This window comes from Sminthopsis crassicaudata, chromosome 4 (genome assembly GCF_048593235.1).
Source record: "Sminthopsis crassicaudata isolate SCR6 chromosome 4, ASM4859323v1, whole genome shotgun sequence".
Classification (NCBI taxonomy): Eukaryota; Metazoa; Chordata; class Mammalia; order Dasyuromorphia; family Dasyuridae; genus Sminthopsis; species Sminthopsis crassicaudata.
In genome coordinates, this window is record NC_133620.1 from 167,271,696 (window position 1) to 167,848,411 (window position 576,716).

Genomic DNA, 576,716 nt, shown 5'->3' on the forward strand with positions numbered 1-576,716 from the left:
ACATTCCACTTAGAGGTTCAAATAAAAGGAAAAAGTTAACTAGCCGGGAATAAGCCTGAGACAACCAACCCAACTTCCTAGTGGTAAAATCATTGATTTAGTTCTCTTTGAGGTTAAATAAACATTCACTCCAGGAAGAAGCGTCCGAACTTTTTTTTTTTTTTTTGGGTAATTCCCAAAGTGACAATTATATTATTGATTTAGTTATGTCTGCAAAAATAAAGAAGACTAGGTAGGTCCTTCGACTACTTCAGCTATCATGTTTAAAACTACTACAATATTGAATACTGATACAATTTCATTAGCTCTATCCATAGCTTACAATCAGAAAACATATTCAAGGTATTGCAACATTTCCCTCACGTTCATTTATTTAACAATAAAGCATTTCCCAAAAGTCTTGTTAAAGTTTTAAGCTTTAACGGCTTAAATACACCTCGTATTTCTTGTGCACCTCTTACCTGCCTATAGAAGTATGTTTTTAAAAATGACCTATGTTTTGTTTTGTTTTGGACCCTATTTATTCTTAAGAAACCTACAATCCAACCAATTAGAGTAAGAAGTTGGGTCCCAAGAGCTCTAAATCTTGTTACTTTCATGTTTACATTTCTGTGAAATAGACAAATCACGTGAAACTGATAGGAGGCAGAACGCCAAAAAGATACAAAGTAATATGGGAGTTTACACTACACTTATCTTCAAATGTTGAATCCATTATCATTTGAACCAGACATTTATTCTCATTTAGTACAGAGATAGGAATTGGACTTTTGATTTCATTGATGAAGGGAATTCCTGAAGGACAGACCGCTAAGAATCAGCTGAAGTAATAACAGGTTTAGAACTGGAGGTGTTCTTAGGAGCCTCGGAATCTAGATGCCTTATTTTTCGTAAAGAAGGAAGGAACACAAAAAAACCGGGCCCAGAGAAATCAAGGAACTAAGCTCAATCAAGTCACACAATCTTAACTTAGAGGGAGGATCTCTGGTCCTCCTGGTTCTATAGATGCAGTTCTCCCACCATTTTACCATGCTGTTTTTCTAAAGAGTTTCTTTCAATTGGGCCTTATTAAAGAATGGGTAGAACCCAATGACAGTAGCTCGATGGAGCTGTACAGCTAGCTATCTCTTTAAGATTTACAAAGCAATTTACATGCCTCACTAAATTTGATCATTACAAAAACCCAATGAGCTTGGTACTAGGAGTACCCATTTTACGGATGAGGAAGCCAGTGCCCCAGAGGCTGGACACAAAATTTGCTCAGAATCACAGAGATAGTAAATGTAAGAAGTAGATCTCAAACCCAGATTTTTCTCGATCCCATGATTAGCATTCTTTGGTCAATAAAAAGTAGAAAGCAAGAAATATGTGAAAGTTGTTGGTTCAATAGGACTGTTGAATAAAGTGCATAATCTGCCTTTTTGTAGATCTTGTTTTTATTCCACAAAATATATTCTTAATAAATGTTAAGTAAATGAAAACCAGAGTATGGAGGATCCAAATTGTCATTAAATTTCAAGGACTTAATTCTACAGGCAAAACAGAACCACTGAAGTTTTTTTGAGCAAAGGTTTGTCATGATCAGAGGTATATCTAAGGAAGAGAAATTTCAGGTGGATTAAAGATGAGATAACTGAAATTGTGGGTTAATGTCTGACTCTTGTAACTCGTTTTGGATTTTCTTGGCAAAGGTATTAGAGTGGTTTGCCCTTTATTTCTAACACTCATTTTACAGATGAGGAAACTGAGGCAAAACAGGGTTAAGTGAATTGCTCAGGGCCCTGAAATTCAGAAGCATCTAAGGTTGAATTTGAACTCAGGTCTTCCAGACTCCAGGGCTGGCACTGTATCTACTTAGTATTCCAGCTGCCAAGAATAAAATAGAGAACTCTACACATCAGTTAACAATTAAAAATGTTCACTTAAAGTTATGAAAATCTGAATTAAGGAATAGAAAGAACTTAGAAGAATGTTTTAAGGGGACAAATCAACATGCTATATGTGTTATCTCACTTGATTCTCATGACAACTCTGTAAAAAAGAGTAAAAAACTCTGTAAAAAATCCCATTTTACAGATAAAGAAACTAAGGCTGTGAAATATTTAATGACTTTCTTAGCAAGTGAGAGGCAGTATATAAACCCAGGTCTTAGTGATTCCAACTTGTTGATGATATCCACTGTATCATGCTATCTTCTTTTCAGGGCACAATAGGAAGGAAAACTTTTGATTGAAATTTAGAAAAAAAATCTATATTTCTGTTTTCATGGAATCACAGAATCATCTACTTCATCCCATATCTAAAACATGAATCTACTATTTCTACAACTGTTAGGATTACTAGGTGAGAACTGAGGTTGTCTGGATAGTGACAAGGTGAGAATTCAGGTTGGACAGTTACAAGGTGAGAACTCAGGTTGACTTGATAGAGGGGGCAAGCTCATTGGCTGGGGTGGTTCCTCCCAGAAGCCCTTGCATTATCCCATGGCTATTCTCTGGGAGGATAAAAGAGACAGCATTGGGCCCAGAGAGCAGATCGGCCTGGAGAAGGACAAGAGCTGGAGGAGATTCAGAGCCAGGATTCAAGAAGAGGACTCTGCATTACATCTTGCTTGACGCAGCTCTCTGCAGGAAGGGAAGTCGGCTCTCTGCAGGAAGGGAAGTCACTTCTCTGGACAAGAGTTAACAGCAACTGCCTGGAGACAACGGTTCGCTACAGGAAGAAGAATCTGTTGGAGAGAGTTGAGTAGAAGACACAGCAGATCTCTTCCCAGAGAGCGATCCGGCAGCTTATAGAGACGACAGCTCACTACATTTGGCGCCCAACGTGGGGCAAGGACTTTTGCTTATCCTGACAAGAGGAGCTAGACCAGACCTTCGCAATTTGGCGCCCGAACAGGGACAGACACGGTCCTGATTCCAGTGGAAAAGCTTCCGATCTAGATCTCAGTCTCTCTGACCCAGAACCGTGAGTAACGAGGAAACTTTGTTAAAGATTAAGTGAGCGTGCTAATAGATAAATAAGGAACTTAACTTGTTAAGGGCTAAACCAGGAATCTCTTATAGCTGAAATGGGGCACATGTTAGCTAAATTCAATCCCTGGACCTCAGCCGACTCAACCCCAGCCCCAGAAGCAACCTCAGCTCCACCCCCATTCAGGAGTGGTACTATAGAGAGTATAATCAAGATAATTGAGGAGCAGAGTTTACTTGTAACCTGGGTACAGATTGCTAAACTCTTGGCTGCATTAAGACGCACATCCCCTTGGTTCTTAGAGGAAGAAAAGATAAATGGAGATAAATGGAAGCTAGTGGGATATGAAATGAAAGAATTTCAAGCAAAAAATGGGCCTCGTTCAATTTCTGCAGAAGTATTTTATATCTACAACATAGTTCAATTAGCCTTAAACTATCAAGCAAGTTGTAGGAGAAGGAAAAGTTCTAAAAATGAACAGAGGAGGAAGTGTGAGGAAAAAAGGAAAGATCAAGATCTTTCCCTAGACCAAGAGGATTTAAATGAGGAATTATGGTATGATTCTCTTGAAGAAGCTTCAACCCTGCCTAGAGAACAGATTATTGACAGGCCCACATCAACCCCACCTTCAGAGATGGAGGAAGAAGGAGGGGAAGAGGCAGAAACACAAACAGAATTGCCTGTGAAGCAGCCTAAGCCTATGACAAGATTAGAAAAAGCATTGGTTAAAGCTAAGAGAGAAGGACAGGATATAAGTGATTTTATACATGCATATCCTGTGATTGAAGAGATTGACTCTGTAGGTAAAAAAAGGAGAAGATATACACCTTTAGATTTGAATAAAATTAAGGATTTGAAAAAAGGTTGTACCCTTTATGGGGCTACATCAGCTTATGTCAAAATGTTACTAGATGGTTTGTCTTATGAAGTCCTAATCCCGAATGATTGGAAATCCATAGCAAGGACATGTCTGGAACCTGGAGAAAATTTATTATGGCTTGCGGAATTTCATGAATTATGTAAAATTCAAGTCAGATGCAATTTGGAAATAGGAGTTAACACACAATCCACTTTTGAGCACTTAGCTGGTGAAGGTCAGTATGGAGAGAATTCGGAACAGATTAATTATACCATGACAATATATGAACAAATTGCTAAGGCTGCAATAAAAGCTTGGGGTGTCCTCCCTGGACAGAAAGATCGGGGAGAGGCTTTCACTAAAATACAGCAAGGTCCCAATGAACCTTTTGCAGATTTTGTGGGATGTTTGCAAACTGCTGTCAAAAGAACTATTGGAGAAAATTCAGCTACAGAAATAATGACCAGACATCTGGCTAAGGAAAATGCCAATGAGATTTGCAAAAGAATTATATGGGGATTAGACAAAGATGCTCCTTTAGAGGAGATCATAAGACGCTGTGCTACAGTGGGAACAAATGCTTTTTATACCCGGACAATGATGAATGTGGAAAGGCAGGGTCCCTCCTGGCAAGGGACTTCTAGAGAAACTCGGCGATGTTTTCAATGTGGAAAAATTGGGCATCTAAGAGCTCAGTGTAGATTTGGAGATACAGTGAAAAGACAGGGTGAGAGAAGACCTAAAACCCCATGTCCAAAATGCAACAGAGGATTCCATTGGGCATCAGAGTGTAGAATAATTCAGGGAAATGGGATGAGGGGCCCAGGTCCAGGGCCCCAGGCAAAAAAGACTTGGGGCATGATGGCAGCTGATGTTACACCCAAAGAACCTTTAGAAGGTCAGGACTCTGATTTGATCAACCAGCAGGAATCATTGGACTTCCTCACACAAGATGAGACTAATGGACAATGGACTTATGGACATTTATAAATTTTCAATTTATGATTATTTGATTATGTTATTTGTCATATACTTCTAGCATGTATTATGTTACTATGTTATTATGTGCTTATGTAATTTATGTAATTATGTGTAATACTTCCCATATTGATGGATTTATGTTTCAAGATCATGACTGTCCTATGTTCTAAATCAAAAGAAAGGGGGAGATGTTAGGATTACTAGGTGAGAACTGAGGTTGTCTGGATAGTGACAAGGTGAGAATTCAGGTTGGACAGTTACAAGGTGAGAGCTCAGGTTGACTTGATAGAGGGGGCAAGCTCATTGGCTGGGGTGGTTCCTCCCAGAAGCCCTTGCATTATCCCATGGCCATTCTCTGGGAGGATAAAAGAGACAGCATTGGGCCCAGAGAGCAGATCGGCCTGGAGAAGGACAAGAGCTGGAGGAGATTCAGAGCCAGGATTCAAGAAGAGGACTCTGCATTACATCTTGCTTGACGCAGCTCTCTGCAGGAAGGGAAGTCACTTCTCTGGACAAGAGTTAACAGCAACTGCCTGTTATTTTTTGAAGTAGATTTGAGTAGAAGACACAGCAGATCTCTTCCCAGAGAGCGATCCGGCAGCTTATAGAGACGACAGCTCGCTACATACAACCTGTTCCAGAGATGGTCATTATAACTTCACTTGAAGGAAACCTGTAACGTGCTCTCCTGGCAGTTACAATTACTAGTCTGTGCTAGACCCACCAGAGCACCTTTGACCACTGTCCTTTGCAGTGTGAGCTCTACCCGGCTCGCCTCCTCTGAGGCCTTCTAAGGTCTCTGGCCACAATCTCTTGAATCTATAGCTTAATAACCGGTAGCGCACTCAAGAACAACCACGTGTAATCTTAAAAGCCTTTATTATACCTACTCACATAATGCCCTGACTGATGCCCTGACTTGTTGGTTCCCGAGTGAACACCTGGTCAGAAGACCCACGTGTTCACTACCAAAACCCTTACCTCTTTTGGCTACCCATCTTGGCTTGGCCACCCAGGCTGGGGAGCCAGGGTGAATAGCACGAGGTTAAAGAGGGCGGTTGCTGCCTGCAGTGGGCTTACATAGGGCCTGTGAGGTCACACACACAGCCAATCAGCGAGAGAGTCACCCATTACGAAACTATCTCAATATGGCCAGGATCCCGCCCAAGGGCAGTCCTAATATCCACAGAAATTACTTCCGGGCCTCAATCTCCCGATGCACTGTGTCTGCCCATTTAAAGGCCCCTTACAGAAACCTATTTTATTTTTAGACAATTCTATTTGTTAGGAAGTTTTTCTTCAAATTAAATTGAAACTCCCCTCTCTGCATCTTCTATAAATGCAGAAATTCTGTCTTTGTGACTAAGTATAATAAATTCAATCCTTTTTCTTCAACACCTCAACTAATTGAAGACACTTGCCATAGAGCTATAGCTTTATCTAAGTTATAGATACAAATGTTGGATTTTCATAACAATTAGATTTTTTTTTTCAAATAAGGATTCATGGCTAATGGTAATCTATTCTATATTTTTATTTTGGTTTTTCTAATAGATAATAGGATCATAGTTTAGAGGTGGAAAAATAAGATTTTTTAATAAGAGATCACTGAGTCCAATCATGATAGATGATCCACAGGATCACAAAAGATTTATAAACAAAATAATTAATTTAGTTGGCCTCTATGACTTAAAAAGTCAGAACATTTAAGTTTAAGGAATATAATTAATAATCTATTTACTTTGAAAACTTTCTTTGAAAATCAGATGGTGAAATTTTTAACACTACTCCCTTATTTATATAAGCTTTTTTCTAATGATAATATCACTTGATTCTGTTTGACAATAAATAATAAATCATATTTGTATAGTTCTTTCTAAAGTACTTTCTTCACCCATGTGAAATAAGTAGCTCCAAGTAAGCATTATCACTGTGTTAAGCTAAAATCCTCAAGTGGATTTGTGATCTGATACTATTCCCTGACAAAGTAACAGATTTCAATCCATCCATTTCTATTCATCCCATGTGACCCCTGTACTTATCTTTTCCTGAGAATCCACAAGGTGTCCCAAGGATTTTCTTTTTTTTTCTTTTGGCAACATGAGGACACCCATTAAACCCAATGACAGACTGCTAGTCAGTGATCTCTCACTCTCATACTTTAACCAACTCATCTTTTTTGTTTATACATTTCTTCAATGATATCCTTTCTTATATTACAAGTGAGAAAAAATAAGGCACAAATTAATTAAATGACTTCATCAAGATCACATAGTGTTATAGCTTTGGGTTTTCTGACTCCAAGACCATATTCCACTCTCCCATTGTGACTATACTATCATCTAACAATAAGAAGCAGATTATTCAATTCAACTTGAAGCTAGACTTTGGACTGTTTAGGAAGAGGACCAGAACCTTTTAGCAAAATATAGTTTCCCTAATTATGTCTTTTAATTAGATTAATTTTTGCTTTTGTTTTGTCTAAGATCATGATTGCCACCCCAACCCTCTTCAGCCCAGATGAAACATAAGAGACTTGCTCCAGGCCTTCATTTCAATTCTCGATGTCTCTTTCTATCCCAAGTATGTCTCTTGTATTAACAAATTATTGAATTCTGGTTTCTAATCCATTGTTATCCACTTCCATTTTATGAGTAAGCTTCCCATTCATAATTATGATCACTAATCAAATTTCCCACCATCTCATTTTCCTCCATTTATCTTTCTTTTACTCTTTTTATCCTGTCCCTCAAAAAAAAAAATCCTCAAAAAAAAAATAAATCAGTGCTTCTAACTAATGCCTTCCCCAACCCATTCTCCCCTTATCATCCTCCCACTCCATTTCTCTTATTACCTTTCTTTCCTATTTTCCTATTAGATAAGACAGAAATTGTCAACCAGATCAAATATATGGATGAACAGAGACAAAAAGAGCAGGTTAGAGACAGGAGAGTCAGGAATCAAACAGAAGTTTAATTTTAAAGTTAGGGAAATGGCTTGCAAGCAAGAAGGAAGATTAGACATGTGCCAGGACCCCACCCCCAATGGGGTAATGAGGGATAACAGCAAACGAGACAAGTTTGATTCATAGCAGTGCTTCATGATCAGAATATGGGTACTTGTCCAAGTTTGTCCAGCGCTTGTCTGAACTCGGAGAACACCTGGTGCTGGTCAAAGCAATAAAACAATTATGTGATTTTGCCAGAGGGTGATATCCAAAGGGTGAGTGTAAAGGACTGTTGCTATGCTAAGCTCAGGACAAAGCTTGCTTGCTGGGGCTTAGCTCTGGAAAAGTGTCTCCTAATAGCTTGACAATGTCTACATACAACTGAATATGTACCTACAGTCTTCCCTCTTTGAACCAATTCCAATGAGAGTGAGATTCATACATTGGCTCCCCACACTTTCCCCTACATTCTAAAAGTTTTTCCTTGCACACATCCTCTTTGTGAGGAAATTTGCCCCATTTTACCTTTCTCCCCTTCTCTCAATGTATCCCTCTTTCTCATCTCTACATTTATTTTTTGAAGATCATTCCAATATAAGAGACCTACATCCATGCCCTCTACCTATGTATACTCCTTCTAACTATCCTAATAAACTTCTTAAGAATTATATATCATCTTCCATTGTAGGAATGTAAATAGTTTAACTCCATTGAGTCTCTTATGATTATTCTTTTATACTTATCTTTTTTTATAGTTTTCTTTAGTCTTAACTGTTTAAATGTCACATTTCTATTCAGCTCTGGTCTTTTCATCAGGAATGATTGGAAATCCTTATTTCATTAAATATCCATTTTTCACCCTAAAAGATCATACTCAGTTTTGCTAGGTAAATTACTTTTTTTTTTTTTTTTTTAATTGTAACTCTAGATCCTTTGATCTACAGGATATTCTATTCTGAATCCTTTGCTCCTTTAATATAGAAGCTGCTATATCTTATGTGATTCTTCCTATGGCTCCATACTACATGAATTATTTCTTTCTGATTGTAATATGTTTTTCTTGAACTGAGAGCTCTGAAATTTAGCTATAATATTTTGGGATGTCTTTTGGGAAGTGGTTGTTAAATCTTTTCATTTCTGTTTTACCCTTTAGATCTAAGATATCAAGGCAGTTTTCCTTTATAATTTCTTGGAATATTATGTCTGGGCTCTTTAAAAAAAAAAAAAAAAACCATGGCTTTTAGCTAGTCCAATAATTCTTAAATTATCTCTCTTTGATCTATTTTCTCTAATTGTTTTTCCAATGAGATATTTCACATTTTCTCTTTTTTTTTTCATTTTTTAACTTTGTTTCCTAAAGTAAAGATTCTTAAACTATAGCTTGCAACCCTGTATATAAGGCCACACAACTGAATGTGGGGGTCATGAAATTATGATTCATTGTCAAATGTTTGATTTGTATACCTGTTGACTATGCCTATATTTTGGGATTGAGTAAAAATTTCTTGCGTGAAAAGAGTTATGAGTAGAAAAAGTTTAAGCTCTGTATTAAAGTATCATGAAATCATTAACCTCTACTTATCCAGTTATAATTTTTTTAGGAATTATTTTCTTCAGTGACTTTTTGTTCCTCCTTTTCCATTTGACCTTTTCTGTTTTTAAAGGAAGTAGTTCTTTTTCTTTAGGGAATTTTTGTGCCACTTTTACTAATAGGCCAATTCTATTTTCTTTAAGGTATTATTTTCTTTAGTATTTTTTGTGTTTCTTTTATAAAGCCGGTAATTCTTTTTTTTTTTTTTTTTTCCCGGTTTTTGTTTTTGTTTTTTGGCATCACTTTCATTTCTTTCCCAATTTTTCCTCCAGCTCTCATCTCTTTCTTTAACTCTTCCAGGAGTTCTTGCTGGCCTTGGATCCAATTAGCATTATTCTTTGTAGCTTTGCTTATAGCTCTCTTCATACTGTTGTGTTCGTCTAAGTTTATATCTTGGTCTTCCCTATACCATTGTAATAGCTTTTTATGGTCACATTCTCTTTTTTGTTGTTGTTGTTTGCTCATTTTTCCTGCCTATTTCTTTACTTTGAACTTTATGTTAAAGTTAGATTCTCCTTTCCTAGGGGTGGGGAGTTGCCCTGACAAGCTTCAAGTGTTTTATGCTTCTGCTTTTAGAGCTAATTCTCCAGTTCTGCTAGTTTTCAATGCTTTCACAAGATGATGTTATCTTAGGAGAGGTGTAGTCACTCTCTCCTGTCTTTACTAGGAAAGGCTTCATGTTTTTCTGCAGCCAGAAATAATTGTACTCCTCTTGTCCCTGAAACTGTGACCAGAGCCCTTATTTTTTTACCCCTGATCACAAGCCCTCTTTTATACCCTGGCACTGTAAATGGGCAATAGACTTTCCAATCAATGCCAGCTGTTATAGGGCCAGAAAAGGGTCCCCCATAATCTCTTTCTGACCAGTTGTCTATCTCACTGCCATCTCTAGACTGAGAGTCTACTCATAAAGTGGCTGCTTTCAAGGCCTACTGTTGATGCTCTTACCATGCCTTGGGTCCACAACTACCCCACTGTTATAGATCCCTCTAGTAAACCTCCTAAGTTGTCTTAGATTGGAAAAAATGTCTTTCTTGCTGATCTTTTGTTGGCTTTACCATTCCAAAATGTGATTTGAGGTATTATTTTAAAGTTGTTTGGAGAGGAATGTTGGATGAGTTCACTTGGGTCCTACCCTGTTATGGGCCAGAACTTGAAACAAGGTACTAAGGAGACAATGGTTAAATCTAGTTTAGCAATGACTTACTCCTACAACAAATATCCTTAGTGATATAATGATTGGTGTGTACTCAGTGTAGGGCATATAAGGAGAAGTCTCAGGGCCAGAAAAGGATAATCACACTAGAAGCTCTCGGAGGCTGAGACAGATTCATTTCATCGTCTACCTTTGTTGTGGCTGCAAACCTTTGGATTCAGAGACATTTGGAGAGATTCAGAGGGCAGAGAAGGAGGCAGAAGCTCAAGCCCCCGGAACCAAGAAGAGGGATAGTCCTCAAAGAAAGCTAACCCCCAGGAAAGGAAACAAGACTTTGAAAGAGATAATAAAGGATTTGGACTTTAACCCGTGGCTACTCTTGTGGTGATTACTGATCTGAAATCAAGGCAGCTCCCAGAGACCCCAAGGAAACGCAACAAGAGAACATTACATTTTAGAGAGACTATTACACTAGCCTGTACTCTATCATCTTGACTCAGCCTAGGGAATTAGTTTTTCAATGAGAACTCATGTGAAAACAATTTAAATTTTCTGAATAAGATCTATTTCCATTTATTTGTTTATTTATTTCAGAGAATAGCCTACACTAACTTTATCAGTGTGAGAAATTCTCTAACAAGGACATTTCCCCTATCAATGCAGATCTTTATTTATAGTCTTAGAACACTGAGAGGTTAAGTGCCTTTCTTATGGTCAATCACATAGTCAGTATTGTGGCAGATAAAGAATCTGAGACTTCAAGATTAGTTCTCTATCCACTAGGCTATTCGCCACTACAATTAAGAATTTTTTAAATAAAATATCTCAGAAGGAAATAGCTAAAAATGCCTTTAAAAAACCTCACCAAGATATTAACTTAGGAGGAAGGAAAGAGGGGGCAGCTAGGTGGCGCAGTGGATAGAGCACCAGCCCTGAATTCAGGAGGACCTGAGTTCAAATCTAATCTCAGACACTTAACACTTCCTAGCTGTGTGACCCTGAGCAAGTCACTTAACCCCAGCCTCAGGGGGGAAAAAAAAAAGGAGGAAGGAAAGAAGGAAGGTAGGAAGGAAGGAAGAAGAGAGGGAAGAAAGGAAGAAAAGAAAGAAAAACATGGAATAGCAGAAGGATTACTGAGTTGGTAGTTAGAAGACTTGGGTTTTGAATGACAACTCTGATACTTGGAAGGAAAGGAGGGAGGGAAAAAGGGAAAGGAGAGAGGAAAGGAGGGAAGAAAAGGGAAGGAAGAAAAGAAAGAAACAAAGAAGAGGAAAAAAGGCAACATGGAATAGTAGAAATATAGTAGAAGAAAAATAGTAGAAAGATCACTGGATTTGGAGTCAGAAGACCTGGGTTTTGAATGTCAACTCTGACACTAGCAGCCTAGTCTCTCTTAAGATTCAATTTTCTAATCTGTAAAGTGGGAATAATACTAATAATTATTCTACCCAACTCAGATAAATTAGAAACACCAATCTTAAGGTATTCTATAAATACCAGTCATTATTAAAGCAGAGAAACATCTATTCATGGTTATGTTAATGCTGTAGTAGTATCTAGCTTACCTCTGGTCCTTTGCAGTAATATCATATACCCTTAGAAACACAACAAAATAAAACAAATCTATGCCTTTGATTGAGAATAGCCTTGAATCTTATAGATCAGAAATTAAATTTTCATCTTCCACTGATCTTTATTCTCTGGTTGCTGAGTGTTGTTTCCCACAACACAGCGGTATATTAAATGTCAGGTCTAGAATAGTTCTTACAGTTATGATATCCCTTTTGCCACAGCTTCACCTTCAAATTCTTTATGGAACTTATCTATGTTAACTCCAGTGCTGTAGGATCATTTCCTTTGACACAAGTTTTATATTGGGACACAAAACCTTGAGAGATGAGAAATAGCATATTATGTTAGGAATAACCAAAGTTAGTCACCTTATCATGAAAAATGAGAGAAATAAATATGTCTATGATAGCTACTCTACAATATTGAATGACATGATGTATGTAAAACACTTTATAAAGATTAATGTTATACTGATGCTGATGATAATGATGATGATCTAATACCTAGATAAAGATTATATTGATATGGAGACATCAAAGCACTTACAAATGGCAGCACATCTACAGACACATGTTTAAATTAGATTTCTAGGGGAGGCAAATTAGAAAGCAATTTCCTAAGGAGCAGCTTGATAAACAATATAGTCAAGTGATTTTGGAATATGTAATAGAACATGATGTTTTTGTTATTTGCATTCAGAGATCAATAGTGTGCCCAGGGTTACTTCATTTATTCTTTTTATTCAATCAGAAAGTCTAGGGTGTTAATAGTATTGTAGATTTTAGTGGAAAATTACATTTGATCCCCTCAGTTTGTTGGAAGCTAACAAGTAAGAGGGTAATAAAGCACCTTATTTGTGATTTCTAAATTTCAAGGGGGAGTCTTTGTGTGAACACTAAAAAGCTTCTGAGGTGAAAGACAAATTTCTATGGAATCCAGTTGAAGTAGGAATAAGCCATGTGTTATTCGGAGGATGATCTTTTTCTTTTTCTTCTAATACCATGCCATGACCAAGAGAAGCAGCACTCAGTTACTTTCTTGGCTAGCAGCAACTAGGGGAAAACCAGCTTTACTTATTTAGATTTCTGGAAGCTAGAGGAAGGAATTAAGAAATATAATAAATCAGTTAGCAAGCATGTTTAAAGCATCTACTCTGGGCAAACACTGTGATAATACAAAGAAAAAAAATTAAACAGTGGTTTTCTTGAAGAAGTTTATATTTTATTGAGAACATACACCCTGATACTCTTTCTAAATAGTCTTATTCCCAAAGTCTAGCATTAAGGGGAATTGAATTTTTTTAAAAAAATCCTAAATTTAAAAAAAATTGTGGCCCCAAAAGGGATCTAGTTCTGCCCTCTCATTTAACAGAGTAGGAAACTGAGGGCAAAAGAAGTTGTGACTTGCCTAAGCTTCTCTACCCAGTTAGTGGCCAAGTTGGCACCTGAGCTCACCTCTTCTGACTATACCATGATGCATATTCAAGGTATGGTTTACTACTTATGATCCTAACATCCTGCCAGAACAGTCTAGAAACTGTGTTGTCCAATTCTGAATGAACTCAGTTGTTAATGGCAAATGATGAAGGAGGTCATGGGGTAATCTCCCCAGATGAAGAAATTTCATCAGAAACTGGAGGATGGAGTTGAAGTTAGACACACATGGCTAAACATAAAAAAGGCACACTTGGCCAAAGACAGTGTGACAGATTGAGATAATTCTTTATCCAGCTCAACATCCTGTTCCTTGCCCAGTGCCAAATGATTACAGACTGAACTAAGAACTTGATAACCTCACCTTTCAACCTTCTTGTGACTCTGGTTTTCGCCTACACTTTTTTGATATTTGACTCTATTTTTCAGCTCCATGATTCATCTGCTTTCCATATGATAGTGGTTTGTTGTACTGCATCTCTAACCCCTACCTGCATGAGACTCTCTTGGCTGCCCTGTTTTCCTCCCTCTCTTACATTTTCCAAACCAAGGAGATAACAGAGGATACTATTTACTTTTTCAGGCTACTAGATTGCATAGTGGACAGAATCAGGAAGATTTAATTCAAATCTAGTCTCAAATATTTATTATCTATGTAATACTGGCTGAGTCATTTAAGTACTACTTGCCTCTGTTTTCTCACTTATAAAATAGGAATAAAATAATAGCATCTACCTTATAGTTATTGTAGAGATCAAATGAGGTAATACTTGTAAATCTCTTTGCAGACATCAAAATATTCTATGACTACTGGACATTATTATTATTTCTTCTTTATTGGTATAGAGTCACCAGGCTTTCATTTGTTTTGTTATCATTTCTTCTTTTGAGAACTGATATAAATTAATTACATGGTCTATGAATTTCACTCTTAGCTTCTTTTCTCCCTCGAGGAAGAATTAATTTTCTGGCAAAGCTAAACTTTCTGGTTATTTTCTTCCATCAGTGAGCTCTATTCTCTGAATAATCCATCTCCTCCTCTCTTTTGGCTTCCTTCTTTTAGTCTCCAAACAAATTCAGCTCTTTCCTTTTGCCTGACCCTGTTTTTCCACTTCAACTCTTGTCCTATCTATTTTCCTGCCCTTCACCACTAAAATTAAACAAAACTTAGTTTGCACTTACTGATTCCCTGTGCTCATAATTTCTCAGGCCAATGCAATCTGGCTTCAAACCTGATTGCTCTCAAAACTTCTTTATCCAAGGTCACTCTTCATTATCAAATCCACTGGTCTTTCTTCCGTCCTTATCCTCTTTCACTTTTTTCTGTGGTATTAGATATTTTTTATCCACCCCTCCTTTCTGATATCTTCTCCTTCCTTTTCATGATACTACAGTCCCATGTTTCCTACTTACGTGACCTTGGAAAAAATATTTAACCTCCCTGGGACTTAGTTTTCTTATCTGCAAAATGACAGAGTTGCAAAAGATGGACTCAGAGATATATCAGCTGATATGTGATTCTATATATTATCTTATCTGACTATCCTTCCACTGTTTCATTTGCTAACTCTTCACCCTCCTTCCACACTTTAAAGGGGATATTTTTCATACTAATTTGCTGTTGGCAGACCTGTGAATTAATCTAAACATTCTAGAAAGCAACTTGGAATTATATTAAGGAAGTGACAAAAATGTCCATATCTTTTGACCTAGATATCCCATTGCCAGGCCTGTATTCTAAGAAAGTCAATGATAAAAAGAAAAGTTCCATTATGAACCAAATTATTTGTAGCAACATAGAAGAAAGATGGGGCAAAAAGGTGATAAGGGTGCCCGAAATAGTTATATTTGTATTTTTTATATTGCAAAATGGAAATAAACAATTCCTTCTAAATGGGAAATAGTTCTACAAATTATAGTACATGAGTGTAATGGAATGTTATTGTTATAGGAGTTATTAATATGGAGAAGGCAGAGAAACATGGGAAGATTTATATATCAAAATATATTAGCACTGAGAAAAAATCCAGGGGGCAGCTAGGTAGCGCAGTAGATAGAGAGCACCAGCCCTGAATTCAGGAGGACCCAAGTTCAAATCTGGTCTCTGACACTTAACACTTCCTAGCTGTGTGACCCTGGGCAAGTCACTTAACCCCAGCCTCAGAAAAAAGAAAAAAAAAAAGAAAAAATCCAAACTAAAAATTGTGATATTATAATGAAAAACTTTGCCCCAAAATAATTGATGAAAAGTACTTCTTCTTTGAAAGTGGGGGAGACATTGCATATTAATGTCAGAGTTTTATAGTATGCATTGGGTAATTTTAATGAACTTTCCCCCCCTTTATTTTACTCTTTGATATAAGAGATACCTCTCTGGAAGGTGAGAGAGAAAAACATTAGGAAAAATAGATGATTATAAACTAGTAGAAGGCCCCCAAGTTTTCTTTTTGCCCCCTTTTCTCTATTCTCTGTCCTTTGATGATACAATTTATTTCCAAGGCTTCAATTTTCATATGACTACTAAATTCACAACTCCAATCCAACATCTCTTTGAAGATGTACGCCCCCATTTTCAGCTTCATGATGGATATTTCCACATAAGAGCTCTGCTAACACTTTAAACTAAACAGACTCATTATCCTTCCCCCATTCCAAAAATCATACCTCTCTCCCTAACTTCGCTGTCTCTATAGATGGAATGCTTATCTTCCCAGTTAACCAGTCTCCCAGGAACCCATCAATTTTCCAGCTTCAGAACTAATCAGTTGCCAAGGCCTTTCCTTTGTTCTTTATTCTCTCTCATACTCATCTGCTACTTTCCATTCCAGCTATAATTGCTACAATTTAGGCCCTAATCTCTTCAAAACTAAACCAGTTAGTAGCCTCTTAACTATTGTTTTTGTTTTCCTTCTATCTGCTCTTCAATTCATCCTTCATAGCACTGCCTGAGTAATCTTCCTTATGAACCAGTCTGATAATTCTCCTAATCAAAAATCTTTAGAAGTTCATCACTCCCCATAAACTTTTTCCCAAACCATCTGTTCAACCTTATCCCATACTTCCTTTCACAGGCAAATTGAATGACTTCATCTTCCACTCTCATTTTGCCTTTTCTTGTTTATATGCTTTTGTTCATAATAATTCTTCACTTCAATGTTTTTCCTTACATTGTAGTCAGAAGCATACATCTTCTATCAAACTTTCACCTGAAAGCAAGGTCATGTTGGATCCATTTCTAAATCTTCAGCATCATTCAACATCTGGTATGCATAAATGTTTGTTGAATTGAATTGAATATGAAAATAAAGTTTAAAATTAAAATAAAACAACTAATTCTAAAAAGCAATGACTGAAAACTTTTTCAGCAAATTATTTTCTTGTTGTATGTTCTTTTATACTTGTATTTTTGTCATTTTTATTTCATAATTCTTTTTTAGTATTGTCAAGTTTTTATTATATACTGAAACCAAAATTTAATTATCTCCTTTTTATTTTATTTTAATAAAGTCACACATTTTTAAAAAATTCTTGATTTTCTTTTTCTTTTCTTTTTTTTTTTTTAAGCATGTTAGAGGGATTATTATGTCATTATATGGTCACTCTTTCCTGTCTACCAAATGGGCAGGTCTACCACCTTTTTCTCTTATTCCACAGCTGAAGTCTATCCCCAGCAGAGACATAAATTTTCACCATCCACAAAATTCACTTTCATAGTTTCCCATTTTTTAATATATTTATTTCCATTATGAGTAAAAATTTGTGTTCTAACCATTTGTGTTCTGTTTTCAAAACAAAACACAACATTAACTATTTTAAAAGACCCAAAATGATATTGCTATCTTGCTGGGATAGGATTACAATATGTTCAGCAAAATAATGTATGTATGCTGACCACATCTGTTTAAGGAATTGAATTTTGTGGTAATAGCATTATTCCAGCCACATCTAGATAAAGATCTTGAATCAATTTAAGAAATAGGATACAAAATTAAAGTATAAAAATTAAAAAAAGAAAATATCAATTATACCAACTTACACTGCATAAAATAAGCTATTTATTCTAGCAAATCTAAATCAGTAGAGATCCATAATTTGTTTGAATTATTTAATTAAGTTCAGACCACAAGTGTTCTCATAATAAACTTGTTTGATTATGGACAAGAGAGAATTTTCTTTCTGAAGGGAAATTTTAATCATATAATTTTCCTTTTCATAATCTTTCAGTTGTTTCAAGTGCCTCTTATATAGCAAATTAAAATTTTCACTTGAGCTTTCTCCCCTTATGTCTTCTTCATTTATGCTTTCCAGGCAAAAAAAAAAAAAAAACACTATTTGCAACTTTGGATTGCTTCATCCTGTGACCTGGATCTAGATGTCCTCCCTCTGCCTTTCCAACCAACCAACTTCCCAAAATTCACTATTCCCATAAAAAATCTCTTAATATTGATGGAGCTAGTACTGTAGCCTTGGTTTTAGATAGCTCAATCTATCTTATGACTGTCCCTTGATTCAAATGTATTCCAACACTCTAATGTGTTTGTGATCCATCAATGGAGCACTCCCTCCAATAATGAAGATAGTAACCCATTCATATCTGCCCATTTCATATGACACTTATACTTGTCTATATCAGAATGAGGAAAAAAGTAAGAAACAATAACAACTACTATGCTTCCAAGAGCATGTCTCAATTTCTCCTAGTCAGAGCTGTGATTTCCTAAAATATTCCATTTCCTTATTATATCCAAACAACTTTATTAGATTTTAAGTTTCAGAGCAGTTGCTGATCTGCAGTGGGAGAGGGAATTTCCTACTGAGAAGTTTCCAGTACTAAAGAAATTCCAGGCCCAATCTAAATATCATTTTTCTTATATTCCATTTTGTATACAATTTTATCTGCATATATATATGTATATAATTTTGTATGTTAATTTGCATGTAATTGTACATGGAGTCCTCTTAGTCCATAGAACATAAGATAATTTAAAGGAACTATTTTGTAATCTCAGCACTTAGTACCAAGCCTTGTACATAGTAGAAGATTAATGTTGTTTGTCCTTCATTTTTGAAGATCAGTGACATCATGGAGCAATGTCTCAACATGCACATGAACTCAATTTAACTGAGGCAAAACTATCCAAAGTAGTCAGCTTCCTTCTCATTTCATGAATCTACAGAGTTCAGTGGCAAGGTAAAAATTAGGATAACTAATGATGGCCCTAGATTTGATATCTGACCAAATCCTAAGCATTCCACAGCACCTGCTTCAGCCAACTGCATGTCAGTTGAAGCAAATAATTCTCATTTGCCCAAGCTGCTGGGGAAAATCTTCACATTTTCCTAACTGATGGATGGATTTGAGACCTGTTAGTTACCTCAACCTGATTTAGCCTGTCTGCCAATGGTGTGTGACCATTGTGCATGCTGCAACTTCTTAGAGCCATGAATGAGAGTTGAGTGTCAGGTGGACTCCCAAGGGTAGATGAACACTTTTTAAAAGGGCTCAGCAAGCCTTCTACCTAGAGGTATTAGTCCTCCCTGAACATGTTTGCTGATTGATTGATGCTGGTCTAAAGATGGTGAAAGAACATTGAATCATGAATCAGGACATATGAGTTTCATGCAACTACCACTACTACTGCAATATCACTATTACCACTGATACCTACATGGTGCTTTAAAGTTTGAAAAGCATTTAACATGCATTGTCTAATTTAAGGCTGAGAACAGCACCATGACATAAGTATTAATGGTTTTATTATCCCCATCTTATTGGGCTTGGGGTCAGAGATATTCAATTTATGGTCATAAAGATAATCATTATTAGAAGGAAGATTTGAATCTATAAATTTCTAGTATCAATTGTTCTATTTTCTAGTCATAATGGAGTGGTATCATGAATAAAATTTTACAAAAAGGTAAACTGAGGCAGTTTTCCATGCAAGATAACAGTTTATTAATAGATCAACAAACAAACTAATAAAGAATTCTCTTGTCTGCCTCTATTTGTGCCAAAACACCCAGAGTGAGAAATGATAATAGTTTTTAAACCTAACCGTATTTTCCTTCCGATTAGCTTGACAGTATATCATTTGTACCACAACTAGCAAAGAGAAGGCAATCCTGATTGGTGTATGTTTTAATTAGTAAATGCCTTGTGGTCTAAAAGTGATCATATTGCTTGATAAGGCCCTTCAGAAACTGTCTATCCTTTAGATATCTATCAAAAATGAAGAAAAAGATGGATCGCAAGGTCATATTGATTTTTAAATAATAAAGTATATTTTCCTCATTGTCCACTTTGATTCACTGATGCTATCTCCTCAGTGAATCACTAATATGACAATTATAAATCTCAGGATTGACTCTCTAAGATACAAAAAGATCTAAAGTTAAATACTTCGTAGAGGGTTTTTAGCTATAAGGCTTAAGTATTTTACAACGATGAGAATTGTAGGAGAGGAAGAGGCAGAGAAATTGATTTATTAATAGTGATCATTAGGACAAATCCCCTTGGGTCAGGAAGTCTTAAATGAAAAATGGTGCAGATAACAATATTATACAACAATCAATTCTGATGGATGTGACTCTTTCAAACAATGACATGATTGAGGCCAGTTTCAATGATCTTGTGATGATGAGAGCCATCTACACACAGAGAGAGGACTGTAGGAACTGAGTGGGAATCATAACAACATTCTCACTCTTTTTATTGTGTTCGTTTGCTTTTTGTTTTCTTTTTCATTTTCTTGCCTTTTTGATCTAATCTTTCTTGTGCAGCAAGATAATTGTATAAAATGTTTATATATATGGGATTTAACATATACTGTAACATGTATAACATATTGGATTGCTTGCCATCTAGGGGAGAGGATGGGGGAAGGAGGGGGAAATCTGAAACACAAGGCTATGAAAGGATCAATGTTGAAAAATTATCCATGCATATGTTTTGAAAAAAAATTAATTTAAAAATGGTGCAAGATTAGGAGTAAGATGGAAGAGTGGACATTTGGTCTCTTTCTTTGCAACCCAATCCTATTGGTCCATTTCGTCTGTTCATCATATCTTAGGGTCACACTTCTCATGCAGCTTTTTGGTTTCTGAGACTATATCCTTAATGCAGTCATCTTATCTGTAAGGGTCTATTAGAAAGGTCAGTTAAGCACAATTGAGATATAAGTAGGCCAATGGTCTCTGAGTGCTCAGTCCTCAGAAGTGATTGGAGTTGAGTACATAGGGACTTCCTTCGTGGGTGGGACCTCAAGTCATGACGGGAATCCTAAAATCTCACTCTGAAATTGTGTCAGGTTCAGGATGTAATCTCCATCATTTATTGGCTTGTGTCTGTGACCTCATAGACCCGATAAAAGCTCCGAGGAGAAAGGACTCCACCTCTTTTCCATCTGTTTAATCCCATCACCCCTTCTCTCTAGTTGAGCTAGCTGTACTTAAGGGGTGTGGCAGGTAGTTTTCTTTATTACCTTGACCACCTGGAGGCACATATCCTGATAAGCCTTCTAATGAAGGATAAATACTTTTTGGCACTGGGGAGCACTCCTGCTTTTTTTTTTCCCTTCGGGTGTGTTTTTTGTTAAAAAATCACCATTCTACCAGAAACTGGAAACTAAGTGGATGCCCATCAGTTGGAGAATGGCCGAATAAATTATGGCATATGAATGTTATGGAATATTATTGTTCTGTAAGAAATGAACGGCAGGATGATTTCAGAAAGGCCTGGAGAGACTTACATGAACTGATGCTGAGTGAAATGAGCAGAACTAGGAAATCATTATATTCTTCAACAATGATACTGTATGATGATCAATTCTGATGGATGTGGCTCTCTTCAACAATGAGATGAACCAAATCAATTCTAACAGAGCAGTAATGAACTGAACCAGCTACACCCAGAGAAAGAACTCTGGGAGATGACTATGAACCACTACATAGAATTCCCAATCCCTCTATTTTTGTCCATCTGCATTTTGGATTTCCTTCACAGGCTAATTGTACACTGTTTCAAAGTCTGATTCTTCTTGTGCAGCAAAATAACTGTATGGACATGTATACATATATTGTATTTAACATATACTTTAACATATTTAACATATATTGGTCAACCCGCCATCTGGGGGGGAGGAGGGGAAAAATTGGAACAAAAGGTTTGGCAATTGTCAATGCTGTAAAATTACCCATGCATATATCTGGTAAATAAAAACTATAATTAAAAAAAAAAAAAGAATCACCCATTCTAGTTTCTAACTCATAAGCTTGCTCTGCATTTACAACTCTACTCTAGGGCCTGGTCACAGTTTAACCCATAATGTATCTCTACCTTCTCTTCCAGATGAGGAACTGTTATGTCTTCTTGAATATCAATTTTAATAATTAATAATTAATATTTCAATATTATGGAAATTATTATTGGAATTATTAGTCTATCCTAATTCCCAGGTCTAATCAGAGAAACTCTGGTAAATATAATATCAATCTTACCTCTGTTTTGAGGTCCTCAGAAGTCTTCTTGCTATCTCATCGGAATGCAGTTTGAGCACAACAGAACACCTGAGAATTTTGGCAGACAAGGTTAGACTTTATTCACGTGGTTTACACCTTACTCTATGACCTCCTGCACTATCTTGGTATCGCTCCCCAGAGTCAAGCTCCAGGGGGAAAAAGAGATCAAAAGAGATTGAGTCCTTCCTCCTCTGAGCTTATATAGGGTCTATGAGGTCACAGACACAAGCCAATAAATGATGGAGATTACATCCCGAACCTGACTCAATTTCAGAGTGAGATTTTAGGATTCCCGTCATGGCTGGAGGTCCCACCCACGAAGGAAGTCCCTATGTACTCAACTCCAATCACTTCTGGGAACCTCAGAGATCCTTGGCCTACTTACATCTCAATTATGCTTGCCTGACCTTTCTAATGGACCCTTACACTGATCCTTTGGAAACTTCTTTTAGGCATTCTGAAATAGACTTGTTCTAGCAGATCTACTTATTTCTCCATTTCATGTCACTTGTAAAAATGCCTAGATGCTTTTATTAAAATCTTTTGCAAAATAGATCACAACACAATTTAGTATAATCTCTTTAATTTTGCTTTACCAACATCTAGATCTTGTAAAACTAGCTTAAATCATATGGTTCTAATATTATTAATAGTGTTATATGAAGAGCATCAAATTAAGAATCACTATATTAAATAATTTGCATTTTTTCCATACTCCTTGCTACTTCTACTTTTATTTAAAATAGGTATTTGATTTAGACACTGCCAACAATAGCAGGAAGGGAGAATCTAAAAGAATCTATGAGGATCTGACTTTTAGAATTAGTCCTTCTGATTACAGTTGGACATATACTAATATAGATATATAAGCTAAGGTTAAATTGGCATTGATCCACCATCGTTTAACTTCTTTAGACTGATATTTACCTTATTCTTCACTTCAGTTTCAAGAAGGGAAGAAATTTCAGTTTATTACTTATAACTGTTTTGTGATATGTTACTAAATAGTTATGTTGATGTGTTTAGGAAATTTATATAACAACTAGCCCCCTCAAATTGCCTGATCTATGTAGAGATGAAAAATACAATTGCATATATAAAATTCTGAAACTAGCTTTTAGAATATAATCAAGATCTCTGGATACCATTAGAATCATTTGATCTCATTGCTTCCCCTCCCCCCCATTTTTTTTTTTCTATATTATAGCTATTCATTTCAATTGCCCATTTCCCTTTTAGGAGAATGAGATGCTGCTAAGGATCTAATCTTAGATTACAATACTCTTTGTAAGTAGATACTTATATGTCTAAGTTTAATGGCCACACAAATGAATTTACCTAAGAGATGCTTATTTTAATTTGATTGTAATCAAAGACCTGGGGTGGAACGTATAAACAGACTAAGTAATTAATTCCAGATTATATCAAGTGAGTTGTCTATAGTAATACATGTTCAGTTATTAATTATGTTCATATAAAATAGTTATTATAGCCATATAGAGCCTTGCTCTTAAACACTCTCTAAACATGAGGATGTCTTTAAAGTAATTATATAATTTACTTGCATTTCAGAGCATGATCTACATACAAGGACTTAACCTTGAACATGAACGCATGACTACCAGCTAGCGGATGACAAGCCCAAATACTCATCTAGTGTTTAGAATATGGAAAGAATTATAACTTCAGACTGAATAAGTTAGATCTTACATGCTTGCATCTTGTTATAGTAATTTATATGTCTTCCTGCCTTAGAATATTAGGTAAAGATTTAGTATATGTTCATATTTTCTACTGACTATTTGCCATGATTATAGAAATATGTAGCATTAGACTTAGAGTAGTATGATATAAGGCTTGTAAGTTAGTCTGGAGTTATATAGTAGAAAACTTAGAGTGTCCAGTTAAATAATCTGCATTTTATCCTACAGATACTGGGAAGATTTTTGAACAGGGGAGCAAAATGATGAAAAAAATTGCATAAGGAAGAGATATCTGGCCATAGTATGCAGTATGGACTAGAAGGGAGAGTGAATTAGAGATAATTGCAGTACAATAGTTTGGATAAGAAGAGATAAGATCATGACAGAGCAATAGTGGTATGAATAAGAAAAGGCTAGAGGAATATGAGAGATATTGTGAAAGAAAAGATAGCAGGATTTGGTGATTGCATGCTGTGGGTGGGAAAAAAGAATCAAACATAATTCAAAAATTTGTCTTAGATATCTAAAAGAATGGAAAATGTCACTAAAAGAGTAGGAAAATCATAAGGAGGAGCTTATTTGAAGAGGGTAAATAGTCTAGTATTGTTTCTGCTGATAAAGGAAAAATGGCAAGATTTGTATGAACTTATATAGAATAAAATGAGCAGAACTAGGAAAACAATTTCTACAATGACAGTAACATTAAAAAATAAGCTATTTTGAAAAAGTAAATAATATTGATTGTTAATTCAATCATTTTTTTTCAGTCATGTTTGACTCTTTTTGACCCATTTGGGATTTCTTTGGCAAAAATACTGGAATGGTTTGCCATTTCCTTCTCTAGCTCATTTTTACAGACAAGGAAACTGAGGTAAACATCATTAAGCCAGATTTGAACTCAGGAAAAGGAGGCCCAGTATTCCATCCACTAAACCACCTACCTACCCCTAACATCAAATACAATAACTAACAGATTCCAGAGAACTGGAATATAAGGAAAGCTACCCATCTTGTCTTTCTGAATGTCACAGGACTTAATCATTGGAATGATCTATAATGGAACTTAGTAAATGCTAACTAAAGGACTAATAAAATAATATTATATTATAAAATATAAATATTTTAATATTAAATATAATTCATATAATATATAATATTATATATGTTTATTACATAAATATATAACAAAATAATAAAGGATTAACAAAAATTTGGCTTATTGTTTCAGTATCATCAGAAGAAAAATATTAGAAATTATTAAATGTCTAATAAATTTAAAAGGTAGAACCTAAAAGAGAAAACAACATATAAAACAATGAAATGTCATATTTGGGAAGATAATCCTAAAAATCACTACACTATGCAAATCAATAAAAACCTTAGGGTTTATGGGGAAAATGAAGGTGGAGCACAATACCTAAAAATATTTATTGACATAAAAAGATAGCCACCTAAAAAAATGGTAGCACAGTTTTATACATGTTAAGTGGTTTAAAAATACATAAATACAATATATAGTGGCAATGTCTCTAGTCTCAGCCTGCTACTCACAGCCTTGAGCTTCAGTGATTCAGTTCCCACAGGCTCAGGTTGACAAAATCAATCAACAAGAGGGTAAACTCAGGCTATAATTTTAGGACGGGGGATTGATGTGTGGAGGCTATTATTAAAGATGGAGAGAATAGAGTTCATGGATACAAACCAACCTTCTTCCCACAAATTTTACTGTATCAGATAATATTCAATACATACTGTAACTCAATGGTGCAGTGGATGGAGCATTTGGGCTTGGAATCAGGAAGACTTATCTCCCTTAGACACTTATAGCTGTGTGACTGAACAAGTCACTTAATCCTGTTTGTTTCAGGTTCTTCATCTGTAAAAATGAGTTGATGAAGGAAATAGCAAACCACTCTAGTATCTATGCCAAGAAAATCCAAAATGGCATCATAAAAAGTCAGACAAGTTTGCATTAGAAGAATTGTACTCTGTGAACTACTGCTAAGTGGTAAAAAGAAGGTTATTTGAAATTAGATGAAAAGTTGTAACATTAGATGTGGATAGACATGGCTCCTTGTCCTTTTATTTTTTTCTACAACTGGAAGCAGTTTTCTATGTTCCATACCTGTTTCTCCCAGACAAAATTGCTCATAAGTAAACTGTTTGTATTATCCCCAAATTATTCCTTTATATAAGAATCATATTGCAACAAATTCATGTTTTCAAAAGTAGTGTTACAGCAGACCTGATGATGTTCATCTCCATAGTTTTCAAGTTTCTTTATAATAATTTTTATTTGTTATATGAAAAAAATAAACCAACCCTGAGGAGATATGCTATAACATAGATGATTAAATCATAGAACAGAGTTGTATATTAATTATATCTTTGTGTTCTTCATTCTTTTTAAAATTTGTTTCCCTTTCTCCCCATTCTCCCATTAACAGGATGCAAAGGGAAGATTTCCCCCCCCCCCCCCCCAGGGATTAAGATCCTTTTTTTTTTTTTTTTTTTAAACCACAAAATAAAGGGGAAAAATTGAAATCAAATTCCTTTTATACATAATAAAAATTTCTGGCATTTCCCCCACTTCACAAAATGGTTTTTACAAGAATATTATTTGAGACTTAAAACAATATTGTGAAGTAAGCCTGGTTGTCAACATTTTACAGATAAGGAAACAAGGCCAAAAAAATTTAAATAATAAGCCCAAAGTCATCTTGCTATTATTGATGGCAGAGTTGGGACTAGAACCAATGTCTTCTGGCCCTAATTCTGGGTTTTCTTTACTACACTATCTCAATCTCTGTTCTACTCTTCTGAATCTTTTGTGCAAAGCTCATTAGCAGTCTGCCTTGTACTATGTTTTAAAAAATAAGCAATAACCCCTAGCAAAAAGTATTCATTGAGAAAGCTAATGTTTTCTGGTTTTTATTTAATTGAATCAAATTATGATTAACAATAATGCATTTTACTAGGATGGATTAAGTTTAGCATTTGAATATACTATTATTTTCTAAAATAATATGTTCTTGTTTTATTGAACATAGGAAGAAAATAACCTGTTATGCTTTTGCTAATACCTCTATTTATTTGGGCTGAGAATGTCTCTGTTTTTTTATGCACTGAGACAATTACTGCCCCAAGCTTGGGAAAGTGTCCAGATTGGGGATTGGTTTCAAAGACTTTTAATAGGTCTTCCTCAATGTGAGCACTGTCTTTCATTTGGTATTTCATCAAAGTCACAAAATTTCCTGTTTGTTTATTTTTCTTATGTTTTTTGCAAGGTTTTAAAAATTATTGCAAAATTCTGAATTTTCACAGATAATAAAACTCACTGAAATTAAAAAATTAGAAATTGCAATCTTGCCAATAGATTAATTATAATGCTTTTTCATATTATTTTTTGTTCTTAGGCAAGATGTTTTTGGACACCAAAAATAAAGTATTCGGTTCACATTCAGGATTGAAAAAAATTTCCCTTGATATTCATTAAATTTGTATTTTTCTAACGTGGCAGATAGAGACCTCATGTATTTAATCTGTCATAGTTCATTTTCTACATTGTCTGCTGTAGTCTAAATCTGCAATTCTGTCCTTCAAAGTGGATATGTGTCATAGATATATATATAATCAGTAGATTTAGGTATTTGAGATATGGTATTTTCTCATCTCACAGAATCCTTGCTTTTTGTTGTTATTTTTAAAGCAAATGCCATATAGGACTTCAAAAGCAAGATGTACATTCTGTTTACATTCTGAACATTGTGATTATATAAGAATAATCTTTTTTGGGGGGGAGGGTAAGGTGAGGAAAAAGTTCCAGAACTTTAGATAGGACATGTAATTGGAAAATTGCCTCGTCTCTCCTTGTCCGATCTATCCTTGATTCAGTTACTAAAATGGTTTTTCTAAAGTACATGTCTGATCATGTCATCAATGCCCCATCTACCCACCCCAATCATTAAACTCCAGTAGCTTTCTATTGCCTCTAAGATCAAATACAAAATCTTCTGTTTGCCATTCAAAGCTGTTCACACTATTAGCTCCCTCCTACTTTTCCAGTATTCTCCCCAGTGACACTGACCTGACTGTTCAACAGACAAGACACTCAATCTCTTTTCTCCAGACATTTTCTGATTGTCCCCATGATTGGATTGGAACACTATCCCTCCTCCATTTCATCTATGGTTGACTCCATGCTTGGAACACTCTCTTCTCCACTTTATCTACTGGCTTTCTTTAAGTCCATTTTCTTCCTTCTGTCCTCCCTCCCTCCCTCCCTTCCCTCCCTCCCTTCTTTCCTTCCCTCCCTCCCTTCCTCCCTCCCTTCCTTCCTCCCTCCCTCCCTTCTTTCCTTCCTTCCTTCCTTCCTTCCTTCCTTCCTTCCTTCCTTCCTTCCTTCCTTCCTTCCTTCCTTCCTTCCTTCCTTCCTTCCTTCCTTCCTTCCTTCCATCCTTCCTTCCATCCTTCCTTCCTCTTTTCCTCCCTCCCTTCCTTCCTTCCTTCCTTCCTTCCTTCCTTCCTTCCTTCCTTCCTTCCTTCCTTCCTTCCTTCCTTCCTTCCTTCCTTCCTTCCTTCCTTCCTTCCTTCCTTCCTTCCTTCCTTCCTTTCCTCCTTGTATCCACAAAAATATCATACCCTATGCTCTTACCTACAAATGCTTTTAAAAACTTTTTTTTCTTTTGAATGCTGAACTCTCTCGAGATATCTTGGGGTTACTAGCTAGATTTCTTTCTTAAGGATTATTCCTTAAATCAAAGTCCTAAAATGAAGGACAAACAACAATTCTCATCTAAAAATTGCACTTTCCCCAATCCTTCTTCATTCCAGTGCCTTACCACAGTTAATTATTTTCCATTTATTCTTATAAAGCTTACTTTGTACATGCAACCTATATCATTAGGTTTTAAGCTCCTTAAAGGAAATGGACTGTCTTTTGCCTCTTTTTGAATTCCCCATAGCTTGACATAGTGCTTGACACATAGTAGGCATATAATAAATATTTGTTGATGTGTAAATATTTTAGCTTGTATTGGATCCATCCTGGCACTGAAGCTTTGGGGACATTTCTCCTTTTGGAGATAAGTACATCCCAGCAGAATGTGGGAATAGGGGAGCTATTTCAGCCCTAGCTATTGGTAAAGAAGACACTGAGTATCATTTGAGAATTTAGTAGTGAATGTTTTTTTTTATGCCAGCTTTTCTAGAGCAGAAGTGGATACTTGGCATCCCTAAACTTTATGTCTGTAAGTCACATTTTTATAGTAAAACCAAAGAGAGGAGAGGAAGATGATATAACTGATGTAATTCAAAGTTTCTGCCTGTCATTACTGTCTGAGATGTTAGTTAATATCATGGTAATTTACAATTGCATGACAATAATTTAATACATCACCTGCTGTCTTGATGTCCCAAAATAAAGAATTAATTTTAGCAACTTGGTGCTGTGGCTCAAAACCCTATATCCAGGGCTCTATCAATTATATGAAAGTGCTCCTACCCTGAGAACTTGAAGAGTTCTCATAATACCAATCAAAAAGAAAATTTTTGCTTTAATAATTTAATAAATTAAGGTTTAAATCAAGTCTAAAATTACACAGACAATTGCCTCAATTCTATATTTTACTTAATTAATGTACTACAAAACACAAAGAACAATGGATTTAGAGACAGAAGGGAACCCTAGATTTAGACCCTGACTCTTAATAGTTACCAGCTGTGTATCCTTGGCAAGTCCCCAAGCTGAAGCTTCATCATCTATAAGAAGATAATAATTTTCACACCGTACCTACTCAAACAGGGCTCTTGTTAGAAATGTATTATGAGGGAAGGTCATTAGGAATGAATTGTAAAAGCACTAGAGAAATGTGAGTTTTGTTGAAATTAGTCCCATTTTAAAAATTTTCCAAATAATTAACACCCTTTATGATTTAGAATAATCAAAAATGATTTCAAAACCTTTGCTACATCAAAAAACAATTTACGTCATCTTAAAGACTAATAGCTTCAACCTAAAGGTTGAGGCAAAATGAGGCCCCCAAATAGTCTCAAGTGTTACTATTAAAATTATTTTTTAAATATTTGTTGATATCTTTTGTTTTTATATCATCTTCATATATTCCTCCCCAGTCCTGCCCCTTTCTCTCTGATTCCACAAAAAAAGAAGGAAAAAGATCAGGGAAAGTAGTTCAAGACTAGTCAACACAGTATATACATCGATGTGGGAATTTATTTTGTTTTATTGAATATACTGATTTTCTTTTTTTTTCCCTTGAGTATTGGCAGAAGAAGGGCGGGCACTGGAAAGTGGGAGAATGGCTGGGGAATCATGACAGGTAAGAAAAGAAAAAGGAATGGAAGGGAAATAAAAAAAATCATTGATGCATTCTTTTTAAAAACATAGAGAAAAGAATAGAAGAGCCCGAAAGAAAGCTAGACAAACAGGACAGCTTTAAAATCTATATGTCAACCCAATTATATATATAAAAAAGAAAAACAAATTATATCTCTATATATTATATATAACATACAAATATATAATATATATACACATACATACATATGTATAGTAGAGAAACATACAATTTCATGTACAGTCCCCCCTTTTATATTCTACATATAGTCAACATTTCCATTCTATTTGGCATTTATTACTTAGAATAAAATTTTTTTAAAAATATTTTTTAAAAAGAGATTTAAGATAACAAAACTTACCAACCCAATAATCAATTCTTATATGATATGCACTTCATTCTCATAATTTACCCACCTCTACAAATAAGGCAGTTATATTCCTATATTTTTCCTATGGGGCCAAGTTAATCAATATAATTGATTATGCAACATTTAATTACTAATTGTTCTCAATTACATTGTATATATTGAGTATTCACTTCTCCCTATTTTATTGTGATTTATATAATGTCTTCCCATGATTCTCTGCACTGTCCATATTATTTCTAATAATACAGAAATATTCTATTACTCTTATGAACTACAATTGTGCCTTCCCAATTTATCAACAACAACTTTATTTCCACTACTTTGTAAAAAACATCAATATAAATATGTTGGTGTATATAAAATATACCAAGAAATATTTGAATTCTTTAAATTGTGGGACTAATAGGGAAATCCATGGATAGACATATTGTCTTAGCATACTTATAAATTGTTTTCTAGAATGGTTGGACTTGGTTGGACCAATTCAGAGTTCCACCAAGAGTTTACATATTCATATAACATATGTCTAAGAAATCCTACTTCTAAAGGGGTTCCCTGTAGCCATAACTGGCAGTAGAAACATTTTTTTATTGGAATAGGTTTAAAAAAAACCCTAGATACCCTAGTTGATACCTTAGGTAAATCAGAGTTTATACCTACCCAACCAGTATTTCCAATATCTGGGGTGCCTATAGTGGACTTACTTGAGTAGGGTGTCAAGGGTAGAGATCCCGAATGGAAAAGGTATTCCCTAGAAGGGCATTTCCCCCAGACCAAATCTTTACATTTCTACAGTAAAACAACAAAAACAACAACTGGAAATGACCAGAACAATTCAAATCAGTTATTTTCTTTAGAATGTCTTTATTTTCTTTAGAATGTCTCTCTGTCAGACAGCCAGATGGCAGTGAGGGATAATACTTTGTACTAATCACTTAGGAAGACTAGTAGTGCTTTAAGAATTAGACTCAAACAACAATGATCCTTTCCATTGTAAAATGTGGCATCAAAATTTCCATAACAGACAAAATAAACTTCAGTTCTGTGAACACCAAATATGAACTATTTTAATTTTTGTTACTGATAATTTTTAATCTTCAGCTCTCTGCTAGCTGTTTCCATTTATATATTTTGTACATCATTTAAATTCAGCATGATCAAAACCACCCTTATCTTCCTTCTTAAATTTTCTCTTTTCTCTATTTTTCAGTTTTCCAACCACCTTGGCTTGAAATACCAGATATCCTTTTTTTTTTTTTTTTTAATCACATTTACCAATTTGATAGCTATGAGGTCAGAATTGCTTTAGTTTTAATTTCTCTAATTAATTGTGATTTTAGCATTTCTTCATATGACTATAGATAGGTTTGATTTCTTCCTCTGAAACCTGCCTGTTCATGTTCTTTGACCATTTATCATTTGGGGAATAACTTGCATTTTTATAAATTTAATTCAGTTCTCTTTATGAGACCTTTATCAGAGATACTTGCCAGAAAGATCATTTCCCAACTTTTTACTTTCCTTCCCAATTGTGGTTGTATTGGTTTTGTTTGTACAAAAATTTTTAAATTTAACATAATCAAAACTATCCATTTCACATTCCATAATGTTCTCTATATCTTGGTTGCTTATATTTGTTCCCATTCTTCATAGATCTTCATAGACAGATAAACTATATTTGCTCTCTTAATTTGCTTATGATATCCCCTTTTTTGTATACCTCTTGTATCCATTTTGACCTTATCTTGTTATATGATGTAAGATGTTGGTGTATACAAAGGTAATTCAAGAATGACTTTCATGTAAAAATGGATCATTTCTTTTGAATTATAATATAATCACTTTTATTTTTATATTATTCGGTGCTTCCCATGTCTATTGACTCACAATTCTTTTCTTGAAGAAAGTATTTGTAATTTATGAACATAAAACTCTGCGTGACATGTCTTTGTCCTTTCTCTCTTGAGTCCTGACTCATAGTTTCCAATGTATTTTCACTATTTTTAGCTTTATCCCTTCATTATTTTGACAGACTTTAGTTAAATGCCTGAAATTGCCAGGCACTGTATAAGATACTAGAGGTACAAAGAAAAAACAAAACAGTCCTTGACCCACAAAAGCATGGACACAGATAAATACAAACCAAATACAAAGTAAGTTTAAAAAAAAAAAATCAAGAGACATCAGCAACAGTGGAAATTAGGACAAACTTAATAAAGGAAATGGCACTTGAGCTGAATCTTGAAGTTAGCCATTTTAAGAAGTGAATGTGAGATAAAAATGCATTCTAGATGTGAAGACAGCCTGGGAAATGGAGATGGAATATCATGTACCAGGAACAACAAGTTAGCCACTTTGGTTATTGGTTCACCAGAGTAATTGAAGGGGTATTAAGCAGTGTAATCCTGGAAAGGTAAGTTATATATCATAAGGTTTTAAATATCATAGAGAGGAAGAAATTATTTTATTTGATCCTCAGAAAGATGGTTTGTTCTATCCTAGAGAATCCTTGATAATCTTGAGCAGGAGAATGATAGGGTCAGAATTATTCTTTCAGAATATCGACTCAGCTGTGTGAAGGATAAATTGTAAATGGAAGATACTTCAGAGAGAGAAACTCATTAGGAAGCTATTACAATAGAGCAAGAGAGAAGGGATAAATTAGTCTGAATTAGTGGTGGCTGTGTGAATGGAGAGAGTGGAATACATATAAGAAGTGTTAGGAAGATAGAATCAACAAGCCTTCCCCACTGACTGGATATAAAGGAAGGGAAAGGAGAGAGTTGAAGAAGAGTACAAATGTTTGAATAATTGAGTGACTAGAAGTATGGTGGTTTTACATAATAAATATATATGTGTGTGTATATATACAGAATGAGAGATGAAGAGAGACAGAAACAGAAAAAAAAAAGAAAAAGGAGAGACAGAAAGAGAGAGAGAGAGAGGGAAAGAGACAGAAATACAGAGACAGAGGGGTGATGAAAGTGAGAGTAACAAGGTTTCTCAAATCAAATCAATATATTCCAAGAAAGGCAAACTGGTGTAGTAAATAGAGACCAGAGCTCTTAGTCCAAAAATCATCAGTTCAAATCTTCCCTCTGATTCATATTGATTATGTGTTCCTAGGCAGATAGGCAGAACAAGGTATAGCATGCAAGAAGTGAAATCAAAAAGACTTGAATTTGAATTTTACCTCAGATACTTACTAGCTATGAGACTCTGGGTAGGTGATTAACCTCTTTAAAAGAGAACCTTGGTTTCCTCTTCTATTAAATAAAAATATAATAGTACTTACTTTCCTGGGGTTTTTTTGTTTGGTTTTTTATTTTTGGTGAAGATCAACTAAGATAACATATATACGATGATTTGCAAACTTTAAGTGTTATATAAATGTTAGTAGTTATTATTGTTGTTATTGTTTAACTTCTCAGTGCCCCAAGCAATTCTCTAAACTCAGAGATTTTTAGTGTTACCCATGATCACATAGCTATGAGTATGAGAGGCAATTTAGACCCACTTCTCTCTTAAATCTAGAATTTTTTGTATCCTCAGTGATTAGCACAATGCTGAGCACATGATATGTTCTTAATAAATGGTTATTACCTGATAGGTTCTGCTTATTTTGAGCTGCTGAAAGAGCTTCAAATTCACATTTGTTCATATTTATCCTGACTTTTCAAAGTATTATATTCCTTCTAATACTATCCAACGTGCACAGCCTACTATAGATTGGGAGTTTCTTAAAACATATAATGAGACTTTGTGAGCTAGGGAACAGTGAAAGGCTCCATCTAGAAACCATTCCTCCAGCAGGAAAGGACTGGAAATTCTAGAGTCATAGTATGGAGCTGGAGTCCAGCTACCAAAGATATAAAGAAGAGAGGACAGAAGTGGGAGGTTAGGTCCAGATTAGAAATGTAAATTAGTTCCAGAAAATCACAAAAGTATGAGGAGATACAGTATAGAGTGAAGCAGAAGACTCAGATCCAGGAAGAACATGGAGGACCTAAGTTTAATCAAGGTTTTGGTTCAATTTACCACCTTTGTCATCTTGAAATTGCATATGTATTTTTTATGCCCCTGTCTTCAAGCCTCCCTTAAATGAGTTTTAGCCAGGCTGCTCCCCATTGCAACTAGTTTTACCTCCAGTGCTCGATACCGAGTCCAGTATTGTTAGTACTATTAGCACAATATGCTTTACTTCAGTGAAATATTCATATATTAATAAATATTGAATTAGTTAAATTGATGTTAATAAATGTTGAGCAAAAATGTCAGTATAAAAAAATCTCAGCTGTCGTACAATTGGCCACAGTGAGAGCAAAGATGAGTAGTTCCAAATTGGGCAGCCTATCTGAAGCTACAAAGTATCTTGCTTCTTCCTGGAGATGGTTTCTATAGCAGTGGGTCTTCACTAGAAAAAATTCCAATGAGGAAACTTTCATAATACTCCATTGAAATCACAAGAATACTAGAGAAGATTTAAAATTTTCAGTCCACCCATGTAATAAGCAGAACTATTGAATATTTCATTTGGCCTAGCTTATCAGGGCACTATGAACATAGAAAATTTGGGAACCTCTGAAATAGACAATTTATAGCCTCAGCAAATTGTCTCTGAGACTTGTGCAACGTCACACAATCAGTATGTATCACAGATAAAACCTGAATCCAATTCTTCTCAATTCTAAGACCAAAGTTCAATCTAATTTGCCAAACTACCTTCTCCCTCCCCACCACCAAGATTATGAGAATTACACTTTGGCATTTCTAAAGTTTTTATATTTGGTTAAGAAGTTTACTGAAAATTAGACATAAAAACTGAGTAACAACAATCTCAACTTTAAAGAATATGCTCTATTATTGTTGTGATCAGTTATTGAATATATGGAGATAAATAGTCAACTATTTTGTTTTCAGAGAAAACATTCTAAAAGCAGACGTTAGTTACATCAGGAAGTATAGGTTAGAAAATAAGAGGAACTTTCAGTGTATCAAAAATTATGATACTATGAAACATTTAAACATAATGATGCTCTGAAGTTTTTTTTTGTTTGTTTGTTTTTTATTTTTGCTTTTATAAAGCAAGCAATTATCTTTCAGGGATGATTCAAGTACAATCCTGCCTAGAGCCTGAGGCAGGATGAGATGAACACCCTCCTAGCCCTATTAGTTTATGATATGATCTCTAATAAGGGGGTGTTTTTTTAAACATCCTGTCAACTTGTTATGATAACATAAATGACCTTAAGTATGGAGATGATGATATTCTAAGTTAATGTGTCTCTTGAAGTGGGTTTCATCAGGGGTGAAAAACTGCTTCTTTGCAAGACTTAAGCAGGTACAACAGGTATTCTTCCACCTGGTCTCCAAGTGGAGACACTATCAGATCTGCCAAAGTTGTTAATCCATTTATCCACTAGACCAGTATTTAGTAAATAATAATTTCATGTATTTCTGTTGAAGAAAAGTAAAAAAGATAAAATTACAACTTGGGGCATTAAGAATCTCCATAAACCTATTCAACTATTGAACTAATTTCTAAGGTGCCTACTACAAAATCAGTGTTGATGACACAGATGATGTTGGTATTGATCTCTTGTGTGTGTTATTGCTAATTCCTACACAGAAAAAACTTAAATAGATTCTGCCTTCTCAGAATTTATAGTTTAATATGTATTAATGATATATACAAATAATTTAAGGACAGAATAGCATAAAACATGACTCCAAAACAAAATGTAGTATGGAGATCCATGAGGAGATCTATGGGAATTAAGTGTATACATTGATTAAAACCCAGTTTAATAAAGTTTATGCCCTGTAGATGGATTAGAATAAGTTAGAGGATCTACTCAGAACTGCTTGGACAAGACTCTGGATAAATCAAATGTACAGGAAAGTTTGCTCCTTTAGTCTGGTTTCTATAAGATAAAAAAGGATAAAGGGAGCCCTATTAGATTTCCTTAATTCTCTACACCTGATGTACAATTATGTGTGGGCTACTACCTTATCCCCAAAATACTCTAGGTTGATCCAGAGAGAGAGTACAAGGATTTAGTAAGGTGTCCATTTACTATCAAAATTCATGAGAACAATTTAGATGGCATTATTTATTTATTTATTGCTGAGACAATTGGGGTTAAGTGACTTGCCCAGGGTCACACAGATAAGAAGTGTTAAGTGTCTGAGGTCAGATTTGCACTCAGGTTTTCCTGACCAGGGCTGGTGCTCTATCCATAGATGGCATTATTTACTTATCTTTGCTCTCCACACTTTAGGGAAGTTTGGGTAAAGTAGACAAATGACATGGCCAATCTAAGCTAGCTCTGGAACTTATTAGTCATTAGTGTTTAATCCTAGTGTTTGAGAGATAGGGGAAGATGGGATAGTCCTTTTCTAAAAATGATGGGATCCAAGTTATAAGGAGAGTACATGTAAAAGAGTTAGGTCTGGTCACAGTATAACAACCTCAGGGTTGGAAAAGACTTAGGAAATCATCTAGTCTTACTCCTACTGATCAGCAAGGTGTTCTGCAAGCATTCTCTCTGCAGTGCTCATCTAGCTGTTGTTTGAAGACCTATAGTTATGATAAAAGTACCACCTTTCCTAACAAGTGCCTGATATGCAGTAGGTATTTCATATATGTTTGTTGAGTTGAATTTATTTCAACATGATATCTTCAAATACTTGAAGACATTTTTCATGTTTCCCCTAAATCTTCTGTCTTTCGGAAGAATAAATGTGTCCAATTTCAAAAAATCTTCATATGGCATGGGTTCAAATCCCTTATCATTTTTGATTGTATTATTCTACATAGTCCTAGCTTTTCTCTACTTCCCTATTTCCTTGAGAATTTCCTAAACTCAAGACAATATGACTATACAGTGAGGCACAGAAATCTCTAGCAGCCAGGAATGTATGCAGAAACCTAATTTAATATGCTTTGTGACTAGAAAAAAATAGATTTTGACTAACATTTTCTTTCAGAACATTGTAATAGATTTATTTTGTCAATAAGAATTCAAAGCCCAGGGAGTACATAGAGATTAAGAAAAAATATATATAGGGAACAGCTGCTGCTGATGCTTTATCTAACTCAATTTGATTCTTTAAAGGTACCTGGAATCAAATCACCCTGATGTGTGACCATGTGGTCAGGAACAAATAGGCTGTATTTGAGAGGCTGATTCATGAGACTGAAAAGGTGATAGGTCTTTTCAATCCATTCTTCTACATTTAGCAGCAAATGGTCTACAAATGGATAGTTTTATGGTAAGCATTATTACTGTACTACTAGAAGATGAAAGTAACATCTAAAACATGAAACCTATACATTCCCAAGGGGTTCAATAAAGAATGTCCACATTCACAAAAAACACAAGGTCACCTTGTGACCATGTAAAAGATGAGCTTGTCCAGGCCTATACCTTATACCAGCTTGGTCTTATACCAGCTATTGGCCTGCCAAAACATGCATATGTATATGATTTGGAAAGAAAATTATTTGACAGTAGTGTAATTTGAAATTGGGTTGTTCTTGCGTCATTTTAGATCAGTATGTTCTTACTGTATGATCTGACTTTAAGTGTTTGGAGAATACTGATTATTGGCAGCATGTAGTGTAGTTGATCTTGCGGATAGTTTTTCTAAACTCATGATTGGTCTTTTGCACAACCCAAACTTGGTACTTTTTCAACATTTTTAGAAAGCTTAGACATTAGCAGTTGTTATGTGGATGAGAGACCTGTTTCTGGGGACAGAAGGGACTTAAATCTTGATTGATTGATCATATATATGAAACTAAAGGGACCTCAACATTTTTAGAAGAATAGGAAATAGGCACAAAGAGGTTTAATGCTCCAAGATTCCACAAATAATAAGGATCAAAGGTGGGGATTTAGATCTGTATCTCCTACTCCAAAACTAGGGCTCTTTCCACTAAGAGTCCTTCATACATGTAACTTCATACAAATGTTTGGTTCATCATGTAGTCTTATTCCTGAGGTACAAGTTCTGGCAGTCGTGTGGATGTGTTGGAGATGAAAAGCTTAAAGTCCAATTAAAGGTTTCTGCATCTAGATAAGATGTGAGAGTCTGAAATAGCATGTTGACCATGTGAGTGAAGAAAATTTTTATGATGATGAAAATTCCCTTAAAGGAAGCATTCTAAGACATAGGTCAATCCATGAACTATCTTTCTTTAAATGAATGATATCTGAGAAAAATGCATGAAAAGAGCCATTAGAACCCTTATTTCCCAATCTGAGTCTATCTCCAGGAAGGCACCCTACCACTATCATCTTTCAGGCATCCATCCAAGCTTTTATAATCATCTGAAAAAAAAGAAACTGAGACATATTTTTCTTCCCCCAAAAAAAGTATATCCAACTCTGTTGAACCTTAATAAATTAAAAATGTCAATGATGATAGCAACACTGAGAGGTATCGATTTGGGGTTCATTAAGTAGCTCAGTTATCCTCAAGGTTTTTGCTTAATTGGCCAACAAAACCTTTAATCACAAGAATCAAGCTGACATAATATGTGCTATACAGACCCACAACTTGACCTGAATGTCTAAAAAATCAAAAGAAAGTTGAGTATGTCCAAGAGTGTTGGGAAATTCAAATGAGAAAATGACCATAAATTAGCACTCTGTAAATCTTAGAGTGCTATAGAAAAGTCAATTGTTATTATTGTTGTTATTATCCTATAGTCACCAGACTTGCTTCCCTCTGCTGAGCTCAAGCGATGTTTATAGAACAATACAGGAGTATAACTAGTAAGTCTTTCAATAAACAAGCTTTATTAAAAATATGTGCACATATTTTTAAGTTTAATCTGCATTATTAATACTTTTTAAAGACTAGATAATTCACAAAGCAATAGATCAAATCCTGATGTTCAGTGATGGCTAGTTTTTAAGTAAGCCCTCTTACTTAAAATCCTGTATCATTTCTATTACTTCATAATTGATGGTAAGAAAACAACAACCAGAACATTAAAATAAAATATATTTTTCTACTAGTTAGTAATTATCAAGGTGGGGGGCTTTATTATTGATCCTATTCTTTATGTTGTTTCCCAGTTTCTTTAGTTGATTTATAAATTCAAATGATACTCTGCTTTTCTGAATCTGAATACCATTTTTGTGAGTGAGAGAAAAATTACAAATAATCAAGCTGTCAAATATTTATTTTTTAAAACAGATACAATACACACTGAAGAGATCCTGAAATTTTCAAAATATACATTAAATTTGTTACAGATTGTGCCCAATTCCCAAAGTTCTTCATCTGCAATACTATACAATAATTGAAGCTCAGACTAATGGTCTAAAATATTTTAAGATCTTGAATCATCTTCAGGATCATTTAATATTTTTAGCTTAGTGTTAGTGTTATGTTTCTAATTTTTTGAAAATCAGCAATCTGTGAAGGACAATATGTGGGAATTATAAATTAACTAGGACTTTCACATAATTGGAACATGCTATCCCCCAACCATTTTAAGTAAACGAGAGTTCATTGTATACTAACTTGCTAAGCTATATTGACTAAATATGAGTTGCTGACAAACAACTATTTGTTTCTGCAATCAATTTTAGTGAATGTATTGTGAGAATCATAAAGGAAAATTAGTTACAATGAGAAGTAAAATTGGTTCCTACAATTTTAACTCACAAAATGAAAATAGTTATATACTCTCTGCTTCTTTGAAATGAACAGTTTCCTTGAATGGAAAGCATCCATCCATGGGGAACTATCTATTGGTAGTTAATTTATACCCAGGAACATTGGTCCAGAATGCATGAGAATATACATGGGTCTGCAAATAGCTAGCTGAATGCTGAAAATTATGTTGAACTCTGCAGAGCTCAAACCCTGCTGCTGCTGTTTTCTGTGCATATGATCCAAAATCTGCCTCTTTGCATCTGGCCCCACAGCTCAGAATTTCATCTCTAAAACCAGTCTTTGATTCTGAATAAGCAACTCAATGTTTCTGTCTCTTCCCTAGGCAAGAACTTTATTGGCTCTAATTTTCTCATGTCCCCTAATCATAGATGTTCTATCAGATTTTGTCCTGGACTTTCTTCTTTTCTCCCTCAATACTACTTTACTTCATGCTCTCATCAGTTCTCGTGGATTTAATTATTATCTCTAGGCTAACAATTCTCAAATATACCTTTCCTACTCTAACCTCTTTGTGGCTCTCCAACCTTACATTTCTGATGTCTTTCAGATATCTGGAACTAGATGTGCATTAGACATAATAAACTCAACGTGTTCATTATCTTTTCCCCTTGACTTTCTCCTTCCTCCAAATTTCCCTGTTATTGTCAAGAGTACTACTATCTTTCCAGTTTTACAGGCTCAAGACCTAGATGTCATCTTAATCTTGTTACTATTTCTCTCACACCTGCCTCCATATTCGATCTCTTGCTAAAACTTGTCAATCTCACCTTTGCAAGATTTCTCAATTATGTCCCCTTCTCTCCTATCCTGTTCAGACCATTGTTTGCTCACACTTGAACTATTACAATAGCTTGTTGGTAAGTCTGCTAGCCTAAAGTTTTTCCCTACCTACTCCATCCTCTATTCAATTATTAAAGTGATTTTAATAAAGTACAGGCCTATCTAACCATGCTCAAAAGAGCATGACTTCCTTGAATTATCAACTAAAATCCTATCTTATACAGGAAGCATTTCTTAATTCTAGTACCACCCTTCTATTAAATATTTTTTAATTATTCTGTATATAGCTTATTTGTTGTATGCATAATAATATTGTGAACTCCTTTATAGAAGGAACTGTCTTTTACCTTTTTTGTATGTAAAGTGTATAAGCACTTTATATATATATATATAAGCTTAATAAATATTTACTGACTGGCTTAGTGTGTCCTCCAAATAACTTACCAACACTATAAATTATAGAACTGTATTGGTAAAAGTGGTTTCTTCATTGAAACTTCCCTTCACAGATGAAATCATGAATTACCTGGATATATCTATCTGGGAAATCATAGCTCTTCAAAAAAAATAAGAAATCTCTCTCTCTCTCTCTCTCTCTCTCTCTCTCTCTCTCTCTCTCTCTCTCTCTCTCTTTCCCTCTCTCTCTCTCTCTTTCTCTCTCTCTCTCTCTCTCTCTCTCTCTCTCTCTCTCTCTCTCTCTCTCTCTCTCTCTCCTCTCTCTCTCTCTCTCTCTCTCTCTCTCTCTCTCTCTCTCTCCTCTCTCTCTCTCTCTCTCCTCTCTCTCTCTCTCTCTCTCTCTCTCTCTCTCTCTCTCTCTCTCTCTCTCTCTCTCTCTCTCTCTCTCTCTCTCTCTCTCTCTCTCATTTCCTCTGAGATGCAAGCTGATCTATTAGATAGAGAGCTGGCCTTGGAGCCCAGAAATCCTTTCTTTGACACATACTGGTTGTATGATCTTGGGAAAATGACAACTTCTCAGTAATCAAGACAATTCTCTTCTGTGTATAAGTTGTGGAGAAAGAAAACAGCCTGAATTGGTAGAGAGAGTTTCCTCACTCAAAAGTTTTTTTTTTATTGGTGAAATCTCAGGTCCAATGAAATTCTACATCTAATAATATAATGCTTAGATTCCATAGTCTTGCTTTCAATTAATTATTTTTGTTGTTAATCGTTCTGAGTTCTATGTTGGAAGTTAATAACATCATTCCATTATCTGATATAAAAGGTTAGCCCAAAGCAGAATTAAAGTTCCTGTCCAAATTGGCTTTTTTTTCACACATGTTTCTTAAAGTTCACAATTATTTTCTTAATTAAAAAAACAAAAAACTTTTCTAGCTTCTACTGGGATAAGACAAAATAAATTCATATTGACAACCAACCATAAGACATAATAAAGCTATGTTTCATTAATTTGAAGGTCAGACTTCTGGCAATTTCAACTATTTAAACAATAAGGGAGAATTCATAATTAGATGGGGAATGATTTTTAAGTAGCAGCTTAAAACTATGCAGTGCCATTAGAGATAGGGACAAGCTATTTATTTTCCATATTTGAAGAAAACTAACAATATCACTAGGTGATGTCTTGTGCATTATTGGAATGAAGTGAGACAGTCTTATTCTATCTTTCCTGAGTTATCAAAGTCTAGTGATAGCCTGGGATACAATGGATGACATTGGTATTTTTCATGTCTGACCAAGCTATATGCACTCCACAGTGCCTGTTTTTGCTGCCTTCATGGCTGTTGGAGCAAATTTCTCATCCACTCATTCTATCATTGGAGTATAAATATCCCCCTAACTACAGGGGTCAGTTACCTTCAACCTGGTTTGGTCTAACTACCAAGATGGTTTTATCAAGGTGTGGCTGCTACACATGCTACAACTTCTTGAAGTCACAGGTGAGAATCAGGTGACAGCTAGACCTTAAGTGGATGAGCAACCCTGAAAAAGGCTTGGCAAACCCTCATACCAGAGCAGCTAGTCCTCTCAACATCTCATCTACCCCAACAAGTGACTTAATTCCTTAAGTCCCTGTGGATATTTACTAATTCATCTATGGATTCTCTCATTCAAGTAAATTCATGTTATATTCAAGTACTTATTATATGCAAAGTATTATGCTAATAATCAATTGCCAAACATTTATTAAGTATATACTATGTGTTTGGCACTATCTCTTAATTAATGGAAAAAGTGCATGACTAGGAGGCAGGAATACCTGGCTTCACATACCATTCTAAAATAGCTTTATGTTACATCAATGAACACTCCTAATCCAGGTGAACAATAAAGAAATCTAATGGGCCAAAAAAGGAAATGATAATTAAAAAATTTCCCCCCATGACTGTTTATCATGGACATATAGTTTAGACTCTTAAAAGCCTCAACTATCCTATCCAGTTATACAATGCCTACCTTATTCCTCCTCTGCATGATGCTTTAAAAATACATGAGATAAACATGTATTATATCATATGAGTTCTTGAAAAGGTCAATGGGGAAAAGATTATAACTAGTCAAGAATGAAAATAAAGAAAGGTTTCATATAAGAGGTAATTGTATGAGCTGGGCATGAATCATGGGCAGAATTTCAATAGTCCCAATGCAGAGAGGGTTCCTGAGGCAGAAGAAATATCATGAGCAAAGGCACAGAGGTAAAGAATTAAAGAATAATCTAATTTGACTAAAAATATAGAAAATAAGAAAATATTAGGGCATAAAGCTGGAAAAGATAGGTTTGATTTATGCAGTTTTAGGACAAAGAATTTGGACTTAATTATGGGAAACAACCTGTCCTAGTGGAAAGAGTACTGAATTTGGAATCAAGGGACCTTTGTTTGAATTATATTTCTACTACTTGCTACCTTTGTGAACTTGAACCCACTTCTCTCATCTTCAATTTCTTTTTCTATAAAATAAAGGAATTGGGTTAAATCACATATAGGATCCTTTCCATGCGTAAATCTATCATTTGATATGCAGGCATAGAATATTTTTGAGCAAAGACCACAACAATAGCTATACATCAGAAAGTTTAATCAAATAGTAATATACAAGATAGTCTAGAGGGATATGAGACTAGAGGTAGAAGGATCAATTATGATGGTGAGAAGTAATAGAAATGGAAAGGGGAATGATTCAATAGACATTGAAAAGGTGGAATTCATGGAACTTGGGAAATGATTGGATGTGGGGAGATGGAGTAGCTACAAATCATGAAGTTTTTAAGACTGGGTAACTCAGAAAGAATAAATAGCTATAGGGAAGTCTGGAAAGTGTATTGGTTTGGTGGAATGGAATAAGGGAAAGATATTGGGTTATGTTTGGGCAATATTGAGTATGAGATATTAACTAGATACCTTAGTGAATCGAACTAGAAAGCAATTAGAAATGGAGAACTAAAGTTCATTCTAGATATCTTGGGTTTAGGAATACGAATTTGGTCTATGAAATGATAGACATTGTGGAGATGATAATATCATCTAAGGGAGAGGTCTTTACCTTTTTTGTGCCATGGACAACTTTGGCAGTCTAAGAACATAGGAATTTTTCCTCAGAGATGTATTTTTAAGTTTATAAAAAAGATTAAAAAGGAAATCAATCCTAGGTGTGTGACCCCATGGGAAGCACTCATGACTTGGGACATGAGGACTGAGGAGAAGCAGTCCCAACACAGAGTCATGAAGAATATGTTCATTTAGAGAACAGGAAGGAGAAGAATCCTCAAAAGAGATGTAAGAGTCATAAAGAAGGAAGGTGAAATTCCATTAGATTGTAATCTCTGTGACAACAGGGAGTTTGCCCTTTTTTCCATCTTTAGGGCTTTGCATAGTGCCTGGTACATAGTAAACTTAGTATATATTATTTGATTAATTGACTAACTGATCCTTGAAACTTTAGGGAAGTCGGTCAAGACAGGCTAGTAGGTTAATAGAACCAAAAACTGCAGAGAAATCAAAGAGGATAAAAACTGAAACTGTATTGTCTATTCAAGAAACAATTGTTTGTTTACAGGTATTTGAGCTATAATTTTTATTTTCTATCCCTCTGCTTATGCAACTTTCTTTTGTAGTTGAAAGTCACCATAATGAGATTCAGAAGACGGGTTCCAGTTTTAGCTCCACCGTGAACTTGGTGATCTTAAAAATTTCATTTAATTTCTCTGGACCTTGATTTCATTAAATATTTTAAAAGGCTAAGTGGACTGGATGAGCCTTTAAAATCCTTTCTAAATCAAGATTCTATCACTATAAGTCCTAGCAATGACCCATTGCTCAACTATGAAGAAATCCAGGCTTCTCCCTTAATAACTTTTGGACAAGATTGCATATTTGGGACACAGTTCTTCTGGGGATTATGTTGCCTCACATTCCACTTCTCTGACTGCACCTGGCTTCCAGTCTTTTAAAATCAGCTTCCTAGTAACATGTGGCATTTATCAATTATGGCCAGAGCAGATAAATTAAGGAAGAAATAGAATGATAATCTGTTGTTTAATTGATACTCATTGGGCCCTATGTAAAATAAAATAGGTGATCATATAAAGGTGTTATCAGGGGCCAACTTTTCTTGACTTGGGGAAGCCTCTCTCTGAAAACCTTTTTTGGCTCTGAGATCTAATGAAAGATAATGAATTAGGTGTTAGGTTATACCTTGTAATAATCTATTGTGTGAAGCTGGACAAAACCTCTCTCTAACTTCTGTGAATTTTTCCCATCTGCTCTGCAGGAATTTTTAAAAATCCAGCTAGTAAATAACTTGGACTTTAGGATTGTTATGAACCTGAATTAATGAAGGATCTGGGCAGAGGTTCATAAATCTGGGCCTGGAGTCTGTCATAAAGAAGTGAAAATCATCAGAATGAGGCCATAAAATATGCAGAAAAAGCTTTCCTCCTTTACGAATAGGAGAATCATACTCTGTATGAAGAGCCAATCTGCCCTTTCTCATTAAGTTCAACCACAGTATCAATGGAAACTATTGTGTAGGTAAAAGCAGAACAATGAATAGAAGAGAGAGAGTGAATCTTCTATAACAGAGATAGCGTCCGTGAGGTTTTTTAAAAAGAGTTTTCTCCCTTATATAAATGTGTACTATGTGAAATAGTAGTAAGACTTGAAGAGAGGAAGATATGAATTCAGATTCTGCCTGTATGAGTCATTTGACTTCTTAATAATTTAGACAACTCTGGGTAGTGTAACAGATAAAACATTGGACTTGGAGTTAGGAACAAGATCAAGGTGGAGTAGCAAGTTAACAGAACCAAAAATTGCAGAGACATCAAGGAGGATAAAAACTGAAACTGTATTGTCTATCGGGTAACAATTATTTGTTTATAGATATTTGATCTATACTTTTTAATTTTATATCCCTCTGCCTATGCAACTTGTCTTTTGTAGTTGAAAATCACTATAATGAGATTCAGAAGATGTGTTCCAGTTTCAGTTCCACCATGATCTGTGTGACCTTGAAAAATTCATCTAATTTCTCTGGACCATGATTTCATTAAATATTTTAAAAGCCTAAGTGGACTAGATGAGCCATTAAAATCATTTTAAAATCCAAGATTCTACTACTATAAGTCCTAGCAATGACCCATTGTTCAAGTATAAAGAAATCCAGACTTCTCCTTTAATAACTTAACTTCTCTTTGCTTCAATTTCTTTATTTGTAAAATGAGGATAATGTCACATACTTCCCACAGCTGTTGTAAAGATGTAATGAAATTACATATGTAAAGTGCTTTAAAAAGCACTTAAAATAAGATATAAATTCAAGATACTATTATTATCAATTGCAGAGATAATATAGACTTTCACTGGTAAAAGGGGTTGCCCCACTTGACAGTTCCCTATACTAGTGAAATCACAGGTCTAGTCCAAATCCCTATAAATATATTTATGCTCTCCTCTTCCAATTCAAAACTCAGTTCACTCACTATCCATTTGCAGTATCTGTTTGGAATTATGCTATGGCATGAGTCACAAATACCAGGAATATGATAACTTCTATGCTTTATAGTACTTGCCAGCAACATTATACTAATCACAGGATAATGACTTTCAAAACGGGAACTACACACCCTCTTCTTTTGTATCTAAGAATCTATGAACTAACTTATACTGATAAGAAGCATACCATTATTCTTTTAAAACATTCATTTAGTTTTCAAAATATTTGGGGAAGCAAATTCTAAACAGAGATAAATTCACTTTCTACCTTCAAAGAGCTTATGATCTAATAATATGTAGCTTAGAAAAAATGCATATACGTATATATGTTATATATACATGTATAAATATATTTATAGGGATTTGAACTGGACCTGTGATTTCACTAGTATAGGGAACTGTCAAGTGGGGCAACCCCTTTTACCAGTGAAAGTCTATTCTATCACGTCATTGCTAGGACTTATAGTAGTAGAATCTTGGATTTTAAAATGATTTTAATGGCTCATCTAGTCCACTTAGCCTTTTAAAATATTTAATGAAATCATGGTCCAGAGAAATTAAATGAATTTTTCAAGGTCACACAGATCATGGTGGAACTGAAACTGGAACACGTCTTCTGAATCTCATTATAGTGATTTTCAACTACAAAAGACAAGTTGCATAGGCAGAGGGATATAAAATAAAAAGTATAGTCTTGGAAGTTTTGAGGAGGGATGAGAAAGTTTAGAAAAGCTACTGTGGTGAGTGAAATAACCAAATGAGGAGTTATAAAATGATATTGAATTATACAGAAGGGAGCTGAAGGTTTCCATTTCCCTCAACTTATCCTCTCCAAGATGTCACTCTGAAGCTACCTGCCCTACCTGCCCCTACCTGCCCCCTAACAAATTAGGGAGAAGAGTCATGGAAGTTTTAAAAAAGGATGAAAAAATTTAGAAAAGCTACTGTAGTGAATGAGATAGCCAATTAAGGAGATATAAAATGATTGTTTTTTGATAGAGACGAGTTGAAATTATGTACCATAAATTTATACAGTCAGCATGATTTTGTGGTTTTCTCCAGCTAAGTACATGAGTAGGAGCAAAGGCAGAGAATGGTGAGAGTAATCCAAGATTGAGGTTTAGGAGAACAAGTTTATTTTTAGGATAAGTGATTAAGAGACTTGAAAGAATTAGACGGTGTAGAACTGAACTGGTTCTTCAAGGAGTAAAGATGGGGAAGGGAAGAGAGTGTACAGAGCATAAGAGTAATGACCTGGAAAAGAACAAAGAAGTAGAGTGATTGGAAGTCACAGTAAGGATGAAGAACAGGGTTAGACAGGGTAAAGAGAGAGAGAAATGGAATTATATTAGATTATAAACAGACAAAGGAATTTCAGAGTTTATAAACGTGGGAGTGGAACATTTTTATGTGATGACAAAGACAGCATGATATCTGTGTGAGACTGAGAGGGTTGAAAAAGTTGAAAAAGATGAGAAATTAGTAAGTTTAGGAATTAGGAATTTAGAGTTTTTAAAGAAGTATGAATATATATAAATTCCCTAGTAGGAGAATAATTGAGAAAGAGAGAATGACTATGAATCAAGCACCGAATTCATTTAGGAAGGAAGGAGACCTAGATATATGTAGAGAATAGCTATCAAAATCTTGACGAGTGATATAATGAACCTAAAAGTAGTTTAGTGAGTGATGGGAGCATAGGGAAAAACTAGCAGTAGCAAATTGAGGAGCAAATATGATCAAACTTTCCCACTATGATTAATGAGTTGGAAGATATGAGTGAAAGTATATCAAATGCTGGGAAGAATAATCAGGGGTCCTGTACACTAGGAGGGAGCTATGTCTCAGTATAAGAATATGTAGGAAGTGGAAATGGAAAAAGTTTAAGATGAAAGCTAATTTGTTACCTATGGGGCAGGTATTCTAGAAAGTAGCTTTAGGGTAGGATCTTGGAAGGGATAAATTGAGGGAAATGGAAACCTTCATCTCCCTTCTGTGTGATGTGATCTAATATCTAAATCCTGCTGTATGGACCTAATCCATAGCCTCCAATTAGAAGAGGAAAAATAAGTCTCAACTTTGCATCTGATCAAGTGCCTTCTATCTCCCTCTACAGGTGTCTCTTGAAGGAAGATGAAGTCAGCAGGGAGCTGACTTCTATTTTCTAATATGGGAATTTGATTTTTATTTCTTGTTATACCATCTTCTGTCTGATCTCCAGACTCCTTTGGGACAAGGAGAGGTGCTTTCTACTTACTGATTAATATACTCACACTTGTTCTTATCTCACCTATTTTAGAAAGTCTGAACTCCTGTAAGTTATTATCTAAACTCTATTCCCCATACCTTCCTTTTGTTTCCTTATTCCTATTCCCTTCAACCCTCCTACCTCAATGTACCAAATTGCAACCCATCCCTTTCACTGTGTCTTTCTGGAATGCCTGTTCCATGGGAAATAAACTTCTCTTTGTTTAATCATTTCTTTTCCCATTCCTTCCACCTTCTGGGATTCACTGAATCCTGGCTCCCTGGGACACTGCTTCCTTGACTATCTTCTCTAGTGATGTCTACATTTTAACTCACTCTTCTCAGCTCCCTATTCTAGTTAGGAGAGTTGGAATACTTCTTGCTTCCTTTTGCCACTTCCAGGTCCTCCCCCTACTTCCAGCACTCAGTATCTTCTCTCTCTTTGAGGTCCATAGTGCCCTAATCAAAATTCTAGTGACTGTTGTTTTCTGTTCTCCAGAGCATTCCCTTTCCCTCCTCAATGACTTTAGTACTAGACATACAATCTTTATTTCCTTTGTAACCCTGACCTCAAAATAGGAGACTTCAACTTTTATACTGATGTTCTTCAAAAAAATTCTAACTGCTCTCAGTTCCTCAGCCTACTTACTTTTTATGACCTACTTCATTCACCCTTTTTCAGTCACCCACAAAGAATTCTTTATCTTGCCATCACTCACAAATGTACCACTTCCATATTTAAGAAGTCTGAAATCCTCTTATCTCATCATTATTTAAACAGTAGCAGCTAAGGTTTAGATTTATTGGGATGGAGAGTGTATGATGGTCACAAACACTGTAAATGTACAATGAGCTGGTCCCAAAATTGAAGAGGAGGAGAACAGGCTAGATTTCTGTATAGCAGAGTTCTTTTTAATGATTACAAGTTTCTTGAAATAAAGATTCATATTTTTAATATGTGGAATGACTGTTAATCATGAAACATTACAAACTCTAAAAGAATAGAATGGATGATCCAATGAAACATGGAGAGATATATAGTGAGTGTGGCCTGGCCACAAATGAGGGATTACACTAGAGAATGTTATCATCAAATAAATATATGAGTGAAAAAGATAAGTTAATCATATCATTGGAATGAGAGGTAAATATTGGAAAAATTCATAAATACCCATTGATATTCTTTCATTGATATCTTTCAAAAGAATGCAAGAAAAATATGAATCAAGTTTAGTGAACTCTGGTTGTGAAACTTATAGGAGGACATGGACAAGACTGGATAGACAAAGATGGATTACAATTGGAATCTTTGAAGGGAAAACCTACCTTGATGAGAATATGCATTTATTGTAGTCTTTGGATTGTTTTAGCTAATAGTTTTCTGAGGTTTTCATTACATCTGAAAAAAAAATGATTTTTCTGGCAAATCTAAACTCAAGTCATGTCAACAAATATTTATTAAGCACCTCCTATATGTTAGGCACTGTGTTAAGATATAAAGACAGACCAAAAACTGATCATTTCATGAAGGAGTTCACAATCTAATGGGAGATACAACAGAAAAATGTCAAGAAATATACATACATGTATATTTATTATATATTTAATGTATATTTATTATATATTGAATGCATATTTATTATATATTTAATGGTATGGGTATGTATATACATACATACCCATACTATTTACATGTATAAACACATACATGTGTATGTATATATATATATATGTGATAAACTGTGAATAATTTCAGAGGAAAGGTACTAAAATTAAGGAAGACTTTAATTGAAACTAGAAAGAGTACAAAAGTGTCTTAAAAGTTTTCAAGTTCAAATCCATTTGAGAAAAAAATGCCATCCTGGCCATGATCTAGCATTTAATAGCTATTGTTTATTATATTATTTCCTTTCTCAAGGACTTACATAGGCTCTCCAGTGCCTGTTGAATGAAGTCTAAGCTTCTGACCTTAACATATTTGATCTTCAATGACCTATTTATAATACTTATTCACTAAAATGTATTTCTGTTTTTATATCTTGATTCATGCTATTTCCTCTGCTTAGCATCCCTTTCCTTCCTTTCCATAGCCAGATCCATAGTTCTTCAAGGCCCAACTCAAAACTCTTCTCATAAATGATACACTCAGCAATTCTGGCCAACATTAATTCCCTTCCTGGATCTAGACAACACTCATCTTTCAGGGCTTACTTAAGTATATCACTTAACTAAGAATTGTCTTGTAGTATTTTTTTATAGTTCGTGTGTATTTGATAGTTTTATATATAGATCTTATATCCTCATAAAAGATTATAAACTTTTTCAGTCAGAGATCATGTCATTCCCCTATTCAAATATCTAACTGTGTTGCTTATGGGATAAAATGCAAATTCCTCAGAGGTCTGGTATTTAAGGTCCTTCCCATTCTGTCTTCAAGCTACCTTTCAAAGAGATTCAAATGATTCCTGTGGAGCAACCCAAATGGATATTTCCTTTTCTTTCTGTACTAACCTGTAGGGTATCTCCTGCTACCAATCATAGGTACTGCTTTCCAGACATTATTAAGTCCTAAAAGGAAAGTAGTTTGTAAACTATTTCACACTAAAGTGTGGGTGGTACTTTCTAGCTGGACACGTTTCTGAATGTATTTACAATAAAAAACACCTTATTAATCAAAATACATCGCTAAATAATATACTTTTGATGTAAGTGAAATGAAGAATTGAAGGTAGAGTGAAGAAAATTTGGAGACAGTTGAGTGGGGTCAAAGAAATATTATGCTATCCTATAGGCAACAGAGTAAGGTTACTTTTCCTTTCCCCCATCTCACTGGTCTGATATGGAATGATATTGTAGTAAGTCCATTAATACAATATTACAATATATAATATTCCACTGTATATCAAAAAAAAACTTTGGGGAGAATAGGAAATACATGACAAATGAGCAAAGAATAATGAATAAACAATGGGTCTGGGAGCTCAGGAACATATAAGTTAGGTCCTACTTTTGACAATTTCTGGCTAAGTTATTCTCAGTAAATTCCTTAACCCAAGCTAGTTTCCACATATGTAAAGACAGTAATACCTGTAGCATATACCACACAGTATTGTTGTGAGGCATACTATTATTTTAGATAAGATAAAATTATTTTAAATGAAATATTATTTGGAATAATAAGCAAAGAAAAAGTCCTACCAAACTCCTTTTATGAAACAGATATGGTGCTGACACCTAACTCAGGAAGAGCAAAAGCAGAGAAAGAATATTATAGATTAATTTCACTAATGAATATTGATGCCAAAATTCCAAACAAAAAACTAGCTAGGACATAATTAATTGATCTTTAAATGTTTGATTGAATTTACTTTTAAATTCAATTGGTCCTGATCCCTTTTTTGTATGAAACTCATTTATAGTCTGTTCAATTTTTTTTTTCTAGAATAGGTTTATTTAGATATTTTATTTCCTCGTTTGTCAGTCTAAACAGTTAATGTTTTCTAGGTATTCTTCCATTTCACTTAAATTAAGTTAAATTCTTTGGTATGTATTTGGGCAAAATGATTCCTAATGATTGCTTTGATTTCATTTTCATTAGAGATATATTAGCCCTTTTCATTTTTTATGCTACTGATTTGCTTTTCTTCTCTCTTTTTATAAAATTATATTAAACAATGACTTATCAGTTTTGTGGTATTCTTCCCCCCACCCAAAAAAAAAACAACAACTATTGGTTGTTTTTTTTTTTTTTTTTATTAATTCAATGGTTTTCCTATATTCAATGTTTTACTAATCTTATCTTTAATTTTCAGGATTTCCTATTCAGTGTATAATTGGGAATTTTAAATTTGTTCTTTTTCTATTTTTAAAATTACATACTTAATTCATTGATATGTTCTTTCACTGTTTTGTTGATATTTAGAGATATAAATTTTTCTCTATAATTTTTGCTATATTTCATAAGTTTTAACATGTTGTCTTTTTGCTGTTGTTCTCTTTAACAAAATTATTTTTTCTTTGATTTGTTCTTTGACTACTCATTGTTTAAGATTATGTTATTTAGTCTCCAATTAATTTTTTATCTGTTTACATAGTCCTTTTATATATATAATTTTTATTGCATTATAATCTAAAAAGGATACATTTAATTTTTTCTGTATTTTACTATAAGATTTTTATGCCTTAATATAAGATGAATTTTTGTGAGGATGCTATATAGTGCTGAAAAAAAGGTATATTCTTTTCTATTCTCACTCAATTTTCTGCAGATAGCTATCATATCCAGATTATTTAAGATTCAATTCATTCCTTTGACTTCTTTGGTTAGATTTATCTAGTTCTGAAAATGGAAGGTTAAAGTCCCCCACAATTTAAAATTTGCTATTAATTTCCACTGTAATTCATTCATCTTTTCCTTTATAAGCATGGATATCCCAGCATAGCATTTGGTATGTATTGGTTACTGTTATTTATGAAAATTTTTACCATAATATAGTTTATTTACTTATCTTAATAATTATAATTTAGGTTTAATTTTGTCTGAGATCATGATTACTACTCTTGGTTGTTTTTTTTTTTTTAAACAACAAATTCTACTCCAGCCCTTACTTTTATTCTCTGTAAGTCTCTTACTTTTAAACGTGTCTCTTGTAAAGTATATACTAGTGGGTTCTGGTTTTTGATTCATCCTGCTATCATTTACATCTGTAGGTGAGTTCATTCCATTCATATCCAAAATTATAATTACTAGTTGTGTATTTCCTTCCATCTTTTATTTCCCTCATTGTTTATCCTTCTCTCTCTTTTTACTCTATTTCTTTTCATAACTCTAATTTACTTCTGATTACTGTCTCCATAATTTACCACTCTTGTAAGAATCCCTCCCTTATCTTATTCCTGTGCCCTCTTTCTTCTTTCTAAGTTAAGGAGACTTTTATACCCAACTAGATGTATATGTTATTTTCTCTTTAACCTAGTTCTGATGAGAATAAGATTCCTGTTTTGCTTGCCTACTACTTCAACTTCCCCTCCTTCACTGTAAATGTTTTTCTATTCATATCTCTTTCATAGAAGATAATTTATTCCATTTTACCTCTCCCTAATCAATTTTATTTTTTAGGATAATTTCATCATGATCAACTCAAACCCAAATTCTCTATATATGAAAGAATATATTCTTTCAAACTAGTAATGATAACATATTTTAAGAGTTACAACTATCATTTTTCATGTAACATGCCAACCTCATTAAAACCCTTATGGTTAGTCCTTCATTTTTGTATCTAAAAATCTAATTTTCCACTGAATTCTGTTTTTTCCTCAAAAGTGTCTGAAAGTTCTTTAATTAATCAAATATTCATTTTTTTCCTTTGCAGAATTATATTCATCTGTGTTGCTAAGTTATTGTTGAAAATTTAGCTCCTTTGCTTTTCACAATACATTCTACTCCTTTTAATCTTCTAAGGTAGACGCTATTAAATTTTGCATTATTTTGACTAACTCCACAATATTTGAAGTTTTTTTTTTAGTTACTATTTTCTCTTTGGTCAGGGAGATTTGGAAATTTAACTGTAATTTTCCTGTGAGTTTTCATTTTGAATTCTCTTTCAAGTATTGAATAGTAGATTTTTTCTAATTCCTATATTATTCTCTGGTTCAAAAACTTCAGGGCACTTTTCCTTAAAAATTTCTTGAAGTATAGTATCAAGACTCTTTTTTTTTGATCAAGATGTCCTCCCAGATCTGTTTATCCACATCAGTTGTTTTTCTGAGATATTCCATGTTCCCTTCTATTTTTTATTCTTTTGATTTTGTTTTATTCTTGATATTTTATGAAGTCATTAGCTTTTCCTTGCCTAATTCTAATCATGAAGTTATTTTCTTCAGTAAGTTTTTGTGCAGTTTTCTAATTGGTTGACTTTCTTTTAAAAATTATTTGTATTATTCATTTTTGTTTTCATTTTTTCCCTCTGTCTCTCTTATTTGATTTTTAAAGTCCTTTGTTAAGCTCTTTTAAAAACTCTTTTTGGATTTGTGACTACTTTACATTTTTCTTTGAAGCTTTATAAGTAGCTATTTTGGCTTCAATGTCTTCTGAGTTTGAACCCTAATTTTCTCTGTCACTATAGTGAGATATATGGTCAGCCTATTTCTTGGCTGTTAACTTCTTCCTGTTATTTTTCAGTCTTGTCCAACTCTTCATTTGGTGTTTGTTTGTTTGTTTTTTTAAATTTTGGGTTTCTGTCTCTTTTTGTCTCTGTCTCTCCCTCTGTCTGTCTGTCTGTCTCTTTTGGCAGACATCCTAGAATGCTTTACCATTGTCTAAGTGCTGAGCCTGGAGTTAAAAAGATGAACTTTCAAGTAAGTTTAAATCAAGTTTCAGACACTTAGTAGCTGTGTGACCATCTATAAAATGAATTGAAGAAAAAAATGGCAAACTTCTTCAATATTCTTGCTAAGAAAATCCCAAATGGGTCATGGAAAATCAGGCTGAACAAAAAACTTTATGTTAGAGTTGGGTGATTTTTAATGAGAATGTCTCAGGCTTCAGGTTTTTCCTATTGTTTTCAGAGCTCTATCTAGGAGTCTTTTTGGTTCTTCCAGTGCACTATGATCCAAGGCCAGGTGTGGTCACTGTTCGTCTATCTTACACTTTGGTTTATGAGCAACCTCAATATCTCCTTTCTATTCTTGAGCTGGGACCAAAACCTCTCACTGCTGCTGTCACAAATGATCTCATTCCACAAGGGCTGGGAAATACACTAAAATCAGGAACTCCATTCTCCTGCAAGTGACCACAGCTAGTTTTCAGTGTCAGAGAACTGAAAGCAGATTGCACTCAAGGTGTGTGCTTACACCTGGGTCCTGCATCTAGTACCAGCAGAACACCCCTCCCTGACACCTCCAGTCTTTCCCTACTTAGTCTCTTAGCCCTACCACCCTCGCTAAAGCAAAAGTTCCAGACACCTGGGTTGCAGCTGTCATAGCTGCTCCTAAGGCTTGTTGTTTGTTGATACAAAGGTATCTCCACTTTGCTCCTATCCAGAACACACTGGACAACTGCTTTACCCCAACTTTTTATTATGTCTGCTATTACTCTAAAATTCAATTTGAGGTATTATTTTAAATTATTTGTGGGGAAATTCATCAGAGCCAGATAATTTTCTGCCTTATTCTGCCATCTTTCCATAATCCTCCTAACCTTTGTAAATCTTTAAGGATTTCATAAAGTCTAGCTATTATAGGTCTTGAGAGTTTCAGGGAAAATAAAAATGTTTTCATTTTTTAATTTCACTACACTTGGAATATTGCACAAACACCTTAGAAGCACAAATTCATGTAAATATTTAACTGCTTATTTGGAAACATATCTTCATTTCCACCCACCCCATAATTTTTTTCTAAGGATAGAATAGAAAATATGACATTTTAAAAACTTATCTCTCACCTCACCAGGAACCAGTGTGAAATCAAACAAACTGAATTCTGTGGTATATTCTTTCTGAGGGATTCAAATATTATTTGTGGTACTCTATTTTCCCCCCTGTACACTATGTGTATTATTCTTAACATATTCAGAAACAGCCATGAAAATCATGCATTAGACTATGGAATGGAGAGATCTGTGTTCTAATCAAAGGAACAAAGATTTTGATATATCCCATAATCTTAATTAAGTTAACAATCAACAAACATTTAAGTACCTATATGCTAAGCATTGTGTTATCTTAAGCATACATTTTATATACTACAAATACATCTTTAGATATGCATTAGATTTTATTTCTCCTGAAATGATTTCATATTCATAGAATATTTTTTAAAAGCTCCAGGATCAACCTGAGAACTTTTAACCCTATGGGAAATGATGTATTTTCACAGCCATGCCTTTTAAGGTTCAGGCAATGAAAGTAGTGTTTCTAATGAACGTGTTTTCTTAGATGTAAACAACAGGATAACTTCTACCTAGAACTTTAATAGTTTACAGGTGTTTTGCTATTTTGCCTTCAACTTTTTCATAATTATTAAAGTATTTTGTTGGTGAAACAAAATTTCCCTCTGGTTAAATCTGATATTGGAAGTCCATAAGTTGTTACATAAAAGTATTTTATGAAGCTATAAAAGGGTTGTTTAAATATAGGACTTTGACTTTTCTATGACATTAAGAAAAAAACAAAATTGGTGAATTTTTAAGCACAAAAAATGGAAAACACTGGCAAAATTATATTTCATAGGCGTATCTTTCTCTAAATACTTAGAAATTGACCAGTGAACTTTATTTGCTGAAAACTCCTACTGACTTCAAAGAAGAATTTCCCTATGAAGAAGGGCAAAAGTTAGTCTCATTTAACTGTCAAATCCAAGTCTATTTGTGACAAACAGAATTAAACAATTCAATTGGATTTGAAGGAAGGTCAAGGTCAAGGATAGTCTTCAATCTTTTGAGAGAAGAAAAAAGATTAGATTTGTAGGTCAGAGAAATGAGGGATAAGCCTTTCCTTTGGTTAATTTTAAAAATCCAATTAAATGCAACAGGCCCTTCTTAGTTGGAAGAGGGGTCAGCAAAAAGTGAATAATAAGTGATGGAGGTAATGGAATATCCTAAACAATGAGAGAATCCATGGATAAGAGCAATGAGAAATGGAGAAGATAAAATAAGGAACTAGAGAAAAGAAGTGGTTGAAGGGAGATGTCTTTTGTTTGTTTTAGACTGGACAATATATGAGTTCTGAAGACATGGAAAGAAAGGACTCAGAATACTGAGAATAAATAATAGGGAAGAGTTTTGAAAATGGGCACTTTTCAGTGCTAAATCTTTGATTCTCTAATTTTTTTTTCTGCCAAAGGACTCTTCCTTTATAGCTTCAGTTTTCTCTCTACTAACCATGGGGTCTCATCTTTAATTGTGGGGGTGTCACAAACTATGATTTATTATCAGTCAGTGCTTGATTTGTATACCTATTTTATATATCTATATTCCTGGGGTGACATAAAAATTTCTTCTGTGAAAAGGAATCACAAGTGGGAAAAGTTTATGGAGCTTTGGTATAAATAACAAAACCTTGTTTGGTTTTTACAGAATTTTGTTCATGAGGGAACTAGTTGGTATAGTGGATAGGACATCTGGCCTTATTAACTGTGTGTTTCTGGGAGTCACTTAACCTTATTGACTTCAGTTTCCTCATCTGTAAAATGGACTGGAAAAGAAAATGGCAAACCACTCAAATATTTTTGCAAAGAAAAACCCCAAAAGGGGGTCACAAAGAATTAGATTGAACAAGAGCAACAACTATAGACTCATAGAGACATTGCTTCTGTCTATGACAGTGAATGTCTAATTTGGAGTCTAGTAAATGGGCTTTTAGTATGGTGAAGAAGTAGACCATGAGAGGAAGCGAGACTATGACATTATCTTAATAAAAAATTCTAGGGGCAGCTAGGTGGCGCAGTGGTTAGAGCATCCGCCCTGAAGTCAGGAGGATCTGAGTTCAAATATGACTTAGATACTTAACACTTCATACTTGTGTGACCCTGGGCAAGTCATTTGACCGCAATTGCCTCAGGAGAGAGGAACCAACTACCTCTTTAGGGATATCTCTATTATTCAAACACTTAAATATTTTATTCTGAAAAATTTTAGAGTTCATTTACTATATTTTTATTTAGAATTAATTTCTCATCCTATGCTATGGGAATTCTCTTTGTTATAAAAAAAGAAAAAGAAAGGAAAAAGAAAAAAAAAAACAACAACCCATTGAGTTAAAAAAAATGGAAAAAAGGAAATTCTTTACTTTTCCAAATCTCTAATAATCATGTATCCCGGGCTCCTCTGGAAGGATAATGAGGATCCTGTGGCAGATGAGATAAGAAATCTTTCTTTTTCTTGCTGGGGTAGGCATGTTTTAAATATCAGACTTTTGAAATGACTATTGCTAATTTCTTTGATCAGAGGTTCTGAGGTTTTTTGTTTTTTTTTTTTCTTTTTTCCTGAGACTGGGATTAAGTGACTTGCCCAGGGTCACACAGCTAGGAAGTGTTAAGTGTCTGAGACCAAATTTGAACTCGGGTCCTCCTGAATTCAAGGCTGATGCTCTATCCACTGCGCCACCTAGCTGCCCCAGTTCTGAGACTTTTCAAAATTGTTTTCCTTCATAATATTTCCTAATTCATATTGGCAAATTTTTTCTTCTTCCTTTCTTCTATGTATATGAATTTTATTTTAGTGATTAAGCTCTGGTCATATGTAAACTTTTAAGCCAAGAGTTACTAGTATTATTATAATCGATGATACATTATAGTAAATAGACTAGAGTCTGACATTCTTTCTGAGGTTTGATCTCAAAGGGCAAGACTGATTTACTTCTGTTGTGTGATTCAAAGATTTAAAAAATAATATAAAAAAGTGGTCAAGTGACTAAAATAATATAATTAATGATATAATACACATGCATAAATATAATACATGGGTATTTTCCCAGCATGCCTTTCTTTTAAAATTGAATGTATAAACAGTAATAGATTATTCATTCCCTGAATTAGAGTGCTCTCAGATACTGTCATTGCCAATTATGAAATATAGGATTTTGTACAGGAAACTTGAGAGAACACATATTTTTGAAAGATAAAAATTGCTTTGCTTTTAACACATTTGTTTTTCTTTTTAAAAATGTTTACAATTGTTTTCTAAAGATGGTATTCATTTGGATAATAATTATAAATAGGTTGGAAACACAGAATGAAAAACCCTAAATACTAGGTAAGCTAGCCCTAATGAACTCCTCATTAAATACAATTGACATGCTTCTCATTTTTGTCATTTTGAAGCTAACACCTTTGAAATGATAAAGATTTTTGCATATGTTTTGAGCACATAATATGTCTATGAGTCTTCATAAGAGTTTATTTGGATACAATTGGCAAAGGAAATATTTTAATGAAAGTCTTACAGTTGGAGCATAGGGATAGGAGCTAAACTTGTGATTTCATTGTTGGTGAAAACTTCCTCTAGTACTATAAGTTGATACCTTCTCTGCAATTTAGCAAGCATCAAGGAACACAAACATTTCAGTATACAAAAAGACCAAGACTGAACTCTTGTCATGTATGGATATCTTTGTGTATACATATGTATATATTTCCATGTGATAAATTATACATATAAATAACATTGAAATTTAGTATTTATGCTGTTTGTAATTTCATATACTTTTCCCCTTGTACTTACTTTAAAATGCTTTGTTAATGTTCTATTTGTATATCTAATATTATTCACTAATCTATGACCCGTTTATACAAACTCTCCTTATTGTCCATCACAGAGAAATCCTTGTTTTTGTAGAAAATATATATAATCCAACAAAATAAATTAACATATTGGCCATGTCTGAGATTGATTATTTCATTCTGGAATTAGTTCTCTGTCAAGAACTAGGAGGCATATTTTAATACTTTCACTAATTTCTTTGATCAGAGGTTCTAAGGTTTTTCAAAATTGTCTTCCTTCATAATATTTCATAATTCATATTAGTAATTTCTTTTCTTCTTCCTTTCAGGCAGAGGTTAAATGAGCAGGCCAGGTTCACACATTGACTTCATGGTAGGTGCCCTATCCACTGTACCACCTAGCTGCTCCATGGTTATAATTTCTTATGGTGCAATAATATCCCATTATACTCACATACCACTATTTGTTCTGTCATTGCCCAAATGTTGGTGGAAAAAGTAATTTATTTTTTCTTTTTCTTTTTCTTTATTTATTTTTCTTTTTTTACCTCTCAAAACAGTCCAGAGATTTGATATGATTAAAACCCATCAATATTACCATTCTCTCTCAGGTGAAAACAGGAACATATAAGAAAGTTGCAGTTAAACTGAAGAATGGTCACTCTTAAGTTAAACTTGGAAAAGAAAATAGTGATGGGAGAACCGATTTTATTATGAGCCTTTGGGTAACAAGAAAACATTACTTCGTAGGATTCTTGCTTATCTCACATTGCATTGTGCTGAGCTTTTGAAAAAAAAAGACCACCATGAAGAAAATTGTATATTACCTATCAACATCTCTTTTAAAGGAATAGTAGGTAGAGAAATTTTATAAACAATTCAGTAAGATGACATATATATATGTATATATATGATATACAGATAGAAAGATATACTTACATATATATCAATATTCAATAACTCATGCCAAGGATGGTGCAAAAGACATTTGAAAATATGTCTCAGGATTAAGTAACAAAAGACACCAAAATTGTATAAAGAAGAGAAGGGAAGGGAATTAGTATTTATTAAATGCTGACTATGTACCAGATACCATGCTAAGTACTTTAGTAGTATATCATTTGATCTTTAGCACACTATAAATTTGCAATTATCTTCCTTTAAAAACTGAGAAAACTAAGGCAGACAAAGATTGAGTGCCTTGCTCAAAGCCAAACTATTGCTCTGCTTATTGAACTTCCTTCTTCCCTTCCTCTCTTCTTCCCTCTCTCCCTCCTTCCCTCCTTCCTTCTCTTCCTCCCTTTCTGTGTCTTCCTCCTTCCCTCTTTCCCTCCCTTCCTCTCATTCTCCCTCTTTCCCTCCCTTTTTCCTTCTCTCTCTCTCTCTCTCTCTCTCTCTCTCTCTCTCTCTCTCTCTCTCTCTCTCTCTCTCTCTCTCTCTCTCTCTCTCTCTCTCTCTCCTTTTTTCCTCTCTCTCTCTCTGTGTCTCTCTGTCTGTCTGTCTCTGACTCTCTCTGTGTCTGTCTCTCTCTCTCTCTTTATGTCTCTCTTTGTCTCTCTTTCTCCCTCTGCTCCTCCCTCCCTCCTTCCCTCTTTTTCTCCGTCTCTCTCTCTGCATACAATATATATGTGGTGCATAATATACATATCACACAACATTGTTTACATATGTATATATATATGCATTCATCTGCATCCACATATATGCACACATATGATCAAATATCACACTCATCAAATTGTGTTACATACAAATATGTCTCTGTGCATATATACAACATACACACAAATAAGTATACCCATATATGTTTCATGCCAATATATTAAGTCTACTTTCTTTAAGAAGCGTTTCAGGAGGTTATTACTCTAGAGCTGGAAGGAATATTTCAGAGTTGAGAAACCTGAGGCTCAGGACCCTAAATTACTTGCCTAGGTCACACAGTGGTAATCTTGATCAGTAGCAGCTGGACAGCTGCAGTGCCACCATTCCCTTCCTCTAATGTCGAGAACTCCTTCATGACAGTTACTTTCTCCAAAGTTTCCTGTCACTGCTTTCATATCATCAAACATTTCTCCTACTTTGGTCTGATTCTGTGGCAGGAGAAGTAAAGAGCAAAAACTGTAGCTGAAGAGTTGTTTCCAACTGTGGCTAAGAGAGGGAAACTCATTAGAGAAAAATCTTACATGGAACCAATGCCTAAAGGACAATATATTGTTATTTTCCTTGGCTCACAGCTTATGAAGGAATGGAAGGAAAAAAAAACTCATGGGAAATCCACATGGCAAGAAGCATGGGATTCCAGGAAAAATACATAATTTCTAGGAAAAAGATAAACATTTTACCACATAGTCAAAATATTGACATTTGCAATAAACATATTGCTAAATTCTTGATTTTTAAAAAAATACCAATTACATATAAAAGTAATAGCTCATATTAACATAACAGATGACATTTTGCAAGGCAATTTTACAACAATCCATTGAAATAGGTGATGTTAGTATTTATTATTCTATTGTGCATATGAAGGGACAGTTAGCTGACAGTAGATAGAACACCAGGCCTGGAGTCAGTAGGAACTGGATTCAAATTTAGTCTTAGTTACTCTGTGGCCCTGGCCAAGTCATTTAACCCTGTCTGCCTCAGTTTCCCTATCTGTAAAATGAGTTGAAGAAGGAAATGGCAAACCACTCCAGTGTTTTTTGCCAAGAAAACCCCAAAGAGAGTCGTGAAGAGTTAGGTGAAAGTACAACTTCAATCATGTAAATGAAGAAACTGAGGTCCAAGTTTATAAATGATAGAGCCAGGTCACATGATCCCAAGTCTTTCTATATTTCATAAGCTATAGTGGAACTGTTGACATATATAGAAAAGTCTTATGTTGTCATGACAAAGAGTTAGTGTGACCTTTTTTGTGGCTTTGTCTCTTCCTTTCTCTGAAAGCTCTATTTCCTTATAGATCTATCGCATCTATGGTTACTACATCTTGGTTCTTTTCATTATCATTTTACCAAACTCTGCAGCTGCACCCTTCATAAGGTCATCACAGCAAAAATCTAGGGCTGAAGGGGTCTTCGTAGATCATTTAGTTCAACCCTTTCATTTTATAAATGAGAAGACTAAGGTGATGATTGGCCCATGGTCAGACCGGTGGTAAACATCAGCAGAAGCATTTGACCACTGACCCTCTGAGTTCAGAGATGCTGCTCTGTAAACTGTGCCACATTCTCCGCTTTCATTTCAATTTTGTGGAAGTATTCCCCCTTTGTCACACTACTTCATCCAGCCAATGTTTAGATGTCCTGCTAAGTCAACAAAGCAGGCTAGGCAAATTTCTATAAGGCTTGGATGCTAAGCCTTTAAAGCACAGCTTTCTTTAGTTAAAAAATGATTTTATTTTTAATTTTTTTTATTTTTATTCCTTTTATTTTTTATATATTTTTTTATTTTTATTCCTTTTATTTTTTATATATTTTTTAGGCCACTATGACTTCTCAATGATAATCCCCAGCCCTGCAATGGAATAAGAATAATCAAGCAAAACAAATAAACACATTAGTTTGGAATTAAAAATATAAGTTTTAGGAAGGAGACATGCCAGATGTCCTCTCTCAGTTCCTCTGATACATAGAAAAGTTAGAACTTGGAGGCAGTCATGGCTAAATGAGTCATACAAATCAATAATTTCCAAATCTTTTTGGTAGTGCATTGTATCAATAAAAAGTGCATAAGCACAGATAACCCAGGTTCCTTTAAAACTCAGCTTAAGCTTCACTTGTATGAAGTCTTTCTTACTCTCTCCAGCTCCAAGTGCATTAACTGTATTAACTATGAAGACAACTTCGAAGCCTCTTAATGTTGTTTTTCTTTACAGTACTATAATTATGACAATTATTTTCCTGCTACCGTTTGCTTTCTTTTTAAGGCAGAGTTTCCAGGGGTATAGGTCACTGACCAACTTGTTTTCTCCTTCAACTTACACACATCAACTACATATACATGTGCAGTCAGATTACCAGACATATATCCTTTGGCCTACTTGAACCTTACTGTCATCCAGACTTTGGAAATCTCTGCTCCTTGGAATTAAGTGGCAGCAGGTCATATTTAAAATGAAATTGACTGTTGATTCTGCTTTGGAGTTTGTTGCTAATTATGGGTTGAAGAAAAAAAATTTGTAAAAACAAAACAAAGCAAAATAATATTTGTACATTATTTATTCACACTAATAACACAATGCATTCTAACATATGCCATTAGTTTAATAAAGAGTTTAAGATTGAATCGATACTAATAATGTTTTCCTAACTTTCTAAAGAGCAACCTGTCTTTTGGGATGTAACTTTATACATCTTTGTTATTTGGTGAATTGTTTTATAATGTTCCATATGGAGAATTAGTGTCCAATTATGGGTGCAACTACAGTGGAGGTTGGGCACAGCATTACAGAGTGGGAAAATTATTAGTAACAGAATTCTTCCATTCCCATACCAGGAGTCAGGAGATTTGAGTTGAGTCTCAGCTCTGCCACAGATTAGCTGATTGGCTTTGGGAAACTCACTTTACTTCAGTTTTTACATCTGTAAAATTACAGAGTTGGAGGTAGTGGAGTAGAATGGTAAAAACAGAAAACTTAGGTTCAAATGACAGTTCTACCGCTTACTCTTTGAATGTGTTTATTTCTCTAAGGTTAGATTTCCTATGTCAGTTTGGTATCACTGATTATAATTTTAGAGATCAATAGGACTTAGGTACAGATTAATATGATTAGAATATTTTACCTCAATATCAGCTTTCATATCAATCAGTAAATAGATTAAAATGATTTATTGAATATTCACTATATGATACACTATAGGGCATAGAGAGATAAACACATATAGGCATTTTCTCCTTCTCCTCCCCTTTCTGTCTCTGTCTTTCTGCCTCTCTCTGTCTCTCTCTCTGTCTCTGTCTCTCTCTGTCTCTCTCTGTGTCTCTCTCTCTGTCTCTGTCTCTCTCTGTGTCTCTGTCTCTGTCTCTCTCTCTGTCATATTCTCTCTGTGTCTCTGTCTCTGTCTCTCTCTGTCTCTCTGTCTCTCTCTCTGTCTCTCCTCAAAGATACTTACAATATAATCCTAATCCAGGCATATGAAAAGTCAGAAATTGGAGACAGTATAATGAATGATATCAACCAATGATTTCCAAATCTTTTTGATGGTACACCCTATCAATAAAAAAGTATATGAACATACAAATCCCAGGTTCCTTTGAGCCTCATCTTAAGCTTCACCTCCATAAAGTCTTTCTTGTTCCCTCTAGCTTCTAGTGCCTTCCCCACAAAAATATATGTAATTTTGTATATATACATATGTGTATATATATCAATGTGCTTGTATATTTATTAATGTATATGTATAACTATATGTATAAATATGCTACATATGTCTACATGTATTTATCTCCATCTATCTATCGATCTATCTAACTAGACTATAAGTTTTTCTAGGTAAGGATCTATTTTACTTCCATTTTTGTTTCCCCAGATCCTAACACTATGCTTGGTATATAGTAGGTATGTAATAAATGCTTGTTGACTACCACCTTCTACTGGCTGCCTGACTCCTTCCAACCTAAAAAAACTTACTTGGTGCTCTTGCCCCCTCTATCATTAAGCATCTTGCAGGATGTCACCCTCTGCCTAGCTGCCTTGAATTCCATCTCTCCTTCTACCACCAATTTCTTCCCAACCTTTGGAGGGAGAGAAAACCAGGATCCACAATGCTGCCACAACAGTGCCAAACAGATCAAGCATCTGTATCTGAAACCAGCTCTGTCAGAGGCAGGACCCCTTACTGTCTTCAGGCACTCTAACTGGTTTCTTTCTCATCTTTTGGTTTGGTGTGTACTACCCATCTTAGGGTAGTAGATAATATTAATGTAGATAATAAATGCTACAGGTATTAAGAGAAGAAAGAAAACACTGTTTTTTAAACATCCATTATAATGTGTGACATTTTTTAGCTTACAATAACTAGCCAACCCACTATCCTACCAAATTAATAGAAGAATTATTTCATTTCTCCTAAGGGCTCATAGTATAACTACTTCTTTTACAAGCTAAGAATTGCTGCTCCAAATTTGGCAACTTTTTTCAGTGTTCCAGTAAGGTTTCTCAAGATATATGTGGACCATTCAAGATCTTACACACTTTACAAGATGTAATAGTGACAACTGTCTGTCTGAAAGGGGTAAATCTTTATCACCTCATTTTCTGTGACCTTTCCTTTACATCCTGTCATATAACCATAGTGGGTTGAAGAGACTCAGTGTATCAGGGGTTTCCTGACTAATCCTTCAGTATTCCTCCTTTTTCCAGATGAGTGAACTCAAGGACCAGATTCACTGATTTACTCAAGTCACAAAGGTGGTAAAATGGTGAGATAGGAGCTGAATCTTGTTTTTCTAACTCCTAGTCTCACACTAGATCATGCTCCTAATGGATCAACTAACATCTTAAACAGATGACTCCTATTTTGCTCCTAAATTCTGCCTCTGCATCACCAATTATCTATTGGATCTGTCATCCTGGATCTCTCACCAGGATCTCAAATTCAACATTTCTAAACTAGTTTTTGATCTTTCCTCTTGAAACCCTTTTCTAAGTTTTCCTTTTTTATTGTGGAGGACACCACGATCCTTCTAGATCATCAGGTTCCTATTCTTAACTCCTTCAGTCTCTCCCCTCCTCCTTCTAGCTGGACAACATTTTCACATTCACTGTTTCCTTTCCACATACATAATCACCTCCTGATTCAGGCTCTTCTTACCTAGCAATAAACTATTACAATTGGCCCCTAATTAGCCTCTCTGCTTCTACTCTAATCTCCTCCCTAATCCATCTTCTTTTTAAATCTTTGTTATCTCTCACAGCTAGCGGGTGGTTCAAATTCAGAAGTGTTTACTACATGTATATTGGATGGAATTTAATTAAAAGATATGAGATGGGGCAATTAGAAAGAAAAAGAGAGACAGGAGATAAATCAAGAGTCACGGTATCCAAGAGAATTTCTAGGAGATGGTAGGCAATAGTGTCAAATACTGTAGAAAAATTAAGGCAATGTTTTTGGCAATTAGAAGGTTGCTGGTGACCTTTTAAGAACTCAGTTTCAGTAAAATAGGGGCAGAAGAAAACAAATTATTGGAGGTTAAATTGTAAATAAATGGTGAGGAAATGAACTTTGTCCATGGAGGTAGACCTCATTTGGTGCTAGGTAATGAAGAGAGAAATCAGATGTTAAATCAAACAGCAGTTCTAAATGAAAGCTTTTTTTTTTTTTTTTTCCTATGAGAGGATTGAAGATAAGGATATAGTAGAGAAGAGATGAAGTTACTAGATAGATTGTTTATTGTCCTAAAAATAATTAATAAACTAGATCATCTTCCACTAAATTTTTTAAAAATAGAGGTCATCTGTTGTAAGCCTCTTCTTTATCCCTATTGTACTCTTTTAAACACCTTGATATCATTTCCCTTTCTTTCCTCTTTTGTTCAGATCTCTGATGAAGTGGTCACTCTTCTCAACACAAACATCTTTATTTTTACCCTCCTGCAATTTGTCTTTTCTTTAATTCTTTTTCTCTCAAATCTCTCCTATCAACTAGCTCAAAGATTCCATCACCTCAAATTACTGTTTTCCAAACAGAGACAAAGAGAAACTGAGACAGAAAAACAGAGAAAGACTGAGAGATACATAGAGACAGAGATAGACAGAAAGAGACAAAGAAATCAAGAAATACACATAGATAGACAAAGAAAGAGAGACAGAGAGACAAAGAAATAGGGACACACACGTATATACACACACAGAATAGACATATCAACATTCATTGTCTCTATTCCTGTTATCTCCTCAAGTCCTAATAGAATGAGGGTTGGACCAGATAGTTTCTAAGGTTTCTTTCTACTTTAAATGATTTTTTTTTTGCTTTAGACCTTTTTAATAATAATTCAACTTAAACTATTCTCTCCAAGATTACTAATCTTTTTTCAGCTGTCATTTTTTAAACCTTTTTGTAGAATTTAATATTATTGGCAATCTATTAGTTACTCTCTGTTTGCTCTGTTTGTATTTGTGAAATAGCTTTCTCCTGCTTCTATTTCTACCTCTAGGAACATTTCATAGGCTCTTTTAAAACATTTTTGTTTTTTCTGATCCCCTACTTTTGAGTATTTCTTAAATATAGTTCCTGTGTCCTTTTCTTTTCTCTATAAGCTTTCTCTTGGTGATCTCATCAGTTCCTTTGAATTCAATTTTCTCTATGCAGATGATTCTCAAGTCCCAAATCCAATCATAATCTTTCTCTGACTGTTGGATGCCTCCAATCTCACATGCATCCTCAAATCCAATTGAAATATAATTTGTTTTCTTCACTTTTAAACCCAACCTTCCTTCTACCTTTCTAATACCTTTTGAGAATATGACCAGTCATCTAGTGAACAATATTTTCTATGCTATAAGTCATTCTTTCTCATTTCCCATATCTCTATAACATCTCTTCTATACATTGCCTTCTTTCCATTCACATGAACACTGGAGGTGTCATGACCTCTTGCAAAAACTAATGAAACAGCTTGCTGATTGCATTCCTGGCATCCAAGTCTCTCTGCTTTCCAATACCTCTTTCACACTGTTGCCAAAATAATATTCCTAAAACAAAATAGTCTGGTTATGTCACAATCTAACTCAGAGGTTTGTAATCTCTAAGATAAAATATAAACTGCTCAATTTGGCATTTAAAGCCCTTCACAATCTGGTTCCAGTTTATATTCCCAGATCTCTTACACATCATATCCATTTTTGTACTCTACATTCTCTGAGGTCGGCATTACATTTCTTGCTAGTATTCTACAAGAAGCCTTTTCCAATTGTTTTTCTTGATGGTGAAAAGAACTCCAATAATGGAATTTCCTTTACCAATGCATATCAACAACAGTTCTGCAACTTAATAGTCTTAGAGAGCTGCCAGGGCAAGGAGAAGTTAATTGATTTGTTCAAGGTCCCACAACTAATATATATCAAAGTAGTCTTCTTTGACTTCATATCCAGCATGGTGCACGATTTCTTGTGTTATACAAAGAGGTATTTAATAAATATTTGCTGGTTTATACTGGATTGAATTGAATTGGACTTATACCATTTTATAGCTAAAAGGGACTTGAATCATCATCTCATTCAACTCTCATTTTACCAGTGAGGGAACTAAAACCTAGAGGAGTTAACTGACTGCTAATCATACTGCTAATAGTTTTAGAAGCTGGAATTTGAATTCAGTTTTTCTGACTCCAAATTTAATGATCTTTCTACTTGGCAATAACTAATGCAATGGATGACACATCAGATCCTCCAAACCTAGCACAATGCCTGGGACAGAGTAGGTATTTAGTAAACTTTTTGATTGACTGATTATGATAGAAAGACAGAATAATGGAATGAAAAGGGCATTACACTCATACACAGATCACGTGACTTTTAATCCCAGATTGTAGAGGGCGGCAGATAGTGGGGGAACTCTGGGTAAGGTATAAGATCCTTCAGCCCAGAAGGAACCTGCGGACAATGTCTGGTTTGGCTCCCCACCCTCAACCTGTGTTCTACTTTAAGCAAGGGATACTTACTGTAAAGAGAGGGATTTACATAAAATAGCAGAGTGCTTATAGTTAGCACTTGCTCAGTGTGCTGTGGTGATATAATGGTTCTCTAGTTCACACATACTTAGTGTGCTGTAATGATATAATCATACCAAGGTATTTAAGAGCTGAAAGGACTTGAAATAAAGACTCCATCTTTGACTATCCTGATGGCTCTCCTGCCTCCTTCACTCCTCCACTAAGACCAAGGCTGGTCCCAAGATCATCCAGAGAGCTAGTCCAGATACAACATATGGCACCCAAACGTGGGACACAAGAATCACAAGAAGCATAAGAAATAAAGAAGCAGCAGCACTTGAGAGGTGTTTGTGAGTAGGATCCTCCAGAGTTCTTTCGGTAACCTGTAGGGAAGGAAAGGGAGAAGAGACTCGGTAAAACTTTTTTAGTCAGGAGAATTAAATCAAAGGACCAAGCCAGGAGACTGATGAAAGACTTAAATGCCTATTATGACTACAATCTTCTTCTCCATTTGAAAGTTTGCCTCCATGACATCTCACAAAATTCAACATCTGCTATAGTGCTGTTTGCACTCCCTAGCATGTGGACTCAGATATTTTAGCACATGGACTTAGATAACAGCTAATGCATAAACTTACTGATCATGCGGTGGAGGAAAATAATAGCATTTTCATAAAACAAAAAATGGGGAATCGTTAAGGACTATGCCTAAGTGAAGGGGCAGGTCAATTCTGAGAGTCTCCACAACTGTGGATCATAACATTTGAAGGAGTTGCAGGGCAGCCTTTGCTGATGCAGTGTTCCTTGTGGATTGGGAATGAAATAAATTGGAGGGAAGAGGAGAGAGGTCAGAGACTGTAACTGCCTCTCAGTCTTCTTGTATCCTCCTCCTCCTCTCACATAAAGAGATCCATTCTACAGGTCTGAGTTAGACCTCCAGCAGCCACTGGTGGGTAGCTCCCATATCACACCACCAGATCTTCCAGGAAGACCCACTATGTAACACTGATTATGATTTTTCAAAAACTCACTTATCTTTTGTGAGCTTCAATGCTCTCATCTACAAATAGAGGATAAAATTTAGCCTTATTTTGGTATTGCCTCAGAAATTGTTAAAATTGGGAAAGAATTTAGAGATTTTTTAAAAGCCCATCCCTACCTGCTACCCCCATTTTATAGATGAAAATATTTAGATCCTTAGGTGATTAAATGATGTTCTCAGAGCAAGCAGGAAAAGACAAGCTAGACTAGACTCCAGTTTTCCTCGGTCACAGATTAATATTCTTGTTTCTACACTATACTGCATTTTTATGTTTTGGAGGGGAGTTTAGAGGAAAGTAATATGTAAATATGATATATTAACTTCTTAGTGTTGAATTAAAGCAGTCGAATCTGCTTAATGGCTGATTTAAGTAATGGCACATGGGAGATATCAGTTTCTTTCATAAGGTCAGTGAGTAATTGTACAAACTATTAGGCTGGGTACTCTATGGGAGCTGACAGATTGGAGATGGATGTGTGGTGGACAGAAGGAGGGTGGGATAGTCTACAAAGATTGGAGGAATAGGTGAGTGAAGATAAAGTATTTCAGTGTATACATAGATGGAGATATGAGTTTAAGGGTATTACTTTTCTAGTAAGTTTCTTGGGCAGATGTTCTCCATGTGGGAGTAGCCTCTGGCTTTTTTTATGAACCTAACTCTTTTTGGGGACTTTGGTCTGGGTGTGACATAAGAGAAAAGATAATAAAACCAGTTGCTCAGAGGGCCTTGGAACTCTTCAAATAGATTTATTGGGAGACAGAAACAAAGAGGGAAAACTCCAAAAGAGAGGGGAAAAGAATTAGAAAGGAAAACACCATTATGTTTAGAAATAAACAGAGTAATTCCTCAGGAATTCTCTGAATTCGTGAAATAGAGTTCAATCTAATGACCTTGCTTCTATGGTCCTAAGAACTTAGGGGGTAACTTCACAGGGAAAGTTGATGCTTTAAGAGGGAAGACACGAGAACCTAATCTCTCCCACAACTCCTGGGATTTTTGGGGAAAATAAAAAATTGTGGGTTTTTCTTTTTGTTCCTTGGTTCTAGAGTTTTGGTACTTTTAACATTTCATACACACACACACACACACACACACACACACACACACACACACACTATTTTGCTTCTGGATGGGTTTAACCTTCATTGTTCTTTCATTCAAGATTCATGGTCAGGCCAAGTGGCCTTTGATAAAGTGAGTAGAGGGAAGAAATTGGATATAACCAATTAATTGAATGGGAGAGAATATCACAGAAGGAAGATTGAAATAGGACCATTACAGTCAGAGTTGTAAAGGAGGTATGTTTGGTAGAGGGGGTTAAAATAATGTTTACTATTCCCATTACCCTGGATAGGAACAAGCTGAGCTATACAGCTTGGGATGGAATTCCTCCTTCTTTCTCTTTCATCTTGCTAGGCAGGGAGAAGCAGAAACATTTTGATTGGGAACCCAAAGACCTAGGTTTGAATGTTGATTCTGCCACTGATTCTGCCATCGTGGGCAAATTTTGATCCTTAGTCACTTTACCTGTGAAATGTAAATAACACTTGTAACTACTTAACTCACCAGATTATTTTGAGGAAAGTGATTTGAAAAGCTAAAAATAATGAGCTATTATTTTAACCTTTCCCCCCTTTCTTCCCTATCAAAGTCACTAAACTTAGTCAAAGTCAGAAAGATTGGGTTATGTTCAGTGGTTAGTGAATAGATATATAAGAATTAGATTTTGGAAGGCCTTGTAGATAATAGGACTTGATTTGAGCCTAGAAAAATTGGCAGGATTTGGATAAAAAGAGGAAACTTTCCAGGCCGAAGAAGAAAAGGTAAGAAGATCTGTGGAGGCAAGAAAATATAATAGTATAGAAAGAATAAGGCTCTTAGTAGGGGATGTTGTGAAATAAAGCTGAAATTAGATTGCAACTATATTTTGAAGGGTGCTTTTCAAGTCAAGCTAGAGATTATAGCTTTTTCCTGCCAATAATAGGGAGTCATTAAAGGTTGATAAAAAGGATTGATTATGAAAGTGATATGTTAGGAAAATTATGGTGGTAGTTTATAGGAGAGATTTGAGGGGAGAGAATCCGGAAGCAGGAAGTCTGGTGAGGAGGGTATTGCAATATTCCAGGTATGAGGTGCTAAGGTGGAAATGATGAAGAAAATAACTCCAATTATGAGATCAGACTGAAATAGAGAATGGAAGAAACATGAACAGCTTTGAAAGCTTTCCCTATTTTCCCAGTGAAAGTAAGGAACGAATGAAAGTTTAGTCTGAATTCTTAACAAAGAGGAAAGTAAAAGAATAAAAGGGTAGACAACTAGTTACAAAGTAAAAAATGAAAAGCAGTTGAAAAGGTCAGAGGACAAAAAATTATTAAAATTATTGGCCAAATTAGGAGGAAATCAAGGAGAAAAGTGCCCATGTAGGATATTGATTTGGTTTTTAAAAAATATATATTGTATTTATTTTATTGAATATTTCCCAATTACTTGTAAAATTTTTAACCATATTTTTTAAAATTAAAGTTCCAAATTATTTCCCTCCCTACTCTCCTCTCCTCTTGAAAAAAAACCCAAGAAATTCAATATTTTTTATTTATATTACTTACATATGTTAAGTCATGTAAAACATATATCCATATTAGCCGTGTTGCAAAAGAAAACAGACAAAAATAAAGCAAGAAAAATAAAAATAAAGAAAAAAAGTTTGCTTCAATCTGCATTCAGAATTCAAGTTTTCTGGAGGTGAACAGCATTTTTCATCATGGATCCTTTGGAACTGTCTTGGATCATTGTCTTGATCAGAGTAGCTAACTCTCTTACAGTTGATCATCCTTACAATATTGCTGTTACTATGTGTAATTTTTTTTTTTTTTGCCTCTACTGTCTTTACTTCACATGATTTCATGTTTTCCCAGGTTTTTCTGAGATTATGCTGCTTATCATTTCTTATAATTCTTTATAGAATGATAGTAATATGCCACATCTTGTTCAACTATTCCTCAATTGATTTCCAAATCTTAGCCACTAGAAAAGAGCTGCTATCAATATTTTTGTACAAATAGGTCCTTTTCCTTTTGCTTTGCTCTCTTTGGGATACCAACATAGTAATAATTTGGAGAAAGATCAACATTAGTTAAAAAAAAATCTTTGACTGAGGAAAACTTCATAAAATTTTTAGTTAAAGGAAGTCCTTATCAGAGGTAAGTTTTTGTTAGATTAACTCTAACAAAGAAACTATACTGAAAAAGGAAAAGAGAAGAACTGGATAAGGAATAGGAAAGGAAAGAATAGGTATAAGATAGTAAAATTTGTTATTGAAAATGAAGGTTCAGAAGATTTCATTCAGATAATTTAAATCTTTGAGGATGACTCTTATTTCACAAATTAAAAAAACTGAGAACAAGACACTTCGGCAGGGTCACTGTATAAATAGTTTAAAAAAATACTTTATGGGACAGTTAGGTGGCGAAGTGGATAGAGCACCAGCCTGAAGTCAGGTGGACCTGAGTTCAAATTTGATCTCAGATACTTAACTCCTAGCTATGTGACCGTGGGCAAGTCACTTAACCACAATTTCCTCAGCAAAAAAAAAAAAAAAAAAAAAAATAATAATAATAATAAATTAATTAAATTAAATTTTAAAAAAATCACTTTAAAATTTGTAAAGCAGATACTATTATTATCTCTAGTTTTTCTTATCTAGGTTATGTTACAGAGCATGTAAGGTAGTATTTGAACAAAATGTCTTTGTGATTTTAAAGCTCTTGTTCATTTCTAGATCCACATTTTTCCCCAATATACTGAGATGAACTAGGAACCTGGAGGAAGCAGTCAGTCCCAAAACATTTATTAAATGACTACTATGTTTTGTTCAGCATTGAGGACCAAAATGAAAAGAAAAGCAATATTTCCTTTCTTCCATGAGTTCCTTTTAACTGGGACAGATATAAATAACCAGGAAAATTCAAGACATATACAAAGCAGATTGAAGGCAAATTCAGAGGAAGGTACTAGCAGATGTGGGATATAGCAGGTGAGCTGAGTCTTGAAAGAAGCCTGGAGTACTTCAAGAAGTAGAAGTGAAGAGAAGAGCATTTCAGGTATGAAGAACAACCAGTGAGAGCCAATGCATGGAGGCAGGAGATGGGAGTATCAGGTGAGAACTGAAAATAGGCCTGATGTGGTTGTAAGCTAAATATAGCTAAATCCATAGAGCTGTATGGGTATGGGGAGGCGACAAAGTGGTTAACGTGCAAAGCCTGGAGTCAGTAAGATTCCTCTGCTTGTGTTCAAATCTGGTTTCAGATACTTAGTAGCTGTATGACCCTGGGTACATTACTTACCCTGTTTGCCTCAGTTTCCTCATCTGTAAAATGAGCTGGAGAAGGAATTGTCAAATCACAGCAGTATCTTTGCCAAGAAAACCACAAATGAGGTCACAAAGTGTGACACTTATAACAAAAGTATAAGAAGACTAGAAAAATAGGAAGAGCAGAAAATTTAAATGTTAAACAGAGGACATCATATTTGATCCTAGAAGAAATAGGGATACAGCTGGAGTCTATTGTGGAGGAAATAATTTGGAAAAGTCACTTTGGTAACTAAAGGGAGGATGCTTGGAGACCAAGTGAGAGAGAGCTTTTGCCATAGTCAGGCACGAGGGAATGAGGAGCAGAATTAGAGAGATGGTGACAAACAGGAGGAATATCTTGAAGGTAGTACAGGTAAGAAACCTGAGATACACGGGGTGAGAGGGAGGAATCAAGGATGCTACATACCGCGGTTTGCCTTGCAGCCTGAGTGATGGGCGGTAGTGGTACCTTCCCAAATTTAGAAAAGGGGACATGATCATGAATTCTGGTTTGGATATCCTGTTTAGGATGGGAAACTGCGGCTCGGGAGGCTGAGTAGTATCTGCATGGCGATAACTGGTCCTCTGAGAACTCCAGCTTTGGAAGGATGAAGAAATAAAGGGAAATTAAAAAGGCCAGAAGGGTGTATCCTATAAAAAAGAGCATCCCAGGGAGCTGTGGTTCAGTGGGTACCCTGAGACTTGGATTCAAATTGTGAGCATCTCAGGTCCCTCCCCCGAGGCTCCTTTTACTCCTCTGTAAAGGGAGGAGGCTGGCTGATTCTAAGTCCCTTTCAGCTCTGAAACCTGCGGTTTTTGAAACAGACAAATAAAAAAGTTTGTGTCCGGGTGTCCCGGAGACTTGAACCGAGATGAGCGCGCGGGGGAGCGGGGCTGGGGAGGGGGATGGAGCCCGTCCCCGCTCAGCCTTTCTCTGGGTTTCCGTGCCAGTGGCGTGTCCCGGAGGGGCTGGCGGTGGGGGAGCGGGAGGGGTTTCCGCTGCAGGGGGCGGGACTGTTGTGAGGGCGGGGCCGGAGCGCGGACTCTTCTGACGGCTCCAGCCAGGGAATTTCAATTTGAAACCTGCGGGAGGGAGGACGGAGAGGAGGAGGAGGAGGAGGAAGAAGACGAAGGGGCCGCGGGCGCGGAGACGGGCGGCTCGGGGCGCAGGGACTGAGCCAGCTCCCGGCAGGCATCGTGCGGGGTGAGCGGCCGGGGAGGGAGGGAAGGAGCCGGCGCCGGGCCGACTCGTGGCTCGGCTCGCTGGGGCGGCTCTGATTTCTCCTCGGGCTGCCGCTGGGAAGGGGATCGCGGGCGGGAAGCTGCGGCGGCGGAGCGAGGGACGGGAGGCTAATGGGGGACGTTCTTCGAGCCCTGTTGCTCCAGGCCGGAGCCGCCCCCCGCTTCCCTTCCCCGCTGCGGCTCCTCTGCCTCCCTCCCTCTTTGCCTGCTCCTCCGGAGCCTCCAGAGGGGGCTGGAGCCGCGCGCCTTTCCGAAGCTCGGGGGCGGCCGGCGCGCGCGGCGGGCCCCGGGCCGGGGCACCGAAGGGGGCCGCGGGCGGCCGGACTCCTGCAGGGGACAGGGAGGAGGAGGGAGGGGAGGACGTGCGCTGCGCCCCAGCCCCGCGGGTCCGGGGCGGGCCCCCCGCTTGCTGCGCTCCAGCCTCCGGGCTCGGAAGCCAGCAACTTGATCTCTCGTGTGTGTGTGTGTGTGTGTGTGTGTGTGTGTGTGTGTGTGTGTGTGTGCGCATTTTTGTCCCTTCTCTCTCTCTCCCCTTTTGGAGGGGAAACTTACCTCCTTTCCCTCCGCTTTGGCAAAGAATAACATCTGTATCTTCTCTCCCCCCCAAAAAAATCTCCCCGCACGGTGCGGTCCCTACACGTAAGAGCCCCCTCTCGGACCCTTGCACAGGCACACAGGAACTTCCCCCTTGCACACACACAAGAGCCACCCTTTCCTTGCACACCCGCAAATACGCGAGAGCCCCTCTCTAGATGCACCGTGTGCAGTGTGGTCATCTCTGCGCGTGCAAGGAGATTGGGGGTTCACGTTTGCAAGGAGAAAGGGGGCTCTGTGTGTGTACATGTGTGTGTGCAAGAGAGGAGGTCTTGTATGTGTGTGCCAGGAGAGGGGGCTCTCTGTGTGTGCGTATTCAAGGAAAGGGCTTTTCTGTGTGTGCACAAAGTGAAGGGGGGCTTCTGAGGCATGGGCCCAGGGGAATCCCAGGGAAGAAAGAGCAGAGATACTGCAGAGATAGCAGCAGTAGCTGCAGCTGTCCGCCACCCTTCCATGCCTTCCCCTAGCTTACCAGGCTGGGGACAGACCCTGACTCCCTGGCTGTGACCCAACTCGCCTAAGACATAGCCAGGGGCTTCTTGCCCTTCCTCAGTCCTTGGATGGAGAGTAGAAGCAGCCTGGGGGAAAGAAGTTGAAGAAAAGGACACATTTAAAAAGAAAAAAAAAAAGTTTTGCTTTTTAGGCATTCCCGTGCTAGGAAAAGAGTGATAAAAGAAGACTGACTTATTTGAGGAGGGGGGATAGCAAAAGGATTAATAATTGCAAGCTTTTTAAAGTTAAGGGCTGGACTTGGGGAGTAGTCCAGTAGGAATTCTGAAATTGAAGCCATTAGTGCTTACTTCGTTTGGGGTAAAAAGAGTGGAGTTCAAATTCTCATTCTGCCATAGAACCATAGGCAAGTAAAGCTGTCTGTGGGATTCAGTTTCTTAAAGAGGTGCTTTCCTATCTAATTCTACATTATTTTCAATAATCTAAATTTTAATAAAGTTAGTTACATTTATGCTCTTCAGTCTTTATGTACTTAAGGGCAGTTTTACTCCAGTCTGAGCCCTCTTGGGTTATTTTCAGTCCAATAATCCTAAGATGCCAAATTGGAAAAATGTTGTCCCCAGTTCTACTTGCTTTCCCAATAGCAGGGATGTTTGAATGTGGTGGGGCATAAATCATTATGCTTCCCAAGGCTCCTGACCTCCTCTTGAGGTCAGAATTTTTTATATCTTTTATAAAAGTTCTTGCACAGAATAGTGACATTATTTTGGGGACTATCATGAATGTGAAACCTTAATGATTTCATCATTTGCATTTGCAACAATCATAGCTTCCTTTCCTAGTTTTCAGCAGTTCTTCCATTGGAAAAGGGAGTGTTTAGGTCTTCCTTCATCCCCCCTCCCCCACCCCATCTGTTGATTTTCTCATTGCACCAGCTTCTCTTTATTGGGAAACCTGAGTTCTAGTCCTAGATTTGTCATAAAGCTGCTGTGTGACCTTGGGCAGTTATTAAACCTCATGTGTGAAATAAGCTGATTGGGCTGCCTGATCTCCAAAGTTCCAAGCCAACTTTTTTTTTTATTTTTATTTTTACTCTCTCTCTCTCTCTCTCTCTCTCTCTCTCTCTCTCTCTCTCTCTCTCTCTCTCTCTCTCTCTCTCTCTCTCTCTCTCTCCCCTCTTCTAACCTTTTTTCTTCCTTACCTAAATATTTTCTTTTATTTTTCTTTCTTGTTTTTGTCTTTTTTTTTTCCAGTCCCTTCTTCCCATTTTGCTTTCTGAGTCTTCCATTTTATTCTAAGAATTAGCAACAAACAATACTTATGTTCTACAGCAGCCTTCATGAATTTGACATATGAGGGGATACTGAGTCAATCTCTGTACATTAGAGTTTTAATTCTTTAAACATTGTCCAGAGAAACTAATACTGCTTGATCCTATTCAGTTTCCCTTTTCAGCTTATTCTCCGGGTAAAATCACTAGACTGCTGTTTGGGCTACTGGTGGGGCTGAATTACAATGCAATCTTGAATTGTGATAAGGGCCAACCAAGCACATCAATCAGACTCTTAAGTCTGACACCAACTTGAATAGCTAGACTGTCACCTTTCTTTGCTTTGCTCCTATATTCCAACTTGAGACCCCACCCTTGCAAACCTCTGATATCTATTCTCAGTCACTCTTTTGGCCTGATTAGAGAGCTGTGTATGTTGTAATACCTTGGAACAATGGAATGGATTTAGGACTAATTTAATCCTACCCAGGCTCACAGTCACTTCTTGGGCAGATTTCCCACTGAAGTCAGTAGTGGTCTTGTGTGCAGAAGGACTGCAGAGAACAAGAGACTGCTCATTTAGAGTAATGGGGAAGACAGTTTCTTTCCTTTCTAAAACATCCCCTTTTTAAGAATGACCTAGACATAATGGCCCTTTAATCTTTACCTCTAGTCCTGGTAGTTAGAGCACTGTGTGCAAAGATTTTCAATGGAAAATGTCCTGGTGGGTAACCAGCTTAGAAAACTTCTGAGATATATATTAGATTTGAGGCTAGTTTAAAAAAATTAAATGAACCAAATGGGAAAGTGGGAACATAGTCTCTTAAAGAGAGAATTTCAGCAAAGAAAAAGCTTGTTCATATAAAATCTATTGCTGATTTTAAGCTAAAGATGTACTGTTGTATCTGTTTGCATATGAAGAGAGAGGTATGTTTATATATGTGTGCATATGCATATATGTGTGCATATTTATGTAGGTATATGTATATACATTGTGTATATATACATGCACAAATCCCTTCAATGATATTATCCATAGAACTTCATTCCCATGAATAGTTGCTGCTTTTAGATTAGGGGTTGGAGAAGAATATTGAATGATCTTCTCAAAGAAATATTCTAGTTGCAAAACTAGAATATTAGCTAGTAGCAAAACTAGCTACTCCTTTCCTTCCTGACTTCAGTCAGCATTTACTCCTTTTACTCGTATGAGACTGATTAAGTATGGACCCCACTATTTATTACCCACAAAACATGGTTAGATAGACAAGGTTTTCAGGGTAGCCTTGACCTAGCTTCCGGACATGAGGGTGGCTTTGGGTTTTTGCATTTTCACATTCTTGTGGTTTGCTGTTTCCAAATTACCAGCTTTCAAGAAAGAGAGTTCAGAGAACTACCAAATTACCAGAATATAAAAATAGATTTTTAAAAACCAGAATCATGTCTACGTGTACTGCCCAACTACTTGCTTTCAACTAAAAATACTTGCTTGCAGTGATGACAAAGCAGTCCCTAACCAAAATATTTATTGGTAAAATCACTCTGTAATTAGTAATATTGTGTGTCCTTATGGGTAACACCAGGTTCCCCTTTAAATCACTGCTGTCCTGTTACTGGGGCTTGAAAGCTACGGAGTGTGTATCTGTGACATTCTGTTCAGTGGGCTGAATGAAATTGGTCTACAAAGCTTAAGGAATGCAGGTTTTTGTCTTTTCATACAGCCAAGAACTGTGTATTTTTTAATTGTTTGACTTGGGCTCTGTCACCACAGTGGGAAAACAGGAGCAGATTTTCTTTACCCTAGAACTAAAGCAGCTTGTTTAAAAGCAGTGTTTGTGAAACTTTGTGAAAGTGTGAATGAATTTCCAGTTTTTTAAGAGGCGAGAAAATAGATAGTTTGTAGTTGTCCTTTACAGCATAGACACTGCATTTGGCATTACTTAAAAAGACATGTTATTATTTATTTCAAGATAATGAAATGTGTCTTCCATCCTTTCATTTGGAAACTTATTTTTAGTGACCTTGTTTATTTTTTAGATTTAGATTTTTAGATTTAGGCATAGCCACTGGTTATCCTTACTGATGAAAACAACAACAACCAATCAAACAAACAAACCTCAAATATTTATGCTAGAGTCTATAGTCAGCAGATATTAAATGAGTTTTGTTTTTACTGTCCTTTCTCAACTTTAAATCAAAAATTTCAACCTGGAAATTGTGAGTAAGCAAGAGAGCCTTACATGGTACCCCTCAAAGTTCATGCCAAAGTTTAGTCAAAAACCATCATTTTAGAGCTAATCAATAAGGTTTCTGGTAATTTAAATGTATGGAATAGTTTTTAGTTCTTTCCTTCACCTACACTAAAATTTATTCAAGTTTTCTTACCCTCTCATATTTACTTATTCTGCCTATTAATTCTTCCTTTCATCAGATATTAGCCCTGGTCCTGATTTTTCCTCATGGAAGTGATTTCAGTCTCCTTTAATTTTCATTCAAGGTTTGTTTAGCCCTTCTTTCCTTTGCATATAAATATTTCCTCCCTCCCTCCTTCCCTCCCTCCCTCCCTCCCTCCCTCCCTCCCTCCCTCCCTTCCTCCCTCCCTCCCTCCCTCCCTCCCTCCCTCCCTCCCTCCCTCCCTCCCTTCCTTCCTTCCTTCCTTCCTTCCTTCCTTCCTTCCTTCCTTCCTTCCTTCCTTCCTTCCTTCCTTCCTTCCTTCCTTCCTTCCTTCCTTCCTTCCTTCCTTCCTTCCTTCCTTCCTTCCTTCCTTTCTCCCTCCCTCTCTCCCTCCCTCCCTCCCTCCCTTCCTTCCTTCCTTCCTCCCTCTCTCCCTCCCTCTCTCCCTTCCTTCCTTCCTTCCTTCCTCCCTCCCTCCCTCCCTCTCTCCCTTCCTTCCTTCCTTCCTTCCTCCCTCCCTCCCTCCCTCCCTCTCTCCCTTCCTTCCTTCCTCCCTCCCTCCCTCTCTCCCTTCCTTCCTTCCTTCCTTCCTTCCTTCCTTCCTTCCTTCCTTCCTTCCTTCCTTCCTTCCTTCCTTCCTTCCTTCCTTCCTTCCTTCCTTCCTTCCTTCCTTCCTTCCTTCCTTCCTTCCTTCCTTCCTTCCTCTCTACCCCTCTCTTCTTCCCCCTTCCCTCCTTTCCTTCTGTCCTTCTTCCCTTCTTTTCTTTCAATAGGTATTATATTCCTGTTTTATCTCTCTTTTTAGATTATAAACTCTGCTAAGTCTGGAATTCCATTTAAAATATCTTGTTTCACTGTTTTGTCTCTATTAAGAATATATTAATAATAGTTAGTATTGTAGTTTTATGTTTTAAGATTTGCAAAACACTTATATGAATTCATTTGATCCTTACTACAACCCTGGGAGGTAGCTGTTAACATCCCTATTTTACAGATGAAGAATCTGAGTTTGTGAAAGATTAAGTGACTAGCTCAGGGTCATTAAACTAGTAAGACTCTAAGGGTGGATTTGAACTGTGATCTCCCTAATGCCTAGTCCAACTCTACACATGCATATCTGCCTTTTGAATGCTTCAGTAAAGCAAGCATGTTGAATTGGTTAAATTTGGACTTGATATATTTAGTGAAGTGTCCACATTTCAACTATGCTGATATCCTATGTCAGATATGTTATCTTGATTTTACTCTTGTATCTTAACCTCTTCCAGAAGGATATTCTATAGTTGATTATATCTTTATTGTTTTTCAGTCATTTTAGTCATCTCCCAATACGCCACGATCCCATTTGGGGTTTTCTGGCCATTTCCTTCTCCATTTCATTTTACAGATGAGGAAACTGAGGCAAATATCGTTAAGTGACCTGTTCAGGGTCATCCAACCAATAAGCATCTGAGGACAGATTTGAACTCAGGGAAATGATTTTTCATAATTCCAGACTCAGTATCTATCTACTGTACCACTTAGCTACCCCCAAATTAATTTAGTTTTAAATTTCACTAATATCCTTAGGTCTTCTTCCAGATGGAGACAGTTGTTTTTAAAGTTTCAAGATCTCAGAGCTGAAAAAAGTTTGGAAGTCATCTAGTCTGTTAGTTTTTTATGGATGAAAAAAAAAACAACCAAACTGAAACCCAGGGAGATATTCCTCTAATTGTTGTTATAATTAGTTGTAGTTGGCCAGACTTCTTGATTTTAGGTCTCTGTTCTCATTAGGCTGTTTTAATTAATTGTATTTGCAGTTAATTTTCCTTTATAATTATATTTATTTCTATTAAATGTTATTTTGTCACTGGCCACTCTATCAAATTTTCAATTATACTGAATTCCGAATTTGTCCTTAGGTGAAACTGTATTGCTGGTGAATGTAATGATTGATAACTTTGATTGAAATTAATTGGACTGGCCTCAGGAACAAATCCAATTGGGTGTGTTTTAAAATAATTGCCCTGTCAATCTGCTGAAAACTAACATTTCTTGAACATTTTAATTTTTTATGTAGAAGTAGAATTGCTGTGACTTGAAATGGCAATTTTTTTCCATCATTTTTATTTCCAAATAGAGTAATTTGTAAAAAAAAAAAAGAGGGAAAAAAAAAGCATTTCAATAAAACCAACCAATGTTGCCTCATTACAAATGATGTTGACTCTTATGGTTTTAGATAATATATTTATTAAAAATAGCCTTTCTTTGCCTGTGCTTTGTTGTATTTGTAGCATAAAGGTTTTATAACATAAATAAATGTACTTTGTTAAATATTGCCCTTATTTTCAGGTGTGTGTGTGTGTGTACATGTTTTATAGAGTATCAGGGAATTTTTAATTTATATGACGTGATTGATGCAACTTTTCAAGTTTTCTCTACTTTTGTGGTCCATCCATCAATAGCATGCGTATGGCAGAAATTTTTGTTCTTATTTCAAATAATCCTATCTTGAATACTGCTTTGCATGTTCTAAAGGAAGATGTTAGATAATTACTCTTGCAATCTTATTATTAAATACACATACGCCCTTGTTATTATATTATAGATGAGAGTGAAATGACTCAATGTGCAAAATTGTTCTAGCCTTTTGAATATTGTTTTAAAATGTTACTTCTTTGAGGATAACCTCTCTATCAGGGTATAGAAAAAATGTTAATTGACAAAGATTATCACTAGTTTGTTACATTTTTTTGTTACCCTTTACATTTGAGGAATATAGAGCTGGAAGGGGCCTTATTATTTGGTCCAATTCCTTTATTCTTTAAATGAAGAAACTGGTATATCTGAATTAGAAAACTCAGAGGAAATAGTGTTAATTTGTGGGGTATCATAGTAAATGGTAATAATAATAAAAACATTAAAAAAATTCTCCCCTTTGTATCACATTAGTGACCATTATTAGACTTCTCTGTACTTTGAAGATTTTTGCTGTGTTTGTTATAGATGTCAGGCTATCATCACTCTTTGTTGTCTTTTTCTCTCAATTAAGAAACTGCACAACCTCTTCCTTGTTCCTTGAACCATTGCTGGATCATATATACCCATGTAGTTTCTTGCTTTCATTTGTTTCAGGACTAGATCATACTAAAGCACTTTAGTTTGCCCTCATATTAATGTTTCTGCCTTTCTTGCTTACAGGAGTTTTAAAATTTCATGATAGCTGCTCTCCTTGTCCTAGACAATAAAATCTTTTATTATTTTATCTTTATTTATTTATTTTTGAAGAAAACCTCTATGTGCCACTTCATCTTCAGTTTGGAACAGTTTTCCATGTGGTTGTTTATCATTTGCAATTCTTATTTTGATAATGTTTTATTATTTTTTTGGTCACTTACCTTTTGGAGAATGGATCCTTTAAATAGAGAATAATACCACATATATACATCTTGGATGGCTGATTTTAGTCATTGATACTTCATGTAAAAATTTTTTTTTCCATTCAGCAATTTATTTATCTTCATTGATTTTGTGTGCAGAAGTTGTTTTTTTTTTTTTTTTTTAACTCTATGTTATAAACAATTGTCTATTTTGTCTTTTACAATTCCTCTAACTGGTGTTTGAATAAAACATTTCCTTAATGTTTGTTATGAAAAGAACCCACTTCTGTTCTCTTAAGTTTTTTTTCATTGTTATCCATTTTGATGGATGTGGTGTAGAATGTTAGTCTAACCTTAATTTCTGCCAAACTTAAATTTTCATGGTGTTATCAAAGGAATCTTTCCCCTATTAATTTATTTCCTCAGATTTATCAAACACATTTCAATGTTTCTGTCATTTGCTTATCTTTTCTGTTTCATCAATCTGCATCTAACCAGTACTAAATCAATTTTAAAGATTTCCACTTTATAAGCTATTTTTAGGAATGATTATCTTAATGCCCTTTCACTTATACTTCTCTTTTAAGGTTCTAGAGCTTTTTTTCTTACAAAAGGATTCTGTTGTTTTGTTTAATTCTATAAAATATCCCTTTTGCCATTTGTCTAAACATATAAGTTATGAGGAAGTTATTTTTATTTTTTTATATGGCCCAACTATGAATGAGGAATATCTTTTCAATTATTTGTCTTCCTTTGTTTCTATAAAAATGTTTTGTGTAGTTATTACATGGGTATCTAAATAGATCATAATCCCTGGTTGCATTGTTGATTTGCATTTTTTTAGTTATTTTTGATTGAATTCCTTTTTTTATAATTTCTGCCTAGGGCTTTAAAAAATACTGCATAGCAATGCTGATGAGTTTTGTGAATTTTTTTTAGTAGTCTGCTACCTTACTAAGTATTTTAATTGTCTCAAATAGCTTTTTCACTGATTTCTCTGGAGTTTTCTTAGTATGCCATCCTGTCATCTATAAATAGGAATAATTTTGTCTCCTCTGCTAATATCTCTATCTTCATTTTGTTCTTTTGCTTTTTTTGTTATAGTAAGTGTGTCTAGAACTAGGTCAAATTATAGTGGGGAAATGAGGGAAATGTTTATTATAATGGTCATATCTATAAAGAAGGTTGGACACATGAGCATTGCACTCCAAACCTTTATATCAGTTAAGAGTGTGAGATTAATTAAAATTATTCCATTAGTCTTGAGGCAAGAAAGAATTTTTCATAGTCAAAAGTACAAAAAAATCAAGATCTTGTGTGTTTTCTGCTCTTTAGTCGGTTTTGCTCATATATTAGCTATTGTTAGATCTGTTTTGTGTTGTCTAAACCTTTGATTTATAATATGCCTTAGTGTTCAGATTAAATGTTAGTGTATTAATGAGTATAGCATCACTACTTCCTTCCACATCCTATACCCTCCATTTCAAAAGATCCTGATTCTACCATTTTTTCCATCAATCTAGACTATGCCTTCCACACTTTAGTTAAATTAATCATGTAAATGAGTTGTTGTTGCACCTCTATTTCTCCCATCCCATTAAATTGCAGTATGCAAAATGCCACCTTTTGGTGATGAAACAGATAAAGCTAACAAGACTAGGCCTCTAAGAGACACACACCCCTTTTCTAGTTTGTTCTACCCTATTAGAGCTTATGCTTCTCTTTATAGCTGCTGGGGACTCAGGAACCCTCTTCATGCCTTAGTAAAGGCAACTTTGGGATGATAGTAAGTATATAATACTTTAGGGTTTTCTTTTTTCTATGTTTGCTGTTGTCTACAGTGTAGAAAGGTCTGTTGATGGTTTTTTTTTTTTTTTTTTTTTTTGTTTTGTTTTGTTTTTTTTTTGGTAATTTTAAATAATGTTGAAAAATTCTTTCTTGCCTCAGGGACACAGAGCCAGGGTAGGGATGGAAATGAGACTGGGGCTTCTAACTCTAGATCCATCAGCCTTCTTTTTCTTACATTTCACACTTACTTGGTAGTTATCAAAATGGATATGCAAATTAAATATAAAAATCTTTGCTTTTCTGAGAGGAAAAAAGTGGGTGCTTGCTGAGCTTTGGGAAGTTGCAGTGCCATCAAAATCTGATTGCCCTTATCAGCTGGTACATCTTTAGTTCAGAAGGTGGATATAGCAAGGGTTCCCAACTTTGGCGACTTTCATTAATTGTGTTGATAATATTTGTGCTGTGTTTGACAACATGCTTAAACAAACCCTTACTTCTTAGGCTTCAGAGTGAACTGGGTAATCATGTACCAAATTTTCAATAGCACAGTGTTGTCTTTATAATTCTCTATACAAAATTGATAACTTATAAAGTTCAATGAAAGAAGATAATATAGTGCCTGGTACCTAGAAGATGCATGGTTAAGTATTTATTGACTGCCTGTAAGGGAAAGAATTTGTCACTTAATATGACTTTCAAGTGTGTAGTAAAGTGCCTGGCACATAGTAAGCATCTAATAAATGTTTATTCATTGATTGATATATCACCTAGTCCTGGACTCAAGAAGAATTCAGATCCCACCTGAGAGACTTAACCAGCTGCCTGACGGCACTTAATCTGTGTGCCTCAGTTTCCTCAACTGTGAAATGAGGATAATAATGGCAGCTATTTCAGAGGTGGTTGTGAGGATCAAATAAGAATAATATTTGTAAGTGCTTCCCACCATGCTTAGTGCACAGTAGGTGCTATATTAATGCTAGCAGTTATTGGTGAAACTAGGAAGAAGGCATTATTAAGAAACAATACATTCACTTCCATAAGAAAAAGGAAATGGGACAGTGGCAAAAACATTCAACCATGTTTCATTTTTGTCCTTAGACTTGGAGTTCCTCTGCAGCCTGATGATCTTCCATCTTTTCTAACTGTTCTAAAATCTTGTAGTATGAATTCAGCATAAATGTCCAAAAAATTTTATTTTTTAAAAAAGCTTTTTATTAATAATATAGTAGAAGAAACAAAGCATAGGGAAAGGTTATCATAGGAAGTGCTAAATAATATTGTTTTGTTTTGTTTTTTTAGACTGCTCTTGTGTGGTTGGCATGTAGAAAGAGAAATCTTGAGTACCATCCACAAAATTAATGAAAGTACTTCTGAATAATCAATAATCATACTAGTAAACTCCTTATCTTAATTTTCTAAGACTAACTTTATATGCTTTAAATTATTCAGAGATGGTAAATGTGATTGATTTCTTTTTATTTTCCCCATTTTAATTTTCAACTAGAAAAATAAAGGTATGGAAGATATTCCTAGGTATATTAAAGTCTGTAGTAAAGAGGTTGATTTATAAACCTGCATGTGTAGTACAGATGTGGCTCAAGTTTCTGGCCACTTTTCTTTTAATTGAAGTTAACTCATTTTCAGCTCTCATGTTTCATTACATTCTTAATTTGAAAACCTGCTGAGCGGGCGCCGGGGATAGGAGTCTCTCCTATCTGTTGTCTGTTACTTGTTGTTTAGTAGTTTCAGTCGTATCTCTTTGTGATCCTTTTTTGGGGTTTTCTTGGCAGAGATACTGGAGTAGTTTGCCATTTCCTTCTCCAGATCATTTTGCAATTGGGGAAACTGAGGCAAACAGGGCTAGTCACACAGCTAGGTGTGTATATCTGAGTATATGGCCACATGGAAACTGGCAGGTTGAACTGGTGTATTTAAGACTCTTTATTTGTAAAATTTTAATGCTTTTATTTAAAAATGTTTTACTGATGCCTTCTTTATATCAGTGATTTTCTAATTTTTTTTTCATTCCTCTGTGAACATTACCTTAGAAGAAAAGAAGCAATTATAGAATTGCAGTAGGCAGACAGTGTATTTAGCATTTTGCTCCCATAGTTCTTCCCATGTTCACTAATTTTAATTTCATCCTTGTCTTTTCTGTGGGGTCAAAATTGTAAGGTGTTATTTGTTAGGTATTTGCTCATTTCTTACCAATAAGAAGAGTCAACTCTTCCCTATACAATTTCTACATCTGTAAAAAGAGAAGGTTGAACTAGAAAGCTTTAAATCTGTGCTCTGATCCTTGCATCTTGAAATATTATATATTTACTAAAATAATAGACATTATAGAATACTAATTGTCATACAAGTAACTTGAACGCCATGGTTTGTTAAATGTTTGAATGCCATTTAGTCAGTGAAATGAGTTCTTTTAAAAAAAAAGTGGCATAACCCTGAAAGTTCATCTATGACCAATGTAATAATAATTGAAAACCAAAAAAGTTTTACCTCAAAGGAAAAATAAATGTGCTCAGAATTCAGCTATTGTTTGTGTTTAGATTTTCCTCAGAACACTTTGTCTAATGACACTGTATTAGAGACATATCAACTGAAAGTTTTTCACGAATGAATTTTTGAGTCCTTGCTTGCTGGTTATCTTGAAGGGTGGGAGACTTACTTATATATGGAAGTATAAAGGGGAGAAATGTGAATTCTTAAACAGTCTTTATTTAGGTGGGAAATGTAAACATCAAACAGTCCTAATTTAGGGAGGAAATGCAAGTATCTTAAACAGTCTTTATTTAGGATGAGAATTGCAAGTGTTTTAGTCTAAGTTTGGGGAAATACTAGTATCTTAAAACAGTCTTAAATATTGCTTACATGTAGTAGTTCAGATATTATGATCAAAATCTGAAATAATTTAATGGAGAAGTAAGAGATTTGTCTGATCACTTGTTTTTGAAGTTTCACCAAATCATTTTTTTTTATTTGTGTTAATTCAAAGAAACATTTATTAAGTACCTATATTTATATATAGGGAAAATATTAAAATAAATTAGGTGGGGCCCTGATTGGGAAGGAGTGGAACATGTTCCTTATAAGATGGTAGGTAAAGAAACATTCTTTTCAACTTGGGAGCTTAGGGAATCTTTGTTGAAGGTGTTGGCATTTGAATGAGAATTTCTCTTTAGTTTGTGAACTCTTTGAAGTTTGGGATCTTGTTTTTTATTTAATTTGAATTTCTAACACTTAGCAACAGTACATAGTAAGTGCTTAATAGTTAAGGTTGATTGAGGTGGTCCTTGAAGGATAGGTAGGATTGCTATAGACAGAGATGGGCTACATATGTAGGACAGTAAATAGTTTGGCTTGGAAAGTAGAATACATGTATTGTAATTAAAAGGTTGAATGAATAGACATAGATTTCTTATTACTTTTTTGATATTTGATTCTGCTGTAAAAATTTAAACTTCACAAATAGAGAATGATTAAAATTTAATGAATAATTAAATTAATTATATTGATTTTGGCATTCATTTTCCATTAATCCATTTTGAAGAAGTTAAACTGATTCTGAGTGATAGAGATTTCCATTGAAAACTATTTAGAGATATAGATGTATAGATATTGATAGTGTTGTAAATTATAAGCTCCTTGAGGATCGGGACTGACTTTTGCCTCTTTTTGTATCCCTAGTGCTTAAAGGCACATCATAGGCACTTAATAAATATTTATTGATTGAATTGATTGATAATGGATTATATTGACATAATTAAATTGATAATGGATTGAAAGTGCTCTTCATTTCCACTTGATCCTTCCACTTTTGCTTCTTTGTGGTACTCTCTAGGGTCTTGTGAATCGTTCCTCTCCTTCCCCTTCTACTTCCTGTCTGAAAATGTTCTCAGATAAGTTTATATTTTTTATTAATGCTTTTTATTTTGAAAATATATGCATAGATAATTTTCAACACTCACCCTTGCAAAACTTTGTATTCCAAATTTTTCCCCTCCCTTCCCCCACCCACTTTCCTAGATGTCAACTAATCCAATATATGTTAAACATGTGCAATTTTTCTATACCTATTTCCACATTTATCATGCTGCACAAGAAAAATCAGAACAAAAAGGAAAAAAAATGAGAGAAAAACAAGCAAGCAAACAACAAAAAGATGAAAATACTATATCATGATCCATATTCAGTCCCCTGTCTCTGGATGCAGATGGCTGTCTCCTTCACAAGACCATTGGAACTGGCCTGAATCATCTCATTGTTGAAAAAAGTCAAGTCCATCGGAATTGATTATTGTATAATCTTCTTGTTGCCAAGACACTGTTGGATCAAAGGGTATTACAGTTTGATAGCCCTTTGGGCATATTATTATCCAGAGTGGTTGGATCAGTTCACAACTTCATCAACAATGTATTAGTTTTCCCACCTCCCCTCCAACATTCATATCTTTTTCTGTCATCTTAGCCAATCTGAGAGGTATGTTGTGGTACCTCAGACTTGTCTTAATTTGCATTTCTCTAATCAATAGTGCATTTTTCCCAGAGCAGTTTATCCTGAAGAATTGATTTGTTTGACCCCAGTGGGAAGAACATTGGACTGGAAATTGCAGGTCCTCAATGAATTTGCTTTTTAAACTTTGACAAATCCCATAGCTTCTTTCAATCTCAGTTTTCATTGTCTGTGAAATGGGAACAACAATATTAGCCCTTATTATTTCACTGGACTGCTATAATAATCACATGGACTGATATGTATGAGAATGCTTTTAAAATTGTAAAGTGCTGTATGAATCTAAGATGATGATCAATCTTCCACTAATACCTGGGGGGGGGGGGGGAAGAGTAGTTTATAGTCTTTGTTTTCTATACTTTACTGATCTGTTTAACCATTGATAATATGGCTGATGTTCTCACTACTCCATGAAAGACATTGCCTACAGCGACCTTCCTCATCTTTGGTCTAGCAGATTTGCTAATTTTTATCCGCTTGTGACCTCCTGTGAAGTATATAGTTTCTCTATACTCTTCCCTAACTTGAAGCTTTTTCTTCTCTTGAGTTTCAGAAGCCTTTTCTTTTTACTTCTCCAGCTGTTTCTGTGTCTTTCTATTATTTCTTTCTTCTAATCCATAAATGTGGATTAGATTTTCCTCAGAACACTTTGTCTAATGACACTGTATTAGAGACAGATTAGCTGAAAGTTTTTCACGAATGAAAAAGTCAAAGACTTAACTGAAGACTCAGTCTCTTGAACTTTCATTTTTCTTTTCTTTTGTCATCCAAGCTCTTCTTATTCTGTTGACCTCCAAATTACACCTTTTTTAATGGATCAGTTCCAAGTCTGGGTCTCTACCTTTGACCCATTTTCCTATTTCTTATCAGGCATTCATCTAAACTGGGTTTGAAACTTTTATCTGAATGTCTCCCCATGCATGACCTCACATTTCTGCTGAGTGCTCCTTTGTATCTCACATAGCTGATTTTTTCCATTCCCTCAAGGGTTGTTTGGAACATCACCCTGCTATGTTTGGATGATATCTTGGATGACTAGTTTTCTCCTTGATAGTCCTGCTATCATGCTTTCTTCTTTCCTCAATCCATTCTTTGTATTGCAAACAGATTGATTTTCCTAAACTATTGATTTCCATACTTGAACCTGAGCTCAAAACTTTTCGTGGTTTTCTGCCCACGTTGATTAATTCCCTAATGTTTGATTGGTTTTACATAAAGTGAATTTTTTTTTTTAAAGAAGTGCAAATTTCTCTTATCAGTAAGTATCTGGTTCCTAATTACTTCTCCAACTTGACTTATCAATAGGGGAAGCAGTGTGATTTGTGTAATGCGTTTAGTTGCCAGACTAATTTGTTTAGTGAGTGACAATGGACAAGGCACAATTGTGTAAAATGGGGTATGACAATATTTATAATATCCACTCAGTAGGATTCATTGTGAAGCTCAAATGAGATGATTCCTGGAAAGCGTTTTGCAAACCTTAAAGTCTCAAATAAATACTGTATTTATTATTGCCACTTCTGTTCTCCTAAAACAAGGTCTTCTGCATATGAGAAGACCCCGGTTCTCCTACTTTTGCTACTTAATAACAATCTGACATTTCCTCATCTGGAAGATTTGGATTAAGTGATTATAGCTAACATCCTGTGACTTGAGATTTTTTTGTTGTTAATAAATTGATTTTTATAAAATATTCTTTAACTTGTTAATTGTGATTCTTTTAACCATGGGTTAAATGAAAAAGCTAAAAACATTGTTTCATAGTATTACTAAACATAGTTTTTAAAATCCAAAGATTTGGAGTATTGGATGTGTTGGATAGATATATTAAATAGATGGGGATTGATAGGATTTAGAACTGGAAGAGACTTAGATATCCTTTAGTCTAACTTCTTTATTTTCCAGATATGAAAATTTAAGAGAGACTTGTTTGAGGTCATAAAATATAGATGGTAAATTATTGACCAGTAGTTGAAACCCATTCTTCAAAAGGTGCTTCTATTGCTCTTTCTCTTATGGTATACTTCAAAAAACTGGGTGGTAGTAATTATAAAATGGTGGCATTGGGGGGATTAACTGGCATGCATGAATTGGTAGGTTGGCAAAGTCTCATTGAGTACAAGTTGTCTTTACTAAGTATTCAGTTTTTGGAACTCAGACTAGTAGCATATAGTGATAGAATGAGGATGTTTTGAAATGTTAGTAAATTTTCCCTTTATGTCTTAAATCTATGAGAAGTATAATTACTGCAAAGCAAGTCTTCTGTAATAAGCATACCAGTAAAGCATGGTGTTCTTTGTGACGGGCTTGAAAATTCACTTTTAATTTTCTCACCTGTACTCTGACATTGTCCAAGAGAATCTCATTACATTGTTTCGTTTTATGTGTCTGCCCACTGACCAACTCTTACTTATATCCTTATGAAACTTCACCATACATCATCCATACAACCATCAGTTGTATTCCTGCCATCAGTTCTTTGAGGATTTCTTTAATTCCTGTTCTTTGGAGTTGCTGAAGTGTTTTTTTGCAAATCTTTTTCATTTTTATTCTCTTTTTCATCTTTTTTTTTTCCTTTTTAATTGATAAATATCCCTGGGATGATTTTGATTAGTTATATATCCTGTTAAATTTTCTTTAGACCAAGTTTACTTTAAACTGGTCTTTGTTATGAGATATTATTATTTGTAGTTATGTCATCCTTTTCCCTAAGATTTGCTAGAGAAATTTATATTCTAATCCCAAGTTATTTTTGATGGCCATTTTTCCTTGTTTGTCAAGTTAACCTAGATATTTACTAACCCCAATGCTTTTAGGCCTTTTTTTGGTAACAGTTAATTTATGTTGCTTTAAATTCTGGATTAAAATTTTAATGATGGGTGTCGGTGTCATTTCTGTTGTTCACTTTTCATTTTTCATAGCCAATAGATTGCTTTAATAATGTGAGATTAGATTTTTATAAATTTTATGCCATATTTTTTCTTCATTACTCTTTCTCTTGTTTATTATAAATTTCGGTTTAAGCTGTGATGAGTTGATAGTCTAAGCATGGACAATTGACTCAGGAATAATAATCTATATATCAACAATACGTCTTTTCTGGTCATTTACAATGTAGTCAATTTGTCATGACTCTAAAAGGGAAAAAATAAAACTTTATAGGAATATGTTTAATTTTTTTAGCTCATTTTATTGGACAGAAATTAGATTTGTATAATCTATGTGGTGATGTGAATGATGACTTTATTTTTAGTTCACTTTGCACTTTTTAATTATAATATCACTATTCATCACTCATCCTTTTATTTTTGGGATTCAGGATTTTTCTAAATATCAGTAAATATTTGAAAATATTATAAATAGAAAATTGTGGGAGATTATCTTGAAAAACCAGTCCCTGAAATTATTTTTTAAAATAAAAATTCCATATTGTTATCATTTTTTTTTTCTTTATGGCAGTATATTATGGAAAAAAAATGTGAGCTCTGGATAGTGGCATCTCACTTTAATGGAAAATTACTTAAGCCTTAAGTTTAATGCTTTTTAAAGGTTTACTAAATTCTTTTAAAGAGGGAAATAATAGTGCTACTGCAGTGGAAAATGTGGAAATATGTGAAACTTCCAGATGTTTGACTTAAAGTTGGACTCTGAAATTGCCAAAGGAGGAGGAGATATGGGGTGTAGTAGGAGACATAAAATTTCTGCCACATCATCAAGTTGACAGCAAAAATAAAGTTTCCTTTTCATTGAGTCAGTGATGCTTCTGCCTCAGAAATTTTCTCACTTGGGAACTGTGACATTTCCATTATTACCTATCACCATTAAAACCCTATTCTATATCTGCCTCATGATATTAAACAAGAAAAAGAGTTGACTTTTTTTCTCCTATAAAATTCTAGAATGGGAGGGAAGCAAAAAAAAATTCTAGATTGAGGAAAAAAAAATTCTAGAATACGACTACTGAGGTTAAAGCTGGAAAGGTCTCTGAACCATTTCACAGTTGAGGAAGCCAAGGTTGGAGTATTTATAAAGATTGGCTCTAGGCCACATAGATAGTAAGTGAGAAGAGTTGAGATTGGAACTCAGGTTTTCTTACTACAGATTCTTCACTTTCCCACATGATGCTAATATTTATTTCTTCTTTTGAGCAAATAATTTACCTAACCTCTGCAATTTTTTCATCTAAAAGATGGAAGGTGCTGAACTAAATGGCCTCGGGAAACCAGGTCCTGTGGTTCTAAAGCTCCTGAGCTAGTCTTATTACTTCTTTAGTTCTAGCTTAGGGGGAACCATTTCAGTTTGTATATAGCCTACTGGTTATATACTGGCCCTGCCAAGTTCCTTGAGGACGGTAGGACCTAATTAAACTTGCCCAGAAGTTTTCTGGCTTTGGGTCCTTTTTTGTTTTTCTCATCATATCAGTGCCCTCCAAAAGCTTGGGAAAAAATGACATTTGACTTGCTCTTATTCTGTTGGTTGATCCACGATTGGGGAAAATGGAGAAATCAAGTTTCAAGATTGAGTAGAGAAAAGGGGACCCTAGAACAGAGGACAAAATCTTCCAAATAGCAACAATTTTTAGATTTCATTGGTAATTAAATTCCTAGGAATTTTAACCTCTGATAAACATTGATTAATTCCAAAATGCTTTATTGGTTTTACACAAAGTGAATCTTTTTTTTTTTTTTTTTTTTTTTTTTTTTTAAAGAGAAGTGCAAATTTCTCTTATCAGTAAGTATGTATAGGAGGTAAAGCCTTTATAGGATCACAGATTTAGATTTGGAAGGAACCTTAGAGTTTGTTGAGTCCAACTTCTCACATTTTACAGCTCTGGTCACTAAGGAGGAGCCAGGTTTAGGTGACTAGGGTCATAGTAGATAAACCATAGACTGAGGCTTACTATGTGCCAAGCATTGTGCTTAGCACATAAAAACAAAAAGCAAGACAATAAAAAGCTCCTTTAGGAGTTCAGATTCTAATAGGGGAAGATCGGATAATAAATAATTAAATAGATTTGTTACTTGCATACTGTGTTCCAGGCCTTGTGCTAAGGGCTGATGATTCAAATTAAAAAAAAAAAAAAAAAAAAGAGTCTCTGCCCTTGTGCTTATAGTCTAATAGAGGAAGATAAGGCAACCTTTTATGATGGGGACATAGGGGTTTGATTCAAGTTAGGAGTAAGTGTATCTTAAGTACTGTCTTGGTTGGAATGGTTAGAGAATGAGATGGTTTAGTTAATTTTGTTTGTATCCTTGTTGACAATCTTTTTAATATTGTTACTTCCTGTACTATTTCACATTCTTGCATCGGAGTTGTTGTTGAGTATTTTGCTTTTTTTTTTTTGTGAGGGAGAGGATTCAGGTCCTTCAGCTCACATGAGCTTTATAACACTTGAGTGTGGTCCAAACTAGATTGAAATGTAATTGAGAAGTATTTAACAAAATAAATTAAAATACAACAAAACATAGAAATTATATTTTAAAATTAAGTCAACATATTGCCACAGGGATGCTTAAATATGATTTATTAGCCTCTATTGCTATTTGATTTTGCCTTAGGTATTGATAGTAATGATGTCTAATATTTATATATTGCTTTGAAGTTTGCCAGTTAGAGAGGTGTTACTATCGTATCCATTTTATAATTGAAGGAACTGAGGCCCACGCAGAGAGTTTGGCTCAGTCATGTCACTAAGGAAGGGGTATGAAGAATACTTGGGACTTCCTGCGTTAGTCCTGTGCCCTATCCAATGTGCTACCACCTAGTTGTCTTTGTTGACCTGAAACTGTAGTTTCTGCAAGGTACACGCTGGAATTTGTTTCTAAACCCCTGATTTTTTTTTTTTTTTCTTTACCATTTATCACTTTCTATTAAAAAACAGATTGCAGGAAAAAAAATTCCTGATATTTGTGTGTTCTGGTATCTGGAGCTAATAGAAGAAATTTCATCTTACCATATGCAAAATCTCTAAGGAACATTTTATAACATTGAATAAAAAGGCACTTCAGCTGAAAAGATTTACCACTGAACTTTTTGGATTGGCTTCTCCACATATGATGACTATATGACCAGTTTGAGGAGATGCTTTTCTATTTTTTGCCATCTCTAGACACCCAAAGGGGAAAAATGATAGTTGCTTGAATGAATGCCTCTTGGGTGGGAACTTTATTTGGTGACATGGGAATGACTCCAACATGTGTTAGGCAAAATAAGGCTTATGATTTGGGGGGGGTCAGATGTCTCACTATGAATGAGAATTCAGTTTGTGTTTTGTGATTTACTAAGGCATTGAAGAGAGAACCTCTTCCTCTCCTACATAAAGCCTTATTTATTTATTTGATTTTTTTTTTTTTTTTGGAAATTAGACTGGACTGGAAAGTCTTCTGTAACTTGTAGTTGGATATATTATTTGTTTGCAAAAGAGAATTGTCTTTCAGATTTTCTAAATGATTCCATCTGTTTGATGGAGTAGACATGGCTATTTGAAGCCCTACTTCTGGGATGTTTTGAGAAGATTTTGGAAAATGAGAAACAATGAAAGAAATTTCAATAATAATACTAGATCATTTTTATATAATATTTTAAGGCTTTCGGCTCACAATCACCCGGTAAAGCATACAATGTTAGTGTTAGTTAGATGGGGGAAATAAGTGATTAGAAAAAGAATTTTTTGGGGTTTGAGGAATTTAAGACTAGAGGCTATATCTTTCTAGGGGAGGAGGGATGTATAAGACTGATACTGTATAAACAGATTAAACTCAAAATGTCTAAAACGGAACTCATTCTCTTTCCCTCTAAATCTTTCCTCTTTTCCAGTAATTACTATTACTATTGCATGCAGCATGATCTTCCCAGGAAGCCAAGCTTGTAACTTAGGTAATATCCTTGATTCATCACTGTTTCATCTGTCCATCTCCAAACCATTATTAAATTTTGTTAATTTTACCACTCTGATGCAAGTCCTTACCACTTCACATTTGAATTATTGCAGTATCCTGCTTCAAGGCTCTTCCCACTCTAGTCCACTTTCAACTCAGCTGTCATATTGATTTTCCTAAAGCTCAGACCTACACAGGTCATGTCCTCCTTGCCAGTAATCTTCAGTGATTCCCTATCACCTCCGGGATTAAATGTAAAATCCTCTGACATTCAGAGTCCTTCATAACTCTGATCTCCTTCTGCCCTTCTGGTCTTACACTTTAGTCCACAAACTCTTTGATCTGGAGATATTGGTTTCCTTGTAGTTCTTCAAATAAGACATCCCATCTCCCAATTCTTCATTCTCTGTCCTCCATACCTGGAAGTCTCCCTCTTCCTCCTCTTTTTCCTTCTCCTCTTCCCTTTCTTCCTTTTCCTTTTCTTCCTTTTCCCTTTTTCTTTCTTTTTCTTTTCCCTCTTTTCCTTCCTCCCCTCATATATTTTCTTTGCTTTCCTTTCAGTCCCTGCTAAAATCTTATCTTCTTTCCTGATTCCCCCCAATTCCTCTCTCTTGTTTATTTCCAATTCATCTTGCATAACTTGTTTTTACCTAGTTTATGTGTATCCCCCATTAGATTGTAAGCTGCTTGAGAATTCTTTTACCTTTTTGTTCCTAGGATCTATTGGTATAGTCTTTGGCACATCATAGCTTCTTAATAAATGCTTGTTAATTATGAGCCTCAGTTTTCACATGTGTGAAATGAGAAGAGGGCTTTCCAAAGGATTCTCTTTAGGCCCAAGTGAAACATGCAAAGCACGTTTTACGCTTTAAATCTTGTAGTAATGGGAAGTGGCCCCGGACTTAAGCAAGGAAACTGTCCCCAACGATGCAGTCCACATCTTTTCAGCTGGATGCTGTCAGTGAGAAGTTAAGTGATTTGCCAGCCGAGGCACAGCCAGTAGTAGTACATCAAAGGATCATCCAAGTTCCAAGACCAGTTCTCTCTCTGCACTATGCTGTCCTACCTCCCTTTTATATAAAATGTCAATTTATTATAATTTTTGAATGTGTGTTTTGCCTTTTAAAAGTTTAGTTTGAACATATGGACAAGAATTGGGCCATTTCAGGGAATCTTTCTGTGAATTTCATTGTAATATCCTGAGAGTTAAAAGACTGCCTTCCTGTCTTTATGACTTTGGATTATTTATTTGATCACTTCTGGTCTCACTTTTTCTCATTTACAAAGTGAAGTGGTTAGGCTATTTGATTTTTTTTTTTTTTTAATTCCTCCCCTTTACATTTGATTCCATGATAGATGAGATTATTGTGGGTTTTTTTTTTTTTTGGTTTAATACTAGACTCTAAAACCTTTCCAAGATCAATGAACTATAGCTGAAATAGTTTATAGTTACAATTCTCTTACTTGTCAAATCACTACCATTCTAGGCTGTACAATAAAGAACTTTCAGTGTGCCAGAGTATGATTTCTAAAGTAAAGTTGTGAAATAGAAATGTTTTAAAAAAAATCTACAGAAGAAAGCAAAGAAAGGAGGTTTACTTTTAAACCTTTGCCTTAAGCTACAGCAAAGAGTACTAGATAAAGAAAGTCAACTTTGTAGTGTTGGATCAGTATGCTACAGGCTTGTTTCCTTAAGCTTTATTTCCTCTTATTTGAGTAAATAGTTGGGGTTCCATCTAGTTTAAAAAAAACATTACTTATTTTGTGAGGGATTACAAAGAAATAACATCATAATGCTTGTATTGGGTTTCTGTTAGAGTGGTCATTGGCTTACATTTTTGTAGAGCTCTTTTCTAAACATGTTAAAATAAATTGGATTGTTCTTTTCCTTAAGCGTAATTAAATGCAACTGTCATTCTCAGAAGCTGCAATTCCTTTTAAATTTGGTAGTGTTTTTTTGGGTTCAGAATCAGTGTTTCTCAGTCATATTCTGTGCTTAAATAGTTATTAACATGGGGGTCTACTTTTTTGGTGATGGTATTGGCTCTGAATTGTTAATTCTTGAATTGTTTAAAGGCTTATTGAATGGTGGGCAGCCACACAAATAATACAGCTGTATGCCAGACTAATAAAAATGAAACTCTGTTCCTTAAAACCAATGGTCTTCGAAGAATAGAAGGCCAGATTATAGAATTTTGAAGGAGCTATGTTTCAAAGCCCAATTAAATGATTGTATTATAGCCTTTTGAATTCCTTGGAAGCAATGGCATTTTTTTTCTACTTCAGTGTTATGCATGGTTGAGAAAGGAAATAAATTCTTTCAGGATTCTTACTGGGTACTTTTAAATATCTATGAAAAATGTAATTAAAAAAAAGTGTTCCAAAAATTCATGGGGGAAAATGTTCTTTATTAATGCTTCAACTTTGAAGATAATGCACATTGCCATAACCAGTGAATGAAGTTCTTTCTGTGAATTTTCCAGATGGTGGCAACCACAGGGAGATGTGATTCATGATTTCTTTCCCATTCAAGGCATTAATGAATTGTGAATTACTGTAATTTAAATCAATACTGCTTTGCTCGAATGAGAAAATTCTCTGATAGTAGAACCATGATCCTTGTTCTCTGTTGTGTCAAAAAGAACAGTGTCTTTTCCATCTGTATGTTATCATTATAGGAAAGATCTATAAATGTCTGACAAAACAACAAATCCATCATGAAAGTAGTCTATACAAAATCTCTAAAAGGAATAATTAATATTTATTTATTTAAAAATTTATCCTTCCTCCCTTAACCTTCTTCTTCCCCAAGCTAATAAGCAATCTAAGTTATATATGTATAATTATTTTAAACATATTTCCATATTAGTCATGTTGTGAAGAAAAATCAGGACAAAAGAGAAAAACAACAACAAAGGAAAGGTCAAAATAATGTTTTGATCCACATTCAGTTTTCCTTGTTCTCTCTCTAGAAGATGTAGATGGCATTTTCTATACCAAGTCTATTGGAAAGGTTTTGGATCACTATATTTCTGAGAAGAGCCAAGTCAATCATATTTGATTGTTACATAACCTTATTAATGTGTACAATGTTCTTCTGGTTCTGCTTACTTCACTCGGCATCAGTTCATGTAAGTTTTTCCAGGCTTTTCTGAAATCAGTCTGCTCATTGTTTCTTATAGAACATTAATATTCCATTACATTTATATGTCATAATTTATTCAGCCATTCCCCAATTGATGGGCATCCACTCAATTTCCAAAATAATTAAAATTTAAAAAATTCAGGTAATTGTAGGTTTTGATTTTCTGACTCTCAGGTGCTCCTTTCTTTCTGAGTGCTCCTTAATATATCCCTCTTTCAGAGTAGGCAAGAATAGTTTGAAGCTAACATATCTAAAGAAACCTAAAAGAAAATTGAAATATGCCTCACTGCTATTTTTTTCAATACTGATACCTAATTTAAAAAAAGAAGTCAATACTTAATTTTAATGCCATATAAAAGAGTGTCAAAATTATTTTGTGTTATTGGAAGAAATGGATATTGATCAGGATTTTTAAAAATACTTCAGCATAATGCTTCAAAGTTTATAAACTATTTCTGCTGAAGTGGGTTTGGTGACTATTATTATTATTATTTCCATTTTACAGATGAGAACCTGGGAACTTTTTCCCTCCTTAATGTACATAGATTTCAGTTGGGATTTTATTTTGGGGGGGGGTGGAAATGATCTGTAGTTAAAGGCTTAACTGATTTGTAATAGTACTAAAGTCATTGAATTGTTCCAGAATGAAAAATAGGATTTCTTATGCTTTATTAAAACTAATTTTTTAGACCTTTGCTAATAGTTATCACAGTGACAATCTTTAGTCATCTGGATTTTCCTTAAATAATATATTTCTTAGAGTAAATCTTTTTTAAAATGGCATTGTTAAGGATAAATCTTCTGCCCAATTGTCCTTCTTGATATTATTTCTAAGAGTAAGAAGATAAAAATGACATTAAAGAATTGAGAAGTGTAAGCATTAAAAATAAAAACCCTTTTAATGAAGCTTTGTGATAATATAACTTAGGAATGGAAACTTTAGAATTTAAGTCAATTTCTAAAAGCCATTATTATTATTATTATTTTTAATAGTTTGTATTTACTAGATATATGCATGGGTAATTTTACAACATTGACGATTGCCAAACCTTTTGTTCCAATTTTTCCCTTCCTTCTCCCCCTCCCCCCAGATGGCAGGTTGACCAATATATGCTACATATGTTAAAATATATGTATAAGTGTCCAAACAATTGTTTTGCTGTACAAAAAGAATCGGACTTTGAAATCGTGTACAATTAGCCTGTGAAGGAAATCCAAAATGCAGGCGGATAAAAGTAGAGGGACTGGGAATTCTAGGTAGTGATGTAGTGGTCCATACTCATTTCCCAGAGCTCTTTTGCTGGGTGTAGCTGGTTCATTTCATTACTGCTCTATTGGAACTGATTTGGTTCATCTCATTGTTGAAGAGGGCCACATCCATCAGAATCGATCATCATACAGTATTGTTGTTGAAATATACAATGATCTCCTGCTTCTGCTCATTTCACTCAGCATCAGTTCATGTAAGTCTCTCCAGGCCTTTCTGAAATCATCCTGTTGGTCAAAAAAAAGCCATTATTCTTGCAGACATTAGTGGTGCTCATTTTTCTCTCCAAGTGTATTTTAAAAATTTGAACTCACCTTTTTTAATTTGGAATTTCATAGGTATAGAAGAAGAAAAGGAACCTGGAGATTTTGTAATCTACTTTACCTACTTTACATACACACAATTCACTTTACATATTTCTGAACTTCCTGAAGAAGTGATTTCTCACAGTGAAGTTACTAATAACCATCACCTCTGGGGTTCTTTTCTTTTTGAAAAAAAAAAAAGTCTTTCTGATTTAGGGTCAGTGGGCACAGGTTTGGCTCTGGAGAATTAAAAGTTCACTTTGGCCAACGAGTAATGGAAAGATGATTGTTTAGGTTGTGGTGGTTACAAGTGAAAAAATTACATTTAAGAAGTGAGGTAAAATATTAGTAGAAAAGGAGATAAACTAGCCATATAATGATAATGAAAGATAGTAGAGGAATAATCTACATGCCCACTGGGCATGGTGACTGTACTTGTCAGAAAAGCTCTAGGGAGGCTCCCCATCAAAGGCAGTCTGCCTTGTGTGCTGGGCGTCATTCATGGGATTTATTGGCCAAGCTTGGACATCATGTAACTTAAGGGCTCTTCATTTCTTCTTTATTTTTCACAAAGATGAAATTTTTTTTTGGCTTATGAAGATAATATTTTTTAACATTTATTATCATCAGTCACCTCTTTGTTGTAGTCTTCCCCTTCATAGCTAGTATTTATATGGTGCTTACTTTGTGCTTTACAGACATTTATCTTATTTGGTTCTCACAACACTTCAAGGGGGAGTATTGCTATTATTATCCCAATTTTACAAATGAGGAAACTGAGGCAAGCAGGTTAAGTGACTTGCAAAGGGTCATGTAGCTAGTAAGTGCCTGAGATTGGATTTGAATTCAAGTCTTATTATTATTAGAATGTAGAAATTATATGTGAGTTGTAGGGTAATATGACAAGGTACATCATTCTGCAAAGCATTATGGAACTATGTCCAAGAAATTACTAAACTGTACATAGTTTGATCTGAGATAAAGAAAGAAAAGAATATGGCATGTACAAAAATAATCCATTTCTTGTTGTGACAGAAAAGAACTGGAATCTAAGGGGGTGCTTGTCAATTGAAGAATAACTGATGCAATTGTGGTATGTGAATGTCCTTGGGAAGATTTTTATGAACTGATTCAGAGGAAAGTCATCAAAAACATATACAAATAACAATAATGCTGTTAAAAACAAGTAACTTTGAAATCTTTAAGAATTCTGATCAACCCATTGCTTGTCTAGAGGACCAACGAAGCTTGCTGTCTACTTTCTGACAGAGGGGGTGGATTTCAGGGTGCAGAATAAGACACATTTTTGGATGCATGCAAAGATGACGTTTCTTTTGCTTGACTGTGCGTATTTGTTATATGGTTTCTCCCACTCCTATGGTGAGGGTAAATGAGAAGGAGATAATTTAAAAAAAAATTAAACAAATAAAATCAATTTTAAAAAAGATTACATTGTACTCCCAAATATTTCTGACAGTTCTGTGGTGATTCCAGACCTTTGTCCATGATAGCAACTCGTGTCATTTCCTTCCTTCACAAGTATTAGTTCTTATTGATTAGCTTCTTACTGATTGATCTTCAAATCAAATAAGAATGGATCAAATAGTTCATTTCAATTTCAATTTCCCTATTAGATGTATTTATTATGGCAGTATAGACAATGGAGATAAAATAGATTTCTTACAGTCTTATCAGCTAATAAAAAGAGAAGACTCAATTTTGATTTGACTTATAAGAATTTGTAGTCATGGAGGTGAAAGGTAGTAGGCACTTAATAAATCTTAATGATTAATTTATGTTGGGGTAATGTGTGAGAAAGTTGGGAAAGATGAAGCATTTGCAAGTGATTTGAATGTCAGGTTATGAAATTTTAATCTTTAGTTATTTAGGCATTGATCATTTAGTTGTTAATTATTATTAAGTTATTATTAACTATCTTCTGGGCTAAGCTCAGGAGATACAAATTTTGGGAAAAATAGACCCAAAACAAGAGCTGCTCTCCTTAAGGAGCTTACAGTTTAGTAAGGGAAAATATCACATGGAAAACAAAAAGAAATTGAAAACAGGGAAGGAGGGAAGGAAAAATATCCAGCCTAGGAGTTGTTGGAAAAGTACAAGGGAGTAAAACCAGCTGGATGAGAAATTCAATTCAATAAAGACATATTAGTAACCCATTGTGTGCCAAGCAATAACCATATTAATTGTCTACCATGTGCTAATTGGTTTTGTCCTCTAGGAGCATATAACAGAATAAGGGAAGACAAACATAAGGGGAGGATCAGGAATATCTTTTTAGCAGAGCTGAATCCAGAAAGAGTAGCAGATGCAGAGTGGAGGGAGCTCCAGTCTAATTTCTGCCTTCTACTATGGAGAGCTGCACCCTCCAGGCCTCCAATCAGAGAGGAGAGAGACTGACCGAGATGGCATCCGAGGCTTGAATTAGCAACATGGTGATGAGGTTAGAAGTGCTGATCTCTTTCTGGGAGTGGGGATTTTGAGTCCAGGTAGGGCCTCTGGCACAGAAGGGAATGAGCAGTAATGAATTTTAGATGTAGGCCTAGGGGAATCATTGAAAAGTTTTTGAACAGATTAGAGATGTAATTCAATATGTATTCATTGGATATATTAGGTGGGCTGGAGCTTTTAACAATTAGTGGCTTCCATTTTTTTTTTTTTTAACACCTTCTTTCTCTGAGAGAACAGCTTATTACAGGTATGCCAAACTGCAGCAATCAAGATTACTTATGCCAATTATAAGTGATCATCCTTTGAAGTTGTTGAGTGGAGTGTGAAGAATCTTTTGTCCCTGTTGCTGGTGGGAAAGTGAAACCGGTAAGCGGGTTAGACATATCCATTCTCAGTGGCTCTAGGATTTGTGTTTAGTATTCATATAGAACACCTCCTTGTTCTAAAATTAGTGGATTTTCTCAGTGGGATCAGAACACCAGATATTCCTCGTAGGGAAATATGTTTAGGAATTTTAGAGTGGTTTTTAAAATTCATTTAAAATTGTGCTGTGTCTCTTGCAGGATTAGTATTTGATAAAAGTAAGGTAAGATTCCTGTCCCAAAGACACCTTATAATCTTTCCGGTGAGATAATGGTATAGGGAGAGAAATAAATCAGAATATGATAGACATATGAAGAGTATACAATTCTCCAAGATTACATGCACTCATATGGCTTCACACTAATCTTAGGGAAAAGCTTTTTCATAGTATTTGAAAATACCCCTTTTTATTGATAATAGCTAGGTATTTATATGATATTTTAATGTTTGCCCCATGCTTGACATGTTATTCCATTTGATTCTCATATTTGTGTGAGGTTGGTGTTGTTATGATCTTTGTTATACAGATGAAGAAACTGAACTTGAGATTAGTGACTTGTCTAGGGTCAAATCACAAGGTGATCTCTGAGGAAGGATTTGACTTCAGATTTTTCCAGTCTCTAGTCTAGCGCTCTCTTCTGTGTTCAATTCTAGCAAATTGTGGCATGGTAGAATGGGTGCTAGTCCCATTCCAGCTTGGGCTCCTGCCAGCTTTAAAATTCTGTGATTTTTTTTTTTTTTTTTTTTTTTTAACATTTAATAGGTGGCGTTTAATAGCTCTTTTCAATGTGTTATTTGTTGGGGGGGGGTGTGGGTTAGTTATCTAAGTGATAGTTTACAGGAATTATCTTTAAAGTACTATTGATCAGCCGTTCTGATATTGAGGCCACTCCCTAATTGTCTAGGTTGACATTTGAGCAATATGGATGGTTTGTTAGCAGACTCCTATTTACCAGTTCAGTTTTCAGGATTTCCACCAGCATCTCCTCCGAGAACCTAGTGCTTCCCCTCTGGGAAGAAGGTCCTCAGTATAAGACTTAATCAGTCACAGAATTATGAGTGGGAAAGTACCGAAGAGGCCATTGAGTACGATGCATACTGTAGCAAAAATCCCCCATTAGAAAACAGTCATTCTTCAAATCCTGATCAAATCTAGCCCATTTCATTTTGGGATAACCCTAAATTTTAGGAAATTTTCTTAAGTTAAGCCTAAATTTGCTTCTGTTTAACTCTCTTATTCTTAGTTCAGACCTTCTGAATTGGATAAAACATATGGAGGTTAATTTTTTACATGATTTTTAAAAAGTGAATTTAGCTGCATTGGGGTCAGGGAGTCTGGGGTTCAAGACCTGCTTTTGACATAATGACCATGGGCAAGTTACTTTAACTAACCTTTCAATGTTCCATACTCAAAGATGATAAATTATAGGTGAATTGTTTATCTGCTCCATACAAATAAAAACCACAAATCTTTACCAAACTGTTCCCACCAACCATATGTCTATTATATTCATCCTTATTTTTAATATTACCATCATCATTATTCTTACCAGTAGCCTCGGTAGTATAGTGAATTGATGTATCTGTTATGGAAAAGAGATTTTAATTATGCAAATAAGGTAACTAAAATGCCCATATTCTTTGACCCAGAAATACTAGTTATATATTTCCAATTTTGTTATTGAAAAAAAGAATTAATAGCAATGCTTTTTTAAATAGTAGCAGTGTACTGGAAACAGATTAAATCATTATGATTTGGGAGTGCTTAAACAAATTGTGCTTTGTGAATTATGGAATATTACATTGTTAGAAACAATAAAGATAATGAATATAGGAAAGCATGGAAAAATTTATGTGAACTGATGCAAACTGATGTTAGCAGAACCAACTCCCCCCTCCCTCCACTAAATACAGTGACTACCACAATGAAGAAGGAAGAAACAACTGTCATAAAACTAAGTGTGAAATTATAAAATACAAATCTAGACCTGACAGGAGAGATAAGAGAAGATAACCCTTCCTATGTCCAAGAATCCATAGAGTAGAAATTTTAAGTAATGTCAGATTTTTTGATTTATTGATTGGTTTTGATGAATTTTTTTCTTTCATTCTTTATTAAAAGGGATGATTCACTGGAACTGGAGGTGGTGGTGCTGGTGGTGATAGTACAGAGGTAAATGTAGGCAGTTCAAAAATAGAAGATATTATTAAAATCTCTTAAAAATGAATAATATGGAGAAGCCTAGAATGACTATTGGATAGGCATTCTTTCAGTAGTAATATTTGTTGATTAGTGGTTATCTTTTTTGATCTTTGAGGTCCCTTACTCTATGAATGAACCCTCAGATTTCTTTATTCAAACATGCTTAAATTTGAATGTCATTTCAAAAACTGCCATATGATTTAAGATGTCCAATATCCTTTTCTTTTTCCATTCTATTCCATTTAAAGTAAATGTTCTAAGTATAATGATCAATATTATATTATAATTATATATTATAATATCAATATTATCTCTAAGAATTATTGTGTGGAAATAAGAGTACTTATTTGGTCAAAAAGCTATTCTTTCAAGTTGTCATTTGTTTAATGTTATGTTTGGAGAAGGGTTGAAATGTGGTAGACTATATCCATCTTTTGGGTTTGTACTACCTGTCACTTATGCTTTCTCAACTCTTAGAAGCTTCTTAGAGTCTTTTGTTAATTTACAAAATTTTAATTTTAATGTACAAAATTATTAGTTCAAAAGGAAAATAATCTAAAATGTTTATGGCAACTCTGGTGGCAAAGAACTGGATATTGCAGGGTTGCCTATCAATTGGAGAATGCTGAACAAATTGTGGTATATGATTGTGATAGAAAAGTGTTGTGCTATAATTTTTGATGAGCTCAATGATTTTAGAACATAGAAAGACTTGCATGAAATAATGAAGAGCAAAATGATCAGAATCAAGAGAACATTGTATATAATAATAATAGTATGAAGAATGACTGAGCAAACAAGTCATTTTGACATATGGTACCCAAATTAGCTATAAAGGACATATGAAAAAAGATATCTGCATCCAGAGTAATAATTGATGAATATATATATATATATATATATATATATATATATATATATATATATATATATATATATATATATATATATATATATATAATGATTTTACACATTTATATCTATTTGTTTATAATGATAGCCATCTCTAAGGTGATGGGGAGGTAAAAAAAGGGGGGGAAGAAATTTACGAGACAACTTTGTTGTGTGTTTAAAAGGAATAGCACCTTGTACATAGTTGATTTGCAGTTTCATGTGCAATCATCTGTTTTCATTATTCTGTTACAGAAATGTTTTTATTCCATAAATCAAAAAATAAAATACACTTAAAAAAGAATTCTTTGTTAATTGGAAAATTCAGATCAAGTGATGAAATTTTTCTTCATTTCCTACTCAGATGCTAATAATAACTTTCTCCTCAAAATTGACCTGTATTTATTTTTGAAATGTATTTTGTATACACACATGTGCACAATGATTCATTTTATTATATAACATACATATATATCTATAAACACATGTACATTTATATATATATACTTCCATATCTCCTCACAATAGAAGTTCATAGAGGAAAGGACAGTTTTATTTTTCACTTTGCTTAGCATTCAATAGATGTCTAATAAATGCTTGTTTGATGGATTGAAACCCTTCTCTTTGGCATTTAAGTCCATTTACAACCTGGTTCCAACCTGTCTTTCCAGGGTTTTTGCCCATTTGAAGTCTTTATCTCAAAAAGGCCAAGGTCTCCCATTGCATCCAGACCCATCTCCTGTAGTTCTGATCCATATCTGGCCATAGGACCCAGATGGTTCTGGAGGGGAAGGTGAGGCAGGTGACCTCGAACAGTCCTCTCTCACTGAAATTCAGTTCACTGGCATGTTATGGCATCATCTCCTCATGTCACGGTCCTCTTTGAGAACAAAGGACAGACAACAACGTCCATTATTGTCCTTTACACAGTCTACTTCAGCCAAATTGGCCTACTTTCTGTTTTCTTTTCAGTCCCCTGCTAAGCCTGTGTCCTCCTCCCCACCCAGTTTCTTCAATGCTTTACCTTACCACCTCTACACTGCCTCCTTTTGGAATTCCTGGCTTCCTTCAAAAAGCCTAGTTTAAGTGTTATCACCTATTGGTAGGCTACCCTGACTTCCCTCCGGTTATTAGGGGTTCCCTCCTCCATTACTTTGTATTTACCTAGATTGGGTACCTGTTGGTCCCTTCCCCAAAAGAATGTAATGTTCTCGACCCCCTTTCTCTCCACTTTTGGTTTTGGGCCTGAATTGCTGTGGATTTTTAATGGTTGCTGGAAAAGTGATTGAAATGGTGTTCTTTATTGAGGCCTATTCTTGCCACTTTGATTTAGTCTTATGCTCTGATACACTCTAATGATACTTTCAGACACCTGCTAATCTTATCCTATGGCTCATCAGTGAGTAGTAACCTTCTTTGATGCTCTAACCACTTCAATCAACATATTTCCTAATCCTCCCTTGAGCTCTTGCCTCATGCTAGATAGAGAGAGCTTTAACATCTCTTGCCACTGTTTTTTCACCTTTGGAAGTGTTGATCTTTGATTTAATTGTGTGGGTTAATTTATCAGGAGTCTATATTGTGTGTGTGTGTGTGTGTGTGTGTGTGTGTGTGTGTAATTATGTCTGTCTACAAATGCATTTTTACAAGATGAGTCTTGTTTCAGAATCATTATGTACTTAGTGATTCAAATTAAGGAAATCATTTAATGGTAGGTAAGGTTTTGATAAATTGCCCTATTGGAGATACAGTATATATATATATATATATATATATATATATATATATATATATATATATATATATATATATAATTATCAAAGTTTTTTATTTTCAAAAGATATGCATAGATAATTTTCGACATTCACCCTTGCAAAATTTTGTATTCCAAAATTTTTCCCCTCCCTTCCTCTCACTCTCTCCCCTAGATGGCAAGTAATCCAACATATGTAAAAACATGAGCAGTTCTATACATATTTCCACAATTATGCTGATGCAGTATATTTTTCAATATATACTATTTGATGGGACAAGATAGTGTCTTTTTATGGTTTGAACGTAGGCTTTGTCAAGATTTTATTGAAAATCAAAGAAAAGTTTATGTTAAAAATGATTTGTCATTAACTTTTTGCATGTGAAAATTTAGGCTTAAGTAACACAATCTCAATTATTCAAGATACACATGTTCAGGGATGTCTTATAATAAATTTGAAAATTCTGTGCTAAGCATTTTTTGTGATTTGTAATTTAATAATAAGCTGCCTTAGCTCAAATAATTCCCATACTTTTTGGTAAGTTATTTGTAAAGATAATAAGGGGAAGAGTTTGAGATTTGGTCCTTTTAACTGATTAATTATATTTAATTGAGTTATAGAACATAATTTGTTTTCAAGTTCTTGCTCTTGTTTAAATCCTATGTATGTTTGATAAAAGCAGTTAGAGACCTGCATACATAGTTAGTTCATTTATTTTACCCATTGAGAAGTTGTGTCCTTATTCAGTAGTCTTCTGAACGGGTAGGTGAAGCAGTGCCTAGAGAGGTGGGAAGCCTCAGACATTTCTTAGTTCAAATCCAACCTCAGACATTTCCTAGCTATGCGTCATTGACCAAGTCATTTAACCTCTGTCTGCTTCAGTTTCCTCATCCGGAAAAAAAAAAAAAAGAGATAATAATAATAATAATAATAATAATAATATTTACTTCCTTGGGTTACTGTGAGGATAAAATAAGATATTTATAAAACATTTTGCAAACCTTAAAGCACCAGAGAGTACCAGCTATTATTATGTATTATTTGTCTCAGAACTTAATTAAATCCCTCTTCTCTGACAGGGTTTTCCTCCTCCTTTTTTTTTTTTTTTTTTTTTTTTTTTTGGTAGAAAAAGGAGTTAGAACAATGAAATATTAGTGCAAAACCTAGCCCTTGGTCATTGAGTTTGGCAACCCTCATCTATTAAAGAGCAAAGATAAGACAATCTGATTTTGAATGTCAAAGGGATTTTCTGGTAATATCTTATAAATCTTTTCTGGTAAAATCTTAACTACATTTCTAAAAGCTGAGGAGATTGCTCCTGTACAGGTGTGTGAAAGATCTTAAGTCCCTGGGAAAAAGCAGCTTTTTTTTTTTTTTTTTTTTTTTTTTTCTAAAATAAACTTGGAAGATTGAAATGAGAGCCAGTAATGAAACCTTAGAAAACTTTGGAGTGTTTCTGTGGAAGTAAACTGCAGAAAAGCTTGCTTATTAACATTTCAAAGGGTGGTGATAATTTACTCTGATGGCCCTTAGCCCAGGTGAAAGCAAAGGGTTTTTGCAAATGCTTTCTACTTCTGAGTAACACACCCCATAAGGCTATTGAGAGGGAAAAAACAAATTATTTTTAGGTTTTGGGCTTACGGAAACTTTAAACTAGGCTGGGGTGCTGATCAGGTTTCAGAGAAACCCCAGGACTAGTTTTAAATCAGTTATTTGCCTGGTAATTGCTAAATAGGGTAGTTTGGTATAAGAGGGGGGAAGGTGGTGAAGAAATCAATCTCTAACTTTAAAACTTGAACAGAAGAAGAGAAAAATGTGTAAGCAGATCACATCTACTGTTTCAGTCAGTTGCTTTTTTCTAGGTTCCCCCTCCCCCCAACTGGATACCGGTGGCTTTTTAACTGGTAGCAGCATTTATAGGGCATTGGATATGTAGCTGATAAAGACCTTCCATGTCATCTAATCCAATGGAAAGGTCCAGATGTTTGCTAGGTGATAGAGGTGAATTGAGGTCTTGCCAATCAAAGCCTTTATCAACTACGTTGAGTTCATTATAGTATGACTATGAGTATTTACTATGTGCTAAAACACGGTGGTAAATCCTGGGGGTACAAATCTTGTAAATGTGGGATGTGTACATTTATTTATCTTTGGGACATTCTACATCCTACAGGAAAAAGGAAGGGAATAAATATTTATATAGTGACTACTAAGTGCCAGGAAATGTGCTGAACACTTTACAGATATTTTCTTATTTGATCCTCACTTTGAGAGGTAGGAGCTGTTATGAAGAAAAGAGGCAAGCAGGATTATGTGACTTGCTGAGGGTAAACTGGGTCTGAGATTGAATTTGAATTTAGGTCTTCCTTATTCCACACCCAGTGTTGTATGTATGCAGCGTGCTACCTCCTTCCTTTACTAGCTCAGGGTTTTCCTTTCTAACTGGTGAAATAGCCAACTTTTGTAGAGCCATACAAATGACACAAGTGACAATTTAGTGAGTGTGACCTTTTCCCTCGCTTTATGATTTAATACTAAAGGTGTTGCCTTCACCTAAATCTCTGTTAATACAAAATGCTCAGAAATTGCACTAATTTCATTTTTAAGCTATGGAATCAAATCTACCAGCTGATACTCTTTTAGTTCACTTTTTTTTTTCCCTTAAAAAAAAAATTACTCTTTGAAATCCTGGTTTTTTGTACGGTCTCTTTTGTTCTGCATTTCAGAGATTGGGATGTTTATACTTCAGTGCTTTCTCCCCTGAAGAACCAGTAGTCACACAGAGTAATGACCTGATCTTTTAGTGACGAATAATACCTGACCAGCTGGCTGCCTGAGAATGGAAAACTGAATGTGTGATTAATAGGAAACGAAGTCATATGAAGTTTATTTGGGACACTCTCTTTTTATGGAGCATAACAGTGATACTGTGGTTCTGGGGTTTTGTTTTGTTTTTGTTTTTTAAAATTAACAACTTAGAAACAGGGACTACTTAAAAGAGATGTAGCTCCAGAGATGCTTGACTATTGCCAGAGAAATGTGGAAATTTAGGCAGTGAGCCATAATGGCTAGAGTTCTTGGGCTTGGGGTCAGGAGGACTTGCATGCACTATGTGTGTGATCTCCAACTAGACAATTAACCTCTTTGGGTTTAGCTTCCCTATTGGTAAAATGGGGATAATAATTGTACTTAATTTAGATGTACTCAGAACTATGTCAGCCATAGAATCATGAGCTAATTCATTGAGGTATAGGTATTTGAATGTGAGCTCCCCATTAGAATGTGAGCTCTTTGAGAACGAAGCCATATTTTTGACTTTCTTTTGTATTCTCAGTGTGGAATATAGTGCTTGACACATAGTAAAGGCTTATTAATTCTTATTGACTCATTGACTATTAATTAAAGTAATCTAAGGAAAAGACTAAAGGGTTGCTTGGACAGTATATTATTTAAAGAGAACCTTTTCCCTCCTCCCTCCCTCCTTCCCTTCTTTCTTTCCTCCCTCCCTCACTCCTTCCCTCCCTCCCTCTCTTCCTTCCTTCTTTCCTATGTGCTAAGTACTGGGGTGGGGGAGGAGAGAGACAGAGACAGTTATGAATGACAAGCATATCGCTTGTCCTCTAAGGAATAGGTAGTGGGGCTGTTCTTTGTCCTTAGTTCTTGAAAAGGACTATAACATCAGGGAGGTGATGCATGATATGTAAGGGAATTGAATGGACTTTGGTGAGGGAGGGCTGGGCAAGGGCATTTGCCTCACTTTCCCCATTTGGGTTCCCGGGGCCACATATGGATCAAGAAGACTGGAAATGGCTCTGGATGCAATGGAAGCTTGGGTCTTCAATAGGTTTCAGTTTGATTGAAGTCATACCATATACACAGATAAATCTAACATAAGGTAGAAAGTGATAGAGAAAAACACATAGATGGTAGGGAATATGCCAAATATGCAGATTAGTATAATATGAGATTGAGAGTGATAAAGATCTAAAGTGTTCAATGAAATCTTAAGAGGAGAGAACCTTTTCATCTCGGGTCATCAGAGAAGGCGGTAGAGGAGAAGTAGCAAACTAATCTTTGATGAAAGATTAGGATCCTAGAAGACTTGAAAAAAAAAAGAGGGAATGTATTTTAGGCATTAGGGACAGCAGACATGGAAGCCCAACAGTGTGGCAAGTTTGAGGAATGATTTATGGGTCAGTTCAGTTGAACAAACAGTGCTTGAAGAGGGGGGAAATAATATGTAATATTTTTGGGAAAATGGAATGAATCCAGATGATAGAGGGTCTTCAGTGCTAGACTGAAATGTATTTATTTTCTACTAAAGGCAGTAGGGAAGCCATTGACAATTATTGAGTAGGGTGTGATACTTAGCACCAGTATTTGTGCCAGAAATGAAATCCCTGAATACTTTCAAGAGGACATTAGTTGACCCTAGAGAGAATGCCCCAAATTGATAAATTTGGTGTTGAACAACAAAAATAACTAGAGGGCACTGAATATTAATCTTGTTTACTGCATGATTTTGTTTTGTAGAAAGACATTATGGTATATGAGATTGATTAGTAGATCCAGAGTTAGGAGAGACTTAAGATTGAATTCCTTCTTTGATATTTACTGGCTGTATATACCTATCCTTTTTGAGTTTTAGGGGTTTGTTATCTGTTTCTTTTTGTATCAGAGACTACTTTATCTGAGGAAGTGGTTCTCTCAAATTAAGATTACTCATGTTCATCTACCTCCTCCACACCTGCCCACACTATGCTGCCTCTCTGAGAGTAAATTTTGGGTTAGAATGAAATCATACCTTATAATAACTCCTTATGCCATGATTTCTCAATAATAGTGTGTCTCAGGCTTTGTTTTTTGATTCTTCAGAGAGCCAAAATACCCCATAAACCTCTTGACCCATCTGTCACTTTTTGCTCAGAAAGGTAAACATATCAAAAATGCTAAAAGGAAAAAAAGCAACTATCAAAATGACCAGAATTTATGTCAAGAATAGTATTGCTTTGGATAGTATACCTATAATGTCTGGAATCAACTATCATTTATTTTTCATTCCAGAAAAAAATAAACACACCTTGAAATTATAGGGAAAAAAAAAAGCTGATGTACTATTGTCTTACAAATGATTGGTTGTACTGGTCCATTTCTTAGGCTCTGTGGTCCAGTGACAGTAGCAAAGGACAAATCTATTTTTTAAAGAGGGATGTCAATTTTTAAGCTGTCATAACTAATGCCAACTTCACAAAAATATCTTTGAAAGGGGGCCTTCTGTTTTCTTGTATTCTCAGCGTGTCAGTATTTGAAAATGGACTGACTGCCAAAGGAAGAACATCTCAAAGGACCAATTTAAGCTTTTCTTCGGGGTGCATTTTGGAGTCATGTTGGCATAGTTAAAATTTTCATCTGTTAGTTGGCAAGAAAACATGGCAGTAATGGGTTTTTGGCTCTTTGCTTTCCTCGAAAGGATGTCATGAGGCCCCTGGAGCTGGGTGTTGGACCTGGCAATTTCAGTTGGAGAGGCCAAAAGCTTTACAAATTCAGTTTCCTTGATTGATTGACCTTGAGATTTTTGGGGTTCCTTCCTTCCTTCCTTCCTTCCTTCCTTCCTTCCTTCCTTCCTTCCTTCCTTCCTTCCTTCCTTCCTTCCTTCCTTCCTTCCTTCCTTCCTTCCTTCCTTCCTTCCTTCCTTCCTTCCTTCCTTCCTTCCTTCCTTCCTTCCTTCCTTCCTTCCTTCCTTCCTTCCTTCCTTCCTTCCTTCCTTCCTTCCTTCCTTCCTTCCTTCCTTCCTTCCTTCCTTCCTTCCTTCCTTCCTTCCTTCCTTCCTTCCTTCCTTCCTTCCTTCCTTCCTTCCTTCCTTCCTTCCTTCCTTCCTTCCTTCCTTCCTTCCTTCCTTCCTTCCTTCCTTCCTTCCTTCCTTCCTTCCTTCCTTCCTTCTCTTTCTTTCTTCCTTCTCTTTCTTCTCTCCTTGTTTCTCTTTCCCCCCTTCCTTCTTTTCTTCCTTCCTCTCTCTCTTTCTCTCTCTCTTTTTCTCCCTCCCTACCTTCCTCTTTCCCTCCCCCAATCCCTCCCTCTTTCCCCCCTCCTTCCTTTTCCCCTCTCTCTCCCCTCTCTCCCTTCCTCCCTTCCTCCCTTCCTTCCTTCCTCTATTCAGTAACAATTTTAAAAATTTTGTTTTGGATGGATAGAGCACCAGCCCTGAAGTCAGGAGGATCTGAGTTCAAATTTGGCCTTAGATACTTAACACTTCCTAGCTGTGTGACCCTGGGCTAGTCATTTAACCCCAATTGCCTCAGCCCCCCAAAAAAAATCCATTTTGATTTTTCTCTTTAAGGAAAGAGCTTTTATGATTTTATTCTCACATTGAGGCTTTTATTTTAATGGGTGTCACTTAGCATTTAATATTGTCATTACTTTATTAAAAGACAGACTCAGCAATATTTGAAAAAATTATTCATGATTTTTTAAATTAGGTAGACAAAATCTAATATTTGGAGGGAGTGAAATACTTTGCTATAATTTGGGAGGTGATTTTTAAAAATTCTTTACATATAACTTCAATCTTTCAAAGATTTCTTAAAAGAAGATACACACACACACACACACATATACACACACATGCTTACTTCTCTGTTACTATCCTAAAATGAAACTTATTTAGGAGTGGTAGAGCATTCCTTATTAGTTTTGTGATGTGAATCTCTTCTTTGTGAGACTGTCATTTGGAACTGGGAGAGGCAGGTAGGAACAGATTTGTCATAATGATACTGTTAAAAAAAAAAAAAAAAGATGATGTTTAGAGGAGAGAATCTTTTTATCTAGGTGAAGATGAAACAAAGCAGTCACTCAGTTTGTTTTATTGACTTTAAAGACCTTCAGGATTTCCTCAAAGACAATTTGTTGTTTAGTTGTGCTACATGCCTAGACAGGTCCCTAACTTGCAAGAGATTGTGTTTAAAATCCAGCTTTTTTATTTTTTTTTTTAAAGCCTGGAATGCATTGCTTATAAAAATATTGATATAGTCAACATTCTCAAGCCTAGTTTCTACAATGCCATTTTAAATCTATAACAGATGAAATGTAGTAGGGTACTAATAATAGAGAATATTTATTGGTGGCGTTATAACTTATTTAGTAGTTTCCTCATTATAACCTTTAAAGCACATCCTAGAGGAAGGCACTACACTTATGATATTGGTATAGATTTTCTGCTAATTCAGATTATAGAACCTGTTCTTTGCAATTTAGACTTACGTATTTTCCAGGGCAGAGGTATCAAACACTTGGCTTACTGGCCTCCCATGACCCACAACACTTCCCTAATCTCACTGGCCTCATGTAGCCCATAACACTGCTGAGAGTAGGGCCGGAGCAGATTAAAATGTAATTAGGAAATATTTAACAAAATAAGTACTATAAAAAAGTACTGCCTACAGCATAAAGAGAGTAAGTTACTTGCCCCAAATCACAGACTTAATAGATGTATTTTAGACAGAACTTAAACCCAGGTCTTCAATTCAAGCTCACAGCACGGTGGAGGAGTACTATAAAAAAGTACTACAAAACATAGACAGTATTACATTTTAAAATTAAGTCTGCACGCCACTGACAGGGATACTTGTGTAAGATTTAGGAGTGCCATTTCTATTTGGATTTTATACTTCTGGCCTGGAATACTGGAGCCCAATATTTGAGTAATTTGTCCATGTTGATAAAGTCAGTATATGTCAAAGGTGGGACATGATCTTCTTGTCTCCTAGGCCAACTCTCTACCCGTTGTCATATTGCTTCTCACATTATCGTAATTTTATGGAAAAAAAAAACCTCAGAGGCTCAGAAATATGAATGTAATCTAAAAATGTAACCTAAAATGCTGACCTAACTCTTGATAATTTATATTTTATAGAATATGATCAGGAGTGAGTATTTCTTACATCTGCTACATGTAGTGTATTAGATTAAATTCAATAAATATTTATTGAACATCTCTACTTTATGCCAGACACTGTGATAAGTGCTGAGGAGACAACTAAGAAAAGCCTCTCTGCCCTCAAGAAGCTTACAAATGGGGGAATGCAGTGCACAAAAGGAAGCTGAAAAGGGGGAGGTACAAAAAGGTACCTTCCACCTGTGAAGTTGAAACCAAGCAGATCTTGCTGATGCAATGTGGAGAGTTAGCTGGAAAGTTCAGATAAAGAAAGGCTTTGGGAGGAGCAGAGCTCTGGAGTCTTACAGTAAGAGGAGAGATGAGGCTGAAGGATTGAGAATGTATTCAGTTTTTAGGCTGTGTATGAGGTTGATGGTGAAACTAATCAAGTAGCTGATTAAAGGAATGAATCAACATTTGAGACTTTGTTTATATCTCTCTGGAATGTATTAATTGGTTGTTAATGATTTTACAGGTGGTCCCCAAAGGATAAGTCTGGTCCATGTCAACATAATGCTTGAAGTTTAAGGTTATAGGTAAACTGTTATGCACAGACATATTTGTCTTCGAAGATACAACTGTTTTTTTTTTTTTCATCTTTGGTTATTTGGAGATATACTACCACTTCTACTCTCAAGAAATAAAATAGAAAAGAGGATTTAAGAATTGAAACAAATATTGTGGTTAGAGCTTTGGTAGTGATGGGGGGCAGTGTTTGGGGGATCTACATTCCTTTCTCCCATTCTTCTCCCACCTCACCTCCCAACGTTATTTCTGTTAGGCAGCATGTTTTTGAATTTTCCTTGGAATGAGGTGAGACTGGAATTTGGGTTATGTATGATATAACCCCATAGTAGCAGTGGATGGGGTTTGTAGAAAGGAGGAAAAAATGGAGGTTAAATCCTAAGCAGTAATCTTAGGACCAGAAAGGGAGTTTCACCCTAGCTTTTATCATGTTCTTTATATATATATTCACAGATTGAATACCAATATTTGAGATAGTATTAGGGGATATACCCATATATATAATATATATATATATATATATATATATATATATATATATATATATATATATATATATATATATATGTATGTATGTGTGTGTGTGTGTGTGTGTGTGTATATATATATATATATATATATATATATATATAGTTATGTACTTTTTATTTATTTACTTGGCTGTATTCATGTTTCTATTGTCTTTTTTCCTAATCTCTCCTAGAAGAAGGTAAATTTTCTGGGGGCAAGGACTGTTTAAATTTTGTTTTAAATTTGTGATATTATCAATGTAGGGGACTTTTCTATGTGGAATCTCCCTTCATTGTTGCACATCAGCAACTTTTCTGTACCCAGAGGTTAAATGCTGGCTTGTGGTCACATAGCCAGTATGAGTCATAGGCAAGCCATTTCTCTGTCCTCTAACCCTCATTGTATCTCTTGTCTTAAACTTTGATTTTTGTAGCATAGGAACATAGGTTAAAAGCCAGAAAGGGTCTTAGAGACCATTAAGCCCAGCTCTTTTATGTTAGAGATGGGGAAAGAATTGCTTGTGTCTTAAGACAGGTTTTCCCAAATTACTTTTAGGCAATCCCATGCTCCATAGTCAACAAATTGTCAGTTACATGAGCAGCTAGGTCTCACATAACTGACAAAGGTCATTTGTCATAACTAACTATGAACATGTGGTGGGTCATAGATAATTTGTGAAAGCACATTTTAAGAGATGAGAAAATTAGTTTTGTTGTCATGTTGGGATTTTATCTTCTTGATGGCTTTTTTTTTAACAGTGTTCTTTACCATACTTTGAGACTTTCATTTCCTAAGTGCCTTTTAAAATTTGATTGACTATAATATAGATTTCTATGTATTTAATCAGATCTAGTCACTTTTCTAGACTTGATATTCTCAAATGCCATTGCTATTTCCTCACATGTATAGTCCTATGCTGCGGTGATGGAGTTTTACTCTTGGCACAAATAAGAAATATTGGCATTTTGTTCCATTTCATATCTATTTGTTAACATTAATCTTTATTTCCCACCCAGATATACTCCCTTTGGACTAATTCATCATGCTCTGAAGCTTGAATTGAAGATCTGGGTTTAAGTTCTGCCTAAAACACATATACTAAGTCTGCGATTTTGGGCAAGTAATGTACTCTGTTAGTGTTATAGGCAACTCTTCAATACCATGAGGTACTTGTAGAAAAGATACTGATCTTCACTGGTAAGAGGGAATGTGATGAAATCACAGGTCTCCCCCTTCTCCCATCTGTCCAACTTAGAGTAATTTCATGGCAAGATTTCTGTCAGGTGATTTTCTCTTCAACTGCTTATTTTTTTTGCTGATTAGTGACATGTTAATACTTGTAACATTCCTATTTTTTTTCTTAGAGAGACAATGTTAAGTCTCTTTTCCAACCCCTTGCAATCTGGATACCATCCTCATTACTCAAGAGAATTTGTTTTTCCCAAAGTTATCAATGATCTATTAATTGCCAGATCCAGTGACCTCTCAGTACTCATCCTTCTTGACTTCTGGATCATATAAATATATTTTCCCCTAATTGCAAGTATAATGCAAAATTTTATTCATATCACCTTCTCTCTATATATTCTATCTTTTTGTTTCCTAATGATCTCGTCAGTTCCTCTTGGGTTCAATTTATGACCTTTATGTAGTTGACTTCCAGACCTGTTTAGCAATTATTTCTTCCCTTGAGAGGCACTAACTGCCTATTGGTCATTTAGAATTGAATGTCCTTGAGGCATCTCAAAAGCAGAATTCATTATATTTTCCCCTCTCCTGAACCTCTCAGTTTCTTTTTTAGTCACCTAGGTTGCAATCTTAGAAGACACTTTTAACTTTCATTCTTTCTTTCAAGCCAATTGTGGTCAGTTTTGTTTCCACAATGTTTCTGAAATCTGGTCTCTTTTCTCTAGGTCCTTCCTTATTACTTTGTGCTTAGACTATTGTAATAATTTCTTATTGGTCTCACTTCCTCAAGTCTTTTTCTTTTTCAATTTGTCCTCAGTTGTGAAAATGATTCTAAAGGATAAGACCAATTCTCCCCTTCTAATCGTACTCTGATGGTTTCCTCATTCCATCCAGGATTTAATGCAGATTCCTCTGTTTGGCATTTAAGACTCTTTAAAACCCAGCCCCAACCTTAGTTTTTCCCAACCTTATTGTTACCAGTCTGGTGTTCTACAGTCTTGCCAGATTGATCTTTTTGCTCTTCCTTACACATGATATTCTATCTCCCATTTCCCTCATCTCTATATCTTAAATACCTAATTTCCTTCAAAACTTAACTTATATACCTCTTTCTTCACAAGGACCTTTTGTAATATTACCCAGCTGCTAGTATCTCTGCTCCAGAATTGCTTAATATTATTTATACATCTTTAGCATGTAGCATATACACATTATCTCCTCTGAGGTCAAAAGCTGTTTGATTTTTGTCTTTGTGCTCTTACTGGAATATAGGAACACTTAACTTTTTTCTTTATTGAAATTTTCAGTCATCTAAGCTTAATGAAAACAAGTCCTACTTGTGTTTTAAGACTTCATAGTTAACTTTTGTTGTTGTTACTCAATTTTTTCAGTCATGCCCAACTCTTTGTGACTCCATTTTGGTGTTTTCTTGGCAAAGATAAAGGAGTGATTTGCTATTTCCTTGTCTAGCTCATTTTACAGATGAGGAAATTGAGATCAATAGTGTTTAATGACTTGTGCAGGGTCACTTAGCTAGACTACTAAATATAGGTTACATTTGAACTCCAGGCCTGATTGCAGGCCTGGCACTACTATCATACATTGCGCCACCTAGCTGCTTCTCATGAAAACTGTATGTACAGAAAGATGCAGAATCATAATGAAAAAATTGTTCATAACTTTGTTAAATATATTCTGGTGTGGACAGAATTGTGGGGGTCTATTTCATTTTGTGCATTGTGTAAAAAATCACATTTCTTATCAGTCATTTCTGGCATCAGTATCCTTAAAGATAACATAACTTATAATTGGTGAGGGAAGGAAGATGAACTTAAAGCTGTAATGACTTCATTATTGTTCTTCAGAATGACACTAGCACTATGAGATGGGACATTGTGGCTCTGGAGACGCTTGGTTTATCTGCTGTTTGTCACGTTAAATGGCTGAAGTCACCCTTAAGAGCTGCTGCCTTTGGCAAACATCTATGTCTCTAGGGATTTGTGAGGTAATTGGTTGAGAACAATAGTCAGGAGGTTTACTGCCTAGGCAACAGCTGAGAATGGATTTGCACTTACTCCAGAGGGAGACTCGAACTGAATCACTGTCTCATCCATCCTACTGTGTCTGGGGAGCCAGTGTGGGTCACTCTCAGATTCCGTGGGCTGAAATGAGTTCATATGTGCCAGCATGATACCTGTGTTTAAGCTACTAATGTAGTTAACATGCTAAAAAGAAGTGTTTTTAGTAATAAATACTTGGAATACCAAGAAAACCACTCAGAGAAGATGTTTATGTTTATGTCTCATGTTGGAGAATCTTTGCTTTGCTCAGGCCAGTTAGAAGTGCAAGAGACCCTTGAGATAAACTGATATAGAAGATTGTAATTAGTCTTAGAAAGGAGGCATTGAGAATGTGAGCTGTGGAAGACAACAAATGACCACAAACAAGAGATGATGCGTGTATATATGTATCCATTTTGATGAAGATGAAAGATCAGTCAGTGAAGAAACATTACTTGTCTGCTATCCTACCCCTATTCTCAAGGAAATTGTCATGCACCTTTTAAGAGAGAGATTTACAAATTATAAAAATGAGAACTTGTTGATGGTGGTTTTTCAGTGTATGCCAGGAAAGTTTCAAATTTGATTTGAAAATCATTTCAGAATCATTGTAAATGCTCAATGAAGTGACATGATTTTTTCTAAAGCCTTTTAGAAGTGTCAATCTGACAGTAATATGTAGGGAGAGAATTAGGTAGAGATAAACTGGGAAACAATTTCTATAGTTCAAGTAGGGGGCAATGAAAATGTAGAGTAGCCTAGTCTTAATAACAAGAATTAGATATGCTAGAGCAGAAGAAAAAATAATTTTAAAATTGAAAGCTAGGGAACTAGTGGAATAGTTTCACACAGACAAATAAGGGGAAGTTAGAAGATTAGGTTTTAGGGAAGTATGTAAGAAAGATGATTTATTTATTTATTTTTGTTTTTGTTTCTTGAATGGCAAATTTGTGGTGATAATAGCTTTGAGAGATCAAAGCTAGATAGTTCCCAAATTTGTAATGGCTGCATGACTTTTTCAGACAAAATTTTTCTGAAGCTTTGTTTCCCCATCTATAAATTGGTGTCAGTAATTCATACTTTATTTACCTCACAGTATTGCTTAGAGGCAAAATTGAGGCAATGTACATAAGCACTTTGAAATGTATGAAAATGCAAAAGAAACTAAAGTCTTGAGGAGTAATTGAATTTTCCAAAGAGCAAGAATAGAGGGAGAAGAACTGATCTGAATCTTAGTTCATACATTGGACAAAAGGAGAATGAAGAGCTATCAGAACATTTAGGAGAATGAAATAGTATTATATTATAGTATGAGTGGGGGGAGGTAACTCAGTCTCCGAAGGAGCACATCTGTACAAAAATATTTATAGTGCAGTAGTAGAGAATTAGAAACTTGAACAGGTTATTCTTAAGTTGGGGAACGACTGAACAAGTTATATGATTGTGGTGGAATACCATTGTGTGGTAAGAGATGAAGAGGATGGTTTCAGAGAAATCTGAGAAGACATAAACTGATGCAGAGTGAAATGAGTAGAACCAGGTGAACAATTTATACCTCAATAGCAAGATTGTAAAGATAAACAAATTTGAAAGACTTAAGAAATATGACTAACACAATGAAATATGCTACCGACTTCCTGATAGGGATTCAGAGACATTTATCTATTCCAGTGTCTCTTTGTGTCTTCATCTGTCTATGTGTTTATTTCTATCTATATCAACACACACATACACACATATACATACATACAGATGTATTTTGGATGTGGCCAATGTAATTTGTTTTGGTCACTGTTTGCAATAGGTATTTTGTTTGTCTTGTTTTCTCAGTTGGGAGGGGAAGGGAGAGAAGGAGAGAAAGGGAGGGAGACTCTGCTCTTCTATAGACTCTGCTCTACAGAATGACTGTTAGAGTTGGTCTCAGCTTGTGTTTTATTCTTTTTTCTATCTTTACCACACTCTCTATGACAAAAATTCTAGGTTATTGAAACTGTTCTAGGAAGTGGCCCAAGAAACATCTGAGATGTAAACAGTCTTATTATGTGTCCCTTTCTTTCAGCCATGTACAGTGCTTCCCTCCAAAATCAGTTTCCTCTAAGTTGTAAGAGACCAAATGTTCTTGGTGGGTACAGTACAAACTTCCCTTTCCTGAAAAGGAAGTCATCTCTACATTTCATTAGTTGAAGATTTAAATGGCTATTTACATTTGATAATAGGCAGACCAACTCATGAAGACCAGTCAGCTCACCCTGGAGGAAAAAACCATCTTTTTCATTTTATAGATAGATATTTTCCATTGTGATCCTAATTGAGAATTATTGTTTTAACTCACATTACTGACCCCAATTTATACATGAGGAAACAAAGCTTCAGAAAAATTTTGTCTGAAAAAGTCTTGCAGCTATTACAAATTTGGGAACTATCTACCTTTGATATCTCAAAGCTATTATCACCACAATTTGCCATTCAAGAAACAAAAACAAAAATAAATAAATCATCTTTCTTACGTACTTCCCTAAAACCTGATCTTCTTAATGAGGGAAAGGAAAGGGAGAACCCCATTTCTCAGCGCATAGATAATAAGATAATCCCATGAGGCGCAGTGTACCCTGTAAATGAATTTACAAGCCCGGAAACCTAGATTGATAAATAAAAGGTTTACTGTAGAAATTTGGAAGTAAGGTTAATTTAGAAAGATGCCAGGGCTTGGGGGACAGGAACCCTTACATGGTCGGTAGGATACCATGTGTTGGCTGGGTTGTTTCTTTTATACCTAGAAGATGATGGGCGGTACCCCTAAGTTCTCGGCGGGCTTTTCAGTTAGCCCAGATCAGGTGAGAGCTGGGGGAAGCTGAGCTGATAGTGGGGCTGGGCCTGGATATTCAAAGGGTGCCTTTGACCAGGATTTGTGAATCAAGGTCAGCCATGGGTTGGACAATTAGAAAGGAATCTTAAAGGGACCTCAACCCCCATCATTGTAACTTCCCCATATTTGTCTGTGTGAAACTATTCCACTAGTTCCCTAGCTTTCAATTTTAGAATTATTTTTTCTTCTGCTCTAGCATATCTAATATGATATATTGGATACAAGCATGCAAGGAATGTTTGGCCAGATTTCTATTCCATATTTTTCATTTCTGCAGTTAATCCACAAGCATTTATTAAGTGCTTTCAATATACTAGGCTTTTGGGATACAATGAAAGGCAAAAGCAAGGACCCAGGCCTCCAGGGATTCATATTCTGAGGGGGGAGACAAATAGCTGTGTATATAATCCTTAAACTGTTGGAGGCATCTCAGAAATCTTCCCCAGACCTTTAGTTTGTATAAAATAAATACAAAAACTTCACTTTTTTAGATATGAATAGCATTTTTTTTCATCATGAGTCCTTTGGAATAGTCTTGGGTCACTGTATTGATCAGAATGACTAAGACTTTCACTGTTGATCATCATTTCAACATAGTTGTTTTTGTACACAATGACCTCTCAGTTCTTCTCACTTCACTTTGCATCAGTTCATAGAGATCTTACCATGTTTTTTGAAACCACCCTCCTTATCATTTCTTATGGTCCATAACTCTCTCATCACAATTATGCCACAACTTGTTCAACCATTCCCCAGTTAATAAGCATTCCCTCAATTTCCAGTTCTTTCCCACCACAAAAAGAGCTGCTATACATATTTATTTTTCTATGTAAAGGAAATACTTTTTCTTTGATGTCTTTGGTGTACAGACCCAGGAATGGTTTTGTTCAGTAGATTCATTTTATGCCCTTAGTTCCAAGTTGTTCTCCAGAATAATCGGATCAGTTCCCCACTCCATCAGTAGTTTATTAGTGTACTTGTTTCTCCTCATGTACTGAAGCATTTGTCATTTCTAATATGTGTGAAGAGTTGTTTAAATTTGCATTCTCTAAACAATAGTGATTTACAGCATTTTTTCATATGATTGTAGAGAGTTTTGATTTCTTCTAAAAACTGCCTATTTATATCCTTTGACTATTTTGTCAATTAGGGGATGGCTCTTATTTTTATAATTTTGACTTGATTCTATATTTGAGAAATAAGGTCTTTATTAGATGAGTAATAATAAATTTTGATAATTACTTCATTTTTATGATATCTTTTAGCAAAATTTTCCTGTTTTTTCTCTTTTAATTAGGTCTATCATTGCTTTTATTTTCCTGAGATCATGGTTACTATCCTGCCCCTTTTAGTTTAGCCAAAATGTATTAGATTCTGCTCCAGCTCTTTATGTCCATGCTTTGTGTGTCTTTCTGTTCCAAGTATGTCTTTTGTACATAATGTATTGTTGAATTCTGGTTTCCAATCTTTTCTGCTATCCACAATCTATTCAAGGTTCATAGTTATTCATATTCATAGTTAAGATCACTAACTGCATTTCCCTTTATCCCATTTTCCTCTTTTATCCTTCTCTCTTTTTTATCCTGTTTCTCCTCAAAAAGTCTGCTTTGCTTCTGACTACTATCTCCTCCAAGCTACCCTTCTTATTTTTGATTCCTTCCCTCATAGTTCTTATTTCCTTTCCCTCCTAGCTCCCTATGGATAAGATAGATAACTATATCCAATTGAGTTGTGAATCTTTGTTTTTCTATCTTTGGATCAATTCCAGTGAGAGTGAAGTTTAAGCATTCTCCCCTCCCCCGTTTTTCCTGTTCCTGTTTTTATTTTTTTTGAGATCATTCCAATATAATCTACTCACATCTACATCTTCTGTCTATATAGATTCCTTCTAATTGTTGGAATAATTTTAGAAATTCTTAGTAATCCGGATATATCGTCTCATATAGATTATACAGTTTAATTCCATTGTGTTTCTTATGATTATTCATTCATGTTTTACCTTTTTTTTTTTTTTTTTTTTTTACATCTTTATACTTCTCTTGAGTGTTCTATTTGAATGTCAGGTTTTCTATTCAGCTATGGCCTTGTCATTAGAAATGCTTCTATTTCATTAAATATCCAATTCTCCCTCCCCCAAAGGAAATTACTCTCAAATTTTGCTGGGGAGGTGATTCTTGTAATTGTAATCCTCATTACTTTGCTTTGTGGAATATCAGATTACAAGCCAATCACCTCTTTAACATAGAAGCAACTAAATCTTGTGTGATTCTGACTATAGCTTCATGATATTGGAATGGTTTCTTTCTGGCTGTTTGCAATATTTTCTCTTTAATCTGGGAGTTTTGGCAGTAATATTTCTGAGAATTTTCATTTTGGGATCTCTTTCAGGAGTGACTGGTAGATTTTAAAAAATTTCTATTTTACCCTCTCTGTCTGAATAATTTCTTGAAATATGATGTCTAGGCTCCTTTTTTTTTTTTTTTTTTGATCATGACTTTCAGGTAATTTAAAATTTTCCAAACCACTTTACCTTGATCTATTTTCCATCACAGTGTTTTTTCCAGTGACATACTTCAGATTTCTTCAGTTTTTTTCATTCTTTTAACTTTGTTTTATTGTGGATTTTTTTTGGATGTTTCGGGGAGTCATTAACTTCCAGTGGCCAAATTCCAGTTTTTAAAAAACAATTGGTTTTTAAAATAAATTTTTGTATCCCTTTATTTCATTGTTCAAGTCTGATTTTTAAGGAGCTCTTTTTTCCCCAGTGAGTTTTTATAGCTTTTTTTTTTTTTTTTCTCCTTATTTGGTTAATTCTGCTTTTTAGAGTTCTCTCTCTCTCTCTCTCTCTTTTTTTTTTCCAATGAAATTATGTGCTTCATTAGACTCTGGTTTTTAAGGTGTCATTTATTGATTTTTGTGTGCCTCTTTTACCAAGCTGTTAATTCTCTTTTCATAATATTTTTGCATCATTCTATTTCTTCTCCCAATTTTTCCTCTATTAATCTTTATCTCTTTAACTATTCTAGGAATTATTCTTGGGCTTGTGTTCAGTTAGCATTTTTTCTTTTTTGAGGTTTTGGTTGGTTCACATTGTGAATTTTTCACTCTTTTGAGTTTATATCTTTGTCTTCCTTGTGTTCATAGTAGCTTTTTATGGTCAAGTTTTGTTTTGTTGTTGTTGTTGTTTGCTCATTTTTCCATCTGATTTCTTGGCTTTAAATTTTATGTTAAAGTTGGACTTTGACACAGTGCCTCTCTACCCCAAGGTGAACAAACTTCAGGCTTTTTTGTTCTACCATTTTCAGAGCTGGTTCTGGGGATATATGCAAGTTTTCAGAGCTTTCAGAATGGTAATCTAGAAATGTTAAAAATAATCCCCAATCCCAATCCAGAAAACATGCTTTTGGGGAGAAAATGGGAGAAAGAAGAAAGATTTCACTCTTGGAAAATAAGATGATGGATTGTTTGTCGTTCCTTCTCAGAGAGGACTTTGATTTTAGGGATCAGCCATCATATGCAAGTGAATTGGATTTAAGTGACTAACGGCTATGCAAGGTCACGGGCCTCACTTTCCCCTCCAGAGCCAAATGGGTCCAAAGGCCAGATATAGATCAGGGATACTGGAGATGGTCCTGGATGCAGTGGAGAGCGTGGCCTTTTAAAGCTAAGGACTTCAACAGATCTTTATTTGCCTGAGGCCGTACCCATTCAGTGATTAAGGATAGATATCTAAAGAGGCAAAAATGGGTTCTTTTACCTAGTCTAAAATTATGACCTCAACAATAAAAAACCAATCTCCAAATAAATAAATAAATCTGGAAGTGGGGAAGACCTTCAGGGTTTCTGGCCAAAACAGAAATGACTGCTATTTACATTCACTCACAGTCATTCTGGACTTAAACAATGACTAATTGGAGCTTGGCCTGGAACCACTGGGAGTCTAATTGTTTAATTTTAAAGTATGGTGCTTAAGAAAGAAATCTAGCCAATAAAACCCAAGATATTTTGGGAGAATTAGTAATCCAAAAAAAAAGTTTTTAAGAGCATCCATCGATAAAGGTAAAGATATTGTAAATGAAGAATTTAGAGGATTTGGCAATGAACTAATTTTGTTGGATGAGGTGGAGAAGGAACCAAAGCAAATTCTAAGATTTGGGTCTGGCATAACCATGGGTACCTTTAACAGAAAGAGAGAACCACACCCCTTTCTAGGGATGTCCCTGAAGTGTGTTGATGCATTACTCACTGGGAAGTACAGTGTCAGTACCTTCCCCTTAAATTGTGCCTCAGGAACACACAAGATGGGAAATGAAGTTTTGGGTAATATTCACTGTCATTATTTCTTCATCTGTGACTTATTAGAAGGTCTTCTCAAGTTTCTGTGGCTGGAAAAATTAACCCACTGGTCCAGGTAGATGATGAGCTCTCTAATGCATGTTTGCACCAACCCTACAATCCTGATTAAGTTTCAAAGTGGAAGTGCAACTTGCTTTCCTTTTAAAAGAGAACACAAAATAAGAACTTAAATTTATATTAGAACTGATTTTGAATGGTAATAGCACTGGTAATTATAGCTAGCATGTATATACCAATTGCTAGATTCTAGATACTGTGCTAGAACCTTGGGAATAAGTGCATTATTATCTCCATTTTATAGATGAGATAAATGAGGCATATAGCTTATGGAACTTGTCCAGAATCACACAGCCAATATCTGTTTTTTTTTAAATTAAGGGGAAAACTAATAATAATAATAACTCTTTATGGTTATTAGTATCTCTATTGCAGGCATTTAGAGATCTGTAATCTCATATTTTTGTTTTCTCAGACAGTTATACTTCTTTCTTCTATGGAAATAGTCAACTTTTAATGATCTCATGTAATGATATATTATTTGCTTTAAAATTCTTTCTGGCCTAATTTTTCTTGGCAGGGTTTTATTAATAATTGCTTTAGAAAGAAGGTGTAGTGGTTTGTCACTGTCAAACCTGCCTGAAGTTGAGAGAGAATTTAACTACTATTTGGTGATGATGTCATAGTTCCAGACAATTCTTTGAAGTAGAAACATGGCTTGGTACTTCTCATTTTTTCTAATATTTTATTATCTCCACTGATGCCTTCTGCTTTTATGAATACATTTCCAGATACTTGGATAGCCATAAAGAAAGAATCACAAGATAGTAAAATATATGTGGGAGTCTTAGGAATCATCTAATTCTCTCCTTTTGTTTTAAGAGACAAAGCTCAGAGTAATGAAGCAATTTACTTGCAGGTTCATTTAGAACCTAAATCTTCTTAGTCCTTCTACAGTATGCTTTAATTTGCTGTTTCTGCCACCACCTTGTGATTCACATTATTTCATTTGGCCACAACAGGCATGCCTCATTATATAACAGCATCATAGATTTAGAATTGGCTTTGCTAGGTCAGCTAGTACTATTCTCTTATTACAAAATGAGTAATTTTCTTAATTTTCTTCCTTCCCTCCCTTCCTCCTTCCTCCCGTCCTCCTAGTTTGTGATCCTGGCTTTTCATATATCATATTGATTCTGCTTAAAAATAAGATATGCCTACCTTTTGATCCAACAGTGTCTCTACTGGGACTGGATCCCAAAGAGATCATAAAAAATGGAAAAAAGACTCACAAGTGCAAAAATGTTTGTGACAGCCTTTTTTGTAGTGTTAAGAAACCGGAAACTGAGTGGATGTCCACTCAGTATGGAGTACATGAATGTTATGAAATATTATTATTCTGTAAGAATTGACCAGCAGGATGATTTCAGGGAGACCTGGAGAGACTTACATGAACTGATGCTGAGTGAAATGAGCAGAACCAGGAGAACATTGTACTCGGTAACAGCAAGATTATATGATGATCAACTATGATGGATGTGGCTCTTTTCAACAATGAAGTGATTCAGGGTAATTCCAAGAGACTTGCTATGGAGAGCGCACCTGTGGGGATTGAATGTGGATCACAACATAGTTTTTTCACCTTTTTTTTTTTTTTTTTTTGCTGCTGTTGCTGTTTGCTTGCCTTTTTTTTCTCCTTTTTTACCATTTGATTTTTTTTTTTTTTTTTTGTGAAGCATGATAAATGTGGAAATATGTTTAGAAGAATTACACATGTTTAAGCCATTTTGGATTACTTTCTGTCTAGGGGAAGGAGGGAGAAAAATTTGAAGCACAAGATTTTGCAAGGATTAATGTTTAAAATTCTCTTTGTATGCATTTTGAAAAATTAAAAAAAACTATTATTATAAAAAAAGCCAAGGCATGTCTTTATTGTTTTTTTAAAGTCTTCTTCCCTACCTTGTTTTTAATTCCTATGAAATCTATTCTTAATCTTGATAATATGATCTATAGAAAAACCTTATTGAAGCACTGTCTAGAACTCAAAAGTCTAGGTGGAATGAAGGCATTTTAATTTGAATTGTGAATACTGGAAAGATTTTTAATTCTCAAAGCTGAGATGAGTTTCAAATGTGGGTCCACCTTCCGCCCTTCCCTCCCCTCACCATTTGCCTTTTTTACATTTTATGAAAGCTCTCTTTTAAAAATCAAAATATATCTTTTAAAGAGATTTTAAAATTCCAAATGAAGAAGATGCACTCTAACATGAAAGTGGAGAAAAGGAGCACTCCTTTCACACATATACAGTGAGCCAGTTTGGAGGTTGCTGTTCTCTAACCACAAAGTACTACAAATTGTTCAGGCCTTTTGGCAGCATAGAAGAAAATTGCCCTTTTTACCCTTTCTCCCACACAGTTAGAATTCCTCCCTGTAACCCAGCTTTTACAAACTCCTAGTTTCATTGAAGCAAAACTTAGAAAATTTCTCATCTAGGATCATGAAGGGACTTCATTGTCCTACCATGTATAAAAAATAAATTGTATAAGGAGACTTAAAAAATACACTTCAGATTGGACAAGACATAAATATAAGCCAGAACAATTCTTCTGGTAATAAAAGCATTTGATTAAGGTGAGAAAGGTATAAAAATTGGTGTGATAATTGATCATTTTTCTCCATTATATTAGTCTATTATAATATTTAATTATTAATATGTAGAAATTGTTCCAAGTCAATTGGTTCTGCTAATGTTTTTCTCATGAATAACAAATACAAATAGGTAGTATTTAATTGATATCTTAACCTCAAGTTCTATGAACCAGAATATTATCTTGAATCTTTCCAACATGAACCATAAGATTCTGGAGCCACTAGGTAGCACTGTGGAGCACACCAGACTTAAAGTTTAGACGACTAGTTCAAATCCAGCCTGACACTTAAGCTTGTGTGGTCCTGGATAAGTCAGTTCTGTTGGCCTCAGTTTCCTCATCTGTAAAATGGGAATAATAATAGCAGCTGGGTTTTTTGAGGATCAAATAAGCTAGTAATTATAAAGCACTTAGCATAGTACCTGGCAAAAAGTGGGTGCCATAAAAATGTTAGCTGTTATTAACATCTTAATGTAACAGCTTACCAGCCTTCATACTCCACTTGTGGCATAACATCCTGGGCTGGTCTTCTCTTGCTGCTACTAACTTGTTTAGAAGGCTGGAAGGAAACAAGCATTAAATTAAATGACTGCTATGTTTGAGGCACTGTGCTAGGCACTTAATATTTGATTTTACAATCATTCTGGGAAGTCAGTGTTAACTATATCAATGCTGTTTTATAATTTAGGAAATAAAGGCACTCAGAGTTTAAATGACTTTGTCAAGAGTCACATAGTTCAGATGCATTAAATTTCTGAGGCTGGCTTTGAACTCTTGTTCCTCAGTGCTGTAACCACTATGCTAAGTAGCTATTTGGAAATAAATTTTGGGTCTATGATGTTCTACCCTTAATTGTTTTACTTTTACAATGTATTTTTTTTTTTTAAAGAAATGTGGCTTTATTTCTATATCTAAATTCTATATAACTTACCTAGTGAATATTGATTGATTTGAATAGTGATAGTAAATCTACAATTCAATATAATTTACCTAGTAAATATATATTTATATATTATAGTATATTACATTGTCACTTTTTAGTTCTTCTCTTTTAAATCTCCATCCCCTTTTGAAGTCTTTTTCAAACTGTACCACCTAACAGTCTAGTCATGTTCATTCCCCTGTCACTGGAACTTTACCTTTACCTACCTCTTGCCTTTTTCAAGTTGTTTTCCACTTATTAGAAACTAAGTTCCTTGAGGATAAAGACTTATTTGCTTGTACATGTGTGACCAGTCCTTAACACAGTGCTTAGCACCTTGTAAGTGCTTAATAAATAATTTTTCCTTCCTTTGGATTTTTTTTTTTATCCATTCATTCTCACTTATTTTTCATTTTAAACAGTTAGAGTTGGCTCCTTTCCCTCCAGTTTTTCATTTTCACTTTTCATTATTTCATTGAAATTTTTCCATTTTTCCAGTCTTAATCAATATTTCAATACATTTATGTGACACAATTTAGTTAACCATTTCCCTATTGTTGAATTTTAGGTTACTTTTAGATTTTTTTTTTTTTTGGTTGAGAGAGGTTGAGTATCACAAGTACTATTACTGCCATAATAATGCTTTTTTCCCCCATTGCTGATGACAATTTTATAGAACATTGCAAACGATGGAATTTTTGGATCAAAGATTATGATTATTTTTGTAACTTTTATTGTGTACTATTAATTACTTTTCAACAATAACAGCCACCACCATAACAATGACAATAGCCAATATTTACATTGTGCTTACTCTGTGCCAGGTACTATGCTAAGCAACTAGATTCTTGTAGTTCCATGAACAATAAATGTTTTTCCCTTTCTCCATGATTCTTCCAGTATTGGGTTTCATTTTTAATTGTATTTTTTCTATTCAGTGACTTAAAAGTTATTTTAATTTACATCAGAGAGATGATTTCTTACCTGACAACTTCATGGAATTATGTGCTTGATGTTTATCGTTTGATTAGACCATGTACCTCCTCTATGATGGTCTTATTTATTTAGAGAGACTTGAAAGATGGGGTAATTTGGCTCATTAATATGTACTTAAAGTGAGCAGTGAATAATTCATGTATATAATGAGAAGCATCAATCACTATGTAGTTGATCTATAAGCACCATGAAAATAAGTCTTTTTGTATTTAAATATGGACAAATGAGGTCATGTATCAATCCTCCTCAACTTGTGTCAAGTTTTTTTATTTGCACTTATTTTAGATACCATAAATCCTCTTTAAGAATTTCTTCCTACTCTTCTTTGTCATAATAATTCTTGTTAATGTTTTTGTGATTTCATGACCTTTTGAAGATTCTAAGTCCTAGAATTTGAATTGTAACAGGTATCAGATGTCAATTAGTCTAACTCTTTCATGGATATGACTTACCCTTTGTGGACATAATTGACAAGTGGTCATCTGATTTATCCACAGAGACCCTTTCCCCCCAAAACATTAGAAACTCATTAACTTTCATTCTACTTTTGATCATTCTGATTGTGAAGAATATTTCCTTTATTTGGAACCAAACTCAGCTTTGAAACTTCTATTCACTCTAACTTAACTGGAGTTCTTTTTCCTGAGATTAAGTAAAAGAAGTCAAATTAATCAGTATCAATTAATCAATAAATATTTATTAAGTGTTTCCTACATTTCAGTCATTGAGTTTAAGTCAGTACTTCTAGATGAGACCATTTAAATACTGTCATATCACTTTCTAGGATTTCTCTTCTTCCAAACTGAACAAAACCAGTTCCTTCAATTGATCTTTGTTTGATATCTCAGGTCCCCTCCTGGATTGTGAGCATAGTTTAAATTTGTATGTTTATATTGGCCTGTGACGAGGAACTTTATTTTTAACTTTTTTTTTTTTTTTTTGGTGTCAAAATAAAATAATGCAATTTACCTATTATATCAGTCAGAGCCAAACTTTTGCTTTCAAATTTGGCTTTTTATACATACTCATGTACTTCCCAATCTATGATCACATTGCTTATTTAATTTGAAAAACACTTACTAAATTATGACTATAGTGCCTATATGGTCATTAGGTACTGGTGTACACAAGTTTAAAAATAAAAATTAATCTTCCCACAGGGAGCTTGTATTTTACTTATACATAAATAAGTAGATACAAATTATATACAGAGGTGGGGAATTGCTAAAAGTTGGAGGGTGATTAGAGGTAATTAGAAAATAATGTGAAGCCAAAGTTCTAGGATGATATAAATGAATAAAAAATATATTTATTTTAATTGAAAGAAATATAAAACTACATTATAGCAAATATAAAATACATTTGTATTATAATTTTTTGTATTCTATATTTTGCTTTTAAAGAATTTTTATTTTAGGGAATTGAATTATATTTGGGGGATAATCTACATTCGGAGTAGTATAGTAATCTAATAGAATATTAGGTTCATATTTCCTCCCCATCTCTTCCTTCCCTCCTGCCCCCTGTTCTCAAAATTGGTCCATGTTTAAGATGTTAACTTTATATCATTTTTAGAATGGTCAGTTGCTGTTGGAGACTGAAAAGATTTCCTGTAAAATACTGGTTTCAATTCATCTTTACTTCATCTCCTTTTTATCAGCTCCCTAAGACCTGGGCATCTGAATGCCCTTGGTTTTGTGATTAACTGCAGATGACTTTTTGCCACATTGGATGCCTTTGTTATTGATTGTTATATGATTCATCAGTGGGATTTTAAACTAAATGGGACACAGATGAATTCCCACTTTTCCAGCAGTCTTCCCCAATTTTCTATTAAATGGCAAGGTTGGCTTTATTTTTAGAAATTAAATAAGTCACGGTTGTTGAGCACTCCCTCCCCCCTCCCCTTTAATGTCTGAAGTGGAAGAATGTGAATGGATTTTGTGGGCCACAGTGGAAAGCTGAGCGAAGCCTGTGAATTCAAGTTCAAGAGGAGGTTTGCCAAAATGCCCCTGTCTGACCTGTAAGATGGCTCTCATACTGGGTTCTTCTAGGGGAGATTGCCAAGTTAAGAGTCTGCATGTGGAGAGACCTTTATTAGGATTTTTCAAAGGACAGTATTAGGTACAGATTTGTTCAGCTATTCTTCCTATTAAAAGCATATCAAAATCTGATAGTGTAAAGATACGGACAATTGAAAATGAGGAAATTGTTCTCATGCTACCTACTTATTGCCTCCTTGAAATTGTGAGTAAAATGGAAACAGCTTTTATTGATTACAGATACTCTTTAAATTCTAAACACTGGTGTTAGTACTATTTATGCTCTGTTTTAATTGAGTTTTTGCTGATTCTTGTTTCTTATCTTGCTTTATATAATTTTTCCATTTTTATATAAGTGAAAAATATTCAAAGCTTCTTCATAGAAAAATGAATAAAATATTGAGTGTTTTGATTCAACAAAGTAGGAATTTGAAAGATGGGTGGGTCTTGGCTATGAACTGACTACACTTTTGCTGGGGGGAAGAGAAGAGAAGGGAGAAAGGAGAAGTGATTAGAGAGAGGAAAAAGAAGGAGGGGAGGAAAAGAGAGAAGGAGAGGAAAGGAGAGAAGATGACAGGATGTGGGGAGGGAAAGAGAAAGGTAGGGATAAGTAGAGACAGAGAGAGGAAAGGGAGAGAGGAGAGGAGAGAGAGAAGAGAGAGAGAGAAAAAAAAAAGAGGGTCAAAAGGACAATTTCCTGTATGGCTGCCAAAAGACTTGAACAATTTGTAGTAGCTTGTGGCTAAAGAATAACTCCTCTTAGGAGAGAACAATAACTCCTGGATTGGCTCTCTGGTTATGTATGAGAAAATTCTATTTTTTCCCTTTATCCTTGGTAGATGTTTATAGAAAGTAAATTTTTAAAAAATTCTAAGTGAATAAAGCCATATCTTAGCTTTTTTAGGTCAGAGTAGAATCCTTGGGCAACGTCTTTTGAAGGGAATACAAGTATAACATACTCTAATACTTAAAAGAGCCTAAAGAAAAACAAAACAAGACCAGAAACACAAAACAGCAGCAGCAGAACCCCAACAGACCTCAGTTTTTCATTTTGCTCCTGTTTTATTCACTAGTATAAAGTAGGACAATGTGCATTTCTAGTTCTGAGGTATGTTCTTTCCAATTGCCTGAGCTATATTTTTTTGTAGATTTTTAAAAACCATATGCATTTGATTATTCAGCGTGTCCCCTCTTTATTTGTTAACTTGGGCAAGATGTTTTGCATTGCTTAGACATTTAGAAGTATAATACAATATATGAGATCAGTTAAAAAATTTGGAAGGCTAAAAATTGTTTCAGTACATATCTCACTGTGTGCAGTTAAGTTAGTTCTGTCATTTGATGAGTTTTCTATCACTCTCTCAATGTGACTATTATTACTGCTATACATCCTGTCGTGTTTAATCATTGACGGGCTTTTTGTGTCTGAATTCTAAGGAAGCATCAGGCAGACATAATTTTTTTAAAAAAGTTTAATTTAAATTTTTTTTGTCTTTATTGTGCCATTGTCTAGTTGAATTTTATTTTATTTTTATTATAGCTTTTTATTTACAAAATATATGCATGGGTAATTTTTCAACACTGTCCCTTGCAAAACCTTCTGTTCCCAAATTTTCCCCTCTTTCCCCCCACGCCTTCCTCTAGATGGCAGGTGTTTCAATACATGTTAAAATATATGTTAAATACAATATATGTATACATATCCATACAGTTATTTTGTTGCACAAGAAAAAAAAAAACTGAGAAGGAAAACAAAAATGCAAGCAAACAACAACAGAAAGAGTGAAAATGCTATGCTGTGATCCACACTCAGTTCCCACAGTCCTCTTCCTAGGTGTAGATGGCTCTCTTCATTACTGAACAATATAGGTAAACCTAATTTTGGATGGCTTTTAAAACACTCCAGACTTAACTGTTGTATTAGAACTCAGTTTTACTTTTGTACTATCTAAAGTATTTGATGGTGTAGTTAACAGAGTGCCAGACTTAGAGTCAGGAAGAGCCATCGTCATAAGTTCAAATCTGACCTGGGCAAGTCATGTAACCTGTTTTCCTCAGTTTCCTCAAATGTAAAATGAACTGGAGAAGGAAATGGCAAACCACTCCAATATCTTTGCCTGGAAAGTCCCAAATGGGTCATGCAAAGATTATTTTTTGTACCCTTTTTGTATATGAATATAGTCCAAGGTCTTGGTATTATGTGACTTTTCTTAAGTCTGATTGTGCCCATATATATGTATACCCACACACATACACACTATTCTTTTGCATACATTTTTCTACTAAGTAGAAACCTTTTATTTTTCCTACATGCTTCCCTCACAATTTTGCATTACTTTAATGTTTTTTGTTGTTGTCTTTGCTATTATCATTTTCCTAATATGCTATAATCTTTGTAACAAATTCATTTGGTAAGTAGCTCCTCAGTTTCCCCTTCTTTTTCAGCTCACTTTTAACTCTGTATTGTGTTATCCTATTAGAATATAAACTCCTTAAGGGCAGAGACAGTATTTATGCCTATATTTTTATTTCCAGTTTTAGCGCAGGGCCCAGCACATAGCAAAGAATAAAGTCCTTTCCTTTCTTCTCCCTCCCTCCTCTCCCTTCCTTTCTTTCTTCCTCCCTCCTTCCCTTTCTTCCTTCTGTCTCAGTCTCTTGGTCTTTCTGTTTGTCTATCTCTGTCTCTCTGTCTCTCTCTGTCTTTCTGTTTGTCTCTTCCTCACTCCTCTTTTCTTTTTCTGTATTTGTTGCTCCCTTTCTCTCCTTCTTTTTCCTTACCCTCCCTTCTCTATCTATCTTCCTGGTAATAAAGATGCATTTTTTCTTTTTATCTCAGTATACTACTCTGGACTCTTGGGGTAGTGATGATTTTAGTAGGTGGTACTTCCTCCAGAGAAATACTCTTCCCCTGGGACACCTTCTAAATGCCTGATTGATGCTCTGTGGTCTCCTCTTTGTGACCTGCTCTTATAAACAGTAGCACCAAATCCTAAGTGCTGCTTTTTGTTTCTCTCCTGAGAGTAACATGAAAGGCTTTTTAAGAGTCTGATTCAACCTAGAGATAATTATGGGAAAAACAATTTGTTTATGAGCGAGGTCTTCCAGCAGCAACTCAGCAGTGCTTATCTCTCGTGGTCATGCCATGGGACTGGTTGCTTGCACATTGAACAAGCCTGGCTGCACTGATATTTAAATGAATGAACAGATTGTTTTTGGACAGTAGTCTCTTATGACTGATGGCAATTCAAGGGACTAGCAAAATTGTTAGGGAACTGAACCTTTGAGGCAAGGCATCTCAGGTAGTCAAGTCCTATTTTACTAAATATCATGTGAGTAAAGGAGAGGAAGCTGCAGTGATGGTAATGTGAATTATTTTTTAGTATATTTCCTTTCTTACAATCACATATCTATTTTTATTCAAATAGGCTTTGGGTTAGTGTTAATTGATAGCAGTAGGTTACATGTGTTATTTTTTACCACTTGTGGGTGGTTAGCAATTTTGTGTGTGTGTGTGTGTGTGTGTGTGTGTGTGTGTGTGTGAGACAGACACACCCACAGAGACAAAGAGACAGAGAATTTATCAACAATCTAATTTCTAGAATTGCACATGTTTAACATATTAGATAACTTGCCATCTAGGGAAGGGAAAATTTTTGGAATATAAGGTTTTGCAGGAGTGAATGTTGAGTGAATGTTGAAAATTATCCATGCATATAGTTTTGAAAATAAAAAGCATTAATAAAAAGGGAAAAAAATCTAATTTCTATATGACTTTGATGTTGGTCAAAGATTTCTTTGTGTCTAGATGATCAGGGATTTTGCTATTTTTTTCTTGTTGTTTTGTTATATGTATTGAATTTGCTGATTCAATATAAGATTGGATTTTTCCTATTTGTTTCTGTGGTTGGATTTTGGGTTAAGTTAGTCAACTGACAAACATTTAACAAGTATGTCTTTTGGGCCTGGCTACTGGCATAAGAGCACCCAGTATAGTGCTCTCTTGCTAGAGAAGGTGCTGTGCTCAATGAGCAAAGCAAAACTGATTTAGTTCAAAGGAGAATATGAGATGTGCAAAGTTAAAGAATCTACCCCAAATGTTCATAGGGAATATTTGTGTCAGACCTGTGGCTTAGCACTTCGAGCTTATATTGATCTGACTAGCCACAATTGGGCACACTAACTTGACTCTTAACATAGGGATGATATTTTGATCCTCTTCGAGAATGAAGGACAACAACCCCACACCCAGTAGATTCTGGTGCTGTAAATCTTTGGATTTAGTGCCCAATTTTTAGAATCTTATATTCTATTGAGGAAAACAACAGGTGTATGTACATATATATTCAGATAAAGAATAAATATGAAGTACATGGAAGATGTTTTGGGTGGGAAAGCACTGGCAATTTGGGGTGCTTAAGCTATGACTTAAAAGAAATACCAGAGTCATCACCCCAATTTTACAGATGGGAAAACAGTGAGGAAGGTTGCTCCTCACTTTACTGATTCTCTGGGAGAAGTCCTATGAGGTGGAATTCCTGTGGACAATGATGACCTACATAAACACATTCTTTAATGATGAATATACTTCGATCCAGTTTTACCTATTCTGTTGCAGGGATTCTGAAACTTCATTGTCATTGATCAGACCCCATCCTCCTTCCCCAATGACTACTCCTTCATTCCCATCCTCTTCCTCCTGCTCTCCCAAACTTTCATTCTAAAGTTACTTAATCCTTCTAATTTGTTCTCTAGAATGCTTGCTTCATAAGAACAAACTAGATGCCATCTTAAAGCTTTTCCTTTTTTACTTCCTCCATTTTATAGTCATTAATGATTCAGTTTCTGTGACTACCCTTTCCATCACTGTGCACTTTTATTCATGCTTCCCAACTTGCTGGTCATGGCTGAGGCACTTAGGTTACTTCTTACTCTTTATGGGTATTTCCAGGGTTCCTCTACCAACATCACTCAGTAAAGCGCTCTTTTTAGGGTAATTCAATCCATTATTTATCAAGATTCTTCTTGACATGATCTGTAGACTTTCAGGTTAATCTTTTTTTTTTTTTTTTTTTTTTTTTTTTTGCCAACTCTTGTCCTCATACCAGGGAGCTTCAGTATCTATAGCTGTACTTTCCGACAGTCTAAGTTCTCAAGTCCTCATTTTTACTCATTTCCCATAAGCTAGTCCTCCTTTCTACAATAGCCAAGATGGTCATCCCTTTGATCTTGCTATCATCTGTTGTACTACCGAGAGCTGCTGGAATACAAGGGAGCCACCTGACAGTGGCTGCTGGAGATCCAACCCAGACCTGCAGAATAGATTTCCTCTTGTGAGAGGACAGTACAAGGAGACTGAGAGGCAGTTTCAGTGTCTGACCTCTCTCCTCTTCCCTCTGCCTCCAGTTTATCTCATTCTCAGTCCCCAACAGCTGTGTCAGCAAAAGCTGCCCTGCAACTCCTTTAGATGCTATGATCCACAGCTGTGGAGGTTCTTGGAGAATTGACCTGTCTCTTAACAATCATCTATAGATACTCCACTTCTACATTTATGAACTTTAAAATTCCCTTTTCTAATCACAATTTGTTGTCATGTCACCTTTTCTGTCTTTCAGTTGTAAGCCCCATTTTGTGTCCTTTTTGTGACTTCCAATCCTTCCATTTCTCATTTTTTTTCCAGACTGTCTCCCCTACTAATAACACTCCCCTTCCTGCCTTATCTTGACCTTTGGGTGAACCAGTTCAGCTCTCTACTGCTGTCTTGAATAACTTGGTCCCTTTATATTCTATCCAAGATTTTACCCTGCCAAACTCTAGTCTTGGATCACTCTATATGCTTTGCTTTTGCTCCTAATATATATATACTTTTGAACAAAACTAAAGAAAATCATGAAATCATGCTGTTTGGGTCCATTACAAATTTATGTTACATAATTTCAACATTGTAGCAAGGAATTCTTTACATTTCCCTAATAGAGTCATTTTTCTGCTCATTATAGCAGCTCTTCTAAATATTTTTATCCCTTCTCAAGCCTGTTACAACTCCCCTGTGCTCAACTAATAACATTGTTTCATATTTTACTAAAATAGCTGACACTAATTTCCAAAAACTCCTTCTCATCTCTTCTCCATTGATACTCTTTGCAATCTGCCGTCTGACTTCATCATTCAACTGACATTGATTGCTCTGCTGAGTTACAAGTCCTCACTGAAATTGCCAAACCTAGTGGTCTTTTTTTCAACATTTAGGTTTCTTGATGTCTGTCTAGCCTTTGACCCAGTTCACCCTTTTCTTCTTAATCTCTCCCTTCTAGGCTTTTGTTGCCTTACTCTTTCCTGATTTTTCTGTTTCTTGTCTGATCTTTTCTTTCTCCTTTGTTGGAGTCTTCCTCCATGTGCCCCATTAAGGACGAGTATCCTTCAATGCTTTATCCTAGATCCTCTTCTCTTCCCCGTCTCTACTATTTCACTTGGTGATCTTATTCATTCCCATTGCTTCAGTTTTTATCTCTATGAAGATAACTCTGATTTAGCCCTAATCTTTCTTCTGAACTTCCTTTTACATCTTCAGTTGCCTATTAGACATCTTGAACTGGATGTTCCATAGACATCTTTTGTTCAATTTCCACAAAACTGAAGGTGTTTTCTTTCCCCCTGTGCTTGTCCCTCTTCCAAGCTCCTTTATTATTATCAATGTATTATCATTATTATTATTATTGCCACCAACTTTCAGTCAGCTAGGGTTACAACATGTGTCATCCATGACTCCTTGCTCTCTTTTTTTTTTTTTCATTTGACAAATTATATTGTTTTTATCTTTGTAATATATCTTAAATAGCCTCCTTTTCTCCTTCAGCATCATGATGTATCCCTCATCTTTTGTCTTGATTACTGAAATAGCTTTGCCTTAAGACTCTAATCTAGCCTCAATTCTTCTGTCAAATTGATCTTCCTAAAATGTACACCAGACCACGTCATATCTATATTTAATAATCTCCATTAGTTCCCTGCTTTGGGGTCAGATATAAAACCCTCTGTTTGGCTTTAAAAACCCTTTTTAACCTGGTTCCTTTATATCTTCAGTTTTCTCATACTATAATGTCTCAGTGTACTTTGTGATCCAGTTTCATGTTGTCTCCTCCATTAAATTGAACTCCTTGAGGAGGACTATTTTTTCTGTTTCTCTATATCTTAGCACACTGCCTCGAATTGTAGATGTTTAATTAAATGTTTCTTTACGTGATCTGCGACTTGTCCCAGGTTATAAAGAAGAATATATCAGAAGAAGAATTTGAATCCAGGTATTTTCACTCTGGAATCATTGGTCTTTTCATGGTAAAATAATAAATTGGCGTAATAATTTTTTTTGATGCAGTAGATTTTTTGTTGTTGTTGATAAGAATTATAAAGGTGTTACTTAATTTGAAAACTGCAACTGTCAAAGGAAAATATTTTTAAAATAGCAAAATTTTAAATTAGCTTCTATTACTATCAATAGCATTTATAAACTTAATCCCATTTAAATATACCAGTGGTATTCAGTAGTTGAAAAAAATTATATCATTATATATTTAGTCAAATAAATATCTGATTCTATATTGTTTTTATTTTTTTGGCCAACTTGAATTTTTGTGTATTATATTTATTTAAAAGTGATACATTTGGTCAACTCTGTTTCTGTGCTTGTAGAAGAAAGTAATGTGGATAATGAGCTGTTAACCACAATTGTATTTTATCTAATAGCAAAGCATAATATTGTAGAAAGGTGCAATGATAAATGCTTAGGAAAAATTCAATTCTTAGAGTGATTACTTGTAAGGTGGAGAGAGTAGCATGACATAAATTTATGGAAGACTTACTGTCAGGAATGGTATTAGAGCTGATCTAGGGTAGGATAGTACCATTCAAAACAGAAAGAGAATGTAATGATGGACATTGAATCAAGACAATATTGGTTTAGATGAAAGTGTCAAGAGTGATTCTGATATTTCGATACTAGGTGAATGAGAAAATAGCGGTGTCATTTGCAGAACTGAAAGAGTTAAGGCAAAGGGAAGATTTAGGAGAAAAGACAGAGCATAATATATGGTTGAAAGTGATTTAAAATCAGTGACCCTGGATTCAAATCCTTGCACCACCATTTATTATCTTGGACTACTTAGATTTTTCCCTAGGCAATCAATCAATAGTGTTCTAATTTACCTGATTGCTATTATTATTGTTACTGTGTATTATTATTGCTTATGTTTTTATCTTTCTTTCCAGAATATAATCTCTTAAAAATATCTCTTTGTATTCTCAGTGCATGGTATCCTGCCTGGTACACAATAGATCCTAAATATTTATTGGTGAAGTAACTTGAGAGATATTAATTAATAGTAGGTAGTATGATTTTTTTTTTAATTTCAGAAGAGATAAGGCATATGAGTCAGGAAATGAGGGGAAAAGGAAGAAATGCATGTTCTTCTTTTGATTCAAATGAGCAACTACTTACCTAGATGACAGCTCATGTGAGTACTTCTTTGCCTCAGTTTTCATCACAGTTAAATGGGGCATAATATCTTCTTCACAAGGTGGTTGCAAAAGTGCATATTTGAAAAGTCTACATAGCTCTATGAATATTTGAAATTCAAATGACGTAGCCATAAAATTACAGAATTAATCATTCTTCTTGTGTTTGTTTATAAGTGTGCCAGATATTAAAAGCAGGACTAACAGCAGCCAAATTTTGACCTCCCAAAGTCTGAGTCTTGATTTTGAGTATTGTGATTTGTATAAAATTTTCCTGTGTGCTTGGGTAATCCTTGTGTGGACATCCTAGAAGTATGTGTAAGATTCCATTCTGGCCTACAGAAAACAATATGTTATAAGTTAAATAGCATTGGGTGGGCGCTGAAAGAACTGAGGGATTGTAACTGTCGAGTATCTGCCAACTGCATTCCAGGTTTAGTTCAGAGCCATGTTTTAAGATGACATCATGTTCTCATGTACCAAAACATTTCTCTCTTTTTCCTATATCTTCTTTTTGTTACTTCCTTTGAACATTTTTTTACAGATTTTTACATGAGAGATTTCACTGAGAATATGTGATACAAAATTTAATTCTGATGGGTGGGGATAAGCTATACAGAATGCCTTTTTAAAACTTCACATCCCAGAAATTCCCGTTTTAGGTTACTTTGGTTCAACAACTCCCAAGGGAATTTTGTTGAGCAGTTAGGGAGGGCATTTCAAACTGGGTGGGAAAAATAGCAGAAGAAAAACAAAATGTTGAGTTTCCCGTTATGCTCTTGAACTCTAGTCTGTGATGTACCAGTTTCCCAGTAGAAAATTCTCAATTCCCAGTAAAGTCTCATTGAGGTTGGAAATTAGTTCAAAGGTTCAGGTCCTTTGTTTTAGTGTTGACTTTATAAATGGTATGATTTAGCATAGGATTTTAGAACTGGAAGAACATAGAATCTCAGAGTCAGAGGAGACTTTGAGGCCATTTAGTTTAACACCCCTATTTTATGGAGGGAGGTAGGGTACTCTCATTAAAGAATTCTGTATTTGTAGGAAGGCAATAGAGAGAATATTGGATATTAATCAAGGTTAATTTAACCTATCTTTCCATATATGTAAAATAGGAGTAACTAATTTTATGACATGCATAGTAGAGTGGGCCTTACAGTCCAAATGTCCTGCTTTTGACATATATGTGCTAAGTTGTGTGACCCTAAGCAATTTCACTTAAAGTCTCAGTTCCCCAAAAAAAAGGGTTTAGGGAGATTAAGTGACTGGCCCAAGATCACACAAATAAGTAACTTTCATGTCCAGTGTTCTCTGTAGTGCATCCTGATGCCTTCCTTCCAAATAGAATTCTACAAGGGATCTTCCTCAATAAAATGGGGATGTTTGATTAAATGGCCTCAAGGTCTCTTTTGGCTTCCAAATTAAGTGATAGATGAATCCAATATTCTTTCTAGGTCTGAAATTCTATGCTCGTTCATACCAGTTATAAAAACAGCATTGGAATAATGGTCCTGAATTTTTGAACTAATTTTCAACTAACTGAGACTTTATTGAGATTTGAGAATTTTCTATTAGAGAATGACACACACTGAACTTCAGTAGCATAATAGGAAAACTCAACTTCATTGTTTTTCTTTTGCTAATTTTCCCATCTAGTTTGAAGCTCTTATTTTCTAGTCTCTTTATTTGCTTAATGAGTATCTAAACCTGGACTTAACCTGATCTGAAATAATAGGTCTAGGCCCACTCTACTTAATTCAGTTCAATTCAGTACACATTTATCAAGCATGTAACATAAACCAGACATTGTGCCAAGTGCTGTTGTTACAAAAAGAGGCAAAAGATAGTTCCTTTCCTCAAAAGGACTTATATTCTAATGTAAGTTATCTTCAAATCTTAGCTAAAATGTTCCATCTTATTTAAAAAGTGTCTAAGTCTTCCTTAACCTTAGTCAGAATAATATTACATTACATTGATGTACCACAATTTGTTTAGCCATTCTCTAATTGGTAGATATCTATTTTGTTTCTAGTTATTTGCTGTCATTAAATGTATTATTCTAAGTATTGTGATTTATTTAGGGTATTTTTTTTTATATTAATTTTTGACATCTTTGGGATCTGTGGCTGGCTGTGAAATCTTGGGGTTAAAGGGTATGGGCCTTTTAGCCACTTTAGCCATTTTATTTGGATAATTCCAAATTGACTCACCAATAAAACATTTTGCTGTTCCTATCTTAATACAATCTCCCCAACTTGGACTATTTCCATCTTTTGTATCATTAACCCATTTGCTGTGTGTGAAGTGAAACCTCTGGATTATCTTGATTCATGGTTCTCTTATTATTAGTGATTATGTTCCCTCTTCCTCTCCTTTCTTCCTAACTCATTTCACTCACTGTCCTCCCTAATTAATGTCAGTAGCCTATTATCCCTTTTATTTTATTTTATTTGTGAGACAATTAGTGTTAAGTGATTTGCCCAGGTTCACACAACTAAGAAGTGTTGAGTGTGAAAGGTTGCATTTGAACTCAGGTGCTCTTGACTTCAGGGCTAGTATTCTATCCACTGTGCCATCTAAACTTTTTATTTTTAACTTTTCCACTATAACTATATATAACTATATAACTATAAATATATATATATATATCTCAGGTTCTTATTATTTCATGAACTTTTTTTGTGATAACCTTAGTATATTCAGTTTACTTTCTCTTTCCTTAAATCCATTTGGGACCTCCACTGCCATTATTATCCTCCCCAAAAGATTATTTTTATAATGCTGCTCCCTTGCTTTTATAAAATTTTCTGTGTCTCCCCATTGGAATAGAACCAAACTCTTTACATCCTGGCATTAGTTCTTTGCAAGTCTTATATTTGATAACTTCTAATATTTCTTCTAGCTGCAAGTTTGTGGTCCTAATCTCTTAATATTTCCCTACACAAATTTTTTATATTCCTAGTTGATGGTGAGTTTGATGATGAAAATAATGATGGTGATGATGATGATGATATTCATAATCCTGGAATGTTCTTTCTTTGTCTATCCTACTTCTACCCATCCTTAAACTTACAACTCACATCCCATGGTTTAACATCCACGCCAGTCATAACATCAAAGGATTTGGAGCTAGAAGGGGCTTACTTACACTTATCTAGCTAACCTCAGATAGTTGTTGTCTAGCCATTTTTCATTTGAGTGCAACTCTTTGTGACTCTATCTTGGGTTTTCTTGGCATAGATGCTGAAGTAGTTTGTCAGTTCCTTCTCTAGCTCAATTTACAGCTGAGAAAACTGAGGCAAACAGTATTTAGTGCTTTTCCCAGGGTCACACATCTACAAATCTGAAGTCAGATTTGAATTGAGGGATATGAATCTTCCTTTTTCCAGAGCCACTCTATTCACTGCGCCACCTAGCAAGAGAGTTAGGATTCTTTGACTCCAAATCTAGGACTCTATAATTGTTTTTTTCTTAAATGTTTGTGTATGTGTACATTTATATTTGGGTACATGCATACATATACACATAATGGGGAAGATACTGAAGATTTTAGAAAGCAAGGGAATAGAATTATTTAAGTAATGTTTTGGAGGGGATAATAATGGCAGTATATGTCCTAATTTAGAGGAGGAGGAAATGAACTGGGTATTAATAGGAGGTTATCACAAAATAGTTCATTGCTTATATATACTGTTATTTTCTTAATATGGAAATAAGTTATATAGTCTTTTAACATTTTCTGTGCTTACCTTATTATTTAGCTTTTTACATAATAAAAGTTACTCAGCATTTACACAGCCCCTTAAGATTTGTAAAGCATTTCACATATCTTACTTCATTTCTTTTTTTCCAGATGGGGATATTAAGGCAGAGAGAAGTTAAGTGTCTTGCTCAGGGTTACATAGTCTGGATGAGAAATTTGCTTAAGTCTTTTTGATTCTAAGTCCCATGCTATCCTACTGGATACTTAGGTGACACAAATTTCTCTTTTCAATTGTATTATCAGCTACTTGGGAACAAAAATATTTTGCTTTTCTACTCTCACCACTTTGTATTGTCATAGAGTCTCACATGTTTATTTTTAATTAGTTCAACTATTTATTGAATAGACATCTCTATGTACTTCAAGCTAAGAAAAGACATGTTCTGTGTCTTTTGAGGTTCTGCTTTCCAGGGAATATTTAGATGGTATTAGCAAAAAAAAAGTAGGATTAATATATGCAACGAATTTCAAAATCAGCTGGAAGTTATGCATATTATGTAAAGGGAGAAGAGGTACATGAAACATTGACACCCTCAAAAGCATATCTTACTTGTGCTTTTTGGGGGACATTGTTTTTACTTTATTTTTTTGTGTGTGTGGGTGTGGTTCACTTCGGGAAAGCATTTGGTAGGTAATCTGTTGAAATTGTCAATTCCCACCCTTCATGAGGGGAAAAAAAACTTCCTATGTAAGAAATGTCTAGTCTCTTGAAATGTGCAGGATGAGGTCCAAGTAAAATCTGTTTGTGCTTTTAATGGCTGGCAGAGTATGGTGAGTAAGTAAAGAAAATCATCTAAAAATTAGAAAAATAGTATATTCAATATGCATATCTTTACAAAATTAAGTGGGACAGAAGATCGGGGGCGAAAAAAAGGTTGAGAAAAGGAATTTAAAAAAGCAAAAAAGAAAGCATAGCTGAATATTAGGATGGGCTGGATCTGAATATTATTTGGCAATTGTATTAGAGTTAATAGTTTTTTTGGTTCCCAGCCTGAAGCTGTTCAGATAAAGGGTGGAGATATCCCAGTGGAATGATAATTTAAGTATTGGAGAAGTATGAGGAAATCTAGTCTAGGTTTAAATAATAAATAAATTTTAAATAAATAAATTTAAATAAATACTAAGAATGACCACCAAACAATCCTATTTCTGGATGCTTTATAGTAAAGGATATAAAAACTTGTGTCCTCATTTCTTACAGATACCTATCATCACTGTTATTATATAGGATTTTATTTTTCTTTATCAAGTCTTCTTTTCTGTTTCTTTTTAGGCTGATTGCCTGAAGCCATCTTTGTGTGAATTGTATAAGATGTCTTGGTTTAATTATGTCTCATCTGTAAAATGAATGCATGAGATAAAATTACTGTTAAATTCCTAAATTGTCTCTATGAATCTAGACTGAATTTTGGCTAATATGCTTTCTGCATACAAGTGCTATAATAATGTCCTTCCAAAAAATGCTTTTTTTCCCCACTAAAGATTGACTCTCCTTATCTCACCCAGGCTAAAATTGCAGTGTCCATTTATGGCATAATACTACTACTGGTCATCATGAGAACTTTGACTTTTACTTTTTTTCTTACCTGGGCTAATTCCTTCTTCCTTTGTCAATCTGGTGGCTCTCTACCTTTGGGGAGGAATTAATGTGATGGCATATTGTAGGTTCACTGTAGTTCAGAACTCTGAAGCTCAAGGTATTCAATAGTCCCACTACTTGGCCCTGAAGACCAACTTCACAAAACTACATTGTTTTCCAAAGAACAGTAATAGAACCTGTTGTAATAGAAAGGTCACTAGATTTAGAATTAGAGATCTTGGGTTAATATCCTTGTACTTTCTACCTCTGTGATATTAGATATGATACAAAATTCTGGACCTAAATTTCTTCATGTACAAAATGGGGAGGTTGACTTCATCAGTGGTATCAAACTGAATTAGAAATGTGGCCACTAAGCCACAAATAGGGATCCTTATTGTTAGGATTCTTATAAGGTACTTATGCACTTAGTTCACACCTTTAAAAGAGTTCAAACCTTTAAAGGAGTTTAGACCTTTAAAGGATTTCGCTCATTGGTCCACACATTAAATTCATATCTTTAAGAGAGAATACTTTTAAAGAGCTCCCACAAGCCCAGGAAGTACCCACAAGCCCATTCTCTGGGAGGATATAAAAAGCCAGGATTCAGAGTCTAGATTGAGTAAAGGAGAGGACTTTCTGGGAGAACTTCAGGGGATTTAGGAGGAAAAGAGATTCACAACTAGGATTGACTTCTGGGAAACCCACAAGCCCACACTCTTGGAGGCGGAGTCAGAGTCATTTCCACCTCTACCTTCGTGCTGGCTGAAGACATTGAGGAGGATAAAAGGCTGGAGGCTGAAGAACTAACCTTTGGATTCGGAGACATTCAGACAAGAGCTCATCGGGGAACCAGGGAGAGAGATAGGCCTCTATTAAAGCTAGATGGACCCCAGGAAAAGATTCAAGACTTTGAAGTACACAATAAAGGATCCGGACTACATTTTAACTCCTGGCTACATTTTGGGATTATTGGAACTGAACTGAAACTGAGGCTGCCTCCAGAAGCTCCCCAAGAAACCTGCTCCCAGAGAAGGATTACGATTTAGAGAAACAGAACATCATACCTTATATGCAGCATATTGATTTAGACAATCTTATAATAATCACACAGTTTATTATATTTTACATTTGTATTATTGTATGTTCTATTGTATTTTTATTTAGTAAGATAATTCCCAATTATATTTTAATCTGATTTGGGCCTTATTCAGCTGGAGTTCCAGATTTTTTCCCCGCTCCAGTGTTGAAGGAATGTAAGTATGCTTATCATATGAGGAACAATTTGTATGTTTAGCCTAGGGAAGAGAAAACTTGTGGACAAAGCATAACTGTTCTGACATTTGAAGGTCGTCATGCAATAAGGATTGGATTTATTCTGTTTGGCCTCATAGAGCAGAACTAAATATTGTAGGGCATTAATTGTTAGTTAGAGGCAGCTAGGTGGCACAGTGAGTAGAATGCTCAGCATGAATTTGATAAAACTCATCTTTTTGAGTTTATATCCAGTCTCAAACCCTTACTAGCTATGTAATCTGGGGTAATTTACTTCACTTGTTTGCCTCAGTTTCCTCATCTGTAAAATCAGCTGGAGAAGGAAATGGCAAGCCACTCTAGTGTCATTGCCAAGAAGACCCCAAGAATGCTTGAAATGAGTGAAGAGCAAATGCTAAACTGGTCTTCTTGCTGTTCCTCATATCTCCTGACCCTAGTGTTTGCACCAACTCTCCTCCACATCTGTAACACCCTCCCTTTCAGCTCTGACTTCTAGCTTCCCTGGCATTCTTCAAGATTGCTTAACTCCCACATTTTGTAGAAGGCTTCTCTAGTTCCTTGCCATAAGATGACTTTCCATTTTATAATACTAATAATAAAAAATAAACTTTGCAAGTAGAATTTAAGTTTGCAAAGTATTTTACATATGTTATATAATCCTTATAACAATTTTGTGAGATTGGATCCATTATGTTCCCCACTTTACAGATGTAATACTGAGGCTAAAAGAGATTAAATGACTTGACAATATGACACAACTTGTGAATGTCTGAGGGAGGATTCCGAACTCATATCATTTTGAATCTTAAGTCTAAGTGCAGAAAGCCACTACTCCATATAGACGCTTCTGAGATACAATATCCTATATGGAAATTACTTATTTGCATGTTGTCTCTTCCAGTAGAATGTGAGATCTTTCAGGGCATGATTCTTTGTATTCTTCATTTGGGCCAATACCTAGTAAATGCTTAATAAATGCAGTTGACTGATTCATTTACTCACTATGGTGTATGTATTATTATAAAAGCATTGTGAAACTGTTGAAGGAAGAGTTGACGGAAAAAAAAAGAGTTTTTCATCAATAAAGAATGAAGAATACAGAAGATAAAATGGGTACTTTTGATTGTATCATATTGAAAAGTGTTTCTACAAACAAAATACAGTCAGAAATATAAGGGAAAGTTAATTAGGTAAAAAAATCTTTGTACCAAGTTTCTCTGACAAAAATAACATTTATGACTATGAGGAAATGATTTAAATATATTAAAATAAGAACCAGGACCTGAAAGATAAGGAATTGTTATAACAAAAGTCATTACCCAAAAGAAAATGGTCAAATATAGTTCCCCAAGGAAGAAATCCAAGCAACTTATAATTATAGAAAAATTGTCAAAATTGTTAGAGAAATGCAAATTAATATAATTAAGGCTCAGCCTTATATCTGTAAGATTCACAAAGATAATGAAAATGGAAAATAATAATTGTTGGAAGGCTACAGGAAAATAGGCATATTAATATATTATTGGTGAAAGTGTGAATTGTTCCAACTATTCTGGAGAATAATTTGGAGCTGAACTCCAAAAGACACTAAAAGTTCATATTCTTTGACATTGTAATATCACTTTTACTTCCAAGAGAATCAAAGAAAGAAAAAAAATAACTTTATATAAGCAAAAACAAAAATGTAGAAACTTTTTTTGTAATAACACAGGACTTGTAATTAAATGGTTACCCAGGAATTAGGAAATGATTGAACAAACTTACAATATATGAATATAATGAATTATACCATTGAAATTGAAAGAGATGGTTTTAGGGAAACTGTTAAAATTTATGAGTGCTAAATGAGTATAATTTATACCATAATAACATCATCATTAAAAAAAAAAAAAAAACCAACACTTTGAAAGGCTTGAAATCTCTGATCAGGTCAACCAGTCAGTGTCCAACTATGATTCCTAAGCATTGATGATGAGACAAATCCATCGCTTGATAGAGAGGTGTTGAAGTAAGGATGTAGAATGAGTCATGTTTTTGGACTGAGCCATTGTGGTGATTTATTTTGTTTGGTAATGCTTATATGAGGGTTTTAAATTTACTTTTTTCAATTTAGATGTAGGAAGATGTGAGGGATCAGCAAATTGGGTTACTAAAATTGAAAAAAGGAAAAAAGTGAGGATTATTGAAACATTGACAAATGAATAGAAAAGTAAATACAAAACAGATTGGCAGGATATCTTTAGAGATAACATGCAGAATTCATTATATGTTTAAGAAGTAAAGCAAATAATTCATAATATTAGTTTCATAATATTAGATTTTCAGCTTCATAGAGTTCTATTTTTGTTTTGCCTTGTATATAGAAATTAGTTAAATTTATTGTATTGTAATTAATGCATTAGTTAAATTTAGAATAGGAAAACAAAAAGACACAAAAATAAAGTGGAGACACACCACTCATGTTTCCTCTTGTCCCTCATATGGTGAGGATCAGAGACAAGCAGCTTGTATTTGGAGTCAGGATAATTTCCATTCAAATTTTGCCTGTGACAGGTACTGCCTATGTCACTCCCAGGAGTAGTTATGTTACATTATTGGAATGAGAGCCTTCATTGGGAACTTCCTATGGCAATTAAATAAGCTCTGGATCTTATCCCCCCAAAAAACAAACAAACAAATAAAAACTATAGCGTGAGGCAGCCTATATGTATATTTTTGGTTCAGTTTTCATCATACTTGAGTTCTAACTTCCATGCTGATAGGTCTCATGGAAAGTTTAGTTGTTTTATAAAGGATCCCGGTAAATTCAGGATAACTTTAGGAAAATATTATAGGAAAAGGAAAAACATTTTGGAGAAAAGCTTCATATATACATCCATGCATGTGTGTGTACCTTAGACTAGATTTGTTAATCATTATTTCCTTACATGAAACTGGGGCTGACTATTACATTAGCTCTTTATCTTTAACTGTGTCAGCAGTGCTATTTAAGGCCTTTATCCCAATCAAGGTGTCCTTGGATTGTATGGTAGCAGTGAGGTTCTGTACCTACTATGGTGATAGTACATGCATTGTCAGAGGCTGGAGTACAGAATTCTAAGGAGATTAATGGCTTTACATCAGATCTATTAGGGTGGATCCATCCATGTGAGTTGGTATTTCCTTCAGAGTACTTGGTTTATGTGATGTATTATATCTTGATTTTGTTGTTTATAGTTTTGTTGATCTAGAACTGGAAACATTCACAGCCTTTCTAACAGGATGTCTGTATATCACAAAGGGGAAATGAAGAAGAGCATAGTTAGAGCCAGTGAGGACTTCACACAGCTATCCAGATGGTACAGATTTTTGGTTTCAAATATTTGGATAGACTGGGTGGATGGTTTCGAGTTTCTGGGCAAATTATATGGCCTTCAGTTTTGCTTATATAGATACAACCTTAGAATTCTATGTAGACTTTGTACAAATTAAGTTTGAGGATAGGAGTAAAAGTTACATATAAAAATTCTTTTGAGGCTATACTCAGCTCTCCACTCACCACTTTGCTATGATCCTAATACTATGTTGAGCAGGGGGGAGGGGGAAACTGTGCCCTTTATTCCTGAACAGGATCATTCTTCTTTTAGTAAAAATTGAAATACATCATCATTAGTGATTTTTTTAATGTTGATCATTTTTTTATTTTTGATAATGTTTTGAGAATTTTACCTTTAAGGGGCAATGTGCAATAGGGCTGATTACGAAAGGAGAGAGGTTCTATAAGGAAACCCATATGTCTTATTGATTGGAAAAGTGTATTTTACTTGGCAGAATGATGTGTGACAAATTCATCCCTGATATATAAAAATTGCTATGTAAAATGAATGTTACAAGCCTGTGTAAATATGAAAAACAAAGTAGTGCACCTTGTGCTTGTTTTCTATCAGGTCCATAAATGTTTATTGATTATTAGGAAGCACAGCTATACATTCTTTTTTTTTTTTCCTTTCTTTTCTTTAAATAGTTTTTATTTACCAGATGTATGCATGGGTACTTTTACAACATTGACAATTGCCAAACCTTTTGTTCTAATTTTTCCCCTCCTTCCTCCCTTCCCCCTATCCCAGATAGCAGGTTGATCAATACATGTTAAATATGTTAAAGTATAAATTAAATACAATATATGTATACATGTTCAGAGAGTTATTTTGCTATACAAAAAGAATCAGACTTTGAAATAGTGTACAATTCAGCTACATATTCTTAACACCTATTATCTATTGTTTCCTTTTGTATCAGAAAATGCAAATACCCATAGAATCTTTTTAAGCAAAAATGTCAGTCATTCAATTCAGTGTAGAATTTTTTAGCCACAATATTTGTAAAATGAAGTGGTTTGGCTGAATGATCTCAAAGCTCTCTGCAACTATAACATTCTATGATTTTGTTTTAAAAAACAAGTTCCTCCCTAACTCTCACATATTCACCTGCTAAAAATATCATGTATGCATTATTTTATGTTTATTTCCCAAAGACATATCTAATACTTTGTCTTTCTAGAATCTTGAACCAAACTTCATGAGAGAGAGAGAGAGAGAGAGAGAGAGAGAGAGAGAGAGAGAAAATTGGGAAGATGAAAATAGAGCTTATTTAGAGATTTACTAAAAGAAATCTTAAAGATGGTGAAAACTGTGTTATTTTATTGTGCAAAAATTTTATCCTTGTAAAATGAGAACTGATAATTTTGGGTATTTTATCGAATATTAAAAATGACCATATTTTGTACTTTAAAAAATGAGATTTTTCATGACTGGGATCCATTTTCTTTTATATAGAAATACTGGTTTACATTTTTCAGTGTGATTTTTTTCTTAAATATTCCTTTTCCCAATTCCATCCAAACATGAGTATTAACAGGTTAACTAAATAGCAAAAATGATTATTACTATATCTAGATCTATTACTAGTTCTATTACTGTATTTACTAAATTATAAAAATAATTCCTGATATACAACTAGCAAGTGGTGTAAAACTTACTAATAAGTACTTTAAACCCAGTACATTTTATTTATTTATTTCACACACAAGGCAGTGTGGTATAGTTGAAGGAACCTTGTTTGGTGTCAGAAAAGTCTTATGTTCTATTTTCAGTATTTTCTTGGCTCAGTGACTACTTTGAAATAACTATTTAAAAATTACTCTTTAAGCCTCAGTTTCCTCATTTTTAAAATATGGGAAATGCCTGTTATACCCATCTTACCAGATTGTTTTAAGCCTCCAGTGAGAGAATATAATTGTGTATCTTGTCTGGTACATTATGGAGGGAATTCATATGTAAATATGCTGGAGTGAATATGAACATTAAGGTCTCTTTCAGCTTTGAGATTTTGATGTTCTAAAAAGTTTTGAGAATTAACAAGATAATTAGAAGTACTAAGCACGCATTACTTTTTATATAACTATGAAAAATTGGTTTAAGAAGTTCATATAAAATTTACACTCATGTCATATTTAAATATTTCTGCTTTTACATTGACTTATAAAATATTTTTCTACATTCCAAGATGTTTTTTCTAAGAATGATTTCAAAGCCATTTTCTAGAAAAAAAATTTTGAGTTTCACTGTATCATTAATTTAAAAATTAAATGCTTATGATTGTTCAATTTTTGGCATTGTAAGTAAGTATTTATTATGTACCAGATCACATGCTAGGTGCTAGTGATACAAATGACAATGGATGGCACCATCCCAATTTTCAAGGAATTTAATAGAAAGAGGGTGAGCTATTGAATCAGGAACACCTGAATTTGAATGCTATATCTGATTTTTTTTTTTTTTTAAACTAGTATGTGTGTTTTTGGGCAAGTCACTTGAATTGTTCCTTATTTTGCTTATCTTTCAACTGGGCATAATAATATGTTTAGTATCTAGGACCTAGGGCTATTTTGATGAAACTTATAAGGGGACAGGTAAAAACCTTTGAACATGTCAAAGTTCTTTTTTTAATACCAGCTATTATCATTACTTTTTATTTGTTCTCCAACTCCCAACAAAACAACAACAAACTACTTGCAAAATATATGTTTTATTCTTGGGCTAGTTTAGCTGGAATAACATGGAGGAAATGGCTATGGAAATCTGTTTTGTTTATCTTAATTTCCTGTGGACATTCTCCAACAGCAATATTGGAGCCAACATAGTACACATGAAATCATGGGTTAGAGGCTAAACCACGCCCTTACAAAGAAGAAAGTGAATAAGTATTCATGGAGTGAAGCCAGGATTTGATAGTCTGGCATGTCGACTTTCTAGTAATTGATGTTGTATTTTATTACAGAAGTCAAGCTGTAGGCTATCCACTCATTCCTCAGCCACTTACTGAGAACTGTATAGGATGTGGCTGCCTAATATTCTGCGTTAATGCTCCATCACGGAAGTAGGTACTATAGGGTGTTCCCAAAGGTTCACTTCCCAAGTGAAGTTTTAAGCCTGATAGCCGACTCAAAAGTTTAATAGTTTAAAACTTCACCAAAACTTTGGGAACATCCTGTAATACCTACTTCAGCGATGAAGCATTATTACAGAATATTAGGCAGCTGCTTTTTTCAGTCTCGGTAAATTCTTGAGGAATGAATGGATAGTATATAACTTAACTTTCTTAACTAAAAAAAATCCCCAAACGTAAACAAGATGAGATAAAAGCATCCTCTGAAAGCTTATGTAGAAATGCTCAGATAGATAGGGATAATCATAAATAACTGACTTTACCTTATGTTAAAAGTTTGCAAATGATTAAAGGCATATATGTTTATGTAAATAAATGCATATGCATATGTACACACACATATAGATAGACACACACAGTTTTTATAGTCTCATAACAGCTTTGTGAAATAGGAATTATGAGCCAAGGAATGACCATTATCCAAAGGATATTTTTAATATTTGGTCCTTTAAACTTGTTAGCAATCAAAAGTTTGATTTGAAGAAAGATTAAATTAAAGCAGTAGGTCTTACTTATATAGGATTTTTTTTTTTATGTTTGCAAAGTACTTCTCAAGAATCCTATGAAATAGGGAATGCAAGTATTGAGAAATGAATCTTTGAGAAGAAAAAAAGGCTGTGGCCAGGGAATGCCAATCTGAGATTTGGAGCGAGGCCTCCTTCTGAGGGCAGTATGGTATTGTGTGAAGAGAAATGGTTAGAATTCTGAATGCCAGATCTTGGCTCTGGCCTTTACTTGGGTAGAAAATTGTGCATCTCTAAACCAATTGCAAAATTAGGAGTTGGAATAATCGGTTTTTAAGGTTCCTTTTAGTTCCAAATCTATGATTGTCACATTTCATATGGCAGAAAGAAATTTTGTATTCTCCAAATAAACACACTATTTGGGAATACTTACTGTAGAATACCTGAGAGAGCTCCTCTCAAATTTTTTCAAAGACTGTGTGAATTTTAGAGAATCAAGTATAAATGTCAATATTGAATATGAATGATTGAATATCTGAAAAATATTTGGTCTTTGATCCACTCCTAGAGTAATGGCAGCTAGTAAGTGGCTCAAAAGAACACTTTTGCTGCATCTGGAGTCAGGAAGACCTGAATTAAAATTTATCCTTAGATACTTAATTAGATTTGTGACTTTTAACCTCTGATTGTCTCAGTTTCTTCAACTCTAAAACAGGGACAATAAAATAGGACCTACTTCCCAGGGCTCTTGGATTGTCAAATGAGATATTTGTAAAGTGCTTAGTACTTACTGTTCCTGCCACATAATAGGAATTTAATTAATGTTTATTCTCTTCCCTCTTTGTTAGATTATTTTTTAATCTTTAAAAAAGAGTGTCATAAAAGACTTTCTACCGTTACACACAATTTAATATTTTTACTAACCTTATTTTGAAAGATATAGAAGTTGAGTTTTGAGAAATCTTAATAAAATTGACTCTTAAAAGCATATGTTTAAAATTTAAGCTAAAGCCTATATTATATATAATCGGTTTTTATTTGGTTTAAATTTTTTATACCCTGTTTATAAATGTAGGGTAGAGGAAAGAACACTGGAGTCTTACTTTGGAATTCTGGCTTTGACTTTGCTAGCTGTGTGATCTTAGGCCTTATCTTATCCCTTATCTGAATCAGTTTTGCTATCTATCAAATGAAGAATAATAATTCTTATACTTGGAATTTTAAATAAATCTGTTAGGTTAATAGTCACAAATATTATTATTATTATTTTACAAATGAAGCTGAGGCTCTGAGAGTTGGGACTTGCTCATGATCTTACATCTACGATATTAAGAATTTATTTGAGCAGGATTTTAATACAGGTTCCTTGGAAAAGTTACGTTTCTTATCTTTTACAGCACTATCTATACATAAAGTAGTATTTGAACAAAAATACTATTCAGAATCTGTCAAACATTTATTTATGCTGAGGTAGGAGAAATCGACAATTGTTAAGTACTTAACGAAAGACAAGTACAAATAAGACTCTCCTTTCAAAATTTATATTTTTTTTGTAGGAATGAAGAAATATAAGGCACGTATTCATTGCTTTAGCAGAGTTTACATTTTAGCAGAATGTATATGTATATACATTAGCAGAATATATATGTATATAAGGGCACGTATGTATATAGATATATTTTTAATATACAAGTTGCTTTTAATTCACAAATTAACACCAAATAACTTAGGAACTGCTAATGGATAGAACATGAGATCTAGAATAAGAAAAACCTGAGTTCAAATGTGTTCTCAAACACTAGTTTGACTGTGAGCAAGTCACTTAACTTGTTTGCCCCTTTACCTTATTTATAAAATTGAGATAATAGCCCCATCCTCTCTGGAATGTTGTAAGAATTGAATGAAGTAGTTATTAGAAAGAGCTTAGCAGCAGTACCTGATATGTAGTTAAGTGCCAAATAAATGTTAACTGCTATCTTTGTTGTTATTGTTATTATTATTATTGTTGTTGTTATGGTGATGTATGAGAGTCAGTTACTCACAAAGGATCCATGATTTCTTCTGCATGAGGGAATTCCTGAGCACAACCAGTCTATAATTTAGTAACTAGGTCCTGGAGATTGCCAGAGGCACAGAAGTTAAGTGATTTGTTCTGGCACACTCAGCTAAGTGTCAAATATAGTATCTATAGATTTTGACCTAGAGGGAACCTCTCTGCCTTTCCCCAGGAAGCCTTTCTCTATTCTTTCTCAATCATAGTGCTTTCCTTCTGTTAATTATTTCCTACTTGTTCCCTATATAAGCTTATTTGTACATGTTGGTTTCCTTGCTCTCCAATTGATTGTGAGCTCCTCTAGAGCAGTCTTTTGCCTTTTTGTGTGAGTATTAGTGCCTAGTACTATGCTTAATAAATACTTGCTGCCTGACTCATTATTCAGTCCAAACCCCACAAACTGAGCTTGAGGTTTTAAGTGATCTGCCAAGATCACGTAGGGTAATTGGAATCAAATTCTACTGTCTCCAAATAGAAATTTTCTTGATTCTAACCCTGGCTCTTAAGCTACTTTGTCTGGTTGCCTCTTATGGAGACAAGAGGTAATTTTCCTGATTTTCTAGTTTTGCATTAATATTTGAAATTTGCCTCCAAACAAAAACATTTTAAGCAATTTTTTATTTTACTTTCTTTCACAGAACCTTAAGTGGCTAGCAGTTTCTTATAATTTCTCCCTAGACTCCCATGCACTCTCAGATCTGTTCTCTGTTGATTTTTACTACCCTATTTCTTTCAGCAATTTAATAGCCTTGTATGTAACATCCTAGTGGGAAACATTGTTCCCTTTGTTGGAGCCAAAGAAGTGCCTTTATAACTGGGCATGAGACATACTGCAGATGACATTTTTGCAACTCTGAAAAATGTGTCCCTGTCTTCCTTTGTACTCTACTCAGAGCTGTCAGTTGTGTATGTTTAAATTATGGCATGGCATTTTAATGAAGTTGTAGAGGTAGCTTGACAGTGATGCTCATCTTACTTAAAGTGGGTCCTTTAAAATTTTTTTTTGACTTAGTGCATGCAGATGGGTCTTGAGTTTCTTCCTTCTTCATCCTAGTGATCTTTGTACGAGTTCAAAGTACAGACTTCTTCATATATTTAGGTGTGGTCACAGATATTTGCTTATGTAATAGGAACATCAGTTAAATTTGACTCATTTAACAGAAAAAACATTAAGCTTTTATTTACAGTTGGCTTTTAAAAATTATCATATTTGACTGTTAGAAGTAAGCTTCTTGTTTAAAAGACTTGTTTTCAGAGTTATACACGTTCTAACAATATTTCAGGTGGCAGCTATATACATTCCAATTCAATAACCAGTCTTAGTCTTTTAATTAAGTGAAGACTAAAACAAAAAAAAATCTGCTTGACATTTCCATCATGAAATTGGACTTCTAAGTTATAAAATATAACATTTAAAGTGAATTACTATAAACATATGGAGCATCTGGAGAGGCTGGGTGATTTTGGAAAGGATACTAGGATCAGGTCATTGCATGGTAAATGCCTACTTCATGCTGGGACATACTGCCCACAAGTTACTCCAGAAATGTTAAGTAAGATTCCCTTAATGAGGAATTACTCCTGTTAGGAAAATAATTGAATAATTGAATTCTTCAGAAGGATGTTATTATGGATATGTCTTGAAAGTTATGCCTTGGGACACCCATCATTTAGATGTACTTAGTGGAAAGGTCAAAATTAATAGAAAACTTGGCAGCTTATTGCTTGCAGATTTAAGTAAAAAAGATAGATTAGTCATTCTGGATGTTCCTTGATACAATAAATGCAAAAATATACATTATAAATAGCAAGACAAAGAAGGGAAGAGAATAAGTGTTTATATTATAAATATTTAATTATAAAGCATCCAGCACAGTATCTGGCACATAATGTACTGTATAAATATTAACTGTTATGATATAGTATCTACCATATGCCATGCACTGTACCAAATATTTTATAAAAATTATCTCATTTGATCCTCAAAACAACCCTGTGGAATAGATATTGTTATTACCTTTTGAGGAAACTGAAGCTGATAGATATTAATGACTTTCCTAGGTCTAATAATGTTTGAGATCAAATTTGAACTCTGGTCCTTCTAACTCCAGTCTCATGCTATATTCACTGTGCCACCCATTGCCTCAGAAGAAACCATTGTAATAAAATAAGAACTGAGTATGTGCAAAACTTCATATAGTTCCTGGCACACAATTGGTGCTTAATAAGTGTTTATTGACTGACTGACTTTAACAAGTTTGAGAAAGCTAGTTCACTGATTTTCTTTTGTTTCACATTATAGTAATTTCTGGGAGGAAAAAAAAACCACATTCCTATTATCCTTCCTCCCAGGTTGTATCTTCCCTTGTGATAAGTGAATTTAAGGCAGAATACGTTATATTGTGACTGTAAATGGCACTGCAGTCAGCATCCTGTCATCTGCCTTTCTGTAGTGATTAAGGAAGTACATTTCATCATTGGTTCTCCATATCCTCTAGTGATTTCTCAATTATTCAGAATTTGACTTCCTCTTAGTGATTTTTTTCATTTACATTGTTAGAAACATGGGGTATATTTTTCACTAATTATTTCACACTGCATCAATTCATAGAAATATTCTTCTTGCTTTCTCCATTTCTTCTATTTTCTCTTCATATACCAAATAACAATCTATTACATTAATATGCTGTGACTTCCTGAGGAAGTAAAAATACAAACAAACATTCAATATAGACCAAAATATTTCTAGAACTACTTTTTGTAGCAACAAGCAAACAAAATAAACTTGAAAACAAAGTGGATGCTTTAGGAGCATAGTACTTTTGGATTGGGAGATGATTGAAAAAGACTGATGTATATGAATATAATAAAGTATTATATGGTAAAAATGTCAAAAACATGAGAGATTCAGAAATACAGAGAATATCTAAGTGAACTGGTGCCTTATCCTCTGTAGGATTATTTTTGGATTAAAGGATATGAAAAGGTCATTTTTCTTGCATAATTGCAAATTAATATCCAGAATGTTTAGACTAGTTCACATTTCTGTCAGCAATGCTCCCTTCCCAAAGCAATTCCAATGTTGTTCCCTGTCACATCTTTATAAATATTTATTGGTTGATTTGACATTGAAATATTCCCAACTTTTCCTAGAAACAAAGCACCCTCTTTTTAAACACTAACCTATTTCTTTTGATGTTAAATGACTGTAAATCAGGGCCCAGTAAGTCAATTGATGAGCAGTTTATAAAGTGCCTACTATTGCTTCTGAAGAATCAAGTTGAGGATTGATCCATCCAGAGGGCAATAGTGGTGGATTTGACTTGGCCATGAATAGCATGTACATCATTATTATTTTTGAAATATCAAGTTCATTTTGAGGAAGGCCAAGATTTTTAGTGGAAACCCTTGTAGTCAATTTATGGGAAGATATAGAGCAGAGTCTAGAATGTAAGAGCATTTGTGCATCTATTATTAATCTATTCTACTAGATTATTAGAATGGATGGAGACAAAGTTTATCTTGAAATTGCCTAATAATTAGAATTATTTTTAATTTGTTTTCATTTCCCAGTTATATCTCTCTCTCCAGCTTCTTCCACACTCATCGAGAAAGCAAGAAATATGATACCTTTTATAATATATGAAGTCACCCAAAACATTTCCACTTTTAAAAATATTTTCAAGTCTGGATATAGATGGCTCCTCCTCACCACTAATTTTTGAGAAGATACTGAATGTCCATTTGTTCTCACTCTCACTTGTTCCCTATATTGACTAAATTACCATATGATCTTGTTTTTGCCTTTTATAACATCTCTTATTTACTACTTCTACACTCTTAATTTCCACTCTTGTTCAGTCCCATATTATCCCTCACCTGGACTACTGAAGTAAGCTCCTCATTGTTCTTCCTGCCCTTGTTTTCTCTACACTCTACACCATCTTCCACACAGTTGACTGAGTGAATTTCCAGTAGGGCAGATCTGACTTGTCACCCTCTTCCCACTATCAACTAATGTTAGTGGCACCATATTGCATACTTTAGGACCAAATATAAACTCTTGTGTTTGACATTTGAATTTTTCAACAACCATTCCCTTTGTTATATTTGTAACCTTCTTATTCTTAACTCCTCTCCATACATTCTGTGGTCCAGCCACATCGATCAACCTGCTAGTACTCAAACTAACTTTTTAATTTCAAACTTTCACACATTATATATTGTCCCCTTTTCCTAATAGGTGTACTCTTCGCACATCTACCTTCTTAATTCCTTGTATTTTCTTTCTAAAATTTTTTTAAACTTAGTATTTTATTTTTCCCCAGTTACATGTAAAAACAATTTTTAACATTAGTTTTTAAAACTTTGATTTCCAGATCTTCCTTCCAGGAAGGAAACTTCCTTCCCAACCCCTCATTGAGAATGCAAGCAATTCACCATAGGCATATGAAGCCATCTGCATTGTTTCAAGATTTAATTTAAATATCATACCTGAAGGAGGCCTTTCGGTATCTCTCCTTCCATCTTTCCATTCTAGTTCCTTCCACTCTAAGGCTATTTTCCTTCTTGTCTATTCAGTTTCAGGGACTGTTGTATTTCCCCCCTCTTTTTCTTTGTATCTTCTTTGTTTAGCACAATACCTGACACAGTAAGCACTTCAAGAATGCCTATTGGCTGATTTCACCACATTGTAATGAAGATTCTTTGTTGAGGCAGGCTTCTGTATATTGTACATTGAAGCTGAGATCCAGAGAGACTGAGAACACTTCTCCCCTAGCCACATGGCTCCTAGGTGTCCAAAATGGGATTCAAATCTAGGTCTCCCCGGTACTTTATCACATTGGCTCTCAACTAGTCTAGTAAGCAAGATCTGGTTTGGATGATGGAGATAGTAGGCAATCAGTGACAGGGAATGCTGGAATATGGGAAGATGCTAAGGAAAAATAGGCTTAGCATCTTCCTCTATTCCTACATTCCCTGTCACTGGTTGCTTCAGAAAGCTCAGGAAGAAGATCCCAGGCAGTTACTGGTAGGAGGGAAAGTGTGTGCTAAGATGGTGCTCCAATTCATCTTTCCCTTTCCTCATTGTCAATATCTGTGTGGAGTGAAGCTTGTCCCCTTATTTGCTCAGTACCTTCAAATGTCCTATTGTGGTTACTACCTGAGATTAGATATTTTCAGGAGAATGCTGGCAACCAACAGTAATAAAACAGCAAGAACTAATTCCTTGTCTAATGATAATAATTTTTTTATACTACATATCTTTGTAGGGGAACATTACCTTAATAGCAAGAACCACTATGGTTAGTTTTTGTCTCTTAAAGCAACCTAACCAGATTTCCAAATTTTATTTCCTTATTAAGCTTTAGCTGTGGCACCTAGTATTGCTAATGTCAATGTTCTTAATTCTCTTTTGCTTATGTCTATATATTTGCTCATGAATATGGTATTGTACAATTTTTTTGCATGTTTACTTATTTGTTAAGATGAGTGATGGTTTTATAAGCAGGGAAAATGCTAAATAAAGACTTTTACAATAGATTCTTAGCAGTGTCACCTTTTGAAGAGATGATTATATAATTTCCCCCCAGCAGATGGAAGAGGCAAAGATCACATATGGAGCCGTATTTCTCTCTTTTAGTTCATGATGTGAGAATAGTATAACACATACAGATGTGATGATCCTGAAACAACATTGGGTAGTGTTGATATATAAAGGTTCTTTGTTTAGTGGCTGAAAGATCTTGGGCATTATATGGTCCTGATAAAATATTTAATTGAACTAAAGTGAGTACTTTGGCCTACTACCAGATTAATCTTCCTAAAATCCTATTTCTGTCATGTCATTTTATCAAACAAGTTCTTTAATCTAGTTCTTTATTATCATATAAAAGATATGCTTCAGTCTTGTTAACCTGACCCACAGTTGACTTTCATAAGTTTTTCTCCTTCACATTTCATCATCTTTAGCCATATTGGTTTATTGTTTATTGTTATACAAATCATGTCCTTTATTCAAATCAGTTTTCATGTTGCACTCTTCATCATTTTGAACATCCTGCTCTTCCCATACTTCAGTTTATCTACTCTTCAAAGCCATCTTCATGAACAGTTTTCTCCACAGAGATTCATTCACCCTTGAAAATCTACTCTATGGAGATCTTCAACATAAAGAAGATCCAACTCACTTCCAGTTGATCAATGATGGACAGAAATAACTACACCCAGAGAAGAAACACTGGGAAGTGAATGTAAATTGTTAGTACTGCTGTCTATCTACCCAGGTTACTTATACCTTCGGAAGCTAATAATTAATGTGCAACAAGAAAATGGTATTTACACACACATATTGTATCTAGGTTATATTGTAACACTTGTAAAATGTATGGGATTGCCTGTCATCAGGGGGAGGGAGTAGAGGGAGGGAGGGATAATTTGGAAAAATGAATACAAGGGATAATATAAAAAAATTACTCATGCATATATACTGTGGAAAAAACTTCTAAAAAAAAAGAAAATCTACTCTAATCTCACTTTTTTTGTGTGTGTGTGAACTACCATAGCACTTCTCACTATGGTTATTATACTCTCAGCATTTATTTCTTTGTATTATTCTACTTGCGTGCCCCATGATGTCATGAGGATGAATTTGGATTATTGAAAGCTGTGCAAATGAAGCATAAACTTTAGCAGGGCCTACCTATCATACTGGAAGGCTGGGAATACAGGCCTAGTAACAATGTAAGAATGATGATGATGATGATGATGATGATGAAAATGATGATCATTAGTGATCTAGCCTAACTTTAGAGACAGTTGCCCACAGTGTGATGAAATTTTCTAACATTCAACATATCTCGTATGTAGTTCTTAGGAGACTATATTCTAAGGAGTTGTAGGGGACTTGCAAAAATGAGCTATTCCAAAATATTATAGCAGCATTAGAAATTTATCAAGTCCTGATCCTCTTTAATTTGGTTTTAACCCTTAGATCTGTATTATTATCTTGAAACTTCCAAGTAACAATAATACTATTAATTTTTAAAAAGACTATGCCTTTAATAGGTCACTGTGATCTGATAGCACCAACAAGAATTTCTGAAACTGGTCTGAAACTAAGGCTGCCAAATTCATTGTGTAATAAGTGGTAGTTAGCATACTGAATTGTTGATCTTTCCTTGTTGGCACAGAGATTTTACAGTTTAGCTTACCTAGTTTTTAGAAAATAGTCCAAGTGGGTCACTTACTAAGTAATTAGTCTGATTTATTTCCTTTTATTGTATTTGTATTTGTTAGAATCAGTTTTTGTTGGAAGAGGGGAAGAACTTTATACTTTTACTGAAAGAAACTTAGTCTGGGAATGTTTGAGAATCTGTGACATCAGTCATAACCAGCAACTATCCTGTACTCAACTTTTACATTTAGGAGTATCAGGACCCAGATTTTGGAAAGATAATTGTGTTTCAGAAGGCACAGTGAAAATAAATCAGAGAAGTACTTATTGGATTAATCTTGACTGTGGAAGTAATATTTATATAGCAATGTTTCTATAGAAACTTATTCAAGAGCACATCATCCACAACATTTGGAATTGTCTCTTGGTATGTTGGTACTGGAATAAATTTTCTAACTTATAGTGGACTTAATTCATAACTTGAATTAATTTTGATTCTTGTTTTTCTTGCTAATTTACAGTGATCTCAAGTTTGGACAAACTATTTTATGGATTTGTCATGGTTTTATTGATCTAGATTGGATTAATTTAGTGTAACTCAAGAGATGTTTTTTTAAATTAAATTCTGCTAATCCAAATATAACTTATTATCTTTACAACTTGGACAATTTGATTTTAGGGAATTCCTTAAAAATTAATCATTTAGAACAATTTATTTTCAGGTTGTTTTTGTTTTGTTTTTTAATGGACAATTTATTCAGATCAATTTATATTCAGGTTTTTTGTTTTGTTTTCAATGAATCTCAAATTCTATTTTTTATTATTTTTCCAAGTTTCATCTGCTCTCTTTTGCTATTTGGCTGTATTACAGTAACCATATAACCCACAAGTTCAGCTTTTTAAATGAATCCAGAATTTGAGGAAGGAGAGTGTAGGCATCCACAAGATAGATACAAGGGATCGGATAAGGAGGAGAGGAGAGGGAGACATGACTCTTGTTTTGGCTTACTGAAGAATTTTACTCAAAGGAGAGAAATGCTCTTGGAACACTTAGAGCTGCAGTGGCAGATGTATTACAGCTGTGACCCTTTGGTTTTGTTCCAATGATAGTATTTGTGTGCACTGTCAGGCAGCCTTAAAGACCCACCCTGGAAGTGATTCAGTTCTATTAAGGGAGTTTTGTTTTTCTAAGGTTTCATGTGTTATCATGTGGTGGTAGTGATGTTGGTGATCCTCAGTCTCTAGTTTCTTAAATTGGCATTTTAATAAGATGCATGTTGCATGGGCTAAAAATGTGATTATTATTTCTGTGTAAACTATATGAACCTGGGCTACTGGCCAAGTCCTAAGTTATAAACCATAACGTGCAGCACATTCTACACACTGAAGGTAATCTCTGAATTACATTATATTATTTTGTTGATATTAAGGTCCCTTTTTATAGTGCCTGGCATATAGTAGGTACTTAATAAAAGTTGATTGATTGATTTCATTAGAATATTTAGATTAATCTTTTCTGAGATTTCATAACATTACAAACCAAAGTAATTAGTGTAGTAAATTCAGTAGTACAGAAAATTTCATCCTAAAATTTAAGTGTTTCCCTCATCCCAAGTTTAACATTTATGAAAAGAATTGTTCAGTTTAACACTGGATTTCTAAACCTCAGAGATACAGAAGTCATGTCATCCAGGCTATATCTGAATAAGATATCCCTTCATAACATATTCGAAAATGATTATTTAGCCTTTGCTATAATGTCTCTAATGATGGGGCAAAGCCCCTCTCCAGACTTCCCCTTCCATTTGCACAACTCTTAATTATTTAAGAGATTTTGTCTCTATAACTTTTGCCTGTTTCCTACTTCTGTCTTGGGAACCAAAAGAAGTCTGTTCTCTTTTCCAGTTAAATGAGATACTGTTTATAAAGTGCTGAGAATACAGTGCCTACCATACAGTAAAGGCTTAATAAATGTTTGTTCCCTTTCCCCTTTTTCAAGGTGACAGGGCTTAAGATACTTGAAGAGAGCTATCAATAATGCTTTTGCTTTCTGTAAGACGAACATCCCTGGTACCTTTAACTGATATGGCATGATCTATGACCCATGTTCTAAAAGGTTTAATGAAATGGTTGTATTTACTTATTTACTCCTCCCCCACCCAATTTGTATTTTCATGCTAAAACTGGCAGATTGATCGGCATGCCATCTCTAATGAATACTTGGTTCCTAATATATTACTACATTAAAAAAATTAAGGGAAGAATTCAAATGAAAAACCTGATGAGTTGAATGTATATTTTGTTATGCTGGGTCACAGGAGAGGAATAAAAATTAAGGGCAAAGTAATACAATTTTTGAAAATTTCATTTTAAGTTTTTGGTTTAGGAAATGAGTTATCAAAGTCCATAGCAAAATGGACTGATTTATGTTCCAGGATCCCAGAATACAACTCTGAAAGATTTATGAAGAATTCTATCCATCCAGACACTGATGGTGTCTGAGTACAGATTGAAGCATACTTTTTAAAAAAGCTTATTTTTCTAGAAGGTTTTGTTATTATTGTTGGTGTTGTTATTTTCTTTAACATCATGACTAATTTGGAAATATGCTTTGCATGACTAAACATGTATAGCCTAAATGGAATTGCTGACGTTCTTAGTGAAAAGGGTGGATGGGGAGGAAGGAAGAGAAAGAATTTGGAACTCATGAGTTTCAAAATGGAATGTTAAAATTTCTTTTACACATAATGAAGAAAAAAAATATTAGGCATATTAAAATTTTTTTTAAAATAGAACGTGAGTTCCTTTAGGACCCAGGGACTAACTTTTGCCCTTTTTTATACCACCAGCGCTTAGCAAAGTACTTTGAAAATTGAAGGTACATAACAAATGCTTATTGGTTACTGACTGATCATCTAAGTGGCAAAATAGTTCAAGGAAAAGTAGGGGAGATTATGAGATAAGAATGAATGGAAGATTAGGTAGGTAGATGGGACTGAAGAACAATTGTTAATAAAACTTTAATTTTTTTCAACACTATGCAGTGGCAAATAACTATACATTTCTGGCTCCAGAAACTGTTAAGAAATGGTAATCAACAGATAGTTATTTAGCAAGCTTTTATTTAACTCATTACTATGTGTTAGGTATCATGCTAGGTGCTGGAAATACCAAAAAAAAAAAAAAAAAATTGCAAAAAAAATTCCTTAAAAACCTTACATTGTAATGGGGGAGAAAACATAAAAGGTGTGAATTAGGGGAAAAATACCCAAGGATTCTGAGATAGAAGAGTGAGGAAGGAGAGCATTCCAGAGAATATTTCAATATTCTAGGCAAGAAGTGATGAGGTTACTACAGTGGTGATTGTGTGAGTTGTAGGGAGCCAGTGCGAGTTATCTTACTTAATATGCGACTTGGCAGCTGAATAATTATGTGAGGCAAGTTATGTGGAAATATGTACATATCCATCCAAGGAATATTGATAAATCTGTGCAAATCCTTTAAAGCTGTGACAAAACAGCCTATTTAGTATCATTTTTATTATGGGGGATGTATTTGTTCATCCTTTTGCTCATGGGGTGTGTGTGTGTGTGTGTGTGTGTGTGTGTGTGTGTGTGTGTGTGTGTGTGTGTGTGTAAAACAAAGATTTTTGAATGCTTATTAATCTTTTTTTAATTTTTGTCTGGTGAATTTCAAACATCTGTTATGGCTCACAGGAGTTAGAAGATCCAGTTGTTTTAAATAATTGGAGAGATGGTGGTATATATAAACATTTGCAAAGTACAATGAAGACAGTTGTTTTTTTAGTTTACTTTTGTTTTGGAAATAGCCATTGTGAAAATGTGTTTTGTTTGACCACAAATTTTTATTTACAAGCGTTTTGTTTTATTTATTTATTTTTTTCAAAGAATTGGAGGGCAGGAAGGAAAGAAAATCTTTAATCTAAAAGATAAAATTAAGTAAAAGGAAGTACAAGGAGCAGCTTTTTTATTCATCAGATTTATTCTTCTACAGTATCTTTCACTGTATAGTGGCATATTGATCTTGATCATACTTTTTCCCAACTACACATTCTTGTACATATGTTTGCCCAGGTATATATTTTTAAAATGTGGTTTGGTGTTGATGAACATTTCTAGGTTTTTTTTTTTAATGCAAGTATCTTAAATTGGGGTTCTTGAACTTATTTAAAATATTTTGGTAACTGTGTCAACATGATTGGTTTTCTTTGTAGTCTCATATATTTTGTTTCATGCATTTAAAAACATTTTGAGAAGAGGTCTGTAGGCTTTACCATGTCAAAGGAGTTTATGAGTATCAAAAGATTAAGAACCTATGCTGTAATTTTAGAGTGGAAGTGACATTAGTTTCTCAGTCCCTGCCAGTACAACAGGAAGACTTTGTCAGGACCTTTCTTCCAAGCTGAAGAACCTTCTGGCAAAACGTATATGAGTCTAGAAATATAGATATATGACAATAAAAACCTAATTTTGCACATGGCTGTGTGCAGCCATGCAAATTAGAGGCTGGGAGAAATTTAACTGTAGGTTAACTGAAAATATTCAATCAGTTGTACTGTAAGATGCTTGGTTACTAGGGAGGAGGATCAAGATTCTTCAAGCTTCTGACTGAGGACTCCCTCCCCCATCCCCTTGAATCTCAGTTTCTGCTCTTTTTTTCTCCATTCTGTGAAATACAGAGGTGTTCTGAGATAATTCTTAGTAATATGCCTTAAAATTGTGATGTCAGTGCTTTTTTTCCTTTGTGGAATGGATAATTGCTTTTCAGATGGAGGCTTGATGAATAGAGGTGGGAAGTGTGAAGAGGAGGGAAGACTGAAAGAATCTCTGTCTTCCTAATTTTTCTCTTAGTGTCACTGATGACTTTTGTACTTAGTCTAGCATTTTCCCAGAAATGGTCTGTGGGTTGAGAATGACCTAGCAGATTGTTGGTGACCCTCATCGTTCCCCTTTCCTGTTCCTGCCTTGTCTCTGTGTCTTATAAAATAGTGGGTGAATTAGAATGAATCAGAATAAAGAAATGCCGAGCTTAAAATTTCCTATTGTAAACTAGGAAAACATTTTTAGAGTTAAAGGTTATGATAAAGACCTCATTTCCAAAATAAACAGAGAATTAACTCTAATTTATAAGAAATCAAGCCATTCTCCAATTGATAAATGGTCAAAGGATATGAACAGACAATTCTCAGATGATGAAATTGAAGCTATTTCCACTCATATGAAAGGGTGTTCCAAATCACTACTGATCAGAGAAATGCAAATTAAGACAACTCTGAGATACCACTACACACCTGTCATATTGGCTAAGGTGACAGGAACAAATAATGATGAATGTTGGAGGGGATGTGGGAAAACTAGGACACTAATACATTGTTGGTGGAACTGTGAATGGATCCAACCATTCTGGAGAGCAATTTGGAACTATGCTCAAAAAGTTATCAAACTGTGCACACCCTTTGATCCAGCAGTGTTACTACTGGGCTACTAAAGAAGGGAAAGGGACCTGTATGTGCAAGAATGTTTGTGGCAGCCCTTTTTGTAGTGGCCAGAAACTGGAAACTGAGTGGATGTCCATCAATTGGAGAATTGTGGAGAATTGGAGAATTATGGAATATTATTGTTCTGTAAGAAATGACCAGCAGGAAGAATACAGAGAGGCTTGGAGAAATTTACATGAACTGATGCTAAGTGAAATGAGCAGAACCAGGAGATCATTATACACTTCAACAATGATATTGTATGAGGATGTATTCTGAGGGAAGTGGATGTCTTCAACAATGAGAAGATCCAATTCAGTTACAGTTGATCAGTGATGGACAGAGGAAATGAATGTGGACTACTTGCATTTTTGTTTTTCTTCCCAGGTTATTTTTACCTTTAAAATCCAATTTTTCTTTTGCAAAAAAAGAACTGTATGGATCCACACACATATATTGTTTCTAGGATACACTTTAACAAGTTTAACATGTATAAGACTGCCTGCTATGTAGGGGAGGGGATGGAGGGAGAGAAGGGAAAAGTTGGAACAGAAGTGAGTACAAGGGACAGTGCTGTAAAATTATCTATGCATATGTTCTATCAATAAAAAGCTATAATTTAAAAAATTTTTCCTATTATAAGATTGAATGGCTTGGAATCAGGAAGCATCATCTTTCTGTATTCAAATTTGATCTCAGGTCACACTAGCTAAGTGATCCTGGGTAAGTCACTTAACCTGTTTTTCTTACTTTTCTCATTTGTAAAATGAGCTAGAGAAGAAAATGCCAAACTATTTCATTCTGTTTGCCAAGAAAACCCCAAAATGAGTCACAAAGAGTTTAATGTGACTGGAAAATGACTAAACTACAACACACAATATCAAAGAGAAAGTTTTTTTTTTTTAAAAAAGGCAGTAGAGTTTATAGAATCATAAGGTTAAGAAAATAGAATTAAGAAGAAAGAAAAGTACATATGGTAGAGTAAAAGAACGCCACCAATAAATAATTGATTTATTGATAAATTTCTACTTAGAGTTATTTTGACATATATATCTCAAACTTCTTTTGATATATGCTCTTGCTTTTTTATTTATTTTTTTTATTTTTTATCATTCTGTACTAAATTTGCCTTTCTTGTTCCTGCCACATTCTTTCTCTATGACTTGTTTGTGGGACATCTTTCTTGCTTAAATATGCAAAATAGTCCATTTGTGATAACCTTTTGCCTTTTATTCTGTAATTTTGTAAATATTCAGACAAAATGAGTCACTTTCCCCATTTTTTAAAATTGCAGTTTACTTCATCTTGGGCATTTTGCTTGTGATTTTTTTTCTTTTTTGTAAAATCATTTTAAATAGTTGAAGTCGGGAGGATCTGAGTTCAAATCTGTTCTCAGACGCTTATCACTTCCTAGCTGTGTGACCTTGAGCAAATTACTTAATCCCAATTGCCTCAGCAAAAAAAAAAAAAAAAAAAAAGAAAAGAAATAAAAAACTTACCAGATACACTGTAGTCCAGTGAAGTAGGCGGAGGTGTATAGAAGAATTATTTTTTTTTTAAAGAATGAAGTTATGCAAATGCAGAACTGAGTATGTTATTGATGATGTAAAAATGTAATAGGACTTCTTGAAGGAAAATAAATACATTTTGCTTCCTGAAGTGTACCAGCAGAAGATTTTATAATATGTCAGAAGAGAAAACTAGTTATTTCTTAAGTCTTATTTATAAAAAAAAATAGGTTTGGAGAGCAAATCAAGTCCACCTCTTTTATTTTACAGATAAGGAGAATAAGGCTGAGAGAAGTTAAAATGATTTGTTCAGGGTCACAAAACTAATAAGTTACTGGGGTAGAAATTCAAACTCAGGTCATTTGGACTTCCAAATTTAGTGCTTTTACCTGCCTCAACCTAAGGTTCTCTCCTCCCTTGAAATTGACTCCTTTTTTTTCCCCTCCTTTTAATTTTAGTATATTTCCTTTCTTACAATCACATATCTATTTTTATTCAAATAGGCTTTGGGTTAGTGTTAATTGATAGCAGTAGGTTACATGTGTTACCATTTACTTTTGATTTTATGTGTGTGTGTGTGTGTGTATATATATATATATATATATATATCATATATTTTATGCATAGTGGAGATATGGTGGATATAGTCATACACACGCATATATAGTGGAGATATCTATTGTGTGTATATGTAGAATGGATGATATTTTAGACTTTGAGATTTTTCACATTATGACAGATCTTTGCTCAATAAAAATGACCTTTATGTGACAATGTAAAAGTAGTATTTTCTACAGTAAGGTGATTGATATGGTAGATTAAAAGAAACAACAACAAAAAAAAGTTACTTAATTTAGAGGTTGAAATTGTTTGGACATCCAAGTGGTCCTTGTTAACGCTGTGGTATTACAATATCTCATATGGTGGTATAGTAGTAAGACAATTGGGAATTAGCTATAGAATTTTAGGACAAGACCTTCGAGATGTTGGAAAACCTTCATTTTGCACATAATGACAAGAGAAGCAAGATGCCTTAAGTCACATAGCAAACTAGTATCAGAGACAAGGCTAGAACTTTGGATTTTTGCCTCTATTCAGTCTATGTTCTATAGGGAAGACCCAGGGCCACTTTACTTATATCCACTGCTGTTGCCATTTGGTGTAATGCCTTTGATTATCATTCTCCAGAAGCAGAGTGTCTTTCTGGAAGAAGTGAATGTGAATGAGATCAGAGGAAGAGAATGGCTTATAGCCCACTGGTGGTGATAATGGGAGTTTGTTCTAGACTTGTGTAAAGCAACTAGAAAATGCTTTAAAACATTTTCTCTGCAAAAATGAGCTATTTAATGACTAGAGCTCCCCCCCCCCAAGTTATTGGTCTGCTGTCCTGCATCTCATAGAAGTAATCACAACTTGCCTTTTAAGTATCTTTTAAAAAATCAAAGTGGCAAAAAAAGTGGCCATTATCAAAAACTACCCTCCTCTGTATGTTATAGGGTGGTATATAAATAGATGAAGTCCATTATTAGTGAAGAATGAGGGTGTGAAAGATGATTGGATGGTACCTTATTTACACGTTTCATGGCTATTTGTAGGATAGATTTAAGAAACCAAAACAATTCTTCCCCCTTCAAAAAAAAAAAAAAAAAAAAAAAGAACAATAAAAGAAGCTGAACTCCCTTCCACACTCATCCGAACAAATCAGAAAAAATTCCCTGCTGTAGTAAAATACATTACCCTTGAAAGGGGACACAGTTGTCCCATTCCAGCTGCCAGTGTTTTAGCTAACAGAAGTGATAACAGGAAAAGAGTGCTCTTTTGGACCCATGTGAATTTCCTTGCTGAGGAATGAAATGAATTGGAAGCAAGCTGGGGTTTTCCACTGAGCATGCCCTTCTCAGCAGTGTCAGGGTTTGGGTGGGGTCTGTCGAGTTCATTAAGCTTTTCAAAGAGACTGCTGGATTTCCATCGGCTTGCCACAGCCCTCTAATAACAGGGAACAGCAGACAACTGACTTGATGTGCAAAAATAAAAACCACGTATGTATCTTTGAAGGGGAAATTTCTTTTAGAGGAAATTACTTTGGGAAGGCCTTCCTTTAGGAAGGAAGTTTGTTGTGGGAATTTGAATCAATACCCAGAAGGCTTTATAATATTGTCTTTAGCCCACGGTAGATCAGAAGGGGGTGCGTTTTGTTCAATGAGAGTAGGTAAACATCTTGGTGGTGTAGGTTTGTTTGCACGGTTTTTATTATGTTTTACCATTCTTTTAGAAGCCAAAGTTATTTCATACCACCTGTTTGTGTGTAGATACAGATGGTAAATTTTTACTAAGTTGCTTTTGGGTATAGTGATCTTCTGAAGAATGGTAAATGGTATATGAATGAGAATAACCTATCTGTTTACTTTATATGTTTTGTTTGCCATTTTACAGTTGATTTTCTTATGGATCTCATAAGTCATATTAAAAATATAGTACTTCCTGACCCCAACTAGGTTTACTAAACATGTGCTGCCTTATAGAAAGTTTCTTTTCTTTTTTCTTTTCTTTCTTTCTTTTTTTTTTGCTTTGGATGAAAGGGGTGGGGAAGCAAACCCACAACACCCAAACTGATATTCTGAAACACCAGACAATAGCTCATTCAACTTTCGATCCAGCAGATTATCAGACAATTATCAGTACTAACAGACTGGAAGTTTTAGGGTTGAGTATTTGTCACATAATAAGTGGGAAATGATGTTTATCCTACTCTTGTACTTTCATTACTGAATTTCTAGTCCGTTCTTGATGATGAAGAAGCATGAGTGCTATTTCTTTTCTTCAAGCTTGATCACCGAAATCTATAAGACACCTAGCTTGATTTCTGAAACTTGTATCTGCATTTTATTTACAAATCCCATCTATATGACAGCCTTACTGTCATAGAGCCAAATGTTGATAATTGTCTTCTTACCAAGACTGAAAGCACAACTCTTGCTGTGTTATATATATGGTCACTGTTTATTGCTGTCATGGTAAGGATTTCTCCTTCACTGCTAAAGTAATTATTGTTATTTTGTCTATGTATGTGGGAAGGAGTTGAAGTCTTCCACATTTTGCTCTGATGATTGCCTATATGCTGGAATGAGTGACTCTCTGGGCTAGGGACTTTTAAAAATGATATCATCTGTGCTGACTGCAAAGACAGCCCCCAAAAAGGTCTCTTGTTAGAATTCATATTATATGAACATGTCTTAATTACAAAGTGCTTTGCTGATCAGTAATATAATCTAGGACTGAGACCTGATAAAGGGGATAGAAAGCTTGAGTTCTCTTGCCTTTGACATTCCAAGTTTTATGTGAGCCTTGAAAAGTTGGAGCCACTATCATGTGACTACTACAAACCACAAGTGTATCATCCTTCATGACTTCACCTAAAGAAGGGTTCTATTCTAGTTTTCTGAAGCGTCAACCAAGCCCTATATATACAAGTATTGCAAGAGAATTCTTTTGGCTATTCTAGTTACTAGAAGGTACTCAAGGTAGTTAAAGGTGCTTTAGCATCAATAAGGTAATGTTGTAGTAGTGTTTCATTTCATTTTATTTTCCAAGTGCAAGGATAGAGAGAGCCCCTTGGGTATTTCAGATATGATATGTGTAATTTCATTACAATTATAGTGTTAACTTTCCTGCTTAGGAAAATTGCTGTTACCATTTTCAGACTTCGGAAAAAGATAACAATAGCACTCTTGTGGCACCATCTGCTGACTGACCAATGGTGTGGCATTAATGTAGGAAGCATCTCATCTTGAGGCAGCAAGCTATAAGTTAAATTTGCATATTAATCTAGAACAAGAGATTTTTTCTTGTCATCATGAACCCCTTTTGTCCTAAGAACCCCTTCTCACAATAACATTTTTAAATGTATAAAATAAAATACAGAGGATTACAGAGGAAATCAGTTATATTAACATAAAGATGTGTTATTTTTCCCTACTCAAATTCAAGGACCCTCTGAAATCTATCCATGCACCCTAGAGTATTTTAATCTGAAAGAATTTGGCTTTGAACCTTAGCAAACTTTTATTTATTTGCTTTTCCTTTAATTCTAAATCTCATTTAAACCCTTGGAAGATAATTGGCAAAGATGACAAAGTTTTAAAAAGTGAATTGCTTTCTTAACATTACTGAGGCACTAATGCCCATTCACACAAACTCCTGAGCTTAGGTAGCAGAGCATTTGGAAGCTTGAGATTTGTTGAGCTCTATCCAGCCTGGCAGACTTGTCATAGTGTGGGAAGTTGATTGGCTCTGACAGCCTTTTGTCATATGACCTCTTAAATTGTTGACTCTGCAGTTAGTACACTTATCCAATGCAGTTAACCTTGATGGATTTGTAGGGGGTTTGGAGAGGATCTTGTTAGCCGCTACTAATGTTTATGAACTGTAGTATTTTAGATTTGAATTCAAACTGACATAATGTGCTGCATTTTGTATTTTTGTTAACATGTTGTCATCTTGAGTGAATTGATGTTTCCTCTACTAAAATCCTACTTACAAACCTCCCTTGTGCTGTTGAGCTGATTCTGCCTTCCCAAATGCTATGCCAGTAGATCTCAAGTTCTGGCAAACATTCAGCTAAAAGAGACTCTGAAGAATCTAGAAATGATCTATATCTGTCATTCAAGCCTACTGTCTGTCTATGTCACCAGCCAAGCTAAGTTAGGAGATGCTTATCTCTAGTTGGCTATTGGAGGATGGATATTTGCACCAACTCACTGATCCTGAGCAAGTTACTTGATCTGTCTTGATTTCAGGTTTCCTCATCTGTGAAATGAGGCGGATTAGAGAGTAAATTCTGAGGTCCTTTCTAACTCTAAATTTGTTATCTTGTGACACTATAAATGGAAGTTGTGATCTGTGTTAGTAACAAGGAGTACTCATACAGATAGAGCCCCAGTTTTTTTTTTTTTTTGAGTATGTTTTAAATACTTTATTAATTAATTATTTAAATACTTTATTCATTGACTTTGTTTATTAATGCCCTGTCCCTAAGCAATTTCCCTAATTTGTTTTATTTTGGACAGTGAAATAATATGGATCACTTTCAAATCTATCTGATTCTACAAATTAATTTTTAAATATGTAATTGGCTGATAGAACAGCTAGTTGGTACAGGATAGAGCTTCAGAACTATAGTGAGATAGAGTTGAGTACAAATTGCATTTCAGACACTGACTAGCTTTGTGACTCTGGGCAAGTCACTTAACTCTATTTGTCTCAGTTTCCTTATCTGTAAAATGACCTGGAGAAAGAAATGGCAAACTACTTGACTCTCTTTATCAAGTAAATCCCAAATGGGGTCAGGAAAAGTTGGATATGACTAAAACAACAGAACAACAATAACAACAAAAATTGGCTGATGCCTTTATTTGTTCATTATTTCAATTATTTATACATATGTTCTAGAATTTATTCTTTCCCCCACTCCATTTGTTCCCCTTTTCTAGTAAATAATAAAAAAACAAGAACCCCAAAACAAAACAAAGCTCTCATACCACATAGTAGTCATCCAGCAAAACTACTTCCCACACTGGCTAGGTCTCAAAATTTATGTTTCATTCCAAATTTTAAGTCCATTCCCTTTTTGGAAGGAGGTGAGTGGTGTGTTTTGACTTTAGTAGTTGTATTGCTCAGAATCCTAAAGTCTTTTAAAGTTGCTTTTCTCTATAATTTCATGGGCATTTTATAAATTGTTCTTTCCCTTTGCTCTTCTCATTTGGCTATATACTTCAGTTCATGAAAGTTTTCCCACTTTCCTTAGAAATAGTTCATTTTGTCATTTCCCACAGAAGAATAATGTTCTATTAGATTTGTATATTATAATCTGCTTATCCATTAACTAATAATAGGTGATCCCTCCATTATTTTCCAAGTTTTGAGGCCAGTCAAAAGAGTCACTGTAACTATTTTTGTATATGTATAGTTTCTTTTCTTCTTTGACATATAGGTCTAGTTTCTGCTATTATTGAGTCAGAGGGTATGCAGATTTTTATAACTTTTTGGACATAGTTCCAAATTGCTTTTTTAAAAATTTATTTTATTAAAAAAAGAGTAAAAGAGAAAAGCAAAACAAAAAAAAGAGAACATTGCCGTGTGCCCAGCAGAATATGAGGGAAGATTCAAAATAGATAACAAATTACCAGATCAAGAAAGTATATATATATTAGCAGAAGAAATTATATTCATAAATTTCTAATTTATTTTATTAAAAAAAGAGTAAAAGAGAAAAGCAAAACAAAAGAGAACATTGCCATATGCCCAGCAGAATATGAGGGAGGATTCAAAATAGATAACAAATTACCAGATCAAGAAAGTATATATATATTAGCAGAAGAAATTATATTCATAAATTTCTATTTTTTTTCTTTACTTCCTTTTAAATTATTCTTTGGTTCCCCGCTGCGCACCTTTTTTAGTTTATTCTTTTTGTTTTCCCTTTTCATCCCTCTTCTCATCCCCAAGCAAGCTACAGTTAAGAAAAGATATATTTATGTATACATATGTAGATATATACATACATACACATATTCATACAAATACACCCCCAATATACACACACATTTTTGCTATTCCTGCTTATTCTTTAATTAAATTCTATTCTATACCTTGCCTACTTAACCTCCCCCACCTAAGGATCCCTGTCTTGTCTTCTTCCCCCACCCTTTCCTTCCCTATCCACCTATCTTTCCTTCCTTATTCTTTATAGATTTTGTAAGATGCTAATAACCCTCATGGTATATATGTAGTGTTGCCTATTGAACCCATTCCAGATGTGAGTAGGCTTTCAGAACTATGAACCCTCCTCCCCCCTCTAATGCCTCTGGGTCTATTCTTCTTCTGCACCTTATTTGTATAACATGATTGCTGTTTTTACCTTAACTCTGCCTCAGTCTTTCTTTTGAGCTACCCTATTGTTGATGTGAATCTTAAACATATAATATACATTTTACCATTTAAAATGTTTATCCATGTTTAAATAGTTTGTTCGTGTGAAGTTCCTTAAAACTGATCTTTAATATTGATTCTTAAATTTTCTGTTAAGTTCGGATTTGATTGATAGAAAGTCCTGATAATCTGCAAATTCATTGAATATCCATTTTTTTCTCATTCAAAATTATAAATAATTTTTCTGAATGTGATATTTTTGGCCACAGGCCTAGTTCTTTTGATTGTCAATAGATACAATTTTAGAACCTGCTGTCTTATTGTAGCTACTGATAAATCTTGTACAGTTCTAATTGTAGCTCCAGCATATTTGAATTGCTTTTTTTTAATATTTCTTGTGAAATTTTCTCTTTGATTTGGGGGTTTCAGAATTTGGCAATAATATTCCTCTGTGTTTTCCACAAAGGATCCCTTTGAGGTTGTGATCAGTGGATTTTTTCTATTTCTCCTTTCCCCTCCTGTTCTATTACTCCAGGACAATTTTCTTGGATTATTTCCTGTATTATCGTGTCAAAGTTCTCTTTTTGATCACAACTTTCTGGCAATCCAATTATTCTATTTTCTTTTCTTAATCTGTTCTCTGGATCTGCCATTTTTCTTATGTTTTATATTATGTTCTATTTTCTCATTCTTTATCATTTATTTTATCATTTCTTGGTCTTACATAGCTTTACTGACTTCCCTTTGTCTAATTCTAATTTTCAAAGAATTATTTTCATTTTTAAGATTTTGTACCTACTTTTCTAGTTGGTTAACTTTTTTTTCATAAACTTCTTATTTTTCTTGGATGGTATTCATTCATTCATTCATTTTAATTTTTCCTTAGTGTCTCTCATTTGCTTTTTAAATTCTTTTTTGGGTTCTTCTATAAATTCTCTCTAGGCATGGAACCTTTCATACTCTTTAGGGTGAGAAGTTTTTTTTTTTTTTACACTTCAGTCTCCTCTGAAGATGAACCCTAGCCTTCCCTGTTCTCATATTAATTTCTATAGTGATATTCTTTCTTCTTTGTTGGTTCTTTTTTTTTTTTAATAAGAGGTGTTAGTGGAAGCACTTCTAACTGTGGGGTGGGGGGATGATGCCTCTAGCTTTCCTTCAGCTCTTTCCTCTGACCAGAAACCCCAAACCAAGAGCTCCCACTTCCAAGAGTCTGCAGCCACCAGGATCTCTGCCCCTCTCCTTCTACACTCTTGAGTATGGTTCCTTTCTCTCCCAGGGTTGAGTCTCTGTAGCACAGCTGGGCCTGAAGTTCCTAAATAGCCAAGGTTCCTTCCGTTTTCCCAGTCTCAGTGGTTCCTGCTGAGGCCCCAGCTAGATCCAGCCAGACTCAAGGCTCCTGACTTGGTGTTTCTATGGAGCTAACCCAGAGGTGTTTGCACTTTACAAGGATTAATCCTGGCCCTTGGTCTTTCTTCAGATCACCTCAGGGTATAAGAGAAGGACCCTCTTCTTCCCTAAGTTTTCTAGATTTTTCACCAGTCTGTGTTTGTTCTGAGATGTTAATTTGTTCTATTTGTGGGGGAAATCTGGAGAGCTTGAAATTTACCAGTGGACTCTACCATCTTCCCAGGAACATGATATTGTTAAGATAATTGAAATGATGAATGGTACCTATACTCTGTTATGGTATCCTCATAATCTCAAGAGAAAACAAGGAAAGTGGCCTCCACCACACTGGGTAAATTCTCTGCTATAAGATGTAAGGTAAAATATGTGCAAGAGTTAGCTAGCATAGATGGGTTGTGTGTTGTGTATCATTGAGGGCAGTATCCATATCAGTGAGATTACAGATTTAGTGGAGTAGTGATTATTTTTAAATAGTATTTTATTTTTCCAAATACATGCAAAGATAGTTTTCAACATTCACCTTTGCAATATCTTGTTTTCCAAAATTTTCTCCTCCTTCTCTCCCTTTCCCCAAGATAGCAAGCGATCTAATATAGGTTAAACATGTGCATTTCTTCTAAGCATATTTCTATATTTGTCATGATGCACAAGAAAAATCTGATCACAAGGGAAAAACACAAGAAATAAAAATAAGGAAGCGAACAATAACAGTAAAAAAGGTGAAAATAATCTGCTTTGATCCATATTCAGTCTTCATAGTTCTCTCTTTGCAAATGGCACTTTCCATCACCAAGCCTATTTGAACTGTCTTGAATCTCTTCATTGTTGAAGAGTCAAGTCCATCACAGTGGATCATCATATAATCTTGTTCTTGCCGTGTACAATGTTCTTTTGGTTCTACTCACTTCACTTAGCATTGGTTTGGCGCAAGGATACATAGTTAAATGCAGTCTAGTGATGGCTCAGAGTCCCCTGTAAAGGAATTTACAGGCCTGAAAACCTAGATTGATAAAAAAGGTTTATTGTAGGGGTTTGGAAGTAAGGGTAAAGGTAGAAAGACACCAGGGCTAGAGCTGGTGCCCGGCAGACAGGAACCCTTACGTGGTCAGCGTAAGGACACCATGTTTAGGGCTCCTGCAAAAGAATGGGCTCCAGGGTTCCCTTTTTATAATGGGGACTCTTGGTGATCTTGAAGGTGGGTGGAGTCCCAGGCTCTTGGCTGGTTTCAGCCTGGGTTAGCATTGAATAGAATTCAATGGGTTTTTAGATAAGGTAGAAGCTGTTTGTGGGGAAACCTGAGCAGATAGTGGGGAGCTGGGAAAGCCCAAGTTAGCTCAGATCCAGTGGGGGCTGGGAAAGCGCAAGTTCATTGGAATACAAAAGAGTGCTGTTGACCAGGATTTGTGAATCAAAGATCCTAGCTTCTTCAGCCATGTTGGGGTTGGGCATCAGAAAGGAATCTTAAAGGGACCTCAACCCACATCAGCATCAGTTCATGTAAGTTTTTCCAGGCCTCTCTGAAATTATTCTGCTGGTTGTTTTTTACAGAACAATGATATTCCATAACCTTCATATACCACAATTTACCCAACCATTCTCCAATTGATGGGCATCCATTCATTTTCCAGTTTCTAGCCACTACAAAAAGGGCTGCCACAAACATTTTTGGTTCCTTTTCCCTCTTATGATCTCTTTGGGATACAGACCCCGTAGAGATACTGCTGGATCAAAAGAGTATGGATCAGTTTGATAGCCTTCAGCATAGTTTCAAATTGCTCTACCGAATGGTTGAATGAGTTCACAACTCCACAACAATACATATCCTTTAAAACATTTATCATTATCTATTTCTGTTATCTTAGTTCCAAACTGAGAACTGTGAAATGGTTGTTAAAGTTGTCTTAATTTTAATTTCTCAATAGTGATATTGCTCCTCATCATTTCTTAGAGAACAATAATTTTCCATTACATTCATATACAACTTATTCAGCCATTTCCCAATTGATATGCATGTACTCAACTTCCAATTCCTTCCAAAGTAGTGGTTATTTAAAGACAGTGCTCTTGTTATAATTATTTATTACAGTTTTTGACTCTCGCCTTGCCTCCATGCTCCCAATCTGTTATTCCCCTTAGCTGAGCATTTAAAACTTTCTCACAATCTTGACTTCTGCTATTTCTAGCTACATTTCATACTACTCCCCTACATGAACTCTTATGGACTTCTTGCAAATCTTCAAACTCAGTATTCTATTTCCCACTTAAATATATTTACATAAGCAGTTTTCCATGCCCAGAATAAACTCCTTCCTCATTATTGTCTCTCAAAATCCTTATCCTTCTTTAGCACTCAGCTTGGTTGCCATCTCTTCCAATTAAACTTCTTCTTTCCCCCTCACTTCCAATAGTTAATGTTTTCTCCTAATTTTCCTTATATTAGATTTAGTTGTGTAGATGCTATATTAATTCAACAGAAAATAATCTCCTAGAAATCATTTATTTCCATTTTGATTTTGTTCCCATGTCACCTAAAATGGTACCTTGCTCATATTGTTCATTTGTTTTCAGTCATGTCCAACTCATTGGGACCTCATTTGAAAGACAAATTTTGTTGACTTCAGGCCCTTTATCCACTTTTAGTACTTTATCCACTATGCCATTTATATATATAAATGTTTTTGAAATTGTTCTCAAATAATTCTTGTAAAAGGAGGGTATTTGTGGATATATCTAAAGAATCAGGAAAAATACTTTTTTTTTTAGTTCTAATAATTAGCCTATTTTGAGCAGTTTAATTTTCGATTGTTTAGTGTTAGTAAGAATAAGCTTGATTTGTTGATTATAAATGCCCCTGAAAGTAGTCTAGCCAACCTCATATAACACTTTATAGTCTTTTTTCCTACAAAGTGTGAATGTGACATGAATAAATGTTTCTGAAGTCATTATAGCAGTCATCAAAAAATGACATTTATTGATAAGTCAAGAGATTGGAGAGTTGTATGTGGCATTCTAATCAGAGTAAGTGACCTGTTTGTTCTTAATATTCAATACATGAAGCAAGCATTTTCATTTCTCTCTAACAGAATATAATAATACACTTTCTTTCTCCAATAGAATGTAAGTCCCTGGAGGACAGAGAGTCTTTTTAAGTTCCTAGTATGAACAAGGCACTGTGCTAAAGGAGAAAGATAATTAAGATTCAATACCTAGTTAAGATACAAGGAAGCTTATTGTCTAGTAGGGAGATAAAAATGCACACATCTATAATACTAATCAAAATATATGCTTAGCATAACTACAAAGTGCTAAGAGATCTGAGGCTTTTCCCTTCACTTCTTTATTTGACGGAAATGGAAATGTGACGATATCTTTGTTCTTGCAGTGATAAATTTTGTTTCCGATTTCCTCTCCCCCAGTGATTGGCTAGGAGGAGGAGGTTGAGTAGTATTTGTGTGTGTGTGTGTGTGTGTGTGTGTGTGTGTGTGTGTGTGTTCTCTCCTTCCATCTCCCTCTTCCCATATATTGCTCTAGTATATTAAGAGCCTGACTCCTAGTCTTCCACACCATAAACAGAAATAATTTTCTTAGCCTGCTTTTATGTGGGTCAGTAAGAAGGAGGAGTAAGTACTTGCTTTTTTCTCTATAATTGATAGAAAGGAGAAAAATAAAGAAAAAATCTGCCAAGAATTTTTAGCATATCGGAGTTGCTATAGAAAAATAAATTCTCTCCTTGTATAGGTATGTCTAATTTCTTATCCTCACATTCTGCAACAGACTTGCTTCACTTTGTTCTGCTGTTTGTCTCTTCCAGTTGATCATGGGGGCAGGATATTGTCAAGTTATTTTTTATGAAGCTTTCTCATTAATAGTCTTGACAGAAATTTCATTTCCTTGAGGAGGTAGAGACAGTCTTAAATCATCATACAATAGGAATTCAGTTTCATTTCACTCCTTTCCTATTTAATGACCGTGATTGAATTGGAATGGATTGAATGATTTAGTCTGATTCATTTTGGGGGCTCATCTTTGTCTGCAAAGCTATGTGGTAGGGTATAGAAGTAACATTTTTTGTTCTTCAATGGGGAATATTTTGTTCTTAATTTTCTATTTACATTTTCTTTCTCCTCAACAGAATATAAGTGCCCTGGAGGACAGGGACTCTACATTATTTCTTTTATACTCTGTCGTTTAGAGAAAATGGCCTTCTTAGTGTTCATCCCAAACAACATTCCATCTGTTACCTCCATGCAATTGCATAGGTTGCCCAGTGAGAGAAATTCAGTCCATCCTTTCCTCTTCCTTTCAGAATCTCTAGTTTCTAACTTTGTGAGACCTTTCTTGACCTGTACAGCTACTAATATATTCTCTCTTAAAATTACCTCATATTTAATTTGAGATTATTTTAAATATGCTTGTGTTCTTATTGTCCACACCCATAGAATTGAATTTTTTTGAAACCAGGTTCCATATTTCCAACATTTAGCGAAATATCTAGGAGTGCATAATACAATTCATGAACAATTGTTAAATTCAATTGAATTAAAATGGTCTCCAGTATCCTTATCATACCAAAGGTGATTGGCCATCACTACAGTCTTTGTAAGCTCTATTGTGTTGATTGATTGATGGCATATGTTTTCCCTAACTGGTCACATGGAGAAAGTACTTATTTCAACACAGAGATAACCCTTAAATGTATCACTAAAAAAGGCATTTAACTTGGAGGAACTTTTAAAATGGAGAATCATTTTGATAATTTAATCCCAAATCATATATTTGAATTCAGTCTGAGTGTTAGACTGACTCAGAGTCAATAACACTAGATGATTGGCTATCAGATAGCAAACTAATGGTATTATTTAATATTTAGAAAATATTTTATTTAAATATCTTTCTGTTGGGGGAGATTAAAAGTATGGCAATACAAAACTCTTGGTCTCACACAGCATCTCTATTTCTTGTGGAATGTTGGGAAATGTTAACTACTTCGAATGTGACGGGCACAACGTACAAAACCATAGCAGCAGTGAATACCAATGGAGACTTGACTTTACTCTGAGCTGTGACTGAATGAAAACTGGCACTCTCACTGTGACCATCTGGTCCACAAATGCACAATGGCCTTGAAAATAGAACTGAGGGTGAGGAAATAGTTTGCCTTTTAACCAGCCTGGTGAAAAAATGTAACTATTGTTATTAAATTCTAAAACAATATACATATGGGCTTATGTGGAAATGGGTTTTGCATAACTGCATATGTATAACCTGTATCATAATACTTACCTTTGCAATGAGGTGAGGAAAAGGAGGAAAAATTAGTAGAAAATTTGGAAATCAAAATTTGAAAAAAAGAATGTTAAAATTATTTTTACATTTAATTAGGAAAATACAAAATATCAAACAAAAAATCTACATGTCATGTTATCAATACATGAATATATATATATATATATATATATATATATATATATATATATATATATATATATATATTTTTTTTTTTTTTTTTTTTTTTTTTTCCCCCCTCATTGCCAAAGTGAGAAGAAGCAGGATGTTCTGGTTAACAAGTATTAAGTGCCTACAGTGTGTTAGGCACCGGGAAGCAATGACCATATTAAAAAAAAATGAAGAATGTTTGCTTTCAAGGAGCTTACATTTTACTGCTTGTTTAGATATCACTACTATTCAGTAATAGTGTCTGTGACTGGAGTGATTGCTGGTTTTTGCTGCCTCTGGTTCATAAGTGATGAAACTTCTCTCCAGGATTCAGGCAAAACAGGTACCTGTGCCTGTGATATCTTAAATTAGATTCTTTTGAAAATAAATACTTCACTCTAAATGGGAAGAAAAAGGACCTCTATCTTGGATGAAACATTGAGTGTCTTTTCTTTTTGAGATGTAGGGATGTGGAATTTATAGTTTTTTTTTTTTTAATAAACATTAACTGGAGGTGTTAGAATTTTTCTCTTTCAACTGAGAGAATGTGAACATGTGGAAAAAATGAGAAGTTTTCAAGACCTTGGTATTTTAAGACAGGTGTGCAGGGCATCTAGCCAGGTGATGACTAATGATTATGTGTGAGTTTCCCACATAAGCTTCATTATACTTATGGGTTCTTTTTCATTACTTTCCACACTTTTGCATAGAAACTAATATAACTGTGCTCTGAAGTTAATTTGATCCTTTTTGGATTTCTATTTGCCAGTAAAATGTGACATACAAAATAAATGTGAAAAGTGTGTTGGAAAAACTTTTAAAAACAGAAGTGGTATCAATTTAATATTTTTCTAGAAAAATAATTCTCCAGTGAATAAAGTGTTGGGCCTGAGTCAGGAAGACTCATCTCCTTGAGTTGAAATCTAGCCTCACACACTTAGCCTGGGCAAGTTACTTAACCCTGTTTGCCTCAGTTTCCTCATCTGTAAAATGAAGGAAATGGCAAATGGTTCCAGTGTCTTTGCCAAGAAAATCTCTAGGTTGTGGAGAGTTGGACAAAACTAAAACAATTGAACAACAAAAGAAAGAACAGTGTCCCAATCCAATTTGCTTTTCTTTTTTTCTTTTTTTAAATATATAACAAAAAAATTGATGGAGTAGCAATAACTAAAATATTTGAGCAATATACTTATTTCTCAGTTATCTACATTAGAGTGGCTCAATGACAATTACAGCAGCAACAACAATTAACATTTATATAGTATCTACTATGTGGCATGCATTATATTAAATGCTTCACAATTATCTCATTGGATTCTCACAACCACTGTGGGGGTTAGATGCTTTTGTTATCCCCATTTTACAGGTGAGGAAACTGAGGCAAACAGAGTGACTTGCCCAGCTAGTAAATGTTAGAGGACATATTTGAACACAGATCTTCCTGCATTGAGGCCTGGTGTTTTTACCCACTATAACACCTAACTTCTCCTAGTCCATTTGATATTGATTTATATGTAAATATCAGGGTGTATATTGGAAATAATGTCTCTACATACATACACACATTCATGTACATACAGACATACAAACACACACAGTGCTAAAATGTCTGTCTTCTTCATGCCTTCTTGCTCAGAACTTCCATGTTCTTCTGGTTGCTAACAAATTCTTTCAGAGATAGATCAAAATTGCTTCTTAAATAGGCTTGTATTTACTTTGCTGCATTTCTTTTTTATACCTTGCTTTGTTTATAGGTTTTGATTTAGGCGGTCTCATTTTTAGACCGCCTAGGGATCAAAATGTAAGAGCAGGTTCTCTGGTTTGTTGGTTTATTTTTTTTTTCTTCTAGTTTTGTATTCCCAAGCACTTAACATGATGCCTCCACATAGTAGTCATTTAATAAATGCTTGGTAAATTTGTACCTTTATCTTTTCTACTTTATTAAATCATTAGATTTTAAATGATTCCATTGAAACATTTGTGGGAGTATCAGAGCTGACTAATGATGTGGTGACACTATCTTTTAATTCAACCCACTCTTCCAAGCAAAAAAAAAAACAAAAACAAAAAACAAAACCCTCTTAGTTGTTATGTTTGTGATATTAGAGTAGAAGGGAACCTTAAAGGTAACAAATACTCAAAGCTTGATATACTCTTGGGAGGGTGGGGTGGGAACAGCACTGAGAACTTTTTAAAATAACTTTTAAGCCTATATCCACTGATCTTTAGAGGATTTGTTGTCTGAGGCAGGCCCCATCTTACCCTAGTAATTAGTTCTATGAAATTGGACTTTAAACAAAATAACAACATAGGGGATTGTTGGATTCAAACGGAGCTGAGCCTGCTGGAGACACCTGGAGAAAGCCTGAAGACTTTAAATGGAACTTTTTGGTTTGTAGAATATTGTAGGCAGATAGAATGGTGGGCCTGGAGTCAGACACATCCAGCTTCACACACTTATTAGCTATGTGAACTGGGTAAGTCACATAACCCCCTGCCTCAGTTTTCTAATCTGTTAAATGGAATTAATAACAGCACCTACTTCCCAGCGTTGTTGGGAAGATCAAAAAATGAGATAAAAATGTAAAATGCTAAGCACAATGCCTGATGTTGTATATATCACTTCCTCTTATCTTCTCCCTCCATATAGTTGAATGACAAGGTTTTACGAGATATGGCCATCATCAGATCTTGAAGCCTTTAATATTCAAATTTGAGGTTGCTATCATTTTACCTTGCCCATTCTAAAGACAGCTAATTAATTATATGATAGTTTACAGAGTACTGGACTTAAAATTAGGAAACCTGGATTCTTATCCTTGTTCTAACCATTTGTGTAATCTTAGACAAATCACTAAATTCAATTTTACAGATTTTAAATAGATATTTCCTTTGCATTGATACCAGCCTCCTATGCTTGGATGCATCCTTTTGTGTTTCCATTTCACATAATTGTTTCCTTCAAGAAATGGTTCAAGCACCAGTTTCTTTCTTATTGGTTCTCAAAGTCTAGTCCATAGACCCAGAAGCCCTTTTATAGGGCCCATAAAGTCAAGATTATTTTTATCTTGATACTGATGATGTTATCTCTCCCTTAAAATATTCCTTTTTCCTTTTTCCAACACTGTATACAATTTTTGAGATTGGATTTTTTAATATATATTTCAACCAACACAGGTTATCTCAGCAGATTAGCTGTGGAAGTAGATATCAGAATCCTGCTGCCTTTTATTAAGTAATACAGTAAAAAAAATTGCAAAAATATATAAATATTTTCACTGCTTTGATTTTTGAAAATGTTTTTCATTAAAATGTTTCTTTTCTATAATTGGCTTAATAGTTGTAATTTAAAATATGGTAACTAATATGGTAGCAAAAACTCAATCTAATACGGTAACTATCTAATGTAGTAACTATCTAATGTGATAAAAAAAAATTCTTTGTGGTTTTCAGTAACTATCAAAGCGAAAGAAGTCCTGGGACCAAAAAGTGGGGCAGCTGTTGTTCAATACAAATCCTTTCCTTATCCATCATCTCTCTCTAACTGCTCTCCCACTCATAACTATCTTGTATTTAACTACTTTACATTCATTTATATTTTTTCTCTCTATATTTCATGTATGCCCTTTTGTCTTTCATTAGAATATGAGCTTCTTGCCAGTGGAGGATTGTTTCATTATTTGTGTTTATATTCCTAGGGCTTAATACAGTGTCCTTACATATAGCACATTCTTAATAAAGAATGTTTGATTGATGAATGAATGAATTTATTGAGTTCTTACTATATGCAAAGCACTGTGATGGATTAAAAAAAAACACAATCCTTGTTCCTAATGAATTCATACTCCCTAAACAGGGAGAATAATAAACGGAGGAAAGAGGTTGGTAATAGGACAAAAAGATTGAAGAGTCCTGAGAAGTTCTTGGTGATATATCAGGGTATCTATCCTATTGCAGCAACTCACTACTGTTGGGGGAAAAGGGGCCTATCGGTTAAAATGGAGAGGGGATTCTAGCTTTCTTCCTGCAGATGTAGGGATGGGGGGATATAAGGGATAATGGATAGCAAGGGGAGAGAAAGGAGGGATGGCACATTGTCAGGAAAATTGAAATTAAATTCGGCAGGTGGACAGGGAGAAATTGAGTCTAGCTGTTAGCTATTGTTGTGGACCTCCAGGTGTACCAAATAGGGTCAGAAATTGATTGATTGATTGATTGCTTCCTTTGAGTAGGGATGCAAAAATAAAGTAATAATATTCTTGCCCTTTAAGAGAGGGAAGTCCACTTTGGATAGGAGGGCAAAGAACAGATACTATGCAAATAATTTAATGAGAAGGTAAATCATATACATAGAGAAAAATTCTGCATTGATATGAGAAGTTAAAGGAGGGGACATACTTATAATTGATCATTAGGGTTGGATTTATTGAGAAAACAAATCAGATCTATAAAAAGTTCGAGTTGGTTTTGATTATTTATAATATCCCTTCTCTGCCCGTATAATCATACTTTACTGGGCTTCTTACACAAAATGGAAGCTCAACTAGCAGCTAAGCCCTTTCTCCATACAGAGACTTTATAAATAACCTCATTCTTCCCCTATCCCACCTCCAATTCTTACCTCCCATTTTATGATTTTAAGACTTTTAGAAATTCACAAATACTTCCCCCAAATTCTGCAAATTCTTGTTTAGAAATATTTTAGTCTATAATTATTTTAATTTTTTTTTTGGAGGGAGTGGTGGTTTAATCAGTAGCTGATTTTTAAAAACCCCAACAAAACTAAGTATAAGGACATATTGAAGTTGATAACTTGGTAATCAACCTCTCTTTTGAAAGAAGAATGGTTTCATGTTACAAAGCTGCCCACCTAAACAGTACTGTTATTTTATTAATGGAAACTTCTGCATGACTGAAGGTTAAGTGATGCATGCTTTTTCTCATGGTACTGTTACAATAATGAAAAACTTTTATAAGCACAGATGAAGCATGCTAACGTGCTGATTGTGTTGAAACCACATGATCTCCTAATGAGCTTGCTGTTAATCTCCAATCTTCTTTTTAGCTGATGATAATAAGACAAATGAAAACATAGAAAATACTTTACTTAATATATAACTATATAAATTATAAATTTTAAGGGAAAGTAATTAGAAATTAGTGTAGAGGAAAAGTCCTGGAATTAGACGTTTGAAGACATGATTTCTTTTTCCAGCCTAGCTATTCATACTTTGGACAACTCAATTATTCAGGCTTCAATATTCTCACCTATAAGAGAAAGGCAGGGTAGGTTGATGAAATGATTGCTAAGATCCTTTAAAATTGCAGGATTTTATAATTCCATATGAAGCAACTAAATTTGTAACTGTATAAAATTATGGTTTCTTAAGCAAAACATAGTAACAATTAGGTTTAAAACTCCTATTCAGAAAACCTTTATTACATGATGCTATAAGAACTGTGAAGATATAGTTACTTATCTTTGATCTTTTTAAATGCTTTAAAAATTTGTTGCCTAACACTAATATAATTCTATTCAGCAACAGTTCAGGTGAAAATGCTCAAAATGGCAATTTTTTTTTCATTTTGTATATGTTTGTATTTCATTGTGTCCTTGATTTATAAATATTTGTTAACATGCTTTTAAGATGAATTTAGCCAAAGTTGCTTTGTATAGTTTTACCTTGTAATAACTCAGAGCTCCTTTGTAATGACTTTTTTTTTCTTCTTTTAATTAATATCTGGCCCAACTAGTTCTAGATCCTCAATCCATTAGCTCATTAATGCTAAGGCTGAATAAAATCTCTTCATATGATTTTTCTTATAATGTGTTGATAATCTGAAAAGCTAATCTTTTTCTTTGTGACTATTATGTTAGATTATAATCTACATTTATGTTCTCCATTTTTCATAGTTCACAGTAGCACTGACCTTCAAGAATGAATCAAGAAAACAAGTATTTATTAAATGTCTGATACTTACTATAGATATATATTTGTTATTACAGATATTCTTTTATTATGTCTTCATAATTACCACGTGAAGAGATGCTAAAATATTATTTTTATTTTACAGCTGAATAGACTGAGGTAGACAGAGGTTAAGTGCTTTGCCCAAAGTCCAGACTAGTGTGTCTAAGGTTGGATTTGAATTCAGATCTTTCTTATTCCTGATTCAGCATTGTATCCATTGTGTTTCCTAAGTGTCCCTAAGAAAGGCTTTTAAAATACATGTATAGATTATTTTTCTGGAAGATAAACTGATTTCTAATAAAACCTTGATTGAATTATAAAATAACTTCACAGTTCATAGTTGGATATCAACAAATATTTAATTAACTTCCTAGGCTAAAATAGATTTTATGCTATATTGTACACTAAAAGCAAATGACACCAGCATATATTTAACATACTAGTAAGAAACTTGAGGACAGTATTTTAAAATATTTTGTTAAATTGCCATCTTTTTATGCATCATTTTTAGCCCTAAGTTTGATAAATGAACTTAAGTGGTGGGGTTGTTGGTTATCAAGTAGATTTGGAACATTGTCAGATATTTAGATTTAGTACTGCTTTGATTTGAAAAAGTTTTAAACACTAACTAAAGCAGTGAGATGAGATTTTTATTGATATTTTAATGTAAGGCAAAATTGTAATAGAAATTGAGAGTTAGACCTGGATTCTCATCCTGGCTCTGCTTCTAAATTGACTTTGTATTCTGAGACCAGTTATTCCCTGGAAACCTCAATATCTATATATATAAAATTGTGAGTGAGGTATGTGTCTAACCTGGAAGGCCCCTTTTAATTCTAATATCCTTTGACTAAAAGTTCCTTGGAATTCCGTGCTTTAGCCTGAGACAATTACCTTCAGACAATAGATATCTAGTTATAACCTTAAGTGAAGTCTATAGTATTAGTACCTCCTCCAAAAAGAAAAAAATCGTGTTTGCAGAATTAGTGATGATGGGAGGCCTTGGATTGTACTTTGCTATTTTTAGAATTGGTGTAAATTGGAATAGAAGGAAGGATATTTAGGAATGGATTTTTAAATTTGATTTAAAAAATAGAAAATTTCTGATTTTTTTTTTTATCATTTTCTCACCATTAGGCAAGTCAAACATTTATTAAGTGAATGTCATGTGTTATTTATAAGCACCAGGGATACAAAGAAAGACAAAAAAAAAAAACCCTTGTCCCTCAAGAAGTTAGCATTCTGAAAGGGATGACAGCATGAAAACCTGTGTGTATATAAGATATGTATGGCATGGAAGTTATGTTTCATTTATTAATACTTTATACCATAGGAGAATTTGATTACAAAATTTTAAAGTTTTAATGCTTGTATAGTCACCAGTAGAAATTTCAAGTTATAGTATAGAGACAAATAGGACAGAATTCTGATTTCTTTATAAAGACAAAACAATGCTGCTACTGTTGGGGTGAATATGAGATGAAAGAAATTCCTAGTTCTGTAGTAATAATAATAATAATAGTTGACATTTATAAAAATACTATGTGCCAGGCACTTTGCTAAGGATTCAACAGCAATTATCTCATTTGATCTTCAAAACAATTATCTTCCCTTTATAGATGAGAAAATTGAGGCAGTCAGAGGTTAAGCTCAAAGTTACATAGCTAGTGTCTGGGACTAGATTTGAAGTAAAGCTATTCTTGACTTCAGACCCATCATTCTATCCAGTGTGCCACTAGCTATCCTATTAGCTTTTAAGAATTAATTTGTAAGTTCCACTCTTTTTGTACAGCAAAATAACTGTTTGGACATGTATACATATATTGTATTTAATTTATACTTTAACATATTTAATATGTATTGGTCAACCTGCCATCAGGGGGAGGGGATAGGAGGAAGGAAGGGAAAAATTGTAACAAAAGGTTTGGCAGTTGTCAATGCTGTAAAATTACCCATGCATATATCTGGTAAATAAAAAGCTATAATAAAAAAAAGAATTAATTTGTATTCATACAGAAGATACTCAGAGGAAGTATGGCTTGGTATTTAGAGGCAGCCTGCCTCTCAGTCACCAACACCTGGGTTCAGCTTATTCTAACACATTTTATTTTATGCATTTAAAATATTATCCTGAGAAAGGATGTTTGGACTTCACCAGACTGGCCAGAGGAGTCCCTGACATAAACAAGTTTAAGAATCACTGCTTTAAGCTATCCATACATAATTACCACCACTGTAAATAATATATTATTTTAAAATCTTTACTATCCCTTTCCTGAATGGATTTTCCACATTCCTTCAGGAAATGGTGGAATGATGTGAACTACTGGGAAGTTGTTTCCCAGTAGTTTGCCATCTACAGGCTATGTGACCCTGGACACACTCAATCTCACTTAACCTCAGTGCTCCAGGTTACTGTCTGAAATTTTAACCAATCTGCATTTGTCAAAAGGATTTCCTCAATTAGCCATTCCCTAAAAATCTTAGGTATCTATAAGAACTAAATAGTCAGTAAATATTTATCAAGCCTCTATTGTGTGCTGACACTATGCTAAGCATTAAGGAGAATCTAAACTAAATGCTATATTTTAAAGATTCTGATGCTTTTTGTATAGTTCATGTGTGACAAAGAGTTCTTTTCAGAGTTGTTTTTATCTCTTCTTACTCTTTTTTGAAGGATTAAAGGTAATGCTCTCCATCCCTCTTTGCATAACCCTTTCCCTGAGATTCATGTTGAGAGCATATGCAAAAGTAACACACTTGTGCTTTTATTTTATCTTTAGCATCCACGGTGACCATGACTACTGAAGTTGGTTCCGAGTCCGAAGTGAACAAGCAGGCTGAGCAAATAGGATCAGACACTGCACAGGAGAAACCTGATGAAGAAGCATCAGAAAGTCAACAGAATGCATCCTCAGAACCTGAGGAAGAAAAAAGTCCAGTGTCCCCCACTGCCAGCAAAAGCCCCCGGAGTCAGAAGAAAGAAAAAGATCCCTCAGAGAGTCGGGGTATCTCTCGCTTCATACCCCCATGGCTTAAGAAACAGAAGTCTTACAATCTGGTAGAGGCCAAAGATGGAGTTGAAAGGAAGGAACCCACTGAGGCCGTGGTTGAAGAGCCCATAGTCAAAAAAGATGAATCCCTTCCAGAAGAGGGGAAGGTAGCCAAGGGTGATGCAGAAGAAATCCTTGAGAAAAAACGGCAGGATGTTAAAGTTGATGAGAAAGATGAGAAACATTCAGTCAGCAGTGCTGAGACGCAGGTAAGTTTAAAAAGATGATTTGGAACAAATAAAGGGACAATTGAATGATGTGACTTTAGAAATCAAACACTCAGAAATTCCTCTAGTCTGATCAACACTTTAGGAACTGGTTTCTACCTGAAGGCCCTTAAGAATAGGCTTATGGGATATAGGAACCTTAGAAATATCCAGTTTAATGTATTGGTCTACCTGCCATCTGGGGGAGAGGATGGGGGGGAAAGGAGGGGAAAAATTGGAACAGAAGGTTTTACAATTGTCAATGCTAAAAAATTACCCATGCATATATCTTGTAAATAAAAGCTATATATAAAAAAGAAATATCCAGTTTAATTGCTGTATTCTGCACATCAAGGCTTCTTAAACTTTTTCCAATTGTGACCTCTTTTTGCCCAAGAAATTTTCACATTCCCCTTGGGTATATAGTTAAGTAAAATAGTAAGGACACAAATCAAACATTAAATGAAAATAAAGTTATGTGACTCCATATGGGTTGTGACCCACAGTTTAAAACTCTTTGCTGCATATGAAATTAACTAATATCTAGGGAAGGAATATGATTTAACTAGATTTACAGGGCTAGAAACAAAAAGTTGTGTATTCTTGGGTTAATTATTTTTTTCCCTCTCAGCCTCAGTTTCTTCACTTGTGAAAATTAGGGGGATTGGATTAGATTTAAAAAAAAAAAAAGGTTGCCCTATCTTTAAAGTTCATTCTAGCTCTAACTCCTAATATGATTTGGTTGGTTGTTCCTATTTTACCTGTACCACTCAGTGGTAAAGGAAAAAGGAAGCATAGTATAGAAGAAGGGGCACTTATTGGCTCTGAAATCGGGATCCCTAAGTTAAAATCTTAATTGACCTTGGGCACTTCCTGCTTTTTTTCGTCTTTGGTAATTTACTTAATTTGCTGGACCTTAATTTGCTTATCTTTTATTTGTAATGTGAGAAGGTTTGAATAGATGGCCTTTGAGTCTCCTTCTGGTGCTAGATCTATGATACTTTGAAAATAAAATAAACCTAGAGAGTCCTATTCTTCTTTTGTTAATTTTTTGACAGTGTTACTCAGAGATTTTGGCTATGTAAATTGAATGTCTTTGTTATGTTTTGAATTAATTTGAATTAATAGTATATTTTGCATTGTAATGACTTTAAAACTTTATTCTTTAATACCAAAATTGTCAATAAAATTAGCTGATAGCAAACAAAAGATGTTTGGGGAACAATTTCTCTTGTCACTTTCCCCTTCCCAAAGAAGCTTAAATTCTACATTCTGGATTGGGATAATAAAGATTTTAAAAATAACATTATTTTAAGTGGTAGCGACTACTTATGGTTATTTTAGAGCAGTGGCTCTTTGTTTTTTGTCTTTTTTCTATATTTTCTTTTTTTCTCAATTGTGTGTGAAACAATTTTGAATATTTTTTCCTAAATTTTGTGCTCCATATTCTTTCCTTTTTTCCTCTGCCCTCCATCTTGAGAAGCCAACAATTTGACATAAATTAATATATGCAGTTATACAACACATTTCCATTTTAGCTATGTTGTGAAAAAAATATTGACCAAAACAGAAAGTTTTTAAAAAGTATACTTTGGTCTGCAAGAGAATTCCATCAGTTCTGTCTCTCGAGATGGATAATATTCTATATCATGATAATAATTCCAAGTATTGTTAGTATTGTTAAGACTAGCTAAGTCATTCACAGTTGATAATCATGTGGTATTGCTATTACTTTGTACAATATTTTTCTGTTTCTGATCACTTTACTTTGCATCAGTTTTTATAAGTCTTTCCAGGTTTTCCTGAAACCATCTTGTTATAGAGCTGTGGCTCTTGACCTTATTTATGGCATGGGCCCCTTTGGCAGTCTGGTAAAGCACAAGAACCTTTCTCAGTACAATATTTTTAAATGTCATAGTAAGTATTCATAGGAATTCATATAATATTGAAAAACAGTCATCAGGATATTAAAATGATTTTAAAAAAAGTTCACATCCCCAAGGTTAAGAACCCCCTTGGTTTAAAGATAATTAAATTCAGCAAGATGATTATGTTTTAGGAGTTGTTTAGTCTTTGTTGTATAATAACAACTTATCTTGATTTCTTAACAGCCTGCTAAAGAAGATAGTAAAGAGATAGAAGTGGCAAAGGTTGAAGGAACCCAGGAAGACAAACAAGAAGGGGAAGCAGCTAGAAGGGAAACTAAGGAAGTTCAGACTGCTGAGCTCAAGGTACCTCAGAAGGCTTCCAAGAAGTTAAAAACGGTCCCATGTAAAGTGATGCTCCTCGATGGCACAGAATACAGCTGTGACTTAGAGGTAAGGCAGCAAATGTGGTATAAAGACACCCTTATGTGTACTATGAAAGTAGGCGTATAGTATTCCAGTATTTGCTTGATGGCATAACAAATAAAGTTTTGGTTGATTGCTCCTTTTTCCTTTTCTTTCTTTCTTTTTTACCCTCATACAAAATCCTAATGAGCTGGTTTGGTACAAAGTCACATTCAAAGAGCCAGAGAGAGTGATAAATTAGCATTTTCACCATGAACAATTAATCTTCTGAGCTTTAAGACATAGCTATAAGATTATCCTTCAAGGAGAAATTTCAGAGTTAGATAGACTTTTAAAATTAATCTAGTTTGAAGCAATGGAGCATCTTAATATCTAAAACTGATAAGCACTAGCCTAGAATGGCATAGTGTTCATTTTATACTGTTCAGCTAATATTGGGATCCAGAGCACAAAATATAGGATTGTGATTAGTTCCAATTAAAGCTACTTGTAGATTTAAATTTCTTTTTAGATAAAACAATCTCTATTCTATTATTTGAAATTTGTTTTGCTTTATTTATTTTTATTTAGGTTTTCTAACATATTTAAATATTTTTTCTAATTTATTTGCCTTTGCAGTTATCAAGAGCAGAAATTAAGCTATTGGAAAGAAAGGTGTGTGTGTGTGTGTGTGTGTGTGTGTGTGTGTGTGATTAGTTGTTTTGCATTTTATTATTTGATCTGCATGAATTTTATTTGTTTTCTTGGTATTTAAAACAAAAAATGTAAACTATATACTGTTTAAATACTCCCACCATATTCATTTTGAGATTGCAGTAAACTAGTAAAATGAGAATTTTAATTCCATTTTTGGATTGGTAAGATAAAAATATTTGTAAAGTATTTTGGCAAACCTTCAAATACTTATTAATGGAAGCTATTAGCTAGAAGGGAAGCTAGGTGGCTCAATAAATAGAGTGACGAGCCTAGAGTCAGGAAGAGCTGATTTCAAATCTAGCCTCTTACACTAGCTGTGTGACAATGGGCAAGCCTTAACCCTTTTTGCCTCAGTTTCCTAATCTCTAAAATAAGCTCGAAAAGAAAATGGAAAACCACTTCAGTATATTTGCCAAATAGAGTCACAAATAGTCAAACAGCATAAATAAGTTTAGCATTGTTCTTGTTGAAACAAACTATGAGTTTTAGGACTCTGTGAAAATTACAGGGAAAAATTATTGGCTGCTTTCTTCAATAAAATGTTTTTATAATTTTGACACTTTTTACATAGTATTAGGGAAAATATCCATTTTCAAATATTTGTAAAATCTGAGCTTTCTTCAGAAAAAAACCTAAACTTTTCCTTAGCCTGCCCTTTAAATGATGAAATTTAACTTCTTGTCTTATACTTTTCTCAATTTTGATGAATTTTTTTCCTGGTTTTAAACTCTCCCAAAAGGGTACTCTATTTTCCTCCCTTCCTTTCTTCCTTCTTTCCTCCCTCCTTCTTCCTCTTCCTCCCTCCCTCCCTCCCTCCCTCCCTCCCTCCCTCCCTCCCTCCATGCTTCCTTACTTCCTTACTCCCTTCTTTGTTCCCTTCCTTTCTCTTTCCCTCACTCCTTTCTTTTTTCTTCTTTTTCTCTACCATTTAAAAATGTGTAGCATTTCACAAATGTAAGGCTTCATGTCCAAGAATATAGTTAGAATGCCACACTTGAGAGAACTTTGATATCCTTTACATTGAAAGATGAATACATTCAGCTATTAGGTAGGAAGCAATCATAGGGCAGAAGTGATCAGAAGTGGGATCTGGGTTTGGCAGACATAGAGGGTAATACAGTATACAAGTCACATATAGGAAAACCAGTTGGTACAAAGAAATGAATATACCAATCTGTTGACTTTAGGGGTCAAGTTCAGATTCCAGAATATAAGATCAAACCAGATATGATATCTGGTTTGTGTTATCTAACTTACTAAGCCTGGGTTATTAGTGTTCATAGAGCCAAATTGAATAGGAAGTCATGGGGAGAATCTGAGTATTAACTAAGTATATATGAACAGAAGTATAGTATATGATTTGATCCTTAGCCATTCTGTTCCCTTCTCTCTTTATTTGGCATCCTTTTAAAAAACTAAACTTTTTTTCAATTAACAAAACCCTATTATTTCTACCTTTCAACTCAGATCATTGCACATTTAAAAGAAAATAAACATTTTGTAAGTAATATGCCTGTCAGGCAAAACAAATTCCTGTGTTGGCCATGTCTAAAAAAAGAGTCTCATTCTGCATCTGGAGCCTTTCACATCCCTTCCCTCCTAGAAGATGGGTAGCATGTAAGCATTGTTCTTGAAATGGGCAGGTAAAAGCTGGCAGGAATGTTTTGTTCAAAATGAGATCTCTGCAGATCCTTGTAGCTGGTGTTTTTAGCACAGCTAGAGAGCAAAGTGCTCTGGAAAGTCTTCCCAGTTCTATTTGGCCTTGAAATCATAATTGTCTATATACTATTGTACTATTTTCAGACCATCCAAGAGAACAATAGGTGATAGGTACTTTTTCTCTCTCCTCAGTTTGCTTAAGTTTTTATTAAATGCCTCTTATATAATTTTGTATTATGAATGTGTATGTGGGAGAGAAATACTGGAGCTTTTTTCTTTTCTTGTCTGCTTAACTTTTACCGTTTTGCATTCGTCTATCAGGGAGGTAATAAAAGGGATGTTTGAGATTCACTCAAAAAATAGAACTTTAGTTAGCTGAAGAATCTCCCCAAATAAGATTGTTTTTGGAAAGTAATGCTCTACTTTTGTGACCTCATTTGGCTTACTTTTTTATAATTTTAACACACATATGAAATTTAATTATACATAATATACATATGTCAATATGATTATTTTCAGAATTTCTCAAAGTAAAGAGAAGAATGTTCCCAGACATGGAGTCCCTGTCCTTAAATACACCAAAAATATTTCTCTTTTCCTTGATTGATTCATAAGCATATTTTTGCTGTTATAGCTATTAACTTCTTAATTTTATTTGACAGCAAAAAATATATAGATAGTAAGAATAAAGGGAATAAGTACCAAAATAATCTCTTTACAATATGTATGGATTGATCAGCCTTGATAATCCTTCATCCTTTTATGTATCTCAAAGAGATATAAGCTGTGAAAATTGCAGAGATTTCAATTGTGGATTGAATATCCTTCATCTAGGATCATTCTACTCAAGTTTGGGGAAACTCATCACCACAAGTAAGTAGTGAGTGCATTGAATTGAAGCATTTTTTTTCAGGTACTCAAATCATGGAGGGATAGTAATCTGCATCAGTAAAAGAAGAGTACTTGTATTGTTGAAATCATACATGAATGAATGAAATTCATTATACTAAAGACTAGGAAATACAAATGGAAGGAGAATATATTTATGAGGAGTGTTGAAGGGAATAATATTTTGGTTTGGGAAGTCATAGAGTTTTGGTTCATGAAAGTATACAGCAGATGTTTAATATGCTCTTTCCAGAAACATTGATTTGATGACTGTTCCCAGAGTAAATGATGGAAAGAGAAGTGTGTGTGTTATATGTGTAGTGGCTAGGATAGGTGACTGAATGAGATATAAAACATGGCTTGATCTGAAACTGCCTGCATATCTAGCTTTGTGAGTTTTGCTTACTTACCTCACCAACCCTAATCAGGGCAGAGCAGGTCTAAGTTAGGAGCTCCAAAGACCTCCAGGGCACGATCTTTGGTGGGTCAAGTAGTTAGGGGATTTCTGTGTCTTGGAAGATGACAAGAAAATGACTGGGTGATAAAGTAATAAGCACAATTAAGTGCCTACTACATGCCAAGCGCTGCTAAATGCTGTGTTGGATACCTTGTGGAATATGAAGCTGGATATGAATATGAATCATAAATTTTTGAAAAATTAAAGTACAGTATATATATATGTATATGTGTATATATTTGTGTGCATATGAAATAGAGAAACACAAAACAACTTACAATCGTATTCATATTAAGCAGAATGAAATACCATAAAATATAGCATAGCCAACTTAGTTGGTTTATGGTTTTTGGTTCTGTCCCTTTTTTTTATATGAATTTGTAATTAAATTAACAAATCTTTGTAAAGGAAACAAAGATATAGGTATTGCTAAAGGAGAAATGCTATAAAAGGAAAATAAATATGCAATCTGTTTGAAATCAGTCATACAAAGGACTTGTGGGACTAGTATGTACAGGAATGAAGTCATTGTTGACTGGAGTTTATTGGTTGAAGGCTTTATGGAAGAGTTAGCACTTTGAAAGATGGTAATTGGAGCTTGGTAGAGGTCATTCCAGGCAGAGGAACAGCATGAACAAAAGCTAGAATGAACTTATTTTTCTTACGAATGACTGCAGATACCTATCTGGAGCATGAGAGACTAGCATGGGAGACAATTGGGTGAATAAAGCAGAAGAGGTTTCCACTTCATTGGCAGAGTAATTTAAATTTAAAATGGGTCTGAAAGTAAGTTTGAACCATTTTAATTTGAGTAGGTAGGGTAGCAAAATAATAGAAATCCTAAAACAGTCTTGTAAACTCAGAAAAGCAGAGACTACTGATACATTTATAGTGTGAATAGCTTTAAGTCCTATAATAAATCAAAACCATGATTCGAGGAATAAAGCACTTTTAGTTAAGGTAACAGGGTAGCAACATCTGGGGAATGTTCCATCAGCTGACTCATAGGTTTTTATTCTTGTAGGAGAAGAGAAGGGAGGAGGTTATATGAGGTAGTAAGGCCTGGTCATGTGACTCTTGTCAATCCAGACAAGGAAAACCACTTCATTTTGGCTGTTTGACCCTTTATGCCATGAATCCCAGTGGAAAAGGATAAGCTAGGTTCCTTTTAAAAGGTAAAATCTCTGGGGGTGGGGGTGGGGGTGGGGAGGGACTTAGAGTATGGTTCAGATCAACCTAAATAAGAATAAATATCTTAAGATTTAGGAAACTAAAGACATTAATGAAATTCTGACATTATTAGGCTCATTAAAGGAATGGCAAGTGACTAACAATTCCCTATCATTGTATTAACAATTTCTGTCAATAGATTTGTTGTAGAAAGAATTTAAGGATAAACATTCATTATATAAAGGTATGCAAATCAATTGCAATTCATGAATATCTGTGTTATGTTTCATATGAATATATTGAAGTACTCTGTAGTATAAATGACAGATTAATATAATATTAATTTCTTACATTTAAGATTTTTCAATACTCTAATATAAATGACAGATTAATGTAATACTAATTTTTTTATATTTAAGGTTTATAATTATCCAAGATAGTATTGATCAGAATTTCTATACCCCTGTTATCTGGCTCTTTGCATCTCCTTCCCCTCCCCTTAGCTTGTCCTTTGGTTTCCCAGTTCTCCCCTCACATGAACTATCCTGTTATGTTTCGTTTTGTTTTTTTTTATAGGTTATGTTAGTTACATTGTTCCCTTTACCTTGTATTTTTGCTTTCTTCAGATCCATGCATTTGCAGCTCAGGTACCATTATATCTTGCTGATAAAAAGCTTACAAATGAGATGAGTATAGTATTAGTATGTGCAGGACTCCAGATATGACACCAGAGTGAGCATAAATTATATAGAGTTTAATAAGATGTTGAATCGAAGGCTATTCTCTAAAAACTGTAGGACTTGGCCATGGGAAGTGAGAATTATCAGAGCCTACAGTATACAAATCTGTGCTAACAAAAGAAATAGGGCATTACTGACAAAAAATAAAAACATCAACAGAATACTACATAGAGATCTTAAATAACTATAAATAATTGTTTGTGAAAAATATTTTGGTCAGATGGACTTTAAAAGAAAAATTAATGCTTATGTTATATATACTAGTCTCCAAAATTGAGAAAATATCTTACCTCATTCTTTTATGAATCAAAAATATATCCTTAATATCTAATTCTTAATAGTATCTATTAATATCCATTCTAACAATATTCTTATAATTCTGTTGTAATAATATTCTTAATATATAAAACAAGGCAACATACAGCAAGGAAAAAAATTAAAAACATATTAATGTATATAAAGTAAAATTTTAAGATAAAATTCCTTCTACATCAGAACTGTAATGATTTAACATCAACAACAACAAAATTCACTATTATGAAAATTGGAATTATACTAAAGATGCAAGATAGTTTTATCTTTATGATAATTATATCTATGACCACATCATTTCATTTGTAGATTCAGAAAAAAAAGATTTTAGCACTGAGTAAAAATTTTCTCTAAAGCCAAAAACTATAATTTTATGTAATAGGGATATACTAGTAGCTTTTCTAGAAAGTACAGGAATAAAATGAGATTACCCTCTTTCTCTACTGTTATTTAACATAATTCTAGAAATTTCCCTTAATAATAGGAATAAGACAAGATAATGGAATTAGAGACACATAAGATAGAGAAAGAGGATACACAATTATACCCGCCTGCTGATAACATGAAGGTTCATATCCTAGGAAAAAAACAGACACTAATTCAAAGTTTCATCAAAGTTATAGGTTATAAAATAACCCCACAAAAATCATGAATCTCATAATATAATAACAAAATCTTAAAGACAATGGTAGAAAGGGACAATATATTTAAAATATGTTTAAAATAAAACAGAATCCTAATATAGTTGGTAATCTATCTATTAAAAAAAAAAGCATAGTTAATACCTGTATGGATACAAAGGTCTCCTTAAAGATATAAAAAACAATTTAAATAGTTGGAAAGAATACTCAATGTTCAAGGCTTACTTGCCAATATACTAAAAAAGATAATATTTCCTGTAAAGGGCTGAATCTCTTAAAAGGTGTGCTTGAATCAGACAATCGAGCACTTAAGGCTAATTAACCTATTGGACAATGATTCTGTTAGTATATGTTTGGAAAAATGGCCCTTTTCATTGTTCTGTGCTGGCTCCATGTTTGGTATATACAGGTAATGGTAGGCAAGGATTAGAGGCGGGATGAAACAAGCCAGACTTCACTTTTAGACAGGATGATGAGAAGAAAAGTTGGTGGTGAGCCTCATGGCGGTTTGTCTGTCTCCTTCACTTCTCCCCCTAAAGACCAAGGACTTTTACTTATCCTTATTCTGGCTTATCCTGAAGCCTCCAGGGAGCTAGTCTGGCCTTCACAATTTCCAAAGTTAGTAGTGCTATACCAATTAAACTAACAACCAATAAAATAATAACAGAATTCATTTGGAAATTTGAAAGTTTCATAATACCAAAGGAAATAATGAAAAAATAGGAATGAAAGGCAAATAATACTATCAAGACTTTAAATTATATTATAAAGCAACAGTCAAGAGAGTAAACAAGGGAGAATTATAATTAAACTTAATTCTCATGTTAAATTTCAAAACACAGACTTAGTTTTAAATTATTTCCTTATTAACTTGGAAAGCTGGGAATACTAGAAAGCACTCTGGAAGAAATTATGTTTAGTCAACATCTTATACTGCATTCCACAATTAATTCAAAATGAATAATCTGAATATTAAAGATCACACCATAAAAATATTAGAACAAAAACATCACATATCTTTTATAGTTGTTTGTAGGGAATAAAATCTTAACTAAACAAGGGATACAGAGATGATTAAAAAGATAAGATGTGGTTTTTTATTACATGAAATTGAAACACAATTGCTGTAACTAGGATGAGTAGGAAAGTTCTTAAATGGGGAAAAATTTGTAATTAACAAATGTTTCTAACAAAGTTCTATGATTCTGGATATATCAACAACTAATAGACCCAGGGTCATTACCCAACTGATTAACAATCAACAATTTGAACAAACATTTTCTCTAAATTATTGCTAATTTCAATGTAAGATGATAAAATACTCCAAATCATTAATAATAAAGAAAAATTCAAATAAAAAGCCATAAGGTTTTTATCTTGTAGCAAATTGGCAAAGATGATTGGTGATGGGGGGATGGTCAGTGTGGGGGATGGTCAGTGTTGGAGGAATCATAGAAAAAAAGGTTACATTAATGTATCATTGGTTCAGTTGGTACAGTATTTCTGGAAATGAATTTGGAATTATACAAACCGACTGACTAATGTGGTTGTATCCTTTAATCCAGAGATTCCATTATTATGCATGTACCCCAAGATGGTTAGTGACCAAACACTGAAAATATTTATCAGGACACTTTTTGAGATTGTAAAGAATTGTAAATTAAGTAGAGAAGCCCATTCATTGAGGAATGACTAAGCAAAGTATGGTTGAATAAATATAATAGTTAAGTAAATACTGTGATGTAAAAAATAAAAGAATGGAAGCATTTTTCAGTAAACTGATTCAGATTATGAAGTAAGCAGACTCAGGAAAAAATATGCACACCTACATCAAAGACAGAAAATAAAGTAATAAAGAGTATTAAAATAAAACATGAGCATGTTTAGGTAATTCTTTTTATTATAAGCAAATTATCTCATTGATTTTTGTTTTGTTTTGATAAGTTTCCCTTAATTTAGCTCTTCCTTACTTCATAACCTGAATCACTTTTATTTAAATGTGCCCCTTTGGGACCAATTTTTAGAGATACTCAGTGTTTGGCTTACTTTTACTGTGCATTTACATGATTTTCATCGTTGTGGGCATTCTCTGTTTCTATTTATTTCACTTACCATCAGCACAGTTATGTCCTTTCCATTTTCTAAAATTCCGCAGACTTTTTATTTCTATTCCCTTTTTTCAGTATGGCTATTCCCTTATTAAGTGGCACTTAATTATTTCCAGTTCTTTGTTACAACAAAAATTGCTGCTATGAATATTTTATATGTACTGTGCTTTCCTTTGTGACTTTTGTCTGTTTGAATTCTATGCTCAATATACAACTGGCTGAAAGGGTAACTTAAAGGCCCTTCCCTTTCAAATTGCTTTTGAGTGGCTGCATTAATAGATCATCAACAGTATTTCAGAGCATCTGCCTTCCATAACCTCTTATCATATTGACTGCCACTATTTATATATCATCTTTACTAATTTTCCGGGTGTCAGAAGATATTCACATTTTATTTTGCATTTCAAAATATTTCTTTATGGTCATTAATAGTTCATAATTTTAAAAAATTGTCATATTTTTTTTTTTTGGTAATTTTGTCTGTGAAGGAATCTTTTCACAAAATGGAAATGATTTAACTTATAATTACTTAGTTTTATACAGGAACAAGTTTAACTTGCTGCAGAACATGTGTTCATTGTTTATTGAAACAAGCACGAAATCTTCTATATTTTTCAGAAATCCTCGAGTTGGATTCATTATGTTTTTCAAGGCTAGCTAGACATAGCTTACAGTTGTGCAGATGGAATTTGAATCCCAAATTTATCCAGTGGATATATGACATTTAGATACACTTCTTGAAATTTGTTTTCTCTTTTGAAAATGGGGAAAATATCTGCCTTACAGTTGCAAGGATTAGTTGAGACAACATAGAACAACATTAGGTAAGTCTATTGTGCTTACTGTTAGCACCACTACCACCACCACTTTGAGTGGCCATCCATACACAAAGGAATTCAGCATACACTGTAGAGAAGCAAGTTTCTAGTTTTCTCCCTGCCCTCTTCCCATAATCCCTCCCCAGAATGACTTCAAATCTACCATCATGCTGATGCTGATTAATTAAACTTTGGATACTCAACACCTTCTTAGCTCACTTAACCTCTGCTTCCCTCTGATTGGAGACTTGAAGGATGGAACACTAAACTCTTCCCAAAGTCTAATCTTTAAGAAACTAAAATTTGAAGTTTCCATCTAACTCTACTTTCCATAAGCAGCTCTGTTGCTTTCCCTTTGGTATGTCATCTTCATCCCACCCCTTCTAATTTTCTTTGATGTTTCTTTCCCTGTTTGATTCTAAGATCCTTGAAGGGCACAGACTTTTTTTTTTTTTTTTTTTTTTTTTTGTATTATTAAAGTGTAAGCTTTAGTAAACTCTTAATAAATGCATATTGGAATCCAGTCACCTCTTAATATCTTTGGATGATAAATTACATAAATACCTTAAAGGTATTTATGCATTATTTATGTTTTAAAGGCTTAAAAGAGAAGACTTCTCAGTTTTAAGTGTCAGCATGCCCTTTGAAAGAGAAATTGATTTGCACTTAGAAGACTTGGGTTCAAATTCTCCCCCAGCCACTTTTTTGAATCTCCTGTGTATTAGGACATAAGTGATGGGGGATACAAAGAGAAGGAAATTCTCCCTGCCTTCCAGAAACTTACATTCTAAAACAGCAAAAGAGCACAGGTACATATGTCAATGCCTACAAAATGTATACAGACTGAACACGTAAGTAGTTTGGGAGATTGGCTATCAGGAACCAAGGACAGTAGGAATGGCTTCATGGAGAAGATGGCATTTGAGTTGGAAACAAGGAAAAGAGGGAAACGAAGGATTCTGATAAATAGAGATGATTTCCTTTGCCTCCTGTCATGTCGTGCTCAATTATTTTGAAATTAGAGGGGAAGCATGATGTAGTGCAAAGCATGATGGAGGCAGGAAAAACTGAGTTCAAATTCAGCATCAGGCATTAGCCAAGTGACCCAATTCATTTAACTCCTATTTGCCTCAGTTTTCTCAACTGTAAAAATAGGGATACTTATAACACTTATACTCATGATAATTAAATGAGGTGATATTTGTATACGTGCTTAGCACAGTGTCTGACACATATTAGGCCCTTTATAAAAAGCTTTTGTTTTCTACCATTTTTCTAATTTGCAACATTAATCCCAGAGGAGAAGTTGTTAGTAAGACTCGGATAGCATCATAATAAAGCTAATAATGGTGGCAAATCTTGCCTCTGGAAATTTAATAGTAAGGTTATTTTAGCTAAGAATTGAGTATAATTAGATACTTACTATCATAAAAATGAAGTCAGAATCTCTGGGTTTCTCTTCCTTTGAGTGACTTGGGAAAAAGTGACTTTTCCCCTGAGTCACCTAATCTGCCTTATGACCTTTGCTTTTTTAGCACTCATACATTCCCAGGATCTTCTTTTTAACACTTTGCTAAGATTACATTTATGCAAAGCCTTACTGTATTTGGAGTTGCTCACATTTTCCTTTGGCATCTCAAAGTTATCCCCACGTGTCTGCATAGAGTGAGAATTGAGGGTATTGTTTCTGCCCACACTGGAATGCCTGCATCATTCCTATTGGGTGTTATGAATAAGGGGGAACAGTCATAATAGTGGAGGGCCTCTTCTCTTTTGTAATTCTTCGCTGGTAATAACTTTCCTCTGAAGCAGTCTGTCTAAAGATTTCCTTGGATACATTATCTAAAGAAGCTAAGAAACCTAATTTGATTTTGCATTTTGGAGGAAAATTTTTTCTTCCTTTTTACTTATTCAACATAATCATAACCTTTGCTGTAGGTTCTAAGACTGCCCTCTGATTTTTTTTTTTCATTCTTTCCACTCCTGCATTTCCAATATGTAAAATTATTTACCCTGTTTGATGCTCAGAGATTTCAGTGATTGGTCATTGCCTACAGGATACAAATCAAAACCCATTAGCCTGCAAATTATAACCCTACATACACTATCTCTTCCAGTTCAGCTGCCTTAGTCAATAACTTATGAACACATCTAAGATTTTCTTGACTTTTTTTTTGTTTGTTTGTTTATACCTCACCTTCCAGTGTAGTAGAAAAATCCCTGGATTTAGAGAAAGAGAACCTGGATTTCAATCCTAGTTTTCCTATTTATTAATGACTTGAGTATGCCATTAATCCTTGTAGGCTTTTTTTTTCTTGTCATTTTAATATGGGGGCGAATTAAAGGCATGGTCTCTGACCCATCTTTGTTCTTTCCAGATATCTGGCATATAGTAGGCCTTTACTAAATGTTGATTGAATATTTAAAAAGTGGATCCTGTCATATCTTAATCTTGTGGAGTTCTTTAAGATGGAGCTCAAACTTATCTTTCTCTGTGAATCCTTTCTTGGTTTACTCCAGCCTGCCATAGTTTCTCCATTTTACAAATTTCTGTAACACTTGGCTGTCATGTGATTTAAGTTTTGGAAAGAGCATAGAAGTAATTTTACAAGTGAGAAACTGAAATTCAGAGAAGTGAGGTGATTTTGACCAATATCATACAAGTAATATATTGCTATCATTTACTGAGTAATTAATCAAATAACAACTTGTATCATCTTTTCTGTTGAAAATAGTGAATGTTGAATTAATATCATTTGTACAGTTTTAATTTTTCTCTTGTCTTATAAGGGCTGGGACAGTATGTTATTTTCTCTCTACTCACACGTGATATTTAAATGATTTTTTCTTAAAAGTAATTAATAATTATCATTCTTATTTTATCCTGGTACTTCTTTATACATACACTTCTTTACACATATAAAAATATGAACTCATAGCTACTATTTCCTATGCTTCCTCACATTTTATTTGAAAAGATCAGAAAGGAAAAAAGTTAGCTTCATCTAACTCTTGTTTGATGTTTATGAGGTATCTCTTCACCTACCCTTCCCCCCCCCCCCAAACTTACTTTGAAAGAGTAGAAAGAGTAGCTGATAAAGTTTAGAGCTTTAAGAAGGTGATTTATTAATTTAAAAGTGCAGTGAGCACACTTGGAAAAGCAGAGGTAGTAAAATGGGTGGAGAGACCATCTTGGAGAAAAGCCAAATTCTAGTTCAAGGGTATTTCTGACTTGGTGACCCTGGCAAATTACTTTTAACCTGTCAACGCCCCAGGCAAACCTGTAAGTCTGTAATTTCAGACTGCCTTGAGGAAGGGAGTCTGCACAGGATAAGCTCCCTCTATCCTTGAAATAGATTTAGATCTAAAATATTATGGGCCTTTATATTACTGAAAAATTCAAAGTTCTTATGGATCACAGGTGCTTAATACTAGAAAAACCAGACATGTTAATTGACACCAAAAAAAAAAAATCAAATTTTACTTTATCCCTACTTTCTTTGCCTTTTAGACTTAAAAAAATATCATTGCATTTATTGAAACTGTCTGGTTCTTTGAAGTATTCTAAAATTGTGATCTTTCTTGTGTTAAATCTCAATCCTGAAACTTGAAAGGAGATTTTATATGTAAACATCATTTAGTCACTTGATAAATTATTTGTATATCTTTACTTTTGTGCTTCCTTAAGTATCATGGATCTTTAAAAAAGAAAAAGTATTGTGGATCTTTTTGCTTGCAAAGACACTTTTAGAATTCAATATTTGGAGCTATTTTGCCCTAAGGTATGGAAAAGGTAATAATAGGTCATGATCAAGGTTTTTACAGAATTCTTCTTTACTCTTTTTTTTTCTCCCTTGAAAATATTAAGAATGAAATGATTTTAAGAATTGAAGTAACATCTCAAGATTAGCTGCATATTCATTTTTTTCAACTGAAAAATGGGATCCATATGATGATTATGAAAAAAAGATAAATCCCCAGTGCTGTTAGATCATATATTCATTAATCAAAGCTCTTCACTTATGCCATCATCTTTGCTTTCTCTCTCCTCCCCCCTCTCTCCCCCTCTCTCTTCCCCTCTCCCTCTCTCCTTCCCACTCTCTCCCTCTCCCCTTCTTCCTCTTCATCGCCCTCTGCCTCTTCCCCTCCTTCTGCCTCTTCCTCTGCCTCTTCCTCTCCTTCTCCCTCTCCCTCTTTCTCTTTTTTTCAACTGTGCTTCTTTTCATATCATAGCCTTTTCTCAACAGGTAGCCCAAACCATTTTCCTGAGCCTACTGTGTTCAGAATACCTCATTTCTCTTTATTGCCTCATTCCTTCTTCCTGTTATCTTTCTTTTGCTTTGCTCAAGAGAAGTCATTGTTATATATTCTCTTACTCAGCCTGGGAATCTCATCATGCTTTTAAAAAAATCTTTTATTTATGGAAAAAAGCTGAGGAGCTTGATGGGTCACAAGAATTTGAGAAATACTGCTATAAATATGTTTCTGCCTTGCCTTCAGATGCTCTCAGGAGAATAAGAGCCATATCTTTTGTGCATTCTTTACACTGCCTAGCATGTTGCCAGCACTCAAAAATAAAATCTCCAAGGCACAATATAAATATGTACAGAATGCGTCATTCAGATTTATAGCGCCATAGGAATGTGTAAAATACTGGTCCTTTGAGTCTATATAAAATAAATATGTGTGTGTGTGTGTGTGTGTGTGTGTGTGTGTGTGTGTGTGTGTTTTAAGGCTAGCTATATGTATGTGTATTTATAGACAATGTCTATGTGTATATAGACAATATATCTATATATGCATATTTATAGTTAAAAGCTATTGATAAATTCATTTCTATGCTAACTGATGCTCATCATTGCTGCTCAAGATGAAGCAGAATACATTTATATTTTCCATGCTGGTGCATTGTAATTGCTTAATAAAAGCTTGAAAGGCAACATTTTAGTTTCTAAGTTGTTGAATTAATTTAAATCTGGAAAAGTCAAAACATTGATATCTTATCAATGTGTTATATACATTGTAAAATAAAAAATAAGAATTCTTTTGTAAAAAATTTGGTATGCAAATGATTTTTTCAGAGTTGCCAGTCTCAGTCATTTTCAAAAGATTTTTAAAAAAATTCACCTGTAGTTATTTTTAATCAGTAAGTATTTACTGAAGACCTTTAGGTGCTTTTTTTTTTTTTTTTTTTTTTTTTTTTTTTTTTTTTTTTTTGCTACTTCTTTGGTAGATAATGAACAAAATATATTCAGGGAATGCCAGAAGCCTTCAAAAAGCTTTAAATTGCACTGAGACTTTTAGGATGCTCCATATAACACATGGGCCCTTTACTTATTACTTATATTATTTGTTGCCTTTTGTTTTTGTCTCTTTTCTTTGCTCTCTTTCTATATCTCATAATGAAGAATAAACAAAAGGAAAAGAGGGCAAAACTAACCAACCATTTATCCCAATGCAAGAGAGTATACATGTAGTCTTATGTAGGGAATAGTTTAAAAGGTCTTTTTTGGGTTCTCTAAGTGGGATTTTGGAGGTGGAATTCTTGTGAATACAAAGTTTTCATTGTGAAACCAATCTCCATTAAAACTAAGAGCCTTAGATAATTTTCAGGGAATAGCGTTAAACTCAAATAGAAATAGATATTTCTAATCTATATATAAGGATGCTTGTTGGCTACATAGTGGCTAAGTTTTAAAATGTAATATTTGTTGTATTTTACTTATTTTGTTAACTATTTCCCAATCATATATTAATCTGATTTGAGCCTCACTTGAGAATAGGTTACTTGTTTGATACTTTTAATCTATATAACTGAAAGAAGTGTGTGTGTGTGTGTGTGTGTGTGTGTGTGTGTGTTTGTGTGCATGTGCGCCTGCCCCACATCACACCCAGACAACCCCCCCACACACATTATCTCCCCCACCCCCATCCCTTCTCTGCCCCTTTTTCTCTCTTTGTCCCCTTCTCCCTACCCCAGTACTTAAGGTCTATTAAGCCCAGGTGTCGGCACACTTCATGGAGATTGCCTTTCATGAAAACTATACGGAACAGAATTATTATTGTTCTACAGTTCAGTTCCATTAATAATGAAGCACCTACTGTGATACACTAAGTACTACCCTGGGGGAAGATAAGTTTAGACTTCAGCATTTATTTAGTGTCTACTATGGGTTAGACACTAGGGATACAAGTATAAAGATGCAGTTCTTACTTGCAAGTAGTTTACAACTCACTGCGGGTGAGATATATATGAAAAAATATATATATACATAGAAAGAAAATGTAGTTAAATACAAAGTACTTAGGGAGGCAGAGTGCCAGTAATTGGGAAATTCTTCCTTTTAATGTTATGCTTAGATTGTATCTTGAAGAAAGCAGAGGAAGTGAGGAGGGACTGACTATACCTGGGTGAAACACACAAGATAGAAAAGAAAGTGGTTTTTGTGAGAGAGCAGATTAGTTTGACTGGAAATGTGAAGTTCATAGAAAAGGAAGTAACTTATCATAAAGATAAAAACATTTGAATGAGGTCAAGTTGTGAATAGCTTTTAAAGCAAGAGAGAGGAGTTGATATTTTATCCTAGAGAAAACTGGGAGACTGTAGTGCTTTTAAGCAGAGAGGTGAGATAGACTTTCACCCAAAGCAAATCACTTTGGCAGCTCTTTGGAAGCTATGTTGGATGCCAATTAGATGTCTGAACCAAGGGCAGTGGTTCTGTGAATTGAGAGATGGGGTTAGAAGCAAGAGATGTTGTAAAAGGTGAAATAGAAATATTTGACAATTGATTAATATATATGTTAGGAAAATGAAGAGTTAAGGATGATACTAAGGTTATAAACTTGGGAAACTGAAAGAGTAATAGTACTTTTGACAGAATTGAAGCAATTTGGAAGGAGTGGGGGTAGATTTGAGTTGACAGATGAGATATAAAATGGCAAATGCATGGAAGGCACAAAATGGTGCTATGTGATGGGAGAATCAGAGAAGGTATCATTGATTTACTTGCTATATTATTCAAATATGACACTCCTTCCATTTACATATCTTTTCTTGATTGTGGACTGTTTGACATTTTTATCAATGGCTTAAGTAAAGGTATACATGACAAGCTTATCAAATTGGCGGATGGCTTAAAGCATAGAGGGTAATGGATTGTATACTTGATAAATGTCACAAATGTAGCCAAAAAAATTCAATCTTAGACTGAATTCTATAGTATTTTGTTCAGTTCTAGACCTCATATTTTTATAAGGACTTTGACAAGCTGGAGAATATCCAGAACAGAGTAGGACCAAAATATGAATCTTAAGTATGCAGGCTTGGGCTTCATATGAGGAAGAACTTTCTAACAATTAAAAATATTTAGATATAAATTGAGAAACTGCAGAAGATGATAAGTTTCTTCCTCATGATGGGCTTTTGACCATTTTTTGGTAGATATTATAGAGCAAGAGTTATTGACCTAATTTTGTGTATCATCTACCACTTTGCCAATCTGTAGAAGCCCAGAGGCCACATCTCAAGATAATATTTTGTTGGCTATATTCATAACTGAATGAATTTTAGAGTTTTATTTAGAGGATAGTGAAAATAATGATGTCATTACTTTTCCTTCCAATTTTATAAGCAATTTGAAATCTATCTACAGACCAGTATTCTTCTGTAATTCTGTGCTGATTGTTACTTGAGGTTGAAAAAGAAAAAAGATTGATATGTCTTTATTTATCATTTTGCATTTTAGTCAAAATTAATATAATATAAATAATTATAATAGACCACTTGTGGTTTCATATTGTGTGTCTGTTGTAAACATGTAAGAAAAAGATATAAAAAATATAACATTTAACATCTTATGTCTTCTGGAAAATTATGTTTCCTTTTGCTTTTAAATATAAAAAATTCAAATGTTTACTTCACAATATGCTTTGTGTCTTGTAATAAATTTTAAACCTTTCGGAATATTTTTACATACACTCTTATTTAAGTTTTTGATTACCCTCATGGAATGGAAAAATGGCAAATATAATTCCTTTTAGATGTCATTGCTACATGGTAGACAAATGATGTCCTTGATCTAATAGATCACTAGACAATTGGATGTTTTGAACTAATTTACATTCCAGATTTACAAGGGTATTTTAATTGTCTCAGTTCAAATGCTTCAGATGAGTAATGAAACTGCAGATATATGAATGGCATAAATAAATGAATGAAAAAAGCAAAGCTGAACACTTATTATGTCTAAAATACTGAGAATACAAAAACAAAACAAAACAAAACAAAAAAACAAAAAACAAAAAAAACAAAAAACCAAGGCATTTCTGCTAGTTCTTAAGAATCTCAAACAGGGAGAGATAACAGCCATAGTAAATTTCAGCTGGAGGTTACTTGATTGGTTGACATATACATTTATTATGCTATACATTGTCTCATCTTTTTAAGATCAGAATACCTTCAGTGATATCTTAATATATGGTTATATGTACCTTAAATATAAAATAAAAATTCTCTTTTATAACTAGATTTCTTTAACATTCATTATAAAATAGATATGCAAAAATGAATCAAGTTTCCTTTTATATCTAAATTATAGACTTTCCCCTATAGAAATAAAAGCCAAGCCCTTAATATAGCTTTCCCATCCATTACACTTGCTAACCAGGGGAGAAACCAGCATATTTCTAAGGAAAACAATTTTTAAAAATTTGTGAATATGTATATGAATTGTACTAAGAGCAAATACTGCCCAGTAGAAGTTCATAATGTTTTTAATGAATGGATTAAAATAATTTATAATTAGTATCTATTTTTAGGGTAATAGATAGATGATTGCATATTGAATAAATTCTTGTTTTTTTTTTTTTTAAAGATGATTTTATCTACAATTTCCTCCCCTCCATCCTACTGCTGCCAATGTTGTTCATAGTTTTGAGGCAGATTTTTTTGCTTAGTTCAGATAATCTGTAGCTCAATTTTTGGAATAGGAAGAAAGGGAATTATCAGTTATATAGTGGCTACTATATATTTGCCACATACTGTGCTTGTGATTTAGAGATCACTTGAGGTTCTGAAGCAATGTTAATGGATCATAAATTCTTTTTGTTTCTGCATATCAAAAAGACCTGCCAGTAAACCCTTGTGTCTGTTTTCTGTGAATCATTACAGTTAATTTTGGAGGTCATTCCTAAATACTAGAAGGCTGACCAATAAGTAGTTAATTGTTTTCATCACAGTAACCCAGGAAGAATTGGCTATTAAATTATACCTCACACTAGTAAAATCATATCTTTCAATGCATTGAAGTTAAATACAAAATAGCAAATATTAAACTAATGGGTATTACAGATTATAATCTGTCCAGAAGATCACATGTCAAGAGAAGTCACATTTTTCTATCTCATTGGTAATTGTCTTAGAGAATTTACTCTTTTTTATAGTTGAAGATGTCAGAGATTAGTGTCTGATCATAGGGAGAATAGTCTTTATTCATATAATTAAGATAATTAATTTATAAATTCTGATTTTGCAATTTGGGACTCTATCTTTTTTAGTAGGAAGCTCTGCTTTTTGGAAAACTAGGTCATGGAAATGACATGGCTTCTTGAACATCCTTGCCCATTAAAAAGAATTTAAAATTAGATATGGTGGCTTTTGTGGCATCTGTTTCATCAAAACTTAAGGATCTTCTTTCAGCTGTCTTTATTTTGATTTCAGTTTTCTTGGCATCTTTATAGATTGTCATTATTGAATTTCTTGAAGGAGCTCTGGAAAGTCAGATTTACTCTTTAGGGGAATTTTTTAAAAGTATATATGTTTATCTATGGCCTGTTGGGAATTCATAATCTTAGATGGAGGAAAAATCATCACTTTCACTAATCTTTGATCTTTTATAATCCTACATATTTTATTTTATGCATTTAAAAATAATCCTGAGGAAGGGTCCATAGGCTTCACCACACAACTGCAGAGATCCATCACACACATACAAACACACATGCTCGCTCTCGCTCTCGCTCTCGCTCTCGCTCTCCTCTCTCTCTTGCTCTCTCTCTCTCATTCTTTCTCATTCTCTCTCACTCTCTCATTCTCTCGCTCTAAATTTGAAGGATCTAGTATATGAAGGATACTGTCCCTTTCCCACAAGTGAATAAGGAACCCAATACCAACATGAAGTACAAAGTTAAGAAACAAGCAAATCGTAAACACAAAAAATGGAACTGACTTATAATGACTTGCTATGGTGACAGGGAAACTCAAGAGTCAAATTTAGGAGAATACAATGACTTGAAAAAATCTATAAGCAAAACCTCAAAGAAAAAATATAAATTAGATATAATCCCAATAAAGATCTTAGAAAAGTTAAAGAAGGAACTAATTTTTTTTTTTCAAAAACAGAAGAATGGGAAAAGTTAATTTAACAGCATGGTTAAAAAGAAGTAGTATAAAATCTTACTGAAAAAAGTAGCACCTTGCAAATTAGAATTGGCCAAATAAAAGCTAATGTTTCCATGAGACATCAAGAAATAATAGAGCCAAAAGCCTGAAAAATTAATGAAAATGTAAAATATTTCATGGGGAAAACAACCGCTCTGGAAAATAGATGGAGAGATAGTTTTAAAGTCACTGGACTACCTGAAAATATTTACCAAAAAAAGGGAGCCTAGACATAATCTTTCAAGAAATGCTAAAGGAAAATTGCTAAGATATCTTAAAGCTATAAGGCAGAGTTGAAGTTGGAGTTCACTGATGATCGTCACCTAAAAGAAATCCCCAAAATAACACTCCCAGTAATATTATAGTCATAATCCAGAATTCCCAGGTGAAAGATAATCATGATCTCATAGAAAGCAAGAAAATCCAGGCTCACATCTGTACCACGATGAGATTAATAAGTAGAAGTTAAATGAAGGATTAATAACACTGTAAAGGTCTTAAGAATTGTTAATGAATGGAGATTCATCTTGTTGTGAATGTATAATTCATAGAGAGTAACCTGTGACAAAGGATGGGTAGGTAGGTTGGTGCAATATGGTAGAGAGCTTTAATTGCGAATATGAGGAGCTCAAACTTTTATGGGTAATGGGGAAGCCGTTGAAATATTTTTAGTGTCTTGATATGATCAAATTTATGTATATGAAAGGTAAATGACGTGGTGGGAGTGAGGAAGAGATTGAATAACCAGCTATTTATAAAGTAATTATGATTTGTCAAATGGTTCATTTATAATGATATATTATATCAAAATATAGTGGATATCCTGGATATCCAGGATAGTGGCTTCCATCATTATCCAAGACAGGATTGAACTCATGGATAAAAAGAATGTTTAGAATCTTTGCCTTCAGTGCACATGACTGATATTGTCTTGTTATTTTACTAGCAATTGATGACTTGAGGACCCAAATTTTAAATTTTATGCTAATGGACAGCCATAGTGAATTGTCATTTTCAGAATTTTCTTTGAATAAAAATCCAACATTTTTACAGTCTTGAAAGGTATATAAGACATTTCTCCCTTACATTTACTTTTTAAAATTCTTTTGAATGATCCTATGTGTTTAGGGTTATTTACATGTTGACACTGAAGGGATAAGGATAGAAGGAAACACACATACATACACTTTTGACTTGTTTGATTTTTAAAACAAGAACTTGAAGGTACAATGCTTATGTTTAAAATTAATTCACGATGGAGTGAAAAGTTGAATAAATTTCAATTTGTTGCACAATGCAACCTAGTAGCCATTATTTACTTGAAGCAGATGAAGATTTTGTTGAACTTCTTCCCATACTGCATTGATATTCCAATTGAACTTTATTACAAAAGACATTTAAAGGAAGCCCGAAGAAATAAATTTTATGCTCGGCTGAACAATTGATATGCATTAAAAGTGACAGGATGTGGTTTTTATTGTTCCTTACAGTTTTGTTAAATCAAAAGCAAATGGTTTTGTTCCTCATGTGTAGGTATATGTGTATATACATATATGTACACATTCATTTTTGATATAAAAGATTGTTTGGGTTTAAATAATGAATAATCATCCAATCATCCTACAATTATTAAACATGAGTGGAGCTATCAGAGCATGACTAATTGAGTATTCATCTAAAAGACTTTATTATTTATGCTAATTAATGAGGTAATTGGTCTTTTTATAGCTTATCATCTCACTTTATAGTTTTAAGTAGTCAGTAGAGAAGTATCTGTTTTTCTTGAATTATTATAGTCTCACTGCTAGAATTACTGTTAATCAAGTACTTTATGGTTTACAAAATGCTTTATTTAGGAGAATCTTCAGAGTTAGATGCTACAATTATTGTCTTCTTTGTTTTATAGAAAAGGGAGCTGAAGCTGAGAATTAAGTACTTTTCCCAAAGTTGCAAAACTGTCTGGACATCAGTTACTTTACTCAATTTAGTAGGCACCCATTAAATTCCTGATACTTTATACCCTTGGTGTCTTTTTTTTTTTTTTTTAATACAAATAAAAGATAGTTTCTAACATGAAGAAAGATAATTCTTTTTTTCCTCATTTCAGCCTCTTAGAGCATAGTTTGGAGAACATAAATGAATCAATCTCCTACCACTAACTCTTTCCTTATTTCTCTAGTTTTCAGACCCTTTCCTTACCCTGTTACCTTGTGTGTGCTTAAGGTGTCCCAAAAGTCTTAAGTGTAGAGGCTATAATTGAAGTGTAATAAACTAATTAAGCAGATAGAATTTAAGAATTTCAAAGGCGGAGACCATTACTTTTTTTTTTTTTTTTTTTTTTTCATCCCTGTGCCTAGCATATATAGTGCCTAGATCATGGTATATACTCCATAAAATGTGTGATTGGTTGCAGGGCTTTATAGTCTACAATGAATTTATGTAATTATGCATATAAATACATAGATTTGGTATAATTTGAAAAGAGACAGATTACTAACAGCTAGCTGTATCCAGAAAATAATGCTTAAATTTTTTAATCCTTTTGTTACCCTTAAATCTTGTTGCAAGTATAACTTGTTGTTAGTTAATTGTAGGACAGTATCTTAGATCTGCTGTGTTTTAAGTCACCATTTCATAAAGCCTGCAATGGAAAAGTAAAGGGAAGTTTTTTCACAAAATTTCTGAGATTGCTTTTAGGATTGGCTGAGGTTTCTTCTAGCTCTCCCCTGAATTTTTAGGTTAATTCAAAAGTTCTAGAGTAGAACTGAGGGGAACAGAAGTCTGTTAAATACCTGGAAACAGATCTATGATGGTTCTGACAGGTACCTGAATATAAAAAGATCTAGGGAGACAATTCAGTATTCAGTAGGGGCTTTAACTCCTTTTTCTCTCTCCAGCTCCTTCCCTTTTTACCACCCCATTTCTCTCCTCTTCTCTCTCTTCTTCCCTTCCTTCTCTCTTTCTTTCCTCCTTCTTTCTCTTTTTTCTCTCCCCTCTTCCCCTCCCCCCCAAAAAAACCAACCCTAAAACTGATTTAACTTGTTTTTAAAACCTCAAAGAAAATTTCCTGATTTCTTGGAATCCTGAAAAGACTGATTTGCAAAAATTGTGTTTGTGGACAAAAAATGTGTGTGTGTGTGTGTGTGTGTGTGTGTGTGTGTGTGTGTGTGTGTGTGTGTGTGTGTGTATGTTACATGCTTTGAAATAGAAAATTAACACTTATTTTGTAAAAATGACCATGCTATGAGAACACCTTTCAGAATTACAAATTTGCTGTTGTAGTTCTGTCTTTAACAGGTTGGAGGCAGGTTTGTGTTTCCTAGTTTTGGGGACCAAAATTGCACTTGTGGTCTGAGCTTAGCTGCTTCATGTTTGTGAGGGAGAATGGGATGCTTAATTAACTTGTTCAAGAATTGATTTGGGGGAGTTCTTACTTTGGATGGAGACAGAAAAACATTCTTTTTATCTATGAGTGTTCAACCCTGTCTTGGATAGTGATAGAAGCTACTATCCTGGATATCCAGGATATCCACTATATCCTGATATAATATATTATTATAAATGAATTAATTTATAATTCAGCTTCTGCCAAAAGCAATTGATCTCCACCTAGTAGGTATTTATATTATTTATTATGTTTTCTAACTGTGCAGTTTTGTGTTTTAAAGTTGCACTAAGACTTATGGGACATCTTATAAAAGCAAACAAGTTTCTAACTATATAATATTTTCATTTAAACTCATTATAGAACGTTTCCATGGTGGATCCCTTGGCAGAATTTATTGATAACCCTCTTTTAAACTTTTTTTCTTAGAACCTTAAATCAGATTGAACTGCTATATCATATCTCCATGTCAACAGTGCTGCAACCTTCTATTTCGTCACTGTTCTGTCCTTTATTGTCCAGACCCTATGGAGGAAAAAAATTGGTTCTTATTAGAAGCTTAATTTACTGTGAGCTTTTCTTTTGTTTTCCCTCCCCTCCTTCCCCCTTTTTAATACATTCTCCAAATACCAATACATAAATTTTTTCTCATTATTAATGGTAATTTATGCTATAATAGGAATAGTAAAATAGTAGTGGTAATACTGAGGTAGTATTGTGTGGTGCTATAAGAACTGGACTGGGTAGCACTCATAAAACTTAGGTTCTAGTCTAATCAATGTATATCATTGGACAAGTCACTAAACTTAGAATCTTTTACTTCTCTATAATGTATAGGTTAGATTAGAAATTGGATGATATCTAAGTTCCCTTCCAGCTGTTAAATGACTTGGATTCTATTTTTATAAATGTGATAATTTCCACATTAAAAAACAGATCGAAGGAGAAGTTTTTTAAAAAAAACAAGCACTGGATAATGAAAGTAGGTAAACTTTCAGACAACACTTCTGGAAATGTAATTTGAAAAGAAGAAAAACTATAGGATTAAAAAAATTAGAATAAAAGTGGAGAGAAGATTGCTCAATGTGAGTTTAAGAAGACAATGGGATAATTAATACTGATCACAGATTGGTAGGAAGGGGGAGGAGTATTGTAGGATCAATGAGGTTATCGGAACTTTTGAGATAGTCTGATATTTCTTGCTCTGTACAGATCCATTTGAATTTTTTTCTCCTTGTACTAAATAACAGTGTCTCAGTTGTTTTGTTTGCTCTGCACATACCTTTCTCCCCTTGGCCTTTCATATTTGTATAGGATAGCTTTGAGTTAGAGCAGAATACATAGCTTGAAGATCGAGCTGTGTGTATTCCATTGTGAGCTCTCCGTCACTCTTCTCCTAACTGCACAATAACTGTAGTGTCGAAGGGGCCTACACAGGATAGTTGATGGTGGTTTTATGGAATTGCAGTGGTGTGTGGCATCTGTAGAAATCTGCAGGCTAAGCAATTGCAGAAATTCCTAAGCCAAGAGGCCTCCAGAAATGCCATGTTTTGGCTCCATTCACAAATGCCACAAATAACAGGACAGGCATGGAAGTCTTCCCTCAAGCTCAGAGACTTTGGACTGCTGATCCTCACTGAGGCCAGCAATAGATTTAGCTGCCCTTTATTGAGAGAAATTGTTTTCTCAAAGAAATCTTGCCACCCCCTGGTGCAATTTCACAGCCTGGTCTAGAATCTCTCTATCTCTGTCTCTGTCTCTCTGACTCTCTGTCTGTACTCCCCTTGCCCTTCCCTCCTCCTCTGTTTCACAAGAAATAATGAAACTAGTGCCAAAAATCTGGTAGCCAGAAAATAGGAAGAAAGTTTTCTTTACTCAAGTCAAAACATATGGAGTTGCCTAGAATACATTGTGGGAAATTAGATTTGAGGTGGAAGGAGAGAAAGAGAGAGCTAAAAATGTTGGTATTTGCTATAGGGTTCAAGCTCTTTTGTGTTAGACTTTTGTAAGTTAATATCAGCCATATGCTCTATTTTTATTCCTTGAATTAAGAAAATATTTCGTTCATTGACACAATTGATTGTTTTTCAAACAAGTGTGGTCTATTTAAAGCAAACTTTTCCCCCTGAAACAATTGGGGTTAAGTGACTTGCCCAGGGTCACACAGATAGGAAGAATACTTGAGATCTGATTTGAACTCAGGTCCTCCTGACTTCAGGGCTGGTGCTCTATCCACTGGACCACCTAGTTGCCCCTAAAGCTAAATTTTTAGTAACACAAAGTAAAACAAGCCCCTGCAGCCCCCTTCTCCCATTGGTGAGTTCTTTCTGGAACTTCCATTCTGAGGAAGTAGCCAAGCATCCTTCATTCTCTGTCTTTGTCACTATGCCTCAGCAGACCTTTAGGCATGAAGTGGAAGGGAAAATTCAGGTTAAAACACATGGTGATAATTAGAGATGGCACTACAGTGTTAGGTGGCTGGGTTCTTAGCTTTGATACCAAAAAGCTATTTTAAAAAATATGTAAGTTAAAAACTTTTCTGGGCCTTAGTTTTCTCATTTGTAAAATTGAAGGGGTTGAACTAAATAAACTTCAATGCCTCAGCCATCTTTAAATGTTATTCCACAATCCTACTTACCTAATTTTTTGTTTTATTTTCTATTTAATGATAATTTAGTATACATAATAAAAATCTGATTTCAAGTTGATTAATTGTCCTAGTCTTTATTCCCCTCATCTGTAAAATGAGAGCATAATGACCAGATCATTTTAGTGAGCCTTTACTACTTCTAAATCTGACAGACTGTGTGGGCTTTCAAGTGAAGGGAGAAAGAGGTGTCTGCCTGTTGAAAAGAGGTACTTTAGTGTGCCCAGAAGGATCCTCTACTCAAGTTCCATTTCAGTGGTTCATGGGGAAGTGACCCTGAGTTTTCTAAGCCTCCCCCAAAAGAGCACAAATTGTGGAAAATTTTACCAAGTTGGAAAAAACCTCTTATATGTTAAAGACTGTATATCAGTTAAAAGACTGTATATCTGTATATCCTTCAAGGATCAGTTCATCTGAGTTCAGAGACCCTTCACCAGGGAAATGGTCCATTTTTTTTTTTAAGATGGGTGGATGAGGGGAAGAGATAAGGGTAGACCAAAGCTAAGATAATTTATTAGTGCAGAAAAGGCTTAAACTCTGTATTGGTTAAGGAAGTATAACCTACTGATAAAATAAGTTGATGTATTCAGCATGCACTTTTTAAAAATGTTGAACCAGTATTTATTATTCTTTTAGTATCCTTTCTAAAATATGGTGCCTATAGCTGAATTTGCTATAATATAATTTGACATAGTACAGATGTTATCTACCTAAGATAGAATAAAGTGGTCCTGTCACCTTTCATGTTATGCTTATTATTCCTTCATTAATTCAAAGTTAATTATTCTGGTTGTTCTATCATGCTATTGACTTCAGTATTCATTTAACAATCCACTGAAACCCTAAACCTTTGTTTACACAAACTATGTCTTGACATGGTCTCTCCAACTTATTCTCGTATCAACTCATATATTCATCTCAATTGGTTTTTATTTTTTAAAATATGAATTGAATGGTGAGTTTTGTGTTCATTTCCCCTCAATCTCTATATCACCTTTTTTTTCTTCCTCATTAGAATTTTCCTTGAGACCAATCCTATAATTGTCTTACACCAATGTAAAATTTTATTTTTTCCATGTAGAATTTTATTTCATGGAGCTAGTATTCCTCTGAACCAGCTGAAATCTGTTCTCACCAAACTACAGGGTACATGACTTACTGGCTTTCGCAAATTCAAAGATGAATCAGTCATTTCCTCTCCAGCTACATAAATGTTAATAGCTGTTATTATTTATTCATTATTTCATTTATGTGTTTGCTAGTTTGTCTGTCCCTGACTTACTTAACTACTAATTGAGTTATCACCTTGAGAGAGGGGCTTTATGTTTTTGCTTTTCTTTTCCCCTCCATTGCTTAGCATAGAAATAAATGCTTGTTGACTTGATTTTCCCTTTAATTATAGTTGTTTTCTAGAACCATAAATTTTCTCTGTTTCTGATGACTGTAATTTGCATGTTCTCTTCAGAAATTCTTGGCAAATAATTAATTGACTACGGCTCTGAAGTCAGAGGACTTGGCTTCAGATCTTTCAATAGGCACTTAATGCCTATATGTGATCTTGTTCTAATTATTTAACTTCTCTGGGTCTCTGTGTACTCATGTAAAATGAAGAGCTTGGGCTAGAGGGACTTTGAGAATTTTTGCAGCTCTAAAGCTATTAATCCTATGAACCAAACCTTTTACTTTGAGTACTTTCTGTGTAAGACTATTTATTATCTTCTTAGGAGATACATAATTATGTGACTCATTACTTTTTCCATACTAATATGAGTGGGACCTTAAATTTCTTAAAAATACCTCTCAAGTATTAATCCTAAATACGTAATTGAGACAAGAGCTAGAATAACCTACTACTAAAGAAGAATTTCTTGGTTCCCTGGAATGCAGAAAGTGAACAATGATCCTTTTTTATATAATACAGTGCTTGTAGTGTGCTTTATTATAATTGATGTTAATGTGTGACAAGGATGTAGGTGGTTTATTGAATTTCTTTTTTTATACCTCATTGCTATTTGTAGGAAATATCTTAGGTCTCCTCTTGAAATATATAAAACAGAGCTTTTACCAAATATTTGAGAGAGAATGATGTTTTTTTTTTAATAAAAATTGTCTTCACCCCTTAAAATTAAATTAATGTATTTTGTAACCCAGAAAACATTTTAATCGCATGTGAATGTGGAAGGCATCTCAGCATATTTAGAGAATAGCTTATTGAGGTAACTTGCGGTCCTATTCCCTGTAACATGGTAGGTACATCATTGAGAATTTACTGAAGCACCTGGAAGTTACATGACTTGTGACCAAAGTTATGTAATTATTCAGGTCAGAGGAGACATTCAAACCGAGTTTTTCCTGATTCCAAGCCAAGTAGTCTGCACATTTTGTCATTTGGCCTTTCATTTTAATCATGTTAATTTATAAGTTACATAAAAATTGGAAATATATTTATTTTTAATTCATGTTCTTCAATTTGGAAGACTTGCTTCAAGAAGCTGTTGGTGTTTTAAATTTACCAGCCATTTGGCCTACTCGAAATTAATTTATAATCTTGATAGTGTGCGTATATTTAAACACACATATACAGAAGATATATCTTAATACATATATGTATGCAAATCATGCTCTTCCAATTCAAGTCATATGATAAAGTTAACACATCATCTTTTGTGAGTGTTAGCTGTAGTATATGCTAAAGTAGCCTAATATGGTATTCTTCTCTTGTTTACAGAAGATTCTGTAAGCATATCTCTTTCTCTCAGGGCTTCTGGGCATGAATTTCTAACCTAGGTCCAAAAGAGCCAGTCTCTCTTTTTTTTTTAAGGGAGAGATAGGACAAAGTTGCCAAATGAGATAAAGTACCAGCTGCATTTCACTTGAAGTTCTGTGAGATTTGAAAATGAAATATTTTAAGCTCTTCCCAACTGTTATAAATTTAGGAAATATTGAACTTTTTCATTCTAAACTGTGAACACTTGGATGAGAAGGTCTCACTCATTTAAAAAATACTAGAGATTGTTTTCCTTTTTCTTCTTGGAACCCAACAGAGTGTTTGTATAAACTCATTAACGAAAAGGAGGAGTGTGTCAGGCTTTACTTCTCAGTTGGGTGTTCCCAGGGGGCACACATCTTAATTGGAAATGAGCTACCCCTTTGACTATGTTCTGTCATTGATTGGACAATAAGCTTTTCTATGGTTGTCAAAGGCATTTATGTTCCTGTTGATAGCAGTCTGCTTAAATAAAACAACCTATTTGCCAACAATCGTATGAAGAGTATATTAAATTCTTGAGAGGCAGACAGTGTAATACCCCATTCCCAATAAATTTACCCTGTTTGAATGAATAAAGGAGGTATATTGTTTTAACAGGAATTTTAAAGGGATATTTATAAATAGCTGCTTAAAAAACTTTATATTATGTAAATATGAAGAAAAAATTTAATCCTCCACTTTCACTGAATATTGATGGATCTCCTTCTGCAGTCACATTATCCAACAGTATTTTGTTTTGTCTTGAAAGAATAGGGGGTGGGGAGAGAAATGTCCCTGGCAGCAAGGCTTGAGTACCAATGTCTTTGTTTTTTATAACATGGAATAGTTTGGTTATTGCTGGTGGTAGTGAGTTGACACACTTTTGAGTATCTCTACCCTGAACATTTTCTTATATCCTTCCCAAAACTCCTTAATGCCTCTGTTGATGAGTTCTTTGGGGACCTATCTGGTACCAAGAAGATGAGGCACATTCCTCTTCTTATTTTTTCATTTTCGTATTTTCTGTTTTATAAGAAATATCAGTACTCAGAATTTGTATCTTGTTTTATGATGAAAGCTAAAGTAAAAGTGAAAAGATGGGCCGTGTCTCCCTCTCCTGTGTCCTGGAATGACCACATTTGGAAAATTATCTTCCATGTTGTGTACCATATTTTTGGAAGAATTTCCTCAAGTTCTAGTGCATTGAGAGACAGGAGCCATAATAGCAAGGTAATTGAAGGTCATGCTCCCAGATAATCAAGCGAAGGATCCTGAGAATGGGAGATGAGAATGCTAAGCCGAGAAAAGGTATCTTTGTAGGTATGACAGCCTTTTGCATGCATTTTAAGAACTACTATACATAAAGGGGAATAGATTTCTTCTTGGCTTAGATTGTAGAGTTAGAAATTGCAGAAAGGAAGATTTACATTTAATGTAATGAAATACTTCCTAATAATTTGTGTTCTTGGGGAAACTAAATGGTATAGTAGATAGAGCACTGGTCCTGAAGTCAGGAGGACCTGAGTTCAAATCCAGCCTCAAACTCTTTAATACTTAACTAGCTATGTGACCCTGATCAAGACACTTAATCATCCCAATAGTCTTGCAAAAAAATTAAATTAAAAATAGAATAAAATGAAGTCTTAAAAAATTTTAGTGCTCTCCCAAAATAGAATGGGCCATTTTCTGTTGTTATGGATTCTCCTTTCATTGGAAATCTTTTATTGAAGATTATTTAACTGTTTCAGGCTATTTAGAAGGAATCACAGTTCAGATACTAGTTAGACAAGGTGACCTTGAAGAATTTTTTCAACTTTGAGATTTCTTGATGATAACTGTCAGTATTGATGATAACTAATAACAGTAACTAATGCCAACCTGTGGTTGGGGCAGCTAAGTGGTGCAATGCATAGGGTACCATCCCTGAAGACAGGAGGACCTGAGTTCAAATCTGGCCTCAGACACTCAATATCTCCTAGCTGTATGACCATGGGCAAGTCACGACCCCAATGTTTCAGGGGAAAAAAAAAAGAGGACCTGTGATTTCATCAATTCAGGAGTTGTTCCAAAATAGGGCAAATAATAATCCATTCTGTGTGACCTTTGTCCCTTTTCTAAAAATTAGGCATAGGGGATCCATACAGCATTCTGGAAACTTTCATTGGTATTTTATGTCTCCTAACCATGAAGTAACACTTCAGCGATGGGTCTTTGCATTCATGTAATTTTCCATTGTTAAAGAGTTCTTTCATTTTCTGAAATCAATCTAGGCTGTTTTCACTTCCTTTTTTAAAACTTATTATTTATAAATTGATTTAAAATTTGTAATATTCTTGCTGTAAAGAGGGTGTGCCAAAAGGCTTAGTGCAGTCAGACTTTGGGGACATTCTGTATAACTTCAATTTATCTTCCCAGTTATCCTGTGAAGTTGGTGCTGTAAATCCATATTTTACAGATATGGAGACATGGGCTGTAAGAAATTAAATGCAACTATGCTTCTGGTTCCAGAGCTAAATAGCAGATGAAACAGGATTTTAAAAAAATCAAAATACTGTGTCAAATAAATAGAATAAATAAACAAACAAGTAAACAAACAAATAATGCATGGATAAGTTGGCATTCAGTATTTTTGTTAATCCAGTTAAAATCTTAATTTTAAACTTTTGTTAATATTAAAATTTATAAGGAAAGTAAGAGATTACTAAATGCGTTTTATTTGATTTCTTTTCCAGAAAAGGGCTACGGGTCAAGTACTATTTGACAAAGTATGTGAACAACTTAATTTACTGGAGAAGGATTATTTTGGACTTTTATTTCAAGAAAACAATGATCAGAAGGTAAAATGAATTGTTTTTATTTTATTTTATTTATCTCAAATAGTTTATTTTGTCTTAAATAAGCATTGTTGGATTTTGTTTCTAGTTCGTTGTGGTTTTTAAAAATTAAAATGGAATAGTTAAGGTGGTGTTTATCATCAAAGATCAGAAGGAAGGATGCAGTATGGTAGATGTGGTTATTTTGTAGAATGCTCTTCTTTTTCACTTCAGCCTCCTGGTTTCTCTGGCTTTCTTTAAGACCCAGATTAGATCCCATTTTCTGCAAAAGGCTTTCCCAGTATTATCCACTTTTAATTTCCTCTCCTACTTGTACTATATACATTTTGTATGATCATAGTTGTCCAGATATTATTTCTCCCATCAGAATATAACATACTTGCATGAAAACTTTTTGTCCCCTTTTTTGGCATCTCTTACTTAGCACACTATCTGATACATCATTAGAACTTAATACATGATTGTTCACTGACTGACTGGACTAAGAGCTAAGGAAGGGAATATTCCATCATTGTACAAACCAAGGTTTATGCAAGTAACAAAAAGAGGGAGGGATAAAATAATGGATAAAAAAAATCAAGATACGAAAATGTCTCGGAAAAAATAGGAGTATTTCATTGAATCTAAAAAATAAAATTTAATAGGGATAAATGTAAAACATGTAAGGTAAAAAAAAAAACTGACTTCACATGGAGAATATAGGAGGGTATGGTTACATAGCACTTTTTGTGTAAGAGATTTGGGGATTTTAGTGGAAAAGCTAATACAATCTTAAAACTGTGTTACAATAGCTATGTCTTCAAAGAGTAAGAAGATAATTCATCAGTAATCTAGGGGACATCCAATCTTGCAGTTGCTGAATGGAATTTAAGAGGTGTATAAACTTGGAAAATGTATTTGAATCCATTAATTCATCTTCTTTTTTTTAAACCCTGTGCAAATTAGATTTTATTAATAGGAATCAGGCTGGCTTGGAGTTTATATGATATAAACTGTGGTTTCTTGTACATCCCAGCTCCTGCTTAGTTTGTGTAACTGAAATTCTTGTACTCTAACAATCAGCTTTGAAGACTTGAGAATACCATGCATCCAATATACAAACAAATTAATCTTTCTATGATTGGATTATTCTGGGGGATAAGCCAGTTATATCTTCCAACTTAATTGCTGTCATGCCCAAGGGATTCTGGGACCATAGGATTAATAGGGGATAGGGGAGCAGTTAGTGAATTGGCAGCTTTTACCAGATGGTAAATAGAGAGGTATGTGAGGCAGGTTCTGGATGATAGCCAGACCATGTTACCTGTGGAGCATTTCCCAGTGCAAGTGGGAAATTGACTGGATGGGGTAGGAGTAGGAGTGGGGTTGGGTATAACAAAAGTCTGTTACAAAGTAAAATCAGGCCACAGGAATGTAGGGAGGTTAAATAATAAAAAATCTGGGGAGGGGGCAGGGATGAGGAATGGAGATCTATAATTGAAGAAAAGAAAAAAAAATCATTCATTGGGAAAAGAAATAAAGTCCAGCAAAGTTTCTATAAAGGCAGCAGTCTCTTGATAGTCTTAAGTTCCTCTCATCCTTTTTTGTTTTTTTTTTAAATTAAAGCTTTTTATTTTTCAAAACATGTAGTTGGATAATTCCTCAATATTAACCCTTGCAAAACCAATCCCTCTCATCCTCAGTGGAATTCTTCTCAACGAGACCTTGATATCCAGATAAAATTGAAAAATTTCTTAACTCCATGTAGAAACTGAAGTGCAAGGGGAGCTAGGTGGAGCAATAGATAGAGCAATAGATAGAACATTGCTCCAAGAGTCAGGAGCACCTGAATTCAAATTTGTCCTCAGACACTTATTAGTTGTATGACCTCTGGCAAGTTCTTTAACCTGAATTGCTCTCCTACCCCTCCAAAAAAGAAACAAGAAACTGAAGTCTCTGGGTACCTGTAACTGTGACTCAAAATTGCTTTATTTCTCTCAGTTTTCTTTTTCTTTTTTTTGGGTGTGTGTGTGTGGATGTATTAAATTTCCTACAACTTGCTTCAAGTAATTACACACACACATACACACACACACACACACACACACACACACACACACACACACACACACACACACACACACACACAGTCTACCTCTACTTCCCATTTCCTTAGGAAGACCCAGCTTCGAGATTGATCTCTTTTAAAAGCTAATCATGTGACCCTAAGAAAATCACACAACCTCTAGGTATTTTAGGTGTCTTCTACTGGTGTTGTTAGAGGTTATTTCCATGTGCCAGGACTACCAGTGTCAGTGAAATAATAATGTCAGTTGCTTTTCTATGTGCCAGGTACTACACTAGTTTAGAGTGTTACAAAGACATGCATGAAATATTTCCTCCCCTTAAGGAATTTACATTCTATATTTCCACACAAATATTCTGCCTTTGTTGTTGTTCAGCCATTTTTCAGGCACTTTGGACTCTTTACTGACCCCATTTGGGGGTTTCTTTTAATTTTTTTTTTTTTTTTTTTTTTAATTTTTTATTTTATTTTATAATTATAACATTTTTTGACAGTACATATGCATGGGTAATTTTTTACAACATTATCCCTTGCACTTACTTCTATTCAGATTTTTTCCCTTCCTCCCCCAACCCCCTCCCCCAGATGGCAAGCAGTCTTATATATGTTAAATATATTACAGTATAATTTAGATACTATATATGTGTGTAGAACCGAATTTTTTGTTGCACAGGAAGAATTGGATTCAGAAGGTAAAAATAACAGTTTACATTCATTTCCCAGTGTTCCTTTTCTGGATGTAGCTGGTTCTGTCCATCATTAATCAATTGGAATTGGATTAGCTCTTCTCTATGTTGAAGAAATCCACTTCCATCAGCATACATCCTCGTACAGTATCATTGTTGAAGTGTATAATGATCTTCTGGTTCTGCTCGTTTCACTCAGCATCAGTTGATGTAAGTCTCTCCAAGCCTCTCTGTATTTCTCCTGTTGGTCATTTCTTATAGAACAATAATATTCCATAACATTCATATACCATAGTTTACCCAACCATTCTCCAATTGATGGACATCCATTCATCTTCCAGCTTCTAGCCACTATGAAAAGGGCTGCCACAAACATTTTGGCACATACAGGACCCTTTCCCTTCTCTAGTAGTTCCTTGGGGTATAAGCCCAGTAGTAGTATGGCTGGGTCAAAGGGTATGCACATTTTGATAACTTTTTGGGCATAATTCCAGATTGCTCTCCAGAATGGTTGGATTCTTTCACAACTCCACCAACAATGCATCAGTGTCCCAGTTTTCCCACAGCCCCTCCAACATTCATCGTTATTTGTTCCTGTCATCTTAGCCAATCTGACAGGTGTGTAATGATACCTCAGAGTTGTCTTAATTTGCATTTCTCTGATCAATAGTGATTTGGAACACTCTTTCATATGAGTGGAAATAGTTTTAATTTCATCATCTGAAAATTGTCTGTTCATATCCTTTGACCATTTATCAATTGGAGAATGGCTTGATTTCTTATAAATTAAAGTCAATTCTCTGTATATTTTGGAGATGAGGCCTTTATCAGAACCTTTAACTGTAAAAATTTTTTCCCAATTTGTTACTTCCCATTTGGGGGTTTCTTGACAAAAATATTGTAGTGCTTTGCCATTTTCTTCTCTGATTCATTTTACAGAGGAAGAAAAGTAGGCAAACAGTGTTAGGTGACTTGATCAGAATCATATGGCTAGATATTTTCTTGAGTCTAGATTTGAACTCAGGTTCTCAGCACTTTGTTGACATACCTAGCCACTTTAAATATCTGCCTATTAAAACTTATTATTAATATTTTCTTCCTTGATCTCCCCCCCCCCACATCTGTTAAGAGTTCTGTATAGGATTTATTGTGTCCATCTGGCAACATATTTAAGACAGTTTTTTGGTAACAATTTAAGGGGAAAAACCATAACATTTTCAACTGATTTAAAAGAGATTTAACAAATGTTTGTTTCCTCCCTCTCCTCTTTCTTGATTTTTGTGACTTGTTTTTGTCGTATCTGCTATCTGACTACTAACAGTGGGAGATATGGGTTGTTAACTAGGAGGGATGATCAAAGCAACCAAGATTTTTTTGAAGATAGAGGTAGCTAGTTGAGAAGCAGCTATTATATAGAGGGAAATTGAAATTAAAAAATAGGGATGAAAAGCAGGGTCAATCTTTTGGAATAGAATGGAAGAATAGAATGCAATCACTTGTGAATATGTGTCCCTTGGTTCATGGAATAGATCACCTCTTCATGTCATATCGGTATGTGAAGGAGGAAATGGTTCCAGAGATGTGGAATAAGGCGAGATGTGAAATAAGGAGAGAAAAGGGAGCTTAAAGCGAGTGGCCTTGGTTGTTTTTTTTTTTTTTTTCCCCAGTGAACTGAAAATTTCAGCATTAAGATGAAGTATCTCTAGATCACAAAAAGTACTACCACTTTCTAAAGGGTGAGATTTTTATTTGTTTTGGCAAAAGTCTGCTATTTATCATTTCAGTTTATCATTTTAAAAAAGGCCAACCAAGGCCATTGTTGTTTGTATGGAGATTTTTCTATTGAAACAAAAATCTCAAGTCTACCTTTGATGTAACCAGAGCTCCCTTTCTTCTTTTTAGCTACACACTAAGTTGGAAGAGTTTCAATTCACACTGTGTATAAAAACACATCTATTTCAGTGTTAGATCTTTTTAATGTCTGTTGAGAACCATTATGTAAATTTTGCTATGGAAAATGCCATATAAAATCTTGGTGGCATTGAACAGCAATGTTCCTCTCTAGAGGTGAATTCTATGCCTATATAACTCACACGCATTTCTAGTTTTCATTAAGAATTTTGGACTCTCTTTAAAGCACAGATGTTGCCTTGAAATATTGGTGTTGGCATTTGGCCTCATATACTATTACTACATGGCATATTTGAATAAAAAATTATTAGAGGTGTTAGTTGATATTAACAGCTAGCTTCCTGTGAAAAAGTAATTTTAAAACATTCAATAGTTATATCTTTTTTGGCAATAGACTAAAATAAAAAATTGGATACTCAGAAAAATAAGCTTTTCTTTGTTAATATGTTGCATACATTGCAGGTAGGTTTCTTTTTACCTTGAAATACCAAAAGATTCAGTGAAATAAAACAGACCACATAGATAGGTATACCAGAGGAGACTTCCTAGTTCATGAGATCCCAGAACACTGAACCTTTTGCATTGAATTAGGCAAAAGATACATTTTACCTTCTCAGTGAGATCCTTCTGTAATAACCTAATAATTGGGCCTTTGGTAGAGAAATGCCCACCCCCCCCAGCATAATTAGCCTAAGCAAAAACACTACCATGAAAATAATTGCCTTTTATGTAGCAACATCTGTTTCAAAGTGCACAATATGGAAATTCCTTAAATTTGTGAAACTTCTCCAGATTTTGTATTGATACTTAAGCAAAGGAAAGTACAGGGGAAGATAGAGAAAAATAAATTGAAAATCAGTTATGTTGGTTATGCAGAAAGAAATCCCATAGTTATATGTCATGAATATTTAATATATATATATACATATATAAATATATATATTTATTTCATTAAATATTTCCCAATTACATGTAAGAAATTTTTAATATTCATTAAAAAAAAAACCTTTTTGACTTCTTTTTTCTTTCTTTTCCCCACCTTGCCCATTGAGAAGGAAAGCAATATAATATTGGTTTTACATGTGAAGTCATTTCAGAACATTATCATATTAAATCATAAATATTTTATTAAGGAAGTAAAAGAAGATTGGACATAGTAAGCACCTTGGATCATAAAATATGAACATAATCATCTTAACATACTAAAAGTGACTGGTTATTGATATGGAAACCATTTCCACATCACATCTTTGTGAAGTAAAATATTAACTTGTCATAGATTAAAGGTTAAAATCAACATACAATAAGAAGAGGCAAAAATGAGAAGATAATTTGTGCTTTGTTCTGCTGAAAAAAAACAAACCCAACATGAAATCAATAAAGGTAAAATCATGGCCGCTTATTACATATCACATATACTAGAAGAAATAAAAATGGTGCTTAAGTATCCATCATCTGGAAGAGCAGTTGGACCAGACAAGCAAAATAAAAAGAAAATCTGCCGTTAAGTGATACTATTTTGAATAGGATCTAAAGTGTTAATTTTCAAGATATTTGTAACAGTAGATATTAAATAATTAGAAAAATGTTATGAATGAAATATTTTATAAGTATTTGGTTTTAGCATTTTTACCCAAAAACGGGGATCAAGAAGACAAGGGAACTTTCCATCAAATGTATGTTTTTTTATTTACAAAATCTTTATGTAGAATTATCTACCTACCTTTCTTTTTATCTATCATCTATCTGTGGTTCATCAGTATCTATCATCTGTCTGCTTATCTATCCATCATTTGTTTATTTATCTACTTAAATACTTTTTAATGTATGCATAATCTATGTATCCTTTCATCTATCTACCTATCATCTCTCTGCTTATCATTCTCACCTCTCCCTCCCTCTCCCCCCACCCCAACTCCTGTTTGTCTCTTTCTCTGTAATCTGTCTGCCTATCTGTCATCCATCATGTATCCTGTCCTGTCTGCCTGACTTATTTATCAGTCTATCTCCTCTACTCCCAATAGAAGCTGAGGAAACTTTTCTTTTCCTTTCTTAGTATTTAGCATAGTTTCTGGAAGTGTTTATTAAATACTTATTCGTTAATTAATAATTGAGAGGTTAGAGTATGTATCACTAGGGTATCATCAGATTTTATGATACTTCCCACACTTCTGTCTTTGAAAATACTAGAGGGTGTTTATACTTCTTAGCAGGAATGGAACATATTTCATGGAAGAAAGTGTTTTTAAAAAGAGGAGAAATGAAGTAAGCTAATTTGGGCTCATTCCCTATAGTACTGCTTTTTTGAATATTTGACTCTTCAGGAGGCAGGGTTGTGCTCATAATATTTAACTGGTTTCGGGATTTGGAGTTGAGAGCATTATATGCACGACACACTTAAGTTTAATATGAATTATTAACATTTTCTTCACCACTTTCTTAAGTCTGGACAATTAGCAAAATGATAAATCATGCCCTGATTTGTAATATTTTCAGATTTCTGATATAAATACTCACACTGAAAATTTAACAATTAAATCTCTGTTAGGAGTTGGCTCCAGTACACCTCTGGGTGTGACAAGTGAAGAGGGGGCGGAGCTACCTCAGTCTTGGTCAGTCCTTTGTCTTTTGGCAGCCCCTTGAGAAGGCCTTCTTTGCTGTTGTAGAGGAATTTGTTTGGCTTTGGGACATAACTCATTGGATTTACAGTTCTGTAAATAAGTACCCATTGCCAGACAAAAACTGTCATGTACATAGCACTGAAATTTTATCCCCTTCAAGGATAGATGACTGATAGCAAACTGTAAAAGGTGACATCTTGCAGAGATGTCATAATTCCTTGGGGTAATACAACCAATCTTTCCTGCTTGGATAGTTTCCTGTTCAAAATTATATCATGTATAGAATTAGCATTATTTTTCACCATCCTCTGTCAGACTGGTTTCTTCCATACCAAACTATCTGTTTAATTGAAGGTTTAGAAGTCTTATGTGTAGATCTTAATGGTCACTCTCTCTCTCTCTTTTTTTTTTTTAATTTAATTTTTATTTTATTTTATAATTATAACTTTTTTTTGACAGTACATATGCATGGGTAATTTTTTACAACATTATCCCTTGCACTTACTTCTGTTCAGATTTTTTCCCTTCCTCCCCCAACCCCCTCCCCCAGATGGCAGGCAGTCTTATACATGTTAAATATATTACAATATATTCTAGATACAATATATGTGTGTAGAACCGAATTTCTTGTTGCACAGGAAGAATTGGATTCAGAAGGTAAAAATAACAGTTTACACTCATTTCCCAGTGTTCCTTTTCTGGATGTAGCTGATTCTGTCCATCATTGATCAATTGGAATTGGATTAGCTCTTCTCTCTGTTGAAGATATCCACTTCCATCAGCATACATCCTCATACAGTATCATTGTTGAAGTGTATAATGATCTTCTGGTTCTATTCATTTCACTCAGCATCAGTTGATGTAAGTCTCTCCAAGCCTCTCTGTATTTGTCCTGTTGGTCATTTCTTACAGAACAATAATATTCCATAACATTCATATACCATAATTTACCCAACCATTCTCCAATTGATGGACATAATGGTCACTCTCTTTTAATTATTTTCCTTCTTGTGTTACTTTTCAGCATCTCTGGGTTTCAGTTTTTTCATGTGGATAATGAAGTTTGACCAGATGATCTCTAAAGGTCCCTTCCAGCTCTTAACTCTGTGGGTTGGATGATGGATGTAGGAATAAATAATTGTTTTCTCTTGGCCCCAGCTCTTTCTCTGATTCATTTTTTCCCCTGCAGTAGTTGTCACCTCCTCAGATTAAAATACCACACATCCCAGCCTATACTCCTCCATATCTACACCCCCCAAGTGCAAGCAGTGCTAAATCCTGAATGATGTTTTCTTTTTCTTTTTCTTTTCCTTCATTCTTGTGCACTCATCACAGCTGTCCATTTATGAGCCAGCTGTTATGCTGGTCTGCAGCTGCAGGGTGTGGAGAGTGAATGCTAAGCCCTCTTCTGAGTGCAGAATTTGAGCTACTCTCTAAGCCAGCACCAGGGCTCCCTTTAGAGACTATCCCATTGACCTTTCACATCAGTAATCCATGCAGCTGGGGAGTACAGTATAACATAAAACTAGACTGAGTTCAATGGTGTGTTTATTAGTATTTTTAAAGTGGATAATCTAAAGTAGAAGGATGTCCACCTCTGGATCTTGGAAATCTTTCACAAATATTCCCCTAAATGCAGGCTAACTAATGTTAGCAGAAGTAAAATCCAAATGGGTTTTCATATGTTACTCCTGTTTTTAAAGCATTTTTTCCTCTCTTCCTCTCCCACCCCAAAGTGTAAATATGAATAAGTTTTTTTTTTCCCCCCGCTACATTGCATTTGGAAGTTTATGAGAATTAAAAATTTTTATTGTTCAGTTTTTTCTTTATAACTGTATAAATTTGTATTTTAAACAGAAATCTCTTATATTCTTGTTTAGTTGTATCCAATTCTTTGCGAATGAGTGGAGGTTTTCTTTGTAAGCATACTGAAAGAGTGTCATTTCCTTTTCCAGCTAATTTTACATATGAGGAAACTGAGGCAAGCAAGGTTAAGTAACTTGCTAGTAAGTAAGTTAAATAACAGAGCTAGTAAGAACCTGAGGCCAGATTTTAACTCTGATCTTCCTGATTAGAGGCCTGGCACCGTGTCCACTCTGCCACTTGCCTTCTCTTCTCTAATGGCCTATTTAAATATTTTTGCTATTCCTTCTAAAGCATAATGGAAAAATAAGATACCAATTGGGGATAAACTAACATAAACTACATGATAGCCATTCAAAAAGAAAAAGGAAAGGCCAAATTAAGACACCATTTTTATTTTCAAAAGCTTTAACTTTCATTGCTATCCATGTTCCTAAGTAATGCAGTTTTGTTTACTTGGATAAGGCAGCATTAAAGAGTATTTAGCTGGATGTCAAAACACCTTTGCTGTAAGGCTGGCTCTTTTCTTGACTTAGAAATTAGCTAATTTCCAAAATGAACAAATGAGATAAGATTATTCCTTCCAGTTACAAAATTCTATCTGTGACTCTTACGTGTACATTCCTTGAGAGCCGGGGCCTACTCCTGTTTAGATTTTTATGCCCAGGATATAACACAATTCTTGGTTCTTTGATTATAATTAATAACCTTTGGCAAAATAAGTACTGTATTAGCATTTCTTTTTCAGATACTGAGTTAAAGAAGTTTGCCTTAATAAGATTTTTTGTACTTAGAGTAACTTACTAAGGAATAGTAACAATATAGTGGAGAGTTACAAAGGAAGTAAAGAAGGAAGAAAAGGAAGGACAGAAGAAAGAATGGGTTTATGAAATATCTCCTTTAGGTCAGGAACTGCGTTAAATGCTTTATCTTTTTTATTGGATCCTTACTACAACCTTAAAAAGTAGATGCTTTAATATCCACCTTTTACAAATGAGTAAACTGAGGCAGATGGAGGTTTGATGACTTGCTCGTGGTCACTTAGCTTGCAAATGTTTGAAACTGAAATCTTTTTGACCCCAGGTCCAACACTTGATCTACTATAAGTGCTACCTACCTGCCAAAACAAAAAAAGGAAAGGGACCTATTTTCCTTACTTACCTGTGTGACCCTGGGCATGTGACTTAACTCTGGACCTATTTTCTTTGTAAATGAGTTGACTGAACTAAATCAACTCTGAGGACTCTTAGGTCTAAATCTGTGATCCTTTGAATTGAGATTTTGGATCATCAGTAGCATTTTTGAGATGTTCTTTGCTCAGTGCTGTACCTATAGTTCAGAAGAATGACTCTTCCATAGCACCTCACAAAAAAGGTATCTGGGAAAACAGAACTAGTAGACATGAAATAGAATGAGATATGTGTAGTATATGTAAATCTATTTTCCAAAAAAGAGAAGAGAGAGACCCAAGTATGGGCTACATCAAAACATTATAAACAAGTTTGGGACTTAGTCTTGGAAGATAGGGTTTTGGTTAAATGCAGGGGAGCAGAAAAGGCTTTCTTGGCAAAGAGGGATGGCATGGAGGTGAGAATGAGCATGGAATTTGTATTGATACCTAGTACACTACATGGTTAGAATAGAAATTACATATAATCGATACTGGGAAATAAGTTTATAATCAATATTGTGGTAAAGGGGAAAGTAAGAGTATGGAAAGTCTTAGAAGCAAAATAGAGGAATTTTGATTAGATAGATTTATATTAGACAGACTTGATTTTAGTTTAAGCTTTTTAATTTTGAGATGTGGTGTCAAAAAAGCTAGGTAAAAATCTCAGGTGACCAATCAAACATTGTCCTTTGGCCCAGTTCTCTGTCATATAATATTTGATTAAAAAGAGGATAGGATAAAGTCTTTATGACTTAGTAGTTAGACTGAAAGAGTAGAAGAAAGGAATCTGGATAATATGAGACTTTTTTTTCGTTTACTTCAAACAGACTAACAATGATATAGGAAAACAATTCCTGATATAGGGTATTGGTCTTAGAATCAGGATTTCTGTCCTCATATGTATTTACTCTATGGCCTAGAGAGGTAAGTCATTTAACTTTTCTGAGTTCTAGTTTCTTCATCTGTATGATGAGTGTTAAGAGTGATAAATGCACCTCTTTCTCACAGAGTTGTTGTCAGAATCAAAGTCTATAAAGTGCTTTGTAAATCTTAAAATGCTATATTAATGGGAATAATTATTATTCCTCTTCTTTCTCACCCTTCTCGCCTTCTCCTCCCTTTTCTTTCTGTCTCCTCTTTCTTTAGTACTTCTCCTCCCTTTTCTTTCTGTCTCCTCTTTCTTTAGGACTTATTGTATTATAAGGAAGACTAAGATGAAAAAAAGGAATTTTGGGCTCAATTTTTGATTTTCTAAAAGTTATTTAACTCTATAACCTTTGTCTCCATTTATTATTTAGAAATTGATGGTAATAAATTCTATTCTACAACCAGGCTTCATGTGACCAAATAAAAATATATGAGAGCATTTGGAAGAAAATAAGAAACTGTATTTAAATATAAGTGGCACTTTAAAAATGTGATATAATTGATTTGTAGTTACATGTTTAATATAGAAGAGGCATTATTGGAGTAAGAATCAGTCTCCAAATTTGGGAGATCTGGGTTTGAGTCTCAGCTCTGTGATTATACTGGTAATGTTTTCCAGGAAAAGCCATTTTGTTAGGATTCTTACAGATGTTATGGGCCAGAATTCGAGACAAGGTAAATGCATTTAGTTCACACCTTTAAAGGAGTTCAGACCTTTAAAGGAGTTGACACCTTTAAAGGAGTTGCTCATTGGTTCACACATTAGACTCACATCTTTAGAGAGCATATAAAAGGCCACTCTCTGGGAGGAGGAGTCAAGATTTCATTCCAATTTCCACTTTAGTGCTGGCTGGAAACACTCAGATAAGAGCTCTAGGGAACCAAAGAAAGAGACAGGCCTCTAAGACAGCTAGCCAACTGCCAAGTGAAAGAGACAAGACTTGAAGGAGACAAGACTTGAAGGAGAAAATAAAGGATGTGGAGATAAGATTTGGAAAGAGACAGTAAAGGACTTTAACTCTTGGCTGCATTTTGGGATTATTGATCTGACCTGAAAGTTAGGCTGCCTCCAGAAGCTCCCAAAGAAACCTGTCCCCAAGAAAATGATTATAATTTAGAGAAGCAGAATATTACACCATTTAATCTCTAATTACACCCTGACAGCTCTAAGATTTTAAACTGCCAGGCAGTTTCACATCTTCATTGGTATCCCACGTTTCCTTAGTGTAAATTCCCCATAGTGATGAAATCTTAGGCCTAGTCTCAACTCAGTCCCCACCAAAAACAAATGTAGCTTCTGCTTTATAATTTCTGACTATTTATATGTGAAATTTTGTATAAAGCTGCATTGCTATTTATATTATTGGTGCCATTCATCTCTAAACTAGTGTGCCTTGTAAACTTCACAAAATATAGATATTGTTACATATGTATGTATATATGATATAAAATGATATTTATATGTATACATATATCTTAGATATTATTTTCATATAATTTTTAAAATGTTTTTATTTAGTAGAGGATTATCTACCTTTTTTTTCTTTTTATCAAACTTAAGATATAGTTATGGGTAGAGTCCTGGATTCTCTTAATATGACATTTAGATGAGCATTACATGGAGATTTGCATGGCATTCAAGGACTTCTGCTATATCTGTTTCTTTATCTCATATTAATTTGCCACCTATATTCTGTAGTTCAACCAAAGTTGGATGACATTTATTCCTCTAAGCATACCCTATTTACTTTCTTATCTTCCTGTCTTGAGTCAGACCCCCATTTGAATGTGAGCTTCTTGAGGGCAAAGGCTGTCTTTTTGCCTCTTTTTCTATATTCAACTCTTAGCATAGTGCCTGGCACATACTAGTCACTTAATAAATGTCAGTTTTTGACTGACTGACTGAATGTCCTCTTTATTGGCCTATTAAATTCTTAATTGTCCTTTAATATTTAGCTCAGAGGCCTCCTATATGAAGCTTTCCCTCAGTTCTTTTATAGGCACTGTCCTTCCCACTTAGATTTGCTGCAACATGGAGAAAATTGTTTAATATTTTGCAGTACTTAATGATGTTTTGTCAGTTTTTTAGACTATCAATTTCCTAGGTCTTGTTTAAATGTTATCTCTCCCTCAGTACATAGCTCAAGGCATAGTGTAGTCTTTAATAAAATGCTTGAATGAATGAATATGCAAAATTTAATTTATCCAAATCCCTCTGTGTTCTATATAGTTAAATTTTACATCTTAGGTAATTAGGCAACATTGAAAGAAGATGATATAATTGTGTAATTATGAACATAATATAAGCTGATGAACAGAAGAATTCTAAATATTATTTGTTCTTCCTATAACTTATGTAGTTAATCTTGATTTGAACTTGATTGAAACATGCATGTACACATTTATATACTGGGCCCCACTGTATTTTATTCCCCTTTGTGTTAGAATATCTAAGTGCTAATTTTTTATTTATTTTTTTTTTAATTTAAAGAGCTGGCTGGATCCTTCAAAGGAAATCAAGAAACAAGTTCGAAGTAAGTGTTTAAATACATTTCAGTGGCAGTTATGAACTTAATCCTCTTTTGTATTTTACAACTTATAACAAATTATATAAGAATCTAAGTGAGAATAATTAATAAAGCTATAAATACTATCATACCTTACTGCAGTGATTAAGGATGTATTTTTTTGTTCAACATTGTAGATTTAAAATGCAAATAGCTATATGTTTTCTTACTGTTGTTCTTTAAAGAAAAATACATATTTAACAATTGTATATGGTATGGTTATGTTGGAGAGCTAAACTTGTCTTCAAAATGGCTGAAAGTGTAAAGTTGTGCTAGAGTGAAAGTGGTTTAAAAGAAACTTGTAAATTCTAGGGTTAAAATTGTCAAGAATCTGGAGCCAACATGGTGAAAGTTTTTGGTCTCTTGCTCAGGTTCTTCTTTTGCTGAGTGACATGTGACACTTGGTCTGATGCTGATCCTGCCCCAGACCCCACAGATGCCCTCTTCTCTTTTTTAACTGGCTTTTATATTTGTGGAAACCACAGAGTACTCTTGTCTAGATTTAGTGCTGATTTTGTCTTTCCTTCCTGTTCTCTACTGAGGGCTCACTTTATCCTTTGCTTGGAACCCCTTAGCTGGATGGTGGATGTGAGACTGTTATGGGGGATGAATGCCTAGTTTTTTTTGCAAGATCTAGGAAGGGTAGAATCAGAGATGATAAGGAGCTGGTCTGGGCTATATGCTTGGGAAGGATCCTAGAGAGCTTAGGATGAGGAGTGGCAAGCTAGTGTTGTAAGATTGGCAAGGGCAACTAAAGATATGTTTCATAGTGTGTCCAATTGTGGACACTCTTTATGATCCTGTTTTTTTCTTCACTTTTTCATATTCATTCCGTCAAAACACTTAAACATCACTCATTTTTACTTCCTTCCACTTTTTTTAATTGTACAAAATTATATTCTCTTTGTATTTTTCCTTCATTTCCCCTTTTGCTCCTTCTTGTTTTTCTTCCCTTCAACTTTCCCTTTCTATTTTTCTTCTCTTCTTACATTCTTTATCTTACTGCTTTTTCCCCTCAATTTGTTCTTCCCTTTCCTGATGCATTTTGCTTTCCTTTTCCTATACTTAGGGTTCAACATGCTGTCTTTTCGACCTGAGTCAATCCCCAAGCCCAAAAGGCTTAGTGGCCCCCACATCTCCAATTTGTTTTATCCCCATTACCCCTCAGAATGCCAGCACTTAAGTGTCCCCCCCCCCACCCAGGAGCAAGGATTTTTAGCGTGCACTACCGCAGCTAGTAATAATAGTAATAATAATAAATAAGCTTTTTTGACTTTTATATGCCCTTCTCTCTTTTTATTCTCATGACTATTTTCTTGACTTTGGGCGTACCAAATATAAAATGTATACATAAATGCAATTCTAATATGAGATTGGATCTCAGGAGAGAAATTGTGACTGTATGGATACATCAGGTAATCATCTGCATAGAGATGCAGATAAAATTGACATAAAATGCATAGAGAATTGACACTAAGGAGAGATAAGAAAGGGAGAGATTATATTGAGAGAATAGGGAAAGCTCAAAATAGAGCTTTGGGGTGGGAGATTCTCACAGTTAATGGGCATAATCTGGATGGTGATCAAGCTAAAGAGAGTTTAGAAGTGGTTGGAGATATAGGAGAGAGAGGAACCAGGAGAAGGTTGTAGAAAGTTGTAGAAATGTAAAGCGATGACTTTATCCAGAGGAAGGTATTAGATAGGGGCAAAAGCTACAGTAAAGATAAGAATTAAGAAAAAGGCCATTAGGTTTGACAATTAAGGGACAGCTAGGTGGCACAGTGGCTAGAGTACCAGCCCTGGAGTTAGGAGGACCTGAATTCAAATTTGGCCTCAGACACTAATACTTGCTGTGTGACTGTGGGCAAGTCACTTAACCCCAATTGCCTCCAAAAAAAAAAAAAAAAAAAAAAAAAGATTTGGTAATTAAAATCTTTGCTGTCTTGGTGACACAGCAGTTAGAGCTCTGGACCTGAAGTTAGGACTACCTGAGTTCAAATCATGATGTAGACAAGTTATTTTATTTCACCTCAGTTTCTTCATCTGTATTCATGGAGATGATAATAGTGCCTACCTCCCAGAGTGCTGTGAGAATAGTAGAGTGAGATCAGAGCATAGGAAGATCAGAAAGTAAGTAGGTGGTTTTCTCTAGGAGTTTAAGAAAGAATAAAGGAGAGAGAACCTAATATCCAGCAGAGATCATAGAATCAACTGAGTTTTTTCAGGAGTCATAAGTATATTTGTAGATGGAGAGAGAGAGGGAGGAGAAGAGAAGGCAAGGGGGAGAAAAGAAGGAGAAGAGAGGGTGAGGGAGAGAAGAAGGAAAAGAATGAGAGAGAGGAAAGAGAGAAGAGAAAGAGAGAGAGATGGGGGGGAGAGGGAGGTAAGGGGGCAAGAGAGAGCAGGGGAGGGGAGGGAAAGAGAGGGGACAGGGAAGGAGAGAGATTACATAACAGAAATATATAATGGACAATGCAATTGATAGAATGCTTGGCCTGGAATCAGGAAGACCTGACTTCAAAGGTGGCTTTGGACACTTAGCTGTGTGATCCTGGCCCAGTAACTTTAGCCTCAGTTTCCTTCTCTGTAAAGTGCACTGGAGAAGGAAATAACAAACCACTATCTTTCCCAGGAAAATCCTAAAAGGAGTCAGAGAATTAGACATGACTGAAATGCAAGCAAACAAGCCAGAATGCTTGTGTGAATTTTTCTACTAACAGCACATAAATAGTAAGGCCTTGTCCTTTCACTTGTCCTGTTTTACTAAAAGTTAGTAAAGTAAGACTTGAGTAGTAATAGGACAAATGAGCAAGAAATTTGAGTATAGAGGATAGTGTGGAGTTCCACTGATTCACCAAATGGTTGAGATAGAGAAGGGGGTGTGGTAAGTATACTTACATTGAGTTGTTGACTTGGGGAAAAAAAAAACCAAAACAAAGGAGTAGAGAGATTGGAAGTTTTGGTGTGCAAGAAGAACAACAGTATAAGTAATAGGGGGAAAAAGGAATGATAAAAGATTTTTATCAGATAAATAAGTTTCAGGGTCCATGAACACAGACATGGGTACTTATAGGTGATGGCAATGTCAAGAGTATAACTATCTCTGATTTAATATATTAGTAAAACAGGCAGTTTAAGGGAAAATTAATATGTTTTTAAGTCCGTTAGTATAAGAGCAGTAGCTGGGGAGAGAGAGTCAGCCAAGAATTCCATGAGTTATACTAGATGGCCGCTGTGGTCTTTTCAAACTCTGAGATTTTTGTGTTTCTTGTGGATTGGTTTTTTGGCTCTTATTTAAATTATTTTTGTATGTCATACATTTCAGAGTTTTAAGGTTTTTTTTTTATTTTGGAAGACAAGATTCTTTCTGATTATGAACTGCTTTTTTATGGTCTGGTTGTTATTGAAGTGTTCTGAGAGTTATTTTTAAGACTTTTTGCCCTTGTGGCTTGGCAAGAGTAAGAAAAGTAACAAATAGGATTTGACTGTTTCAAACAAATTTTGAGCCAGTTCTTTAAGTGATATTCTGAACTGTCAGGATCATGAAACCCAAGGAGGAATAGAGTATGTATGTTAGCTTTCATTTCCTGCTTGTTTTGAAATCTTAGTTTAAAAACTGCCCTTTAGTCTTTGCCCAGCTTCTGTCGTTACAAATGAAAATATTTTTGGTTTAATAGTCAAGTAATAAAGGGTGGATATTTAAATTTTTGAGAAGTAGAATAGTTGGCACTCTACTTATGTTACTTAAACGTGTTGATGGCTGCATTCTTGTATTAGTATATTATTTAACTGCATACAGTGTGCATGTTTGCATGTCCTTGTACTAATACATATTCTGCGTTTATATCTTCATTAAAATAACAGTTCAGGAATGTGTGAGCTTTCAACTTGGTAAGGTATGAGAAATTCTTCTTGACTTGAAAATATATTCTAAAAAAAGTAAGTAAATTCCCTGATCTAAATATGACTTTATGAATATGTTTATAAGAGATTTAGTCCCATAATTAAATCCTGGAATCCATCAGACTAGGAGAGCATTTAAGTGTCTTGATAACTTTTGTGGAGTCAGCAGAGGATTATGGATTAATTGTCAGTGTAAGAAGACTGAGGTCATGTGTTGCTGTTTAATACTTATTTATACCTTGCATGTTAAAAAGAAATTCTTAGAACACAAGCCAAATGCACTTCATTGACTTTTTCTGATTTGGACTACTTAGTGATGGAGAATTTGAGAATTGTGGCAGAGGAGTTACTTACCTCAATGGCATTAATATGCTGATTTGTTTACTTATCTAAGTCTTCAGGTTTATTTTCAGTGATTTCTCTTCTTTCTTTAGTGCAGTTCAGCAGTTATTGGTTCCTAGTATTGTCTCAGAACCTTTCCTTTGAACTAATCTGTTCCCATGGCTTCAACCATCGCCTTATTCGGCATGACTTTATTTGCAATAAAATCAAAGGGTTGGTTTAGGTAATTTTGCAAAATCCTTTTACTTTTATACTGGGATTCCATTTCTGTATTTCAGATTTTGACCTCTTTTGAGCTCCAGTTCTATTATTTCTAGATTTTTTTGTATATGCATCTGCTATAGCCTCTTCAAACTCCATGTGTCTAAAACTTAATGAATCATTTATGCTTCTGTTCACAAATCCACATCTCTCCCTCCCAACACATATAAACTGATTCCACTTTTCTCTCTTCTATAATTCTTCAGATATTGTCTGTTTATCCTTTGAAATCACACACATGTGTTCCTTCCTTTCTATTCTTCATTTTAGTACCCTAATCTGGGTTCTATTCACTTTGTCTGATTTAATACAAATTTCTTATAGCTATTTTCTTTGACTTCATTGTTCAATTTCTTTCAATACATTTTGTCCATCACTAGTTATATAGAAATGCCACTTTCCTTATGGAAATTAAAAAAATCATTTCCCATAGTTCATAAAGTTCAGTTTCCAGCTTATCATTTAAAATCTTCTACAGTCTGATCTCAAAATACTTTTCCAGATTTATTTTTTACCATATCTTACATCACGCATGTCTTTGAACACAGAACACAGGAAAGATTTTTGCAGAAAATTGTCTATGCATGTGTACATGCATATACATAAATAAATAAATATACATGCATACATATATGTGCACATATGGTGCATATCTTCAATGATCTTTATAATTAAATACAAATAATTTACTTGGTATAGCAAAATCCAGTCTTTAAGACCCTTCTTTAACAAGAAGACTTCTAAATGTATCATAATGTTTTATAAGATTTTGTGATTATAAAGCTAAAGAGATAATTTTTGGTTAACATTCCTCCAAGAATAGATATCAAAGAAAGCCTAAAATGTCACAGACACTGTCTTTTGATATCCAAATTGAATAAAAATTTCTGATAAATGTTGAAGTTCTCTGGATATTTCTATTTGAAGATGAAATTATATTTCATGATGCCCCATCCCAGAAAACTTAAATAACTTCTCAGGAACATCTATAATAACTCAAGAGATCAATCTAACAATCTAGAGAGGGACACTAGATAGATCAAGAATTGGATATTTTATTTTATGAAGTTGTGAAGGAACTAATCTACCATTTATCCAGTATTGACATTGCAGATGAATAAGAGGATGTACTCAGAATTGAAGAGCATGAGATCATGGTGGATCATATTTGGGGAAATCATGCAACACATTTTTGTAAAAGACATCAAAGACTTACACAGAAAAGATAGAGAGTAAATGAACAGAATGCATGCTGTGTATCAAGAAAATAAGAAAAAAAGAAGAAGAAGCAGATCTGCTAAGAATTCACTGATTAAACCAATGTAGAGATCACCCTCATTGATGACACCAGAAACCCACTGATATGTCTTTCAGAGTTCCCTTATATAGATCCTGTATTCCAGTCGGATTAGTGTTCTCACTTTGTCCTCAAATACACTCTACCTATTTCTGCCATCTTCTGGGGGGCAACTAAGTGGCATAGTGGATAGAATTCTGTGCCTAGACTCAGGAAGATCTGAATTCAAGTGTGTCTTCCAGACACTTACTAGCTATGCAATTCTGGGCAAATCACCCAGCTATTCAATTCAGTTTCCTTATCTGTAAAATGATCTGGAGAAAGAAACAGCAAACCATTCCACTGTGTTTACAAACAGATCTCAAATGGTATCATGAAGCATTGGGCATGACTGAAAAACTAATTTCTACCTTCTTGCTTTTGCTTAAACAATTCATTCTACTCAGAACGAAAGCCGGCTTTATGGCTCTCATCTGGAATTACAATCCAAGGCTCAGGTTAAGTTCCATTCATTTTTAGGAGTTACTCATCACTCCAGCAGCCTATGGTATTTTTTCTAACTCTTAGGACACTGTCATTTTATATTCAATTTAATAAATTACTTTTTAGCATATTACTATTTGCCAGATCCCTATTTACTTCAAATAGAAAAAAATAAGAGAGAGAGAGTTAGTAACCCATTACCTCAAGGAAGTACTTTGTAATTAGACATTGAAGCCTGCATTATAGGTAAATCATTACAGTTTAGGACAATGCTAAAGCTAATGAATCACTCTTAATGAACCTCAAGAAGTAGCATCAGATCCATCCTCTTTGATGTATATATATATATATATATATATATATATATATATATATATATATATATATGTATATATATATGTATATCAAAGAAGATGTGTATATATATATATATGTGTGTGTATATATATGTATGTATGTATATATATAGTGACTGTGTGACTGTAGTCAAATAATTTAACCTTTCAGTGCCTTAGGTACTTTTTCTATTTGTAACCCCTTTTAGCCAGGGAACTTTTATGTGATCCTGGGTAATAGGTATATAAACTAGGTGTATAAATTAAACATTTACTAATAACAAATCATAATTTCACAACCTTCACATTCAGTTACAAGAACCCATATGCAGTTGCAAATCACAGTCTAAGAAGTTGTGCCCTAGGCAATACTTTTAAGACAATATACTTTGCAAAACAGTTGCTATTCTGATCTTTGAAGATGGATAATACAGCATTTTATACATAGTAGACATTCACTAATTAGCCCTAATTTTGACATTTAGATGATTTATAAATATGTGTAGGTAACTTTAATGCCAAACACTAAAGCAAGCTTTAAATACGATTTAAAATTTACAGTGGTTAATGGTCTTCTTTTTTGAGAAAACTAGTATTGATAAGGTTTTTTTCACTGATCTGCTTATTTTTGTCAGTAAAACAAATAAGTTTACTTGTATAACAGGTTCAGTCATATTTGGAGTATTTAATATATCTTGGCTGGTAAATATAAGAACCCAGAAGCAAACGTCGATATTCTTCAGGTGTTCTATGAAAGATTAGTTTATTAATGTGATGTTTTGTTAACTGCAGTTAACTGCAAAGATTAGAGAATTGATCATGTACTCCTGGAGAATGAAGCTATTGAGGTCTTTCATTCAAAGTGAACAAGATAACTCTAAGGAATCCTGACATTAAAAGGGAAAATATCTGAAACCAGGTGGTGAAGGCCTTTCTCATACTGACTTATCTACTTTCGGGTTCTATGTGATTCAAAGCCACAGAACCTAGACCACCATGACTGTACTCCTGATGTAGTATCATAATGTTGCTCCCAGTAAAGTTTTCCATAAGGTTACATTTTTGTTTAGAAAAATACTCCTTGCTTCTATTATTCTATATGCTTTCTTGAAATGGAAGTTTATTGATAAGTGTTTTAAATCCTTCCATATGTTCTGGTGTCATATAACTTTTTTTTTCTTCTTTTTCTTTATTTTGTTTTTTCCTCTTTTGCATTTAAATTTTAAATAAATAAAAAAGTGGGAGAAAAAAATAATCCTTGGTAAACTTCTTTTTTTTTTTTTTTTTCTTTTTTGACAGTACATATGCATGGGTAATTTTTTACAACATTATCCCTTGCACTTACTTCTATTCAGATTTTTTCCCTTCCTCCCCCAACCCCCTCCCCCAGGTAGTCTTATACATGTTAAATATATTACAGCATATTCTAGATACAATATATGTGTGTAGAACCAAATTTCTTGTTGCACAGGAAGAATTGGATTCAGAAGATAAAAATAACAGTTTACACTCATTTCCCAGTGTTCCTTTTCTGGATGTAGCTGATTCTGTCCATCATTAATCAATTAGAATTGGATGAGTTCTTCTCAATGTTGAAGATATCCACTTCCATCAGAATACATCCTCATACAGTATCATTGTTGAAGTGTATAATGATCTTCTGGTTCTGCTCGTTTCACTTAGCATCAGTTGATGTAAGTCTCTCCAAGCCTCTCTGTATTTCTCCTGTTGGTCATTTCTTATAGAACAATAATATTCCATAACATTCATATACCATAATTTACCCAACCATTCTCCAATTGATGGACATCCATTCATCTTCCAGTTTCTAGCCACTATGAAAAGGGCTGCCACAAACATTTTGGCACATACAGGTCCCTTTCCCTTCTTTAGTATTTCCTTGGGATATAAGCCCAGTAGTAGTATGGCTAGGTCAAAGGGTATGCACATTTTGATAACTTTTTGGGCATAATTCCAGATTGCTCTCCAGAATGGTTGGATTCTTTCACAACTCCACCAACAATGCATCAGTGTCCCAGTTTTCCCACAGCCCCTCCAACATTCATCGTTATTTGTTCCTGTCATCTTAGCCAATCTGACAGGTGTGTAGTAGTATCTCAGAGTTGTCTTAATTTGCATTTCTCTGATCAATAGTGATTTGGAACACTCTTTCATATGAGTGGAAATAGTTTTAATTTCATCATCTGAAAATTGTCTGTTCATATCCTTTGACCATTTATCAATTGGAGAATGGCTTGATTTCTTATAAATTAAAGTCAATTCTCTGTATATTTTGGAGATGAGGCCTTTATCAGAACCTTTAACTATAAAAATGTTTTCCCAATTTGTTACTTCCCTTCTAATCTTGTTTGCATTAGTTTTGTTTGTGCAGAAACTTTTTAATTTGGTGTAATCAAAATGTTCTATTTTGTGATCAATAATGGTCTCTAGTTCTCCCTTGGACACAAACTCCTTCCTCATCCACAAGTCTGAGAGGTAAACCATCCCATGTTCCTCCAAATTATTTATGATTTCGTTCTTTATGCCTAAATCTTGGACCTATTTTGATCTAATCTTAGTATGTGGTGTTAAATGTGGGTCCATGCCTAGTTTCTGCCATACTAATTTCCAGTTTTCCCAGCAGTTTTTGTCAAATAATGAATTCTTATCCCAAAATTTGGGATCTTTGGGTTTGTCAAACACTAGATTGCTATTTTTATTCACTATCTTGCCCTGTGAACCTAACCTATGCCACTGATCAACTAGTCTATTTCTTAGCCAATACCAAATGGTTTTGGTGACTGTTGCTTTATAATATAGTTCTAGATCAGGCACAGCTAGACCACCTTCACTTAAATTTTTTTTCATTACTTCCCTTGAAATTCTCGACCTTTTGTTGTTCCATATAAATACTATTGTTATTTTTTTCTAGGTTATTTAAATAGTTTCTTGGAAGTCTGATTGGTATAGCACTAAATAAATAGATTAGTTTAGGGAGTATTGTCATCTTGATTATATTCACTTGGCCTATCCAAGAGCACTGAATGTCTTTCCAATTATTTAAATCTGACTTTATTTTTGTGGCAAGTGTTTTGTAATTTTGCTCATATAATTCCTGACTTTCCTTTGGTAGATATATTCCCAAATATTTTATACTATCGACCGTTATTTTGAATGGAATTTCTCTTTGTATCTCTTGCTGTTGGATTGTGTTGGTAATGTATAAAAATGCTGAGGATTTATGTTGATTTATTTTGTATCCTGCAACTTTGCTAAAATTCTGAATTATTTCTAATAGCTTTTTAGCAGAGTCTTTGGGGTTCTCTAAGTATACCATCATGTCATCTGCGAAAAGTGATAATTTGATTTCTTCATTTCCTACTCTAATTCCTTGAATCTCTTTCTCGGCTCTTATTGCCGAGGCTAGAGTGTCTAGTACTATATTGAAAAGTAATGGTGATAGTGGGCAACTTTGTTTCACTCCTGATCTTATAGGGAAAGGTTCTAGTTTATCGCCATTGCATATGATGTTTACTGAAGGTTTTAAATATATGCTCCTAATTATTTTAAGGAATAGTCCATTTATTCCTATACTCTCAAGCGTTTTTAGTAGGAATGGATGTTGGATTTTATCAAATGCTTTTTCTGCACTTTGGTAAACTTCTAATAAAATCCCTCTTACTGGTATCCAACTGACTTTCAGCTCATTGTTAAAAAATGAAAAAAATAGGCTGAAAAATTATTTCATAGTTTTCCCTGGTGTAGCTACTTATTCTTGTATTTCTTTTTGCATGTTTGTTTTTATTTCTGGGTTACATATTTCATCAATATAGTTTCAAAATGGAATAATACTTTCAATATGCTGTATTGATAACTAATTTGTTAATATTATATTAATGTCAATAATTTCTTCGAATTAGGAGGCTAGGAGTCAAGTTAGCACCCTAATCACTTAAAGGGGATTTGATAAATGTCAATGTCTTTAGATGGATGTAAATTTTGTAAGGATAGGGACTATTTTATTATTGGTATACTTGACAAAGATGAGATTCATATTCAAATCCCCTAACTCCAAATTTTATCATCTTTCTATTGCAGCAGGTATTTGTGTATGCTGAGTATTTTCTACAGGGATTTTGTATATAGTAAATGCTGAATAAATGTTTGTTTAATAGCCTTAGGATAGAGACCAGAAGAGAACTTGAAAAGAACTTCAGTCATCTTATTACCTGACTGGACTATGTAGAAACCGTTATATAAAGAAGAATCTGTTACTGAAGACTTTTAGAGAAAAAAAGTTTCTGTGACTTGACTCTAGTTATCTGTGTGTATTTTTATATACATATATATATATATGTATATACATATATATGCATATTTGCGTGTATTATGTATAACTTCATATGTGTAATGTAAAATATATATATATATATATATATATATATATATATATATATATATATATATATATATATATATATATATATAAAACTGCTGATGTCTAGATGTGACTGTGCACACATGTAATAAACCCATCATTTTTTTATCTCTTATCTTCATCATATTTTGATTTGTTTCCAAGTTCCTTGTGTGTCTGTCATTTCTGTCCAACAAGTCTTTGTTGTGCTTTGGGGGCAGGGACTATATTTCATTTGGGTTTATAAGGCCCTCTGAGCCAAGCACAGTATTTGCATAATAAATGTTTGTTGAAACTAATAAATATAAAAGCCAATGACAGAGAAATGGCCTCCTGCCAATTCCATATCTAAATGGTGAAGCATTTTGTTACCCATTGGCACTATTAGCATTTCATGCAGATGGATATCCCAAGAAGTCCAAATACTACATACAGTAAATTGTGCCTTACAAGTCCAGAAAATAGCTAATCTACTGTTTGCTTTTAAAAGAGATTTCTGGATTTTTTTAAAGGAATGTAATGAGGTTAGCACATATAACTTAGAACCAATTTTAGACTAACGAGGGAACTTACAGTCCAATACCTTCATTTCCCATGTGTGAAAATTGAGTCAGAGAGATTAAATAATTTACAGTCATACAACTCATTAGAGGCAGAGAACAACTAAGAATCCATGTCCCCATTTTTTCTAGTCTTGTGTTCTTTGTATGATTTGCCAATAAATTATAAATAACTCAAAACATTTATACATAATCTGCCTACAAGAGATCTGACACATTCCTAGAAGTCATTTTATAGTTTCTCTTAAGGAATTCTGAAAAATATTGTGCTAATAATAAGGAACAAATGTGTAGGCCTAAATGAGAGAAATATTATACACCTGTCTTTCCTATAGTTGCAGATAGCAGGCCATGTGACTGTTTCTGTCTGTGTCTGCCTCTGTCTTTGTCTGTCTGTCTGTCTCTCCATCCATTCCTCTCCCTCTCTTCCCCTTCCTTTCCCCTTCTCTTACCCATCCCTCTCTCTTCCCCTTCCTCCTCCCTCTCCCTCCTTCCCCCTCCCCACTCTTTTCTCCTTTATCCCCTTCCCTCCCTTCTCCCCCCTCTCTTTTCCTCCCACTCCTTCCTCCTCTCCCTCTCCCTCTCCCTCTCTCTCCCTACTCCTAGTCTCTCTCTCACTTTGTCTCTGTTGTTCCTTCCCTTCTTCTCTCCTCTTCTCCTCCTCTTTCTCTCCTCTTTCTCTTGCTATCCCTTTTCTCACTTCTTTTTTTGTTTTCCTGCTCTCCTTTTTCATATTTCTTCCCTCCTTTTCTTTCTTTCTCCCCCTTTTCTAATGCCTATCTTAGTTACATAGGGATAAGAATTAAATGATGACCAGATTAACCTGGACTTGGGGAGATGAAGCATGTGGTAATGTGGTATTTGGGATCTTTTTCAGGAAGTGATTGGTAGATTCTTTCAATTTCTGGTTCTAGAATATTAGGGCAGTTTTCCTTGATAATTTCTTGAAAGATGTTGTATCTAAGCACTTTTTTTGATCATAACTTTAGGTAATCCAATAATTCTTAAATTCTCTCTCGTTGATCTGTTTTCTAGGTATTTTGTTTTCCACTTAGTTCACATTTCCTTCTATTTTTTTTTCATTCCTTTGATTTTTTTCCATTGTCTTTGATGCATCATGGATTAATTAGCTTCCATTTGTCCAATTCTAATTTTAAAGGAATTATTTTCTTCTGGGGTTTTTTGTCTCTTTTACCATTTGGCTGTTCTATTTTTAAGGTATTTTTTTTCCTTCAATATTTTTTCATTTTGTTCCTCCTTTTCCAAATTGTTGACTTTTATTTCATTATTTTCTTGTGTCACTCGTTTGTTTTCCCAATTTTTCCTCTGCTTTTCTTATTTGATTTTTAAAATTCATTTTGAGTTCTTCTGGAAATTCTTTTTGGATGTGAAACCAATTCACAACTTTCTTTAAGGCTTTGGATGCAGCAGTTCTGACTTTGTTGTCTTCTTCTAAGTTTGTGTTTTGATCCATCTTGTCCACCATAATAACTTTCTATGTCAGTTTTTAAAAATTGTTTGATGATTTTTCCAGGCTGTTTCTTGAATTTTAACTTTATTTTAAAGATAAACTTTGTTTCTGGGGTGAAATGGACGTCAGGTATTTTGTACTGTTTTCAGAGCTATTTCAGTTTTTCCAAAGTCATATGATTTAAGGACAGTTGTGTTTATTACTCTCCTGGTCTTTGCTGGTCTTTAGGTGATCACAAGTACTCTCTTCTGCAGTAGAACTGTGATCAGGATCCCTGTTCCTGTGTAGTTACAAGCTCTGGTATGCGTCTCCTCACCCTGAGACTGCCTCCCAGAACTGTACAACCCAGATATGGGTATGGGCAAAGCAATAGAGTCCTTTACACCGTGCCAGCAAAGGGACCCCCTCTCTTCTCCTCCTGACCAGCCACCTGACCCTTTACAGTCTCTCTTTGAGAGCTCTGACAGCAGCATGCTGCTACATAGTCACCCTCAAGCCCTGCTACTGTTTTGCTCTGCGGCATGGTCTGCTCTGGCTCTGGACTGTGCTCTATTCTCATCCTGGTGCAACAGACCTTTTTTGTTTCTAAACTGTATTGGTCAGGAGTTTTGAGACATTATTTAAAGTTGTTGGAAAGGAATTTTGGGGTGCTTAGGTAAGACCTTGCCTTTCTTTGGCATCTTAGTTCCACATATCTAATATTTGAAGCTTCTTAACCCATCCAAATATCTGGAAAATCACCCTAAAAGCTGTTTTTCAGTGTTATATCCATCATCACCAAGTAGAGCTAAAAATTAGATATGCCTCAGGCAAGGTTTGAAAAATGTATCACCTTTGTGTTACAAAAAGTAAACTTGTATGTATATTGTAATCCAGGGATCTTATCACGAAATTAAAAAAGAAGCCACTGTATCCCTTTTTTCTCATTGTTCAAATATTAGGGGAAATATTCCCTTGCTTCCCCAACTCAACAACTCCCCCAAGCCTATTTTTCTTGAGAACTCCTGGTATGAATAGTCAAACCAAAGAGGTAAATATATGTAGGAATAACATCACTTAATAATAAATAGATAAATATCTTCTGTGCTCATGCCCATCCCCATCTTGCCTTTGTGGACAGATGTGTACCTCAGTTCAAAATCATCCTTACAAGGGTGAAAATTGTTAATATTTCTTTTTTTCCCCTTTAAAATGTGAGTCTGAAAATTCACAATTTTTAGTGTCTTGTTTTTGTTTCTAGATTCAATATATTCATCTTATCTCACCTCCTTAACACTAATGGAAATTTTTCTTTAAATTCTTATCAAAATTGTTTTTCAGCTAATAGAATAAATAAATGAGAGAGAGATTGTTATGAGGATGAAATGAACTGGGATAATGTCTACATATGGAATTGCTGCTGAGCATCTGGTTGGTGTGGTAGATTGAGTGTTATTCTTAAAATTAGGGAGACTTGGATTTGAATCCTGCCTCAGGCTTTTAAAAGTTATGATTTTGAAGACAGATCAGTTAAATGCTCTGAGAGTTAGTTCCCTCATCTGTAAAATGAGGATAAAATAACACGCCTTTCAAAAATTTGTGAGAACCAAATGAGATAGTGTAAAGCACTTTGCAAACCTAAAAATACTAGACAAATGGCAGCTGTTAACAGTAATTCATGAGGACAGGAGCTGTTTTTGTTTTGTCTATGTCTCTAGCATTCAGTGCGGTGCCTGGCACATAAGAGATACAATAAATGCTTGTTGAATTGAATTGAGATATAGATATGGAATGCAGGATAGACAAAGCCCTGTGCAGCATTGCACAGTTGGTGGTACAAAAATCAAGTAAAGGAAAGTAAAAAATGACTTTAAAAATATGGACAGAGAAACATTAAGTTCATAGAAGGTTTGGAAAAACAAAACCATACAGAAGTGTTAAATTTCTTCTTGGGGATCAGTCTTTTAACCACCCAAGAAAAAATATTTTGGTTTTTCAGGAGTGTTACTGAATTTTTAAGATCTTCCTCCTTTTTAACCTTATCTTTAAGCCCACATATTATTCCACAACTGTAAGCCGAACTATGAAAGTAACCTATAAATAGTAGAAAGACACAAGCTAGCCTTTATGTAGCTCAGACAGTGACCCTCCAGTATGGAGAGGATGAATCTGACTCCCCAGTGGGGATGCCATGAATCATGCTAATTGTACAGTGCTGGGTTTTGCTTCGCATTAGGAATGTATCTCACATTGTTTCTGAAGTATTTCTGAAGTAATAAGAAACCTCAACAAAATTTGGACTTTTGAGCATGGTATACAATATCAATAGGAGACAGACAGTCCTCTTAGGAGCAAAATGTTTGCCAGAAAAAACCTACTTTACTTCAGCAGGTTCCCAGTGACATTATTTCCAAACAAGATCCTCTTTTCAGTCCTTAATAATCAATCTTTAATCATTTTTCCTGTTATTGTGGCCTGACTGGCGTTCTAAAAACTTTCTCAATGAATCAAACTTCTCTCCTTTTTAAATACCATTTTAGTTGTGGTTTGTTGAGAGTTTATTGTTTCTACATAATTAAAAATCAATATTGAACAAAGAACAGTGGAGGTGGTGGATGTGAACAAGTTGTGATGCTTAATAAAAAAAATACTGAAGCTATAAATGTATGAATGAAAAAATATCAGCTAAATGAAGAGTGGAACAGGTGGACAGCCCAGATATTCTATATGATTTTTATATGATGAGGTTAAGAGAAACTGGTTAGATGGACTTCTTATAGATAACTCAAAGAACAGTTACAGGGACAAGGATTTCCCAGATAGTGCAAGTCTGGATGGGTTTTAAATTTGGTTGAAGAGAATACTCACATTGAAAAGATTACATATCCATTTGAGTGTGCTGACCAGATATTCTAAGCCTTTCCTCTGTTTTCTGTACATATAAACTACTTAGAGGTAAATAATGGTGAGAGGACTATTCCTGGTATTCTTCATGACTATAGATGATTAGTTTGCCATTTTAATTTTGAATATATCAGCTAAGGGGTTGGGTGACTTATCCATGATTACATGTAGCTAATACATATGTCAGGCAGGACTTGAATTTGGGTTTTCCTGACTCCATGGTTGGCTCTATTTCCCTTTCTCTCATATGAACCTTAAAGCATGTGAGATTATTATTATTGTAATTATTAAAATGTAAAGCTTAGACTAGATTATTTCTTAATGTTATAAAAACTTAAGAAAGATGCATTTTCTCCCTAACTCTTCTTCTACTTAATGTTTTGGCCCCAGATATAAAAAACATATATTTTTATTAATTCAAGATCACAAATTATTATGTTTGTCTTTTTTCTTGGCTTTAAAACAACATTTCTTCCTTTCTTTTAATGGTTGGGCACTCTATTATTTTTGTCTAATCTAGAATCAAAAGGAGACAATTTCTATATACTTTGTTCTTCATATTTAAGGCAGAGGTTTTGAAAGGCCAGTCTTATAGAAGTAGTCAGTGTAAACAAAAATCTATTCAGTTACAGTGTTTGTGGGGGCTTTGGGAAGGATGAGACTTCTCTTCCTGTGTCTTTTTTTTTTTTTTTTTTTTTTTTTTTTTTTTGGGTAGGGATGGAGAGGCAACTGGAGTTTAAATAAATGACTTACCCAGAGTCATATAGCTAGTTTCTGAGACTGGACTTGAACTTAGGTCTCTTGACTCCAGGGCTAGTGTTTTATCAACTGAACCACCTAGCTGCCCAACTTTCAATATCTTTAAAAGTGGTCAGCGAAAGAAATGGCTAGACTTTGTTTTATTTGGTCCCACAGGGCAGAACTAAGACCAGTGAGATGAAGTTAAAAAGAATGAAATTTAATCTATTTTAATAACAGCAACAGCGGCATCATATAGTGCATGCTCTGTGCCGAGTATTTTACAATTATTCTTTCATTTCATCATCATAATAATCCTTGGAGGGAGATGCTACTCGTCACTTCCATTTTGCACATAAGGAAACTTAGAACAAACAAAAAATAAATGACTTGCCCAGAGTCACACAGCTGAGTCTAGGCCTGACACTTCGTCCACTGAAACACCTAGTTGCAACATCTAATCAGTAAGCCATTCAGCAGTGGACAGCTAAATGATCTGTTTATTCACTTTTGGGGATGTTGTAAGGGGGTTAGGAGAAAAGATTTGTTTACAGGTTACACTCAGCAGCAAATGTCTGGACATGAAATCTTGCTAAGGAGACCAGTTTAAGTTAAACATGTCCTTCTTTCTTCAAGTTATTGCAAGGGCTCTTTTTATGACTCACTTCATTTAATATTAAAAACTGTCACTATTCAATTTTCTGTCTAATTCTCAAAAGGTAACCAACTCTTTTTGGTCCGTTAAAGTCTATTTATTCCTCCTTGGAAGTTATATTTTCTTCACTCCTAGCCCAGTCAACTCCTTCATTTGGCTTTTATGGTGGACTTAATTGAAAATCTGAAGTAATGGCCCAATTTTCAGAAAGAGAAGGCATATTTTTATTAGTGAATCTTTTTTTTTTTTTTCCAACTTTTAGCTCTTAGATTCCTGGTTCCCTTTAATACTCTACTCAACCATTACCTCTTCCAAAAAGCATTTTATGGTATCTCTATTACCCATTTTAAAGTTATCTTTCCTCTATTCTATATTTACTTTGTATGTTCTGATTTCCGTGTGTTGTCCTTTGAAAGCTTATTGACTGCAGAGACTGTCTTTTTTTTTTTTTTTTCTTAGCACAGTTCTTGGCTTGCTTCATAAGTACTGGTGGATTGATTATATAGAAGTTCTGTAATTCACAAACTGGGAATTGGTTCACAAGACAGTTAAAGCTTCTATAACAAGCTTGTTTTTTTTTTTTTTTTTTTTTTTTTTAGTTTACTTCTGTGTAGGGAATATAACTTAGAACTTTGTTGTTGCTTATTTTGTTTTTTTGATGTTGCATCTTCCCATTTTGCTCAGGCTAGAATGTCAGTGACTGAGCACTCTACTGATCTTCATGGGAGTTTTTTTGTTTTTTTGTTTTTTTTGTTTTTTGTTTTTTTTTTGGTCCTACCTCATTGCTGGGCTTAGCTGGTTCTTTGTCCCTTAAGTGGTGACCTCCTATTCCTTGAACTGGGGCTCGATTTAATTCAGAATCTTGAATGCCTTTGCCTGTTATAGCTCAGAACTGAGCTCAAGAGTTCCATCATTCTCATCCTTCAGTGCAACCTACACCGCTTGTCCAAATGTCTTATCACTGTTGGATCAAACTCTTCTGTTAGCCTCAAAACTTGTCAAAATGGAAAAAAAAGTATAGAAGATGTCACCTCCCATCTAGGAAATTTTTTCCTAATTGTATATAGATAATCCTTATATCCAATTGCTTTTTATGTTAAGTATTAAGGTTTTTTTTTTTAAAGCTTTGGTAATTGTTTGATGGAAATGGAATAGAGTTTTTATAATGTATCACAAGTAATTGAAGGCTATCTCATGAACTCCCATTATGTTCTGATTGCAGAAACTAAAATTTATTTCTAGGGATATGGCTTATGGAGAAAACAAGGCATGAATTTATAATCCAGAATCTCTGGTAAAAGAGGAAAGAACAGCTTCTTTTAAGCCTCTTTCTTCATGTGATTCCCTAGTCTGTTTAGACATGATTCATCTATTGAAAATATCAACTTGTTTCCAGTCTGGAGTTTGCTTAGAAAGAAACAGTCTTTAATGAATTACTCTTTAATTCTCCATTAAAGACAAGATTCTTCAGATGAGAGAGGCCCAGTGATTAGGAGTGACATTGAAATTTCAGTGAATGAAATGAACAAATTCCATTTTAGACTAAGAGCTCAAGCTCATTTCTAATGTGTTAATGTGAGGAAATAATAATTGCATTCTCTGAGGGAGAGCTTCATCAGTGAAACTGATAAAGCAAGGCAGATATAGAAAATGCATCTTTTTCTTTAGTTCAAGATCATAGATTGTTATCTTTATCTTTAGTTGCTAATCTTTAGCCCTTTAACTGATGATGGCTATGGTATAAGCATTTATCTATTCACATTTCATAGATCAAAGCTTAAGTTATGGCTTTAAAAAGTTTCCCCTTATACTTTTTCATTTTATTGTAACTGTGGATTTGAATTAATTGTATTTTTTTTCATTTTGATACTTGATTAGGAAAATCCATTCTCCTTAAGAAAGGTTAGGATAGTTCTCCTCCCTTGAGAATTGTGGCTGCAGTCTGATAATGTAAGGAGGTTGTTTCCCAGATCATTACTAGGGTTTTGCTTCAGGTTAGTATATACAGAATAGCTATTTTATTTTGATTTTACCCTCTCCTATAGGATCACCTAGCCTATGGAGAGGATAGATGTGAGTGCCACAGTGGTGAAAGGGAAGGAAATGTAGGGGTCTAGGCAAATGTACTTGTGTCCAAATGATGGCTGCAGCGAACACTGGGTTTGGTAACTTGGAGAATCTAACACTTGGTACTGTATCTGGCAGCAAGAAACAGAGCTGAGGCTTCAAGTTAGGGGCATGTCTAGAAACAGAAAAGTCTGTTAGCCCACACAGAGCAAGGTAGCAATATGACTAATTGATAGGTAAAGAATCTAATAGACTATACCACATATGTATGTATACACACACACACACACACACATACACATATATATACAGAGAGAGAGAGAGACAGAGAGAGAGAGACACAGACAGACAGATATATACAGGCACACTATACCTCTGATAGGTAAGGAAGCTAAAATGCAAAGAGATTGAATAATTTGCCCAAGGTCACTTAGCTGGGAAGTGACTGAGCTAGATCACAGTTATAAATCTAGAAATTAAAGGAAGTTCAGAGGTCATCTTGTCCCCTCGACATCATTTTTAGAGGAGGAAAATGGAGCCTGTGAGGTTTTAAGGAATTTGCTCATGGTCCACACAATTGTTAAGAGGAGAGGGAGATTTGAACCTAGGTTCAAAGAATTAAGAACTCTTTTTATTGTACTTCTAGAAGTCAAGCCTTTTGACTGCCACACTGTGGGAATATCTTTCCATCTGTAGTATGTTTCAAATATTTAAATGATGTCTTGTTTTTTGATAATGGCATTAGGGTATTAAAATTAGTGTTCCACATTTTGAAAGATCTTGCTTGGTATTGATTTGAGAGTGCTGTATTTATTTATATTCCATCTCCTTCCATTCTTCCCCAAGAACTTTTTACCCTTTAAATTGGGAAAATTAGTAAATCTCTGTTAGTATTAACAAGGCAGAAATTCTAACTTACAGTTTGACAAGAACAATTGAAAATTCTGGGGATCAGGGGAACAATCCTGAGGGAAATTATTTTAAAGGAAAACCTGGCTCTGTTTTAATCTTCAGGTGATTTTAAATAATTTCCCTCAACAGCTGTGAAAATAGAGATCAAGATAGAAACTAAATCTGTAATTCCACTGGTATTGGGAACTTTCAGTTGAGGAAACTCTTAATAAAGACTAGTATCTTCTTTTGCAACTTATTTAGAGCATAAGTGTCAGTCCTTCTACCCATAACACCCTCCAGGAATCCTGAACCAGATTAAAATTTAACCAAATGTGACAATTAACAAAATTTAACAAAACAAATAAAAATACAATAAAATCTAATATGTGGTTTTCTAAATCAAATTTGTGCCCACAAGGGACTTTTTTTTTATATAACAGTTCAGTGACTCCTGTTTTTCATTTGAGTTTGACACAAGTCTAGAGCCTTGAGAAATTAAAGGATTTCTGCTGTGTCTCAATCCACCAGAATGCTTAACTAATTATCAGCTTGTTTTCATCACTTCATTAATTCACTAACATTATATTAATATGGTGATATGCCCCTTGAAAGTGAGAAAATGAATATTAAGATTTGCATGTTTAGAGTTTTATAGGAACTGTGATCTTAGTTTAATAATTCATACTCCAGGAAAATCAAGATATTTCAAATGTTTCTTTTTGTATAGAGGCCACTAAAGAAATGATCTACTGTTGAAGATAAAAAGAGATTCAGGACTGTGCATGGTTTTTTTTTTTTTTTTTTTTTTTTTTTTTTTACATAGATTGGAAACCTGCTTTAATGAAAAGAGGAGGATGATTTGGGAGTTGACATAATTTTCTTAAAATAAGAATGCTTCTGAGGTTTTTGGTGCTTAACACTAGAGAAAAAATAGGTTTCATTAATCCTCATGTCATCCTATTAATTTTATTAATAAATATTTTATCATAATTAATATCAAAGTGAATGTTTGTTCAGTCACTAATCTGAAGTACTACAAAGTTTCAGAAATTAATGAGGCTTTTACTGTGCATAAATTTTGAAACACATTCTATCTGTGAGGTGTGTAGGTATTCTGACATCATCCTTTTCCCAATTATGAGATGAGTGAGTATTTCAGGAGCACTTTTATATCTGTCTCTTTTAAGTTTTAGAGGCATCTGCTTGACACTTGATATTAGTATCTGGGTTGTTGGCTCTGGTTAAATATTATTGGATGCTTTGTAAGCAAGGAATGGAAATTTTCTTTAGGATGTTTGTCTTTTATGCCCCTGATATCACTTAGTATCCTGTACCCTAAATAGGACTTCTTTGTAATTATCTCTAGCAAGGGGACATCTAGTCTCTGTTCAGAGATCTTTAGTCATAAGTGACTTGCTCTACTGTACCCCTAAACAACTCGTTCTTCTGGGTAGCTACATGATGTAGTAAATAAAAGTGCTGGGTCTCAAGCCAAAAAGACTGATCTTCCAGGGATCAAATCTGGCCTCAGAAATTTATTAGCTATATAACCCTGCACAAATTGCTTAATTGTTTTCCTCCATTTCCTCATCTGTAAAATGATCTGGAAAAGAAAATGACAAAGATGACTCAAATATGACCACTCAAGTATCTTTGCCAAGAAAACCTCAAATAGGATTGGGGTCCATGAAGAGTCGAACATGAATGAAAAATAACTGAACCAACAGCAACAATGATTAGAAAATATTATTAACTCATACCTGAGTTAAACTTTCTACCCATTCCTTATTATTCTGTCCCCTGGAATTAAATAAAGCAAAACTCTCTTTTCCAAATGTCAGTACTTTAAATACTAATAAGATAGCTGTTTTGTTTCCCCCTTAAATCTTCTGTTTGTTGCTCTAAATAATCCTGGGATCCTTCAGCTAACCTTTCAAAGGCCGGATTTTGATTCTTCTCAAATTTCTTGGCTTGTCTTTCTGACACTTTATCCTTCACTTCATTTCCGTCTTAGTTCCTAAATAAGTTATCATAATACTCAGTCGTCTCCATGTTCTACAATATTTACTCCATTTCCAGTCCTAGATCAATTAGTACTGGATTTCTTGTTCTTTTTCATTGCTTTTCTGATGTTTCACATGATTCTCCATCTTCCCATTTCAGTCTAGAATGTTCTTCCTCCTCATGGTCTAACTCCTGCTTTCCTTCAAAATGTAACTCAAATATGATTTTGTTTGAGCTGCCTTTCCTGGTTGATGTGCATCCCCATTCAAATACCTCCTCCCCAACCTCACTAGTACCATCTGCTGAGATTACCTGCCATTTACATTGTGTCTGTGCATATATATTGTACCTCCTATTAGAATGTGAGTTCCTTGATGATAGGAAAAGTGTTTTTATCTTTTTTGGGGGGGGAGAGGGGCATATACAGTAAGATAATAAATGCTAATTGGCGGACTGAAATTTGTTACCCTTTAAAAACTACTAACTTTTCTGTATCTTTCATCCTTGATTCTGAAAACCCACTCATCTTCAAGAAAAGCTCCAGAAATATCAAATTTGAATGAACCTTACTGAATCTTCTGCTCATTGAATATGCACACAAAAAACCCCCAAAACATAAAGCACAAAACAATTCCACACCAAACCCCCTTCAAATTCTAACCTGCACCTGATCAATTTAATTACTTTCCATCTCATTTACAGATTGCTACTGTTTTCATTTAAGCCTACCATCTCCTCAGTGTGAACTTTATTTTCATGCTTGTGGCTTCTCTTCTATCTCAAAGTATGACTAGTCTTTTTTTTTTTTTTAAAGCTATTACTCAATCCATGAAATCATCTTATACTGTTTAATGTTTCTCCACACACCCTCATTCATATTTTAGCTTTTTGATGAGTTTTAAGCAATTCTCTTGTTGATACTAATGTCAGAATTGGCACTCAGCATTGAATTTCATATCATGCATGATATTTTTTTTCTCCTCAGGTCTTTATTCTCCGTGATTTGGACCTTTGATTCTCTTAATATATTTTCCTCTATTTGATTACATGACAATATATTCTCATGATATCCTTTCTACAGTTCCTTTTTATTCCCTTTGTTGGTCCCTCATTTCTTTCCTCCCTTAAAAACATATCTTCTAGCCTCTTTTTACTTTTTCTATACATAATTTGCTTTGGCAAATTCACTTATTTCTGTGGTTGAAAGGTGCTTATTGCTATGATTTATAGACTCATATAGGTCTAAAACTGCAGTGAACCTGAGAGGCTTTTTAATCCCACAACATCATTTTTATAAGTGAGAAAACTGGGGCGCAGAGAGGCAAACTTTGAACCTAAGTCTTTTCACTTCAAAGTCATTGCTTTTTACTGTGCTGTTCTTCATTTATAATCTCTATGCAGATATGTCCCAAATCTGTATCCCTAGCACCAAGCTATTTGAAGACATTTGGTAGAGTATTTCCTAATGTCTTTTAGGTAGTTCTACATTAATGGTCCACTACTATTTTTAACAAACAAGCATGTTTGTAACTGAACTTTTATTCAATTCCCAATTCAATCTTTTATCTTTCCACTCTCATTTCCTCCATTTTTGTTTTTTAACCACCATCTTCCCAGTTATCCATATTACATAACCTTAGAGACAATGACTCCTAGAGGATCTGAGTTCAAATTCTTCCTCTTCCTCAGGGAAGAGTTCTGTCACTTATTACATGTGTGACTTTGGGAAAATATTTTAACCTTCATAGGACTTATTTTCCTTATCTTTAAAATAAGCATATTGGACTAGAAGGCCTCAAGGTCACTTCCAATTCTATATGTGCTCCCTTATATGAGCTTATTCACTTTCTCTAACTCTTCCAAAAACATGTGATTTTTTGCCAAGTCCTATGGAGGATCACAGATTTAGAGCTCAAAGAAAATTAGAACTAAAAGCTTAAAAGGATATACTCTTATCCAATCCCTCATTTTATGTGAAGAAATAGGCCTTGAAAAGATCACACCGTTAATAAATGAGAAAACTAGGATTTGAATGGAAGTTGTCTGACTTTAAATATAGTATTTTTACCACTGTATGTCACATTGTTTTCTCTTTATTGATTTGATCTTAGCAAATTTTCTTATATTTTTACTTTTCATTTCCATTGCAACTATCATGACTCAAAAGTCATATCTTCTCATTTAGAGTATTGAAATAATAATTCTCTACTCCGATCCAATTACTCCTTCAGTTGGAACAGGTGTGAATGATAACTGTTAATTTGGATGGCATTTCTCCTTAAATTTCTCATAGCTCTCAATTGTTCAGTAATTAAGAGAATCAGCTACACCCAGAGAGAGAACTATGGGAAATGAGTGTGGACCACAACATAGCATTTCCACTCTTTCTGTTATGGTTTGCCTGCATTTTTGTTTTCCTTCTGAGAGTTTTTAACCTTCTTTCTAGATCTGATTTTTCTTGTGCAGGAAGATAACTATAAATATCTATACATATATTGGATTTAACATATACTTTAACATTGAAAAATTTCTCCTACTTCATTGATTGAACTTTGCATTTATCCCTTTGGACTTGTGTCTTAACTTCTTTAAAATAGTAAATTCATTGAATTCTGTTTTTAAAATATGCTGTCTCTCAAGCATAAGTATTTAAAAAACCCTGATTACTTTTTCATAGTACCATTAATTTTATAATATCTAATAAACATCTATTTTTCACTCCTAATTGCTTTTTTTCTTGTTTGATGCCATCTGCATTGCAGAGAGAGGATAGTGACACTGAAGGAAGTTCTGGGTTTGAGAAAGACATGACTTTCAGATTTTGCTTGACAGTTGTAATCAGTCTCCCTCCCTTTTTTCCCCTCTAACCTCAGTCCTTATTTTCCTTGACTTTTGTGCAAAATTGATTTTTGGATTCAGATGGTAATTAGATTCATCTGTTGCTCCTACTTCTATCTTTTTATTATTCCTTTTGTATATTCTTTAGTGGTTTCTCATCTTCCTCTCCCTTAAATATATGTGGGAAGAGGGCATCTCAAGATTCTTCCATTGTACTTTTTGTAGACTTTCTACACATACTACCTCTTGGCAAATACACTGACTTTCTTGCACAGTTAGCATTGTACAGTACATTTCTGTGTCTTTCTGTTTATATCTACCATTCACCCCAACATCAATAATTATTCCAGCACAAAATTATGAAGTCCCTGCTGTCAGGATGAAAGGAATATAAATGCCTTCCTTCTCTTGTCTTCTTTTATTTCCTTTACCCTTTAAATTGTCTTTGATGGTGATGATGGAGCGTAAGAGGATGGACAGGAGAGGGCAAGGAAATATATTGAATAAGAAATATTGAAGGGATTCTTCATATCCCAAAGCCTTCAGCTAAAGTTCTTTGAGATACCTCAAATAGGTACTGCAATGATTCTTTTAATATCTCTCTTTGCAATAGAGAATTTAAGAAGAAAAGAAACTCTCAGTTTATATATACATATATTGTATTTAACTATACTTTAACATATTTAACTTGTATTGGTCAACCTGCCATCTGGGGAAGAAGGTGGGGGGAAGGAGGGGAAAAATTGGAATAAAAGGTTTTGCAACTGTCAATGCTGAAAAATTACCCATGCATATAAGTAAATAGCTACAATAATAAAAACAAAACAAAACACAAAAAACTACCAGTTCACACTTGCTTGGAGGACATTAAAAATAATAAAGTCCTTTCTGATCTTCCCAAAAAAACATTCTAAATTGTGAGAAGGCAAACACAATTATTGTTGACTAAAAACAAGTTCATCATATTGAATACTTTGTTTTCTGACTAGTTAGATTTTTAATATTCAAAAATTAAGTGTATGCTATATACAAGTATGAATAAATACCAAATTTTGGAAGCAATCAGTGGGCTTTATGAAGCACCTACAATATACTCATCCCCATGGTATGTATTAAGGGGGATACCAAAACAAAAAGGAAACAATGTATACTTGAGGAATTTAGATTCTCTTGGAGACAAACATGTATACACGTAATTAAAGGAATAACGGCTGGCTCTGTGATTTCACTGATACAAGGAACACTCTGGGAGAAAATGCTCCTTATGCCAAGTAACTTAGAACCTTCTTTGCAACTTAAAAATCTTCCTTTAAAAAAAATTAAATCTTTTTCGATCAAGATAACTCTCAGGGCCAGCAAGGTGGTACAAGATAGATAAGAGTATTGGGCCTGGAGTTAGCAGAATCTGAGTTCAAATATGGCCTTTTGACTCTTACAACCTGTGACCCTACTAAGTCACTTAATCCTAATTGCCTTGCAAAAAAAAGAAAGAAAAAGGAAAATAAAACCTGCCTTTTTTTCTCTCCCACCACCTCTGCCCATCAAGATTGTTAAAAACAAACAAACAAACAAACAAAAAACTCCTGTTACAAATAAGTATATCGCAAAACAGATTTCTGCATTAATCATCTCAATTTATGAATTTATTTAGCTATCCCTATTAAGTTGTAAGTAACATATTTTATCACGAGTCCCCTAGAATCACAGTGGGTCATACATTGCTTCTGGTTTCTAAGTCTTTCAGAGTTTTCTGTCTTTACAACATTGTTGTTGTTTTATAAATTATTCTCCTCCTTCTCCTTTGAATTACTTCATACGTCTTCCCAAATTCTCTGAAACCATCCTCAGTATCATTTTTCACAGCACAGTTAGTATTCTAACACATCTATCCTTATTCAGACATTGATAACTTATAGCCTTAGAGAGATACTTAGAGCTTTGAGAGGTGGTAATTCGCCTGGGATTACAATAAGTTTAAGAAATTTTGGTTTCCTGTCCTAATTCCTTCAATTTCTTTTTGTTCTCTTTTTGTTATAGTTAACATTTCTAGTATAACATTGAACAATAGTGGTAATAATGGATATTTTTGCTTCACTCTGATCTTCTTTGAGATAATTTCTAGTTTATCCCCATTACAGATAATGCTTGCTGATGATTATTTAAATATTTTATATCAGTATTCATTAGGGAAATTGGTTTTCTTTCTCTGTTTTTGCTCTTCCTGGTTTTGATATCAGAAACATATTAGTGTTGTAAAAGGAATATTTTTAAAATAAAATAAAATATTTTTTTTTCAAAAAGATTTGTAGCTTTGCCATTTCAAGCTATAGGGTTGAGGAAGATAGTTGCCATCGGTAGAACCCACACATTGAATTAATTAGAATCCCTTCTTTAACACTTTATTATGTCTCCTTTACCTCATCTTTTTTCTCTGTTCTATCTTCTTTGAGCTTCTTTATCATCATCATCATTGATATCATCCTCACTGAAATCACCACCACCACCATTAACAATTATATAGCATTTGCAGGTTTGTAATGCCAATTAAATATTTTATCCGCACAACAACTCTGGGAAATTAGTGACTTTTTATTAGCTCCATTTAATTGATGGAGATGAGAAAATTGATACAGACATATTAAATAACTTGCTGGGGATCCCACAACTAGTAAGTGGCTGAAGCGGGATTTAAATGTAATGCTTTCTGTAATGCTTTCATATTCTAAGTTTTATACCCTGTCTTAGGCTCTTTTAGCCTAGACATCCCTCTAGGTCATTTATTATTTCCAGAATGTTTTTACTCATCAACATTTTGGAAATCTCAGAACCCCCTTTTTTTTTTCTCTCCTCTCCCCTTTAATCTCTCACCTAGTCCTTAAGCAAAATGTAACATCTGGTGATCACACCCATTCAGATGTTTTTTTAAGAACAAAGTTCCAGAATCTATATCCTACAAATACTTATAGACCATGTTAAGATTGTATACCAGATTGTCATAAGAAATCTTAGAGAAGTGCTGATAAATTAACATGAGTCAAAACAGATGATTAATAAAGTTACTCTAAGTACCACTATTGTTTCTTGTTTGGTTCTGAGACATTTTTGTAAATGGTATTCATATTTTGGCTTAATGAAGTATTTAGAATTGAAGTTGTAATTCTTAGATGACTTTTCCTTCCTCTTTGGAAGTTATAAAAGGAAATCTATCTTCTGATCATTGACGTTAATGAACCTGCTATTTAATCATTACAGATCTTCCCTGGATATTCACCTTTAATGTGAAATTTTATCCTCCTGATCCTTCACAACTGACTGAAGACATCACCAGGTACTTGCATTTTTTAATAAATTTCACTTTCAAAGTAAAGAATGAGCATGTTTAATTCTGTGTAGTAGAAAATTAAGAATCATTTCAGGAACATTTTTTAAAAAGATAACTTTTAATAGATACTTTTATTCTGAGATTTCTTTGAAACATAAGATAAAAATATTTTAAAATTGTTGACCATCTTAAGGCCTTAAAAACAAATTTTCCCCTTTTTTCATTATTATACTTTGTCTTTCTTTGCTATATAGTGTCATTCATTGTATTCCTGAATATAAAATTCAAAGCTGATGTTACACATTATGTAATTTCTTTTGCCAGTCTTTCCATCAAGAAAAGTATCCAAAGGTTCATTTTTTGGTAATGCAATAATTTTCATTGAAAAATTATAGTATTATTACTATATTCTAGTGGTATGTTATAAGCCATGAATGGTTCAAGTAGGTTTTTTTTTTTTTTTTAATTCTATAGAAGAAAATATCAGTAGAGAGATTTAGTAATTTAGATATTTTCCATTTGGTCATTCAGAGACCAGTGGACCAGTTATTCTTTTCTGATGTTTTAATCTACTTGGAATTTGACAAGATGGTGATCAAGGAAGGTTGTAACATTTCTTTTTCTGGAGATTTAGATAGGATGGATTCTCATAAGTTCTCAGTAGCTTAAAAAAATTAACAGTGAGGGAAGGGGGAAAATTACTTTATCTTCCTCAGTAATTTTTTCTTCCCTTTCAGTTTCTTCTTTCTGATAAGCTTATTTTAAATACTATGCAATATAAGTCATTTTTACTTTATTTACTTAAAATAAAGTATATCTTGTTTTGATATAGTAGAAGAGTACAGGATTTGAAGTCAGGTGTTATGTACTTATGTATTTATGATGTTGGGTGATGCAGTGGATATAGTGTCAGGTCTGCAGTCAGGAAGACTCATCTTCCTGAGTTCAAATCTGACATCAGATACTTACTGGCTATATAATCCTGGGCAGGTCACTTAATCCTTTGTGCCTCTGTTTCCTCAACTGTAAAATAATCTGGATAAGGAAGTGCTAAACTGTTCCAATATCTCTGCCATAAAAACTCCAAATAGAGTCACAAAGAGTTGGTAACATGTATCAATCTCAATTATCTGTATAAATATATTTTAAATAATAGTATATATATGTATATATATATATATGCACATATACACAGACACACAAATACAATGTCTAGGCCTTTTATTGTATTTCTTAGGGAACTCCCAATGAAGAACTCCCTCTACTCTCTTAGAGAATTGTCTGATTCATTGAAAGAAAGGTTAAATGATTTGTCGAGACTCATATCACAAGTATATGTTAGACATGGAACTTGAACATAGTTCTTCCTGACAGCTGTGTGTGTGTTCTCCATCTGCTGTGCTCTCTGCTGACTTCCAGGCCAGCTTTTCCAGCTGCCTTTCAGACATCTCAAGTTGGATGTCTTGTAGGCATCTTAGTCTCATTATTTTTGAGCCAAACTCATTATCTTTTTCCCCCCTACATCTTACCTTCACCCTGGTCTTCTCTGTTACCATAGAGGACAAGACCATCCTGCCAGCCTGTCAGGTTTGAAACCTGGGTATTATCCTTAATTCCTTATTCTCTCACCTACCATATATTCAAGCTAGTTGCTAAGGCCTATCGATTTTGTCTTTGCGATATCTGTTACATATGCCCCCTTCTGATACTGCCACTATTCTGGTGTAGGCCCTTATCATTTCATGAATAGTTGGTCTACCTATCCCCATTCTAGTCTGTTCTTCTTTCAGGCACTTAAGTGATTTTTCCTAAAACACAAGTCCAATCATGGATTCTACTTAATAAACTGATTGGCTTCCTTTTACCTCCAAGAACAAATATAGTGTCTTCTGGCATTCAGAGTTCTTCATAGCGTAACCCACTTTGTACCTTTCCAGTCTTCTCACATGTTATTCCCTAACACATAATCTAGGGACACTGGCCCTATTGGCTGTTCCACAAACAAGATATTTCATGTCTCAGCTCTAGGCATTTTCTCTGGCTATCCTTCATTCCTTCCTTTTCTTTGCCTTCTGGTTTCCTTTAAATCTTTAATTGAAATCCTAATTTTTTTACAGGCTCTCTTGATTCAAGTGCCTTTTTTCTCTTAATTATTTCTTATTTATCCTTATATATCTTGTTTTGTATATATTTGTCTACCTTTTGATTCCTCCATTACATTGTAAATTCTTTGAGGACAGAAACTAATTTTTGCCTTTTTTTTAATCCTAGTGCTTAGTTTAGCACAGTGTCTGGCACATAATATGCGTTTAATAAATGTTTGTTTATTAATGATACTATGATACCTCCCTAATAATAATAATAATAATAATAATAATAGTAAAAAATAGTAGTTAGCATTCTTATAAGCCATTAAGGTTTGTAAAGTACTTTAAAAATATTACCTATTATATCATTTTATCTTCATAGTAACCCTGGAAGGTAAGTGCTATTTTTTATCTTCACTTTACAGATGAGCAAACTGAGACAGAGAGGAGCTATATATCAGTCTCTTGATATCCTTTCTCTGCTAGAGAAGAAAAGGGTTACAACATTTTTATTTGGTCTTGACTTATATGCGAATTTATCATTATAGTTGTGAATGGTCTAGATGTGTCTGTATCAGCATAAATCAGCTGTTTTTGAGACCACACAAATGCAAAAATTGTACATGGAGAGCTAGTCTTATAAAACAATTGCTTTCTAATCTTCCTTTGCCTGTAGGTCTTAGGAAAAAAAAAGATAGCTTTACAAATTCACTGTAGATTCATTTGATACAATATGCTAAAGCATATTGCTGTCTCATTTTGCTGTCAGATATTGCCCACGCAAGGGGGCTATGATGTTTGTGTGTGTGTGTGTGTGTGTGTGTGTGTGTGTGTGTGTGTGTGTGTGTGTGTGTGTGTGTGTGTGTATTCCTCTCCAGGAATATGTAAAAGGGTATGCATCTTGACTTTTTTGGGCTTGTAGCTAAAGTGGGGAGAGATGCACAATTACTAATCCGACTCTGATCTGAATTTGCTTCAGCTAGTAAATAATGGCCTTTTTAACTGCATAGTAAGCTGTTGGAGCATTGAATCCGACACGCTGACATGCATAGAATACAGAGCTTCTAAGCAAGAGTGCTTTTAAATAATAGACCTTAATTAGGGCTCTGTTAAACAACACCCACTGTATATATACACACTCCCTACTATAAATTGTTGGGGGATTAAAATCTCTTAGTTATAATATTTTATAGTATCAGTAAGAGCTTTGGGTAAATGGGCTTGAAAAGCAAGTATGTTGTCAGCAGTTAAAAGAGTTATAATCCTGCATGATACATTGAAGGTCTGGTTTATGGGCAATGTCTGTGCAGTTCTGAAAAGAGCTACTTGCTTGTTTGTCCTTTGTTAAATTATTAGATTCTATGCTTCATGGATCTGTGATTTTTGCAGTATAGATCACACCTTCTCTGTGATGCACATCTGTGCGTCACCTGTGTCTGGCACCTCTCTAAATTCAGTGCATTTTTATAGGATGGGAATGACATGTTGAATATATACAGAATCCAGCAACTTAGAAAGCTTTTATGAAGGTGGGGTTAAGAGGAGGATGACTGCCTATTCAGAATTGTTCTTAAGAAACATAATTTCGTCTGTGTGAAATTTTTATAACCCAAATAAATGTTTGGATTAGACTATTTTATGATTCTCCCTGTGCATAACATTCTACCTCCTGTTTCTCCTTGTCTTTGCATGTAATGTGGATCTGTGCTTAGCATCTAATTGTTGCTTAATAACTGCTTATTGAGTAGACATAAGAAAGGAAGAAAGAATAATTCTGGAAACTATATAGAAAAAAGTAATAGACTAAATGTAGAATTGCAACAATGATACCAAGATTGTGAATGTGAAGGAATTTATAGGAATAACATAGGAACAGGAAAACTGAAGGATTGAAGATTTTGAAATTATCATTTTCCTTAGGGGCAAAATCTGTATAGTGAGTAAATAATAAATATGCAGAATCAGGCAAAGAAAGAGGCTAGTCCTTACAAAATAGCTTAGGATAATAATAACAAATACACGCTAATTGAAATATTAATATTTTCACTTAACAAATATTCATTGTTCTACCATGAATAAGATTATTCAGGAAGATAAAGGAAAAAGGGGTATCTGCTTTTAATCTGGTAGTAGCAGTAATAAAACTAATATACAAATTGTAAGTTTCTTGCCTCTTTTTGTATTCCTAGGGTTTAGCAACAGTGTTAGGCAGATAGGAGGCCCTTAATAAATGTTTATTGATAGATGATATAGGCTAGAATATTGTCTATCTTCTGAATTGCTCTTATTATCAATTGCTTGCTAAACATTTCCACCTGAGCATTCTGCAGACCTTTAACATGTTTAAGATGGAACTCATAGCTCTTCCAAAACCCATCCTTTCTTCAAGCTTCCTTATTTCTGCTCAAGTGTAGTTATCCTTTCAGAAATCTTGGTTTATAATCTTGTAGTCATTCTTCCCCTTTCCCTTACTTCCATACAAGTCATGTGCCAAGTATTTTCTATCTTACCTCCATACAATATCTTTCATTTCTATTTTCTCTTCATCATTGATAGAAATTGAACTCTAGTTTAAATCCCTTTCACTTCTTAGATTTTATGCTTCCAATCTCTAGAATTTCTACAATCCGTGTTTCACACAGTTTTCACATTGATATTCCTAAATCATAATTTAACTCCACTACTCCTGTACTCAACTGTCTATTCCATTGTCTATCTGATAAAATATAATCTCCTCTTTCTGGCATTTAAAGCTGTTTACAATATGGCCGCCACCAACCTTTCCATTCTTATTTCATTGTATTTCCTTTTATATATTCTCTATTGCTGTCTGTATGTTTTATTTGGGGGATTTTTATTCTCAATGCCTATCAAAATGCCATATATCTAGAAGGTGTTTAATAAATGGATCCAGTACAAAGAAGAATAAGTGTTTTGCTTTACAGTAGTAAGGGCCAGAATAGTGAGATATTCTGAACTTACAGTGGGCATTGTCGCTAGTGGAATAACAGGTAACTCATGAAAGTATTCTGTGGTTGAGGAATGCTGTATTGTGAATCAAAGCATAGAGAACAATATGCATTCAAAATGATTGACTATAAGTATAGTGTTCTGGTTGGTTTTCTGGAGGTCTCTGGACCAATCTTTGTTTCAGCAGAGTAATCACCGTGAGAATAGCCAGGGATAAAGTCCAAATGGAGGCTCTTCAGACGGGCCTTGGCTCAGTGGGATAAGCAGGAGAACAGGCCAGCCACCACGGTGTTGGGAGATGGAGTGAATGTCTCTGGCTGAGTTTGTCTCAGCTTATATACTCTATTATAATTACATCATCGTAGATGTGAATCTTGTAGAACTATATTAAGTCCTAAGTACATGTACTGAACTAGAGAACTATTAATCACCATGCTAAACTAGATAACCATTGTCTTATCAATTCCACTGAGCAACCTTGTAAGAATCCTGGTTTCAGAGTTCTGGCCCATTATATATAGGTTTATAATTAATTTTTTTTTTAAAAAGAGACTACAGTAAGGGTAATTGACTGGGACAATAGTGGTAGATAGAGGGATGAGAAGTAGTAGAGAAAAAAGAGAAAGGTGATTAATTTAGGAAAATGAGGCAGAGGAGAAGGAAAAGAATGAAATTTTGATTTAAAAAAGGGGATCTCCTACTTTAGAACTGAAGAGGGTCCCATTAATCATTACATTTTGATGATCTCTGTGATCATCACTAAGGATAGCTTAGGATGGAGTGAAGTTAGTAGTCTCTGGGAATTGAGTTGTTTGAACTGGGAAACCATCTTGTTTTGGGGTGTTGTTAAGCATATATTAACATATAAGAGTTTTAAATTATGAGGGCAAGAACTAGGTCGGAGAGAGAAAAATTGAATCAGGTATTGTTTTCTCAGGAAGTTGAAAATAAGGAATTGGCCATAGAGCCTTAGAGACAGGGAAGTTTCTGTTAGTACACAAAGTTGGGAAGAGGAGGATAAAGAGGAAGTTTTATCTTCCCTGGAAAGAGGGAGAAGCCTTTGTGAAAGCTGAAGAGGAAAGGGAATGAGAAGTAGGAGGATTGAACTGAATGGAGACAAAGAAAGTAATGAAGGAATGGTGGCTGCCATCTGAGAGATGTTAGTGAATTTGCAGACAGATTAGTATTGGTGTCGTTTCTTTCTTTTTTAACAGGAAACTGATTTAGGTTCAAGATCTGGCTCTCTAGGGACTGAATTAAACGTTCATGTGGCACCAGTTTAGTAGTAACACCAAGGTGGTGATGGGAGGTAGTTGGAGATAAGGCACACCCAAAGGATATCTCACAAATGTAGCATAGCATCTATAAGAAAAATAAACAAGGGGGTTTCAGAAAATCATAGAATGATTTACATGAAATGATGCAAACTGAAGTGAACAGAAGCTGGAGAAGATCATACGCAATAATAATATTATAGGTTGATCATTTGTGAATGATTTAGCTGTCCTTAATAATACAGTGAACTAAGACAGTTCCAAAGGACTTAAGATGAAACAAATGATATCTACCTCCAGAGAAAGAATGGATAGAGTCTAAATGGAGATCTAGGGATCCTTTTTTTTTTTTTTTTTTAAATAAAGTTTCTTTTTCTTTTCTTTTGCAACTTGGCTAATATGGAAATATGTTTTGCATGATTGCATATGTATAATCTGTATCAAATTGCTTACTTTCTCAAAGAGAGAGGAGGGAAGAGAAGGAGAGAATCAAAATTAAAAAATTTTCATATTATATAAAATGTATGTATTTGTATTATTATTATATATTTATAAAATACATTTTTTATATTTAATTGAACAAAGTTATAAAAATTTTTAAACCGTAGTATCAGCTGTATATAATGAAATCTTAGAGTTTACATTTTGTTAATTTTATGCATATATAGCTTGTACAATCTGTAGGCCAAACACTCATGATGAAGTATAAGCTTTGTCAAAATGATTTTTTGTCATAAAATATTAACTTTGCTATTAACATTTGTTCTTAACATTGTGATGTTTGGAGAATATTATTAGAACTCTGTAGTACTGTGAAAATAAGTGATTTTCTTTTCCCCCCCATAGATATTTCCTGTGCCTTCAACTTCGACAGGATATTGCTTCTGGCCGCCTACCCTGTTCTTTCGTGACTCATGCTCTCCTTGGTTCATATACACTGCAAGCTGAGCTTGGTGACTATGACCCAGAGGAACACAGCAGCGATTACATCAGTGAATTTCAGTTTGCTCCCAATCAAACTAAGGAGATGGAAGAGAAAGTAGTAGAGCTGCACAAAACTCATAGGTCTGTTCACTTTTGTGCTGGAGAGAGAATGATTAGGGTTAATTCTACTTGCATAGGATTAGCTTAACATCTAATTACTGATAAATGGTATATTTTGGCAGAAAAAGTTTACATTTTACCTTAGGTTAACCACTCTAAGAATGTCTTAAGGTAAGACTATCTGACCAACTCCTAATGAATGGAGAAAAAAAGGTTAATGAATTTTTATTTTTTGAAAAAAGTTAACGGCATTCCTTCATGTATTTTATGTATTCATTTATATATACCCACTAATTATCCTTATTAACAATATTAAGTATTTAATTTTAAGTTATTTATTAAATAGATTATGAACATTCCATTTGGATGGGAATGGATATGGCATAATGAAACATAAGTGACTCCAATATATATATTTGATGACCTTCTGTCTTGACCAAGGAAAATCATCTATAAAGATTCCTAAGGAAAGTTTTCTTCATTCCTTGAAGAATGTTAGCTAAATTATAATCTCAAATAGAAACTAAAGTTTTTTTCATGCTTTGAAAGGCTTTAGGGGATATGGATATAGGCTTAATTCCAGGACCAATCTCATGAAATAGAGATTCATCTCAGTAGACTAGCCATTAGGTGATGAATTATTTGGGAATGGCAAAGGCAAATGATAACTTTCCTTTTGTTCCCAGAGTGATGGTGGAATAGTAGAAAATAGAGCTCAACTTTTAGGAAAACTATAATAATTTACTATAAATGCTCCAAATGTAAAATCTGTGACTAGCCAATTGGTATTCTTTTATAGAAATGAATCACATCATATTGGTATTCCTGTGATCAATGAAACCAGAAGACAAAAGGAAATTGTAGTTGAAGAAAAAAAATGCTTCACTGGCTCTTTTTGGAGAGTCACAACAAGGTTTTACCATGTCTGAATGCAACAAAAAACCAACACTTTGTTGAACAGACTTCCACCTTATTTTTCAGTGCTTATAATGTGCATAACCAATAATAAAAGATAATTTGGATGAGATACTAGCCCCTCACAAAAAATGAGAAAATATCAATAACTTCTGACCCATGTCCCTACTTTCTCATCTTTATAAAATCTGAGAATGATTTATACATGTAGTAAGGATTTTGATGAAAATGAAAAGAGAAAAGGCAGGTTATTTCAGGTTTTGTTTTTTGTTTTTTTGGTTTTTTTTTTTGCAGGAGCTCATATTTGGCTGAATGATATAAATATTATAAAGTCACTGTGTGCTTATTTTTTCTGAATTTTAAAAAGAAAATTAAACATGTTTCAATTGGAGTAAAATGTAAACATATGCACATATTCATCTTTTTTGTCATGGTCCTCCATCAACCTCTTCTCCCTTGGCAGACTAATGAATTAGCCTTTGAATCTTTTTAAATGTATAAAATAAAATACACAGGACTACAAAGGAAACAAATTAAATTGGAACACAATCATCAAAATATTTTAAAAATGAGCTGGTTGGATTTGTCTTAAAGACTGAAGCAAGAAATCTTTCATGCATTTGTTAAGATTTTATAAGACTGTTTGATAAATGACATCTCTGCATAATAATTAACATCAGGTAGACATGGCAAAGGGAGATAAATGGAGAATGAGTCCAAATAGAAAAGATAATCATTGTAGAAGATAGTGGAATTATCCAAATGATCCTTTTTTGCAATTGATATTGTGTTGCATATTATAACTATTGTAACTAACAACTAGAATGATATAGTGCTTTCTTTATGATATCCATGAGTACTCAAAATAACTTGTCCTAATAATCTATGCATTAAAAATAAATAGGTTTAAACAGTAGTCATGTGTCATGGAGTTACATGTTCTTTCCAATGAATAAATAGATCAGGAATATCAATATGCATATTTAAAACAGGCATGATAGATGATAGTTGAGTAGGAAGAGGAAATCCAGATAGACTGCAGTTAGGAATTTATTCAATGTGTTTAATGATCCTGAGTGGTTACCTAGTATGAAAACCTCTCTTTTTTAAAGCAAATCTTTCCCCAGTGATTTAGTATATTCTGAATCTTAGAACATCACAATTTCAGAAGACTCAAAATTGAAGTTACAAGAGTCAATAGTGAGGTACATATTGGGTGAAAGGTCACTACATTTCCAACATCGAGTATTATAAAAATATGGAACAGAATGAAGAAGGCCTATTCACTGGAAAAGGAGGTAGGCCAGTCTTGGAGTAAAAAATAATAGATTGGCAAACCTGATTTCCCCAATAGTATCACAAAATTTAAAACTTCCAATAATTGGTTGATCTCTGGGGAGGATCTATAAAAAGAGGACATCAACAGGAAAATGTGTTATCCTCCTTGATTGAGGTGGTCCTCATATCAGTATATATTAATGGATACTTTTAAGTATAAAGAATGCTATGAAAATTGTAGGGTTTTTTGCTTTTGTTTTTTGTTTTGCTTTTAAAGTACACTTAAGCAAAAAGAATAATCTGTGGTAAATAACACTGGCATTTATTTAAGTTGTATAGAATCCTGATTTTCATTTACTTATGTATCCATAATAACAATAATTATATAGTGGTTTCATGTTTTCTAACTTTATGAGGTATATTAAATTTGTTCTTCAGAATTAGCTTCAAAAGAACACTTAGCTACTGAACACATCTGGAACAATCCACATTCACTAATTTATCTCTTATTTGTAATTTTAAAAAATTAATGTGATCTTGCTTTGGAATATCAATGACTAAGTTTGCTATCAAATAATCTAATTGAGAATAAAGTTAAGGCTTTGGAATTTGTTCTCCTGGGACAGAGTTTTAAAAAAAAGTAGTCTGTTAAGTTGGACTTGGATGATTTAATGAAATTTTGTTTTTCCTAAGGCAAAACTAAAACAGCTTCTTCAGGCAATTGGGTGTATGGCCTTTTTTAAAAATAAAAATTAAAGCTATGTTTAAGGTGTCATATTAAGGGAAAAGAAGGTTAAAGTATAGGGAAAACATTATTTGTATGTTTTGTGTAAAATTGGAAAGTTTTTTGATCATGGATTTTATTCACATTTTTTCCTATTTATAAAATAATATTATTCTTTGTGATTCTTAGGGGCTTATCTCCAGCACAAGCTGATTCTCAGTTCTTAGAAAATGCAAAGAGACTTTCCATGTATGGTGTAGATCTACATCATGCCAAGGTATTGTAAATCTGTTTTTTAAAGTTTTGTTATGACTGTGATGTTCTTTTAAAAAAAAAGGTATTTCTGGATTTAACATCCAGCTTTTCATTGAACCCTTCCTTATAACAAAACAAAACAAAACAAAACAAACAACAAAAAAAAAAAAAACACCACTTAAGCAAAACTAGCCAATACAATGACTTTATCTGAGATCATGTTAGTACCTACAACCTTCCACTATTTGATATAATCATCTGTTCTCTGAATGTGAATTTGATCATTACAATTTGTCTATGTTTTCATCTGGTTTTTATTTATTTTATTGTATTTATTGTGTGTTTTGGTTTCTTGGTTCTGTTCTACTTGACCTTGTATAAATTTCATTCAAGTTTTTTTATGCTTCCCTGAATTCCTCATATTCATCATCTCCAAATAACACAATGATGTATTACGTTCTTAAACCACATTTTTTACAATTGCAATCCAATCCCATAATACTTGTTTTCCCTATGCTTTTGATAAGTGTGTTTGTATACATACATATATGTATATATATATATGTGTATATATGTACATATATATGTATACACACACACAGAGCTAAGCTTCTCTGTTCCTCCCTTCCTCCTCTGCCTTATTTCTCTTCTTCCACACCTTCCTTACCTATCTCTCTCCTCTTTTCCCTTGAGAATATATATCCAGTAATCAGGTATTTGAGTTTAATAACTTTTCTTACATAAATTAAAAATTATTTTCCTTAATGATTGTATTATTTTGTAGTCCCACTGACACTTCTTTTACAACATCATCCATTACTATCTTCTATCATCTTTGCCACATAATCCATTTTAGAAACTGCACGCTAATGTATAACTTAGCACCCTACTTCTTAGGTTCTTGTTTGAAGAGACAAAGGGATTTGAGCTTTAAAGTAAATAAAGCAGGTTATTCCTCTTTATCCTCCTCTTTCTTCTTCATTTTTCCTCATTCCTCCTCCTCCCTCTTTTTCCTCTTCCCTATTCAAATTGTTTTTTTTGAGTGGCTATAGTATTTAGAGGGACCAAATCACTTTCCTCTTTCTTCTCCCTTATTCTATCATATTTCCTCACTTTAAATCATGTTTTCTCTATATCTGTTCCTTTCCTGCAAGCCCCCAGTATTCTTTAACCACTGGCCTTCAAATTCATTTTTCCTGGTTCTCTTTTTGGTAAGTTCTTATGACTCCAATTCTTATATCATTCCTGCCTATTTCAGGCTGCCTTTGCCTTTTCTCCAGCCCTTATCTTTGCTTTACAATTATAGCAGAGGTCAAAAGATAAATAATCATCATCATGGATATAGGTGTTCTCTAAAAAGCTTCTGGATATTGTGATTTAGCATCACAGAGCTGTGGAAAGAGTAACAAACTTAGAATCTGAGGATTTGGGTTTGATCTCTACTTTTAGTAGCACTGTGACCTCTTTAGGCCTCATTGTCTTGTAAACTTAGGGAAACATTTGCCTTCCAATTCTAAATTTACAGTGCTATGGAAGAGCCTCTTTTCTTTACTGGATTTTTAAAAAAAATTTCTAGTTTTTAAAAAAGGAGAGTTGTATCTCCAAGTTTGGGAAAGAAGGCATTTAAGCAAGGAATCTGAAGGACGAAAATCTGTATAAAAGTTTGATTCCTACTTGCCTTGTGACAGACCACCTCTTCCTTGTAAATTTTTATTTTGAAAGATGGGGCTCAATATTTCTCTCTTTTTCTTACCTGAGTCAGCGTGGTGTATGAAGAAAATAAGTACAAGAATACTAGGGCTTACTTTGTAGAAAGTAAAAATGAACATGTACAGAGTGCTTGGGGACTCCTTTACTGAATATCATTAAGTTTTTTCTCTACCCTCTTTTATTCTAACAGTTCCTACCTACCAAAGTCACTTACTAACTTAGAATAATAGCAGTTTATAGGACCACAAAAGGTCAACAGAAATAAAATTGAATCATTTGTATTAATAAGACAAATGACAACATATTGGATATTTTCAATATACTGAACTCATATGGAAATGGTATAGTACAATCCTTCACAAAAAGATTGCTTTTTTATTTGTGATGAGACCATATTTATCCCTTCATTCAGCAAGCATTAAATACCTGTTATGGTCAGAGTACCATGCTAGATTTTGGGGAAAAAAAGTAAAGTTCATGCAAAATACAATTTCTGCTGTTATATAGCTTGTGATCTAGCATATACAAAAAGATATTAAAAGTACTCTAGAAAATTGCAGAACAGAGAGCTCCCTGAGATGATAGTCTGAATGGTGGGTTATATGTCAGCAAGACTGGAAGAAGCTTCTTAAAAGTAGATCTTAAATCTGGGCTTTAAAATATGAGTAAGAACTTAATATTTGCTTATATAATTATTTGCTTCAGTGGTCCCAGTGAATAATTTTTGGCAGTCTGGTTTGGAACCAAATGGCTTTGTACAGAGTCTTCTCTTTTATCCCTGCTCAGAGTATTTCTAGGATTTCTTAGTAATTTTCTGCTAGAAAAAATGTGAAAACACCATATGGATTAAATTCCTTCCCTCCCCCTCTCTAAAAAAATGCAACACACACACAAAAAAAACTACTCAAATTGATAGGTTAGTGCATTTTAACTATGCATATGAATTATAGAAGTATAATTGAAAAGAAAACATTTGACAACCAATAGATATAAAATGGCCTACCCCACTCTATTTATTTTTTAAAACAAACATAAAAAGGTTTTTTTCAGTGCCAGGTTGAAATATGAATTTTAATTTATTGAATGAAGATTGAGACTAGTAATAGTTTTGGGATTTAGTTCATTTTGTATTTATGTTGTAAGGAGTACAATATGTATCATGTCACTAATTGATTTTGAATATGTGATAGCTCTGGGTAATTTGGTTCAGTCTGTGTTTTTAAATGAAATCTAAGTTTCTATTGCTTTATGACATATTAATGGATGATATATTTACAGGATTGTATGTCTTGTATCTCATAATACTGTAACTGTCAGCGAGTTAACATATGCCATGTTGTTCATTTTTGTCTTAATTTTCTTGGTATTTTTAAATCCTTCTGGTGGACAGGTTTTTCAGATTGCCTTCCCTTTCTAAACAAAAGTTTTAGAGGGAAGCCAATGTTAGTGAACTCAAGAATAGTTTTCAAAGCTTTAAAATGTGCCAGCCAAAGAGGAATGTTATAATGACAAGTGGATGTCGGTTACTATAATACTAGTGACCTGCTTGGAAGGATTTGGGGATTCCATTACATGAGGGGAAATTACAGCTCTCAGCTTGCCTTGAAGGGAAGTTTGGAGGGAATGATTGTTTTTGCAGAATATAATACTGAGATCATCTCATATCTGTCAGCCAAAATGATTCATTGGATAGTTGGGGAAAAAAAAAAAAGACACTAGAAACTCTCTACCAAAATGACTTGAATTTAGAGTCATGGTTGCCAAGCATCCTTTTTATTATCCTGCTATGGTAGACTGGTATATATTCCAACACCCTCTAATCCCCTTCATTCCATTCTTGTCCCTTAACCCTTACAAAGGCCATTCTTGTCCCTTAACCCTTACAAAGAATTTCAGTAATTCTTATTATATGACTCTTAAAAAGTGCTGAGAGCTGAGATTGCATTACATCAGCTTCTTGAAAAATAAAATATGATCCTTGAAAATTGATAAATTCCTAGATGTTATGTTTTCTACAATTTCAGTCTATTTTTCTGCTCTTGCTATTTTTAAAAAATCACCATATGTTCTTGCCTTTAAAAAACTAGTTAGCCAAATGACTAGATATCTAAAGGAGATAATGTTTATAAAGGCGCTTTGTAAACCTGAAAGAATGATGCAAATATTAGCTATTATTATTGCTATTTTATTGTTGTTGTTATCAACCAGTATTTGGTACTTTTTGTTTGGTAGGATTCAGAAGGTGTGGACATCAAACTGGGTGTGTGTGCTAATGGACTGCTTATTTATAAGGACAGACTCAGAATTAATCGATTTGCCTGGCCTAAAATCCTGAAAATTTCCTACAAGCGCAGTAACTTCTACATTAAAGTCAGGCCAGCAGAGGTGAGTAATGTGGAATCAATCTTCCTTTATGCCTTTAGTCAGTTAAGTCAGCATTTCTTAGTTTTAATTGCTTTTATAGTAAATAAGATCTTCATATTTAAATCAACTTCTTTCTTACAATAATTTAAATCTAATGAACAGTTGTTCATTTCCCTAAAATGTTTGTTTTTTTCTACATTAATCCTTTCTCTAAATCTGTTACTGTACAATTGAAAAAGACATCAATAGGAAAGTTATGTGAAAGGATTCATAACTTCTAAGGAGCACTGAAATGTTACAAACTTATTTGAGTAGGTTTATACATCTATGAAGATAGAAAATTATGTTGTTATTATTATAATGCACAAAATATTTATCTGGTATAGTATTTCTATTAACTATGTGAGAACCAGCATTTTTCCTTCCTAACAAAAGGAGAATTGCTACTCATAAAAACCTAGAAGCCCTGGTACTGGTCAGTAATGAACTTTTAAATGTGCTAATTTGTTTTGTGGATTCATTCCAGCTGGAACAATTTGAGAGCACCATTGGGTTCAAACTGCCAAACCACCGGGCTGCTAAAAGGTTATGGAAAGTGTGTGTGGAGCATCATACTTTCTACAGGTAATTTTAGGAGATATAATTGGTGGAATTTACTTTTTCAGAAAAGAATTATCTGGGTTAGCTTAATCTTTCTAAACTAAGTGTGCATCCAGACATCTTTCATATTCAATTGAATATAATGTGGATATTGCAGTATATAGTGCATACGATGTTGATCCTAGAGTGGGAAGACTCATCTTCTGAGTTCAGATCCAGCCTCAGGCTAACTGTGTGATCCTGAGAAAGTCACTTAATCCTGTTTGCCACAGTTTTCTAATTTGTAAAATGAGCTGGAGAAGGAAATGAGAAATCACTACAATATCTTTGTCAAGAATATTCCATATGGGATCACGAAGAGTCAGACATGACATGATAGACACAGCAAGTCAGAACAACAAGAATTCACAGTACTTAACATAAGTTAGTAAGTTTTTTTTAAACCCATAATATGTTTAAATTACTGGCTTCAATACCTTAGCTTGTTGAAGGAATATCTTGAGGCCCAAAAGAATCTTTCTCTTCCCAGTCAGAAAAAAGCCTGACTATTAAATAATTAATTTGTTTGATAATGATGGTAAGTACTACTACCATCCAGTATCATTTATTTAAGCCTTAGAATTTCTTGTCCAAAATTTATATAATATGGGGCAGCTAAGTAGTGAAATGGATAGAGCAACAGTCCGGAAGTCAGGAGGACCTGAATTCAAATCTGGTCTCAGACACTTAACATTATGTGATCCTGGGCAAGTCACTTAACCCCAATTGTTTAAAAAAAAAATCTAGGTAATTAGAGTTAATTCTGAGGCACGTTTGTTTTGCCTCAGTAGGTAATATAAAGTCTGACATTTTTATCATGGCTATACAGTGAAGAAGTAGTGATAAGATTTTTTAGATCCTACTTCCCCTATCCAATGGCCCTATGAAACTGGTTTGGGGAATTTATTTGTAAACATCAATTTAAGATTCCAAACATTAGAAAAAAATCTTTCATTTAAACATTTTTGGTAAATTTGATTGGACTTTTTATAATTAATATAAATTTTACTTTTTGTGTTTATTTTTTTAAATCAAATTTTTTTAAGGAAGCGGTTTTTTTTAAAGCCATGTATTTCTTTAGAAAGTAATAGTACTTTTTACTTCAAGATGGTTAAAAAACAAGTAGATTTTTCCATTGATATCAGATTCAGAAAGAATATAATGCTACTTTCCCTGCACGTGGATATATTTGCTATAGAGATGCTTTCTGAAAAATTTTTAGTCATATTTTGTTGGAATATGTAGAATAAACATGGAATTTGCATATTAAAACTAAATTGCCCTGTGTAACAAGACATTAGTCAATTTCTAACATAAAAGTTTTTAAATAGTGGCACTAATATTAATGTATGAGACTGTGACTTTATCAATCAATAGGATTTTAAAATCTATTTTATTTCTTTTTCTTGGGTATCTTTAGTAATATTTGCATCGCTAAGCCTTGTACTATTTTAAATGTTTGCCTCAAGAGATGAAATGTACACAAGTAGATTCCATTTTTAATGTCTTTTCCTGTGCTCTTGCTCAAGGAATTTTTTTTCAGTCCATATGAATTTTGGTAATTTTATTTTAATTTGATATCTTAGAGTAATTTTCTTACTGATAAATATATTTTATCAGACTATTTAAGGGCCTCAGAATGAAAGATGTTTTATCTGAAGGAAACAAATATTTTGTAATCCAGAAAGGATAAATATTATTGAAATATTTTGGTTCTGCTCTCTTTGTGTTTTTTAGGAGGTACTTTAGGCAGATTTATATTCATATTTGCTCAGAATATCATTTCATTAAAAAGCATTTGCTCTGTTTTCTCTTATCTATTCCAACTGTTTTGCTCTTGTGTTGATCAGTATGTTATTGATTCAAAGGACACAAGAAAACACTTCGTGTAGTTGAGGCAACTTCCCTGGGCCTTGCTATGTCATTAGAAAATTTCTAGTCACATGTCTCGTTCATGTTCCGGAAGTTTGTGCATGAGAATGCAATATCCATTGAAACAGGAGACTTTAGAAAGATTTCTGTCCCAGCTTGAAAGACTGTAAATGCAATTGTCCAGAAGCTATATCTTTTGTTTTTTTCTTTGTACAAGATGATGACTCACAACTTAATGCAAAACTTTTCTCTTTAATTTTAGGCCTGAGAATAGATCTGTCATGTTTACAAAAAGTCTTTTAATAAAATGCATACCGACAGAATCATTTATAATATCCTTTGGAAAGAAAAATCAATTTTCCTGACTATTTGAATAGAAGCAACAATGTAGATTGTTTAGGGTGCTCCTTATTCTTATGGGCCTTTTGAGTCAAGTTTTGATCTGCATCCTGGCTTGTGTAGATTGTATTCTACTGCCTTTCTTTTATAATTGAAAGGATTTCTTTGTGTTCTTTTGTATGACCATTTTTCCTACTTAACTATTGTAATATTATACTTAATAATGGTAGGATTCCAATACTTAATGGTACAACTATGACTCAGAATCACCTGCTTCTTTCTTATTTTAATAGAAGAGAAAGAAAGGGAGAGGGGGGAGGGAGAGGGAAAAAGGGAGAGGAAGAGAGAAGGGGAGTAAGGAGGGAGGGGTAGGGGAGAGAGAGGGGGGAGGGGAGGAGAGGGAGGGAGGAGGACGAAGAAAGGAGAGGGGAGGTGGAGAGAGAGAAGGAGTAAAGGAAGGAGGGAAGGAGAAAAACTGACAAAGAGAGTCTAAACCTACACTATATAACAATCAAAAAGAAAAATTAAAATGTTTAAAAATGTTTTAGTATTTCCCATGTAGTGAATTTGAAAGTTACTTAGACTCAAAAAGTATTAACTAAGCACTTAATTTCTGCCAGGAACAAGTATTTGGAGATCTTAGTATTCCCCCTAAGTTCTGGAGCTAAAAAAAACAAAAGGCCAAAAAACCCCACAACATGCTAGATGTTCATATGTTCAGTCTTATGGAGGATACAGCATAGATTCCTACAGGGTGACTTGAAGGAGGGAAATATCTAACAGTTTGGGAGTAAGGAGGATGTAAGACATCTTTCAGAAGGTAGTGTTTGAGCTGAGCCTTGAAGAAAGCAAAGGAAGCACAAGGTAATGGTGAGAATAGAGTAACTCCAGGCATGAGAGGCAACCAGTGAAAAAGCTTGGAGTTGAGAGGTAGAATTTTGTGTGAGGAACAGAAAAAATTCTTGCTGGCCTTTACTATGTAAAGCCCATTGAATGCAGCAATTGTCTTTTGCCTCATTTTGTATCCCTGACACGTAAAACACAATGTGTGGCACGTGGTAGGTGCTTCATAAACATTTATTGAATGAATGAAATGAAGACTGGAAAAGTAGAAGGGGGCAGATTGTTGTGAAGGGTTTTAAAAGCCAATTATAGGCTTTTTATTTGGTCTGAGAGTTTTTTTCAATAGAGGCATGATATGGTCAGACCTCTGCTTTGAGAAAATCCATCTGTTTGTCAGCTGAGTAGATAATCTAATGGATTGAGGAGACATTTGATATGAGAAGAACAGCTAGAAGGAGCCTGTATGAGAGTAAGCAGAGAAAGGGGCATATATAAGAATTGTTAGAGGAAGACTCTACAGGATTCAGCAACAGATTGAATAATGGAAGGGAAGTTTCAGAGTGAAGAGTTGAGACTGACCATGAGATTATGAACCTGTGAAGGGACCTCTTGATGGTAATAGATAATATGTGTAATAGATAAGTGGGAAGAAACCAGAATTTTGGAAATGTTAAATTCAAGGTATCTATTGGCAGATATCCAGAGATAGGAGACTGAGGATCAACACAGAGGTTAAACCTGGATAAATAGCCTTGAAGAATTATCTACTGAGAAATTATAATCAAATCTACGGAAACTGTTAAGATCACCAAGATATTATAGAAAGCAGTGGAGAAAGGAGAAAGCAGTGATTACTGGGGAAGATCTGGATAAAGAACCAACAAAGAAGAGGAAAAAGGAGGACAACCAGGAAAAAGAGGAAGAGGAAAAGGGGAAGAGCCAAGAGATAGCAGTTTAACAAAAACATAGAGAAGAAAGAGTAAATAGGGGAAGAGGAAGATTGACAATTTTGGAGGCTTCAGATAGATTTGAGAAGGATAGGATTTGAGATAGGTCATATATACATAGTAGACAGTTTTCTTAAAAATTCAGCCATACAGTGGAGGAGGGAGATAAAGGATAATAGATAACAAGGATAATAGCTAGCAAGGATGGATCAAGTGAGGACTTTTGGGACATGAAGGAAACCTGGATGTTTGTGGACAGTAGAGAGATAGTAGAGAAAGATTCTAGATTAATGAGAAAGTGACAATGATAGGGTAATTGCTGGAGAAGATTGAATGGAATGGGATCCCTTGTGCATGTGAAATGGTTTGCTTTGGCAAGGAGAAGACCATTTTCAACTCTTCATATCAAACTTAGATGGAGACAAGAATAGTAGCAGATGGCAACTGAGTAATATGAGATGAGGAGGAAGAGAAAAGAGGGAAGTCTTAGTGAACAGTTGAATGGCCCCACCTTTTCCAGTGATTTATAAGGTAGGATTCTTAGCTTGAAGAATGAGAATGAAAGCCATTGTGTGGGAGAGAGATTGAGAAAGTTTGGAAAATCTGTTGAGTAAGTGGGTTAGTGAATCCATTAGGAGGTTTTAAAGGAATATCTTGCCACAATCAGGCCCATATTGAGATTATTTAACATCAATTTTTAGTACATCTAGTCCTGATTTCATGATTTTCTCCCCCTGTATTCAGCAACATAGAAGTAGGAGTGAATTTAGAGTATGGTAGGAGTATTCCAAGCCTGGAACTTTAAAAGATTTTCAGTAGAATTAAAGAACTGTGGAATTCAAATACAGAGGATACGATAAAATTAGATTCACCAAATGGATGAGATGAGGAAGAGAGGAGAGTGTAGCAAGTGCAAGGCTGTGCGGCCTTGGAAAGATCTGAAGTGTGGAGGGGTTGGAAGTCATGGTGAGGAGAACAAACAGAATTTGGAATTAAAATGCAGAAGGAAAGATGAGATGATAAAAGATTGTAATAAGATAAAAAGGAATATTTGGAGTTCAGGAACTTGGGAACATTTCTTTTCTGTGTGATGAAAAGATCAAAGGCATGTCTCTTTCTATGTATAATTCCCTAGTGTGATTTCAGAAGTTAGGGTAGAGAGAAACTGTGAACTAGATCCTGAATTTTTTGAGGAAGGAAGGAGAGTATTTTGGGGGTTCCGTATATTACATACACAGTGTCTTGATTAGATGATAAATATGAATTAAATGAACCTTGCCAGGAGTATTCCAAATCCCTCCAATGTGAGCAGTTAGTCAAAGGTTAAAAGACAATAAAATAGGAGCTGGAAAGAATGGCAAAGGGAAGGCCTTGCCTTCTGGATTGAACCAGGTGTTGAAGATTGAATAGTGAAAAAAGAAAAAGGTTTAAAAATGAAAGCAAATGTATTAACTGTTACAGATATTTCAGAAGATCCAGTGAAAGGGGATGGGTACTTTTAAAGTGGGACTTGAAGGAAAGTTGCAGATTATTGGAGAGAGAATACAAGCAATTAGAAATGGGGTATGGAATTTATACAATAACAGATCAAAGTTGAGAATTCAGTGGCTAGAGAGATGTGACAGAGGAGTATGCTAACCATTGAAGATTATATTCAGGCAGATTATTAGTTGCTAACTGTATGGAACTCTAGGTGTAGACCCCTATTTTATTTAATATAAAGAGATACTGTATCTTTTCATATCTGCCATCTCATTCATATATATATGAATGAGATGGCAGATATGTAAAGATACAGTATCTCTGTATATATACATATATATATATATATATATATATATATATATATATATATATATATATATATATATATATATATATACTTCCAATAATGCAGATTGCAGTTTTGTCTTCTTCAGCTCGTTTATATTCTCTTAGAAGTTTTCTTTCTATTAAGGGCCTTCTTGTTCTCTTGACATGGTATATGGATGCTGTTGTTGCCCTTAGTGCATTTTTATAACCTTGGCATAAATCTCCAGAAGAGACATGCAAAAGAGAAAAGCAGGACATCTTTTGCCCTCAAGGAACTAATTATCAGTGTGGGAGAAAAATGTAGGATGTTACTTTTCCTCAATTTTCCCTCATTGAAATATGAGTTCTTTCTCTATCCCATAAAACAGGAAGATACAAATTAGGTCTTTGAATAAATATAAATCTTATTTTGAATCAAAATTTCAATAAGTTTAATGTAAATAACAGGTCTAATTTACTTTTTTTGGTCCCATTGACCATTTTTGGATCACAAATGTGTGTGCTATTGCTTTGAGTTCTGTTTTTATCGATAATTGTTCTTTATGTTACAATTAAATACACTAATAAATTAGTTATCGTTGTCAAAACACTTTTCCTTAAAATAATTCCATGACAATAATATAAATATTACCACCAAAAAATGTTTCATGAATGAAGATAAGTATCGGCTGCTTTATGTTGACTGAATCTATTGAAAGTTGGTTAGTATAAATTTTTGCATACCAATACAAAGAAAGAAATGATCACATGTAACTTAAAAAGCATCATCCAAATAGGAAATTACCAGATAGTCTGCTTACTTTCCCCTGGGAAAGCCCCTATAGCATTAGCCTCTTGGTTACCTTTAAGTCCCCAAACATGGGGTCTGTTGTCATAGGCTTAGTCTGATTTTATATTCTCATTCGTGCTACTACTTCTTGAGTGTAAGTCAACCAGATAACATGTCCTGTGCTTTGTATACTTTAAAATGATACATAAAAGCTATGGTTATTATTGTTATCTTTATTACAAAATTAGAAGCCCAATATACAATATAGTAGCAATCACTCAAACTAGGTTTAGGGAGATATTCAAAAATGTAATTCAGTTTGTTTTAATAACTGACTTGATTTTGATGTTTTGCTATTCTAGAACTTTTTTGACATTGCATAGGATGAGCATGCTGAGCATGTGGAAAGCTGCCAAAGGTTGTTTGGCATGTTGGCGTATTCAGTCTCTTATTGGCTGGAGGCACTTTCTCATCATTGATGAAAAAGGCCCTAAAAGGCTTCTAAAATAAAGTGGAAATGGTGCTAAAATTCTAGTCGAGCTGTGTAGGATCCTATCATATAGACTACTTCTGAGAGGTAGGGTGACCCTGGACAAATTATTTTGCTTTTCTGAGGTTTAGTTTTCCCATCTGTAAAATGTAAATTAGAGCACCTGCCCACACACTGTTGTAAAGATCAAATGAGATATAATGTAAGTAAATTATTTTATAAGTGTAAAGTGCCATTAACATGTTAATGATAGTTGACAGATGAAGGAAAATGACTTGCTGCATTCTTTACATTGTATAAAATGGTTGGCTAAACCCATTAGTTGATTGAGAAATTCAAGAATTGCTTTCAGACAAATTTTGAATTTCACAGTTAATCCCTTTGGCTTATTCTTGACCAGATTGTCATAGCTGGTATTTACTAGTGCTTTCGTGTTTGAGAACTATACCTTACCTGCTAATATCAGATTTGAACCCATATATTCCTGATTTTAGGTTCTGTACTTTGTCCCATTTAATCATGTTATCACAATGTGTTGTGATACAGGAACAACAATGAATGATTTTGAATTCATATTCTAGCATTCCTGGTACAGATTGGCTAGATCACACAATTCTCAACTGCTAGTAATCTAAAAGTTTTGGGTTTTTTCCCCATTTAAAATTGCATCAGTCTATTACATTGTTTCATATTCCACAGTGTTGACTTTATCATTCATTTTGTGAACCCAGGGCTTAAGTGATGGAATTATTTTGGCAAGTTAAAATGTTAGTCATCTGTGCTAGTCAACTTTCATTCTGTTCTTTTTTCATGGGAAAGAATTATTTGGTGGAATAGTTCCAGTGAATTGGCTGGTCTTTTTGTAGGAGAAATATCTCTAAGACTTCCTGAATAAAATTAAAAAGAAATTACTTGGTGATATTATAGTTAAGAGCAAAGATTCAGTCATTAGGCTATAAAACCATAAATATATAAGACCAATGTGACAATGTCAGCCTTAGATATTTTTCACAATTCAAAGGAAAAAGGAAATAACGTTGATTTTTATTGATTTTGTTAGAAGCAGATGGCACAATGGACAGAGTTCTGGGCTGGAATTAGAAAGATCAATTGAAATATGGTCTCAGACACTATCTTTTTTTTCTTAATAATATTCAAATTTTTGTCCCCCCTATTCTCTCCACTTCCCCCCTCCCCAGACAGCAAGTAATCTGGTATAGGTTAAGCATGTGCAATTCTTATAAACATATTTTCATATTCGTCATGCTATACAAGAAGAATCCAGTCAAAAAGGGAAAAAAAAAACGAGAGGAAAAAAAAAAAGCAAATAAACAACAACAAAAAGGTGAAAATACTATGCTGTGATCCACATTCAGTATCCATAGTTCTCTCTTTGGATGTAAATGGCCATTTCCATTACAGATCTATGGGAATTGCCTTGGATTACCTATTGTTGAAAACAGGCAAGTCTATCACAGTTGATCATCAAATAATTTTGTCATTATTGTGTGCAATGTTCTCTTGTTCCTGCTCACTTCAGTTAGCATCAATTCATGTAAATCAGATACCATCTTGCATGACCCTGGATAGTGAGCACAGCAGTTTGCCTCAGTTTCTTCAACTGTAAAATGGAGATGATAACATTTAATTGGGATCAATGAGATAGTATTTGTAAAATGTTTAACCTGGTACTTGGCACATAGTAGGCTTTTATCTTTCTTTCTTACTGTTTTAGTTATATATGAGGGAAGTGAGATGAGGGAACTGGGAATATTTATTTTTATTTAGAAAATTAGAGCACATGATATTTGTGATTGTTTTCAAAATTGAGTAACCATACTCTTTTTGAGAAGTTAGATGCTTATTCAAGAATTAAACCTCTAAACTTAACAAAGTTTTCTTCCGAATTATAGCTGTAAATTCTAAATTTATTTTATTTTTGTCCTCTATAGGCTTGTGTCACCAGAACAGCCACCAAAGGCTAAGTTCCTCACTTTGGGGTCTAAGTTCCGATATAGTGGCCGTACTCAAGCACAAACCCGACAGGCAAGCACCCTCATAGACAGACCAGCTCCATATTTTGAGCGTACTTCTAGTAAACGGGTGTCAAGAAGTCTTGATGGAGGTAAGAAAATAAGCAGTTATAGAGAAGGAATTTTTGTCATTTTTTTTTTCTATCATGACCCCTCTGGCAATATCTTTAATTCTGGAACTCCGTTCCTGAATAATATTTTTAAAATGCATATAATAAGATATAAGATTATCAAGGAAACCAGTTATATTAAAATGTAGTTAGCAATTTTTTTTAGTTCACAGATGCTAGGTTAAGAATCTTTCTTTTGATAAGTATGTTAAGCTCTATTTAAATAAAGGATTGGTTTTATAGTACCTATGCTGTATTGTAAGGAATTAGAAAACTATGAACTATATTAATGGCTCAAATGTTCATATATAATCATATTTCAATGATATTCCATGATTTTTTCTTTCTTAGAAGAATTATTGCTGATGATTATTCAGTCTCTTTGTGATACAAATATGAAATTAGTGCTAACAACTATTTCTGGTTGACAAGAGCTCCTTATTAACCTAGAATTTACTGTACTATTTTGGTTGCAAAATATTTTTGCTTCTATGAGACTTCAGTAAATACATAGAGTGGTAAAATTTTAATTCTAGGCTTCTATCTATATGACATTTTTCTGATAATTTAAAAGAAATTGACATGTTTGTAGTATGTACAACATATGCAGCATATAAAATCACAAACCTAATTGTACTATATATAGTTTATTCAGTAGTTTCTCACCAAAATGTTGATGGATCAAAAAATACATATGACAATATAATTCTTGCTTTATATTCCTAGTCAAAAAAGTGCAGATACTTTAAAATGCAGTTTTAACTCTCTCTCAAGATCCATAATCAAATCAAAATTGCTATTTGTATTGGATGGACTATATAGAAGAGAAAAATCAGAACAAAAGGGAAAACTATGGGAGAGAGAAAAAAACAGAAAAAAGTAGTGAACATAGCATGTGTTGATTTACATTCTGTCTCCATAGTTCTTTTTCTGGATGCAGATGGCATTTTCTGTCCCATGTCTATTGGAATTGCTTTGAATCAGTGAATCACTGAGATTGAGCAAGTTTTTTATAGTTGATCATCGCAATTCTTTCTGTTACTGTGTGCAATGTATTCCTGGTTCTGTTTGTTTCACTCAGCAGCAAGTTCATGTAAATCTTTCCAGACCATTCTAAAATCAACTTGTTCATCATTTTTTATAGAACAATAATATTCCATTACCTTCATATACCACAACTTACTCAGACTTCCCAAATTGATCGTTATCTACTCATTTTCCAATTCTTTGCTTCCTCAAAAAGAGCTGCTACAAATATTTTTGTCTACGTCCTTTTCCCTCCTTTATGATTTCCTTCAGATACAAACCCAGTAATGGCACTTCTGGGTCAAAGGGTATACACAGTTTTATAACCCATTGGGCATAGTTCCAGATTGCTCTCCAGAATGGTTGGATCAGTTCACAATTCCACCAATACTGCAATGATGTTCCAGTTTTCCAACATTCCTCCCAACATTTATGATTATCTTTTCCTATCAAGTTAGCCAATCTGAGAGGTATGAGTTGGTATCTCAGAGTTATTGTAATTTACACCAAATATAGTTTCTAATCCATGAGAGAAACAAAATTTGTTTTTTAAATTGCTAGTCTCATTTTATAAAAATAATTGATTGCTGATTCTCACCAGAAGCCAGTTGACTTAGTAGAACTAAATCATTATAAATTTATTGTTTTGTAAAAGCACTTTTTTGATAACCTGTGTAAAATATGAATCAATTCAGATTATTCATATTTCTCTAATGCTTTAATGTTTGCTAAGAGCTTTCCTCACCACACCTTGGTAAGACAATGCAAGTATTATTATTCCCTTTCAAACCAAAACTCTTCAGAGTTTAAGTAATTTATCTAAGGTCACGTAATAAGTAAATATCTGAGATGGGATTTGAACCCCTCTTGAATCCAAAACTCTTAAAAATGCTTTCTCAATATGAAGGGATTTCCTTGCCATGTTACATTAGCTCAATTCTTAAAACATATGATGCATAAGGAGATTTCTTAGATCCTTAGTTGTCACAAAATATTAGTAAGCATTTTTGAACACCTACTATGTGCCAGACACTTGGTTAAACAACAAAGAACACCAAGTCAAATGAAATAGTCCCCACCCACCATTTTCAGTAGGGCACTGTTCCTATCCTCTAGCACAGAAATCATTGTAGAAACTTCCACTTACTTTTAATGAAACCAAAAACTGTACAAAGATGATCTAGAATAAATGATCACATTCACAAATAGAATATTTTTCTGTGTGTTTTTATATTTATCAGTAAAGAAGTTGTTAAACAGTTCTTTAGTTCATCAGTTAAGATATTCTAGTACGAAAATTTACTAGCTCATATTGCACATGCACAAGCCATACAGAATGCCTACAGTATGGGAAATTATTATTCTTTGAAGGTCTGACTTAAAATGCTATTTACCCTGGAATATTGTTTTTCTTCAAGTCTCAATTTTAATTTTCCCATTGCCACCAACCAGCTAATTTTACAATAACAACGTGCCTCCTACAATGCACTTTTACTTGCTATATCTTAATTGATCTTTAGTGAACTTTTAAGGCAATTTGGGCAGCTAATTGTCCTCATTTCTATTTGATAGAGAGGAAAAACTGAAACTAAATTAAATTACTTAATTTGCCGAAGGTCCCATAACTAGTTAGTAGTGGAGTTTGGACTAGAATTTTATATATTCTGCCTTCTTATCCAATGATCTTTTTACACTGTCATGATGGGCAATGTATCAGACCAGTCTTCTCGAAGTGTATGAGACATCTTAGCTCCTCCTAGGGAAGCCTACCATCTTGTGTGGCCAGTAAACACAGAGGGCCACAGTACATGTGTATCTGAAAACAATGAGTTTGCAGATACAAGCACCAAACATTACACAGTAGTTCATTCTTTTTTGCTCTTTGTCTTGCATGCTATAAGTCATCAGATGGGGTGTGTTCTCAAAAAGACTATTGTGGAAAACAAAATAGAAGGCTTTTTATGCAGATGTATGACTAGACATATAGTGAACAATTTGGAGGTACTCTTACCTTTCTTTTTCTTTTCCAAAACAAATTTGAACTGTAGGACTATTTAATATCAAACACTCCTCACCATCCCATTTATCAATATGTGATCTGACATAGTACTTGGCTTTTTGTTTTTCTTTATTTCAGAAGCATCTCTGATTTCCTCCCCATAGAACATCATGCTTTTCCCTCCACTTGAATTGGGATGACATTTTCTTGTTCTTTTGTCCTAGATGCTCAATGCTGCCATTTCTTAAGAATTTTTTTTCTATTTCCCTATCTCAGTGGGAAGGGGTTTTCTATTTTTCTGAGGATTGGAGTCTCCCCATTGTGTGACTTGGAGCAATACCACCTTAGCTCCTAAGTGACTAGGGAAGAAGGAGTCTAATCTTTCTCTAAGTCCTTTATATTCAGAAGTCCTGAAGCATCCTTCCCTTTCTTCTACCAATACTAGCCTAGTAGAAAGGAAACCAAAATCTTTCCTAGATAAGATTTTATTTGTATTCAGGCCAACTTGGCTTAAAATGAACTTTTTAGGGCATTTATTTTTAAAAAATTTTTTTAGCTTTTTATTTCAAAATACATGCATACATAGTTTTCAACATTCACCCTAGCAAAACCTTGTGATTCAAATTTTTTTTTTCTTTGTGCTCCCCCCACCTTCTCCCTTAGACAGCAAGTAATCCAATATATGTTATACATGAGCAGTTCTTCTATACATATTTCCATAATTATCATGCTGCACAAGAAAAATCAGATCAAATGGGGGAAAATGAGGGAAAAAAAACTAGCAAGCAAACAACAGCAAAAAGGTAAAAATATTATGTTGTGATCCACATTCAGTCCCCACAGCCCTCTCTCTGGATGCAGATGGCTCTCTCCATACAAGTCTATTGGAATTGGCCTGAATCATCTCATTGTAGAAAAGAATCACATCCATCAGAATTGATCATTATATAGTGTTGCTGTTGCTGGTACAATAATCTCTTGGTTCTACTCACTTCACTTGGCATCAGTTCATCTAAATCTCTCCAGGCTTTTCTGAAATCAGCTTGCTGATCATTTCTTATAGAACAGTAATGTACTACAGCATTCATATACCATAACTTATTCAGCCATTCTCCAACTGATGCCCATTCATTTAGTTTCTAGTTCTTTTCTAGAGCATTTATTAATCAAAGTTCTATGGTTTTTATGTACTAAAGGAAATTTTGATTTCAGAGGCATATTGATATACTTTGGTACATTTTACCATTTGACTTTAAAATATTAAATGATGAGAAATATTTATAAAAAAGTTGTAAAACACTGTGTGGCTTATAGATTGATTTGGGCCAGTAAATAAAGATAGGAGGAACCTGATGTTAAATGAATTGAGAAAATTCAGCATTGACTCTGATGGTTTCCAAATGTTCTTGTAAACCAAGTAAACATCTTAGAATCTAATCGCAGATTAGGCCCTAGAATCCTATAAATGAAGAAGAAAAAAGTAATTTAAAATAAAAGCTTTATTTTTAAAAAATATGAAAAAGAAGATTTAAAATATATTCTATTAGAAAAATAAATAACATTTTTGACATATTACATTACCCATTCCCTAACTCATTTTATACAGGTTCAATCAAATTAAAACTAAATACTTGAAGGCATCCTTGAAGGGAAAAACAAAACTCAAGATACGAGCTTAAATTGAGAATTAAAGATGGATAACTCACTTCCCATCTCCTCATTCCCTTCATTGTCACAGTGATGATTTCAGTATAGGAGGATGGGATATGTTTATGGGATAATGTGTTGTTCTCTTATTAGCGTTAAATGTATCTGTGTGTGTGTGTGTGTGTGTGTGTGTCTGTCTGTGTCTATGTCTATGTCTATGTCTATGTCTATGTCTATGTCTGTCGTCTGTCTCTGTCTCTTTCTCTCTCCGGCACAAGTCACTATGTGATTTAGAAGCGTAAGTGTAGTACAGCTAGAGGCCCAGAAAACATGGTGCATAGGACCCTTATTTGCTTTAAAATAAAAATAGCATAATCTGCAGGGGAAAAAAAAAAGTGCTAGCCTTGATCGGCAGAGGGGTTTCCTTATCTGGGAGTTCTCAATATCATTGAAATCACAGATAGAGTCCTTATCCCTATCCCTGTGAATAGAATTTAATTGGAGATGTTTAGTTCTGCCTATTACAGTGAGCAAATGACATAGCATTTTAAGCTTCAGTTGTCTGTACAATGAGAGACATTAGATGTAAATGGCCTCTAAGGTTCCTTTGAATTCTAAATTTACAATCCTATGAGAAAAAAAAATTAGTAGGGACATGATAGGACATTGCTAAATTAGCAAATGTCCGTGTGACAGCAAACAGCCTGGGTTTTATGCCAAATAAAGACCAGTTAAGAGACTAGAGATACTTATCTTGGAAAAAAGGTGGTATATGATATATAATATGATATATAAAAATAAGGGGGATATGATAGCTGCATTTCAAGTATTTGAAGGACTGTTTGATTTGATAGATTTATTCTATTTGACTCCAAAGGGCTGAGTGAATAGGAGGAAGGAAGACATACATACATATATATACATACACACACACACACACACACACACACACACACACAGAGTTCAAAGGAAAACAAACAAAAAATCAATATAAAAAATAATCTAACACACAACCAGTAAGGAAAAGGAACACTGTTAAATGCATGAACTGAAAGTTTCTTCAAGATCATGACCTTCTAGTATGAGTCAAGTGTTCTTGTTTAGTGTCTTTATAGATGGCTATGAGCTTGAAGGATAATCTCTATTGGAAGTAATGGATTGAAGCAGATTTAGATTTGATTTGAATGAAAGCTTCCTAACCATTAAAGCTGCCCCAAAGTGGAATAGATTGGCTCTGGAGTGCTCCTGGGACTTCTCCTTCTCCCCCCACTATGTTGTCATTCAGTCATTTCAATCTTGTCTGAGACTCTGTGATTGCATTTGGGATTTTCTTGCCAGAGATGCTGGAATGTTCTGCCATTTCCTTCTTAATCTCATTTTACAGTTGAGGAAACAGAGGTAAACACAGTTAAGTAAATTGCCCAGGGTCATACAGATAGTGTCTGAGCTCATATTTGAATTTAGAAAGATAAGTCTTTCCCATTCCAAGTCCAGAATTCTATCCATTGTACCATCTAGCTGCTTCACTGTAAGGGAAAGCAAATCAAGTTAAGTTTTAGAGAGGATTCTTAAGGAATGTGTTGGATTTTATGACTTCTGTAGTCCTTTTCAACCCAAATTCTAAAACACTTCCTATTAGTTAATTGATCCCATTGTGAACAGAAAGTGGGGGGGAAGATTAAACTATCCCCACAAAAATTGCTACTGTTAAATTTATACTAGTAAACTTAATAAGTATTTATTGAACTTTGATATTGAATTTTTTTGGCTAAGATGAGAATGTCTTCTTGGAGGTTATAGCTAATTTTTCAGTAATCTTTTGCCATGTGAAGGGATAAATACTTAAGGATGAAGCACAGAGACAAAGTGTTTGAATAATTAAATAATCATAAGTCAACTTTCGTAGTAATAGTATTGGTTTTCCAGATGAGTCCAATTGAGAGCAGGAAACTCTTTTTTTGTATGGGTATTGTTTCTAGAATCTCTGCCCCAGTTCTGTTTAGAATATTACCTACAAATTATGTTCTGATCTTTCCCCCTGGTCTTAGATATTCAGCTAGTCCTAGAGCTCCTCCTATTGACTAGTGCTATAATCAAACAAATTAGAACTCCAAGATTTGTTTGGATGACTAATGATGTTAATTATAGCATACTTTAAGCTAAACATATGTTTTAATGCTTTATCTAGAGTAAAATCCATGTATCTTGGCTCCTCAGAATTGTGTGAAGTAGACTGTGAGTGATTGATTCCATATGAATTTATTGAGCATTTAAATATGTATTATAATCTCTTACTTCTAAAAGTATGCCTTTTATTGAACTTGGAGGGCAGAGACATTATTTATGTGGCAGAATACACACACACACACATACATACATACACACACACACACACACACACACACACACACACACACACACACACCCTTCTTGACCTGGAAGGAAGCTAGGGATTCTGTGAGGTGAAGAGGGGAGAGTGTTCCAGGTATAGAAACAGATTGTGCCATGAAATGAAGGTGGAAGTTTGAATGGAGTATGTGAAGAAGAAAGATTGATGAGAGCTGTATCATAAAGAGCTTTATTTATTTTTTATTTTTTATTATAGCTTTTTATTTACCAGATATATGCATGGGTAATTTTACAGCACTGACAATTGCCAAACCTTTTGTTCTAATTTTTCCCCTCCTTCCTCTCCCCAGATGGCAGGTTGACCAATACATGTTAAAGTATAAATTAAGTACAATATATGTATATATGTCCAAACAGTTATTTTGCTGTACAAAAAGAATCAGACTTTGAAATAGTGTACAATTCGCCTGTGAAGGAAATAAAAAATGCAGACAGACAAAAATAAAGGGATTGGGAATTCTATGTAGTGATTCATAGTCATCTCCCAGAGTTCTTTCACTGGGTGTAGCTGGTTCAATTCATTACTGCTCTATTGGAACTGATTTGGTTCATCTCATTGTTGAAGAGGGCCATATGCATCAGAATTGATCATAATATAGTATTGTTGTTGAAGAAATATAATGATCTCCTGGTCCTGCTCATTTCATTCAGCATCAGTTCATGCAAGTCTCTCCAAGCCTTTCTGAAGTCATCCTGCTGGTCATTTCTTACAGAACAGTAATATTCCTTAATATTCATAAAACAAAATTTATTCAGCCATTCTCCAATTGATGAGCATCCATTCATTTTCCAGTTTCTGGCCACTACAAAGAGGGCTGCCACAAACATTCTTGCACATACAGGTCCCTTTTCATTCTTTAAGATCTATAAAGAGCTTTTAAATATCTGGTTTAGGAGTTTGTATTTCCTTCTCAAAGTAGCTGAGAACTGCAGCACCTTTCTGAGAAAAAGAATGACATGTTTTTACCTGTACATTAAAAGTATCACCTTATGAGCTTTATGAAGTGTGGATTGAAGAAGGGAGAGATTAGGAGCCAGGGCGACCAGGTAGGAGATGATTCAAGAACTTAAGCTAGAGAATGAAAGCTTGATTTAGTTTGATGTCTGTGTGAATCTGAGAATAATTTACTTAAAGCCTCCCCTATGCCATACACTGTATTAAGTACTGAGGATACAAAGAAAGAAAAAAGACAGTCAAGGAACTTTCATTCTAAAAGGACAGAGACAACACACAAACAAATGTGTTCAAACACACTGCATATATAGGATGAATAGAAAATAATTAATAGTAAGAATGCATTAGAATTAAGACAGATTGGAAAAGGCATTCTGTAGAACAGGGATTCTTAAACAGTTTCTACTTGTGACTCTCTTTTTCCTGAGAAAATCTTAACATGATCCTGGATATATAAGTAGACAGGCATACAAATCAATATTTACTGATAATTATAACTTCACTACTGCCCACATTCAGTTATTGCATCCTCATCTGGGGTTGTAACCCACAGCGTAAGAAGCTTTGTTCCTCAGCCTCACTTCTTAAACTGTGGGTTGTGTTCTCAAATGGGGATGGCAAAATTATGATTTGTACCAGTAAATGTTTGATTTGTATGCCTAGTCTGCATAAAAATTTCTCAGATATAAAGGCCTGGTGAGTGGGAAAAGTTTAAGAAGGTGGGGTATTTTTAGTCCAGATTTCAGGGAAACCAAGAGACAGAAATTAATAAAGTCCATGCCTGAGTGTGTGTGTGTGTGTTACCCTTATTTCAATTGATCCTACATGCAGACAGATGTTTACAACTTCCTAAAGTCAAGTCTATGGTATTTTATAACATACATGATATAAAATATAATTCCATGTTTGTCTTCGCTAGCACCTATTGGTGTTGTGGACCAAAAGGAGATCTCTGGCCCTGCTGGTGATGTTTCTGTTTATGGGCCTGGAGTTGCTGGCCAAGGAATGTTTCAAGATGGAGATGGCAAAAGGGAGGTCAGAAGCCCAACGAAAACTCCACAGTTACAGTTTACTACTGAAGGAAAGGTATGATCAACTAAAATAATACAATTTTAAAAATACTTTCTTATGCTGGAGACAAATCTATAATATTTGATATATCAGAAATCTAAGCATTTTGAGTTTACTACATCAATTTCTCTGAGAGAAATTTCATTTCCAAATATGCCAGAAGATTATTGGGTCTGTTATGACTCTTGACTCTGTTCAGGTAGCAATGTGTTTTATAGATTCTTGCAAGCTTTAGTAACTAGATTTCTTGATTTATCGTTATATACTTACTATGTAATTTGAGTCCTTTAGTGACAGACACTGTGATGGATTTTTCATCTGCATTGAATGTTGAGTAGATTTCAGAATTTCACAGGGCTAATGATCATGTGTCTTTTTTCATTTTTCCCTCATGAATTAAGGCTGAAAATATGATACATTGTTGGGCTTTGCCTCATGTATCATTTTGTATATATGCTTTTGAGTGCTCTCTGAGAAACGTTATGGAGTTTCTTAATTAGTTTACTTTAATCTTAAAAGAGGGAAATTTTCACTTAGTACTTATATTTACTAGTTATATTCTCCAAACTTAAAATTTTAAGATATAATCCCTGAAACTGAACCTGTGTTTTATGGATGGTAGTTGGATGAACTGAAGAGACTTAAAAGTAATCATTTACTAAAACTAAAATGTCAGAATAGATTGTTTGACTGTACTGTCCTAGTAGGGGAAAAATGAATTCCTTACATTATAATTTCAAAGAACTTGTGATGATCATGGTTTGTAAATCATTTGGTTTTGAAATATCAACAAACTATGTCAAATAGGGCATCATTTTGGTATAGTAGGAGTTAGTACCACCTTCAGAGTTATCCAAAGCAGTCAGGGAAGTTCATCATCAATCAGATCTCTGAAATGGTCAGTCTCATCTTTTTTTGTAGGGATGAATCAGTTTGAAGTAAATTCTACTTTTTGTTTTGGAGGGTGGGTTTTAGGGGAATGGAAATTTTAGGACCTTTTCAGGTTTGACAATCCCATCTGTTTGTCTTTCCTGTGCTATTCTAAACCTTGGCTTTTTGACTAATGCTTTGAATCACTATTGGTAACTACCTGTTGAAAGTAAAAAAGTAAGATTTAGTGACTAATTCACAGTCACAAAAGCTTCTTGTTGCCATCTCTAAAATAATATTTAAACAATTAGTGATCTGATATTTTATATGACAAAAATAGTCTAGTTAGTCTTAAACAACAACAAAAAATGGTTGATTTAACCCAACTATTGGTAATAGTCTCCATTCTGCTAGGTAAAAGTTTTCACTAACTATCCATTTCTTTTTTCTCTCCTCCCTCACCCCCACCCCCTATGCATTTCATCCCCCCTTATAAACATACATTTTATTTTATTTAATCATAAATAGTCCATTTCCATATACCCACCATCACCTCCCATCCACTGTATTTCACCTCGATCTGCAAACCTATTGCCAATCCCTGAAATGGAAATGCTTTCTGACATTTCAGAGGAAGACCTCTTTGGGGAGGTGGATCAAATCACTTTAGAGAGCTTGGAATTCAGTTCTCTAAGTGAAACCTCAGGGCATGGTGATACTGAAGTATCCCCCTTTGATTCTGTGTTGGATCTTCCCTTATCCCCAGCTAAACACTGCTGTCCTTCTCCAATCCATGGGAAAACTCTTAAAGGTGCTGACTACCAAGATACTGAGTTTGGTTACTTTTCATTCAATTTCTGCAAATGCTTTCCCACCAACTTCCCTTCACTGCTTGATGAAGATGGGTACCTCACTTTCCCCAGCCTCCCCAAGGTTTGCGTCTCCTTCCTCCCTGCTGACCTGCAGCATTATGTTCCTATCACATCGCCTTCATTTATTCCTTCTTTTCTCCTCATCTTTGGGCTGCTGCTTTCCGCTTTCCAGTCCGTTCCTTTCTCACTCACCTTTTCCCTTCCTCTCGCTCTATCTCTCTGCTACCTGGAGCCTAAGACAACTTCATTAAACACCTCTTATGACAATGACCTGCATGACAAAGCAGAGGAAGAGGAGGTGTGTAGCCCTGTTGTTTAATTGCTTCTACATAGACTGAAATTCATCAGATTGATGAAACCCACTGAATCTTGTTATGCTTCCTGACATCGAATATAAACTTGCTTATGAACTCTCACAACTTACCTTCAGAAAAGTAGACCTTCATTATTTTCACAAGTAAATATATTCATGCATGAGAAGTAAATGGTAAGAAATATGTTGACTGCTAGCCTATAGGCAAAGCTACCCAATTTATACAGTAAACCATGTAAAATATTACATGATTTGCCAGTAAATTTGGGAATGCACCCATAGCCAATCTTGGTAATTAAGAAGTAACAATAACCACAACAACAGATCCTTGCTTTTTCCTGAATGACATAAATTGGCTCTATTGTTCCGGAAGTGTTATTAATTCCCCTTAAATAGTCACAACCAATGAATGTTAGGTCTTTAGAAAGGAAATTTGGATTATATGAAGGAGCTAAAATATAGATATGTTTGTTTAGTAGAATTGCTTAGTTTGATTCTCTTCTCCCCAACAACCTCCTCCCTCCTTGATTTTTTGAGTGTTTGATCCCACTGCTGATTATCATACAAGCCTTAATGTGCTTCATTTATGATCTGGGCTGGTTTGCCTAAGGCTTCCCCACCCTAAACACCTCTCTGGAGTTCACCATATTGGTGCTAGTTTTGGTGTGAACACCTGCAAAGCTTTTAACTCAAAACTCCTGTGCTCAAGAAATCCACCAAATTCACACACACACACACACACACACACACACACACACACACACACACACACACACACACACACACACACACAGTCTGCAGGATTTGTTCCTTTCTGCTACTGTTGGATACTGTTATCTTTTTGGGCTTTAAGAGTAATTGTAGCTATAATATTGTTTCATTCCCTTTCTTTTGTCCATCTCTAATCTTTTAAAAAGTGTGAAATTTATAGTAAGGTATTGATTTCTCTTAAATCTGCAAGATGCAATTGAAGCCATAATCTTGAAACATTATAGTCCTTGTGTAAATGAACTGTGGTGGATTTTAGATAAGTTTTTACATAAATCATCCATGAAGTTTAAAATTTCACTGTTGTGTAGTCAAGAAGGGGAAATGTTATATTGTAATTATTTCCTTAGGAGCATAGGATTTTTTAAAAATAATAACTTAATGGTAATTTTACATAGTGTGGAACATCTTAGTATTCTTTCTTAGGACTGGGAATCCTCAATATTTAATATTTGATTGTTGGTTGACAATTTTAAAAATTGTCCCTAAATTAACCAATTTCAATAGTCGGAGAATATAACATAGTGCTTCCTTTTGAGAAGTGCTATTGGTAAATTTAGTGCCTTCATTCCATTGTTTACTATAAGCTAATAGTGTTTAATGGCTATGAAAAACTGGAAACATTTATTATAGACTTAAAATGCAAATGTGTACAGAGTACTATAATTTGGAAATCAGTCTTGCATACTGTGAAGAAAACGGTACTGTTGAAAGTCAGATGAATGATTAACACAGACATGTTAGTGATTAAGTGCTTACAACTAGGTATAGATAGATCTTAATCTGATTTTTTTTGGGAGGGTAGGATTATTGGGCCTCACTTTTTTCATATATAAAAAGATAGTACTACTTTCCTTATAGCAAGTGTTGTGACCACAGAACAAACTATGCAAACTTCTTGAGTTACTCAAAAGGTGGTGCTGCCTAAATTCATGATGGTCTTTATATTTGCCACTAGCCAGATAAATTGAGATTATCTCTTCCTGATACTTTTGTATCTGAGATACTTTAGTATATTTTGATGGATAATCAATTACATACTATCTAGTTTTTATTTTGAAGATTCAGACCTCTTAGACTTTACTATGTGCACAGCACAATAAATGTTGAATTTTACAATAATTAAGAAAATATTTCCATCCCTAGAGAAAGGGGTGATGAAAACATATTATTCTATTGATGGTAAAATTAGAAAACTTCTCCTCTGTTCTTTTATTCCTTTTATCAGTCTCTTTTTTATAACATTTATTTACATGAATTTCCAAATGAATCTCTTGGGAAGCTAGTGAATTTTTCAGATTTTTCTAATGTATGACATCATTAAAGTTACTAAGGTTTAAGATTATTTCCTCAAAGATAAACAATTTTTATGATATTCTTATTTGTCCTTTATAAAGGTGTAACTATAGCCTAACATTTTACTTAAAACTGGAAGCTTTTTGAAAAGATAAAAAAATAAGCAAGTACAAAGTGTTGTTTCTTTTTTTTTTTTTTTTTTTCAAATATAGCACTCTCAAATATTTTTGACAATACACATAGCCTTTTTTCCTTGGGATAAATATTCTAAATCCCAATTTTATTTCAAGTTATATATTCCCTTTAACTAGTTAAGAATTCTTAATTTGGACATTTGGGATTAGAACTGATTGAGAGAGGATTATGGTATAGCACAAAGAGTTCTGGATTTGAAGTCAGAAGACCTGAGTTTGGATCCAGACTCTGCCACTTAGTATCTACCTGCCCTTGGACAACTCATTTAAGCTAATTTGAGCCCCAATTTCATCATGCACTAAAATTTTCAGTTCTACTATCCAATGAACTATGCTGGTTTGCACTCTGTCTAATTTTACTCACCTATGGGAAAGTTATTCCAAATCAAAACACAATTTGGAGGCTAAAAGAGAGAGAGCAAGACAATGGATCTTCCATCTTGACCATTTCACCCTTGCAAAAGATTACTTTTGTACAACCACTGTAGGTGAAGGAAGACCAGAGTGGCTTAGAGTATACAGGTGCTTCTGAGAATGAAACAATGCAGGTTGGTAAAGTTAGAACTGGGTATTTTAAACTTAAACAGAAGTTAGTTGTACCAATTTAGAAGTCACGCTAATACTTCATTTTTTCCTGGTCATTTGCTATGTGCCCTTTTAGGCGGGGATGGAAGAAGAGGAAACACATTTGGAGGTGGTGGATGTTTTTTGTTTTTCCCCCTTCCTAAAATTAGACATCTGATGGTTGTTGCTTGCCGTTATTATTGTTTGGGAGACGCTTGCAGAGTTTATTTGTGAGTTTAGTTTGAGTGGTGGCTTTGGTTTTTGCTCTCATTTATTTTTAAAGTCTCAGATTATCAAACTCTGGCATATTTCTGGTGCTTGTTGATACATTTATGTTTATATTTGCCTCCCCCCCCTCTGTGTGTGATTTAATTTCACAGAAGAATTCCTTGAGAGTAGAAGGGGAAAATATTTATGTCAGACATAGCAATTTAATGTTGGAGGTTTGTATAATCTAAGAAACCCATTCTGTTTTTATGGCTGCCAGGCTGCAAAGGATGGGAGGTCACTGCAGGCTGGCTGACAATCCTTCATGAGCACAGTGCATGAAATGCATGGGGAAGTGCAACTTGGGAGTGCATGGTGTCAATCTTGTTCTCTTATATTAGCTTCTAAGAGTATATCTTTTGGAAGTTCTTGAAGTGGCAACTGGGAAAAATATCAACTAATGAAATTTTGATCAATAAGCCTTTTAAAATAGGATGTGGGTTTGTAAATAAACCTGCTTATCTCTCTACAGATTTCTGGATATAGATTTTAAAATATGTTCACTTTCTGTTCCCATCAATACATATATGCTGTCTAAAATATTTAAAAATTCATCACTTTAACTGGTTGATCTTTGTCCATGTCTTTTATGTAGAAACTTTGCAATTGGGAACATAAATACTTATTCAGACATTCTTTTTTAAGTCATGATAATTTACAAAATTTTATTGACTAAAAAGCAAAGAATTTATTCGTCTTGCAGGGACCTCTGTTAAATTCCCTGTGTCACAGCAGAACTTAAATGTTTTCCTTCAAATTTAAGACAGTATGTGATGTATACAAGAGGTTTGCAAATCTAAGTAATCTGACTAATCTCTTTGGTTGCTTTTTGGCAGCTTTGATAATTGCTAGAAATGTATTTTTGCATAACTTACTAAAATCCTGCAAAATGTAATGCATAACATTGCTTTGAAGAAATCCAAGAAATGTGCCTGATCTCAAGCCACAGTAATTTTTCCATGCCATGCAAAGGTGTTAGTTTTTGGTTTTGGTTTTTAGTTTTCTATTTTTTAAAAATAGTGATATGAGTCCCTAAAACAGCTACTATGCTTGTGCATGAATGTGGATTAGCAATTTGGGGATATGCATGATGGTTTGCCCCTCTGTATGAGGAAGAGGGACTAAAGACATGAAAGAATACAATTTGCTCCTTGAGTTTTGAAATTTAAGAATTCTTAAAGCTAAACTAAAAGCATTGTGCTCAATAGGTACTGTTTATTCCCATAAGTAGAATTTGCTGTTCTCAGGGTGAGCAGCTGTCAAATTAGAGCAGCTCAGTTTTTGTTTTCCCTTGCCTGGTATCTTGTGATTATGACAGAATGCTGCTTGTATCCTTTATAACCAGGGTATGTTTGCTTTTAGGCAGATCCCTAACTAAAATCCCTGAGCAAAGGGAGACGATAACCCTTGGCAGCAGCTACTTTCATAGTTTTTGTTCTTTAAGGTATCAGAAGCAGTATTTGGAATTTGCGGACTGCAGAAATGCAGTCAACTTTTGGTTATCTTTTTTTTTTATTTTTGTAAATTTTAAAAACTTTATATCATCCCTCCAACTACACTTCTCTCCCCAACCTCCCAGTATATGATTGGAAAATTAAAATAATCTTTAAAAAAGTGGAAAGTAAATTATTATGGTTGGAGAGAGGGAGAAAGAAATAGGGGAATCATGACATTCCAATTTAGCAAAAAAAAAAATAAACAAAATAAACCTTAATTCTTTTGAGATAGTCATCTTCTTTAGCATAAATAATCTAGAGATCATTATAATTTCTCAGAATACAAACATGGAAAATTAGAACTATCTTAAACATGAATGGGGACAAGACAATTAGCTGCCTCTTTTTCAAATTTTCTCAAATAGTATTTTATGAACAAGATGGCTTTTGAGACTTGGCATTTTTCTTGTTTTTATTTTTTTCAATTATATAAATTTGCTTTGTTGTGTTTTTGTTTTTATTTTCCCTACTGGGATTTTTCTTTTGTTTTTGTCCCTTTGGATTTTTTTCCCTTTTCTTTTTCTTTTCTTTTCTTTTTTTCTTTTTTAACCTTGTACATTGCTAGGACCTGGATAAGACCCAGGACGACATACTGAAACATCAGGCTAGCATTAGTGAACTCAAGCGCCATTTTATGGAATCCACACCTGAACCACGCCCCAATGAGTGGGAAAAGCGACGTATCACACCTTTGTCCCAACAGACACAAGGGGTATGTCACTAGATATTTATGAGCATGTGTTTCATTTGGGCCATTCATTAAAATTAAAACTTCTGGCCTGCTGTGTTGAAATCTCCAACAGGAAGGTATGAAATGTTTCCCTTTCAATTTTTAAGTTCTAACAATTTATTAAAATACTAAATATATATTAACAATTTATTGTAGTCATAGACTCCATTCTTAGACTATGAGAAGATGGACCCATATTTTTTTAAAGTTCAATTAGTTGCAATTTGGTTTATCTAAAATAATTGAAATATGAATTAAATACTATAAGATATTGCAGTGAGTATTGATGGTTTAAGTATGAACTTGGTTACAGTGAGAAATCTAATAGTTAAAAATATTAAATAAGAAATTTCCATTTTAAATGGGTATTCCTGTGAATACCCCTCAAGCTAACAGAAATAATAAAATACAACTCTGTACCTGCTTATATTTTGAAATTAGGACTTAGTGGTTCTGAAATAATTTCTGCCAAGATTATTTTAACATATTTGCCCATCCTTTTGTCTTCATTACCAAATAAGAACTTTTTAAAAGAATATTCTCTTCATTTTCTCTTTTGTTTCAATAGAATATAAGCCTGTTAAATACAGAGATTATTTCATTTTTATCCTTGTATCATAGAAACTATATTAGTGCACAATGTAGGTGATCAATAAGTGCTTTTGTAATGAACAAATGAGCCTCTATCTGTTCTAGTTTTACTTTGATGCTGGACAACCACTGTGTCACTCACAAATGACCTTCATGGGCATAGGTATTACACTTTGGAAGGCAATGATTTATTAGGCCACTTGTTCTGATATTTTTTCTGTTTTTTAAAATATAATTTTCCCCCAAACTCAGATTATTTAGTGATTTAGTTGCAATATGTCATGATTCAGATTACAGTTTACAAAATCATAATCTGTTATAGTCCAGGTATAAAAATGTCATTTTTGTTTATTTCTATATCTTAAAAACCAAAAAGTTTATGAACTATGTAATAGAAGCTTTATGAGGGGTTAATAGAAAGTTTTTTTTTAGTTCAGATGTCACGTAATAAAAACAGTTGAACAATAATGCTTCATTTTTATAACTGAAATTTTTTGAGATGCTAATTAAGTTGTAAGGCATATAGGTAGGTGACTGTGTAGAATAATTGTCTATGACTGTTACATTTTTCCTTTCAGGTGCTTTAAAGTTATTGATAAAATAGGTTCATTGTTTTTACACTAAGATAGATATCTCTTGGAATAGATAAATGTATGATGTGATGGTATGCTTGTGTACTAAATTAAGAAGGTAGAAGAAATACCTTCGTCTCATCTCCCTGAAATGTTTGTTCTACTGATCCACACGATTGTTTTATGTCTTTGTTGTTATAGGTATTTTGTATTTGTGTTGTGTTAATTATGTTCACTGTTTAAAATAATAGAGAAAAGATCATCTTTTCAAAATGGATATTTTGCCCGTGAAGGAGAAACAACAGATCCCAGCAGCCCTGATTGTTGAAGAAAAAACTCAGGAGACAGACAAGGTGTTCACCTTGCATCCTTGTATCTACCTTTGCTTTTTTTCTCTTTTCTTTTTCTGAGCTATTGGAGGCTCTTTTCTGCTTCTGTGAACTTTTTTTTAAAGCCCACCTTGGCATAGGGTTGGTTTTTGTTTTAATTTTTGTAAAATTTTTGTACAAAATTTTATTTTGATAGCTACTGTATCAAAATATGTCATTTTAGTAATAGTGCTCCTTGGGAATATGATTTTTTTTAGATCATGACATGTATCAATTGCATAAATGACTATCAACCAACATGGCATCCAAGGCGATTACTGGATTTCAGTGAAGTTACTGGTCCTTGGACAAAGCATGACTTCCAATGAAAATGCCTGGTGTTTGTATAGCAGTTTCAAGCATTGCATTGAAATTGTCAGTGTCAATTGTGAATGCCAAGAGACTTAACTGTGTTCAATTAAAACTATACTATGGAGAATTTTTTTTTAAGCTAATAAAAGGTAGTGGATATACTATGGCAACTCATCAAACACTTGAGCACCCCAGTTATGGTGCTTCTACTTTTCGAAAGGATCAATGCTAGTTGGTGTTAGAATTTTCTCTCTTTTTTCTTATTTCTCTTGTGCTTTTTGTGTGTTTTATGTATTTCAGAGCAAATGTTTGCCTTGTTTGAGGGCATCTCGTGTCAGTTCACGTGTTTTTTTTGATTCTGCCATTGTAGAGCACCTAATGGGAGGATTCAAAAGAAACAGCATGATCTTACTTTTAGGGAATTTATTTTATTTGAAGGAACACTAGGTATTACTCAATTTCCCCTTTGCCATGGAGAAACTTCGTTTTAGAAAAAGGGAATATTGTATAGAAAGGCATTTTGTCTAAGACTGATTAGCTCACTTGGTTAGTACACTGCTTTGAGCACAGGGCTCTATATTTAATTCTCATGGGTTCTCTACCCGTCAGTAAAATATTTAGGGGTTCCTCTGCCAGAGAATGCATTCACATCTCAGAGCAGGTATTAACGTAACTCCATTGAAAAGAACTTGGAACACATGAGAGACTAGTGTATGGCCAGTCAGCAATTCTGAGTAAGTTACTTTCCTAGATAGCCTCAGTTTCCTTGTCCATAAAATTAAGGATTCTATGAATAATAGGTCTCTAACTCTACAGTTCTCAAATTATCAGTCCAACTTAATCTTTATATACAAAGAGGGTTAGTCCAATTTTAATTACATCAAAAGATTTTCATAGTGGCATAATGTCATTATAATCAAATGAAGTAGTAAAAGTAGGAACAGCAGATTTTTTTTGCCTAATTTGGGCAGGGGTTAGTTAATTTTTCAGTATTCCATCTAAAAGTCTTGTCCCTTTCTCTTTTACCATAAAACATGGAATTAAGACATAGACATTTAAAAACCTTCATCCTTATTCTCCACAAATATAGAAATTAAATCTTTGTCATTTTTTTCAATTTCTTTTTATTAAGTAGACATTTTTTCCCACTATTGTATGGTTTTTAATCTGAAACCTACCTATTCTTATATATTTAAAAGTTTGATCAATACTCTTTAGAACAATGTAGGAGAGAGAACATTAGAAATGTAATTTAGAGAGAACTAAGATCTCTACTACTAGCCCTGGGCCCTTAGGAAAATATCCTGACAATTTTTGAACCTCACTTTAAGCCCATCTTTAAAAATAGGATAGATGTGATAACTTACAATATCCACCTTAGAGATGTTTCAAAGAAAGCATGCTGCAAATTATACAGTGCTAGGAAGATGTAGGGTTTTATTGTATATTAAAGGTGTTGCTCATTTTCTTCTTCCCCTCCTTGCTGGGTTTTATTATCTCTCTGCAAAGCAAATTTAGAAGTGTCTGCTGTATGGCACAGTGGAAAGTGAGTGATTCCTAGAGTCTAAAGATTTGGATTCAAATCATACCTGTGATATTTAACTGTCTTTGTGACCTGGGACAAGCCCCTTAATCACTTTGGGCATTAAGCCCAAGAATTTGAAATATGATCAATCCATGTGTCATTCCTTTTTCAGGGGCACATAATTTTTACGAGTTTCCTTGCATAGTGGGGCATGTTTTCTGATATTCTGGGGATGTTTTGTATTTGGGTTCCCAGAAGTTCTTTCAAATTTACTGAATGCCTATTGGGAGTGAATATGGAATGTTTGGGGACCAGAAAGGAATGTAGCCTGAGGTAGTATTCAAATTGGGACCTAATGGACTTGATCCAAGGGCTCTTAAACAGGGGAATAACATGTTGAGGCCCAGAGAAACCTTTCAAAATAAAAACTTCTTTCTTTCTATTTTATACTGTTCTTTTTGTTTCCTGTCTTGTGTAACCTTTCTTTTCATAGGTCACTGTTGTCTGTATCCTCTCTTTCATTGTTAATTCTTTGCTTTCCCTTTTCTGACTGTTTAGAGCCTAGAAGAGGAGATAACATCAATTTTATTTAGTAAAGAGGGCTTTTCTGCTAGCACGAAAGCCACCTTCACATCAACCAGCATTCGGACAGCAGAGGGCTCTGTTGTGAATTATAGTGTACCTTCTGAAATGCTTTCTTCCTCGCCCTTCTCACAGTTGTTTGAGGTGCATTTTGCTTTTTTTCCTCCCTCTCCTGTTCTTTAAAGCCACATGTGAAATAATAAGATTTTTGAAGATTCACTAGCTGGGGAAGAGGGTTTTTGTTAATAAAATATATTCCAGTTAGGAAAAATATTATTAATAGCTGTAATACATAGAAAAAAAGGAAGTAGGTAGAGGATTAGGTATTTGGGTCTAGTGTATGATTCTCTTCCCCTTGACAGGTGTTTGGGAAAACAAAGCATCTTCCAATGGTAGTATTCCCTTTACCTGTATCATGGCAACATCTCTTCCTCTTAATATAAATTTCCTTGCCTTGAGAAATGAAACTGTGGTCTCCATCCCACTAAGTGAATAAGTTACCTTTTCATTAATTTTTAAAAGAATGAAAACTCTTCAGGAAAAAAAAATAAAAGTTTGCCTTTTTATATATCATATTTTAGTGATTACAATAGTGAAATAAATCGTTTATTATTTTTTTCTAAAGCACCATTTAGATATCTTAATTAATACCTACTTAGGGCTAATTGTAATTAAAGATTATTGTCTTTAAAGCTATTGGGGAGTGCACTAAAAGATGTTTTAATTTAGGTAGGTACCTGCATTAGAACATTACTGTTCAGTCTAAACCTTCTAGGGTTCCTTTTTGTTCTTCTCCACTGAAGCCTGTATGAATTTATCATCAGATATGGAATTTAGTACAACCCCCCCTTTCCAATATTAGTGGATTTAGCTAAAACCAAATCAATATAAGTCATTTCTTCAAATAAGATAGCATTTCTTTAACTTTGCATTCATTTAGATCAGGATTCTTTAGGTCTGAGAAAATACATGATTGTTTCTAAAAATAGTTTAGGGAAATTGTGAAGCTAATACTCTTCACAAAATTTACCAGGCTTTGGTAGGATTTAATGTGGATGCTTCAACTTAAGATGTTAGAAGTGAAGAGATGTTCCTATAATATTGAAAGGGGCTTTGCCTGGCTTTATTTATTTATTTATTTGTTTGTTTGTTTGTTTGTTTGTTTATGGATGGGGGTGGTCAGTGAATTAAGTTTTTTAGGCTTCTAGTGCTTATATGGATTGCGCTTTGTGTGATAAGAGCAAAGGGTTTCTGAAGATATTGTTTCTATTCTGCCTTTGTTGTCATATTTGTTTTGGTGGGTGTTGAGGAAAACATTATTGATCTTGTGTCCTTGGTTGCTTTTTGTTCCACAGAAACGTGCTCCCACAACAGAAGGGCCTTGTTCTGGAGCCAACGATGCTGTTAAGGTTCTCCCATTTTTCCATGTTAATTTCCATTGCCTGCCATGTCTGATCACCCTCACATTTTTGCCCTCTTCCCTTTCAGTCAGCCCATCACAATCATCCTTGTTTTTCTTCATGACATGAACCTGCCGTCAGTTGATTTTTGTTTTCATCTCTTTTTTTTTTTTTTTTGGTTTATTCATATATTATGTGTTTTTCCTCATCCATTTTTTTTTGTACAGAGTTCACATGAGACTCTGAATGTAGTGGAGGTGAAGAAGCAGGCAGAGGTTGGGAAAGAAGAGAGAGTAATCACAGAAGGCGTGAATGGTGGAGACAAAGTACCACCTGGGAGTGATCTTGGGGAGACTCATAAGGTGGAGCCTCTGACACACAAGGACTCCCCCTCCCTGTCTTCGGAGAACAGCAGCAGCAGCAGCAGTGAAAGTGAGGAAGAAGATGTGGGAGAATACCGACCCCACCACCGGGTGACTGAGGGGACCATCCGGGAAGAGCAGGAGGAAAACGAGGAAGAGGTGGAGGAGGAGAAGGAAGAGCAAGCATCAAAGGTAGTACAGTGTGTGGAAGCAGTGCCAGAAGCCAGCTCAGTAAAGCAAATCACAGTAGAAACAGTCCAGGAAAATGTAGTTTCCCAAAAGAGCTCTGGAGAGAAGAGTTTAAAAGAAGGAGATAAGCAAGACATAAGAGAAGAAACTGAGGAAGAACAGCACAAAATAAACGGAGAGGTGTCTCATGTTGACATTGATGTTTTGCCAGAAATAATTTGTTGTTCAGAGGTAAATGGGAGTGCCAAATGGGAGATAAATTATAGAGCTATTTACCAAGTCGAAAACATCTACCTTTCTTCTTCCTCCTGTCCTCCCAGTTCTTATTCAGGGATTTCAGCAAGATTCAGATCCTTCTCTCTCTCTATTGGAAGGGAGAAATCACTGATGAGCAGGGAATTTCTACCAACTTAATTCATGGTTTCTAGCTTCTTTGCTGCAACTGGATCATCTGGTAGGGCAAACTTTGCAACAGCCACCATATTATGCCCTTTATTTTTTTCTCTTTCTCTTTCACATTTAAATTTTTCTTTGCATGTTCTAAATATTTCCAAATATGTCTTGTCTTTAGTCTCTGCCAATTCTTGACACTAAATGCCCCCTTTTTATTGGTTCTACAAGAAAATTGTTCCTTGTTTGAATGTGGAGAAATGTGGTCCAAAGAGTGAGTGGTTGTTTTCCTGCTCTTGTTGGGTTTGGCCTTTACAACTAAACCTTCTCACAGTCTTCAGTTCAATGTCAGATCTCTTTTGTCTCCCAGATAACTACAGCATTATCAGTTGAGTGGAACCAGTGAGAGATTATTCAAGGGAAATAATTTTAAAGAGGGCAGCAATTCCTATCACTACTGTACTCTAGTAGTATCTCCTGGTAGTTTTTGTGATGTCATCATGGTGTTTGTGTTTTTAAGGTTCTATGGATTGTGTGGTTTGTTTAAGAACCTCCTTCCAGCCTGTTAAATCAGAGAATCCCCTCCTCACCCTTAATTCTGTTATACTGTCAATTCTGGATTGCTTGCAGCAAGATTAAATGTTTTATGCATAATCTTTAGCAGTTCTGTGCCTTTGTCTTTTATTCCCCCATTACCATCAACTTCCTGGACTTCTAGTAATCCTGCTTTTGATTGGTCCAAATTGTTTTGTAGTTAGAGGGGAATATTGATTATACATCTCTACATCCAGAGTTAACAAGATGTTTGGATTTTTTCTTAAATATTTATAAACATAGCTTCCTTTTGTTAGGGGATATAATTCTTAATCCTTAATGAGCATTTGTGTGCTATTTCCTTTTTTTAGGCTATGCTCTATCTCATAAACAAGCATTTTGAGAGCCTACGATTTTATTTTGTGGCACCATCATTATTATTATTGTTCTCTTTCAATACGTAGTTGTTAACAATTAAACAAACACAGATAGGTCTTTGGGAATGTGATTTCCAAGAATTAATAGTGCTGCTATTTTAATTTATTTTCAAGGATACATAGGCACTGCAGATCCAGAACTGAGTCCAACACATGCTTAAATTATGCCAACTCATGGGACCATTTTAAAGTGCTCTGGGAAGAATTCTAGCTACGCCTAATGCCAAATGGATATAGTAGCTTTCTTCTGATCCCATTTAAAATGTAATTGTTGTGATGTTGAGAAAACATAGCTTTTTTTTTTCTTCTTAACAAAGGACTCTGTGACTAATTCTCAAGAAAGCAACATTTTCCTCACTGTACCCTTTGTATATGGGAATAAGAAGAATTTGGGGAGAGAGCAAACATAAATCCACCTGAGCCTCCACACCATCTGCACGTGAATGCACCTTTATGCAAACTGTGATACAAGCAGTGAAATCTTTGTCGTCTGCCATATTGACTTCTAAAAAGTGGTCAGCTCATAGAATCATAGTGAACTATTGTGGATTTCATTCTGCATAGGTTCTTGCATTCTGCTATTACTTGATTAAGCCTGAGGGGTGAATCAAGGTGTGGTAGGTTTGACATCAACCTGAGTGAGAAAATGTGTTCTCAGCATAGTAGATTAGATGAGAAATGTCAAGCCACTTGTTTGTTTGTTTTTTTCCTCTCCCTCATTCCTATTTTGTTTCTTGCTGTATTGGGAAAGATGATTTGCTTAAATGCTCTCCCTGCTGATTTCTTTTTTCTCTTGTGTGTGAATGCATGTGTGTGTTTCTTATGATTATTTTGGTGACTCCACTAAATAGCTTTACCTAATTACTTTAGAATTTATTATTTCTTTCCTTTTCCACTGCAGCCACCAGTGGTAAAAACAGAGATGGTAACTATTTCTGATGCTTCACAAAGAACAGAAATATCTACCAAGGAAGTCCCCATTGTCCAGACAGAGACCAAAACCATCACTTATGAATCTCCACAGGTAAAAAAGCAATAAAATTTGGGGGATATGCAGGAAGGGGATAATATTTTAATTTTTTATACTTTATTTTGTCTTACTTTTCTCTCCTTTTTCTGATGGTTTACATGTCCCTGTTGAGGGTACTTTTAGTATCTTCCCTTTGATGAGGCATCTAGATGTGACATGTCATTGGTGTCTGACTCAAATAGAAATGCATCCATCACTATGGGCCAATTCTGACTTGGGAAACCACAAATTTAATATTTCATTTTAATTTAATTTTTAATTTAATTTTTATTTATTTTAAAACATTTCCCAATTACATCTGTTGCTAGAGTACAGAAAATTTTCTGTAATATGAAACATTACCATGTACATGTATAGTTTGCAAAGTATGTGTTGTTTTTAAACTTTAGGTTTTTCTTCAGGTAGTATTCATGAAAATAACAGAAATTAGTGTAAACATGGCCTCCTTCCAGAGATATAGGAAGCATTCAGTATTTCAGAATATCCCTATTTGAAGCATGTTAAACCCTATAAGAAATCTTAAATTTCTGAGATAACTAATTATTATGAGTGATCAGTTATATTTTTGTGCATTGTTTAGTGTATATGGTGTCTTAAATATATTAGTTTCCAAAATGCCATTCTAAGCATATATTTGATATTAACGACACAAAAGCAAGCCAAGGTTTTAGGAGTTATTTTTGTTTGTAGAGAGAGAGGGGGGAGAATAATACAAAGAGTTTCTTTTCCTAAGAGCCATCATGAAAAGAGTTTGTTTTGGCTCAATGTGTTTCTCCATTCTACCCATTTCATTCATAAAGGATTTTTAGCCCTTTCAGCCTTTTATTCTTTTCCCTGATATTGACTGTTTTTGTGAATGTCTGAGAATTAAAGTCAAATTAATTTAATAAAGTGAAGCTTACCAAATCTGAGGAATCATCAGACTCAACATAGTTTTCCTTCTCTTGTCATTATTAATGTCTTCTTGTCTAAAATGAGTATCCCTCTCACCTTCATAGCTTCTATTTCTCCTTATTACTGTATGACAGAGGTCTGCAAAGTGAGATCTATGGACCCTTGAGGAGGAGTCCCCAAAACCCTTCAAAAGGCTGTCAATGAAGTCAAAGTACTAGCATTGAGATGTGAATTGCTTATTAAAATACTCCCCCCTTTTCCAACTAAATATCCATTTAAGACTTTATTTTCTTTATATTCACTGATCACAACATCACAATATATTGAATATAGAAGCAATTCTTTTCTAATAAATTGGACATTAAAGGGATTTATATAAAACAGTTATACTCTACTTTTTTATTTTGGAAAATATCCACTATATATATATATGTATATATATATACATATATATATATATACACATATATATATATGTATTATATAAAAATATAATAGTGTCATGTCATATTTTTGTTGTTGTTCTTAAATGAGTATAAATATTTTACAAATTTATCAATTTAAATTTCTACCATGACGATATTAGTAGATAAGTTACTCAAAAGATCTTTGGGATCCTAAATAATTTTTGGAAGTATAAAGGGCTCCTGAGATTAAAGTTCAAGAATCATTATTATAAGGTGTTGACAGCTAGTTTGTCAACAAATTGCTACTTACGTGAAAATTATCATAGTATTAACTATATAGATTTAGAGGCAATGATGCAGGTACAAAATGCCATCATAGACTATAACAAAGAGTCAAGTCTGATAGGATTTGGAGGGTTTGTTTGTTTTGGGTTATTTTTCTAGGTTACCTCTCACTTGAGATCATCCCATTGCCATACTTCTCTATTTGAGATATGTTTTTTTTTTTTAAAGTTTCATTTAATGGAAGTATTCTCTTTAATTTTAATTTTTAATTTCTGAAGTTTCTTTCCATCAATTAAATTGGGATGTTTTTCTGGGCCTCAAGTATTCTTGAGTCTATAGCTACAGACCTACATCTATATCCTTGGGTCATGGAGCTACCTATCTCAAACTGGAAGGGACCTCAGTTGTTACCCCCTCATTTTACAAATAGGCAGAACTGAGACTGAGAATAACTGATTTCCTTAATCTTTCAAAACCATCTCACTTTTCTGATTCTTTTACCTCTAGGTTCTTTAACTGATCATCTTCCACTTTTCCCCTTTTCTTCACTTCCTACAGTTTTGTTTAATAAAACTGGCTTCTACCATATCTTGCCAGTGCCTTACCCAACACAAATGTGTATGCAAAGACATTTATTTCCATAGACTCCCTATGTTTGCAACAAAAAAAAAATAATCAGAGATATTTGTTTGGTGGGGAGGATTCTTTTCCTTGAGTAAGACTTAAAGTTAATTTTACTTTTTATTTTTTCTCAAAACTCTCTAAAGATTGATGGTGGTGCTGGTGGTGATGCTGGCACATTATTGACTGCACAAACTATCACTTCTGAATCTGTGTCTACAACTACCACCACACACATCACTAAGGTAATACAAGTAAAATGAATCTTAAAAGATAGTCCTTTTATAATAATTATTTTTGTTCTTTACTTTTTCTTTACACCCTTTTTGGGCTTTACTTCTTCTTTTCACCCTTCCACTGCACATCTTCAAAGAGATAATGCTAAGAAAAGTAAAAACACCCTGATTGCATTTTCATCACCTAAGAATTAAGGTTTTGAAATCAAATACATCTATATCACGTAGAGAGCCATCCTGAAAGGGTGAGAGGAAGAATACATTAAAAAGTACATTTGCTTTATAATGTAGATAAAAATGTGGCACCATAGACTTTGTAAGTACGGCTTAGTCTCCTGAAGCATCTTAAGGAGGATGGTGATTAAAAATAATGCTTTAAACAAATGATTTAAATAATGTATTTTTGATCATGCCATTTTGATTTAACTATCACTTTGTTCATCTGATAAAAACCATTTACTATAAAGATTTCTTCCTAGTATTATTTTCCAACTCTTTTTTTCTATTTGTTTTTTTTCCCCCCATATCAGTGATGCTAGTGTTTTTTAAGATTATAAAATATTCTTGGGCATTTTTTTTTTTGTCCCTCAGGCACATTTGCCAGGACTCTTTCATTTTAAAAAAGAACTCTCTTTCAAATCTCATGTTATCCTATATAATGATGATTTTTGCACCAGAGACCTTTCAAAATGCTGCCTCTTGTGGATTCAGAAACCTGACTCAGAGTTTAAAGACACTTAAATATTTGTTTGCCTTTGAAAGGACTATGTGACATGGAGCTTTCTTGCCTGTAATAATATATCACACACTATTTTGAAGTAAGTAGATTAACAAAATCTCTGGAGACTGGTCCCTGACATATTCTGTGAACTTACTAAGACTGTGGACACTTGTAAATGTCTTCTCTCTTTTCCTTTCCCCTTTGCCCCATATCCATCCATATATTAATATATATCCTCTAAAAGGTGAATTGGATTAAAAACCAAAGTGATTAAATTTCTGAATCCCCAACCCAATACCAGTATTTTTTTAAACCAAATCTCAAACCAAGACAAAGTTTGCAGACAAAGCAACAACAAAAATAGCACCCTAGTTTATACGCTTATTCTAACTTCGTACATTTCTGAGCAGGTCCTTTTTAAAACCCTCTTCACTTGGCAACTTATTCCATCTTTGGGGCAGTGTTTTCTAATAACTTCAAACATAATTCACCATTAGCATTCTCCCAGTAAGGTTTGCCCATTGATACTATACTAGATCCTATTTTTATATCTTTGATTAAATAGAATTATATTTTAGTGATATTATTCTAATTTATTTTCCCTTATAACCTGTAGACAGTAAAAGGCGGAGTGTCTGAAACAAGAATTGAGAAACGAATTGTCATCACAGGAGATGCCGATATTGATCATGATCAGGTGAGGCTCATAGGTTTGTAGAAGTTGTATTTTACATCTGTATTCATATATATTTGCTTGTTCCATTTTTCAAATAACCAATTCTCAGAAAATCTTTGTCTCAAAAATGCTCAGCAGTAATACCCATATTTCATCAAGGATTTGTTGTACTTACCACATATCATGAAATAATGGCTTATTGATTGATTGATTAATGATCACTTCCTTCCCTTCAACTTCTTATAATAGAGGACTGATAAAAATAAGTCCCTGCCAGAAGCCTGTTCTGCAAAACAAATATTTATCAGATTCTATTAATATATAACTAAAAGTTATAGTTTTGACATCTTTCCCAAAACACATATAAAAGAAAAGCAAAATAAAATGATTTTGAAAAATGAATCAGAATATAGAAACATTTTAGGTGTATAACCTGACTTCTGTTAAGCTATGAATTATTAACTATCAACATGGAAACCCACTCATCTTTCTGTCTGGTGAATCCTATTGATTTCCCCTAAGAAAAATGTTTAAAAAACATAGAGTAAAATACATAGGATTATTGAGGAAAAAATTATATTGAAATGTAGTTAGGAAGAAAAAGAAAGATAAAAGAAAACAAAGTCATAAACCCTCATTCAACAACCCCTTAGGTCTTTCCTAATTTTCCCTTGAATCAAAGGCACATAGACCAATGCTTATTCTCACATTATACTTAATTAGGCTACTTATAATTTCAGCTTTATATAAAAATATAGTGTTTAGCACTGGATAAGTATAGCAAAGAGTATGTTATTTTTTTTCCCTCTGTTAACATCTGTTTTTTTGAAGCCAGAATAATCTAGAATATCTTTTTGGTTACTTCATATTGCTGTATTTATTTTTCTTTTAAGATAAAATGAATACTGTTGATTGAAAACTCCCCATTAGATTTTGCTCCATTATTTTGATGGGAAAGTATTACTGGATTGCAGTAGGTTGGGAAAGTGAGATCATTGTTTGTTGGTCAATGATTGATGTATCAAAAATGATGAAAGTCACCAGTACTATAAGAATTAATGATACCTATTCATGATAATAACTAGAAATGGATATGAATAAGTGAAATTAGATTAGGTAGTGGTATGTTACTTAGTCCCAACTATTTAAAAAGTTTGTTTTTAAAGGCATTTTTGTCCTCCTGAAAAATTGTTCATTTCCATCATCAGACATATCACTTCTGCTGCACTTTGTTATTGTTGTTAGTTTAGAAGGAAAAGTGGGAATGTAGTTAGCAAAAAAAAAAAAAAAAAAAAAAAAAGAAAGAAAGAAAAGAAAAGAAAAGAAAGTCATAGACCCCACTACAATAACCCCTGAAATTGAGCCTGGAAAAATCATTTCTATTTTAACTTGTAGCCACATGAATGTAGCCACAATTGATATACTGGAGACATTTAAAACAGCTACCTAGGTGATATAAATATTGGATGTATATATTTTTAACTTGCTACATTTAGCTTTCTGTCTTGGAACAGGAAGGAACTCAAAATCTTGTAAAAATGAGTGTTGAAAACTATATGTGTAATTGGAAAAAATTAAATACTGTTAAGTGAAAAAATTGCTACATTCATAGATGGCTGAGCACTTTTTCAGCAAAATAAAATAATACATTACTTTATAGTAATTACTTTATTATTACTTTATAATAGTACAGCTTGGATCTGATACAAATCAGAGCTAAGCAGCTCTAAATGATTAGAATCTGACCTCAGAGATAAGGGACTTTAGTATTTTTAGTACTATAAGAAGACTTAAAAGTTTATGAAAGCATGTATTTGTAATGATGGCTAGGCATGTGTATATGTATATCAAATAATGCACAGATCATCAACAACAAATACATGTATAAGTGCCAACTTTGATCAGGGCACCATGCTTAGCAATTAGATTTATGTACAGAATTCAAATAAAACATCATAAATCGTTGCCCTCATGACCTTTCTAGTCTAGTGGAGGGGGGGACATAAACCTAGAGAACTATAATGCATAACGTCACACGTGCATTAAGCATTATAGCTAAAAGCTCTGCTAGGCCTTACATCCACAGAATTTAAGGCCTGGAAAATTCTGTGATCACCTTGTCTAATTCACATACAGCAGGAATCCCTACTATAGCATATCCAAGAAAGGGTTGTCCAGCTTCTCTGCTCTAAGATCTTTAAGGAAGGAGAAACCAACACTCTTTTCGGTAATCTTTTCCACTTTTTGATAGCTCTAATTATTGACAAGTTTTTCCTAACATTGAATCTAAATTTTCTTTTCAACTTCTCCAACTGCCCCTGGTTCTATCCTCTAAGACCAATTAAACAAGCCAGTTCATTTTCCCAAATGATAGACCTTCAGATACTTGAAGACAGATATGATACAATATCCTTTATAAAGCTTCTTTTATCCTTGTATGATATGAACTCAATAGCTTTTACTCTTCTGGCTGACTTTCTCTGTACCTGATTGCATCCATCAATGTCCTTCATAAACCATGGCTCCTGGAAATGAATATAATACTGATCTGTAATAAAGTCATAATACAATGGCATTAATACCTCTATTCCTGGAAGTTGTATACTTTTGACTATAGTCCAGAATTGCCTTAACTTTTTTGGCAACCACATCCCAGTACTAATTCATATTGAACTGAAAGTCCATTAAAACCTTGATATCATTCAACTTTAGTGAATTAAATATTTTTTGAAACATCTGCCATGTTTAAGGCACTATGCTGAAACATTGAGGTTACACAGAATTCATATAAAACACAAATTGTGTCCTTCATTCAAAGAAAGGAAGCACAGTGCCCCGAACATAGTAAGCTCTTAATTAATGTTTGTTGATAGGGTAGCTAAGTGACATAATGGATAGGGCACTGACACTCCCATCAGGAACTTTGCTTGAGTACATATCCAGCAAATCAACTTAAAGGCCTTGGCCTCCAAAAAAGTGTTGGTTGATTGATATTTATCAGTAAGACCAAACAAAGCTAAAAAGTAAAAAGAATAATGTTTTGATAATTATCTTTAGAGTTGAAAAAGACTACAAAGACCATTTAATCCAACTCAGATGACTAAAATGAGGTCATTGAAGTTTAGAGAGTTGAGGTGACTTGCCAGGATGATATAGGTAGTAAGGAGCAGATTTTGAATTTGAAGCCAAGCATTTCTTTCTACCCATGCCATGTGAATTCAAGTTGACCTGAATTCTGACGAAGGATGCACATTTGTATCTTTATAGAGAGAATGTTGGGAGGGTACAAAGATGGCCGTCTCCCACTTACAAAGATTAGATTTATCTGATCTAGGAGCTCTTCACTGCCTCCTTTTGCAGAGATTTTAGCCACTGAGAAGCCAGCTGAGGAAACAGGATTATTAATCAGGAAGGAAGATTACTAGGAATGTGGTATTTGGAGGAACCATAGAATATCTGGAAGTAGAGTCATGGTCCACATTATCAACCACTATGAGATCAAGGAGAATGAAGTCAAGTTAGGGCCTGAGCCAGTTTCCTTAAAATGGAGGGGAGGAAAAGTAAATTCCATGTGTTTGAATGAGCCTGGGTTGTGGGGTGGGGAGAAGAACTGGAAGCAGCATTGAGCATAGACGTATTTTTAAAGCTAAAGTAGCATTTCTTTCTATTTTGGCAGTGTGTCCTTAAGAAAGGTATGGAACTGATTATATGACTTATCAGTTCAGGTTAGCTTGAGTGAGGATTCTCTACTTCTGAGCTTCATATGAGAATGGACCAGATTGCCCTTTATTTTTGTCAGCCCTACAGGCCAGTTCTGGGGTTGCTTCTGCAGTAAGGGTGGGAAGGAATTACTACTAGAGATTTCTTCTCCAGAAGTTGATTTCCCTCCAACCCTCTTCTTTTACCCCGCAACCAAACTCCTTAGATCTTTTACATAGCTCCTTTCCCACAGGAATTTTAACTCAGACATGATTTCAGCTGTATTTTTTTTTGCCTTTTTTGGTATTGACATAAAAGTTCTAGTCTAGAATCAGTATTTTGCAACACATCTTAGCAAAAACAAAATATGCAGAAATCTAAAATGTAGATATTAAATAGTATATGAGAATAACTTTAATATTTGAAATTTGCTTTAATGAAATATTGGCATTAATTAGGGATATTGCTACTAGTATATGGTAACATAGATCTCATTGTGGAATTGGAAAGGAATACACAGGTGAGAAGAACCTAAGATATCCTAAATGCTCAATATTTCTTAGAGAGTCATTTAGTCCAACTCCTTTTGTTGTTATTCAGGCATTTTTTCCCAGTCATTCCTACTCTTTGTAACCTCATTTGGAGTTTTCTTGGTAGAGATGCTGGGGTAGTTTACACATTTTTTTCTCTAGCTCATTTTATAAATAGGAAAACAGGCAAAACAGAGTTAAGTGACTTGTCCAGGATCATGCATCTAAAAGTGTCTGAAGCCAGATTTGAACTCATGAAGTTGTGTCTTCCTGACTCCAAGCCCAGAACTCTATTACACTACCTAGCTTCTGTCCAACCCCCTTTGATAAACAAATTCATTCCAGAAAGCAGTCATCCAACCTTTGCTGGCAGAGACAATTTTACCTAGAATGCCAATACCTTTTCTTTTTTTGGACAGCTTTAAATTGCTTGTTTAAAAAAAATCCTTTCTTAAATTGAGCCAAAATCTATATGCCTATACCTTCTACTCACTAGCCTTCCCTGAAGTTTTTTTTTTTAATCTTTAGCCCTACTGATTTAATTTTCATTTTAATTATAATGTAGCATAGGCTTTTTAAGGAAATTTAATTTCATGTTCTGTTGTGTTTGTTTTTGAAGGCCATAATTAAATGACCAAGCTGTTGAGAATTAAATGAGGACAGTAGTTTTCCTTTCATTGCTGATGTTGGGAAGATCAAGTCGTATCTCAAATAATCTCACAAACCTCTTTCCCAGATTTTTTCTAAAACCTAAGGGGACATCATTAATTAACAAACACAATCTATATTTGTTTTGTGATACATAATAAAGAAGCAGATTCTGCATTCATTCAGTATTGTTATTGTTATTGTTAAGTCTTTTCAGTCCTGTCTGACTATGGTTCCAGTTGAGGTTTTCTTATTAGAATGATTCGCTATTTTTTTCCCCCAGCTTATTTTTGTGGATGAATAATGGAGGCAAACAGTTTAGTGTCTTGCTCAGTCACATAGTAAATTTCATGCTGGATTTGTACTTGGATCTTCCGGATTTCAGTTCTGACACTCTATCCACTATACTACCTGGTTCTAAATAACAGAAACCCACATCATTTGTTCTGTATTAAAATGTCAAAGTTTAATCAGGGAAGACAAGCACTATAGTTGATCTTTTCTCCACAGCAACTTGGTGAAATAATTTAACAGCCAAATTAATGCCTTTTGACATCCCAAACTAGATATGCCTTTTTCCTCCCAGTTATTGGGGCTTGAAATGTTGGTTTTAGCCCTTTCCCCTCATTGTTAATTCACTCAGTATATCCAGCATCTCCCTTTTCTCTCCTGACATAACTACTACTCTCGTGGTCTTTCTCCTAAATGAATATAACAGATTTCTAGTTGATCTCTCTCCCTTAAGTATCTATAGCAATCGGTTCTAACCTTACTTACCAAAGTGATTTTCTAAAGTATAGATCTACTCACATAATCTCCTACTCAATAAAGTTGAATTATGAAAAAAAATCCAAATCATCATTCTTTGCAGATGAGCCGATGATATTTGTAGAAAACCCTACTTAATCAACAAAAAGTATTAGAAACAATCTATAACTTTAGCAAAGTTGCAGGATACAAAATAAATGCACATAAATCATCAACATTTTTATACATCACCAATAAAATCCAACAGCAAGAGATATAAAGAAAAATTCTATTTAAAATAACTGTCAAAAGTATAAAATATTTGGGAAATTGTCTGCTAAGGAAAAATCAGGAACTATATGAACAAAACTACAAAATACTTTCCACACAAATAAAGTCAGATCTAAGCAATTGGAAAAATATCAAGTGTTCTTGGATAGGCCAAGCAAATATAATAAAAATGACAATACTGCCTAAATTAGTCAAACGCCTAGAAAAAATAATATCAAAATTCATCTGGAAGAACAAAAGGTCAACAATTTCAAGGAAATTAATGAAAAAATGCAAATAAAGGTAGCTTAGCTGTACCAGATCTAAAACAAAGTTATAAAGCAATGGTCATCAAAACCATTTGGTACTGGCTAAGAAAGAGAGTAATCAATCAGTGGAATAGTTTAGTGTCACAGGACAAAATAGTCAATGACTACAGCAATATAATGTTTAACAAACCCAAAGACCCCAGCTTTTTGAATAAGAACTCACCGTTTGACAAAAACTGCTGGGAAAATTGGAAACTAGTATGGCAGAAACTAGGCATTGACCCATACCTAACACTATACCAAGATAAGGTCAAAACATAAAGAATGAAATCATAAACAAATTAGAAGAACATAGGATAGTTTACCTCTCAGATCTGTGGAGGAGGAAGAAATTTGTAACCAAGGAAGAACTGGAGATCATTAGTGATCACAAAATAGATAATTTTGATTGTATTAAATTAAAAAAAGTTTTTGTACAAACAAAATTAATGCAGACAAGATTAGAAGGGAAGCAATAAACTGGGGAAACATTTTACATTCAAAGGTTCTGATAAAGGCCTCATTTCTAAAATATATAGAGAATTGACCCAAATTTATAAGAATTCAAGCCGTTCTCCAATTGATAAGTGGTCAAAGAATATGAACAGACGATTTTCAGATGAAGAAATTGAAACCATCTCTACTCATATGAAAAAGTGCTCTAAATCATTATTGATTAGAGAAATGCAAATTAAGATAACTCTGAGATACCACTACACACCTGTCAGATTGGCTAAGATGACAGGAAAAGATAATGAAGAATATTGGAGAGGATGTGGGAAAACTGGTTCACTAATACATTGTTGGTGGAGTTGTGAATGGGTCCAGCCATTCTCCATCCTGGAGAGCAATTTGGAACTATGCCCAAAGGGCTATCAAAACTGTGCATACCCTTTCATCCAGCGGTGATTCTACTGGGCTTATATCCCAAAGAGAGATTAAAAGAGGAAAAGGAACCACATGTGCAAAAAATGTTTGTGGCAGATCTTTTTGTAGTGGCAAGAAACTGAGTGAATGTCCATCAATTGGAGAATGGGTGAATAAGTTATGGCATATGAATGTTATGGAATATTATTGTTCTATAAAAAATGATCAGCAGGATGATTTCAGAAAGGCCTGGAGAAACTTACATGAACTGATGCTAAGTGAAATGAGCAGAATCAGGAGATCATTGTACTCAGCAACAGCAATATTATATGATGATCATTTATAATGGACATGGCTATTTTCAATAGTGATATAATTTAGACCAGTTCCAATGGTCTTGTGTTGAAGAAATCCATCTACACCCAGAGAGAGGACTGTGGGAACTGAATATAGTTCACAAGATAGCATTCTCACTCTTGTTGTTGTTGTTTTTATTTTATTTCCTTCATTTTTTTCTGGTTTGATTTGATTTTTCTTGTACAGCAAGATAATTATATAAATATGTATGCATATATTGGATTTAAGATAAATTTCTACCATGTTTAATATATATTGGACTACTTGCCATCTAGGGGATGGCATGGGGGAAGGGAGGAAAATTTGAACACAAATTTTTGCAAGAGCTAATGTTGCAGAATTATCTGTGCATATGTTTTGAAAAATAAAAAGCTTTAATTAAAAAAAAAAGTTCAATTATTATCTTCTTAAGGCCCTTATTATCTCCAGTTTCAAATGAAAAGTTTCTCCCATTACAGTGTAAACTTCTTGAGGGTAGGTAGGGACTATTTTTACCTTTAATTTTTATTGGTTTTGTTTTGTAAGGCAGTTAGGCCTAAGTGACTTGCCTGAGCTCTAGTAAGTGTTAAGTGTCTGAGGTTGCATTTGAACTCAGGGCTTCCTGATTCCAGGGCCAGCACACCATCTAACTGCCCCTTTTATCTTTATTTGTACCCCCAGAACTTCACACAATGCCTGGTATGTATTATTTAATAAATGTTTGTTGACTGACCATCCTTCCTCAAAATTTTCAATTAGGATGCCAACAAACCCACATTTTTAGAATACAATTCTAAAATGCTGGTTTTATGAAAGGAAAATTACCATGGTAGCTTGTGGTTTCACATCTGCCTGGATACCCAGACAAAGGAAGCAAAATTTCAATGCCTAAGTAACTTTCTGCCAAACAAAATACACTTTGCTGTACATCATGTTCCATTATGTACTAGGCATATTTTTCGTGTTAGGTGCTCACCAAATGAATACAAGTTGTAATGCATTTTAAAGACTATGGGTACATTCTATGTTGTTAGTCTGAGTAGTATAACAAAGTTATTTTTGTATCAAACAATAGCTGGACAGCTAGACACCAACTTTCTTAGGCCCCCTACCCCTGAGCCCCATGAAAAGTGTTTATAGTTATAAGATAAATTGTTGAATGTATCTGCCAAAGTACTGTACATTTCACCTCAACCACCATTCATTATATACCCACTATATAGAAAGCACTTAATTACCATGGAACTGATTTACAGGTCTCGGTTTCTTTATATGTAAAGTGAAAGGTTTGTTTTAGATCTGTTCATAATCCAGGATCCACAAACCCACCCTCATCCCATCCCCACTAATCTATGGACACATTTCAGGGAGTTCATGAACTTGAATAGAAAAAAATATTCATTCTTTTGACTAACTTCTAGCTCAAATTTAGGATATTCTTCAATTAGGAATGTAGGATACAAATATTCTGAAAAAACATCCATAGGTTTTAGACTACCTAAAGAAGGTCTTTGATCCTGAAAAGATCAAGAAACAAACCCAGTGCTTATGCAGTTATCTCAAATTCTTTGAAATATAAAAGTTTATATATTAATGCTTTGGTTATATGAGACCTAAGATACTGTTTAAAATAAAAGAAACAAAGCATGCAGTAACACTTGACAGTTTGTAGCTACTTTTATTCTTACTTTTTTTTCCTGTTTACACACACACACACACACACACACATGCACACACACACACACACACACACACACACACACACACACACACTTTTCCACATATTGTTATTCCTATGTTCCTTTCCAAACCCCATTCTCCTCCTAACTTTCCACTTTCTGCTTATAGCACTAAAATGTTACTATGTTTAAGTTTCTTCCCTATTTTCAGTCAATATTTTCCAACTCTTGTTTTTTATAGGTAATACTCTTTGCACAGAATAACTCACAACTCAAATCACTGTGCAAAAACTAATTTGGGGGGGCATTAACCAGATGCCAGTAGACTTATTGAAATAACATATGGTATTGGACATACTGTAGTGTTATATTTTGGATCTATGTTTTCCTAATAAGATACTATAATCCATTCTGGGTTGGATTTCTTTCCATCTGTAAAAATAATAATAATAAAAAAGATCATGAATTTTTCTCCTAGGTAATTTTAACTTCTACCAAAAAATTTCCAAAACCAACACTTTTTGTACTTCTCATGCCAAACCCCGTCTTCCCCCTTGTATGTATGTATGTGTGTGTTTGTAATGTTTGGGGAATGGAGAATCTTTTAGTTTTACTAAATGTATGAATGTTGGAAGAGAGAGAGAGAAAGGAACCAGATTTATAAAGAGATAACTTCTAGATAAGACACTTCATTTTTGTCAATACAAATCAATGCCATTCCTGCATCTTATGTTCCTAAATTTTGCCCAGAGTTTCTCCGGTGCAATATGGATCAAAGGCAGAACTTGTCCCTGTCTGCAAAGATCGCATGCTTTTTATATGTAAGGATAAAGAACGCTTTTACTCAGCATTTTCTTAGAATGGCAGACCGAAAAGGTAGCTGCCTGGGAATGAGGAGAGTCAGATTTTAGATCCTTCTGTCTTCAATTTTTCTTTCTTTCATATGAAAGAAATCACTATGTAATTTCTTACTCTTGCCTTCTACTAATTCTATCCTGATAAATTGCCTCTCTGTGCTTTTCTGTGTTTCTGCAATAAGGGGAAATGAGAGTAATGATGGGCTGGGGGAGGTAAGCAGGGGAACAGATGTAAATACAGAATTTTACTCTTACTTTAGTTAAATAACAAACATTGCCTGGTATTATCACTAGGGGGCACCATAATCCATTCTTTCCCTGTTCTATATGCACACAAGGGAATGAACCTTTCTATTTTGGAGAATTGTGGGAGCACTCTTACTTACAGTTGAAACTCAGATGCCCCATCTAAAAAAAAAGGAGCTTATTAATACTTTCTTAAAAAAATACAGTCATAGTTATTATTCCCAACATGCCTGTACCACTCTCACCTCTAATAAAATCTTCCTTGTTAGGAAAAAAAAATTAAATAAAACATAGAAAACCCATTGCTTTTTGATAGCACATACAGCATGAAAGGTAGTCTAGTATAAAATAAGCTCTAGAGACTGAAGTCTTGGGTTCATATCAGACCTTTGATATTTACCCTCCATGTCACTTTGGACAAAAATTAGTTCCCTCCTCTGTAAAAATGAAGGGGTTAGGCCCAGATTATCTTTCTTATTCTAACTATAATCCTATTATCCAGCTGTTAAATCTATTCCCTACCAAGAGAAGGTAGTGGTATGTATATCATTGTTTTCTAGGATCAAGATTAGTTATTACATTCAATCTAAATTCAGCTGCCTATTTAGTTGTTTTCATTTAAATCATCATACTCATTTTATATATGGTTCTCTTGGTTCTGCTTGCTTTTTTTCCCCACTATCAATACATTTAGGTCTTTTTATAGTTTGTCAGAAATCCTTATATTCATTATTTCTTATGGCATAGCAAATTAACATTACATTCTTTTACCACTGTTTTGATTGACCTTTCTCCAATAGAGTGAAACCTACTTTGTCTATTTTTTTTTTTTTTTTTTTTTTTTTTTGCTACTGAAAAAAGTGCTTCAAATGATACTTTGGCATGTCTGTGTATTTATATTCACGTTGGTTGTGTGCCCTTTATTCTGGAAGAGGATCATGACATCAGGGAAGTGATGCCGTGACATGCAAGTGAATTGGATTTAAGTGAGGAAGGGCTGGACAAGGTCACCTGCCTCACTTTCCTCTTCAAAGCCATCTGGGTCCCGTGGCAAGATACAGATCAGGATGACTGGACATAGCCCTGGACCTTGGCCTTTTTTAAGCTAAGGTCATCAACAGGTCATTTGCCTGAGACTGCAACCATTCACTCATTATGACTAAGTAGCAATTGAGTTAAAAATAGCCTCTTTCACCTACTGAAAAAAAATCTAAATAACTAAATAAACAAACCCTTAATAAACACCTGCTGACTGACTAGATAACTTATCACCTACAATTTATGCATCCATCATGTAGCCTTTTTTTTCCCCTCCCCCCCCCCAGAGAATCACCTTGTAACTCTTCAAAATAACATATGGGGGGGGAGTTGTTTATAGGATAATGTTATACTCCTCAGTTCAAAAATCTTCAAAGATTCCTATGGTTTAAGTGACCAGTTCCCGAAGCCTGAGACCCAGGGTACTTCACAATGACCCTAATATGAATTTACAACACTTTTCTAGTATTTATTTCCATTTCTAATTTTTCAGTCCTGCTGTTGATCCATATTGCATTGGTAACATCTCAGTACTATAGGCAATTTTTTAGGACCATAAAATGCAGGAATGGCATTGATTTGTATTGGTAGAAATGACATCTCTTTATTTGACAGTTCCTTCTTTATAGATCCAGTCCTTCTCCCCTCCCCTCCTCCCTTCCCTTCCCTTCCCCTCCCCTCCGTCAAATGAAAAGTTTGTCTATTTTCCAAACGCTACAAATACTCTACTACACTTGTGCCCACTTTGCTTGGAAGAGGGGGTGTTCTTCCTGCCAAAATTATGAATCCCTGACGTGTGTGTGTGTGTATATATATATATATATATATATATATATATATATATATATATATATATATATATATATATATATATATATATATATATATACACACCAACAGAAAGAACTTTTTTTTTTTTTTTGGCTTTAATGACCCCGGTGGGGTCCATGCCATCCCTCGTTACCAAAGGATATAAATGTTATTTGTTGCTGTTCAATCTTTTCAATCATGTCTGACTCTTCATGACGCCGTTTGGCGTTTTCTTGGCAGAGATACTGAAATGAGTTGCCACTTCCTTCTCCAACTCATTTTACAGATGGCATGGGTGACTTAGGCAGAGTTAAGTGACATACCCACGAACATATAGTTACAACTCGGGAAGCTGTCTTCCAATTTCCAAGCCCAGGGCTCTATGCATGGAGGTCCTTTTTAAATACTGTTTTCTAATTTGACTACTGAGCAACTAACTCAAAATTATCTGTCTTTTTCCCTTTCTAGGCATTGGCACAGGCAATTAAGGAAGCCAAAGAGCAGCACCCTGACATGTCAGTCACAAGAGTGGTGGTGCATAAAGAGACGGGAGTTGAAGAAGAGGAAGAATAAAGTAAGGTAAGAGAAGCTGCCAATTCCAGTCATTTTTATGACTCTTACTTTAGAACATGCTGGATTTAACTCTTTTAAAAATCTGATCTTGTAAATTGCCATGCTTGAGGGATTTGCATTTACTTATGCACTCTTTGACTTGAGAAGTATCCTTAGGTAATCCTCAAATCAAATAAGGCATTTCCAATAATTGTGTGAGTGTATATATATATATATATATATATATATATATATATATATATATATATATATATATATATATATATATATATATATTTTTTTTTTTATGATGCTTTTTAAAAAACTGGTCAGCATAAGACTACTTACTTCACCAACATAGTTCATGTTTTATTCAATTAGACATTTTAAAATAAAGCAAGGTAAGGAAACCTGCCAATCCAAGGTCATTTCTGACATGCAAACATACATACACAAACCTTTTCCAAGTATAGTGCATATGTCCTAGAAATTAATCATAAATCAGTGTAGACATAAAATGCATTTGTACAGGTATGGTTGCAAGTGTCCATGACTTGGGAATAAAGACACAGAAGTCCTTGTTCAGATTCTTCCATTATAACTGCCTATATAGCCTTTGGCTTGGTCTCTTATTCTCTCTGAATTGATCTTCTTCAGATGCAAAAATCAGGTTTGTCAGGAGACAATGAATATGAAGAGGGTTTTGAAAAGTGTTAAATAGTTTGACAATAAAAAGCATTGGTTTTTTGTAGGCTGGATTCTCTGAACTGGTCACAAGTACTAAAGGTGAAGATCTAGTGACCACTTAGCACTAGTAAGACCCTGTCTTCACTTATATGACTTCTAAAGGAAAAAAGGCAAGCTTCCTTAATGAATATTAAATATTACAGAAACTTAGAATGTATATAATTTTCCGCTTGACTCCTAACTTGCTGTTTCACTGACGATCCATCTGCCGCTTGAAGTAAGATACATCTGTGAAACATCATGTTAAAAATAAAACCACCTGTGGCAAAATTACCTCCTGATCTATTTTTTAAATCCAGGTTTTTCAAATGTTGCATTTGCCAAAGGCAGGATACATCTAAGCTGACTATTTCTCCTGATGGATCACTTTCTGCTTTTCTGAATGCCTCCTTTTCCTTTGACATTTTACATCCTTCTTTCATAAACAATTTAATGAAAAAAGAGTACTCTCAGATTCATTTCCTTCTTCTCCATCTAATTTTTCTTTAAGACTCCTAACACTTTTCTCCTAGATGCTTCTATTGTTATTGAACTGTTTTCTCTCTGGATTTCTAAATTACAAAGAAGAAACAACAGTTGTTTTTTCCCTTTGCTTCAGATCAGATAAATGTAAAACAGGGTAGAGCAAGAGAATTATAAAGGAGAAATTATGTTCCAACTGAGAAGATCAGGGAAAGTTTCTTGGAGGACCCTGGGGGTCACTTGAGGTGAGCCTTAAAGTAAGAGAAGGATTTTAACATTTAGTCAGCAAGCATTTATTAAGTGCTTACAATGTACCAGGCATTCTGCCAGGACTGGTATAAAAAAGACAAAAATGAAACCGAGTCTGCCTTTTAAGGAGTTTCTGTTTTAAAACAGTATGGTGCACTTTTAGATATGTTCACAGTTGTTTTCCTTTGTTTTCCTGAAACACCAATGACATCGTGGGTGATGTCTTGACTTGTGCATGAATTGGATTTCAGTAAGGCAGAGTTCCTCAAATATAAAGTAAATACAGTCTAATTTATGGAGAGGAGCACAAGTAAATAAAGGAGGAAATCTTAAGTTAAGGAAAAGTATTCCAGGCATGGGGGAATAAGAAAGGGGATGGGCTTTGTGAATGTCATGTTAAATTTGGGAAATACTTAGTAGTCTGGTTTGTGATATAGAACATGTGTGGAGGTGGAAATATGAAGTAAAGCAAGAAGAATTGGTAAAAGGTGTGAAGGTCCAGGCTAGCTTCTCTGAAGGGCTCACAATAAGTCTCTGTCAGGATAAGCAAAAGTCTTTGCTCCAAATTGTAAGGGTCCGGTGGTCTCTAAGTTATCCTTCCAGAATGCCATCTCAACTTAATCTCCCAGCCAGACTCTTAGTCAGACTGTTCTCCAGGCTCATTGTTGCCTCTTTTATCCTCCAAGAGAATGGGCATGTGAGAACTCAACGGAGCCTAGGGAAATACTTCAACCAATGAACTTGCTCCTCTTAAAGGTGCAAACTTCTTTAAACATGTAAACTCCTCCTCAGAAGTCCAAAGGTGTAAATTCCCCCTAAAGGCCTGAACTAAAGGTGTGAATTCTGAGCTAGAGAATTGCCCAGACAACCTGAGTTCTCTCCTTGTAATCCTAACAAGAAGGGAGCTAAACTGGAGGGATCCTTAAAGGTCAAGCTAAGAAGTTTGTATTTTATTCCTAAGAGATAGAGATTCAAAACTAAGTCCTCAGGGTTTATGCGAATAGAGGAGGGGGTTATCCTGTATTATTCCATTCCTTTGGTGATTGCTGATAAAGAAAACTGTGCCCTCTATCCCCCAAAAATAATTAAATTAAGTAGAAGGGCTCTAAGCAATTAGGAAAGACTTTTTGTTATTGTTTAGCCTTGTCCAACTCTCTTTTTAAATAGCATTTTTATTTTTCTAAATACATGCAAAGCTAATTTTCTCAATTCATCTTTGTAAAACTTTGTGTTCCAAAATTTTCTCCCTTTCTCCCTCCTCCCCCTTCCCAATACAGCAAGCAATCTGATATAGATTACACATGTGCAGTTCTTCTAGACATATTTTTGTATTCATCTTGCTTTACCAAAAAAAAAAAAAAATTCAGATCAAGAAGGGAAAAAAAAAACAAAACATGCAAACAACAACAACAAAAAGGTGAAAAATACTAAGCTTTGATACATATTCAGGCACCATAGTTCTCTCTCTGGATGTGGATGACACTTTTCCATCACAAGTCTCTCTTGGAATTGCCTTCAATCACCTCATATGAAAAGATCCATGTCTATCAGAATTGATCATCACATGACCTTCTTGTAACTGTGTTCTCTTGGTTCTACTCACTTCATTTGGTTCTACTCACATTCAATTCATGTTAAGTATTTCCAGGGCTTTCTGAAATCATTCTGTGGATCATTTCTTATGGAATATTCCATAACATTCATATACCATAACTTATTTAGCCATTCCTCAACTGAAGGGCACCCTCTCAATTTCCAGTTCCTTGCCATACAAAAAGAACTGTTCCAAACATTTTTGCACATGTTGATCCTTTTTCCTCTTTTTGATCTATTTGGGATACAGACCAAGTAGAGACACTGCTGGATCAAAGGGTATGCACTGTTTGATAGCCCTTTGAGAGTAGTTCACATTGCTCTTCTGAATGAATGGATCAGTTCACAATTCCACCAACAATGCATTAATGTCCCATTTTCCCTCCTGCATTCATCATTATCTTCTCCTGTCATCTTAGCCAATCTGACAGGTGTAAAGTGATACCTCAGAATTGTCTTAATTTGCATTTCTCTGACCAATAGTGGTATAGAGCATTTTTCATATGACTAGAAACAGCTTAAATTTCATCTGGAAAATTGCTTCTTCATATTCTTTGCTAGTCTACTTTGTGACCCATTTGGAGTTTGCTTGGCAGAGGTATTGGAGTGGTTTGCCATTTCCTCCTCTAACTCATTTTACAGATTAGGAAACGGAGGCAAAGAAGGTGAAGTGATTTGGCCAGGATCACACAAAGTGTCTTAGAAGTTCCCTTCTAAGGGCACATTTAAACTCATAATTCCAAACCCAATGCTCTATTCAATGAGCCATCTAGTTGTCCCACAGAAGGACTTTATAGGAATGTATAACCACCAGCCTTTAGACCATTAGAAGAAACTGTTGAATTCATCCATTTAGAATTAAACCTTTAAATGGGTTTGGTAAACTTTAAATGTTTTACTTAAGTGAATCACTCTGCATTCTTCCCTAATGGTACCTCCAGTTTTTCTGCTAGTCTATTTAGACAGCTACTTATAGGTAGCTCCTTTGTAACTAGACTCATAGCTCATAGCTCATGAGCTCATAGCTCAACTGTGGGTATGAAGAATAACAAGACCAAGGAAGGAAGACATTAGTAACAAAGAAAAATTCAACCATTATGTAGTCCCTCTTTCCAGCAGACACCTTCTCACTTCAAGGAAGCCCTGAACCTTATTTAAGGTGTCTGACACTCAGTGTTACTCTGCCCTTTGAGCAGGGAGAAGAACAGTGCATGGAAAAACAAGGAAAGGGTAAATGAGGATTTAAAAGAAAAAAAATCATATGATCATAAATATTCAATGAGAGAGACCATTAAGAGTCTCAGATGATTGAAGCCAGAAACTTACCATGCAACTTTCTCAAGGTGCACTGACTCTAAATCTAGTGCTTTTTCTACTTTGCCTCTAATTAATTCTTCCCTATATTCTTTTAGGTCTTTTCATCAGTCTATCATGATTTATCCCAGAAAAAAAGGATTTAGGTGATAAAATAGTACAATTAAAAATGACAACAAAATCTTAGAGTTGTGTCTACACTGGCTGGATTATTTAGTAGGTACTTTTCAACCCAGGGTCCATGCATTTTGATAACTTATTTTAATATGATTAGCTTCCTTTGTAAACCTAAGCATTTTATATTTTATGTATTTAAAAATTATTCTGAAAAGGGATTCATAAAGACTTTATTAGGCTGCCAAAGAAGGAGGAGGATTTATGACAAAAAAGTTGAGCTGCTATTTTACAGACTGGTCACAAAAGCCTCACATTTTATGCAAAGGTAGCTGAGCTTAGTTCTGTCTATGGCCATGGAATAGAAGAAGTGACAGAACCCATGACATTATTCCTGTTAGCACCATGTTTTAACCTACTGAGCTAATCAGTCACACTTTCAAGTGAGTCTATCTAAGTCTCAAAGTCTCAAAGAAAAGGTGAATAAATATCATAGAAACTTTTCCAGTCTTACCTTATCCAATAATTTTACCCTCTTGTTTATGTAGGTTTTATCAAAACTTTTAATAAATTATATTTTAGGAATAATCACTAAAAAAAAAATCTGTGATTTCATTGGTATACGGAACTCCCAGATGAGAAAACTCTCTAACAACATAAGGCTGTGTTTTTATACACATACACACACAAAACCTAGCTTAGAACCTCTTTCTTTCCCCTGTCTATTGAGAACAGTTCACATGTCTCTCAAAAAGTGTTTTTGAAAAGATATAAAAGTATTTTCTCCCTCCTTTTTAATCCTGATATATGACCATCAATGAACAACCTCTGTGGGGCATTTTTTAAGTGGTGATGTACTATTTACAGTTTACAGTTTTGTAGAGCTTCATCAGCTTTTTCCATTTGCAATCCCTTTTCATCCAAAAATTGTTTTTGACCCAAGGCATGAAGGTATATAAAATAGTATGCAAATCAAACATTTACTGATAAAAATCATAATTTCATGATCCCACATTCAGTTACAAGACCCCATATGGGGTTGTGAACCACAGCTTAAGAAGATGCTTCAGGCATCTAGAAGTTAATTTCTTTCTATGACTGCTAGATATTGCAGCGGATACAGTGCTGGGCCTGGAATCTGGAAGTCTCATTTTCCTGAGTTCAGTCTGTCTCAGAAGCTTAGTAATTATGTGACCCTGAGCACTTAAGTAAGTTACTTTGCCCTTTTTGCCTCAGTTTCCTCATATGTAAAATGAGCTGGAGAAGGAAATATCAAACCACTCCACTATATTTGCCAAGAAAATCCCAAATGGGGTCATGAAGAGTCACAACTGAAACAATTGAACCACAACAGGTCACATAGCTACTAGTATGTCTCAGATGCAGAATTAGAACTTGGGTCTGCTTAGCTTCACAGCCTAGTCAAAATCCGCATTGCCTCTCAAATACTGAGTTGATTTCCCCTTTTCTGTTCTAGTGTGTGTGTGTGTGTGTGTGTGTGTGTATGGTTTGAAGGAGCATTGATGCTGCATGAATTATCTGGAATAGGATTTTCCAAACAGGAGTCACTTTCTTGTTCAAACCATCATTTCAAAGGAGGGATCATATTAAAGATGCTTGAAAATGAACCCACAAGCCAAGTAGAAAATTAACATGAGCTATCATCTAACTGGTTTGACAGGAGTAGAGAATTATTTTGACTGAAGTAACTCTCACTAATCAGGAGATGCTCATTTACATGTGTGCTCTGATTAGCATTGCCTCCACCTTTGAGGAAAAGTGCAAATCTATTGATTTACTAAATGACTGTTTTCAGCTTATGAGCCAGAATTTCTTCCAGCTTGCTGGTATTCCTTCAGCTTTTGAAATTAGAATATGGAAGCTCTACTTTCAATACAGTTTTAATCAAATCCCAAATGAAACCTGACTCAGTTTTAGAATCAAAAGTAAATGAATAAGTGGAATATAGCTTTGGTTTTGTAGAGTTTCTCACCACTTTTCCCAATTACCATTACCAGTTCCATTACTGTAATGTTCTTTTTTGGTTTTCTGGAGGTCTCTGGACCAGCCTTCCTTTCAGTTCAGTAATCACCACGAGAATAGCCAGGGATAACGTCCAGATTCTTTATTGTCTCCTTGTCTGGGGCCTGGTTAGCTTTCTTAAGGCCCTTCAGAAGGCCTTGGTCTCAGTGTGGGGACCAGGAAGACAGGCCAGCCACAATGAGGCTGATGAAGATGGAATGAATGTTTCTCCTTGGATCCAAGAGCTTGAGCTCCTGCCTCCATCCTCTCGTCTTCTCCGAGTCTGTCTCCGAGCCTCTCCTCAGTCCCCCAGGAGAGTCACCAGGAGCCTATCTGTAGATGGAATGTCTCTGGCTGAGTTTGTCCCAACTTCATATGCTCTATTTTAATTACATCATTGTAGGTATGAATCTTGTAAAACTATATTAAATACTAAGTACATGTACTAAACTAAAGAACTATTCAGCACCCTGCTAAATAACCATTGTCTTATCAATTCCACTGAATTAGCACCTTGCAAGAATCCTTGTTTCAGATTACCAAGTAGAATATTATATATATATATATATGTATATATATTTATATATATATATCGTATTATTATTATTATTATATTTATGAGATTTATTTATACATCATTTTAGTGAAGATTGAATTATACTCCATCACAGTGCATTATAATAGAATAATAAAACCATAATATAATATAGACAGGTTGCTCTCTAATGCTGCTGGACAGATCTAGGATACCAACTAGGCATTGAGCTTGAGCTGAGCAGGGATTATTATTGTGTTTTTAAAATAGTTTTAATTTCACTTTGTTTCCTTTGGGAACAGGTATAGGATGTAGCAAAGTATAGGATATAGGGAAGTACTGTACCTCTAAAGAGCAAATGATTAGAATATTGGTGAAAATTATACAGAAATAGATTTTGGCTTATTATAATTATAAAGCAAGCTATTTTAAAGTCAAAGTTGTTCAAAATAATAGTAGAGGTAACTGTGTGAGCAGGCTATATAAAATAACTTTGATGTAATGGAGAGAATGCTTGATTTGAAATCTGAATCTCAACTCAAGATACTGGAAAATAATTTAATTTCTTTGTGCCTCATTTTCCTCATCTGTAAACTGAGGGGCTTGGACTTAGTGACTTCTAAGGACCCTCCCAGCTCTGAATTTATAATCCTATGGATTTCTGATGGGGTTCCCTATAATGGGATGATAAGTTGAATTGGTGAAATAGTTGATTTGAACCTTCAATTCTATGACTATATTTTAAATCTACAATTAGACTCTGAATTCTGCTGATTATTTTCAATCTGGTCTTTATCATGTTTGTAGGTGGCAATATCTTTGAATATTCATCAAAATGAGGAAAAAGGTAAAATTTGAAATGATTGAATGTTGTATAGAAATTGGGGGAACGTATGCATGTTGGAATAAAGTTGAAAACTAAAGGAAAATTTTGTCCATACTTTTCTTATTTTCCCTTTCCTTTTGCTTATAGGTAATTGACTAGTTTAAAACTTTTTTTTTTAAATTGGCTATAGTTTTGTTTTTGAAAGTTCATTTTATATTATGTAATGTGTGTATATATAGATAATATATATATATCTATATATATATATATGAAAAGTTCATTTCATCTATGTATATGAGACATTTGTGGATATACACACATATGAGTATATACACTTACAATATAGAGAATATATAATATTTGTGTAATTACTTAAATACAAGGTAAATTATTTCAAGCAAATTTTTAGTGATTTTAATAATTGCATAGTATCTTAATGCTTTATTCAAAGTACTTCTCATATCTGTTATTCTCCTCTGATGCTAATAATAAGCCCATGAAATAATAAGGGAGGGTATTGTCTTCCTTTTTTTAAACAAGAAAACCGAATCCCAGAGAGTTTGTGACTTCCCTTGAGTCATACAGAGATTGGACTACAATCCAGATATTCACTTAGAACCTCTCTCTTTCCTTTCTCTAATAATGCCTTTTCCCCACAGAAAAGTGCCTATTGAGAAGAATTCACATGTCTCTCAAAAAGTGTGTTTGATAAAAGATAAAAATATTTTCCCCCTACTTTTAACTCTGACCATCAATGAACAACCACTAACTGTGGTTCTCATCTGTGGGGCTTTTTTCAGTGGTGTTACACTAAACACTTTTCCTATTATATTTATAGCTAAAAAAAAATTTTTTTTTAAAGATTTTTGAGTGCTTTATTTTAAGAGAGATCCCTACATATCTGAATCTAGCTGAATTGACCAGCAGGATTTTCAAAAATTATTATCAAAGTGGATTCCTTTTGAAAGCTTTGCCACTTTGCCTAAGACTTAGAAGTAGAAATTCCTTTAAAAAAAGAGAGAGAGAGAGAGAGAGAGAGAGAGAGAGAGAGAGAGAGAGAGAGAGAGAGAGAGAGAGAGAGAGAATGGGGAGAGCCTCGAAAGCTGCTTTTGTGAAGTCAGCCTAATCACATGAACTCTGTGTATATCCATTCCTGTGGAAAACAAAGACATTTTATTCTCTTTAGTTTCTTTAATTCTCCCCACACATTTCTAGAATCCTGAATTTATCAACTCATAATGGAATTATCAACTCAATCCCCATTGTACAAGTGAGAAAACTGAGGACCAGAGGACATAAAGGATTAAGAACACATCAAATGGATAATTGAGTGGCAGTGCCAGAATTTAGACATTCAGATCTCAGTCATAAGTATAGATTTAGATTTTAAAGAAACCTGAATAGCCATCTAAGATAAGCACTTCATTTTACAAATGTGGAAATAGATGTCTAGGGAGATTATTATCTTTTCTGTGGTCTGTAAATTTGTTTTTAAAAATACTTAAATAATTATATTTTAATGTGATTGATTCCTTATTATAATCCTGTGTATTTTATTATATGCTTTTAAAAACATTTTTCTGAGAAGAGGTCCATACATTCTATGTGACTACTAAAAATGGTCCATGATATAGAAAAAAAAATTAAATCCCTGGTCTAAGGTCACACAGTTTAGAAAATAGAAGAAATAGGAAGAACTAGTCTTTGGACTCCAAATAGGATTCTTTACACTGGAAGACACCAGTCTTTATTCCCATGCCAATTTTCTTTCCTTCCTAAGGAAGATTCTTCAGAGTGACTGAATCTTAATCATTCACATAGAAGGATCTGGATCTACTCATTTCAGATGACAAGAATTCTTGCATGCAGGATCCAAAATGCCATTAAACTCACCTGTTTTACCCAGTGTTCCATCATCTGTGCTCAAACCACCATGGGTGCAACTAGAAGTTGGGAAACAGACGTTAAAATCCTGACTCTAACTTATCTAAATTAGTCTTAAATTTAGCCTTTCTGAGCTTTAGTTTGCCACATGTCAATGAAAATTACTATTCCATGTTCTATCTACTTCATGTTATTTTTTGAGAAAAGCTTTAAGTCATAAAGCACTATGTCACAGTGAGCTGCATTCCTTTGGTCCGTGCTTTTTGGCTAACTCACCTCACTGTGTGCCAAATTCCTTTCTATGGCTATTTGAGATTTCCATTTGACATACTGAGAAAATTAAATACAGATGTAGTATGAGAGCTTAAAAGGAAACTGGCTACTAGCTTTATTGATGAAGAATTTGATCCTAACAGGGAAGAAATGGATTGAAGCCTGACTGAATCGACATGTTTGCACAGCATCCTAAAGGGGGAGATAGAGACAAGGGAATATTATTGCATGACTGTCACATTTAGAAATGTTTCCCTATGAAATTGGGGGTATGGAGTTGGGGGAGTGACGGAGAAAACTAGGTCATGGAAACAGTGTTGTTTTTACTGGACCAGAATTCAAAGTAATGCAGTATATTCTAACATCTGGGCTCTCACCTAAGAACAAGAGAAGCCATATGACCATGCAGATGTTGGTGGGTAGTACAATCATGTTAGATTAATACATACTCCATATTAAGGAAATTAAAGTGTTTCTTCATTTCCCATACAAAGAAATTCAAGCTTTAAAAATGATAATAATTGATGAAAATCCCAATAGTGCTTTTAGGTGAAGAAACCAAAGAAGCTGTTACTTATTTTCACTTTCACATGTTGAACAAATTCAGATTGTTTTTCTCCTTCACTGAAATAAGAAAATATGAACTAAGGCTAGGGGGAAAAAGCACTAGTCTTAAAGTCAGAAGATGGGAGTTTGAGTTGGCCACTTAACTTTAATTGTATGACCATAGGCAAGTCACTCAATCTTTCAAAAACAATAATTTCTTCATCTGTAAAATGAACAAATATATTTTTCCAGGTGATTTCTAACATGAGATTCTAGGTTTTTAGTTTATAGCTTCCTATGTTGCATGCATTCCACAAAGGCTTATCACTGAGGATCTCATTTATTTAGAATTGCTCCACCTATATCCCTTATTGTCACATTATTAAATATTGTACTTAAAAGTGAATATATATATACATATATATATACACACATATATATGCCTATTTATAACCATGTACAAATATAAATGTGTGTATATATATGCATGTATTTTGAAGGTATGTTATATATATACATATATATGTATATGCAACTTCAAAGCTCTATTTATCAATCAACCAATATTTATTAAGCTCTTAAAGTGTGCCAAGCATAATGCTAAGATGCTGTGGATACAGATGCAAAAATAAGTCTCTGCTTTCAAGGAGTTGACAGTCTAATGAATAAATAACACATTCTTGTATGCTATACATGTCTATATATACACATTTATACATATATCAAATGTACAAAAAAGACATAAGGTAACCTCAGACAGAAAGATACTAGATGCTGGAAGAACTAGCAAATATTTCTTGAAGTTGATATTTGAGCTAAAGCTTAAAGTATACCATATAACCAAAGTGAAAGAGATGAGGGGTTGCATTTCAGGCATAGAGATTGGTTAGTTGGTTGGTTGTTTTCCTTCATGTTATTAAAATGATCAGAATAGAAAATGACTAATATAAAGACACAGACTGAAGAGATGGAAAGTCACCTGTGAGGAGCAGATAGGCCAGCAGATAGTGGCTGACTTGTAGAGAATAGAGAAGGGAGGAATGTGCAAGAAGAATATAAAGGAGCCAGTTGTGAAGAGTCTGCAGAGCCATTGTGCTGACTTCATTGTGGGAAGGGCCATTTTCCAAGCATATTTTTATAGAGTATTATCCAATCGCTAATTAGCCTTAAGTGCTTGGTTGTCCGACCTCAGTGCACTAACTCGAGTTTCAACCCTTTACAAAAAATATGACCCACACTGCAAAAAACAAACTTTAGAATTGATTGTACAACATGAGAGACACAGGGTAGGGGACTGCCCAGAATGGCATGCCCTTACCAGAAAAGATGCTGTTCTAGGAGCAAAACTGAATGGAATTAACTCAGAAGAGCAAGTTAATGTTCATAGGGAATGTTTGTGTCCAACTTGTGCAGAGCATTCCAAGCTTGTATTGGTCTGATAAACCACATCCACACACACTGTAATGGGACTTTAACATCGTGGTGCCATTTTGGTCCTCTTCAAGAATGAAGGACAACCACTAACCAATGTTTGGTATTTAAGTCCTTTTTATATTCTAGTTCCAAACTGTCTTTCCAATGTTTTTCACATTATTCGCTTCTAGTTTCTACTGTTTTATGTTCTATCTATCTAAGCTGATCAACTTGCTGTTTTCCATAGAGAACATGCTGTTACCTGCCTCCATATTTACCTATTTGTTATATACCTTTGTTCTGCCCCCAAGAGAATATTAGTTTGCTGAGAACAGGGACTGTTTTTGTTTTTGTAACCCTAGCATCCAGCTCAATGACTTACTCTACATAAAGTAGGTGTTTAATAAATTGATTAAAGAGTGATTTTGTATATTTATGGCAAAATAGATTTTTAAGCCTGTTAAAAATCTGTACCTTCTTCTTAGTACCTTGTTTATTGACCTACTCAGAACAAGCTTTGCAGCATATGAATACTGTAGAAATGCATATTTGTAATAGGGATTCCTTACAAAATAAAGCTACTTCTCTAGTTTGGGAGGCTGTGTTAATTTGAACTTTATTTTCTTCTGGCTGTATACTGACCTAGAGCTGTATACTGACACCATTCATATTTAAGTATAGTCAACAATATATTTTACTATAAAGCAAATACTGCTAACGTTTGAGGAACCAAAATAACTTGTATAACTGATAAACAGAAACCTTATGTTGGTTAAGTTTTAGCATTTATTTTTTTCTCTTGTGCATTTCATCTACTTTCATGATCACAATCACATTTCTTATATCCTAGTCTTGCTATTATTCTGTCATTTTTATTCATATTCCACTCTTTGTGTCTATATTTGAGATTTTCTTGGCAAAGATATATTTCCTTCTCCATCTCATTTTGTAAATAAGCAAACTGAAGTAAGTAGGCTTAAATTACTTACCCAGGGTCACACAGCTAGGAAGTGTCAAGGGCCAGATTTTAACTCGGGAAGATCAGCCTTTTTGATTCCAGGGCTTGCATTCTATCCATTGTATCACCTAGTTGGCCATTCAAGATTTAGTCCAATATTTACATTATCCAACTGGGCAAGCTTAGAGAATAAAAATGTTACTTTGTGACTTTTGCAAAAAGTAAAAATATACTTTCCATATTGATTCCTTAATATCATCTAAAAGTAAGTATGTATCAGATTAAAACAAGATATTTTTCCCCTTTCAAATTTCCCAGTTTAGTTACTAGGAAAGCATTCCTACTGACTTGTCTTTCTGAGCCCCATATATAATATCATAGAATTATTTTAGTTTCTTCCTTGTCCTGAATTTTCATATTTAATTACCAATTTATAGTTATTTTGCTGAAGTGTTTCTCAGATGTGCTACTTCCCAATTCCTACTGTCTCAGGATCTTCTCATTGGCCCAGCTATAAAAAAATTCATAATTGGTCTTCATATTCTCTAGTCATTCCTGTTTGATTATAAAGATATAGTTAAAGCATTTGTTAAGTGCATACTATATGTATGAGTTTTTTCAGATAATATCTGAGTTTTTAATTTAGCTTTTTAAGCATAGATCATTTTGGAATTTGGAAAATGTGGCTTCAGGTCCTTCCTGTTAGCCAAACAGTAACAACTCCAAAAGACTTGAGTAGTAGTACTTTATTTAATTACAAGAGAAAGTAAAAACAAACTTGTCTGGTCCCCTCTTAAACAGGGTACAAAGGGGGATGGGGCTGACAGTGCAGGCAGAGGTTACAGAGAAATGGGAAGTGGAAGGAGTGGAGGACAGTCCACCTGCTCAAATGGGAGCTGTAATGAAGCAGGAGGACTTGGGAACTCTTGGCCCCTTGGAGAAAGGAAATTTTTCTTCTCTGAAAGGGTCCTAGCTGTACAAATAGTTTATTAGTCTAGGCTAAACTGATCAGAGTCAGTTTGTAGCTGACTTGGCTTCAAGGGCACACTGACTTCAATTGTTGAAAAAAAAAATAAATTTCAAAAAAAGGTTAACTTAAAGGAAGCTTCCACCTCTCAGAAAATAGGACAACTCAAAAACAAACAAACAAAAAAAAAAGTTCAGGGGCTTCCTTCATATGCTATCTACATATATATGATTTTGGACAAATTATTTGATTTCATGGTACCCCCAGACAATTATCTAAGACTAAATTGTAGAACTGAATTATTTACCTGCATTAGGGAAAGCTATCTGGGAATTCTTTGTGCCAAAGAAATCACAAATCCCCATTGTACCTCTTCGCCACCAAAAAACCCCCCAAAAAACCAAAACACAACACCCAATATTCTGATAACAACATGGTTCTGTCTACTTTTTGTCCCTCACACCCCCATTAAGTACATTTTTGCTATTGAACATTTATTAACACTATTTTCCCCATTCTTCTTCATCTGAGAAAGTCCTACTCATCCTTCAAAGTTCAGATTAAGCATTAACTTTATCATTCTCTGAATATCCAGTAAACTACTTTGCCAAGTAGTCTAAAAGTATTAAGACACAATGAGTACATCTTCAATAGAGTTATTGAAGTTAGCTGATTATTTTAAGTATTTGGATATTATCTCTCTAAAAAATAAGCCTTTTGGGATCAGAATATATTTCATTGCTAATTTTATAGTTGTAGTGTTGTAAAACCGTGCTAATTAAATGCTCAAAAGTTGTTTCTTTAACATTTAAATTGATGTGTTGATGCCTTTGTTTCCTGAATAAAATTGAATAAAATTTACCTCTGTCTTCTTTTCCAGAAATGCTCTTTTCAAATCCCATTCAACTCTGTGAACATGAAGAATTTCTGACCAATCCTAGTCTTGATGCCACACCACTACTCCAATGAATTTATACCACAAGCGGTAATAATGACCAGGCACCTGAAGATTTGCCAACACCAAACCTTACCATAACATCTCTGGTCTATACAGTTTCCTGACATCTTAATTATTATTCATCTTTTTTATTTTGTATAACCACTTCCTAATATTCTTAGTTTTTATTTTATTTTTATTTTTCAAAATTTAGGATTTGTCTTTGACTTTATGTACAACTACCTGCTAATTATGCCTGCTTTCTGATCAAATGATAGTGAACAAAGCCAGCCTCAGCTGTCAGGTGCTGTTCACTTGAACAGGTGCTGTTGTACAAAAAAAGGAAAATCTTTGACTAATTTAGATAGGGGATTTTCCCCCTGACTCTTGTCAATTGAAATCTTACTGGAATAATTTACAGATTTTTCAGATTGAGGTCAATATACTGCCTAAGATAATATTACAAAGTAGGGTTGTTGTTGTTTTTTTTTAATTTCCTACATTTTGAAAAATTTTGGTCATGTTTGAGAATTTCTCTTGAGATGTATTTTATATTGAGCCCTCTTAACTCTTTCATTCCAAATGCTCTTTACTTTCATTGGAAAGTAAGGGACAGATTCTCCAGATTAGACAGAGTTATGAAGGAGGCCCATAAGCACTGTTCTTGAAATCTTGTTGTATTCCAGTGCAGATAATAATTCTCAGCTGGTTCTCAGACTATCAGTCTCCTGAAACATTCCAGAAGAGGGGGGGGGAAGGAAGGAAAAACATTTCTTCCCTCCTGTTAAAAGATATAGGCAGCTTAAAACCTTAGTGCTTTTCTCTTAACAAGTCCAAATTTCAAAATCTTCCATTATTTGCACCCTCGTGTAGAATGCTTGCTTTTTATTAAACCTCATTCATTGTCTACATGTTTTAAAAGAAAAAAAACTGACCCTCTTTTGTTGCTGAGAAGGTAGATGTGTTTCAGTTAGTGTCTGAAGATTCATGCAGGTTTTAAAGGATGCTGAGGGAAAGGGATAGGTGCTAGGATGGTTTTATGGTGGTGATAAGAAAGCTACACCATTTGAAGCTGTCACCAGAGACACCAGAAGGGGACTTAAGATTAACTGTGTTGAAATTTCATTTTATTTTTTGTTGTTTTGTTGTTATTTTGTTTTGTTTTGTTTTTGGCTGTTGACTCTGTCTGTAGTTACAATGCCAGATTAGATTTATAGCAGCTTGAAATTGTATTAAGGTGATATTTTGCTTTCTGTAATACTGTTATAAAATAAAATTTGTTTATTCTCTAAGTTTGTCATCTTTCTTAATCTAAAATGTTTGAAAAGAAAAGAGTTGGGTTTTTTTTTATTATCTCCCCTGAAAATCTATCTCCTAGGGCTTGTAATGATTTTATCAAATCACTGCCAAAAGCTTATAACTGCCACTTTCATTGCCAAAATTAGTTGTTTGGTTAATTAATCCATATTTATTTTCACTTGCTTCAATGAACTGGTGCTCTCCTTTCAGGAAGAACTCTACTAGTCAATCCTTCAATAACTTTCCTTTAATTCCTTTGAAATGATTTCCAATGATCATCATGTAGGACAAGGGATCAACTGACTAGTTACTCCATAATAAATTGTTATACAAAGCCATTTCACAATGGATCATGTGAATAATGGTAGGTTCACCATAAATATTTCATTTTCATTCCTCATTCTTATTGAGAACAATTTCTTGGCTTCATCTTTCCTATATTGTATGGCTTGATTGTTTTAAACAAATTCTCACAGAGATACTAAAGTTTTCTTTTTTTGTTTTGTTTTGGTTTTTTGTTTCATTAGAAGGTTGCATGAATAGAAGCAATTAATTTACTTGATTTCCTTTGGATTTAAAAGTTTGAGTAACTTTTAGTATCATAACATATAACATGGCGAAAATTTCATTATAATGTCCCATTATTCTTTTCCATCGTTATTTAAGATAAGTTTGAGTATTTAGCATCACTGGGCAGTGCATCAAATGTGTCAATTTTTATTAAATTAGTATTTTTTATGTACCTGGGAGATTTTTTTGTGGTAATAATAGTGGTAGTGGTACAAAATGCTTTACAGATATCTTATTGTATCCTCAGATACGAGGGGGAAGAATTCTGGGAGGGAGATGCTGTTATACTCATTTTACAGATGAGAAAACTGAGACAAACAGACTCACCTTTCAGCATCAGACAGCTAATAAGTATCTTGAGGCTTGATAGAAATTTGGGTCTTCCTGGTGCCATTAACTGCCCATAGCAAAACATTTCCTTAATTTTTTTTGAGTTTAAAGTCATTAAAAAAATCTCTTAAAAATTTCCCTAAGAATCAAACTTCAGGTTCACCAAACTTGGAAAATATGATTAGATTTAAAGTCATTATATAAATGTACTTCTAAAAGACTGTCACTTATGGAAATATTTGTAAAAACAAAACAAAACACAAAATTTCTCTTGGCTTCAACCACAAGTGTTTATTTCATTGATATGAAGTGGACCTGTGTATATTAAAACTTATAGTATATACTATATAAGCCTAACTTTTATGCCTCCAATAAGATCATAAAATGAAATCAAAATAGTTAACCTTAATGTGAGATTATGTATGAACATATCAATCAAAAGCAGTGTTGATGATGGGTTTAGAGCTAAATGATGTTAACTTTCCTCATTATTTTGTGGATGAGCTGAGGCCCAAAAGGGACTGAAAGTAGGAAGAGGTTTATTCAGGGTATTAAGACATTTGCTCACACAGGTAGTAGGTTTAAACTGACATCATATAACTTAAGATCTAGTGGTCTTTTTGCTGGGTCCCATGTTGATGATAGATCATATCATTAAGCTTTTTTATTTCATTTGGTTCTTACGATGTCACAGAAAGGCAGGGATATTTATGTTTTTCATGGCCTGTAATAGCTTGAAAGGTAAAATGATGCAAAATACTTAGTCTCTTGGTTTTTATCATTATAGCTTTAGAATGTCTTTTTGATGTGGTCTAATATTTCTGAAGACACAACCCACTAGCATTTAAATAAATGCATGAGAACTCTAGATTCTTTTTGATGGACCAAAAGATAATGTAGATTGAGGTATATTTTTGCTTAGATAAAGCCAATGCAAAATTTTTTTTTCTCAACCATATATTTGTTAGATGAAAATGTATTTTTATTTTTCATCAGGGGCTAAGAAGAAGAGAGATAAAGTTGAGTTTTTGTTTTTGTTAATGGGAAAAAAAATTTAAGGGAAAAAAATCCTGATTTTCCCAAGGTTTATAGATTAATAAATTTTTCATTGTTAGCAACCAATTGCTTAGAGCTTTTAGGCCAATCTCTTCCACTTTCTTATTTTAAAAATTCAATGAAATATAAATTCATACCAAAAGCATCTATTTTGACTACTGTGTATTGAGTTTTTGAACTTTGCATTCCACTACTTATGTAGCATATTATTTACATATATGAAAATGTTGCTAATGGCCCAGTGTCAGTGGGACTGATTATACTTTTGAAATGTTTCTATAGTAGAAGGCAAGGGTTTGAAGTGATCCAAAGGAGCAGAGTAGAATGCTCAACTGGATGTCTGAAAGTTCAGAGTTCACACCTGACACTTCCTGTTGAGTGTTCCACTGTAAACAAGTCCTATGACCTGAAAGCTTTGATAAGGCTGTAAAATGGAGAAAAATAACACCAGGAGTAAAAGTAGATTAAAAGTGGTTTATATAAAAGTGCTTTGCAAACTTTTAAATACTCTGTAAATTTCATTTATACACCCTTTCAAAGGTGCGTGCGCACACACACACACACACACACACACAAACACACACACACACACACACACCAGATGTCCATTTTATCTTAGGATTATTGCCTATTGTCACTGGAAAACAGTTTAGAATCCATGACTTCATGGACATTGTAGTTTAACTGAGCCAATAAACCAGACAAGAAATTATTGTTTCTTCTATACTAATCACCTAAGAAAGTCACATGGTTGACTTCTTGGCTGTTAAAATAGTAATGTGTGTTCAGTGTGTTCATTTCTGAATTTGTGACCCCTTTGGGGGTTTTCTTGATAAAGATAGTGGAGTGATTTGCTATTTCCTTCTCTAGCTCATTTTACATATGAGAAAACTGGGGCAAGTAGTGTTGACTTGCCCAGGGTTACATACTAGTAAGTGTCTGATTTGAACTAAGGAAAATGAGTCTTTCTGACTCTCCACCAAATGCTCTCTCCATTGTCACCTAGCTACCCAAAATGGTAACAACTTTTCAGTTCACAAAATGCTTTCCTCACAAATGATTCTCTGAGTACTTTTTATGCTCATTTTACAAATGATAAAACCAAGGACTTATAGACATAATATTAGCAAGCATTTAAATAGCTCTTTAAGTTGCACTTAGAAATAATGTTATAGCTATATTCTCAATTTATTATGTTACTTTAGAAACCTCACAACAACCCTGTGAAGTAGGTGTTATTATTACTCTCGTTTTACATTTTACCTTGCCCAGAACATAAGGCTATTAAGTATCTTAAACTAGATTTGAACTCAGTTCTTTGTAACTTCAGGTCCAGCACTCAATCTATCTGACACTTAACCTACTACATTAAATGACCAAATGTAAAACTCAGTACTTTCAACTCCTTAATTAAGAAATATTCTTCCACTGTACCATACTCCTCTCATGAGGAGATTAGAGATTAGGGGCTTTTATCCCTGATGTGACTTCTGGGAGCTTTAAAAAGTTAGAAATGTGTATATTCATCTAAGTAATGTTTTCCTTTTAAGTGAAATGATATTTTCAGTCTTATCAATTTCTAGGCATTTGATTAAGGAATAAGGAAAATACCATTGTATGAATTTTGATGATCCCCACTGTTAGCATTACAGCATTAATGATGATGGCAGAACGCAGTAGGGAGCACTTTGAGGAAGCCATATGAACATCCTAGTAAAATCTGACACTGAAGTTTAAGGCATCAGATCATTAGTTTTCAAGACCCTTGCAGGCAGGCTTATTAAATATATGATCACTACCTTCCCTGATAACTTATTTTGTCAAAGCCTTACAGAGTTAAATTAAGATTCCTTTATTTCCTGAGTATAAGCCTTCATATTTAACCTTTATGGCTTCTAAATTACAGTTAGAAAAGGCTGAAAGTCTCAACCTGACCAGACTAATAGATATAAAATAAGGCTATACAGCTTTTTGATGAAGAACAAATAAATGTTTCAGGAACCATGCCCTGGTTTAATTTCCTATAGCCTTGAATTTATTAAAATTGAGAATTTATCTATCCTGTCCATGAACTTAAAGTTTCTAAATAGAAATAATAAAATTAGGTTTGCTATAGGAGCTGAGGAAAATTAACTCCAAAATGCTAACTGGCCTGAAGTATATTTTGTCACATACTGTGGGAAGAAATCAATTCATTAAAAAAAAAAAAAAAGCCAATTAGTCATTAAAAAAGGAAGCCTATCTTTAGATGTATTCTCATAGTGACATAACTTTCAGTTTTATAATATTTCCTTTCATATACTCTATGGCTTAGCTGAACTGGTCTTCTTACTATTCTTTGTATACAATAATCTATCATCTCTGACCTGTGTGACAGTTCATAAACTGATTGTTTGAATCCCTAGCTTCCTTCAAAGTTCAAATCAAACAGTTCTACCATATCCTGCCTAATTTTCTAATTCATTTCAACTACTAGGACCTTCCAAAATTATCTCATTTTTGGTTTACATTTTCTTCTCTTAATAAAATATATGGTCATTGATTTTTATCTTTGTATCTCCAGTACCTAGAGCAATGCTAGCACTTAGTAGGAACTGAATAAAATTTTATTGAGTAATATTTTAGAGATGAAGAAACTGAGCCAGAAAATGACTCACCCTGAAGTGATTTTATATGAAGTAATTCATACTTCTAAAATATAGCTTTTTTGAAAAGCAGCATAGCTCTAAGAAAGTTCATGATAGTGGAATTTTTGTTGTTGTTGTTGTTTTTTCCCCTTTGAACATCTTAGATTTTACTTTAAAATTTTTCTATTCAGTACCTAGTGTACTATGTGGCACATAGTAGATAGGCATTTACAGGTTTGTTGAGACTATAACAATTTATTCAAAAAGTTCTTCATTATGACCAAGTAAGATTTATGCAAGGGATGCAAGAATGATTCAATATTAGAAAAACAAAATTAATCATATTAAAAACAAAAACCATATTATCTCTCTCAACAGATGCAGAGAAAAGGCTTTGGCAAATCATAAGATTCATGCTGAAAACCCTAGAAAATACAGGCATAGAGGAATTTATTTAATTTTTAATTTATAGAATAAAGAAACATTTCCATTACAGTACACTAAAAAGATGATTGCACATGAAACCACAAATCTACTCTGCACAACTTACTATTCTTTTCAACCATAGAACAAAATTTTTATATATTTTTTTTCTTCTCTCCCCTCTCTCCCACCCTAGAGATGGTTACTGGATTTTTTCAAAATATCAAAAGTATCTAATGCCAAAAGCAAGCATAATATGCAATGTGAATATACTAGGATTCTTCCTAATAAATTCAAAAATAAAGCAAAGGTTTTTCTGTTTTCTTCCTACTATTTTTCCTATTATAATTTGACATAGTTTTAGAAATAGTAGAAAATAAGAAAAAGAAATTAAGAGGAAATGTAGATAAAGAGAATATAACACCATTGCTATTTACTACTGATATCATGGCATACTTAGAAAATCCTAAAGAATCAAAAAAAATATCAGTGAAGAGAATAACTTCAGCAAAGTTGTTGTCTACAAAAATAAACCATCAAAATCAACAGTATTTCTAAATACAAAATCTAAGATGCAATTATAGGAAAATCCTATTCAAAATAAATACAAAATGAAGAAAATATTTGGAGATCTACCAAAGAACATAAAATATTTCTATGAACTCAATTACAAAGAAATAAAAGAGCAATTTAAATAGTTGAACGACTATTCAGCACTATTGGCTGAGCTGTACCAATACAATAAAAATGAAAATACTACAAAAGTTAATTTGTTTTATATTATACCAGCCAAACTACCAATTTGTATTTTGTAGAACTAAATAATTAGCAAATTTACTTGAAGAAACAAAAAATAGAATATCTAGACAAATTATGAATAAAATAAGAACAAAAGAGACTAGTACATCTAGGCTTTAAACTATATTTATAAAGCAATAGTTATCAAAACGATATTGATTAAAAAAAAAAGATCAATGAAATAGAATAGACAAGAGAGAATCAGAAATAGTGGAATTGTTCAATAGTCCAGAAATTCTATAAACCCTAAAATACAATTTGGAAAAAATTCCTTATTTTGATAAGAATTTTTAGGAAGCTATAAAATATTCTAGAAATTGGGCTTACATCGTAATCTTATACCATTGTACAATAACTTTAAAATGGAATCATGACCTTGTATTCAAGATACTGTAATGCTGGAGAAACTGAGGCAAGATAGAGATTAGAGAGTTTTTAAAAATGTATTTGAAAGGGAGAGATTGTGCTGGGGGCATGATGACCTCAGGACTGATGTTCAAAGCATCCAGCAGCAAATGTGAGTTCTCAATCATATTTAAACACAGTAGCTAAACAAAGGCAAAGGGGTGGAGTCCAAACTCTGCTGATCAGAATCTCCAGGCAGGAACCATCAATCTGGTTCTCACAGGTTGGAAGTAGAACCATAAATTCTAACAAACTGGGAGTTAAGGATGTGTCCAGCTTAGAACAGAAAGTCTGGACTTCTTCTTATCTTGAATTTATACATTGACAGTTTATTACCTTAGAGCAAGTAACCCTGAGTTACATCAGTCTCATTGAACCCGAGGGGTGTTTCCAACTAAGGCGATTGAGGCAGAACAATTTAGGGAAACTGAAGCAGGACAATAAAAGGGAACTGTGGCAAAACAATACCATTTAAAAAAATTAGAATAGTTTATTATATAACTTTCATAGCTATCAGTAAAAGATATTATTTTAAATCAAGAATGAGAACAATAATTTTGATTACTTGATCAATTGAAATGTTTCTGTACAAAATCATTTAATATTATTGCATTATTTTTAACTGCTTTCAAATGGGGGGAATCTTTATATCAAACTTTTCAAGCAAGGATTTTGTATCCAACATATATAGACAATTCTTTATCTGGATTTGTATATGTATGAGGACTAAAATGTCCCCAATAAATAAATGGCTAAAGGTTAGAATCAATCAGTTCTTAAAAGAATTGCAACCATAAGAAAGAACTTTCCAAATCGCCAATAATAAAATTCAAATGAAAATGATGTTGAAGTTGCAAACCAACTCCCAATAAATTGACAAAGATGACAAATGATGGCATTAGTGTTGGAAAGGTAGTGAGTGGGAAGATAGTGTACTAGGGCATTGCTGATATATCAATGAGTGAAAGTTGCAATTTTCTAAAAATTTGAAATTGCCTAGAGAATCTTTTACTAGGCATATATACTAAGTAAGTCATTATTAAGGAGAAAATCCCTAATACATCAAAATACTTATAGCAGCATTTATTTTTTTTTTTTTTGAAGCAAAATTCTGGAAACAAAGTAGACATCCAACATTTGACTAAACAAAATATGGCACATAAATATAAAAGAATATTAATGAATACAGAGAAGTATGGAAAGATTTACATGAACTAAAGAATAGTAAAGTAAAAAGAGTTTTAAAAAAAAAAAAAAAGCACTATCACCAACTAAATGCAATGCTGACAATTATGCAAATCAAAAACCAGGAACACAAAACAATGAAAAGAGAATATTGTAGAATGACAGAAATGAGCACAGAGCCAAAAAGAGTGAGAAGACACCTCCTCTCATCCCTTTGTAGTAATGGCTAAGTCCACAGGTTTGGAACACAGCAGATATTTTCAATTTTTTTTTTTTTTTTTGATGTTTCAATTAGTTTTGCCTACTTTTTCTCTTCCTCTTTGTTCTTTAAAAATATTTTAGTTAAATAGAATGGTTCTTTGGGAAACGGATACAGTTATGGAGGGTAAATTTGGGGAAGATAAATATCAAATATATAATTAAAATTTTATTTTTAAAAAATGCTTGTCAGCTAGGCAGCTAGCTAGTACGGTGGATAGTCAGGAGGACCTGAGTTCAAATGTGACCTCAGATACTTAACACTTCCTAGCCATGTGACCCTGGGCAAGTCACTTAACCCTAATTGCTTCAGAAAAAATAAAATAAATAAAAATGCTTGATTGATTCATAAACTAAAACAACTGACCTGAATTTCTGAAGGTGCATTGTTAGCCAAAATTTGCATGAAATTAGCTGTGACAATGGATAGTGACACTGTGAAAGGGGATTTGAAGTATTGGTTAGAGAACTTAGAATGATATTGAATGATAAAAGGATAATAAGAAATTGCCTATCTTTTGAATAGAAACAATAAAATAAACAGGAGAAAGGGGACCTAGTGAGAGTAGATTAATAGACCCTTCCCAGTGAGGAAGTGTACATAAAAGGAAATTCTTTGATTCCAGAACCAATTGAGTAGTCAGAGAAAAGAGCCAGGTAGAAAGCAAGCAATATTCTATGCATAGTCAACCACTATGATAGGAAATAACAACGGTGGAATATGGAGATGACTGACTGCTCTAATTTAATTTATCAAGTAATATCATTTGATGATGATGATAAACCTAAAATTTGTGAGACTTTTTCCATGTTACCTAAGTCATTTTTATGAATTTTAAAATAGTGGCTTGAAAATTTGGAAAGTGCTTTTACCTCATCAATTCATCCTAAGCATTATAAGAGTTCTTATGTTTAAGAACTATGAACATTAAAGGCCAGGAAATGTATATGTAGCTGCTCCCTCCAATAGTTTCTCTAGTATGGCCCCTTAATACTTTGCATAATTTCTTATGGTGATTACAAATAGATAAAACAAGGGAACACTTTGGACTTACTTGCTTTTCATTGAAAAACTGTGGCATTTTGCTGCTTATCGTCCTACAACAATAAAATATTTATGAACTGATTTCAGAAGGAATTGTTTTTACTGTTGCCTTGATCAGTATGAGACTAGAGAAAGCCAGATGTCATTTGAAACCATAAAATTAAGCCTATTGCTGGGAAAATATATTTAAAATCCCAATGGCCAAGGTATACCTTGACATATCTTCCTTGCCCTGTCAGAGGTGAAATTTTGACATACATATATGAAAATTAAGGAATGGGCTTCCATTCTTCTTATAATTTATATTGGAAACATAGTAACACCATGACTGAGCTACAGGTTTGGCTGGCAGCTGCTTGGAATAGGAATAAGATGCTATCTTCCTTGCCTTCTGTTAACGGAAGCATTTTTAAATAAGCTGATTTCCACCAGGGGCTAAAATGAGATCTTTCCCAGAATTGAAAGAATATTGCTATTCCTTCCATATGGCGTGAACAGTGTTATTCTAAATAACCCTAGTCTTAAAGCCCCAGTAGACATTTTCATTGTAACCCAGCATTAATAAAACACAGAAATGAGACTTTCCAGTTTAACAGTGAGTTATATATTATTCAAGAAGTGTAAATAGAGACTAATTGCTCAGTGGATATATTTGAAGAATGCACCAAAGGGGGAAAAAAAAACCCATATTATGTTATTAAATACTCTTCAATTCCCTTCCTGCTCTAAAATTCTATGACTCCATCAGTTACTATTGCGATAAAGCGAGGCTAGAGATTCCTCTCAAAAATAATATTTCTTCTCTTTTGTAAAATTACTGTCATCCTGAGGCTCAAAACCTTGTGATCCATGTTACTGAAAGCCATGTCAGAAATATAAATAACTTTCTCAAACAGGCTAATGAATGATTCATTGTATAGAGCTTGGATTGGGTTGAGATTGACACTTAATGACAGCATTTAAAAAATCCATTCAATGGTAATTAGAAAAATTGTGAGAAGCTTTCAATTCAATAAATTCAGCTTACCAATTCTATTAAATATATACTATGTGCTAGCCACTCACCAGCTGCCATATTTAGAATGAAGTTTCCAGATTTTCTATTTAAAAGGCAGAATTTCTGTTTTCTTCTCATGAATATTATGGGTGTCCTCCTGCCTTTCTATCACCAATCCTTAAAACATGATAACCTCTCAGGTCCCCCACCAACTTTAGGATTCTGTGATTTGGGATTGGATTACCACATACTGGAGACTACAATTAAGGAAAATGATCCATTCACTGTGGAGAAATTTCACATATTTTGGGGAACTCCTTTATTTTTTCATTATTTCATTGTTATGAAAGCACAAAGGAAAGGGATACATGCACCAAGATTGTAATAATGGTATTGAAATAAAATGATATTATTTGATAAAAGTTTAAAACAGGAGAGGAAGTGTCAGGTCTGGCCTTGGGTATGGGTTTTTCATAAAGTTCTTTCTGACTTTGTCATCTTTTGCAAGATATTTAATCTTGCTGCCACATTTTCTTCACAAGTAAAATCAAAGTATGTTGTGCATCTTTTAGATGATGAAAATATTAATTCAAGGATATATATGTACATATCTGTTTGTATATGTGCATATATATGTTTAAAAAAACACACCATTGAGACTCTTCAGCATGAATAGTATTCTGTAAATATTGTGTATAATTACACTTGTCCCTGGGAGTTATAAAACCACCAAACTCACACAGGCTCATTAGATGTTTTCTTCCCTGGAGCCAAGTATTGAAGAAAGAGGGAGAATTCTTGTTAAAAATTCACACTGTATTTTACTAAACCACTCGATGATGAATCAGGAAAGCTGTTGTTTATCTGCATCTCCCAGAAGATAAAATAAAGGGATGAGGCTCTATGGATGACAGTTGCTGTGCATGTGCTGGATGGCAAATAGGACAAACCTCTTACCATTCTGTTCCCTTGAGGTTTTGTTTCATATACCTAGATGTCAGCAATTTGTTGCTAGTTATCTGCGCGTATTGCATGTATCCCTTTTAACGCATTTTGTTTCTGTGGCTGATCTCTGAATGTCATGTTGCTTCAGTCTCTGGTACTGGAAATAGTCATCTTGGTTAATGTCTCGGGGATCAGAAGCCTGGGCCACTTCTGCATCAACTGTAGAGAGGGAATAGTCATTGTTACCTTGGAGAGAACAGAAAGTGCTGGCTGAATCACAGATCTGAGTTGTTAATGACTAAGCAGATAGAATCCAGACACGGCTGGCCCTGAAGTTCCAGGTCAGAATTATGCCAGTGCCTGGGTCTCCAGAGCATGCTCAGGCTTATTATGCATCCTTAACATGCTGAAATGGACAAATTGGTATGCTCTCCTTCCCTGCTCTCTTTATTCCCTCCCCATCCACTCCCAAAAGAAATTAGTCACTTTTCTAAAGAATGGGCTTGATGAGATTACCAAAGACAAAAGAACTGCTGCCTGCTAATTGCATTTCATGTTTGTTAGAATTCTTTGCATTATCAAATGACATTCAATGCTGCCTGTGCATATTGCATTTGTTCATAGCCAAATTTCCCCTGTCTTGTCCTGGGTTCAAGCCCTCTCTCCTTTCCTCTAGTTTGATCATCACAGATAATTAAAATTGTTAGCTCCTCCAAGCCCTTTTTGTCTTCTCAGCTCATCTATCACAATCTTCTTCACTATTCCCCTTCTTAAATACATTTCACCTTTATCATAGAATATTAACATATCATAAAATATTAACATACAATATTAGTTTTAGGTTAATCCTGATATTTAGGTTCAGAACAGAATTGTCCTGCCCTCCAACAGCCTACATAGGGATAAACTCAAGAATTGCTGAAATTGCTGAAAAACATAAATTGTTTTTTTGTTTTGTTTTGTTTTTGTTTTTTAAAGAAATCCTGATAAAGTGAAGTTTGGAGGGCCATTTTTTGAAGATTCCGGTTTGTTTTTGTTTTTCAAAGATGGTTAATTTTTTTTTTTTTTTTCCTGATCTGGCTTAGTAAAGAAAAGCTTAGTTCAAAGAAGAATCATCTAAAGTAAACACTGAATAAAGAGGTAGGGAATTAAATGACAGATATTAGGAAGACTGCCCAAGGAGTGAATGAGGGTATGTGGAAAAGGAAGAATAAGGTTAAGGGCATCTGGTTTATTAATCATTTATAAAGCATTGATATACCAGCAAAATTTAAAGCCTTTTCAAAGGCAAAGGAATGGGAGATAATTATTGTATATAGAGAACGGCAAATAGGTCACTTTGGCTAGAATGTATAATATAGGAAGGAAACTAGTGTTAAAGGAGAAAAGGCAAATTAGGGAGGAAACTGATGTTCATTAAACAAAGGAGAAAAGGTAAATTGGAGTGACATTGGGAAGGACTTCACATGCAAACTAGACAAGTTTGTATTTTAGCCTAAGGGCAATTAGGAACCACTGGAGTTTCTTAAGAAAAGAAGGAATATTTTTTCCCTTTTGTTCCATTTCTTCTTTTATATGAATATGAATAATATGGGAATATATTTAACATGATTGCACATTATAACATATCAGATTGCTTTTGATGTCTTGGGGAGGGGACAAAGGAGGGAGAAAAATTTTGAATTTAAGATCTTATAAAAGTGAATGCTGAAAATGACATTTACATGTAATTGATAAAAAATAAAATGCTATTTACCTAAAATAGAGAAGTAATATAATGAGTCATAATATTTAAGAATATTAAATGCTAAATATGTAAGTATATACACATATACATGTACATAATGCACATATATACTTACATAAATGCCTATATATGTATTATATACACATATCTACATCTATATATCTGAGAATATAAACATGTATAAATACACAAACAAATTATTTATTATTCAGTCATTCAGTTGTGTCTAATTCTCTGTGACCTTGTAGAACATGTTATCTATGAGGTTTTTCTTGGCAAAGATACTGAAGTGGTTTGCCATTTCTTTCTCTAGTAGATTAACAGAGATTATGTGAGTTTCCCAGAGTCACAAAACTAGTGTCTGAGACCAGATTTGAACTCAGTATCTCCAGGCCCAGTACTGTAACCATTGAACCACCTTGCTGCCTCCATATATAATATTTATAGAAATATTAATAGTATATAGATATAATAGAAAATTATTTGCCATAATTAAAATGAAATAGTTTCAGAGGAAAAAAAAAAGGACGATCTACATGAGCTGATAGAAAACAAAGTGAATTGAACCACAGGAACAATTTATACAATGACAACATTAGAAAGAAAAGCAATTTTAAAGCTTTTAGAATTGTGATTAATATTATGATAAGCCTACAAAGTCTAGAAGATTGAAAATGAAACATGGTACTTACCTCCTGCCAGAGAGATGATGAACTTAAAATGGAAAAAGAGATGTATTTTCAAGCATAGTTAATATGGGAATTTATTTTGCTGGATTATGCATATTTATGATAGAGGGTTTTAGTTTTTCTTTTTATGGTTTGTTTTGATTAAAAAAAAAGTAGTGATATTATGAATACTTATAATTTTTTTTAAAGCAAGATGATGGAGGCCAGAAGTAGGATAGAATTTGCATAAGTAGAGAGATGTTGTAGAGGTAAGACCTACTGATGGAATGGGAGTTGGTCAGGATGAAGGGATGAGAGACAGCAAAGAGGAAACAGGGTAACTCCAAGGATAATTTTAACATCTTTTCCTGACCTGTTTGACATTTTGTGGTTCACTTGATTTTATAAATACAAGGAAAAACCTGAAGTCATCTTAATCTGAACATGAAATCACCAAACTAGACCTTGGAGACTAAAAAAGGAGAAAAGAGAAATGCAGCATCAAAATTTTAATTTCCAGACATAAAAGCTCTTTGTAAAGCATGTCAGAAAAGGCACCTCACTGCAGAATCTCATCTTTTCATTAGCAGATTAAAATTGATTCATCTTCAAGCAAGTTGTAGAACCACTTGCTCACTCCCATCTTCCTTATAATCTAGGACATAGAGGTTGTTCAATTCATTTCAACCTAATGATTTTGCTCAATCTTACAAGGGTCTAAGCCCCCCCAAAAGACTGAACAATAAAGCAGACCTACCATCAAGTCTGGACCAATTTTAAATCTATTATTTTATGATCCTATTAGAGGTTGGTAACTGATTGAATGAAGTGGCTGGAGAAATGAAAAGAGCTTTAAACTCAAGGATTAAAACAAACAAACAAAAACCAGTCTAATTAATCATTTAATCATAGGACCTCTTATTCTTCTGCTATTAAAATGAAGAAAATCAACAATATATTTAAAGGTTCTTTCACCTCTAGTGTTCTGTCCTTTGGCGAATTTATTCTTAGAACATAACATAGTACCTGGTACTTATTGGGCATTTAATAAATGCTTAGTGAGTGATTGTTGGATTTCAAGGCAAGGGATAGGGAATTATGAGATGGTGTAGCCCAAAGTCTAGGCAATGTAGGCAAAGGCACAATGGTAGGAAATAGAATGGGATGTAAATGGATGAGATAGTAATCAGACAAAGTCTAAAGACATCAACAAATCTTTTTCTAATAGTCATTTTATGACCAATCAACTTGGTGCAAAAAGCTGTCAGGGAGATGGAAGAAGAAAATATAGCTTCTGCTTATGGAGAACTTTGTCATGGAAATATGACTTATATGCATGACATATCAGAAAGTAGTACAAAAGAGTATGTATAATCTTTTCCATGTTTTATGTAGTAGGTTTCATATTTAATATCAATATAATGTTTCCTGTATTAGAATATATACCTATTTGATGCAGTACATTGTATTATAGTGGTAAATACTATTTGATAGTGTGCTTTACATGTGTGTGCATATGTTTATGTATATTGTGTGTATATGTCAACAAAATATATATAAAGATAAAATCAGCTTAAAAATGGTGTTCTCAGTAGTAATAGGAAAATTAAGAAAAGAGAAGAATTTTGGGGGAAAAGATAAGTTCAGTTTTTGAACAGTTTTAAAAATGCTGACTTTATGATGTCTATGAGACATATAAAAGAGTTTGCCTTGATAAGGACAACCTCATCATGGAAAGCTGGGTGAAAGAGGGGATATTGGCAGAAAGTGTCTGTGTGATATGAGATGAATATTTTAAAAAATGAGACAAAGTTCTCAGCTGAGAAGGCTGGGGAAAATGGAAACATGAGAAGCTTGAGGATAGATAAAAAGATTTAGGAAAGATGCTGTAGTCAGTAGTATACTGAATTAATTAGGGATTGTAAAAAGATTATCCCGCAGCATTGAAGACCAGTTGAAGTTATATAATAAATTTGTAGTGGACACAATCAGCATATTTTTGTGATTTTATCCATGGGAATTGGCCTTAGGTTGGATAGCTTTGGGTAGTTCAGATGAGGAGCCAGATCTGGAGAACTGAAGGAATGGTTTTACTTCCCTTCTTCCAAGGCAAGAGACAAGGTTGACCTGGAGACTATATACACATATAATGTAGCATATGCATAATGTGTATATTATTTACTGTATTTATATGTAATGTGCACTTTTATGATGTAATATATAGGTTTGTGATACATAGCATATATTATATATAACCCATACATATACATGCATATAGTTATGTATATATGTATAGCATATACAAGAATATGTATATGCATGTATGTATGTATATATGTAGGACATATCCTATGTGTATATTGAGTATTATTATATATGTGACCACAGGGATTTCCATTATCATTTTCTTTTAGAAATTATTATAGTAAAGGATAGAAACAAATTTTGTTCAAAAATCCATAATAGCCATGCAAAGTCCTCCCTGCTCTTGAAACATGATTCAGAAGTGGATAAAGACAATGGAGTTGCCAAATAGTATCTGGTTTTATGCCCAGTGCTAGCACAGGAGTCTCCTATTGTCTCTTTTTGACCAATTGCCAGGTGCCATTACCATCTCTGACTTGGGAACTCTTAAAGCTGCTGCTATTTCTGCCACCACTACCTAGTCCTACCACTGATATTTTATTCCTGTGGATCCAGGCCAGTCTCCAGCCCAATATCATAGATCTTTTTGAACTCTAAGTTGTTTGGGGCTGGAAGAATGTCCCTCTCTGACCTTCTATTGGCTCTGGCACTCCAGAATTGGATTTGAGATGTTTTTGGAGGGTAATATTGAATAGGCTCAGCTGAGTGCTTTCTTTACTTCATTCTACCCTTGATTATTTACTAGTATTTAAACAAGTGCTTAAATTTATATAAAAAATCATGATCTTAGAGATTTCTAGGCTTAGAGTGAGGGCCCCTTAAAAGTTTAGGCATCTTGGGAGCATTAGGAAGGTGCTGTTATTATCTCAGTTTTATGGAAGAGATAAGTTAAAAGCAGAGAGCAGTTAAATGACTTGTCCAGTGTTGTGGGCTAGTATCTGAGACTGAATTTAGACTCACATGTTCTCGATTTGAGATCAAGCTCTTTTATCCACTGTGCTACTTTACTACCTCTATATATGTTTTTATGCAGCAGAAAAAACATCTAATGGAGAAAAATTAAAATTTAATGAGATTTTATGAGAAAGGAAACCGGAAGTGATGGTAACAAAAATACCTCTTGATCAGAAACTGGAGGAAAAAAATGAGAATACAAGGCTTTTGATCTATAAGCTAGGAATCCAAAGGAAATAGCTATGTTCAGTAGGAGAAATTGCAAAGAGGTATGGGAAAACTGAGGAAATAGACTGTTTCGGAAATGTAATAATTAATTAAAGGAGAATTAAAAAAAAAAAACTTATATGTTGTGATGGACCAGAAGTAAAATAAATTTGAAGTGAGCTCTGTTATGCACAGCACAGCTATGATTTCTTACATTGCTATTTAGTAGTAGAAAAGTAAGAGAAGGTAAGGCAGATTTGGCAAGATATGAGTAGCAATAAGACAAAGGGACATGGAATTCATATGTAGAAAACAGCATGTGATTGAACTGGTTAAGAATAAGATTAAAATGAGAAACCAGAGCAAGGATGATGACCTAGGAAAGCTCCAAAGTCACAGTAAGCACAAAGAATAGAATCATAAGGGGAAGGATGAAGAAATGGATTAAGTGGAATAGGATGATAAAGGGCTTTGAAACCAAATTCTGAATGTGATCATTTAGATTTCATGGTGACAGTACCATGGAATACATGATCTATCTAAATTTTTGGTAACTAGTTCTCCATTACTCTTTTTGGTCCTTATTTTGTAGCTCTCATCATTAAATGAATACCTGTGTTGAAACTACATGCTATATAAGAAACAGCTTGACACATCTCCCCCTGCCCAGTCTTTTCTAAAAGCCTAATTCCCTTTAAGTTGTTCAATGTTAAGAGTTAATGATTCTCAGTTACTATGACAGCCAAGTTGTATTTATTTATATCGGTATATTGTATATTTAGATATCCAAGCCAAGAACTTTTATATTTTTGTACTTCTAACCCTGACCAGCTAACCCTGGCCAATATAGTAGCTAGAATATTGGGCTTAGACTCAGGAAAACCTGAGTTCAAATCCACCTTCAGACATTTCCTAGCCATGTAACTCTGGGCAAATTATTTAATGCTATGTGCTTAAATTCCTCATCTGTAAATTGAGCTGGAGAAGGAAATGATAAACCACTCCAGAATCTTTGCCAAGAAAACTGCAAATGGGGTCACAAAGAGTCATTGTATATATTATATGACTAAATAACACCACCACTCCTAAACAACCATCCCCCAGAATCCACTGTACTTCATGGAAATACTTATTCAGTATTAATTTTAACTTTGCATTTGTTCATGCCTTATTCCACTGATGAAATCTAATATTTATTCATGTGTCTAAGTGAGAAATCAACTATTCATATATGTCTATAGCAGTGTTATCTATTTTAGAGAGGAAATTGCTGAAGTTATTAGCCTTATTCAATGCTGAACACAGCTCCATACTCACACTTTGATGATAATTACTAATTGTGGACTTCTTTGATTCTTTAGTAGCCTTTAAAATGAATGTTTTGATTTTTTAAAAATCAAGACCTTAGATGTTTTGGGATAAGGGTGGCAGCAGGGTACAGGTACAGGAATCTTCCCAGCATTAGAAAGAATGGTAGCCTTTGCATTTGTTGGTGGAAAGGCTTGGTTCAGGGACTTTTAGGCACTTAGCATTGCAAACCCAAAAGCTACTTCATTTTGCAAGGCAGATGGGTGGGAGCAACAGTGACAAGCTCAGCAACTCACAAAATTAGCTTTCTTAACCCCCCCAATAATTAATTAATTAATTAATTGTTTGCTGTTTCCTAATTAAATTTACATGCCTCATTAGCTCCTAAGATTTGAAATAGTAGTATTAATGTTGAATAATTATACTGTCTTCACATGCTTCCTATCAGACCTTCAAATGCTTCGCCTCTCTGGCCTGATGGACTTGGACATACATAGAGGAGAGAGACAGGCTGTTTTCTGGTTAGAATTCAAAGCTTCTGTGTTCTGTGCTCCCACCCGAAGCCATCAACTTCTTCGACAAGCCAGCTTATCTGTCTGTGGCATACTCTTTACAGTGACAAAAAGGGGATGATTGCACTTGTCACAACCCTGTTTTGAAGATTAACAAGATAACGTTTGACCATCTGTTTGAGATCCTGAAATGGAAGGTGCTATATAGAGATACAAACTGGTGATATTTTATTTTAGGCTGAATGATCTCATTTGCCCTGAGACTGAAGAAGCTGTTACTTCTTGCCTTTAGGGAAAAGGACCATAAAGCAAATGGCAGTTAAAACTTTGTATTCTTCCAGAGCCTTCATATGAAGAAACAGCTAGCCCTAGTTCAGCTTATGGACAGGCTACTTGTTAATTGCATAATGAAAATAGTTTACAATCACACCAACTACACCCCTTATCTTACTGCTAACACACCACATGCCAGTTTTCAAAGGCCTTTCCATCAGCCAATTTTCTTATATACATAAGCCTATGTATGGATCTGGAGGGGAAAGGATGCTCAAAGACTATTTAACTCGACCCCTTCCATTTATATATAAGGAGACTGAAGTCCAAAGAAAAAGTTTTTTCTCCTGGTACAAGAAGCAAAAAAGGTAGAACCTGGCCTTAAACATAGATCTCAAACGTCGGCTTATTTTAGTGTTTTTATTACAATATTGTGCCATGTATAAGAATGTTTTTTTAAGAATTTGATCAGGGCTCTTAGGGCTCATCTTGCTTTGGAAGAAAGTTGAGAGAATACACATAATACCTCAGAATCAAAAAGTCTCAAAGTTGCAATGGATCCTAAAAATTGCCTAATCCAACCCCTAAATCAGAAAGCCTTTCTAGTGCATCTCCAACAGTGGGACGGAAACCGTTGGTAGAATGGAAACTCCTTGAAAGGAAATGGTGATATTTCTTTGTATCCCTAACACTCGTCACAGTTCCTAGCACATTTGTAGTTATTTCATTTGTCTCCTACTCTTCATGATCCTATTTAGGATTTTCTTGGCAAAGACACTAGAGTGGTTTGACATTTTTTTCTTCAGCTCATTTGACAAATGAGGAAACTGAGGCAAGAAAGGTTTAAAAGTGACTTGCCCAGGGTCACATAGCTTGTGAATGGTTGAGACCAGATTTGAAGTGGGGTCTTCCTGACTACAGATCCAGTGCTCTATTTACTGGGATACCTAGTTGCTCAACTTCAGGTGCCCCAAGTATGCACATTGGGCTCAATAGTCTGGATTATTCCTTCTTCCTCTTAATTTATGATCCCAAGATCTTTTTAATTTCTTTAGAGATTGTGTGGTTTTTTTGGAGGAAGGCATAGAAAGTGAGAAGATATAAAATAGTGATAAGATAGAATGTCATTCAGCCCCAAGGGCTCAGCTTTTTGAAAGGCCCTACTAATTGAATGCTTAGCTCTAGCTTAAATGGATTCAAGATGGAGGAAATGGGACCATTCTAATAGTTTTTTTGACTTCCACATTACTGACTATAGCTCCACAATGGAGAAGGTTATCTGCCTTTATCAGTTTTTCCAGGTGCCCCTTTTCTGATGCTATAATACTAAAGGTTACTTTCCTCAGGCAAAATGAAACTCTAGCCCAGATTATGGTAGACAGATGGGGACTTTGGCTTGGACGGATATACTCAGTATATTCGATATTAAAAAATAGCTATTTATTCAAAGAATTGGGGTCCCTTATTTGCTGAATTTCTGGCTAAATCCAGTTAAGCCCTACATTGCTGAGAATGACAAAGACTCTGAAAGCAGAGGCTTGTGAATCTCAATTAAGAAACAGGAATGGAGAAACCTAAAGGGACCCAATGATTCTTGAGAAACAAAAATGAAGGATGTAGAGAAAGGGACAGAATGCTTTAAGGAGTAAAAAGTTACTTTATGAGCATGTTTGCCCCCCATCTTGAGTTCTAAAAAAGTCATTAGCCATTCACTGAGTATTTACAATGGGCAAAAGTCCTGTGCCAGTTTCTAGAGAAAATGCAAGGAGACAATACCATAGTCATTAGTGGAATGAAACACACAGACTACACACACACACACACACACACATACGTATAATACTAAATTGAATACATTGCATGAGTTAGGGACTGATCCTGTGATTTCAATTAATATAAGGAACTTGTAGAATATGGAAATTCCCTCTACTAATTCACCTTCTCAACAGCTTATAGTCTTAGAAGAGGAGTTATTACCACAGATTCCATGAATTTTTTTGTTGGAAAAAAAATGTTTTGATAATTTAATTTCAATATAATTTGTTTCTGTTGTAATTTCATATATTTTATACATTTTAAAACATTTTGAAAAGGGGGTTCATAGGTTTCATTAGACTATCAAAGGAGTCCTGGACACACACACAAAAAAAATGAGCGCTAAGAGTCAGTCATACAGCCAGTATGTGTGAGGGACAGGAATTAAATCTCGATCTTCTTGGTTCTAAACCATATAGCTATATGGCACCAGGCCTGGAATCCAGAAGGCCCATTTGACCTCAGATACTTAACTGTGTGATACTGGGCAAGGCAATTAACCTTTGCTTGCCTCAGTTTTCTCATCTGTAAAATGAGGGTGATAACACCTCTTAGGGTTGTTTTGAGTCAAAAGATATAATACTTATAAAGTGATTAGCACAGTGCCAGTCACATATTACGCACTATATAAATATTAACTATTTTTACCCAAACTGGCTCTCTAACAGTGGCATGCTAGAGTCAACTCATATGACTGAGCCTGAATATTAAATGTTTAGTCTGAACATTTATGTACCAGAAATCAACAAATGCTACAAATTAGGGTTTGATTTATTGTTTGGTTGATTTCTATACTTCAGGAAGTGATGGAGAAAATATTAATAATGTAAATTAAATTTAAAAGAATGCCATGTGTACTTCCTGCCCCTCCACCTGCCCCTTCCTGGAGAGCCAGCTGTTAAACACTTATCAGAATATCTCTGCTCTATCCATCATACCATACTGCTTCAGTCAAGGCATAATGGAATACAAGTAGAGTGATATACCAGTCCAATGTGGAGGCAGGGAAGACTTCCTGAGGGAAATGGAATTTGAGTTGGAATATTTCAATAATATTTTTCCTAAATATAAGGAAAGGAAGACATGAGACAAATTAGGGACAAAGAGTCTGATTTAGCATTTTGGAATGAATCACCCATGGTGATTCATCTCAAGCCAACAAACTGCTTGTGTCTACTCAGTAAGAGAGAAGGGAAGACATGGCTTTGAGTGCATGGCATCTTTGGCCATCATGCATCTGAAACCCTGCTATGTTGCTAGTCAAGATTTTGGTGGCTCCATTCCAGAAATAACTGCTCTGTGGACCTGGCACTCCTTTGGCTTCCCTGATACTCTCATGTACCAGTCTTTACCTTGAAGCCTCAGCTCAGCATTGGAATCCACACATTGGAAGTATCCTCTTCCCCTGCCTTTCTTTGATTGGAAACTTCCCAGAACTTCCAATTAACGAGGGCAGCTAAACTAGGGATATCTCATTCCTTTCCAGACTGAATTCTAGATTTTCTCTACTATGCCCCTTGACCATTATTCTTTGCCCTATTATTTATCTTCCTTTTCTGTGTTGTCTTTAGACATTAGAATGTAAGCTTCTTAAGGACAGGCACTATCTTTGTTTCTACTTAATAACTGTATACCCAGCACTTAGCCAAATTGCTAAGATATATTAGAAGTACTTGAAAATACTAGTGGACTGCCTGCCTTCCTGTGACTTTCCAAAGTGAGCCAGGGTCTCATGAGCTCAAGGAGTAAAATCTCTTCCATGGGGCCAGCCACATCATCAGTCAGGCACAAGTTTCACATCTTAAGCCTGGATCTCTCAGGTTTGAAACCCTCTTTCAGGATTCTTGGCCAAGCAAGCAAGAGAAAAATCATCAGGTTTGTACAACAGCAAGAGTAGTGTTATCAGCAGTTCCCATAGGTCATGGACACCTCTTTGATAATTGAGACATGGCACTCTAGTGGTAGCACTGTATTAACCAAATGAGAGATACAGTATCTATCTCTAGACCTGATGGATAGGAAGAGTTAATAATTCAAGCATAGTTAGCTCCCAGGATAAGCAGAAAAATCAATTAGGCTAATTACTCAGCAAATCTATTAGTTAGCAAACATTTAATAAATCTTTATTATTTACCAGGCACTGTGTGAGGTATTGGTCATACAAAAAAAAAGCACAAAAAATTCCTTTCTTTTGCAAAATCAACCATTTATTTGGACCAGGCAATATACATGTGTGAAAATACATAAAAAATACTTTGTTGTTCTTCAGTCATTTCAATTGCATCCAACTATTCGTGATTATAGAATTATCTTGGCAAAGATACTGGAGTGGTTTGGCATTTACTACTCTGGCTCATTTGATAGATAAGGAAACTGAGGCAAACAGAGTTAAGTGACCTATTCAATAACATACAAAAATACATACAAAACAGATAGATAAGTAAATACAAAGAGATTGAGGAAGTGAGATGAAATGGATCTGACTGTTTTCCCTGAGTTGCAGTAATTTCAATCCTCAACCCTTTGCCTGACCCTTATTTAGAGGCATCACGATACTCTTCCTATTCATTCTGGATAGAGCCTGGAGCCCTAAATTCAAATTTAGCCTTATATACTTACTAACTGTGTGACCATAAGCAGGTCATTTTACCTCAGTTTTGCCAAGTGTAAAATGAAGATAGTAACAATACTTAACTTCCAGAATTGTTATGAGCACCATGCCAAGTTTATAGTTGGTATTTACTTATTCCTTCCTTCCTATCTCCAGCCTGCTTTCTTTCTCTCTACTTCCTTTCCTCCTCCCCTACATCCCTTTCTCCTTTACTTCTTCCCTTCCTTCCTCCCATCCTTTCTTCTTTTCCTTTCCCTTTCCTTCCCTTTTTCCTTTCTTTTCCTTTCCTTTCTTTCCCTTCCCTTTTTCTTTCTTTTCCTTTCCTTTCTTTCCCTTCCCTTCCCTTCTCTTATCCTTTCTTTTCCTTTTTCCTTTCCTTCCCTTTTTTCTTTTCCTCTCCCCTTTCCTCTTCCCCTTTCCCTTCCCTTTTGCCTCACCTCACCTAGCCCCTTCCTTCCTTCTTCCTTCCTTCCTTCCTTCCTTCCTTCCTTCCTTCCTTCCTTCCTTCCTTCCTTCCTTCCTTCCTTCCTTCCTTCCTTCTTTCTCATTAGTGAATAAGATGAGGTGAGATCTTTTAAGACAGTTGTGAAAATCGAGTAAGGCTTCATCTACTTCAGAGTTGGAGTAGGCCTTAAGGACTTTGAGAATTGATTCAAGGGCATAATTGAGTCCCCTTCCTGCTATCCTCCCATGACACAATTTCCTCCCTATTTCAGTCAAATATGGGCAACTATGTACTTATTGGTCAAGTTCAATTTCGTGGGTAGATCTTGTGTTTAGAATGTAAGATCCTTAGCCAATGAGGATGAGGGTCAGTGGTGGGAGGGGGTGTTTACGTTAGGGATTAAAGGTGCTGTCTTGCCCACAGGAGGTGCTTCCTCTCTTCAATTGTCTGCTCGAAAGGGTGGGACACCCTTCTCTCTAGAATGTACAATAAACTTTGCTTTACTCTAGAGATCTCTCCAGCTTTTTTATTAAATGGTGACCCCTCACCATTTCCGTACCACACATTAGCAACTTACAATATTTACTATTGTCCATGGCATCCTAAAGGGACTATGCTTTGAGTATTTTTAAGAAGTAAATGTCTAAATAAAAGTACAGTACTCTCATGGGGAGGTGATATTTTAATACTGCAGGCTTTTTCCTCCCATTATATTGCCTAGATTGTTAGGAAAAACTAAGATTCAGTGTCATAAGGAGAGCCTGTCTGTGTGAGCCCCAATACCCTGGTGTCACACTGAATTAGCTGACCTATTTTAACCATCACATAGAGATCATTGACCTTGAAGTCCATAAGGTTTTTTGGCATGTTGTATGCCTTATTTAATGCTTGGTAGGTTTTCAGAGAAGATGAGGGTTTTTGTATTTTTTTTTTTAATCTAGCCAAAGAGTCAGCTAGAGAAAAAAATATAGGACACATAAAAGTATTGTCATTGACTATGACATGTTCATCCTTTATACCATTCCTTGGGGCCATCTAGATGCAAGAAAGACTGGGCTACATATAAATGATAGCTCCTATTTTAGTAGCTTTGAAAAAGAGACTTAGAAAGGAGACTGTTTGCCCTGTGTGGCTGTTGAATTGATTTGGAGGGTTCTGAAGGGGAAATGACTGGTGTTTTCTATTTTTTATTCCTTTTTCCCACAATTCTTCTCCAGGGCTCAATGATAATGAATGTCTGAATGGTGATACCCAAAGTGGCCTATTAGAAGGATGTAGCATGGGTCATTCAACAAAATAACTGTTTGTATAAATGAGATAAAATGAAAAACAAAGGAGATATATGAGCATATTCAATGTTATATTCAATTATAGTTCAATTATCTGTATTATTCATCTCCTGATATGACTTGAATTTCAAGTTTATATTTTATGCTACAGAATTAAGTAATTAAGACGATTCTTATATTCTTATGTCAGGTAAAGAAATATAATTGTTCACTGGGAGACATCATTTGGATTAAGGAAGTGTAACACTTTAGTGACAGATAAATCATATTAGAAAGTTTTAACAGTGTAACCTCCTAATCTTAAATCCTGAATGTTAGCAAATTATGACCAAAATGATAACCATTATATATGTACATACACACAGACATATATATTTGTTTGTTTGTTTGTATTAATGAAGGTTTTGAGTAGAGTCTCCTGGAGCCTGTGAATAGATTTAAAGGAAGTCTATGAAACTGGTTACAAAAAATTCCATCTTCATTTCAATATAATTGGTTTCCTTTGCAATTCTATATATTTTATTTCATGCATTTAAAAATGGGGTCCATGACACAAATAGGATTAAGACCCCATCAGAGCAGCTGGTGAGTCAATCTCAATCCTAATGCTTACAATGCTTACTTGCAACTAAGGCAATTTTATCATTTGCAAAATTAAGGGTTTAAATTAGATGGTCTTTTAAATCCCTCCCAAATTTTGGATCCCATAAATCAACATTTATTAGTATTATTATTATTTTATCTTAGTATACCAAATCACAGTCACAGTCTTAATTATAGTGAGATAAATATTCATTTCAATGCTGGGATATACACACCTGTGGTTTAACCACAAACAACTTATATTTTCTAGGATTTGTGTTTGTTTTAATCATAAAATTCCCTTCTGACTTGGGAGGTTTAGAGATTAATGGCTTGTTTTCTGTTTTCCTTTGTCTCAGCAGTTAATGGTAATTCCTAGCATAGTCCTCCACCTTAGGAAATATATTCTAAAACAGGAGTTCTTAACCCAATTCTGAGAACTATGGATAGATTTCAAGGAGTTTGGATCTTAATGGATCAAGGGGCAAAAATAAAATAAAATAAAATTGTCAATATAATTGGTTTCTTCTGCAATTCTATGGACTTTATTTTACTTAAGTTATTCTGAAAAGGTGTCCAGGACATAAAATATGTTAAGAAATCTCCTGTTCTAAAACTCTTAAAAGCTGTTCCATTAAATTTCTAGATATTCTGAAAAAAGGATTTAATGCAAAGTAATTGCAAATCAAAGTAGGTATTATAGATGCTCTTTGTCCTCAGCTGGGTGAATTGCTTTGGACTGATGTCACTTGTCATTGAGAAAGGCTCCTGAACTCCCTCACCACCCGCTCCCCCCCCCTTTGGAATAATATTTCACTTACACTCCATCAATTTGATCCTGAAGTAAGCAATGAGAAGGAACAGCAGTACAGTCACTGGCAGAAAGATCCCAGAAAACAGGAACCAGCCGGGGAGCTCTGTCACAAAAGCTGCCACTGGAGACCTCATAGCTTATGGCCTCAGCATCTGTAGGCCAGAAGAGCTGAGCCCAGGACCCAGTCTGTAATGGATAGGGCCTCTCAGTTTTAGGCCGAGTTTCCTCTTAAATCTCTCCCCAGCCTTTGCTTTATGGATCTCATTGTAGCCTTCAGTGGACTTTGGCCTGTTTGAATAGCCCCATCATTTCTAAGAGGAAGGGGGGTGGGGGAAGTTACTCTGTAACTCAGCTGTGGAGTTTTAGTACTGAAACACCTCAGGATTTCCCAGTGCTATGTCCTTTATCTGATGAAGAGTAAAGATGAATTGAAGAGGAAGAAGGGAGTGGGGGATGGGGAAGTGGGAGGAAGGTATTGTCCCAGGCATGCAGAGATTCCTTTGTATTGTTAATCTAGGCAAAAAAAGAGTTACCTACCTCTGTCTATCAGTGCATTATCAGTTTTCAGGAAAAAAAGATTTTTCCCCCTCTCTATAATAAATTTCAGAACTAAAATTACATAAAGGGTCCACATTTTCCCATCTAAACTTTTCATAAGAAAAATAAGATATTCTCATAGACATTCAAAATTTAAATCAAGATGTGATTAATCCAAGAGAATAGAGATAAAACCAGTAACATAAGCATATTTATATCTATCTCTTTATGTCTATCTATATATGTATTATATATAATATATGCTATATATTATATTTAATAATAACATAATAATAATACACAGACAAATAATATATTTTCTCAAATCAGGAATTATCTTGTTTTTATTCTTTTCTATGAAGCTACCCCAGTCAGGTAAATGATGAAGTTTTAATATTTAACACTCATTTAAAAATTTTTTGAATTCTAAATTCTCTCCTTCCCTCTAGTTCTCTAGTGCTATGTCCTTTATCTAATGAGAGTGAGGATGAATTGGAGAGGAAGAAGGGGTAGGAGATGGGGAGGTGGGAGGAACATAGAAGGTGAGCAATATTATAACTACCGTGTTTCCCCGATAATAAGACACTGTCTTATTATTTTTTTGGGACTAAAAAACACCAGAGGGCTTATTTTCAGGGGAGGGCTTATTTTATCCTCCATCATGCCCCTTTTATCCTCCATCATGCCCATTTTAGCCTCCATCATGCCCCTTTTAGCCTCCATCATGCCCCCTGAGTGCTTATTTTATTCTCCATCACTTACTGAACTTACCGAGTTTTTAGATGGTCCTGTCTCAGCTCTACTCCGCGGCGCTGCTCTCAGTAGCGCCAGCAAGCAAATCACCAGGGAAGAAGAGGATGACGCGCTCACTGCTGCAGCTCTGATTGGATGCAGCTCGGAGCGCGATGTGCGTTTCACCCGGGAGGGGAGGGCGGCGCTGCTTACTGAAGGTACCGCTACGCAGCATATAGCGCAGGGGATCACCATGATGACCGTTTTCATAGTAAGTTCGATAGGGCTTATTTTCGGGGGAGGGCTTATTTTAGCGGAATATTAAAGAGTATGTGGGTGTCTTATTTTCAGGATAGGTCTTATTATCGGGGAAACACGGTATTATACATGTCAAGGTAAGCAATATGATACCTATTATACATGTGAAGTCATGCAAATTGTATTTCCATATTAATTATGTTGCAAAAATAAAGAAAAAATTAAATAGCTCTACTTCATTTTAACATATTTTTTAATTTTGAGAAGTTTTTAGTGTCTGAGATTTTTTTCTTCTTTTCCTTATTACTTGATTTAGTGTGGTAGAAGTAAAAGATAAATTGTGGGATTTAAGGTCAGAGGACCTAGGCTGTAATCCCACTTCTTTCACTTATTACCTGTCTACGTTTAGGAACTTGACTCAATTTTTCTGGGCTTCTCTTCATCTGTAAAATGAGGAAGATGGATGAATTAATCTCTGTATTAATATTTATCAGACTGATATTTACTAGAATTCCTTCTCCCCAAAAAGAAATTCATTTCCCCTAAAAGATACTTTTAAATCTATTGATGCAGCTTTCTAATACATTAAAAAGTCCCACTCACATGAAACTGGGTGTCTTCTGACATAATTAATGTCTGAAGACCAAGGGATCATTACATCTTACTCTGCTCACTGGACAGTCAAACTGCAGGGAAACTAAAGTGTCATTATATCCTATTGTATATTCTTGCTATGCCAGAACTAAATAAATCTCCTTTTGTTTATTATTAACTCATTATTTTAGTCTCCATATCAAATCCAAGCTTATAGATTAATATTGACACTCCTGTCCCTAACAGTGTTTGAAATCTTTTCTAGCTCAAAGTCCTATGACTCTTTTCCTCTTATCAGTTAGTTTGGGTTGGACTTCACTCTCAGCTTTCATCCACCTCAAAAGTCTAAGAAAACGTCACAACATATAACAAACCTCAAATATAAAACCTCAAATGTAACAAACCTTAAATGTAAAAGGTCAAATTATTCTTAAAAATAGAGCTAAAGGAAAAAAAAAACTTCAAAAGTATTGAATGAATAGATATCCATTCCTTCAGATTTGCTTCAAATGTTGACTTTTCTATATAACTATCTGTAGAAAAAAATAAGAATCTAATAATATAATTGTGAGATTTGTGGACTTTCATTTTCAATTTTTAGAACTGAAAGTGCCTAGAAATTAACAAGTTTCTTTCTAATTTCTCTTATCATTGATAAGGATAGAATTTATAACCAAACAAGGCATAGAAGAGATTTTTTAAAAGATAATATTGGTATCTAATGGTAGCAACCTCTAGGGCATGTGATTGGGGAGTGAGGAAGGGAGAGAAAAAAAAAGAAATTTACATGATAACTTTATTATATATCTAAAAGGAAGTTATACATAATAGGTTTTCAGTTTCATGTGCAATCATCTTTTTTATTATGTTATAGAAATGTTTGTTTTATTCCATAAAGTAAAAATAAAGAAAAATTTAAAAATAGCAATAATTCAATTAATGGAATAAAAAAAAGATTTTGGATGAACACAATCTCTACAGGTTGAAAAAGAAGAGGAGCTATCAGATGGGCAGGGGAAATTTGCATCAAACAATTGATCAAAGTCTAATATCAAAGATATTTGTGTCAACTCACCATATATGTCTTCCCCCCCACCACCCTGAGGCTGGGGTTAAGTGACTTGCCCAGGGTCACACAGCTAAGAAGTGTTGTGTCTGAGGTCAAATTTGAACTCGGGTCCTCCTGAATTCAGGGCTGGTGCTCTATCTATTGTGCCACCTAGATGCCTCTCACCATATATGTCACTAAGAATAATCATTTTCCATTAGATAAGTACTTAATGATGAAGACACATTTTTACAACAAATTCAAACTATCAACAACTTCATAAAAAGAATTCTCCAAATTACTAATAGATATTTAGTAAGATTTACTATGGTACAGGCAGCGTACTAAGGGCTGAGGATACAAACATAGTCAAGCAAAGTCATTTCTGAGTCAGGAAACCATTATCAAAAAGGAAACTTGAGCCATTTTAAATTCTAGATTCTAAATAGTAATTATTAGAGGAGTGGGAAAAAGTGTGACAACATTCATTGTTCCTTTCACTAACTATTCCCCATGCCTAGACATTCTTACTTCCTTCATCTCTGTTTCCTGTGACTTTTTTTCAAATTCCACCTTCTATAGGAAATTTTTTTCCAAACCCCTCTTAATTTTAGTGCCTTCCCACTACTGATTATATTCTATTTATTTCATATATAGCTTCTTTGTTTGTAGTTGTTTTCTCCTCCATTAGATTGTGAGCTCCTTGCAAAAAGGAATTCTTTTTTTGTATTCAGAATGTCTAGCACAGCACTTGGTCAAAAGTGGATTATAAATATCTGGTGAATTGAACCTTTTTTGGTGAATTCAACCCAATAATCTTTCCCATATCTTTCCTTTCCAGTCACACAGCCATCCAGGTTTAGGTCCTCTTGCTATACTTCTAGCCTGTACTCTTTATTGGCCTTTCTATGCCTTTCTCTTTCCAGTCATCCCTTTGTGTGATTTCCAAAATAGTTTTCCTAAATATACATGTCTGGCCATATCACATTCCTGTTAAAAAAATACTCCTCTACATTGAGGATAAACTACAAACTCTTTAGCCCGTCCTAAAATGATCTCCATAATTTAACTCCAATTTCCTTTTCACTAATTTTCATATAATTCCCTATATGAAGAGGTTCTGTATTCTAGTTACACTCCATGTTTTTGGTATGCTGTCCTCTATGACAGAAATAAATTCCCTTTCAATCTCTTGAACTGCGGAAACTTCCTTTTCCTTTATGATCCAGCTCAGGTATTACTTGATCTATTAAAATTTCCTTGATACCCCTCTCTGAGAGTGTCAAAAGTAGAGAATAAAGTCTCCATATGTAGCATTCAGAATTATCCAATCAGTTATCTGACATCCCCAAGCTACAACAACTTGGTCCCATCTGTGTAATCTGGACCCCACCTCCCCCAACAGTACTCAATGCAGATCCACTCTCTAGAAAGCTTGGTTGGTATTCCTGTACAAGGGAGGCAGTTACATGTCTCAGGAGTGGCATCTTAATTTCAGAACACCCAATTTAACACAGCAAGGGAGGAAGTCAGCATTTATTGCATTTGTTTGCAATCTGGAAGGCATATTTTTTTCTCTTTTGCTTTTGCTTCATTGAGTGGCATGGTTATTAATACCCTTGAGTGTATTTCTGAGAAAGCAAGAGTTCTGGAGCTTGTTCAGTCTCGACCAGATATTGATGTTTAAAGTTTCAGTCTCTTTGGTACACAGCTGAGCAGATGATAGAACTAGGAAGGTAAATGGAATTTCTATCTCCTAAGAGAATGCATCTTATGTTCTTTCTTCTAGCTAAAGTATTTTGATGTTGCTGGAACTTATTTGGAAAGATTCTGTCCTGAGTGTTCACTGAAGTATTTTCTTATTTAGGGTCAATATTTTATCCTTAGGTCCTCTGAAAGTAGAACTATTAGGTATACTATCTTCCTTAGATAGCCATAAACCAGCAGTTCTAGGACATGTATGCATACTTTTAACAGTTAAAGCCTTGAATCCCAAACCTTTCAGATTTCTGTAGATCAGTCATTCTCAAAAGTTTATATAGTACAGGGAGTCCTAGAAATCCCCAAGACCTTTCAGGAAGTCCATGATGTCACAATAGTTTTTATATAAGACTAAAAATTTTAATTTCAAATCCAGTAAGCATGGATATAACCTATGTAAACAAAAAACAAATTGGCAGGGGGAGTCCTCAATAATTTTTAAGAACATAAAGATATCAAAATGTTTGAAAACCACTATTTGTTCAGATATCTACTGAGTATAGCTACTGTGAAAGAATGGAAAAAATTTAGAATGCTTTGTTTATTTGATAATTTGCCTGAAATCAATCCAGCTATTAGAATAAGTCATTTTTATTCATAGCATTGTTTTTCATAATATGGTGAAAATGCCCATTTCTATCACTTGCTTTTCAAATTTGAATTGAGTAAGGGGTCAGACTATTCCTGCTATTCTCTTTCTTAATAGATGTCAGCTTTTTTATTTTTAACAAAGAACCAAAATATAGATAAATGCCCATTGGGAGAAGAACAGATTGAAGGAAAATTTCATTGCTTTTTTCTTCATCTGTTTTTTCTCTTTCTAGTCTGGCTTCTGGCCCCATCATCCAACTGAATCTACTTTCTCCAAAATTACTAATGATTTCTTAATTGCTAAATCCAATGGTCTTTTCTCAGTCCTCATCCTTCTTAAAAGATGTGAAGTCGTTTTCTACATGCAATATTTAACTCTGTTGATCAACTTCGTGTCCTTGATGTACTTAGAAACAGATATAAAATAAAAACTAAAAATAAAACAATTATTTTATTTGAAAAAAAATTGTGGATGCTAACACCATTTCTTTTTTTAATTACATAAAAGCCAAATCCAATGGTCTTTTCTCAATCCTCATTCTCCTTCAGAGTTTGATACTATTGATTACCCTTTTCTCCTTGATACTCTCTAGGTTTATGGGACATCCCTCTGCTGATTCTCTTTCTACCTATCTGATCACTCTAAGTCTCCTTTTTTATATCCTTATTTGGTTATACTCTTTAACTGCAGGTGTCCCACAGCATGCTGTCATGGGTTCTTTTCTTTTCTTCCTCTACACTATTTCACTTGGTGATCTCATCAACTCCCATGGATTTAATTACTATCTTTTTTACACACACTTCTCGAATCTACCTATCTTGTCAACTTCTCTATTGACCTTGATCTCACATCTTTCTTCTTTCTTCTTTCTCCTTCTTTTTCTTTCCTTCCTTCCTCCTCTCTCTCCTTCCCTTCCTCCTTCCCTTCTTCTAAAATTTGTCATGCTGTTTAAGAAAAATCAAATCATAAGGGAAAAAACACGAGAAAGAAAAAAACCAAGCAAACAACAACAAAAAGGGTGAAAATATTATTCTTTGATACACATTCAGTCTCCATTGTTCTGTATCTCTATCATTTACTTCTTGATTTAGTTACACAGATTTCCTTGCTGTTCTACAGTTCTGGACATCAGGCCTTACAAAAACAATCAATGAGTTGGATTTGGCCAATAATCTATAGTTTGCTTACCTCTGCAACCATCTCTTTGGGGCAATCATAGAAGACTGGAAAAGTGAGAGGGGGAAGCTATGAAAAACTTTGAACATTTGTTTCTGTTTTTGATCCTTAAGACGATAGAAAGAATTTATTAAATGGAGATGAAGATAATATGCTCAAATATACACTTTCAAAGATCATCTTAGCGGGAAATAAATAATTTATAAGCTATTGCAAACCTTTATGCATTCCATTGTACACTGATCCAGTGCCATGGCCCCTTTGTTGTTCCATTTTCGGACTCTGGACATTTTTAGTGACTATACTCCATGTCTGGAATCCCCTTCCTTCTCATCTCCATTTCTTAGTTTCCCCTTACTTTCTTTCAAGTCCTAATTAGAAATCTCACCTCTTACCAAAAGTCTTTTCTTGAATCTCTTTAATGCTAGTGACTTCCCCTGTTGATTATCTCCAATTTATCCTATATAAAGCTTCTCTGTACAAAACTGTTCATGAATGAGGTTTGGAAGGAACCCATATTTATGAATCAGATAATTTATTTCCAAAGAATACTTTATTTTTTTATTTTTCCTTAAAAAGGAAACCTCTTAGCCTATATTAATTTTTTTTCTAAATACATATAACTGAGGATGTAATTTGATGCCATCTTTAATGTTAGATGATATATTCAAGATTTTAAAATATAAACTAAAATTTTTTTAAACTCTTAATTTTCTTTGGAGAAAAAAAAATTGTAACATCAAAATACTAAATCCACAAACATTATTTACGGCCTTAATGTTTTTAGCCTAGAAAAGAACTTGCCTGGGAAATTCCCATGAGCATTACTTCCATGCAGATTTTCCTCAAATTTGATTTGACTTTAGCACCCCAACTTGATAAGCTCCAGTGGCTCTCTATCATCTATATAAAATAAAAAAATCCTTAGTTTGATATTCAACACCTTAAAAATATGTACCCTTTCTGCCTTTCCAGTCTTCTTACACTTGATTCTCCTTCATATAGTCTATGATCCAGAGACACTGGTCTCCTTGCTGATCCTAACATAAGATACTCTGTCTTCCAACTCTACACATTTTTCTGTTTTTTTTTTTTTTCTCCATGCACACAACTCTCTTCTTTCTCATTTCTGCCTCCTACTTGTTTTCCTTCACATCTTACTTAAAGACTCACTCTCTGTAATAAGCCCTTTCCAGTTCTCCTAAATCTCATATTTCCACCAATTTATCCTGTAGTGTTCTGGTTGGTTTTCTGGAGGTCTTTGGATCAGCCTTCTTTCAGCAAAGTAATCCCCACCAGAGTAGCCAGGGATAAAGTCCAAATTCTTTATTGTCTCCTTGCCTGGGGCCAGGCTAGCTTGGTCTCAGTGGAGGAAATGCAGGAGGACAGTCCAGTCACCACACTGGTGTGAGATGGAGTGAATTTGTCTGGCTGAGTTTGTCCCAGCTTATATTCTCTATTGTAATTACTAATGTAATTACATTATCATAGGTGTAAATCTTGTAGTACTATATTAAGTACTAAGTACATATACTGAACTAGAGAACTATTAATCACCATACTAAAGTAGATAACCATTGTCTTATCAATTTCACTGAGTTAGCACCTTGTAAAAATCCTTGTTTCAAGTACAGAGTTTTGGCCCATAACATTAGCCTATATTTATTTTGTATGTACACATATTTTCATATGTTGCTTTCCCCATTAGACTAGATTTTTGCCTTTCATTTTAGTTTCAGTCCTTAACACAATGTTTCACATACTAGGTACTTTAAAAATGCTACTTTGTTGGCTAAGTAATTGACAGTAACCAGAGAGATTCATTTGCTATAAAAGTATCTACTTTCCCTTTGGCACCTTAGCATTCACTTTTACAGTCTGCATTAATAGGTAGTGTTAACCTACCAGTCCATCACTGGAACAGTCTTGCTTTGGTAGTTACATGAAAATAACAGATGTTTGTTTTTTTTCTTTCTTTTTTTTTTTAAGGACACACAAGCTCATTTGCATGGCTACTGGAGGCAATAGTGTGATTAATGTAGGTTGTCAGCAATACAGGTTTAATTTAACTTGAGCGAAAATAGCATCAATACACATCACCCTTTGCCATTCATTCCTACTGAATGACGATTAATTTACTCTCATTTCGCCCCTGAATGCTGCCATACAGTAATGAGTTGTAGCCATCTGGCAGTCCCATTTTCTTTTCTATTCCCCCTAAAAAAGAATGAGAGATGGGGAAATTCTTGCCATGGGATTCCATCCAATTGCACTGTCTCTCTGTCTTTATCTGGGAGAATGCAAAGTATATGTTCTCTTCTAAAATGGATTTCTATAGAGACAAGAGTGACTGCTTTGTCTTTAAAAGACTGCAGTTTGGTTGCAAGCATTGTTGTTGATGCTAAGGTTGATGAGCAAAAGCACAATCGATGTGGAGGATACTGCTTAGCAACGACAATGTATTAGATATGAATGGGAGAAGACAAAAATATAGGTGAAAGGTGTCAACAGAGGTTAGACTAAATTTAATTGCTCCATCAGATAAATGGTTAAATATTTAAAAGAAGAATGGAAAAAAGAAACAACATAGTTAACACTGGCTCTCTTAAAAGTGAAGAGCCAATGTTAAGCATCTGGTCTCTTACCTGGAAGTAATTTGAAGTACAAACTCATGAGAGACTAGAGGATTATAGTTCAAACTGCCTCATAAAAGAAAACAAATATTAAAAAAAAGAAATTAAAAAAACAAGAAAACAGGAACAACTCAAGGATATTATAGAACAAAGGTGACCAACTTGAGATAATAAAACTTATAAAACTCCTGAAACAAGCCAGAACCAGGTAAAAATATAAGTGGAAAATTAACATAGTATATAAAATTACAACACAATATAGATGTTGTTAATTTGTGTTTTTCTAAGTTAATAAGTAGCTTATAAGGAAGGATCCATTTAGATTTGAGTTTAACATCACTGTCCAGAACCAGATAAAGATGCAATTGGAAAATGATTACCATGATAAATAAAACGATAATGTAGATGGTGTTAATTTGTGATTTTATAAGCCCTCCAGAATCTGTTCAGATAGTAGTTGATAGTAGTAGTAGTTTTCTACAACCACTATTGTACAATAAATTTTAGAAATGCACACATAGAACTGAAAAATATCACAAAGGCTATCTAATCGTAAGTTCTTACTTTCATAAAATCACAGAATTTGATGCGTTGGAAGAGTCCTCAGAGGGATATAATACAAGCCATACCTGAACAGAAAGCCCCTCTATGTGACATTTCTGACAGTGACCTTTCTTTCTTTTATAGATGAAGAAACTGAGGCCTAAGAAAATTAAATAATCTAACTTATATTATGCAGGTAGCATGATTCCATTAGACCTGAGTTTTAAACTTCCATGTCAAGAGCCAAGGCTCTTTCCACTGTTCCACAGTCCTGACCAATTGATTCTGTAATGAGAAATCCTTCTAGAGTCCCCTGACAACTCTATTCAGAAGGCACTTGCAACTGGGGTTGATTCAAAGGGGGCAGCCACCAGGCTTCTATCTATTATGTGGAACTGTGTACATCCTGGTGGACATAAATTTTATATACATTAGATTTTGCAATTTACAACAAGTCTCAAGATTTTAACTAATATTGTGTTTATCCCTTTTGTTATATTTGGTGACTTTTGTCCATTAGAATGAACAATTACGGTATTTTTCTTTTTTTTTGGTTATCTATAATTCAACAAGAATATTCTTAGATATTGCTGTTCATTCCATTTCAATTTTTAAAATGTGATTTTTTTTTGCAGTTTATATAATAGCATTTATATAGCACTATACATATATTTTCTCTTTATAATTTCTATATAACTCTTATTGCCCCTTTTACAGAGGAGAAAAGTGAGACACAGAGAATAGCAATTAACCAAGGTCACACAATCTGTGGCACTCAGGTCTTCTTGGCTCAAAGTACAAGTTCTTACATTTTCAGTCACCTAGTCTTCATTAGTCCATAATCCATATTAGATGCTTAATAAATGTTTACTGGACTTATTGAATCATGATACTGATATTTTTCTAAAATCCACCTTAAAGTATTTGTTAATATATGATAAATTTTTAGCTTAAGTAAGCAATAAAGGACATTTACAAAGGGGTTGGGAATTGCAGGAGTGGAGCCGTACAGGACAGGCTAGGGGGTGGGGAGATAGGGACAGTATTATGGTAAAAAAAAAAAATCATGTAATTATGGAGGAGATCTCAATGTCACCTAGCTAAGGCCCCCCCCCCTTTTTTTTTTTTAAATACACATTCAGAGACTGGAATCCAAAGAATTTAAGTTACTTGTGAAGTTCACATACGCAAGTTATCAAAGCTAGGATTTAAATTAATCAGTGCTCCTTGCCCTGTATTACATAGTAACTCAGAGGATAGAATGCCGGTCTAGAGGCAGAAAGCTGTGTGACCTGGACAAGTAATTTAACCTTGTTTGCTTCTGTTTTCTTATCTATAAAATGAATTAGAGAAGAAAATGGTATATCACTCCATGTCTTTGACCAAAAAACAAACAAACAACAACAACAACAACAACAAAAAAAAAACAAATGGGGGTCACAAAGAGTGGGACAAGATTGAAAATGACTAAACAACAACAACAGAAAAACACAGCTTCCATCACAAATCTTCAAAGGTTTAAGCTTTTTTATCCCCAATTATACAAGTAGATAATTACAGGATGTATTTCCTTTACGTCTGAGTTAAAAAAAATGTGAACATGCTTTGAAAATATGTTAAAGCAATATCAGTATCATATCCCTTTGATTGAGTTGCTATCATTATAATAATCTAGGCTAGTTAAGAGTAGAGAGGCTCAGTTTGCTAGTTTAGTAGGTAATGAATTACTAAAACATAAAAATCCCCTCCTTCCCTTTAAAAAAATTTAAAATGGTAATTATGTGTGTACCCCCTCCCCCACTTCCATAATGCCAGTATTAGGTAGGACAAAAAGTATACAGAATTATTCAATTTTTAGGCCATTTTAAAATGTTAATTTGTATTAGTAGTCTAAAAATGAGATTGGTCTAATAACAATATTATTGGTGGGTCTGAACCATATCAATACTGACATTCTTGCTATAAATGATAGGAAAAGATTTCTAGAAGTTGCAGTAAAATTGAATTTAAAAGAATCTTAGCAAGTATGGGGGATCTCAAAGTGGTTGCTCTTTTTTTATTATTGCCCTTTAGATATGCAAAATAATGCTATTTTATTTGTGGATGAAATGGCAGAAGCAGGAAAAAGCTTCATGACATATAAAAAACCTTGGTCTCAAAGAAAACCACTGATCCCAAAAAAGAAAAAATAAGGTAAACTACCTGTTGGTTAATTCTGAAAAAGCTTTCTTGCTGTTGTATCTCCTAGTCAATTAGTAGTCTAATGAAAGTTGCATAGCAGAAGCGAAGGAAACATGTCTTTTTCTGACACCTGACTTTACAATTAAAATAGCATTCATATGCTGTTGTGGCTGAAGTAGTCAAATATCATCTCAGACAAAAATTTTGTCTCAAAGTGTCAAAGTGATGCATTGAGCTGGTTCAGATTTCATCTATCTGAAAAATAAATTTCCAATGATCCATGTAACTAAAGTTAAATAGGGATTATTTGTGGATTCTCAAAAAGAAAATGTTACAAAATGAGCATTTTAAATAAATATTAGAATTTGAAGGAAATGTCACTTTTTAATGACTGAAAAGTTTTGGGAAGAATTACAAGTCAGACAATAATTAAGGAAATATAAAAATATATAAAATATGTTCTTTAAAATCTACAAAATTATGCAATGTAACATGTTATTTAGAATCTACTTCTTGGATTCACATTAGAATTTTTTAAGAGCATGGAGAGTATTTCCACTAAAACATCTCTATAAAGCAAAAGTGATATCAGAGTCCAAATATGGTGTCTGACTTTAGTTGAATTACTTGAGCATAATTTTGCTTTTAAGAGGCAAATTTTAAAAATATAAAACTGATTCCAATGAAAACAGTGGGCCATAGACATCTAAAATCACATGTGAAATTAGAACATCCACATACAAAACTGTTTCACCTATTTTTGAAATTTTAATAGAAAACAACCCCTATTTTCTATATGAAGCAAACTAACAAAACTAGTGTTTTGCAATCTGCAAAGCACTTTTAATACATTCATTTGATCTTCACAATGATTTTGTGAGATAGATGATATTATTCCTTTTTTATAGATGTGAAAGTGAGACTGACTTGCTGATAGTGATAGTGAGTATATGTTGAGGCAGAATTTAGCAATTGGTAAGTATCTCCTTAGAACAAATTCAGCTTTCCCCCCATTATATCACACTGCCTTTCCCATTATTGAATGAATGCTCAGATCAAGAGTTCCTACAAAGGAAGAAGGCACCCTAAATATAACCTATGTAAGACCCCCAAATTGTAGCCATCTCTATAGGTCTTCCCCCTTAAAATTTCCAAGTTTCATGTTGAATCATCCCAAGGAGTGACTTCTTAATGTTCACAGTACTCTGTGAATCTACTTTAAAACTATAGCTCATGAATCTTCAATGTGTATTCACTTAAAGTATAAAAGAGAGGAATATACTTGGGTACATATGTGACAAAGGCAACTTATATACACAATGCTGCAGATGCTGAAAGGTATCTACTTTTCATGATGTCTTCATATTCTCTAAGCTTCTCTGCTAGACTCCTTGAGTATAATCATCTCTTCAGTTCAATTCAACTTCTATATCTAATTCTCTCTTGAATCTATTGCTAATTCTCCTTACCAAGTGTTACACATGTTGAGGCTATCTCAATTATTCCAAAATTTTCTGACTTGTTTGGTTCAGTGTTTCCCACCAGGTAAATAGTAAATCTGCTATAAAATGCTACAGCCCATTGAATAAAGGAGAGAGAAATTTTCCCATTGTACCAGGAATTGAGGGAAAAATAGAATTTATCCACAAAGTCTAAGTTTTTCTTCCATAGCTGGTTTTCTTCTCTGCTGCCAGGAGTCACATTTCTTTGAGCCATTTCATGCCCCTTTCATTCCAGAGCTGGCAAAGGCAACCAAGAGTGTGACAAATCTTCATCTAACAAATGGCCAGCTGTCTTCTCATTTTACTAAAGATAATTTCTTCACAACTCATAAAGGGGTAACACCCCTTTCTTTTAAGACATTAACACCTTATTGTGTGTAGCTATTTCTTTCTTTTTACTTTCTGTGATTATATTAACAATTTGCTGGAAATTAATTATCAGGACCACTCTGATAATCTCTCTTCCTCTATTATTCTATCCCCATCTCAAACCAAAAGACCTCAGCTTTTTAAAATGAAATAACTAAAGAAAAAAATGATCATTTGAAAAATGTCTTCAATTGGGTTTAAATTTGTTACATATTTTATTCATATTTTATTCTCTCTATTTTAAAAATGAAATAATATACCTTCATGGGGAAGGAATACATAAATGATTCACTGGAGAAGCTGAATCAACCAAAAGCAAAGAATGCAGAGACAGTTTAAATAACATGTTATTTATATGTATAAATATATACATATATACAGAAACATATATACACACATATACATAGAGATAAACACATTATAAAAATGTAAATCAAGAAAACACAATCCATTATATTAATCATCAGAATTCACAAAGTGTTTCTTTGATTTCTATGAAAGCAATGATGCAAGTAGCATTAAAACTAATAAAGTGAAATAAACTATTTAAATTATATATGTATAATATATTGGTAGGGTTAGAAATTTTTTTCAGAGAAATTGGACGCTTTTTAAATAAGCAAACACAAACTTAAAAAACCAACAATAGTATGTCTGCATCATTAAAATAACTACTTGTATCATATAAGATTATTTGTAGAATTCTTATGTATAAAAAAGTATCATTGAGGAATAGACATATTATTGCCACCTGCAGCTATTGATATGGGTGAAATGATATTGGGCAAATTGTATGTGAAGGAACTTAGAATAGTTCCATCTGCAGATAATAAAATGGAAAGAGGAATTTCCCATATATCTGACCTTTTGCTTTGCTTTGCAAGTGAGTAATGTAACAGATGTAGTTAAAGATGTAATCATTTTATTACATCTGTTAGGGAAAATTAGGTATTTTAGAAACTATTGATGACAATGCTGTATCATGAAAAGTTATCAATACAATTGACTAATTTTTAAAATGTTTTTGTTTTATCAGATAGCATGCTTACAACTCGTACTATTTTATTGATTTTATGCATGATAAATATTTTCTATTTTCTCAGTTTTATTTTGTATATTTCTGTTTGTCTTTGTTTTTAAAATATATATCTTATATGTAACATTGTAGGATTTTGTTTTCTTACCCATTGCATTGTTCTTTTTCATTTTACTGGATTATTGAATTCATTCATATTTAAAATTATGAAAGTTAGGTTTATATTTTCCTCCATTTGTTTCTATAGTTACCCCTAATTTACATTTTCTTCTTTTCCACTGTAAATACAATATTGTTTCTCATCTTTACTTTAACCATCTTTTTAAAAAGTGGCCCTATTCCCATTAGCTATCTTTCCATCTTCTCTGTTTTCTCTTTTCCATTAAAAAATCTCTTTCCTTTTAGTATTTTGTATATTAGTATATTTTCTCTCCTGCTTTTATCTACTTAATTCTTCCTTTCTTTTTCCCTCTCCCAGGTAAAGTTGATTCTCTCTTCCTTTTCTCCTCTTCTCTTAGTCTTACTTATTAGTTTCTTAAATTTGACTTTTGTATACCTTTCAAGAGAAGATTTCTCTTACTCTCATTGTTATCTATCCTCTTTGTCTATTCAAGACCCACTTTCTCTGGTTTCTGATTGCCATACTTTACAAACCCCTCTCCATTCTTTGCATTCCTCATGTTTCTGAAACTTTTGAGATATCCATTCTGGATTCTCACTTTTAAAAAGTTTCTGCCACTGTCTTGTTGAACTTGTCCCATAGATTTCTTCTTCCCATTGTGCCTTAGTGCCAGAAAAATACCATTTATGCTGGATTCAAAGAGGATACTGCCCTATGTCCAAACCCTGTGTCTCTTTGATTATGAACCCCACTTTTGACATATACCCTTTCTTCTTACTTACATCACATTTTTTCTCCCTGAATCCATGCTCTTTCGTTTTCCCAAGCTTCAGTTGACTCTAACAGTGAACTTTTCAAGCACTAAATTCCCACAGCCAACAGCTACCACATAATCCCCTCTTTCACCGAGCATCTCTCCTCATAATAAAATTCTTCGGCCAAAACTTCTCCCACTACCAAAACAAGATGTCTCTTTTTCTCCTGTTTTTCAAATCTTCCCCTCCTTCTTAATCTACTTCCCTGTAGGCTCTTCTTTTCTTGAGAGACCACCCCTCACTGCTAATTTTTTATTTAACCCAGGCACATCACACATTTCCTTCCATGCACATTTCCATTTTGTAATGTAGTCTCACAAAAGACATTGACTCGACCGTAAAATCAAAACGCCAAGAAATATAGTGGCCAAGTTCAAGAACCATCAGACAAAGGAAAAGATATTGGAAGCTGCTAGAAAAAATCAATTCAGATATGGAGGATCCACAATAAGGATAACCCAGGATCTAGCAGTGTCCACATTAAAAGAACGAAGGGCCTGGAACATGATATTCCGAAAGGCTAAGGAACTTGGTATGCAGCCAAGAATAACTTACCCAGCAAGAATGAGCATTGTTTTTCCAGGGAAGAAGATGGACATTTAACGAAATAAATGAATTCCATCTATTTTTGATGAAAAAACCAGACCTACATAAAAGGTTTGATCTTCAAATACAGAACTCAAGAGATTTCTAAAAAGGTAAAAAGAAATCTTGAGAACTATACTTCTGCCAAAAAAATTTGTAAAGAACATATGTACAATTTGTCTTAGAAACTAGAGGTGGAAAGGAAATTATATCATAAAGTGTAAAGTGGTGGTACTACATCTCATGAAGAGGCAAAGGTAATCTATTATATCTGAGAGAAAGAAAGGAGGGAGATGAACATAGTGTGTATCAATAGACATATTCGATTTATGGTGAAACTTCTTCCACTTCATTGAAAAGTGAAAGGGAAGGAGTAAGCTAAGGGGAAGGGAATACAGAAATTTCGAGGAAAAGGGGTAAAATAAGGGGAGGATCTTTAAGGTGGGGGAGGGATCCTAAAAAGGGAGGGCTGTGAAAAGCAAGTGGTGTTGTGTTCACCAGTTTAATACTGGGTAGGGGGGTAAGAGGGAAGGAAAGGGGAAAAGCATAAGCAGGGGTTAATAGGATGGCAAGCAATATAGAATTAGTCCTTCTAACCATAAATGTGAATGGGGCAAACTGCCTCATAAAGAGGAAGCAGTTAGCAGACTGGATTAAAAGTCAGAATCCTACTATATATTATTTATTTACAGGAAACACACCTGAAACCAGGTGAGACATTCAAACTAAAAGTAAAAGGGTGGAGCAGAATCTATTATGCTTCAGGCAAAACCAAAAAAGCAGGAGTAGCCATCCTCATCTCAGATCAAGCAAAAACAAAAATTGATCTAATTAAAAGAGATAAGGAAGGGCATTATATCCTGCTAAAGGGCAGCATCAATAATGAAGCAGTAGCAATATTAAACATATATGCACCAAGTGGTGCAGCATCTAAATTCTTAAAAGAGAAATTAAGAGAGCTGCAAGAGGAAATAGATAGCAAAACTATAATAGTGGGAGATCTCAACCTTGCACTCTCAGAATTAGATAAATCAAACCACAAAATAAATAAGAAAGAAGTCAAAGAGGTAAATAGAATACTAGAAAAGTTTGATATGATAGATCTTTGGTGAAAGCTAAATGGAGACAGAAAGGAGTACTCTTTCTTCTTAGTAGTTCATGGAACCTATACAAAAATTGATCATATACTAGGACATAAAAACCTCAAAATCAAATTCAGTAAAGCAGAAATAGTAAATGTATCCTTTTCAGACCACAATGCAATCAAAATTACATTAATAAAAAGCCAGGGGAAAATAGACCAAAAAATAATTGGAAACTAAATAATCTTATACTAAAGAATGATTGGGTAAAACAGCAAATCATAGACATAATTAATAACTTCACCCAAGAAAATGACAATAATGAGACATCATACCAAAATGTGTGGGATACAGCCAAAGCAGTAATAAGGGGAAGTTTTATATCTCTACAGGCCTACTTGCATAAAATAGAGAAAGAGAGGGCCAACAAATTGGGCTTACAACTAAAATTGCTAGAAAAGGAACAAATTAAAAACCCCCAGACAAACACAAAACTTGAAATTCAAAAAATAAAAGGTGAGATTAATAAAATTGAAAGTAAAAAAACTATTGAATTAATTAATAAAACTAAGAGTTGGTTTTATGAAAAAACCAACAAAATAGACAAACCCTTAGTAAACCTGATTAAAAAAAGGAAAGAGAAAAAGCGAATTGTTAGTCTTGAAAATGAAAAGGGTGAACTCACCACTAATGAAAAGGAAATTAGAACAATAGTTAGGAGCTACTTTGCTCAACTTTATGCTGATAAATTCTTAACTTAAATATAAACTTAACTAAAATATAAAATATAAATATAAACATAACTTAAATGAAATGGAAGAATACCTTCAAAAATATAGCTTGCCCAGATTAACAGAGGAAGAAGTAAGTAGTCTAAATAGTCCCATCTCAGAAAAAGAAATAGACCAAGCTATTAACCAACTTCCTAAGAAAAAGTCCCCAGGACCAGATGGATTTACAGGTGAATTCTACCAAACATTTAAAGAACAACTAACTCCAATGCTATGTAAACTATTTGAAAAAATAGGGATTGAAGGAGTCCTACCAAATTCCTTCTATGACACAGACATGGTACTGATACCTAAACCAGGTAGATCGAAAACTGAGAAAGAAAACTATAGACCTATTTCCTTAATGAATATTGATGCTAAAATCTTAAATAAGATATTAGCAAATAGACTTCAGAAAATCATCCCCAGGATAATACACTATGACCAAGTGGGATTTATACCAGGAATGCAGGGCTGGTTTAATATTAGGAAAACTATTAGTATAATTGACCATATTAATAATCAAATTAATAAAAACCATATGATCATCTCAATAGATGCAGAAAAAGCATTTGATAAAATCCAACATCCATTCCTACTAAAAATGCTTGAGAGTATAGGAATAAATAGACTATTCCTTAAAATAATAAGGAGCATATATTTAAAACCTTCAGTAAACATCATATATAATGGTGATAAACTAGACCCTTTCCCTATAAGATCAGGAGTGAAACAAAGTTGCCCACTATCACCATTACTTTTCAATATAGTACTAGAAACTCTAGCCTCGGCAATAAGAGCCGAGAAAGAGATTCAAGGAATTAGAGTAGGAAATGAGGAAATCAAATTATCACTTTTCGCAGATGACATGATGGTATACTTAGAGAACCCCAAAGACTCTGCTAAAAAGCTAATAGAAATAATTCAGAATTTTAGCAAAGTCGCAGGATACAAAATAAATCCACATAAATCCTCAGCATTTTTATACATTAATAACACAATCCAACAGCAAGAGATACAAAGAGAAATTCCATTCAAAATAATGGTTGATAGTATAAAATATTTGGGAATATATCTACCAAAGGAGAGTCAGGAATTATATGAGCAAAATTACAAAATACTTGCCACAAAAATAAAGTCAGATTTAAATAATTGGAAAGACATTCAGTGCTCTTGGATAGGCCGAGGGAATATAATTAAGATGACAATACTCCCTAAACTAATCTATTTATTTAGTGCTATACCAATCAGACTTCCAAGAAACTATTTAAATAACCTAGAAAAAATAACAACAGAATTCATATGGAACAACAGAAGGTCGAGAATCTCAAGGGAAGTAATGAAAAAAAAAAATTAAGTGAAGGTGGTCTAGCTGTGCCTGATCTAGAACTATCTTATAAAGCAACAGTCACCAAAACCATTTGCTATTGGCTAAGAAATAGACTAGTTGATCAGAATAAAAATAGCAATCTAGTGTTTAACAAACCCAAAGATCCCAAATTTTGGGATAAGAATTCATTATTTGACAAAAACTGCTGGGAAAACTGGAAATTAGTATGGCAGAAACTAGGCATGGACCCACATTTAACACCACATACTAAGATTAGATCAAAATGGGTCCAAGATTTAGGCATAAAGAACAAAATCATATATAAATTGGAGGAACATGGGATGGTTTACCTCTCAGACTTGTGGAGGAGGAAGGAGTTTGTGTCCAAGGGAGAACTAGAGACCATTATTGATCACAAAATAGAAAATTTTGATTACACCAAATTAAAAAGTTTCTGCACAAACAAAACTAATGCAAACAAGATTAGAAGGGAAGTAACAAATTGGGAAAACATTTTTATAGTTAAAGGTTCTGATAAAGGCCTCATCTCCAAAATATACAGAGAATTGACTTTAATTTATAAGAAATCAAGCCATTCTCCAATTGATAAATGGTCAAAGGATATGAACAGACAATTTTCAGATGATGAAATTAAAAACTATTTCCGCTCATATGAAAGAGTGTTCCAAATCACTATTGATCAGAGAAATGCAAATTAAGACAACTCTGAGATATCATTACACACCTGTCAGATTGGCTAAGATGACAGGAACAAATAATGATGAATGTTGGAGGGGCTGTGGGAAAACTGGGACACTGATGCATTGTTGGTGGAGTTGTGAAAGAATCCAACCATTCTGGAGAGCAATCTGGAATTATGCCCAAAAAGTTATCAAAATGTGCATACCCTTTGACCCAGCCATACTACTACTGGGCTTATATCCCAAGGAAATACTAAAGAAGGGAAAGGGACCTGTATGTGCCAAAATGTTTGTGGCAGCCCTTTTCATAGTGGCTAGAAGCTGGAAGATGAATGGATGTCCATCAATTGGAGAATGGTTGGGTAAACTATGGTATATGAATGTTATGGAATATTATTGTTCTATAAGAAATGACCAACAGGAGAAATACAGAGAGGCTTGGAGGGACTTACATCAACTGATGCTAAGTGAAACAAGCAGAACCAGAAGATCATTATAGACTTCAACAATGATACTGTACGAGGATGTATGCTGATGGAAGTGGATATCTTCAACATAGAGAAGAGCTAATCCAATTCCAATTGATTAATGATGGACAAAATCAGCTACATCCAGAAAAGGAACACTGGGAAATAAGTGTAAACTGTTATTTTTACCTTCTGAACCCAATTCTTCCTGTGCAACAAGAAATTCGGTTCTACACACATATATTGTATCTAGAATATACTGTAATATATTTAACATGTATAAGACTGCTTGCCATCTGGGGGAGGGGGTTGGGGGAGGAAGGAAAAAATCTGAATAGAAGTAAGTGCAAGAGATAATGTTGTAAAAAATTACCCATGCATATGTACTGTCAAAAAAAAAGTTATAATTATAAAATAAAATAAAAATTAAATTAAAAAAAAAGACATTGACTCACCCATGAGTAAGATGTTGTTACATTCAATACATTATTCCCTGAATCTGCCAGCATTTCTACTTGACTTCTTTCTTCATCCCTGTCTAGTTACATATATCTAGAAAGAAGCTCTGTGACATTTAAAAGGTTCCAGAGACATAATTTCTGGGTAATAAATATTTCTATTAATAATGCTAGTATATTACTGATAAAAGGTTCAGTGATACTCTTTAATGCTAAAGATAAATCAAGGTAATGAGCTCACAGTTTATATACCTTTAGAAGAGTAGGTATTCTGCAGAATAGCAATCAACTCTGGTTAGTTAACAATTAATGAGAGATGGGATAGACTTATATTCTAATGAGGAGCTAGAGGATGTGACTTTAATTATGCTATTTACTTTCAAACCATTCTCAAACTTGGGGAATCTAAAGAAAAAATCTATATCCCTCACCCAAGCCTGAATAAATCAGGAGTGGGGGGTGGGGATGTCAGGTGATGGGTTGGAATTTTACCTTAGACTAAATTTTTTGTAATGTTGGATAGCGTAGATCGGGAAGAATGTTAATCTTATCTACTATCATCAGTTCTGTCCTTCAGAGACTGAACCTTGAAATGAGGACTTTAGAAAAAGGGAGAAAACTCTGTATCTTCCCAAATCACAATTTCTCTCGTTTTTTTTTTTTTTTTCCTGGGGGGGGGAGGGGGGTTGGTACTTTTTTTGCTGTCACTCTGATGCTACTGCTGTCCTTGCTGCATTTTTTTATGGTCTGAGGTTTTTGAGAAACAAAGTATTTCTTCAAATCTGATTGATTTTTTTCTATGAATGTTTTGAAGGCTTATTTATTGAATTATTCATCTTTTTTCCTTTATGATTAAGCTTAGGTTTATAGGATAGATCACTCTGGGCTGCATCCTGAGCTTCATTGCTCTTCAGAATTAATTGTTCCATTCCCTCCAACATTTTCTTGTGGGTACAAAATAGCCTTGTATTATTCAAAATTCCTCTCATTTTTATTTGAATGTCTTTCTCCCGGTATTGCCAAACTGGCCAGTTCTAGTTGAGTCCCTAGTAGAGCAGCTCCTTCTCTCCTATTCCAACTCAGAGAGTGTTGCTTGTTTCATTCTGAAGATCCTGAAGATATCATGTGGTTTACTGACTAGGATCTTGCCTTAAATTCAAATCACTTCTATTTTTATTGATTGACCAACAATAAGTCCCAGGCCAAGCCCTTGGTCATTGATTGGACCCTGATTGGCTGAAAGTTAATGTAAATTGCCAATTAAGTATCCCACTGCATTCAGGACCATCTCCAGTCATCCTGTTCTATATCTTGCCACTAGATCCAGGATGTCTCCAGAGTCAGAAGAAGTGAGAAAGGTGACATTGCACAGCCCTCCCTCACTAAATCCTATTCATTTGCATGTCATGGCATCCCCTTCCTGATATCAAGGTCTCTTCAAGAGCAATGACAAAGAACAACAACAATAACAACCACAGAAACAACAACTTTCTAAAAAGGTTTTGTACAAACAAAACTAATGCAGAAGGAAAGCAATGAACTGGAAAAAACATTTTTACATTCAAAGGTTCTTTTAAAGGCCTCATTTCCAAAATATATGGAGAATTGGCTCAAATTTGTAAGAAATCAAGCCATTCTCCAATTGATAAATGGTCAAAGGATAAGAACAGACAATTTTCAGATGAAGAAATTGAAACTATTTCTAGTCATATGAAAAGGTGTTCCAAATCACTATTGATCAGAGAAATGCAAATTAAGACAACTCTGAGATACTACTATACACCTCTCAGATTGGCTAAGATGACAGAAAAAGATAATGACGAATATTGGAGGGGATGTGGGAAAACTGGGACACTGATACATTGTTGGTGGAATTGTGAATGAATCCAACCATTCCAGAGAACAATTTGGAACTATGCTCAAAAAGTTATCAAACTTTGCATACCCTTTGACCCAGCAAATGGTCAAAGGGCTTATATCTCAAAAAGATGTTAAAGGAGGGAAAGGGACCCATATGTGCAAAAACGTTTGTGGCAGCTCCTTTCGTAGTGGCTAGAAATTGTAAACTGAGTGGATGTCCATCAATTGGAGAATGGCTGAAAAAATTATGGTATATGAATGTTATGGAATATTATTGTTCTGTAAGAAATGTAAGGATGATTTCAGAGAGGGCTGGGGAGACTTACATGAACTGATACTAAGTGAAATGAGCAGAACCAGAGATCATCATACATAGCAACAAGATTATACGATGATAAACTGATGGTCATTGGCTCTCTTCAACAATGAATTGATTCAGATCAATTTCAATTATTCAGTAATGAAAAAAACAATTTACACCTAGGGAGAGACCTGTCGAAACTGAGTGTGGACCACAACATAGAATCTTCACTTTTTCTGATGTTGTTTACTTGCATTTTTGTTTTCCTTCTCAGGTTTTTTTTTTTTTTTTTTCTTTTTTTAGATCCGATTTTTCTTGTGCAGCAAGATAACTATGGATATGTATACATATGTTGGATTTAACATATATTTTAACATATATTGGAATACTTGCCATCTAGGAGAGGGGGTGGGGGGAAGGAGGAGAAAATTTGGAACAGAAGATTTTGCAAGGATCAGTGTTGAAAAATTATCCATGAATATATTTTGTAAATAAAAAGCTATAATAATAATAATGATAAAAAACTTTCTCCTGGTCTCTCATATAATTCATTTTTTCTAAATTATTTTGTTATATTTACTATATATGTATCTTATAATTTGTAACTTCTTATAGTTTTAACCTCAGATTTTTTTTTCCCTTTCTCGGGATGATCTATGTACTTCCAGGTGGCTTTTTTTTTCTGTGTTCAGAACTTTTAGGAAGTGTAGGAAGATATTTTCTCTTGCTTATTGGGTTCATTTTTTTTTTTAACTTATCAAGTTCTTCTGGAAACCAATTATCTTTGAATATATATATATATATATATATATATATATATATATATATATATATATATATATATATATATATATATATATATATATATATATATGTGTGTGTGTATTCTGTCTTCAATATCAATATATGTTGTTTGAATTGAGAACATTTTTCTTCTAATGCTATTATTTTTCTTCTAGATTGTCTTTCATTTTTGTAAAGTTACATTTGCTATCATTTATTCTCTCTTTTGATTCTTTGGTGAGACTTGCCATTACAACTTCACATTTATCTATTCTACCAATTATATTTTCTGCACAGACCATAATTTGTCTTCTCATAATTCAAATTTCTCTTTTAGTTTACTTAGGAAAAAACTGTTTTAGTTCCATGTTCTCCTCATATTCCAGAGTCCTCTGACTCATAAAGTGTTGAGTAATTTTCCTTTGTTTTCTGGTATTCATTCATAGAAGTCTGAAATTGTTTTCCGGATCTGAAGGCTATAATTCCTTCTGCTATTAATTTTTCCCAGTTAATTTATCTGCTTCTGTTAAAAACCTTTGATTTTTTTTCTTTCTGAAATCTTTAGTAATTTCAGTCCTTTTTCTCCCTTTTTATTTTCCCTAATTGCTCAATTTCTGACTCCCTCCCATCTGATGGTGTTTTCCCTATGGGACTAGATCTCAAAGTATCTCAGTCTCTATCCTGTACAATTCATGTTTTAACCAGCTTACATCTCTCCCCAGACGACTTTTTGAGAACAGAACTAACTCCAGTTGGATCCTGGACTGTTTTGTTCAGGTTTAGGGGAGTGTAGCCCCACTTGATATCTCTTTTCTTTAATGGTGTCGCTGCCCTGTTTTACTCTGTTCCTCAGTACTTTGGTCTGGTGATTTAGAGCACTGTCAAGTTGGTGTAACTGTAGCCAGGGTTGATTTCTGCAGTTTGGCAGTTTGCAACTTAGAGGTTTCTGGCAGATGAAGGAATGGGGATTGTTGAAATGTAAAGTTGAATTCTGTTTTAAGCCCAGATATGAATTCTGCCCCATCCTATTTCTGTAGTATCCTGAAGTCTCTTTCTCTCTCTCTCTTTGATACTGGCCACTAAGGATCCAAAAAAACCTTCACAATTTGGAACCTTGATCTCAAAATATTGAAAAGAGGGTGGGGGTGGGGTTGGTTGGATTTTGCTGCAAGTTGATGAGTAGATTTGGCGATTGTAACTTTATTGTGGACAAATATAATGGGTCATATGTGAGAAGGTGTTGAGTATAAATTGGATTACTTCATAGTTGGTTTTTTTCAACCACCTTTTGGGTTCCGTGTTTTAGACTATCAGGACAACTGAAGTTCTTTTTCATTAATGGATAATTACTGCCTTGAAGAGGTTTGAAGCATTATAGTAATCTAAGAATAAGTATGCCTCATTCTTGTTGGTCATGTGATCTGCACTCTAATTGACTAAAATTGAAAAAGATATGATCTGGGAGAATTGTAATGTGCCCTGCACTGACAGAGCTCATTTGATGTCCAAAAAGTAGATCTACAAGCAATAGTGAAAATGGAATCTTTAGAAAATGGATAATGGCAACTTCCCAGAATCAAAATTGAAAAATTTCAATATTGAAAAATAAGAATTTTTCAAGTTGTTATAAGAATAATCGATTTAATTTTTTAAAAAAGTTTATTAAAAGAAAGGCTTTTGGTAACATTGTGTGATAATATAAGAGCAAAAATATGGGACATTTTTAATGTTATTGCAAATATACTGATTTTATCATACCTAAGAACTTTAAAGGATGTTCAAGCTAAAAGAGAATGCCATTTTTCTTAGTTATAATAGTAAAGATAAAAAATGTATTTATAACTGAAATTTCATAATGAAATTCTGTATATGGTGGACATGTGTGTACATGTATAAATATACATACACACATTAGCACATAATGATTAGCATTCTCTTTTTTCTCATTTTCTCTTACTAGTTTTCCTGGGTTCCTTTGCGGTACAGATATGTAGAAAGACTTTCTGGGATCCTTCTCATGGCTAGTGTATTTTCTTTAAGATTATCTTCCATCTATTCTAAATGTATCTTTAGATAAACAATTATCTACATGTTGTTTCCTCTATTAGAATATGTGTTCCTTGAGAATAAAGACTATGTTTTTGCCTTTCTTTACATCTATGTTGCTAAGTATGGCGCTAGCACAAAGTTAGCATCTAATAAATGAAATAAAAAATAATACATCAGTCAGTTAATTGACTGACTGATAACACACCACATATAGTACATGTCTACGTACTTTTAGCTGTTTTATGATCAATTAATGCAAGTTTTTCAAACTTATACTCTGCCCAAAAGTGATTGCATTTATGAAAAACAGTATAATGAGAAATAAACTCATTTATACATTAACAGAATTGTTTTTATTATTTTATAAGTTTAAGAATGAAAATTTAAAGTTATTATTCAGTCATTTTTCAAACACATACAACTCTTTGTGACCCCATTTGGTGTTTTCTTGGCAAAGATGCTGGATTGGTGCATCATTTCCTTCTTCAATTTATTTTACAGATGAAAAAAACTGAGGCAAACAGGGTTAAGGGACTTGCCCAGGGTCACATGGCTAGTAACTATCTGAAGCTAGATTTGAAGAGTCTCCTGACTCCAAGTTTGACATTCCATCCATTGTGCCATCTAGCTGCCCTACGTTTAAAATTGTGAAGAATATAATTGTAAAGGATACCAATTAAAAATCTATATTTTACTCTATTTTATTATATTTAAGATTAGTCACAAAATTTTAATAAATCCTTAATTTTATTTTAAATAAGATATATGCCAAGAAAAATTTGTGGATTGTCTTTTGAAAGGTAAGGAGCACGGTAATTTTTTGTGTGTATGTAAAGAAGAAGGACATTATTGAATAAAAGGCCCTACAGTTTTTCAGGAACTGTTCTAGGTGTTAGGGATATAAGTATGAAAAATGAAACAATACTTACAAATGAGCGTACATTCTAATGAGAGAAACTCTGAGTAAAAATAAAAAAAATGTACAGTATAAATATACAATTAATAAATAGAAATATAAACAAAGTAGTTTGTACAAATATATACAAGATGTTCTGAAAGGGAGGACACTAGCAGTTGGAAAATATGGGAAAATGTCATAAACTTATGATGCTTAAGTTGTATCTTAAAGGATGAAGGCTCAAAGAGGCAGAATTAAGAAGGTAATGCATTCCAGGTATGGAGAATGGCTGATGCAAAGATATGAAGATGAGGTGAAATGTTGTTTGTGAGGAAAAGAGAGAAGATCATTTTGGCTAGATCACATTTTGGGAGAGTGAGTAATATTTAATGGAGCTGAAAATATAGTTTGGGGTTAGGTTGTGAAGAGCTTTAAAAAACAAATAGAGAAGTTTCCATTTTATCCTAGGGGGAATAAAAAGCCACAATAGTTGGTTGAGTAGGGGAATGACCTGGTCAGAATTAAGTTTAGGGCAGCACTGAACAAAATGGCAGCATGGATTGGAGTGGTAAGAGATTTGAAGAAGGGAGAGCAATAGGAGATTGCATTAAGTTAGGTGAGAGATGTTGACAGTCTTAACTAACGTGGTGCTTGGGTGAGAAAAAAGATCAGATGGAGAAATGTTTTAAAGATAGAAATGGCAAAATTTAGTAACTGTTTTAGATATGTGGAGTGAGAAAAAATGAAAATTTCACTCATGTGGAGGGAGGTTATCAAATAGGAAATGTTTCAAGAGAAGTGGATTTAAAGGAAAAGATACAGATTTCAGTTTTAGCCAAGTTGAACTTAAAATGTCTATGAGACATTCAGTTTAAAATGTCCAATAGACATTTGATAATGTGGGATTGATTCACAGGGGAAACAGTGGGGTTGGATATATAAATCTTGGAGCCATCTTCATAATGATAATAGTTAAACATTATATTGCTGATGGGATTATGAGAGATAATTTAGAGGATAAGAGAAATTTAGGACAGAATACTGGAAAACAGAACAATTTAGGTTAAGAGATGTGAAGAATGATCTAATAATAAAGGAGTCTGAGGTGCTCTTTGGTGGGAGGCAAATAAAGAGAGGAAAACTGTCATGAATACTCAGAGAGGATTAGGATCTGGGAGGATAGTGTAATCAACTGTCTTGAACACAACAGATAGGTAAAGATTACAACTAAGGTGGAAGAATATGGATGAAATGAGAAGATGTAGAAAGACTGGTAGCCATATTATTGGAAGGAGTATAGATATTTATAACATCACTTATCCATTAAAGTGTATAGATGTTAGATATTATTATTTTAGGTGTTGCTAGGATTATAGGCATGATTTACCCAATCCCATAGCAGCTACCTTTTCTGGTTATTCTTATTAATAAAACCTCTACAATCCTAGCACTATCTTTGTTGTTTTATGAGCTATGGTTGTGTGGCCAGGAGGAAAGAATGGATTTCATAACTTTATAAAGGCTATATTAAGCATATACTTCATCAAATTCTCTTGGATGAATAAAATGGAGATCTAGTCACAAATGAAGCATTCAAATTGAATGAATCCTCACTGAGTGCCCTCATTTTTAAAATACATTATCCCTTAGAAAGAAATGCCTTTTTATGAATACAAAGCAAAATTAGGCAAACACAAAGTTGTCCCTACATGAATCAAATATTAAGGAAAATCTGCTTATTATAAATGTCTGTACTCCTAACCAAGGCAAGGAGCTTTGGCAAACTACTTCAATTAATGACATATCCTCAGGCTGAAGACCAATGGATACTGGATCTGAGAGAAACTCAGAGACACAATGTTTGCCAAGTAGATGCAAATGATGAAGACTGTTGGCAGATCAGGAAACAATCCAGCTTCCTGCTCCACAAGAAAAGGCTCAAATAGCTTCTTGATTCTATTAATTCCTGAGGGCAGCATAAACCTGTTGGTGATTTCCTGAAAGGAAAAAATATAGTCCAAAATAGAATGGGTACAAGAGTAGTCTGGAAGGTCAGGGTGTAAATCTATTCATGAACTGCAGAATTACTGAAATCTTTCTTTTTCTGCCAACAAAGAAATTTAACCAGAAGCCTATTGTATCACCATTAATGACAAATATCATGACTCCTTGAATATTGCTCCAAGAGAAAAAGAAATATCCTACGGCTTCATTGGAATTTTAGGGGATATTCTAACAAAAAATGAGTTAATTTCTATTGTTCTATTATAACCTGAGCAGAGAAGATATAATGAATTTCACTTGATTTTGAAAATGTCCCATTGTATTACACATCAAGGCCAGTGTGGGTCTCACATCCATGGCCTTCCTTCACTATCAGCATGTGCATCTTTTTTATCTTTTTCCACCTACTCTTCTGGTTCTGTTTTCTTTCTCCCTGCTGATTTCTTGTGTTACATCATCCTTTCTCCATTTTTTTGTTACCATCATGTATCAACGTCCTGCTGTTTCTCCAAAGCCCTCCCACAGCATTTATTGTCTAGTATTCTTCACCAATCAGTGTATCTATCATCAGAGACAAACACAACTCTCTGGGGTTCTACAATAATAGGCTCCAATCAAAGATGTTAAGAGAAATGTGCTCTGCAATTATTTCCATTTGTTCCTGGTGGTTCCATTCTCTAAAAGGGGAAACATCCTTAAAAGGAAATGGATGGCTTCATCTTGAACCAATTTCCAGTTTGAAAATCCAAAGCAGAAAAGTTTCAGGCTAGTATCAAGGTATCGAATTGTGTATTGAAGAGGCACTTAAATCAACCTTCACATTAGTTCACATTTTTATTTTACTTCATTGATGGAAGGGGTCTCAGAGGCTATTTAGTCCTTTTATTTTATAGATGAAGGAAATAGAGGTTCAGGTTAGCTAATTGACAACAGCATCTATTGGGGCTGCAATAAGTGGGAAGCACTTCTTAGCTAATTCAAGTGTAATGGTGTAGGGTGGTCAGTTGTATGATGGAAAGAGAATTGGAATGGAGGTCAGAGGAACTAGATTTCAAAACTGATTTCTACTAACTACTGAAAAAAGTCAGTCACTTGACTTTTGGGGTTTCAATTTCTTTGTAAAATGGGAATGTTGGACTAGAAGTAGGGGTTTTTCGCCTTGGATCCACGAGCTTGTTTGTTTTTTAAAATATTTTTATAATTGTATTTTAATATATTTTTTCATAATCCTACATATTTTATGCATTTAACAATGTAATCATGAAAAAGGGACTATAAACTTTACTAGACTGCCAAAAGAATCCAAGAATCTTTGGAATAAAAGATCTTTCAGTTTTCTTCTAGTTTTAAATCATTTGAGTTTCTATAAGCCTCCCTTTGGAAATCTATATTTGATGGAACATCTAATTGTGAAGGGGCCATTGCAAGATATGATGCAAAGACGATAATAAAAATATTATTTGTCTTGAGAAGTTACTTCTCAAATAAATATCACTCCACAGTTAAATTCATTTAAAATATTTTGAGAATTGGAAATATGAGGCAGACCAATTTTTTTCAGTTTTTGACCTTTTAATTTAAAATTTTGAATTCCAAATTCTATCTCAACCTTCTCTAAGATGGTGAAGCAATTAGCTATAGATATGCATGTGCAATTATATAAAACACTTCCATATTAACAATTTGGACAAGAAGACTCAAAGAAAAGAAAAAAAATAGAGGGTAAAAAGTGAAAAACAGCATGCTTCATTCTGTACTCAATCAAAATAATTTCTTTCTCTGGAGGCATATAGCATGCTCCATCATTGTCCTGGATCATTGCATTGCTGAGAATAACTGTCATTCACAGTTCTTCATTGAACTGTTGCTGTTTTGTATACAATGTTCTCTTGGTTCTGTTCACTTTGATATTTATCAGTTTATATAAGTCTTTTTATGACTTTTTCCAAAATCATCCTGTTTGTCATTTCTTATAGTGCACTAATGTCCCATTATAATTATATATCACAGATTGTTTAGCCATTTCTTAATTGATGGGCATCCTTTTCATTTCTAATTTAAAACAAAAAAAATTGCTACATGTAACTGCAAAAATAAAAATAGTAAAGAAATACAAAAAAAAAAAGAAATTAAAACAGAATGGAAGGGAGTTTTGTGGAAGCTGCAGACACATGAAGGCCAACAAATAACACAGAAAAATTTAGAAACTCAGAAATGCATAAAATGAAGTACAATATTATATTATGTCAACATATTTTATTGTTTGATACTATAATAGTTAAGGCTACTTCTCTGGCACAGAGGAGCATTAAATTTTATGCAGATTGTCCAGGTTGTGAGAGTGACGTGCTCGCAACCTCCATGATACTCTCTTGTACCCTGGGAAATAGGCAGTACCCTGACCTAGTTATAGTTCTGGTAAAATAAAATTAGGCTAGATCACAAATAGCATGATTCTTTTTTTTAAATATTAATTTTGCTGTTTCCATTTTGTACTATGTCATGTTCTTCAAAGTCAGGGATATAGCAAATTTTGTATAAGACAGAGCACCAACATCAAGCAGACTTCAGATCATCCAAGTGTTCTACCTGATGGATAGTCTGAACTATACCTTGATTTGTTTAAAAAACTTTGAGTTCCAAATTCTCTCCTTTCTTTCCCACCCCAGCCCCTTTTAGAAGGCACATGTGAACTTATACAAAATATTTCAATACAATACAATACAATACAAAATAAAAGTCATATTGTGAAAGAAAATATAAATTCCTCCCCCCGGAAAAAACCCTCAAGAAAAAATAAAGCAAAAAAAAGCACATTTCAATCTTATTTAGACATAATTAGTTCTTTCTCTGGGTCCCATTTAATTTTTTATACTGACCTGTGATATATTGAAATCATGATGAGGAAAGTTGCAATGTGTAAACGATAACTGTACTGGTAGCACTGTTCTTCTATAGCACAGAAACAATTGAGTTTGGCACCTAGTTAATAAAAATAATCAATTAAAATGTTAAAGATCCACATTTAAAATGAATGCCTTCTTAGCCTAGCTATACTTTTTCCCCATCCCTGAGACCCCTACCTCAATCAGTGGACTCCCCAGGAGCAGCACTGATGTATGTTATACATCACCTTCTCTGAACTCACTCTTCAAAACCCATTTGTGGCTAGATTCCAGAGGGTTGTCTCTCCTCAGGGTTCTATTATTAGGTAAACTTGAAGGACTAGGATTTCTAATGTTTTTTCTCATGAGCCTCCATCTGTTGTATCTCCTTTTCTCAATATCAATCAATTGACATTAAATAGCTTTTATAAGTGAATATCTTCTAAAATGATAAAGATAGTAGTTTCAAAATTACCAGCCAAGTCAATGAAACTCAACCCAAACTAAGAAGTATATTTCCCTCTCTCAAAATACACATGTAGAGAGAGTGTTTACAAACTTAAAAAACAAAAGGATTCTTCTCCTGGCTTAGGGGTCTTTCCCTCCCCCCCTTCCTAAAGCTCCCATTTATCTCAGAATGAAATGTTCCCTTGCTCTGGATGGCTTCTAAGATATGGTGCCTCAGATTACAGTCCAATCTGGACCAAGCAGGGGACTCATCTGCGATGTCAGCTCCTCACCAAATTTGTACCCTGCTCCAGCTATAAGCTCTGTTAATCTCTATTACCTCCTGATTCTTATTGCAGAAAGGGCCTCCTATCAGATGCCACCTCTTTTGACCTTTTGACCACAAAATAGATTGCAGTGGTGGAAAATAAGATTTAACATTGCCTCTCCAAAATTCAGTAGATCATGGTAGTCTTTCTCTCTCAAAAGTCACTAAGGAATAAAAGGCAAGATTGTCTGTTCAAAATGTGTATATGAACATTTAATTCTGGTTTAGCCTATCTTGTGCCATCAGTCCTTTTGGATCCTTAGTCAATCAGAAGACCATCCATTGTACCAGCCATTTGGCCAGAAGAAACCTCATCAAGCTTTCAAGTGTTTCATTAAAACCAGACAAGAATATTGCGCCTTCTCTGAAGTGCCTTTCATATGGAAGTGTCCTCCTATCATAGATTGCTCAAATGGCCTCTGAATTATAGTAGGGGGAGGAGGCACTCTCAGAGTATTACTTTAACATAGCTTTCCTCTTCCAAGTAGCTACATCCAATGTAATAAATCCTTTGAAGTCCAATCTGCCCACCTTGAGATTGAGAATCTCTCTACCCCATGAACACTTCCTGCTACTTATTTTAAGTGAAACAACTGCTGGTTATTTCCCTCTTTTTGTCTGGTACCTAGTTTCATTTAGAGAATTCATGATTATTACCTAGGCAAATAAAATGCATCATCAGCAGTGAAATATTAAATACAAAAAAAAAAACCCTTTAAAACTTTCTTCTTTATTTTTTGATTATAAGATCATCATCTCTTTTTATCTTGATTCTGTTGGACTACAATGTTTGTTTTTTGTCTTTTTATATTTTTATTGAAAGATATTAAACCTTATGTGGCTTTGCTTAAGAAGGAGTTTTCCTTTATGGTAAAATTTTGTTACCTAGATGTTAAATAATTTCATGTTCTGCTATCTTTACAGTCACTAGTTGCCCCCAGCTGATGAAGAAGACTGTTTTGGATACAGTAAAGTCTCTAATATGTTAATTTTAGCAAGTGCCCAGAAACATAACTAGAGATCAAAAGGTGTATGAATATTTGACAATAGGAAGTAAAGAGAATAAGCAAAAATAGCCATATAGCAATAATAAAAAATAAACAGATAAATGAATGGCTAATATTAACTTATTGCTAGGCACAGTTCTAAGCAATCTACAATTATTGTTTCATTTGATCCTCACAAAAAGGTGTGATTATTATCCTCATTTTATAGATGAAGAAACTCAGAAAGAAGTTAAGTGACTTGTCCAGGTGAATTTGAATTCAGGTCTTCTAGAATTCAGACATTGACTCTTTCTACTGCTTGCTCTTGTCTTCTGAAATAATACTGTTATTCATAGATCCAATTGGCTTAAAACAGTTTATTTGGGGCATGTTTCACTGACCAATTAAAATTTAAAAAACTAAGATTATTTAAACCATGTAGGTGTGGGTTTTTTGAGATAAATTACAAATTACTGATATTATTATTGTGCCATGTTTTATATATATACATATATAATGTCATTGTAAAACAGTTTATATTCATGTAAATATGACAATTATTTTGGTGAAGAATGCATATGCAAGTATCATGTAAAAACTAAATAATTTTGTTTATCTCTTTATATTCAAAATATAAAACACTACTATTTTAAATAACTATTAGCATTTTCAACATTTTGTTTTTCTTTTTAAATTGAAGCTTTTTATTTTCAAAATATATACATAGATAATTTTCAATATTTGCCCTCACAAAATCTTATGTTCTAATTTTCCCCTCACTTCCCTTCACCCTTTCCCCAGAGAGCAAGTAATCCAATATAGGTTAAGCATGTACAATTCTTCTATACATATTCACACAAATATCATGGTGCATAAGAAAAATCAGATCAAAAAGGAAAAAAAAGAAAAGAAAATGCAAGAAAACAACAACAAATAAAATGAAAATACTATGGTGTGAGCCACACTCAATCCCCAGTCCTCTCTCTGGATACAGATGGCTCTCTTCATAACAAAATCATTGGAACTAGCCTGAATCATCTCATTGTTGAAGAAAGACACATTTATCAGAATTGATCATCATATAATCTTGCTGTTTCCTTATATAATGATCTCCTGGTTCTTTCACTTAGCATCAGTTCATGTAAGTCTCTCCAGGCCTCTCTCTGAAATCATCCTGCTGATCATTTCTTATAAAACAATAATATTCCATAACCATATCTTATTCAGTCATTCTCCAATTGATGGACATCCATTCAGTTTCCAGTTTCTACAAAAAGAGCTGCCACAAACATATTTGCACATGATCTCTCTGGGATATAAGCCCAGTAGAAACACTGCTGGGTCAAAGGGTATGCACAGTTTGATAGCCTTTTGGGCATAGTTCCAAACTGCTCTCCAGAATGGTTGAATCAGTTCATAACTCCACCAACAAATTTTTTTTTTTCCTTCAAAAAGAAGTAGAGGTAGAGGACCAGCTTTGGACTTAGGAAGAAATGGAATCATAGTCTACCTATGTAATCCACCTATGTGAATGTAGGCAAAACACTTAATCTTTTAGTGTCATAAGTGAATCTGTTATACTGACAATACATTATATATGTATACATTAATTCTACAGAATATCTATTATGTATGTTTTATATATATAAGCATGTACATATAAAATATACATTATAGATATGTATTGTTGCTGAGTCTTTTTGCAGTCATGCCCCAACCCATTTGGGTTTTCTTGGCAAAAATAATAAAGTGGTTTGCCATTTTCTCCTCTAGCTCATTTTTCAGATGAGGAACTGAGGCAAATAGGATAAAGTGACTTGCCTAGGATTACACAGCTAGTGTCTGAGGCTGAATTTGCACTCAGGAAGATGTTGATTCTATTACAGATTATATTATATAGATTGTATATATTATGGACAAATTCTGATCTAGATCAGAAAAGAGTTGTTGTTATGCATTGGTAAATGAAATTTCTACACTGATTTCCTAATAAATCCAACAATAACAATTTATTAATCATTTACTGTGTATCAGGAGCTGTGCTAGACATTTATAATTCAAAAACAAGAAGTTTGTCCTCAAGAAGCTGACAATCTATTGTGGTAAGAAACATGTTCACATTCAAATAGATATAAAATATACACAAAGTAGATACAAAGTTATTTCAATGTCTTTTTGAGAGATACTAGCAACCTAGTGGGGGGAGGGGGGAGGAATATCTAAATAAATAAATAAATAAACAAACAAACAAACAAACAAACAAATAAATAAATAAATAAATAAATAAATAAATAAATAAATAAAAAAAATAGTGGGGAAGAATATAAAGATTTCATGGGGAGGTGGCCTTTGAACTGAACAATCAAAGTAGCTAAGGACTTTAATAAGCTAGAATGAGAAGACTACATTCCTAGGCTTGGAGGACAGATGGCAAAGTCAAAGATTTGAAAAATGGAATGTTATGTATGACAAATAGCAAAATCATAAATACAACCATTTCTCTTTATAATTATTCTCACATAACTTTATAATTATTCTCACATAACTTTATAATTGTTTGAGTGACAATATTTTATAATTTTTAAAGTATTTAATGTATTTTCTTTTCTTTGTGCTATTCTCCCATTTCTTCTCCCCTACCTACCCAGAATGCCATGATCTCTTTTTCTTTTTATAGTGGATGTTGGTATAGTAGAAAGTATATGGGGCGAGACTTCCGGCCAAGATGGCGGCGTGGAGGCAGACAGCTGCTTGAGCTCCTCGTTTTCTCGCAGAACTTACTTCATGACAAGCCTCTGACTTAATGCTTGACCCAGAAAGAAATCCACAAATTATCACCAAGAGAAGACATCCTTGAAAGTCGCCAGAAAAGGTCTGTGTTTGCTCGGGGGAGGGTCAATCAGACTGGGCGCAGACTGAGGGCAGACAGCCAGAGCAAGACAGGCAGCTCACACAGCTCAGACCGGAGGGGGAGGGGTGTGATCTCTGCCGTTTCTGTGAAAGGGCTTTTGCCCCAGTGTGGATGCTCCGTCTTGGCAGCAAGCCAGGAGCGGTGGAGAGGGTGTAAACACCGGAGGTGAAGATTAAAACCCCAGAAAGCCAGCGTCTCTCAGAGCCCGGCCACCCCCAACCCCCACCTGGACTGCGCCTCAGAGCGCAGACTCAGTACAGTCATTGCTGTTCTGTTAGTGGCTCTCTGCTGCCCTACCCCCAGTCTGTAGAGGAAGCCCATTAATACCATCCAGCCCCATCCCCCGCCAAACAGACCAATTGTTTCTCTTGTCAGTTTGTTTTCTTTAATTCCTACTCTGACAAAATGAACAAAAAATTCAAAAGGGCTCTAACCATTGACAGCTTCTGTGTGGAGAGGGAGCAGACTTCACATGCTGAGGAGACTAGGAACAGAATGTCCCCAGATGTATCCCCTGGGAGGGATATAAGCTGCTCCTCAATACAAAAGAACCTCATAGAGGAAATCAAAAAGGCTCTCACAAGAGAGCTGGAAGAGAAATGGGAAAAGGAAAGGGAAGCTTGGCAAGAGAGCCTGGAGAAGTCATCCCATGCATTCAAAGACAGAGTGGATAAAGAAATCAAATCATTGAGAAACAAGATTAGTGAGCTGGAAAAGGTAAACAACTCCAAGGAAAACAGGATTAGTGAGCTGGAAAAGGTAAACAACTCCAAGGAAAACAGGATTAGTGAGCTGGAAAAAGAAATCAGCTCTCTAAAAAATAAAATGGATAAAATGGAAAAAAATTCCATAGAAGATAAAAACTCAATTGGACAATTACAAAGAGATATAAAAAAAGTGAGTGAAGAAAATACATCATTGAAAATTAGACTGGAACAAGTAGAAATGAATGACTCAAGGAGAAACCAAGAGGGAGTCAAGCAAAACCAGAGAAATGAAACAATTGAAAAGACTGTCAAGTACCTTACCAGAAAGACAACAGACCTGGAAAACAGATCCAGGAGAGACAATTTGAGAATAATCGGACTCCCTGAAAAATGGGAGGAAAAAAAGAGCTTGGACACCATTTTCGAGGAAATTATCAAAGAAAACTGCCCAGACGTTTTGGAAACAGAGGGTAAAATAGACATTGAAAAAATTCATCGATCACCTACTGAAAGGGACCCTAAAATCAAAACGCCAAGAAATATAGTGGCCAAGTTCAAGAACCATCAGACAAAGGAAAAGATATTGGAAGCTGCTAGAAAAAAACAATTCAGATATGGAGGATCCACAATAAGGATAACCCAGGATCTAGCAGCGTCCACATTAAAAGAACGCAGGGCCTGGAACATGATATTCCGAAAGGCTAAGGAACTTGGTATGCAGCCAAGAATAACTTACCCAGCAAGAATGAGCATTGTTTTTCCAGGGAAGAAGATGGACATTTAACGAAATAAATGAATTCCATCTATTTTTGATGAAAAAACCAGACCTACATAAAAGGTTTGATCTTCAAATACAGAACTCAAGAGATTTCTAAAAAGGTAAAAAGAAATTTTGAGAACTATACTTCTGTCAAAAAAATATGTAAAGAACATATGTACAATTTGTCTTAGAAACTAGAGGTGGAAAGGAGATTATATCATAAAAAAGTATAAAGTGGTGGTACTACATCTCATGAAGAGGCAAAGGTAACCTATTATATCTGAGAGAAAGAAAGGAGGGAGATGAACATAGCGTGTATCAATAGACATATTCGATTTATGGTGAAACTTCTTCCACTTCATTGAAAAGTGAAAGGGAAGGAGTAAGCTAAGGGGAAGGGAATACAGTAATTTCAAGGAAAAGGGGTAAAATAAGGAGAGGATCTTTAAGGTGGGGGAGGGATCCTAAAAAGGGAGGGCTGTGAAAAGCAAGTGGTGTTGTGTTCACCAGTTTAATACTGGGTAGGGGGGTAAGAGGGAAGGAAAGGGGAAAAGCATAAGCAGGGGTTAATAGGATGGCAAGCAATATAGAATTAGTCCTTCTAACCATAAATGTGAATGGGGCAAACTGCCTCATAAAGAGGAAGCAGTTAGCAGACTGGATTAAAAGTCAGAATCCTACTATATATTATTTATTTACAGGAAACACACCTGAAACCAGGTGAGACATTCAAACTAAAAGTAAAAGGGTGGAGCAGAATCTATTATTCTTCAGGCAAAACCAAAAAAGCAGGAGTAGCCATCCTCATCTCAGATCAAGCAAAAACAAAAATTGATCTAATTAAAAGAGATAAGGAAGGGCATTATATCCTGCTAAAGGGCAGCATCAATAATGAAGCAGTAGCAATATTAAACATATATGCACCAAGTGGTGCAGCATCTAAATTCTTAAAAGAGAAATTAAGAGAGCTGCAAGAGGAAATAGATAGCAAAACTATAATAGTGGGAGATCTCAACCTTGCACTCTCAGAATTAGATAAATCAAACCACAAAATAAATAAGAAAGAAGTCAAAGAGGTAAATAGAATACTAGAAAAGTTTGATATGATAGATCTTTGGTGAAAGCTAAATGGAGACAGAAAGGAGTACTCTTTCTTCTTAGTAGTTCATGGAACCTATACAAAAATTGATCATATACTAGGACATAAAAACCTCAAAATCAAATTCAGTAAAGCAGAAATAGTAAATGCATCCTTTTCAGACCACAATGCAATCAAAATTACATTAATAAAAAGCCAGGGGAAAATAGACCAAAAAATAATTGGAAACTAAATAATCTTATACTAAAGAATGATTGGGTAAAACAGCAAATCATAGACATAATTAATAACTTCACCCAAGAAAATGACAATAATGAGACATCATACCAAAATGTGTGGGATACAGCCAAAGCAGTAATAAGGGGAAGTTTTATATCTCTACAGGCCTACTTGCATAAAATAGAGAAAGAGAGGGCCAACAAATTGGGCTTACAACTAAAATTGCTAGAAAAGGAACAAATTAAAAACCCCCAGACAAACACAAAACTTGAAATTCAAAAAATAAAAGGTGAGATTAATAAAATTGAAAGTAAAAAAACTATTGAATTAATTAATAAAACTAAGAGTTGGTTTTATGAAAAAACCAACAAAATAGACAAACCCTTAGTAAACCTGATTAAAAAAAGGAAAGAGAAAAAGCGAATTGTTAGTCTTGAAAATGAAAAGGGTGAACTCACCACTAATGAAAAGGAAATTAGAACAATAGTTAGGAGCTACTTTGCTCAACTTTATGCTGATAAATTCGATAACTTAAATGAAATGGAAGAATACCTTCAAAAATATAGCTTGCCCAGATTAACAGAGGAAGAAGTAAGTAGTCTAAATAGTCCCATCTCAGAAAAAGAAATAGACCAAGCTATTAACCAACTTCCTAAGAAAAAGTCCCCAGGACCAGATGGATTTACAGGTGAATTCTACCAAACATTTAAAGAACAACTAACTCCAATGCTATGTAAACTATTTGAAAAAATAGGGATTGAAGGAGTCCTACCAAATTCCTTCTATGACACAGACATGGTACTGATACCTAAACTAGGTAGATCGAAAACTGAGAAAGAAAACTATAGACCAATTTCCTTAATGAATATTGATGCTAAAATCTTAAATAAGATATTAGCAAATAGACTTCAGAAAATCATCCCCAGGATAATACACTATGACCAAGTGGGATTTATACCAGGAATGCAGGGCTGGTTTAATATTAGGAAAACTATTAGTATAATTGACCATATTAATAATCAAATTAATAAAAACCATATGATCATCTCAATAGATGCAGAAAAGGCATTTGATAAAATCCAACATCCATTCCTACTAAAAACGCTTGAGAGTATAGGAATAAATGGACTATTCCTTAGAATAATCAGGAGCATATATTTAAAACCTTCAGTAAACATCATATGTAATAGTGATAAACTTCTAGTTTTCTAGTTTTACCTTTCCCTGTAAGATCAGGAGTGAAACTAGGTTGCCCACTATCACCATTACTATTCAATATAGTACTAGAAACTCTAGCCTTGGCAATAAGAGCCGAGAAAGAGATTCAAGGAATTAGAGTAGGAAATGAAGAAATCAAATTGTCACTTTTCGCAGATGACATGATGGTATACTTAGAGAACCCCAAAGACTCTGCTAAAAAGCTATTAGAAATAATTCAGAATTTTAGCAAAGTCGCAGGATACAAAATAAATCCACATAAATCCTCAGGATTTTTATACATTACCAACACAATCCAACAGCAAGAGATACAAAGAGAAATTCCATTCAAAATAACAGTGGATAGTATAAAATATTTGGGAATATATCTACCAAAGGAGAGTCAGGAATTATATGAGCAAAATTACAAAATACTTGCCACAAAAATAAAGTCAGATTTAAATAATTGGAAAGACATTCAGTGTTCTTGGATAGGCCGAGCGAATATAATAAAGATGACAATACTCCCCAAACTAATCTATTTATTTAGTGCTATACCAATCAGACTCCCAAGAAACTATGTTAATGACCTAGAAAAAAATAACAACAAAATTCATATGGAAGAATAAAAGGTCGAGAATTGCAAGGGAACTAATGAAAAAAAAAGTCAGAGGAAGGTGGTCTAAGTGTACCTGATTTAAAGCTATATTATAAAGCAACAGTCACCAAAACCATTTGGTATTGGCTAAGAAATAGACTAGTTGATCAGTGGCATAGGTTAGGTTCACAGGGCAAGATAGTGAATAAAAATAGCAATCTAATCTTTGACAAACCCAAAGATCCCAAATTTTGGGATAAGAATTCATTATTTGACAAAAACTGCTGGGAAAACTGGAAATTAGTATGGCAGAAACTAGGCATGGACCCACATTTAACACCACATACTAAGATTAGATCAAAATAGGTCCAAGATTTAGGCATAAAGAACGAAATCATAAATAAATTGGAGGAACATGGGATGGTTTACCTCTCAGACTTGTGGAGGAGGAAGGAGTTTGTGTCCAAGGGAGAACTAGAGACCATTATTGATCACAAAATAGAACATTTTGATTACACCAAATTAAAAAGTTTCTGCACAAACAAAACTAATGTAAACAAGATTAGAAGGGAAGTAACAAATTGGGAAAAAATTTTTACAGTTAAAGGTTCTGATAAAGGCCTCATCTCCAAAATATACAGAGAATTGACTTTAATTTATAAGAAATCAAGCCATTCTCCCATTGATAATGGTCAAAGGATATGAACAGACAATTTTCAGATGATGAAATTAAAACTATTTCCACTCATATGAAAGAGTGTTCCAAATCACTATTGATCAGAGAAATGCAAATTAAGACAACTCTGAGATACTACTACACACCTGTCAGATTGGCTAAGATGACAGGAACAAATAACGATGAATGTTGGAGGGGCTGTGGGAAAACTGGGACACTGATGCATTGTTGGTGGAGTTGTGAAAGAATCCAACCATTCTGGAGAGCAATCTGGAACTATGCCCAAAAAGTTATCAAAATGTGCATACCCTTTGACCCAGCCATACTACTACTGGGCTTATACCCCAAGGAACTACTAGAGAAGGGAAAGGGTCCTGTATGTGCCAAAATGTTTGTGGCAGCCCTTTTCATAGTGGCTAGAAGCTGGAAGATGAATGGATGTCCATCAATTGGAGAATGGTTGGGTAAACTATGGTATATGAATGTTATGGAATATTATTGTTCTATAAGAAATGACCAATAGGAGAAATACAGAGAGGCTTGGAGAGACTTACATCAACTGATGCTGAGTGAAACGAGCAGAACCAGAAGATCATTATACACTTCAACAATGATACTGTACGAGGATGTATGCTGATGGAAGTGGATTTCTTCAACATAGAGAAGAGCTAATCCAATTCCAATTGATTAATGATGGACAGAACCAGCTACATCCAGAAAAGGAACACTGGAAAATGAATGTAAACTGTTATTTTTACCTTCTGAATCCAATTCTTCCTGTGCAACAAAAAATTCGGTTCTACACACATATATTGTATCTAGAATATACTGTAATATATTTAACATATATAAGACTGCTTGCCATCTGGGGGAGGGGGTTGGGGGAGGAAGGGAAAAAATTTGAATAGAAGTGCAAGGGATAATGTTGTAAAAAATTACCCATGCATATGTACTGTCAAAAAATGTTATAATTATAAAATAAAATAAAAATTAAAAAAAAAAAAAGAAAGTATATGGGGCAAGTTAATTAACTTGTCTGAACCTCAGTTTCTTTATCTGTGAAATAAGGTGGACTAACTGGTGCTACTTATTTTACATAATTGTTTTACAGACTAAATTAGATCACATTCACAAAGCACTTTATAAACATCAAAGTGATGTGTAAATGTGAATTATTGTTGTTATCACACACCCCAAAATAATAATACTAAAGCACTTTTCCTGTAACAGAAGGAAAGACATTTGTTTGTGTTAAGCAATACTAATATTTGATGTAAGTTTTTGATTAGGATTTTTTTTCTGTCTCTATTAGTAAACTTGACAGCTGCCAATAAAACATAGATTCTGCATAAAAATATGTCTTTAGATGCCTGCCACTAAAGATTTATGAATGTAAACAATTACTAACTCATGGAATCATGACAGATAATTGCTTTATTTAGAATTTGAGAAATCTTCTTTGTTCTTTGCAATCTGGCTGTCTTCCTTATTAGAATATGAGCTTCCTGAGGAGGATTGTTTTACTTCACATTTTAGCCAAACATCAGGCACAGTACCTGGCACACAGTAAACAATACATATTGACTGACATACATGATTATGAATTTCTCTAACCTGTCACAGTATTTTCATTTTTGACCAATGCTAAGTGATTTAAAAAAATTTAAATCTATTTAATAACATTTTAATAATTAAATTCTTTCATCAGATGATTGAAATCAAAGCAATCTTTTGCCTTATTTTAATTAATACAAATTAGTAAAAGTAACTCTGAAATCCATTCTGGCACCTATATTTTTCATGCCTATATTAGATAATCTTATAGTGTGACAGAGCTATTTTGATTTCCCTAGTATGAAGTGACTTTCTCCTTTTGAATTTCATAACTCTAAAATGCAATGAAATGAATGGGAAAGGAAAATAGAGTGTCCAGAGTCCTGTGAAGAATCTCTCTCTCTCTCTCTCTGTGTATATATATATATATATATATATATATATATATATATATATATATATTGCCACACACACACACACACACACTGCAGAACATATGTATATATATATATACATACACATACATATCTACATATACAATCTATACAACCTTTATCATATATGTAAAAATATTCACATATACACATATTACTTTTCTTCAATAATATGGTATTCAGTTTATATGTATATGTATAAACACATATATGCACACACATAATATGGAATTCAAATCAAAAGGATTTAAACCATTATTTGAAATATTAATTTCGTAAAACTGGTGCAAAGTATATAATTGGGAATTGAATAACACTAATTTCATTCAATAATATAAACATTCAATAATATATATATATATATATATGTATATATATATATATCAATAGGTAAATATCTAAATTACATAAACAGAGAATAGTACTGATTATATACTTCACTTAGGCTTCATAGAATTCATATTTAGTATTCAATGCACCCTATATTTGAACCCACAATATTTTGGTTTCATTCTTTGAACTGAGGCATTATTACATGCTAAGTTGAAACTGGGTACTAATTGATGACTTGGAGAAGCTGCATCATACATCAAATAAAATAGCTTCAGAATTGAGAAAGGCTGCATGGATTTTAACCAATGACTCTTGGTACCCTGAACAATGTTCCAAGACTAGAAGTTACAGGGAAAGTGCTATCCTACATTGATAGGGGAGTTCCTCTCTTGAAGATTCCTACACCAAGGAAATCATAGTTGGACAAGAGAAAAATGACAGTTGACTTTTAAAGTGTCAGGTTATCTAAGGGTGTGTTTTAAAATAATCTGCCTTATTTTAAATGTTCTCAGTGGATGAGTTCAGGTTCTTTAATTTGGCATTTGACTTAAAATCATGGGAGACTATTGCCTAACATGACTAATAAAAGTTATTTTTATGTTGTGTTTTTAATAGATGTGTCAAATAACATTTTAAATGGTAGCAGCATAGTTGGCAGAATGTTTCAAAATAAGTATAAAAAAGTTTCAGTGACATTTGCAGTCTTTAAATTTCTTATATTCTTAAGAGTCATAGGCCCAGTCCTGGATAAAATTGCAGAGCATTTGAAGTTTGTATTTGAGGTCTTATGATCAAAAAATATAGACTTGAAAGGTACCTTGAAGATCATCTACCCCAATCTCCTTTTCCAAGTCCTTTTGATGAAATTTAATTCAACAAAATTTTTTGAGCATTATGGTACATAATGTATTATATGATGTTACATGAAAGGTTATATCTCCCTGCTAGACTAGCTCTGTGAGGGTCGGCATTGTAGGCCAATGTTTGGAAGTTCACTATTGCTGCATAAGCATTAAGCAATGTGGTTCTCTGTAAGCAGAATGTGAATATGAATTAACTAGGCCAGACTTCCCCTTCTTCACTGGAACACAGAAATTTGGAGGAAATAATTTGAGACAGCAACATTCTGGAGAGCAGAAATCCTAGAATCACAGAATCACAGATTAAGAAGTAGAAAGGATTTTTGATCCCATTAATTCAAGCCATTCATTTTAACAAGGAAAAAAATGGAGGTACAGAGGTACAGAGAGTGTGATTTTCCTAGAACTAGTATGTATTTGAATTCAGGTCTTCCTGGCTCCACATAGTATTCTACACTATTTCAAAATGGTTCAAACTATTTCCAGGGTGTGGGGAAATATCATTAGAAACCAGATTCTTTGTTCCTTTCCATCCATTTCTCCTCAAGAATAATGGCACACTCACTAGCCATATCATTGAGTAGTCAGAGGCCCAATGACCAGCCACTGCAGCTGTGGCTCCTGGGTTCAATTTCTTCCTTGTCATAACTGCCTTTAGTAGTATGTCCCATGATGACAAATTGATGTCATCACTAGAAATCCAATCCCAGATTGTGTCTTCTAGCTATTCCTGAGAAATTTTGGGTTCTTCTGCTGCTTCTATATGATATTCTGCCATTGATAGGAAGTAAAAGTCTCATTTCTCATTACTCTTCCTGCCCTATTGATCACCCCAAAGCTACTTCTGTTAAAAACAAAACAAAACAAAAAACTCCCTCCTCAGTGCTGAGGGCAATTTGCTTCTGGTGATACCTGTCTAGCTCTGACAGATTCCCTTTTAACTGATATCTCCCTGTCACCTTCCTCTGGAAGAGTCACTTTAATATAGAGAAAAGAATATTGGCTCTGACCTGAGTTCACATCTCACTTCCAATAAGCACTGTCTGTGTGACCTTGGGAAAATCATTTTATCTCCTTGGGTCTTAATTTATTCAGCTGTGAAATAAGGGGCTTGAACTAGATAGATGATGAGGTCCTTTTCAGTTCTAGACCTCTATCATATTTCCTTGGGGAATATTGCATTCTCTGCTTATGAGATTAGTGGAAGGAAATGGGAATGTTTTTCATTGTGAAGAGAAGACTTAGGGATACAAAATAACTGTATTTGTAGTATTTTAAGGGTTATTATTATGCAGAAGACAACTTGTTTTTTTTGGGGGGGGGTCCAGAGGATGGAAGTAGGTAGAATGGGAAAAATTGCAAATAATAAATAAATTTAGACTTGATATAAAACATTTCCTAACAATTTGAACTATCCAAAAGGGAAATGGGCTCCCCTCTGCTGGTAGGTGGGTCTCTCCTATTAGAGGTCTTCTGGTAAGGATATTCATTGAGTTTGTTGTTAGACCATTGAGGACTCCTCTAACTCTTAAAACTTTGTAATAACTCAGTAGTGACTTCATCTCTCCTCAGCCTTTATTTACCACAAACTCAGTTAGAAATAAGCCAATATCTCATCATAAGCTCACCAGTGGCATGTTGGTATACCTCTTTATTTTGTGAACTCTGTGGGTATAGAACTAAGAGTTTAGACCAGAGTTTAATATAAAGAATATAAAATAGTATGTAGAATTTATTTAACTTTTCTTGTGAAAAGGGTACTGGATTGTAGTCAGCGGGACTGTGTTTAAAACCTGGCTTCATTGTTTATCCCCTGTATTACCTTAGATGAGTCAAGTAACCTATCTAGAACTCAGTCTCTTTATTTGTAAAATAGAAGGTTGGACCAGTTAACCTCTAAGGTCCCTTTTAAGTCTAGTTATATGATCATACAATTATCATTAGAAAGTTCAAAATTAATCAGTTAAAATGATGTTCCATTACTAGTTGTGACAATTTTGATGACCAACATCTTCATATTCTAATCATATTTGTTGGAGACGAGGTTTAAAAGGAAAAAATACAAAAGATTCCTCTTTCAAAAGGAATCCTGAGTTGGGAGAGTTACTCCAGACAGGAGACCATGCCTGCCTTAGTTAAAACTTTTATATATTAAGTTTTTGTCTTAAAAATATTATCAAAATCTAGGAGTTGCTTTGAAAATATAGTTGTGTTCTGCATCATCATGTAAAAGATATAATAGAAGGATAAGGTGACCTGAATGCAGCTGGGACAGGTGTGGGCAGATGACTCCCAGTTGGCAGGAAAGGTGCTCTAGCTGTCCTACTTTGTCACAGGAATTACTTGAGGTTGTTAATGTGCCCCACAGAAATGCGAGGTAAAGGGAAAAAGCCCATTATTAACTCACCTTTATATATCAGAAGGATAAAAAATCAATGAAGATCATTGAGCTCAAGGCAAATACTTTGCAGAGCAAGCAAATCATGTAGCTTTTTTCTTCTTTTTTTTCATATTTTCTATTTTTATGGCCACCGATGTAATAGATTTCCTCTTCAGAGACAAGAGAAAAGGTTAGTCCTTGATTCCCCCTAAAATTATCTCTCTGAAGTGCTCCTTATTATTTAATTTTGTTTCTGTGGCCAGGGCATGCATGAGTGTTTTTTCAAAACACATTAGAAACCTTATCTTTACTTAAAATTTCAATTTAATTTTTCCTAATTGTCATATTAAAAATGGGAAATATTTCTCCTACTCCACTTTTATATTATGCTATTGAAAGAGTGAAAAACATTCAAATATTTGACTTGGTATCAGGCTCAGAATAACTCCCCATTTCAATTTACTATATCAATTTGCACTCTACTTCTACACCTCCCCAAATAATATACTGTATAACATTTTCAAATTATATTAAAGTGATTAATGAAAGGTCTTTATGTTTTCAGCATTCACATTTGTAAAAATTCTATTTTTCTGCCAAAATTACAGCAAGCATTTGAATTTCAGCAATATATACTTCTATTAAACATCAATGATGATTCTTGAAACATTATATAATTAATGAGAGGGTAAATGCTCAGATGGTTGGGTAGAGTAGTTTGTTGAAATAAACATAAAACCTGCCAATAAAGGAATGTTTTCTCTAGGGGAAGACAGATATCAGTGAAACTGAGGTTATAAATCATGTAACATTAGGACTATGTAATAATTGAAAATAAAGGAAGTCAATGAAAGAATAATTTTCATTAAAGTGATTGATTGTGAAATCTTTCTTCATTTGTTACATTTTGGAAACCCACTATTATTCTTTTGCTGTTTTAATTGACATGATTGCAGTGAAACTATAAAATGTAGTTACTATTCCCATTATAAATTAATATTATTATAAAAGATGATAGATTTGTTTTTAAAAAGTTTTGTTTTGATCTGAAGGTTTTTGAAGATTAAAATTCAATTTAACAAGCATTGCCTCTATGTTAGTCATTTGCTAGATTTTAGGAATAAGGACAAATGAAATAATCCCTACACTCAGGGAGTTTACATTTCATTGGGAAATGTATTATTTTCAGACTAATAAATCATGCTTTTTTCATTTTAATAGTATTTTATTTTCCCAACTACATGTGAAGATAGTTTTCAATATTCATTTTTGTAAGATTTTTGAGATTCAATTTTTTTTTCTTCCTCTCAGTTCCCTTTGCCTCTTCTGTCCCCCAGGCAGCATGCGATCTTATATAGTTTATATATTTACAATCATTTTTAATATATTTCCACATTAGTTATGTCATGAAAGAAAATTCAGAACAAAAGGGAAAAGCCATGAGAAAGAAAAAAACAAAAAAACCAAAAAAAAAGGTAAATTGAGGATCTTTCAATCCACAGTCAGTCTCCATATTTCTTTCTCTGAATGCAGATGACATTTTCCATCCCAAGTTTATTGGAATTATTTGGATCATGTATTGTTAAGAAGAGTTAAGCCTATCATAGTTGATCATCACACAATTCTGCTGTTACTGTGTACACTGTTCTCCTGGTTCTGTTAATTTTACTCAGATTCAGTTCATGTAAGTCTTTCCAGGCTTTCCTGAAATTAGCCTGCTAAAAAAATCATTTTGGCAAATTTGTCAATTAGTATAAGTTAAGCCCTACTTGCAATGCATTGTTTTCTTTTAGATCATGCTAAAGATAAACAGAAATAATGTTTATTTTTATTAAGGTTTTTTTTAAAAGCACTTTAAGGTTTTTTAAAGCACTTTAACGTTTATAAAACACTTTGCATCCACCATCTCCTTTGATCTTCATAACAATATTATGAAATAGCTGCAACTACTATTACCATTTTACTATAGAAATAACTGAGACTGAAAAGGTTAAGTAACTTGTCCTGGAAAAAAGCTAATCACACATTTGAAGCAGTTTTTCCCCCACCTGAAGGAAGGTGGAAATTTTAGAAATACTGTACTAATTATTAAAGTGGAAATTTTGCTTTAAAGTGGGGTGGGTGGGAGAGGTTCTCTGAGTAATGCAGGAATAAGGAATCCTAAGTATTAAGGTTTTCTTGAGGTTTATCAAGTTCACCAACAAAGAAGCCTGACCAATTGTGGCAGAGATTCCTCAATGTTTACTTAGAAGTTCTTCAATCCTTCAAAAGATCCATAATTTCCTCAGGTGATAAGACTCTCTGAACTAGGATGGTTCTCAGACAACCAAATAGTTTATTGTTAGGTCCAGATCTCAAAGTCTTCCACCTTGGGATCTGTTTAAGTTCTACTGGAATAGCATTGTTGTTGTTGTTGCTGTTGTTGTAGCATTAAAAAAAATCCAGGGCCCTTCCTATACCAGGATGATGTTTCAGAAGATTTTGGTCACAGAGGTAAGAAATAAAAGGGAAGCTGTCCTGTAATACAATGGATCTTTCAGAGAAATGCCATATAAATAGAAAAATTGTTTCAATGCAATGAGATGATTCAGATCAGTTCCAATCATCTTGTGAAGAGAGGCATCTATACCCAGAAGGAGGATTGTGGGAACTGAGTATGGACCACAACATAGCATTTTCACTCTTTCTATTGTTTCCTTGCATTTTGTTTTCTCTTTCTCAGTTTTTTTCCCTTCTTGATCTGATTTTTCTTGTGCAGCAAGATAACTGCATAAATGTGTATACATATATTGGATTTAACATATATTTTAACATATTTAAACATTTACCTGCCATCTAGGGGAGGGGGGAGTGGGAAGGAGGGGAAAATTTGGAATACAAAGTTTTCCAAGGGTCAATGTTGAAAAATTACCCATGCGTATGTTTTGTAAATAAAAAGCTTTAATTAAAAAAAAAGAAAGAAAAAAAACTGATTGTATAACAATAAGAATCAATAGCTGGTATGGATATTCTAAGTTTGCTCTAGTCAATAACAACCTTATAGATTTGTGATACTGAGATCCAAAGATATAAACAGAGAATCTTAAAAAGAGGAACTAAAAACAATCAACAATCACTTGAAAAGGCTCAACATTATTAATATTTAGGGAAAGGGATATTTAAAGAATTTTGAAGTGTCATCTTGTACCCATCAAATTGGCAAAAATAATTAAAAGCAAAGAAACAATGTTAATGATCTTATGGATTTTTAAAATCCATTTTTAATGGATTTTTAAAAAATTCACTGCTGATGAAAATGCAAATTTGGAGTTCTGATATTATCCAAAAAATTTTACAAAGATATTCATAGCCTTTGATCCAAATAGTTTAATATTTGAAAATCCTTTAAGGAGAATTAAAAAAAAAACAAATAAAAAAGAGCAGTTGTTTGAAGTTTTTCTTTCTTTTTTAATAGCAGTATTATATATAATTGCAAAATACCAGAAGCAACTTATTTGTTCATCAATAGAGTAATTGTTAAATAAATTATAGAGGATTTATATAATGGAAGAATGCAAAATTAATTAAAGCCAACAATTGATCCATTTACTTCCTTTCTCCTCAGTCACCAACTTATTAAGTCTCTATAAGTCTGGCTTTGGACCACAATATAATGATATTTTCCCAATATTCATCCTTCTTGACATCTGCCTTCTTTGATACTGTTGATTACTTTGCTCTTTGATATACTAAGTTTTGTGACACTTCTCTTTCCTACTTCCCTTTCTACCTGACTTCCTTTCATTCTTGTTTGTGGTATCTTCTTATAATTCATGGCTACTAATCACTATATATCCATTGTCCCCCAGTAGTCTCTATTGGGCTCTCTTCTCTTATCCCTCTATATTATTTCATTTGGTGATTTCATCATCATCCATAGATTCAATTATCATCTTTATGTAAATAACTCTCAGATTTAATTACTCTTACCATCTCTTGACTTCACTTCTTTTATCTCCAATTCCATATTGACATCTCAAATTAGAAATATCACAAACATTTTAAATTCAACATGTTCAAAATAGAATTTATCATCCTTCCCTCTAAGCCTTTTTTGTCTCAACTTTTTTATTATTGTCAAGATCACCACTACCTTTCAAATCATCTAGAATTGCACCTTAACTGTCATTTCAGTTCAAGTGGCTTTCAGAGATTTCTCTTTTAGTCTGAAGGTTTATGATTGATTGAGATGTGCTCTTGCCTAAAATATCAAATCTAAAATGTTGAAGTATTCTTGACCTCACCCTTAGAAATGAAAATTCTTTAAAGTCAATGACTTTATTTAATTTGTCTTTGAATCCTCTGTAGTTAGAATAACACCTGCCATAAATAAGTGTTTAATAAATTATTTTTGAACTGAATTATATTGAATTACATCAATCAAAAAACCAGATGTATGTTCCTGGGCAAGTCATTTAATTCTTCTGTTGCTCACTTTCTTCATCTGTAAAATAAGGGGGTTATATATGAAGATCTCTGGCGTCTCATCCAGCTCTAAATTTATGATTCTTTGAATAAATATTCATTGAATACTTTGTGCTTACTTAGCTCTGTTCTAGGCTCTTTGGAAAGTTTAGAGTAGAAGATTTGTTCTCAAGGAATCTATACTCTAATTGAGAATATAAAATGGAGGTGCAAGAAACAAAAAAAAAAAAAACAAAAAAAAATTAGAATACCAGCAAACAAACAGGATCACATGATTTGGAATTGGAAGGGATTTTATTAAGTGATCAGGGAACTTGAAGCTTTGTAAAGGGATTGTCCTAAGGTTACATAGAGAATTATTAGAAAAACTAGGACTCAAACAAAAGATCTCTTACTCTAATATAGTTCTGATATTTCTGTAGAAATCTAGCAGAGAGAGAAAATCAGTGAAAGCTGGAATAATCAGGTAAAATGAGACAAGCTAGGTCTCCAAGAAGGCAGGATTTAGATTGGTGGAGGATCATTTAGGTGAGCAAGGCAATAAATTCAAGGGCCAGAAGCAGACATGAGTGTGGGATTGTGACTGGTTTCCTCTGATTATAGCAAAGAGTAAATGTTTTGGAATAATACCAAAGAAAACTGTCCATCTGTTTCATGTTAGCCAAAAACTGTCAGAGTCAATTTGTCAGGCTTCTGTCCCCACCCCAGTTCATGTAAACATAGGAGATTCAGACTTCTCAACTAAATCAATCAATCAAATTATAAACTAAGTACAAGTAAGTCTTTAATTAACTTGGGAGGAGCCAAGTGCTTTGATCAGTGATTCAAGATAGAAATTTAGGAAATATATTTTAATTAGCCAGAATAATCAGACAGACTTCTAAACTTGTCCAGGCAAAAGAAAGACAATTTAGAAGCATGCAATCCAGAAGCAGGCTAGTTTAGTGATAGAGCAGCTCTAGCCAAGTCTCTTCTTTCCCCACCAAACCCCTCAGCCACTTAGTAAGCCCAGGAGATCTTTCAGAGTCATCAGAAATTCCACAAGTGACTTATGGGTGGTAGCAATGCCCATAAAAGACAATAGTTGTGTACAGAAAGTATCTGTACTAGAAACTAAGAGATACATGGAGAAAAAAAATAGAAGGGAAAGGCAGCATCTCCATGACTCTACAAAGACATGAACCCTAAGAGTCCAGAAGAGAGCCAGCCATACTCAAAAGCAACTTCAGATAGATTCCCCATAGAGACAAAAAGACTCCCAGTAAGCAGATGTATTTACCACGTTGACTATAAGTTTTCTTTAAGTCTGAACCTATTCTCTCCAAGAATTTTTTTTTTTTTTGCAGTTAGGAGAGTCTGATTCTATAATAACAGTTCCTATGATACCTGCTTAGTAAGCCCATTTCTAAAAGTTAATTAAGTTAGTTAGGCAGATAATCAATGAGCAATAACCAGAAAACTCCTCAACATTACTTTTAGAACCCTGAAGGAAAAAGTGGTCAGATGGATTTCTCCATGGGAAGAATTTCAGAGTAGTAGTTACCACACCACTTAAGAACAGACAGCTCTCTCTCTGATTCAGACAATTTTCAATTTCTATTTTTATAATAATCATGAACAAAAGGTGAAGAAATTCATGCAGTAAGGTAAAAAAAAAGGATAAAAATTTGTGTCCAAGTTTTTTTTTTTTTAAACATACATAATAGAATTTAATACACCTTGAAGTCAGGATCTGTCATCTGGGCAACTAATGTCTTCTTTTTCTGTCAGGTCCAGATCAACAAAAAAAGTCACTTTTCTTCATTTCGTTTCTGATAAAGCAATAGACACTTCCTTTTATTAACAAAAAGGCATTAAGTTTAGGCTTCTTTGAAGAATAAAAGACACACCTTTTCTTACAATGAAATGAATACCATTTCTTCCTACTCCAAGAAGAATTTATTAAAGTTATCAGACCAAAGATGGTGTACATTAAATCTTAATTTTTATAACATAATGAAGGCCATAGTACTTGTGGCTTTTATAGTAGAAGTGTCAGGGAAGAAAAGAAGAATTAACTATCTAATTGGAGATTTCCAGAACTCATCTATTGCCATTGTATTTCATGGCTATATGTAATAAGATTTTATCTTGATATTTTGTTCTTGACTGTGGATAGCTGGAGAAGCACTCTTGAAATGTAGCTTTTTCATACATTTTATCTCGACAAGATCTGATATTTCTCTGATTTAACTGTGACTGTTGAGTTGCTAAAGTCTGTAAAAGTTAACATCTTATCCTCTAATCATGTCATAGATCATACCGTACTTTTATTTTAAGATCTTTCCCTCTATTTCTCTTGAGAATTTATTTCTTCCCTTAAATGTCCAGTTTGCTTAATTCATTTATGCAATATATTAGTTTCCTGCCTCACTAGATTTCCTTGCTCCTATTTTTACCTTATAAGTTGTTGGTCTCAATTCAATTTCAATTCTTCAAATTCAAATGTAGTTTGGATGTTCATTATAGGACATTTCACAACAAAATGCTGTGTGATTTATTCCAGAATATGTTATAATTTGGATAGCATCCCTCATTATAAACTAATGAATCCTTTAGAGATCTTACGTGTCTTTTAAAGACATTATTGTGGTTAAAAAGCATTATCAAGAAAGCCTCTTAAAATGTTAGTATGCTGTAGTAAAAAGAAAATAAGACTTGCGAATTGTGAGACCTAGGCCCAGATCTGATACTTAGCTCAGTCACTTTGGGATAATCATTTGACCTCTCAGACCCTCCCTTTTCTATTTTGCAACTTAATTATTATACTAATTATGTCACAGCTTGTTGTTGAGAAAATTCTGGATAAATCTTAAAACTTGTAGGAATGTGAATTCTTATTATTATCTATTGAAGTGGTTGAAAATGTATAATGTCCTATATATTAATTACTGAGACTCAATGGAACAAAGATTTCATTTAGGCAGTTTCCAACCATAGATTTTCATCCAAATTCTCTGAACTACTAGTTCATAAGAAATTATTTGGGGATTTGTTAGAGTAATGGAAATTACAGATATATTTTGCTCCTGGAAATGTTGAGGGTTGAAATATCAAAAGTGGCAAGAGAAATAATGAATTATTTTATTGTCTAATGCATCTGTAACTCACTTTCCATTTTCATAGTACCATTCTCATTCAGGTCCTATTGTCATATACTTGAATTGTAATAATATTTCAAACACTTCAAAAGATACATGATAGAATTAGTTTTGGTACCCATTTTAATGCTACAAATGGCAGTCCATTCAGGACTATTCATTCTGATACTTGTCCATGTACTTTTACAAAATAAGAGCAGTTTGTAAAAGTCCCTGAAGGTCAAAGTATATTTAGATAACTCAATATTTAATAGGGAACCACTTATTACATATATGTTTATATACAAACAAATTTTGGGGTTCTCTTCTTGCTCTACACTCTTCATGCTTAAGAAGCCTACAGATTGATTCATGCCAAGGATGTTCCACTGGGTTTTTGGATGGAATGGGTCCATGTATTATCTCTCTCTTCAGCTTACCCTCTCTAATTTACCCTACTAAATGCTGCCAGATTAATTATCCTAAAGTACCATGATTATTTCATGACCTGAAAATTTTCAGTAACTCCATCCTTACTTTCTCATACCCCAAAAGGAATCTTGAGATTTAGCCAAACGGAACTCTTTATTATTCTTTAAATATAACTTGCATTTTTGCAGCAAACACTGTGCCTTTAAAATATCATTCCATCTACCAAGAATGTTCCAAGCTCCCACCATCTTTGCCTCTCAACTTCTTACTGACTTTGCCTCTCAATGTCCTAGTGATCTGTCAAAGCCTATTTCAAAAGTCCAGCTTTCTTTTCTGAGATACTATAGAGGATACTATATAGAGATACTATGAGATTTCATATGTGTGTGTGTGTGTGTGTGTGTGTGTGTGTGTGACATAGTCACAGAATTTAAGAGCTGAAAGCCTTTTGTAATCATCTAGCTCAGTTCATCCACAAAAAGAATCCCAACATAACATATTGCATAAGTGGCCACCCTGCCTCTGAAGGGATCCAAGAAGAGAGAAGCTACTACATCTTGAAACAATGTATTCCACTTTGGATAGTTCTAACTGTACGGAGTTTTTTGGATTTTTTGGTGGGGAAGAGGATTGATTTTTTTTTTCTTACTCTCTCCGGTATTCAACTCAAATCTGCCTCTTTGCAAGAGGCCATTCTTCTGGTTCACTACTCTAGAGGCAAAAGGCCATACCTAAATCCCTCCTTCATATGATAGTCCTTGAGATACTTGAAGACAGCTACTCTGCCAATTCTGAGCTAAACATATTCATGTCCAGTGTTTTGAACTGTTCTTCAAATGACCTGCCCTCAAGGCTATTCCATACATTGATTATTCAACTCTGGGGATTCTTCAATTATTAACATCATTGTTAAACCATCATACTTAGAACTTAACACAATTCTCCAGATGAGGCTTAAAATGAGGGCAAATTGCAGCGGGAATATCATCTCCCTGTTCCTGGAAGTTGTGCTTTTTAGTCCATCCCATGATTACCTTATCTGCCATGCCACAATGTGACTCATGTTGAGCTTACAGTCCATTAAACTCCCCAGATCTCTCTCTCTCTCTCTCTCTCTCTCTCTCTCTCTCTCTCTCTCTCTCTCTCTCTCTCTCTCTCTCTCTCTCTCTCCCTCCCTCTCTCTCTTTTTTAGAACAATTGTCATCTAATACCATCTCCTCCCTCTTGCACTTATGAAAACTAATTTCTTGTATTACCCTAACATGAGACTATATACTTATTACTGTTGAATTTCATCTTATGAGCAATGCTCTAGCCTGGAGGTTTTTAATCTTTTTTTTTTCATGCTAGATGCTTTTGGAAGATTGATGAAGCTTTTGGACCTCTGCTGAGAATAATGTTTTTAAATGCATGAAAGAAAAGACGTACTATCACAAAGGAATCCAGTTGTAAAATATCAGAATATTTTAAAAATAATTTATGGATTCCAGGTTAAATCTTGCTCTAGATATCAAATTCTTTTGGGATCTGACTGTGTTAGTCAGTGTGTTAATTTTTGCTCCTAATTTATTATATACAATTCCTATTATAATTATTTTTGTTATAACTCTCACACCAGATTTTAAGCTTCTAAAGGCCATCCACCAGATCTAATTCAGCTTTGTCTTCCACAGTACATTGAACAAAAATAGGCAAATGCTTGTTGAAGGAATAAATGAATTCTCAATCTATTATTATTATTATTTTGTCAGATGGTTATGGCAGGAAAGTCTAGAGACTATGAATTCTCTTTATTTCAATTTCCATTCAGGTCAGAGTTTTTAAAAGATCTGAAAATAAAAATCATATTAATATAAGGGAATAGAAAAAGTGGAATTGGAGCAAAGCATTTGGTTTATTGAGGTTATAAAATGCCCATGTTATAGAAGTTTTTTCTGGATAGACTGACACAATCCCGGGATAAATCCCTGCTAGTGTATTTGTTGAACTACTTTATATATTATTTAGTTAGATGCTAGAGTATACATAAAAAAGTTAATTTGTTATTTTATTTTTCAATTGGACAAATCTTCATTAACTACTATATGTAACTATTATATATGTATGTTTTAAAGAGAAACTAAATGTAGCTACCCTTGATATCATGACTCAGCCCTAAGTTCCATCAACCTAAGAGACAATATCTTGCATAAAGTAGATACTAAATAGCAATTGAACTGAATTGATTTGAAATTAACTTGAAGATAAATGGTAACCTCAGGTCATAGAGCAGCAGCAAGATGGGGCAGTTGAAGAGATAGACTGTGTTTTCCAGGAATGCTAAAGGAATGATTAAGTCTTTCTTTGGCAAGAATCCTCTGTGCTCCTCCATCGTCTTAAAGCCTTTTGTCTCAGAATATTCCTCCCCACCTCCATGCCATAATTCTCTTCGAGAATGAAGGACAACCCCCCCAAGTTTTTCCTGAATATATTCTATTTGTATTTACTTTGAAATTGTTATCTCCTTGAGGGAAAGAACTGTTTTTTTTGTTTGTTTGTTTCTTTTGGTATCCCCATTATTTAGTACAAGTCTTGGCATACAGTAGGTGTTTAATAAATGCTAGCTGACTGACAAATGAGTGTGCCATATAAGCCAAAGTTCATATCCAATGAAGTTCACAAAGTTTTTTTTTTTTTTTAATTTTTTTTATTATATATATATATATATATATATATATTTTATAATATTATCCCTTGTATTCATTTTTCCAAATTACCCCTCCTCCCTTATTCCCTCCCCCCGACGACAGGCAATACCATACATTTTACATGTGTTACAATATAGTCTAAGTACAATACATGTGTGTGAATATCATTTTCTTGTTGCACAATAAACATTAGAATCCGAAGGTACATGCAACCTGGGCAGACAGATATTAGTGCTAACAATTTACATTCCCCTCCCAGTGTTTCTTCTCTGGGTGTATCTACCTCTGTCCATCATTGATCAACTGGAAGTGAGTTGGATCTTCTTTATGTTGAAGATTTCCACTTCCATCAGAATACATCCTCATACAGTATCGTTGTTGAAGTATACAGTGATCTTCTGGTTCTGCTCATTTCACTCAGCATCAGTTGATTTAAGTCTCTCCAACCCTCTCTGTATTCCTCCTGCTGGTCATTTCTTACTGAGCAATAATATTCCATAACTTTCATATACCACAATTTACCCAACCATTCTCCAACTGATGGACATCCATTCATCTTCCAGTTTCTAGCTACAACAAAAAGAGCTGCCACAAACATTTTGGCACATATATGTCTCTTTCCGCTCTTTAGTATTTCTTTGGGATATAATCCCAGTAGTAGCGCTGCTGGGTCAAAGGGTATGCACAGTTTGATAACTTTTTGGGCATAATTCCAGATTGCTCTCCAGAATGGCTGGATTCTTTCACAACTCCACCAGCAATGTATTAGTGTCCCAATTTCCCCACATCCCCTCCAACATTTGTCATTATTTGTTCCTGTCATCTTAACCAATCTGACAGGTGTGTAGTGGTATCTCAGAGTGGTCTTAATTTGCATTTCTCTGATCAGTAGTGATTTGGAACACTCTTTCATGTGAGTGGATATAGTTTCAATTTCTTCCTCTGAGAATTGTCTGTTCATATCCTTTGACCATTTATCAATTGGAGAATGGTTCGGTTTCTTATAAATTAGGGTCAGTTCTCTATATATTTTGGAAATGAGACCTTTGTCAGAACCTTTGTTTTTAAAAATATTTTCCCAATTTGTTACTTCCCTTCTAATCTTGTTTGCATTAGTATTATTTGTACAGAAACTTTTTAGTTTGATGTAATCAAAATCTTCTATTTTGTGATCAATAATGATCTCTAGTTCTCCTCTGGTCATAAATTCCTTCCTCCTCCACAAGTCTGAGAGGTAGATTATCCTCTGTTCCTCTAATCTATTTATTATCTCCCTCTTTATGCCTAAATCATGGACCCATTTTGATCTTATCTTGGTATATGGTGTTAAGTGTGGATCCATATCTAATTTCTGCCATACTAATTTCCAGTTTTCCCAACAGTTTTTTCCGAATAATGAATTTTTATCCCTAATGTTGGAATCTTTGGGTTTGTCAAAGATTAGATTGCTATAGATGTACCCTTTTTTGTCCTTTGTATCTAATCTGTTCCACTGATCTACCGGTCTATTTCTTAGCCAATACCAAATGGTTTTGGTGACTGCTGCTATATAATATAGCTTTAGATCAGGTACACTTAGACCACCTTCCTCTGAGTTTTTTTTCATTAGTTCCCTTGCAATTCTTGACCTTTTATTCTTCCATATGAATTTTGTTGTTATTTTTTCTAGGTCATTAAAATAGTTTCTTGGGAGTCTGATTGGTATAGCACTAAATAAATAGATTAGTTTAGGGAGTATTGTCATCTTGATTATATTCGCTCGGCCTATCCAAGAGCACTGAATGTCTTTCCAATTATTTAAATCTGATTTTATTTTTGTGGCAAGTGTTTTGTAATTTTTCTCATATAATTCCTGACTTTTCTTTGGTAGATGGATTCCCAAATATTTTATACTATCCACATTTGTTTGGAATGGAATTTCTCTTTGTATCTCTTGCTGTTGCATTTTGTTAGTGATATATAAAAATGCCGAGGATTTATGTGGATTTATTTTGTATCCTGCCACTTTGCTGAAATTTTGAATTATTTCTAGTAGCTTTTTAGCAGAGTCTTTGGGGTTCTCTAAGTATACCATCATGTCATCTGCAAAAAGTGATAGTTTAATTTCCTCATTTCCTACTCTAATTCCTTGAATCTCTTTCTCGGCTCTTATTGCCGAGGCTAGCGTTTCTAGTACTATATTGAATAGTAATGGTGATAGTGGGCAACCTTGTTTCACTCCTGATCTTACTGGGAAAGGTTGCAGTTTATTTCTATTGCATATTATGCTTACTGACGGTCTTAAATATATACTCCTGATTATTCTAAGGAATAATCCATTTATTCCTATACTCTCAAGAGTTTTTAGTAGGAATGGATGTTGGATTTTGTCAAATGCTTTTTCTGCATCTATTGAGATGATCATATGGTTCTTATTAATTTGATTATTAATATGGTCAATTATATTAATAGTTTTCCTAATATTAAACCAGCCCTGCATTCCTGGAATAAATCCTACTTGATCATAGTGTATTATCTTGGAGATGATTTTCTGAAGTCTTTTTGCTAATATCTTATTTAAGATTTTAGCATCAATATTCATTAAGGAGATTGGTCTATAATTTTCTTTCTCAGTTTTCGATCTACCAGGTTTAGATATCAGTACCATGTCTGTGTCATAAAAGGAATTTGGTAGGACTCCTTCATCCCCTATTTTTTCAAATAATTTATATAACATTGGGGCTAATTGTTCTTTAAATGTTTGGTAGAATTCACATGTGAATCCATCTGGCCCTGGGGATTTTTTCCTGGGGAGTTGATTAATAGCTTGTTCTATTTCTTTTTCTGAAATGGGACTATTTAAGCAATTTATCTCCTCCTCTGTTAATCTAGGGAGCCTATATTTTTGGAGGAAGTCATCCATTTCACTTAAGTTATCAAATTTATTGGCATAAAGTTGGGCAAAGTAACTCCTTATTATTTCTCTAATTTCCTCTTCATTGGTGGAAAGATCCCCCCTTTTCATTTGTAAGACTATCAATTTGATTTTCCTCTTTCTTTTTTTTGATCAAATTTACCAAAGGTTTATCTATTTTATTGGCTTTTTCATAAAACCAACTCTTGGTTTTATTTATTAATTCAATAGTTTTTTTACTTTCAATTTTATTGATTTCTCCTTTTAATTTTTGTATTTCGAGTTTAATTTTTGGTTGGGGGGTTTATAATTTGGTCTTTTTCTAGCCTTTTAAGTTGTAAGCCCAATTCGTTAATCTTCTCTTTCTCAATTTTCTTCAAATAAGCCTCTAAAGATATAAAATTTCCCCTTATTACCGCTTTAGCTGCATCCCAAAGATTTTGATATGATGTCTCATCATTATCATTATCTTGGGTGAAATTGTTAATTGTTTCTATAATTTGCTCTTTCACCCAGTCATTCTTTAAGATGAGATTATTCAGTTTCCAATTACTTTTTGGTCTATTTACCCCTAACTTTTTACTGAATGTAGCTTTTATTGCATTGTGATCTGAGAAGAAGGCATTTATTATTTCTGCCTTCCTACATTTAATTTTGAGATCTTTATGTCCTAGTATATGGTCAATTTTTGTATAGGATCCATGAACTGCTGAGAAGAAAGTATATTCCTTCCTATTGCCATTCAGTTTTCTCCAAAGGTCTATCATACCTAGTTTTTCTAATGTTCTATTTACTTTTTTAATTTCTTTCTTGTTTGTTTTGTGGTTTGATTTGTCTAAATCTGAGAGTGCAAGGTTGAGATCTCCCACTATTATAGTTTTACTGTCTATTTCTTCTTGCAGTTCTCTTAACTTTTCCTTTAGAAAGTTAGATGCTATACCACTTGGTGCATATATGTTTAGTATTGATATGGCTTCATTATTTATGCTACCTTTCAGCAGGATATAGTTTCCTTCCTTATCTTTTTTAACGAGATCTACTTCTGCTTTTGCTTGATCTGAGATAAGGATAGCTACCCCTGCTTTTTTGGCTTTACCTGAAGCATAATAGGCTCTGTTCCAACCTTTTACCTTTACTCTGTATGTATCTCCCTGCTTTAAGTGTGTTTCCTGTAGGCAACATATTGTAGGGTTCTGCTTTTTTGATCCAATCTGCTATCCGTCTCCGTTTGATGGGATCGTTCATCCCATTTACATTTACAGTTAAAATTACTAATTCTGTATTTCCTGCCATCGTATTATCCCCAGATTATGCTTTTTTCCCTTGACCCCCCTGATCCCCCTCCCCGATATTTAATTTACAGACCCCCCTTGTGACGCGCAACCCTCCCTCTTTTTTTTTTTTTTTTTTTTTTTAGGATCCCTCCCCCCTCCCTCCAAGTCCCTTCACTTATTCCCCTTTTCCTTTTCCCTTTTCCTCTCCCCCCTTTTAATGAGGTGAGAGAAAATTCTCTGAAAAACAAATATGTTAATTATTTACTCTTTGAGCCTCTTCTGATGAGAGTAAGATTCACACAATGATTCTCCCCCTCACTAAGTTCCCTCAGATATGGTGTATTTTCTATGTCTCTTCCTGGGATGTAGTTTCCCTCTTTTTATCACTCCTTCCCCTTTTTCTGAACCGACCTCCTTCCCTTTACTACACCCCCCTTTTTTTCTTTTATATCAGTAAAATCAAATTATCCTTGAGTATTTTTTATATACCCACAACAGAGTTACAGTTCTCAAGGGTTCTGTGTACCTTTTTCTGTTTCTCTTCAGTCTTGTGGATGTAGATCAAATTTTTTGTTTAAGTCTGGTTTTTTTCTTAGAAACATATAGAATTCCTCTGTTTCATTGAATGACCATCTTCTTCCGTGGAAAAAGATGCTAAACTTAGCTGGGTAGTTCATTCTTGGTTGCAGTCCTTGATCTTTTGCCTTACGGAATATCAGGTTCCAGGCCCTTCTATCTTTTAATGTGGAGGCAGCCAGATCTTGGGTGACCCTTATTGTGGCACCTTGGTATTTAAATTGTTTTTTTCTAGCTGCTTGCAGGATTTTCTCCTTTGTGTGGTAATTCTGCAGCTTAGCCACAATATTCCGTGGTGTTCTTTTTTTAGGGTCTATTTCAGAAGGAGTTCGATGAATTCTTTCCACATCTACTTTCCCTTCTGTTTCTATTATCTCTGGACAGTTCTCTTTGATAATTTCCTGTAAAATAGAATCTAGGCTCTTTTTTTGGTCATAGTTTTCTGGAAGTCCAATAATCCGCAGATTATCTCTCCTAGATCTATTTTCCAGGTCTATAGATTTTCCCAGTAAGTATTTGACGTTGTTCTCCAGCTTCTCATTTTTTTTGTTTTGTTTGACTGATTCTTGGGTTCTCTGTGAATCATTCATTTCTATTTGTTCCATCCTGACTTTTAAGGAGTTATTTTCTTCTTTCACAGTTTTTAGTTCTTTTTGTAAATGCCCAATTTCGTTTTTAAATGAATTATTTTGCTCTATTGAATTTTTTTCCATTTCCCTAATTTTTTTTTTTTGAGAATTATTTTCTTTTTCCAATTCAGAAATTCTATTTTCTTGAGACTTTTTTATCTTTTCCAATTCAGAAATCCTACTTTCCTGTGTTTTTTTAACCTTTTCTAATTCACTAATTTTGTTTCCCTGCATCTCCTGTGAATTCTTTATTTTTTCCAACTCCAATTTCAGGACGTTGTTATTCTCTATCATAACTTCCCTTTCCTTGCCCCATTTTTCTTCGATCTCCCTCAATTTCTTAAGAGCTTCTTCTAGGAGAGAGTTATGTGATGGGGGGCAGGAATCGTTCCCCTTTAGGTTGTTATCTTCTGAATCTTTGCTGTTAACTTCCTCGGGATTGGGTACCCGCTCTTTCTCTGTATAGAAGGAATCTATAGTTTTTCTAGCTTTTTTGCTCATACTTAAAAAATGTTTTGGGGTCTGTCCCTGGGGTAGGAAATTATTTACTTCTTTACCAGCTTCCTCCCAGACCGGATGGATGCAGCGGCCCCTGCGCCCGCGCTAAGAGAGAGCTCTGGGAGAGAGTTCCCCACCCCCTCCCTGGAAGTGCCTCAGAGGTGATTAGCACTGCTGTGCTTTGAGGGCGTAGAATAGTGAAGACAGCAAGAAGCTCAGCCTATGTGTCCGGGTGGGGAGTGGATGTCTGCAGCAGGTGACGTGAGAAGCCCCTGCGCTCAAACTGGAAGTGTCTGCCAGAAACCGCGTTCCCTAGTTCAAAGGTTCCGCTTCTCTGGGACTTCCTGGAGCTGAGTTCCACTCCCTCCAGTGTGTGTTGCCTTGGGCCGTATCCACCCACTTGTCAGTCTCTTAACTATTCTCAGGAGGTAGCTGAGGCCACACCCCCTGGTGCCTAGTCACCCCCAGGGTGGGGGGGGGGGGAAATCTAATCTGCGTTTTAAAATATTTTGGCTTTCTCTTCTGAACTGCTAAATAATTAGCAGAGAAGAGCTAACAGCCTCTGCCAGATTCCTTTACCTCAGTGGCTTCTCTGATCCCAGAGCCCCTCCCAGCGCAATGGGCGCAGTGTGCCCCTACCCCACCGTCTGTGCTGGTCTTTCTTATTCCTCCCCTGAGAACTGACCTTTCCTGTTGAAACTCCAGATTCTCTTCAGCTGGTAAGTCGTGCTTCCAGTCCTTGTGGTATCTATCAGTCCTGAGCTAATTTTGAGACTTAATTTATCTAATTGGTTGTGAGGGAGTGAGGACGTTCACTGAGTAGTGTGTTTCTTCTCCGCCATCTTGGCTCCGCCCCCTGAAGTTCACAAAGTTAAGGGTTGGGTTAGCACTATGAATCCAGAGTACCAGGCTGAAGTCAAAGAAAAGTGTCAACTAACTGTAGAATCCAAGTATGAGAGAGCCAGAAGTGGTTTATAGAGAGACTGGTAAATCTGCAGGCTAAGTTTGACATTCAAGATAGAAACTAGTCTCAAGGAAACAGGTGGAGAATGGACTTGATAGGGAGATATTGGGAACAGGGTCTCAGGACCCAGGATAGACAGGTAAGTCTACATAGTCCAGCAGGAATATGATTTGTGATACAACAATAGCGCACTTGCCTTCCACTCTGGTTTTCAACAATGTACTTAGTAGTGAGCAGCCAAATGGTGTCAGGTATGGTATGACCTGCTCCACCCAGAGAGAAGATTTCAGAGGTGTCTATCCATGGCTGGAGATTTTAACACCAGCAAAAAGATGGGATTTCTGGGAAATTTTTTTTTTTTAACAAGTCTCACATCAAAAAGTCATCGGATCCTTCCTTCTGCTTTTAGAAAATGCAGAATGTACATTTTTGTAATACTTATGGGCTTCTCACATTCTTGGCCTATGAATATGTGAACAAGTTCTTTTTGACTTAAAATTTTTAGAAGCATTATGCTTAATTTTAAGCATAATCAATTAATTATTTTTATATTTATTAATTTATTTTAAGTATTTAATCAATTAAGCCAATCTTATAAAACATATAGGTTTTTCCCCCCCCTGTCATTTGGTTTTCTCATCCTGCCATTTCTGGATATTGAATTCATGGTGCCTGGTAATAATTGGGAAAATTGAAGGGAAAAAACTTTTCTTGGCAAAATTACAATAATGATAATGGCTCTTATTCACATAATTCACATAATGTGGCTTCATTCTAAAGCCCTTCATTTTTCATAACATATCTGTGAGAGAGGTTTTGTAAATATTATCCCCATTTTATAGTTGAGGAAATGGAGATTCTGAGAAGTTAAGTAATTTTCATATGGTGATTCAGCAAAGTAGCAGAAATGTAACTCAAATATATACTTATGTAAGTCTTTGGACTTTGAGTCCAACTCTCTCCCGAAGCCACCAATACCTCCTTTTCTACATTTTAATAATCCAGATGACTTTAGAATGATATTCTGAATAACTCATTTTTTAAAGAGTAAATGGAATTATCATACTATAATAGATAGAGAGTTACTGTTAGAATCAGGGAGACAAATCTGGCTTCAAATCCTGTCTCTGACACATGCTATTTGTGTGACTTTGGGTAAGACACTCAAACTCCCTGAACTATAGTGTTGTTGTTGTTGTTGTTTTTTAATCTATGAATAATATAGAAATAATGATGCATGTACACCTCACCTCACAGAGTTACTGTGCTCACAAATGAGATGATATGCACATAATGTTTTGCTAATCTTAAAATCAATACAAATGTCAGTTCTCATGTTATTAATATCTAAACTATGAATTTTTTCACCATGCTTTTGATGATTTTATCTTAAAATCTGTGAAATATTTCCCTAAGTAAAATGTAAATAGTATAAAAATGTATCATTTACTTGATTATTATTAGTAATATCAATCATTATGTTGTATTATTACAATAATAGATAGGACATGGAGTGCTGAGAAATGCTCTCAGATTCTAATAAAAGTGTAAGATAGCTTTCATTGTCATTATGCATAGCATAAAAAAGACTTGGATTTTCTAGGCAGAAGAATTGGTTTGAATATCAACTCTGTGTGACTTTGGGCTTTTCATTTAGCTTTATAGGGCCTTGGTTTGCTTATATATAAAAAGAGAGAACTGGATTAGAATGATATAGAGGAATCCCTTCCAGTTTTAAAGCTTTCCATAAAAATGGCCTGAGGACATCTCTTGGTACATCCCAGTAATGTCCTCTGCTGTCACCACTTCTGCTGCTATCTGCCTATCATCACTTCTACTATATTCTGCCTGCCTCTCATTATTTTTTTTATTTTTAATGCTCTTTGTTCTTTTTTATTTCTTATATTCATAGAACTCAATTTTTATACTTATAGACAGTTTATAAAAAATACTCTTTGCCTCTATTTGACACTTCAGTTTCATATGTCTTCAATAAAGAAGACTTTCTTAACAGTAAATTACTCCTGATCATCACCTCAACAAGTTCCTTTGTGGAAAAGGAATATTATTGCCAAACTTCCTAAACTTCCAATTTATTCTAGTGTACTATGCTTTCTTAATACTTATTTTATTAAAAAAAAAAAGGAATAAGAAAACAAAACAAAAAAACAGAAAAATAATACAAAGCAAAATAAAACAAAACAAAAGAGAACATTGTCATGTGCCCAGCAGAACATCAGAGAGAATTCAAAATATATAACAACAAATTCAGTTAAAGAAAGTATATATATATATATATATATATATACATATATATATATATTAGTAGAAGAAATTATACCCATTAATGTTCATCTTTCTTTCCTTCTTTGTATGTTGTTCTTTTGTTCTTTTCTGTGCACTTTTTTACTTTGTTCTTTCATCCTTCCATACCTCGAACATCCCCAAGCAAGCAATAGTTAAGAAAAGATATATTTACGTATACATATGTAGATTATACCACATATATATGATGGGGGCGGTAGCCCCTTGATATTCCTTGTTTGATCTCCAACTTCTTTTGGGACTTGGACCTTTGATACAAGATCTGTTCAAACTTGTTTGGGTTATCTGAGCTGGTCAGGGTTTTACAGCCCGCATTCTAATCTACTCAGATAGACCAAATGCCAGTAGGAAATTCCTTTTCCGGAAGAGACTTCTTCTGTCCCCAAAAGATAACAAGAGAATCCTTATCTTATTTACATCACTCTCTGGAACCTCCTTACATCACTGCATCTGAATGATTGTGCTCTTGTATAAAACAGAGTCCTCAAAAATCTATTCTTTGCAAAATTGGCCTTGTACCATGCAGCCATTTTGCCCACCGGCTTTCCATTCTAATCAATAAAGACTTTGTTTCCATACAGCATTGAGTAGCAAATTCATTTGCTGCCGACCCCGCCCTTGGTTACTTTGGGGAAGAAAGGAGAGAGAGAACAGGAACTGACCCATCTTGGTTTAGACTTCAGTTTACTCCTCATCATATACACATACACAAACACCTCCCCCCCCCCCATCATTCTTATACCTGCTGACTCTTTGCTTTAATTCTGTTCCTTGACTTGCCTTACTGTTACTTAACCTCTCCCTCCTATGGATCCCTCCCTATATATATATATATATATATATATATATATATGTTTGTGTGTATATGTGTAGTCTTGCCTATTTAATTCATTCCTGATGTGAGTAGGTTTTTTGACTTATGAGCCTTCTTCCTTCCTCTGTGACTCTGTGTGTATTCTTCCTCTGAACTTCATTTGTATAACATAATTACTATTTTTGCCTTAATTCTGCCCCAGTCTTTCTTTTAAGCTGCCCTATTGTTGAGGTCAATCTTAAACATATGGTATCCATTTCCCATGTTAAAAAAAGAAAACAATTTGTCATTGTAAAATTTCTTGAAATTAATCTTTGATATTGGCTTATGTTTTAAATTTTCTTTTAGATTCAGATTTGGTTGTTGGAAAGTCCTGAAAAACTGCAAGTTCATTGAATGAATTTTGCTGGATATGATATTTTTGGCCACAGGCTTAATTCTTTTGATTGTTGATATATATGATTCCAGGACCTGCATTCTTTTACTGTGGCTGCTGCTAAGTCCTGTACAATTCCAATTGTAGCTCCAGCATATTTTGCTTGTTTCTGGAAAATTATTTTCTTTGATCTGGAGGTTTTGAAATTTGGCAATAATATTACTATGTATTTTCCACAAAGGATCTTGTTGAGGTGATGATCAATGGATATTTTTCTATTTTTATTTTTCCCTCTGGTCACTCCAGGACAATTTTCTTTGATTATTTCTTGCATTATTATGTCAAGGTCTTTTATTGGTAACAACAACTTTTGGGCAGTTGAATTATTCTTACATTTTCTCTTATTGATCTCTTCTCCTGATCTGTTGATTTCTTCTAAAATGTTTCACATGCTCTTTTTTTTCATTCTTTATAATCTGTTTTGTTATTTCTTGATCTCTCATAACTTCACTGGCTTCCCTTTGCCTAATTCTAATTTTTAAAGAGTTATTTTCTTTTTTGAGACTTTATCTCCTTTTCTAGTTGGTTAAGTTTTTTTTTTCATAATCTTGTTTTTCTTGGATGGTTTATATATATATGTTATATATATACATGCATATATAGATATGTATATATGCATGTATGTATACACACACGCACACACTATATATTAGTTCTCCTCATTGTCTCTCATTTGACTTTTATATTATTTTTTGAGGTCTTCTATAAGTTCTCTCTGGGCAGGGAACTGTTTCAAATTATACTTTGGGATAGAAGAAGCTTTTTTTTACTTCAATGTCCTCCTCTGAAGACAACCTTGACTGATTCATTTTTTTTTTTTTTAATAAATGATATTAGTGTAAGAACCTCTAATCATAGGGTGGAGAGGATGCTGTTTCTGTCTTCATCTCAGCTCTCCCCTCTGACCAGGAACCTCAAACCAAAAGCTCTTCCCTCCTGCTAGTGCCTGTAGCCAACTGTGTCCCTGCCTCCCTACCTCTGCCCTCATGGGATGTGCCTCTGCAGCAATGCTAGGGCTAATCATTTGAGGTTTCCTAGGTCTTCCCAGAGCCAACTCCTCATACATTCCTGGAGTTAAAAGTTTCTGTAGTTCCTGCTGAGGCTCCAGCCAAACCCAGCTAGCCCCAAGGCACCCCACTGGGTATTTGTGTGAACTAGTCCAGAGATGTTTATATTTCACAAAGGTTAATTCCCAGCCTAGGTAGGGTCTTTCTTCAGATCTTGGGTTGTACCCCAGTAGGACCTTAGTTCTATCCCAAGTCTTCTTGATTTTTCACCATTCTATATTTATCCTGAGGTGCAAATTTGTTGTATTTGTAGAAGAAATCTGGAGAGCTTGCAATTTATCACCCTACTCTGCCATCTTTCTAGAATCCTCTCCAGTATCCTATGTTTAAGAATGTCAGTCTATTGGATTTAACATATAATTTTACCATGTTTAACATATATTGGATTATATGCCATCTAGGGGAGGGGTAGGGAGAAGGGGGGGAAATTAGAACACGAGGTTTTTCAAGGATCAATATTGAAAAAATTTTCCTTGCATATGTTTTGAAAATAGAAAAACTTCAATTAAAAAAAAAAAGAATGTCAATCTAAGCATCAAATAATAAGTCTTTAGGGACTGAGATAAACAGTGGATTTGTGATTTCACTGGCATAGAGTATTCCCAGGTGAGCAAATTCCCTTTATCAATGCAGGTAGACACTTTCCCTAATTTAATAAATCTTAGTTGCCTGGAGCACTGAAGATTAGATAATTTCCCCAGGCTCACACAGCCAATATGTGTCAGGACTTGTATGCAAGTCTTTCTGGTCTGCTCTGAGGGGTTCTCCATCCACTGTGCTATGTATGCTGCTTCTTAATCAAGTCTTTGCTGTAATGGTTTTCCTCTTAAGGAAATGTGGATTTTAAGTATTTAAGAAAGTATATGGACAGCTAGATGGCACAATGGACGGAGCATCAGCCCTGAAGTCAGGAGGATCTGAATTCAAATTTGATCTCAGATACTTAACACCTCCTAGCTGTGTGACCCTGAGCAAGTCACTTAACCCCAGTTGCCCCAGCAAAAGAAAGAAAGAAAGAAAGAGAGAGAGAGAGAGAGAGAGAGAGAGAGAGAGAGAGAGAGAGAGAGAGAGAGAGAGAGAGAGAGAAGAGAGGAAGGAAGGAAGGAAGGAAGGAAGGAAGGAAGAAAGGAAGGAAGGAAGGAAGGAAGGAAGGAAGGAAGGAAGGAAGGAAGGAAGGAAGGAAGGAAGGAAGGAAGAAAGGAAGGAAAGAAGGAAGGAAGAAAGGAAGGAAGGAAGAAAAGAAAAGAAAAATAGAAATATCCTTCCAATTTTTCAATAAGACATATCAAAGAAATGTCTTCACACAGGATAGAAGTTATTCTTTTTTTGCTTTTAATAGTTATGGGAATTTTGCTCTGTGACCTATTCAAAAACAAAACAAAATAATAAAAATAACAGTACCCAACTATAAAAGTAAATGAATTTTTCTGATAAATATTGAGTTCCCTTGCTCTAGTAGTTATTTATTAAAAGTCTTTGTATCATATCCCTGAAAAAGAGAAGGCAAATAAGTTTCAGGCTAACTAGTCCTGACATTATTCCATTTGCACTAGTCTATTTTTGAATGCAACTTATATTGCACTTTACAGTGTATCTAGGTTTCACATCCCAAAGGTCTTATAGTTTTTTATAAAGATGTCCTTAGTCTTGCTTATTTCTTCTCCTTCCTTCACTAGAAATTTAAACAATTTCATTCTTTATATATTTCTCCTGACACTGGATAACATTTGCCATATATGGATGATGCTAAATGATCTTGAGAGTTCTTGGCCCTTATCAGTTTTCCCCAGGTGGCTCAGTCCTATTCCTCCTTAAGAAAAAAAAAAAAGTATTCCCTAAAGAATTTGTTTTCTAAGTTTTATAGAAAGGAGTACAATATTTTCAGTTTCTCAAAAGTTATTTTTTTATTCTTGAAAAAAAGATCTCTATTCACTCTACATTTAACCCTAGTAACGTGCAAAAATACACATTTGAAATTTAGCTTATTTATTTGGAATGGGAAGAAATCAGTGTTTTGTAAGAGTTTTTATAAGATTGTTTGCTATGGTCATTGTCCTCACATGATCTCTGACTTGGAAGAATTGAAACTATCATTTTGAAATTGCACTGCTCTTTGGGATCATTTAAAATATTTGTTAGAAGAGAAGATATTTTGGGAAGGATATCTACTTTCATGGCTTCAACCATCTTTACAATGTAGGTGATTTCAAAATTCTAGCCCTAACATCTCTCTCAAGCTCCAGTCTTTCCTTCCTTCCTTCCTTCCTTCCTTCCTTCCTTCCTTCCTTCCTTCCTTCCTTCCTTCCTTCCTTCCTTCCTTCCTTCCTTCCTTCCTTTTCCTTCCTTCCTTCCTTCCTTCCCCTTCCTTCCTTCCTTCCTTCCTTCCTTCCTTCCTTCCTTCCTTCCTTCCTTCCTTCCTTCCTTCCCTCCTTCCTTCCTTCCTTCCCCTTCCTTCCTTCCTTCCTTCCTTCCTTCCTTCCTTCCTTCCTTCCTTCCTTCCTTCCTTCCTTCCTTCCTTCCTTCCTTCCCCTTCCTTCCTTCCTTCCTTCCTTCCTTCCTTCCTTCCTTCCTTCCTTCCTTCCTTCCTTCCTTCCTTCCTTCTTTCCTTCCTTTTCCTTCCTTCCTCCCTTCCCTCCTTCTTCCCTCCCTCCCTTCCTTCTTTTATCCCTCCCTTCCTTCTTCTTTTTTTCTTCCCTCCTTTTTTTCCTTCCTACTTTCCTTCCTTTCTTCCCCCTTCCTTCTTTCCTCCTCCCTCCTCCTTCATTTTTCCTCCCCTTCTTTCCTTCTCTCTTTCCTTCTCTCCTTTCTCTTTCTCCTTCTTTCCTTCCCTTCCTTTCTTCTTTCATTCCTTCCTTTCTCTTGAAGAAGCAGACCTGAAGGAGGCAGATTTGTTATCTATTACGAAAGTCCAGTTTGTTTTGGGTGTCCAAGATGAGAATCATTCTAACAGGGCTGTATAGAAGGTTGCCTGAGGAAACGTGCAATGTTTTTTGAAAGGAAGAGATTTTTAATCTTTCAGATCCTTGTAGTAATACTTATTTAAGATCTCTAAATTCTTCTTAATAAGAAGACCTTAGCCTGAAAAATTGTCAAGGACAGGATGACTTCCTCATTTTTAGAAGAGACTCAAGTCATCATCTTTCTTTAAGTAGGAATGTCTACAACCTGATCTGTAAAATAAACTGGAGAAGGAAATGAGAAACCATTCCAGTACTTTTGCCAAGAAAATTCCCAAATAGGGCCATGAACAATTAGACACAACTGAAATGATTCAATAAAAATAACAACACCCCCAAGAAGTTTACATTGTATGAGTGAATTTGTATTCTACTGGGGAGTTTATACCCTCAATGAATTGGTTTGTTAGATGGAGGGATTTATAATTATTCTAAATATTTAGGTATTGAAACAGAGGTTTGCTTTTGTGCCCTAGGCAAGGGATTCCTGGGTGTTACTGCTTACAAAAGGCAGCTTTCACTATAAGAAATGATAGAGAATTACAAAATAAACCTCTATTGGTCATAGAGAACAGTATTTTCTGCCATTAAAAATAGTTGCATAAAAAGTAATTCTTAAATGCTTTCTTCTTTTTGGTGAGTGGCAATATGACCAAGTGGATAGAGAACTGGTTTGGGGGTCAAGAAAGCCTGCATTCAAATCTAGCTTTTGAAACACAACTGATTGTGCTACCCTGGACAAGTAATTTAACTTTTCAATGCTCTAGCCATTCTTAAATGCTACGAATAGCATTGATAGTTTCTTCATGAGGGAATTTTGGGGCAATTTATCAATAAAATCCTAAATTTAGATTCCAAATATCTAAAATTATATATTCTTGTTAAATATGAATTGTTATCAACATTCTGATAATGAATATCTCATAATTTAGGCTAGTTCTGATAATACAAACATGAGATCTTACTCAAGGTTTTCCAGCTAAGTAGAATCTACAAAAGATTACTGTAAAAGATTAAAATTTTTGAAAATCCAGGGTTTCCTTCACATTCTAATGAGGCATCAGGAGACCAAATTGGGCTTAACAATTATTAAATTATAAATAGTAGATATGATGGGGGTTGAGGTCCCTTTAAGATTCCTGATTCCCAAAACCCTCATGGCTGAAGAAGCTAGGATCTTTGACTCACAAAAACACTCTTTTAAATTCCAATGAACTTGGGCTTTTCCAGCCCCCACTATCTGCTCTGGTTTCCCCAACCCCCACAAATAGCTTCTTCCTTATCTAAGGACCCATTGAATTCTATTCAAATTCTAACCCTGACTGAAGCTCAGGCTGGAGGCCAGCCTGGGACTCCACCCATGGGCCCCATGGATTTTCCAATTCCCTCCTATTATAAAAAGAGCCATCCTGGAGTCCACTCTTTGCAGAGGTCCCAAACATGGCATCCTTATGCTGGTCATATCAAGGATTTCTGCCCACTGGAGCCACCTTGGCTCTGGTGTTTTGCTACCTTTTAATCTTACTTCCAAACCTTACAATAAACCTTTTTTTTTTTTTTTTTTTTAAAATCAATCTAGGTTTTCAGGATTGTAAATTCCTTTACAGGGGACTCTGTGCCGTCCTTGCTCCTAACCAAAAGGGGTTCCCCCTTTCCTAACTCTCATCAGATATTCTTGGTGTAGAGAAGGGTTAGTCATTTCCTAGGATGTCTATTTAGGAGGAGAATTAGGAAAGCCCCAACTCATATAGTTTTATATGAGGCATCTGTGATGAGCAGGAACCAAATAATATAGAGCTGTGTGAGGATGACCCTAAGGAGGGTAGAGGGTGGAGGATGCCTAATGAGAGAGCACATAACTGAGTAAGTAAGACCAAATCAAAGGTTTGAAAAGAAATAAAAGTCTATATGGATTAACAGCTAGAACTGGGATTCATCTAGTCTTCTGATTCCAAATGGAATATTCTTTCTTCTGTCTACCTCTGGTTATAAAAAAATCTCTGGGAAGAGCATTGCAATATTCTGTGTAGAACATTAACACCAAGGGGGAATCTCTGGAACAGCTGTATGCTAGGAGTGGACTTGGCAGAGAGGGCAAGCAGGGTATGTGCCAGATGGAGGGAGGAAGGTAGGAAGGGAATTGTACTGGATTGGTCTTTGATGTTTTCTCTAAAGATCAAGGTTGTGGCTGGATTTATATTAAGAGCAATATTTTAAAATGATTTTATGAAATGCCCTCAGTCTAGTCAACTTGGTATAGGATCTGTCTTTTTAATGATAACCGTATTAGCCAAGCCTCTGGGAAAGAAACTCTCTTATAATTAAGTCATTGCTGTTAAAAATTAAAAAAAAATTCAAAAAGCTCTTGATATGCCAAAACCTCCACGCTTCAACATAAATACTTCTGAACATAGTTTTTATTTGTCATGACCTGCTTAGAGGTAAACAGTACTGCCTACTCTCTTCACCTTCCTTAGCTCCAACAAAGCACAGGAGGGCTCCATAATTTTCAGCTTGTGATTGATTGACTGATTGTACTTTAGCATAGATGAGTTTGACAATGTGTTAACTCAACCAGCCTTTTATCTCTAATAACAGAATGAAAAGCTGTGTCTTATTCTGGCAGCTGCAAATGGGGGGAAGGGGAAGGGAACAGGGAAATGAGGATGGAAGACTGAGCTCTAGAACTCTCATTATATAGTGCACTAGGAAAGATGTTGGATATCATATCTGAGGATCTGGGCTTTAATTCCAAATCTGACACAACTAAGAATATGACCATGGGCAATTGACATTGCCCCTGGGGATCTCACTTTCTTGACCTGTCAAATAAGGGGATTGGATTGAACAACTTCTAAGATACCTTTGGGTTCTGAATCTATGGCTTAACCCATTTTTCTGCAAACAAGTTAGAAGTCTTTAGTAATTTATTCTATAAAGCAAATGTAAGTAACCTCTAAACAATTTCTGCCATTTGGGGTTTGTCTATTATCTCAAGGTTAGATATCTGAGTTATTTGTGAATTCTCAACACAGGGAGACTTAAAAACTATCATTTGTGATGAATGACATAAAAACAAACTCCATATCTGCTTTTCCTTGAGCTTTCTGCTAGCAGAGTTAATAAATCAGTAACACAAGGCTTAGGGTTTCTTTGGGGGTAGTTTATGGTTGTTGTTCAACAACATAAAAAAGGACAAAATGAGCAGATGGGAAGTCACTACATTAAAGCTAAAATAACACTGGAAGTAACTTGTAAGAAGTGTACAAAGTTAAGCTGGCTTGGAGGGATAAGGTGGAGGGGAGGTGCCTTTTATTTATTGTCTGAAAGCATTTGTTGTATGGTATGATATGCACTGTTCATCCACATGTTCTTGTTTCTCCAAAACATATTTTCAACGAGTATCATCTAGATTCTAGTGTAGTGAAAATATCTGCTAATAATCTAATAGACAAAAACTGTTATCAAGAAAACTTGAAAATTCATGGAATTTGTTGGGTTAAATGGAACCCTAGAGGTAATCTATTTCCACTTTCTTCCCTGATTCTATGACTTAAGTTTCTTCCCAAAATACACATGTGTGCACACACACACACACACACACACACACACACATACACACACACATACTATCATCATCATCATCAACAACGACAGCAACAATACTCAACATTTATGTGGTACTTCAAGGTTTGCAAATGCTTTGTGTATACAGAGTATCCCAAAAATCTTATGCAATTTGAAGCTTTCATAACTTTATAGTTATTAAAGTTAAATGAGTAAATAGCTACTGTGTTTTAATAGAACAAGTAAATAGCTAAAAGCTACTGTGTTTTAATAGAAGTTTAGTGCTTTTAAAAAACTGCACTAAGATTTTTGAGATGCCCTATATTTCATTTTATCCTCACAACAATCCTGGAAACCATAATTATACTCTTTTTACAGATGAAGAAATTGAGGCTGAGAGAGATCAGGGGTCCACAGTTAGTAAATGTCTTAGCAGTATGAAACTCAAAATTTCTTGATTTCAAGTTAAGGCTCAGTGAAACAAGGTTGTTTATTCATGGAGATAATTTCTTAATATTAGTTTAAATGTTTTACCCAACATTATATGGCTTACTGAGTGGTATTTCTATGGGCTCATTGTTAATTTGGGGAGACTTGCTGCTTCAGACTTTTCAGCAGAATGGATATTGAACACTTGAGATTTTTTTTCTGAGCTCCATTTTGATCCTCTACTTTTCTTTTGCTCTTGAAGAATTGCTTTTTTCAGTATTGTGGGGATAGAAAAAGAGAAAATCTATTTTTGTGAAGCCTCCATCATTTGGTGTCCAGGTATTATTGCTAAGTCAGAGGCTTATATCTTCATGGTAAATTTAAAATAGAGCACTGAGTTTAGCCTCAGAAAATATAGATTTGCTTATCAGGAAGCTAAGGACCTGAAGAGAGAGCATATGATCAGAAGTTTATTACTTAGCTTGACCAGAGTTGTAAGTGTGATTTTAGCTAGGTCTTTTGCAGTGTTTGCTCTCTAGACTTCTGCTTTCATTCTTCCTTTCCAGTGAAACAAGAGTAAATATCCAAATTAGCTTTTTGTCTTGGCTTCCTACTTTGCCAAAGGATGGAGTAGCAAGAGAGTCAAAGACAATCCCCCAAATTTTCTGTGAGCAGAGGGAGAAGATGGCTATTTTTCCAGTAACCAGGAGAATGTTTGTAATTTTGTCTTTATCTTTTCTCTCTCCTGTCTTCTGGGAATTGTAAGATCCACATGCTTTTTTTTTTTTTTTTGCTGAGACAGGTCCTGTTGACTTCAGAAGAGATATTATTAGCTATGTGGCTCATTTTAACAGTTTCTATTTCCATCGTTAAGTATAAGTTTTGAAAAATTAATATGTTTGTTGTTGAATTAATAGTAACTTAACTTATATGTGTTTGGCAGATTTATAATTAAAAATTATACCAATACTTTATATCCCTTACATTTCTCTTTATGGAATAATTTTGCAGAGATCAGCTTTGTCAAAGTTGCCTCTCTCACTTTCTTGTGTAACCTTGTTGAAATCAATTAACTTCTCTCAGCCTCAGTTTCTTCATCTTTAAAATTAGGTCATTCGATTATTTAATCTCAAAGGTCCAATAGTCTATAGCTCCATAAGATAGAGAAGGGCATCAAAGGTAAACTTCCATTTCTTTGTAATTTTGCTTTTGATCATAGTAGCAACTTCCTGTTTCTGCTGCTCTCTCAACACTGAAAATTCAATGAAAATCATTTTCAGTAGGTTGCTAGTGCATGGCCTGGACCTTTAGATCAATGTTATCAAGAATACTGACTAGACCTGGATACAATTATCCAGTTTATTTCCAGTCAGGTCAGCCAGACAGGATGTGCCCATTCTTGATAGGATCAATGTAGCTTCGTTAGCAGGAAATTCTCATGTATTGTGGCTAGTCTTGATGTCTATATCTTCTGGCTGCTAACGATCACAAAGCTTTTCAAATATGTTTGCAGGATTCTGAATGGAATGAAGTTGACCTTATGTTATTTACAAAGATTTGGGGAAAGAGATAGATGAAGGAAGAGGGAAAGGAGAAAAACAGGCCTGCAATAAAAATAAATTAGCTTATTAAAAACTGTCATGTTTTTTAAAAGGCTCCTTTTTTGTGGGACTCTGAAGAATTATAGAGATTTTATGGCCTAATTTAGTTCAGCATTTCAGATTTAAAAAAAAAAGCCTTCATAAGGTATTCCCAAGGCATTTCTAAAAAGGGAATTTTTGTGAAGCAATTTTTTGATCAATCGGAAAGATTAGTTTTGCCCAAGTTTAACTAGGTCATTCTTTTTCTTCTCTTCTGTCTCAGCAAAAAACATACTGTAACAAAAGGTAAAAAAGGCACCAATGTTGAGTGTTTGGAACCTAGAAGTTACTTAATTGTTTTTTATTTTGAACAAGTAGCAACCTAAAATAATAATAATAATAGCTAGTCAAGGGTTAGTGCACAGGGACAATGTTATAATTACAGTAGACCCTTAATAACTGTAGTTTTGTATTTCCCTGTGTTATGTTGTAAAGGTTACGGAATCATAGGAACAAAGAATTATTGATTTAATGTTGGAGGGGATCCCAAAAGTCATCTGGTCCAATTTCCTTATTGTCAGGAAATTAAAAGACTTGGAAAAATTCAGTTTGTTATTTGGACTGTAGTAGTACTCAAACTAAGAATTGTAATGTCTTGGAATAAAGGAACTTGGGTTTCAATTTCTGCTCTTCTGTTTATTATCCTTAAAAATAGAGGCTGGTAGGGCAATATATATAGAATCCTGGGCCTGGGTCAAGAAGGTATTTTCCTTTAAGGTTATAGAGAATCAATTTAGTTACCCAGTTTCAAATAGAGAGGGCAATTTCTAAGTTGGTAGAATGATAATTGTTACAAAACATAGTGCTCAAATTCTGTGACAACCTTCTAAAACCTTAAAAGAATAATAAGGTTTATATGGGGAGTTTTCTGGAGAGAAGTCAATATGATGGAACCATAATCTGGCAACTTCTGGATTATGGTATGGAGAAAAAAGAACCAGGATTTAGGAGGTTGGGTTAGGAGAGTAACACAACAACAACAACAAATACCTCAGAATAGGGGAGAGGAAATTTTATGATTATCTCTGATGGGGCATTCGCCTTAGCAAAAGACCCCAGGTCCTTGGCAGCTAGCTAGGTGTACCATAGGGAAGGGAGTTGACAAGAGAAGGCTTGTTGAATTTAAGTGGACCTTTGTTGAAGTGGGCACTGGTTGAATTCCCACAGCTACTTTTTGAGACAAACAGGGAGAGGCATTGATTAACCTGTCCTTAAGCAGGTCTTTGTTGCAGTAGGCCCTTGTTGAATTCCTTGAATTAACAAAAATTATTAAGACCCCATAGTTACTGTATCCAATCAGAAAACCAAGCTGTGAATAACCCCTGAGCTTATTTTTTTTCCTATAAAAGAACTTACTTGTACCTTTTTCTTCACTAACTCCTTTTTGGAAATGTAGCCCACTAGTCAATGATTTAATCTTCTGCGAACTCCTTTTAAGAATTAGTATCATAATGACTAGTTCACTAGGAATTTAGTCTGCTTTAATGGTTTCTTCCTCCTTATTAATCACTAAATTCCCCTTTGGTACTTAGCTGTCAACAGCATAATAAAATCTTTACATCTTGATTTGGAGATGGTGTAAGTCCACAAATTCTTTTGAGATACTTCATGACACTGGCCAAAATCCAAATGTATTTTGGGGGTATAACCTCTGTACCTTATGACCCCATCAAGTTTGTAAAGCATTCTATTAAGCATCTTCATATCCCTTTTCTTATGTATTTCTCACTTTGTTACGTAAGGAAGCCAGATTTCATTATGTTCAATTAACAGATGAATAAACTGAGGATCAGTATCCTGGGCATAATTACATAGCTAAGTGTTAGTGTTAGTGTATCACTAAGTGTTAGTGATAGGCTTCAAACCTTGATATTATTCAGGTTGAGTGCTTTCAATTAGTCTGTATGGCCTCTGGGAAACTAAGGTTTTGGGGGGTTTTGTTGTCCTTTTTAAATATTCTTGCTCCATGATTCTTGTACTTGCTTTTGTCTGTGGGCCATTACCTAATGAAAATCAAGATTGTTGTCCCACAAATATATGTCTTATTCAGGAACTATATGATAATGAATTAGTAGCTTGTCCATGTTGACCTGTCCCAACTTTAGCCATTCACATTTTAAATTCTTATTTCCTTGGAGTGAGAGGAATTCTTGTGATATTTAAGCAGCTTTTTGAAATAGCTAAATAATTTATCAGTTAAGGAACTGTAAGGAATAATTCTGCCCTCAAAAGAGTACACAGCATAGGAACAATAGTTAATTTTAAGATATGAATCCTTTGTGAATGATAGATTTCAAAGGGAAATTTGAAAGTAGAGTGGAAAGATTTTGAGCAATGTAAGTTGGACAAAATAAATCATCCTAGCTCAGAGTATGTGATGTCAGGGACACTTTGAAGTAGAACAACTCCCAAAAAACAAAAACACCCTTTCATCTAAAGATTGCTTTTGAATAGTCATTTTTCTACACTGTTCTCTATCTTTTTTTCCCTCTGTGTTTGTATGTTGTTGTTGTTTATTCTTCACTCTTCAAGAGGACATCAAGGAGGGGATGTCATGACGTGTAAGGGAATTTGATTTAAGTGAGGAAGGGCTGTGCAAAATCACCTTCCTCACTTTCCCCTCCAGAGCCATTTGGGTTGGATTAGTAAAATACAGATCAGGATGAGTAGAGATGGCTCTGGATGAAGTGGTTTTTTTTTTTTTGTTTGTTTGTTTGTTTGTTTTGTTTTGTTTTGAGGTAAGAACTGAGGCAAAAAACAAACAAACAAACAAAAAAAACTAATCAGCTCCTGGCCAAAACAGAAAAAAAATGTTATTTACATTTACTCTGAGTCAATTAGAGCCTAAACAAGGGTGGTAAGGCTAAACCTTTAAAAAAAAAAAAAAAAAAAAAAGAGGAAATGTCTTCACTATTAAAAAAGAAGTTCTACCTTTAAAAAAAAAAAAACAAACTCCATGGCTATAATGTCAGATCAAGTAACATAATCTCAGTTTTTTTTGGCCCAAATAGAAGGAACTTAAATGATAAAGAATAGGTATCCTAGCTTGATGAATATAAAAAAATTCAAATAAACAAGAAAAAAACCTGGATCATTAGTTTTCAAAGGATATAGTACTTGTTTTGTGAGATTTTGCAATATATTTTTGTAGAAAAAGAAAATTTATAAATTTATCTTTTATATATATCTATATCTATATCTATATAGATATAGATATAGATATAGATATATATACATGTAGGATTTGGTGCTTAAAAGTCGAAAAACTTCACCACAGAAAATGAAGTGATCTAGATTTTCCCTTTTATAATATGTAAATAATGCCCTTCAATGAATTATAAAGGAGACACACAATAGTTCCAAGATGACTTTTAAAAAGTCGGTTTTGGAACCAAGTAAAAACCTAGTTCAAAGAACCTTCAATCAGATAAGGTAAGTGGAAAATACACGAAATTGCACAGGGGGAAACTGAGAAATAGAAGCAATGTGGAGCTAAAAAAGTGAACACTCTCATATAGACCCCAACACCTTCCATACTGAGTATTTAAGAATTTAAGAGTAAGGTTGGGCAGATAAACCACAAAAACTGTTTTACTGAAATACTCCCACTACTATTATAGACCTCAAGATGGAGCTACTCTAGCTCCATTGTTAACGTGGGCTCCTTCATGGAAACCTGAATGCCTTAATTCTAGGGAAATAGAAAGTCTGTTTATCCTTTTTCTTCTTTGTTTCAGAAATTGACTTTGTCTTTATAAACAGTATTAGCCACAGGCTTTTGCTAGTCTGGGTGTCCAACTTAGAAAAGCAGTTGGGAAGGAGGCAGAGAAGAGAGATAGATGTACCACATGATGGTTGTGCTAGAATGCTGTCAACTCAGAGGTTCTCCCTGTACCTCCCCCCCACCATAGCTACACATGAAATTGTCTCAAAGGATCTATAATTTTGTATTTGGAGATAGAGATAGATAAAAACAAATGCATATATACATGCATTTGTAGGTTTATATTTAGGTTTATGCACATTTATGGAAGTATAAATATCTCTATAAATCTGAGAAAACTGTTAATACAGTAAGTAGAACTAGGTCATTGGTTCTCAAACTTTTAAAAAAATTCATACTATACTATTTTTTCCATGAAGAAATTGTGGCACACTGAACATTAGCAATATTGTGGGAGAGTTGGGAGACTTACATATGCAGTTTTCCTTCAACAACTAACAGACATTTTGTGGAGCTCTTTGTGAGTTCAAGGTTTGACATAGTTTGAGGTTAGTGAGTATGTAGTTATATATATACAATGTTTATATGTGTGTATGAATAAATATAAATTTACATATATAAATAGATACATATACCTATGTGGATGTAAAATTATAAATCTTTTGACACAATTTCCCAGAGTATTTATACTGGGAAATTCATTTATGAAATGAGTGGTGGTAGGGCAAATAAATAGTTGTTGAACAGCTCTGAATATCATATCATCTCACTTTTGCCACAAATGTACATTTAGTGTAAATAGTGTACATACTATGCTAAATATCCTCTTCACAAAGTAAATATTCCTTGTCTATTATATATCTATATACCTATACACACACACATATATATATATACATTTACTAATCTCAAATTTTTGAAAGAGATCAGATCTTGACTTCAACACAAAACTGAGTGGACCCTACCCACATATTTTTTTTATTATTAAATTTTTAATTAATGGAATAAAACAGACATAAATAAATAAAACAAATCTACATGGTTTTTGAACAAGTATTAAATTAGAAGGAAGGCAACTCTGGTAGCTAGGTGGTATAGTGGGTAGAGTAGTTGGTTTGGAATTGATGGGGTTTGTTACCAGGAATATGGTTCCATTAATACAACATTTGCTTTGAACATACTTTATTTTAAGTCTTTTTCTATAAAAAAATATTTCCCCCTTGTAAATGATATGTTCATTAGGAACTTTGCTTGCCTTTTGGAAGCAGTTCATTATTCCCATCTTTCCCCTTGTTAAGGATGAGTTCTGTTAGGTAACTTAGCACACCTCATGTGTATTCCCCCTTCTTAATTGTGAGTTCTTTAGGAACTTTGCCCACTTACTAAAGCTATTCCAATGGAAAATGGGTTTGAGTCCATGAATTTATTATGGACTTCATGAACCTTATCAGAATCAGGAAGAATCATCTTCATGAGTTTGAAACAGGTCTGGGACACAAGTTGTGTAATCCTGGACAAGTCACTTAACACCATTTGATTTGTTTCCTAATCTGTAAAATGGTGAACCACTCTAGTATCCTTGCCAAGAAAATCCCAAATGGGGTCACAAAGAGTTGGACATGATTGAAATGACTGAATAACAGCAAATGACAAAAAGTCTTTTAATGTTATAAAGGATGGTTTGAAATATGGAAGATACTTTGGAATTAGGGAAAATACGGAGTAACTTGCTACAGCAATCATACTATTTATAAGATAAGGAGATTCTGGGGTGGACTTGTGACAGATAACAGAAGACTCCTGAAAATTAATTCTACTTTTGTATAATCATCTCACTATGATACCTCTCCCAGTTTCCCTTCACTTCTCAGATAGAACTATTGAGATGGCTGTAACTATTAAGACTGCTCTGTTAGTGTTTTAGTGCCAAGAGAATAGTAGCATCCTATAGCAAGTACCTTAAGGGGTCTGTAACAAACATCTTTTCAGGAAATACAAACTTAAATGAGATCAAAAGGAGGTGGGCTGCTGCTCATTTTCCCTATATCTAGAAATCATTCCTCATTTTTTGATAAATAAGGGTGGGGGTCAAAAAATGAATTGCCCTCCTCAGGGTGAAATGTTTCACAATCAGCTTCTTTTAAAAAATGTACACAGGACATACTTCTAAGTTCAATGTACATAATTAACATTTTCTCTATCTCTTTCTTAAGTCTAGCCAAATAACAATATAACAAATCAAATACGATCTGTAGTGTTTGATAATTTTTAAGATATAAATATTCAAATGAAAGTTTAATGATGGGACTGGCTCCAGCATACTGCTGATCTCACAATAGAATAACTCAATAGAATAACTAACAACATATTCTATCCCTAATACCTTTATTGGGTGAGAAGAATCTCCACTGAAATCAATCAAAGATGTGAAACTAAAGTATTCCCTGCTATATGATATATCTTTTATAAGGTATTAAGCCAGTTTAGAACCTAGCATTTGAGTTTGGACAAATTACAGAAAATAGCAAGTTTCAGGAAAACCTCTAAGAGAGAATTGCTTTAGGGACCAGGGGGAGTAGGAGAATATCTTTTTCCACCCTTCTCTTTTGAGAAGAAGATGATCTACCTTGTGAATTTCAAAAAGTCTGGAAGATTTTACGCTTACCATCAGCATTCCAGATATGTCCTTGGAACAGTCGTTAACAATCTCTTTTCATTGGAAGCCAAGGACAAACTAAATGTGCTGAGGAAAAACAGCTTCAGGATTCTACTGAGTCCTGGTAGAAAGCTATACCATGCCTCCGGGGATTTCCCGAGGATCCCACAAAATGGAGTAAAAGACTTAAAGAGCTCTGAATTGTTCTTCTCCAACACACCTTGCCATATGCTGAAGCCCGAACATATTTTTCCTTGGATCAGTTTTTGTGTGTGTTTACATCAACTATTCTATTTGTTTAGTTGCTTTTAAAGTTTTTTTTTTTTTTTAATAAATTGAATAATAGCTTCTTATTTTCAAAATACATGCAAAGATAGTTTTCAACATTCACTCTTGCAAAACTTTGCATTCCAAATGTTTCTTCCCACCTCCTCCCCTAGAGAGCAAGTAATCTGATATTTGTTAAAAATGTGCAATTCTTCTGTACATATTTCTACATTTATCATGCTGCACAAGAAAAATCAGATCAAAAAGAAAAAAAATGAGAAAAAACCAAAAAGCAAACAAACAACAGCAAAAAAGGGGGGAAATTATATTGTTTTCCACACTCAGTTTCCACAGTCCTCTTTCTGGATGCAGATGTCTCTCTTCATCATAAGCCTATTGGAAATGGCATGAATCACCTCATTGTTGCAGAGTCATATACAACAGAATTGATTATCACATAGCCTTGATACTGTGTACAATGTTCTCTTGGTTCTAGTCACTTCATTTAGCATCAGTTTTGAGTCTCTCCAGGGCTTTCTGAAATCATCCTGTTGATCGTTTCTTATAGAACAATAATATTCCATAACATTCATATACCATAATTTTTTCAATAATCCCCTAACTGATGGGTATCCACTCAGTTTCCAGTTCCTTGACACTACAAAAAGGGCTGCTATCAGACCCACTCTTCATGGCTCCATTTGAGGTTTTACTATGGCCTTCTCCAGATCATTTTACAGATGAGGAAACTGAGGCAAATATGGTTAAGTGACTTTTTCAGGGTCACCCCACTAGTAAGTTTCTGAGGGCAGATGGAAGATGAGTCTTACTAATTACAGGCCCCCAATTCTGTCCATTATGACACTTAGCTGCTCCATGGTTCTTATCATACCATCTTAGTAAATATTTGTTTCTAAAGGTTATATAATCTTAATAATTGCTATCAAATTATAATCAATGTGCATAGTCAATGCAGAATGTTATAACATTACAAAGACATTTTCCAACCTCATAGGGATCCCTTAAACCCTTAGGGAAGCAGGAGCTGCTGCCTTTTGGGGATCCAGACTTCCAATGAGAATGGAGATTGAGAGAATAGTGTCAGCAACACATTATATTGCTTTCAGATCAATACTCTAAAAATACTCCTCTACTTGTCAATAACTTTATTTTTAAAAATTTTTTAAATTATTTATTCAATGATTTGACTTCCAAATACTATTCTTTCCTTCTCGTCTTCTTCCCCTGCCCTCCTCCCTGAGAGGGCAAACAATCAGATGTAAGTTATATATGAACAATTATTTAAAACATTTCTGCATTAGTCATTTGTACAAGATTCAAATAAAAGAAAGAAATGAAAAAATGAAAGTGAGTAATAGTCAGATAAGTTAACAACTCCCATCAACAAAATACTAAAGTTCTGGTTTTCCCACATCCCCTCCTATATTATCTCTTTCTTTCTTTCTTTCTTTCTTTCTTTCTTTCTTTCTTTCTTTCTTTCTTTCTTTCTTTCTTTCTTTCTTTCTTTCTTTCTTTCTTTCTTTCTTTCTTTCTTTCTTTCTTTCTTTCTTTCTTTCTTTCTTTCTTTCTTTCTTTCTTTCTTTCTTTCTTTCTTTCTTTCTTTCTTTCTTCCTTTCTTCCTTCCTTCCTTCCTTCCTTCCTTCCTTCCTTCCTTCCTTCCTTCCTTCCTTCCTTCCTTCCTTCCTTCCTTCCTTCCTTCCTTCCTTCCTTCCTTCCTTCCTTCCTTCCTTCCTTCCTTCCTTCCTTCCTTCCTTCCTTCCTTCCTTCCTTCCTTCCTTCCTTCCTTTCTTTCTTTCTTTTCTTTCTTGACATATTAAACAACCTCAGATGTGTGAGGTAGCCTCTTGGATTTGTTTTAATTTGTATTTCTCTGGTCAATAGTAGTTTAGAGCATTTTTTCATATGTCTATAGATAATTTTAAATTCTTTGAAAATTGCCTGTTCATATCCTTTGAGCATTTATCAATTGGTGAATAACTTGTATTTCTATAAATTAGACTCAGTTCTCTACATATTTGAGAAATGAGGTCTTTATCAGAGATACTTGTTGCAAAATTTCCCTCCAGTTTCTCCTTTCTTATACTTTTGATAGAGTTGTGTTTTTTATTTTTATTTTATATAATCAAAATTATCTATTTTATATTTTGCTATCCACTCTATATACTATTTGGTTCTAAATATTTCCCTTTTCCATAAATCTGGCAGGTAAACTATTCCATGCTCTTTTAATTGACTTTATAGCATCACTTTTTAAATGTAAATCATATATCCATTTTAATCTTATCTTGGTAAATGATGTGAGATGTTGGTCTAATTCTAGTTTCTGCCATACTATTTTCTAAGTTTCCCAATGACTTTTGTTAAATAATGAGTTTTTGTTCCAAAAGCTTGGATTTTGGGTTTATCATATACTAGATTACAATGGTCATTTACTGTAACATAATTTATACCTAATGTATTCCATTGATCTAGCACTCTATTTCTTAGCCAGTACCAGAATTGTTTTGATAATTAATGCTTTATAATACAATTTGATATCCAATATGTCTAGGCTACTTTCATATTTTTTATTGATTATTTTGATTTTCTTCAGCTTTTGTTTTTCCAGATGAATTTTGTTGTTATTTTTTCTAGCTCTATTTCTTTGCTAGCTCGATTGGTGTGACACTGAATAAATAGATTAATTTTGGTAGAATTGTTATTTTTATTATATTGGCTCAACCTACCCATTAACAATTAATATGTTGCAATTGTTTAGATCTGACTTTATTTGTGTGAAAAGCATTTTATAGTTGTGTTCATATAATTTAGAATCATATTGCTACATGATCTTTTTTCAGTCAAAAACCATTATTTAGTTACATTTTTTCCACTTGGTAGTTGTACAATTGATTTTTTGAATAGAGATCTAAGACTTCATAATTATTTGTGTTCAATTTCATCTTAACTATACTTAGCCCAATATTCTAATCTATCCTGTTTTTTTTATTCTGTTTTATGGAAATAAAGAAAGAATAATTTAGTACTAGGACCTGAATTGTAGTCCTAATTTGGCCACTCATTTAAATCTGAGTAATTCATTTCACATACTTGGGCTTTTATTATGTGTGTCCCTTGTACTAGAAGTACCTGTAGACCAACCCCACATATATGATTTTATATATATGAAACCTATATTTGTATGTAATATGATATATTGTGGTTAACACACATATGTGTCTGTATATAAATATATTTATATATAATGTGTATGTAAATATATATAATATAGGTATGTATATGTATATATATGTATATGTATTATATATATACTTTTATGTATGTGTATAAAATCTCCCCTTATAAGAATGTGAACTTCAACCTTCAAATAAATGTATTATCTAGGAACTTTTTTCTGGTTATGAAAATAGGGACTGTCTGTATTATTTTGTATTGGTATTTTACTTACGTTAGAATATCTTGTCTCTTTGTTGTGTAAGTTTATTAATTTATTATTATATTAATATTTTATTATATTTATTAATGTATTGTTATATTGATGTATAATAATATATTAATTTATTATAACTTTAAGTTTTGTAAGTTTATTTGTAAGGTATTTACTTCTCTGAACACTATGGGTTTTTTAAAAAATAAATATTTTAATTCTGTTTAATGTACTATGTGAGGGGCTAGGGACATGAAAATGAAAGATAGCAATCATTATTCGCCTAAATATTAATTAAATTAATTACTTATTATATTTATTAAACATTGTCATTTAATAGCAAGAATAAATACTAAAATATTAAAGTAGAATATGATAAGGAGTAAGGAGAAATCTGAAATAAGTACCTCAGGAAATTTAAGAAAAAATTAAGAAATGAATAAAATCTCTCTTTGGAGACAATTCAAATGTATTGTTTTTCAAATGTTTAAGTAAAATAGGGTTGTTGATTTTTGATTGATTGTTTTATAAGTAGGTGACTGAATAAAATGCCTTCTAGTACCAAAGGACATAAAAGAACTTATTTTCTTTATTCCATTAAAAACTAAGAAATAACTATTTTGCCACATTAACTTGTAGTGTATAAATTGACTTGGCAATTTCATTTAATTTAAAGAATATTTTACAAGTGTTTTATATAAAATCATATTGTAGAACATTCATGTTACTGTTGAATTTTTCTTGGGAAATTTGTTTTAATATTCTGGCTTTTTTCAGATATGACTATATCCATGCTTCTAATATATATCTATGTACATATACATACATAAATATATGAGTATTCTTGTATATGTATATACATATTGATATAAAATATCAAGATTTTGTAGCAATATGAATTCTGAGGAATCAAGAAAGGTTATGGAGGAAGAGATAACCTGAGGTAAGACACAATGGGCAAGATAGACTTTATCCTGTGGATTTAAGGAGGCAGTCCATTATTGGTATGGAGGATGAAGAAATTAGGAATCTTACTCAACACCCAAATCATCTACTAATTTTGGAGCATTTTTTCCAAGACCAAGAGTCAATAGTATATCTTTATTTAAAGAGCACTGTACCCGGGTATGAGAAGGGAAAGCTATCCCTAAACAGAGCCAGCTCAAAGTTATTAGAGATGAAGATTAAATAGTAGGTAACCAGATGGACAGGAGGAGGAGGAGAGATAGCAAAATGTGGAGAAATAATATTGGACCAGAAGTCCAGAGAGCTGGGTTTAAATCAATACTGATATGTGTCATTTTACATATTTGAGCTTGCATTTCTTCATCCTTTAAAGGAGATTAAGATTATACTAAATTTCCTCAAAAGTCTCTTTCATATTAAAAAAAATATATGATTCTAGGTAAGTTGGGAGCTGTCATTTGTCATGAAGAAAGCAATTCCATGTGGTTCTGGGTAAACTGAGAGACAGCTTGTAAAGGGAGAGATCAGGGAGGGGTGAATCTTGGATGATGAAGCCAGCTCAATATGGTGAAGCAGCAAAATAGTTTGATATACAATTTGGGTTTATTTGAGGATGTGACTAGAATGAAGCAGATTCTGTGTGTGTAGGCACTTTGAGTATTGACTTAATCAAAACATTTTTTGCAAGGCACCTGCCCATTCCAATGCTTTTGGATCCTCATAAGAGCACATCAGACAAGGACAGTCCTGAAAAGCACACTACTGGCTGCATGATATTTTGTAGAACATATGTAGTTTGACAGATATGGCTGTCCCTAATGTTATGCTATTTCTTTGACCTTTTCTCTATTACAGTACAGAAGAGATTGCTGTCCAAGTCAGAGACAATGAAGATAAAACTATGCTATGATGTGAACATGAAATGCTCATTTATAATTCCTGGGATGTGCTTCAGTTTTCCATGTTTTTCCTTTTCTTTTTCTACATTCCAACATGCTAACTCACAGAATTAGAGGTGCAATATTAGTACTTTTCTGGGTTTTCATGAAGATTTTAAAAAGAGTTCTTTTTTTCAGTAGGATGAAAGGGAAAGAAAGAGAAAGAAGAAACCAATTATCATCGACCTTGGGCCCATCGAGCCTGCTCAATCAAGGTAGTTTGTAACCTCCAGTCTACACTCATTAGCTCATCATTTGAGATGCAAGTAGTGTCTTTTATCAAGCCCAATCACCCCAAAGTCTTATAATTATTCCAGCTTGCATAACACACACACACACAGATTGATAGATTAGTATATTTCAATATCATAAAAAGCAATTACTTTAATTGCTATTTAGTTTTTATTTCTAAGAATTTTTGTCAGTAATTCTTTAATTACTGAAATATTCTTTTATTTTGTTTTTGAATAATGAATGGAAAGAACATATGTTTTTCTTTGTCTCAAACTCTAGACTTCCAACAGATCACGATAGCATGAAAATAATTGACATTTATAGACCTTTACTATTTAAAAAATGTTTTACATTTGTCTTAGCCTCATAACAACCTTGTGAAGCTGGGAAGATATTACCATTTTTTGACCTGAGCTTGAGATTTAAATTATGTTAAGAACTTCCTTATCTAATGCAGAACTGCAACTTTTAAGCAATTTAAGAATTTTAGAGCTGCCTGAGACACTTGGAGGGCAGATGACTTGCCCAATGTAGTACAGTTAGAATGTTCAGAGGGAGTCCTATTTTTCATCTCCTAGACAGAACTACTTCTCTTCCATCCTCTCCCACCTCCACTCCCATTGTATTGTGATAAAAAATGAGGATCAGAAAGAGAAATTAAATGACTTTCCTATAGTAATATATTCATCAGTCAAGCATTAATTAATCACAGACCATGTACCAGATTCTTTGCTCAACACTAAGCATACAAAGACGAAATGAAGTTCTCAGGGAGCTTACATTCTCTTGGAAGGAATAAAATAAACTTAAATGAGTATGTATACTATACTCACTCACACACACACATATCTATATTGCCCTCCCTCAATGAGCCTGGAAGAGTAAGGCTGATGGCTTTGTCTTACTTAAATCCAAATCATTCGCAAGTCAAAACTTGATGCTCTTGATGCCATTAGTCCTTTTCAAAAAAGGAGAAGAACCTATGAATAGAAAGGATTCTAAGAAGTAGAGATAAGAAAGGAGAACATTCAAGGAGATAGGGCAAAGCCCTGAAGATAAAAAACAGCTTCAAATAGCAAGAGGAATGATATATGATAAAGGTGGGCAAGAATATGTGAAGGGCTCTAAATGTCAAACAAAGGAGCTTATATTTGGTCGTAGAGACAACAGGGAGCAAATGGAGTTTATTTACTAGGGAATTAACATAGTCAGACCTTTCCTTAAAAAAATAATAAACATTTGATGGATATGTAAAGAATAAATTGTAGTGGGAGAGACCTGAGTTAGGAAGACCCATCAGGATGCTATTGCAATAGACCCAGGGAAGAGGTGATGAGGGCTTGAACAAGGATGGTAAGGAGAAGAAAGAATGACAAACATATTATGTTACAAGATTTGGCAACTATATGTATATATGGGGTAAGCAAATGTGAGGAGTCAAAGATAATGCTGAAATCATGATTATGGGAGACTAGATCAATTATTGGGGTCACAACCAATAATTATCTTGAAACCTTGATCCTTTTGTGGATAAATAAGATCCCTTGTTTCTCCTTTATGTATTTGTTTGTTTATTTTTGAAAGTTTTTGTTTTATTCCTTGTGTCAGCAGTTCCTCTTGAAACTTCAGGTTTTTCTTTATATTTCTAGGTCCATGAGTGTCACTAATGGAAGTGTCAGTATCTGGCACCACCCCAAGGGTAATAATTATTTCTTTTTAAAAAATATTTTTAATTTTTCAAAAATTTATACATTTTTAACATTTATAATATTTTGATTTCCATTCTTTTTTCCCTTCCTCTTCCTTTTTTCCCTTCCCAAGATGCAATCAGATATAAGTTATAAATAAGTTATACAATCATATTAAACATATTTCTTCATTAGTCATGTTGTGAAAGAAGAATCAGAACAAAAGGGAAAAAACACGAGAAAGAAAAAAAACAACAAAAAAGTGAAAATAGAATGCTTCAATCTGCATACAGATTCCTTAGTTCTTTCTCTGAATGATTTTCTATCATAAGTTTTTGGAATTATCTTAGATCACTGTATTGCTGAAAAGAGCAAAGTCCATCAAAGTTGATCATCTGCAGAATATAGCCATTAATTCTTAAAAGCACTCTGAGTCACAAGGCTCAAAATATCACAGTTAAACACATCAATCAATGGATATAGAAGGGGCTCACGTTTGCAACACTTGCTAAATTAACTTCCCCCTATGCCAAAGGACTCATATATTATCTAGGACTTACACTCTTGAGCTAAGTGGAATACTTTTAAGGACAAGTAATCCAGAGGTGGGGAGTAAGCATTTATATAGTGTTTATTTCCAGACACTGTGTTAAGGGCTTTACAGATATCTGCTTTGATCCTCACAACAACCCTGAATGGTAGGTGCTATTATTATCTCCACCTTATAGCTGAGAAAACTGAGGAAAACAGAGTTTAAGTGTCTTACCCAGTGGCACTCAGCTACTGAGTGTTTGAGGTTAGATTTCAACTCAGCTCTTCTAGACTTTAAGTCCTAGGTGGCTTCTGATTATTCTCCATTTCCTACAGTTCTTTTTGGCTTTTTTCAGGGAGTCGTCACTTCATGCATTTTATATAGTGCCCTTCATAACTGTGCCCCATATAGTTTTGTTCTTTTGCTAATTTCTCTCCAGCAGATGGCAATGGCCACCTTCCACAGGCAACCAGCTCATATTATGGAGAGAGAGTTCACTTGTATATGTTCCAACTCTAAAATCTGCCTCTGAACAATAGTACTTTGGATTTTTGCGTCCTTTTCATACGCCTGAGTCGCATAATATCTGACATCCCTTTACAAGGGCATCCTAGTAGGCTTTTAGAGTGCTTCCTTCTTGGACTGCTAAAAGAAGTCTCAGGTTTTCATTATCAGTTCATGATGAGTCATTTGTTTGCTTCCTTTCTTCCAGGTATTTTTCTCTTTGTTGAAGAGATTTCTACTGAATCTTGAGGATTGGAGGATTTTCACTTTCTCCACATTTATTTTTCCATCTTGACTTTACTAGTCAGCTTATCTCTGTTTTATTCAAAGAACTTATTGGGTCTACTTTGAGAAAGGGCTCCTAAAGCAGACATTTTTAGCCTTTGTTATTTTTAGGAACATCTTTGAGAAATAGTAGTTCTACAGTGCTTCATGTCTTGTAATCAGCATAATGCCAACTGCAAAGGGTAATACTAGTAGGGTATAATGTCTAAACCATACTATCTATAATATTTATATCCATCTATAACAGGAGTTTTCAAAAGCCATGGACTTAGTTGGCAATCTGGTGAAAACAATGGACTCCTTAGAATAATATTTTTAAATGCATAGAATAAAATACACTTCGATAAATAAGGAAACTAAGTATTATAAAGTAATTATTATTAGTTTATACAGGCATGCATCTTTCTCTTTGTCTATTCAATCATCTATCTATCTATCCATCTATCTAAAATTCCTTGTTCTCAATTAAGAACTAAAGATGGAGGAAGAATGGGGCTGGTTTTATGGAGAAATACTAGGGAATTCACAGCAGTATCTACTAAATTATCATTTGACTTTACCTTTACTAAAGTGAAAGAGAGAACAAATGCAAAGAATTCATTTGTTGATTTCTGATACTTTTTCATTATTATACTGAGTAGTTCTGATTCTTCTCTGAAATATTTGGGAAAATTTTTTTCATTATTAATAATTCTGCAATCCTGGAATAGGGATATTTTTCAGAGACCTATTTTGCCCCAATTTTCACATGTTTTCTAGATAGTTTTAAAGAATATTGATTAAATTCTCTGAATGGTACCTCAAAGACTGTCTGTATATTGGGGATAATCCATGCCATGATAGTCTTCTTTGACTATGAATAATTAGGAGTTGGCAAAGCAATATCTCATTAATCAGGATCTATTGACTTTAGAACTTCTAATTAATTCAAAGAATATCAAGGGAATTCATTTGAAAAAATGCAAAAGATGGTGGTCTAACAATACCCCATACCTAAATCTTAGTAGCAATTATTAGAAACATTTGTTAGTGGCTAAGAAACAGAGATCAGTGGAATATGTTAGGAACACAAGGCACAATAGTCTGGGACTATAGTAATCTAAATCCAAAGACTCCAGCTTCTTGGATAAGAACTCTCTATGCAGAATTGACTCAAATTTATAAGAATTCAGACATTCTCCAATTGATAAATGGTCAAAGGATATGAACAGACAATTTTCAGATGAAGAAATTAAAACCATTTCTAGTCATATGAAAAAGTGGTCTACATCACTATTGATCAGAGAAATGCAAATAAGACAACTCTGAGATATCACTACACACCGCTCAGATTGTTAAGATGAGAGGAAAAGATAATGACGAATGTTGGAGGGGATGTGGGAAAACTGGGACACTGATACATTGTTGGTGGAATTGTGAACTAATCCAACCATTCTGGAGAACAATTTGGAACTATGCTCAAAAAGTTGTCAAACTGCATACCCTTTGATCCACAGTGTTACTACTGGGCTTATCTTAAAAAAAAAAAAAAAAAAAGAGATCTTAAAGAAGGCAAAGGGATCTGTATGTGCAAAAATGTTTGTGGCAGCCCTTTTTGTAGTGGCCAGAAACTGGAAACAGAGTGGATGCACATCAATTGGAGAATGGATGAATAAATTGTGATATATTAATGTTATGGAATATTATTGTAGTGTAAGAAATGACCAGCAGGATGATTTCAGAGAGGCCTGAAGAGACTTACATGAACTGATGCTAAATGAAATGAGCAGAACCAGATCATTACACATGGCAACAAGACTATAGGACAATCAGTTCTGATAGACATGGTTCTCATCCACAATGAGTTGATTGAGGCCAGTTCCAATGATCTTGTGATGAAGAGAGCCATCTACAGCCAGAGAGAAGACTGTGGGAACTGAGTGTGGATCATATCATAACATATCATTCTCATTTTTTTTCTTATTTGCTTACATTTTGCTTTCTTTCTCATTTTTCCCTTTTTGATCTGATTTTTCTTGTGTAGCAAGATTATTGTATAAATATGTATACATATATTGGATTTAACATGTTTAACATATATTGGATTACTTGCTATTAGGGGAAGGGTGGAGTTAAGGAGAGGAAAATTTGGAATGCAAGGTTTTGCAAGGGTCAATGTTGAAAAATTATCCATACATATCTTTTGAAAATAAAAAGCTTTAATTTTAAAAAAAGAACTGAATTTAACAAAAACTTTTGGGAAAACTGTAAAATAGTATCACAGAAACTAAGCATAGACCAATATGTCACATCCTATAGCAAGGTAAGACCAAACTGGATTCATGATTTAAATATAAAGAGTGGGGGCAGCTAGGTGGTGCAGTGGATAGAGGACCAACCCTGAATTCAGGAGGACTTCAGTTCAAATCTGATCTCAGACACTTAATACTTTCTAGCTGTATGACCCTGGGCAAGTCACCTAACCCCAATTGCCTCTGCAAAAAAACAAAAAACAAAAAACAAAAACAAAACCATGAAGGGTAATATTAAAAGTAAATTAAGCGAGCAAGAGATAATTTACTTGTCATATCTTTGGAGAAAAGAGGAATGAGAAATTTATGACCAAACCAAGAAATAGAGAACATTATGAAATGCAAAATGAATAATTTTTATTGCTTTAAGTTAAAAGGTTTTTTCATAAATAAAACCAATGCAATTAAGATTATAAGGGAAGAAGAAAGCTGTAAAATAATTTTTATAGTCATGTTTCTAATAAAGGGCTCAGATACACATACACACATACACACACACATGCACACACATATTCAAACACACACACAACTGAAGAATGATAAAGAAAATAAAAAATGAAGGCTGTTTCAGTCTGCATTTAGATTCCATAAGTTGTTGGTCTAGAGATAGCATTTTTTAAAATCATAAGTCCTTCCAAAGTATCTTATGTTGCTGAGAATAAATAAGTCATTCATAGTTGATCATTGTACAACATTCATCTTATGATATAGTGTTATGATTCTGCTTATTTCACTTTGGATTGGTTCATATAAATCTTCCCAGGTTTTTCTGAAACCATCCTTAACCTCTTTTATGTCAGAGACCCCTTTATATTTAAATCATGTACCTATTTTGACAATATTTGTCTTTATAAAATATTTTAAGATTAATAGACTAGATTTATGAGTATCTATAAAGACAGGATGACTTTTGTCCTTCTTGGTTCTGTAAGTATCTGTTGGTTGGTTTTCAAAAGGTATAAAGAAAGATGATTTGAATCCATAAATGTGCCTAAAAGATATTCTCCCTCTGTCTCTGTCTGTCTGTCTATCTCTCTGTTTGTGTGTGTTTCTGGGCCTATAAGACAATGTCCTAAAGTAGTGCCATACCCAACACATTCATGCTTATGCCATTTCAGAACTCAGAGACCCAATTTTTAATTGTGGCAGCCTTCTCTGAATTAAGTATGATGCTGGACAATTTCCCACAAATGTTTGTAGGGTCAGAGATTTACAATTGCAAAGGAATTTAGAGATTATCTCATTTTACAGATGAAGAAATTAAGACCCAGATTTGAACCTAAATCCTCGGATTAGATCCAAAATCCTTTCCATTATATAGAGCTTCTATCAGGTTCATGCTTTGTAGCTGCCTTTCTTAATTATCTTGGCTTACATTAAACATACTCAAAGATGGCAGATCTTGTCAGGCAAGCAAAAATCATACTCTGAATGAAGGGACACAAGTAAATGATCTTCTAAACATCTAGTTCAGGAATTCTTAACCATTTCGGGTTTTCCTGACAAAGATACTGGAATGGTTTGCCATTTCTTTCTTTAGTTCATTTTATACATAAAGAAACTGAGACAGAGTAGTTACTTGTTCAGGATCACACAGTAAATGTCTGAGGTCAGATTTACATTCCAGGTCTATCACTCAATCCACTTGCTTACAAAAACTATGATCAAAATTTTTGTATTCCACCATGTTTATTCTCTGACTTCAGAGATGAAATTATATTAGTTAGTTGAAAGTGGAATCAAAACCTTATGCAAAGGCCATGTGAAGGTCTCAAGAGCCAGAAGAGACAATAACATGAGAGCTGATTAATCACTTAAGGCAAAAACATTTGCAGCATCTGAAGAAAATGGTATGCTAATTAGCCCAAATTCCCTGTGCTATAGTCAATGAAAAGAAAGTTGTGGGTTTTTTTTTTTTAAACCTCAAACCTAGTTTCATATTCAAATAAATCTCTGAGCTGACAGATGGGAGTTAGATTTTCTATATCCCAACTGAATCACTGGTGAACAGTTATGTCTCAAAAAACAAAACAAAACAACCTGTGTATTGTTTAATTGGATCTGCTTATTATACAGTTACTTATTAAGAAGATAACTATTAATACTTTAAACTGCTAACTTCGAAGTTAACATCATTACCACTGCAAGATGGTGATTCAGAAAAGGGCATGAGCTCAGCCAATGGACCAATATATGTTTTCTCCTTAGATACTAGCAATGTTTCTGTTTTGGAAGATGTAAAGTATATTTGTGCTTTGAATGACATCAAGATATGTAGAAGAATCCAAAGGAAAAGTAAGCAAATGAAAAATCCACTTGCTAACAAAGTAAGTAAATGAAAAATCCTCTGCCATGTACTTACAAGCTTTCAACATCAAGCTTACATTGCTGTTCCCTTAAATCTATTAGCTCAATATTCTCTGGGGTCTAACTCCTTTGAAATGAAAATATAGGCATTACTTACTATACATTTATTTTCCTTCAAAAAAAAGCTTTGCTTCTTTTCAAAAATCCATAAAACTCTGTTCTTATTATGCAAATGATATTTATGAACATATATGCTATATAAAGGAATAATTTTTTCACTTCAAATTCATGGCAAAGTAGTATAAAAATATCTTTTGTCTTAATTATTTTTTCCTAATTAGATATCAGTACTTCCTGAAAGGCAGTTGCAGTGGATAGAGAATTGACTTTGGATCCAATTCAAGATTAGGTTCAGACTCTGCCTCATTGGTTGTGTGGCCCTGTCCAGGTCACTCAATCTCTGAGTGCCTGCTCATGAATTATGAAAGGTTCCAATTTTTATTGGAAAGGATGTCTTCATCCTCTGCAGCTGAATGAGAAGTCTAATACTCATGCCTTTCAGAATTTCCCGAGGACTTCATTCAGGACTTATCCTTTAAATATCTTATGAAAAGAAGATTCCAAAGCTCCCTGAGGAAGCTCTAAATTCTGATTATAAATCTCAGACTTCTCTGGATTATTTTCCAGAGCCTTGCAATCTAGGTTTGGGATAGGGCATCTTCTCTTTTTAGGGAAGTGAAGGGATAAGAGCTATTTGAAAGGGAGTGTGGTAGGCAGAAACAACTCTACTTTTGGAGTGAGATGACCTGAGTTCAAAATCCAGCCTCTGTCACTGGTTGTTGGTCAATCATTCAGTTGTGACTGACTCTTTATGATCCCATGGACCATTTGGAGTTTTTGTGGTAAGCATACTGAAATGGTTTGCCATTTCATTCTCCAATGGAGTAAGGCAAACAGATTAAGTGGTTTGTACAAGCTCACACAGCTAATAAATGCGTGAGACTTCATTTGAACTCATTTCCCTAGCTTCATTTCCCCAGTACTGTATCTGCTAAGTGATGATCTAGCTAACTACCTATATGCAAATTATTTGGTGTCTCTGGATCTCAGTTTTTTCATCTGTAAAATGAGAAGGTTAGACTGGATAGTTTCATATTCAATGAACAAGTGTTTTCTTTATACATGGGAAACACTAAGGTGATTAATTAATTACATGTACTTAGGCATTCATGATTCTTTAGTAAGAATATTCATAGAGGAGAAATGGGGAAGAAGGCAGATTCCCTTTTTTTTTTGGAAAAAAAATTTATAAAAAGACATTTTAATTTATTTGAAAATACATCTTTTATGTGGTCAAAGGATATGAAAAACAATTTTCAGATTAAGAAATTAAAACTATTTCTAGTCATATAAAAATGCTCTAAATCACTATTGATCAGAGAAATGCAAATTAAGACAACTCTGATGTACCATTGTACACTTCTCAGACTGGCTAAGATGACAGAAAAAATAATGATGAATGTTGGAGGGGATGAGGGAAAACTAGGACACTAATACATTGTTGATGGAGTTGTGAACTGGTCCAACCATTCTGGAGAGCAATTTGGAATTATGCCTAAAGGGCACTCAAACTGTGCATATCCTTATATACCAAAGAGATCATATAAAAGGGAAAAGAACTCATAAGGCAAAAATGTTTGTGGCAACCCTTTTTGTAGTGGCCAGAAACTGGAAACAATAGATGTTCATCAGTTGGAGAATGGCTGAATAAGTTATAGTATATGAATTTTATGGAATATTATTGTTCTGTAAGAAAGGATCAACTGGATGATTTCAGAAAGGCCTAGAGAGACTTACATGAACTGATGATAAGTGAAGTGGGTAGAATCAAGAGAACATTGTACATGGCAAAAACAAGGCTACATGATCAATTCTGATGGATGTGGCTCTTTTCAACAATGAGGTGATTCAACCTAGTTGCAATAGTCTTGTGATAAAGACAGCCATCCATACCCAGAGAGAGGACTGTGGGAACTGAGTATGGATCACAATATAATATTTTCACTTTTTTTGTTACTTACTTGCATTTTGTTTTCTTTCTCATTTTTTTCCTTTTTGATCTGATTTTTCTTGTGCAGCATGATAACTGTGGAAATATATATAGAAGAATTGTACATGTTTAACATATATTGGATTACTTGCCATCTAGGGGAGGGGATGGAGGGAAGGGAGGGAGAAAAAAATTGGAACACAAGTTTTACAAGGGTGAATGTTGAAAACTTTCTTTGTATGTATTTTGAAAATTAAAAAGCTGTTATTTTAAAAAAATATTATACTAGTCAAGAAGATTATGAAAGTTTGAGTTTTGATGAGGCATGACAGTCTTATCTAAAATTGTGCTTTCAGTATAGAGAACTTCCACTGATGAAATTCCTTTCATCCATGGACATGAGCTGTTCTTTTATAACCTAGTTTCAGAGAGTTGACGAGGGGCAATAAATGGTTAAATTTGTTGGAATATAGCATTCTAGATTAATTAACAAGCACTGTTTAAGTGCTTAAAAGAACATTAAGGGCTCCTAGAGGCCTGAAAGTTCAATGGATCTGCGTTTTTCAAATGAGGAAACTAACTTAGGGCATATGCCAAAGGCCACAGAGGTATTAAGTATCAGAGAAAGGACTGAAATCCAATTCATCAAACTCTTTCCACTCTAAAATACTTATTTTTGGTTTCATATTTATAATTCCAAAAACAGGACTTGAACCCAGGATTTCCTGACTCAAAGACCAACATTCTACCCATTCAGCCTTATAATGGGACAGTACAACTTACTTTTAACTTGTAATAGCATTGTTATAGAATGATGGAAAAGTCATTGGTATTGGAGTCAAAGAACCTAAGTATAAATCCTGACTCTAACATATGCTAGTAGAGGCTATCTACAGTTAATACTATGTATTATCTTGGAAAAAACTACTTCCTTGAGCCTTTGTTTATGAGGAGATTGAACAGGTCCCTAAGAGTGGCTATGATCCTGTGATCTTGACACTATAAAATTAAGACTTTAAATTTCCCAGGCTAATAAATGCCAACATTATGCTTTTTGTTTAGTGACTTTTCATGATTCCATAAATCATATATGGCAAGCCCCTCTGTTCTCCATATTGTCCATAAAATTTTCTTGGCAAAGTTACTGATTCACCATTTCCATAAGCAATGGATCACTTTTTGTCTGAACTTTCCACTATCACCTGTTTGTCTTAGGTAACCTTACATAGTATCTCATAGTTTCATTGAGTTTTTCAAGCTCTTCCACCATGACAAGGCATTGATCCAGAAAGGGAAAACCTATACTTTCCCTATGTTGAATCTGTGGAATTCCCCCAGAAATAAGAATTTTGGAACATGCTTCAATTTTGGAGATTCATAGCAAGTTTTTTTTACTTGTCTTTCTGCTAACACCATGTCTCTACATCTCTTGTACCTAGACATAAAAACCATAACTTAGGACTTTTGTGTATTCACAAAGTGTCCTAAATGATGCTCAAGGTCATGAAGCTCATAGCCCCTAAAGGCTTTTATTTGAATGATGCCTTCCTGCTAGGGATGGAAGCCTATAAAGTTTGCATTCCCCCCCCCCCCCCCAGGTTTGTAAATGAGCTGTTGTCAAGCTGCCAGGGAAAATTAACAAGATTTAAATTTTGCCATAAGAGTGATCAGAAATTCACACAGCTGGTAATTAAAGCAGTCCTTGCTCCTGGTGACACATGCTGCATGACAGACTGACTATAATGTGGCATCCATCCCTTCCTGTCTTTTTTTATTTACTTAAATGTTTTAGGAGGCTCATTCTACCATCAATTTGAGTGAGTAATATTCAGTGAAATTCTAGGAATAAGATCAAAGAAAGTGCTACTTAATAAGTTAGGAAATGAATAATATTTTTGCAAAACCTTGAGTTTATCATCAGTTTTTGTTGGCATTATTGTTTTATAAAAGTTGTTTATGAATGTTGAAAAATAAAATGGCCCAATGGGTGGAAAAACTCTTATATTATAGTAGAGACAAATTGGGATGTGAAATCTCCCAGCCATGGGCTCCTATCTCCCCTCTGACACTTACTCAGGGTACCTTGCACAGAATAAGTGCTTAATAAAATTTTATTGACTTAATTTGGGTGATCAATTCACCTGCTCCATTTCCTCATATGTATTGGCATAAAGAGACTAATAGCCTTTATTTAATAGTTACTGTGATAATTAACAAATACCATTAATAATAATAATAATAATAATAATAATAATAATAATAATAATAACTAACATTTATATATTATCTCACTTCATCCTTACAATGATCCTATTTGGCAAGTGCTTTATTATCCCAATTTTGAAGATGAGGAAACAGAGGTTATCAGAGATTGAATGTGGCCCAGAGTTATACCAGTAATCATCTGAGGCTGGAATTAAACTTTGTTCTTCCTGACTCCAGGCTCCTACCCACTGTACATCTAGCTGCCTTATCAAATAAGATATGTATATAGAACTTGCAAGCCTTAAAGCCTACATCAATGTTAGTGACTCATTTGTTACCCTGTTCCTAGGGTCAATAATTTTTCATTCTGTTTTTCAGGGGAACTGATGACAACCCCTTTACCTGCTAGAATCAATGGAGAGATGATAGATGGTAACGACTTAGAATGTGAGCTCTTGGAAGTAGTGAATATATATATATGCGTGTGTGTATGTGTGTGTGTTTGTGTGTGTGTGTGTACCACATATATACATGCATATATTTGTATTCCCAGCACCTAGCCAAAAGAAGACTCTTAAATGCTTTTTTGAGTTGAATTAAATTGAATTGATGGAAAGTATTAGATACAGAAAGATTGCATTAACCCAACCTTTATTACTGCTTTGAAGATCAGACCAGGATGGTTAACCTTCTGCCTTATGGTTGTCATCCTCCATTGTGGCTAACCTTATTCATTTAAACAGGAGAGAAAAAAAGGGTTAAGAGAAACAATGGCAGTGGTCTGGGCCCTGGCTCATACTGGTTACCAGAGCTTTACTTTCAGTTCAGTTCAGCCCTACTGACAGTGGGGCAGGGCAGAGCAGATGAGGAAAAAATGTAGAAAAATGGGGAAGGGCTGAGGAAGCTTGATTGTACTGAGTTGTGAAAAACTACTTAAATTTTCAATGTGAATTCATATCCTAGAAATCAGTAAATAGAGGATTAAATTATTGTTTTGATGAATTCTAGATTTAAAAAAAGAATGAGGGAATGTTAATAATACAGATTAAATTGAAAGTATGTTGGCTATAAACATTTACCAGCAGACTCCTTCGCAGGGTGAAGGGTAAGGTGGTAAGTTTCATAGTTTTGGATGGGGAAGAAGTGTGGGTATTGAATAACTATGTAGAAATAAGAAAGTAAGGAGGGAACTTAGTTTCCTCTTTTATTTGTTTATACCTCATATTTTGAGTAGGTTGTAAGGAAAGGAGAGAGAGTAGGAGCAAAACAAGAAAGTTCTTTCTAAACCTCAGTATAATAAGATTTCTGAACTGGAGGGAACCTTGGAAACCATTTAGTCTTGTGGGAACTATTTTTCAAAAAAAATTTTTTTTTGATTCCTGTATCTCAATATAATTGGTTGGGAATAAGGAATGTGTGAGTTCAAATCCTATCTCAGATTCTTGTAAACCTGTAAACCTGACTGAATTCTTAGCCTCAGTTTTTCATCTGTTAAATGAGGGGAAACATGGTGATTTATCCAAGCTCATTCCAGTAGTAAGAGGTACAATTAGGATTAGAAGCAAGAACCTTTCCAAATCTAGTGTTCTTTTCACTATAGAGGATACCTCTAACAAGTTATGTATAATTAAGATTTGACATATGTAGAAATAAAAGTAGTCATTACTCTTAGTGATTATGCATATCCACATGCCAGTGCTTTTTGTTGTAGCTCAGTAGTTTTGTACAACAGGAACTGAGATGGCTTAAGAAAGAAAGTTATTATGTGAGATTATGGGCAAAAAAGTGTGTGTGTGTGTGTGTGTGTGTGTGTGTGTGTGTGTGTGTGTGTGTGTGTTTTAAGATTATTAGAACTCTGGTTCTAATTTGCTCCCTTCTCTCTTTACATATCCCTCATTAATTTCCTTTGCTGTAGCTCTAGGTGGCTAGTTTTGAAAGTCCATTTTATAAATTGGAGACCCCTAACTTTTTAAAAAATTTGCCTGATTAATACTATAACATCTCTTCTAGAGACTTGTATATCTATGTAGGGCTCAAATTTGCTGTTCTTTGTTATAAAATGTCAGTAAGCACTTTCATCCACTTCCTCTGTTTTCAGTTGATAGCATTAAATGTGAGATTGAAGTAGCATGTGCATATGCTGTAGAGCAATAAAATCTTGTTAGTTAAATATGTAGAACAAAGAATCTTTTGTCAGGCCAGATGAGCTAATACAGATATAGATAGAAGGAATGAAAGAATTCATTTTGGGGCATAAATAAATAAATGGACCTTTCTTTCTCTTGCCAAGGAAGCAAGGTTCCTTCCTTGTTCAACTTCTCATGTACAATCACAAAATAATGTGTTTATGTGTGTGTGTATAAATGAATAAATATATAGTATCGATATATGAGTAAATTTTTAGTAAAACAAAGTTAAATATAGTAATTTCAATCTTCTATTTATTACTGATTCTCTAGGGGGAAATAGTTTGTTTCCTTGTAATTTTTTAAGAACTAAAAAACACAAAATGATAATCCCTTGCAAATGATAATTTAACTGAAATGAAGACACTGAACCTTTTGAGAAATCAATAACCAGTAAGTATTGAATAATGTTGTTCAATCATTGTTTACTTGTATCTGACTCTTTGTGACCTTGTTTGGGGTTTTCTTAGCAAAGACTGGAGTGGTTTGCCTTTTCCATTTCATTTTACAGAGGGGGAAATCGAGGTAAACATGCCTTAGTGACTTGTCCAAGGTCACACACCTAGTAACTGAGGCCAGATTTGAACTCAGGAAGATGAGTCTTCCTGACTCATCAAGAGATATAGATTTTCATTTATAGATATTACCAAACGGCACAGTATCTCACTCATTGCAGAGGACCTGGCAATGTAAAGAAAGAATCATATGCTAAACGTCCAATATGGAAATCATCATTTGCACAAGATGTTGCTAATGAAAATCACCCATAGGGCTTATCAATACTGTTGTGCACTTCTCAGTCGTGGTCCTTTCCTTTTCTGTCCAAAATACAGTATTCAACACACATACAGTGCTAGGGAGCTCAGAACCCTTGAGACAAAAGAATATCACTCATCTTTTTCTGCTTCCGTTGGTACCTTTATTAGCCCATGTCAGCTAGTTTCAACTTTAGTATAATGACAGTGGTAGCAACTGCCACAGTTAATGCTGAAAAATAGTGACCATTTAAACTTGCCTTCTGATGGCCATACATTATTTGGGGGTGATGTATGATGGGCAGTCTGATTTTTTTAAAGAATGCTTACTTACATTACTTCTAAGTCTCACAGTAAGAGTTCTCTGATCCCTGCCCCCATCTTCCTTTTTGGTTTTCCTTAGTAGTGAAAAAATATGTTTTCATTACTTTAAGAAAGCTCTGTAATCATTAAAGAATTTCATTATAATTGCTAGTTAAAAAAAAAAAACACAACAAAACCCAGCCTTTGAATTAACCTAGTTAATTGTACATTAGTATTTAATAGTTTGATTTCTTTTCATACTCCAATGCTCCAATTGTTTATTGCAGGGATTATTAATTTTTCCCCCTATCATGAACTTCTATGACAATCTGATGAAACCTATGGATTCTTTGTAAGAACAGTATTTTTAAATGCATAAAACATAAAACATAAATTTCCAAAGGAAACTAATCATATTGAGATACAATTAATAAGGGAGTGCAGTGAACAGAGCACTAAGAATAGAATCAGTAAGACCCTTCTTTGAGTTCAAATCTGACCTCAGACACTTAATAGTTGGATGATTCTGAGAAATTCACTTAACCCTGTTTGCCTCAGTTTCTCAACTATAAAATGAGTTGAAGATAGAAATGGCAAATTATTTCAGTATCTTTGCCAAGAAAACCCAAACAGGGTCATGAAGGTATGACTGAAGCAACTGAACAAAAACAGTAATACCTATTTTTTAAAAGTTCATGGATTGTAATTCAAGAATCTCTTCTACCTTCAGAAGAGGTAGAATTTCATGAGGAAATTGAGTCTTCCCTTTGGTAATGGAATAAGTATTTCTTTTGGTAAATACAAATCTTAACCAATGCATGCCTATATAACTTTTGTCCAAATATTTCAGTAAACCTGCTTATAGAAGACATAACTAACATGCTGAAGAGTCTCTTCAAATGGAAGCAGTGGGTTGTTTTTCAGTTATCCCTCCTTCTTGACCTAAGCTAGTACAGTTAAATGAACGCGGCATGGTTGTCAGTAAACTAAACAGTGGAGTAAATTAACCACATATAAAAGTATTTGAAGTATGTCAAGTCTTAATTCAACTCATAATGAGATGAGAGAATTAGGTTAATTGCTTTTTTCTATTTAACCAAAACTATCCAAAATTTTATTAATCTAGCCTTCTCTCTTACTATTCAATAAAAGATACTGAATACTCAAACGTGAATATCCTTATAAATACTTCAATTACTAGATTTTGTTGAGGGTCAGCAAAAATTTGAATTCATAGCTCAATATTTCTCTATTGAGAACATTAGAGAACATATTATTTTAAATTATTTACTTAGTATTTTATTTTCCCCTAATTACATGCAAAAGCAATTTCCATCATCTGTTTTAAAATTTTTAGTTCCCTTCATCCTCAACCTTATCATTGACAAGATAAACAATTGAGATAGATTATACATGTATGGTCATGCAAAACATTTTCATATTAGTCATGTTATAAAAGAAAATAGACTAAAACAAACAGAAAAGATTAATAAAGTTAAAAAAAAAACATGCTTCAATCTGTATTCAGAGGATTAGTTCTTTCTCTGGGGATACATAACATTTTTTTAATCATAAGGGGGAATATTATTTTAAAGTAAAAGACATTTAATTAGTAGCAGTAGATCAAAATAAGTGACAATAAAAATGTGGCTTATTACCTATTATGATCTAAGTAATTATACAATGGAAGTGGGATAAAGGTTATATGCAGAAAACACTGATGGCCAGGGAACTTTTTGAAGTAAACATGTATAAGGATACATGGTCATATCTACTCTATCTCCTAAAATGATTTTCTAAAGTAAAGTACCTCTCTACTTGCAATGCAGCTTACTCATTTCTGCCAATATCCTTTAATAAAATATTACTGAGAAGGAAACCAGAGTATCTTCTCTAACCTGCATTCTGTTGTTCTTTACAGGTATCTTAATTCTCTGTTCTTTATTACCACTCGTTTGTTTTCAGTCTTCCTCTCTGAAGGAAGAGGAGAAATCTATCTGGTTCTTTAACTCAATTTCAGATTCTATTTCAACTTTTTGTGATGTAAGTTAACATTATAGCCAACCTGAGAATTGATAGCTCAATCCTCCTAGACTGAAGATAATCTAGATTCCCTCAGTATAAACTCTAATTTGAACTTTTTTTATCTAAATATTCTAGTTTAGAATCCAGGTATTTTTCACTGGATGCATGCTGGATAAATAACCTGATTATACTAATATTATATGTTATACATACTCATTTTCCTATCGATTCATGTTAGACATGTATTAACATTTCATTTTTCTATTTTTCCTTTTTTCACTTCTAGAATGTTTAAGGAATTATTAGGCTCAGAAAAACTCTACCAACCTCCAAGGTGTCATCCAGTCCTTCCCTTCACCTTTATGTGTTAGTGACTGTGCTTGTAGAAAATCTATCTTATTTCACGGATCCTCTCAATATATAAGTATTCAACTTGCATTTCTCAAGTGTCTGCCCTGTGTTCAGAGAAGGCCTCTGGGGTAAGATAAATTAAAACACATAATTCTGCCCTTGAAAACTGATGATAACAGCAATGCAGACAAGGCTTATCTATATGAAACAGACAAAAATTTGAGTTGTCATGTAAATTTCTTTTTTTCTCCTTTCTCTCTTCCTCTGCCCAAAAGATGGCTACTACTAGACACAAATATGTGTATGTATGTAAAATTATCATTATTTATATTCTTCTATTTATCAGTTTTTTTTCTCTGGATGCAAATAGTATCTTTCTTTATATGTCCTTTGTGATAAATTTGGATATTTATGATAGTCAAAATGACATTTTCTGAAAGATTTTTTTAACAATATTGATATTACTATATATAATGTTCTCTTGGTTCTGCTCATTTCATTCTTTATTATTTTATTCAGGTTTATCTCTTTTATCATTGAACTCATCATTTCTTATAGCACAGTAGTATTCCATCCCAATCATACATCACAACTCATTCAATCATTCCTCAATGATGGGCTACTTCACATTGTCCAGTTCTTTGTCACTACAAAGACAGCTGTTAAACATTTTAGAACATATTGGTTCTTTTCCTTTTTTTTTAACCATCTTTGGAAATAGAACTTGTAGTGCTATTGCTGAGTCAAAGGATTTCTTTTGAGATACCACAATTCTGCTTTGTTCATACAATGTAACATCAAATAGTTCCTGCCCTCAAAGTGGTTATGTCCTAGTGGAAAGAATAAAAATATGTAGAGATAAGTAAATACAGTCATTTTAAGAAGAAGCTTAACATCTGGAGAGATTAGGGTTGATCTAAAGGAAATAATACTTGAACTAACCATTGATGGAGGCCAAAAACACAGAGCTGAGAAGGTAGTGTATTCCAGTTGTGGAGGACAGCTTATACAAGGAGATGGGGATGGGAGATAGAATATTGAGAATAGGGATCAGGGTGTAGACTCTTTTGGCTGAAACATAGAATGGAATGGGACATTAAGAAATAGTTCTGAAAAGTTAGGCTAAGTGAAATTGTAAAAATCTTTGAAATTCAAATAGCAAAATTTGTACTTAATAAAAGAAATGAGTCAGGGGCAAGAGGGCTATTTGATGAAATGGTTAGAAAGATGACCTTAAAGCCAGTGAATGGGATAAACTGAATAAAGACCTCTCCTGGAAATGTGGCCTTAAATTATGCCTTAATTGTAACTTGAGAATTTGCAATAACAATTTAAGCTATAACCAAAAAGCTACAGATGTTCAATTGTCTTGGATGAACACTTCTCCTTCCACTTCCCCCCTTAATTAGCACTTAAGTATTTTTAAGGGTTATGATGGCTTTGGGAATTCAAGTAAAATAATTCTCTCATCCAAGAATATCTGCTTGTATGGCAGTTCTCTAGAGAAATTTAAATGAAAAGTTTGTTATTTACTAATATTCTTTGGTTTCTGGGATAGACTTCTGCGTTTAGACTATAAGCCTGGTCTCTCTTAGATAATGGAAGAAAAGGTCAGGGTGGGGTGGGGGCTTCAGATCTATAAATCTTGTGTTTTGCTGTTTGTGCTTTGCACTTCTCCACTGACACCTTGTCTACTGGGAGTTGCCCTTTCTCATGAGATCATATGTCTTTTTTTTTTTTTTTTTTTTTTTTTTTTTTAACCTCGAAAGCCTCTAATTTGGGTAAGGATCACTATACCACACAATTTGGGGGCTTGTTCTGGGATACTTCCTGTTTGTGAAGGATCTCTCCTATAATGAATCCTTAGGAAGGCACCCTCCAGAGAGTTCTCTGATGGTCCTTGGACGTGGCTTGGGAACTCTTCTCTGATTGGATAAGATAAGAGAGATACTCAGGGAAAGCAAAAAGGGAAGTGGGCTAGCAAAGATAGAGGATTAATTTGACCCAGGAGGTAAATCAGCTGAGAAAAGCTTGCAATCAGGCAGATAATTGAACAACTCAGGTAGGCAAGCAACTGGTAAGGGGTGGAGAGACTCTAAGAAATTAGATCCATAAGAGGACTTCAACTTTGCCAAGAACTGGTGAGCCTCCTGGGTGAGTGGGATTGGGTTGTGATTGGGATTGGGATTGGGATTGGAATTGGAATTGGGAGAATTACGCAGTTAAAATCTGTAAAAGGATCCTATTTCCATTTGGTATTGAGAAAGTCTAAGTGGTTCAAGTCCATAAGGAAACTGATAAATTTGGGTGAGTCCTCCATCAGAAAAGATAAGAGGAAAGGAACTATAAAGAAAGGAAAGGAAAATAACTCTTAGAAAGAATTGGGATGAAGTACTAAAATGTGTAGGAATTGAATATTGTTGTTTTATTTGGGCAAGTGCCCAGCTCAGTTGGAGCTGGGTATAAATTCAAAAGAGCCTTCAATAACCAGCTGGATAGCTCCTAAGACACAGCTCCAGAACTCCTCTCCTTGTTTCTACTCCAAGGTGGAGTAGAGATCAGGATTGTATGAGCTGTGCTTTAATATTTTGTTAGCTCTTTATATCCCAAAGAAATACTGAGGAAGGGAAAGTATGTGCCAAAATGTTTGTGGCAGCTCTTTTTGTAGTGGCCAGAAACTGGAAGATGAATGGATGTCCATCAATTGGAGAATGGTTGGGTAAATTGTGGTATATGAAGGTTATGGAATATTATTGCTCTGTAAGAAATGACCAGCAGGAGGAATACAGAGAGGCTTGGAGAGACTTACATCAACTGATGTAAGTGAAATGAGCAGAACCAGAAGATCGCTGTACACTTCAATGTTGTATGAAAATGTATTCTGATGGAAGTGGATATCTTCAACATAAAGAAGATCCAACTCACTTCCAGTTGATCAATGATGGACAAAAACAACTACACCCAGAGAAGGAACACTGGGAAGTGAATGTAAATTGTTAGCATTACTGTCTATCTACCCACGTTACTTATACCTTTGGAATCTAATACTTAACGTGCAACAAGAAAATTGGATTTATACACATATATTGTATCTGGATTATACTGTAACACATGTAAAATGTATGGGATTGCCTGTCATCAAGGGGAGGGAGTAGAGGGAAGGAGGGGATAATTTGGAAAAATGAATACAAGGGATAATGTTATAAAAAAAAATTACCCATGCATATATACTGTCAAAAAATTATAAATAAAATTTAAAAAAATTTTGTTAGCCCAGCTGTAGATGTGGTATGAATTTTGTGAAATTTGGTCCAAAATTATTTAGATAGGGCCTACATTCTTAATCTTAAAGTTTGTATTGCTTTCTCCCTTTAACAAAGAAGGAAAAGCAAGAAAATTTGGCATATAGGGGAGTGTGCAAATAAGAAAAAAATTGTATTTGAAGGATGTGTAATATGTCCAAAATAAGAAGGTATTGAGGAGGTGTTTCTCCAAAGGGAGGGAGCCTGGCTCCAAAATACTCAATTTAGTTTTTAATGAAATGACATCACATCGGTGTGGAAACTGAGATAGCTTTCTCCTGAACTCTGCTGTTTAAAGAAGGATTAGAGGAATAACATTGGAACAAATTGTACCTAAGTATGAATCGGAAGGGATTATTATTTTGATTTTTAAAAACATTGACATTTTATAAGAAATAATGGTGAATGATTGCAAATTGAGTGCAAATTCCATACATCTGGGCATCGGTCCTCACCAGGGAAAGTATAAAGGATGAATCAAATTCTTAAGAAGTGGATTACTAATTTGATGTTAGAGAATAAATTGCCTTGGACAAAATGTTTGCCTGTTGTTTTGTTAAAGAATTAGAACTGATCCCAGAAGTGATCTGGGATTTTGCCCATATGAGATTGGTTTATTTTATTTGGGAGGAAAAAGGAAAAACCCTCTATTGAAACAAATTTTAAGTTTTTAAAGGAATTATATACTGGCAGTGTCCTTATCCGTTTTAGCCCTTAAGAAACAAGTATTGCTGATCAGGACCACAGCTTTGAAGTTTTCAGTTCCAGCAGAGTGGATGCTTACCAAATCCTAGAAGAAGCAGAGTGGGGAAGGACCTTATCAGACATTACAGATGACTTAAGACTATAGTCTGGAAATTGAAAACACCTAGCTTACAGGACCTATGGAGGAACCTCAAGAATGGATTGTTAAGGACAATTTATAACCCCTAAAATTGACTTTGCAATTAGGAATGTTTTGGTCAAAGAGGAGATTAATTGTACTTAGAGGAATTTTAACAATATTGGTGTTGTACCTGTTATTTATATTTCTAGAAAAGTTTTTAGTGACTCCTTTATTGGAGGAAGTTGAATTAACATTTTTTTAGGATGAAGAAATTATTAATGCTAATTTGATAAGGTTCTTTAATGTGAAATTATGACAGTATATTCTATATTCTGTGTGAGTTTGAATTGGTTGCATTGAGTCATTTTAAAACTGTTCCCATTGTTTAGGGAAATTTGGTCTATTTCTTTGTCCCTTTGAACATGGTTAATATATGGACATGTCTGAAGGATCGTCAGCTCAGTAATCCACCATCTGAAAGGAATATGCCCCAAGCTATTCAGAAGAATGTGATCCTTAATTGTTACAGGTGGAAGTTAGTGTCTGGGCAAGAGCTGAGAAGACAACCTCTGCTTAAAGTATGATACTTCTGACTCAGTTTCCCAGTGGTATTCCTTTGAATAAAAACCCACCTGATTATTCCTGAGTCTGGCAATAAGGTGGAATTGTTATTGCATATAATTAGCTTTATCCTGTCATGTATGTGCTTTCAGGCTGAGGCCTGAAGGACCAGTTTTTGATTAATTATAATCATGTCCTTATTTTTTCCTCATAGCAAATTTCTAAAATCAAGGCAAGTGTTCAGAAGAAACTCTGAGCACAATTTGAATATGTAAGGTCTTGTAGTTTTGCATCTAAAATATATATTCTCAATTTATCCTAAATAAGTAGGTATTTGGCCTAGTCATCTATCTATTGCTAGATACATATATTTGTCTGTTTCTTTTAGCATTTTGTTGTTGCTGACTTTTGTGATAGGAATTTTCATTTGTGAAAGGTTATTTACTCCAATTACTAGGGACACAAATGGTTGGGGTGATAGATGGCTCCACATGGAAGCTGGGGTACAGAATCCCAATTTTATGCTGAATAAATTTATTAGACTCCAGGCCATGGTTGAAATAATTATTAACTAGATGACAAAGGCAATAGCTTTGTTAGCATACCAGGATACAAGTTCCCCTATGAGGTGGAAGAAAGTCATCTTCTGGCAAATTGACCAGAGTTAACTAGAACAACGAAGGCAGTGTGAGGGAGAGAGAATATCTTATAGTGAGCTTGGTCCCATTTAGCAATGCTTTTCATCATAAGCAGATCTTTTATGGGAAGATATAGTCTTTGGGGTTGTTAAGGAACAAAGTGAAGAGGGTGAGTCTGGGAGCCAGGTGGTGACCAGACTGCCTAATAGCAAATATACCATCAAGATAGTTTGGAAAGCTTAAATTCTTAACTTATGTTAATAAAACAGTCTGGAAAAACTAAATTCCCATTGAGATTGTTAAGTCTGTCTTTGAAGATGCAAACTAGATTGGAGACAGGATGGAGGAATTAACTGTAGACTGCAAACATCACTGGTCAGGATGACAAAGATTAAACAACCTGGAAGGGGAGATCCAGTTAAACTTGGAGTATTAAAAGGATAAGGATGGACCCCAGTAGAGAGGGGGGAAAAAGTGATAAACCAGGTGACTGGGAACAAGATAGTTGAGCATTCCCTCAACTATCCCTATATCCCTCAATTTCAAGAATGGTGTGAGACTTCTTCAAAGGTTAATAAAGAGGAGGAACCAAATGGGATAAATTGAGTGAAGACCTATCATGGGAATGTCCTTAAATTATGCCCTAATTGTGACTTGAGACTTTACAATAACAAGTTGAACTATGCTAAAAAGCTGTAGGTGTTTGATTATCTTAGATGAACATTTCCTCTCCTGTTTACCCCACCTCTTAATTAGCATTTAAGTACTTCTTTTAAAGGTAATGAAGGTTTTGGGAATTCAGGTGATAGAATTCTTTCATCCAAGAATATCTGCTATTTGTATAGCAGTTCTCCAGGGAAATTTAAATTAAGAATTTGTTATTTACTGATATTCTTTTGTTTCTTGGATAGACTTCTCTGTTTAGAGTATAGGCCTGGATTCCCCCAGACAATGGGAGAAAAGGTCAGGGTGGAATGGGAGCTTCTAGTGTATAAATCTTGTGTTTTCTAGTTTGTGCTTTGCATTCCTTCACTGACACCTTGTCTGTTGGGAGTTGCCCTTGCTCATAAGATCACAATAAATCCTTTTTTTTTTTTTTTTTTTTTTTAACCTTGAGTGTCTGATTTTAATTAGAGTAAGAGTCACTCCTACATATCAGTATTTGCAAGATACACTTTTTAAGTTTAAATTTCATTATTAATATTTTTTCCATGGCTTTCTTATGTTTCACAATTGACAAAGTCAAATCAAGTCATGTTACTTTTTTTTAGCGTTTGCTGATTTCCAAAATGTAAATGATCCCCGAAAATTGAATAATCTCTCTCATGAGTTAGTGTAGATCAGCTCCTATAGACTACTCCTGTGAATTTCTAAGGAAGAGAGATTATTCTGGTTCCAGAAGAGTTTGGAAGGGGCATTTTAGAACACAGAATATGTTTTTACTTTTTCTTGATCCTAGTGCACAAAGGTAACATAAAATAGAAGCTCTCCAGTACTTGAAAAAATAGACTGGAATTTAGTGTCTTTTAGATAAAACCAGGGCAGCTAGCTAGTGAACCTGGAGTGGGAAGATCAAAGTTTATATCTGTCCTCAGACACTCTGGGTAGGTAATTTAACTCCAATTTGCCTCAGTTTTTCAACTGAATGACAATAACAATATATAAAATCAAGCTTTTGTAATAATGACTGTTTAAAAGGTATAGGGCAAAGGGAAGAATATTAAGGACAGAATGGGACTTTCAGAAGACAAGGAGACTATGTACTCAGAAAGTAAAAATCAGAGACAGAAATGAGAGGTAGAGGAAGGGAGGGTTTTTTCCTCATTGTATATGAGCAAGGGGAACTCACTGTATATGCTCAGGAGAACAGAGGATTTTTTTTGACCATTGTATATGATGAAATAAATAATATGAAATATGTTCCTTCATAACAATTCTATTCATCACATCACAGTAGTGACCTGAGTTCTCAAGGGTTATGCTACTGAATCACAAGCTTTGGCAAGCTTTTCAAAGCTATAAAACCTTCAAGTGAGGTCTGACAATAAACTATATATCTGTCAATCTGAGAATCAGTCCAAGTTCAGAGAGGCATACCACTGGGTTTGCCCCTAGGTAACTAATTCTTTTGGCTACAACAATTCCCTGCCCTTTATGAGTTGTGGGAAGCATTGCCAAAGGGCCTCCACCCCTGCAAAATCATAGGTTTTTGCAAGGATCAGATTGATGCTTATCATTAAAAAAAATAAATTGCTGTAACTTTGTAGTCATTTAAACAACACTTTGTTAGGCAAATTTCTCTTAGAAATGTGATTTACAGAGCAACACACTGGAAAGCCGCAAATATAACTGTTGTCATAGTAACTTGCAGTTTTGAGTGTAGCCCAATGTGTTAAAGTAATGAGATACCGGGAAAATATGTTGAGAGTATGGAGTGAGGGTAGACATATTTATTGCTTTTGACATGCAGTCGCTCTGACATGAGATTTATCATAAACATATTTTAAAAGAAAGTAGATGCCTGGATTTGAATCAGGTAGCTTTAAGCATTGTGGGAATGGATTAATGCCTGTGCATATGAATTACTAAGAGTGGATTTTTTGTTGAGTTGTTTTTTATTTTTTTTTTCAGTTCTGTTGGGACTCTTTAGCCTTTGCTTTATCTAAGAAAAGCTGAGAGTCGAAAGATTTTTCCAGAGAGTACTTTAGATCTGATGTTTCCACATCAAGAAAATATTTTTAATATTGTATTGGGAATTTTCCTTGCATTAGGGAAAATGAAAAGTATATTCCTTTTTTAAAAATGATATAATCATAATGAGAGAGATGATATTGACAAATGAAAATCAATAAATGTTTTCCACTAAACATATTATACCTCAATTAAGTTCTTATTTTGATGTCTTTTCAGACATGAAGCTGACGCTGAGTCTGGGTTGGCTGGGCCAGCAGAATGTAAACTTTGATCAAATTGGAGGAATGTGGTTTATTGTTAGAAAAGATGGAAACTTTAGGGATTGATCCAGGAGTGTGCTATGCATGTATTCCTATCACAACCAAGAGCAGTTATTATGCACACAGTGAACATTAGTTTTCAAACTAAAGGAGAAGAGAAAGAGTTAGAACAATGAAACTTTACTCTTTGGGTTACCAGGGGAAATGGATTGTGGAAAAAAAAAAATTTCAGTGAAGAAACAAAGGGGTGTCTGATGGTAGTAGTGGTGGAGTGGTATAAGTAGGAGCAATAGGAAATCCTTACCTATGTCAGGAAGCTAGAGGAGAGAATAATATGACACAAAAAAAGAAGGAGCACTGAACATTTGGAACTTAGTAAAAGATATGGAACTTCCTGTGAAGAACAGAACTGGATCACTTTGAGGGAAGTAGGTATTTATGTTAAGGAAACCAACAAATGATGCTGTGCTTATCAATATGACTGGTAAAATGTTATTTGTTAATTAAGTAAACAATAAGTACTCCCTCATGAGCAGTACAAAGGTGGCTTTTTGTTGACTTATTGTAAACAATGTGGAAGTCTACTTCACAGGACTTCAAGGACAATCTAGCCAGATATAGACAAAGATCTTCTGGTGATTTATTAAACCTGATAAATATTACCTATCCCTGACCAGTTATATGGAGACCAGTGATGGTACCAGAAGCAATCCAGAAAACTTTTCTAAACATTGTGAAATTGTGTAGATTTTGTTGTCATCTCTACTGCTGGAAGAATAAGGGTAATTTAGAATGGAGATGGATTTGGAAAGTAAAGAGATGATTTGAAAACAATATTTTAGAAAGGGATTTGGATTTTAAACCACAGTTCAATATATGAGAATGGTGGCTTTTGGCTGGAGAAGCAGTAAATTTAACAATGTTGACCATATAGTCATTTTCCCTTTTGGAATTTTTAAAATTTAGTTAAATTTTTTTGAAGAAAAATAGTGATAGCAGGAAGAACTTGAAATTATAAAGCAAGCAGCAAACTTGTTCTCATTATAATGCTACATTACAGTATTATAGTGCTTGGCACATTGCAAATCTATTGCAAATGTTGATGGTTGTAAGATTTGATTTTAAAAAAAGTGCATGATTGAAATGTGACCATGCAAGGATATAGCTTATCCTAAAGTATAAGGAAGATAAAACAAAAGTGTGTGAGTAGGAAAATCATTGTTTATTAAGAAGGTATATATGGAAATTCAGAGACCCAAGGCAGGGTAATATGGAAAACTTTTTAAGTGAAGACTGATGGAGAGAGAAATAAATGAGACTGTTATTTTGAGCATTGTATTCTATAGACTACCTGGACAGAAAAAAGAATTAGATGAGTTTATAAAAAAAAGATCAAATACATAATATGGAAACATGATAATGAAGTGATAGCAGACTTAAATTATCAAGATTTCTGCCAGATCTCCCTCTCTCTGTCCAAAGCAGTGACAGAATGGCTGATCAATTAAAGGTTATGTTAATGACAGTTTCATTTTTGTAGAGGAGAAAAAGCAATGTGAAGACCTGCTGTTTTGGGTTTGGCTCTAATCAAGAAAAAATAGTTGCCAAGATAGAAATGACAGGAACTTTGGAGAAAATGATCACTTTTACATGGGATTTCAGATAAAAAGAGAGGAATCCTAAATATAGTCTGAGGGTCATCTCAATATTAGCAGGAAAGGATTTGAAGGCATTCAAGGGTAGAAGCCAACAGTCTGATATTCTTTAGTGGATATTGACCCAAGGGGGATAAAAAGCCTTAAGAATGAAATTCTAAAGACAAGTTAGAAGTGATTCTGAGGCAGAGAACAAAAAAAGAGAGCTGACTAAAGAACTCAATTTGGCTCTACAGAGACCTCATCAAGCAACTCTGACTTTTAAAAGACATGTATAGAAAACAGAAGCACAGGTTTTAACTAAATATGAATACCAGAGAATAGTGTGCTATTGTATGAATAATACCAGGAACACTAAATTTTAGCATGAGCTAAGGCTTGGGATGAATGCAAAGGATATCAGAAACAACTTTTAAAAGAACTACATCGAGGACATCAGGTTCACAAGCAAGAGAATCCTTGCTGGGTTTATGACAGGCAACATAGTGATGATAATAGACAACAATAGGAAGGTTAAACTATTCAATTTTGACTTTCTATGAAGGAGAATGATTCCTGAACTGGGAAGTACAGGACAACAGTGGTTAAAAAGAAGTTAAAACAAATAATTGGTAAAATTAGAATAAATACATATACATATACATAAGAATACCTTCTCAATAAATTCAACTGTTTTCAATGAGCTCAAGTTACCAGTGGGGGACAAACAATTTCCTAGATTATTGAAGGAACTGGCAAATGTGATTTTTAAGCCACTTGGTCTGGAAAGGATGAAGAAGGACTTCAGTTTTCTCATCTGTAAAATGGGTAATAATAATACTTTCACTACATACTTGACAGGACTGGAAGTAAGGAAAGAGCTTTGCAAAAAGAAATACTATTTAAAAGTGGGTGATAGTGATGATGACAATCATGACCAACAACATCACTTTCAGGTAAGGGAAGAAGAGGTGAGATAAGGTTAGAAAGGTAATCTCAGGTAGCAACTGGTAGAGGAAAGAGGAGAGGTAAATTTTGATGGTAATGAGCAGGAAGAATCCCTGTGGCCACAGATTCTTTAGCTTGTTATATAAGGGATATGAATAAGTTAGAAAAAGTCAATCGAATATTCTTCTTCCCATTTTCTCTGTGACACTTAATGCTTTAAATATAGTGCACTATTCAACAGATATCTATTAACTGATTAATTTTTAACACTTTACATAAGAAGCACCACCTGACCATATTATCCTTCTAAATGATCTCGTTTATTATACTGTGATAAATGCACCATTTGCCATCAGCAGGGTTTCCTTTTGAGCTATTTTGGGTGGAAAACATTTCAAGAGTTTTCCATCAGTGAAAAATACTGAAATTAAAATATCTTAATAGCAACAAAAAAAAAAAATTGTAAGATTTTCTTAAAAGAAATTGCAATCTACCCTGCTGGTTATAATCTACATTTGGTAAGAGTTTTCCATATTGATGAGATTACAGATCCTTCAAAGGACAAGAAAGTCCTCTATTCATAATAACAATTAAATTTATTTTAATCCTTACTAATTTTCTCCTTTCATTACAAAACCTACATTTTGCATTCCAACTGATTCACGAAAAAACACAAATAATTTGCAAAATTCCCAACTCATTGAAAAATAGATGATTATATCTTCTTCCATATCTTAATAAAGAAGTTGAGATAATCACCATTCTGCAATGATCTCATTTTATTTTTGGTTACTTTGGGTGGTATTTAGATTTCAGACTATGAAATTCAGAAATATTTGCATTTATTGCATTATGACAGGTGTTACAAATCTTTTTCTCTTCAATCTCTTCTTAGGCACTGGGGAAATAAATCATATCCTTGAAGAATCAGGGAAAAATGTGTGTCATGATTCATGTAATTTATTGGGGGAGCAGAGAAAGACTTGGAAAAAGACGTGAAAACCAGAAAGACAAGGACTCTGGAGTTTTTGTTCTCACCCTGATTGAGAAAGATAATACTGGAACATAGAAGAATCTGAAACTGATGCTCACCTGAGAAATGCCATCATCTACAGCACATAGGAAGAGATACTATTCCCTCTACTCTCTTTATATCTGCAAAGATCTGCAATCAGATAACACTTCTAGGGAAAGGCTTTCACGGAGGAGGCTACTACTTTAGGTGAATTTTCTTTCACTTTTATTGTCTTTCTCTGCAATTTCACCTTACCCTCAATTTCCTTGTCAAGAATTTAGATACAATTTATATTTACATAATAATAGTTAAAATAATATCAAAATAAAAATAATATCAAAACATACTTATCTAGAAGAGAAGTGATTAAGCTGTGGCTCATGAACTTTTAAAAATATTTTGATAATGGCCTTTTCAGTGATTGATTTCCTATGATCATTTCTAGTGATTGTAATCCTATGTATTTTTTTTCACATTTAAAAATATTTTTGGGAAGGAATTTGTAGACTTAAACAGATTGCCAAAGAGGTCTATGATTTAAAAAAAAAAAAAAAAAAAGAACTTTTAATATAAAAGGAACAGGCTTGCAATTAGACCTGCAATAATATTGCAAGTATTACTTGGGTGCTTTATAATCTTATTTTCTACATGTTCTCTACTCATAATGTCAAATGAATTGTTGTTTATTTTTCCTTCTCAGAGAGGACCATGACATCAGGAAGATGATGACATGACATGAAAGTGAATTGGATTTCTTCTCCAGTGCAAGATATTGATCAGGGCAACTGGAATGCTGCTATAAGCACACAAATGGTGTGCCCAGTCTACAGTCCCCTTTTGGGGATGAATGGACCTTGGAAAAAAGTATATATACAAATATATAAATACATTTATGTGTTAAGGATTGCTTGCTAGTAAGGAATTTGAAATAGAATAGTTATTTTCTCTCCCTCTTTCTTTTTGTATGTCTCTCCTTTCTTTCCCTCTTTCTCTCTCTCTATAGATGTATATTTTATATGTATACATGTTGGTATACCATGAATGACTTCATCTATGTATATTTTACATGTGTACATGTTTATAAATAAATAGCAAATATATATTTATGTATACATGCATATACAGGCATGTAAATATATATATATATATATATATATATATATATACATATATATATATATATATATATATATATATATACACACACACACACACATACTTTTTTGCCACTAAATTTTCTGGGTGGGGGGATATAAGCCTAGAAAAACTTTTAAAAAAAACCCCGCTCCTTAAGATTCTGGCCCTCCATAATATAAGGGTCTCTTACACAAGGATTGCACATTAATCCTATCACAAAATGATAGGAAGATAAAAAAAATTAGTCAAAAGTTTAATTCTTATTCTGTGCCAACCACTGTTGTAAGTCATAAACTTAAAATTGTGACTTGAACCTTGTATTCAGGTGCCATAAAATTTCTCCCTTGGCTCTGACAATCTTGTCCTTCTATCTAATAGTTCAATGTCTGAAATAATTTTGGCTATTGGTACTTATTTTCTCTTGATCATATAATCATGACCTTATAAAATATCTGCATTCATAATCTTTATTCAGAATGACTATTATAACTCACAAATGCTATTTCTTCCTTAGAAATTATATGGTTTTTTTGTTTGTTTGTTTTTTTGTTTTTGTTTTTTTTTTAAGATAGCATTCACTTTACTTAGGAAAAAAAAGGCATTTCATGTGTTTAACCTATACTGGATTGTTTCTTTTCTAAGGAAAGAGGTGGAGGTGAGAGAGAAATTTGGAACACGAGGCTTTGCAAACATGAATGTTGAAAACTATCTTTACATATATTTAGAAAAGTAAAAAAAAAACTATATAAATTAGTAATTTTAAAAAAGGAAGAAAAAGAAAAAAAGGCATTTCCCACTGGATGGCTTTCTATTTTAAAACTCATTAAGCCATTTTTATCTATAATGCCATCATACTGTAGAATCTTTAATTTTTTGAAAGTTTTATATAATAATGCTGTTATTCAATAATTAGATAAGTTAACCAACTGTATTTAATGTAATTCCTACATTGTTTTTAAAAATAGGGCAACTCATGTTCAAATGAGAATGCAGATCAATGTAATAAAAAATACATCTGTCTAAAATTACAAAAGGAACTATGTTTAGAATCTAATTATCCTTTCCTGGACTTAGTGTTTATCTTCTGAAGCTCTGAGGGCAGCCTCAATAAGATTCTCAGATGTTATTATTTTAGTTCAATGATGGTGTTGAGTTATAATAAAATAGCATTCCTCCTAATTTTTATTATAACTGATTTCTTTAAAATAGTTTTAGTGCTGTTATGTGAATAAAAATAAAGGCCAAAAGGGAGAAAAGGGAAAAGGAATATAGAGGCTTAGATAAAGCACCTACTATGTGCCCATGCCAGGTTCTGTGCTAAGTCCACTGAGACCCTTCTGAAGGTTCTTGACTCCAGGAGATCCCAGGCAGCCCTTCACATATCCCCACCAGGAAAGTCCTTCCAGGGTTAACAAAGGAGAAATTAAACCCCAGATGTGGTGCGGTGATTGAAGGAATTAGGAGCTTGTTGGAGATTGTGCTCAGTTATGCATGTAGGTAGGGATAAGAATGTTTTTCCTTATTTACTCTGTATATTTTATTTCAATTTAATAACTTGTTATTTAATTTGTGGTTGTTCCCTAGTTTGTGAGTAGGTTGTGCTGGAAAGGGGATTGTCATATTTGTACTATTATGATTATTCCAAGCATCTAGCATATCATAAATAGCAATGGAATTTTACAGTTGAATAGCGCATTAACTTTGATTCCTTCAAACAGATACTAATTGAGATGAAATTATAAGTTTAAAATTTAATTTTTCAAGTATATTTTGATTAATCTTGTTAAATATTTCCTAATTGCACATAAAATCTTTTAACATTCTTTTAAAATTCTTTTAAAATTTTGAATTAAAAAACTTTACTACTTGACTCTATAATTCTCATTGAGAAGGCAACAATATAATATCAATTATAGAGTGAAATCATACAAAACATTTCTATATTACATGTTGCAAAAGATATACCTACAAAACACAAGGGTGAAAAAGAATGCTTCAATCTGTGCTGAGTTGAATTCTCTCTCAAGAGCTGAATAGCTTTTTTTTTTTTTTTTTTTTTTTTTTTTTTAAATTAAACCATGGGTCTTTTGAAATTATCTTGGTTCAGTCTTGATCAGAGTGTATAAGTCTTTCACAGTTAATCACTATAAATTAGTTCACATAAGTCTTACTAGTTTTTTTTTTTCCCTGAAATCATCTTGCTAATCATTTTTTATAGCACAGTTCCATCATAATCATGCACCAAAACGTGTTCAACTACTCCCATGTTGCTGGTTATCTCCTTGATTTCCAATTCTTTGCCACCCAAAAAAGAAAAAAAGTTATAAATATTTTTATACAATTAACACCCTCCCCCTTTTGAACCTATTAGGATACAGACTTACTAACAGTATTGCTGGGTCAAAGAGTGTACAGTTTTATGATCTTTAGTATTGATCTAGAATGATTGGACTAGTTTACAACTCTACCACCAGTGCATTAATGTCCTAATTTTCCTCTGTCTTCTCCAGCATATATAATTTTCCTTTTATGTCATGTTAGTTAATCTGATAGGTTTAAGGTGATTTCTCAGTCACTTTAATTTGTATTTCTCCAATCTATAGTTATTTAGAGCATTTTTTTCACATGACTATTGATATTTTGATTCTTCTGAAAACTGCTCATTCCTATCCTTTGACCATTAGTTAATTAAATAATGATTTATTTTTTGTAAATTCGACTCAGTTACCTATATGTTTGAGAAATGAGACCTCTTAGAAAAATTTGCTGTAAAAATTTCCCCTAGCCTCACTTTCTTTTTTTCATTCTAATTCTGGCTGAATTAATTTTGTATATATAAAACTTTTAAAATTAAATAATTTAAATTTAAAAACTTATTTAAATTAAATTTAAATACAAATTATCTATCTTACTTTTTTGTGATACTCTCTGAATCTTATTTAGGCATAAATGTTTTCTGCATCTGACAAGTACATTTTCTTATGTGTCCTTAATTACTTATGATATCTCTTTTTATGTTTGTCATTTATCCATTTTGACCTTCTTCTGATATAAGGTATTGGTCTATGCCTAGGTTCTGCTAAACTGCTTTCCAGTTTTCTCAGCAATTTTCATCAGATTGTATGTTCTTAGCCCTAAGCTAGAATATGTATTTATCAAACATTAAATTACATTTTTATTACTGCATTTTGTGCACTTAATTCTACACATTTGCCACTCTATTTTTAGTCAATTCTAGATTGTTTAATAATTACCACTTTGCAATATAGTTTGAAATCTGGAACTGTTAGGCTTCCTTCACTTCTTTTTCATTGTTTACTATGCCATTTTGATCTTTTTATTCTTCAAAATAAATTTTGTTCTTCAAGATAAATAAAAATAAAAATTTATTTATTCTTCAAAGATAAATCTACTTTTTCTAGATGTTTAAAACAATTCAAAAGTTGGTTGATATGTCAGTTAATTTGGGTAGAAGTGTCATTTTTATTATTGGTTCAATCTAAGCATGAGCAATTGATATTTTTTCTAATTGTTTAGGTCTGATGTTATTTGTGGGAAAAAAGTTTTTAATTGAATTCATATAATCTCTGGGCCTGTTTTAGTAAAATATTTTATATTTTCTGCAGTTAATTTAAATGGAATTTCTCCTTTTATCTCTTTGTGTTGTATTTTGTTGGTAGAATATAGAATTGCTGAATTTTTTATATTTTCTCCTTGTTTCTTTTTTTTTTTTACTTTATGTTTCTCAGGAGTCTTATATTTTGAGATCAGATTTTAAAATCAGATTCAATCTTTTAATTAGGAATGCTTGAAAGTTCTCTATTTCATTAAATATTTATTTCCCCCCTTCCCTGAAAGATCATATTCAATTTTGCTGGTTAGGTGATTCTTAGTTGTAATCCTTTTCCTTCTGGTATATCATATACCAAACTCTCAGTTTCTTTAATGTGGAAGCTGCTAAATCCTGTGTAATCTTGATTGTAGCTCCACAATTTTTGAATTATTCTTTTTTTTGGCTTCTTGCAGCACTTTCTCCTTGATCTCCGAACTCTGGAATTTGGCTATGAAATTCTTGGGAATTTTCATTTTAGGAGCTCTTTGAGGCGGTAATTGGTGGGTTCTTTCAATTTCTATTTTGCCCTCAACTTCTAATATATTGGGTAAGTTTTTTTTTTTGTTTTGTTTTTTTGTTTGTTTTTTAATGTCTTGAAAGATATTATTATATAGGTTTTTGGTGTTTTTTAAAAATTTTTTCTGAATCATGATTTTCAGGGAATCCAATAATTCTTATATTATTATTTCTTCTGGATCTATTTTCTAGGTCAATTGTTTTTCCAGTGAGAAATTTCATTCCTTCTCCTCCTCTTCCTCCTTTTTTTCTTCTACTGGGTTTCACTATTAGCTGGCAATAGGATCAAGGTCTTGCTGGGGGAGTTGCTGGGATGTAATCTTGCTCAGACTTCTTACTTGCCTAGGGAGCTGCTGTTTTGCAGGTTTGGAGCCTCATTGGTTGATTATTTTAAGTTTGATGCCTTTCTGTAGGCCTCCTGTTGTGAAGCTGCCTGCTCCTACTTGCTACTGGTGCACTTGGATTTCCCATATCTTTTTTGATGTGTTTATTAGCTGCTCCAATTCTCCTTGATCAGTTCTGGGATACTTTTCTAGATGTTTGGAAGGGATTTGGGAAGGCTTCTGAGGATTCCTTCCTCACTCCACCATTCTGACAATATAAAGTCACAAAAGTTGTTTTCTGCATATATTCATATAATCATGATTTTTGTTGTTTTATTATTGGTATGGTGAATTATACTGATAGTTTTCCTAAGATTGAATCAGCCCTGTATTCCTGGTATAAATCCCACTTGGTCATAGTGTTTCATCTTTATGATACATTATTGTAAAAACCTGATTAATATTTTATTTTTTAAACCTGTATATTTATTTACTTATCATTATTTTAATAATAGCTTTTTATTTTAAAAATACATGCAAGGATAGTTTTCAACATTATTTCTTACAAAATCTTGTGTTCCAAATTTTTTCCCTCCCTTCCCACAACTTCTTTCCTTTAGACAGCAAAAAGTAATCTAATATAGGTTAACTGTATGTAATTTTTAAAAAATATATTTCCATATTTATCATGCTGCACAAGAAAAATCAGATAAAGGAAAAATAATAAGAAAATTCATCAGGAAGAGCAATAGGTCAAGAATTTCAAGGGAATTAATGAAAAAAATGTAAATGAAGGTGACCTAGCTGCACCAGGCCTAAAACTATTTGGTACTGGGTAAGAAATAGAGTAGCTGATCAGTGGAATAGGTTAGATCACAGAAAACAATAGTCTCTTTCATCTGTGAAGAAGGAATGAATTTGTGGATAATTTTGATTATATTAAATTAAAAAGTGATATGAGTAGAACCAAAAGAATCTTGTTCATAAAGATCACATAAAGATTATGTGATGATCTATTCTGATGGACTTGTTCTTTTCAACATTATATATATATATATATATATATATATATATATATATATATATATATATATATATATATATATATATATACATATACATATGTATATATATATGTATATATATATATTTTTCATAATAGCAGCTTCTAATATAATTTATTAGTTCACTTTTAATTTTCAATTTTATTAATCTCTCCTTCAATTTTATTAATCTCTCCTTCAATTTTTGGATTTGAGTATTAAGTTTTTTTTTTTTTTAACAGTTTTATGTTTTTATAACTCTTTTGGTTATTGTTGTTGTTAAATGTCCATATCATTGATCTACTTTTTCTTTCTTTTATTGATACATACATCTAGAAATATAAAATTTCCCCTATATACTTCTTTGGTTGAATCACACAAATTTTGGAATGACATCTCACTGTGGTCTTCTTTAATGAAATTATTGATTATTTCTGTGATTTGTCCTTTGTTCAATAATTCTTTAGATTAAATTACTTAGTTTCCAATTAACTTTTAATCTATACTTCCATGGCCCTTTATTAAGTGTAATTTTTATTGCATTATAGTCTAGAAATGGTGAATTTAATATTTCTTTATTAGGTTGTAAAGTTTTTATATCCTAATACATGGTCATTGTGAAAGTATCATGTTGAGCTCAGTAAAATATAAACTCCTTTCTATTTCCTTTAAGTTTTCTGTAGCAGTCTATCTTATGTAACATTTCTAAAATTCTATTCATTTCCTTGACTTCTTTGAATCAATTTGAAGAAAAGTGAGGTTCAAATATTTTCAGCACCTCCCCTATCATTGCCTCCTTAATTGGAAAAGCTCTTTCTCAAGTTCCTCTTTTACCTAAGATAAAATTCTCCATTTTTCCTCTTCTATCTCCCCTTTTCTAGAACATACTTCTTTCTTGTATGTCAATTTTATATATTATCTCAGATTTATTGATTCACTGCCATTATCCATGTAGAATCCCTCTAATTGCCCTAATAATCATAAAGTTCTTAGAAATTACAAAAATCATCTTTTCTGCAGTTGTTTTTTAATAGGTGAATTGTGTCTTACTCTTTGTGATCCCATATAACATTTTATTGGCAAAGACACTGGAATAGTTTGTCAGTGTCTTCTCTAGATCATTGTACAGATGAGAAAAAAAAAAAAAACTAAACAGGCATAAGTGGTTTCTTCAGGGTCTATATGAGTGTTTTACAAGTGTCTATTGTTAGATCTGAACTCATTTTCTCTTGACTCCTTTAGTCTGTCTACTATATCACCTAACTGTTCCATCATTTTCCCATATAGAAGTACAAAAATATATTTTATGGAGTCCCTTATGGCTTTTTAGTTTATCTTTTTATGTTTTTCTTGGGTCTTGTATTTGAAAGTCAAATTACCATTCCAACCCTGGTGTTTTTCATCAGGAATGTTTGGAAGTATCTTGTTTCATTAAATATCCTTTTTCCCCCTTGAAAGATTATGCTCAGTTTTGGTGGTAGATTATTCTTGATTGTAATCTTACCACTTTTGCATTCTGCAATATCATTCCAAACCCTCTACTCCTTTGATGTGGAAACTGTTAAATCTTGTGTGCACTTGATTGTGGCTCCACAATGTTTCAATGATTTCTTTCTGGCTTTCTCTTTGACTTTGGAATACTAGAATTTGGCTATAATATTCCTGGGAGTTTTCATTTTGGGATCTCTTTCAAATGGTGATTAGTGGATTTTTTCAATGTCTATTTTGCCCCTCTAGGTTCTAGGATATTGGTAAAGTTTTTCTTAATAATTTCTAAAAATATAATTTCTAAGCTCTTTTTTTCATCATTGCTTTCCAGGAACCCAGTAATTTCCCCCATTTAATGTCTTTGTATTTTTCCAAATACATGCAAAGATAGTTTTTAACATTCACCTTTGTAAAACCTTGTGTTCCAATTTTTTTATCCCATCTTTTCCTTCATTCTCTCTTCCTTAGACAGCAAGCAATCAAATGTAGGTTAAAGATGTGCAATTCTTCTAAACATATTTCCATATTCATCATGCTGAGCAAGAAAAAACAGATCAAAAAGAAAAAAAAAATATGAGAACCAAAAAAGAAAATAAGCAAACAACAATAATAGGTGAAAATACTATGCTTTCAACCAGAGTTCTCACTCTTTAAGTGTGGATGGCTCTTTCCACCACAAGTCTATTGGAAATGCCTTGAATCACTTCATTGTTCAAAAGAGCCAAGTCCATCACAGTTGATCATTACATAATTTTGTTGCTGTGTACAATGTTCTCTTGGTTCTGCTCATGTTACTTAGCATCAGTTCATGTATGTCTCTTCAGGCTTTTCAAAAATCAGTCTGTTCATTTCTTATAAAGCAATAATATTCCAGACTTCCGGCCAAGATGGAAGCGTGGAGGCAGACAGCTGCTTGAGTGTTTTCTCTCAGAACTTACTTCATGACAAGCCTCGGAATTAATGCTTGACCGGAAAAGAAACCCACAAATAATCACCAAGAGACTACATCCTTGAAATTCGCCAGAAAAGGTCTGTGTTTGCTCTGGGGAGGGTCAATCAGGCTGGACACAGACTGAGGGCAGGCAAGCCAGATTGAGACAGGCAGCTCACACAACTCAGACCAGAGGGGGAGGGGTATGATCTCTGCCGTTTCTGCAAAAAGGCTTTTACCCCAGTGTGGATACTCCGTCTTGGCAGCAAGCCAGGAGCAGCAGAGAGGGTGTAAACACTGGAGGTGAAGAATAAAACCCTGGAAAGCTAGTGTCCCTCAGACTGGCCACCCCCAACCCCCACCTGGACACAATCCAGCCCCATCCCCCCCAAAACAGACCAATTGTTTCTCTTGTTAATTTGTTTTCTTCGATTCTACTCTGACAAAATGAACAAAAAATTCAAAAGGGCTCTAACCATTGACAGCTTCTTTATGGAGAGAGAGCTGACTTCAAACACTGAGGAGACTAAAAACAGACTGTCCCCAGAGGAATCCCCTAAGGGGGATATGAGCTGCTCCTCAATACAAAAGAATCTCATAGAGGAAAACAAAAAGGCTCTCACAAGAGAGCTAGAAGAGAAATGGGAAAAGGAAAGGGAAGCTTGGAAAGAGAGCCTGGAGAAGTCATCCCATGCATTTAAAGACAGAGTGGATAAAGAAATCAAATCATTGAGAAACAAAATTAGTGAATTGGAAAAAGTAAACAACTCCAAGGAAAACAGGATTAGTGAGCTGGAAAAAGAAAACAGCTCTCTAAAAAATAAAATAGATAAAAAAGGAAAAAAAATTCCATAGAAGATTAAAACTCAATTGGACAATTACAAAAAGATATAAAAAAGTGAGTGAAGAAAATACATCATTGAAAATTAGACTAGAGGGACTTCCGGCCAAGATGGCGGCGTGGAGGCAGACAGCTGCTTGAGCTCCTCGTTTTCTCTCAGAACTTACTTCATGACAAGCCTCTGACTTAATGCTTGACCCAGAAAGAAATCTACAAATTATCACCAAGAGAAGACATCCTTGAAAGTCGCCAGAAAAGGTCTGTGTTTGCTCGGGGGAGGGTCAATCAGACTGGGCGCAGACTGAGGGCAGACAGCCAGAGCAAGACAGGCAGCTCACACTGCTCAGACCTGAGGGGGAGGGGTGTGATCTCTGCCATTTCTGTGAAAGGGCTTTTGCCCCAGTGTGCATGCTCCGTCTTGGCAGCAAGCCAGGAGCGGTGGAGAGGGTGTAAACACCGGAGGTGAAGATTAAAACCCCAGAAAGCCAGCATCTCTCAGAGCCCGGCCACCCCCAACCCCCACTTGGACTGACTCAGTGCGTTCTCGGAGCCTCAGAGCGCAGACTCAGTACAGTCATTGCTGTTCTGTTAGTGGCTCTCTGCTGCCCTACCCCCAGTCTGTAGAGGAAGCCCATTAATACCATCCAGCCCCATCCCCGGCAAAACAGACCAATTGTTTCTCTTGTCAGTTTGTTTTCTTTGATTCCTGCTCTGACAAAATGAACAAAAAATTCAAAAGGGCTCTAACCACTGACAGCTTCAGTGTGGAGAGGGAGCAGACTTCAAATGCTGAGGAGACTAGGAACAGACTGTCCCCAGATGTATCCCCCGGGAGGGATATAAGCTGCTCCTCAATACAAAAGAACCTCATAGAGGAAATCAAAAAGGCTCTCACAAGAGAGCTGGAAGAGAAATGGGAAAAGGAAAGGGAAGCTTGGTAAGAGAGCCTGGAGAAGTCATCCCATGCATTCAAAGACAGAGTGGATAAAGAAATCAAATCATTGAGAAACAAGATTAGTGAGCTGGAAAAGGTAAACAACTCCAAGGAAAACAAGATTAGTGAGCTGGAAAAAGAAATCAGCTCTCTAAAAAATAAAATGGATAAAATGGAAAAAAATTCCATAGAAGATAAAAACTCAATTGGACAATTACAAAGAGATATAAAAAAAGTGAGTGAAGAAAATACATCATTGAAAATTAGACTGGAACAAGTGGAAATGAATGACTCAAGGAGAAACCAAGAGGGAGTCAAGCAAAACCAGAGAAATGAAACAATTGAAAAGACTGTCAAGTACCTTACCAGAAAGACAACAGACCTGGAAAACAGATCCAGGAGAGACAATTTGAGAATAATCGGACTCCCTGAAAAATGGGAGGAAAAAAAGAGCTTGGACACCATTTTCGAGGAAATTATCAAAGAGAACTGCCCAGACGTTTTGGAAACAGAGGGTAAAATAGACATTGAAAAAATTCATCGATCACCTACTGAAAGGGACCCTAAAATCAAAACGCCAAGAAATATAGTGGCCAAGTTCAAGAACCATCACACAAAGGAAAAGATATTGGAAGCTGCTAGAAAAAAACAATTCAGATATGGAGGATCCACAATAAGGATAACCCAGGATCTAGCAGCATCCACATTAAAAGAACGTAGGGCCTGGAACATGATATTCCGAAAGGCTAAGGAACTTGGTATGCAGCCAAGAATAACTTACCCAGCAAGAATGAGCATCGTTTTCCAGGGAAGAAGATGGACATTTAACGAAATAAATGAATTCCATCTATTTTTGATGAAAAAACCAGACCTACATAAAAGGTTTGATCTTCAAATACAGAACTCAAGAGATTTCTAAAAAGGTAAAAAGAAATCTTGAGAACTATACTTCTGTCAAAAAAATATGTAAAGAACATATGTACAATTTGTCTTAGAAACTAGTGGTGGAAAGGAGATTATATCATAAAAAAGTGTAAAATGGTGGTACTACATCTCATGAAGAGGCAAAGGTAACCTATTATATCTGAGAGAAAGAAAGGAGGGAGATGAACATAGCGTGTATCAATAGACATATTCGATATATGGTGAAACTTCTTCCACTTCATTGAAAAGTGAAAGGGAAGGAGTAAGCTAAGGGGAAGGGAATACAGTAATTTCGAGGAAAAGGGGTAAAATAAGGGGAGGATCTTTAAGGTGGGGGAGGGATCCTAAAAAGGGAGGGCTGTGAAAAGCAAGTGGTGTTCACCAGTTTAATACTGGATAGGAGGGTAAAAGGGAAGGAAAGGGGAAAAGCATAAGCAGGGGTTAATAGGATGGCAAGCAATATAGAATTAGTCCTTCTAACCATAAATGTGAATGGGGCAAACTGCCTCATAAAGAGGAAGCAGTTAGCAGACTGGATTAAAAGTCAGAATCCTACTATATGTTTTTTACAGGAAACACACCTGAAACAGGATGAGACATTCAAACTAAAAGTAAAAAGGTGGAGCAGAATCTATTATGCTTCAGGCAAAACCAAAAAAGCAGGAGTAGCCATCCTCATCTCAGATCAAGCAAAAACAAAAATTGATCTAATTAAAAGAGATAAGGAAGGGCATTATATCCTGCTAAAGGGAAGCATCAATAGTGAAGCAGTATCAATATTAAACATGTATGCACCAAGTGGTGCAGCATCTAAATTCTTAAAAGAGAAATTAAGAGAGCTGCAAGAGGAAATAGATAGCAAAACTATAATAGCGGGAGATCCCAACCTTGCACTCTCAGAATTAGATAAATCAAACCACAAAATAAATAAGAAAGAAGTCAAAGAGGTAAATAGAATACTAGAAAAGTTTGATATGATAGATCTTTGGCGAAAGCTAAATGGAGACAGAAAGGAATATACTTTCTTCTCAGCAGTTCATGGAACCTATACAAAAATTGATCATATACTAGGGCATAAAAACCTCAAAATCAAATGCAGTAAGGCAGAAATAGTAAATGCATTCTTTTCAGACCATAATGCAATCAAAATAACATTTAATAAAAAGCCAGGGGAAAATAGACCAAAAGATAATTGGAAACTAAATAATCTTATACTAAAGAATGATTGGGTAAAACAGCAAATCATAGACATAATTAATAACTTCACCCAAGAAAATGACAATAATGAGACATCATACCAAAATGTGTGGGATACAGCCAAAGCAGTAATAAGGGGAAGTTTTATATCTCTACAGGCCTACTTGCATAAAATAGAGAAAGAGAGGGCCAACAAATTGGGCTTACAACTAAAATTGCTAGAAAAGGAACAAATTAAAAACCTCCAGACAAACACAAAACTTGAAATTCAAAAAATAAAAGGTGAGATTAATAAAATTGAAAGTAAAAAAACTATTGAATTAATTAATAAAACTAAGAGTTGGTTTTATGAAAAAACCAACAAAATAGATAAACCCTTAGTAAACCTGATTAAAAAAAGGAAAGAGAAAAAGCAAATTGATAGTCTTGAAAATGAAAAGGGTGAACTCACCACTAATGAAGAGGAAATTAGAACAATAGTTAGGAGCTACTTTGCTCAACTTTATGCCGATAAATTCGATAACTTAAATGAAATGGAAGAATACCTTCAAAAATATAGCTTGCCCAGATTAACAGAGGAAGAAGTAAGTAGGATAAATAGTCCTATCTCAGAAAAAGAAATAGACCAAGCTATTAACCAACTTCCTAAGAAAAAGTCCCCAGGACCAGATGGATTTACAGGTGAATTCTACCAAACATTTAAAGAACAACTAACTCCAATGCTATGTAAACTATTTGAAAAAATAGGGATTGAAGGAGTCCTACCAAATTCCTTCTATGACACAGACATGGTACTGATACCTAAACCAGGTAGATCGAAAACTGAGAAAGAAAACTATAGACCAATTTCCTTAATGAATATTGATACTAAAATCTTAAATAAGATATTAGCAAATAGACTTCAGAAAATCATCCCCAGGATAATACACTATGACCAAGTGGGATTTATACCAGGAATGCAGGGCTGGTTTAATATTAGGAAAACTATTAGTATAATTGACCATATTAATAATCAAATTAATAAAAACCATATGATCATCTCAATAGATGCAGAAAAGGCATTTGATAAAATCCAACATCCATTCCTACTAAAAATGCTTGAGAGTATAGGAATAAATGGACTATTCCTTAAAATAATAAGGAGCATATATTTAAAACTTTCAGTAAACATCATATGTAATGGTGATAAACTAGAACCTTTCCCTGTAAGATCAGGAGTGAAACAAGGTTGCCCACTATCACCATTACTATTCAATATAGTACTAGAAACTCTAGCCTTGGCAATAAGAGCCGAGAAAGAGATCCAAGGAATTAGAGTAGGAAATGAAGAAATCAAATTGTCACTTTTCGCAGATGACATGATGGTATACTTAGAGAACCCCAAAGACTCTGCTAAAAAGCTATTAGAAATAATTCAGAATTTTAGCAAAGTCGCAGGATATAAAATAAATCCACATAAATCCTCAGGATTTTTATACATTACCAACACAATCCAACAGCAAGAGATACAAAGAGAAATTCCATTCAAAATAACAGTCGATAGTATAAAATATTTGGGAATATATCTACCAAAGGAGAGTCAGGAATTATATGAGCAAAATTACAAAACACTTGCCACAAAAATAAAGTCAGATTTAAATAATTGGAAAGACATTCAGTGTTCTTGGATAGGCCGAGCGAATATAATCAAGATGACAATACTCCCTAAACTAATCTATTTATTTAGTGCTATACCAATCAGACTCCCAAGAAACTATTTTAATGACCTAGAAAAAATAACAACAGAATTCATATGGAACAACAAAAGGTCGAGAATTTCAAGGGAAGTAATGAAAAAAAAAATTAAATGAAGGTGGTCTAGCTGTACCTGATCTAGAACTATATTATAAAGCAACAGTCACCAAAACCATTTGGTATGGGCTAAGAAATAGACTAGTTGATCAGTGGCATGGGTTAGCTTCACAGGGCAAGAGAGTGAATAAAAATAGCAATCTAGTGTTTGACAAACCCAAAGATCCCAAATTTTGAGATAAGAATTCATTATTTGACAAAAACTGCTGGGAAAACTGGAAATTAGTATGGCAGAAACTAGGTATGGACCCACATTTAACACCACATACCAAGATAAGATCAAAATGGGTCCAAGATTTAGGCATAAAGAATGAAATCATAAATAAATTGGAGGAACATGGGATGGTTTACCTCTCAGACTTGTGGAGGAGGAAGGAGTTTGTGTCCAAGGGAGAACTAGAGAACCATTATTGATCACAAAATAGAACATTTTGATTACACCAAATTAAAAAGTTTCTGCACAAACAAAACTAATGCATACAAGATTAGAAGGGAAGTAACAAATTGAGAAAACATTTTTACAGTTAAAGGTTCTGATAAAGGCCTCATCTCCAAAATATACAGAGAATTGACTTTAATTTATAAGAAATCAAGCCATTCTCCCATTGATAAATGGTCAAAGGATATGAACAGACAATTTTCAGATGATGAAATTAAAACTATTTCCACTCATATGAAAGAGTGTTCAAATCACTATTGATCAGAGAAATGCAAATTAAGATAACTCTGAGGTATCATTACACACCTGTCAGATTGGCTAAGATGACAGGAACAAATAACGATGAATGTTGGAGGGGCTGTGGGAAAACTGGGACACTGATGCATTGTTGGTGGAGTTGTGAAAGAATCCAACCATTCTGGAGAGCAATCTGGAATTATGCCCAAAAAGTTATCAAAATGTGCATACCCTGGCCTTATATCCCAAGGAAATACTAAAGAAGAGAAAGGCACCTGTATGTGCCAAAATGTTTGTGGCAGTCCTTTTTGTAGTGGCTAGAAATTGGAAAATGAATGGATGTGCATCAATTGGAGAATGGTTGGGCAAATTATGGTATATGAATGTTGTGGAATATTATTTTTCTGTAAGAAATGACCAACAAGAGGAATACACAGTGGCTTGGAGAGACTTACATTAACTGATGCTGAGTGAAATGAGCAGAACCAGGAGATCATTATACACTTCAACAATGATACTGTATGAGGATGTATTCTGATGGAAGTGGATATCTTCAACATAGAGAAGAGCTAATCCAATTCCAATTGATAAATGATGGACAGAATCAGCTACATCCAGAAAAGGAACACTGGGAAATGAGTATAAACTGTGAGCACTTTTTTGTTTTGTTTTGTTTTGTTTTTCTTCCCAGATTATTTTTAGCTTCTGAATACAATCCTTCCTTTGCAACAGCAACAACAACAAAATTCAGTTCTGCACATATATATTGTACCTAGGATATACTATAAGATATTTAATATGTATGGGAATGCCTGCCATCTAAGGGAGAGGGTGGAGGGAAGGAGGGGAAAATTTTGGAAAAGAAGGGATTACAAGGGATAATGTTGTTAAAAAAAATTACCTATGAATATGTACTGTCAAAGAAAATGTTATAATTATAAAAATTAATTAAAAAAGAAAAAAAACAATAATATTCCATTACAAACATATATCACAAGTTATTTAGCCATTACCTAATTGATGGGCATCCACTCAATTTAGTAGAAAAAAAAGATGCTATAAATATTTTTGTACATGTGGATCCTTTCCCCTTTTTAATGATCTTTTTGGGATACAGACCCAGCAGACACAATACTAGATCAAAGTGTATGCACAGTTTGATAGCCCTTTGTGCATAGTTCCAAATTGCTCTCCAGAATTGTGGAATCCGTTCACAACTCCACCAACAAAGCATTAGTGTACAAGTGTTACCCATATCCTCTCCAATATTTATCATTATCTTTTTCTGTCATTTTAGCCAATATGAAACGTGTGAAATGGTTCCTTGAAGTTGTGTTAATTTGCATTTCTCTAATCAATAGTGATATAGAGCCTTTTTATATGACTAGAAACGGCTTTAATTTCTTTATCTGAAAATTGTCTATTCATATCCTTTGACCATTTATCAATTGGTGAATAGCTGATATTCTTATAAATTTGAGTCAGTTTTCTATATATTTTAGAAATGAAGCCTTTATCAGAAAACATAAAAAAGATATGCAATTTTCCCATACTTTCTTCTTTTCTTCTAATCTTAGCTGCATTGGTCTTGTTTGTACAAAAGTTTTTTAATTTAATGTCATCAAAATTATCTATTTTGCATTTCATAATGTTTTCTAATTCTTCTTTGACAATGAATTTCTTACTTTTCCACAGATTTGAGAGGTAGATAGACTATTCCTTTTTAATAGTTTTTATTTACCAGATATATGCATGAGTAATTTTACCCATTGACATTTTGCCAATTGCCAAACCTTTTGTTCTAATTTTTCCCCTCCTTCTCTCCCCCCCAGATGGCAGGTTGACCCATACATGTTAAATATATTAAAGTATAAATTAAATACAATATATGTATATAGGTCCAAACAGTTGTTTTGCTGTACAAAAAGAATCAGTCTTTGAAATAGTATACAATTAGCCTGTGAAGGAAATAAAAAATGCAGGTGGACAAAAATAGAGGGATTGGGAATTCTATTTAGTGGTTCATAGTCATCTCCCAGAGTTATTTTGCTGGGTGTAACTGGTTCAGTTCATTACTGCTCTATTGGAATTGATTTTGTTCATCTCATTGTTGAAGATGGCCACATCCATCAGAATTTATCATCATATAGTACTGTTGTTGAAGTATATAATGATTTCTTCGTCCTGCTCATTTCACTCAGCATCAGTTTATGTAATAGACTATTCCTTGTTGTCCTAATTTGCCTATAATATCATCCTTTATGTCTAACTATTTCGACCTTTTCTTCTTATAGAGTCTTAGATGTTGGTCGATGCCAATTTCTATCATAGTATTTTCCAGTTTCCCCAGCAATTTTTATCTACTAGTGAGTTCTTATCCCAGAAGCTGGAGTCTTCAGATTTATCAAATATTAGATTACTGTAGTCATTGACTATTGTGTCTTATAGACCTAATCTATTCTACTTATCCACTACTCTATTTCTTAGAGTATCAGATGGTTTTGATGAGTTCTGCTTTACAATATAATTTTAAATCTGGTACAGCTAGGCTGATTTCCTTTGCATTTTTTCCCCATAAATTCCTTTGAAATTCTTGACCTTTTGTTTTTCCAGTTCAATTTTGTTAATATTTTTTCTAGCTCTATAAAATAATTTCTTGAAAAATTTTTTTGATATGGTATTGAATATATAGATTAATTTAGGTAGAATTCTCTTTTTGTTTGTATAAGCTCAACCTATCCACATGTGCACTTGATATATTTTTTCAATTTTTTACATTTAATTTATTTGTGTAAAAATATTTTGCAATTGTGTCCATATAGTTCCTGGCGGGTTGGAGGCCAATGATTCTTAAATCTCCTTCATCTATTTTCCAAATTGTTTTCCCAATGAGATATTTCATATCTTCATCTATTTTTCATTCTTCTGACTTTGTTTTATTATTTCTTGAAATCTCATGGAGTCATTAGCTTTCACCTGTCTAGTTCTAACTTTTAAGGAATTATTTTCATCAATGTAGTTTTATACCGTTTTTCCTGATTGGACATTTTGCTTTTAAGGTATTTTTAAATTTTATTTTACCTCTTTTACAAAATTTTAAATTGTTTTTTCTTCTAATTTTCTTTCTTTTTCCCTCATTTCTTTATTGAACTTTAAAAGCCCCCCCCCTTTTTTTTTTTTTTTAGCTTTTCTAGGAATTTTTATTGGGCTTGATACCATACTAGATTTTTATGCTTGAGTTCTTTTTCTCTTTGCTTATTTTTCCACCTTATTTTATGATTTTGAAATTTTTAAAGCTGAACTCTATTCCTGATGTAGAGATGGAAAGGAAATGGCCCCAAGCTTCAAGCTTTAAGCTTTTTCTTACTGATATTTTTAAAGCTATTTCTGGATTTGGAAGTTTTCAAGGCTTCTAAGGTTGTGATCTAGAGAGATGTATGATTATTATTCTCTTGCTCTGTGCTTTGGTCCTTACCCAGGAAGAGCCCTTGATCTCTTTGAATTGTAATTGATACTGTTCCTCAGGTCCCCAGATTCCTCTTCCTTTCAAGTAATTTTCTCTATCCTTGAACTGTGACCCAGTAGTGGCTATTGGTAATGGAGTTGCCAAGCATTATTTAGTCTTGTTTTTAGTGCCAGCACAAGTATTTGCTCTAATCTCTTTCTGATCATTTGCTATGTCCCCTTACCATCTTTGACTTCTAAACTCCTGCAGCTACTGATACTACCACTTGTAGTATTGTTTCTGTGCCAGCCACCACTTGTTACAAATTTCTTCTTCAGAACTTCTAAATTGTCTTGGCTAAAAGAACATCTTACTTGAACATTTTGTTGACCCTTCACTCTAGAAAATTTTTGAGATGTTATTTTAAAGTTTCTTGGAAGGAAATGTTGAAAGACCTTCTTCTTCTTATTATTATTATTCTGTTCTGTTATCTCTGCCTCCAAGAGTCTAGAATTGAAAGGAATGTGAGGAGTGATGTATTTTCCCCCCATTTTATCTAGAATTTTATTTTTCTCCCAGCTATATGTAAAAACAATTTTTAACATTAATTTCTAAAACTTTGACTTTTAAATTCTATCCTTTCCTTCCTCCCCACCACCCCCATTGAGAATTCAAGCAAGTCAATATAGATTATACCTGTATATATGCAAAATATTTCCATAATAATCATGGTTGTGAAAGAAAACATACTCTTACCCCCCAAAAAAATCCTCAAGAAAAATGAAATATAAGAAATGTGCTTCAATCTTTATTTACACACCATCAGCTCTTTTTTTCTGGGTATGGATAACATTTTTCATCATGCGTTAAAATATTGAGGTGTGAGAAATGAGAGTTGAAAGATACCCTAATAGCATTGGAGTCCCCAGGGGTGTCACAGGTTTTTGTAAGGTTTTTGGCAAAAAATGGGTTTATTACACTGGGAAATAACTTTCCAGAGGACCAGTTCAAGAAAGGAATTAACAAAAGTTTGGGGTACAGAGTTGTTTTTTTATTAGCTTTCTATAGTTTGGGTCTAGGGAGCAATTAAGGGCTAATTTTCAATTCAATAGGGGGTGATGATTATTTCCCAGATCAAAGTGATTCATAGATTAATTGGAAGTGGGTGATTCCCATGGGAACCAGGTAGGAGGGTAGGGATCATTTTTAGGAATTTCCCCAAGCCAGGTGGCTCACCCTCCACAAAGATCAGGGGACACAGTTCTATTATATCAAAAAGGTAATGTATTTTAACTATTTAATCTTCCAGTTCTAAATCTATGGATCTGTACTTCATCAATAATTGGAAGGCTTAAATTAAGAAACTGGAAGAGTTTCTATTTTTCAACATTGGGTCTAGAACCATTTTAATGCCGGAGATATTGAGGCAAGATAAAGATTAGAGAGTATTTAATAACTTATTTAAAAGGGAGAGATTAGGGGCAGCTAGGTGGCCTTGAATTTAGGAGGACCCGAGTTCAAATCTGGTCTCAGACACTTAACACGTCCTAGCTGTGTGACCCTGGCAAGTCACTTAACCCCAGCCTCAAAAAAAAAAAAAAAAAAGGGACAGATTTACTGAGACCAAATGTATCCATGGTTTGGTCCCAGGGCTAAATGAGACTATTGTATCCAAGAATCCAGCCAACAATGTGAGTTCTCAATGACCTATATACACATGGATCAGACTCAGGGGGTAGACTGAGGCAGGGATGGAGTTAGGGTGCTGAGAGTGGGAAATGGGACTCTGACAGGGTAGGGTGAGCCATTGGAGAGGGCGATGGAATAATAGGGGGAGGCACTCTGGAGATGGGGTGAGACATCTTGATAAGACAGTAACTGACATTCCCATAGGTTGGGATGGGGAGAAGCATTCTGATATTCTAAAACATAAGATCTTTTGTCCTTATCAAATATTCTGATTAAGAGGGAGGGGTAGTTTTGAAGGATGGAGCAGAACAATTATAAACTGAGGCAGAATAATTAGGGAAACCTAGGCAGGACAATTTAGGGAAACTGAGTCAGGATAATTAAAGAGACTGAGTCAGGATAATAAAAAAAAACAAAAAAAAAAACTGTGGCACTGATGAGGTTTAGAGTGGTCTAGATTCCTGGTGGTCTAGAGGTTAGAGGCTATAAAAGAGTTAAGAATTCCCTTTAAATCGACTGCAGGTTTTAGGAGTGAAAGAATTCACTCATTCCTGAAATATTAGTTGTAAAATGAAAGTTTATTGTTAGATAGAAATCAGTTTACCCAGAGACTGACTTCTATAGTGGCAGATCTATGGAAAATGGAGTTTTTCACTGAGAGAATGCAGTTCTCAATGGATAAATAGTCCTGGCAAACTGAGTGAGCCACCGAGGTCCATCTGCAAAGACTTTAATTGATGGAAGCTCCTTATATTGGGTATCTTAGTGGGGGGTTGGGAAGCCTGAGCAGATCAGACCCAGTAGGGGCTGGGTGACCCAAGCAAGTCAGAATGGGGGCTGGGACAAGCCTGGATTGGAATTCAAAGGGATGCTTTTGACCAGGATTTGTAATTGAATCAAAGGCTCTGGCATCCCAGAAAGACAATTTGTCTGGGAGAGGATGTGCCTCAGCCAGGAGGACCTGGGGAATCTGAAAGGAATCACAGATCAATAGGAAATAGTTTCTTAAAGGGATCACAACCTGCTTCAGCACAACACCACAAAATAACATTTTTAGTGGATCACAAGATAAAGTTATCAAGATAAAATAATGGAAAAGTTCAGTAGAAATGTTTTATCTTTTAATAAAGAAAATTTTCTTTATGCTCATTCAGAAAAATTGAAATTGATATTAAAACATTCATTAGAATTTTAAAAAAGCAAATGTCAAAAAAGGACAAATTAGGAGTCATCTAAAACAGTGGTGTCAAACTCAAATAGAAATAGATTCCTGTCACCAGTAAATTGATTTGGGAACCATAACTTAACATTATTTTGTATTGTATTTTTATTTATATTGTTAAACATTTCCCAATTACATTTTAATCTGGTTCAACAGCACTTAGGAGTTTTTCAGGCAGTGAATCCTGACACTTTTGATATAAAAGATCATTAAGAATAACCCCTTTAGTGATATAAAAATATCCCCTCTGCAGAGAATAATCGTTTATGATAAAACCCAATGATAAAAAGATCATAAAAAAGATGCAATTTCCATCTACATAATCATATTTTAATCAGGTTGCCTGTCCTCTTCAGAAACAATTGTGATTTTCTTTTGAAAGACCATATTCTCTGATTAATCGGCATGGTAAATGCTATATTCAAGTCAATGAGAATCCTTAATTGTAGATGGCCAATATGTAATAAATCCAAGAACAGTAACAGTCCATTCCAGGTATTATTTGAGGCCTGTTCTCTGTTAGGGTGAACCATTCAAACTATTGGCTCACCATCTCCCTAAAAATGAATTATAAAGACATACTAGATAAATTTAGGATATCTTGAGGGAAAATGCATGCTACATATACTATTTACTCTTTAACAATGGACTTATCTGAGGTAAATACATTATTATGATAATTTCTATCATTTACCACTGTTTTGATAAGCACTTTGGTAGAGATAAAATAACAGCTATTCTATTAATATTGATGAGCATCAACAATTATGCTATTTACAATTCTGTTTTGGTAAGTACCATGGCATAGATAGTTAAGGTTGATACTGAAATGTCCAAGTATGGATTGTGTATTAACCCTGGAAGATATGTGATGTCATCTAAATGTAGCTAGTAATATTGTAAAACTATCCTAAAAGGGTATATAAACACTGGCACTCAGATTAATAGAGGGAGATCTCAAAGCACAATATTTCTCCTGGCCTCAGATATTCATTCACACTCTCGGTATTAACTGGAGCCATACTCCAACACTTGATTAAAAGAATAGAGACAAATGATATTGTTTTATATTATAGAACCCTCTTACTTATTATTATATTGTAGTTTTAAAAAATTAATTAATATTTTAAACACATTGCTTTATAAATCATGTTGGGAGACAAAAATCAGAGCAAAAGGGAAAAGCCATAGGAGAGATAAAAAAGCAGAAAAAAGAAGTGAACATAGCATGTGATGATTTGCATTCAGTCTCCTTAGTTTTTTTTTTTTTTTTTTTTTTTTTTTTTTTTTTTCTGGAAGCAGATGGCAGTTTTTGTCCAAAATCTATTGGAATTACTTTGAATCACTAAAACTGTAAGAAGAACCAAGTCTTTTTATAGATGATCATTGTGCATTCTTACTGTTATTGTTTATAATGTATTCCTATAATGTATTCTGCTTGTTTCACTAAGCATCAGTTCATGTACATCTTTCCAGGCCTTTCTATAATCAGTTTGTTCATTTTTTATAGAACATTAATATTCTATTACCTTCATATACCATAACTTTTTCAGCCATTCCCCAATTGATGGGCTTCTATTCATTTTCCACTTCTTTGCTACCACAAAAAGAGCTGCTACAAACATTTTTGTACATACCGGTCCGTTTTCCCTCCTTCATGATTTCCTTGGGATGCAGACCTGAGAATGGCACTGCTGGATCAAAGGGTATGCACAGTTTTACAGTCATTTTGGCTTAGTTCCAAATTGCTTTCCAAAATGGTTGGATTACTTCACAACTCCACCAACAATGTATTAGTGTCCCAGCTTTTCCACATCCCTTGCAACATTTATCATTATCTTTTCCTATCATCTTACCCATTCTGAGAGCTGTGAGGTGGTATCTCAGAATTGTTTCAATTAGCATTTCTCTAATCAATAGAGATTTAAAGTATTTTTTCATATGATTGTAGATGGTTTTAATTTCATCATCTGAAAATTGTCAGTACATATCTTTTGACCATTTATCAATTGGGAAATGACTTCTATTCTTATAAATTTGACACAGTTCTTTATATTTTAGAAATGAGAACCTTTATCAGAAATACTGGCTGTAAATATTTCCCCCAAGTTTTGTACTTCTTTTTAAATCTTGTTTCAGTTGCTTTTGTTTGTGCAAAAGGTTTTTAGTTTAATGTAATCAGTTGTCCATTTTACTTTTCATAATCTTATCTAGTCCTTCTTTGGTCATAAATTCTTCTCTTCTGCAAAGATCTGATATGTAAATTATCCCTTGTTATCCTAATTTGTTTATAGTATTATCCTTTGTGCCCAAATCATGTATCCATTTTGACTTTATTTTGGTATGGAATGTGAGATGTAAGTCTATGCCGAGTTTCTGACATTATTTTCCATTTTTCCCAGCAATTTTTGTCAAATAGTGAGTTTTTATTCTAGAAGCTGGAATTTGGGGGTTTATCAACTACTAGATTGTTGTGTGTATCTAATGTATTCCACTGATCCACTACTCTTTCTTAGCCAGTACCAAATGGTTTTGATGCTTTTTAATATAGTTTTAGGTTTGATGCTGCTGAGCTACCATCCTTTGTAATTTTTTTCATTAATTCCCTTGATATTCTGATATTTTTTTTTTCTAGTTCTATAAAACAAGTAGACCAATTCAGGCAGAATTGTCTTTTTGTCATATTCTATATTAGAATTATTATTTTATTAATTTATTATTTATTATTATGGTTACAAACCTATCTCTGGGCACAAGTAACTTTTGATGAAGTTGGTAAATCACTATGATGCCTGTTATAGGCATTATAGGATCATATATCATAATCTGCAGAAAATCTTTTTTTTTTGTATAAATGAAGATAGTTCAAGAATTTAAATGTCTTGCCCCCATGTAACACAAGTATAAGTGACTGAGCTGGGATTCAAACAGGTTCTTAGAACTGAAATATTGTATATTTCCTATTAGTCTATATTGCATCTCTCTAAAATCCACAATGCTGTTAGGAAATTTTTCATTTATGTCTACCTCTAACATTAATTTTATTGATCCTGGTAAATGGGGACTACTTCAAATAAGGATCATATAACCATGTGTATGAAGCTAGAAGAGTCCTCTGCGATTGTTTACTCCAAACTCTTCATTTTTGGTTGTGGGAAGAAAAAAAATTATTAATAGAGTCCAGAAGACTTTGGATCAAATGATTTAGAGCTGAAAGAACCGTATTTATTTCTAGTCCAACGTTTTCATTTCACAGATGAGGAAACTGAGTCCCAGATAGGCAAGTACCTTGACCATGAAACTACTAAGTGACAGTCAGCATTGATATTGTATACACGTATAAAGGGATCGTCCCTGACTAAATTGATTTTTCTCAGCCCAGGATAATCAAATAAAGAGGCACAAAATTAAATATAAAAATATGTATCTATATGTATATCTTCACATTTAATTTTAGCCTTGGAGGTTGTTTAGTCCAACCCCTTCATTGTTGGTTGTAGCAGAAAAATCTGGAGACTATAAAAGTCCTTTGATCAAATGACTTATCTATATCAGATATAAGTATATGACCATCACACACACATACACACACACACATATGTGTGTGTGTATGTGTGTGTACTTACATACATATTAACATTTTTGTATTAACATACAAATTAACACTTTTTCATCTGCCCCATGTATATAGATGTATATACACATGCATATACATCTATATACATGGGGCAGATGAAAAAGTGTTAATTTCTTAATTCTGTTATTCCTTTATGATGAAATATGTGAAGTTTACCTTGACACTATGATAAGGACTGGCCACTTTTGGCCATGCTCCTGATCACTTTTAAAAAACTAGCTTGTTAAATTCTGTTACTGAGTAGAGAAGACATTTCCAAGAGTGTGACCCCTGGAAGAGAGCTGCTGGATACTGAAAGCCCAGATGAGCAACTTGTCCGGCAGAGATGCTGCACCCAATGAGATAGGATTTCCTGAAGAGAGGAGAAGACATGAAGGCAAAAAGTACTAGAACTAAGTTTGCTTTGCCCATAAATATCTCATCAATCTTACTACCATTTCATTTTAAATGTCTACAGAATTTTTCCATGAATACTGTATGTTTTTGTTGGAGAATGTGCCTCAGGTTTATGGAGGAATACCCAGTAGCTACTGTACGGCATTTTTTCAATGAGCTAATCAAGTCTGTTGGCTGACTCCTGTTGGTGTTTATGAGCTAAAATTTTTAGGAATGGAGATGTGCAAAGCATCTCTTAAAATTTAGAGATTCCAGCCATTCTGGAAAGAGATTTGGAACTATGCTCAAAAAGTTATCAAACTGTGCATACACCTTTGATACAGCAGTGTTACTACTAGGCTTATATCCCAAAGAGATTTTAAAGAAGGGAAAGGGACCTGTATGTGCAAGAATGTTTGTGGCAGCCCTTTTTGTAGTGGCCAGAAACTGGAAATTGAGTGGATGCTCATCAATTGGAGAATGGCTGAATAAATTATAGCATATGAATATTTTGGAATATTATTGTTCTGTAAGAAATGACCAACAGGATGATTTCAGAAAGACCTGGAGAGACTTAGATGAACTGATGCTAAGTGAAATGAGTAGGAGCAGGAGATCATTATATACTTCAACAACAATACTATATGATGATCAATTCTGATGGACATGGCCCTCTTCAACAATGAGATGAAGCAAATCAGTTCCAATAGAGCAGTAATGAACTGAACCAGCTACACCCATCGTCTCTGGGAGACGACTATGAACCACTACATGGAATTTCCAATCCCTCTATTTTTGTCCGCCTGCATTTTTTATTTCCTTCACAGGCTACTTGTACACTATTTCAAAGTCCGATTCTTTTTGTACACCAAAATAACTGCTTGGACATGTATACATATATTGTATTTAACTTATACTTTAACATATTTAACATGAATTGGTCAACCTGCCATCTGGGGGAAGTGGTGGGGGGAAGGAGGGGAAAAATTGGAACAAAAGGTTTTGCAATTGCCAATGCTGAAAAAGTACCCATGCATATATCTTGTAAATAAATAGCCATAATAAAAATAAAATAAAATAAAATTTAAGGATTCTCTAAAGAGGAGGGCTGCTGGGGTCTCAACTTGCAAACCTGTGAATGCCAAGTTGGGGAACTAGACTCTGTAGGGGCTGTTGTATAATGGAGCCGCCAAAATTACAAAGGAGAATTCCTGATTCTATTTAGCTGTCTTTGGGGATTTAGATACTTAGGGAAAGTGGGTAATTAGCTACATGCATGCCTCATTTGATCAAAATTGAACTAAATTTCACCCTGTTGGTCTAAAAGATCTGCAGCAAAGGCAATCATTTAGTTTCTACTTGATGATCTGGTGTAATATATTACCATAGTCCTACCTTGTCATGACCCAGGACTATCTTAATTTCCTGAGATTTCTGGAAAAGGGGATATAATCTGAAAATTCTATGATCCTTACCAGTGGGAGCAGCTCCCTGGTCTGGAATAGGATTGACTTGAATCTAGCATTAGGCAGAAACTAAACAGAGTACAATTACCATTCACTTTTCTGGTTTTAACTTTCAATGTCTTTTAGAAATATAATAGATGACCTGGTGAGCTCTAGTTCCTTTAGGCTGACACTTAAGCAGCTTCTCTCTTAGAATTTGATCTTCCTTAGAGTTATGGATCACAGGTGAAGAATATGTAGACTTTCTTGGATGTTCTTCAAAGGTTTTATGAAAAGTAAGAAGAAAAGTTGATGGTTTGTATGGTTGGCATTATCAATAATGAATAATAATACCTAACATTTATATAATGCTTTAAGGTTTATTAAACACATTATCAACTTTATCTCATTTAATCACTGATTTTAATGAGTTGAGTATAATTGGGCCAGACTTCTTGTTGCACATTGTGATGCTTGAATTTTCATGACTAGAAATTCACTCTTTTGTCTTCAGGCTTCAGGAATTCTATTAAAACACAAAAATAATTACTTTAAGCAAATTACCAGTTGACATATCAGTTGAGGATCAGTTGATGACAATAATGGTAATAATAATAATAACTAGCATTTCTATTTAGCTGTAGAAAATACTTGAATTGTTAAAATTTATTGTTGGCTATAAAATCCAATTTTATTTACAAAGCATATTACAGATATCTCATTTTTATCTGCACACCAATTCTGACAGATAAATGTTATTCCCATTTTACAGATGAAGAAATAAAATCATACTATAATTAAATGACTTGTTTATGATAACACAGATGGTAAGTAAATTTGAGGCTAAATTTGAACTGACAGTTTTCGGACTCTTAGCCCACTGTTCTATTTGTTCTACCACCTAGATCAGATCTACAAATAGAGGGTTAGAGAAGAGAAAGGGGAATTGGGATGGGAGGAGGTTGGAATCTGGGAGACCCAAAAAGAAGAGAGGGAGGAAGGAAAATGTGAAGCCAAGAAGAAACTTTACCTATTTTACACAATTTCTTTGGGGATTGGTCTTATATGGGAACTGAGCAGATACATAAACTATAAGGACTTGTATTTATTTGCTTTTAAATGCTACTTAAGTTTTTATTCACTAATTGTAGAATCAGTCATGTCTTAGAAGGGACCTTATAAGTCATCTTGTCTAACATTCTTATCTTATACATAACTAAAAACAAAGGCTGGGGAGGGGGATATATCCCTGAGAAAGTTTCTTACTATATACATTATACTATATACTATATACAGGAGATACAAAGGGAGGCTGTAGAATGAATCATAATTTTAGAACTGGAAGGAACCTGTACTATATATAGACCATACTATGCAAAGTTTTTTTCGAGACAATTTGGGAGGAAAAAAAAGACATGGTTCCTATCTTTTAAGGACCTGGATTAGTTGTGGAATCCAGTGAAAAAAAATTCAATCATTTGTTTGTATTTTATCTGGATAGCCCTCAGAAAAATATTATACATGAATAAGAAAGTAATTTTTTATTTTTTAGTACTCATCAAAATAACCAACCAGGGAGTTCTTTAAAGGTAGGTATACCTTTTTTAGGGGGAAAGTTCACATGGACTTCATTGGAAAATATACTTGTTAATAGAAAAAAAAAAGAGGGAAAATTGCAAACTTTATTTAGATCAAAGATCAAAATTAGAAGTAAATTTCAAGTAATGGTTAAGATTTGCATTTTAGCAATGATCAGGTACTGTGATCCTTCTGGGTATAAAAAGAGGAGGGTATGGTGGTGAGAATTACAAACCATTTCCAGGAAATAGTAAAGGGACATTTTTCAATTAATTTCATTTTATGTTAGCCCCTCCCCAATACCTCCATTTCACCCAGGGGGATGTGTTTCTGCTTTATCACATGGTACATCATCAGAATTACAGAGAAAATCAAGAAGAGAAAATTCTCTGCAGCTCTTGAAAAAGTAGAAGACCTTGTCAAGATTTATTGTTAGCTGTAAAAATCCAATCTTAGAACCTTCAATATCGAAATGCACTGATTATCTCCTGGGCTTCTCTTAGGATTTAAGGAATCCCAGCTTTTCAATTTCATCTCCTTACCTGCCACAATCTTCAAATATTGCATAGCAACAGAACCTTTGAAACCCTTGGTAAATTGCAAGTACTGGGCAAATGGAGAGGACCTTTAAAAATATGTGCTTCCTGATTTAATAAACCGGAATTAAACATCCCTGGTATTATGATTCAGATGGTTGGAGTACAAAAATCTTGAGATAGAAAGGGCCCTCTGTAGAGATAATCATTTTTTTGTTCTATATCTCTGGTCTTAAGAATTTTAAATGATAATGTATATACTTAAGACTATGTATATAAACTATATATGCATATACATGTTACTACATACTCAACTATATACATATATGTTTATATATGTATATATCATATATACTTGTGTGTATATTTGTAAAAAAAATTGTGTGTGTGTGTGTGTGTGTGTGTATATATATATATATATATATATATATATATATATATATATATATATATCTTTTTTCCTCTCTTACTCTTTGTACTATCATTGTAGAGTCATGCCTGACTCTTCCTGACCCCATTTGTAATTTTACTTGCTAAGTAATTTGAGTGGTTTGACATTGACTTCTCTAGCTCATTTTGCAGATGAGGAAACTGAGGCAAAGAGGATTAAGTAACTTGCCCAGGATCACAAAGGAGAGAGGCTTAAATAAAATGTGGGAGTTTCCATGATGGATTAAAAAAATCCTCTTTGGATCTTCCATCTGAAGGAGAAACAAAGGAAAGGAACTAAAATTATTACACAAGGGAGCAAAAGGCCTGGGCTTTACCATCCATAATTACTATAAATTTAAAATACTGAAAGTTTCATGGGAAAGCAGGGTCCCTTTTGTACAAACAGAAGTATACTTTGCTTCTATACATTTAAGGAATTATATAATAAGACAAGAAGACTACATTATAATAAAACTATAATAAAACTTTGTGGAGTAAAATAGGATTCACCAAAATGTTGGGATGTTGTCTAACAACATTTTGTTTTTCTTCCTTCTGATAAGAATTCAATCTACAAGATGGAGCTGAGTCTAGAGGATTGTAGTGTCTTGGGGAAAAGAAACTTATCAGAAAGGGAAAATTCCAATTCTAATTCTTTTTCTTTTTATTATGATTTTAGCTTTTCCACATACCTTCAAAAGGTATGGCCATAAAAATACAAATAGGAATAATGTATCCCTGTTCCCCTCTCCCCCAATCCTTTATATTATGATTTTAGCTTTTGCAGAAATATTTGATTATATATGCATTACCATGATTTTAATGTGTTTTCTGCATTGTTTATAGTTATATGTGTATTTTCTTTGTATTTTCTGAATTTAATGTAGGGTGTAGCAATCCTTTAACTGGAATATATGTGACTAAGATTCCTTTTACATAGATAAAACCTATAGCCAAATTATAATCAGAGCTTTCCTAGAGGAAACACAGGCTAGTATCAATATTTGCCAAAAAGATACTGTTTTATGTCACTGACCTCAAATATATAACCTGATACTTGTAAATTTTGGAATAGTGTCATGGTTCATATTTAGTTTTCTGAATTAGGTATTTAAAAGAATTTCTTGATTATATCAGGTTGTCTTAAATTAATATTTTATTTCAAAGAAGCAGAGGCAATAAATAAAATATGATGTAGGCCAGACCTTCTTAAACTTTTTTCACTCATGATCCTTTTCACCCAAGAAATTTTTACATGTCCTCAGATACATAGGTATATAAGCATATAAAATAAGTATATATGTCAAACATTTATTAATACTAATTTACAATTTTGTGATACCCACATTCAGTTATGTGACTCTGTGGTTAGTGGCAGTGGGAATTCCCTTTGGTCAAGGTAGGTCCAATGTGAAAATAATTCATGAACCCAAAAGTTTGAATGGCAAAGGGAAGTTTATTGTGTTGGCACTGAGAAGCCAGCTTTGCCAGGAAGGCAGACTTCTGAGTGACAAGACCCTGGCAGAGAAATAACAAAGGGTTTTCACTGAGAAGAGGATCTCTTCACAGTGAGCAGAAGTCCTGGTAGGCAGCTGGACCAAGAGGAAAGATCCCTTGGAAAAGCATACTATTTCAGACTTCTGCAAAGAAATGAGTTTAAAATTGTCTTTTTTATGGGAGATCTGAGACTGGGGTTTCAATTGAATGAGATTCCTTCAATCTTGTCACAGCCTCCAGGCCTAGATTTTCAGTTGAATGAGACCACTTAAGTTCCTAGGAGTGGTCCTGGACTAATTTTCAGCTCAATGGAGGGTGCAGCTAGTCCCACCAAGATAATAGAATGAAAGCCAGTTTATCTTGATTCCCTGAGGCGGGCCTCTCCCAGAGGAGAGTTTCTTAAGAGTTCACCCCCATGGCCCCCCCCCCATAGTCAGGGAGGACAGTTTCAGGGTTTCACCTGTCAATTCCATACGGAGAAGCAACCCACAATTTAAGCTTTAATAGACAACTATTGGGTTATTTAAGTATTAGAGGATCTAGGAACCTTTCCTCAGCTAAACTATTTTATGAATTGTGTTGTCTTTCCCTCTTTGCACCTCATTTTCCTTATTTTTTTAAATTGAAAGAGAAATACTTGGACTTACCTATCTCACTAGAGTGTGATAAGCATCAATTGAGATAATATATAAGAAAGAATCCTTTAGCCCTATGTAAATGTAAACTTTTATTATTACACACCATATTTACAAGTTTGTATTCTTTTAAGAGTTTTTTTTTTTTAATCTTAATGAGACCTTCTGTTTTTATATCACCATCATTTCCCAATATACTGTCCTTTCTTCTCTCTGTTCCTAACCACAACCCTCTTCCCCACAGAACTTTATCTTTTAACTTAGGAAAGGAAAAAAAAGTCAGATAAACAAAGGCAGTTAGTTAATGCTTGACTGACAACCAATGTGACATTCTGCATCAGTAACCCTAAACTTATCTATCAATAATTGATTCATTTTTCTTTTTTGGGTGATATTAACACCCACTCTATTGAAACCTTCCGATACTTTGTGGTGTTCAGGTGATCCCGGGTTCTCAATAATTTTGCCAGATCTCCAAGTTTCTCTCAAGCTGAAAAAAGTACAAAGGGCCAGAGAGTCATCCAGGGGCAACATGGATAAAGTCTGAGAAGTTCATTACCAAAGGGATTGTCCATTAAGTGATGAATTGTTTGAAACTAATGGAACCAACCACTACCATGTGCAAAGGGGATGAAGTGTCTTGATAAAAAAAAGTACCCTCACTGATGAAGTCTCACATCCTTGAAGTATTGAAGGAAGTATTAATGGCTGGGAAGATGGTGGAATAGGTTGGCAAATTTCAAACTTTCTAGATTTTCCCCACAAATAAGACAAATTTGTGCCTCAGGGTATGCACAGTTTGATAGCCCTTTGAGCATAGTTCCAAATTGCTCTCCCAGAATGGTTGGATCAGTTCACAACTCCATCAACAGTGTATTAGTGTCCCAGTTTTCCCACATCCGCTCCAACATTCATCATTATCTTTTTGTCATCTTAGCCAAGCTGACAGGTGTGTAGTGGTACCTCAGAGTTGTCTTAATTTGAATTTCTCTGATCAATATGACTATCACATGAGTAGAAATGATTTTAATTTCTTCATCTCAGAATTGCCTATTCATATCCTTTGATCATTTATCAATTGGAGAATGGTTTGAATTGTTATTAATTTGAGTCAATTCTCTCTATATTTTAGAAATCAGACTTTTATCAGAATCCTTGAATGTAAGTTTCTCCCTCCCCCCCCCAGTTTATTAATTCCCTTCTAATTCTGTGTGCATTTTTTGGTACAAAAATTTCTTAACTTAATATAACCCAATTATCCATTTTGCATTCCATATTGTACTCAAGTTCTTCTTTGGCCACAAATTTCTTTCTTCTTCACAGATCTTAGAGATAAACTATCTTTTGTTCTTCTAATTTGCTTATAATATAATTTTTTATGTCTAAATCATGAACCCATTTTGATCTTATCTTGATATAAGGTGTTAGGTGTGGGTCAATGCCTAGTTTCTGCCACACTAATTTCCAATTTTCCCAACAGTTTTTGTCAGATAGTGAGTTCTTATCCCCCAAAACTGAGGTTTTTGGGTTTGTCAAATACTAGATTACTATAATCATTGACTATTTTGTTCTGTGAACCTAACCTATTCCACTGATTGACTTTTTTATCCAGTACCAAATGGTTTTGATGACCACTGCTTTATAATATAGTTTTAGGTCTGTTACAACTAGGTCACCTTCATTTGCATTTTGTTTCATCAATTTCCTTGAAATTCTTGACCTTAAAATATTATAATGAATGAAAATATAGAACAAAATGTGAAACATCTTAGAAGAAAAGCAACAGATCTGAAGAACAAATCACGAAGAGAAAATATAAGAATAATTGGGCTGCCTGCAAGTTGCAACCCAAAAAAAAGAACCTTGATACAATAATGCAAGAAATAATCCAAGTAAATTGTCCTGGAGTAATAGAACATGAAGGGAAAGTATAAATGGAAACAATTTACCAATTACTACTTCAATAAGATCCTTGTAGAAAACACATAACAATATTATTGCCAAATTTTGAAATCCTAGATCAAAGAGAAAAATTTGGAAGCAACAAGAAAAAAAAGCAATTCAAATATGCTGGAGCTACAATTAGAATTGTACAGGACTTATGAGGACCCACAATAAAAGACTACAGATCCTATAATTATATTTGCTGACAACCAAAGAACTAAGTCTATGGCCAAAAATGTCATATCTAGCAAAATTATCTATAATATTAAATGAGAAAAAAAAAGGACATTCAAGAACCTGCAGATTTTTAAGACTTTCTATGAAACAAATCCAATCTTAATAGAAAATTTAATGCATAAGAGCCAATATCAGAGACTGATTTCAAGGAACATAGACAAATAGTTTTTTTTTTTTTTTTTTTTTTTTACATGGGAAATGCATGCCATGTGTTTAAGATTGACATCAGCAATAGGGCAGCTCAAAAGAAAGATTGGGGCAGACTTAAGGTAAAAATAGTAACTGTGTTATATAAATAGGGTGTTGAGGAAGAACAGACACAGGAGCATTAGAAAGGGAAGTAGGGCTTGGAATTCTGAAAACCTACTCACATTGGGATAGGTTAAATAGGCAACACTACATATTTTCCATGAAATGTATAGCACCCTCCAAAATTTATCAAGAAATAAGTGGGGAGGAATGGGTGGACAGGGAAACAAAGAGTGAGGGAAGAAGACAAGAAAAAGGGATCCATGGCTGGGGGAAGGTTAAGTAATAGCAAGGCAAGTTATGGAGCAGAATTAAAGCAAAAAGTAAACAGGGACAGGAAAGATGGTGTATATGTGTCTAGTTGATGGGTTGAGGTATGTGTGTCTATGTATATATATATGTATATATGTATATATAAATATACACTTTCTTAACTATAGCCTACTTAGGGGTGGTGGAGGATGAAAGGGGGAAAAAATAATAAAGTAAATAAGGTATAGCAGAGAGCAAAAGAACAATTTGCAAGACAGTAAAGAAAAGATGGACACTCACAAATACAATTTATTCTAATATATATATATATGTATATGTATGTATATATATATGTATATATACATATGTGTATATATACATATATATATACATACATACATATATATATATATATATATATATATATATATATATATATATATATATATATATATATAAATACTTTTTTGAACTGGCAATTTGTTTTTATATATTTTGACTCCTCCCTGATGTTCTGCTGGGAAAAATGAGTTTTCTTTTGTATTCCTTTTCTGTTTTCCTTTTTTCTTATTCTGGTATTTTAAAAAATAAAATAAATTTTAAAAAAAGAAGGAAGTATGTATGAATGATTACTTTGATTCAGTCTCTAAGATTTTCAAGTAAATCAGTAAGTTGTGTTGTGGTCTGGAGATGTGAGTTATATGGATATGATCACTGTTTGAATAAATAAAAGTCAAGCCATAGTAGATGTCCATTAGTCTCAGGATGTCCTCTGATATTAATTTCCTCTTTTTCTATTTTTTTCATTGACATAAAATGCCCCCTCTACTACCCCTGTCCTTTTCCCTCCCTCTTCTCTTGCTCTCTTTTTTTTTCTGTCCCTCTTTCTGTTTCTCTCTTCCTCTCCTTGTCTTTCTCCTTCCTCTGCCTTTTTTTTTTTTTTTTTTAAACAGAGACTAAAGGAGTAAAAATAAATAATTCAACAGCCATCCCTGCCACCTCAGGCATGATTTAGGGTGCCCTTCACAGATAAGGTAGCATATTTATCATGATATACTGGTTTGTTATGAGGAGTAGTTTATCATTTTTCACCTCAAGAAACAATTTAAAGTTAGCAAAGTAAAATAGACAGCCATTGAGTTACCATAAGCATTAGAGGAACTAAAAAACTTTTAACATCCAAACAAACAAACAAACAAAAAGAACCAATTTCCTTTATATTATGTGTGAAACTAAGATACCTCAATTACCACTATTTAGATTTTTCTGGTTTATTAAGTTTTTTAAAGTAAAATTTCACTGTCATCTTCTAAGAAAATTGTTTTTCTGTCTCTGGTGATACAACTTTGCAAAGTTCAGGATAAAGCAGGATTAATTGTCTAAATTCCAGAAATTGATGAATTGATGGAATTATAAATCTCAACTTTGTGTATGATAAGAATAGTTCAATGAAGGGTTATTAAGCATCGTACCTCTCATCACAGGCTAAATTATATAGTAATAATAATAATAATATATTACACGGAACAATGAAACTTTGTCAATGAAATTCACAGCAAAAAGCAAGATGTATCTTTCTAGTCTCAACTTTCAGTATTTCCTTTCACACTATTTGCACTACATTCTAAATAATTTAATAAGGGAAGATGCTTTATAGTGTTTTCAAATCTACAAAGGTTCTCCAACTCCATCCTCTCATTGAATCCTTGTAATCACCCTATGAATTAGGTACCACAGACATTATTCATATCATTTTTCAGATAATGCAACTGAGACTAACATCACAAAGAGAGCACATAACAGAAATGAGATTCTAACCAAGGTCTCTCTGGCCTCCAAATTCCATATTCTTTTCATTGCTCTACCTTACCTATTAACCTAAAGTTGGATACAGAACATTAGCTCCAATATGACAGTTCTGAAAATTATATTTGCTACATTAGAACTAAATAACATCTGACTTCTCAGGACAGACATCAAAATAATTAAATTGTTCCTCAGAGTAATATAAAGTGCTACAAGAATAAATTGGTTTTGAGTAAAAATATTTCACTATTATACATTAAAGAGCCTAAATACCAATTGAAATGAACAATAATTGATATCTATATGTTTTATATACATTATGCCATTGGATATTCACAATAACTGTGAGGTAGGTTTATTATTCAAATTAACACTCACATTTTACAAATGACAAAAGTAAGTTTCAGAGAAGTTGTGTGATTTGTTGCACAGGTAATAGATGATGAATTCAGAACATGAACTTGTCTCAATTGACGATATGTCCAGTGTTCTTTCTACTATTTCTAGCTGCTTTATTAATTTAAAGCAACAAAACTTTGAGTTGGATGGGCTCTTAAATAAAATAGAATCATTTGAAGCAGTGGACCTAAACCATAATGAGCAATGGATCTGTGTCAACGTGTATTCAGTGACATGCCCTTGGCATCTGTTCAATAGATAGCTTTTCAACATTTTTATCAGGAATTTGTCATAGAATGCTTTTCAGTTGAACAAATGAAACAATGCTGAGAGACACAGCTAATATGTTAGATGATGAAATTCAGAAAGATCATAATAGAAAAGAATGATTCCAAATAGAAATAATAAAATGTAATAGGGCTATACACACATACATATACACACACATATACACACACTCACACTCACACACTCGTATAAATGGACTCAATAAATGGACACAAGAACAGGATGGAAAAGGCATTATTAGACTATGGGTAATGTGAAAAAAAAATCAGGACTTTTAATGGCACGTTAGCTCAATTGAGTCAACCATAGCAGTTAATACTCAGACTGAATTAATAAAAATATAATGTCCTGAACAAGAAATGAGATGTTTCTGTTGTATTCTACCTTAATCACATGACATCTGAATGTTATTTTCAGTTATAGATGCCCTATTTTTAGAAAAAAACATTGGCAAGCTGGCATAAGTCCAGAGACATAGCCAGGGTGGTATAATGTTTTCCTTATGAGTATGCCTTATGAGTATGAGGGTTGAGATCTTTAGCTTTGGGGGAAGAGATTGAGGAGTTATGATAGCTGTCTTCAAGTATTTCAAGTCCTATTATGTGGAAAATGGATGAGACTTATATTTTATTTGACCCTAAAATATAGAGCTAAGCACACTTGGGTGGGAGTTTCTAAGAATTAGATTTTGGCTTGGTAAGAGAAAACACTGCTTTTGTTTTTCCATATTAAATCATTTTATTTATAAATTTTAAAATTTTGCTTCTTATTTTTTTTGAACTTGGTAATTGCCAACAAACAATGTTACCCTGTACAAAGAGGCACAGAAAAAGAAGAATACTTAAAAAGTTGTAAATCTCTATTATGTTCACTTTGATTTTCCCCCCCAATTTAACATGGAAGTTCCAATACTGTCCTACTTGTCTCTGCCTTTTTATTCTGCTTTCTTTATGATTTAAATGATTCCTTAATTCTATATTTTAAAACACTATTCCTACTATAGCTCTTCCTCTTCCCACCTTATAAAAATAACTATAGTCCCACAAAACAAATCCACACATTGGATGCATGTAGAATCTATATCTAATCCCACCATTTCTATCTCAAGTGGAGAAAAGCCTCTTCTAAAAATATGATTGATTATTGCATTGGTCATAGATATCTTTCACAACTGTTTTATTCTACCAATGTTATAGTCATTTTTATAAATTATTCTGCTGCTGCTCACTTTGCTCACTTTAATCTATATTGATTTACAACTCTTCCCAGGGTTCTGTGAATCCATTCCCTTTAATCACTTCTTACAGTATGCTATATTCTTACATTCATACACTCCAATTTGTTTCTTAATAGATGGGCACCCATATTGTTTTCACTTCTATGTCAGTACAAAAAGTGTTGCTATAGCTTAATATGTATAGTTTAGTGACTTTTTGGGGTACAATTCTAAATTTATTTCCAGAACAGTTGGATCATAGTTATACCACCAGTTCGTTTGTGTCCTTGCAGTCCCAATTCCCCTTCAACAACTGTTCTCCTTTTTGGTCAATCTCCCATCTTTTGGGTAAAAAATGGAGTCTTGGAGTTGTTTTAATTTGCATATTTCTTTTATTAATAATTGAAGCATATTTATGTAGTTGTTGATAATTTGCCTTTCTTCTTTTAAGAGTAATATGTTCATATCCTCGGACTATTTTTTTGGGAATGCCTCTTATTCTGTACATTTGCATCAGTTCCCTATCTATAGTGGATATTAAACTTTATTAGAAACATTTGTTGCAAAGTCTTTTTCCTAATTGACTATAAAGAAACACTTTAAACCAAAGGTGTTCAAAAGTGAACAGGCAGTTTCTAGAGGGAGTGAATTCCTTATCATTGGAAGTCTTCAAATAGGCAGAAAACCACTCATCAGGGAAAGAGTTTGGAAGAGATTCCTGTTCAGGTATGAATTAGAAGGACATCTGAGGGACCTTTAATTCTGAAATTCTACAAGTTTTTTTTTTTTTTTTTTTTTTTTTTTTTTTTTTTTTTTTTTTTTTTTTTCTGAGGCAATTGGGGTTAAGTGACTTGCCCTGGGTCACACAGCCAGGAAGTGTTAAGTGTCTAAGGTCAGATTTGAACTCAGGGCTTCCTGATTTCAGGGGGAGTTTCGACAATTTCCAACTGGTACATTATATGTTTAAATATATTCTTATGAGATGGCTAGGGATTCTATATGCTATCTATGAAAACGTTTCTATTGGAAAAATCATTCTAAATTCTAAAACTACTAATTTCAAAACACATTTTGATGATGATCCATTCTTAAATTAATGGTTACTTTAAGAGGCTTGTGTGTAAAAAATTCAATAAACAAAAACAGGGCTGACTGCAAAACTGGGAAGTAGTCAACATTAGTTTTGGTTTCTATTCACATTCAGCAATCCTCTTTCCTCTCAGTTTAATTCTGTAACCTCTTCCCAAGTGTTTTGTTTCTAATTTCAACATGGCTTCCTTCCCAAGATCTATCCAAATAATTTCTGGCTAATGTAGTACTCTTTTAAGAGGTATTTAATTTTTAATTAGGGATAGTAGAAGGCAGCATTGTATAGTAGAGAGAGCACTAGTTTGGACTCAGAGAACTTGGGTTCAAACTAACCTCTTTTATAGATTACAGGCAAGTCATATAACATCTCTAGGTCTTAGTTTCTTCAGCTATAAAATGAGAGGATGGATTAGATGGCCTATCAGCTTCTTTACAGCTGTAGATCCATGACTCTGTGAAAACCAGAAAAGCCTTCAACACCCTAAAGTGTGGGAATTTAGGCACTAATGGATTATGGGAAGTGAATTGGAAAAAGAAGTGGATGGGGTACCCTATGTCCCTAAAATCACATTTTATTTATATAATTCTCTATTTTGCCTATTTATAAGACTAATTGTTAAGAAAGTCATGGTTTTGGATAATGATTGAAGCATCCTTTAGGAAAAAAAGATAACAGATTTCTGATTTCTTCCTGCCTACTGCCTGTTCAATAAAGTCCAAACACCTCAACACAATCTTCCTCAACCTAACTTATGTTCCTTTCCTCTTGTATTCTATGCCCCAGTCAAAATGGGCTATTTGCTGCCTCTGATGATGTCCACTACTTTTTTGGCCTCCTGCCCAAACTCGTGATATTTCTTAAAATTTGCATATTTTCTTTTCATCTCTTCCTTTTGAAATTGTAGTCATTCTTAAAAGTCCAAGGTAAAAAAAAGTGACTTCCATGTTGTCTTCCCTAAGGCTCCTCCCTCATTATTATTTTAATCTAATAATGAACTCTCATAGAATCTTGTTTGAACTTCTTATGTTCAATTTTCATGTGGCAATTAAGTGTGTGAAGATCTAAGTTTTTACTTAGATAAAGTTTATGCCAGCATCTGGAAATATATATTATACTTATGATAATAGAAATCAGCTAGTCCATACCCTCAGTTTACAGATGAGCAACTGACATAGTTGTATAATACTTGTCTGAGGTGGCAAGTAGTAAATAAAAGAGCCAGAATTTAAACCTAGAACCTCTGCTCTAAAACCACTTTGCTTTTTGCTATGCAACTCTACTTATTTCTTATATTTACATTTTACTTTGTTATTAAATATTATGGTGAGACAGCTCAAACACTTACTTGTTGTATAACCCTGGGGATGAGATTTATGCTTGTCTCCATTTCCTCATCTGTAGAATGAGCTGAGAAGGAAATGCCAAGCCAATCCAGTATCTCTACCAAGAAAACCCCATGATATGTTATGGTCCACAATGTCACAAAGAGTCAGGCAGGACTGAATGACAACAGCAAAAGTAGGTAGGTCTCCAAACAGGTCTTCCAAAGTCTTAACTCTTGATTTAGTTTCTTTCTCTCTTCACTTCTGGTCAATCACAATAAAGGAGCAACTTCTTGATATCACTCCAAGGTTGCTCTCTGTTCTGGCTTTTTAGTTTCCCATGGGCAGCAATAGATATAAAACTGCACTTCTGAAGGATTGAGGTGCAACAGATTTAAACCAGTAGTATTTCCTTTCTTTTTATCTTATTTTTCTTCTCTTTTTCTTGGATTTGGGAAGTCCTGCAGTGTCTAGGATAGCAATTGTTTTTGTTTTTTAATTTTATTCTTATTTTTGTTTCCATATTCTTTCCCTTCCTCCATTCTTCCCATACCCATTGTAAAGGCAAGAAATACAATATGGAACATATATATATATATATATATATATATATATATATATATATATATATATATATATAATATATAAATATAATTAAAGGAAATGTAATAATTATATAACTTACTACATAACTACATAAAATATGCTCTCTATGGGTCATCTATCTGGAGGTGAATAGAATTTTATATTTTAAGTCTTTCAGTGTTGTAATGTATCATTCTATTATAGATATCAATTATTAAGCCAATGCTATTCTATTTCCCAGAAAAATTTGGGTCCTATATTCTCTGGATTAAATTAAAGATTTCATATCAGGGAACTCATGAGGTCTGGGTCTAACCAACCTCTGGTACTGACAGGTCCAGACACTGAAAGCCTCAATAGAATTAGTACCTGCATGACTCTTCAATTCAAACCAATGGCATTATGTACAAAGTCTTCAAGCTTTGCTTTTGAGTTTGGTTAGTCTTTTAAGCAGCTATTCACAAAAGTTGTTCAGCTCCATAGTACAGCTTTCTGATGTGTGTGTATGTGTATATTTAATCAAAGGAAAAAAAAATTTGTGAAGGGTTCAAATTGAGGCTTACTCAATATGCAGGGTTATGAAAATACCAAGTGTACTTTTTTTTTTCTCTCTCTCTTTGGTTCAACCTTTCCTGCTCAAATTTGTATTAAGGGAAAAAACAATCTTCCTCCTCCTTCCCCCTAGCTTCATTCCCTTTCTGTATAGTTCAATAACCAGTACAAAAGCTTGGGTTTGTTGACTAGTACTTTAAACATCACCAATAACACTGATTAAATAGCATAAGCCCCAAGTAGAAATTAAAATATTTAGTGCTGGCTGAAGAATCTGGAAATGAGCAGTGGGAAAGGGAGAAGTAGAGGGATTACCAATGAGGCAAAAGTAAAACTTGAGTCCTCCAGAAAGGGACTTAAGGAGGGAAAGATTTACTGCCTCTTCTGCTCACTTGTACCTGGATCAGAAACATGTCTGATAGCTTCTGGAATTCATGATCTGAATTCCTCCAGGCCCTTACTTCTTCATCATTTTGTATTATTACAAGACTGACACATTCTGCCTTTCTAGTATTTTTTTCATGGCCTTTCTGCTTACTAGTTTAGTTGCTATGCTGTTTCTTGATGAAAGTAGTTAAAGATTGCCTCATCATTATATGGCCACACCAGCATCCATCTAAATTCAATATTATGGGCATCTGGAACTTTGGGTAATCTGTGCTAGGTTAAAAGACAAGGAAATATTGGATATCCTGTCTCACTGCCCATAGCAGCTAGGTCTCTGACTCTTAAACAAGATTTATATAGCTATGTTTCAGTGGGCATGACAAAAAAAAAGTAAGAGTTGCATTAAGGAGTCATTTTTGAATACATTTTTCTGTATTGACCTAAAATTTCCCTGGGCAGTTTATAATTTATATGCTTGAGAGTTCTCTGTAAATTCTCATTCTCTTTATTTATTTTCCTCTGTTTCTTTCTTTCTCATCCTTATTTTGTGGGATTAAATTTCCAGGTGCTCTAATATCCAATGTCTAGATCCTGAGAGTTCTGGCTTTCAAAAGATTTGAAATACAGGCAGGCTTTGTAGGAATGATAGAGGAAAGAAGAGTTTCCTTCTTTTTTTGCAGGAGGTGTAACAATGTTATCCTTCATTGCCATCACGAAAATTGAACCATGACAGAACACAACTCAAGATCAGTGATGTGGTGACATTTTTCTTTGAAAATGGTTTTTAATTTTTTTTTCTTTTCTTTTTTTTTTTTACCCAGTAACTACTGAATAAAAACTAAACTTATCATTTAGTTAACATTATGAGTTGTACCAATCAATTTTTCTCACCTTCAATGGCTTCTTGGGAAAATTAAGGGTACCTTCTCAGCTAACTCCTATTTGTCTACCTTAATTTTGAAAAAGTAAGCATATTACTTGGGTATGGAACTCAGTATTTGGAAACATAAATGTCATCTAGGCTCCTAAGGATAACCAGAAAAGCCTAGGGACAAAGTCAGCTTTCAAATTATGTTGATCAGGAAAATGCTCCTTCTTTCTCCCAGTATATTCAGAAAAATGTAGATAGGAATAATATCTGTATTTGTGGGGTCTCTTTTGGTGAAAGTCATTCCTAAGGATGGGGAGGAAGCTATGCATGTCTGGGAACTTACTCCAAGTGACCAGCACAGTTTTGTGGGATCCCTATTAGGTTGAAAGCCATAATAAGGACATAGTAACCAGGTGTATGTATAGCAAGAAATAAGAATGAGGCAAGTTATTCTTCACTGTGTATAGCCATGGGTGTCTAGGCAGCCCCACATTAGAACTACTTGCTAAGCATGATGCAAATCTTAATGACATATGTAATGAAGTTTTGCTGCTCATCCTCCATTTGTTTGATTTATATAATTACCATGGGACTTTTTGGGGGTCTTTGCAAGGAGCCATTGAATAGTCTGGCTACCACACCAGACTTCCTGATGGAGATCTGATATCTAATGTATTATCTGGCACCCCCAGACAACCCCTATGTAACTAACCCATTGTGATTATTAAAACTCTCATATTATAATGGAGTTCCATGCCTCTATCTCTGGTACAATTAGTTTGCCCCTTGCTTAGGGTTGGGTGAGGAAGAGGAAGCTTGGAGTTCCCTTGATTGGAGAATTTGGAATCCTACAGTATGGTTACCTCTGAGTCTTTATGATTCATCCCAATATGTGGAATAAGATTTTTACCAGGTCCTTTTTTAATTTTGGTGGATTCTCATAAATTAATCCTATTTGACTCCTTTTTGTATTGAATCATATGCATGAAAGAATTTTTCCTTCCTTTTCAAGAAAAAAAAATCATAAATTTCCAGGTATATTCTATAAAAACGTGTTAAGAGAGAGAAAAGGTGTCAGAAATTAGTATATAACCCAATTCTTTATCCCTAATAATGTGAAAGAAGTAGAGATGTAATAGAGGTCCGATAAAAACTCTCTTCCTGAACATTGGGATTGCCCAAGTGACAAGGCTTTTTAACTATCTGAAGCCCTTCTCTGATCTTCTGTCCTAGCATAATCCATTAGAGGTTACCCTAGTTTTCCTGAATCCCCACAGTTTTGATAGCTTTTCATAAGCCCATTTTCAGCTAATAATCCCTTTTCAATCAGTCTCCTCTAGAAGACTATAAATTCTTTGAAGTCAGTTGAATCACATGCATGAAAGAATTTTGCTCTCCTTTTTAAGAAAATTCTAAAGAATTTCAATAGCTATTCTGGAAAGAAAATGGATTCAAAGCCTTAAATATGAAGTTTTTATTTCAGATAAGAGTTTAGAAAAGAATTCAAAGTAATTCACTGTTAACATCACCTCATTGACTCATTGCTGTTTCCATGGTTTTTCCACATGCAGTTTATTGCCCCTTCCCCTTGTTCCACTTAATCCACCTCATTCAACTTAGCCTTTATTAAGCAACCACAGCCTTAGTGGCTGATAATAAGTATATTAATACTCTTGGGTGCTGTGATGAGAGACCTATAGCACTGTTGCTAATAGACTTTGTCCTGCATAAAGAACTGACTCAGAGGATAGAAAAATCTTTTTTTTTTTTTTTTTTTTTTTCTGAGGTTTATGTTTCATTGCTGGTGATGAGGTTCAAGAAATTCTGTATAGCATATTTCATTAGCTTATCATATGTGAACTTTATTTAAATATTTGTCATTTTCTCTGTTCCACTTGCTATTGACTTAAAGAATATTCACAATAATGAATGTCAGTTTTTAAGGAGGTAGCTAGGTGACACAGTGATAGAGCATTGGACAGGAAGTCAAGAAGGCCTGAATTCAAATTTGACTTTAGACTAACTTTAAGATACTGGGAAGATCACAACTCTATTTGCCTCAGTTTCCTCAACTACAAAAACTTGTATAAAAATATCATTTACATATCAGAATTATTGTGAGGATCAAATAAGTTGATATTTGTAAAGCATTTAGAAAAGTACCTGGAACATATTAAATGTATATAAATGCCAGTGCCTTTCCCCCTTTCTTAATGTTAAGTGTCCGTGGTACATCCATTTATTCAGTAATGGGCATTTAGATCTGACTTCTTCATGATTGGAGGGGATTCTTTTTCCCAATTTGCCTATAGAGGTATTAGAATTATAGATAGAAATAGATGAATTGATCTATCTATATATATATATGTATATATGTATATATGAATACATAGATAATATGTAAATTAAGTATAAATAGATCACATATAAATAGATCTATATCTCTCAATATAAATAGATAAACCTATATCTACATAAGTAGATCTATCTATCTATCTATCTGTCTATCAATCTATTTCTATGGTATTTCAATTTAAGCCATTAAAGCTTAAACTACACCAAGACTTTTGGGACACCTTGTATTTACCACATATAACAAATTAACTTGAAATAGTTGTGGGAAGTCCAGTGCTATTACACAATGCCTTAATTACAAAAGGAAAAAAAAAAGAATCAGAAAAATGAACTCAAGAAAATAAGAGAGGTGAACCTATACCAGGAGATAATGTAGAGTTGAATATACATTGGCTTGTCTGAGAATCAGCTACCAGCATAATAACTCAAAAACTTTGTGAGTTCAATTCTAGACCATGACAAAAAAGTGAATATCACAATAAAGTGAATCACACGACTTTTGGTTTCCCACTGAATATAAAAATTATGTCTACACTATACTGGATTCTATTGTGTATAATAGTATTATGTCTTTTAAAAGTACATAATTTAATTAAAAATACCTATGTGTAAAAAACAAAACAAAACAATTACAATGAACTCCTGCTAATCATAATCTAAGCCTTCAGTGAATCAGAATCTTTTTTGCTGTTAGAGGGTCTTGCCTCACTGTTAATAAGTCCTGACTTATCAGAATGGTCTTTGCTGAAGGTTTGAGTGGTTATGGCACTTCTTAAACTAAGACAACAATGAATTTTTCCACATCAATTGACTTTTACAAAAGATTTCTCTGTAGTATGCAATGCTGTTTAATAGCAATTTGTCTATAATAGAATGTCTTTGAAATTTTGAATCAATCCTCTCAAATCCTATCAAAACTTTATTAACTAAGTTTATGTCATATTCTTCATAGGGAGGTCCAAGGAGAGGGAAGGAAACAGGAAAATGGCCAATGAGTTGAGCAGTGAGAATACACATAAGCATTTATCAATTAAGTTCTCTGTTTTATATGAGCATGGTTCTTGGTGCCCCAAAACAATTACAATAATAACATTAAAGAACACTGATCACAGATCATTGTAACAGATATGATGATGAAAAAGTTTGACATATTGTCAGAATTTCCAAATTGTGACATAGAGACATGGCTGTGATGTCTCTTGCTAGTGATATGTGCACATGCTAGTGAAAAAATGATGCCATTAGATTTTCTCAGTAATAGAGTGGACACAAACTTTCTATTTGTAAAAAGAAAAAAAAGCATTATCTGCAAACTTCAATAAAACAAAGCACTATAAAATGAGGTTTGCCTGTAAGAATCAGACCAAATAAATAGTGAAGTATTGTTAATACCGAATTTAAACTTCAACTGTTTAAAAAGCTAGGATAAGCTCAAATGAAGAAGGTCAACCAAATTTAATATAGTCAAATTAAGAAATGATATAATATGCCTTTTGTGCTTACTTTTGACTATTATTACTGTTTTGTTGTTATTTAGTCACTTCAATAATGTCCATCTCTTTGTGACTTTTGGGGGGGTTTTCTTGGCAAAGATATTAGAGCAATTTGCCATTTCTTTCTACTCATTTTACAGATAAGGAAACTGAGACAAACAGGATTAAGTGATTTTCCCAGGATCACATACCTACTAAATGTCTGAGGTCAGATTTGAATTCAAGATGATTTGTCCTGACTCCAAGCCCAGCACTCTATTCACTGTGCCACTCAGTTACCCATTTCATTTATTCATTTATTTATTGTAGTTAATTAATAATTATAATAATGACAACTAACTTTGGATTTTTTAAAAAAACATGCTATTTCACTGATATTTTTGAGGGTTTTTTTATTGTTCTGTTCTATATTTTGTATTATTTGATTTATTTAAGTAATCTGTATATTAATAAGAGTCCTGACCCATTAACATGATAGATGGGAACCATTTTGAAGGTTTTTTTCTCAAATTTCCTCTGGCTCATGAAATTTGCTCTGTCAGTATCAGTATCTGATTCATTTTGTTTTCTACACCTTTGAACACACATAGGCCAACCAAAGATGAAGTTAAAAATATGACATAAATATATAACAAAAATAAAAATAGGTTATGTTTTAAACTTTTTAATTATCAAGAAAATCTCTTTTCTGTGTCAGAAAAATAGTAGGCAACCCTCTCTTTCAGTGAGTGCCATCGGATCCAAATAGCCCACTGGCTCAAAATAACATTGAAGGAATATGATTGGGTTTTTTTCATGGTGTGCATTATCTCCTGATGTGTTAATTTTTCTAGAACTACACAGGATACATTTTAAGCTATGGCTGCTTCCCAGTTGTTGCCATTTTGATGTCTTCATTTGGTGTCTGCTCCACATGGGGAATGGGGTTCCCTATAAGGATGACTGTCTCTTTTTATGACTTTTTTTTCCATGCTTCTTTCTTGTCTGGGCATTTCCTTATATCTGGAATTGGAACCCTTTTGTGGCCCATTTATGAAGAGGAAAGGTTATTTACCTGGCTACTAAGGCTATACTGATAAGTTAATTAACTATTTTTGTTTTATCACTATGAATAAATATTTCCATTCTATAAAATATTGAGATTGTGAAGAATATTCCTATTCTTTGTTGTTTAGATTTATTATATGCCTAAACATATAACATTAATTCCCTGTGCTAGAAATAAAGGCAAAATTTAGGTAAGAAACTGAACAGTGGCTGTAAGTAATGATTTTAATCATTAAAAGAAAGCTCTGATGCATTCACAAAATCCTCTATTCATCTAGTCACTGAAATTCCTTTTATATTTTTAGCTTAAGGCTTTATAGTTGGTTAAAGTACAGCTATCTCTGGCACAATTTTAAGTTACTCTTAGAAATACATACTTCTATATGAATGAAAAACACAAGAGCAGATTCTAGGGGAAGGTTAGGTAAAGCCAACCTGTTAGAGAATCCTGGGTCCATGTGGGAGAAAAGAAGGAAAGGTGAACAAACAAAAGAAAGAAATAGGAACAAGGAGAGAAATTTTGTTACTTCTCTAGAGCCAGCCTCATTCTCAATGTCCAATCTTGTTTGGTTAAGTCAACACTATCTTCAAACCAGTTTCTCCTATCAAACCTGTCCTTGGTTATGTGGTCTACAGAATTTTTTCATTGACTTTTATGAAATCATAGATGGAATACTTAACATCCGTTCGTTCAAGATTTCCACAATCTAATGAACTAAGGTTGTAGCCTTATGGATGAGGGGTATTGTGGAAGCAGAATTGATAAGACTGACAATTGATTTGATATGAGTTGAGGGAATGGTAAGAAACAAGGTTGATTTCAAGGTTTTGAATCTTGCTGAGAAGAATAATTATCTCATCAGAATTTTTTCATTGACTTTTATGAAATCATAGATGGAATATTTAACATCCGTTCATTCAAGATTTCCACAATCTAATGAACTAAGGTTGTAGCCTTATGGATGAGGGATATTGTGGAAGCAGAATTGATAAGACTGACAATTGATTTGATATGAGTTGAGGGAATGGTAAGAAACAAGGTTGATTTCAAGGTTTTGAATCTTGCTGAGAAGAATAATTATCTCATCAGCAGGAATATTGAAGAGGAGTTGATTTTGGGAAAAAGATAAGGATTTCTGTTTGAATATGTTGAATTTGAACTACTTCTTATGCATCTGGTTAGAGTTATGCAATAGACACTTGGTTATGTGGAATTACGAGAGGGGGGGAATGGGGGAGGGAGGGAGTGTTGAGAAGTTATTAGGAGGTAAGAAGGAAGATGCAAAAAAGTGTTGAGAACTTTTTCTAGGAGTTTCATGTGAGAATTTCCTTCATAAAAAATGAAATTTATAGTAAAGTTCTAGAGAATTGCCTAAAGCACATAAGGTTTAGGTTACTTGCCCAGTTTCACATTGGTAGTCAAAGGTGAGATTTGAATCTGTGTCTTTCTGACTCCAAGCCTTACACACTAAGCTTCAGGTACCTCTTTATATACTTATGTACATACATGTATATGCATATATATATATACATACATATAAACACAAAATATATATACACATAAATACACACATATACATATAGATAATTAGTAGTCAACAAATATATGTGATTGACTATTAATTCCAATAGGATTTGGAGGGAAGAGATGATTTTTTCTTTGTATTCCCCGTACTGTTGAATTCAGTTGAATGAATTGAAGAGTGTATTGACATTTCAATTAGTTTTAAATGCCCTTTGTGATGTTTTCCTACACTTGAACATGGTAGGTTGATCTGTTTCAAGGTTTATTTCTGCAAATGGGCTGAAATGAATCTGGTAGATGCATTTTTAAGACTAGGAAATACTTACTTTATAACCATTCCTCCTCTTATTAGAAATCTTATTAGAGATCCTTGGAGTAGAGAGAAGATGGGGACTTACCAGGAAGAAAGTCTGGTTGCCATGGTGACCATGTGGCACATTTTTACCCTGGGTTGAGAATACAAGGTAGTTTCCAAACAACAGTGCAGCATCTGAACTTATATAGTGAGAATAAAAATGCTTTCAACAAACACAGGAAAAATCATTTCTCCCAGTCCCTGGCCCAAAATTTGAAACTAGTTTTCTAGACAACTAAACATCACTGTTGAATATACATGTCTGGATAAAACACCATCACCTTATCTAACCAAACACAGAAACCATGATGATTGATATTTTAGATATACTTTTCTCAGCAAGCCCTAGAAGGATGTTATATTTGGTAGATCAGATTTCTCTCTTTCCCCCCACCCCACTACTTATCATTTCAACAAATTTGGCAAGAAGATCTCCTTATGAAAAAAATTTCGCATTAGTTAAAAAAAAATTAAAGGATAAAATGACTTGGAAGGTAGGAAAACTTTGGTTCAAATTTCACCCTGACCCTTATTGGCTGTGTGATATGAGGCAAGTCCCTTAACCATTTTGCAATCAGTCATCTCTCTAGGTCTCATCTATGTTTTGTAAATTTTTGTAAGTTTATGGTGATAAAATGCAATATTTCACGACAAAATTTATAAGGTTTAATTTAAAAAATAACCCATAACTTAGAGATTTCTTTCTGTGCTTCAATAACTATTTCAATTGTGGTCTGCTATCTCTCCTGTTGTAGTTGTTGATCAGCTTCTTAATGATAAGATCCAGAGTATTTTACATTTATGATTTCATTTGAGCCTCAAAACAACTCCATAAGGTACTAGAGGCATGTTATCTCTGTGTCTGAAAAAAGAAAAGTTATTAATGGCTAATAAGTATCTGAGGCTGGATTTGAATTGAGGTCTTTGATCCTAAACTAGGAATTCATCCCACTATATTATGATAGCATGCCTCTGATAATTAATCAATGCATTTCAAATTCAAAATATTGATATGACCTTATTAATCAGAGACTGGGAGGAAAGAGATTCTAATGTTAAGTATTTGGAAATATTCCTTAGTGATATGGCTAGATGAATGAGATTTGTGACAGGTTTGGGGGCTGGTCAACTCCCATCAGATGTGATTCAGAAATCTTTTATTCAGAAATTACTATTAAGTAACTATTGTGCTCAAAAAACAATTGGGGGAGATGAATATTAAATATTGATCACAAAGAGAAAAGTCCTTTCATTACTTTTCAGTATTAAAGAAGAAAATGAATTTTAGTTTGAAGATTAAGTGACTAGTGTTAGTAATTATTGTTTTATAGCATTTAACCCAAAATAAATTTTAACACATATTGTTAAAATTATCTAAAGATAATTTTAATGTGTGAGAGAGACAGAGACAGAGATAGAGAGAGACAAAGAGATTTTTAAATGTTATCTCAAATTGCATTGAGAAAGAAAGATGCCTGAGAGAATGAAGCAGACTATATCATTCTGGATATTTAAGTTCCTAGGTTAGAAAGGCTTGGATATTAGATCAATGTCAAATTGATAAAATAGTTTCTTTCCCCCCAAATTTGCTTACAACTTAAGAGTGTAACATTTACATTTTTTCCATTGATATGATATAGAATAGTCCTAACCTCTAACTCCAGGAAAGCCCTGGAGAAATCCATTTGTAGACAACAGGTGGCACAGTAGATGGGGTATGTATGGGGCCTAAAGTCAGGAACTCTCATTTTCAAAAGTTCAAATCTGACAACAGACAATAGCTGAGAAGGAAAGGGCAAATAACTTTGCCAAGAAAATGCCAACTAGGGTTTTGAAGAGTTGAACATGATTGAAATGACCTCACAGCAAAACCTCCAGACAACCTCCTCTACTCTATCGGCTCACAGGCTTTTCATACTCATGACTCTCCTTCAGGAATGTCATCTGAGCACAAACCCTCTCCACACTCTTTGGTGTCTAGATGTTCCCTCGGCAAGCTTTATTTCCTCCATGTGGCTGCTTCCTCCAAATCCTTGGCAACCTGAGCCAGAATTTTATTTGAAAGCCTATTAAATGTTCACCATGTGCCCACAAAATGACACTACATCAAGCTCCTGCCCTCAGGGGCTCTATCTTCTAAAGACTCACACCTTTTATCTTCTAGAAATCAACCTCGAATTGAATCTGAAACAGCAAACTGGCATCAAGCACAGAGACTATAAGGGCCTGTCTTCATTATCCCAAATGTCTCAAGGTACTGTTTTCCTTTTAAAAAACATCTGATCTCAGTTTCCCAACTTTCCAAAGAGCTAGTTTAAACTCACTGTTGACTTGCAGTTGATTAGTTATTTGATAGGAAGCTTTGGAAGGATGTGACATCTTAGAAAGGAAAATAGTATGAGACAAACACTTGCGTTACTTAAATCCTGTAATCCTGGTGTATGAGAGAGACAGAGAGAGAGAGAGAGAGAGAGAGAGAGAGAGAGAGAGAGAGAGAGGCAGACTTACATTGGGTTGAAAGCATATCTTTTCAAGTGATAACTGAAAACATTTTACTATCCTATGACCTGCAAAGAAAATATGCAAAATAAATGAAAATTGGTAGAAAATGGACTTTGAGTAATTCTTTCTCAGTTTCTTATCTATAAAATGAGAAAATTGGATTAAATCTGGAGTTATTAACTGGGGATTATTAACTAATGGATTCCAAAGAGTTCATGGATAGATTTCAAGAGATCTATGAACTTTGATAGGGAAAAAATTATACCTTTATTTTCAATAACTTCTAACTGAAACTGAACATTTTTCCCCTCATAATTTATAAACATCATTCTGAAAAATGTATTTCACCAGACAGCCAAAGCAATACATAATAACAGAAATGGTTAAGAATGCCTGGATTAAAGAATAGTACAAATCATTCTGTGATTGTACAAGTATTGAATTTCAGAGATATAAGATATCAGATTATTGTATGTTCATTTTGGCATATGGAATTCAGAAACAAATTCAACAAACATTTCTACTCTGTACAGGTCATTGTGGTAGTCTCTGGTAAAATTTGCATCCAACTCTTCTGAGCCAATGTATTTTCCATTTTACTAATCCATGTCTTAAAGAAAATTACATTCTAAAAAACAGCCCTAAATAGGCACAGGAGTAAGGTAGAATGTGATTTAGGCAAAGGAGAGATTTAAGCAAAGTGTTGTTATTAAGTGCTTCCTATGTACCATACATTATGTCAAACATTGGATATAGAAAAACTGCTAAAAGATAGTTCCTGTTCTTGAGGAGCCCACAATCCAATGAGGGAGAGGTCACTGTCAGCTGATTAGTATGTAATGTTTTTAGTAGAAAAGGGCATCCAAGTTGGACCTTGAAGGAAGAGTATTTTTAATGAGATGTCTGAGTAAGTACATGGAGCTAGGAAATGATAAAATTACCGCAGACTATTTGTACACTTTGGTTGGCTAATAGATTATAGGAAAGGGAGCAGAGAGAAATAAAGCTAGAAAGATAGATTGAAAACTGAGATAAATGTTCTTAAACGCCAGGCTAAGAAGTCTGCATTTTATCCTGCATTAATGGGTAGCCACTGAGGATTTTGTATAAGAGAGTAAGTAGTACGGCCAGATACAAGCAAAATTAATATTTTTAGCTGCTGTTGTGAATTTCCTTGTAATTATTAAATACTTCATAAATGTTTTATTTCCCCAGGTTTTAGTCTTCTCTTCCTATAAATATCACTTTGCTTTTGCTTACCTATGTACATATTATATCTATATAATATAAAGTAAGCTTCATGAAGGCAGAGACAGTTTTGTTTTTGTCATTAAAATCCAATGCTTTACAGTACATAGGCATCTAATTTTTGTTCAGTTATATTGAATTGATAAATAATGAGTGATGAATTGGAGAGGGGAGAAACTAGAAGTAGAGAGACCAGTAAGGGAGGCTATGAGGAGGAAAGTTCATACAATAGTAATGATATCCTTAACTAGCATGGAGAAGAAAATGGATGTAAGATATATTGTTAAGGCAGAATCAATACTTTTTGGCCATTGATTGTATATGAGGATAAGGGAAAGTAATTGTTTATCTAATCCTGCTTATTTGATATGATTATTAGATTGAGAACTCATCAAGGATAGGAATTATAGTTTGACATTCTTTGTATCTTCAGTTTCTTCAGTTATAAATTTGGTTTCAAAAGTGAATTGTGGGCTAAAAGTATTTATGTACATGAGGCATCTAGATGGTACAGTGAATAGAGAGAGACATGACTGAACAGATCATTTAACCTTGTTTGCCTCTGTTACTTCATCTGTAAAATGAGCTAGAAAAGGAAATGATAATCATCCAGTATCTTTGTCAAAAAAAAAAAAACTCCAAAAGAAGTGAACACAATTAAATGATTGATCAACAATACATTGTGTGTATGTGTGTGTGTATGTGTGTGTGTATGTGTGTGTGTGTGTGTGTACGTCTATGTGTATATGCATAAGCTATTTATTTAAGAGCAGGATCTGTTTCCATTACCCCATTAGCAATGAAAAAGATTGGACCTACTGTTTTCAAAATTTTAGGTTCAATTTCTCCTCTAAAGGTTTAAAATTACAGTGTAGGAGCTGTCCAGGGGCTTTCTTTGCAGCTTCTCTCTGCCGGGATGATTCCTTTCTTAGCCAGATCTTACAGACCAAATCTTGAAAATTCTCTTATTTCCCATTTTTGCTTTATTTACTGCTATTCAGGTTATGGGGCCTTGAGATTTGACCTCCCAACTCCTATATATCAACAAAAAAGACTAAGCATAAAGTCTCTTGGCTGGTCTCCCTTAGCACAATGTGTTCTCCTTAATACTCTTTTCTTCATATCCTTCTTATTTCAGATTAGCTTTGTGCTGTTCAAGTATTTTCCCTTTGCCCTTATGTTCTCATTGTTGCTACTGCTTTTCTAACTCCTATCCTATTTTGTCTGTCCAATTTCTTTCCTCTTCCTTTGGCTTCTATTTCATTTATCTTTTGAACAAATCCCAGTTCTTTTTATGTTCAGAATTCTCAAACTTTTAGTTCTTGGGATCCTTTTATATTCTTAAAAATGGTTGGGTTCCCCAAAAAATCTTTCATTTATATTGGTTGTTTTTATTAATATTTACTATATTAGAACTGAAGACATTTTGGTTTTATTGTGACAATCACTTTGACTATGTGAATCTCCAAAAGAATTTTGTCAGCACCCTAGAATTCCACATACCATGCTTTGACAACCACCCTTCTATATTTCAGTTTCTGAGACAAGGGGTTGGATGCTGAATCTCCTCAATTCAATTCACATCATTAAAATTTTGATCCTGTAGGTGAGGGGCATTTACTGGAGGGGTTTGAATAAAGGATAGCCTAAGGAAGTAGTGCTTTATGAAAAGTAATCTGATCATGGTGCTCTATATGGGCTGAAGGAGACTATAGGCAGGGAAATGAATTAGAATGGTATTAAAGCATTCTGGGCATGAGTTAATTCAGGGTTGAATTTGGATGGTTGAAACAGGAATGGAAAAAAGGATATTCTAAAAGTAGAACCTGCAGGATCAGGCCATTGAAAACATCAATATTTCTTCAAATTAATAATTGATAATAGGCACATCTCAGCTGAGTTCTCATGATACACCCAGGTTGATCTTTATTACCATCAAGCAGTGGGGCTGGAATAAAAAGTGCCCATGGTGCATATCTCAGGCAGCAATTGGTATCCATGGTACTAGCCCCCTACTTCTGAGTCCTAAAGGATGCTATCAGCATACTTTCTAGAGATGGACTTGGCTAAATCCTGCAATAAAATATGCTGATCACTGGCTGTTTCTTTTCATTTGTTACCTCAGCTGCAGATGGGTTTATGAATTTTCAGCTATTTTAGAATCATTCTATGCCATGTCTCTATCTAACAAAACAAATGGGGGAGGCCCCAGGCAGACCAAAATAAACTGAGACAATCAGAGCTGCTAGAATCACATTATATAATTACAAATAACTTCATTTTTTCAGAGTCCAATTAACCTGGCTCTTCTTTCTCTCTCTCCCTTTCAAGCTCTTCCTTCTTGCCACCTGGGTAGTCTTAATTCTAATGCTAATGAGGCCCTGTAAAAGTACTGAGTTTGTAGGGAACAGAGCAGTGTAGAAAAAGGAAAAAAAAAAGACTGAAATTGAAATACATCAGTTAAGCTCAAGTTTTTGGTCATGATCCTAGCTTCATATCCATACACTAAAATGAAGTTTGGAATTCTCTGAGAATTTAGTAAGTTCACTCTTTTGAAAATAAGGCCAGAATGAGAATATTATCCTCTTATAGAAATGACATAAAGGATTAAAAGTGGATTTCTCTTCTTCCATGCTTTTTCTAATACATTTCCTTTTGTCTGGAATATTCTCCTTTTTTTTGCTTTGCCTGATGACTTCCTTCCAAAGGCCTACTTAAATCTACCTCTTCCAGGTGTCAAAAGGTGTCTCAAAAGAATTTGCAAGCTGGGATCCATCTCTAAGTCAAGGGGCAAAGTTTATTATAATTGTAGCATCAACCACGGCAGTTTAAGTTTCAGAAGAATTTAGCAAAGAATCAGGAGCAAGAAGATAAATTTATAGGAAAAAGTTAGAGAGACCAGGTTGCTTCATGTCACTGATATGTTTTGGCTCACAGGTAGAGGTGAAGAGTGGTCTGGTAGGCACCTCATTATTGTCTCAAAATTTTTGTTATCATTGACCAACAGATTGTTATCTGACAGTCAGCAATGTTTGTAGGACTATGATACTCCTAAGGCCAGCAGACCTTAGTATTATAGCTGCATCTTCCCTAAAAGGTAGGGGAAGAAATACATAACTACATAACTCTCAAGGCCAGGTGGACTTAAGAGTTATGCTACATTTCCTCTAGAAGCTGTACCCTATCAGTATTTCCCATTTGGGCTCTGCAGTGACAACCCATAGTAGAGAAGGAATGGTGGGAGCACTGGATATTTTGTACAGATAAGTAGAATTGTCAGTTCATATGTGCCTGTCAATCAGTGTCATGTAATTTCAAGTATAGGATGGAGTCATGAAGATCTGGGTTTGATTCCTATCTCAGACATTTTCTAGCTGTGTGATCCTCCTTAGTCTGTCTTTTCAATTTCCTCATCCAACTCAAAAAAGACTTGGATTCACTGACCTCTAAGTTCCCTTGAAGTTATAAATATATGATACTATGATCTCCAAACCTTTCTTGCACATCTCTACACTAATGAAGTCCTAAATATTGTTTTGAAACAAGGGAAACTAAAGAATTGATCCTTAAGGCAAGCAGGGAGAAGTTTCTGATAGACATTAATTTAGCTTCATGGTCCCACCCTTTGGAGAGGTGGTCCTGTCTGAAATCCAAGTTATGTCAAACCCCTGAGACCCACCCTCTGTAGAAGTTTCCAGCAGTCTCACCTTTTTATGCCCTGTCAGTAATCTCAGTTAAAATTTCACTATAAAACCTACTTGGATGGGTCATCCCATGGCTGCTCCCCTCCTTTGGATCAGCTCTTCACAGCATTCTGCCTTGCAGTGACTTTCCCTTTCCCCCATGCCACATGATATCTCTCCTAACTCCACTATGCTTCTCAACCCCACTTCTCCTTATAGCTAACCAACTCAGAACTCAGCATTCTCAGACCTTTTCAGAATTTAGCCTGCCAGCTAAGGGATGTCCCAATCTCATAGAGTGCTTCCTTTCTACTGGGTAATTGTGTCCCACTGAGGAACTTGTCTTGCATCTATTCCCAATGTCTACTGTATCTTTTCATTTTGAATGTAACTTCCTCCCCTAAATAAATCTACCTTTTGGGAAAGAGAATGGCCGTTGTGAATGCTTCACGTGACCAAACCCCAACTTTTGGTGCCTGCCATCATTTGGTGACAAATCTCACACCATAGATCACATCACTAAAGTCATAGAGGACCAAGTCAGGAATCACAGTTCTACTCTCTGCTAGGTGATAGATATAAGTGCTAGGTTGGTATTTCTTCCATGGAAAGCCAGAGTAGATCAATATGGTAGTGTGTGGAATAGAGAGATAAGTGAAGAACTTATAAGAATGTGTGAATTCTTTTTCTGTATTTTATTTTCATTATTTCTGTATTTCCCCTGTGACTTGCATAATATGTGCAGGCCCATATTTACTTGCGCCTTGGCCAGCTATAAACATATTTACTTAGCCTGAGCTGATGACATTTATTAGTATTTGACATTTATTGATATTTAGTCTATTAGCTTGACTACTGTGTGCTTTCTATTATCTGAAACCTTAAGGCCTGATTTTCTGTTTCCTAGAAATCAGGTGATTTTGGGAAGCAGAAACCTTCCATTCTAATCTCTCCAGATAGCAATAGCCAATTAGATGCACCCCCCCCCTTCTCAATGCTCTCTTACTTGTGACATAATCTCTTATATAAAAGCTGTGTATTTTTACTACTTCTTTAGCCCTCTGACCACTAGCTTTCTCTTTCTTATTTCATGATAGAATGGCTCATCCTCTGGAAATTTTAATAAACAACCTTTTTGCTTTCTACTGAGTGATCTCTGGGTAGTCATTTTGGGTAAGGGTCTTCTACATCCTACACAGTAGCCAGTTTCCTCTAAAGAGAAATTGAAAAGGGACAAAAGTGTACAGAAAAGAGTGTGTGGGACAGTAAGGAGTACAATCAGAAATCTGAGTGTGAGCCCAGGAAAAAATTGGCATGGTTTTAGAGAGAGACACATATCCAGGCAAAGGGCATTCCCTTTTTTATTCCCTAAGGGGAGCTCACCTCCCCAACCCCTGGCTCCTTTCTCCAAAAGTTTGAGTTTCTAAAGAGAAGTTTCTAAAAATGAGGTAAGAATGCCTGAGGCTATCAAGAGTTTATCAGGGGCAGGGTGTTTCCCATTCAATCTAGCCCCTGCTCCCAAGGAGCTTTCATTTTAGAAGAGGAAAATAGGTGTGGAAAGCTAGGGACATAGAACCAAAGATTGTTTTCAAATCTCAGGCCACCAGCCCTGATTACAAAACCCAGTTCCTGCCCCTAAAGAGACACATTCTTACATTCTTTTAAGGGAGATAACCTCCACTTTCCCTGTTAGTTCCAATTTTCTAATTTAAGTTTTATTTCTTTTAAATTTAATTTTTATAACTGTGAACATCAAATAAATGCCCATTCATTTCCTACAAGAGGAAATGGTATTCTATCCCACCATGGAGACCCTACTATGGATGTAAGTCTGATCTCTGCTCCAGGACCTTAACAATTAAATTTGTGGAATAAAACCTCCTAATTGTAGTAGTTCCCAGACTAGTTCTTGGGCTACCTTCACTTCTCCTCAAGACTGATGAATATATATATATAAATTGTGTTAGATAATTAAATAAAATAGACTCACCAATGATTTATCATCCTTGATATATGGAAAGCAAAATCTAATAGATTTCAGGTCTTGTGGCATCCTCTTTTCCTCTCTCCTCCTCTTTGATTATTCTGGCAATGTGTGTGTAACTTTTGTGATTAAGGCTAAGTAGCAATTGAGGCAAATAATCTTCTCTTTCATCTAGTCCCTTTCCAACACCCCCCCAAAAACAAACAAACAAACAAACAAACAAACAAACAAACAAAAAAACCAAACCCTTAAATAAACAAATAAAGTAAATAAATCTGGGAGGTTAAGGACCTGTTGATACTGTTCCTACAACAAGCTCCATTTGGTCATTGTTTGGATCCTGATTGATTCAGATTGAATGTAAATAGCAGTCATTTCTGTCTTGGTCAGAAACCCTGATTTATTTATTCATTTATTTAGGATTTGGATTTTTTTGGACTGGGTGAAAAAGGGGATTCTTTGCCTCAGTTTTTACCTAGCCTTAATCACTAAATGGGTGTGGCTTCAGACAACCCCAAGACCTGAGAAAGAGCTTAGCTTTAAAAAGACCAAGGTCTCCCATTTCACCTAAGGCTATCTTCAGTCCTCCTGATCTGGCCTTTGGACACAGATGGCTCTGGAGAGAAAAGTAAGGCTGGTGACCTTGCACAGCCTTTAGCCTAAATCCAATTCCCTTAAATGTCATGACATCACCTCCCTGATGTCATGATCCTCCTAGAGAAAGAAGGGCAAACAATAACAATGTGACCTCAAAATAACCAGTCATCTCAGTGGGAGTGAGTTTGGGAATGGGAATCTCCTAAGTGGATTGTTTATTATCAGAAAAAAAAAAAAAAGAGTCATGATTGAATTCTCACTTCTGCCAGATTTTTGAACATCACATCAGAGGGTTTTGTTTCTTCTGCTCTCAATGAAATTTATGAAGTTTCCAGATGTTGATTTAAAAAAAAAAAAAAAAGGAATGAAAATTATGTAATTGAAACATAAGGATGAATTCTTTACTTATTACCCATCTCTAGGGAAACAATTTACAAGATTTAATAAAAATCTGTTGTTATATATTTCAGTGTTGCCACTTGTGTATGCAATTATTGGCAGTCACTAATGAACTGCTAAAACATTTGTGTTAAAGGGTTAGCAAAATAATGTGTGAAACCTGCCTGAAACCATGCTGAGGGAGCCATTTATGTTTCTGCTTAACAGTTATTGTCTCCCAAATATGAATTCAATTCAGAATATTTTACTAGTCCCTATTAGGTGCAGAGTACTGTGTTAGGCACTGGGAAGGTTAATATGAGACGTTATGCAATTTTTACCCTCACAGGGTATATAATCTAACAGGACGAATTAAGATATCTACATAAATAACCTTCAATACAAAGCAAAAGTGATAAATGCAAAAGAGAGTCTAAAGTGTTATGAAAAATTTGATAAATATATATGTGTATATATGATATGTATATATACATTTTTAACAAAGGTGTAATGAAAGAATATATCCATATGCATACATATTTTTTCTCTCTCCATTGTACTTTTACAAAAATGGAGCATTTGCTACTGTACAAAAATCTCATACAATATAGAAAAGCAGATTAAATTAAACAATTCCTTATTGACTATAACACATAAAATTTTAGTCAATAAACATTAACTTCAACCTTGAATTGAAAATAAGTATTTTAATATTAAGGAATTTGTAAGTCAGAGAACAAAATATAGAAATAATAGAAAATTTCAGCAAAGTAAATGATGAGACAACTTACTAAAACTTTTGGATGTAGCCAAAGCAATTCTTAGAAGTTAATTTAAATTCATTCATTGAGAAAGAACATTTCAATAACTTAAGCATACTCCTTAAAAATTAGAAAAGCAACAAATTGAAACCCCCAATTAAGCACAAAAATGCAAATTATTAAAATCAGAGAATTTCTTTTTTTAAAAAGAAAAAAAAAGACATGGAAAATAAAACTAAGAATTATAGAAAATTTAAAAAATAAACACAAAATTGGAAAGAAATAAAGACAATTATTATAATCTCTTTTTTGTTCACTTCTATATCAACAAAACTGGATAAATGAAAAGTATATTTACAAAATAATAAAATATCCAGATTAATAGACTAATACATCAAGAATATAAATAACTCAACTTAAAAATAATTGGAAAAAAAAGCAGAAAATGCTCCAAGACCAGTTGGATTTGTAGCAGATTTCATCAAACACTGAAGAATAATTGATTGCACTTGCATAGACTGTTCATAAAATTTGGAAAAGAAAGAATTTTACCAAAATCCATATAAATATGGCATAGATCCCAAGCCAGGGAAGGCACAAGCAAAGAAAGAAAACTATAGGTCACTATAGCTAATGAATATTGATACAAAATATTAAATGAAATATCAGCAAAGAGGCAAAAACAACATATGAAAAAGAAATACTATGGTGGATTTATATCAGAAAAGGAGAACTGATAAAATTTTAGGAAAATTATAAACATAAAAGACCACATATCTCATGATTATATCAATAGAAAAGCAGGCAAATCAATAAAAATATATAAACAAAAGGAGGAAAAAAGCTTTTGGTAAAATTTAAGAATCATTTCTTAATAAATGGACTTAATATTAATATTGTAAGGAGTAAGAAGTATGTATTTAAAATCAAGACCCAATATCATGTATAATAGAGAATGAGAGATCTTTCCAATAAAAATAGGGTAAAATAAGAATGTCAATCATCAGCATTATTTTCTATACTGTAGAATTGTAAAATTGTAGCAATAACACAAGAAAATAAGAGTGAAGAAAATAAACACAGCAAAGAGAAAAAAATAACTGCTTTGGAAATAGTATTTAAATACTTTACATAGAAATTCATCTGGCATAATTGAAATGACTTCAACAAAGTAGCAAAACAGCATAGAAACCAACCAAAAGACCATTGCAATAATCAAGAAGTGATGTGAATCACATTAATCATAGTCTTTTCATTTTTGTTAATGAAACTTCATAAGGTTTTATTTACTAAAAAACCTGACTTAAAACACCTCACAACTCCCCTAAGATACAATAATCATCTAAAATATCATCATTATGCAAATTAATAATTTCTTAACTTCCTCAGTTATCTCTATCTTCTGAATGGAGGAACTGAAGGATGGAGTGTTAAACTCTTCCCAAAGCCTTTATAAAGGGCTCAGAACTCTCAGAATTTTATAGACCACTCTTCATTTTTCATCACTATGTCTGCTTGGTTTATTTCCATGGAAAACCATCCTTTTTTGGGTGTGTTGTTCTTTTCCTCTTAGATTGATTGAAAGCCCCTTATAGGTTGGGGCTGTCTTTCTTTTTCTTGTTTGTCCTCAGTTCTTAGCATAGTGGCTGGCACTTAATAAATGCTTATGGATTTGAATTGAAAAGTAGAAAAATAATTTTCATTAAAAATAAATATAAAATATATAAAATATCTGGGTGTTCATATATCAAGACATAGTTAAGAATTGTTTAAATAATTACAATGAATAAGTTCTTGCACTAGTGATACTCTCCTTTAATTCTCATCTTGACTCTATTGTTAACTAGTTCAATTCTACACTATCTTCTCTCAAGTCTTAAATAGGTCTTTTTTTGCGTCAGAGATATACCTTATACCTTGCTTTTCCAAATGTTTTTTAACTTTCCCATAAATCTCCCTATTACCTTCTCATCTGAGAGTCTTACCTCATTTCTCAATGAAAAACTTGAAAACATTTGCCAAGAACCTTTCTTCTCATTTCATTTCATGTGACTAAGATGCCCTTCTTCTTGCCCAGGGCACATGGTACATGTATAAGTGGTATCATTCCATCCCACCTTGTTCAACAGATTGACACTTCTATCATTTCTACTCTATAATTTAACTTCAGTCTTTCCCTACTTTATGTCTGCTTCCTTATTGCCTACCAATACATTTGTGTCTTCTGTAACCTCAATTGATTCATCTATCTCTATTAGCCATTATTCTATATGTCTCCTTTATGTGGCTAAACTTCTTTAAAGACTAAATTCTTGTAAAAGCCATTAACAATATGTGCCTTCATTTCCTTTACTCTCACTTTCTACTGATTCTCTGGAGCATGGCTTCCATCTCATCTTTCAAATGAAAGTGCCCTCTTACATTTTACCAAATCTAATGGCATATTCTTAGTCCTCATCCTTGATATGATCAATCACCCTCTTTTTCTTGATACTTTCTTCTTTCTAGTTGAACCTTATAATAATACTTCTGTATCCTGGTTCTCCTGCCCACCTTCTAAGTCCGTGCTGGATCTTTATGTATACTAATGCTTGATGTTCATGAGGGCTCTAACTTGGGCCCCTTTTTTCTTCTCCTTTAGTACTATTTTGCATGATCTCATAAATTTCTGTGTATTCAATTATCATCTCTATGCTGATCATTTCCAGATCTATTTTACACTCTAACCATTTTCCTGATCTCTAGATTAGCATTTCTAGTTACCTATTAGATATCTCTAAATGGATGTCCTATAAGATTTAAATTTAGTAAATTCAATATACTCCAAAGGTAATTCATCATCCTTTCCTCTTTCAAAACTTCTTATTACTAGCAAGGATACAAACATCCTCCCAATCACCCAGATTTATAACTGGTTGGGTATCCAACTTAATTCATTATTTTCTTTTGCTACCCCTTTCCCCCATATCCAATCTATTACAAGTTCTGTTGAGTTTTATATCTATAATATGTCTTGTATATTCTCTCTTCTTTCTTGACACTATCTTCAACCTGGTACAAGCCCTCTCTTACTTCACTTTTTGGATCTTGCAATAGTCTTTTGGTTGGTTTCTATGCTTCAAGACTTGTAGATAGACAAGTTATAGATAACAGATTTAGAAGTTTGAGGCACAGAATGAAATTGAAGGCAACAGGCCATGATCACATCCAGGAATTTAAAAATCATGAGTTATGGAGTTTGAATATTTGTTTTAGATCACAGATGTGTTTATCCCCTAGCTGAGATAGATTGAAGATATAGATTAATGATTTTGGGGAAGCTGATGAACTAGAAACTAAGGGATTTCAAGGGACATCAGAATTTTGAAGTCCCCAAGTCTAAGGGCAGAAGTTGGTATAGAGAGGAAGACTTTAGGCAAGATAATAAAGTCTTTGAGAAAAGAGAGTAGTTTTGAGGATCTGCCTGACAATAGATAATAACAGGAGAGTAATCTCTCTTTCTCTCTCTCTCTCTCTTTCTGTGTATGTATATATATATATATATATATATATACACACACATATATGCACACATTTATGTATATGTGCATATGCGCATATATAAGTATATATATATATTTATATACATTTACAGATATCTCACTCCAATAAGATTATATATATATATATATATATATATGTATATATATATATATATATATAATTCAGAGTATATAGGATGATAAATCTGTTTAACGATTGATAATCATGGAATTGCTGATCAATATGATGAGGACTCCAAATAATAGGAAGACATTATAGAACATGTTTTCATTTATAGACATCTGAGTTATACTTTCCAATGAAGTGTGAGTATGCCTACTATTGCCTTACTGATTGGGTGGAAGAAATGGGGCTGCCTTTCTGATGATGGTCTGACTGAGCCTTAGGGAGATGGACAAGGTTCTTGAACTCTAATCTATTTAGAATAGGAGGGGAAAACTTTGAATGATTCTGAAAACAAGTCTAGTTAATAAAGGAAAATTTCCAGGTCAGTGCTTCATAAGTAATTCGAAGTGTGAGAGTTCCCCAAATGTGAGTGTAGAGATTGGTTCTCAAAGTGTAGTTCATAGACCCTTGAGAGTCTCTCAGACCCTCAATAGTTCCAAGATGTAAAAAGTATTTTGATACTAATGGATACTAATTAAGATACTCCTCTCTTTTTCAACTACATATTTATGTGAAGCTGAGTTTTCTTTATATAACTGAATCAAAAACATATTAAATTCCAAAATAGATACAATAATTCATCTGTCTTCTATTGTCAAGTACTAAAAAGATTTGGAAAATTATGTAAAATAATACTTGTCTTCTATCTAATTTTTGTTTTGTTTTTATTTTTCATAAAAAAGATATTAATTTATAATAGGCTTATCATTATTTTTAATGAATTAATAACATTTTTAAAAATAAGTAATTTTACCTTCAAATAGTTAAATATTGATGGGCATAATATTCATGAAGTAATTCTTTGGAATCCTCAATAATTTTTAAGAGTGTAAAGAGATACTGAGATCAAAAAGTTTAAAAACCATTGCTTTAGGGAAGTAGATATTCTGATGCAATATACTTCTTGGAGTAAGATGAGAATTATTTATGTAGTTCTAGGATTCTATCTTGTGGTAATGCAAAGGCAGTGAGTTCTTTCAATAGTAAAAGTCCAAAGGTAAAAAAAAATCCTTACTTTTATTACTTTTTTCCCCCCTGATTTCTTTTGCTTTCATATCACATTGATTTCAGAATATGCCCTTCTTCCCTTCCTCTCCTATCCATCAACAATTAACAAAGATTTTAAAAACAAATAAAAAAAACACATTTTAGCAAGAATAATCCACACATCAATAGCATGTACAACTATGTATCCCCACAACAGGAGATTGTTGACTTAGCAGCTTCTAAAGGATTTTGATCTTCAAGAAGGTGTTTAAATCCCTGGGGTGATACTACCAGTTTTAAAGTGAATTCATAACTTATATGGGAAGCCATATTTTCATTATTCCAAATATATAGAAGGAAAGTAAGAGAAATAGGTCTAAAAAGGACAATTTTATTACCCAAATGGGGGATCCAAAGAATAAAATTTTTTCTAATAAAATTCTATAGGGACACTGAATGGATTATGGATGGGTTGGTAGAAAAGGAGTGATTACAAGATGAATTTTTTATCTTGATAGCCTGTACTCTTATAACTGGTATAATTAAAGTTTCTTGAATTGAATTCTAAAGAATAAGAAGTAGATTTGTTAAGGCAAAGGAGAGTAATTGATTACATCTGCAGGGGAAAAAAGTAGCTAATGTAAATTAAGCTACAGTTGGGATGCTCTAATATTTTTGGTTCTAGAGAAGAAGAGATTATCTAGAAGGAGAGGATAGTCAATGATTTGAAATGCTGCTGAGAGATGAAAGAAGAGAATTGAAAAAAATTATAGTTGTTGATAAGAAATTCATTTATGATATTAAAGCAGGAATTCTCAAGATTTTTGTTTATTTGCTTTTTTTTTTTTTTTTTTTTTTTTTTTTTTTTTTTTTTTTTGGTATTCTGAATCCCTATGTCATTCTGGTAGAGTCTATGGACCCATTCACAGAATAATCTTTTTAGAGCATAAAATAAAACAAAACATAGGATTAGAAAAGAAACAAACTATTCTAAAACATAGTATGAAATATATATATTTTAAAACCTACCAAGCAAAGGCTATGAATAGACAATTTTTGATTGAAGAAACTAAAACTATTTCTAGTCATATGAAAAGGTGCTATAAATCACTATTGTTCAGAGGAATTCAAATTAAGTGAACTCTGAGGTACCACTACATACCTCTCAGATTGGTTAAGATGATAGGAAAAGATAATTGCTGAATGTTGGAGAGAATGTGGGACAACTGGGAGTTGTGAATGGATCCAGTCATTCTGGAGAGAAAATTAGAACTATGCTCAAAGGGCATACATACCCTTTGATCCAGCAATGTCTCTACTGGGCCTACATCCCAAAGAGATCTTAAAAGAAGGAAAGGAACCCACATGTGCACAAATGTTTGTGTCAGCCCTTTTTGTAGTGGCAAGAAACTGGAGAATGGCTGAATAAGTTATGGTATATGAATATTATGAAATGTTATTCTTCTATAAGAAATGATCAGCAGGATGATTTCAGAGAAGCCTGGAGAAACTTACATGAACTGATGCTAAGTGAAATGAGCAGAACCAGGAGATCATTGTATGATAACAATAAGCTCATACAAAGATCCATTCTGATAGATGTGGTTCTCATCCATAATGAGGTGATTGAGGCCAGTTCCAAAGGTCTTGTGATGAAGAGAGCCATCTGTACCCAGAGAGAGGACTATGGGAACTGAGTATTGATCACAACATAGAATTTTCACTCTTTACATTATTATTTGCTTGCATTTTGTTTTCTTTCTCATTTTTTCCTTTTTGATCTGATTTTTCTTGTGCTGCATAATAATTATATAAATATGTATACATATATTGAATTTAGCACATTTTAAAACTTGTTTAACATATATTGGATTATTTGTCATCTAGAGGAGGGAATGGCGGAAAGGAATGGAAAATTTGAAACACAAGATTTTACAAGGGTTAATATTGAAAAAATTATCCATGCATATGTTTTGAAAATAAAAAGCTTTAATTAAAAAACAAACAAAAAAACTCTACCAAGTTCAGAGACACCCTGAAATCTATTGATTCCCTTAAAATGTAGCTTTAATAAATGTGAAGGATGAAAAGTCAGATTTTAGGAAGTTTAGTCAATAGAGGAACTGAAGGTAGCAAAGGTAAATGCTTTTCTCAGCAGGGAAGGAAATGAAAAAGGAATAATTGGGAAAAATATTTTTGTCTATTTTTCATAGAAGAAATCTGTTTTTTTTTTTTTTTTTTTTTGTAGATGGGAAAGAAAGTAGGAGTGAAGGTAAGATGGATAATCTCTCAATCTTTTCATAGCTTTTCTCAAAAAAACAAATCTGTGCATCCACTAAAGCACAAAATGTTTACAAAATCCATTAGTCCCATAAGAGCTAACCAGGGGAAGCTGGATGGCATAATGGAAAGAACATTGGACTTATATTCAGAAGATTCATCTTCCTGGGTTCAAATCTAGCTCTTAGATAGTAGCTGTATGATCTTGGACAAGCCATTTATCCCTTTTTGCTTCAGTTTCTTCTGCAAAATGAGCTGGAGAAGAAAATGACAAACAACTCCAGTATTTTTCTTTGCCAAGAAAACTCTAAGTGAGGTCACAAAGAATAAGACAAGACTGAAACAAATGAACAACAACAAATAACTAGTGGGTGAGTAATTGAATTTCTTCTCTTTAGTGAAACTGAGAAAACATCGGTGATAGTAAGTAGTGGAAGTAATATTGTGAACAGAAAAATAATTGTACTTTCTTAATTCAGAATTTTAAATTCAGACTAGAATTAGGCTAAAAATCTAATCTTGCATGAACATGAAAAAGTCATTAGCTAAATAAAGTAATAGGATAAGTAAGATTGCAGAGGGAAAATGTCTAATGTACTTAAGGACAATTAGTAAACATTAGATTTAGAATAAGATTTGGATTTGAATCTCAGATCATTGGGTGACTTTGGGTAATTCACTTAAATCTTAGTTTCTTCATCTGTATGAAGCAATTGAACTATTAGATATGAAAGATCTTTTCCAACCCTAAATCTCGTGATCCAAATTAAACTATTTGTAAAAAAAGAGGCTTTGACAATCATTTTAGTAAAGCTCATTTATAAACTGATTGTGTGCTTATAGAAGAGATGTTACTATGTTTGTAAAATAAGGTTCAGCTGGACCTCTACTTGGCAGCATCAGACATTCTATTCTGTTACTCTATGTTCTTGAAAGAAATAAATTTATATTGCTTTAGACATGTACTGCCTCTTTATTAACTCAAACTGACCTCCAAATAATTCTCAATTTGTGAAGTTTTGCTTGATTCAAAATTTTAAATGGGTACGCACCTAGGTGATTAATGTTCTGGAAAATTGTTCTCATTTGAAAAGTGTCTGTTTCAAGCAATAATTTTTGTTTTAATTTATTGTAATATAAGTGAGGATTGTAAAGGAGAAGGGAGAGAAAGGGAGCCAGAGGCAGCAGTAGCTTACATCTGAAGAAAGAAAAGCTGAAGGCAATTACATTTCTAAGTATTATGTTAATAACGCAAAGTGTGTTTAATAGTCAAAAACAGTAAACCAGCAGACGGGGTTTAATTAAAGCTACACATTATTTTTCTAAATTACCTACTATTAAAATGAGCAGCTGTTTCATAGCACCCACAGAAGAAAAATGTTTTTGCCTAAAACTTTCTAACACTTGTCAGCCACTGATAATGTAGATATTTGAACAATAACTTCCCAGAGTTCTGTGAGTTTTCTTGGATGGCTATAGAGACAATGCTTTGTTACATAAGTAATGTGTATAGTGGGTCAATTCCTTCAGTAAAGAATCTTCTTCTTATTTACTAGGAAAAGATTATATATAAATTAACTTTACATTAAGTTATAGGCAGCTAGGCCTAAAATAAGGAAGACTTGAATTTAAAACTACCCTCAGACATTTCCTAGCTGTGTGACCTTAAGCAGGTCACTTAACTACCACCTGCCTCAGTTTCCTCATCTGTAAATGGAGGTTGATAATAGCACCTATCTCCTAGGCATATTGTGAAGGTAAAATGAGATAATTGTGAACATTTTGCAAACCTTAAATGCTATTTAATTTATAGCTATTAACATTATTATTATAGATAGCTGGCCAAAGAGCCAGAAAAACTTAAATTCAATCTCTGATATTGGCTCTGTGAAGTTGAATGAATTCTTTACCTTCTGAGTGTCACAAGCAATTGCAGGAAAGATGCTGATATGGTTTGGTAGGGGAAGGTCCTTAGAAGAACTTGGGATACTCAAGAACTCACAGGCCATATGGGTGAGGAACAGAACTGTTATGAGCTGGGATTGGCTCTGAAGTAATCTGGGTAATTTTCTGTTCTCAGGTAGTTTACATTATAAATAATCAAAATTGATTGTGTTTTTGTGTCTGTCGCTGTATGTGTTTATCATGGTTTTATCATTAGAAACGGCACATTTCAGGGATTTAATTTATATTGTAATATTATAATATTGAATTTATATTAACAAATTAAAATTCTTAGAATCATTATTGGGCAGCTGATGATACAAGTTTACTATTATTTCTTGTAAATATTTCCTAGTGTACTCTTTTTTATTAATTTTATAATTGTAACTTTTTTTTGACAGTACATATGCATAGATAATTTTTTTTTACAACATTATCCCTTGTACTCCCTTCTGTTCTGAATTTTTCCCCTCCTTCCCTCCACCCCCTCCCCTAGATGGCAGGCATTCCCATACATATTAAATATCTTATAGTATATCCTAGGTACAATATATATGTGCAGAACCGAATTTTGTTGTTGTTGTTGTTGCAAAGGAAGAATTGTATTCAGAAGGTAAAAATAATCTGGGAAGAAAAACAACAAAAAAAATGCTCCCAGTTTATACTCATTTCCCAGTGTTCCTTTTCTGGATGTAGCTGATTCTGTCCATCATTGATCAATTGGAATTGGATTAGCTCTTCTCTATGTTGAAGATATCCACTTCCATCAGAATACATCCTCATATAGTATCGTTGTTGAAGTGTATAATGATCTCCTAGTTCTGCTCGTTTCACTCAGCATCAGTTGACGTAAGTCTCTCCAAGCCTCTCTGTATGCCTCCTGTTGGTCATTTCTTACAGAACAATAATATTCCATAACATTCATATACCATAATTTAACCAACCATTCTCCAAATGATGGACATCCATTCATTTTCCAGTTTCTAGCCACTACAAAAAGGGCTGCCACAAACATCTTGGCACATACAGGTCCCTTTCCTTCTTTAGTATTTCCTTGGGATATAAGCCCAGGAGTAGTACTGCTGGGTCAAAGGGTATGCACATTTTGATAACTTTTTGGGCATAATCCAGATTGCTCTCCAGAATGGCTGGATTCTTTCACAACTCCACCAACAATGCATCAGTGTCCCAGTTTTCCCATAGCCCCTCCAACATTCATCATTATTTGTTCCTGTCATCTTAGCCCATCTGACAGGTGTGTAATGATATCTCAGAGTTGTCTTAATTTGCATTTCTCTGACCACTCTTTCATATGAGTGGAAATAGTTTTAATTTCATCATCTGAAAATTGTCTATTCATATCCTTTGACCATTTATCAATTGGAGAATGGCTTGATTTCTTATAAATTAATACTCTGTATATTTTGGAGATGAGGCCTTTATCAGAACCTTTAACTGTAAAAATGTTTCCCCAATTTGTTACTTCCCTTCTAATCTTGTTTACATTAGTTTTGTTTGTGCAAAACCTTTTTAATTTGATGTAATCAAAATTTTCTATTTTGTGATCAATAATGATCTCTAGTTCTCCTTTGGTCACAAATTCCTCCTCTATAAGTCTGAGAGGTAAACTATCCTATATTCCTCTAATTTATTTATGATTTTGTTCTTTATGCCTAAATCTTGGACCCATTTTGATCTTATCTTAGTATGTGGTGTTGAATGTGGGTCCATGCCTAGTTTCTATCATACTAATTTCCAGTTTTCCCAGCAGTTTTTGTCAAATAATGAATTCTTATCCCAAAAGTTGGGATCTTTGGGTTTGTCAAACACTAGATTGCTATTTTTATTCACTCTCTTGCCCTGTGAACCTAACCTATTCTACTGATCAACTAGTCTATTTCTTAGCCAATACCAAATGGTTTTGGTGACTGCTGCTTTATAATATAGTTCTAGATCAGGTACAGCTAGACCACCTTCATTTAATTTTTTTTTTCATTACTTCCCTTAAAATTCTTGACCTTTTGTTGTTCCATACGAATTCTGTTGTTATTTTTTCTAGGTCATTAAAATAGTTTCTTGGGAGTTTGATTGGTATAGCACTAAGTAAATAGATTAGTTTAGGGAGTATTGTCATCTTAATTATATTCACTTGGCCTATCCAAGAGCACACAATGTCTTTCCAATTATTTAAATCTGACTTTATTTTTGTGGCAAGTGTTTTGTAATTTTGCTCATATAATTCCTGACTTTCCTTTGGTAGATATATTCCCAAATATTTTATACTATCGACAGTTATTTTGAATGGAATTTCTCTTTGTATCTCTTGCTCTTGGATTGGGTTGGTAATGTATAAAAATGCTGAGGATTTATGTGGATTTATTTTGTATCCTGCAACTTTGCTAAAGTTCTGAAGTATTTCTAATAGCTTTTTAGCAGAGTCTTTGGGGTTCTCTAAGTATACCATCACATCATCCTGCAAAGAGTGATAATTTGATTTCCTCATTTCCTACTCTAATTCCTTGAATCTCTTTCTTGGCTCTTATTGCTGAGGCTAGCATTTCCAGTACTATATTGAATAGTAATGGGGATAGTGGGCAACCTTGTTTCACTCCTGATCTTACAGGGAAAGGTTCTAGTTTATCGCCATTACATATGATGTTTACTGATGTTTTAAATATATGCTCCTTATTATTTTAAGGAATAGTCCATTTATTCCTATACTCTCAAGCGTTTTTAGTAGGAATGGATGTTGGATTTTATCAAATGCTTTTTCTGCATCTATTGAGATGATCATATGGTTTTTATTAATTTGATTATTAATATGGTCAATTATACTAATAGTTTTCCTAATATTAAACCAGCTCTGCATTCCTGGTATAAATTCTACTTGATCATAGTGTATTATCCTGGGGATGATTTTCTGAAGTCTATTTGCTAATATCTTATTTAAGATTTTAGCATCAATATTCATTAAGGAAATTGGTCTATAGTTTTCTTTCTCAGTTTTCAATCTGCCTGGTTTAGGTATCAGTACCATGTCTGTGTCATAAAAGGAATTTGGTAGGACTCCTTCAATTCCTATTTTTTCAAATAGTTTATATAGCATTGGCGTTAGTTGTTCTTTAAATGTTTGTTAGAATTCACCTGTAAATCCATCTGGTCTGGGGATTTTTTCTTAGGGAGTTGGTTAATAGCTTGGTCTATTTCTTTTTCTGAGATGGGACTATTTAGACTACTTACTTCTTCCTCTGTTAATCTGGGCAAGCTATATTTTTGAAGGTATTCTTCCATTTCATTTAAGTTATCAAATTTATTGGCATAAAGTTGAGCAAAGTAGCTCCTAACTATTGTTCTAATTTCCTCTTCATTAGTGGTGAGTTCTCCCTTTTCATTTTCAAGACTAACAATTTGCTTTTTCTCTTTCCTTTTTAAAATCAGATTTACTAAGGGTTTGTCTATTTTGTTGGTTTTTTCATAGAACCAACTCTTAGTTTTATTAATTCAATAGCTTTTTTTAAACTTTCAATTCTATTAATCTCACCTTTTATTTTTAGAATTTCAAGTTGCGTGTTTGTCTGGGGGTTTTTAATTTGTTCCTTTTCTAGCAATTTTAGTTGTAAGCCCAATTCATTGACCCTCTCTTTCTCTATTTTATGCAAGTAGGCCTCTAGAGATATAAAACTTCCCCTTATTACTGCTTTGGCTGTATCCCACACATTTTGGTATGATGTCTCATTATTGTCTTTTTCTTGGGTGAAGTTATTAATTATGTCTTTGATTTGCTGTTTTACCAATCATTCTTTAGTATAAGATTATTTAGTTTCCAATTATTTTTTGGTCTATTTTCCCCTGGCTTTTTATTAAATGTAATTTTAATTGCATTGTGGTCTGAAAAAGATGCATTTACTATTTCTGCCTTACTGCATTTGATTTTGAGGGTTTTTTTATGTCCTAGTATATGATCAATTTTTGTATAAGTTCCATGAATTGCTGAGAAGAAAGTATACTCCTTTCTGTCTCCATTTAGCTTTTGCCAAAGATCTATCATATCAAAATTTTCTAGTATTCTATTTACCTCTTTGACTTCTTTCTTATTTATTTTGTGGTTTGATTTATCTAATTCTGAGAGTGCAAGGTTGAGATCTCCCACTATTATAGTTTTGCTGTCTATTTCTTTTTGTAGCTCCCTTAATTTCTCTTTTAAGAATTTAGATGCTGCACACTTGGTGCGTATTTGTTTAATATTGATACTGCTTCATTATCTATGCTACCCTTTAGCAGGATATAATCCCCTTTCTTATCTCTTTTAATTAGATCAATTTTTGGTTTTGCTTGATCTGAGATGAGGATGGCTACCCCTGCTTTTTTGGCTTCACTTGAACCATAGTAAATTCTCTCCACCCTTTTACTTTTAGATTGAATGTATCACCCTGTTTCAGGTGTATTTCCTGTAAACAACATATAATAGGATTTTGATTTTTAATCCAGTCTGCTAACTGCTTCCTCTTTATGAGGGAGTTTACCCCATTCACATTTATGGTTAGAATGACTAATTCTATATTGCTTGCCATCCTGTTAACCCCTGCTTATGCTTTTCTCCTTTCCTTTTCTCTTACCTCCCTACCCAGAATTAAACTTGTGGACACCACTTGCTTTTCACAGCCCTCCCTTTTTGGTATCCCTTCCCCACCTTAAAGTTCCTCTTCCTATTTTACCCCTTTTTCTTACAATTTCTGTATTGCCTTCCCCTTAGCTTACTCGTTCCCTCTCACTTTTCAATGAAGTGGAAGAAGTTTCACCATAAATCGAATATGTCTATTGATACACACTATGTTCATCTCCCTCCTTTCTTTCTCTCAGATATAATAGGTTACCTTTGCCTTTTCATGAGATGTAGTACCATCACTTTACCCTTTTTTATGATATAATTTCCTTTCCACCTCTAGTTTCTAGGACAAATTATACATGTGTTCTTTACATATCTTTATTTCAGAAAGTTCTCAAGATTTCTTTTTACCTTTTTAGAAATCTTTTGAGTTCTGTTTTTGAAGATCAAACATTTTGTGTAGGTCTGGTTTTTTCATCAAATATAGATGGAATTCATTTATTTCATTAAATGTCCATCTTCTTCCCTGGAAAACGATGCTCATTCTTGCTGGGTAAGTTATTCTTGGCTGCATACCAAGTTCCTTAGCCTTTCAGAATATCATGTTC

The 576,716-nt window shown here is 34.2% G+C and overlaps 1 protein-coding gene and 1 long non-coding RNA gene across 28 annotated transcripts; one reads left to right on the forward strand and one right to left on the reverse strand.

The window, feature by feature from the left end:
- The first annotated feature begins 76,443 nt into the window (after positions 1-76,443).
- On the forward strand, positions 76,444-355,552 carry EPB41L2 (erythrocyte membrane protein band 4.1 like 2). Of its 27 annotated transcripts, none has more exons than XM_074309829.1 (24): positions 76,444-76,601; positions 197,160-197,638; positions 199,747-199,953; positions 231,367-231,471; positions 245,204-245,246; positions 273,680-273,755; positions 280,927-281,145; positions 284,231-284,318; positions 288,239-288,391; positions 288,897-288,994; positions 298,034-298,206; positions 307,180-307,346; positions 308,730-309,371; positions 312,306-312,338; positions 314,537-314,683; positions 316,116-316,217; positions 318,628-318,795; positions 320,007-320,060; positions 320,279-320,833; positions 322,865-322,987; positions 325,347-325,445; positions 326,774-326,854; positions 339,337-339,447; positions 354,204-355,552. In XM_074309829.1, exons 2-23 carry the CDS (start codon positions 197,174-197,176, stop codon positions 339,439-339,441), a joined length of 3,903 nt encoding a protein of 1,300 aa, XP_074165930.1. In that variant the 5' UTR covers positions 76,444-76,601; positions 197,160-197,173; the 3' UTR covers positions 339,442-339,447; positions 354,204-355,552. The 27 variants fall into 27 exon arrangements, with proteins under 27 accessions (XP_074165930.1, XP_074165935.1, XP_074165938.1 ...); XM_074309834.1 differs by having other exon boundaries at positions 320,279-320,605; XM_074309830.1 differs by lacking the exon at positions 76,444-76,601 and adding an exon at positions 176,500-176,673.
- Positions 355,553-365,629: 10,077 nt separating this feature from the next.
- Positions 365,630-381,841, reverse strand: LOC141565976 (uncharacterized). Its single transcript, XR_012489191.1, has 2 exons — positions 381,576-381,841; positions 365,630-366,417 (listed from the first exon to the last, which is right to left on the reverse strand). It is a non-coding gene; the product is annotated as an uncharacterized LOC141565976 (long non-coding RNA).
- Positions 381,842-576,716: the final 194,875 nt, after the last annotated feature.

Bases quoted from the DNA above. Each gene is read 5' to 3' on its own strand.
- EPB41L2 (XM_074309829.1), top strand. From the start codon at position 197,174: ATGACTACTGAAGTTGGTTCCGAGTCCGAAGTGAACAAGCAGGCTGAG. The intron at 284,319-288,238 runs GTATTGTAAATC...TTTGTTTGGTAG, and splicing joins TAGATCTACATCATGCCAAG to GATTCAGAAGGTGTGGACAT. The intron at 322,988-325,346 runs GTAAAAAAGCAA...AACTCTCTAAAG, and splicing joins TCACTTATGAATCTCCACAG to ATTGATGGTGGTGCTGGTGG.